This window comes from Pipistrellus kuhlii, unplaced genomic scaffold (assembly GCF_014108245.1).
Source record: "Pipistrellus kuhlii isolate mPipKuh1 unplaced genomic scaffold, mPipKuh1.p scaffold_m20_p_12, whole genome shotgun sequence".
Lineage (NCBI taxonomy): Eukaryota > Metazoa > Chordata > Mammalia > Chiroptera > Vespertilionidae > Pipistrellus > Pipistrellus kuhlii.
Genome location: NW_023425427.1, coordinates 15,315,857 through 15,869,820, shown reverse-complemented (window position 1 = coordinate 15,869,820; position 553,964 = coordinate 15,315,857). Strand labels below are relative to the sequence as shown.

The 553,964-nt window shown below is 46.4% G+C and overlaps 9 protein-coding genes and 3 long non-coding RNA genes across 36 annotated transcripts; 7 read left to right on the top strand and 5 right to left on the bottom strand.

Moving 5' to 3' along the window:
• Positions 1 to 181,800: 181,800 nt before the first annotated feature.
• ALDH1B1 (aldehyde dehydrogenase 1 family member B1) lies at positions 181,801 to 186,573 on the top strand. Of its 2 annotated transcripts, none has more exons than XM_036433318.2 (2): positions 181,801 to 181,936; positions 183,966 to 186,573. In XM_036433318.2, exon 2 carries the CDS (start codon positions 183,976 to 183,978, stop codon positions 185,527 to 185,529), a length of 1,554 nt encoding a protein of 517 aa, XP_036289211.1. In that variant the 5' UTR covers positions 181,801 to 181,936; positions 183,966 to 183,975; the 3' UTR covers positions 185,530 to 186,573. The 2 variants fall into 2 exon arrangements, with proteins under 2 accessions (XP_036289211.1, XP_036289212.1); XM_036433319.2 differs by having other exon boundaries at positions 181,856 to 181,942; positions 183,964 to 186,573.
• Positions 186,574 to 193,725: 7,152 nt separating this feature from the next.
• IGFBPL1 (insulin like growth factor binding protein like 1) lies at positions 193,726 to 207,949 on the bottom strand. The gene is made up of 5 exons (XM_036433283.2): positions 207,385 to 207,949; positions 199,001 to 199,110; positions 198,156 to 198,272; positions 196,119 to 196,272; positions 193,726 to 194,691 (listed from the first exon to the last, which is right to left on the bottom strand). Exons 1-4 carry the CDS (start codon positions 207,839 to 207,841, stop codon positions 196,123 to 196,125), a joined length of 834 nt encoding a protein of 277 aa, XP_036289176.1. The 5' UTR covers positions 207,842 to 207,949; the 3' UTR covers positions 193,726 to 194,691; positions 196,119 to 196,122.
• On the top strand, positions 200,296 to 240,841 carry LOC118716291 (stimulated by retinoic acid gene 6 protein-like). 7 transcript variants are annotated; one of them, XM_036433277.2, is made up of 19 exons: positions 200,296 to 200,308; positions 212,112 to 212,217; positions 218,843 to 218,918; positions 220,737 to 220,837; positions 221,735 to 221,865; positions 222,887 to 223,007; positions 224,686 to 224,731; positions 225,579 to 225,707; positions 229,015 to 229,085; positions 229,787 to 229,898; positions 232,662 to 232,815; positions 233,221 to 233,296; positions 235,351 to 235,432; positions 235,700 to 235,748; positions 236,218 to 236,335; positions 237,397 to 237,516; positions 238,744 to 238,907; positions 239,608 to 239,754; positions 240,414 to 240,841. In XM_036433277.2, exons 2-19 carry the CDS (start codon positions 212,198 to 212,200, stop codon positions 240,560 to 240,562), a joined length of 1,866 nt encoding a protein of 621 aa, XP_036289170.1. In that variant the 5' UTR covers positions 200,296 to 200,308; positions 212,112 to 212,197; the 3' UTR covers positions 240,563 to 240,841. The 7 variants fall into 7 exon arrangements, with proteins under 7 accessions (XP_036289170.1, XP_045435936.1, XP_045435937.1 ...); XM_045579980.1 differs by lacking the exon at positions 220,737 to 220,837; XM_036433278.2 differs by lacking the exons at positions 200,296 to 200,308; positions 212,112 to 212,217 and adding an exon at positions 211,303 to 212,005.
• A 7,931-nt stretch (positions 240,842 to 248,772) lies between these two features.
• On the top strand, positions 248,773 to 295,013 carry CCDC180 (coiled-coil domain containing 180). 2 transcript variants are annotated; one of them, XM_036433275.2, is made up of 37 exons: positions 248,773 to 248,858; positions 250,578 to 250,768; positions 251,807 to 251,895; positions 254,699 to 254,802; positions 256,204 to 256,332; positions 256,459 to 256,569; positions 256,690 to 256,785; positions 258,665 to 258,828; positions 260,147 to 260,266; positions 262,189 to 262,268; positions 262,645 to 262,733; positions 264,675 to 264,797; positions 266,120 to 266,293; positions 267,149 to 267,264; positions 268,339 to 268,465; positions 270,096 to 270,135; positions 270,265 to 270,710; positions 271,944 to 272,173; positions 273,224 to 273,399; positions 275,278 to 275,458; positions 276,333 to 276,479; positions 277,148 to 277,292; positions 277,469 to 277,585; positions 278,607 to 278,705; positions 279,745 to 279,864; positions 281,291 to 281,463; positions 281,768 to 281,823; positions 281,933 to 282,008; positions 283,733 to 283,810; positions 283,915 to 283,981; positions 284,751 to 284,892; positions 287,863 to 288,023; positions 288,553 to 288,690; positions 289,203 to 289,314; positions 292,744 to 292,849; positions 293,562 to 293,697; positions 294,831 to 295,013. In XM_036433275.2, the coding sequence occupies exons 1-37, from the start codon at positions 248,790 to 248,792 to the stop codon at positions 294,957 to 294,959; spliced, it is 4,857 nt and encodes a 1,618-aa protein (XP_036289168.1). In that variant the 5' UTR covers positions 248,773 to 248,789; the 3' UTR covers positions 294,960 to 295,013. The 2 variants fall into 2 exon arrangements, with proteins under 2 accessions (XP_036289168.1, XP_045435935.1); XM_045579979.1 differs by lacking the exons at positions 283,915 to 283,981; positions 288,553 to 288,690; positions 289,203 to 289,314; ... (1 more) ...; positions 293,562 to 293,697; positions 294,831 to 295,013 and having other exon boundaries at positions 287,863 to 288,024.
• A 3,445-nt stretch (positions 295,014 to 298,458) lies between these two features.
• Positions 298,459 to 349,346, top strand: TDRD7 (tudor domain containing 7). Of its 9 annotated transcripts, none has more exons than XM_036433264.2 (18): positions 298,518 to 298,664; positions 306,203 to 306,363; positions 307,228 to 307,440; positions 310,414 to 310,555; positions 311,773 to 311,986; positions 315,563 to 315,636; positions 319,100 to 319,317; positions 322,281 to 322,867; positions 326,974 to 327,160; positions 330,488 to 330,599; positions 331,511 to 331,713; positions 333,070 to 333,204; positions 335,120 to 335,206; positions 338,985 to 339,119; positions 340,228 to 340,338; positions 342,843 to 343,360; positions 346,566 to 346,726; positions 348,029 to 349,346. In XM_036433264.2, exons 3-18 carry the CDS (start codon positions 307,234 to 307,236, stop codon positions 348,247 to 348,249), a joined length of 3,312 nt encoding a protein of 1,103 aa, XP_036289157.1. In that variant the 5' UTR covers positions 298,518 to 298,664; positions 306,203 to 306,363; positions 307,228 to 307,233; the 3' UTR covers positions 348,250 to 349,346. The 9 variants fall into 9 exon arrangements, with proteins under 9 accessions (XP_036289155.1, XP_036289161.1, XP_036289160.1 ...); XM_036433263.2 differs by lacking the exon at positions 298,518 to 298,664 and adding an exon at positions 306,047 to 306,123; XM_036433262.2 differs by lacking the exon at positions 306,203 to 306,363 and having other exon boundaries at positions 298,459 to 298,664.
• A 2,949-nt stretch (positions 349,347 to 352,295) lies between these two features.
• TMOD1 (tropomodulin 1) lies at positions 352,296 to 423,997 on the top strand. 3 transcript variants are annotated; one of them, XM_036433260.2, is made up of 10 exons: positions 352,296 to 352,377; positions 369,469 to 369,636; positions 388,873 to 389,029; positions 396,123 to 396,242; positions 405,423 to 405,512; positions 406,350 to 406,480; positions 408,538 to 408,645; positions 409,254 to 409,397; positions 419,328 to 419,472; positions 423,370 to 423,997. In XM_036433260.2, the coding sequence occupies exons 2-10, from the start codon at positions 369,517 to 369,519 to the stop codon at positions 423,432 to 423,434; spliced, it is 1,080 nt and encodes a 359-aa protein (XP_036289153.1). In that variant the 5' UTR covers positions 352,296 to 352,377; positions 369,469 to 369,516; the 3' UTR covers positions 423,435 to 423,997. The 3 variants fall into 3 exon arrangements, with proteins under 3 accessions (XP_036289153.1, XP_045435932.1, XP_045435931.1); XM_045579975.1 differs by lacking the exon at positions 352,296 to 352,377 and adding an exon at positions 364,970 to 364,973; XM_045579976.1 differs by lacking the exon at positions 405,423 to 405,512.
• A 1,470-nt stretch (positions 423,998 to 425,467) lies between these two features.
• Positions 425,468 to 441,043, bottom strand: TSTD2 (thiosulfate sulfurtransferase like domain containing 2). 2 transcript variants are annotated; one of them, XM_036433258.2, is made up of 10 exons: positions 440,892 to 441,041; positions 437,867 to 438,074; positions 437,043 to 437,356; positions 435,605 to 435,725; positions 430,921 to 431,046; positions 430,076 to 430,181; positions 429,670 to 429,788; positions 429,031 to 429,189; positions 428,327 to 428,465; positions 425,468 to 426,383 (listed from the first exon to the last, which is right to left on the bottom strand). In XM_036433258.2, exons 2-10 carry the CDS (start codon positions 438,029 to 438,031, stop codon positions 426,118 to 426,120), a joined length of 1,515 nt encoding a protein of 504 aa, XP_036289151.1. In that variant the 5' UTR covers positions 438,032 to 438,074; positions 440,892 to 441,041; the 3' UTR covers positions 425,468 to 426,117. The 2 variants fall into 2 exon arrangements, with proteins under 2 accessions (XP_036289151.1, XP_036289152.1); XM_036433259.2 differs by lacking the exons at positions 429,670 to 429,788; positions 435,605 to 435,725 and having other exon boundaries at positions 440,892 to 441,043.
• Positions 434,639 to 479,260, top strand: NCBP1 (nuclear cap binding protein subunit 1). 6 transcript variants are annotated; one of them, XM_036433254.2, is made up of 23 exons: positions 441,100 to 441,525; positions 450,201 to 450,289; positions 450,840 to 450,940; positions 452,821 to 452,977; positions 453,949 to 454,056; positions 454,490 to 454,611; positions 455,797 to 455,866; positions 456,347 to 456,562; positions 457,701 to 457,798; positions 458,468 to 458,531; positions 461,002 to 461,112; positions 462,176 to 462,240; positions 463,616 to 463,678; positions 464,142 to 464,216; positions 465,297 to 465,400; positions 467,620 to 467,742; positions 468,980 to 469,082; positions 470,162 to 470,255; positions 471,083 to 471,186; positions 473,381 to 473,495; positions 476,762 to 476,890; positions 477,397 to 477,510; positions 478,729 to 479,260. In XM_036433254.2, the coding sequence occupies exons 1-23, from the start codon at positions 441,492 to 441,494 to the stop codon at positions 478,840 to 478,842; spliced, it is 2,373 nt and encodes a 790-aa protein (XP_036289147.1). In that variant the 5' UTR covers positions 441,100 to 441,491; the 3' UTR covers positions 478,843 to 479,260. The 6 variants fall into 6 exon arrangements, with proteins under 6 accessions (XP_045435930.1, XP_036289149.1, XP_036289147.1 ...); XM_036433255.2 differs by lacking the exon at positions 453,949 to 454,056; XM_036433257.2 differs by lacking the exon at positions 441,100 to 441,525 and having other exon boundaries at positions 450,840 to 450,969.
• On the bottom strand, positions 470,743 to 472,135 carry LOC118716287. Its single transcript, XR_004987106.2, has 2 exons — positions 471,856 to 472,135; positions 470,743 to 471,647 (listed from the first exon to the last, which is right to left on the bottom strand). It is a non-coding gene; the product is annotated as an uncharacterized LOC118716287 (long non-coding RNA).
• Positions 477,116 to 478,729, bottom strand: LOC123652126. Its single transcript, XR_006741242.1, has 2 exons — positions 478,489 to 478,729; positions 477,116 to 478,238 (listed from the first exon to the last, which is right to left on the bottom strand). It is a non-coding gene; the product is annotated as an uncharacterized LOC123652126 (long non-coding RNA).
• A 1,494-nt stretch (positions 479,261 to 480,754) lies between the features above and the next one.
• Positions 480,755 to 496,690, bottom strand: XPA (XPA, DNA damage recognition and repair factor). Its single transcript, XM_036433261.2, has 6 exons — positions 496,462 to 496,690; positions 493,682 to 493,792; positions 492,801 to 492,906; positions 490,152 to 490,317; positions 488,074 to 488,191; positions 480,755 to 481,758 (listed from the first exon to the last, which is right to left on the bottom strand). Exons 1-6 carry the CDS (start codon positions 496,682 to 496,684, stop codon positions 481,610 to 481,612), a joined length of 873 nt encoding a protein of 290 aa, XP_036289154.2. The 5' UTR covers positions 496,685 to 496,690; the 3' UTR covers positions 480,755 to 481,609.
• Positions 496,691 to 501,430: 4,740 nt separating this feature from the next.
• On the top strand, positions 501,431 to 503,559 carry LOC118716286. The gene is made up of 2 exons (XR_004987105.1): positions 501,431 to 501,666; positions 502,919 to 503,559. It is a non-coding gene; the product is annotated as an uncharacterized LOC118716286 (long non-coding RNA).
• Positions 503,560 to 553,964: the final 50,405 nt, after the last annotated feature.

Here is a 553,964-nt window from a genome sequence, read left to right as displayed (position 1 = left end):
AGTAACACCCAAGGTCATACAGCTAACAAGTGGCAAACCTGGATTTGGACCCAGAGAGTTTGGCTTCCGAGACTATGCTCATACGTACAGTGTGTTAAGGTGCCCCAGATCAAGAGGACTTAATTTCTTTGGATATTTTTACCAAGTGACCATTCATATAAAGTATTTTACCAAGTGACCATTCATGTGGGCATGTCATGGTGACTGTTTGGGGATCAGTTGGAACAAATTGGGAAGACAACTCCCTTTGCCCCCTGTATAATAAATATTACGAACGGGAAAATGAAATCCCAGAGGTGTAACTTCCCTAAGGTTACATTGTGAAAAACTGACCAGAAGTCAGAACTTAACACCCACTCTGGGCTTTCCTCAATAGATCATCCTTTGTTCTGAATGAGCTCGATAGCAAACATTTAAAGTTCTGAATTCCATCTCTGTCTCTCTCTGTTTCAGTCCAAATTCTTCTTATCCAAGGAGTGCTTGCAGTTCTGAGTGCTTGCAGTTCTGATTTTTTTCAATAAACACTCCCGGGGCTCTCCCATTCCTGTCTTGCCTCCTTTGCAGGGGCTGTGCATGGATGGAGAAGACAGGATCTGTGTCACTATCAGTGTCAGGATCAGAGCAGGGCGGCTAGGAAAGGAACATGAACCATGAGATTCAGACCACGAGATCCAGGCATGTGATGGGGGTGATGGAAACCAGGACCTGGTGAGAGCCTGAGTCATGGAGAGCCACACCCATCACAACATCCGCTTCTCCCTCAGCCATTTTTCATGTCACTACGGATACTGTGATGCCACGACCAAGATGTGCCCCAAGAAACAAAGATTTTAGTGTCATGGTTGGGTGCTGGAAATACTGAAAGAGTTCTGGACTGGGAATCCGGAGGCCTGGCTTCCAGGCCTGGCTCTTCCACTGACCAGCTGTGTGGCCTTGGGCAAGTTGACACACGTCTGTGGGCCTCTTGCTTCTCATTTGTTACATGGGTTAGTCAGCTGCTTGCCTATCCTCACAGGATTTCTGTGGAGCTGATGTAAGAGGATGTAAGTGAACGTGCTTTGGAAATAACAATGCAATGTAAAGATGCGAGCGGTGACTATTCTTGCACTGAGCCAGATCCAAACAGGCAACATCTCTTGGTCCCTGTCCTGGTGGTAAATAGAGGCATGAAAGACTTTATTTGCTTCCTCCTGCCATATTAAGTCTCATTCCCCAGAAAGGAGTTGGGTCTCCTGGGAAAACAGAGCCCAGCCTGGGATTGCTTCCATCCCTCCCACCTAGTGTTCACTCTTCAGAGCACTGTGCTAGGAGTCAGGAGGCTGGGCACCGACCCCACCCTACCACAATAAAGCTGTGTGCCCTGGACATCTCTTAGCCTCTCTGTACCTTGGCTGGCTCTAAAATTTTGATGCCACATCGGCAGCTTGAATGCAGGGAGTTGGATCAGCTCTGGGATCTGGAGGAGGGAAATGGGAAAATTCCCTTTCTTCCCATGTCATCTATCTCCTTTCACTCACTCAGCTCATGATTGTGCCAAGCTCTGTGCCAGATGCTAGGACCAGTCGTGATAGGCAGAAGTGGCTGGCTTTCTGGAGATTCCAGGGAAGTAGGAGAGACAAGCCTATGCAAATGACCCCACAGATACAGAATGGCAATAGTGGGAAAAGGGTAAGAAGGAAAAGAATAGCAAGCCATTGGCAGGTGGGGAAAGAGGGACCAAAGTAGCCTATTATGGAGTTGAACTTAACAGATAACAAGGAACCGGCCAGCTAGAAGGGGACAAACCTTCCATGCAAAGGGAACGGGTGTGAAAGCCTGGGGTCTGAAGGATAAGGGTGTGGCCCAGAGACTGAGGGAGGCAGGATGTGTGTGTGTGTGTGTGTGTGTGTGTGTGTGTGTGTGTGTGTGTAAGGAGCAGGAGCCAGGGGCCGACCAACCATCGTTGGTGTGATGCTCAGAGGCTGGCTGAGCCCTTTCTTAAGGGCCATGGTCAGAAGCAGAGATCTTGATCCTAATCTTGACACCTTTTTTTAATCTTAGAATATGAGCTCCACTTACCTAGATCTTCTGAATATAATTAGAATTTCTTATTGTCTAGACAATCTGATTGATCACATTCAACTAATTCAATAAAGATTCACTGTACTGAGCCCTAGAAAATCAGGATTTTAAAAAAAAAAGACTGCCCTTGCCCTTCCGGTCCCCATCTGGAGGACAGGCTGGGGAGAGGGCAGCGGGCAGGCACGTTAAGTAACTCTGAAGCAAGACAGACTGAGATGAGTGCCATGCGAGAAAGTGCGAAGGTTCAATGACCAGATCTGACAGTTACGGGAACTTGTCACATTAATGGCCACATCTTTGAAGTGCTTGTCAAATCCATGTGAGAGTTTCCAGGAAATGGTGTAATTGAATCTGAGCCTTGGACAATGATAAGACTTCTTATTTTTAATATATATTTTTTCCAATTTAAAAATAAGCTCCTAAAAGAAAATGTGGGAAATACTGAAAGTGTAAAGAAGAGAATTATAGCTGTGTGTAATCCAGAGAAGCCACTGTAAACATTTTAGAATAATCTTCCAGAAGGCTTACCTACGTTTAACAACGGTGAAATCCTTGTATGGATACAATTTGGCAGCGCTCTCTTTTTGTGTTTCATATGTCAAGATTTTTCCCATGTTATTGAGTATTCTTCAAAAGCATGATATAGAATGGCTGTTCAGTATCTGTTCTTTGGATCTGTGTAACCTCTTCATTCTTATCGGATGGATGTTTTGGTAGTTTCCAAATTTGTAGCTACTATGAGTAATGCTCAAGTGAGCATTTTTGTACATGAAGCTTGTGTCAGCATCTGTGTGCTCCCTCAGGGCAGACTCAGAGGAGCAGAATTGCTGGGGAAAAGGGCGTGAACAATTGCTATGGCTTTGGATACCTACGGACCCATCACACTCCCACCAGCAACATAAGGATGCTCCTATCTTGCTGCACACTTGTCAGCACTGTTTTTTGTTTGTTTTTGTTTTAATCTTTGCCATCCTGATGGGGAAGAGCAGAGCTCTCTTATTGCTTAAGTCTGCCTTTCTTTTTTTTTTAATTTATATTTTATTGATTTTTTACAGAAAGGAAGAGAAAAGGATAGAGAGATAGAAACATCAATGAGAGAGAATCACCGATCAGCTGCCTCTTACACCCCCCTACTGGGGATGTGTCCTCAACCAAGGTATGTGCCCTTGACCGGAATCAAACCCAGGACCCTTCAGTCAGCAGGCTGACACTCTATCCACTGAGCCAAACCGGCTTTGGCTTAGTCTGCCTTTCTTTAAGGATGAGCCTGACGTTGACCAGCAGAGCTGGGGGATGGGGAAGGACACAGAGAATAGGTTCAGGAAAGTCTGGCATGGCTCTGCCCCGTGCAGCTCCGTGGAAGTGTCTGGAATGTTTAAGGGGCTTGCACAACGGCTGCCGTGTCTTTGGTACCTTCTCCTCTATTGTTTGGGCACTTGGAGCAGCCATGCCTCTGGACACTCCTACCAGGAGGGCAAGTGGCTGCGTGAGATACAATTCTGTTTGCCCCCAGAAATATCCAGGGGGTGAGAGCCCTTCTCAACCTCACCACTCTGCTCTCCTATAGCACAGGCCCCGTCTCCCCTAACTTCCTGAGTGAAAGAGGAGCCTACTTTCAATCTCCGTGAGAAGGGACGTAAGGTGAGGTGAGATTTGGGAATAAGAAATTCTTGGGAAATGCCTTCAGGACACAGGACTTTGTAAAACCACTGGAGGGAGCAAGAATTGGTTCACTCCTTTTGAAGGGCAGCAGGGTAATATGGCTCCAGTGGTAAAGTATGAATACCCTTGAACTCAGTAATCTGTCTTCCACATGCCTGAGAAATAGAGGCACTTGCATGAGAAAGTCGGTAGAAATCTGGTTTGAGGAAGAGGTTGATGCCAGCGAAGAAAAACCTGCCTGGAGGATATCTGGAAACATCCCCTGACCAACATCTAAGGGGAGCCCTTCCTCCCAGCTCACGTTAGGCAAAGCATGGCTGTGCCTCATGCAGGCAGTCACCCAACGAGGGGAGGCCACTCGCTTCAGTCTGCAACCCAAACAGGGAAAATAAGTCATTCAGCCGGAAAGGTGGGGGTCCTGTCAGGCAGCAGCCCTTCCTGGTGCCTCTCAAGCGAATCAAGTGGCCAGTAGGACAGCAGACATTTCATCTTGGCCTGAGACCCTCCAGTAGGGACTTGGGATATGCCATCATCATACTGTATCATGCCCCCAGCCCCCAACATCACCATATATCTTCCATGGGATTCAAAAGGTCCTCATCAGGGGCCAATCAGACTAAATGACATATTGCAGGGAATAGGAAAAATATTAGAAAATATTTAATTTCAGATGACAGCAGGCTTTGAGAGGACATGACACGGACTGATTCATTATAAAAAGCCCGTGGTGAGTGCCTGCCCTGGGCTGCGGGTGAACGAGGCAGGAAAAGTCCCTGTCATCAGGGTGTTTATCTTCCAGGGCTGTGAGAAAGATAGCACACAGGGAAGCAGGTCATGAATGGTGGGTGTGGATGGAGCCGACTGCCCTGAGTGGATGAACAGGCTGCTGAGGCAGTGACAGGGAGGGCAGGTCTCCTGGGGGAGGGGATTGTGCACTGAGACCTGGTGATTGGGACGTGCAGCTCTGCAGGGACTGACATGCCAGGCAAAGGGCACCAGCAGCAGCACAGAATGCGGCTCAGGGCCCAGCAGGGAGACGGGTGTGGGCTGAGGATCCCACTGGGCCAGCTTCAATCTATACCAACTAGGAATTCTTGAAGGGTTTTCTGCGGGAGAGGAATGTCCATCATATATAGTTTATGTTTTTTTTGCTATGCTTTTAAAAACCTGTACTTCTTAACCATTTTTGAATTTTTAAAAATCACAGTTGACATTTAATATTATTATTATTATTTTTTAAAAATATATTTTATTGATTTTTCACAGAGAGGAAGAGAGAGGGATAGAGAGTTAGAAACATCGATGAGAGAGAATCATCGATCAGCTGCCTCCTGCATACCCCCCACTGGGGATGTGCCCGCAGCCAAGGTACATGCCCTTGCCTGGAATCGAACCCGGGACCCTTCAGTCCGCAGGCCGACGCTCTATCCACTGAGCCAAACTGGTCCCAGCTTAATATTATTTTATATTAGTTTCAGGTGTACAGCATAGTGGTTAGGCATTTATATAATTTAGGAAGTGATCCCTCTTGTAAGTCTAGTATCCACCTGGCACTATACAGTTACTATAATATTTTTTACTGTATTCCCTATGTTGTACTGTTGCTTATATTTTTAATTTACTGGGTATTTTAAAAAGTTGAGATATAATTGACATACTGTATAATTCACCCTTTAAAAATGTTCAAGTCAGCCTGGCCAGCATTGCTTAGTAGTTAGAGCATTGGCCTGCCCTCAGACCAAAGGGTCGCAGGTTTTATTCCCGGTCAAGGGCATGTACCTGGGTTGTGGGTACGTGCAGGAGGCGACCAGTCAATGTGTCGCTCTCATATCAATGTTTCTTTCTCTCTCCCCTCTCTCCCTCCCTTCCTCCCTTTCTTCTATTCTCTCTGGCATATCAATGGAAAAATATCCCCAGGTGAGGATTTTTTAAAAAGTATTCAAGTCAGTCTCTTTTTATATTCACAAGGTTGTGCAGCCATTACCACTATCTATTTCCAGCACATTTTCATCATCCTAACAAAAAACTCCATATCTGTCCGCATTACTCCCCATTACCCAATCCCTGCAGCCCCCTAGCAGCAACTAATTCATCCTTTTGTCCCCAGGAATTTACCTATTATGCACATTTTATAGAAATGGAATCATATACCTCATGGCCTTTGTGACTGGTTTCTTCCACTTAACATGTTTTCAAGTTCATCTACATTGAAAGCATGACCAGTACTTCGTTCCTTTTTATGACCAGTGACATTCCACTGTATGGATTTTACTACCACTTATTTATCTTTTCACTGGCTGATGGACAGTTGGGCAGTTTCCACATTTGATCTATTATGAAGAATGCTGTGAGTTATGGGCGAGTCTTTTAAGGGACATACACTTTCTTGACTAAAGCTCCCTGGATGCTGCAAGCCTTGGTTAATTCCCCGAGTTCAGGAAAAGCTGCGACTGACAATTTTTGCCACAGTTTTCATTGCTCGTAGGGAGAGGCATTTTGGAGGTCCTTACTCTGCCATTTTGCCGATGTCACTCTTGATCACTTCATTTTAAACCCTGTATTAGTATTTGATGAATCCAAATGAATTGAGTTTCAAAGGTAAGTGACCCTGAGGTTTGTCTTTTAGATCATTGCTGTGGTCGGCAACATCACCTGGCTCTGGTTTTTAAACTTGTTTCCAACGAGCCAGATGTTGAATGAAATAAGGGACCCTCTAAGCACATGAGACCCTTCCTCAGCCTCTGGCTTCGGGCTTGGGAACAGCACAGTTGTGTGTTTCGGAAAGATGGTGGGGTTGCTGTAGGAAAAGCTGCTGGTGTGGGGATGATGTGAGATGTTGAGAGCCCTTGGCTGATGGGAGGGAGGCAGGCTTGTGGCCCTGTCTGGCTGAGGGAACTTCTTCCAGGTCTCGAATGCCCAGCTTTATAATTCATTATGGCCAGGGGTCGCCAGCAGCCACCAGGGTACTCTGCCCTAGGAAGGCTGTGCGTCACTGAGTGATGGAGACGCCTGCATGTGATTCTGCACATCATGGCGTCTGCACGATTTTCTGTTCAGTTAGACTGAGGATGGTGTCCTGCTGCAGAGGGAGGTATGAGCAGACCTCTCAGAGTCTGTTGCTCCTGGGGGGTGGGGCACAAGCAGCCGGGTATGCTCACTTCTCCTAGATTGGCAGAATGTAGATGTTATTCACCCACAGATGGCAGCTGGAGTTGCTGAGGCCAGAGCAGGGCCAGGACCATCTCAGCTCCCTACTCGAGAAAGAGCTATCTGTGTTACATTTTCTATCTGATTTGGTGTAGATGGTCTCATTGCAGGGTGGAGTTTATCCAGGATCTATATTAAGTTTTACTAATTGCAGAATTCTAGCTCAACGGTGATAAATGAGAGAAGAGCTCAAGTGACAGGGTTGATGGAGATGGCTGGCTGGGAAATATGAAGGGCCACCCTCGGGGGCTAAGAGGATCTCAGGCTGCACTTAAAGTGAAACAATGTCTAGAAGGAGGAAGGTGAGTGTTTTCTGCACGCTGGGCTGCACAGGCACTCCTGGGATTCTGTGTCTTGGAGTATGTCTAAGGTGGGAGGGCCACCTGAAAATTATATTGTGTTAGAGTTAGTGAAGGATTTGGGGCTGTTCAGCAGGAGGACAGACTCAAGGGACCTGGGCACTATCTGCAGATCTCTAATGGGCTGTTCTGGGACAGGAGAAGCAGGTCTGTGAGGCCCCGAGGGCAGAGTTGGGCCCAATGGGGGAAGCTTCAGGGAGGTAGCCTTAGCCAGCATTGGAAAGATCTCTGCATCAGGCTGAGTCTACGCAGGGGCGCTTGAGCCTATGTGTAAGCAGTGAGTCCCAGTCAGTCCTAAGGGGCCAGTTGGTAGAATTCTGGAAAGTGTTTTGCACAACAGCCAAGATGATGCTCTCTCAAAAGCATGGGGGAACTGGCCGGGTCACTGTGTCTTCACTTCTATCCCTCCTTCAGTCCACATCTCTGAAGGGAAGGCCCTGTCCTCCATTTGCATAAACCAGAAGCCAGGCGCTCGCCTAGATGCCTCCCTTCCCCCCCCCCCCCCCCCCCCATGCCAATCAGTCAGCCAGTCGCCTGGTCTTGTCCAGGACAGCCTCAAGATGTCTCTCACATCTGCCCCATTTCTCCAAGCCATCACTGCTGTCTTAACTCAGATCTTCATCATTTCTTGTGCTGGCCTTTGTTACATCTTCTCTATCCAGGGCCATTTTAACTGATCATCCTTAAATGCAGACAGATCGTGTTGTCACCTTTTTGAGATATTTGCCCTCCCCTCAGGAGAAAGCACAGGCACCTTGACATATTTAACCCGTCTCTCTGGCTCAAGTACTTCCTGCTCCAGCGACATGCCACTGCCAGCCTAGCCTTTGTTTATGCTGATCTTTTTGTCTAATGTTCTTTTCTGGCTGTTGTTTTTTTATGAAGAGCAGTTTTAGGTTTACAGAAAAAATGGATTAGAAAATACAGAGTTCCCACATACTCCCCTTCCCCCCTTTGCCCCTCTATTATTTATATTTTGTATTAGTGTGGCATGTTTATTACAACTGATAAATGAATATTAATACATTATTATTAAATCCATAGTTTATATTAGAGTCCACTCTTTGTGTTATACATTCAGTGGGTTTTGACAAATGCATAATGGCATGTATTTACGATTACAGTATTGTACAGAAGGATTTCACTGCCCTAAAAAGCTCCCATACTCCTTCTGATATATCCCTTCCGTTAACCCCTCACAACCACTTTTCTGGCTTTTTATATGTGAAAATCTACTCATCCTTTAGTGTCTTTTGTAGATTCTACTTCCTCCAGGAAACCTTCACTGATTCTTTCAGTTGAAAATATTTATTCTCTTAACAATTGGTCTGTCCAATATGTCCTGCCTATTTTGTCCAGGGCATGATACCACTCTTCTCTCTTCTACACACCAACGCTGCTGGATAGATTTGAACTTACAGATGAAGGAACAGAGGCTCATTTATCCCCATGACTCGTTTAAGGCCATACAACTAGCAAGTGTGAGGACTGAGTGTGAACCCACATCTTTCTGCCTCCCAACCTGTCCAGGGCCCTTGTTGTTAAGTCCTTAACCTCATTCACTGTCTGCTTTCCCCTCTGGAGGAAGAGCTTGAGATCAGGGGCCATTTTCAATTCGTTTCTGTGTCCTTAGAACCCAGCACAGGTGCTTACACAGAAAAGTGGAGGGATTGAAAAATATTTTTGTTTATTAGAATTCAAATGAACTCGAGTCGGAAGAGCTGAAAACAAATCGGGGTTCTTTGGGCTGTCTACAGAAAGAGGTACTTGTTCCATACACTCCAGCGGACCCTCTGGTCATAGCCTCTGGAGCATGGAGCATGCTTAGTAATTTCAGTGAGGATGACCTGGAGTGTGTGTGTGTGTGTGTGTGTGTGTGTGTGTGTGTGTGTGTGTGTGTGTGTGTGTGTGTGTGTGTGTGTGTGTACGTGTGCGTGCCTACTAGTGCAATAGATCCCCCACCCCCACCGCCGCGGACACCCTGACACACACATCTAGTTCACTCTTAAGAGGGAAATGGGCTCCTTCCATCTCAGCTTGGAGAGGGCTGGAGAGGCCCTGACTTCCAGTTGGACTCTGCTGGGGATGGGCCAGGCCTGAGTGCTCACATGTGTGCACTTGAGCTCCAGTGACTGCTTGTCTTCAGAGATCACACTACCAGATGCATAGTTCTCTCTCCACTAATGCAATTTATATGTCTGAGCATGAACAGAGGATTTGTGAGCCTTCGAGGCTGGGGCTTCGGAAATTACCTCAGAGGCTGGGGCTGCTGGATGGAGATCTGGGGTTTTAGGAGACTTTGAGGCAATTATTTTCAAAGGTCCTGGCAGGAGGAAGAGCCATCTCCACCCAGATCCTCCCCTGGGCCCTTCCTCTGGTTCCTTTTAAAACACACTCAGTAAGACTTTCTGGTTTAACAATGACCTGAAAGGAGCTATGCCATGTGGCAGAACAAAGGTTCATTGACCAGATCAGCTGGACCGGGAGGTGAAGGGGAAGGACAGAAGGTCAGGCTTGGGTTCCCATTCAGTAAGGGCACTTACTAGCTGGGAGTGTTCAGTATTTAAAAGATGTTTAAATCTCAGCCCCAGCTCCCACCTGATGAAGCAGAGAAGGATAAATAATGTACACCACGAGGTAGTGGCTCATATTGAAAAGGGCACAGGCTTTGTGTCCAAAAGACCTTTGTGGGCTCAGTCAAGCTACTTTACCTCTTTGAGGCTCCTGTCTGTCATTTGTAAGCTTAAAAATAATAACAGCTATCCTGCAGGATTGTTGTTGAGGGGTTAAATGAGATAATGTGTAGAAAATGCCCATAGTCATGCCTGGCACCCAGTAAGGGCTCAATGATCTTTGGTTCCTTTTTCTCTCCTTCTTAGTATGTGCTCATCACTCTCTCCTGCCCCAAAGCAGGGCCTCAGCTTCTCACTTACATTCCATCCAACCCCCATGCCCTCTCTTGACTGACAGCCATGAGCCTGTGACTTTCTCCCTACCTGCAGGGACCTACTTACCTTCCACACCTGCCTAGAAAAGGCTCTTTTTGAACCATTCTGACCATGTCGCTTTCCTGTTTAAAAAAACCTCCTATGACTTCCCTTTGCCTATAAGATAAAACCCAAACTCCTTATCGCCTTCCACCATTCCCGTCTTACTGTCTCTTTCTCTCAGCAGATGATTCGCTGCAGCATCAGATCGGACGCCTGCAGCTCCTGGTTTTGTTGTTCTATTTCTGGGTATCATTATTGATCTTTCTCCCTCCCAAGATTTCAATAACAAATTTGAAAATGATGGTTCCTTCGTCTACTTTAAGAAATACTTCTCTGGAAAAACAAATTAACAGTTATTTTTCTTTATGCCTTGAGAGCCACCCGAGTTTGTCCACAGATTTGTTCCCTGTTTTCCTACGAGCCAGCTGTAGCCATGGACTGATCAGAACATTCTGTTTCCTTGTAATTTCCCTGTGCAGGGTTGCAGACCTGGAAAATGATAGATGCCTAAAATTGATCAGGGTAATCGATGCTACGTGAAATAATTACACATGATGGATGTGTCATCTGCCAGATGTGAGTGTTGGCAATGGCTGGCTTGTTTATAAAACCTCTGAGATCCCATTTGTAACAGTGACTAATGTTTGCACACGGGGCTGTTTGCAGTGTTTCAGAAATGACTATTTATTCGATATAACCACCTTTCTCCTTTAATTCCCCATTTATCACAAGCCTTGCTGCTCTTTCCTACACAACAAAATCAGGGTTTTATTCCATCTTCTTTCTCCTTGACCTCTGTGAAATATGGGGGTGTTTCATTTTGCATTTCCATCTGGCCTGCCATCTCGTCTCTCCCTCTAATTCACAACTTACGTGTTGCTGGTGTTCTCTCATGAGGCTCTGACGCCCCATTACTGCACCCACAATATAAACTCCAAACCCCCTCGTATGCCATTTCGAATCCTCTCCAGTCTGGCCTCTGCTGATATTTCTAGCCATATGTCTTACTGAGAACCCTAGCACTGGACATGGAGGTCCTTTTAAGTGACAGAAACCCAGCCTGACCAGCTTACACCCACAGGCTATTTATTGAAAGGTCCCAATTTAGGATCCCTAATGAAGAAAGACCTGCCTGCACCAGCCCAGCTCTGGGGATCCCAAAGACTGGAACCAGACTGTCCAAAATCATTAGTAACTCCCATCCCGCCATTTCTGCTTTCCTCTCATTTCTATCTGTCTTGTGTGATGGCTTCATTCTCTCCTGCAGACAAGTTTTCTATGCATGGTTAGGGTTATGGCCACTGTCACTGTATCTCCTCAATGGAAAGCATGCCTCCTCCCGGCTGCACTGGGGGAGGGGCTCTGGAGCTGTCACTATGTTTGGGGCATCGTGAGCGATGACTGGCCCAGCTGGCATCTCTGGCCCAACTCTGTGGCCTGGGAGGAGAGGAGGTGCCGGGTGGGCTCCTAGAAAAAGTGAGCATGGGAGTGTGTGCTGGGCACACAAAGCTATGGCTACCATTCCCACTCTCCAGACTAGCCACAGGGGGTGTCCCATTCAGGTAAAGGCTTATGAACACCACTCTGTGCCAGGCTCCCAGCCCCTCCTTCACCTGAGCTCACAATCTGGCGGAGGAAACAAATGCCCAACAGATCATTATAATGCAGGCTGTAGAGTGTGACAGCAGAGACAGGCTCGGAATGCTGTCAGAGCCCAGGCAGGAGGCCTTGAACTCAATCCACACAGTCAAGGAGAATTCTTGGAAGAGTGACAGGAGCCTGAGTCTCTTAGAACAGCAGGAGTGAGCAAGGCGATGAGGGAGAGAGAGGCATTTCAGGTGAACAACAGTGTGAAGGTGTGAGATGGCAGGTCTGTGCCCAGAACTTCCTGCAGCCCAAGAAGGCAAGGGCCCCTAATGGGAGGTGGAGAGGAGCAGGAAAGGCGGACAGGGCTCCCAAACGCCTTGGCTTTCACTTTGCCTTTCCCCACTGCTTTCCACACAGTGAAATGCAACTCAGCCTCCAGACCAAGCTCTCTAAAGCTGTCCTGTGTTTTTGAATCTGGTCGCCAGTCGCAGCTTCCTCGGGCACTCTGCAGCGCCTGTCAGGTGTGTCTGTGCTAGACTTCTGTTCTGCTTTGCTTTCAGTTATTTATTCACACATCTGAGGTCCTTTACTACATCAAACAACGCTAGAATGCGGGAACCGTGCCCTAAATGTCCTTCTCTCTCACACAGCCCCGCTCAGCATAGGGCCTTGTTCAGTGTTCAAAAAAAAAAAAAAAAAAAAAAAAAAAAAAAAAAAAAAAAAAAAAAAAAAAAAAAAAAAAATTTGTTGAATTGTGATCACTCGGCTAATTGGATGTTTTTCCCCCCTGGGAACAACTAGTGGTTTCATGTAGGTAAAAAGAATTTTAAAAAGTATCTATCAACGTTTTTTCAACATAGCCAAGTTTTGTTTTTTTACCAAAACAAAAAGAGCTTTATGGATTTTACTGATTATACATTGTTAAATATGCACATAGAAACTGCAAGTGATACATAAAAGCCTAAGAATCTAAAAACAGCACAAGATACCGTCTCCCTCTCCTAGAGGCAACCACTGTTACCATGTCAGATAACAGCCGTTCAGACGTTTCTCTATAAATCCAACTACATTATATAACTAAGAAGGTAATCCAAAATGTAACATAAACTAGCCTTCAGAGTACTATGTTCAAAAGAATTTAACAGTTGAATTAAATCTGCGCCCCCCCCCTCACCCCCCCCCCCCCCCAGCTAATCTAAACAAATTCTTGATGTTCCCTGAGGAATTCAACAACCACTCGATAATTGCTGCAGAAAAGTTCTCCCGGGGTGTTCTCTCTTTCTCTCTCAGATATAACTTACATACCATAAATTCACCCCTTTAAAGTGTACTTCAGTGTCTTTTAGAATATTTTACAGATTGCACACCTATCTAATTTTGGAAAATTTTCGCTCCCCCAGAAAGAAATCCTGTATCCATTGGGTTGTCACTCTCCATTCCTCCCTCCCCTTAGCCCTTAGCAACCACTAATCTACTACTGTCTGACTCAATGGCTTTGCCTATTTTGGACTTTTCCTATAAATGGAATCATATACTATGATGCCTTTTGTGTCTGGCTTCTTTCACTCAGTAAAATGTTATGAAGGGTCATTGTGTTGTAGCATATGTCACTACTTTATTCTTTTTTATGGCTGAATATCACAGAGTATGGATATACCATATTTTGTTTATCCATTCATCAGTTGATGGACATTTGGGTTGTTTCCACTTTTTGCTTATTATGAATAATGCTTCTGTGGGCATTCCTGTAAAAGTTTTTACCTGAACATATGTTTTCACTTCTCTTGGTTATATGACTAGAAGTGAAATATATGGGTCATAAGGGAACGCTATGCCTAATTTTTTTTAAATCATTTTTTTATACTTAACTTTTTAAGGAACTACCAAACTCTTCATATCAGCTGCACCTTCTTACATTCTCACTAGCTACATGTAAGTCCTCCCCCCTCCTTTTTGTATGTTTGTTTTTTAATCCTCACCCAAGGATATTTTTCCATTGATTTTTAGAAAGAGTGGAAGAGAGAGGGAAAGACAGAGAAATATTGATGTGAGAGAAACACATTGGTTGGTTGTCAACTGCTTGTGGCCCAACTAGCTATTGGCCTCCATGGTTTCTAATAAAAAATTAATGATCACAATGGGGCTCATTTTTGTACACGAGTTGTTTCTCTTTGCTGCTTGGAAGATTCTCCATTAGCCTTTGGCTTCTGGTTAATTTGGTTATGATATATCTGTATCTGATCTCTTAATGTTTATCAAACTTAGAGTTTGCTGAGCTTCTTAGATGGGTGGATCCATGCTTTTCATGTTTTGGGGGAGTTTTTGACCCTGTTTTTTATTTTTTTTAAATATATTTTATTAATTTTTTACAGAGAGGAAGGGAGAGGGACAGAGAGTCAGAAACATCGATGAGAGAGAAACATCGACCAGCTGCCTCCTGCACACCCCCTACTGGGAATGTGCCTGCAACCAATGTACATGCCCTTGACCAGAATCGAACCTGGGACCTTTCAGTCTGCAGACCGACGCTCTATCCACTGAGCCAAACCGTTTTCGGCTGACCCTGTTTCTTAAAATATATTCTTTCTACCTGTTTTCTCTCTCTTCTCTTCTTGGGACACCTATTGTGTGAATGCTGATATTCCTTTTTTTTTTTTTTTTTTTTTAATTATTTTTTTTTTTTTTTTTTTTTTTTTTTTTTACAGAGAGGAAGGGAGATGGATAGAGAGCTATAATAGAAACATCGATGAGAGAGAAACATTGACCAATTGCCTCCTGCACACCCTCTACTGGGGATGTGCCCACAACCAATGTACATGCCCTTGACAGGAATCGAACCTGGGATCTTTTATTATTATTTTTAAAAAATTTTATTTATTCATTTATTTATTTATTTATTTATTTATTTTAGTATATTTTATTGATTTTGTACAGAGAGGAAGGGAGAGAGATAGAGAGTTAGAAACATCGAAGAGAGAGAGTCATCAATCAGCTGCCTCTTGCACACCTCCTACTGGGAATATGCCCGCAACCAAGGTACATGCCCTTGACCAGAATCGAACCTGGGACCTTTCAGTCCCCAAGCCGATGCTCTATCCATTGAGCCAAACCGGTTTCGGCGAACCTGGGATCTTTTAGTCTGCAGACCAACGCTCTACCCACTGAACTAAACCAGTTTTGGCTGAATGCTGATATTCTTTTTTTTTTTTTTAATATATTTTATTGATTTTTTTTGCCCCCCTCCCTCTCTCCCACACATCCCCTCCCTCCCCAGAGTTTTGTGTCCATTGGTTGTACGTACTTATATGCATGTATAAAAGTCCTTCAGTTGATCTATTATCTCCCCCAGATCTTCCTCCCCTCCCTGCTGTAATTTGACAGTCTACTTGTTGATATACTGTCTCTATATCTATCTTTTGGTTCATCAATTTATAATGCTCTTTATTATCCACAAATGAGTGAGGTCATGTGGTGTTTCTCTTTCATTGATTGGCTTATTTCACTCAGCATGATGTTCTCCAATTCCATCCAGGTTGCTGCAAATGATGAGAATTCCTTCTTTTTTATGGCAGCATAGTATTCCATTGTGTAGATGTACCATAGTTTTTGGATCCAATCATCTGCTGACGGACACTTAGGCTGTTTCCAAATTCTGGCTATTGTAGATTGTGCTGCTATGAACATAGGGGTGCATATATCCTTTCTGATTGGTGTTTCTAGTTTCTTGGGATATATTCCTAGAAGTGGGATTACTGGGTCAAAGATTTTAAATAGCTAATTTAAATGTCTGGACTTTCTCAAGCACAGTTTTTACTGATTGCCCCCACCCTCTGGGTATGATACATTCCTTGTATTTTGTTATTGAAAACTGAACATGTTTAATAATATAAAAAGAAATTCTGGAAAATTATTTTCTCTCCAACCCCAAAGTTTGGTATTGTTATTCCCTGGAATATATTGGGACATGTTTCCTGATATGTCCTCATAGATCTGATTTTTCTAACCCAGCCCACCTAGAGCTCTCATCTGTACTCTGACTCTCCCTTCTAAGTCTTCTAGGCAGCTTGGGCACCTGCAAATACTGGGATTTCTTGTTACCCAAGATTCTTCTGTGTTTACTGTGATCAGCACATCCTTACCACAAAAGACACTTTGGATTGACTTCAAGACTAATTTTGACATTTGACTTGAAACTTTTTGCACTTTTGGCTTCTGTGACAAAAACTCTTTTCTCTCTCTGGCTCCACTCGCTCCTCTCTGACTCCTTACTGGGTTCATCATTTTGCTCAGGGTTTGCTATATTCTCACTTCCTTCTCTTCCCTCTCTACTTTGCAGAGTTTATCGATTCTTACTTCTTCAGTGGTTTTCTCTGTAGCAACTTGGTAAAGGCGAGTTTGCTAAGTCCTACTCAGATCTCATTTCCTGTCCCTGACTCACTCAACTTGGCTTCTTCCCCTACCCTGTAGCCTAGGGTATGTGTGCTGATATACGGATTTATTCTCTTTATTGGCAGTTTATACTTCTGTGTTCCCTTAGTCTTTTCAGAGAGTCTCTGCTTTCTGTCTGTTCTATTTCATCACAGCCTTTACACTGATGATCAGTAGGATCTTTCTAAAGCACAAATCGGAGCTTGTCACCCTACACCCCAATGAAAAACCTCGAATGGCTCCCTAGCTCTCCAAGATAAAAATTATTTCCTTAGTCTCCTCTTGTAGGCTCCCACACCCCTCTACAATCTGATTTCAACTCAGTTTCTCTACTTGGCTGTTTCTGAAGGGATGACTCCTTCATTCTCTTGCTCATTCTATTTCCTCTGCTCTTTCCCCACACTTCTCTGTCTATTAAAATCCTCCTCACCCACCAGGCCTCAGATCAGCCATCACCTTCTTGGGAAACCTTTCTTGATCTCTTCATTCAAAGCAAAACCCTGTTGCTTCTGCATTTCCACAGAGTATAATTTATTCAGCAGAGAAAAGTCATTTCCTTTCTTCTTCATATTATAATAAAGGCAAAGGCAGTGTCTAATTTAGGTCAGACACTTGGCACATAGGTAGCACTCAGTAAACATTTGTTGAAAAGGGAATGATTTTTCTCCCTGGGTTTTTGGCGTTAGACTCCATCCCCCACCGAGCTATGTGAGAGATCCCCTCCAACTCACCTACCATAGATTGATCTTCCTGAAGGGAGGCTGGATTCATCTGCTGCCAAACCCAACTCATGTTCATCTACATTTAAACAAAGGAGCAGGAAGAAGCAAGAATTATTGCAAGATCCTAATCACTGAACACAGAGATGCCTGCTGGCACAGGGCTTTCTGGTGGAATTTCCAGCTAGTCCACAAATGCAAGTGGTCGATGATGCCCACAACTAGTATTCACATTGGCTGAGCTAGAGAATAGGAGCTGTAAGGTCAGGCCTGTTTCTAACTGCCCGGGAAACGGCCAAGAGATTGCAATCTCAACCTTATGTTTGCATTTCCCCAGGCCAATTTGCCAATTTCCCCAGGCCACCTGGGTGTGGTTTCTGCCTATAAAAGCTTGTAACTAACCTCTGTTCAGGGCTCTCAAGCAGCAGTCTTTTTCTGGACTGCTGCTTGTGGGTCCCTGCGCAGCGCTTGGAATAAACCTCCTGCTCTTTGCATCAAGACTCGGGCTCTGCGTTTGATTTGGGGTCGCCGCTCATCCTTTGGACCGGAGGTCTTTCAGGCCTTACATTCTGGGGGCTCGTCCGGGACCGAGCGGCCCCCCCCTCAAGCCCAGAACCGATCTTGGAGGTAAGAAGGGGTACCCCGAAGTTGTCTGTCTTTGTCTTGTGTTCTGTTATCTGATCTGGTTCTGTGTGCGCACTTCTGTAATCTGATCTGGTTCTGAGTTCGCAGCCGTTCGGCAACTCGTGAGAGTGGCCGAACAGTGGTCGGTAGACGTGTCGGAGGGCCACAGGCTGCAACCCTGGGGGACGCCCCAAGGGTGCAGGAGAGCCAGGGGCGCCTGGCGGTCTCCTATCAGGTGTCGGGTTCGAGTCCCGGCAATCAGGTGTCGGGTTCGAGTCCCGGCAATCAGGTGTCGGGTTCGAGTCCCGGCAATCAGGTGTCGGGTTCGAGTCCCGGCAATCAGGTGTCGGGTTCGAGTCCCGGCAATCAGGTGTCGGGTTCGAGTCCCGGCAATCAGGTGTCGGGTTCGAGTCCCGGCGAAGATCGGATAGGTTTGGTTACTGAGACAGTGAGGCAGCCGCGACCGTCTGCCCCAATCGTGTGTTTGTGGAAGAGATTCAAGTGGAGACTCCTTGGCTCTGTCTGGGTTTGGAGTCTGGAGATTCCCTGGTTCTGGTCTGAGTGAGTGTTTTGTGAGTGTTGAGAGAGTGCGGCCGCAATCGAGTGTGTGGGAATTGGTAAAAGTGCAGTGTTTTTGTTTTTACTCTTTTGGATTTGTTTTGGAATTATTTGTTGCCTAACAAATTGGGAAGAAAGAGAAAAATGGGGCAAGGAAACTCAAAGGAGAGTCACCTAAGTCCCCTTGAATGCATGGTTAAAAATTTTCCGGACTTCAAAAAACGAGGTGAAGGCTATGGTGTTTCGGTAGATGCCTTCACTCTCCGGAGACTGTGAATTGGAGTGGCCGACATTTGGGGTTGATTGGCCTTCAACAGGGACCCTAGACATGGGGCCCTACACGGGAGTCCGGCGGATAGTCTATAGGAGCCCTGGGCATCCGGACCAAATTCCATACACTGATATCTGGATTGATGTTCTTTTTGATAACCCCAAATGATTGAAGGAGTGTGGTTGTCTCCTTGACAAAGGAAAATTGGGAAAGAGACCTCCCAGGTCCATCTTACTCGCCCGGCCACAGGCGAGCAGAGAGAAAGAAAGAAACCTTTAATTTGTTTAAAGCTGAGTGCTCTGGTGGCAGCACCGCCTTCGTCACCTGGGACCCGTTTGCTCCCTGCCTCCATTCACCTCCAGGAGTTGAGTAGCTGGAGGCAGCAGATAAATTAAAAACTGGTTTCCCAAGTCATTGTAAGCAGCTCTTGAAATTCCCCGCCATGAGGCGGAAACTAGATGGTAATGGTAACAAGTTTATGTGAATGGTGGTGAATGGCCCTGAATGGCCAGGAGTCTTTAGGTAAAGAATGTGTTCATTTGCATTTGAATGCTGCTCCAGCAGCCCACAATGGTTAGTCTTTGTCATTGGTATCAGCTAAGCAGAGTCATATAGCTACTTAAGTATGAATTGTGATTGAGAAATGTAATGTTGCTTGCCAGCTTTAAAGGTTCAAAGTATAAATTGAATTAGGAAAAGTTAATTGCAGTAACTAAATGCCTAGAATATGGCAGGCTAAATTGTATTACATGTGATAAGAATAAGCAGTAATGATCAAAGATCTCAAGGATTGGTTTATTCTCATTTGTCAGATGAGGAATCTATATGATGCTTGAGCCCTATCCAGGTTGTTTCATACAGACCTAAGTAAATTTGTTGGGAATTTATAGTGTGCCTCTTGTGAAGAAGTAGGCCAAGTCATATATTTTTCTCTTAATGTAGAAAAAGTGATAGCCATATTAATTTGTTTTGTTTTGCTTTTCTCATATGCCATTGTTATCATTTCTAATTGCATTGTAAGCTTGAATTTGGGCTTGTACCTGCATCTTGTATTTTGTTTAAACTTTGGGAATAATTTTTGGTTTCAGTCATGTGTGACTACTTTATAGATTTAAGTAGACTTCAATAATTTATTTAGAATTGTGTTAAAACAATGTGAAACTGCTTGGACACTTTTCACCGTGTTCTATTAGGGGATTTAAAGGCACAGTTAAAATTCTCCTGTGCCCCTTTTCAGTCTTATCAGAATCTGAGATCTTTATCTGTAGGAAGAATGTGGCAGTTTAAAATTCAAGCGGCTATTGGGAACAGAGTGCTAGACCTGCTCTCTCTTCCCTCTGCCTTTCCTAAATATTCTAAAATAATGGTTATAGATTTTTGAAGGACATAGGAAGAAGGTTTAAGAGCTAATGTAAAATAGTGAAAGTTTTTATAAAAGTTGTACATGTGATGAGAAGGTAGGGAGCGACTGACAGTCTATCTCCAGATTCTAGTGGCCGGCCTCAGAGGAGCCGCGCGTCGGCCCACCAATTTGGCTAAGGTAAGGGATGTCCTTCAGGGACCCACGGAGCCTCCCTCGGTCTTTCTTGAGCGACTAATGGAAGCATTCAGGCGGTACCCTGCGACCGAGGGGCAGCGGGCTTCGGTGGCTATGGCCTTTATTGGCCAATCTGCTTTATACTTTGCAGGACTTAGTTAAGGAGGCAGAGAAGGTGTAGACAGGAGAAGAATCTCACGCGCATCTTGGCAGCAGTGGTAGGTGATAAGGGAGAGGTAAGGGTAGAACCTGGGCGATCGCCTCCCACTTGACCGAGATCAATGTGCCTACTGTAAAGAAAAAGGACACTGGAAGAGAGAATGCCCAAGAAGGCAGAGGAAGGAGAAGGAAGCCAAGACCATTTTGGCCTTTCATGAGGACAGTGACTGAGGGGGACGGGGCTCGGAACCCCTCCCTGAGCCCAGGGTAACCATCCAAGTGGAGGGGAAACCAGTAGAATTTCTGGTGGACACAGGAGCACAATAAAAGCTCCCTTGGGGCCGATATCTAAGAAAACTTCTTGGGTCATTGGGGCCACCAGTAATGAGCAATACCCGTGGATGACTAACCGGACTGTAGATCTTGGGACTGGGACGGTCACCCACTCTTTCCTTGTGACCAAAGTCTCTTGTTGGACGAGGGGAGAGTCCAATTCGGGGCCCCCGTGACATTGAATCCTGCCTCTCTGCTACCAGAAGCAGACTTGGAGATTCTGCATTCCTGTCAGAAGATATTGGCTGAAGAAACGGGGGCCAGGCGGGATCTCAGAGACACACCCCTACCCGGGTCCCCCCTCACTTGGTTCACAGATGGCAGCAGCTACCTCTCGGACAGGAAGAGGAGGGCAGGAACCGCGGTAGTCAGCACGGATGAGGTAATCTGGTCTAGCAGTCTGCCAGAAGGCACCTCAGCACAGAAGGCAGAACACAAGCCCTCAGGTTGGCTGAAGAGTCAACATCTACACTGACAGCAGAGGCCATACATGCCCCCAAAGAAGTTGCCCAGGGCACCAAAAGGGGACGTCTGAGGTGGCGGAAGGGAACAGGAAGGCAGATGTTGAAGCAAAACAGGCTGCCTTGGGACTAAACATCCTGCCGCTAGCAAAAGTCTCTTTGGACCCTCCTAAGTCCTTCTCTTACTCCCCAGAAGAGGAGGGGGAGATGGCCAGAAAGCCTGGCAAATACGTCAAGGATAAGTACGGGGTCTGAAAGGATAAGGCAGGTGAGAAGATAATCGTCCCTGAAGAAATGGCAACACCGCCTCACCCATCTGGGTCCAAAATCCGAAAGCTCACCTCCCTAGCCGAGAGAACTGTCGCTAGCTGCAAGGCATGCTGCAAGGCATGAAATTCCCACCCCTCGAAAGGGAAAGGGGAAATAGGCCGGGCAGCTATTGGGAAGTTGACTTTACGGAAGGAAGTCAAGCCGGCCCGGTAGTCTTTAGCGAAACGGCAACCACAGTAGCCAAGATTGAAGACATCTTTCCCCGGTTTGGAGTTCCAGAGGTAATTGGTTCAGATAATGGGCTGGCATTCATCGCCCAGGTAAGTCAGGGAATTGCCAAGGTGCTGGGGATTAATTGAAAATTGCATTGTTCATGTAGACCCCAAAGTTCAGGACAGGTAGAAAGGATGAATAGAACGTTAAAAGAGGCTATGACTAAATTATCCTTAGAAACTGGCGTGACAGACTGGACAGTCCTCCTTCCCTTTGCCCTATTCCGTGCCCGGAATACGCCCGGGCCCCTGGGAGTAACCCCTTTTGAAATCCTTTTCGGGGCCCCACCACCACTCACTGTTGACCCGTGGACAGAAACTCACGCCCCTCAATCCCTGCTCGCTAGGTTGAAGGCGTTGGAGACGGTCCAAAAGGACGTGTGGGTCCCTTTGGCTGACCACACCAGTTCCAGGTTGGGGACTTTGTCTACGTTCATCGTCACTGGACAGCCAACTTGGAACCCCGGTGGAAGGGACACCCACCGCCATCAAGGTAGACGGCATCGCCTCCTGGATCCATGCCTCTCATGCCAAACCTGCACCACCGCCTGACGATGGATGGACTGTGGAGACTGCTTATAGACACTCTTTGGGGATGGTGGCTGCCACTGACTCCTACTCGCGGCGGGTCTTGATGATGCCCCGCCCAATCAGTTCCCCTTTTATGGGAGAACAAGGAGTGGGGCCCGGCGGTGTGGAGGGGCTGAGGTTTTCTTTTGTAAGAGCTGGTTTCAATAACCCTAGCTGTCTTGCTGGGGCTAGGGGTAACCGCCGGGGTGGGGACTGGGACAGCAGCTTTAATCCAAACCCCACAGTATAGAAGGGCTCAGAGTGGCAATACGAGCCATTGAACAATCCATCACTATCCCTGACCTCGCTGTCTGAGGTAGTAAGGACGGTGGCCTGTGTGCAGCTTTGAAAGAGGAGTGTTGTTTTTATAGATCATTCAGGCATGGTGAAGGACTCTATGGCCAAACTGAGAGAGAGACTAGACAGGAGGCAAAGAGATAGAGAAGCTCAACAGGGGTGGTTTGAAAATTGGTTTAATCGTTCCCCGTGGCTCACCACCCTAATCTCCACCTCATGGGGCCTTTGATTACTTCTAACCCTCGGGCCCTGTATCATAACTGGGCAAGGGGAAACAGAATATGAGTTCCAGGGTTGAAACTCAGTCCTGAGAAGAGGAGGGAATGTAAGGTCAGGCCTGTTTCTAACTGCCCGGGAAACGGCCAAGAGATTGCAATCTCAACCTTATGTTTGCATTTCCCCAGGCCAATTTGCCAATTTCCCCAGGCCACCTGGGTGTGGTTTCTGCCTATAAAAGCTTGTAACTAACCTCTGTTCAGGGCTCACAAGCAGCAGTCTTTTTCTGGACTGCTGCTTGTGGGTCCCTGCGCAGCGCTTGGAATAAACCTCCTGCTCTTTGCATCAAGACTCGGGCTCTGCGTTTGATTTGGGGTCGCCGCTCATCCTTTGGACCGGAGGTCTTTCAGGCCTTACAGAGCATCTGGGTCCTTTCCAATCCTGGGTTGTCAGACCTGGACCTGGGGCTCAACATCAATGTGTCCCAACTTCCTCATTTTATAGATGGAAGAAGGCTTCCTGGGGAAGAAACCCAGGGCTCTCACTCCCAGGCCTGGGCTCCTTCCTCTCCACCAGGCTCTAGAGTTTTGTAAGAATTGTAATTTCTAGATGTCTTGTTTCATAAACACTGATTTTTCTAGAGCTGAATTAATAAGACCTTGAAATTGGCATCTATCCTTTTAAAAAAATATATATTTTATTGATTCTTTACAGAGAGAAAGAGAGAGGGATAGAGAGAAACATCGATGAGAGAGAATTATCGATCAGTTGCCTCTTGTACATCCCTCACTGGGGATGCGCCCGTAACCAAGGTACATGCCCTTGACCTGAATCAAACCTGGGACCTTTCAGTCCGCAGGCCGACACTCTATCTACTGAGCCAAACCGGTGTTGGCTGGCACCTATCTTTTAAATTCCTTGTGCAAAACTACTAATGAGTAGAGAAGGAGTGGGGAGGGGGAAGAGAGGCAGAGAGATGAGAGAAGATGGAGACGGGGGGAAAAGAAAGAATGAGATAGGGACAAAGAACGTGACAGAGGGACAAAAAGAGATAGAGGTGAAAAGATGTCAAAGACCAACAGACAAAAAAACAAGTAAATAAAAGACATTATTGAGAGACAGGAGGAGGTAGATAGTGTGTAAGAGAAAAAGGAAGCAGAGATTGAGGAAGACTACAAGAACAGACCCTCTCTACATTTCCTATCTCCTTTTTTGTTCTCCAGCCCTCAGAAATGCTTTAAAGGTGATGTAGCTGTTGCTCCTCATGGGTTCTCTGAAACTCAAAGGATGACATAGCTTCAGAGGACTTTGTTCCAAGACTTCTTTATTGGGGGCTGGAGCTTCAGCTTCTCTGGTGGTGTGTGAAAACAGCAGCAGTTTTGTGTGTATGCGATGGAATTCTGAGGAAACTGTTGGTTTTTATCCAGTAGCTTCTCCCAGGTTTACTGAGGCTGCTACAGAAAGAGCTCATCAGGGCAGGAACATCAGGAGCTTTGGCCCTGGTTTAGGAGTGCCTGGCTGGAGGTCATAGGAAGGTTTTGGACTTGGGGTTTGGACAAGGTGATTCCTGAGGCCCTTCTAGCTTTAAATTTCATGACTAACTGAGCACTTGGACCTGGAGTTAAAGGATTCTTTCTATTTCTTTTCAGTCTTCTTGGATGCTTAAGCCAACTATTACTTTGCGTTCATGTCTGCCATCAAAGATGTGAACAGAGAGGGAATCTTCCATTCTAGCTCCACCAATTGATTCCTCCAGCAATGAAGTCTTCTTAGTGGAAATGTTAAGTCACAGCCACAAGACCTAGAGAAGCACCGGAGACATCTCCCCTAATTTCTTCAATTCTCAGACATAGACCGATAAAGTCATTGTCAGGTCAGGAGCTAGAAGTTAGAACTTAGATCAGCTGGCTTCCAGCCATGTCTGGGGCATCAGGCTATATGCTGAGTGGGAGGGAGGGAAGTTGGGAGGACAAGATTTTATTTATTTATTTATTTATTTATTTATTTATTTTTAGCTAGTGTCAGCAACTAAGACCCAGAAATATCCACAAAATTTAGGATTGGGTGGCACTGCTTCTTCTTTCCTGTTTCTCAAAAAAGATGTACCTCACTGAACCCTTGGCCAACTCACCCCAGGGCCTTAAATTGATGTGTGAAATGGGGATGATCATACTTATCTTTCAGGGCTGTTAGGAGGATGAAATGTTATGATGCATGTGAAGTTCCTGGGACTCCAGAATTCTGGGAGGCACTGAGGGCCTCTTAGCAGCTTGGGCTTCACTCTGGGCTCTGGCGCAGGAGCAGAGCCTAGAAGTTGGCCTTGAAGGGTACCCAGAAGGTAGATTGCCATTCTCATAGTTGGCTCCAGCCACCTCCTGCTCTGACAGGCAGCACTCAATTTGACACACTCTTCCTATCTCCCCAAGTCCCACTGCCATCGGAGGTGACCTCAGAGTCCCTGGTCTTACACTTCACTGTTATTAGTTATAACAGTGTTAATAACTAATATTGATGGCACTTGCCTCCTGCCAGGCACTGTTCTAAGGGCTCCACACGTGTTATCTCATTTGATGCCCCCAAAACCCTTTTTGCACTTGAGGAAACGGCATCACAGAGAGGGTATGGGATTCATCCAAGGTCATGCATGTCATCAGTAGCAGAGCTAGGATTGGACACTGGCACTCTTGTGCCAGGACCATATCCACCAGGGCCATCCCCAGCCCTGAAATCTCAGTTGCCATGTCTTCTTCCTGGCCACAGCTTCCCTCTGCCCTGTGTTTCTACCTCACAGAGACGTCTAGGCCCTCTTTGTACTGTCCCCCATTTTGACTCAGTCTCTTTGCCCCATCCTGTCTTCATTCCTTTATCAGCCCAAATCCTTGGACTTGTACAGGCAGCCTCACCAGCTTTCTGAAGCCCATATCCTGCTCCTGGGTCTGGTGAACATCCAGCTTTCCCTATCTGGAGTTAGAAGAAAAAACATGTTTGAAAGCTGGCTGCTTTGGAAACTTCTGGAAGGTCTGCCAAAGTATTATTCTGGAGAAAAATGCTCCTTTGTTTGAAGAAGCTTCTTCAAGAACCTTTAAGTGAGACACAGAGGATGGGTAGGGCCAGAGTGGGCGGGCAGGAGTCATCAGAGGAGGTTACCTCCAGGTCGCAGCCTCACGCACCCTGGGGGGCCACCCACATTGCCCCTCCCGTCCAGGGAAAGCCTCAGCAGGGCCTCCCCCTGAGGTATGCAAAGGAGAGGTATGCTCCTGCCTTAAAATCCTCACCCACCTATAAAATGCAACTCAGAGTCCTTGCCTTGGACTCGGGACCTATGCAACAGGTCCCGATCTCTCCCATAGCTCATCAGGATCGCATCACTCTATCCACACCAGCTGCCCAGCTCTGCTAAAACTCCAAGCACAATCCAGCCTCAACATCTGCCTTTGCCCTGTGTTCTCCTGCTGGTCCGTCCACCCCTACACATCCAAACAGCCTGCTCCTTCATTTCCCTCAGTCTCTGCCCAAATGTCACCTCCTCAGAAAGGCCTCCCTGACCTGCCATCCCAAATTGCACACCGTTGCTCTCTCTCCTCACTCTGCTTAGATTTACTTCATGCAGCGATCATTACCTGATGTCAAAATATAATTTCCAAAGAGCCAAAAAAGAGATGACTCCCACCCAGGCATCCAGTGGGATGGGGCAGTGCTTTATTCAGCTCATTAGCATGAGAATCAGCAGAATGACACGGCTGGTCAGAGTGGGTATGAGAAGGCCACCTATGTCGTTAATGGAAAAAGAGAGTGCTGGAATAAGACTGCAAGATTAGACACTAAATTGGTAAATGTCCTATAGCACAGTAGAACCGTGGCCTTTGGGGTTATCTTTTCTTTCAGACAGAAATCATTTGCATCTGTGTGGGACAAGAATCATTTGCAGCTTATCAATCTTCTTTAAGTTAACATTTCACTTCTCAGAGTCTGGGCCCTAGTCAATAGTAAGTAGTAAGTCAAACGAACAAAACAGCACTGTCCAAAAGGACTTTCTACAGTGAAGGAATATTCTAGATCTGTGTGCCTACCAATATGAGAGCCCAGCCCCATGTGGCCCGTCAGCTCTCGAAATGTGGTTGATGTGCCACAGATGGGAAACAGAATTTTAAATTTACTATTTACTTGAAATTAAATTTCAGCAAATGTAATCGATATATGAAATATATTATACTTATGCATATACTAATATAATATGTAATTTAATATAAGGTTAATAAGTAAAATTTAAAGTGCCCCATGTGGCTAGTGGCTACCCTATTGGACAGCACAACCACAGGAAGTCAGGAGACAAGTAGGCAGCTTGTTAGGCAATGCTGTAGTTGAAAGGGCCCTTTTTTCCACATTTTGAGTAATTTTGTCTAGATTGGTATCATATTATATGTTTATCTGTTTTCTTTGGTCCCAATTAGGAAGCAAGCTTTGTTATAGCAGGAACTTTATGCACGTCCCCAGTACTTAGACGGGGTGCCCCAAGCTTGGCCAGTGCAGCCAGTGACTGTTGAGTGAAAACATGAGCACAAGGAGGCTGGAGTCTTAACAGAAACCAAGCCAATGGTGAGCTTGGCTGATGAGCATTAGCAAGCATGATGCCTGATGTTTTAGCTTAAGTGGTTTTCTTATTCTGTAAAGTAATTCCCTGCTGTGAACCTCCAACCTGCAGTGCACATATCTGGCTCTGGTCTGTGGTTCGGGAGGGGTGGGGTGAAGTGTTGTAGGGAGATGTGAGACTTGCAGGGTGAAGTGTTGGGGGTTGTGGAAGGATTGAGCTGGGGGCCAACGTATAGAGCCAGAGTGGATAGAGGACCCCCCCCCCCCCAGCGGAATGTGAGTCCTTCAGGGAGATCTTCAACGTACCAGGGGGAACCTCAGGTACCCCCATAGTTAAAGAAAGTTAGATCTAGCTATTTACTTTGGATAGTATATTAGTTAGAGTAGATGACCTGAAGTTACAAACAGTTCTACAGTCTCAGCAGTTGAACACAGCAAGTTCTCAGGAGAGGTTCCTAGCTTTCGAGGGCATTAGCTAGTGGGGGTTGAGCCAACTCTTCGTCTGTTTGCATAGAGTGGCCCGGAACCGCACAACTGCCTCTTAGATCCTGGTGTGGCACTCCTTGTTGTGCAGAGGACAGACCTGGGCCTAGAGAGGAGAAGAGACTGCTTAGAGCACGCAGCAGGCAGTGGCAGAGCTGGGCCTTGAACCAGGGGTTCCTGATTTCCATTAAGGATTCCCCCAAAGCCTCCTTCAAAGGGGCTTGCTCTTTGGACTGGCTCCCTGGTCCTTCTGCCCTTTCCCCTGCCATCAACGGGGCTAAATGAAGCGGGAGGAGGAGAAGTGGTGGGGTTTGAAGAGATAGATGCCTTGTAGGCTACAGGAACCTTTATTTGTGACGTCCCATTTTCCAGGCATGCCCCCCCGCCCCCCAGGGTCACCGTGCTATCTGTAGTGATGGGGCTTACGCAGGTGGCAAGCACTGGTCTCCAGCTGTGGGTGCAGCTGGGGTCCCAGACTGCTATATGGCTACACACCCCTGATATATGTGCTGCACTCTCTCCTCCTGCCGCTGGGGATTCCCTGTTCCCTCTCCCTTTTCATCTAACAGGAATCTACCTGCAACAGAGTTGAGAGGGGCCTTAGAAACCATCCAGGCCCCTCATTTGCAGCTGGAGAAAGAGACCTGGAGAGGGAAGGGGCTTACACTTGGCCACACAGCCGGTTGGGGCAGAGCTGGCACTAGAGCCCAAGGCTTCTGAACCAGCCCGGGATTTTCCCATGCTTCAGGCTGACTCTTGCCTATTATCTTATCTTGTTTCATCTTGTCTCATCTCATTAAGGATCAGGGCTGGAGAGGCAGCACTGAGATCGGATCTTCAAATCGACTTTAGAACACTCTTGTCTTGTTCAGTGTTCAGTATCAGCTGAGACAAACACTCCCCTGTTCCCGTGCCCTGCTCCTAAGCCTGGGAGTGCAAACCAACCCAGCCTTCCTCCTTGTCACCCTCCATTGGCCAGGCTGTCTCTGGGGTCCTAGGACAAAGTCTGGACAGAGAAGAGGTAACAGTGGGTATACCAAGGAAGATGGACAGGCAGCAGACTGTTAGGATAGTCCTTTGGGATTTAATGGAATTCTCTAGAAGGAAAGGTAGAGGGAGATTGGAGCAGGATAAGAAGCAGAGGCAATAGCTGAGGCATCTTGTTGTCCCAGGAGGATGAGGGGGTATAATGTGGACTCTTCCTACAGGGAGTCTGCTGAGCTTGATTTCAGGATTCCTTACAACAAAGTCAAAACTATGAATGCACTTGGTTCACTCAGTCAGGATTCTTTTTTTTTTTTTTCTTTTTTCTTTTTTTCAGCATTCTTTTGGTTAAACCCAACTCACACGTTAGGTCATGGGAGAGAGGAGGTTATTGGGAAGACACTGGGCTTTCCCATGTCACTAAACACAAACAGACCATGTTTCTGTTGATTTCAGGGGCATAGGAATCCAATGCAGCCAAGACCCTCCTCCCATCTTTCATTTCTGCTTATCTACCTGTCAGCCCCATTTTCTAATGGCTTATTCCATATTCGGGGACACAGGGATGACCAGTCTCCAGTGTCCCACAGCTCAGATCTTTGCCCCAAGAGACGGATGGTTCCTTTTTCCCCGAGGTCCAATTGAGGGAATCCCTGGAAGGACTTAAGTGATCCTGGGTTGGGTCGGATGCCCACCCATGTCCTGAACCACAGGGAGAATAGACAACCACAGGGAGCCAGCGAGTCTCCTTCCAGGAACCCGCTCTGGCTGATTTCCTGGGATTGCTTGTTGAGGTCTCCTCTATGCCACACCCTGTCGGGGCTGAGCTGTGAGCAGCCTTGACTTTAGGGTGATCACAGGAGCTAAGCACAAGGCAGGAAGGGCTCCAGGCCTAAACGAGAGACAGACACGGTGCTCTGCAATGAGATTGGTTTTAGAATCAGCTACAGAGAGCAGAATGCGCAAAAGCTTGGTGGGAACCGTGAGCCTCTAGTGCGCAGGGCAAGCATCGGGTGATGAGGCTCGTGAAGAAGGCTCTGAGCTCCGGATTTGTGCTGGAGGCCGTATGGGCCAGGAGGGCAGGGAAGGGACCGAGTCAGACCTGTGCTGTGTCTGGCATGGGGCTGCTGAGGGGCTCCGGTTTAGGAACTCTCCTCTCAGTGATGAGTGGAGAGGAGGAGCTGAGATTGAAGTCGGAATACCGAGAGGGGGTGAAGCTTATTCCAGGGTGGCCTCAGCACTCCAGACACAATTATGGAAAAGCTATTATTAGCATAATTGAGCTCCTTTGTTCTTGTGCTGTTTCTCCCTGGGAGCCAGGAGAGAGACAGCACTCCTCAAGCAAAGGGAAAAGGGATCGCTCTGTGAAATCAATCCGTTAGCTGAAGAAGCTACTTTTGGGCGAGTTCTAACATCTCCGTAGCTTTCCTTCCCTACTCTGGTCCTCAGCTGAGGTCATCTGAAGTGTTGGCCGGCCCCTGTGGTGAGGAGGAAGCTCTGGGCAGCGTGGCTGGTGACAGGAGACCACCCAGGCTCTGAGGAGGAGGGCAGAGAAGGGGATTCTGGTGTCTGGGCCTCTTTCCTGGGGTCAGGATAAACACAGAGTATCTTCCTGAAGTATCTGTTGTTACCAAAGAGTTTGGAAGAGAAAAACCATGTATCATTTTTATATGAAAATCAGATGGATATATTATGGAGTAGAACTCACATTATGCAAACTTAAAAATGTTTGGTAAAATACACCTAACATAAAATGTATCATCTTAACTATGTTTACGCATTCAGTTCAGTAATGTTAAGTATTTCACATTGTTGTACAACAAATATTCAGAAGTCTTTTCACCTTGCAAAACAAAACTCTGTGCCCATTAAACAGTAACTCCCCACCGTCCCTCCTTCTAGTCCCAGGCCATCACTATGCTGTTTTCTGTCTCTATGAATTGGACTACTCTAGGTATTCCATAGAAGTGGAATTGTGATTATTTGACTTTTTATGTCTGGCTTGTTTCATTTAGCATAATGTCCTCAAGGTTCCATGCTGTGTCATGGAATAGGATTTCTTTCCCTTTTAAAGCGAACAGTATCCCATTGTCTGTATAGGTCACATCTTGCTTATCCATTCATTCATCTGAGGACCCTTCAGATTGTTTCTCCCTTTTGGCTCTTGTGAATAATATTGCTGTGAACATGGGTGTACAAGTATCTCTGAGAAGTTCTGCTTTAAATTCATTTTTAAAATATGTTTTTAATGATTTTAGAGAGAGGAAAAGAGAGAGGGGGAGAGAGAGAGAGAGAGAGAGAGAGAGAGAGAGAGAGAGGGAGAGAGAGAGAGAGAGAAACCTTGATTGACTGCCTCTTGAAGACCCTCACTGGGGATCAAGCCCACAACCCAGTTATGTGCCATGACCAGATCGATCGATTCCCAGTCAAGGGCACAAGCCAGGGTTTCAGGCTCGATCCCCAGTAGGGGGCATGCACAAGGCAGCCAATCAATGATTCTCTTTTATCACTGATGTTTCTACTATCTCTTCCTCTCCCTTCTTCTCTGAAATCAATTAAAAAAAATTTTTTTAAGAGTCAGAGCATTAGGCTCAGAGATGGGGCAATACCTTCCCCCCTGGGGACACGCAGAGGGTAGCTTTGTGGAGGAGTGCCATCAAGCTGGGCAGTGAAGGTAGGGAGAGGGAACCGGCATTCGAGGAGAAGGCCAACCCCAGCAAAGGCCTGGAGGAGCGGCAGTTAGTTTGCGGGAGCCGTTTGTTGAGGAGTCAGGAGAGGGTTTTCCTCTGACCCAGACAGAGCAGGTCTGAGGGATTCCCGTGGTTCATGACTCAGCCTCACCCTCCTCGCCCCAGCAGCCAAGTTGCCCTTCCTTTAGGCCAGGGGAGCCAGTGTTGGGTTCCTTCTCCAGACTTCTCCTCTGAGAAGTCAGATGGCCCTGCACACCACCCACTTTTTCTCCAAACTCTTTCCTTGACTTCCTGACACCTGCCTCTATTGATTTTTCTCCTCTTCTCAGACGGTCCCTCCTGTCTTCTCCCATTCTTCCTTCAGCTCCTGAGTGTTTCTCGGGGAGAAAACCTGGCAGCTTTCGGTGTGACGTCTTCGTGCAAACCTGCCATCTGGATCCCAGGGAAGGTGCTGTCCGCCTTGACTGCTGGAGCCCCCAGAGGAACCCCCTTTGTCCTCTGGCCCTCCCTTGCCCTAGAAAAAGCAGCAACTGCTCTTTTCTGCCGAGGTAATTGATTCAAGCTCCCAAAGGCACCTGGCATCAGTGAAGAGGACAGTACCCAATGGCTTCAGGCAAAGGTGTCAGGGGTTGCACCTGGCCTGTGATAGAAACAGAGGCGAGCCTGCCTGGCCCCTGCAGTCCAAGAGGACAGCCATCTGTGGGAAGAGGCGGTCACAGTCCTGTGATGGGCAGGGTGGGGACCATCCATCCAGCATCAAGGCGAGGTTTCACGTAGACCTGACAGCCTCGCTGGGGAGATGAGACCACGAGCCAAAAGCAACCTGTTCTCAGAATCATCAGAGATGCAATTGAGTGCTTTTGGCTTTGAAAGAACAGGACATTTTCCCCTACTTGAAGATGAAGGTGGCACGAAGACTTCTGGATGAAGCAGAGTTTGAGCCACACCCTGGGGAAGGTGGAAGCAGGATGAGGTGGAGATAGAAGGGCTAGGGATGAGGATGAGTGGGGCCCCGGGACAGAACCATTGCACTGATTCTGAGGAATGGCCTAGATTTGGGATGGCTGGGCCTTTTGGTGACGGGGAGTCGCTGAAGATTCTTGCAGAGGGGAGTGCTGGGGTGGGGGGGTGGGCAGTGATCGGCACGGCCATTAGCTAGAAGTATTAGGTTTGGGAAGAGCGAAATCCAATCTGTACGGACTCATTAAATGATTTCTGGGTCAGCAAAGCGGGAGCAAGTCTAACCTTTTAAAGCAGTTGCTTGAGGCATCGATGTCCAGCTCCTGCTCAGCTGATTCTCAATCGTTCTAAAGATGTCATTTTAACCTAGTTTCCTGGGGCTTGTACAATTGAATATTTGATGCTTTAAAAATTGAATTGGAAACTCTCAAACAAGGTAGAAAGAGCTGTCATTTCAAGAGGAGTGGATGAGGTCACCTAGGGAGACTGTAGAGAGATGGGACCCACGTTCCAGGCAGGAGGGTGGGCCAGCAAGTTTTCAGGAGCCAGGAGAGGCGGGGAGGGTCCAGACTAAGCCACGCCCCAGAGGAGACATTTCAAGGAGAAAATGAAGCTGCGATGATCTCAGGGAGCACCAGTGAATGGGCCATGGGATCCTGCCTGTGCTTTAGCCGGAGAGGGGTGGGATGGAAGCCAGCTTGGAGGGGCTGTGGAAGTAATAAGAGAGCCTCGGAGCCAGAGGGGTTGTTGAGTGTTTGGTTTGTCTTAATGAGGAGACACCCGATTGTGTATTCGTGCTTAAGGAAGAGGCTGAAGTCTGGGGAGAGGAAGGCGACCCTGGAGAAGATGGGCAGGGGCAGGAAGGAAGGCCAGAGGCAGCAGGATTATTTTTGTCACCAAAGACCCTCTGCACACATCTGTGCTGCCTGCAGAGCACACATTCTGTCTTATCTTTTTGTTTCGGTCACTTAAGAGAATACCATATGCATTTCCCATTTGCCACTCAGTATTCATACTTATCTTTTAAAATTAGTTCTTCAATTATAGAAGTACCACATGTATATGTTTAAGCAAAATGCAAACAATTCAGAAAGGATAAAAGATGAAAGTAAAGGGCTTCTCCATTTTCTTCCAGCCTGCCTTTTTTGATGTAACTGCTTTTTATAGTTTTCTTGGGAATTCTTCCCAAAACTTGTAACGCATATATGTGTGTGTATATTTTAAAATAGATAAGTGGCATACGACAGTGTTCTGTTCTGCACCTTGCTTTTCTCACTCGATGCTGTATCTTGGAGATACTTCCTTATTAGCATATGGAGAGAGTGATCACTCTGTTTCAAGAGCAGGATGGTGTGTGGAGATGGGGCAGGATTGTCTAACCAGTTCTATGTTAACATGGTGTTGTTTCTGCTCTATTGCCATTAGAAGTGATACTTCAATATGCCTTCTAGTCCATTCATCTTTGTGCCCAGGAGGAACTATTTTTATACATTAAATCCCTAAGGATGCAATTACTGGAGTCAATAACAACATGTACATTTAAAGAGGATACCTATTAATACATGGAATTGTTGGACTATATAAGAGCATATATATTTACAAGTGTGATAGTTACAGGCATATTGCTCTTCAAAGAAGTTTCATAAATATTAACTTGGGTAGGAGATACACTGATGCTAATTATATTACTGCCTGTATTTTTCTACATGCTTGCTAGTTTACACACATGCAGAATAGGTTACAATGTATACACTCCCAGGAACAGTAAATGAGCGTGGCCCCACCCCCCATTTTGCCAATAGGACATTAACAAAATTTTAAATCTTTGCCAATCTGACGAGGGAGACATAGTATATTTCTACTGTTTTAATTTGATTTATTTAGCTATGGGGATGTCTGATTATGTTTTCAGTGAATTGCTTTTTCTATTTAGTCACCTTTCTTAAATGCCTACAGAATATTTCATTTTATGTATGTATTCTCATTTACTTAACTATATTTACGTGGGTTATTTATGCTGTTTCCAAATGACTGTGAGCATCTTTGTACATAAAGCTTTGTTGTCTCTTCTTCTTTTAGGCTTTTTTCTTTAGTGTTCCATTTCAGAAGATGAATTGCTGTGTCGATAGTGTAGACATTTTTATGACTCAATATATATTGTCAAGTTGCTTTCTCAAAGGACAGTACAATATATAGTACCATCAATTACATTATATTCTTATTAGCATTGAGTATCCATAATAAAAGTAATTTTTGCTAATTTTATAGATAAAAATATATTTTTGCAAATTTTTATATATAAAATACTTGCTATTTTTATGGCCATTTTATTTGTATTTTTTTAATACCAATGAGGTTGAATGTTTTCATATATGTTTGTTAATTAACTGCATTTTCACCTCTGAGCTGCCTATTCCTTTTATGTGCTCATTTGACTTGTTATACAAAGGAAAGAAGATGATGTCTTATTGGGGGAAACCCCTATTTCCTCAGACCCTGTGACTTTCTGGGACATTATTGACTGATACAAGATTATAAAAGTCAATTTCATATATGAGAACAGGTGTGGCAGTGGCTGGAAAGACTTAGAGTAATGTAGATGGGAGAACTGAATGAATAGGATTCCAGGTTATGATGAGAGGGGTGGGGAGGGATTTGTGAGACAGGATAAAAACCCATGGGCAGCATAGTATCTGTGCTGGGCTCAAAGACCTTACCATCGCTGATCTTCTACGTGACACTCTGGTGGCCAGTGCAGCCAGGACTGTGTTTAGGAGTTCCTGCCTGAGTGTGGTCACTTCTGCTAGGGGAGGCTTTCTGCAAGGTCAGTGCTGCAGAGGAGAAAAAGGTTGGGATGAGGGAGGATTTTGCCTAACCCTGAGTGAGCCATTATTGAGCACAGTCCCCTTTGCTTAGGTAGCCATTCAGTGTCATCATTATTGCACAGTCTTTGTTAATTAATTTGATACCTAGAGTTATTGTTTTGATTTATATTTTTTTATTACTACTCTTCTTATATAGAAATATCTCTCATCATTTTTCATATTTAGGTATATTTACATATAGATATATGTATGATGAATAATAAATGAATATGATTATTTATCATACATATGGATAATAAATGTCCATACCTTTTAATACTATTTTTCATATCTGTGTGTGTGTGCATGTGCATGTATTCTCACCTTTGGAGGGAATTGTTTGTGCTCACTTTTCCTCCTCGTTAGGATGTTTTATTTTTCCAAGTAATCTTTCTTTCTTTCTTTCTTTTTTTTTTTTTAAATATATTTTATTGATTTTGTACAGAGAGGAAGGGAGAGAGATAGAGAGTTAGAAACATCGATGAGAGAGAGTCATCGATCAGCTGCCTCTTGCACACCTCCCACTGGGGATATGCCCGCAACCAAGGTACATGCCCTTCACCGGAATCGAACCCGGGACCTTTCAGTCCCCAAGCCGACGCTCTATCCATTGAGCCAAACTGGTTTCGGCCCAAGTAATCTTTCTAAATTAAAGTACAAGACTGTCATATTTTTCACAGACATTATTTCTAATTTGGCATTTACCATCTAATTGTACTTATTTTTTCACTTTTTGTTAATGAGATGCACATTACATGTTAAGTTGCATGAGTTTTACATGTTAAGTTGCATGAGTTTTGACATGTGCATTTCTGCTGCCCCAGAAAGTTTCCGTGTCCCTTCCCAGTCAATCCTCATCCCCTGTCTGCTCTGCCAGAGGCAATCGCTGCTCTGATTTCTATCATCAGAGATCAGCTTTGCTTGTTCTCACATTTCATGGAAAAAGATCATGAAATATGTACCTTTCTGTGTCTAGCTCCTTTCATGCAACATAATGTGTTTGTGATTTAGCCATGCTGTGCTGTTGGTAACATTGTCACTTTTAATTGCTTACTGGTATTCCACTGTATGAATATAACACAGTTTGTTTATTCATTCTCCTGTCCATTGACGTTTGGGTTGTTTCTAGTATGAAGCTATTATGAATAGCGCTCCAATGAACATTTTTGTATCAGTCTTTTTGTAGACACAAGTTTTTACTTTTATTGGGTAAATATCTAGGAATGGAATTGCTATCTTATATACTCAATGTATGCTTAACTTTTTAAGAAACTGACAAACTATTTTCCAATGTGATTGTACCATTTTGCAATCCTACCAGATGAGTGTGAGGTTCTAGTTTCTCCATATCCTTGCCAATATTTGATATAAGTTTTAAATTTTTTAGGCATTCTAGTGGGTTGTAGTGGTATCTCATTGTAATAATAACTCATTGGTTCAACTCTTAAACATTACAGTCTTTAACCTACCTATAATTTATTTTGTAAGAAAACTATCTGTCCCCACATAATTAACCAACTATATATTGAATAATTACTTCTTTCCACACATATTTGATTTACATATTTATCTCAAAACAGCCCTTAACATATAATTGAATTTATTTCTGTGCCACTGTGTAACTGTTGATTTTTTCCATCAAGAATACATTGTTCCAATTATTAGAATTGTAGAGTTTATCAAGTAAGCAGGTTTGCCTTTGTTACTCTGTTTTTAAAAATTTTTATATGAGTTTATTTGCACCAAACTGATGACATATGCAGGGGAATGAGATCTCATATGCTTCCCCTTCCAAATAATAATACCCTTTCAAAGACATCCACATCCTAATTCCTGGGATATGTAAATGTTCCCCTACAGGGAAAAAGGGATTTTGCAGATGTGATTAAGTCAAGGATCTGGAGATGGGAAGATTACTCTAGATTAGGGGTGTCGAACTCAATCAGAGAAGGGGCCAAAATCTAAAATCCAGCCTAAATCACGGGCCGAATGGTTTACTGAACAGTCATAAACTGTCATTGTGATGGAAACACAGCGGAGTGCAGTGATGACAGCGCGGTGCGGGCCACATTGCAAGGCCTGGCGGGACGGATTTGGCCCGCGGGCCTTGTGTTTGACACATGTGCTCTAGATTATCCAGATAGGCCATGTGTAATTAAAAGATCCTTATAGGAGGGAGGCAAGAGTCGTAGAAAGAGACAGTGGAAGCAGAGTTGGGAATCATGGGGCCAGAAGCCAAGGAATGCAGGCCAACTGCAGAAGCTGGAGGAGGCAAGGAACAAATGATCTCCTGGGGCTTTCAGAAGGAACAAGCCCTGCCAGCACCTTGATTTTAGCTCCTTAAGACTCATCTCAGACCTCTGACCCTCCAGAACGATAAGAGGATAAATTTGTGTTGTTTTAAGCCACTGAGTTTGTGGTAATTTGTTGCAGCAGCCATAGGAAAATGATATATTGACTTAAAAATTCTTTTAAAAAAAGAACAACACAAAAAACGAAGTTCTAAACGTTGTTCCACTGTGGGGTTTTTTTTCCATTTTTTTTTTTATTAGATTGAATGAGCACAGATTTTAATTTGGGAAGAACTGACATTTTTATACCATCCAGTCTTGCTATCTAGACTTTTCCAGGAAAATGCCCCTTCTCACCTGTCTGACATTTCTCCCTGCTGCCTACTGTCTTAGTAGTAGTTTGGGTTCCTCAGAGGTAGACCTGAGGAAGGGTTTGAGTACAGAGGCTTATGTGAAAGGTAGTCTCAGGAAACACAGGTGGAAGAGTGAGGCAGTGAAGCAGGGAAAGGAAGGCAGCTGATAAAGGATTCCACCTCAGGGATTCCCCAGCTCCCCAAGAAAGCAAATGCCTCCCCTCAATGCTGGAAATGGAGGCGGGGGGGGGGGGGGCATCAGGGTGGAAAAAGACCATCAGACCTGGTGATGTCAGCGGGTGGGTCCTGTCCCTGCAGCCACTTGTGGAGGGCGCACTCCCTCCCTCCCTGGAGCCCAGTGTCCCCACATTTCCCGCTGCCTCGGAAGGAAGCAAGGTTATAAAGGGGCTAAAGCTGGCCTAGCTGCTCAGGATGTGGTGGCCAGAATAGCTTCCCAGAGCAGGGGAGCCTCCTGCCAAGTGTCTACGTGGCTCCCTTTAGTCTTTCCATTCCAATGAATGCCTGGCTTCCACATGTCATGTCTGAATCTCTTCGCCCAAGGGGTTACCCTGCTGGCCAGAGGCCATGGTAAACTAAAAGTGCCAGAGATGAAAAATGGCCTTCCCAACAGCCTCCAGCCAATGACCAGCGGAGGCCTGTGTGAGCACACCGCAGCCACCTTGTCCCAGGCAGAAGAGATGGAGAACTCTGACCCCCAGACTTCCCCTGTGGCTGGAAGCTTGACCACACACCTTCCCTTCCCTTCCTCACATCTCATTCTCCAGCAGGTGTTTCCTGGGGGCACCTCCCAAGTATATGTTTATATCTGAATCCTAGTCTCCTGGCCAAAGTCTGGGAAAAGCCAAGCAAGACAACAGGCAGTGGACCTAAATGGCCAGCAAGTAAGATGAAGGCATGGGGATCAACCACAGGCCCCAGGAAACGGAGGGACAGAGATTTGAGGGCTGGGATATGAGATGAGAGGATTTGGGTCTTCTTTGTACCTTATGTTTTTATGGCTCCCCTAACCACTCCTTCTGGTTGGCTGGCTGCTCACCATGGCTACTATTTGGGGTCTGGCCCCAAGATGGGGGTCCTCCTAGTCTGGTTGCTCCTGGGAGGAGTGAGAGGGAGGCCCTTCACTTGGCTAAAAAGTGGCTCGTTTGGTGCCAGTAAGGCAGCAGGATCTGCAAGCCACCTAGACTTCATTTTGGCAGGAGAGCTGAGAACAAAGGCTTCAGGTAGAAGGAACTTTCCACCCAGGAGAATTTAATGCATCCCGGGAGGGGAGAAATATCAGTGGAGATTGAACTAGTGCTCCAAGGAAACCGTTCAGCTGGGCCCTCCCTGGTAACCATGGGGATGGAGGAGAGCGGGAGCCTAGCAGGATCCATATCCCATAAAAATGTTGGCGGCTGGATTGCAAGATGAAGGGCCTGCAGATACCCCCCGACACTGTGTAATTTATGGGGTAATCAGAGCTCCTCCTGAAGGGCTTGGAGGGAAGAGGAGCTGTGATTCAGAGCCTCCGGGGCTTGGATGTTTAATGAGGCACTGGGAGCCCATAAAGATTTAGATCAGGATGATTTGCCCATTTAGGATGCTGAGTCTATCTTAGCACCGCCTTTGAAGGATGCCACTTCTTCTCTGAAATGCTCGGAGGTCTGAATGAGAAAATCAATGACCCAGCATTTGAGGGACACTGTGTAAGGACCCGGCCAAAGGGTTCAGAGGCCAAAAACTCTCCTTCTTGACACTGTCTTCTGGCTTCCACCAAGAAACCAAGAGAAGCTAAGACTCTCACGCTCGAGAGGGAGAAGCTGAAGCCTAGAGAAGTCAAGTGACTTGTTCAAAGTCACACAGTGCACCAGGGACCATTAGCCTTCGTGATAAAATCAGCTGGAGAAAATAAGAACCGTTGAAATCTATGCTAGGGGAAAGAGCTGACATGATTCCTTCTTAGAAGATGAAGGGCAATCTGTGGGGTGCAAAAGATAATATCTTTTGGGGTTTTAAAGCTTGCACACTTAAATTGCTTTCCTAACTGCAAAATACACATATTACAGCATTTTCAGAATCTCTACTGATTGGTTCTGCAATTAAGAGGGAGCCTAGCTCTGGCCAGTGTGGCCCAGTTGGTTCGGTGTTGTCCCATGCAATGAAAGGTGGTGGTTCGAATCCCCATCAGGGGACATGCCCAGGTTGTGGTTTTATCTCTGGTAGGGAGTATGCAGAAGGTGACCAATCGATGTTTCTTTCACTCTTACACTGATGTCTCTCTCCCTTACTCTCTCTCTAAAAATTGATATTTTTAAAAGAGGGAACCTATAATATGTGGTGACTGGCTCATGAAATGGTTTAAAAATGGTATCTGTGCAAGGGGAAAGAGCTGACATGATTTCCCGTGTCTGAAAACACAAGGGCCCAAAACAGTATGTTGAGTAGATATTCACTGAATCATAGGATGAATGAGCCTGGCCCTCTCAGCGGGACATGACCCTCTCAGTGGGCCCTGGCCAGGAAGTGTTAATTTTCCCCCCACTTTCTGATTCAAAAGGTAATGCATGTTTATTGTAGAAAATTTGTAGAATACAAAAAAATATGTAGAAGAAAAAAACACATTACCCATTAAATACCCACTTCAACCTCCCAGAGAATAACATTAACATATATTTCTGACAAGCCTTTCTCCTATTTTTGAATGTATGATTTTTTTTAAATTGGTGGCACTCTTATTTAGAGGTTTTTATTATTTTGCTTTGATTCTAACTTAATATTTAACAGTCTCTAAAGAGATGAATTTAGGTAGCTGCGTTATATTCCATTAAAAGGTTGTGGCATGATTTATCAACCTGTTTCTAGTCATTTCCAATTTTTCCGCATTATAAATAACCTGATGATAAACATCCTGGTGCATAAATCTTGGGCACCACCTCTGCCTCCACTCGGTTCTGTTCCCAGCAGCAGGAACAATTGTGGAATCCCATCCTCCCTGCACTTGTGGCAGCAGCGCCCAGAGGCTCCAGCCCCAGAGCTCCAGCCTTGTTAGTGGCTCCACAGCCTCAGCATCTTGGAAGATGACCTAACAGTCCCTCTGATTTTCGAAGCTTTGTTTCCCCTTCTGTAAAAGGAGGCGCATGAACTTAGTTATTGGATGTCAATTTTTTTTTTTCAAATTTGGTGAAAAAAAAAAAAAATATATATATATGGCTAAGCAACCATTACAACCAAATGACTGGAACGACCAGTCACTATGATGTGTGCTGACCACCAGGGGGCAGACACTCAATGCAAGAGCTTCCCCCTGGTAGTCAGTGCACTCCCACAGTGGGAGCACCACTCAGCTGACCTGTCCTGGAGGTCCACCAGCCTGATGGCAGCCACTCCCTCCCTCAGGAGTCCAGCAGGTCCAATCGCCAGAGAATGGTCCAGGCATTGATGGACCAAGGGCTGCCAGCACTATCCCAACAGTTCCATCAGCCTCCTGGAAGCCAACCTCGGGCACCACAGCTGCTTCCCCTCTCTAGACATTCTGCAAGGAAGAAAGAATATAAATGCAGTTGCCAGGTGGCTCCCAACAGCCTGCATGTCAGTGGGATGGATCCAGATCCTGAGCCAGGAAGGGTGTCCCACCGCCTGCCTGGAGTGCCAATCATGTCCCGGCCCTCCCCCCTGGGGACCCCATCTGTGCACGAATTCATGCACCAATACTCTAGTATTATTATGTACAATTTTGTTTGATAATATTAAGGATCTTATAAATAATATTTAAAAAAATATATTTTTATTGATTTCAGAGAGGAAGGGAGAGGGAGAGAGAAATAGAAACTCAGTGATGAGAGAGAATCATTGATCAGCTGTCTCTTGCATGCCCCACACTAGGGATCAAGCCCACAACCTGGGCACATACCCTGACTGGGAATCAACCGTGACCTCCTGGTTCATAGGTTGACACTCAACTACTGAGCCACTGCCACCTGGGCAAATAAATAATATTTTAAATAAAAATGTATACGTGGCATAGGTAAAGCAATAACATTTTGAAGGAAAGAGAAAAGCCATAAAATTTTACCTAAAATTTTGTAATTCTGAAAAATACTAGGCTTATGCATAGTAAGAATTAAAAGCTTCCTAATACATCAGGACACTGGTAAGTCTCTAGGTACTGTGAGAACAACCTGCTATAGGAAAAGCTCAGATTTAGACATACAGATCCTTAGAAATGCACACCATCTAAAAATAAATCCTTCAACATAGCAGTACACAAAGCTTTCTTTTCTTCTTTGGCACTTAACGATACAGATCCGTTTTATTTTTTAAAACCCCTTTTTGTTCCAAGGAAAATCTACATAGAAGTCTATTATGTAAAACAGAAAAGAAAGGAGGAGCTCATTTGACTGGGACCAAACCCTGATGGACAGTGTGACTTCTTTTTTCCAATGAAAATTAGTGTGTGTGTGCGGGGGGGGGGGGGGGGGGGGGGGGGGGGGTCTACTCTGTGGCTGGCTGTGCCAGGTGCTGGGATAGAGTGTGAGCAAACATATTCAGCACGGGGAGGGGGTTGGACATTGCTGACTGTACTAAGATTGACACCATCTGGCATCTACTTTCCTATGACACTCATTATGCTTGATAGGGTGGGCCCTGCACTGGTTGACTTGCCCCAGGCTCTACTCCCTTCTAGAGACAGCCCTGCCTGATTCCACCACGTCTAGTGGCCCCTGAGACCTGAGTTAGTGCCTCATAGCCCCTGGGCCCTGCAGGCACAGTCTGAAACGGCAGCCTCTGTATCCATTCTGGCGATACCACTGTTTATACCACTCGTGCTATTACTGCTACTGATGCTGCCGCCCGCTGGGCTCTCACTGCACATTGGGCACCGTGCTCAGTGCTTTCTATGTGTTACCTCACAGTGCTTAGAACCATTGGGAGGTGGCGGCGATCATTATCCCCATTTTACCGATGAGATTACAGAGGAAAGAGCATCTGTGAGGATCAGGAGCCTGGCCCTAGCAGGGTGTAAGGGCAAATGGCTGCACCAGGAGAACAGCGCTGTCCCTGTGAGCATTGTGTTCTTTTGTCCATTGTTCCCCAAATCTCAGCAACTGCTGGGGAGAGCAGATATGATGCCTGAGATTTCTGCTTTCCACGCTGGGGGAAAAAAAGGGGTGTGTGGAGAGAATGCTCAGGCTCCTGTCCTGGGCCTGCCACTGACCTCTGTGAGATCGTGAGCAAGCCCCCTCCCCACTTTGGCCTGCAGTGTCTATCCCTGTAAATTCAGGTTTGGTTCCTGGTGCTGGCTTAGCAGTTATAATCCAAGAATCTGCCTCCCTCGTTTGGTACCTGTAGGTCTGAGTCCTTCGAGTTAGTGGATGGCTATGTGTCTGCAGTTCCCCATGCCCGCTGGCCTGTGAAAACCCCGAGGGCAGGACCATGTCTGATCCTTATCGACTACCCTCCAAAACCAGCCCAGTGCTGCTCCCTTTGTGTCTGGCTGAATGAGGAACGTAGGGCCCTTTGGGGGTGGGACAGGGGTTTGGTGTTGGGGGGGAGGGCTGGGGCCAGTGTTGTTGTCCACCTGCCCTCCTGTGACCAGCATAGGTCAGAGGGGAGAGGCTGGCTGTGAGTGTCACAGGCAGATTTTGTGTGATCTCATTATTAGTTTCCCAGTGTAAAGCGGAGTTTGTCTAGGTAACCCTAGACAATAGCATACAGGGCTTCTATTATCAACTTCCAGGTCTGTCTGGTTGGCCAGGCTGAGCTTCCGGAGGTCAGGGACCCTGTCAGATTCCTCTCTGTGACCACACTGCCAGTGCAGCACTGGTGCCCAGTGCACGGGGAGAGAAGCCCCTCAGAACGAGGGCCAGGCTGTGCAATGCGGGGACGGGGATAAACCTGACTCATTCTGGATTCTCAAAGCGTTTCCCTCCTTGCCTGGACACCTTGCTCCCTGTTCAAGTCCTTCTTGTTGCTCGAAGCCTATTTCAAACGCTGCTTCCTTTGCTGGGCTTTCTCTGATCTCCCCCGGGGGAGGTAAAAAAAGAAAGCATCCTTCCCGTGGTTCCATGGCCCCGCATCTGCCCTCTGTCTGGGCAGCAAGCGCTATTCGCTCAGCATCACAGTTGTTTTGGTCTATGACTCATCTCTTCACTCAGAATTTTTTCTTAAGTTTAAGAAAAGCCATACAACAATATGAAAAGAGAGAAAATAATCACTTTTATCCCGCTGCTGGCACAACTTTTATCATTTTAATGTAGCCCTTTCTAGTTTTTCTGTCCATGTGTGTTGAATATGTAGCACACTTATAATGTATCTGATTTCCCCCCTCCCGCTTCCCCCCTTATTGGATCAAAATCCCCTTTCCTCATGTTGCTTTCATGGTAATATATATATATATATATATATATATATATATATATATATAATGATTTCAGAGAGGAAGGGAGAGGGAGAGAGAGATAGAAACATCACTGATGAGAGAGAAGCATGCCCCACACTGGGTATTGAGCCCTCAACCTGGTCATGTGCCCTGACTGGAAATTGAACTGTGATCTCTTGGTTCATAGGTCGATGCTCAACCACTGAGCCACGCTGGCCGGGCACTTACATGGTCTTCATCACAATTTTTAATGTTACCTGCTATCCATTGTGTATTAGTAATCTTTTGATTCTGAGTGACAGAAACACCAATAAATGACCTTAAACAGAAGAGCGATCTTTGTGCAGAGGCTCCTGGTGTATCTCATAGCAAGAAGCCAAGGTTAGACGTGTGGCCAGAGCTTGGGGACCCCTGAAACAGGGATGTAGATGCCATGAGGTATATCCTGTGTCTGTATCGGCTTCATTCTTCCCTTCCTCCCTCTGCTGACAGCTTCCTCTGCTTTGTCCCCCTGGCAGAAACATTCACTGATCATGCCCAAGCGGCATACATGACAACCCAGCTTCCCCGATAGCCCGGGTCCCTCCTTCTCAGGAGCAGACTCCTCTGTGCAGCAGGAGCAGGATCCCAGCCTGCCAATGCGGGGCCTCTACATAACTAGGTAGCTGGGGCGGAAAAGGGATCCTGGGAAGAGAATTCTACGGTGAGATTTCCTGTTGTTTCCAAGTAACAGCTACGTGTTAGTCCCGTGTAGTAGCGCATACACTTTTCCTTATTTTGAATTATTTTCCTTGGTCTAATTCTTAAAAGTGGGATAACTGGCTCATAAAGTCTATACATTTTTATATTTAATATTATTACCAAATTGATTTCAAAGAGTTATTCAATTTCATTCTCACCCAACAGCAGTGTGTGAGAGAGCCGTTCCATCGCACTATTGAGAACACTGGTCATGATGACCTGAAATAGATCTTTTAATATTTTAATAATCGTAAAAAGATATCTCACAGTAATTTTCATTAGCATTTGTCTGACTCCGAGTAAGGCTGAAGGTTTCCCCATATATTTGTTTTATGAGAGTGTGTTCCCCTTTGTGAATTGCCTTTTCCTGGTCTCACCCATTTATAAAGTGGAGCATTAATTCCCGTTCAGATTTAATTGCCTCTTTCTCTTGTGCGTGCATTTCACGTTCTCTACCTTTCTTCTGGGGCGTGAATCATGGCCTCGCTTGGATTGTATTATAGTTACTTGTGTCCATGTCTGATCTTTCTTATCGGATTCTGAGCTCCTGCTGGACAGAGACAGGCCTGGCAGCAGCCTCGCGCGAGCCCAGTGAAGCCTCTGTGACGGTTAATTGGATAAGAGGAGCATATGGTTGCAATATGCATTATGCACAAGTAATTGTTCAGCCTGCGTGGTGCTGCGTACAGGCTGCAGGGATGCTGGAAACAGACCTCATGCATTCATACCAAGATCTGTCCCACGCCAGGGCCTAAGAGTATGCAATCCTGGAGTTGTAGGACAGTGAAGGAGATAGAATTAAACAATGATTGCACAGCTAGCAAGAAAGCCTCCTTACCCACAATGTTCCAGAGAGTTCTATGAACCAGAATGGAGCAGGAGCATACTAGTAGATACGACATTATCTAGGGCAGGGATTGGCAAACTCTGTAAAGGGCAATGTAGTATGTATTTTAGGCCTTGCAGGCTCCATTCAGTGGGCTGTCACATAGCTTTCCTTGTGATTTTCTTTCCTTTATTTTGTTTACAGCCCTTTAGAAATGAAAAAAACACACAAACAAACACACACACACACACACACACACACACACACACACACACAAACCCAACAACAACGCTTAGCTCATGCCTCATGTAGAAACAACCGAGGGCCCGATTTGGTCTATAAGCTGTGGTTTGTCAACCCAGGTCTAGACCACAGAGTCATAGACCAGGATAGCTGGAAGGGGCAGCTCCCTCATTATTATACAGATGGGAAGACTGAGCCCCAGAGGACAGAGGCATGTGTTGGGTTGCCTTGCTGATACCTGTGCTGCACTGGGCAGCTGATGGCTTTGCCTGGACCTTGGCAGGGTCCTCTCTGCCTGTCTCCTGGGACAAACCTGCTCCCTTATGTGCCATGGCTGGTGCTCCCCAAGAGGTTAGGGGGTGGTCTGCTCCTAGCGCACAGGGCTCCCTCCCCAAGGATGGTCCTTGTCCCTTGCAGCATCCTCCTGTTGGAGTGGGGTTACAGAGTAGGTGGAGCAGTAGCATTGTTAATTAATGCTTGTGTGTCCCGAGGCTGAGAATTTTGTTGACTGTAGAAGCATTTCCTTTATTATAATTGATTTTTACAAGGAAGGCGACATTCTTTTTTCAACTGAATTGTGTACGGGGCAGAAAATACTAAATGTAATTGCTTCCTTTCTCCAGAGATAACTCTCCTGACCAAGTAACACACTCAGCAACAAACAGGGCCTGCTTGCTCTGTCTCCAGTAGTTTCTGTGTACTCGGGGCCTTACCCAGCCCCTCCTTCACTGTGCAAAGGAAGGGAGGCCAGAGGGGATTGGCAGTCTTTCCAGAGCTGCCCTGGTGTGGTATGCTACTCCAGGGTCACAGTGTCCTTGGGCATTCAAGGCGTCTACTCCCACCTGGTCATGCACTGCCTGGGCTGTGAGGCCTCATAACTCCTACTTAGCTTTGGGTCTCTTGGAGGCTCCCATCTCTATTGTCAGCAGGACATTTCCTGCAAGAAATAGCCACCTCTAACCCCCACCCCCCAACCTTGTGTTCTTACTGCTCTTGCTAAGAATGTCTTGATGCCTCAGCTCAAGATGGGCAGAACTTGCAAGTGACAATGAATGATTTGACCTGACAATTAGATCCTTAGTTAGGGGATGAGGTTTTGGAGTTCATACTGCGTCTGCCGGCAATGTGACCTTGGGCAAATAGCCACCTCTCTCTGGGTCTCAGTGTCTCCTTCAGTACTAAGAAGACACTGAGAGTGTGTTCCCCTTTGCTTCTGGAAGCCTCTGACTGTGCTGTTCTTTTGCTTCTGGAAACCTGTGATGAAGCTGACTTGGGACCAAGCTCAACTCTGAGGACCACCGGAGTGCTCTTGGAATGCAGGCTGCCCTCACCCGGCTCTGCCCCCTCCTGCCTCGGTGGTCTCTCTGGTCTTTCCTTCTGACTCCTCTCTCATTATATGTCTGCCCCACTCATGCTAAATGATTGATTGGAGTTCTCTCTCCTCAGTCATGCTTAATGATTGATTGGAGTGTCTTCCCTCTTCCTAGAATGCCCCTCCTCATGGGGCTAATGTGCCAGCCACACCTGAGCAGCCCCTTCACCAGAAAGTGTCCCAACACCCAGTTCCCTCTGCTTCTCCCATGCTGAGTTGCAGTGGAGATTTTTTCAGGGGGTGGAGTGGGCTGGTAACACTGTACCTATCATGAAGCTGGGCATCAGGCACAGAGATTGGGAGGACCTTGTGGGAGGCAGAGCGGGCCTGAGGAATGGAGAAGATATTTATGAAATAACTGACTCAGTTTTTTAAGAGGTGCTGGAGCTCTGACTGCCTCTCTCACCTGCCCTCTGCCTGGATCCCTCCCCTCTCCTTGGACAATGCTTGTCAAACTTTAATGTGCACAGAAACCACATGGGGATCTTGCTAAAATGTACATTCTGATTCAGCAGATCTGGACTGGAAACTAAGGGCAATTCTGACAGGATAGGACCCTACGTGTCTGGTTTGGGCCATGGAAGAAGATGGGCCATTTGATTCGACTTCTGGGTTTCAGGGCCTGCCTTTGGCTTTTTCCTAGAGCAGTGAACCTCAACTCCAATCAGGGATGTCTGGGCATCATTGTCCCCTTTGTAGTTCACTGGGGAGTCTTAACACGTCATGCAAGTGAGAGCCGGAAACGGCTTACCTGTAGGAAACATGGTTCTAGTCTGTGTGTGCCAAATGTAGTAAACACCATACGCTCATGGAAAAGTTGCTGAACTTGTGATTTTATTCTGTTTTTCATTCATACTCATTTCACCATTTGCCACTTGCTCACTCCTTTTTCTTTTGAATCTCTGCTCAGAAGTAGGCAAGCAGTTGCAAGCACTAAGGTTTTAAGGAAAATGTATGAGAAAATTTAAATTTAGAAAATTCTCTTCATGAACTTACTGTTGTTAGCAATACTTAGAAATTGAGAAATAAGGGCTGGCACCACTGAGTGGATGTCTCTCCAACTCCCAAAGCCCCAGAGGAGCATTGCCAACTTTCTCATTCCTTATGATTCTAGATAACAGGTGTAACCTGCATTCCCTGGTTCTCACTCACCAGAGTGCAGAAGATGGTATATTACCAATAACTTAAATTCTGATAGGTCTCCAGCCACCTCTCAAATCTCCCTGGTGGTTCTTTTTTTTTTTTTTTTTTTTTTTTTTTTTAATATATATATATATATATATATATATATATATATATATATATATATATATTTTATTGATTTTTTACAGAAAGGAAGGGAAAGAGATAGAGAGTTAGAAACATCAATGAGAGAGACACATCCATCAGCTGCCTCCAGCACATCCCCAGTAGGTACATGCCCTTGGCAGGAATCAAACCTGGGACCTTTCAGTCCGCAGGAAAATGCTCTATCCACTGAGCCAAACCAGTTTCGGCTCTCCAGGTGGTTCTTTAAGAACTTCCTACATGTGTTCAAACAGTGGAATGTAAGTAGAGATGGTGTCTAAACCTCAAGGACCTGCCTTTAAAAAGTGAGAGATGCCCTTCTCTCTCACTTCCCGTAGGCTGGAACGCAGCTGTTTTGGCAGGAGCTTCAACAGCCCTGCAGGACCACGAGTTGGCTGTGAGAATGCACAATAGAGTAACAGGATGGAAGGAGCATGATCCTGTGGAATGCCGTAACAGCCCGGTGTTTCCTATTGCTGGCTTTCTCAAACATCAGGGAAGAATAAACTTTTATCATGTTTCACACATGCCACTTGGGTATTTTTCCCCCCTCAAAGCTGAACCCTACCTCAACCAATATTGATGCCAGAATTGGAACCTTGTTGTGTCGAGACTGAAGTGAGGACCATGTGTTCCTCTCAGCTCTGCTGCCCACAGTTTGACTTGGGCCCCACAGCTAAAGGCCTCCAGCTTCCCTGTGCAGCCTTTCTTTTTCTCCCTAGCAATGCGTTCTCCCGGAGTTCCTCATACTTGAACACACACTGAAATCACGGGCCCCTGGTGGAGGTGGGGCTGAAGAGTCCGCATTTCTAACAAATTTGCAGTTGGTGTTGCGGCTACTGGCCCAGACCAAGGTTTGAGACTAATCTGTTGGAATGCTGGCTGTTAGTTACTCGCAGGCATGTCTGTTTCCATAACGCTTAGCACACAATAGAAGTTGCGTGTATGCAGGGTGACTGACTGAGAAATAGGCAATTAGTTTGCAAGATGCCAAGAAGTCCCGGAAAGAGACCTGCCACTCTGTTTACTATGCATATCTCACATTTATTTTCATAAGAACCCCATCTCAGAAATACCAATTAACATTTTGTGAAAATTGGGCTCTGAGAAACCCACTCTGGCAGACCCTGATTTAGAAGGGGGTCTTCCCAGCCCTGAAACCAGAGTAAGCCAGTCTTCAGATGGGAGTCTCAAATCCAGGACTCTGTTTGGGTGTCTGCTTGGGCAATTAGGAGAAATTGCTTCAGCTCTGACTCCCTGTAGCCCTGAGGGCCGGCAAACTCCTTGAGGGGACATATTTGAATATATTCAGTACAGGGGCTGTTGTGATTGCTAAGGTGTTCAGTTTTCCTCTTCCCCTGGCAGTGCCCAACAGGCTTATGGCCCCCTCAGGGCAATGGGAGCCTGAGTTGTTTGCCAATTAGCATGTTCCTGTGCATTTATTGGAATGTCTTTGTTCCCCGGCAAGGAGGAAGTGCTGGGAAGGAAACTGAAGGAGTTGGAAGCTGGCGTAAGACAGTCCCCCTGTGGGGACAATGTTGACTAGCTGGAGCCCTAGAGCCCTTTTCTGCAAAAGAAGCCTCCTGGGCTCTGGAAGGTCTGCCTTTGCCAGCTTCAAGGGAAGGGGGAGCTGGGAGGAGGGGCTTTGTCACCTTTTGTGGGAGCATCTTGGAATGCAGACCCTGCTGTCTGTTCAGGAGCCCCAGAGTGACCTGAAGCCCCAAAGGAGTCAAATTCATAGGATCTAGTATAGGCTCTACATGAGCTGCATCCCTTGAACTAGAACGTGACCACCTAGCCCTTTGTCTTTGCATCAATTCTGGATCAGTAGGGAAAATCATTCCATTATGTGTGACAGAAGATATGGCCCCTGGGGCAATGGTAAGATATGTACACAGATAATAATTGAATAGAAAAAATAAAAAATAAATTAAAAAAAAAAGATACGGCCTCTTTGAAACAAAGGTAGAAAGCCATAAGGATAAGAGAAACAGACATTCTTTTAAAAGCCATGGAATGAGCAAAAAAAAAAAAAAAAAAAAAAAAAAAAAAAAAAGAAAAGAAAGAAAAGAAAAGGGTATTAATGAGAAAAGGAAACACTGTAAGAGAAACTAAAAATGTAATCACAGAATTAAAACTCTCCATTAATCCCTTGGTGAGATTAAAGAACAGAATTGGTGCTGTCAAATATTAAATCAGTGCTGGAGAGGTCAAGGTTGATCAGTCTCATAAAAAATACAAGGAAAACGATAAAGACATTAAAATGACAAGAGGAAAGTTTACACGTATGGACACTAGAGAATTAAAAAGTGCCACGCATTCACTTGATGCTTCTGAGGGTGAGACCTGAGAGAAGCAATCAGCCGAGAGATGAGAGAACGCCATAGGAATCCTGAGCGTGCAGCTCGGAGATCAATACGTGCCAGGCAAAAATCGCTGAAAATGGGCCTATGCCAAGAAACCTCTCAAAAATGCTTGAAGACTCGGGATTTTTAAAATTCTGCAAGTGTATACTCAGACCAAAGTGAAAACCTACAAAAAGAATTCAGACTGGCTTCCAAGTCTTGCTGCCCTCACTTGCAATGGACAATGTCTACAGAGTTTTCAGAAAATTATTTGATGTCCTACCAAGGTACATTTCTTGTTTGAAGTCTCAAGAAAGATACCCTCAAATATCTAAGGATTAAAAAAATATATATACTTCCCTGTACCTTTTAAAAGAAGGAACTTTGAGGAGTTTTCAAGACTGTTATCTAGAGATGAAGTGCTGAGAGTGGAGAATACCTGGTAGAAAAGGATGGGGGGAGTGAGGGGTTGCCTGAGAAACAGAGAAAAAAATACGTGTAAGCGGGGTGGGGGTTTGGGGGAGTTAATCTTGTGCACGCTCCTGGTCCGAGGGTGGGCCAGGGAAGTTCACACCAAAAAGCAGCGTAGGTACTTCTTTTATACAGCTGTTTAGTGAGGGGAGGGTGGAGGGCATGAGAGGTGTGGAATTCCTGCCTCAGCCAGGGGTCTAGGAAGGCCCTAGGAAGGCGCCAGCTAGCCAGCTATCTTTGTCACCATCCACCTTGCAGATGCTTGCATTGGCTCTGTGCTTCCCCCCTGCCTGGACCTAACACTACAAAAAGTGGTACAAAACCTAAGGAAAAGCTAAAGATATTTTCAAAGAGTCAAGGAGGTAAAGATAACTCAGGAAGTAAGTGATTTTCTCTTGACTGATACAGGCATCCCACCCTTACCCACAGTTTTGACTTTATGGTAGATATGTATCAGAAAAAAACACTACAGTTCGGTACTGGGTGCAGTTTTAGGCGTCCCACTCGGGTCTTGGAACATCTCCCTCTACTGTACTTCATTTCTCCCACACTTCTCTCTCTCTCTTTAAAAAAAAAAAAAAAAATATATATATATATATATATATATATATATATATATATATATTATTATTATGGATTTTGTACAGAGAGGAAGGGAGAGAGAGAGAGTTAGAAACATCGATGAGAGAGTCATAGATCAGCTGCCTCTTGCACACCGCCTACTGGGGATATGCCCGCAACTAAGGTACATGCCCTTGACTGGAATCGAACCCGGGGACCTTTCAGTCCCCAAGCCGACGCTCTATCCATTGACCAAACCGGTTTCGGCTCTCCCACACTTCTCTTGAAGGTGGTGATCAGGCCAAGTGTAGTTCCATGAAGTGGGGGAGTATCTCCAGAGAACCCCAAGTCCAGACTCAGGGTGAGAGCGTTGCTTTGTTTCAAACGAGGACACGGCTCATTTCAGAGCATTTCATCATTCTTCCTTAGGCAGCTAGTGGATGAGAGATCTATAACTTCTTGCTGTCTTGGTGTGGATTGCTTTGTACCCTGAAGACAAACTTTCTGTTCAAGGTCACCGTCAACACCTTGTTCTTGCCAAGGGGACACCTGCTCCTTCCAGGTGTTCTGGATGTCCTCAGCCTGCCGTAACTCATGCTGGCCAGGGAGAGAATCCAAAGGCCTCTGTAGGTGTCTGCACATTTCTGAAGCTCTTCTGTGGGTTCTGTCTAAACTTTTCTCGGCAGCCTTGAATCAGAAACATTCTTGACATGCATGGACCTGGGCGCAGTGCTGCTCCAGCTGTAACTGTGCCTGGAGCTTGAAACAAGTTGGCTTGTATTTTTTTTAATAACGGAAAGTGACCAGAAAGCCCTGTGATCTGCTGAAGGTCAATATGGGGCAAGAAGGAGGAATTTCACAAAATTTGTTTGAAGGTAAGTAATTTCACACACACACACACACACACACACACACACACACACCATTTTATGTTTATGCCCTGCTGACGTTAGATTGTTTACTAAACTGGTTACCCATTCCAGAAGGTAGAGGCAGAAATCCCAAATGTGAGAGTGTTCAATCCAGTACTATGTTAAAAGAACCATACATTTGACCAAATTGGTTTTATGCCAGGAATGCAAAGATGACTCAGGTAAGACAGCACATTAATGCAGTTCATCACAGCAACAGGGCAATAGGAAAATGTTGGCAAGAGTTCAGGAACCTGTTCACACGAGGTGTTTTCACTCCCCTAGCACAGGTGTCAGACAGAAGCCAGAAAGACAAACGTGATTTCTGTTTCGGATGGCTATGTAGGCTGCTTAGAGAGATGTATCCTCAAAGAATCCATTTGATTCTGGGGTGGTGAGAAGTGTGCTTCATGTGAGAAAGAAGCCACACTGCATCGTTCTGTGAGAACAGAGCAAGCTTAGCTGCAGGTCAACGGTTTCTTTCTTTTTCTTTTTCTCTTTCTTTCTTTCTTCCTTTCTTTCTTCTTCCTTCCTTCCTTCCTTCTTCCTTCCTTCCTTCCTTCCTTCCTTCTTCTTTCTTTCTTTCTTTCTTTCTTTCTTTCTTTCTTTCTTTCTTTCTTTCTTCTTCTTCTTCTTCTTCTTCTTCTTCTTCTTCTTCTTCTTCTTCTTCTTCTTCTTCTTCTAATGTATTTTTATTGATTTTTTACAGAGAGAAAGGGAGAGGGATAGAGAGCCAGAAACATCAATGAGAGAGAATCATCGACCAGCTGCCTCCTGCACACTCCCCATTGGGGTTGTGCCCGCAACCAAAAAACATGCCCTTGACTGGAATCGAACCCAGGACCTCTCAGTTTGCAGGCCGACACTCTATCCACTGAGTCAAACCAGTTTCAGCAGGTGAACGGTTTCTTGAATGTAGAAGAGACTCTCTAAGTTCAAGGTGACAAAATTTGCATGTGAGAAACCCTTCAGGCTCCACCTGGAATTCTCAATGGGGCTTATCAAAGGGCTTTGAAGACCAGAAAAGGGAAATGGCTAAAACACCGGAGCAACAAAAAAATGTAGAATTGAGGTGGAGGCCAGAGATTCACAGGGCATCAGGGAAACCATTGGATGCAGCTTCTAAATTATCTCAAGACATCAAACGATTTTGCTGCTTGATTCTTTAGGGTGGCTCCTGGTCAAGATGTAATTCACATACAATATCACCAATTTTAAGTGTACAATTCAAGGGGTTTTGACAAAAGTTTCCAGTCGTGTTAACTGCTACCACAATCAAGATCTAAAACATTTCAGTCATTCCAGAAGTTTCCTTGACTTTCTGCACACCCTCAGTCACAGGTAACCACCAATGTGCCTTCATACTATGTCTACTGAGGGTCTCTGGAGCTCTGTGCACCTCCCTTGTCTTTGACATTCTATCCTGGAGATTCTGGCTGCCTCTGCCTCTTTGAACTCTGATTTGTCCCTCAGCTCTTCAGGGCTGCTGGGCTCGGCCTGAGTCCCCCTCCCAGCGCTGTGGCCTGGGAACTCCCTCTAGGCAGTCAGGTAGACAGACATAGACCTCACTTGTGGTTTTTCTCATAATCACAGTCCTGTGTTGTGGGTCCAATAGCTATAGGAGAGATTTTATTAAATTGATTTGGTTTTTAATTGCTTATGCTAGGAGGGCAATTTCTGCAGCCATTAATCCCTCCCAAGCAGAAGTGAAAGTGCTCTGACTCATACTCTGCTATTTGCCTGATGATCTCATGTTACTGGAGTCACCAGAAGAAAGCACTTCAGGTGCATTCAGGCCAGTGGCCACTCCCTTGAGGCAGGTGCACAGTCTCAGCTGAAAGGAAACAATTGTGTTTTCAGTTTGGAACCCACTGCCTCCTTGAGGCATAAGGAAGTATACAGACATTATTGAATAATACTTCATTTTGAAATAATTTCAAATTCAGTGAAAAGTTGCAGGACCAGATGTACAAAGAGCTCCTATTATTGACAGTTGTCCTAACAAAGTCTTTGTTCCCTCGCTGGTCCAATATAGGCAAATATGTGCACTTAGTAATCATTGTCTCTATGGTCTCCTTCAGTCTGGAGCTGTCCCCCATCTGTCCTTAGACATAGATCCCAGATGGTTTTAAAGAATACAGGCCTTTCATTCCAGGGCAGGGTCCTCCACATGGGTCTGTCAATGTTTCCTTGGGTTCAAACTCAGGCCGTGCTTTCTTGACAAGAATTACATAAAAACGATGCAGGGCTTTTTCAGTGCAGGGCATCAGGGAGCACAGGTTGTCAGCTGATTTCGTTTGAATCACCTGGTTACAAGGTTGTGTGACAACTTTCTCCATTACTAGAAGGGCCCCATTTTCCCCTTTTGTAACTTATGGGGACCAGTTCTGAGTCTCTGCCAGTATTCAAAGGTGCCTTTTTTGAAGGGGTAAGACATTTGTGATTGAACTGCTCCAAAGGATAGCAACAATATAGCAAAAGCCATCATCTAATGAGTACTGTTAAGTGCCTGGCACCATGCTAAGCACTTTGCATTTCTTAATTTAATCCTCCTGTGCTGTGCCTTAGGTACCATTATTTTAACCTTTTATAAGTGAGGAAACTGAGGATCTGTGGTAATGGCTTTGGAGCAGGGCACGTTAGATGCCTATTCAGTCTTGAGTACTAACAATTTCCTTTCCATTTAGTTCAAAAAAACGTATAAAAGATAGCAGCTGCGAGAGAACTCAACACACCAAACAGAAGCACTGTGGACTTTCCCCTTGCAGCTTAAATGTTTCTGTTTTGGCAACTAATGACCAGAAGTTCCATTTGATGCGTTAGTAGATGATACGCAATAAAAAAATCTGCAATCATTTCAAATTTGGGTCAAAGACACTTATTTAAAGTCACCAAAGTTGTCAAAAACAAACCCCACTAAACCTCATTATTTCTACCCATGTTAGGTCAGGTCATGAAAGGTAACCACTAAAAATGTCAACCCTGTTAAAGCTTGGAAATGTGCCAACACAGGGACCAACCCAAAGGAGACCTAGAATATGATCTCTTTGTAGAAAGAAAAAAAACCCATCCTGGGCATTATTAAAATATGAGGATTGATGTAACAATTTTTATACTAGTCAAAAATTATGAGACTAAAATATTTCCAGATACCCTTGAGAAAGAGACCATAGTTTTCTCATGTATTAATTATAAATTAAGCACCGTCTATCAGTCTCTGTTTCAATTCTTAATGAGAATTTTTATCTGAGTTCATTTTTATTAAATCTCCTCTGGGAGAATGGTGGATTTACAGATATTTTACTAGGGCCCATTTATTATGGGCCATTTGCTGTGGTCATAAATTTTGCGGTTGGATGATGAGTGAGGAGGAGTGGAGCAAGAAGTGGATTGAGCCTGAAAAATAGGGTGCGATTAACGGGGGCTCTATAGAAAACAAACAGCTTTTACCTTTGGAGACAGCCCCAAATGACCTGGAAGAAGTACCACATTAAAATGCTCTTTGAATGAAAATAGTCACATCAAAATGGACTGCTTCACTCAGACACCTGTCACAACACTCACCGTCATTCCAAGTATTTGTGACATTCACAGACATAACATGGAGTTTTGGCTTTTTTGAAGACCCTAAGGCCATGGGTTGGAATCCTGAGTTGTGAGGTCAGTGTGCTGAATCACATTACTGAGTGAGCCCAGCAGACCACCTGGCATCTCCTTCCCACAGAAGTTTTGGTGTTCTCCATTAATCACTTAGGGCAGTGGTTGGCAAACTCATTAGTCAACAGAGCCAAATATCAACAATACAACAATTGAAATTTCTTTTGAGAGCCACATTTATTAAACATAAACTTCTAACGCCACTTCTTCAAAATAGACTCGCCCAGGCCATGGTATTTTGTGGAAGAGCCACACTCAAGGGGCCAAAGAGCTGCATGTGGAGCCAAAGTTTGCTGACCACAGACTTAGGGAATGGTACTTAAGTGATAAAAAAATAATTTGTTATGTCTGACCAGTGTGGCTCAGTGGTTGACTATCCACCCATGAACCAGGAGGTCACAGTTTGATTTCCAGTCAGAGCACATTCTTGGATTGTGGGTTTGATCCCCAGTAGGGGTTATGCAGGAGGTGGCCAATCAATAATTCTCTCTCATCATTGATGTTACTTTCTCTCACTCCCTCTTCCTTTTCTCTCTGAAATCAATAAAAACATATGAAATATTGTTTTATTTTTTGTTGTGTGTGCACATGTGTGTAATAAGTGGAGGTAAAATTGTAATGGAATCTTCAAAAGGCAGTTAACTAGTAGTAGAGGCTAGAGGTAGAGAGTGAGTATAGAAATTACCAGTATCTTGTTAGAAACATGATTCCAGGAAACATAAACCTTCATATCTGGGTTCATGGCTTTGATGGCTCAGAAATATTTGGAAAGTGTGGCAGAAATGGCTGACTTCCCTTTCTTTTATATACAGTATATATATACTGTATATAAAAGAAAGGGATAACTGGCTAATTTTGTTAAGGGGGAGTCTGTTAAAGCTGAAAGTCCATTATATAACAAAGTAGTTTTTCCAAATGTGTATGTTAAAAAATTGACAGATTAGTTTTTACTTATGTAGACAAAGTTGTGTAATTAAGTATGAAAAGTTTAATTTCTCAGAAAAGTTTTCTGTATGTATTACTGAATTTTAAATTTATACTGAATAGGTTTAGTAAATGCATGCATTCACCAGTCATTGCACATAAACAAATGCTCAGGGCTGGGCGTGGCTTAGTGCACACGGACCATTGACCGGCAGGAGTTAAAACTGCTGCAGAAAGTCTTCCCATGCAACAACAGAACCAATTACTGAGCGCCGGATCCTATGTGATTACGTGTAATCATTCCCCAAACATTGTTTATGAGTGGTGACATTTAAATATGTAGACTATAGTTGTAGACATGTAATATTTATGTCAGCAAAATTACTACAGTATTTTTCCCAATATATGGCCTATTTGCTAAAATTTATTTAAAACAACAGTAAATTGCCCAACCGGTGTGGCTTAGTGGTTGAGGGTTGAACTATGAACCAGGAGGTCATGGTTCGATTCCTAGTCAGGGCATATGCCCATCATTGGTATTTCTATTTCTCTCTTCCTCTTCCTTCCTCTCTGAAATCAGCAAAAATGTATTTTAAAAATACCACAGTGAATTAATAATAAAAATAACCTATTAATTTAATTAAAAGCATTTTAAAATTAACAGGGTGTTAATTTTCACATATAACATACCAGCTTGAAATTTTGTCCGTTAAATCCAGTCTGAAAATTTGAAGGTTTACTGTAATAGAAACCTGAGTTTTTCTGAGTGCTTGGCTGATCAGAAGAAAGACTACATTTCTCAGACTTTCCTGCAGCTAGTTACGGCTGTGTCATAAAACTCTGCCCAATGGGATGTAAATGCCCAAGTTGGCAGTTGTATCCTTAAAAGGGAAGGAGTATGCTCTCTCAGCCCCTTCCAGCTGGTAGGAATGTAGACTCATAGTGATGCATCTTGAACCAGGTAGATGAGGGACCCTCGGGATGGCAGAGCAACCAGAAAGAGGAAACCTGGGTCCCTGACAACTTGACAGTGAGAGCTGCCATACCAGCCCAGACTTTTATTCATAAGAGAAATAAGTTTATTTTGTTTAAGCCACTGTCAGTCTGGGTTTCTGATGCACATATCTGGACCTATGTCCTAACTAATTTTGTAGGTAAGTGGAGGGTCCATAGTAATTGTTTCCATGCTTGTCTGTTACCAGGCTGTGAGTTCCTTCTGTCAACCTCTCCCCATATTTCTCTCTAGTTCCGCATGGTGGCTCCAAAACTACCTTGGGCCCTGGCACAGAATAGCGCTGGCGAATGTTTATTGAATGAATGAATGAATGTGCTGTAAGGCAGACCTGCCTTGGGTGGGAGCTGTGATATATCAGAAGACTGTGGAGGACCCTCATCAGTTTGGCTCAGTGGATAGAGCATCAGCTTGCAGACAGAAAGGTCCAGGGTTTGATTCCCAGGGCACATGTCTGGATTGCAGGCTTGGTTCCTTGTGGGGGGCATGCTGGAAGCAGCAGATCAATGATTCTCTCTCACCATTGATGTTTCTGTCTCTCTCTTCCTCTCTGAAATCAATAAAAATATATTAAAAAGAAAAAAAGAAGACTGTTCAGGGAAAGCTGCTGCCCAGTTGGAATTTACGTCTAGGAATTTGTGTTTGGCTACTCATAACAGAAAAGCCAAATAACAGTGACCTAACTATACAGTGATTTAATTTCTTCACATGAAGTATCTGGGGGTGGGTGGTTTCTGAATTGGGATTGGTGGTTAGTGGTGCCAGGCCTAACTAATTTCTGCCATTCGCTTGGCCTCTTCCTCCTGGTCACAAGATGGTAGCCAAACTCTGACTATCAAGTCTGTGTTCTAGCAAAGCAGGAAGGTCAAAATGGTGAAAAGGAGAGCCAGCCACGCCTTAACCTCCAAAGGTCTCGGACACTCCTGATATCTGCAAGGTCTGGGCAGGAATACAAAGGGAGACCCAGCTACCATATGACTGAATATATCTGGGCATTTTGTTGATGAGCTGGCAAAGTCTGAATGAACAATAAAACCAAGGTCTACATAATTATCTAAAGTAGGGGTTGGCAAACTGACCTGCAAGCCTGCTGCCTGTTTTTGTGAATAAAGTTTTATTGACACACAATCATGCTCATTCTTCTAAATATTGCCCATGGCTTCCTGGTGGCCAAGGCAAAGAGAAACCCCAATAACTCACAGAGATCTTGTTGGCTGAGAGAAACAGATGAGCTGAGCACTAATTTGGCAGCCAAATAGGTACACGACCTCACAAAATCACAATGTATATTGTTGTTCATTTTTATGCAAGATGTTCTTCTGTGGTTCCTCCTTGTGGATTTCCTCCAGCTAAGTGGACAGCATAGCATAGATCACAGTTCAGGGATTACTGAGCCCACACCTGCTTTCTGCCCATGTATTCAGATCCTGGAATTAGGCTTAGAGGATCCAGGGACCAGCAGGGTCATCCCCAGATCCTCAAAGCTTCTCCGAGCACCGAGGGTTGCTCTGCCTGTGTCGGAACATTCCTGCAACGGGCTGGGGCTCATTTGTAATTAACCAGGCAGCCATGGGAGCTGGGGAGCTCCCATCGATTCCTAACACATCCTACAAAATGGCGACAGCAGCCTGGAAGAGGCTGGCCAAATTGGATTAGCGAACCAAATGTCTAATCTAATGCCTGAGAGATGGACGAGGCACTTATTAAACGGTCCACAGGCAGGGATGTTTTAAGTACTTAATCAACCCTTCATTTCCCTCCTCCGGGGAGCAGGGAAGCCTCAGTGCCCCCATGGTGAAAAACTGCCAATCCCTGCAGGATCTCTCGTTGCCATTTTCACGGCAGAAAGTGCGTGAGTGATAGCAGAGCCTCAGCAAGACAGGATGCCTGACCATGGAGGAGTGGAGACTGCATAGGTGTGCAGCTGGAGGACTGGGTGCTCCTGCCTCTCCCTCCTGCTCACCAGGAGGCCTGGCGTAGGTCCTCCCCCTCCTAGGTCTCCGGGCTCTTGCAAGGCCTGCCAGCTGGAGGCTGGAGGCAAAGAGGCTGGTGTGGCCAGTGCTCTTTCCTGCGGTGAGGACTTACTCTTTGTGGGAGAGAGCCTCGGGATTTTCTCTTTGTGATTTTATTTTATTATTGTTATTTTAAAAATATATATTTTAATTGATTTTTTACAGAGAGGAAGAGAGAGGGATAGAGAGTTAGAAACATCGATGAGAGATAACAATCATTCAGCTACCTCCTGCACACCATCTACTGGGGATGTGCCCGCAACCAAGGTACATGCCCTTGACCGGAATCAAACCTGGGACCCTTGAGTCCACAGGCCAATGCTCTATCCAATGAGCCAACCTGGTTAGGGCTGGAAACATTTTTAAAAGCAAGATAAAATCCTGGAGGAGAAAAACCAACCAAACAAACCCCGTAACCTCCAGTTAAAATGCATCCCCCATCACTCCAATTCTTCTGTCATCCATCAGTGCGGAATCTAAGCCTCTCTCATCTCCACACTTCAGAGAACTTCTTTCAGGCCTGCCAGACCATGGTCTTCAGGGTCCAACATTTTTGCCTTTGATGTTCCTGGCCCTTCTCCCCACTCCCCAGTGCAGCTTCCATAGCCAGGCCTTCCGGACCCCACAAGGATGAGGGACAAACAGTTGGGGAGGGGAGTGAGGCAGTGTCCCCCAGAGCTCCAGCTGCCCCTCCTCTCACTTCAGAGGCTCACAAGGAGGGGTGAGTTGTCACCTTGGTGGTCCTTCCAGTAGGAGATGATTTCTGCTCCTGGTTCTTCCACAGTAGGAGATGATTTCTTAACTGATTTATTTATGGCCTGGCCCTTTCTTCATCTTTCTGATTAACAGTCTAGTTGGGGGTTCTGGGAAATTTACATCCAATCATTGCCATAGCAACCAGCTCTCTGCACAGGATCCCGTAGAAAATGCGTTTTGGGTCTTCTGAAGGAGCCGAAGTTTACAAGGATCGCAGCATCTACCACGGCAGAATGGGGCAAGTTGATGTGTGACGGATATGAATAGGAATTATGAGCAGGGATATGAGATGGTCTCGCCGCTCTGTAAATTGGGAAAGACAGTTTTAGCGCCTTCCCTCTTCCCTTTTCTTTTTCTATGCCTGGACACCTCTCCCCTTCTTAAGTCCCCAGAAAGTTAGTTCTCCACAGGCCAAAGACAGGACCAGTTCGTTGAAGTTGTGAGGAGGCGCATTTCCTTTTCAGCAAAAGGAAGAATTTGTAGCAGGCAGACCCTCTGAAGATGTAACGGGCAGCCGTGAGACTAGTGATCTCCCACCTCTGGAGATGCGTGAGGGGTGCTGTGAGAGGGCGTTAGAGAGGATGGAGTGAGGGGTGGTATATGTGGAACCTCTGGGTCCCTTTCAGCCCAGGGATGGGGCGTTGACCAGCTCGCCCCTCTCCCCTGGCTAAGAGGAATGTCAGATTTGGGAATTTAACTCCCTGGTCACCTGGGATATCCTTTGTGTCCTCATCAAGGTGACTTCCTTCTCCAATGAGAGGAAGAAATTTAGTTTCCAGAAGAGCCCTCCTTGGGAGCTCATCTCTCAGTGAGGGCTGCTTGAGCATTAAAAATGGATTCCTTTGGCCCGCACACAGGCCCTTCTTGGGGGCTGGGCAGGGTGTGGGGATGGCCAGGAAGGCCCTGTGGCTGGGCCTGACCTCATGAAAGCTTATATATCCCACCACATGGGCACACTGACTGATGAAAGCAGAAAATGCTCAGCTGACAAAGCAGCATTTGCATCCCATTACTGAGCCCATCACTTTTAGTACACTATAAATTAATATGCTTTTAAATAAATGCTGCGATCTTGTGATGAGCAGTTTTATTACTTTGCCTTTTTCTTTGGTATTGAAAGTGGCCACTTAGTAAATGTAAAGAATTGAAATACATCATAATTAGGACAACTGTTTCTTTACATTTTGATTTATTAGTATACAAGCAACTCAAACATTAGAAGAGACTCAGGACCACCTCTGAGAGGCCATATGTGCCTAGGAGTATGTTCATCCTATATACATTCTATACATATACAAGCTATACCTCGTATGTAATCCTATACAATAGTTGTGTGACCTTGGGCAAGTTGTCTCTGCAGCCTCGGTTTCTTCATGTGCTCCATTTGCAAAATGGTGAAGATAACTCTGAGATAAGGTGAGGTACATGAAGTATCCAGAAAAGTTTCCGATACACAAAGTTCCCACTAGACAGTAGCTGCCCAGTAATTGGTAGCAGTGCTATCATTGTTTTATCCAAGTCCTGATTTGTTTCTAGGTGTTTGATGTAGAATAGTCCCATATCTGTTATCTATTACTGTGTAACAAATCACTTTAAAACTTAGTGGCTTAAAATAACAATCCTTTATTAACCTCAAGGTTCTGTAGGTTGGCTGTTTAGGTTGGGCTCGGCCGGCTGGTTTTTTGGACTCAGCTGGGATTCCTCTTGCTCTTGTGGTCAGTTGCAGGTTGGCTTTGCTGATTTTGGCTTTTCATATTTGGGACTGCTGCCAGGACAACTGGAGTGACTCATTAACTCATCTCCTGTAGCTTCATATGGGTTTGTTCATATGGCAGGAACAAGGGTCCCAAGAGAGCAAACTGCAGAGTGCAATGGCCCTTAAGGCTTACAGTTGAAACTAGCATAATGTCATCCCTGCCACAGTGTAATGGTCAAAGTTGGTCACAGTCTCAAGGGGTCGGGAAAGAGACTCCCTATCTTGATGAGAAAAGCCACAAAGTCTCATTTACAGAGCGACAAAGATACAGGAAGAGAAATAACTGGGGTCAGTTTTGGAAATAATCTACCACAATTCACCCTTTTTAAACAAAAACCAGAGCCAGGTGTTTATTCCCTGTGTGCCCCAATGAGCAAGCCTCGATGAATTCTGTTCTTTCCCATTGCCTTGGTTCAAGCCTATTTTCAGATTAGTCTAACAAAATGAATTTCACACCTGGGTTACTCACCCACTAACAAACACTTTGTTCTTATCTGATGGCTGGGACAAACACCTAGACAGCCTGGATTTGTAGTTCCATTACCTAGGAGCACAGTAATTATTAATTACTTGCTTTATTTGGTTCTGTTGCATTTGCCAATACTCAATTACCTATGTTAGGTTTTCTTGTGATCAGTGGGGCTTATCCAATATTGCAGCTCAGCTTTGTTTTTGTCTCAGAGATGTCTTTTCCAAGGGAGTTAAAGAAAACCCTTGTTCACTAGTTTATTGAATATTAGCCTTTATCTGCGTATTTCAAAGGCTCGTATTCACAACTGCAAGGACCAAAGTGCTCAGACTGAGCTCTTAGAATCGAACAAAGGATAAGCCCCTCCTTTGCCTGATCTGGCTAAATCCCAGTGCGTGGAATAGAGGAAAGAGTGAATTGTGGGATCCTGGGGCACTCGTTTAGCTCATGCCCGAATCTCTGAGCCTGCCTTATCCTCTCTAATCCACCCTCCGCATTGTTTTGAGAGACCTAACGCAGAGATCTGATCACATGGCTTGTGCTAGAGTGCGTTGCTGGACCCAGTTCTCCTGTTCTTCTTATATACCCATGGCTTTTGTCATATTACTTTGCAGGTGTACACCCTTGAATCTGGACTAGCCCACATGACTTCACATGGTCAACAGGACAAGGTGGAAGTGATGACGTGACAGTTCTGAGCCCTGGCCTCAAAACACTTTGCATGTCTCCTTTTGCATGCTTGGGCCTCTGCCATGAGTAAGACATGCCCAGGCTGGCCTGGCGCTACCAGAAGGAAGATGAGACTCGTGGATAAGAGCCAAACCACCTCAGCCCAAACTAGCCAACATCCAGCTGACCCCAGTGTGTAAGTAAAAAACACTGATTGCTGTTTTAAGCCACTGAGATTTGGGGTGTTTTATTGAAAATCAAAAGCTGATTCATGATTGTTGTACTTAAACCCCAGCCCTAGTCCCCTGTAGCCTGAGGCATAAAGTCCAGGCAAAACATTCCAGCATCTGGGCCCTGCTACTTCTCCTTTCTCATTTCCTCCAGATCTCGACCTTTGCACTTTACACTTTGACAGTGACCCCAAATGCAGTTTTTCAAACGCATCATGCTGGTACACATTTATGTGCCGTTGCACCTGGTGTGTCCTTGGCCTGGAATATCATTCTTCTCTCTTTTGCCTGGAAAACTCCTATTTGTCTGTCAAAACCCAATTTAGGCCCGTCTTTTCCCAGAAGTCTCACTGTACTCTCCTTTCCCATTGTAGTAAATCTGCTCACTTCTGTGAGAGGCCTGGACTCACATTTATGTCTGTTGTGACCATGTGACATGATAGTATGATATGCATTCTTTTTATTTTATTTTTGCCCATCTTTGCCGTCTATCAGACTGATTCACTTAACGACAAAGGACAGCCTTACTTTGTCACTGTATTTTCAGTGCCCAGAGCAATGCCTGGCTCCAGCAACGCTTGGTGAATAAATAAGGTGCTAGGGTCCCTCCTAGCTCAGGGAATTGCCAACAATGGGAAGGCAATCATTTCTTGCTTCCTTTCTCCCCACCCCCCAAACTCACATGATGGAATCCATGTCCTGTCCTTGCACTTGAGGCCTGACTCCGCTGTAGGGGGCACTCAGGTGCTTAGTGAGCACATAATTCCTTGGTCCTTTGGGTCTCCCTGCTGGGCTATGAGCTCCTCCGGGGCTAAGTCTGGGTTTGGCCACCTCTGTGCCCATGGTGTTGGCACCACGCCCATACACCGCAGTTTCAGAAAACACATCTAGTCAAAATATTCATGTTTCTGGAATATCCCTCAAGTGGCAGGCACTGTTCTGGGAGCTTTGGATAGGTGGTGGCAGACATAGACCTGGGTCCACCCTTCCCAGGGCAAAGCATGCATTCCGAGTGTGTGTGTGTGGGGGAACAGGAAAATGAAGAGCTAAGACTTAGTCAAATAAAAGGTTGCTTCTGTTCGCTTGTTCCCATGGCTGGGGGGGATTTCCTTTGCATTTGGAGGTTATGTTTATGTCTGACTTTAGAAAGCCATTTGTGAAGAGTGCTCAGGAGCCCAGGGGCACCTCTGAGCGAGAGCAGTTAGTTCTCCAGAAGGCTGACCTCTGTGACACAACCAGAGGTCAGAGCCGGCTGCTCCTGCCTTACCGCCGGCACACAGGAGCAGAGGGGCAGAGGAGGGGCGATGGTGTAGAGGGGAGAACAGTGGCAGTTTGCAGTGTGAGCCCTATTCTGAACGGCTCTGGGGCGGATTCCTAATCGCAAGTGCTAATTTGTGACCAAGCTGTTTTTCACTGGGACAACTTTATATATTGTGCTCCAGGGTGAGCAGTATCGTGATGTATTTACTTAATGATGTGGGGGAAGCCAGCCTATAAATAAAATAATTGCAGTGTGTGACAAGCACTTTTTAAAGGGGCCTGAGATATGAAAGTGTGTGTGTGTGGGGGAGATATGGGCCAGATGATGTTGGGCCTTGAGACTACGGTAAGGGCTTTGGGTTTTATTGCAAGTGCATCGGGGGCCAAGGGAGAGAGGGGATGCGATTGGCACTTTAAAAATATTACTTCTGCTCCCATGGGGAGTCCGTTTTTATTTAATTGAATCAAATATTTCTGGAGAGCGTCCAAACAAATTGGCCGCTAGTTCTTGAAGCCATCACCTCCCCATTCTGAATTTCGCTGCCTCCTTGTAAAACTTGGGATCCTAATTTTCCAAGGAGACAAACATTCAATTTCTGGTTTAGATTTGCATTAGAAAGAGACCTTAATTACTCTGATCTCTAACACCTCCAAGGAGCTGATTGAGCTTTTCAGATGCAAAGAGTGTTAATTGGCTAAGGGGCCCAGCTGAGCAAAACCCTCCACCACCAAGTGTGCAAGGGGCCAGGGTGGGGGCGGGGAGGGGGCGGGAGGTGGGGAAACGGTTAGAGAGAGAAGGGGACACCTCGCCTTTGTCAGGTTTCCTGGATGGAGGTCTGTACCTGAGAATGAGGGGAATCAGCAAAGCGGTTTTGCTAACTTTCAATCCTTTGAAAATCTTCCTATCAGTCCTTGCAGTTCCAAGGCACCTCCAGTGCCTCCAGGAAGCACCACTGGCCACCCCCCCACCCCCACCCCGTACCGTCTACTCCCAACCCAGGATCTCCCAGACCGATTCCTGGGCAGACTGTGCTTCTCTGGGCTCCAAGTTTCTAATTACAGCGCTTCCCACATGGCATTGGATGGTCTGTCCACTTGGTGGACAAAAACCATCTCTTGAAGCTAAGCAATGCTTGGGAAATTGAAATAAATAAATAATAGAACAAATAACAATAGGAAGAATGTTACTAATATAGTAGAAGTATATAGGACTTTCTGTAATTCTTCGCTGTTTAGTCGTGTTTTCCAATTTCTGCCAGAGCAAATGTCTGACACAAATCACCATCGATAATTATAGATTTACTGGTATTTGTGAGATTATTTAATATTTATCACACCATCAGGACAAGAACTCCTGTCCATTTAATTGAAAATTGACAGAATGACGAGACAGGAAATCAGTGAGGCTATAGAATACCAGACAATATTATCAAGTAACTTGACCCAACTGGCATGTATTGAACACTCTTCCTAACAACAGCAAATACACATTGGTTTCAAGTGCATATGGCACACTTACTCAGACAGACCGTATTTGGGGCCTCAATAAATTTAAAACAATACATTTAAAACAATTCACTTCATACAAGTATTTTCTCAGATCACACTGGAATTAAATTATAAATCAATAACAGAAAGATCTCTGTAAAATCTGCAAATGTTTAGGAACTAAATAACATTTTATTTCTTAGTAACTCGTGGGTTGAAAAAAGTGAAAAATGAAATGAGAAGATATTTTGAACAGAATGAACTGAAAAGACAACATCAGAACTTGCGGGATGCTGCTAATGCAGTTGCTTAGGAGGAATTTTATAGCACTAAGTGGGTGTATTAGAAGAAAGAAGTGTCTAATCAATGACCTCGGCTCCCACCTTAAGAAACTAGAAAGGGGAGAGAAAATAAAACCCAAATAAGCTGAAGATAATAAAGATCAAAGTGAAAACCGATGAAATAGAATATCAAAAAACAGTAGAGAGAATCAATGGAAACAAAAGCTGGTTCTTTGAGAAGATCACTAAGAATGATAAATCTCCAGTTTGACCAGGGAAAAAAAGAGAGAAGATAAAAATTTCCATCATCAGGAAAAAAAGAGGTGCTATCACTACACCTCCAGATAAAGAAAAGATAAGAAGAGACTATTATGAATACCTGTATGCCAATAAATCTAGCAGTTTAGCTGAATTGGGCAAATTCCTTCAAGGGCACCTATTACTAAAGCTTATTCAAGGATAAATTGTTAACTTGAATAACTCTTTATCTATTAAAGAAATTGAACTTATAAGTTACAAAAACTTTCCCACACTGATGAGTTTCTACAAAACACTTAAGAAAAACATAACACCAAGTCAACTCAAATTCTTCCACATTATAAGGAACAGGGGAAAGGAGATGTTTTCCAATCCAGAACTCCAATTGTGGTTAGGGTTTCATGGGTATATATCTATGTCAAGCCTTATTAAATTGTATACTTCAAATATGTATAGTTTATTATATGTCAATTATATTTTATAAAGCTGTTTGCACCCCCCCCCACACACACACATATACATACACACACACACACACACACACACAATTCGTGAGTCCTGTCCTAGGTCTGTTGATTCAAACTGTGTGGAGGAGACTTTTTTTTTTTTTTAAATAATAAATTTTATTAATTTTTTACAGAGAGGAAGAGAGAGGGATAGAGAGTTAGAAACATCTATGAGAAACATCAATCGGCTGCCTCTTGCACACATCCCCTACTGGGGATGTGCCTGCAACTAAGGTACATGCCCTTGACTAGAATCAAACCCGGGACCTTTTATTCCGCAGGCTGACGCTCTATCCACTGAGCAAACAGTTTCGGCAGGAGGAGACTTTTGATCACAGTTTTGTAATTCTGATCACACCACAGGTTGAGAGTGATAGCCCCATGACCTTGAAATTCTTTCCTGTTGCCTATGAGGCTCCCCTTTTCCTCTTCATGCTTCCTTGAAAGTTTTACCTATTCTCCTCATTTCATTTTTTGACTTCCAGCTGTCTGTAGTTCCCTGCAGGTACATGCTCTTTTACCTTTGCAGACACTGTGCCCTTTCCCTAGAGTACCTTGTGATCTTCTGTAGTGGACTAATTCCTACTTATGCTTCAAAACCCTGCCCAGGTGGCACCTCCTCTGGGAAGCCTTCCCAGATACACTGTACTCCTGCTGAGGCTTTCTCTGGGGACCTCTTTGAACTTTAATTTCTTGATCTGTAAAGTGAATTTATTTTTTTTATTTATTTTTTTAAATATATTTTATTGATTTTGTACAGAGAGGAGGGGAGAGAGATAGAGAGTTAGAAACATCGATGAGAGAGAGTCATCGATCAGTTGCCTCTTGCACACCCCCCACTGGGGATATGCCCGCAACCAAGGTACATGCCCTTGACCAGAATCGAACCCGGGTCCCTTCAGTCCCCAAGCTGACGCTCTATCCATTGAGCTAAACCGGTCTCAGCTGTAAAGTGAATTTAAAAAGAATACTTACCTGGGAGGATTGTCTTGAAGACTTAATGAGATAACAGATAAAAATATTTAATACTAGTGGCCCAGTGCACAAATTCATGCACATTGAAAGGAAATTAATTAGAAAAAATATTTTAATATCTCTATTTGCCCTTTCTCTATAATAGAAGTGTCAGCCAAATTCATGATCGACAATGATAGATCGAAACACACAAGTGCAATTGGTGGCAGCAAGAGCTTTATATACTATATATCATGCATGCGCAAGTCAACTTAGCAATATATATATATATATATATATATATATATATATATATATATATAAAATAAACTTGCTTACTTAGACCTGCTTTCTGATTTAGCTAAACTTTTTCCAGCCCAGTGAAGAACTCTGCCTTCTCTTCCAGGTAATTGTCAACAACAAAGCAGTAAATATCAACATGAAGCAGATTATTATTGTAGATCATGCAGGAAGAACAAAGGGTAAAATATTTAACTGCAGCAGTGTTTGACTATATTCTGTACTGTGAGAAAACCTGAAGTCATTTTCAAGGTCCACCATTTCTTCTTTACAGTTGGGCCAAGTTTCTAAGCTTTCTAAATCTCCATTTTCTGGCTAATGAAAATAAAATATTGGATAGGATTCCACCAAGTCTCCTATCTACCTATTCCAGGACCTCTGTGAGGATCAAATGAGATGAGGCATGGGAAAATGCTTCACAGACATTTGGTTAAAGTGTAAAATGTTTCCACCTGGCTATAAAGCAAATTTTGTTCCTGGGCTGAAGTAACTCCAAGGAAGCTAGTTGCTAGGGAGAGGAAGCTGGGTGTTGCTACATGTCATCATTACCTGGCACCCAAAGTGGCCATTTGGGGCTGGGCTGGGCTGTGGGCTACATTTTGCATCATGGGGTCTCGGGAGTGCCAGCTGCAAGTTGGTAGGCTGTTGCTCCAAGGTAGTGGCAGGGCCTGTGTCCCTGTTGGGGCAAGCCAAGTATTGGTTTGTGGGCACCAGGTCCGCAGTGCTGTTTCTCTGTAAATGGCCAGTGTATGTCACAGCAGCTCCTACATTGAGCATCTGCCCCCTGGTGATCAGTGCATGCCATAGTGACCAGTCGGATGGACACTTAGCATATTACCATATATATTATATATATATAGTTCTTGGTGTTTATTAGAATTCAATAAATGGTGACACTGTCATTGTGGCTCTTACTGTTATAACTTCTCATCATTGACAGAGCCCTCTGAACACATCCTGTATATCATTCTACACACTGGTGGCTGCTGTCTGATCTTCCTCTGTTAGACTGTGACTTTTCTGAGTGTACCATAGGCATTCAATTAGTTCAGCCCACAAACATTTGTTGAGCACTCCCTAGTTGTCACCCTCTCTCAGGTGCTGGAGATACAAAGATTAGGAGAAAGAGAATGGACATCAGTGAAGGTAGCAGACTGGGGAGTATAAGGAATACAGACTTCTAAACCATTGTTCCATTTTTCTAGCTGTGTGACTTTGGGCAAGTTACTTAACCTCTCTGTTCTTCAGTTTTCTCAGTTATAAAAATGGGGGGAAAGAATGCCCATCTTACTTGATTGATGTGTCTTTTTATTTTACTTTAAAACACATGGATAATTTTGCTCAGATCAGCTGATATCTGTAAAATGCTAAAAAAAGAAAAAAGAAAAAGAAAAAGGACACTGAATATCCACTGGATCTGGCAATTAGCAGGGCATCAGAGGTGTGGAGAGAACTATTTTAGAGGTGGCAGAAACCAAAGTGGGAGGATGGAGGAGTGAGTGATTCTAAAAGCGAGAAAGGGAAGTGGAGACAGCTCCTTAGAGCTATTAAGATGGGAACAAGAGGAGCAGGAGGGTGGTAGCTGGATGGGGAAGGGTGTGCAGGGGTGCTGGGAGACCAAGTGTTATGATATTGAAGGGAAGGTGCCAAAAGGATGGGAGTGACTGCAGATACAGGAGAGAGCCAGGCCAGAAGGACAGAGCGAGGGGGAATGACTGCCTGCCTGTAGGTACAGCAGGATGCCAGCAGTGGTCAGTCAGGGAGGGAGGGAGGGAATTCCATGCTCTTGGTGGAGCACATTCATCTGTGGAGGGAGGAGGGGAGGTGTAGGGGTGTGTGTTGGGGAGGGCTGGAGAAGTGTGAAATTGCTCTTGAGGGGATTGGGGGAGGGTTATAAAAGACTGACAGGCCTGCTAAGCAGAGACCAGAATTTGGAAGGGTGCCAGCCTGTGGGGAGGGGGAAGGGACATCGATTTACCTCCAGCTGCAGCCACTGGGGTGGAGGTGGTGAAGGAGGGGGTAGCATTGCTTCGGGGTTGGGCTAGCTTACTTGTAGGAGCACCAGCTTGTCTCCGTTGTCCTGGGGTTGTCCAGGTTTTAAAACTGAACAAACTGGGAAACCCCCTCAGGACAGTTAATCACCCAACTGGGCAGAATGGTGACAACCAAGGATCCAAGGGCTATGAGGAAGCTGGTTCCTGTGGTCAGCACCAGGATGGGGGTGGGATAGGGGACAGTGGCTTCAGGGGGTGGGAGAGTGGGCTGGATTTGGGAGTGGAGGATTGGGAGGGAGGTTAAAGGGGTTACTCTCCCAGGTGCCTAGCCTTCTGAGGCTCTAATTTTTTTTTTTTTTCCAGAGACTGAAAAAACCAAATATTTGCATACTACTTTAATTTTTTTTTGCCATTGCTATATAGCTTCTGTGTTAACTCAATAGTCTTTAAAATCAGTTCCTTAATAAATATGTCATAAAGTCATCTTTGTCCTATGTGGAGGAGAACAAAGAAATCACACACACCACCACCAAACAGGTGCCGGATTCTGACTGGGTCTGTTGCCTGACAAAGGAGCAGAGCCCGAGGCTGCTCCTTCTCTGTTAACCGGGGAGCCTGCACTAGATAGCACTGAAGATGTGCTGCACCCGACCTCGTCCTTGAGCTGCTCTGAGATGGAGACTTGAAAGGGGCCGTAGCTTTCCTGTGCTACTGAATTTTGTGTGCCCTTGCTACCTGAGGTCCTCTTGCACTCCTCATTTTGGAAAATGCTGTGGGAAAATATTGAGACTGTAGGTTCTCTTCGTGTTCACCAGAGTCAACAACAGCTGTGCATTTAAATACCAAGAAGCCTTTTTTGTGGCATTTTCTGAGAGGTCATGTATAGGGTGACCGCCCTCCCCCCCTGCACCTCGTCCCTCCCCCACCGCTGAAACTGAAGCTCAGAGAGGGCTGGGCACACAGGGCAACACAGCACTGGCCCTCCCAGTGAGGCCATCACACCTAGTTGGCTGCTTTTCCCAGCCTTTCCCCACTTTGCCTTCAGAGACAATTTTGCTTCTTGATTTCTGACTTCTTGTCAGCTGTGATTAATGAGGAAGGCTCCTGCATACACGATTTTCAGCTGTACCCAGTTTACGACAAACAGATTAGACCATTTAAGTCAGAACAATGCTATTTAGCAAAAGCCGGATTTGGAGCTGGCAGAAATTAAGAAGATTAATTTAAAGGTAAAATAAGAGTGACAATCATAGATCAACACCTGAAAAATCTTGCTGCCTGTACATATCCCTAATTGAGAAGTATGTGGAAGATTCCATCCGTGAAATTCAATTATCATGCAAGCCAGGGAAAGCAGCCTCCCCGGGGAAGGAACTAGGCAGCCCAAATCACAACGACTCCACCTGTCTGTTTTCGTGTCAAAAGAGTGCGAAAAACCTGCCTGAATTATGGACGGGATGCATCAACATAATGAAAATGTCCAGGGGTCCCTTTCCATAATGGGATTACCTCCCAAGCTCCTCCATCAGAGGCCAGCCCAGAGAAACCTCTGAGGATCCAAGAATCCCTTGGATCCCGAGGGCTGACGGCACAGGTACCCATTCCTGCCACCCTTTCCCCCAGCTTGGACAGGAGGTGGGACTGGATGGGGGTGGCAGACAAAAGGCGCTCTCAGGCGCCCACGCCCCTTCCACTGATTAGGGGCTTCTTAACTCCAGCAATCAGCAGAGAAAACTCAGACAACTGTAATGATTACAAATGAGCCACTGGTAATTGACCCACCTTTTAATTGCAGGGAGGGATCAGTTGGTGGCAGTGGTGGCGGTGGCAGATTTGTCAGCACTTGCTTTGTGTCTCCTATTTGGCTCAGATTCACCCAGGAACACACGGCAAACCCTGGTCTGCAGAAGAGCCGGACGCAATTCCTTTCCCATTAACTACTCAGCGTGGGGATGGTGGTGGTGACTAGAGACCTATTCCCTATGGATGCTTAGAGGTGTATGGTTTGCAAAGTGCTTTCACAGGCAGAAACTCAGATAAATCTGACTCAGGAAACCCTGAGATCATGTCTCTTGTTACACCGATGAAGAGGCTGAGGTCCAGCAATTGGACTCATCTGTTAGAAAGTTTGTTGTTGGATTTGGATTTCCTGTGTGTTGGTGCTGCCCGAGTTAATGCAGAGGAAGACACAGGCTCAGTCTTACAGGAGCTTGTGTTTTGATGGGGAGGATGCAGCACATTCGGGAGAGAGGGTGATTGAAGGTCAGATGTGGTAGGATCATTACATTGGATGGTCAGAGAGAGGTCAAAGATGGAAGGGATGGCAGGTTGAGGAAAACCTCCCAGGGCAGGGGTCAAGTGTGTCTTTAGCTCTGCCCTAGCTCCAGTGCCCAGCAATATGTTCAGCACAAAGCAGGTTTCAAAAATATCGGTTGAATAAATGAATGAATGATAAGATAGGCCGTGAAGGCTATGAAGAATTTGGGGGAGAGCAGGTGTCAGTAATTGCTGACCAGGGAGAATGGAACTTGCAAATTGTAGGATATCAAAATTGCAATAATATTGGGCTTGCCGAATCCATGCTGAGTACAGATAAGCTCTGGCTGACTTTAACGATGTGGTTTGCTAATCTATTGAAATCCAACAAATTTTGGCAGCGTGATCTCATGGAGGGTGACAGGTCTCACTTTCATGTGCATCCCTCTTCTCTCAAAGTCACCAGGTACATTGTTTCCAGGGCCATCTGTGCCTCCTCCAGTGACATAGAGGTTCCGAAATAGTTTGTCTCTCCAAGAATGATTTTGAATTCTAGTGGCTAGTCTTGGAGCAGGACTTGAGGAGAGGAGAACATTCAGCCGGGAGGGCAAAGGTCTGTGTTTAATTTTCAGAGTGCAATGAAAATCTATGAAGGAGGCTCTCATGCTGATTGTGTACTTTGAGTCCTCAGGACCGCTGTTGAAGGGAGCACATCTCCTCATCTGAAGGGAGGGTCTAGACTCTCTGCTGCTACCCAGGAGGAGCCCCCTCAAGCACCCTCCCTGAGCTGGAAGGGATGGAGCACATGGCCTCATCTCCAGTCTGAACTACTGATACATATGATCCTCACCTCTGTGATCTGAGACAAGTGGGTGTGAGGAGCTCATGATCAACGTGAAAGTCAACAACTTCATAAAAGGGTGGAAGCAGGGAAGCAAATCTGCCTGTTCCTAACTCTGGGATTCTCATTCCAACATATAACCTCAGAACAGCAGTAGATATGTTAAGCCCTGGTCAGGAGGGGTTTGCTGGGGATGTTGGATGGTCACATTCCAGGGCTGGCTGGCTCTTCTCCATTGTAATGTGTTTCCATTTCACTCTCTGACTTTCTCTGCCCTGCTCTGTGCCTCAGGGGCTGACACCACAGATTGCACTATCTCCTTTGCCCTCCTCGGGAGTCACATTAAGCTCTGTCCATGGAGGCAGCACAGGAGATTGGAGGATGGGTGGTGGAGAGGTCAGGTATTTCTTTCCTGCCCCCACCCTTACTCCAGTGCACTGACATCTGTTCCTGGCAGGATCAGGGTCCCCCTGTGACTGCTGTGAGCCAGGCAGCCACTCCTCTGTAGCTTCAACTCTTGGAACACTTGTGGTCCCTTTGCCCTTCAGGTCTAGGGGTGCAATGGCTCCCATTGTGGTTAGCCTCATCTTCCTGCTCAGACCTTTGCAAACGGTCTCTTCCTGGGATGGAGTTATATTTCTTGACAATATTCTGACCGAGAGGAGATTTTAGCTGGAGATTGGGGTTCCTGCCTTGGTCACCTCTGACTCCCCTGGTCTGATCACAGAGCCTGGCTGTAGAAGCCTCAGTAAATACATACAGAAGTTTTTATCCTCCAGGTGTCCATAGGGTTGGAGGGAATCTCTGTTTCCCTCCTTTTTCCTCCTCTCTCAGCCTGGGAGGGTGGCCTTCCTCCTTGGCATCTATGTTACAGCGGGCTGGGCACATCCAGGTAGAGATGCTCACACCCCCACCGTCCTCAGGCTGAAGCCTGCTTGTTGGAATGAGCAGTGCCTGTGTTTTAGAAACGACAAAGATACCTTGGGGCTTATATGGGGCAGGTGAGGAAAACAGTTGTCATGGGGAGAAAGACCTTACCCTACCTTCAGCTTGGCATGTCTAACTGGAATCAGGTTTTGCAGGAAAAGAAACAGCTAACTTTTAGGGTTGGATAGACCTGAGTTTGAATCCAAATCCTCCTCTCTGAGTCCCTTTCTTCATTTGTAAAAGGGAACTATGGATAGTCTCCCTGTTCCAAGGTTACCATGAGGATTGCACATAGACTGGACGGGAAGGGCTGGGATGTGGGCTGGTCCTGTGCCCCACACCTGCTCATCCTCGGATCCTCCCCTCTCTTGAGTAGGGTGCTCATGAAGAAAGCAGTTCCTCCATCTTCACCTTTCCTTCTCTCCTACAAAACCTTCATCATACTGTATCCCAAATGCATCCCTTTCTATTAAAATAAGATAAATTTAAATCCCCAATCCTTATCTGAGAAACATCCTGTACTCCCCAAAATTTCTATAAATTTGAGGGGACTTCTTTTCCCATGGCTACCTTAGCCTCTGAGTTAGTTTCATTTCCGGGTCATCATTTCATCCCTCCAATATTATTTCTTTTCTAAACTTGAACGAGATATAAAAGGCAACCCTTCCTTTTCACAGTTTCTGCAAGAGAAACCACCTCTCTGGCACAGAACAAAACTTGCTCTTTGCCTCAGCTGGCTCTCGGCTTCCTCATTCCATCCCATTGCCTCTCTTCTCCCCTTCCTCCAGATTGCCCTGGGAACCCCAAATTTTCACTCTGTCATGCTGAGCTCTGCAGTATGGTCCACCTATGCTCCCAATTCTGCTGCAGGCCACCCATGTCTGCCAGACTCTTTAATTTGCACCCAGGAGAGCAAAAGGGTCTTTCATCTCCAGCTTCTCTTCCCTTTGAACCCAGCTGCCCATGTAAACAGTACTAGACTCCCTCCCTGACGTCACCAGGTGGGGCACAAAGAGAAATCCAAAAGCTCTGCCACCAGTTAGACTTTCTCCCACACAACCTCCTTCTGGGAGGGTTCAGGGCATAAGTGGAATGGGAGCTGCCCTGTCCAAACCCCCAGTCCTGGGTGGGGGTCCTGACGCTGTCACTCATGTGCTAGAGACCTCAGATGTTTAGGCATGAGACACTCCTTTGAAAGCCTACCTTGAGAGTCTGTAGCACAGACAAGCCAAGGCTGGAGGTAGAATTCTGCAAAAACATCTGGAGAAGGTGGGAAAGTCCACCAGGAGCCAGTCCACAGGCATCACCCACCTTGCTGACAACAGAGTGCGGCTAGGGCTGCGTGGAGTCAGGTGTCTTTCAAGTGGCTGACAGGGTGACACTGGGCAGGCTGCAGTTCCTCTCTGGGTGGGCCTGGGTCCTCCCTGTGCACAGTGAAGGGGCACTGGCAAACTGGAGCACCAGTCATGAGAGTCTCCAGCCCAGCGTCCTGGGGCCTGGCGAGCTGGCCAGAGGGTAGACGTCCTGGCACAGGCGCGGTGCACACACACAGAGCCTGCATTTTCTCTTGAGCACGCTTTCTCTCACCTTGTCCTTGTGTCACTGGCGAAGATCCCATCTGTCACGCTGAGCCATCTGCTTCCTCTCCTGCTATCTCTGCTGCCCAACTCTAAGTAAATTAAAAAACAAAGAGGCAGGAAGCTGCTGACAGCCGCATTCATCCTCATTCTGTGGCTGGCAGTGGGAGCTGAAGGGCTGGCTTCGTGGGTCTGAATTAAAGATTAGTTCAGGCTGGTGAGGAGGGAAACAGTTCCGTGGCTGTGACATCCAGATCCTGAATGGCACCACAGGTGGCCGTGAACGTGGATGGGGCTGAGAAGGAAGGGATTTGAGATGGTGTGAAGGACAGGGGCAAGGTGCTGGCTTTGGAGTTGGGGGAAACTGGGTTCCAGTCCAGTGTGCTGCATAGGACCTGGGCTTGGAAAGGGAGTTCCCATTCCCCCTCAGTCTCATAAGTCACTGACCTCACAGCGTGGTTGAGAGACGCAGTGAGGAGCAGGCAGATTGATAGCAGGTGTGCAGCAGGCGCTCCATAGAGAACAGGTATTTTTGAGGGACTCGGGGAGGCAAGGAAAAGGATGGAGCAGGCAGGGGGCCCCTGTCTGGGAAGGGCATTAGGGACGAGTTAGTGACCTGGGTTTCCTCTGTGGGCCTCAGTCCCTGCATCTCTAAAATGGAACTAAGTGGGACGATGGGGCCAATCCCTAGAGAAAGTGTGGAAAGAGCAGGAATAATGGGACAACCCTGGAAGACAGGGTCAGAGGAGCAGGGGGCATGGAGGGGGAACCATTGCTGTGGCTCCCAGTGGGATGGCTCCATGGTGCACTGTGTTCGTTCCCCTTATTTTTTGTCCTCCTGGTAAGAAAGAATCAAATTGCTTCACCTCATTGACATCAAACTTGGCCCATGAATGTGAAAGGAAGCTTCATGTGCCAGTTCTGAGTAGGAGCTTTAAGAGCTGGCACAGATTTCCCTTCTTGCTCTTCTCCTTCTTCCCTGGGACTGAAAAAATGGTGCTCTCATCTAGTCTGGGTCTCAAAATGAAGATGGAGTGGAGTGGAGCCAACGCTGACCCCCAGCAGGTATGGATGGGAGCCAGAAATAAGTGTTCATTGTGAGTCATGGACATTCGAGGCCCATTAGCAAAAGCTGGTTGCTTCAGGCTCCTTCAAATCCAAGCTGGTCCCAACCTGCATGTTGATAAAAGGATGCAGCCAGCCCCTGCCTGCATTCCTGCACTCTCTGTTGTTTTTGGTAGATGGGGTGTCCTCTCTGACCCTCTCTGGGTCTCAGTCGTTGTTTCTGCAAAATGATTGGGTTGTGGACAATTGAAAGCCAACAAGGGAGCCCCCCATGGGGCAGACAGGTATTGAGCAACTAATGCAAGTAAACAGCCATCGCGTCCTCTTCGTGCTCTCAGCTGCACAGCTTCCTGATCTTCTAAAGGTCTCACTGCTGGAATTGCCAGGGCCCGGCACCAGGCACCCTTCCTCCCACACCAGCTTCCCACAGTTAGAGGGCGGCCTCCACCATGCAGTCCCAGGGGGGCAAGCTTAGACCTTCCTGCAAAGCAGGGTCTAAGTCCCTCCTTCTTGACCTGACCCCACAGAACTCACAAGGGGGAACGGTCAAGCTCTGATTGAGGCATGGAGGTGCCCAGGCAGGCAGATAGTTCAGCTTCAAACTGAAAGCCTTGGCATTTATTTAGGGAGAGGAGACAGCTAATGGCAACACAAGCCCTCTTTCTATTGTCCTGAGATACTTACGTCTGGTCTCAAACTTGGCTATTTCATTCTGTAGGGCCAGAGTGGTGGTTTCCCTGGAGTGGATACTTATCTATTGGGAAGCATCCAGGCATCTGAACATCCTCACTCTCACTTTCCAGGCCTCCGTGCAGCAGGGCTTGGGCCCTCAGACCTCCTGCTCTGAGTGACACAAAGAGACAGCGGAGGCTGTCCTGGTGCCACACGGGACTGCAGTGGCAATGGGCTGGGTGGTGGCATCCAGTGCTCAGTGGTAGTAGCAGGGCCACGTGCACAGTGGCTAGCAGGATTAGGGGCCATTAGTGGTATCCTTGGCTCTGTGGTGGCATTTTGGCTATGCCCACTTCCTAGTCCCGATTCTACGTCTGTCCCAGCCATGCTGTGGGTTGCTCGCTGTACTGTCACCGTGCTTACTTTCTGCTGCTTGTCAGCTAGAGTCCGTTCCTGCCACTCACCAGGAGGAGCCCTAAGAGTGTACACCCTGCTGAGCCGACGGGTCAGCATTGTGGTCCCAGATGAACCTGGTTGGCAGGGGATTCTTTCTAGTCATGCGTGGTTCTGTCTCTGTTCTGGGAAATACATTTTGTTACATTACCCAGAATATTTTAGTTCCTCTTAAAAATTACCACCCATACTGGCCCTGGCCAGGTATCTCAGTTAGTTGGAGCATCATCCCGATATATTAAGGTTGTGGGTTAAATTCCTGGTCAGGGCACATATAAGAACCAGCAATTAATGCAGAAAATAAGTAGAACAATTACTTTTTCTCTCTCTCCCATTCCATTCTCTCTAAAATCAATGAAAAAAATAAATAAATTACCACCCAGACAGCAGTCCTGCTGGTGCACTCCTTAACCTGAGTCCAAGCGCACTGGCCTCTTCCTCAGAAGGAAGGTGTGTTGGGGTGTCCCATAGCTGTGCTTTGTGGTGGTTGCAGTCACACAGGGTAAGAGCCAATTTGTATTCTGAGCATTGGGATAGGACAGGGCATCTGTCCCAGGCTCATGGATGTCAATCCTAGAAGGACCCCTTGAGATGGTTTAGTTGGGCATTTTTCAAATGGCCCTGGCAAACCAATGGCATCATTGGAAAACCTATTGAAAATGCATGTTCCAGGTCCCACCTACTGAATGAGTGAGGCCCAGGGATCTGCACGCTGGCGCTCTCAACCAACTCCCTGACCCCCTTACACAGATAGGGAAAGGAGAGTCCAGGTCTCCCAGCTCTCAGGCAGCCAGGAGCCTTCTGCAGCCCTCCAAGAACATAAGCCATTGTAGGCAAGAAAGAGCGATTCAGGTTGGCTGTCAACAAGGCCAGCCTGGTGGGGAGGAGATGTTGTTGCTTCTGGAAAAGCACTGTGATGAGCATGGAATTTATAATCTGGCTATTTCAGCAAATATTTGTGTGCTTTGCTGAAAGGTGCACTTTCAGATCAATTCAGCACTGCGTCTTTTTCAAATTATTATTCTAAGCTTGCAAAATTGAGTTTATTACTGATGTAAAAATAATAAACTCAGGGATCATTCATTACTCTCTACCCTCAGGAGTCAGACGAGTTTTTTTTTTTTTTTTTTTTTTTTTTTAAAGTCAGGAAAGTATAGGATGACCCCAGGTTTCTCGACTAAGAGGGGGATGAGATGGGAACTTGGTAGAGAGGCAGGTGTGGGGGACGTGGGACTTGTAGAGTGTGTGGTGAATGTGGAATCATCATAGGAATATTGGTGGGCAGAGTCCAAAGAGGCCTGGAGCTTAGGGGAGAGGTTTGGTTTGAAAGTAAAAAGTCAGAACCTTTTAGCACAGGTGAGCTGATTCAGAGACTCTGTGTGTGTGTGTGTGTGTGTGTGTGTGTGTGTGTGTGTGTGTGTGTGTGTGTGTGTGTAGGAAGGTTAGCCCTCATCGGTCCCTTTGTCCTTTAGTAGAAAATGGGCAAGAGGAGGGAAGGTAGGGTTAGTGGTGAGAGGCTGGGACTCAACAATTCATAAATTTCTTCTGGCACCAATGTTCTGCTGTTCTGTGCCATAAACATTTGTGAATTCAATTTAATTCAGTTAAGTTTAATTCAATTCAATAGTCCCAGTTACTGTGCTGAGCACATTCCAATTCATCAACTATTGGGCACTTACTATGTGTTAGGCCCTGGAACCTGAGATGGTCCTCATCCTGAGTGGACTTCCACTTGTCCTAGTTAGCAGTGGGCCAGGATGTGATATTTAATATTAGGAGTGAAGTCCAGAAAGAGGAGACAACATTCCCAAGGTCACAGAGAAAACAGTGAGAGAGGACTAAGCTATCATATCTCAAGAGTGATCCAGGTTGGCTGCCAAATGGCCCATTGTGGAGGATTTCTCTGAAGTATGGTACAGCCAGGAAAAGGTGGTAGGATATGAATAGAGAACACAAAAATAGGATTAGCACTAGATTATTGGCAAAGAGGATTAATAGCGAGGTTGGCTCTGGAACTTTATTGAGGGCATCAGCAGGGCTTCCGGGCTCACTGCAGTGATTAGTCTCTTGAGCTGGATGAATGAATGAATGGATGAGATAATCTCAGGACTCAGAGGTCATCCCATTCAGTCTTCTATTTAGAATAGTCTTGCACACCTCCAATGATGAGGAGCTCATTGCTATACTATACGAGGTAGATCATCCTTTATTTTAGCAGCTTTGACTGGAATTTGCTTTTTACCATAAAGCCAGAGCTTTCCTGCTGTGGTTCCAGCCCATTGATTTGTCATGGCTCAGCTCCTGGGTACCACAGATCATGTCTGCTCTCTTTGTGACAGATCCTCAGAGATGTGGAAGTGACCACATTGAGTCTGTCTTCTCCAAGTTGAGTGCCCTAGGTCCCTCAGCCACTGGGTCCCCTCCGCATCCCGTCCTCTCACTCCTGATGCATTATGGTTCACCATTGTTCCTCTCACAGAGCTGAGCACAGCACTCCAGAAGCGTGGGCTGGACATATCCTGTGATGAATGTATTCTTTTAATGCTTATTGCAGGGCCAGGAGCTGCCTGTATATCATCCCAAGACAAATGACCTTGTGACCCATTGTCCATCTGCTAATGACCCCTTGCTTCCACTTAAGGACATAGGCACCTTCTGGTTTCTCTGGATACCTGGGGGAGGGGTGGGGCAGGAAGGGTCCAATGAAAATGGTTTCAATCCCATGCAGATGAAAATGTGAATACAGAAGGTAGTCTGTAAATTCACAGCACTCATTAGTGACTGAGGGTCAGTAAGTAGGTTTCATTCCCTTGCTATTCAAAGGGTGTGTGGACCAGCACTATCAGCATCCCCCGGGAGCTTTTGGGATGTGCAAAATCACAGGCTCCATTCAAAGCCTACTGAATCAGAAGCTGTGTGTTAACAAGATCCCCAGCTGACCCATACGTGCTTTATTTGCCTTTTGGGAGACCTCAGTCATGATGTGTGGCTCAGCCTCTCTAGGGTATGTGGATCATGGCGAGGTCACTCTGTGCTCACCTTCTTTCAAAGGGTCCCTAGTGCCTTCGGAGAAAGTCTAACCTCTCAGGCATCATAATCTGACTTGAACCAGACTCTAGGGCCTATTGCCTGACTTGTATCTGAATGTCCCACTCACACTAAGTGACTCAGAATTCCCCCAACAGGCCAGGCTGTTTCATACCTCCATGCATTTGTATGTGCTGTTTCCTCTGCCTTGAATTCCATCCTTAGACTTTCTCCTGTGAGAAAGTCATTCTTAAAAAAACAAAACAAACAAACAAAAAAAAACCACCAAAAAACTTTTAAATGGATTTTTAGAGAGAGAGGAAGGCAGACAGGGGGAGAAGGGTGTGTGTGGGGGAATAGAGAGAGATTGGCTGCCTCCTGCATGCCCCCTACCAGAGATCAAGCCCGCATCTTGGGTATGTACACTGACTGGAAATCAAACTGGCAACCATTTTTGTGAATGGGACAGTGCCCAACCAACTGAGCCACACCGGCTGGGGTGAAAAAATCATTCTTGATGCTAAACAAGTTGCAGATCATTGTTGCCAACTTCTCTAAAAAGGAAATATGAGAGAAAAAGTCGGAAGACCCCATATAAAACTTCAGAATCTATTTCTTTTCTAAAATACTGTACTACCTGGTTTGGCTCTGTGGATAATGTCTAACTGTGGAGTGAGGGGTCCTGGGTTTGATTCCGGTTAAGGGCACATGCCTGGGCTGTGGGCTGGATTTCCAGTGGGGGCCATGCAGGAGGCTGCCGATCAATGATTCTCTCTCATCATTGATGTTTCTATCTCTCTCTCCCTCTCCCTTCCTCTCTGAAATCAATTAAAAATATATTAAAATATTGTACACAATAATGTTATTTTTCAAAGAAAGGTTTGTAAAGCTGAAAAATATGTTTTCACTCTTCTAAACGACATATGCAATTTGAAGATGAACTTGAGTAAATGAAACTGTGTGAAAATTTACAACCCAAATTGACCGCTGTGCTATTGATGGGGCATTGATCTGAGAGGAACATAAACCTTAAACCATCTCCAAAACTCTCCTTTAGATGATAGCAATACACTTGTATCAATAATTCACTAGACACATTTCTGCATACTTTCATAGATCTCAGAATATATTTAACTTTGACATAATCGGTTGCCAATGGAGAATATAGCTTCTTGACATTAGAATGTATTTTAAATTACTTAAGATTTATCATCAGCCGAATCTAGCAATCATTTCTAGAGAAAACAAGATATTGGAGCAAGTAAGCACTAAAATGATCATAAACATGTTGTTTCCATGACAGCAATACGCATATCTGAGTCTAGGTTTCCCTAAAAAGCAAAGGCTGAGACAAGGGTTTGTGTGAAGGTGGTTCACTTTGGGAAATTGGCTCCCAGGAACTGGGAGGAGTGACATAGGAAAGAAAGTTAACCAGAGGCATCTTCTGCAGCTGGCCACCTCAGTGAGCACCTGGGCTCCATCTGGCAGGGCTCTCAGGAGTGCAGACTAAGGGAGCACTTCTCCATGCGTGCCCATCTCCTAGGGCAGTGTTTCCCAACCTTCTCTCATGATGAGAATCACCTGGTGGAGTTGTTAAAACACAGATTCCTGAATCCCAACTAAGAAGTGCTAAACTAGTATTTTTGAGAACATATAGGTAAAATTGCATACCTAACTTAGTGCTCTGTATATAAAATCTGTCTTAGAGCACTAGTTAAGTATACAATTTTACCTATATGTTCCCAAAAATTCTAGTTTAGCACTTCTTAGTTGGGATTCAGGAATCTGTGTTTTAACAACTCCACCAGGTGATTCTCATCATGAGAGAAGGTTGGGAAACACTGTCCTAGGGGACAAGGATTATTGCTCTCCAAGGAATTAACCCCCTTGACCTTCAAAGTGTGCCCACTTGTCAGAATGTGACCCCAGCAGTAAAAGCCCCCACGCAGGAGATCTGGGGCTCAGCTGAGGAGAACTGCCATCAGGTTACACCTGCACAGCTGGTTGCCTCAAAACAGCTGGAGTAAAAAAAAGTGTCCCATACAACATATTGCAATTTTAAAACAAATAATTATCCTCTACTTTGAATTATTGTGAGTAAAAGTTCAAATTTTCTATTTTATTGAAAACATTTTATTTTGGTTTAATATGCATGTGGTACACAAATTTTTTTTTTTTATATTCTGCAATTGACTGGCTTATTTTACACAAAATGACTTTGTTATAATTATTATTAAGAAGTAAATAATAGAGCAACATAAACTGATGAACAAAAACAGACCCGGAGTCAGGGAAACATTGATCAGACTCTGAAACCTCAGAGGGATGATAGGGGAGGGTGGGGGAAAGGGGGAGAGATCAACCAAAGGACTTGTATGCATGTATATAAGCCTAACCAGTGGTCACGGACAACATGGGGGTGGGGGCATATGTGGGAAGGGGTTTGGGGTGGAAATGGGGGGATGAGGACAACTATGGGATACCATAACCAACAAAAAAAAAGTAAATAATATATCCACTAAAACTTTACTTGGGAGAGGATTAGCTTGTCTTAATTTGCATTAAGATGCCACAAGGACTCCCAATGGGGCCTTTGAGCAACAGTACCCTGTGTCCTAGCAGGGTGGAGAGGGCAGTGCTGTGTCCTGGCAAAATAGAGATATACTCTGCTTCACCCAGTAGGAAAAATTGTAACCAAACTAACTTGTGTAATCCTGAGTATTCTAGGGGAATTTGCCATTTTAAAGGTCCTTACAGTAATAAGGGGTCCCTTTAGGGCAGGGGAGCCTATATACTTAGCTTTTGGAACATTGACATTTTCCTTCTCCCTCTTTGACCTCCTTGATGGTGTTCTTCTAGAGGACACTTGCAATTGCAGGTCTAGACTAAAACCAAAGCACGTAGTAAAGCAGGGTTTCTCAGCTTAGGTAACGGTGGACACTTGGGGCCAGAAAGTCCTTTGTCTGTCCTGTGCATTGCAAGAAATTTATCATCATTCCTGGCCTCTACCCGCTAGATGCCAGTAGCAACCCACCCACCTGGACCCCATGTGACAACAAAAAATGTCTCCAGACATCGCCAAGTGTCCTTGGGGAGCAAAATAGCCCCCACTTGAAAACCACCACTTTAGAGGGTGGAGGATTTGCACAGCTAATTACTATTCTCCAATGCTTCTGTTCCACAAGCTCTGGTTTTCTATATTCCTTTTTAAAAAGTCCAGATGGTCCTGAGGATTCAGTGAAAATCACAACACAGGGACCTGTATGATGAGGTGGCGAGGCTAGTGTCTGTGATGCTGGATCAGGTCCTCCAACCACAGGAGGTTTCTGATCCACAGCAGGCCCAGCGCATGTGTGGTAGGGATAGCTCAGGGATGGGCAGGGGTCTGGATGAGGCTGCATCGCCTGCTACAGAGGTATACAGTGGACGGAACAATATGAAACTGTGCAGAAAGCCCAGGCTGCACAGAGCTGAACCACCAACCAGAAACTGTACCTGGTCCTCCAGGTCTGGAACAGTGATCTCTTTGCCCACATGGGTCAGAGCACCTGGCTCAGTGCCTAACTCAGCGTGGGCTCAAACAAAGCCCTGAATTTCCATGTCAGCATTGCTTTTTAATTGTTCAAGTTCTTCCACATCCACTCACCCAGCTGATCCCCACAAACAACCGAGGAGGCTAGAAAGTGTGGGAAGGATTCTCCTAATTTCCTGAAAAGAACACAGGCTTGGAGAGGGGGGAGATCAGACAAGAAGGAAATAACGGTGCCAGGATTTCAGCCCACCTCTTTTGACCCTGGAATCAATGTTTCTGTGGAAGAGAATTCAACAGACATGACCAGACATAAAACAAAACATTAACATTCTATTTTTACTACTCAAAAGTCGGGTGTTAATGAATGTTCATTACAGAACAAATTATAATAGCAGGAAACTTGAAACAACCTAGATTTTTGTTTCTGAATGGATTCTCTCCGAAGAACAGAACATTGTCAATAATATAAGAATAAGGGGTTTAATCCAGGAGCCTGGAGACAATAGTCTAATCAAGTTGATGTGTCAAGATGACCATTGTGGGGACTAAAAATATATGTTTCCTCTATGTTCTTTTGCTGGGCAAATAATCAAATTAACAGAAGAAAGTAAAAATTTTAATACATGTTTATGAAGAATTCACATAAGCATGAAAACTCCAAAGACAGTGAGGCAAAACTGGGTATATATGACAGTTTGGACCAAGGAGAAAGGGCGTGGGAATGGGATCTTAAATTTCAGAAATGAGAATGGGCGGTTTGCTGGTAGTTGAGAAAGAGTCAAACACACCAGGCAGGTACATTTTTGTTAAGCAATTCAGAAATAAAGGGTCACGGGGCTATCTAGCTAACAGGCTCTTGCCTGAAGCTCACCTATTTACCATACTTAATTCAATTTAAGCTCAGGTGAATGTCTTAAGATCCCCTTTCTAAAGCAGGCTTTCTATATGAATCTCTTGAGCAGGAAAGTAGGGGAGGGACCAAGGTTCTTCCCGAATCTTTTGTTTATTAATAACCAGCTAATATCAATATCCCAAAAGGCAAAACTTTTGGTCCCCTCCATCATCCCATAACCATTTAAAAGAATTAAACAGATTGATACAATTAACATGACAATTAATGATGCTCTAGAACAGTGTTTCCCAAACTTCTCTCATGATGAGAATCACCTGGTGGAGTTGTTAAAAATACAGATTCCTGAATCCCAACTAAGAAGTGCTAAACTAGAATTTTCGGGAACATATAGGTAAAATTGAGAGAAGTTTGGGAAACACTGCTCTAGAAGAACATTTGTTAATACAGAAAAGTGTTCTTGAAATAGTAAGTTGAAAAGAAATGTTTAAAAACAATATATAGAACATTATTCTATTTGCGTGAAAGGATGTCTATTTAAGCACAGAGAAAATAGACTAAAATAGCACATAAGGATGCTCAGAGTGGCAATTACCAAGTGTTGAGGGAATGGGTGATGAAAATTTTCTCCTTTTTGCTTATGTGTATTTCCTAAATTATTTACAGTGAACATATGATTTGCAATAAGAAAAAAATTTAAGTATTCTATTTTAGATGCATTAGGAAACCTTGCTAATTAAAGAAGAGCAGGCTCCTCTGGAGACATGGGGTGGGGGGAGAGGAAGGTCCTTCCTCTCTCGGCTTTTCCTTCCCTGTCTACTTACAGACACCAGTTACTTACAAAATAGGAAGCTCTCAGGTCTTAGAATGAAAATGCTTCCCTCTTATTCCTTTCTTTAACAACTCTGAGTGGATGCTGCGGGTGAGATGTCAAAACTAAGCGTTTAATTTAGAATACACAGCGGAGAGAACCTTTAATATAATATTAATTCCTTGTGAAAATTAGCGAGGTTTAATAACCATGTGAGCTATTGGGAATCCTGGTGTGACTCAAAATGACATCTGCATTAATGGTCTAATTAATAATGTATATGTTAATAAGAATCTCATTAAAGCCTGGTTACAATTATCAGTGCAGGATGCACTTCCTTAGCATCTGTGGGCCAATGTAGTGCTCCGGTGATTCCAGTTGCAATTTCCAATGATAAATGACCCTTTAAGTCTCATTAATTGATTAAGGAAGCAGCGATTAGTGTAAAAACTCAACTCCTTTGAAAGTACAAAAACCACTGGTAAGACAGTGATGATTACAAATAAGGAGGAACCAGCCAGCTTGTCACAGGCAGTGGGGGGTGCAGAGTGTGAGGTAAGAGACCACAGTCAGGTTAACCAAACCCTCTCACCCATGTCTACACCCCTCACTACACCCCAGGGCTGGGCATTTGACTGTGTTATCAATATTTTATGGTAATAATTCTATCAGTACTGATTAATTTTTATGGAAAATTATTTTTCAAAGCCAGACCATAAAGTTAACTGATTCCTTTGGTTATTTTTCTCTTCAATTTAGTTTCTTTCTTCTTAATCCTACTGAAATGATTTCTATTAAGGATGTTATTTCACCCAGAAGACTTGGTTTATCAATTAGTGTTGTTGGTTTTTTTTAAATTGATTCATGATAACACCTGCCATTCTGGCTTTTCTTTTCTTGGCCATTATTTTGAGCAAGTGTAAAATTCCTGGGTCATAGTTAGCAGATCAGTGTCAAGAAGATTTGAAGTTTCAGTCAGTGAAAAAGCCCACCGTGTTGGTTTTTAGCCCTTGCCAACTGTATTTTATGCTGACTATTGTCATCAGTCATCTTGGTTATACTTTAGGTAAAGAGACTGAGAGCTTATCTTGATTCTAAGCTAACGCATGAAAAACAATGTGAGCAAGTTTATGAACTAGAGGCAGATAATAGGGCAGAGGGAAGAGGGAGGAAAGTGGAGAAGGACTGTGATAGAACCAAGAGATGGAACAGACAGCAAGAGGTCGCATTCTGGCTTCTTAAAGGGCTATTATAGATCTCCTTGACTGCCATACAAACTCTTTTTTTTTTTCTACACAAACTCTTACTACTTTAGAAAGAAGGCCTCTAGGAGGTGATTCCTGTACAGAGAGGGGAAGGACCCTGCCCGAAGTCACACCAGGGCTGGGCTGAGGTCTAACCTGGGCCACCTGATGGCTCTAGCCTGTTTCTGTCCCCTTATCTCCATGGTTCAAAGGTCAGCATAGGCCTGGCTTTAGGGCTTACAAGGGCTTTTCTTCTCTTTTTCTGAATTTTCCTTTTAAGAGTCACTTTCTGCTTTCTCCTTTATAAGAATTTCACAGCAATTCACATACCCCGAGGGGTGAACGCATAGCAGATTGCTAAAGCCAGGCTGTAATTATCCTTCCTTCTGCTCCAGTGAGGATGTCACTTGCACAGGGATGAATGCTGCTGGGTCTCTCACCCGCCTTGTATTTCCTGAGCACTGCTTTCGTTTCACTTTTGGGGGGTCCTACATTGGGGGCAGCATAGAGATGAATCAAATGGTGCTGTTGCAGCAGAGGACTGGAGATGGGGCCATAAATAGCTAGGAACAGAGGAAGCATGGCAGGTGTTCAAGGTGTAGAGCTGGAAAGCCCTGGAAAGATTCTGGTGGGATTTGAACAATGCTGGTGGCAGGGGTGGGGGGCAGGGCATAGAGCAGAGTGTTCATGTATGAAATGGCATGAACCAGATGTGAAAGTGAGGATTGAAGAGCGGGTTTTGGCTGTGTAAGAAGACTAATCTAAGTTGGAAACATGAGTTGGGTCTGACCATAAAGCCTAAATACCTGAGACCTTGGCCTTGCCTAGGGATTATAAACCAGCTGCTCCAGAATATACTGAGGCCTACTTTTCCTTCCAGGGTGGTTAAATGCCAGCTCTGTCATGAAGCATTATCCACCCCACCTGCTGGGTCACCTGCCTCTTCTTCCCCACAGGGTTGTTTATAAAGTATGTGTCTGACTCTGCCACTGAACTCTGGTCTTCTTGAGGGCAGGCACCCTCACATCTTGGTTTGCTGGCTTGTCCATTGGGCCTTGGTGCAGGATGTGATCAGAAAAATGCTTGTTCAAGTCAATTGATTGGATATAAAAACACACACAAGACTTTTGGTTAGAAAACATAGATTCTAAGTCCCTGTCCTCTTCATAACACCAGTGTGATTGATCAAAGTCAAGTCCTTAACCCATCTGTCTACTTGTTCATTTGTAAAATGGGCACATAGGCTTGCTCTGAAGACTAAATGCAATGATGTATGTGAGTGCTTTGGAAACAGTGAATACTAAATGAATTATAGTTACTGCTATTGCTTATTTCCATTTTTTTTAATGGGCAGCTTTTCCTGAATGTTCTGGGTAGTAAGACTGACCTGCTGAAGGTCACACAGGTAAGTGAAGCAGATTAAAGTCTTATGGGCCATTCACTGTCCTGTTACAGCAAGTGTTAAAAGAAACTAGAAAATGCAATCAAGAGCTGGTTACTGACTTCTCTGTGTATGTGTTGTGGTTTCCCATCATTTGCTGCATTGCAGCCACCATCTGTCCCAGTGTCAAATGCCTGCTTTAGCCTCTCTTTGCTCTTCTCTTTGAGCCCTAAGTATCCCTGTCAGATGTGGAGCTGAGGGCTGGACTAGGATGGGGTGAGGAGACCCCTTTGCTCCATGTCTACAAAGGGAGGGGAAATTATGACTCTGCTCAAATATAGAGAAATTATATGGTCTCTGGGCCCACTCAAAGATGCCTGCAGATTGGCAAGCCCACAGAGGCCAAAGGCATAGAATATGCTGGGCTGTGGGAGATGTGTTCCCAGGCCTTATGCAAGGCATGGAAGTTGGGAACCACCACCCCAGCCCTTGGAAAGATGTGGTACATTTGAGCAGAGGGGCATAAAAAGTTGGCACATTTGGGAGCATAAATTCTGCACCAGGTTAGACATTGTAGGCCCATGATAGTGAGAAGGGGCCTTGGGCAGGAAGTTGAGACCCCTCAGTTCTGATGCTCCAGCTCTGTGAATCTGGAGAGCCAATCAGCCCTCCTGAGTACCCTTTCCGTTATCTGTAAAGTAAGAGATTCCTTCATTGAGCAAATATTTATTGAGTGCCAACCATGTGCCAAAGAAGCTTTAGTGAACAAAACAGACAAGATGCCTGCCCTCGAGGAGTTAATATTCTAGTGTGATTGATGGTCACAATTCCTGCCCTGCCATCCTCCGAGCGAGAAGATAGCAGATGGGAAAGTGCTTTGCAAACACTGTGCACCTGGGAGAGGCTGTGGTCGAGATCCACCTGGGCCTGTAACTCGGTTGATCTTTAGCCATCCAGAAAACTGTGTTGCTCCAGCAGTTAGATAATTGAAGTTCATATCAGGAGGGAAGACCTAAATTAATGAGGTTTTCCTCATGCTTCACTTCCTTTCTACACATTGAGTTGAATCAGATTGGTAAAACTCACAAGCTTAGAGCCAGAATTAGCTGTGAGGTCTGTTGGTCACAACTTCCTGCTGTCATTCATTCTACTTTCAGGTACAGGTTTGGTGAACACCTACTGGGGATTTGAGCTGAACATGCGGAGTGCCTACAGGGCTGTCACAGTCTAGCTGGGTGTCAGACAAACATTTAGATAATGGTAGTATCCTGTGTAAAGGACAGGAGGACGTGGGGAAGTTCAGGTGACTACAGAGTCCCTAACCTGGACTTGGGAGTGGGTAGTCAGGGAAGACTCCCCTTAGAAAGTAAGTTCTGAGCTGGAACCTTAAGTTTAAGGTTGTGGTGGTGTGGGAAAAGGGGTACCGGGAGGAGAGACAGCCCTGAGCTATGCCTGGAAGGAGAGGTAGAGGCACTCAACTGAGAAGGGAGGGCAGGTATTATGGCCAGAAGGTACCATCATGCAAAGGAAGGAGCATGCACACTGCATTGGAGAGAGGCCCCTACTGGTCCAAACTCTAATTTTACAAAATGAGAGATTGAGGTCCAAAGAGGAAGGCCTCAAGGGCAAACTTGAGGACATGTGACCCAAGTGTTCTTGGGTCCCATTCCCCTTTCCTAGGTATAAGGCTGTTTCCTAAAACAATGATTTTCAGAGCACGGTTCCTAATCAGCGTTATTAGCATCATCCGGGAATTGGTTAAAATGCAAACTCTCAGCTCATCTTGATGCCTGCTCAAGAGTGAGACCCACTATGTGTGTGTGTGAGGGCGTTGGGGAGAGAGAGGAGATGTCAACAGCTCTAGATTCAAAGCCTGGCTCTTCCCTGACACCCCGGGACAGGAGAATCTGGGCTGATTCTCTCCCTCCACATGAGGAGAAGGCAGCTGTGGCAGACATCTGCAAAGGCTTCTGCAGCCCTGACTCTCAGGACTGGGCCTGTGCTCACCAGCCTGGCTCCACTTCAGGCTGCAGTGCCCCGGGCAAAGTGCTGTCCCGGGGTGGCTCCTGGGGCAAGGCCCAGCATTGCAGCCTTGATTGTCTCCATGGACATCATTAGCTGCAGAGTGCCCTGGCTGAGAAGTTCTGACTTTGGAAATAAAGCCTTAACAAAGAGAGGGATTTCTGTGGGAAAGCACATTCTACAGAGGCTGCAACTCACCCCTGCCAGGGGTCAGGGTAGCCAGGAAGGGGAAGGGACTTGGGATGTGTTGGTGTAGCTCCAGTATGGCCTCCCAGCCTCACCTCTTCTCAAATCCTGCGATGGCCCTACACAAGGCTTCCGTGCATTTGCTCATTCAGCTAGCAGTTCTTAAGCAACTGGCAGCCAGAGAGGAGGAGGGTGGGAGAAGGTGGTTCCAGAGAGGAACTGGACACAGGGACACAGGCCCTGCCCCCTAGATTAAGAAGGATACTTTATAATAATAGTTAATATTTATGAGACAACTATTATGTGCTGGCTATCATTCTGTTTTATCTGTGTTCACTCATTTTATTGTCACAGTGCTTGGCAATAATAATGCTTTATTATCGACAATATAAGCCCTCTCAGAATACTCATTTACAAATGAAAAATGAAGGCATAAAGAGGTTAGGTAGCTTGCCCTATTAAAGTGCCAGTCAGGATCAGAATCCAGGTGGTCTGGCTCTGAACCTGAGCCACCAGGCTCTACCCCTTCCTCTCCACAGGTGAGTGTATACCATGAGTTAATATGCTCAACAGCTGGACAAGAACAGGGTCAGCAACCCAGGCTGCCCACCTGAGGGTGTGCTTTCTGCCTCAATTTCCTCCTCCATAAAGGGGGTTAATAAGTCCTGTGTGCCCATCCTTCCTCCTAAGACTATGCTGAGGATTGTGTGGATGATGGCATGAATTCAGGGGCCAGGGGACTGCCCTAGTTGGGAGAGAGGCTTCCATTTACCTGGGCTCCCCTGGCTTCCCCAAGCTCATAGGTCAGCCTAACAGTCCCACCACCTGCCATTGGAGTGGCTCCTTACAGAACAGGGACCTGAGGCTCAGAGGTACCTCACCCAGGTCGTGAGGCACAGGTTGTCTAGGAGAGAAGGGGCTCAGCAGAGGCACAGAAGCATTAGAGACAGTAGGGCTCCTCTCTGTTTTACAATGTATTTGAAATCCTTTCATCATAGAAACAATAAAAAATGTCTGGAGAAGAATAGTCAGGACTAGAACCTGGGCAGATGTGCTCGATATCTACACTCTTAACCTTTATACAGTGAACTCTGTAAACTCTAAACACTCTATAAACCAGTGTTTCAACTCTGTAGCACTCTAAACGAGGCTTTAATATGTTTGGGTGAAGGCTGAGAGCACAGGTGACTCCTTGGTGGCCCCATGCAGACAGCATGGGGAGATGGGAGGTGTTAAGCCTGGGGCTTGGGAGCAGGCCACAGGGAGTCCAGCTGTCTGCCCCCCACTCACAGCCCCTTACCCAGCCACTCTGAATGGTCCCAAGAAGAATGCAGGCTGGTGGCCATGGATGGTCAGATCTGCTTGTGGAACATTTGGGCTCTCAGGGCCTAGAATCAACGTAGAGGCCAATGTCATTGCCCAGTTTCCATCTCATCAATTGGTGTGGGGAACCTAGAGAGACATAAGAACATTTATAAGAAAGCAGGGCTCCTGGAACAAAAGGCATGGAGACTCCAGCCTGTTCCTATAAGTGTCACAATTACCTAAGCATTGCTGGTGCCCTAGAGAGGTCCTGACCCAGGCCAGATGATGAGGATGAATGGGGAAGAGGGGCCCCAAGAAAGAACAGACCAGGAAGGGAGGGTGATGGCAGCTGGATTGAGCAAGGATGGGAGAGGACATGGGCCAGCTCAGGGTAGGGTCTGGGCATGGGCACTGCTACTTCTTTCTTACAAATCTAAACATTAACCCATCCTATAAACCAGCAAGTCCAGTCTTAGGTATTTACCCAAGACAAAAACACATGACCTCAAAAAATTTGTGTTTTTTAAAAAATTCATGGCAGTTTTATTCACAAGTACTGTATTCAGAAACCGGAAACATCCCAAATGTCCATCGTTAGGAGAATGGACAAGCAGATGGTGGTACATCCTTATAATGCGAAGTACTCGGCAAAAAGAAAAAAATAATACTAACATATGCAACAACATGGGGCTGACTGAAAGAGGTCTTTTGTCTTCCGCAATATGACTCAATTTCTTTGATGTTCTAGAGCAGACGAAACTAAGTTCTGGTGGAAAAAGTTCAGAGCAATGTTTTCAGTTGGAGGCAGGGAGAGGTCGGGAGGGAAGCTGCTGGTGGGAAAGTAATGTTTGAATTACACAGGTAGATCATTTTGGCAAAATCCATGAAATAGTAGTATGTTTGATTATGTGAAAACTTACCTTAAAAAGAACTGGAAACAAATATGGAACTCTAGTTAATGATATACATGTTGAAGTATTTCTGGGTAAAGCATATTGCTGCCTGCACCTTATTTTGAAATGCATCCCACAAATGAGATGGATAAACAGATGGATGCATGGATAGATATATGATAAAATAACTAAGGCCAAATGTTCATTTTAGTGGGTATATATGTACTCACTTTACAATTTTTGTGTGTCTGAGCTTTTTCATAACAGAATGTTGTGGGAGAAAATATCTGGTGTAAGTTCGGTCTCTTGACTCGACCCAGACTGACACAGTGTATTGTAATTTATTCAAGGATTCTTCTATTGGTTGACACTTAGACGGACAGTGTTCACTGTTGCTACCAAGACTGCCATCCTTACTTGTACCTCTTTGTGCACATATAAGCATATGTTCCTCTGACAAACACCTAGAAGTGGCTTTGCAGGGTGAAAGGGTCTCTAGCACTTTATAGGGGGCCATGGAAACCAGGCCCAGGGAAGATGATGACTTACCCTGGCTCACACAGGAAGCCTGCAGTGGAGCTGACCTGAGCTCCTGCTCTCATGCTCTTGCTAAAAAAGGTAGAGTCCTCTCCTTGCTCCTGTGGCCTCCCATCAATGCCCATCTCTGCCTTAAAAGAGACAGGAATGGTGGAGATAAGGCTCTGCCTTCCAAGAGTCCAGAGTTAGGTCAGGTGACACCATCCTTGGAGGACGGTAATCACCAGGGGGAAGGCCCAGAGGTGCCTTCTGTCACCTTCGACCTCACCAGGGCATCCACACAAAATCGGAGGTACAGCAGGAGAAGCAGGTGGGCAGAGAGAGGAGGCTTCACCCTTCCTAACACGCACATCCTGGCCAGTGACCACGAACAACGAATCTCCAGTAACTGGGCTCATGGAGATGACACGGCTCTTCTGGGAAGGAAGCTATGACTCAGGTCTGGAAGGACCATCTGCTACCCTGGGATGAGGTGCTCAGAGAATGTCTCTCCACAGACTTCTGGGCCTGCCAGGGGGGCAGCAGATGCACCAACCTAGCCAGAGCCAGGCAGGCCAGGGCTCCCTTCTCATCGCAGCAGTGTCTTTGCAGGCCTTAGGACACAAAGGTCTGTGAGTAACAGGGAATTGTGCAGAGGAGGAAAGGGAGGGCCAAGGTGGCCCCAGGACCCTCATGGACACCTGCATGCACATTAATGCTGTTCACTTTCTGGAACCAGTGTGTGGGATGGAGAACAATGACGGATTCCTTTTTAGACATAATGAGTGTCAGAGGGGAGTTCTTAATGACTGAGAATAATGGTTTAGTGCAAAAAAAAAATATGTAATAAATGTTAAAAACCCATTTTTCCTAAGCCTTAAGGTTTGGGAAACTTAATTTTATTAGCCTAATTCCCTTAAACGGTACCATTTACAATTTATTTTATTGGCTTCCTTTAAGCATTTTGGAGTATATTTGTAAATTTGATGCATCTTTTCACAGCACTTCACTTGCCTGACCTAATAAGTTTTTACTTTCCAAGCACTTAAATTACTCTTGTAAATTTAATAAGTCAAAATCATAAATGTGGTGCATCTCAGCTCTCATAAACATTCCAATACTGTTTATAAAACTAATCAAATTCTCTTACAATTTTTAATTTAAAATCACAAGTCTAAACTCAATTACTCAATTACATATTTACAATGTAATCACAGATTTGCCAAATTCTCTTAACACATCACAAACCCTGGAAATACCAGCTATGTACAGATCATCACTAAACTTAATACAAACATATTAATATTATGGGTTTAAATTGTTTCATTATTTCTATATTAATTTATACCTTCCAGGGGTTAAAAAAGACAATTTTTCACTGAGGGAATTACTTTCTCATCCCAAGTGAACTGAGTTCAGCCCTCATTTCATGTGAGCTGAGCTTCCTGGTCCCTCATTCACGGCCACGCTCTAGTTGCCATCTTAGAGGGCAGAAGTTGTTTATTGTCCAGAGGTTGTGGCTGGCACTGGATGGTTCCTCTTAAGTACTTTTCAGTGTGACATCAGGGTATCCCAAGCCCAAACTTTTCAAATGGAGTTGGACTCATAACCCTGGCCCCTGGGTTATGACTGATTGACTGTGTTTCCCTTAGTCCATGCTGCTCAGGTTCCGTCCTACTCAAGGACAAAGCCTTTTCTTGTATCTTCTCTCCTATGTCTTAACCGCCCCCCCCCCCTCCCACCAAATCTTGTTTTTGAGCTCTCAAGAAATCTGGAATCAGTTAATTTCATAAATTCTCTACCCAAGTATGACCTAATTTTACTGTATTATGTGGGGCAATTTTGTTTCCATTCATCCATCACAACCTCCTCCACCACTGTCTCCCACTCCCCAAAACCAAGTCCCAGGCCTTGCCTTTAGATAACAAAAGTCCATTAGTATGTTTTCACAAAACAAAGCCATCACCCACTAAGGTGAACTTGGCTTGCACCTCTGAAATGCAATGAATCTGGCAAGCAGCTTTTAGAATAATAAATGTAATCCCTACCATACATAGCCAACTAGAGCCTTACCACAGTTCTATGCATAGAGACTCTGGCATCAAGCTAAACACTTCAATGGCTGGAAAACGGTTTGATTAAACAGAAAGCATAAGACCACATGGCTATTATTGTCTTCACTCTTATTATCCTGTTCACAGAAAATGATTTCACTGGCACGGGAGTGGCAAACTCAACTGTCTTCAGAGGCCAGACTTGTGCCAAAAGGGACCAGGTGTAGGCAAACAGGGAATGCTGGAGACTGGGCCAAACTGAGACTTGCACTTCCCACCTAAACTATATCCCTACATAAAAGTGTGCTTGTTAAATATAGCAGGTCCATGAGACATGCAATCTTGGACCATCAGCTTATAATCTCTGTATCTGTCCTTGTCACTCACTTACCTAGCTCATTCAGGCACTAGACAATGAAGGGCGACCTCCTGAGGATGCACCCTTACACTCCCTGCATTCAATCTCTTGTAAAGATCAGCAAGCTGAAAACTGGGTCAAGAGAGGGACTTGTCTGAACCAACACATCCAAGCTGCTGGGCTAAACTGGGATTCGAACCCAGTTCATCCTAGGTCCCAACCCAGTGCTCCCCACCCCCTGCATCTACCTGATGGCGTTTTGAACAGGAAGATGCTAAGGTGTGCAAAGTGAAGCCTATAGTTATAGCTGCTCATTCTGACTGCATCACTTAATTCACTCATCAATTGGCTCAGTTAAGGAAAAAAATAAGTGAGCTGGCATTATGAGGAAGCTCCCAGCTGCCTCCCGCCGCCAGAGCTGCCCTATATTTGCAGGTCAGACATCAGAGCCAGAGCTTCCCGTGTGGAATTTAACCAGTGGGGCCCACATGGCTGCAGGCAGGCAGACGGAGGAGGAGAGAGGGGATACTTACAGACTCAGGATCCTGGGTGCTCAGAGCTGTGTAGCTACCTCCCCACCCTCCCATGTGGGGCTTGGATAATTTAAATATCACAGCCAGAGGAGCCAGACACACGTTTCAATGTCACCCCAATTAGGGGGCTGGCAAGGTTGGATGGGCCCTAGAGGGAAGCACTGGGACGCCTGCTAGATGAGAGAACAAGGGCCCCATAGCCACCTTCTTCTAAGGAAAATGGGGTCCAGCTGTGCTTTGGAATCTTGAGCAGGGTCCCACTCTTCTGTTGGCCGCTGCTTAAATGGACTGATGGGCTCCTTCCTGTGCATGTCGGATAATGTTCTCACGAGGAATAAGAGCCATAAGGAAGGAGGAAATACCACGAGTCATACAGCAGGGAAGGATTTGGTCTGTTATTGCTAAGGGTTCATAAAGTAGAAATTGAATGAGACCGGCTAATAGAAATCTTTTCTAAGGAGTAAGGTGCTATGATGATCCGTGGTTACTATCGCTGGCATCCAAAAAGCCCTGTTCCGGGGGATGCTCTCGTGGGACCCCAGAGTCAGAGTGAGAACGTGGAGTGGCAGGCAGTTTGGGGCAGCAAAGGACGAAGCCTTTTGTAACAGAGCTGTACAAAGACAGGAGAGACTGCCCGAGAGGCAGTGAGCTCTCCCTGGCTGGTTGGGTCTGAGCTCGGGCTGAGTTGAGCATTTGCTTGAGGGCACTCACCCACCTTCTCATGGCAGGAGATTTGCACCGGGTCCCTTTCAGGCTTCATGTTCTGGATTTCAGATTTGGTTGGGAGGGAGGCTGCAGTGATTGGAACTCAGCTTCTCCTTAGCTAAAGACTTGCAGGTGCAGGGGTGTGGAGCTCAGCTCCCTGGTCTTGGGACAGGACAACGCTGAGGTGTGACTTATATTCCAGAGCATCCTGTGGGATCTCCTTCTCAATAAATCAATTGTATGTGAATCCTTGTCTCATGGACTCCTGCTGTGTCCCCAACACCTAGGACAGGGCCTGACATAAGAACTCCATTACCATGGAGGGGAGGGAGTAGCCAGCAAATGAAGCTATGGAAATAACTCTAGAGATGAGTCCACTCCTTATCCCAGAGAGGAAGAGACTGAGGCCCTGAGAGGGAAGGCACTACCCCAAGGACTCACAGGAATCTCCCCACTGCTGAGCTGCCTCTCTCCAGTAATCCTGTTATTACTAAACAGAGCATTCAGAGCCTCAGGAGGTGAGGGCAAACCATGGTGAGGCTTAAAGATGGGAAGACTCTCTGCCAGAGTGAGGAGGAGGGTGTAGGGTAGGGCTTCTTGGAGGAGGGAGCACTTGAGCTGGGCCTGGAAGGATGAGCAGTAAGTGGGGTCCGATGGGATGACGGCATTCCTGGCAGAGAGAGTGGCAGCATGAGCCAAGGCCAGGTTTTCTGGCTCCAGCTCCATCACTGACCACCTTGTGAGCTTGCAGACATCCCTGCAGTTCTATGAGCCTCAGATCTTGGTCAGAGAATGCTCCTTGAGTCCTGGGTCTCAGGCCCTGTTCCAGGCTCTGGGAATTCCAAGGCCCGATCTCCACCTAGAAGGGACTTCTCTGCCAAGGGGGAGACAGACCAGAGATGGTCCAGCTCAGTATCATGCAGTGGTGCTGGATTCTGCAGTGAAAAGAGGGCTGGCCAGACTTGTCTTTAGTGGGGACCATCGGTGATGGGGATGTGAGGTTGTGGAACCACCATGCTCTAGTTTCCGGTGAAATCCTGAGTTCCACTGAGTTCTACTGTGGCAGCCCCCTGGCCACTCAGTAGGCTTTAGGCTGGAGACGATAAATCAGTAGATTAGCAGTTCTCAGGGTGTGGTCCCCAGACCAGCCGTGTCATTATTACCTGGGACTTGTTAGAAATGTAAATTCTCAGTCCCCCATCCCCAGCCACTCTGGAGGCTGAGCCCAGCCTTCTTGTGGCAGATCTGGTTTTTGCAAGCCCTCCAGGTGACTCCGATGGCTGGTAGGATTTGAAAAGCACTGTGTCAGATGACAATTGTTTACTGGCTTGAGGATTTAGCAGTTAGTATTTGGTATTTGCAGTTTGTGTTAGGCAGTCACGTGTTATTGATTAGTTCAATGGGTTCTGCAGTTTGTTGTATTTTACTATCTACTGCTTTATTTATTGGTCTAACTATTATTGACTTCTGGTTTCAAACCACATTGACCCACAGCCCGGTTTCAAACATAAGGTGCTTTTAGCATCTAATATCAGCTGAGGTGAGGTCCTTACCCTTTACTGGCCTCAGTTTTCTCACTTGTGAAATGAGCTGGGGGAATTGGAGTGAATGAACTTGAATACTGGTTCTGGGTGTTGGTGACTGTTCTCAGGGGGCTTATGAGCTCGTCATGTCTCCTGGCTGGCAAGGGCAGAGCCCAGAAAGGAAGGCACAGAGCAGAGGAGGAACACAAGCAGGAGAATGTGGGGCCTACCCGTCAGCTCTGCCACACGACCAGGACAAGCCCTGTGCTGAGAGCACCCAGGAGAAGCAGAACTGCATTCCAACAGGGCTGGAATGCCTCAGTTTCCCCTACGATTTCCATCAGCCCCCAAAGCCACCCTCAATAAATACAGTCTACGTAAAAACGGTGAGCAAGCTGGCAGACACAGCTTCCAGACATGACGCCTAGTACCACCTTCCCTCTTTCTCCCAAACACAGAGTTGCCCTGAAGACTTCCAAAAGAAATAGGAGTTGCTACTTCTGGGGGATCCTGACAGCTCTGGGAAGCAGTGGAGTTTTTAGGGTTAGGGTGTGATGTGAGCAGAGGCTAGGAGGCCTGTGTGGGCGGGGCACACCTGGTGGGGGGATAGTAAGAAAACCACTGTGGCTGGCACATGGGGCATGAGAAAAGGCTGGAAAAATGCTGAAGACCTCAAATGCCTGGGCATAGGTTTTAAATTTATGTTCTAAACCAGTTTTTGCCCTACCTTCCCTAGTAGCCAAATCCTTTTGAAAAAGGATATCTTACGTTGATGTCTTATTATAAAACAGACAGTAATGGCTAAGAGTTAGCAACTACGTTCTTATGTGCCTTACATGGGTGGATTTCCTAAATTCTTACAACATCCTTCCACAGCAGACAGTATTGCCATATCTGGTTTACTTTTGTTAAGAAGGGGAGTCGGGCTTTGAACCCAGACATCGCGGTGTCAGAGCCTGCTGTGCTCAAGCACTGTGCTGTACTCCACTCACTGTCTTTGTTTGGGGTGGAGCTGAGGGGTGGCAATCTGCTTGCTCAGTCTCCTCTTCCTCCCACAGTGGGCCACCAGGCTCCCCCTAACTCACGCGATGGCTCCAGGGAAAAGGGGCTGAAACCGCTGTTCTGATCTGCCCCGGGACTTTGAAGGAGGGAACGTAGTCACAGTCTAGCACTGTGTGGAGAGGATGGTGGGAGAGGGAGCCCTGCAGCCTCCCACTGGGACCAGGGGAGGCAGGAGACAGAGCTGGGGCTGAGTCTTCTGGCCTCTACAGCTGGAGTCAGGGGATCCTGCTTCCAAGCCCTGCCCTGCTGCTGACTGTGGGCCTGAACCAATAAGCCTCTGTCTTTCCCGGGGTCTGTTTCCTGATTGTACCACCACAGGGCTGGACCAATTTCCAACCACTTCTGACAAGAGTGACATTAGCAGAATTGTTTTTGTTCAAATGTGTGAGCACTACTTATTACAAAGTCAACCAATGACAATAATGAGCCTATTTCGATAACCCAAATAAGTTGGACATTATAAATAATAGTTGCAATCCAATATAGCATCGATATCCAATTTATTTCAGTATTTAGATTTGGTTTCACTGTATTATTAAAATCCTGCTCCACCCTGAAAAAGTAGTTGCAAATGGGAATAGAGTTTTGAAACACTTAACTTCCCATCTCAGAATTCTCCAATTAAACTGATCCAGAACTTCAAGAAGAATAATAGGCCATTATTTTTGTTTCAGGGTTGAATTATTAATAATACCTAAGCCCTGCTCCCATTCCTTAAATTGTGAGTATTCAATCGGAGGAAGATGATGAGTAGGTTTCTTTGTTTAAATATTCATTGTTTGGCAGAAAAATAGGTTTCCAATGTAGCATGAAGGATGTTCAGGGTTGTCATTTAAGAAAAGCTCACGCCTCAGCACCCATCTCTGACAGCTCTTCACTCAAAGTTCCTGAAGAGTCAAATTTATTTTGGTTTGCATGTTCAGCCCAAGATTTAAGAATGCAATTAGATTCTAAACACATTACCTGGAATTGTAAGCAGGGTAACTGTGGGATCCCACATTGCCACATTGAGCCCATTGCAAATCAGTCAAGGAGGGCTTAAACATAACACCGAGCAGTAAAAAAAAAATAAGTTTTTCTGAAATGATAGTATCAAGACTTCTGGCACTTTTGTCTAGTCCAATGAATTCTGGAGTTTGTTATATTTTACTATCTACTGCTTCATTTATTAGTCCAGCTATGTTTGGAGAATAGTTGCCCCACCCTTCTGTTGTGTCAGGTGTGGGCCTCCAATGATACCAGACATTTGAGTGCTGCACACGGGCACCTAGAAGTGGGCACACAGGATGACATGACAAGGTGGGCATCATAGAGAAGGCAGGTGAACAACCTTCCAACCAATGGTGTGTCTACTCCGAATCCGCAGAGGCCCAGGCCCACCTCGGTAGCTATAACCGGATGTCTGTGCTCAATCCCACTGTGCAGCAGGTTGGCAGGCCCTGTGGGCTAAAATTTTGGGGTATGCACAGCATTTTTGGCTTTAAGATTTCAGATGATTAGAAACATATATTTAGACAACGCTTGGTAAAGTTATTAAAGGTCTTCTTTGGACCTGTAGGGGGTTCCAAAAATTTCAGTTTGGAAACCATAAGCCCAGGCCATCTCTCAGGAACCTTCCCAAGTGGACACCCAGAGGGCCACCCAGCCCTCCCTGGGCACCACATTGGCAATGATTGATTCTGTTGTATCCTCCCATCCCCCACCCTCGCATCTTTCCAGAAGTGGAAAACCAAGCCTTCCTGGTCCCCCCACCCCCAGCCTGTGGGATTCCCTTCTAGGAAAGTCATTACTGCCTCCCTTGGTCGTCTGCCAGCTCTAAAGTGTCTTTTTAATTGCATCTAATTTGGCCTCATCTCATTAAATCCTTAATTTAAACCGGAGCGATCCCTCCAGCTCTGGCTGCCTAATGACAAAGGGGCCTGCATGCCCTCCCCCCTTCAGCATGGCCCCCCAGTCTGGGCTGCTCTCATTTCCAGGTGGTCTCTCTGGGAGGCTTCTGACAAGTGGCTGTCGTCCTCGCCATGCTGAGTGTGGAGCTGAGCCAAGAGGGCTTCCCGGGAGCAGTAATTACCAGTAGAGGCTCAACCCTCCACTCCACTGGCGCCTAGCTCCCAGCCCAAAGTTGCTGCAGCAGCAGCATCCAGTTCTAGTGATGCAGGACTGGGGGCCAATGAGGAGAAGACCCTGAGATTAAACAATAATAAATACATGGTAATACAGTAACCACTACTGAGTGCAGGACATCATGCTTTAGAAACGACATTTCACCAGGGAAAGTGCCACTGGCTTATGGTTTTCTCATCTCACCCAGTCCAGCCTTATCTCCTGCCAGGCTCACTCTTGGTTATTCCTCTTCAGCCACCTAGTTATCTCATTGCCCTTCAATCATACTTACACACATCTGCCCCAGGGCCCTTGCACTTGCTCTCTTTTTGTGGAATACTCTTCCTCTACATGTTTATCTGGCTTACATCAGCTGTCAGCTCCAGCCTCTCTTTATTTTTATTTCTATTTTTTATTTTAAATATATTTTATTGATTTTTTTACAGAGAGGAAGGGAGAGGGATAGAGAGCTAGAAACATTGACGAGAGAAAGACATGGACCAGCTGCCTCCTACACTCTCCCACCCCCCCACCCCGGGGATGTGCCCACAACCAATGTACATGTCCTTGACCAGAATCAAACCTGGGACCTTTCAGTCCTCAGACCGACGCTCTATCCACTGAGCCAAACCGGTTTTGGCTCCAGCCTCTTTTTAGAGAAATTTCTCTTGATCTCCACCATTACCCCTTCACCCTCACCCTGTTTTGATATGTTGTTATTTTTTGGTTTATTTGTTATTGCTAGTAACACTTATCACCAGCTCTTACTAAATTATACATTCATCTTTATAAACAAAGCACGATAACGAGCAGAGAATGCTTCTGTCCTCTTTACTGCTCTTTGCTTTGTACATGGAACAATGCCTGGTACATGTTAGGTCTTCAACTTGGATTTGATACTTGACTCCATCATGGCATTGTCTAACCATTTCAGTGGGATATGCACATCCCAACACTTCTCAACTCCAGTGGTTGCCAGGATTTAGACCTCTCCTCAACTTTCTCTGAATTGACTCTACCAATGAGAGGGGTCAGCAGAATACTTCCTTGCGGATGGCACCGAAGACTGCAGCCTAGGGATCTCAGGGTCAGGGGTGAAGCTTGTTGCATTCATGTAGACATGAAGGAGCTGGCTGCTATAAAAACAGATAATGCTTCTCAGATTCCTGCCACCGAATGGGCTTCCATGGCTGCTTTGAGCTCTCTACTCTGCTGGGATCTGAGAGGGAGCACCAGGGCTGAGTGGGAATAGATTCCTCACCTCTCAGATTCCCCCTCCCCGTTTCCTCCTCTGTAAAATCATCACACACACTATGCAGGGCTGTGGGGATGCTGCTGTGAGATGATGTACAATACTTAATGGGCTGCCACCCAGTAACTGTTCAACAAATTCCATGCCCATTCTTGGTTTTATAAAACTTCGAGAAAACTGGAGACTGACTTTATAAAACTCAGTAATTCCTTTGAATTTAATCCTGTCCAAAGCTGTGATGGGTCTGAGGTTTTGCCCTACTTGCAAGCTAACAAGCTAGCCTGTCACGGCTACATGGATGCTAGCGGAAGACAGGAGACTCCTGGGTCAGACAAAAGTCTTCATGAGCTGTGGTGTAGCAAGCAGGATGAGCTGCATGCCTGCATCAGTTCCCCTTGCTCCCAAGTCCCACAGGAATGATCAGAGCAGCCCAGGTGGATGTGCATGCATAATGAGTATGTGACAGCCCTAATCGTTTGGCTCAGGGGATAGAGATTAGCCTGGGGACTGAAGGGTCCTCCCTGGCCCAGGCCCTGGTCAGGGTGCATGTAGGAGGCAACCAATTGATGTGTTTCTCTCACATCGATATTTCTCTCTGTCTTCCCCTCTCTCTAAAAATCAATGGAAAAATATCCTTGGGTGAGGATTTAAAATAAATAAAATAAAATAAGGAATACGTGACAAAACTAAGGAGCCTAAGTTTAGGTAATCCAAATCTTTTACAATGGCCTACAAGCAAGCCTATCTTCGTCCCAGAGGGAGGCATTATCTTCATTTCACTGGACAGGAAACAATCCTGCCCTCTGCCCTAAAGGGAGAAATAATCTCTAGCTTCTAAGGCTGATGATCCCTATACAAACATCCATGAATGTAGCTGTCCGTGCCTCTTCTCCTAAGCCATGCAGAAACATGAGAAGTCCATGGAGCATTGTCTCCCCATAAGGCCATCTAAGGAGTGGGCACTGTTGAGAAGATGTCTGCTTGTGGGGGCGGGGAGGGGGAAGAGGGAAGGGGGCTCTTTGCACCTCTAGTTCTTTCCAGGCTATGTTGGGTGACTCTGTGGCATGAACTGTGGGCCTCCTCACCCCCAGACTCACCCACCTTGGGAACACCAGGTGTGGCCCGTCATGTGTCACCCCTCCGATAATACCATCTGTGGGCACGTGTTGCGAGGCACCGCAGATGCAGAGAGCCTCTGTACAAAGAGGAAAGGACCCAGCTCCTGCACAGTTGGTTTAGCAGGCATTTAATGGGCACTAATTATGTGCACAGGCCTGACTTGGAGTCTGGGTATAGAATTTTTCTCTTTTTCTTTTTTAAAATGTATTTTTATTGATCTCAGAGAGGAAAGAGAGAGATAGAATCAAAAATGATGAGAAAGAGTAATCGATCAGGCACCTCCTGCAGGCCTACTACTGGAGGTTGAGCCCACAACTCAGGCACATGCCCTGACCGGGAATGGAACCTGACTTCCTGGTGGAATGGAAATTAATCAGTCTAGGCCCATTGGCAAACTGCGGCCCCTTGAGTGTAATTCTTCCACAAAATACCACGGCCTGGGTGAGTCTATTTTGAAGAAGAGGTGTTAGAAGAAGTTTAAGTTTAAAAATTTGGCTCTCAAAAGAAATTCCAATCATTGTACTGTTGATATTTGGCTCTGTTGACTAATGAGTTTGCCGATTACTGGACTAGGCCTATACCTGGTGGCACTCTTAGGCTGTTTGGGGAGATAGAAAATAGAGATGGGCATGACAATACAGGGTCCTAGGGACCAAAGTAGAAGTAGATGAGGAGGAGGGCATTTAGAATTGCGTCTTGAAGGACAAATGGTCAGACCGTGAGAGGGGAGACAGAGCACAGGAGGGCACGGTGGAATAAAGGGAGGGGTGAATTTGGGGAGCAGGAAAGGGTTTTACCTTCAGCCTGGCAGGGAATGTGTGCCCACTGAAGTGGGGGTGGGGGGAGACACATCAATTCTAGTTATTTTTTATTACTGAAATGAAACATCCTATTGAGAATATTTATAAAAGATCTTTTACAAAAACAGCAGAATCCCAATCACCCACAATTCCTCACCCAGAGAAAACCACTGTGAATGCTCAGTGAATTTCTTTCTGGCATTTTCATGTAGGCACCCAGTCACTCAGGCTGGAGCCGTGGGATGGCTTGTTCTGTTGCTGTCCTTCACACCATACTTCTTTTAAAAGCCCGAATCAGCAAGGCAAGTCTTGTCACTTTCTCTAACTCAGACTCAGCCTCCAGCCCTTTGCCACCCTGCCAGGACGCTGGGACATTTAGAAGGGTGAGGGAGCACCCCACCTCCCTGGACCCCCAAGATGCAGGGAGTGGGGAGAATGGCTGTCCCTAGGGGCCTGGTCATTGACCCCTCGCTCCGGATGTGGAAGCAGAGTTCGGCCTCCTTGCAGGCACTCGACCATTCCCCTCTGAGGCAGATCTGGATCCCATTCTTCTCTCAGAGGCCAGCTCCTCTCTTCCTTGCTCCCTCAGGCAGCACAGGTTTTGGAAAACAAAGGCCAAAAAGGAACTGATGCCTGCAAGCCGCTCCTCTGGCGTCAAGAGAGAGCAAAGGTTGGGCTCCTCGGAACCGGGAGGGAAAAGTCAGAAGAAAACACAGGCAGATATCTAAATGCATTATCTGCCAGAAACATGTGTATGTGATTTTTTAAAACCTGGAAACCACAAGCCTCTGCTCCTCCCAGTGACCGTGCGGAATAGGCCCCCTTCCTTCCTATGGGTGGATGAACACTCAGAAAACCCTGTCATCCTTCCTAGATCCTCCCCCACTGGTGTGAGCAGGGCAGGGTCTCTCCCTCCCTCCAGCTGATGAGAAGGCAGGTAATGAAGCTCTGGGCAGCAGCCTCGCTTTCACACTTATTCCTGGTAATTGGTCACCCTTTTCAAGAGCAGGTGGGTCCTGATACGGTAATTGGCAGGGGGCAGGGCCAGTCCCCCAGGGAACGGAAAGGTGTTAATTGCTCTTCCCTTCCCCCAGGTGAATCCCTATTAGGAAGGGAGCTTTAAGTTGAAAGATGTCCAGGAGAGGACCTAGTGATGAAAATGGCAAAGGTTTCATGCTTCTCTCTGATACTCTGAAGAGGGTAAGGTTGCTGGTCAATCCTGAGAACCTGCTGAGGTCTCCTCATTGGTAAGTGGTAGAGCTGGGATTCGATACCAGGGCTACGTAGGAGACTCCAAAGCTTGTGGCTTGACCACCCTGCTGTCCTGTTTCTGGTCAAATGGATTGAAGGGAGGGATCTAACTTAGGTTATTTCTGTAAAGAGAGGGAGAGAGAGATAGAAACATCAGTGATGAGAGAGAATCATTGATTGGCTGCCTCCTGCACACGCCCTTCTGGGGATCAAGCCCACAATCTGGGGATGTGCCCCGATCGGGAATCGAACAGTGACTTTCCAGTTCGTATGTCAACACAGCCATGGGAGCCACCGAGGCCGGGCATCCTTTCCATTGAGCTCTGTAAATCAGACATCCTGGGGAACCAGACCAGGGTTGGGGACCGAGTTCCTCTCAACCTGGGCTTCCCTGGAGGAAGTGTTTGTCAGGGCTCATTTTCTCTTAATAACACTCTACATTTTATTCATTGGAAATTATTCTCAGTCCTAGGTTTCATCAGCCTGACCCACAGAGTAGTACATGGAAACAGGTGGATTTCCCTCCAACAAGCTGTCAGTCCTGGAGAGTATAAAGTATACTCCCCTCAGAGGACCCATGGACCTTGGCCTACTGAGCAGTGGTGCTCTGTTCCTCAGGGGAGTGCCAGCCAGGACTGGAGTAGGACAGCAGGCCTTAGTCACTGTGGGGACAGTAGCATGAGAACACGCATACCTGCATGCATGTGTGCAGCTCATGGCACCTGTGAGACCATGGCCATCCTGAACAAAGGACAAGATGCCTCTCTTTAGTTAGGGTTCAGCTCTACTGTCCACCCAGTTACCCAAGCCAGAGTCCTGGGAGTTGTTGAGTGGCTCCTTTCCTTCACATCCTCTACCCAATTCATCCCAGGTGCCTGTACCAACCTCCGCCTCCAAGATTCTATTCCCACCAGTATCTTGGTCTAGGTCTCATCGTCTCATCAAAATTTTCATAGCAGCCTCCTCACCACTGCCCTTGATCTTGGTTTACCCCCTGCTATCAAGCCCCCCCCCACTCCCTCGCCCAGTCATAGCCAGAATAATCTTACTAAATTCAAGTCTGACTTAACCCCTTCTTTGGTTCTCCATCACCAAAGTACGTTCTTCCTCATCCTAGCCTCTGTCTCTCATTCCTCTCTCCAAACATAACAGCACTAGCTCCTGCTTCCAAGTCTTTGCTGTTATGGGTCCTATTGCCCATAATGTACTTCTCTCTGCTCCAGAAGCCTACATCCTACTCATGCTTCAAGGACCACTCTTAGGGAACCTTCGAGCCTTCTCGGGAAAAGTGGATTTCCAGGTCCCAATCCCTGAATCCTGTGAATATATTACCTCAAATGGCAAAAGAGACTTTGCAGATGTGATTAAGGATATTGAGATGGTGAGAGTAGCTGTTACAGTAATCACTTTTATGAGTAGTTGGACCTGCTCTAGTTTTCCAGGTGAGTCCAATTACTACTCATAAGGGTCCTTATAAGAAGTAGGCAGGAGTTCGAGAGACAGAATAGGGCTGTGACAACAGATGCACCAGTCAAGTGACATGGGGCTCTGAGCCAAGAAAGTCTCAAGAAGCTAGAAAGGCAGCCTCTAGAAGCTGAAAAATGCAAATAATTGAATTCTCGCCTACAACCTTCAGAAAGGACCACAGTCCTCCTAATACTCCATCTCAGCCCAGTGTGGCCCATGTTGGACTTGTGACCTCCAGAACTATAAGATCACATATTTGGGCCCTGCCAGCATGGCTCAGTAGTTGAACATGTATCTACAAACCAGAAGATCACAGTTTGATTCCTGGTTAGCGTACATGCCTGGGGTTACAGGCTCCATCCCTGGAGTAGGGTGTGCAAGAGGCATCTGATGATGATTCTCTCTCATCAGTGGTGTTTCTCTCTCCCCCCTTTTCTCTGTCTCTCGCCCTCTCTGAAATAAATGAAAAATGTGTGTGTGTATATATATATATATATATATATATATATATATATATATATATATATATATATAACATATTTATATTGCTTTAAGCCACTAGGTCTATATATATAGATAGATAGATAACATATTTATATTGCTTTAAGCCACTAGGCCTTTTAAACCCACAAGATGAGAAGTACCTGGGCTATCGATAAAAGAAGGCCTTGAGAGTTTGCCTTCTTCAATTAGGCTGCCTGCTTCTCTGAGTCCAGGGGGTAATTTAACAGCAGCCATTGGGAACTAATACATTACCATATTAGAAGGAGGTGTTCATGTGTCTCTGAGTCCCTGGAAACAAAGGACAAAGGACTGAGGATGGGGCTGGACCTTCTTTGTGTCTCTAGCTCCCAATACAAAGTCTGTCACAGCGATGATGCTTAGCAAACATTGGATGAGTGAGTGAATGAGTGAACAAGTGAGACACTTTCTTCGCCTGCACTAGCAGACCCACTGTGGATATCAGGACTTTGAGGCTTCTTGGGCTGAAATGAAATGGACTTGATTTTATTTCATATGCAAAAAACATGGTTCTCTGCGCTACTAACCCTGATTCCTACTCTGTCATATCCAAAAACATTAGTTATATTGCCTCAAAGGCATCCTTCCTTCCCTGGCCAGGTGGTTGTTGGTTGGAGCATCGAGCTGTGCACCAAAAGGTTATGGGCTCAATTCCCAATCAGGGCACATGCCTAGGCTGTCAGTTCTTTAAATTGAGGCAACAAGTTGATATTTCTCTCTCACATCGATGTTTCTCACTCTCTCTCTTCCTCTCTTTCTAAAATCAATAAACATATCCTTGTGTGAGGATTATTTAAAAAAAAAAAAAAGGCGTCCACCCTTGGCTATGAGATCATTTAGCCTTGTTGCCCGGCTCACTTCTAGTAACGTACATCAACAAGGATGTTAGGCTCCCAGGCTCATGGAACATCAGGGTTGCAGGAGCCTCAACAATGGACCCATCTCACTTCCTCTTTTACAGATGGGGAGACTGAGGCTGAGAAAGGGAAGGAGCTAAAGAGGTCAAATTGTGGCGCTAAAAGGCCCTTCCTGAGGACCCAGATGCTAGTATCAGCACCCCCACTTCACAGATAAAGAAACTGAGGCACAGAGAAGCTAAGTACTTGCCTGTGGTCAGCTGGTTAGTGGTGCTGATTTGAACTGATTATAACTCCAGAGTCTCTCCTCTTCATCTCTGAGCTATAGTGACAGATGGGGAAACTGAGGCCCAGAGCAGGTTAACTACCTTCAGTGGTGGATGAAGAGAAAAACAAATCAGAGGCCTTTTAAACCCACAAGATGAGAAGTACCTGGGCTATCGATAAAAGAAGGCCTTGAGAGTTTGCCTTCTTCAATTAGGCTGCCTGCTTCTCTGAGTCCAGGGGGTAATTTAACTAATGGCACCGGTCTTCTGACATTATCGATCAGTCAGGATTAAATATGTTTGTCACAGTCAAGTGAACTAATCACTTTATTGTATTTCAAATACTAATTTTATCAGATAGATGTTGGGGGGTAACCCGGGAGGTGCAGGGAGATGAGCACGTGCACAGATGGGGGCGGGCAAAAGCACGATCGATGGAGCCTTCTGCCAGAGGTCTCTGCACTGGCAGGTTTCCCTGCCGCCTGCAGCCTCGCTGCTCAGACAAGAGGAATCTGCATCCTCCCCCCAACCCCCCCGCCTCCTCCATCACTGCTCTAGGACCCTCTTGAAATTTCTCAGGAGAGGCAATTTCTCAAGCATTATTGGAAAGTGGTAGATGTTTCCAAATAGCTATCCTAAATCACCCAGTAGCCACGAATCCCACAGCCACTCTGACACTGCTGGATGCAAATGCTGCCTCTCTGAGACATTAGCCATTCCTGGAAACACCGAGCTGCTGCAAAACCTAAAAATGAACGTATCTGTCTTTCAGGTTTGGAGAGGCTTTGCCATTTCCATAGCTCAGCAAGTCAGACAAGGAGACCCAGGGCTTATTAAATCACTCCCTGGCTCTGGTGCAATTAAGCAAACCACCCTCCTTGTGAGGGGACACACACATACACACACACACACACACACACACACACAGAGTTACACACAAACACACAAGTGCGCATGTATGTGTACACACAAACACACATACACAAATGCATTCACATGTACACATACACTCATATAGCATACACTTATGCATGAATAAACATGCACATCGATCTGTAATGCACAACTCTACAAATGCAAACTCATGGACGCACACATGCACATACATGAGCATACACTCACATCCAAGGTTCAGAAGTTCCCAAGGGAGAAGATGTTTTCTAAACACAAAAGACTGGTTTGTCCCCCTTCACAGAGAAGCACCTGAGAAAACTTGATTGGGTGGCTGTCGAGATGAGGTGGGTTAGTTTCTCTAACTCTGGACACAAGCCCATCACCAAATCTCTTCTTATTTTTAATCACACCAAACTTGGGCCATGGACTGTAGCCCCTGTAGCTGAAGAAAGTCAGGAATCTCATTTCCACACTTGGGTTTCTGAGGCTCAGTCCTGCGGTAATGAGACAAGGGAAAGGGTGGTTCCCAATATAACTTCGGGTGCTATACAGCTTTCAATAGCAACTCTGGAAGCAGGGAGGGTGCTGGAATTTACTGTCCCTATTTCATAGATGCAAAAACTGAAGCCCAGAGATGGGAAGAGGCTTGCTCTGGGCATCCAGACAATCAGCGGCAAGTAGGAACTGAAATTTGGGTTTTTATTCCAAAACCAGCACTATGTAAATCTCGGGCAAACTCTGCCCAAGCTTTCAGAGCCTGCAAAGCTCTCTTTTATCATGCCCCTGTTCTGTGCCCAGTCTTCTACTTATCGCTGGATTTTCTGATTGCAGGTAGGCCATTGAGTGGAAGTCCCCAAATACTCTGCAATGCGGGCTGCTCTTTCTGGGACCTTCTAGCCTGGTATCAAGACAAAGGCTGCCTGTGCTGTGGGGTGGGGTGGGGTTGAGTGGGCCAAGACCTGTGTTCTTGCCAGGCAATCTCTATTTTTAGAAGCATAGTTTTGTGACTTAGAATCTGTGAGAGCTGGAACTTTTCTGGGAAGCTTGGTCCAGGTCTGAGAGATACTTCTTTCCTACGAATCCTACTGGATTAAGCAACTCAGGAAAACACACACACACACACACACACACACACACGCAACAGCTCCCCAGGGAAACAGCGAAAGTCAGAACAACCACAAACAGATTTGCTGAACGTTCAAATCTTTGAGCATCATTAAAACCCGGAGGGCCGTGTGTTGAGTGTGTAACCTGGTCTTTAGTCTCTTTTTATGCTATGTAACTCCAGATGTTTACCCCCTGAAAGGATCTGTTTTTCTACATGATGGAGTACCCAATTTGCGAAAAATATCCCGGTACCCATCCCAAGCCAGCAAACCGTCGGCAGCATGCCAATCTCCAATGCATTTGTTAAAAGCCAGATCTAGGAAATGTCCTGCATGTGGGTTTTGAGGCTGATGGACTTGGAATCGATGGCTTGAACTCTGGCCTCTGTTCTGCTTGTGGAATAAGTTGCCTGAGGTAAGAGGCAGAACTGGTGTTGCAAGCCCAGCTGCATGCCCTTTGAGCAAAAAGAATAAAATCTAACAAGATCATCTGAATACACACAGAACAGGAAGAAAGCATGTGTGCAATACTCATGTCCAAAATATCTCCTGGTCAAGGTGTCAGGGCAGGAAGTATTCCCTTTCCATTGGGTTGTTTTCTATATGGATGTGGGCGATATCAGCCTGCAAGATGCCCACAGCAGGTCTGGAGGGCACAGTGGGGTCCTTGGCAGACTGACATTGATGTTTCAGGATGGAAACTTCTCCCTCGCCCTTGTCAGGATCCCCACCAAATCCTCTTCTGTTTGTGCGGGCCACTGGCCCTCTGTCATGCATACTGACCACTCACCACTTCCAGAGTCCCTGTCCTCCCTTGATCCTCAGGACCCCACACTCTCCAGGTGTGCCCTTCTCTCTCTCTGGCTGTTCCCTCTCTGCAGTTACCTTTCCCCCAGCCTGTTCCTGTTCCCTGCTGCTTGGTATTCCCCAGGAATATCTATCTATCTATCTATCTATCTATCTATCTATCTATCTATCTATCTATCTATCTATCTTCTCCCTGAGTCATCTCATCCACCCCATGTATGTACCCATGATGCTCCAGAGCCCAGACTTATCCATCCACCTGCACGGATGTTTCTCACACCATGAGTCCAGAACCAATATCTGGCATTGATTTGGCAGCTCAAGCATTTCAGAGGTTCCCTTGGCCTTTCCCTTTTGGTCGCATGAAGGCAGCTGTAGTGCCAGCCACCCCATCTGCATTTTTGACAGGAAGAAGGAAGAAGGACAAAGGACCCCAGAAGCGTCTTCCCAGCAAATCCACCCACCTCACCAGCTTCTACTTCCTTCTCTCTGGACACTCCTTTGTGCAGGGCAGCAGAGTGTCCTGTCAGAGTTCAGGTGTAGTGTGCAGGCTGCCGTCCCCATTGTGGGAACAAGAGGAGGAATAAAGAGCAAGAGGAGACCCCTTACCTGACTGAATCAGGCTCCTCCCCACAGGTCCCCAACCTATTTGCAGCCCCATCTCTCTCAGTCCTTCTAATGAATCCTCACCCACACCCTGAGTGACCTTTCTGACATGATTCTCAGGTCCCATCACCCTCACTAGCACCTCACCAGGGCTCTGCCCATCCTGGATGTTCCAAGCTGAAGACTCACTGGCCTGGAGGGTAAAAGTCTTGGCCTGGCATTCGAGATCCTGAAGTAACTGGCATTATTTCTGGAAACTGGAAGTTCTTTTTCTTTGCCACAGATTTTCAGGGCAAATCTTTGCAGTGGTAAGGGTGGCTGATAACAGGGGAATTAAAAAACAAACACATTAGCTCTGGCCTGCCCAGATAATGAACCCATGAGAAGGTTATCTATCTCACTGATTTATATGGTTACGGTTTCTCCCATAGACCGAAGTGGGAGTCTTTTACATCTCCCGCCCTCCACATTTGCTGCAGCAAGAAAATCACATTTTTCATGAACCATGGGAATTACTGAACAGCAGCGGTTTTATTTGTTAAGGATTGAACTTGGCCATTTCTTCTATCAGGCTGAGTCCTGCTGTTACGTACAACTTCTCATCCAGCCAGACACCATGGAGAATAAATCAGGACCAGCGCTCAGTGTGACAGCCGCCGTCTCGCAGGGCCCAGGGGTTTGGGGGCTAATGGGGTCTCACAGCAGGGAGGAACTCCTGCCAGCCAGGCAGGGAAGGAGAGGTGAGGTTCAGACTTTGAAAAACAAATGGAAGAATTGTGTCACTTCATAAAACCGATGTCAGTGGGTGAATCATAGACCATGCAGGGACTTCATGATCAGTGAGCTTGGGGGCTGCTCTACGGGGGTCCGTGAACCCACGGAATTATGTATAATTCTTTCAGTGCATATGTGCATTTCCCTGGGGTTACAGCTCATAGCTTTCATCAGTTCTCAGAGATTAAGAACCACAGGTCTGGTTCAACCCACTCATCATACAAGGGAAAAAGTCCTTGGAAGAGAAGGTACCCGTTGAGATCTCCTAGTGAGTTCGGAATTAAGAGACCCAGGGTCTTAGGTTCTTGCTGTGTGACCTTGGGCCAGTCACCTCACATCTCTGAATGTTTTACTACACATGCAGTTAAAGGGTGTATAGAGGATTAAATAAAGGAATTCATGCACTCCAATACCTACCCAAAAATTAGTATGTAATTGACTGTCAATAAATATTATTTGAGCCACTAAGTAACTTGGAAAATCATTCTTTTCAGCTAATTCTTTTTTCATTCATTCAGTAAATACATATTATCTCATATATACCAGGACACTGGATGAATAAGGCAGCCATAGTCCCTGCTCTCACAGAGCTGGGAGTTAGATAGGAGATAGGGTAAAGAAAACAGACCATTGTTAGTGTTGTGGCAATGAACTATTACATTGTTGCTGTAACTACTGTATTGCAGTGTGATGAGTGCCCTACCAGGGTCAACACAGAAACCTGGGGGAGCATAGGGTGGGGGAACTGGGGCAGGGTGGGGAGGGAGAATCAGGAAAGGCTTCCCAGAGGAGGTGGCAACTAAGCTGAGCCCTGAAGAAAGCAGAAATTGGCCAAGCAAAGAGATGGTTAACACTTTGTTCAGAGAATAACATAATCAAAGGTCCAGAGCAAAAGAAAGCCAAGAGAAACCACATCGAAATGAACAAGCCTAGCAGCACATCCTTACCCCTTCACCTTTCATCATCTATTTATCTTTGCATTCATTTACTTAATGTTGGTACCTTTATACGTGACCATCTCCCTCTTCCTTGCGGGAAGCTACTACTTGCCAATACTGTCAGGAGAGTGCACCAACGAATGCCGAAGACTGATGGACCTTGGGTGTTAGCAGTTCTGAAGCTAAGCACTGCTTGTTCCTGTTGAGATACTGGTGGCTCAAGGCAATTCCCTAACCTGTTTACCTAATTTTACCTTTGATATGCCTGTATGCAAAAGGAAAAATGTGTATTCAAGTGTAAATAAAAATCAAACCGTCCAGAGGTCAAGTGTGCCTCTTCAAGAAAGAGGTCTCCACCTGGCCCTCATGCCTTCTAAATTCATATTTCTTGTATAGCATTTACATTTGTGCAGATCCTGAACCCTGCTGCAAAGGTCGAGGCACTTCCTGTTGCTCCAAGTGGTACAGCCTCCCTCTAACCAGCCTTGGAAACTCTGTCAGAGCCCCCTCTTTAAAAGTGAGGAAGCTGGATGGGAAATGGATTCATATCAATTTGATGCTGGAATTAGAACCCAGGCAGAGCAGTCTGGGGAGCTCATGGTATTAGAGGCAGACAATCACTGTGTGGCTGGCTGAGCTCCCAGGGTCACTGTCCTGCCAGGGACAGCCTGAGTGATCACCTCAGAGATGATTAATTCCTGCCTCTCTCAGCCGGCCCTGGGTCTGCAGCCAAGTGCTGCTGTCATCTCTTTATTCTTCTGCGCAGCTGTTATTGAAAATCAATAAGCCGCCCAAGCCGAATGAAGTTCAGTGACTGGGACCGAGTCCATAAATCAAGTAAAAACTAAATTATATTTAAAAAGGGAAATAGGAATAAGAAGACTGCTTAGAAGTGGAGCTGGAGTCCCAAGAGCCTCAGTTATCATGGACACAAAGAGATGAGCAAGAAACTGGTACTTCCTGGCCAGGATGTGCCTCAGAGTCTTTTTATCCAGCCCCCTCTTTTCCAGATTAGAAGACTGAGGCCTGGAGAGAACACACACACACACACACACACACACACACACACACACACACACACACACACACCGGTCACACAGTGAGAGGCAGAGCTGGCTTCAGACCCATGGCCTACTGATAGTCTCCCTCTACCAACTGGCACTCAAATCAGTGAGAAATAATAGCTGAAATGAAGTGAATTTAAGAGAAAACCAAAGAGAGAGAGAAGCTTAAAAATTTTCAAATCTCTCACTCTTTTTATTTATAGTTTCTGCCTTTAATATTATGCTTTAAAGTCCTAAGCAAAGATGTCTGTTTCTAGCCAAAGACTAGGCAGAATAGTCCCTGGAGCTCACGTGGGGCTAAAATTCATATTCCCACCAACCAGAGTGGAAAGACCCCTTACACACAGGCATTGAGCAGAGGTCTCAGAAGTGTATTGCCTAAGCAGTGACACCAAATTAACTCTAGACTAAAGCATGGACACTCCAAATCTTGAAAGGCTCCGCCTGGTTTGTGCTCCAGAATGAAACCCGATTTAAAGGAATGCAACAAAATTCAGTGATCAACAACATAAAACTCATAATACCCAGCATCCAATAAGAAAATTTTGATGTAGGAAGATATAGCCTATCACCAGACAGAAAACTAATCACTAGAAACCAACCAAGAAATGATGAGTCGATGAATTTAGCAAAGAACATTAAAACAGCTATTGAGATCCATTATGTTTGAGAAGGGTAGAGGAAAATGGGGCCACTTTGAAGAAAAAAATGGAAGTTTTGAAAGGTTTAGATCTAAATGGAATTTCTAGAAATGGGAAATATACTATCAGAAATGAAAAAAGACATTGGATGGTATTAATGTCAGATTAGACTTTGAAGAAGAAAAAATCGGTGAATTTGAAGCTATGGCTTTAGAACTTTCCAAAATGAAACATATGCTTGCCATATGATCCAGAAATCACACTCTTATATACCTACCCAAGAGAAGGAACACACACTTACATGAAAATTCGAATGTTCAGAGCTTTGTTCAAAATAATAAAGAGCTGGAAACAACCCAAACGTCTATAGGCTTGATGAAGGGATATAGTCATACAATGGACTACTACTCAGCAATAAAAGAAATGCACTGATATTTGCAACACATGGGTAATCTCAAAAAACATTATGTTGATTCCATTTCTATGAAGCTCGTTAAAAAGGAAAATTCAAATAAAAGCAAATCAGTGGTTGCTTAGGGAAGGAATTGGCTGCAAAGAGGCAGGAGAGAACTTTTTGGGGTGATGGAAATGTTTTCTATCAACATTTTTGAGATGATTACATGACTGTATATATTTGTTAAAACTTATGAAATTGTGTGTGTGTGTGTGTGTGTGTGTGTTGATATGGATGTAGTTATAAAAGGGCAACATCAGGAATCTTTGTGGTGACAGAGCTACACATGGCATACTCCTCTATAAAACTATATACACGCATACAAACAAGGACAAATAAAACTGGGGAAATCTGAATAACACCAATGGATGTTATTAATGTCAATATCTAGGTTGTGATGCTGTACTGTAGTGGTACAACATAGCACCATTGGAAGAAACTGGGTAAAGGGTACATGAGATTTCTTGGCAGTATTTCTTATGACTACAAGTGAATCTACAATATCGCAATAAAGACTTCAATTAAAATACAAATAATATTGCTAAAATTTATTGTATATAAATTATGGCTCAATGAAACAGATGTTTTAAAAGTTCTATATGACCCTCTAAACAAAGTAGTATTTCCATTTATAACTTGTTTATTCATGAGAGTTTCAATTAAACTTTACTCCATATAGAAAATTAAAAATTCGGAATATTTAGGAGTTTTGTATGTTTTTGTAATACAAGCAAAAATGACTGATGATTTGTCCATGTCTAAGACAATAAAAATATTGTCTTAAGTAAAAGTCCTAAAGTACCCCAGGAAAATAAAAATATCCACCCATATTTTCTTCTTTCATGCTTTCCATTTAGATCTTAACTATAAATGAAAAAAAATTTTGTCTATGCTATTTTAAAATGTTGTTCATTTTTTCCTAATTGGTTAGCTAATACTCCTGACACCACTTGTAGCATAATCCATTTCCCTTCAACCCCCAATATATATGTTTGAAAGTTATCTTTATCATATACTAAATTTGCACCTAAATTTGTGTCTATTTGTGGACTGTCTGTTTCATTGAGCTGAATGTATCAAATTTCTTTACCTGTACATCCCTGTTCTCTTTACTGTAACCATATAATATGTTTTAATGCCTGGTAGTATAAGCCTTTTTGTTTATTATTTCTTTGCAAAATGTTCTTGGCTATCATTATAGATTTATGAACTTCAAAATAACTTTTCTAAGTTCTCAAATATCCTGCTAGATTTCAACTGTTTATTAAATTTATAAATTCATTTGGGGAAATTGATAACTTCACATTACTGACATTTTCTAACCAGGAACACAATATGTCCAAGGCCATTACATTGCACAATTCCAGGGGGCGCCATTCACATTGGAGTTGTGAAGTGCTCAGCCTGTGTGTCTATAGACAGGGGCTATATATATATTTTTTCATGTGTTCAACTTGTCTTCATATCTCTCAGTAAAACATTTTAGCTTTTGTCATATAAATCCTGTACATTTCTTGTTATAGTAATTTCTGGGTCACTTCGCCTTCTTCATCCAGTCACCTCCACCCTCCTCCCTTTGGCACCCATCAGTCTGTTCCATGTATTCAATATTTCTGCTACTAATGTGAGTGGGGTCTTTTATCATTTAGATCCCCCACCCCCACCCCATGTCATTGTTACTGTATTAAGAATGATTGATTTTTGTTTGTTTTTTTATTTGGTAACTGACCACCTTCCTGATTATTCGCATCCATTCTAGCATAGCTTTTTTAGTTGATGCTGTTGGATTTTCAAGCTAGAAAATTATAGCATCTGCAAATAACATCTCTGACTCCTTTTTTGTACTATTCAAACTCTTTGTTTAACAATCCATCAGCTGTCCTCTGTGAAATAGAGGCATTTCAGATTCGGTGTGATGTTGGCTATCTGTAGTAGAGAGATATTCATTTCAGTTAAGGAAATCTCTTTCTATCCCAAATTTATTAAGAGTATCTAAAATTTGGTGTAGAGGTTGAGTTGTGTTCCTTTGTTGCATTTTCAAGATACTCATATTTCTTATTTAACCCATTAATGTAATGGATCATATCCATAGATTTTCATCAAACCATTCTAACCTTTCTTTTCTCTATTCCATAAAGCATTAAGATGTTTTAATGAGGAAAAAAAATCCATATCTTAGCTTTATGTCTGCATTCAAAGACATTCAAAATTAGTTTTTCCCTAACCCTTCCTTCTAACTGTAACTTTATTTGTGACTGTGTAATGAAGTCCAGTTTATAGATTTTTTAAAAGTTTAAATCTTTTAAAAAAAAATTAAACAAGCAGACTAGAAAAAGGTACTCTTACATACTTTTCCTATAGCAAATAAGCTAATATTTCAGTACAATATAACAATACAGAATATATACAATACACATATGTTCACAAGCAACTCAATAGGCTCAAAACAGGTTTGAAAAAACATGATTTTCACATTGACTGCAATAACTCTAAAAATGATTGTAACATTCAAACAGCACTTGGCTTACTGAATAGCCACACACACACACACACACACACACACACACACGTATATAGATATGTAGAGACTAGAGGCCCGGTGCATGAATTTGTGCATGGGTGGGGTCCCTTGAGGTGGCCTGCAGAGATAGGGCCCCAGCTCTTGCCCCCAGTGTTGCAGCCCGCAGTCTCACTTGGCCTGATGCTGCCGCATCACCTGCTCCACCATCCCACTTGCAGGGTGATCGATCAGGGCTGGGGCCCCACCCCCGCTGCTCTGCCAGTTGCCATCAGTGGGATGATGGGGGCCTGCTTGCACCTGCCTTGACCCGCTCACCTGCTCCACCATCCCACCACTGCCAGGGTCCTGCTCTTGTTGGGACCCATTGGGGCCGGCAGCACCTTCACTGCTGCCCACTGCAGGCATTATGCCACCGACATCTGCCATGTTCTGTGCCACCCCCTGTTGGTCATCACATGTCATAGCTAGCAGTGGAATGTTGCCCGAGGGGACAATTTGCATATTAGACTTTTATCATATAGGATAGATATATAGTGTTTCCAAGAACATTATATATTCCTGTAAAATACCACTAGCCAGATACTACTATACAAAATATTCTAGCCTTCTTGAAAGAAACCTTATTTGGTATATTATTTTAAATGTATTTCTGTATTTTATTTGCTATTGCTTTATTTGGAATTTTTAAAAGTCTATAGGCAAGCATATTCTAACTGACATCTCTGTTAGGCTTGGTAATCAGGGAAATGCTGGGTTTATAGAAGGAGTTGAAAAGATTTCCATATTTTTCTTTGGTCTGTGACTGCTTAACTAGCATGGGAATTATTTGTTGCCTGAAGATTTAGGAAGGTTTTCTCATAAAGCAGTATGATCTCAGCCTTATTTGGCAATGGTTCTTCAATAAATGCGTTCTCCCATAGTTTCTTATTTTCTTTACTCAGTTTCACCAGTTTGTATTTTCTAACAAGATTATCAATTTCCCCTAACATTAAAGATATTTAGTATAGAGATATACATAGAGTCCTCCTAAAATCTCATCAGTACCTTTGGTTCTATCACCATTCTCTTTATTTTTTTATTAAAGATTTTTAATCTTGCCCTAACCAGTTTGGCTCAGTGGATAGAGCATCGGCCTGCCGACTCAAGGGTCCCAGGTTTGATTCCAGTCAAGGGCATGTACCTTGGTTGTGCGCATACCCCCAGTGAAGAGTATGCAGGAGGCAGCTGATCGATGTTTCTCTCTCATTGATGTTTCTAACTTTCCTCTCTGAAAAAAAATTAATAAAATATATATTTTTAAAAAAATTTAAATCTTGACACTATCACAGATGTCCACCATTCCCCCCTCCCTTTGCTCACTTCAATCCATTCCTGCCTCCCTCCCTTGGCCTTCACCACACTATTACCCATGTCTATGGGGTAGACATAGATATTCTTTAGCTAATTCCTTCATCTTCTTTATCCTGTCACCCATACCCCACTCCTCCTCTCTGGCACCTGTCAGTCTGTTCCATGTATCCATGCTTCTGGTTCCATTTTGTTCATCAGTTTATCTTGTTAATTAGATTCCACATATTTTTGAGATCATATGGTCTTTCTCTGACTGGCTTATTTTGCTCCAGGCCCACCCATTTTAATGGCATATTTTCTGTTTTCCCCTTTTTATTTTGATGACTATTTTCTGAAGTATGTATAATTTATTGGACTTTTTAAATTGTTTTTTGGTTGTATTCATTACTTTACTAGGTTTTTATTATTGAATGTGTTCATTTTTTAAAAATATGTTTTTATTGATTTCAGAGAATAAGGGAGAGGGAAAGAGAGATAAAAAAAACATAAATGACGAGAGCGAATCATTGATTGGCTGCCTCCTGCACGCCCCCAACAGGGGATCAAGCCCACAACACAGGTATGTGCCCTAACCGGAATCGAACCGTGACCTCCTGGTTCATAGGTTTACACTCAAACACTGAGCCACTGCAGCCAGGCGAGAACATTTTTATGCTAACTTTACAGGAAAGGAAACTGAGGCTCAGAGGCAGAAGCCACTATCTAGGGTCAGGCAGCTAGAAATCTGCAGGGCTAAGATTAGAACTCACATCTATCTGTGCTCATCCCTGACCCCACAGAGCCGTTGAGGCTGGACCCCTGAGCATATCTAGTCACCTATTTTGCATCATCCTAATGACAAATGAATGTGTAATGCATTAGACCAGCCATACGGTTGTTCTGATTCCACTGTCAAAGTGGGGGAAAAACAAATCCATCATTTCTAGATCCGAGGTGTTTTTATTTTTATTTCCCCTCCTCTCTGACCCCCTGCAGAGCCTGGGGAGGAGGCGGGTTTTGATTCCAACAGCCTGTGTACATCCGTGCCCGCCTGTGTGTGCACAAGGTGAAGGAGAGATTATAACTTTATTCTCGCTTGGGGGCAACTGGTTATGTCTGGAAACATTTGAACATCCCATAAAGCTCATTTCTTTTGCAAATGAGTCAGATGACACAAAACACTTCAAAGTGAAATTCTGTTGGGCTTTCCATCTGGCTGGCCTCTGGGGGAATGCGCCTGAGCACTGCCTTTGTTAACCAGGTCCCCGGAGTTAGAATTTATGCTGAAATACAAATAACTGTGCATTCGTGGGGAACAAAGCCAAGATATGATCTCAACTGCATTTGGAGTGAAATTCCCCATTTCCTTCTAATGCTCTCCACCTTCCAGGCGAAGAGCGAAGAGCATTTTCTTGCTCTAAGCAGCTGTGCGCTCTCGTGCCCTGCACCTGGGAAGGCAGGCCTGGCCAGTCGTGGCCCCTTCACCCTGCCTCTGATTGCTGCATGCTCTCAGGCAAGGACCCAGTAATGTGGCTTCCCTTCCCTGAGTGTGAACTCCTAGAGCTTCCCATGTCTCCCAAAACAGTCCCCAGGAGCCCCGAGGAGTGGCTCACAGAATGCCATTGTGTCCTCCTTCTAGTTGGAGAGATTGGATCAAGTAAGATCCCGACTCCCAGACCTTCTTGTGGCAAATGTTGTGAATGTAAAGTGGGTGCTGTCCATCTGATGCACTTAATGCATTTTGAAAGATCCTGTCCTCAGCTTGCTGTTCCCCGTGGCCAGCCATGTCAGGAAACACATGCTCTCCCTGCGGAGTCTCTGGCCTAAGCCCTTCTTGACTCTATCCAGGCAAGAGAGGGTAGCCCCTGGTGGACCCACTCCTCCTCCTGCTCCATCCCCAGTCACCTTGGTGGGATCCAGGGCATGGATATGCCCACAGGGGTCCTCTGGAAGCCTCTCTGGAAAATCCTAGGTGGGTGCTGGGCATGGGCTCTGCTAAGCCCTCCTTCTGGAGCCTCCCTGGTCTCTCTCCCCTCTCCCTCCTCTTCCTTGCCCTTGGGGAGCAGGCAGTGCCAGCGTCACTTGAGCCTTTCTGCTCAAGGATGGCTCATTTCTTCCTCCCCTTCCTGTTTACCATAGCTACCACGTCACCAAGATCTGCCAAGAAATGGTCATCTTCCCCCAATCACAACCCCCTCCATCCCCTCTTGTTCTCTCCATCCTTTCCTTCCCTTCCTCTTCCCCTCCCCTTCTGCTTCACCAACTTCTCCATGGACACTGTCACCCGGCCTGGCCACTGCCCCTCCTTGGCTGAGAGTGTCCACAGGCACCATCCTGGTTGCATGTGGTTTCTTTGATCTGCTCCACCAATCTGTGAATTCTGGGGGAGTCACAGCCTTCCTCCGGGCTTTTCCTATTGCCCCCATCCCTGCAGCAGAATAGTGGGTGCAGTCAGGCTTTTCAGGGGACTCTTACCTGGGTTGACCCTGCGGAACCTCAGATGCCTGAGAACAACTTCAAGATGAGGAATCATTCCCCCCTGATGCCCTCTTCCACGTGGACCCTAGGCTCCCATGGCCAGTTTTCTTCCTCCTTTGGGCATCCTGTGAGAATCCCTGGCTCCTCTGAGAAGCCTGAGCTTTTGGGGAGCTCCAGTAGCCCCCACTATGAAGCAGCACCATCAGGACTAACCCCTGGAAGCCCCTCTTTACTCATTTGCTGAGGTTTCTTCCTCCTTTCAGTGCTGAGCAGGAGTCTGGCCATATTCCACCCCTGGTGGGAGTGAGGAAGAGTCAGGTGGCTGTGGGATGCGGATCCAGGAGAAGTCCGCAGGCTGTGCCATCAGAGGGAGGCCCTTTGGAGGTGACTGGGCAGAGACGCCTTGCGGTCCTGCATTTACTCTCATTTCCTCTTGCATCTTGGCATTCTAGTCTCAGCAGCTATCAGGGCAGCACATGGCCTTAAGTTGGGGTTGACTAGTTGACTCTGTTGGTGATATGCAGGGGGGAGGGGGAGGGGGAGATGGGGAGGGAGCCTGACCTCGCCTACACTTGCTGTGCTTTACTCAGCACCCTGCACAAGCACCCTGAGAGTGAGAAGAGCCCTGCTTCTGCCCCCAGAGCCTGGGGGTTTCTCTAGGAGACTCCTCCCTCTGCACCCCACCTCCAGGCAGTCCTTTGTTCCCTAGGACAAATAAAGAGAACACTCAGCTGAGTCCTGCTTCTATTTATATCCCAAGCTTATCCAGATGCTGGTCTGGTGAGATCGCCCCTTACCATGGCCTTTGCCTGACTGTCCCTCCATTGGTCACAGTCCCACTTGGCATGCTTCCCGCCCAGGACAGGGGAGGTGTAGGTGAGTAGAAACCCATGTAAGAGACCGAGGGGCATGACTCAGCCTGGGTTGTGAGTGGGCACCACCCATAAGCATTCTCCAAGCTCAGGTCTGCAAACCCTGGCTCATTGGTCTGTTAGTCTGAACATTTACACACTCCTGCAGAAGTGTTCTTGCCCCTTCCAGCTGTACTACAACGAAAATCCCGGGTTTCTGGCCACCCCTGCCCACTCTTTGCTTCAGAGACACTGTGAAGCCGCTTTACAATTAGGAATAATAAAGACCCGCAGAGAGATTTTAACACAGCCCACAAGAGGAGTCATGTGCATTTCTTGGATCACCGGCATGAAAATAAACAACCCCCCTCTCCTTCCCCCGTTGCTTAGGTCCAACCATTTCACTTTCCAACAGCTGTTTTGAGACGTGAGGAACATGCTGACAGGTCAAAGATAAAGCTGAATAATTTCCAGGCACGAAGAACACACAAAGGATCCAAAATGCGGATGGGGTACTGGGAGGTCCCCAGCAGCTGGCACATCACCTCGCTCTGTGGCTTTGGGGAAGTTGTGAGAAAGAGGAAGGTGTCTCCCAGGAGCCTGGGCACTGCAACATTCTCCAGCCCCGAAGCGATTTCTGCTTGTTCACAACCAGCTGCCAGAGGCACTCACAGCTCGTGAAGGTGCAAGCGAGCTTAGACTCATTCAGGGTGACACCCTCATTTTGGAAACCGAGGCTCAGAGGAGGGAGAGATGTAGCTTCAACTGTCAGTACAGATGAGGCTTCAGAACCACCTGTGCTCCTTGCCCAGCCTTCCCTCGCCGCTAACGACCCTGTGCCCCTCCTAAAGGAGAAAGCTTTCTCTGCTGCTGGGTCCGGGTAATTGAAAGGTAACTCAGTGACCCATTGCCAACACCCAGCACTTCTCTCATTACAGCACCCTGCTCCAGCTTTTGATGAAGGAGGTAAGACACAGGCAGGTGGCCTCATTTGCCCCAATGGCATAATGAGCATGATGAGCCCCGTGAAGGAAATCAAAGGGCTGTTTCTGACAAACTTTTCCTTCCTTCTTCCCTCCCTCCCTCCTGCCCTCCTTTTCTTTCCTCCCTCCCTTACTCCTCTTTTCTTCCTTCCCTCCCTCCCTCCCCCTTCCTTTTCCCTCCCTCTCTTTCCTTCTTGATTTCCTTCTTTCTCTCTCTTTTTGAAAAAAAAAAAGAATTAAACAAATTTCAGAAATATTCATGCTCAAGAATTGCCCAAGGCATCTGGACCTTTTAAAAAAGTTATTATACTTTCAATAAACAGGATGTACTTAAAATGTTTAAAAATGAGATTCCATTTTAAGATCGGGGACTCATTAAATAGTCTTTAAGCTCATTTCTGTGTTATGATATTTTTAACCAAGGTAAATTTCTAAGTTTAGTTGTATTATTTCCATATGTTTCTCCATAATTACATACACTTGATGCATTCGAAAGCCGCAGTAAATCTCCCTGAAGGCACTTGTCCCTTATGCTTTCTGAATGTGGCCCGTTCTCAGCAAACATTTAACAAACTCTGACTGTGTGCCCGACCTTGCACAGCTGTGCAGGTATGGAGGTGAATTAAGATGAGACCACCACCTCCAAGAGGCTCACATGCTAAAGGCAGGTGAACAGGTGAATAAAGAGAGGAATCAGGCATCCCGGCTCCTGATACAAGGGTGAGGATGTGCCAAAGGAGGCAGGTGACTCCCAGGGAGCAGGCGTCCGTGAGGCAGGCAGGAAGGGAGCAGAGATCCATGGGGAGCTTTGGCCTGAATCTTGAAACAAGCAGGCATCAGGAAAGGGCACCTCAGGCTGCAGGAGCGAGAGGATGGAAGGCTTTGTGGGGTGGAAGAATGTCCTGCATCTGGGGAACGGCATGTGGCTCCTTCACGGGACTGGAGCATGGGACACAGGGACAGGGAAGGGGACAAGAATGAGGAAACCCAGATACTTGACATCACACAAGTGTCACACACGGACACTTGGTGGCAGAACTCAGATTCTCCAGCCCTTCTGCCCCGTTAGCAAATCAGAAAGCCTTGATCAGCCTGCACCCACTCCCCTGTGATCTGTACCCACCAGGGCCCCCAAGGAGCAGACCATTAGGGGTTTGTCACTAAATCACTGCTTGACCTGGCAGGTCCAATGCAGCCCCAGGCTCTCTAGGCGGTAAGCTCAGCCCTCCCAGGGCCTAGCTCCTCTCTGGGCTTCAGCGACTGCGTCTGGACAGGGCAGGCTGGACTAGCCTCTCTCTGAGTCCTCTCAGCTGAGTCTCAGCTCCAGGATCCAAAAGGCAAAGCAAAAATACAAAAATAAAAACTCTACACGCTGTGAGCTGAGCAGGTGGCCAGCTTGCCAGCCAGCTGCCCGACCTGGCATCGGTGGCTTGTCCCGCACTAGTAGTTGGCACTGGCCAGTAGGAGGGTTTGGGAAGAGGCTCCAGCAGACTGGCATGCCTGGCCTCCCAGATGACTTCCCAGCCCATGTGCCAGTGGGAAACCAACAGAGGCGGGTGGCCAGGGTGGGCAGCCTGGGAGGCGGGGCGGTGGCCCTACAACAGCAGGTTTGGGCAAGTCATGTCTAGGCGCAGTTCTGGGGGCTATCGGGCTGCTGGAGCCAAAGGCAAGATGGGCATGAATGTGTTCAGTGCACAAAGAGGGTTAGGGGTGGGGGGTACCGGTCAGGCAGGATCTGCAGAGTCCAGGCAGTGTGATCTGCAGACTGGACACACACAGGACATCTGAGGCCATAGCCAGTCCCCAAGTCAGAAGCCAAGTCCTGCATTTGGAAGGGAGACCAGCCCACCACATAGGTGAGAAGTGTGTGGGGTCAGAAAGCTCACCCGAGGATGGGAGTGTGTGGAAAAGACAAGCCCTGAATGAGAAGGGCAGGGATCCAGCGATTTCCTGAGTGAACTTGGGTTTGTTCCCCCTCCTCTCTGGGCCTCAGTTTCCTTGGCAACATGATGGGGGTTACTGTTACCTGTTTCACTAGGTTCCCAGAGAAGTCTTGTGAGAAGACAGATCATGAGGGAGGTAACGGATATGAAAGATGTAAATAGTCAAGACTGGGCTGAGCCCTTCCAGCCCTTGACCTCACTGAATCCCCACCTGTGGCCAGTTCACAATCTCTGTGAGATAGGACTTAGTGGTGGCAGTGCTGTGGGTGAGGGACGTGGCAGTGGTGGCCTATCTTGAAGCTTCACTTCCACTTACAAGGAAACATTGTGAAAATCTTTTCCACTGGGCAATAAAGATTCCTGGAAGTCCTTCTAGTGACTTCTAGATAATTCTTATCTGGTCCTTTTAGATAACCCTTTCTTACAGGTTATCTGCTCCTTTCATTGTTTTAGAGCTATCTTGCAGCTTTATAAATAGAAGAAAACTCGTAATGCCTTGATTCCCATCCATGGAAATTCAAATGAATTTTGTCCATTGGAAGGGCAATGATTATTGGCACTGTGGATATTGACTACTTTTGTATTTTTTGTATTTATTTCCATCATCCCTGAAGGCCCACATGTACAGTTCTGTGGATCCTCCATTAATTAATGAGTTAAAAAGAACTGACATGTTCTTTTTATATCCATGTGAGAATCATCGTATTAGTTTTCTGTTGCTGTGTAACAGTTTGCCACAAATTTATCAGCTCAAAGCAGGACCCATTTATGGGCGCACAGTCCTGTAGGTCAGACATCTGAGCATACACAGCAAGGCTGGGCTCTCTGCTCAGGGTCAGCCAGGCTGCATTCCTTTCTGGAGGCTCTGGGAGAAGACCTCCCTTTTGAGCGCATTCAGGTTATTGACCAAATTCCACTCTTTGAGGTTGTAAGACTGAGATCCCTGTTTTCTCTCTTGCTGTCAGCTGGGGACCCGTCAGCAGCTGGAGGCCACCACTGTGGGTTGGCAGTTCACAGCACAGCAGTCTGCTTTCTTCCAGGCCAGCGGGAGCAGGTCTCACTGGTTTCTTCTTCTGTGACCACCCAGGGAAAATGCTCTGCCTTTAAAGGGATAACCTGCTGGAATCAGGACCACCCAGCAAAATCCCCTTTTTGCCATATAATGTAAAACAACCCCAAGAGTGGTTCTGTATTTATAGGTTTCATCAGCATTCAAAGAAGAGGGATTATACAAGGGTGAGTGTCATCCTAGAATTCTGGTTACCACAAAGGATTTTACCTAACAAAAAATACTTGGACTCAATTTATTGAAACTAAAAGACCACCAAAGAATAGGAACAGGCTGATTGAGATGATGAGGGTGCTAAAACTCTCCTCTACCCCTTGGTACTGCCACTGACCCAAGTCCTGACCCACTTGAAGGTCAGCTTGAAGGTAAAGTTGACTTTGGTTATCTGTCTCCCTATTCAGGTGAGGAACTCCTCCCGAGCCAGAACTTCATCCTACTCCGATCTCATCATCTAATCTGGAGCCCTTACAGCAAGCCCAGTGAGTAGTTTGATTCTCTCTTCTGTTTATTTTAATACAAAATACCCACTAGCACACACAAAATCTCTTGGGTCTGGGGGTAGAATACTGTGGAGGAAGAAACTCAGAGAGGCTCCGGCAATGAACATGATATTGGTCAAATGGACACTAGGGAACCTCAGGGCCATCTGAGACCAGAAGATGGGATGGAGGTGGTTCTGATTTCCATTAGTTGTGAGGGTTCAGCTTCAGGGTGGGCAGAGAATGAGATGGAATCACTGAGTCCTCCATTTGGTCTACCTCCAGACCCTCTGCCTTATCCTCCTCTATGGAGAGAAACGTCATAAACCCAGAGCCTTACCAGCTTCTCTCCCCACCCCAACCCCAGACAGCTCATTCCTCTTTGTCTCTGTGCTTTAGCACATACTGTTCCCTTTGTCTGGCATTTGCATTGGGCCTAACCTCCATAAAGGAACTTCTTTTCATTCTCTATCACTCAATTCAAATATTAGGTCTTCTGATAACCATATTCATGGAATGTTTCTCACCTTCCCATGAGCTATTTCCATATTGTTTGTTTAAAATGTATATTGAGAATGGACTTATCTGGAAGGCTTACCTTGCTAACCTACTGCTCCCTACAAAGGAAAATGTCACAAGAATGTGTAAAAATAAAAATATAAAGAAAAACCTAAAAAAAAAAAAAATCAGGTCTTCTGGGAAAATTTCCTTCAGAGGCATCAGAACAGTGGAAAGAAAATGGGCTTTGACCCATTTTCTTAGTCAGACCATTGCTTCTGTCCCTTCCACGCTGTAATATAAACTCTTGGAGCCTTTGTTTCCTCATCTATAAAGTGAACACAATGCAATATTTGATGATAAAGCCCATCTCAGTGACTGAGTGCACCAGAATCATCTATACTATCGATAATAAAATAGTAATATGCTAATTAGACCAGGAGACCTTTCAGAGACCTTCTGGACATCCTTCTGGACAAAGCCATGTGGTGGGGGCTAAGGCAGACATGGTTAGAGGCAATCAGGCTGGCAGGGGAGGGCAGATGAGAGCAATTAGGCAGGCAGGCAGAGGCAGTTAGGGGTGATCAGGCAGGTAGTCAGAGAGGTTAGGGGTGATCAGGCAGGCAGGCAGGCAGGTGAGCGGTTAGGGGCCAGTGGTCCCAGATTTCGAGAAGGATATCTGACTGGGGATTAGGCCTAAACCAGCAGTCGAACATCCCCCAAGGGGTCCCGGATTGGAGAGGATGCAGGCTGGGCTGAGGGACTCCTCCCCACCTTGGCACAAATTTTCATGCACCAGGCCACTAGTAATAATTATAATTGTGTGCTTGCCACATTCATCCCAGACAGCATGCTCAGTGCTTTATATGCATTCTTCATTTAATCTCCCCAACAATTCAATAAGGAAAGTTCTGTTATCCCACTTTGCATATTAGGATACTGAGGTTGAGAGAGATTGTACCCAGTCTTATCTGTCCCAAACTTGGGCTCTTGATCATTATGATTCACTGCCTCTTAGAAGCCCCTCAAGAAATTATTTCCTTTCCCTTCTCTCTTCCCCACCAGGCTCACCTCTGGCCTATCAAAGCTGCTTCTCCTCCCTCTGTGTCCTCATAGCCCTTGTACACCCAGGGCCTCTGTAAAACCAGGGAAGACACAGGATTCATTTCTCCCCAGGTGTTTTTATCTTCTCCATGGGGTCTGGCAGAGCACAGGATAGAGTACCTGTTACTCAAATGAATTAATAAACCATCTTGAGTCTTTTCAGGAAGTGACCAGGTTATGATTTATATAATAAAATGCTTATAAACCATAGATAAAGAGAGAAGACTGCCCCTTCCACTCTATCCCCTTCCCTCTTATCTCAGCTGAGCGATAGGCCCCACAGGAGCCCAGCAGCAGAGAGATAAACACATCAAGGCCCGCTCCAGCTTCACACCAGACCCTGGAATTTAATTTGCCTCATACAGACACCGGTGTTGTTACCCTTGGGGGCTCCCAGAGCAGCTTCACAGAACAGCTGGTAACAGCTATGATGGTTTGCCTTCACACCTCCGAGTCGCCAGGGAATCACACGAGGCAGGGCCCTGGCGACCATTCCACAGGAAGACTCCAGATTCCCTGACCTCTGCGGGTCTAGCAGCAGCCGCCCAGATCACCCAGTGACCCTTTTGTTTTTCAAGTAGTCAACCCGAGGCCGAGGGATTTCCTCAAAGTCCCACGGCTTTCCCAAGTTTTGTGAAGCAACAGTGAGGACGTACACAGCTGGAGCATTCAGAGCGTGGGTGTGCAGCTCTGGCAGGGACCGTCTGCCCTTTCTCCCTCCCCGGGTGCCCTCCAGTGCGGCGCCGCCAGCGAGGGACAGGCCCGGGGTAGCTATTGTGGTTAAAGAGGGTCATCAGGCACGCGGTTCGCAGGTTATCCTCTGAACGCCCCACTTTGTTATTTTAATATGAAATTCTGACTTTTCGTATTAAGCCGTGACTATTTTTATATTAAACAATGACGCTTCCATATTAAACTCTGATTCTGAAAGCAGATAATTCGGCGACAAGACAGCTTTTTGATATGAAACAAATATGGAACCTGTTTCTCGTGATCTTTTTAATAATTTTCTATTACCAGCAGACTTAGACCCTGAGTATTCCACTTATTGATTGAAATCACGCTTCCTGACTGACTCGCCGTGCATTTTGGTTTTGCGGGCCAATTTACCTTAGAGCTTTCCCCTCATCCTCGGTGTTAGAATTAAATTTTCTGTGCTTGCCTGTTTTATAGCACGCTGAACTCTGTCGATTCAATAAAATTTTAAAGCCTGTTTATTTATTGAGCACTTATCATAGCCAAGGCTGGGGAGGTGAGTGATTTCTGGCTAGGGATCTACAGCTTTGCAGAAGAGGCAGCCTCTGCCCTGAGGAAGTCGTGATTAACTAGAGAGTAAAATCATTAACAGATCGTTAAAAACCACGTGGTGAAAAAAATAAGGCCAGAAATCACGAGAGAAAAGGCCGAACTGCATAAATATTTAAAATTTCTGAGGCAAAAGGCATCATAAATAAAACTAAAGTATAAATGACAAATTGAGGAAAAAATATTTTCAACATTTATTACACACTAAAAGGTTAATAGTGAGAGTGGATAAAGAACTTTCTACGACTCAATAAAAAGGGAAAACAACCCAATAGTGAATGTGCAGGAGACTAGAACTAGACATTCATTTTAAAAGAAATAGAGAAACTTGGTGCTCAAACTAACAAATATAGATTAAAACAACAAAAATATTTTTTCACCTATCAGATTGGCAAAACATTTCAAGATTGATCATGCTTATGCTAGGGAGTTGGTAGGGAAATATATACCCACTGGGAAGGCGGTAAATTGAGAAAACACTTTAAAGGCAGTCTGGCAGCATCCATCAAAGATTAAAATGTGAATATCCATTGACCCAGACATTCTACTTCTAGACATTTATTCAGCAGATTTTCTCACTCAAATGCACAAAGATGCTCATCCAAAGTGGTCCACTGCAGCTGCTTCTTCAAGTGGGAAATTTAAAACATTTTATATGTCCATTAGGTTTGTTAAATGAATTAAAGTATAGTCAGAAAATGAAATACTATGCATATATTAAACTATAATTCATGTGAAAATACATCAAAATATATTAAGTGACAAAAGCAAGAAACTGGACAATCTATATAACATATTCATAGTTGTGCAAACATCTAAAACATAAATTTGCATATACTTATAGCTTGTATGCACTTAAAAGGTCTGAAAGGATGTACATGATTGCAGGGATTGCTTTTGGGGAACTGGGATCCTGAGTGATGTTTAAAATTTACTGCACACCTTTCTTTTCGTTTGGATTATTTATAATTAGAAAAACTACAGAAATGTAAAAGAATGTACTCTAGCTCTTCTTGCTGATTCCTGTCCTTCAAGCCTCTTCCCAAACACCATTTGACTTGCAGTGTTGATTTGCCATGCAAAGACCTGTGGGCACTGGGCTAAGGTCTACTAGAAGACTCCTAATTTTCCATACGAGTGACCAGATGGTTATGACAGCCCCACAAAGACAGGGCCACAGGAAGAAGAGTGTATTTGTGGAGGAAGTGAGGATAAGGAAGTGTAGCTTTAGGCATGTTGGTGTGAGGTGCCTGGGGTCCTTGATGGAAATGGCCAGCATATAGTCTAAAGAAGAGCTCTGGGAAGTCCTGGTGTGTAGGTGACAGTAGGTAGATGATGCTGAGAGGTTATAGAGGGAAAGGAGAAGATGCCCCCGGATGGCGCACTTTAGAACCATGCTGGCCATCTTTCTGTCCCTTTAATTCACCAAACTTACCCCTGTCTTAGAGTTTTTGTATAATTTGAGACTTTATATATTTCTTATTAGTTGTTCCTTTTATCATGTAATGACCATCTTTATCCTTAATAATCCTTTGGGCGCTAATGCCTATTTGTCCAAATACCTATACCACTTTTGTTTTGGTCAATATTTGCCAAGAATATATAGCATAGAGCTTTTGATAAGAATTATAATCTGAGAATTTCTATTCTTTCATCAAAAATGTTGGTCTATTTACATAGTTGTTATTATAAATTTTCTTGGATTTAGTTGTTTATCTCTTAGTGCTTTATATTTACAACTAGAGGCCTGTTGCAGGAAGATTCCTGCAAGAATAGGGCTTTCTGCAGCCTTCTCCACCACCCTTCCTGCTTCCCTCCCTTCTCACAGTCCTACCTGCTTCCCTGCTGCCCAGCTTGCTTCTCCACAGCTTCACTCCCTCTGCAGCACTTGACTTCCTTCTACCCTGTCTTCAGACTTTGCTCTGCACCCGGATATGCAAATCAACCGACCAAGCTTGGTTGGGTCAATTTGCATACTCGCTCCTGATTGGCTGGTGGGTGTACCAGAGGTATGGTCAATTTGCATGTTTCTCTTTATTTAGATAGGTGTTTTTTTAATCTTCTGTTAGTATAATTGAATCTTTTTTTATTGCATGCTTCCCCTCCATTCATTAAGAGATGATACAATATGTATTATAAAACTTTAGAGCCAGGGGTCCTCAAACTTTTTAAAGTGGGGGCCAGATCACGGTCCCTCAGAGAGCTGGAGGGCCGGACTATATGAACTACTAATTCCTACTGTAACACCTCGGCTGTGCTCACTGCCCAAAAAACCTGGCGGGCCGGATCAGACTCCTCTGCAGGCCACATGTGGCCCTCGGGCCGTAGTTTGAAGACGCCTGCTAGACAATAAAAAAAAGAAAAATGAAAAAGAGAGATGATACATCCTGTCTGTTTGATTTTTAGTATGCATGTTGGATAGTATCAAGTTAATTGCTATCTTCACTTTCTTCCCCCAAAATTCAGGACCTTAGCACATTTTGAATTTTATCATACTTCCCCTATCTTATTATTGGTCAGTATTTTAGTTCACACCTAATTTTTATATCTTTCAGATTATTAGTATTTTATACATTCAATATATATTTATATTTAACCATGTTTACTATTTCTTTCCTCCACATAGCTTCTTACATTCTACTTTTTCTTTCTGAGCTTGAATCTCTTTTTCCTAAAGTACATCCTAGTATATTTCTTTCAGAGAGTGTCTGTTAGTGGCAAATTCTCTAAACATTTGTCTGAAATGATTTTATTTCAACCACTCATAGAGTTTAATTACTTTTAGTTAAAAAAAATTTTTTGAGTGGAAAAGTGAATTACAGAGTTCTAGGGTGATAATTACTTTCATTGTCTTGTGAATTTGCTTATTGCTGCTGAGAAGTCTGTTGTCCTCTACTTGTCATTTTCTAGGGGTCTCTGAAGATCTTTTCTTTGTCTTTGGTCTTCTATAGTTACACTTTGATATATTTAGGATTTCAAAGAAACTTGTTTGGTACTGGTTGTGCTTACTGAATCTAACAATTTTTACTTTACAACAGTTCTGGAATATTCTAGTTATTACTTTGATATTTCATGTCTTTGATCACTTATCAAATATTCTTAGCCATTCTCCTAACAGTGCCTCTCCCAATTCCTCTCAGAACTAACCTTGAGATGGGCCTATTAAATGTATGTTGGAGCTACTTATTCTACTATTATCTTCTCAACTTCTATTTCACAGTTTCAGTGTCTTTGGTTGACAGAGTAGCATTCAAGGTAGTAGCCTCAGGTTTATCTACCATTTCACTAATTCTCCTCATAATCTCTAATAGTCCATCCACTGAGTTTTAAATTTGCAATAATTATATTTTAACATCTAAAAGTTCCACTTGATTCTTGGCTATCTATATTGTTTTGTTTTATTTTGTATGACCTTATTAAAATTTTTAGTCTTCTGAAGCACTTGCTGGTCTAATTCTGCTTTTTGTTGTGTTGCCTGCTTCTTATTCATTGAGGATTATTATTTTTTTTAATTGCATTATAAGCTTATCTGTGTATTTTCTCTGTGAGAATTAAGAGCAGAGGCCCAGACAAACAGGTGAGTGGGATTTTTCTTGTCCACCTTCATCAAGGCTTTGACCCTTTTAGGTGGGAAGGGAGGACTTACAGTTCTAATTCTCCACCTCATCTGGGATCTAGCCCTAATTTCTTTCTCCAAATGGAACAATAGGGTCACCTGAGCCCATGGTTGAACTTCTCCCTCTTCCCTCATCTTCCAAATCCCCATTACATGGACCAAAGGAATATACTATGGGGAACAGTCAGTATGAAGGATGACCATCAGCAGAGCTGGCACTTGCCCGAACTTTGAGACATTTATGTGAGATAGAGTGTAACAGGGAAGGCTAACTGGAATGGGCACCACTCTATGAAACAAAACCTCATCTAAAGTGTAAGGGTCCTGTAAGTGTCTCACTGACCTCAAACTTAAAGTGAGAAGTTCTCAAGGAGAGAAAAGGCTACATCAAAGGAGAAGAGTTAAAATCTCAATCCTGCTAGCTCCTCTGGCGGTCCACTGGTGCCAGGACTTTGGTGGGCCAAGGCACTCGAAGCCCACATTTGGCCCAGCAAACGAAGGGGGTGTGCTCTGTACCTACCCTCTAATGAGAGCAGATGTGCAAGTTAGGATGCCTATACTTCAGCCCCACAACAAATCAGATTTGTTGCCATATTGCTCCTTTTGACTGTTCCTCTCAAATCCCATGGAAACTCTATCCTGGAAAGCTAAATAGACAGCAAATTCAATTTTTTTCCTTCTTCGCTTATTTGGAACTTAAAGATTTAACTAAAGAGTCATACAATCTGTGATCAAACCCATCTCTGCTCCCAAATTCTGAACAAAACTTACTTCCCATCTGTTAGGATGAACAAACAGAGAAAAATAATCAGATATGAAAAGAGATTCAATTGGAGAGAGAGAGAGAGAGAGAGAGAGAGAGAGAGAGAGAGAGAGAGAGAGAGAGAGAGAGAGAGAGAGAGGAGAGAGAGGGAGGGAGTGAGACTATATTGGAGGAATTATGAGAAATTGAAGGAAACTTTGATAAAATTCTAATTCGCATTTTCAGGTATATTCAGGAAGACTCTATACTCATAAAAATTGGTCTGAAATAATACAAGTAAAAAGAATTGGTCTGAAATGATACAAGCTTGTTTTCAAATGAAAAGCATAATTGCTGAATAAAAAGTATGAGAGTCAGTGAAAGTCAGATTGGACACTGCAGAAAATCGAATGAGCAAATTGTATGCAATATGTGCTTGATGCATTCTTATAGAACCCAGAGAATATTAATAAAGCCTGATTAAGGTATAGTGAAAAGATAAGAATTGTGGAAGAAAGAAACAGGGTCTATTATACTTCTACAAATAATAGAAATTCTCAAAGAAGAATGTGACGGATTATTAAAAATGGCTTCCAATCAGTCATGCCTCTCTGTGTCTTCACCCCTCCGTAATGTGACCTTGACACTCCTATCAGTAAATGGAGTCTGTTCCCCCACCCCTTGAGTCAAGGCTGGCCTTGTGATTCACTTTGACCAACTGAATGTAGTAGAAGTGGCATTCTGTGATTTCCTAGCAGAGACCTTGTAACTTTCACTTTAACCCTTGAAACCTGAGACCAGCAAGTTGTAAAGAAGCCCATCTAGCCTACTGGAGGATGAGAGACCACATGGAAGACAATCAAGGCACCCAGCCAACAGGCAGCACCAACAGCCAGGCATGTCAGGGAGGCCATCCTGGACCTTCCAGCCCCAGCTGAGCTGTTAGATGATTGCAGCGACACAAATGAGTGATTAAAAACATTTTTAAAAAAAATACTTAGGTTAAGACATTAAAAGTGCTGCAGAAGAAGCTTTCGGATTGCCAGTCCACAGAATTGTAAGCAATAATAAATCATGAGGATTTTGAGCCCCTAAGTTTTAAGCCATTAAGTTTTAGGGGTGGTCTATTATACAACAGGAGCAGAAGAAGAGTCGTGAAAGAAAAGTCGTGTGCAGGAGTGTTCAGAGTCCCCTTCTTCCCCAACTGAAGCCTATTTGGTGTGCACCAGCCCATCACCAGCATGAGGAGCCCAGTTCCTGGTCCTTAAATCACATCATGCCCAGAAGTACTATTACTGTGGGGCACCCCTGGCTGTGACCAGTGGCATGAGGGCAGCACTGACTTGGTGGCTTGATTTTGGTAAGTCATCTTGGAAATACAGGGGACACCTGATTCCTTCTGATTCTCATATAGTCAGAGTGTCATCTTTGGAGAACAGAACCGGTGTGTACTCAGACCCATTCAATGGCTATACAACACTGAGGTGTTTGGGTCAAGCTGTGCTAAGTGGGGATCAGTGCCCTCGTGAGTGAATGGGCTGAGACCTCTATTCAGGCCACCCATAACTTGCCACTTTCTGTGCTTATGGGAACCAATAACTGGGGGACTGAAACCAGAATCAGGAGGAGGCTCAAGGGATGCCAAATCCTAATGACCCTCCTGCACTCAGACGCACAGGCCTAATGCCCACCCATCCAGGTGATGGATTATAATGTTTCTGTGGTGGGAGGGGGACTTTTGCACAAAGAATTTCCCTGTCTTGAAGAGAAGTCAACCTTCTGAGAGTGTCGAAAGTGATGCTGTGCCATCTCTTTCTTAGATTAGAGGGGGGGAAAGTTTAATTTTGACAGTGATGCCTGCTATACTAGATGGAAACTGGGTCCCTGATACCAGCCTTGAACCACCCCCTCTTTATATTTTAATATGAGAGAAAAATACAGGGTGGGGCAAAAGTAGGTTTACAGTTGTGAGTATGCAAAACAGAGTTTATTCATGTAATATGGTTGTATTGTTTTCCAAATGAACAACTGTAACCCTTCTTTTGCCCCACCCCGTATATGCTATTGCAGGATCTTTGTTATTTGCAGCCAAATCTAATCCAAAGTGATACACAACTCAGATTGGGGGGAGACCATCAATCTACAGGAAAGGGCGCTGCGGAGAAGATGTCCAGGAAGCACAGCAATAGCTGTTAGAGGAGCCCAGGCTCTCCCTTCCTGCCTTGGCCATCAGAAACCTCAGCAGCCTGGGGGTGTCCACACTCCCTGCTCTCTTCGCCTCATTCTGCGACATCCTCCTTCTTCAGTCTTTCCGTTAAGGAAACCTAATTAATTTTCTTGACTTCAGCTTTATCTCAACCTTATTTTACCCCAGAAATCTCCTTTCTCCCTGCAGGGTACCCATTAATGTCCCACAGGGAAAGAGGTATGGGGAAATGCTGGGTTAGATAAACAATGGCTAAAGCAGTAGCCCTGACCTTGGGAACTGCTGGGGTGAACATGTGCTTTAGCAGCTTCGCACCTGGGTATACAGTTACCCACCACCCATGTGCAGGAGTACATCCTTGGTGCTGGTTGTGCCTGGACATGATGTCCTAGCAGGATTAAGGCGGGACCATGACCTCCCTCATTTTAGACCCAATATTCCGATGTGTCTACAGAGACGATCCATTTTCTCTGCGTTTTTCGTGGAAAGGTTGGAGACAGCTCTGAATCTGTTTTGGGTGGGGTCAGCGATCCTTTACCAGTAAACCCCAAAGAAGAGAAAGGCTTCCTGTTGGAGCCTCTCATGGGTCCAAACCTGCCTTCAGTCCACAGATCAAAGACAGGATGAGAATGGAAACAAGAGACATCCATGTAATCTCGGGAAGAGAAGCTCTCCATAGTTCCTGTGGATTGTAACCTCCTCCAAGTCCCCGAGAAATGTGAGCCCTGCTTTTGAATCACATGACCGAGCAGGCTTGTTGCTGACTATGACCGATTGGCACAAGCAGATTCCTGTGGGACTGCCGAAGTCTGGGGGACCTGTCCTGCAGAGTGTGTGGGAGGAAGGCTCCAGTTTTGTTTTTCTTGGATCGCTGGCTGACATATCCCCTACAGACTGATAGGCGGGGGGGCTGCCAACGAGACGGGCTGAGGACAGAGAGAAGGAAAGAGATCCCTGAGGCCCGTCTGTGGGGAGAATCCCTCTTCCTTCTGTCACAAAGACAGGCAGCAGCAGGCACCTCCTGCTGTTCCTTCAAATCCATCCTCTTTTTCCTGCTGCCTCCTCCCCCCAAATGTCCAGATCATCTGAGATCCATCTCAGACACAGAACAGAATGGCCCTACAAGAAATAGAGTTGTACCCTAGAACTGCCTTTTATTGTCCTTGTGGCCTTGAGAGAGTCCCTTTGACTCCCTGGACCACAGAGAACATGGACTATGCAATGAGTGAGAGAACCTCGTGAGTACACATTAGGTAATATATATCATATGTATACATTGGTGTCTTCCCTTCCTTGCTCCCAGCTTTTTCGGATTCTTCCCATGTAAACTTTTCTACCTCCAAGTCTTTTTCTTAAATAAGACTTGACTTACAAGAAAGTGGGGTTTTCTCACCCTTTCTCATGTGGGTGTAAGATTTTGTACCTGAAACTGAACAAACATTTTTTAAAAAGTCACAATGGAAACAGTTTAGAATACATTTTAATTGGATCGAGAAGTTGATCCTTAGTGGATAATCTTCATGAAATATGTTCTCAAAGGATTTTGAGGTCTTTTTGTTTGTTTTATTTGTGTTTTCCTGTGAACATGTTTCCATCTTAATTCTGTGAAAGATTATCCTGGACCAAGTGCAATTTATTCTACTTTCACTGTGAGGATTTTCAGAGCAAAGAGGTATCAAATCCTAGACTGTGCTGACTTTATATCTATTATATTGCAAAGGGAGATGGGGAGTGAGGAAGAAAAAAAAGAGAGGGGAAGGAGGTAATAGGGAGAGAGGAAGAGAGAAAGAAAGAGAGATGAGTGCCACAGATAATGAGTGAGGAGGGTTGAGAAGAGAGCAGGAGCTGGTTTTCAGATCTGTCCTACACCTCTCCGTTTTGTTCAGAGAAGTCAGAGCTAGCCCTGGTTGAAAACTGAAGATGGGCCCTCATTAACTACAATCAGTGTAACTGTAGGCTCCGAGGCTTCCTCATGCTGGTTGGCAGAGCAGCAGCTATGCTGCTGGAAGGAGCTCAAAGCTCTGCTTTCTCCCCCTTTCTCAGTAATAAAACCCAGAAACTGACATGGGCAGGCTTCAGCTTTTCTGTGCACATGACACTGACTGTCCTCCCAGCACAGTCATGTTCCTTAAATACCAATGGGCCCCGGGACCCCTGGAGTCAACCTTTCGAGGCTCTCCTGCTGCCTTAGAGAATACAATATACCCCTCGAGGACTGTTCCCTCAGCACTCCACTGAGGGGAGTGGGTGCCTTCTCAGCCCACTCCTCATCAGGAAGCTCCCCTCCCCCAGGTTAAGTGCAGTCAAGTCCCTAACCCAGCCATTCCGAGGACAGGGGACCACATCTGCTCATTCACTGACCCCAATATAGGTTGGGAGTCCAGGCCCATCAGGGACCCCCGACAGACCCAGGTCATTTAATGTGCAATACGCATTGGCATAGTAAAGGTTCTGAGAAGTCCTGCAGTGGAATAATGTGTTTAACTTGTTTAACTCCATGCTTAAGTAATTCCTGAACTTTTCTCATGGAATGCCCATTATCTCATTGAGTCGAGTTCCCCAAAATGCTTGGAAACTATGCCATGGGGATAGTCACAGCCATGTCCAGCCCCCTTGGAGGATTCAGCTTTGGGTCCATAAAACCTAGCACAGGACCTGGAAAAGAGTATTTGTGGAGTGAATAGTGCGTAAATTAATGAAACCATGCCATTTTCAGCCCAGGCTGACCTCGGAATATAGCTGTGTGCCAAACACTTATTTTTTTCTAGGGCAGTTAAGCTGTGGCCAATGCATCGCTTGGTTAAGACCAAATACATATATTTTTAAACATCTATACCAGCTATAAACTGGCAGGTGTTGAACCAGATCTGTGGAACATATGTGTTATATTTGTTCAGCACAGGGGTTTCTTTTTTAATGCCCTTTTTAGGTAGGGTCTGAACACTGCAGGACAGCCCAGCTCTCTGCCTCTTCCTACCTCACCCCAGCCTCTTCCCCATCCACATCACGTGCCTAGCTCCAGAAGCCTTTGAGTGTGCCATCCCAGGTTTAAAATCTCCCTGGGAAATTGCTTTTTCAATCTGACTGTGAACATCAGGAACTTATTTTGAAATGGATTTTCCCAGATGAAAAATCGTGAAGATCTTTAAACCTTAGATCATTTGCAGTGAAATATCTACACAGCCCAATGTGGCACAGACCTCGGTACCCTTAAGGTGGCTTCTGGAGCCAAACCGATGATGAGGTGGGAACTTTGGGATCTGCTGCTCTATAGTTTCCAAGCTCTCTGATATCCATCATCTTAGTAGACCCCAACGACCAGCCTATGACACGAACAAGATAGGAATCACTGCTTGCAGGTCACACATGAGGAAAAGGAGACTCAGAGAGGTTATGTGATGTCCCAAGGCCACACAGCTTGGCATGAAATAGGAACTTCGAATGCCAAGTCAAGCTGCCTGCAGGCAAGGATGTGGTTTTAAGAGGCCTTCTGACATCATTCCGCTTTAGGACTGGGGACTGGCAGCGCTGGCATTTCAGGAAGTTACTTTCCTGAGGAGCCGAGCTCTGCCTTCAAAGCAGGAGCTGACAGCCTCCCGGGGCCCCTCTTAGTTCTGGGACTCCCCATAGTGGCTCTGTGTGAAGCGAGAAGCCTTAAAGGAGCCCAGCCCCCACTCTGGTTTTCGGCTTCGGTAGCTGTCTCACAGAAGCAAAGATGCCCCTCTGACTGGAGCGGAGGCACCCCTCGCTGAGTTTTCTGTGCAGCAACCAATGTGGAGTGAGAGACAGGTGCAGACTGTGGCTTTGGGGAGGGAAGATGGGGGAGCATAGACCATATGGAGCACGAGTGACAGAATTTGGCAGTGCAGGCTCTGCAGATGGGCCTGCTTATGTCCAGACACAATCTGAGGCCAAAGACTGAATCATCTCTCTAGCAATTTTCTTGTTTCCAAACACATCTTTTGAAGAATGTGTGGACACTCTGCACAAATATTCAAACCCTTACTAGGAAAGGATTTCACAGACAACTGAAAAGAAAAATTGCTTTTGTGGTGGGGTGGTGGTGCAAAGTGTCCACCTGCATGAGGTGGAGGTCCCAGGATAGTGAGAAGGCAGCCTGATGGTTTGGGTAGCATTTAGGGAGTTCACATCAAGTGTTTTGTGCGTGTTTTCTTGTGTGATCTTCACAACAACGTTTTAATGGGGTGAGTACTATCAACCCCATTTTACCAGGAGGAAAGACTGAGACAGGCATCTTCAAACTACGGCCTGCTGGCCACATGCGGCCCGCAGGTTTTTTGGGCAGTGAGCGCAGCCGAGGTGTTACAGTAGGAATTAGTAGTTCATATAGTCCGGCCCTCCAGCTCTCTGAGGGACCATGATCTGGCCCCCACTTTAAAAAGTTTGAGGACCCCTGCTAGAGGGTAGGTGATTTGTCAAGGTCAACCAGCTGCTGAGGGAAGAGTTGTGAATGAGAAAGGGCATACACACATGTCCAAGCATCTCCCCCTTCAGAGCCAAGATTCTTATATCAGTCTCCTAGGTAGTCCTATGCCCCAGCTTTTGTGTGGCCTTCCAGTAAGCCACTGGGTCCCCAGTAGAGCTCCCAGGGTCTTTCTTCAGGATAAAGTCTGGGCTATTCTGCCTGGAATTTGATGCCCTGCAAGGCCAGGCTGCAGCCTGCCTCTCCCTCCTCATGCCCATCCCTCCCTCCTGTGGCCCCAAGCATGGGTCCTGCCCAGCAACTTGCTATTCCCTGAACTTTAGTGCTGCCGGCCTGCAGTCTTGGCTTTGGTGCCTTGCAGGCATATCATCGTGCTGCTTTTCTACTTTATGTCACCTTTACTTGTGGCCACATTTTTTCTCTCTTCATTTGAATGTTTGGTCTTTTAAGCCTGCAAACTCCTTTCCTTGCCTCTTATCCTTATACCATAATGAACATCCTTTACACAAGTGCAGCCACCTTGTGATTCTCAGAGCGCTGTCCCCCTGCAAGATGAAGTGAGGGTGTGGGGATTAGCTCCATTCCAGATCCGCCCACTCTTTCACACCTAGTTGCCAAAGCCATGGTGACTGAACCCAGGTTTCCATCGCTCTTTCCACTGTGCCCAGTTTGGAAAATGTGACTTTATTTACTTGATAACAAGCTGTCCATCCACACAGAGGTGGTGCCCACATGCCTTGGGATTGCTGTTGTGGGGAGAGAAGGGGCTGTATTCGTTTCCTATTGCTCCTCTGCCACATTGGGCTGTATGGATATTTCACTGCAACCATAAAGTAATTACCTGCAGGACCTTGGAGAGCTCATAGATGGGTGCCATGGATTCTGACAGTCCCAACCCTTTAAAATCTGGAGCAAGTTCCCCATAGCCAAGCTGCCCAGGGAAACTGAGGCTGTCCTGTTCAAAGGCATTTGGCGCTTGCCAGCAAATTTTCCTCATCTTATTCATCTCTTCATTCACTTCCCAGACCCAGGCCTCATCCAATCTTAGGACACAAGATTTCCAACCAATCCTTACTACCATTTCCCCTATCCACATACCCAGAAGTCTTGCCTGTTTATAATGTGAATTGAATCACTTAGAATAAATCCAAAGGTATTTTTTTAAGAGCAGATTAAGTATTTATTTATTTATTTATTTATTTATTTATTTTAGAAAGAGGAAGGGAAAGAAAGAGAGAGAAACATCAATTTGATGCCTCCCACACATGCCCTAATGGGAGATCAAACTTACAAATTGGGTATGTGTCTCGACCAGGAATCAAACCAGCAACCTTTTGGTGTATGGGTTGATACTCCAACCAACTGAGCCACAGTGGCCAAACTTCTTATCAAGGCTTCCAAGGTCTGGCCTCAAACTACTATCCTCTTGTTCCTTAAACTCCAAGAGGTTTGGCCTCCTTTCCAGCACCTGAACATACTATGTACCTTCCTGCTTCAGGGCCTTTGCACATACTATTTCCTCTTCCTTATGACTCTCTTTTTTTATCCTTCCCCTGGCTGATTCCTGCTTTATATCTCATCCCTTTTCAGAGAAGCCTTCTTTGACACCTCTCACTTATCCCAACTAGGTCTGCCATATCATTGTCTCTCTTGGAACCTAATTTTTCTCCTGTATCATCGTCTCAGCCATTGTGCATGACAATATACATTCAGGCTCTGACACTACACAAAGGTTATCCTTTGCATCAAAATCCTCAGGATTAAAATGTACTAAATTCTGCAATTTTTGTCTCTTCTCTCCAAGGAATAAGAATGAGTCTGGCCTTAGAACCTCAGCTCCTAAAGAATGATTTTTTCCCCCCTTAGACCATGAAGTCAGGCAGATCCATTTCCTGTTCCCTCCTCTTCCACCACATTGCTGAGTGGTCCTGAACAAGTAAGTCACTGTGTCCCCCTGGGCCAGTTAACTCCAACCCAGTTAACTCTAACCCAGGAGGGTGTAGAGAGCCTCTCACCTGCAGGCCAGATTCAGAAAGCCTGACTATCTCATCAAAAACTTTAAGGGAATCCTCAGAATACTCAGGGACCTGTACACTATGAAATGGGCAATAGGCTCAGGCCCCACTGCAGCATCCTGCATCTAAGATGTTTCTCCACAGGTTGATTCCTTAGTAATGCAGGCCTAACTTGCTGAGGGTGATTCCCAGGGCAGAATCTCTCTGCCCTCTGTCCTCAGTTTCCCTGGAAAGCTCACTCTGCGGTCAGAGGCCATCAAGCTGGTGGCCCAGAGCTCTTATGGATGACAGGCACTGACCTCTCCGAAGAAGGCTGAGCCATTGTTCACAGTGCTGATCTTACTGATATCATCCGGAATTGATAATAATAACAACATGAGTCAGAACCATAATTTTTTTTTTTTACTGCCTACTATGTGCCAGATAGGTTGGGTGCTTTACCTGCATTTCTCTCTAGTCCTCATAACCACCCCATTTTACAGATGAGAAAACAGAGGACAGAGAGGTTAACTGACTTACACAAGGTCACCTGGCCTGTAAGTTGAGGAGCTGAGCTAAGATCATATTCTCCCTAACCCCTCACTGATATAATCATATTCACAAAAAATGCATCCCACATACATAGCATTTTACAATGAATAGAGTCCTTTGCCATCTGCTCTTGTCTTTGATCTTTATAATAGTTAGAACATTGAGGTTTAGAGCAAGGTATTGATTGGCTCAAATCAATGGGTGTATGAATTATTTATTGCTGTATAACAAATAACTCCATACCTTGGTAGCTAAAAACAGTACACAGTTATTATATTACAGTATCTGTGGGTTGGGGATCCTGGGAAGAGTTAGCTGTATCTTCTGCCTCATGGTCTCTCCTGGGGCTATAATCCAGGTGTTGGTCCAGGGATGGTGGTCTCATCTGACAGCTCAACTGGGGAAGGCTCTGCTTCCAAGCTTATTCACGTGATTGCTGGCAGAATGCAATTTTTTTTTTTTTTTTTTTTTTTTTTTTGGTATGTTGTCACACTGAAGGCCTACTTTCTTCACTGGCTCTAGATCTGAGTCAACCCTCAGCTCCTTGTCATGGGGGCCTCTCCAGTGTGGCAGCTTGCTTTATCAAAGTGTGTAAACCAAGAAGGCAATAAAGTCTGCTGGCAAAAAGGAAGTCTAGTAACCTAATCATGGAAGTGCCCACACATTTGCTGCATTCTATCAGAAACAAGTCACTAGGTCTACTCTAGACTCCTACCCTCAGGAAGGAGTTACACAAAGGCATGGCTACTAATAGATGGGGGTTTGGAGGTCATCTTAAAATGTTTGCTTAACACAACAGGGCTGGGCTAGAGCCCAGGTATGCAACTTTGAGTTTGGCCATCCTCCTGACCTGAGAATGTGCTGGCCTGTGGACAGAGGTGGCAGGTAGAAATCTTCCCTCTCCTGTGCTCTAGGAAGGCTCTCAGGACCACGCAGAGCCTGGGCCAGACTTCTCCATCCCAGGAAAAGAGCTGGCTCCATTTTAATTACATTGTCGCCCCCAGAGAAGCCTGTGTTCTTCTCCAGATAGTTTTGCTCCCCCTTTACTGCCATTCCTGTCTTTAAATCAAAGCTGCTCTCTGTTCAAGGGCTCCCGGCACCAGGCTGGATGAGAATTTATGAGTGGGTGATCCGGAAATGTAATATAAAGGAGTCATGACCCAGACCGTAATGTAAGCTGAGAGGTCCTGGAGAGGCAGGCGGCCAGGGCCCAGTGACCTTTCAGGCCCGGCAACCATCACAGCCTCTGCCTTTATGAAAACATTCCATCATCCATTCCTTCAGCCTACCCGCACTGCCCCTTGTGGCCTGCACTGCAGACTCCCAGCACAGCCAGACCTGGGCTACTGGCATCCGCCTGAGCCTGCCTTTCTAGAACTGCTTCCCTGTCCTCCCCTCTCCTGTCTCCCTTCTCAGATCCTTCTAAGCTCTGATCTATGTGACTAGGCTCCTAGTCACATGACTTTACTCAGGCTATTTCCTCTCCAGGGACTGTCCTTTGCCCCATGTCCCAGGGATGAAACCTCCTTGAGGACTTCTTCCCAGACCTGTCTCTCTCTGTCCCTCATGACACCAAGGATTGTGAGCCTTCATATTTGAGTTCATTATGTCCATGCCACCCTCTCTCCCCATTAGACTTTGACTTCCTTAGAGGTAAGAGCTGGGGCTGCAACGCACTGTGCCTTATTTCAACCTGGAGCATAGGAGGTGCTCAATCACCATTAAAATGGAAAAAGTCAAGGTTAGAATCATCTTTGAGTGGATAGAAAATTCCTGTTCTCCCTTTACCCATTCCATGTGTGGCCTGTGGCTGCCCCCACCCCAACCCCCTTCCTTAGATAACCTCTCCTGCATCAGGCCTCCTGGGTACAGCATCATAGCCCTTCCCCAAACCGCATGCTTCCCCCAAGCATCTGCTCTAAGCCTCCCACACCCATTTGGGAGATAGTGGATAGGAGCAGAAGGCAACAAAGGCCTGCCCTTCCCAGACCACATATGTGGGGTCTTAGACATTCAGACAGGACAGACATTTGTGCTCAGATGATGCCACCCCACTCTACCCCATTCTCTGCCTGACACCATTGCCCCTCTGAGGGTCACTCAGATGCCCAGAAGTCATCCCTGACCCCTTCTTTTTCCTCAGTCTTCCTCCAATCAGTCCCTTGTTCCCTAGCTCTTCCTTCTGTTGAAAGCAGTCTTTGCATGTGGCCCACTTTCTCAACTCCAATGGCCATTGCCCGTGTAGGTCACCCAGGGTCCCCTCCTGGTTGCTCTCCTTGCCTCCACCTCACCCTACTCATTTCTTCTCCACTCAAGTGACTCCTCAAGTCACTCCCTCGCTCAAAAACTTTCCGTGGCTCCCCATTGCCTGAGAAATGTTGTGCCACAGTCTGGCCAGGCCCTGGGGACTTCTCTGAGGCCCTGGGGACTTCTCTGACCTCCTCTTCCATTTCCTCATCATTTCTATCCACACACTTGAGGGCCCTCTGGTTGGTCCACCTCCTGTTCCCCAGTGCCCCTGGGGCTTTCCCTGGTCCATGATTCTTCCTGGTCATCTCTGCTCAGGTAACCCGCCATCCTTCCAGGAGAGCCCAGGCAGTGAACTCAGCCCTCTGGGCTCCCAAAGGTTCTGCATTAAAGGGGTGAAAGGTATCCTTGTCTATCACCCCTCAGCCCCTGGGGGCAAGGATCAGCCTCATTTCCCTCTCCTAACCTCTGCCCCCTGCTGCCTCTTCTTTTTTTTTTTATTAAATATATTTTATTGATTTTGTACAGAGAGGAAGGGAGAGAGATAGGGAGTTAGAAACATCGATGAGAGTCATCGATCAGCTGCCTCTTGCACACCCCCTACTGGGGATGTGCCCACAACCAAGGTACATGCCCTTGACCGGAATCGAACCCGGGACCCTTCAGTCCCCAAGCCGACGCTCTATCCATTGAGCCAAACCGGTCTCGGCTGCTGCCTCTTCTTGAAGACAAAGACAAAGGCGGCCCCTGGGGGAGGGGAGCTGTCCTGAAATCTCTTGGAGGCGCCAGACGGCTCAGTTTCCGAGAAGAAAGCCGAAAGCGGCCCAGAAGGCTGCGCTCAGGGAGGAGTTCTCACCAGAAGGCCCAGTGCTGGGCCCAAGCCAAGGGAGCGTTTGCAAGTGCCCGGGGTGTGTGGATGGGAGAGGAGGACTTGGCAGCCACGGGGGATGGTTTAGGATCCATCCAGTCTTGTTCTGGTTTCCTGACGCCTTTGTTCAGAATCCCTGGGGAACTCCCAGCCAGGCAAAGGGGTGGGGGGTAGGGACAACTCAAAGGAGGAGCCTCGGCCTGCTCCCTTTTTTCAAGGGGGGACCTGAAGACAGTGGGCGCCTAGAAAGACACCTGGGGTTCAAGTCCCACCTGCCTGGAGTACAGAGGTCTCTGTGGGTCCTGCTTCCTGCCCCTCCTGCCTGCCCTCCTGCCTTTCCCCCTGGACTGGCTCCTTCTCTTCAAACAGCACTGAGTCACCCCACCTCTCCCAGGCTGGCCCCCTTTCCTAGGGCTTTCCTCACCGAGGATGCACTTTCCAGTGAGGCTTAAAGCCCATGCTCTCCTCTGGGCACCCCAGTCCCTTCGTTGGTCTGAGCCAATCGATCCAATCCATTCCCCCCCCCCCCTTTTTTTTTTAATAAATATTTTTATTTATTTCAGAGAGGAAGGAAGAGGGAGAGGGAGATAGAAACATCAGTGATGAGAGAGAATCATTGATTAGCTGCCTCCTGCACACTTCCTTCTGGAGATCAAGTCCACAACCTGGACATGTACCCTTGGTGGGAATCAAACCCGGGACCCTTCAGTCCACAGGTCAATGCTGTATCCACTGAGCCAAACCAGCTGGGGACAATCCATTTTCTTTCATCCGCAACCCCTGTGACTCTAAAATGTTTAAGCAACAATCCACGAAGCCCAACCCAAGGGACAGCCCAGGTTCCACTCCCATTTCTGCCCCTTCTTGCCATGTATCCTTGGGCAGGTCCCTTCACCACTCAGAGCTTCAGTTTCTCACTGAAAATGGAGGCAGCAGCACCTGCTACAGAGAGGCTGAGGGGCTGACGTAGAAGCACTCAGAGCCAGCCAGCCGCACAGAGGTGCCCCTACAAGGTGGGTTTGTCAGGAGTGCTCTGTCCTCCTTAGTCAGCATCACCACCACCATGGTGTCTGCCCATCTTTCCAATCAGTCCTCAGCCTCATCCCCAGAACCTTCCTTCTCTGCCCACTCTCTGCCTGCCTCCCGCTCTCTCTGGGCAAGCACAGTCATCCCTTGGCTTCTGCAGCCGTGGGGACACCATCAGCTCCCAAGCCTGCATGTCCAGCCCTATCTCTCTGCGGAGCTTCTCAGCCCCTCTTCAGGCACCTCAAACTGAACACTCCCAAACAACGCCTTTCTTCCCCTTCTCCTGAGCTGCCCACCTCAGGGAATAACCCCACCACCCACTCAGCCCACAAATCCTGACATGACCCTTCCCCACCAGATAGTCTAGGTTCAGTGACAGCTCTGTCACTTTCAAGCTGCTTGACTCGGGACTTCAGTTTCCCCATTTACAAAGTGGGATGATAATAGCCTCGAGGTCGTAAGAAGATGAAATGATCATTTACCCATTCTAGCACATTAAAGTCAGAGAAGCACCGTTGGGCTGTTGTAGCTCAGTGGTTGGGAGTCGAACCATAAACCAGGAGGTCACGGTTCAATTCCTGGTCAGGGCACATGCCCGGATTGCAGACTTGATCCCTAGTAGGGGTGTCAGGAGGCAGCCAATCAATGATTCTTATCATTGATGTTTCTGTCTCTCTTTCCCTCTCTCTGAAATTAGTAAAACATATTTAAAAATAAATAAATACATAAATAAGTGAAGTCAGAGAGTCCCCTTGCTGAGCTTGAGACCAGAACCTCCATGGAGCTGTGCAACTATGTAATAGGCCGCCTCAGGAGGTAGTGAGCAGCGGATGAAGAAGGTATGCAAGTGGAGACTAGTGGCGACTGGACAGGCAGGCATCTGATTCGAGGATAAGGAGGATGGGATGATCTTTAAGTTTCCTTCCTGCCTCTTGCCCAAGAGACAATTATCAAACTATCTCTAATTATACCTTGTAATAAAAATAAAATATGCGAGCATTATAAAGTGCTAGACTTACATCCATACCACATAGTACTACTCAGCAATACAAGGGAATGAACTATGTGTTACTGATACATGCAACAACTCAAATGCACCTCCAAGGAATTAGGCTGAGCAGAGGCAGGGTGGGGGAACCAATTCCAAAAGGTTACATACTGTATGATTCCACTTCTATAACGTCTTTTAAATGACAATCTTTTAGAAATGAAGGGCAGGTTATGGCTTGCTGGTGGGGGTGGGATGCTGGAACAGAGGCAGGGATAGTTAGAAAAGGATATATTTATTGTATTTACCATTGCTGCTGTAATAAGTCACCGAATTTAAAACAACACAAATTTAATCTCTCACAATTCCGGAGTTCAGAAGTCCAAAATCGGCTTCACTGGGCTAAAGTCAAGAGGTTGGCAGGGCTGTGTTCCTTCTGAGGGTCTAGGGGAGACTCTGTTTCCTGGCCTTTTCCAGCTGCTGGAGGCTGCCCGCAAGCTTTGATGCATGGCCCCTTCCATGCATCACGCCAACCTCCCAGGATCCATCATCACATTTTCTACCTTTTTTCCTTTGGCTTTCTTGTCTTTCTCTTACAAGAACTCTTGAGATCACATTCAGGGCCCCACTGGATAATCCAGGATAATCTCCCCATCTCTGGATCCTTAATCATTTCTGCTAAGTCCCTTTTGTCACAGAAGGCAACATTCGCAAGTTTTATATCTTTGGGGGAGAGGGCTGGTGACATGAATTAGTCTACCACAAAGGGATCCTTGTGATGTTGGTTACAGGAATCTACACAGGGGGAAAATGTGTAACACACACACACACACACACACACACACACACACACAACTGAGTTCAAGTAAAAACTGGTAAAGTTTGAATAGGATCAGTGGGTTGTATCAATATCAATATCCTGGTTGTGATCATATATTACAGTTTTGCAAAACTGGGCAAAATGCAAGAGTTCTCTCTGCATTATTTCTTACAACCATATGTGAATCTACAATTATTTTAATAAAAAAAAATTACATACTAAGAAATTGCTAGACTGAGGGTATGGCAGAAACAGATTTGGGTATCTTCTCAGTGCCTCCTCCCTGGCATCTCCCAGTCCTGCCCACAGGGTGGGCTCTCAGCAGCCATAGGTTGGGAGGTGAGCTTACCTTCTTGGCTACAGGTGACTGAGCTAAGACTGGGCATCTGGCCCAAGCTGACCTGGTTAGAGCCATTTCTGTGTTTTCTGGTATAACTGAGAATTGAGACACCTTTTGGAAAGCTGGACTTGTAACATATAAACAATGCACTGAGGAGCTGGGGGTGCAGGTTTTAGGTAGAGATGATCAAGCATCTGCAGAAAGCAGACAAGAGCTGGAGAAAGGGCACCTGGGATCCTATCAGCTTTTCACTTCCTGCTTCCAGTCCTTCTGGCGTGTGGCCTGATCTAGCCCTTGGGTTTCATGAGATTCCTTGTATTCTTATGCATAACCCCCTTGCTCCCCACCCCTATCCTCCAGTTAGCCAAAGAGAGAGGATTTCAATTATTTACAATCAGGAAGCCTTATAGAAATGGAGTGGCCAGGACTCGGAACCCATGGCCTGCCTGTCTCCATCCAGGTGCCACAGGGAGGTCCATATGCAGAGCAGGAAATCCAAAGGATCTTTTTTTTTTTTTAATCTTGGATTTTGACCCCCATTCCTGTCTCTTGCCCGATCTGATCTGGGCAGCACTTGTCACTCCCCTTTACCACGCACACGCAAGGCACCTGACAAATGTTCGCAGGATTGGGTAGAAGCCATTCTGAGGATCCTTAGTCTTATGAAAGAGAACAGTCAGGAGAGTGCACAAGCTCACGCCCTGTCACCTCCTAGAGAAAAAAGAAAATGAGAAGAGCTCCCCCAGGCACCTGGAAAACAATTTGCAAGATGGAATTCAACAAGCCATGCCAACAAGATCATAATGACCATATTTATGGGAGAATGTGGCGGCCCGGGCGTGGGTTTTCATTATCGTGTGTACCAATGTGATCATCTCCCTGCAGTCAGCCTCCCGCTCCAGGCTCCAGGCGCAGCTGTTGGCTGGTGCATGGTAATTTGATGTAAATTGCCCCCAAATATGGTAATGCTCTCGTCTGCCAGGGGAGTTTGAAGTCACAAACCTGGAGATGTTGGCAGCAGATGTTTTTCTACTTCTCTGCAGGCTGCTGGTATTGTGGAAAAGGGCAAGGTGACCCGAAGACAATGCTTGCTTTCGTCACCACCTACATGCATGCTTCCTGGCCTGGAATGAGCCACTTCACCTCTCTGAGCCTCAGTTTGCCATCTGTAAAATAGGCATCATTTCTGCCATGGTGGCTGTGAGGACTAGAGAAGATACACTTAGAGCACCTAGCTCAATGCTTTCATTAATATTATTTTTGGACCTCAGAGGTGCCTGTTGTGGGGTTGGGCAGTCAGTGCCCAGGGTTGTTCCCTGCACCCCAAAAGTGAGTTCCTTCTTGGAGAAAACAAGAACAATGTGATTAGCATAGAAGTAAAATGTCTGCAGGAAATGTCGACAGAGGACAGACTCTGGGTTAATATCTTTGTGATATAAGAGCTCACTGGAATTTGTAAGAAAACATCAATGTCCCAATATGGAAATGAGCAAAGGGCACAAATAGAGCATTGCCACCCGAGAAAGACAAATATCAATTAAACCAGAGGGAAGATGTTTCCTCCTCCTCTTCTTTCTTTAATCATTAGGGAAAGACATCAGATTGAAACAACCTCAAGATGGCTTTGTTCCCATACACAGGAAAAGGTATGAGAAAGAGGAGAGCTGGGAGCTGATCCAGGTGAAGTTTCCTGTGAGAGGGAAACCCGGGCTATGGTGGTGGCCACCTGCACGGAGCACACATAGTAAGGTCATCCACCAATGTGTACCGAAAGTCAAATCAAGACAAATGACCCAGCAATCTCATTAATGTGTTTTTCTCCGGAGGAAATTACTCAATAGAGGTAAATAGCCAAACGAACAAAGATGCTGTGAAAATCTGTTAAAAAGCTGGGTAGTTGGCCAAAACCGGTTTGGCTCAGTGGTAGAGCGTCGGTCTGCGGACTGAAAGGTCCCGGGTTCGATTCCGGTCAGGAGCATGTACATCGGTTGCGGGCACATCCCCAGTAGGGGGTGTGCAGGAGGCTGCTGGTCGATGTTTCTCTCTCATCGATGTTTCTGGCTCTCTATCTCTCTCCCTTCCTCTCTGTAAAAAATCAATAAAAATATATTAAAAAAAAAAAAAAAAAAAAAAAAAAAAAGAGCTGGGTAGTTGGTAAAGCCAGCCATGATGCCTCCACACACTCCGAAGTGCCTAAAAGGTGTGCTTTGAAGAGTGGACATGTCATATGTAATAATGTCTATGGTAGATTTTTTAACTTAAAGAGAGAGAGAGAGAGAGAGAGAGAGAGAGAGAGAGAGAGAGCTGTTTACAGCATGATTGAAACCGTGTGCACATGGTGGCTGTGGGAGACTGTACTGCCCCATGCAAAGGAGGAGCCCGTGAGAGAAGAGGGGGTTTGCACAAAGGGAGACTGCCCTGCAGCAGGAGGTTTCTGTCTCTTGTCACAAGGGCCACCTCAGAGCAGCAGCAGCAGCAGCAGAGGGGCTCTGCCAGGCCTGGCTGAGGGGATACTCTTTCAGGGGCCAGTTCAGCGCCAGGAAGAACCTTCTTGTGAGCAGGGCCTTCTAGCCGGGACATGGGCTGGCTCTTGAGGCAGTGAGCTCCCAAGGGCTGAAGGTATGCGAGCAAAGGCTGGACTAAAGTCAAGCCCGGATAGGTAGCTGGGTGAGACGTCACCTAAGGTGGGTGGTTAAATGATACTAATCACATGCCTACTCATACCAGTGTATCGAGCCAGACAGCCCCCAGAGAGAAACAGGGTACACCATTTGTTCATGGAACACACGGAAGGGAAAAAAAAGAGAAAAAAGGGATGAAGGAAGGAAACAGAGAGGGATAGAGGGAGGGAGGGAAAGAAGGAGAGAGGGAGGAAAGAAAAAGGAAAGAAGGGAAGGAAGGAAGGACAGAGAGGCAAGGCCAATTACATGCTAAGCAGGGTTCTAATCCCTTTGTAAACACTGTCAGAAACTTGTCTTCCTAATTGAAAAGCCCATGTGGGCTGCTTAATCCAGTCCATGTTAATGAGACCAAAACACATTAGAGCAGATATTGACTCCAGTTGTCATAGTGCCAGAGCTGGGCACACCCGGGGGAATGTATTGACAAAAGTGAGGCTGGGGTCAGTCTTGGTCTCCATGGACATCATTGGGTTGTTCCATTCCCAGACCATCCGGCAGGGAAACTCTGTCATGCAAAGGGCTGCAAGATTTTCATGATGGTCATTTTTCTAGCATCAGCTCCTATCATCCCAGTCCTAGTGCACCTCCATTACCTGTATGGCCGTCCTCATTAAGTGGAAGAGGGTGGCCTTAAAAATAAAGGCCTAGAGAATATCAGAGCTTAAAAAATAATAATAATATTTTTTCTCCCATCTTCTAAATTCTTTTAGCTGGTTTAATAATCAAATAAGCCACACAGATGAACGGGGTGGGGGGGGTGGGGGAGAATCAAAATTTAATAAATGCACATGAGGAATTCACATAAGCGTGAAGATGCCAAAGACAGTGAGGCAAAACTGGGTATATGTCATTTTTGCACAAAGGAGAAAGGCGGGAAATGAGATCTTAGATCTCCGAAGTGAGTATGGGTGATTGACAAGTGGCTGAGGAAGAGTGGAACACACAAGGTGGGTAAAGTTTTGCTACGCTGCCCAGAAATGAGACCGGCTCCTGCTTGGAGTCTTCCTGCCTAGTGCTAAGGCAGTCATGTCATGTTATCAGAGGGGAAAATCCTTTCTAAAGAGGATTTTCCCCTCTGATTCTCTTTATGCAAGAAAGCGTTTGGAGATGGGGGAGGGGGGAGGTTCTTTCTGAGTCTTGTGTTTCTTAATAACAACTTAAAACCAATATCCCAAAGGCACAAGTTTGGGAGTGGCAGAACTTTGGTTGCCTTCAATGAAAACATTCATTCAAATAAGTATAGCAAAGTACCAATCTGTTCATGCCTCCCCTGCCCCGCCCCTCCTCCCCCCTCCGTTTAATGACTTCAAAGAAATCGTTACCAAGCTAAAATAGGCCATTTGGGACTTGGGGTGGGGGGTGAGGCTATGTCCAACCAGTTCTCACCTCCTGCTTGTGACATTTAACCCCTTCTATGAAAGGTTAATGTTCTCATCATGGGCCTTGCTCTTAGCAAAGTCTCTCATCCTATTTTCTATTAATCAGTGAGGCATTAATGTGCTGTAACCGTGGGCCTAGACCTTGTAGTCACACAGACCTTGTTCTGGCTTTGCCAGCCCTATCTGGGTCTCAGGACCACTGTGCATCAGTTTCCCTGCCCCAGCGTCCCCTCCCAAGCCATGCCCCACACAGTCTACCAGAACGTTCTTTCTAATGGACAGTTCTGATCCTCTCTGGCTCCTTCCTGCTTAAAAAATTTCCATGCTCCTCATCAACTACTAGATAAAAACTGAAGGCATTAGATTCGTCATTTTTCTAGCATGAGCTCCTATCATCACAGTCCTAGTCCACTACCTCGCTCACAGGGAGGTGTGACCTAACTCACAGAGCTGGGCTCAAACCACAATATCTAGGCCAATGCACTTCACATGTGGTAGAACACATAGTCATCTGGTTTGAAGAATTAAAAAAAAAAAAAAAAATAGAACACTAGCCTCATTGCATCCCATAACATCTCTCAGTTTATGAGCCTTTTCGTGTAGTTTTCTCATTTAACCCTCACCGCAAGCCTATGAGATGGTTATTATTACACCTGTTCTACAGGTGAGGCGTCGGAGGCTTGGCAGCGGTGGCTCAGAGGCTGGGGGCAGAGCTGAAACCCGAAGACAGGAACCGACTTCCCTGAGCACATCTTGCAGTCTCGGCCAACAGCTTTTGGGATCCCAGGTATTAATTCTCAGACTTTACAAAAGAGGAAACTGAGGTGTAGATGGGGTATCAAGGGAACCCCCCCTACACCTCATCACAAAGCTACTGAGTGGTGGGGCTGGAGAGACCCAAATCCATCTAGCTCAGCATCCAGTTCTCTCTCTGCCACAGTCCAGCTGCCTTTCTGAGGCAGCTATAAAGAGGTCAAGTTAAAGCTACCCTCTGACCTTGGCAGTCATTCTTTGTTGGGTCCCAGGAACAGGGTCTGCTGGGTCATTGTTTAAAATGTGATGAGAAGTGGGCATTTAAGCAGACAACAGCTGTCATGTGAATTGAGTGACTCAATTGTCCTTGAGAAATGTGTGCCCTCTGGGAGCAACTCCCAGCACTTTCTGTCCCCTGATCCGAGGTGACTAATGGGAAATCCATGTCCAACCCTAGGCCTGGTGGCAAAGAGAAGCAAGCGCCTTACACCCTGAAGCAGCCACTAAATTTTAGCTCTAGTGAAGGGCTTGCTGAAAGCAGACGAATGTTTCACAGTTGTGTTTCACCCACTGCTTGAAATCCTAGCACAACACAGCAAGAAGGCACCCTCCCATATTGGCTCATTTGTTCGTTCGTTCATTCATTTTCATTCATTCATTCATTCATTCTACAAATATTTCTTAAAAAATGGTGCCAGGCTTTCCGCCTGTGTGAGAAATGACCTTCACCCTCAGGAGCTTCAGTCTGGTGGGGGAGATAAACTAGTAAACATATAAGTAAAGGGGCTTTCTTAGCCAACTCCCGCCTTTACCACATGAAGGAGCGGAGGCCCAGAGAGGGGGGAGGAGGCCTCCTCTGCTTTCAAAGAAGAGATTTGCACAATTTTGCATTTGAGCCAGAGACCTCACAATGGCATTTTTTTCCTGGAGGCTGGAGGGGTTGAAATTTCTGTTTTCCCCAAGGCGAGCTGTGAGAGCATTCCTTTGACAAGAGAGTAAAACATCTGTGTTTACAAGGGAGATAAGCAGGAATCTGGCAGCTGCGGCCTCGGAGGCTGCCTTGTGAAGGTGTCCTCTCAAAAGACACAGTTTGAGGTGAAGATACCCAGAGGGGACAGCCTGGAGGCTGGCCCGGAGCGCAGGGTGGGCTTCTCCTTCTGGTCGCCCCTCTTGGGTGGGGGTGGGGGGGTGAGGGAGAAGCCAACCCTGTGCGGGACCAGGTATGGACTTGCCTACTGAGTGGTTGTTTGATGGGTAGATTTCATCTTATTTCTGTTCTGTTCCATCCAACAATCAGCGTACGGAGAGATCAGAACATTCCATAGTTAAGGCCCTTCACTATGGCCCACCTCACCAGCCTCGTCTCTCCTCCTCAAACTCTCAGGCATTCCACGCTGAGCCCAGATCAAAGTCCTTATTCTCAAACCATGACCCTTCTTTCCTCCTGGCATTTGCCCATGCTGTTCCCTCTGGCTGGCATGCCCTTCCCTACCCTTTGCTTCCTGTCCTTTAAGACTCTTCCTCCTCCCTGCCCAGGGAGATAAAATTGGTGCCTCCTCTCTGAGAAGCCTTTGAGGCCAGCACTTATCATGGTGGGATGATAGGGGAGAGGGAGGAGGAGGGAAAAAAATATCTTCCTCTTGAGTGCTTCCCCTTTCCACAACAGTTGCAAGTGCTTTCAGGTTAAACTGGTAGCGAGCAGTGCAGAGAGACCTCATACACTTGGCCCATCAGCCATGGGGTTGGAGGTGCGGTCCCAGCAGTGGGCACAGGATGCAATCCCATCAGCCAGAGAGCCTGCCTGGCTCTCCCTCTTCCCCTCCCTCGTCCCTCATACCTGTTCTCTGTGGCTGCACTCTTTTTGCTCTGCTTTCTGGAAAACTCAGGCTAAGATGTCCTGTTCTATACCTTGCAAAAAACTCTCCTTAAGCCCTGGACAGTGTGCTCAATGGTTAGCGTATTACCTCATGCACCAAAGGGTCTTGGGTTTGAGTCTCCGTCAAGGGCACATACCTGGGTTGCAGGTTTGATCCCTGGCTCCAGTTGGGGCATATACAGGAGGCAACCAATTGATGTGTCTCTCTCACATCAGTGTTTCCCTCTCTCTTTCTCTTTCCCTTACTCCCTTTCATTCTCTCTAAAAATCAATGGAAAAAATATTCTTGGGTGAGGATTAAGAAAAGACAACAACAACAACAACAACACACACACACACACACACACACACACACACACACACCCCTCTCCGTAAGTCATTCATCCCATCCTCTCATCCCCACAGGTCACACAAGCTTAGTGATCAGGAGCAGGGCCAGGGCCCAGGCCTGTGGGTTTGAATCCCAGCCCCACCCCTGGCTGTCCCCATGGCCTCGAGGTGGCTGAGGGGGAGACTCTGGAGCAGCTTGCTCAGCACCATGCCACCTTTCTTCAGGCTGGAGAGGCTGGAGAGCTAAACATTCTATCACCCATTGTCTCCACACTCCCACACACCTGGGCTTCTGGATGAACCAGGTAGATGCACTCTAGTGAGATCTGGAAACCACCAGTGCGTCAGAGAGCATCCTCCTGCCTGCCTCTGACAGGCAAGCAAGGCTGTGTGACCACAGGGTCTCTCTGTAGCCATGTGCTGGATCCATTCTTCACATCCCTGGGGGACAGGCAGTCCCAGAGGCAGGGTGGTCTGAAGGCTTCCTCTTCACATGCCTGGTTGGAGCAAAATGAACAAAGGAGGAAGTTTCTGGTCACATGTTGACAGTTAGGAAAGGAGGACCCAGGTGGGGTTTTGCTGAACAGCACCTATAACTAGGTGAGTGCAAACATAAACACAACTCCTCTGTGGTGCAACCCTTCTCCTCCACGGGGGCCGACCTGGAGTCAAGGCTTAGCTCTGTGGCTCTGTCACTGGCTGGCCTTTGGAGAAATGCTGCACTCTCGGAGCCTCAGTTTCCCCATCTATAAAACAGGACACATGAGTTTACCCATTCATGCAGGAAGAAGTATTTTGTAGAAGTAAATTCAGCAGAAGGCTCCGGGGACCGGTGGCATCTGAGTTCCGAATGTCTGGGCAGCCCCAACATTTCACTGGGTAATCCCACTGAAGAGATGCCCATGGAGCTCCTCCCAAGACTAGACGGTTGCAGGCTGGTGGAGGCAGGTCCCTACATGACTGTACACAGGAGCCTTGGACCCTCACCTGACACAGGAAGGCCAGAGTTGGGGGTCCAGGGCGGGGGCTCCACCAACAGGGGAGGAAGGCTGGACAGATGGGCCCATTCCCAGTCCTCTGGGAGGTCATCTGTGAACAGAGGGACAAAAGGAGGGACAGAGGGATGCAGAGCATCTGGGATCCAGGCCTGACTCTAGCCCAGGTTCACTGTGTGCTTTTGGGCAAGTTTCTTCCCATCTCTAGCCTCAGCTTTTCCCCTTGACAAACAAGAACTAAGTGCTCTCTAAGTCCCCCTCTAGCCCTGAAATTCTGTGGGTCAACAAGAAACCTCCCCTCGTCAGCATCCTGTTCCTGCACAAACCCACAGCAAGAAGCCAAAGCAGCCTGTTCTCCATTCATTTGGAAACGAAATCCCTGAATCCATCTCTCCTTCCCTAGATGCTTGCTCTTGCCGGTCCAGATCTGCACATCAGAGCCATGAGTTGCAGATATCTCAGCATGTGATGCAGTCTCTCATCAGGCTACAGAAATGTTTTCTCCCGTACCACCAAACGGAGCTGTCTGCAGCGTGGAGCTGAAAATAAAGCAGCAGCAAGCCTGTGGTGCTGCTGTGAAGAAGCGGTCAGGAACGACCTGGGAGGCTGAGATGACGGTGGAATGCCAGGCCCTGGCCACAAGGTGAGTCCAAGGGTGGGAAGGACTGCGTATCATGAAACTGATCCTCTTCAAAACAGCTCCAGGAGGTAGGTGCCGTTTCCCTGTTTTAGACATGAGGAAAAGCAAGGCTCAGAGAGGTGAAGTCATCTGCCCGAGGGCACACAGCCAGTCGCCGAATCCGGTTTTGAAATGTAAGTCTGCCTGACTTTCCACTCTGCTACATGACCTCCCTGCTGATACTGATCTGTGGATAAACATGTCCCCATTAGTGGACTGTCCCTTCAAGGACAAATGCTGGGCAGACACTGCGCTTATCACAGGGCTCACAGACACAGCAACGATGTTCAGCAAAGGTTGGTGGAATTGAATAGAACGGAATTTCTACCAGCATCCACTTGACACTCGAAATTGATGGACAGGTGATACCCTGTCAGGGCTGTGGTGTGTATAATCGCTACAATGGCTCCCGGGGAGTCGGGCAGATAGACAAGGAGGTTTAGTCCCAGCGGGGGTGGGGGTGGGGGGGACCACAAGGTCATACTCTTAGAAAGAATTAATAATATCCAAGGAATTCTTACGGAACAGTAGGGGGGAATAAAGATTCTTCAAAGACGCCCTAATGGCAAATTTTCTGGATTTTCCAGCTAATTTGAAGGTATCTACTTGGAACATTTTCTTGTCAGAAAAGATTTTAAAATACATTCATTCAGTGTGACATGATAATTGGGCCTGGCTGCCTGATGAATGCCTTTTATCTGTTCCCGGGCTATTGTTCCCTGGGATCGAGCTGATGGGCTGGAACGGGCACTTTGTTACACGCACAAACAGAGCTGCTTGCAACAGTTCTGGCCGCTGATGCAATGGGGGTCTCAGAAGGATTCCTCGGGGGCTCATGATGAGAAGGCGTCAGAGAAGGAAGGAGCTTCAGAGAATAGAGAAGGCAGCTTCCTCACTGTTCACCTGGGGGGCTGAGGCCCGGGGAGGAGCAGGCTGTGCTAGGATCATACAATGTGGAAGTGGCCGAGATGTGGACCTGGTGTCCTGGCCCAGAACCAAGCCTCTCTCCCCTGCCTTCAAGGCTTCTGTGGAAAGAGGCCAAGCAGTGGACAGTGCACAATGGGGCAAAGCCACTCACACCCCCTCTCGATCCTCCGCCCAGCGCCTGGAGAACACACTTGTCTCATGCACGGGCTTGGCCGCCAGAGCAGGATGTATTTCTGACAGCTGACTTTTCTCAGCTACACAACGCGTTATCAAATCAGCTATTTGTATAGCCCCCCTTTCCCTTTCTCCTTCTTTTATCTTTTCTTCAATTTATTGCCTTTGCTTTCTCAAAGGCAGATTTCCAGGCCTGGCCATCGGATAGCCATTGCAAAGGCTCCGTGCTTCTTTGTCACTCTTTCTAAGAAGGAAGGACTTGTTTGGCTTTATTATTTATCTTTACGTGGTATTTTGGTTCATCTTGATTTTTCTATTGAAATTCCTTTAGCATTTTGTTTTAACTAGTATCTGTTGTGGGGGTATCTCAGAGCCTCCATATGTTAGTAAATTGTTTACAAAACTGTGGTTTGAGTTTTCTGCTTTGTCAAGGAAGAAAACTATTTTTCTCTTTAAAAACCTCAGTGTTATCTGATCTGCCTTTCATTAACTTTGAGGAATAAAACAGTTCCATCGAGAGTATGAAGTTGACATTTCCATTGTTTTCCTTAGAAAACACCACCATGTTAATCATCCCTCAAGGGACTTCATTTTCTACAGATGACAACTAAGGTCCAGGCGAGGTGTGCATGTGTGTTGGTGTTTAGATGTGTTGGTGTCACATGTCTGTGTTCTCATGCTTGTGTCTGGGAGTCTCAGTGTGCATTTATGTCACTGTACAGGTGACTGTGTTTGTCTGCCAATGTCACTGGCTATGTATATGTCTAGGGCGATGGTGTGTGAGTGTGTGTGTACATATGACTTTGTGTGGACCTGAATGTATGTGCATTGTATGTTTTGTGGCCATGTGACATCTATGATCATGAATGTATGTTTTCATGTACGTGTACTGATTCATATATACATAGGTGCTATGTGTGTGATGAGTCGTGTGTTTGTGTTCATGTGTCTGACTATAGGCCCGTGTGTGGGGATGTCTTTGTCCGAGTTTTTTTTTATTTTATTGATACTTGAGTGTTTGCAGGAGGGAAAGCTCAGATTTGTATTCAGAACCTCCTATACACATGTACACAGTACCCTCTAGTGGGCATGAGCAGAAAGCATCCCAAACAAAACAAAACAAAACAAAAAGGGCTGGGGAGAGCAGGATCTGAATCACCTCCAATTGCAGACCAGTCCATGGCCACATACAGGGCAAAGTTTCCAGGATGGACCTTGAGAGGGCAGGAGAAAGCCAGCTATGCACTTCACAGGGGACTCTGTGCAGGGTCCAGCCCTCAGTGTGGGGGTCCAGCTTCATAGTGTGGGGGTGAAAGGGCTCATCCTCTGGTGTGAAGACAAGATCACTGAGCCGGGTGGGTCAGCGGGCCAGGAGGGAGGCAGCCTGCACACAATCCAGCCACAGCTGGGAGGGATCGTACCCAGAGCTTCACAGTCCCTGAGGCCCTGCATTCCCCATTGCCCTGGTCAGGCCCATGCCCTGCCTGTGTCACACCAAGTCCCTGTGTTCTGGAAACAGGAACCCTTCACCTGTGATGCTGGGGGTTTCCTCTTGGTGTTGTGACACAGCAGAGCAACCTTAGCAACTTAAACACATACATTGTGATAGAGTTCTGGAGCTCAGAATACTAACATGGGCTGCTCAGGACTGTATCGTCTGGAGGCTCCAGGGAGAATCTATTTCCTCCCCTTTTCCAGCTTCTGAAGGCACCTGCATTTCTGGCCCATGGCCCACCTGCCCAATGAAGCAATTATCAATTATCCTTTGTATGTTCTGCTGGATTTGCATTGCTAATATTTTGTTGAAGTGGACTCTCTATTCATGAGGAATGCTGGACTACAGTCTTTTCTTTTATTAGAATGTCTTTGCGTTCGTTATCAGGGAAATGTAGGCCTATAAAAAATGACTAGAAGTATGTCCTCTTCTCTTTTCTGGGAGAGTCTGTGTAGAATTGGTGTTATTTCTTCCTTAGATAACTTGGTATTAGAATTCACTAGTGAAGCTATCTGAGTCTGTAGTTTCCTTTGTTGGGAGGTTTGCAATGATGAATTCAATTTATTTAACAGATCCAGGGCTATTCTTGTTATCTGTTTCTTCCTGAGTGAAGCTTTGGTAGTTTGTGTCTTCCAAGGAATTTGTCCATTTCATCAGAGTCATTAACTGTATTGTTATAAAGCCGAGGAGAAGTCAGGGCTGAAATAACCAACCCATGAGTGAATGACTTGCCTAAGGAGACCATTGGGTTAGGAAATAATGTGAAATTCATGAAAAACTTCATGCTTTTTTGAAATGAGTCAGTTTATTAAAAAGTACAATTATGCACAAAGATCTAAAACAGTCATCAAAAATTGGATCCACATGAATGTCAAAGAAGGTTAATATATGGTATGTTCACTAAATGGAATATATATTTTTAATTTAAATTCTTTTTAAAATTGATTTGAAAGAGAGGAAGGGGGAGAGAGAGAAAGAAACATTGATGTGCTGTTCCACATATTTAGCATTCATTAGTAGATTCTTGTATGTGTCCTGACCAGGAAGCAAATCCACAACCTTGGTGTATTGGGACAACCCACTCACCCTCCTGGCCAGGGTTAGAATATAATATAATTATTAGAGAATAACTTAAACACTGTGAAAATATGCATAGCAAAATCAAAAAAGAAGCACACTAAAATATTAATACTAATTATTTGTTGATGTTTTGAATCTATGGAGTCCTTTTTTCTTCCTTTCCATATCCTCCAAATTTGCTATTTAATATGTTTAAATATATTTTTATTCATTTCAGAAACAAAGGGAGAGAGAGAGGGAGAGATAGAAACATCAATAATGAGAGAGACTCATTGATCCTCCTGCATGCCCCTACTAGGGATCAAGCCCACAACCTGGACATGTGCCCTCCCTGGGGATTAAAATTGTGATCTCCCGGTTCATAGGTCGAAGATCAACCACTAAGTTACACTGGACAGGATATTTAAAAAAAATCAATAATATAATTTCTTTTTCTTTTTCTTTTTGTGAGAGAGAGAGAGAGAGAGAGAGAGAGAGAGAGAGAGAGAGAGAGAAAGGGAGAAGGAGAAAAGATAGGAACATCAATTATAAAGACACACCAATGGACTGCCTCCTGCACACCCCCTACTGGGGATTGAGCCTGTAACCCTGCATATGTCCTGACTGGGAATTGAACCTCTTGATGCATGGGATGATGCTCAATCCACTGAGCCATGCCAGTAGGGCTATATATTTTTTAATGGAATGAAAAACTGTTAAGAGAAACAACATTTCCCCCACTTCTAGTGGGCCATAACTAGACTTTCTATTAAACATAGGGCCTGGCACAAAGTAGTCCCCCAATTAATGCAGTTAAGTACCAAGAGCAGCGATCTGAAGGTCCCTCTCTCCTGGGCCCTTGGCTGCTGCCAGCGTGGCTGCTTCTGCTGTTGCTGTCACCATCACCACCACCAATCCGGGCCCAGGCCCAGCCCTGGCCGCCCCTTGGGGGGGTCCTTCAACACCCTGGACCACCCTAAATGTAGTGTGTGTGCCTATCAAGTGGCCAGGCACACTGCCCACCATCCCCCGAGGGGCTGAGCCCACGTACACATGCTCTGCCACCAACATATTTCCTCTGCTCACATATACGCTCCATTATCTCGTTAGACTTCACTTACAAAACACAAGTTCAAGGGTGAAATTATTAAGCATTTCAAAACAATGACAGTAGAACATAAAACCAAATGTGCCGAGCAACAACACAGCTTCCATATCTATAAAAACAGCCTGGTAAGGAACACAGTGGCCCAGGCAGCAGAGGCTGCGGGTGGAGTAGTGTCCCTTAGAAGTCAGGATGGGTGACAGGGCAGACCTAGTGGTTGATATATGTTGAATACCATATATTCCCAAAAAACATACACATTCCCCCTCCCCATATTACAACATGACATAGGTTGTCGAAAGTAACAGGAAACAAAACATCGTGAGGACAGAGAACATTTTTTGGTTTTGTTTACAGCTGTATCCTCAGAGCCCTTCCTAGCGACTGGCATTTACTAGGTAACCAATAAGTATTTAGTAAATATAATTATAGAGTATTTTTTGTACTTTATCATTAGCATGATAACTCGTACACATCCTTCAAAATCCTCTTCAAAATGCCCTATCTTCTAGGAAGACTTCTGCAATTTTCTAGAATTGGTGATTTCTCCTATACTTTTACTGTCTGTACCTTGCGCACCACTCTATTTTAGCACTGAGCTGAAGCATGAGGTTATAAGACAGCACCTTTCACAAATCCTCAGGGTTTAAAATTTTTTTTCCTTAGGAATGTTGTTAGCTATCAAAAATCCAAACCCCATTAACTGGGACAGAATAAAATTTTCTATGTCACTTTCTAAGAAGTATTTTGTCTATTACTCATCCTTCCCTCCCTTTTGACAAGTGCTTTTATTTTAGCACTAACATGTTTCTGCTTCCTTTTTTCGAAAATAAATTTTAATTCTGGAATAAATCCGATGCACAGGGAAGTTGCACATTCTTCGGAGCTCACAAATATCCCTCTGCCAGCCTCCCCCATTGTTAACATGTTATGTTACCATCGTACAAGGGTCAAAACAAAGAAATTTGACATTGGTACATGGCGACAAAGTAAATTCCAGACTTTATTTGGATTTCACTAGTTTCCCCATTAATGTTCTCTTTTTGCTCTAAGATATCCTATAGAATGTCCTCCAACCTGGGTTTGGTTCAATCTTTCTGATGCGTAGACTGCTATTGTAGGTTTATGGCAATAATCCCACAGAGTTGAAGTGCCCTTCTTGTCCTATTCTACCAGGTGACACCTGACATTCACGGTTCTCGGTGATCACTGATGGAGGTGGTTTTGCCGGTGTTTTCATGGGAAAGTTGTTTTTCCTTTCTACACTCCATTCCTTAGAGGCAAAGATAGGTCTGGAATCCTATCTCATGTGTCCCAGAATCTGCAATTGTTCTTTTTTTAAATTAAGTGAACAATGATCGTTTTAAAATGCATATAATATCAAGCCGAAACCGGTTTGGCTCAGTGGTAGAGTGTCGGTCTGCGGATTGAAAGGTCCCAGGTTCGATTCCGGTCAAGGGCATGTACCTGGGTTGCGGGCACATCCCCAGTAGGGGGTATGCAAGAGGCAGCTGGTCGATGTTTCTCTCTCATCGACGTTTCTAGCTCTCTATCTCTCTCCCTTCATCTCTGTAAAAAATCAATAAAATATATTTAAAAAAATAAAATGCATATAATATTAAGCTTTAAAAGGAAGTTTACCAGTCAGACCCAGTGATCCTAGAATTACTATAAACATGCTATATTTTGTTCCTCAGATTACAAAATAACCCAGTTGTGAACAGGTAGAATAAGGATGAGTAGTTTTCCATAAGTCCTCTCATGTCCCCAACCCTGGTTGCATCTGACCCCCTAGGACAAATGATGTAGTCATTCCCAGGCCCCTGCTGTGCCTCAGACCTTGTCCTGGGCTCCGTGGCTTAGACCCTGGAGTTGATCTGCTCCAACCCCTTTCTTGTACAGTTAGGGGAACTGGAGACCAGAGAGGGAAAGGGCTTGCCTGAGGTCACACAGCCTGTAAGTAGTAGAACCAGGGCTGGAACAGAGACACTGGCTTCCCAGCGCTCACAGTAATGCCAGTGATAATCTGGGGCCTCCTTCCTGTTCAGCCAAATCCTTGTACACCCAGGATGGACTCTCTGCTTATATGCAGGGCTTTCCATTCCAGTCCCAGTCCCTGAGTCCCTGCTGTGTGGGCTTGCAAGAGAGGGCAGATCCCCTTACTGCTAAACAGGCTCAACATTGGGAGACTAGAGGAGCATGATCACGTTTCCACATAGCCCTCAGGGAGCTTTTGGAAGGTGGGGTGACAATTTTATGGAGAGCTTAAAAGAGAACAGTTATAAATAATTGTTGGGTGAATGGGTTAGCAAAAACACTTAAATCCACCACCTCTTCCACCTGGTTGAGGTCCATTATGCACTTCAGTGGTAGCATATCCCCGTCCCTGAGAACAGTTATTGCCTGGACCTTCACACCAGCTTGTGTGCCTCCTTGAACTAATGATGAACTAACGGCCCCTTCCCTACAAGGACCCTTACTCAGAGGGCAAGGACCATGTGAGTCTTGCTCACCGATTGGATCCCAGCGTTTAGCACAGAGCTGGGAGTTAGTGAACTCCTAGTAGATGCATGATGGGTGAGTGAGTAAGCAAGATCCAGGCAGAGAGCACTATGCTGTCACATACACACGCAGCCCAGTTCCCCACATTTCTCACCAGCTGCCAGGCCATCGAATCAGATGCAGGTTTTCAAATAGAAGAGAGAAGTTGAATGTTTAAAGCTAAACAAAGCTGTGGGCCCAGCCAATTAATCTTGATGCAAGCTGCTTCCCATTCCACCCCGCCTGGCCCCGAAGCCCTGCAGCCAACTCTCAGTATCCAAAACGTGCACCTAGTCAGAGTTTGGGAGGAAGGTCACCCATCACCTTCCATCTTAGATGGCCAAGGGATATGGCACTCCTCCCCAAGTCCACCCCACATACAGCCAATGTGCCCAGGAGTGGAAAGAAGGAAAGGAGAAAGACCCCACACCTGACACCTACTGGGAGCTCTGCTAGTTCTCAGCCTTTTCATCCCCAGACACCCCCTCCCACCCCACTCCACTCCACTCCACCCCATCATTCCCTCCCCTCTGCTGCCTCACCTGTGCTAGCTCGTTTGCAGATTATTACAAGTCAGATGCAGAGGGCGTTACACCCTTTACAGAGGTGGAAACAAGCTCATCCCCTCTGGTTCCTGGCTGGGACTTATTGTGCTTGCCTCTCAAACAGCGTTTATTGAATACTCCTCTGGGAGAGGATGCATTTCCAGGTGACAGTGTCCTCTGGGATGCTTTCACTGCAAAAGACCTTGGATGGGAAACCACTGGCCTACTCCACCCTCTTGGCTTCGCAGATGAACAGCTGCTGCCCACAGAGCACAAGCAACACATCCAAGGACACCCGATGAGCAAACCTGAACAGAGAGCCGCTCTCCGACCAGACTGATCTCCGATTGTTCCCCTCCAGCCTGACCTTAGCAGAGAGCAGAGAAAACATGGCATAAGGACAAAAGGGGGATAAACTTTGGTGGAGAGAAGAGGAGAGGCAAGAAGGGGATCCAGGCAGTCAGTGCCTCTCGGAGGGAGCCAGGAGGAGGCAGTCGAGTACACTGGGCACAGGTCTGGGGCAGAGGCTGGATGGGAGCTGTGTGGGCCTGCAAGAGAGGGCAGATCCTTTACTGCTTCAAAAACACCTGCAGATGCTGCCCTACTGACACAAACTGCATAGTCCCCCAGTCATCTGAGCTCTTTCTGCCCTCCCCTACCTACAGGTCTTTACTCCAGCTGGTCCTCGAGCTGTTGCCTCTTCTATCCTCTGAGGCTCAGATGCATCAACAACTAACACAGCTGTAGCACGGTGGTGCCCGTGGACGTGCTGGTCATGTGGCAGGATGTTAAGAAGCTATTTCCTGGGCAAGTGGAATGGGGAAACTGAGACAAGAAAAGTAGACAAGGCCAAACAGTTTGGGCAGTTTGCTACCAGCATGGGAACCCCAAGACCTTCTCTTCCCAACCAAGGACAAATGGTTTATACACTCCTCCCTAACCGGAGAATACATAGCTTAAATCACCCTGGCCTGGGAAATGGAGAACAAAGGCCCCATTAATACCATTTGTTCCAGTTAAATCCAAGGACAGATGAAGTCGAGGAACAAGTAACAAAAACCCCATTAAAGCCAGATAGACTGAAGATAAAAATAGAACAAACCATAAAATAATCACCAATTTCCCTATATGCTCATTTTGATGCATCAGCATAATTAAAATGCACCTGGAAAGCTGATGAACATTCTACTGAAACCCTCCCATAAGATTCTTGCCTGCAGGAAAGAAAGAAGAAAAAAAGGGGAGGATAAAAATCCTCATGGCAAAGACTCAGTGCAAGCTCGTCTAGAGCATACCCATGCCTCTTTCCAGGCATGAATTTTTCATTTCTTCCTAAACTCTAAGGATCCCCAGGAGGCTTGCAACCAGAGCAGAGTGGGTAGCAGCAGCTTGACTCGGGCTCATCCCCTGATCCTATCTCCAAGGCCTCCTTTTCTCTGATTCCCAGTGGACTAACAGCCCTGCCTTTCCTGTAACACCTCTAGAGAGCCAGAGCAGAGCCCCGCACATGCCTCAGGTGCCAGCTCAATCCCAGTCGGGATCATGCAGGAGGCAGTCAGTCAATGATCCTCTCTCATCATTGATGTTTCTTTTTTGTTGTTGTTGTTAATCCTCACTCCAGGATGTTTTTTCCATTGATTTTTAGAGAGAGTGGAAGAGAGAGGGAAAGACTGAGAGAAACATCGATGTGAAAGAAACACATTGATTGGTTGTCTCCTGAAGGAGTCCTGACCCAGGGCCCAGGCCCCGGAAAAGCTGCAACCAAGGTACGTGCCCTTGACCAGAATCAAACCCGGGACCCTTTCATCTGCAGGCCAACGCTCTATCCCCTTAGCCAAACCGGCTAGGGCTCCTCATTGATGTTTCTATCTCTCTCCCCCTCTCCCTTCTTCTCTGAAATCAATAAAATATATTAAAGAAACAAAAAACATGAGCATGCAGAGGTCAATGGATGAAAATAAACTGAAAGTTTATAAAACACCAAAGTGAATCCATGCACAGTCCTGGAAAATGAACAAAAGTGCATTAAGTTACCCAAAAGTTTACAAAATGCCCCATTGGCGAAACTAAAAGTTGCCAATACAGTCACTCTTTCCTGCCATGGATTTCATATCACAGATTCAACCTATCATGGATCAAAAGAATATTCAGGGAGGGAATAAAAATCCCAGAAAGTTCTAAAAAGAAAAACTTGAATTTGCCACAACTGAGCACTATGCTGATTCCACATGAATGAATTGGTGTGTGTCTATATTCTGCTGTAGCCTATAACTAAACACTATGCCATTTTAGTGAGACACTTGGGAATCTTTGGACTTTGGTATCCTTGGGGTCTAGAACCAATCCCCCATGGATACCGAGACATTGTCTATTCTAGAAAGAAAACAGAGACTGAGAATATTCATTGTCTTTGTCATCTACTGCTGCATAACAGACTGTCCCAAAATTTAGCACCTTTAAACAAGTTTCTGAAGGCGGGAACTCCATGAAGGGTTTAGTTGGATGGCCCTGGCTCAGAGCCTCTCATGGGATTGTTACCAAGCTTCTGGCTAGGGCTGTGGCCCTCTGAAGGCTTGTCTGGGGCTGGTGGATCCATTTCTAAGTGCACTCATGGGCAGGCTGGCGTCAGAGATCAGAGAGAAAGGCCCAAGACGGAAGCCTCCATCTTTCATAGTCTAATCTCAATGGGACAGTCCACCATCACTCTAGCATCTGCTGTCACACAGGCGAATCTCCTGGTACAGTATGGGAGGAGACCACAAAATGTGAGTGTGAATACTAGGAGTCAGAGTGTTGGGAGCTATCTTGGAGCCTGGTTATAATGTTGATTTCTAACCAAATTGTCATTTAGACCAAATTAAGATCAACCAACATGTTTCTAGCCCTGTTGCCTTCAGCCAGATGACAGATGGCTTTGGAACCTAAACAGGAACAGGAATGAGGGCATCTCCTGGTTTCCTCTATGTGATGAGCTGAGTAATGGTTCCCAAAGCAATTCAGGTCCTAATTCCTAGAACCTACACAATCTCAGCTGGAAAAGGCATCTCTGCATTCGTGATTAAGTTAAAGATCTTAAACTGGGGAGAAGATGATCCTGGGCTATCTCAGTGGACCCTAAAATGCAACCAGGAGCATCCTTATAAGGAAGCAGGGTCTATGTTCCTGGCTTTGAGGGTGGACGAAAGGGCCAGGAATGCAAGAAAAGCAGCTCTAGAAACTGAAAAAGCAAAGAAACGAGTCCTCCCCTAGAACCTCAGGAGGGCGTCCGGCCCTGCTGAAACTTTGATTTGGCCAAGGAAACTGATTTCTAACTTCTACTTCCAGAACTGTAATAGAATAAATGTGTGTTGTTTCAAACCACAGTTCGTGGTGTACCACAGCGCATTGGTGGGGAGGGAGAGACTCTGTCACACTTCGCTGCTCGGTGAAGCAGATAATGGTGATGAGGATTCTAAGAAGGTATTGATTAAACAGGGTTTGCAAATGCTGTTGGGTGAATAAACAGCCCCTCTCAATCCCACAGCGACACACATGGTGGAGTGCCATCTGAGATTCTGGCCTTGGTCAGCGGGAGGATTGTTCTGACCCCTCATTACCCCTTTTCTTGGTTTCCTTTTTGCTTGAAAACAAGATTAAGTTATCTTTTTCACTCTCCCTGAGTGTTGAAAGTCAGGAAGCCTGTTAAATAAACATCCATGTGCAAAGCGCGGGTGTGTTTCCAGCGGGCAGTAACTGCACCTCCGAGGCCACAGATGCTCTGTCCCTCTATGAATTCAGTGTCCTGTCCTGTACATTCAGGGTAACAATAATATTAATTCGTATTCTTCCCGCCACAGTGGCACCCCTTTTGGCTCAGGTCACAAATGACAGCGCCGGACTCATTTTTTGCTGAAAAGCACCAGTACTACCATATGGATGCTTTAATATGAAATGGTCTCCTGTCAGTTTGTAAGCAGCCAATGTCTGGGCCCCCGAGAGCCCACCTCCACTCTGGCCTCCAGCCCCTGCCCTGGGACCTAAAATCTCCCATGACTGTCTAAAGGAGTAATGCCTAGCTCCGCAGGGAAATGCAAGGACCAGGTACAGAAAAATTAGAGCTAGGCTCTACACTCACTAGTCACTGCTGGATTTCCTTTCATCAAGGAAAGGAAAGAGCACTACTGGGCCTGGGTCTGGGCTCCTCCATAGGTGGAAGCACTCCCCAGGGTTGATACTGGCTCTCTCAGGAGCCCCTCCCACGCTTTACACACCAGAGCCTCGGCTCATGGAAGAACTAGGAGTGCAACTGGGAATGAAGCCATCGTCTGGCCAGAGACCTGTGATCTGTCCATTCATCAGCCTTTCTAGCAGGTTCTCCGGTCCAAGAACTTGGCCCTGGGGGGACAGACCTGGCCAGCTGACATCTAGACCCGGCGAAGGATTCTCACTGGACAAGGTGGAAGCCACATTCCTTGGTTACTGCCCTTAAATCATTTTACACTGCCCTTCCTCAGGGAAATTCCCAGACCTCCCAGCCCAGGGCCAGAGGTAGGAAGGATCCAGAGCCAGAGACCCAGGGGTTATCAGGGGGTGGAGATGAAGGAAGCAGCTCCCTTTCACTGGGCTTCACATGAGCTTTCTCTGTAAGATTTCACTGGCGTCTGTGATCCAGCGCAGTTCCCTCACTGTGCGGACAATGAGGCCCAGCAGACACACAGGGAGGCAGGCAGCCTGGGATCCAGGCCTCTGGTCTCCCAGCCCAGAGATCTGCCCATTGCACTTCAGGTCCTCTCTCCTCTGTGGGTCCACCCTCTCTGTCGTGCAGGTATGTCTCTGTTCTGGGGAGGGAGGTTCCATGATCCATTATCCATGTGAACAGATGTGCAACGGGGAGCACCTTTCTTATCCCAGCCCTGGGGCAATTTCACCAACCTCCAGCTGATACCTTAACCAGGATGCAGCCTATCTGAAAAGATTGTTTAAACACCGCACTGATACCAGGGGAACAATAAATAAGACGGTGCCACAGGTGGTTTCTCCTTATGGATGCTAGTTCAAGGCCCTCTGGGTCTCAGTCTCCCCCTCTGTAAAATGACGGTGTTGGATCAGAACTCTGAGGCCCCATTGCTCCTTGGTTTGTACCTGATTCTGTAAGGTCAGCGGTCAGATCAGCCATCATCATGGTATTCCTCTCGGGAGGGGCTGCCTCCTGGATGACCCCTCCTGGCAGGATCTTTGGAACCAGATATGCAGAGGAGAGACTCAGCCCAGGCCAGTCCCCTCCAGCAGCTTGCCTAGTGCTAAAGAGCGTGGACAAGCTTTGCAATTCCAGCTGTGCCCCTTATGAGTGAATCATTTTCTCTCTCTGACCCTCAGTGTCTTTATCTGTCAAACTGAAGATAAAAAAAAGCATCTGGCAAAAACACTTTGCCTTTTTGTCTCTTCACTCTGTCTGTCCTGCTCACTGAAATGTGGATATGGTAGCTGCCATGTCGGGCCACGGACACGATGTCCATTGCTCAGGGTAACCAAATGGTGAATTGGAAAGGATGTGTATCCTACACAGCTCCCTCCCCCAACTGCTTACCTCTGGGCTTCTTTTCCTTGTTGGGAGAAATCAACTACTGTTTTGTGTAAGCCACTTTTACTGGAGTCTGCGACTCGGAGAAAAACTGAATCCCCCCTCACTGCCATGGGATCTGATGAAATTAAATGGTTATCATCTAACCAAGTCACCCTCCTGCCTTGATGTCCTTCTGTGCCACCTCGGGGATGGCATTGAAACTCCTCAGCATGACATAAAGGCCCTTCATGATCTGTACCCCTCTTACTGCTCTAGCCTTGGCTTTCTCCCTGCTCCCCAACCTGCCATCATACCTCGGGCACAACTCCCCAAGTCCACAAGCCCCTTCTCACCCCTGGCCATTTGCACTCTCAGCTCTGTCTTCCAAAAGTGCCATTTCTGCCCCAGCCCTTTTCAGCTCCCAAGATTCAGCTTAAGTAGCACCTCCTGCAGGAAGCTGCCCTGACCTTCCCAGGTTTTGTTTTGTTCTGTTTCCTGTTTCTCTCTGCTCTCTTGGCACCAAGGGGCTTTTCCATGCTGCATGAGAGAAACATACCAGTTTCCACGTCCTTCGGCTGTCTGACTCACCTGCACTGCCAGGGCTTCTGCTACAGGGTCATCAGTAACAGGAATTGAGTGGAGGGAGGACTGATGGATGGCAATTGCTTGCTAATGTGGGAGCTGCTGGGCCTTGGCAAAGGGCTGTGCCTAGAAAATAGTCTTTGAATCAAAAAGAACTGACTGGAGACAGAGGGGAAAGACAAGGGCATCCTGAGCCACTGTTCCCCTACTCTGGTCAGCAAGGAGGCAGATACTGCTGCATGCAAGAGGCCCTTGTGCATTCGTTGGCAAGTCTGCATGGTGTGCCATTAACAGTGGGCAGCATTTCAGGCTCGCTCAATCAGCAAATGTGCGACGATACACTTGGCCGCTGCCAACACTTTATACTTCAACCGTTGCCTCATAATGGCCCATAACCAGCGATGATAACAGGATGGGAAAGTCAATTGACTGGGTTTCTCACAGAGCATGCATTCGGGGTCCAAAGTTTATGGCCCAAGGACTCTGCTCACAATGAACAGTATTTACCAGCTTTATTACAACTTTCTGTGGCCCTGATCCCCTGTTGGCCCTTTTGCCCATTTCAATCCCCACCTTTTCAGCAGGGGAGACTGAGGCCCAGGGAGAGGAGGTTACCCAAGGTCACACAGTGAGGCTGGTGCAGGGACCAGGACCCAGGCTCTGACCCCTAGCCCTATGCCCTTTGTACCACCCCGCCTGGTTCCGTGTTTGCGGTCCAATAATTAACTGTGGATTTAGATAAAGACATTGAGCCCAATCATGGGGGTCACAAAGCCACGGATCCATTACAGAGCCTTTGAACCATGGGGACATATTCTATTGATTTGGTAACATAATCTTTTCTTCTTCTTATTATTATTATTATGAACAAGCTTATAAGTAAATAAGAAATAGAGAGGATATAACAAATTATCTGTGCCCATTAGGAGCCAGCTTAAGTACTTATCAACACCTGCTGTTCTTGGTAACATACCTTGGAATCGACTTTCCCCCAGGAACTACAGGGACACTCACTCCAACCAGAATGAGATTTTCAAGTTGCAAACTGGATCATGTCCACCGTAACTCCTTCTTCTTAGACACTCTAGTAGGATCGTCTGCTGTACTAAGTAAGAGAGCAGAGCTTCCACCAGCCCCAGGCAACCTACCTCTGGACTACTTTCAAGGGAGGGAAAATACACTTCTCTTGTTTAGCCATTTTTATTTTTGGGTTTTCTCTTACATCAGTAGTTCAAAAATCTGTCTACATATCAGAATCCAAAGAGGAGCTTAAAAACAAAACAATAAACCAGGTAATCAGGTATAAGGCCAAGGGATTTCAATTCAGTTGGTCTGGGATGCTGCTTAGTCGTCGGTGCTTTCAAACGCTACCCAGGTGAAGCCCTGGGGGGGAGGCCCAGTGGGTTAGAGCATCGTCCTCATACGCCAAGATTGTGGGTTCCATCTGCAGTCAGGGCACATACAGGAAGCAACAATGAATGCATAAATAAGTGGAACAACAAATTCTCTCTCTCTTTTTTTCTCTCTCTCTCTTAAAAAAAATAAAAATCAATAAATAAACCAACTATCCAGGCGATGCTTATGTGTAGCCACAGCTGAGAACTGCTACACCAGTATATGTGTCTGAATTAATTCTAACGGATACGGGGCTCAGCTGAAAGGTCGTCTTCTCCCAAGAAGTCCCAGGTGGGAGGCTCTCGGCCTCCCTCCTCTGCGCTCGCACAGAGCTTAGTGAAGCCTCTGTTTGTGGTACACGACAGTTTCTTGCATTAGTTTTGTTGGGATCAATCTCGCCGTTGTCCTCTGAGCTCCTCCAGGGTGGGACCACGTTAGATCAGGTATTTTCAGCTGGAGCGCCACGGCACACTGGTGTGCCACAAGAATTTTTAAAAACCTGCAATATCTGACTATGGAATCAGAGGCATTGACTTCGTTTCCCTTAGATTGTCAAGTCATGAAATGACAACAGCCAACATAACAACAGACATCTGGTGTGAACGAATGAAAATTATACGTGTGTTTTTTGCCAGGCTGGCCACAAAATAGAATATGTAACTTGGTGTGCTGCAGAATTTTAGTAATTAGTTTATGTGTGCCGTGAGATGAAAAAGGCTGAACATTGCTGTGTTAGATTCAGCCCGGGTGCTGGCTCAGGAGCCAGACAGATTCTCCACAGCCCTGCACAGCCCTGCATGGTCTGATCCCTGCCCATGCCTTTAGCCTCTTCCAGAGCCATTCGCCCCTTCACGCTTCCTGCTTCTGACCTACTTGTCTTCTCCCAGTTCCTTGAATGCATTTTGACCCCTCCCACCTCAAAGCCTGAAAAGATGCCTGTCCTCCTCACCTGTACCTTTATTTAGTCGATCCTTGCTCGTCCTTCAGCTCTCATTCTTTACCCTTGCCACCCAAAGCATGGTCTTGGCACTAGCAGCATTGGCATCACTGGAGAACTTGTAAGAAATGCAGAATATAAGGCATTCCTAGTTTTAAAAAAGGTTCAACAAGGTCCCCAGAATATGTAGGATGCTATGCTGACCAGCTCTGACTCAAAAAATAGGATTGGGATGGAGGTGAGTGCAGGAGGGGTGCTATATTCAGAAGAAAGAAATGCTGGGTAAATGGAAGACACAATGTTCACCATAGTTATGGCATTTCCACACACGGAATACTGTTGACCATCTGGCCTGCTCCAGGGGCCATAAGTTCAAGTGCCTATAAAAAGCTATAAATGAGTTAATCATTGTATTTGTTTCCCATGTGTTAGCTGTAACAAATGATCACAAATTTATCATCTTACAGTTCTGGGCGCTCAGAAGTCTGAAGCGTGTCCCAGTGGGCTGAAATGAAGGTACAGGGATGCGTGTCTTCTGAAAGGCTGGGGGAATTTGCACCCTTGCCGTTTCCAGCTGCTTGTATTCTGTGGCTGGCGGCCACATCGCTGCAACCTCTGCTTCTGTCTTTGCATCGCCTCCTCTGACGTTGACATTCCCATATCTCTTTGACAAGGACCCTAGTCATTACATTGGGCTCAATCCAGGATAGTCTCCCACCTCCAGGTCCTTGAGAGCAGATGCCACTTGCTGCCACACACTCTGCCTCCAGGCCAGGGTTATTTGGATGCTTCTGTGAGAGCCTTGGTTGCAGTCAAAACTCAGACACTCATCCCCTGTGTGACCTTGGGCAAGTCCCTCCCCCTTCTGGGTCTCAGTCTCTTCAACTGTACACTGAGGTGCAGATGGAAGGAAAGGGAAAGGAAGCCAGGCAGGTAGAAGGGAAACCAACTTGTGGAAAATACTCAGATCTAGTTTGGTTTGACAACATTCAGATTTTTGTGTTCACAGAGTGCACTTAGGAGAAAAGGAGGGGGTATAGGGAATACCTTGGTTTGCTTTTTAGAAACATCTTTATTTTAAAATTTCCATTCCTGTAGTTCCCTCAGTGTCCTGAGCCAGTCTTCTTTGTTCAGGTCAAATGCAGAGAACGGAGGCGCCTGTTACACTCAGTGCAAAATAAATACCCAGTGCGGCTCGAATGCCTTTTTGTTTAGAATCTGTCTGTCCTTCATTATCTCAGAGCCTGGAATCTTCTCCAGTAACTAGACATATAGATGCTTAAGGCCAGAAATAGCACACCCCCCCCACCCCCACCCCTCCGCCACCCTCCACCAGGCCAGCATAAATACATCCCTGGGTGAAATTCCTTACTGACAATGACCTGACTGTGGCTTGTGTTATCTCACCATTTCCCCTTCACCTTCAATCCTTTTAGTCCAAACACTCAGAGTGGCTCCAGGCCCAGGATCCGTTACCAAGGTCTGGATCTTTGTTTGACATTCAGAAAACTGAATCCAAAACAATCATGAAAAATGGTTAACCCCTCTGCAAACATAATTGTGGATTTCCCCCTCAGCCTCTGAACATTAAACCTTCTCTCGAAACCATAAATGTCAAGCATCCTGGAAAGTTTTAGTTTTTTAATTTTTTTGATGCTTTCACAAATGTCTTTTGACAGGACTGCTGTGGTGAGTTCTGATGCCAGCCATGGCTTAGGAAGTGTTCAGGCAGGGCATGCTGAATGGAATCCAGAGACAGACAAAGCATTCACTGGGCAGGTCTGTTTCTGAAAACTGTCTATGGTGGAGTCACAGGATACTCAAAGACCACTTGGGCTGGTGTTTCCCAAATATGGTTGCACATCAGAAGCATGTAGGAACTTAAAAAAAAATTTCTGGGCCCCAACCAACATATAATAATTTAGAATCTTGGAAGGTGAGACTCAAGGAGATTATAAAAAAATATATATTTTGAAGCTCCTCAGGCAATTTTGATGCTCAGCTAAGTCTAGCTCACTCCTTATCTGGTACTCCCCTCTATAAGATTTTGCCAAATGGTTGTCTATTGCTCCTTGTATTCCTCCAGAGGTGGGGCTCACTGCCTTGCAAGGCACTCCCTCCCATGGTCCTTAGTCAATTGTGCTTGTCAGAAGTTCTTGCTCCGCCCTCTGTAACTTCCCCTCTCTGGCCTGGCTTTGCCTTCTAGGACCCGGCAGACCACATCTGCTTTCACCCTTCAGAGCACATGTGTCAAACACAAGGCCCGCGGGCCAAATCCGTCCCGCCAGGCCTTGCAATGTGGCCCGCACCGCGCTGTCATCACTGTACTCCGCTGCATTTCCATCACAATGACAGTTTATGACTGTTCAGTAAACCATTCGGCCCGCGATTTAGGCTGGATTTTAGATTTGGGCCCCTTCTCTGATTGAGTTCGACACCCCTACTTCAGAGATTTGGAAGGTATAACCTTGTCCCTTGAGTTCTAAGGAGGGGACACCCCCAATTTCTTCAGCTGCTCCTTACAGGATACAGCCTCCAACCTCTCTCCATGGTGACCACCTCCTGTCTGCCACTGACCTCTCTCACTGCCACAGCATTCAAATTCGGCCTGACCAAATGAAGACGCGTGCTTTGCCATGGACTCACTGCCTTTACCGAGGCCCGTTAATGATTGATCAAATAATCATTGAATCAATCCACCATGGAGTGTCTTGCCAAATGCCCAAGGAGCTAGACTGGCCACCTGCCATGGGGGAGGCAGAAGGGGCTTTGCAAGAGCCACATACGGGATTGCCAGGAACCTGGAGCGCAGATGTAGCAGAACGAAGAACTGAACTTTGCAGTGAGGACTGGGAACATTAAGGATAACATGGTGATGAAAGATTCCATAGAGATGTTGCTTAAGGAAAGAACTAGGTGAAGCAGTCAGGTTCAAGCAAGAGACTGTAAATAATATGGGGAGATAGGGACTTAATGCAGAGAATCAGGGGCTGACAGAGATGTTGAAGGGCCAGAGGGAGAGCAACTCCCAGAACTAGATGGACATGGGCCACCAGCCTCATTACTATCTGAGGTTATTATAAATAACCCTAAATACTTGGGGTTATTTAGGTCAAAGACACACCCTGAAGCCGTGGTTCAAAGAGCAGGTAGCTGGAGTGGAGCTGCAGCCACAGGTGCCACCCCGCAGCTGGAAGCTGAGGAAGGGACAGAACCGCTAAAGCGGACAATCCTCACATTCCTGATGCCTCGCTAGTGATGTCCCCAAGGGCCGGACTATACCCCCACCTTCCACATCTGGCAGGGCTGCTGCTAATCCGCAGCCGCTAGTTCACATCCAGAACTCTAGCTGCAAACAAGGCCGGGAAGCTTAGCTCCTAGCTTCCCACCCTCTCCAACCAGGAGGAAGCTGCAGTGGGCACGGAGCGAGTGAGACGTGCGTGTTCAGGATGTCCATCTTAGCGCCATATATGACAGCAACAAGTTGCAGGCAAGCTAGATGTCCATCAACAGTCCTCCCTAGCATGGAATTCTTCGCCACCTTGGAGAGGATGATGTCATCTTGTAATTAATCAGTGAAATGAGAAAAGGTTCATAAGAAATCCTTAAGTTAAAAAAAAAAAAAAAAGCATGCGGCAAAATAGAAGTCATCATAAGATTTTATTTCTACTAAAATAATTTTTGCAAATTTCAGGGGGGTTATTGACACTTTTGGGTGAAAGGATGGAGGGAAGGCAATTTTCCCCCTGCATCTTCTGTTTTCCAAGCTTTCTATAGTGTGCACATATTCTTTTTATCCTTAGGACCAAAAAAAAAAAAAAAAAATGCACTTTTTAAATGCACAAATATAAAATCTTCACGGAACTGAGAAAAAGACCAGAGAAAGTGGAGACAGAAATTAATGAACCAAAGTAAAAAACACAGACGGGAGGTACGTAAGAGGGCCAGGAGAGGTTCAAGGATGGCAATCTAACTAGGTGCACGGTGCGGAAGGGGAAAATGCAAAATATAATTGGGGTCCAGTCTCAGATGGCGGTGATCTGGGGAAGGCCAATCCCCCCCCCTCCCCCGCTCAGAGCTGCGCAGCGAGGGAGGGCGCAGCGCGCCGGCCTGGTGTGGCTGCCAGGGGTGGCGGGCTGGGGCTGAGCCGATCCACCGGAAACCTCAACCTGGGCGCCCGCAGGGAGGCGTGGCCGGGGCCTTGGGGCCGGTGATTCGCGGCGTCCCAGGCGCAGGCGGAGCCTCATTGGCCGCTGAGCCTCTGGACAGCGCGGAGGCGGGGCCTGTGGCGAACCCCAGGCTGGAGGCGGGATTGACCCAGGAGAACCAGAACTGGCGCCTGAGCGTGAGCCCGAGCCTGCAGCAGGTAACAAACTCTCTTCTCCCCGAGCGGCCTCAGCTCCCGTCGCCTGATGGAAGCTTTCTCTCTTGGCCTCGGCTTACCCATCTGGGGGCGTCTTTCCGCCTGGCGTGCACTGTAGGACCCTATCCACGCTCTCCAACCCTCTCCTGCGCCCAGGTCCGAGGTCTCCTCCCGAGGTGGCACCGCAGCCTCCCGCCACCCCCCTACCCCTTCCCCGCAAGCCTTTCGGATTAGCTGGGCCTCAGTGCTCCCGCCCACCAGACCCAATCCATAGGGCCCCTCACTGGAGCCGTAGGGGGGCGCCCCTTCCGTGCAGAAAGGGTGAGATGGGCGCCTCCTGGCTCGATGACCCAGAAGGTCTCTGGTCCTGGGCACAGGGGGCACCAATACCAGGAACCGAAGAAATTGCCTGTAGTCGGGAGGAAACACAAAGCTAGGACTGGGAATCCCGGCTGAGGCTCCTATTCTTACTTGCTGTGTATCCTGAGTGAGCCCCTGAACCTCTCTGATCCCCAACCTTCTCCCAGAATGGGGGTCATCATCTGCTCTCGTCATCCCAGGGCTGCTAGGGGTTTCTCTGAGTTAACTGCTGAGAAGATGGCCTGCAAACTGCAACGCCCGGTACACCAGCGATCTTCCTATATGCAAATGGCGGTGCCAGGGCAGCCCCCATACAGACCCCTTAAGTAGGAAGTTTTGGCTTGGCATCAAAGATTTCCCAACCTTGGCCCGTGACCACTTCTCTCACCTGTTTAGCCCTTCCACCCCACCCGGTGGGTTGGTGACTCCTCCTTACACCCATTCAGGTGGACCTCTCCCTTCTCAGACCCAGGTCTGTTGGACCCAAGGCTGCTTCTGCATGGGGCAGAGCCCTGAGCAGAATGGAACCTGAGTGCACCCCTAACAGGTCTGCTGGCTCAATCTTCCCCCCACCCCCTCCCCCGGGAGGACTTTCCTGGGCAACATTGATTTGTATGGAGCTGAGGACCTGGCTGAGGTGTTTTTCTGGATGAGTTCTTTGCTCCTCTCCATGCCAGTGGCAGAGGGCATGGAGATATGGGGCTGGGGAGTAGGGCAAGTTCAATTCCTCGTTGCTGTTGAATGGGACAGGACTCCATTGAGTCAAGGCGGAGGGATTTCTGTCCTGGCTGGAGAGTGACTGCTTCAGTGAACCTAGGAACTTCACACACCATTTACATTTCAGTGAATACATTTTATATGCTGTTTAAGTTTTGCAGCTGCTGTTTTAATCAGATCTACAAATCAAATCTTGTCTTCAGAGTTGTAGGCAAGAAATGAACAGGCCCTTCTTCCCAGCTGCTGCTGGACTTGCTGCACCCTGGCAAGCTGAGTGAGACCTGTGCCTGGGGGCTTAGCGAGGCTGGCTTCCGAGGGTGCTGCCAGCTTGGGTGTCCTGGGTGGAGTGTGGCAGGCTTTTATATGCACAATCCCATCCAACATAGCCCCATGAGGCATGTTACATGTGAGGCCACTGAGGCACAGAGGTGAAGCCTCTCTTTAAGGGAACAGTCTCTCTCTGAGTCTCTTTGGTTTCTACTCTCTGCTTAGGTCAGTCAGACAGCCTTTGTGGAAATGTATGTAGTAAGCATAAGTGCAGGCAGCAGGGTCATGCTAATGAATCAAACGGGGGGGGGGGGGGAGAGCTGATGTTGTATTGGGGAGAGGCAGACAATAAACATATAAGCATGTAAAGCTACTATTTGGCATGTCAGCTGGAGAAAAAGAAAGCCATGGTACAGGGATAGAGAGTGCTAGGGGTGAGGAAAGTTGCAGTTTTATAAAGGGTGGTCACAGAAGGCCTTGCTGAGAAGGTGACGTTTGAGGTGAGGGAGTAAGACAAAGGATAGGTGAGGCACGATAGAGTTGGACCAGATTGTTCTTGCAATCCATGTATTTTTTTCAGGTAACAGGCCTTATGCTAGAATCTTGGGTTGTCTGAGCTGGTAGACCTTTGGGGGACGCCCTGGGCCCCTTTCACCTGTTCACCCTGGTTCCTCCTGTCCCTCTCCAGAGTAGTCAGCATGCTGCGCTTCCTGATGCCCCGGCTGCTTCGCCTCCGAGGCAGGACCGCCCCATACTCCTCAGCGGCAGCCCTTCCGAGCCCCATCCAGAACCCAGACATTCGCTACAACCAGCTCTTCATCAACAACGAGTGGCAGGACGCAGTCAGCAAGAAGACCTTCCCAACCGTCAACCCCTCCACGGGAGAGGTCATCGGCCACGTGGCCGAAGGGGACCGAGCTGATGTGGACCGGGCGGTGAGAGCAGCTCGCGAGGCCTTCCGCCTGGGGTCTCCCTGGCGCCGGATGGACGCCTCCGAGCGGGGCCGGCTGCTGAACCGCCTGGCTGACCTCGTGGAGCGCGATCGTGTCTACTTGGCCTCCCTGGAGACCTTGGACAACGGGAAGCCTTTCCAGGAGTCTTACGTCTTGGACCTGGATGAGGTCATCAAGGTGTACCGGTACTTTGCCGGCTGGGCGGACAAGTGGCACGGCAAGACCATCCCCATGGACGGCGAGCATTTCTGCTTCACCCGGCACGAACCCGTGGGCGTCTGCGGGCAGATAATCCCGTGGAACTTCCCCTTGGTCATGCAGGGCTGGAAGCTCGCCCCGGCACTGGCCACTGGCAACACCGTGGTCATGAAGGTGGCAGAGCAGACGCCCCTGTCGGCCCTGTACTTGGCCTCCCTCATCAAGGAGGCAGGCTTTCCCCCCGGGGTGGTGAACATCATCACGGGCTTCGGCCCAACCGCGGGAGCGGCCATCGCCCAGCACATGGATGTCGACAAAGTTGCCTTTACGGGCTCGACCGAGGTGGGCCACCTGATCCAGAAGGCAGCTGGAGATTCCAACCTCAAGAGGGTCACCTTAGAGCTGGGCGGGAAGAGCCCCAGCATCGTGCTGGCCGACGCCGACATGGGCCACGCGGTGGAGCAGTGCCACGAGGCCCTCTTCTTCAACATGGGCCAGTGCTGCTGTGCGGGGTCCCGGACCTTCGTCGAAGAGTCCATCTATGACGAGTTTCTCGAGAGAACGGTGGAGAAGGCTAAGCAGAGGAAAGTCGGGAACCCCTTTGAGCTGGACACCCAGCAGGGGCCCCAGGTGGACAAGGAGCAGTTTGAGAAAATCCTGGGCTACATCAAGGTTGGCCAGAAGGAGGGGGCCAAACTGCTCTGCGGTGGGGAGCGTTTTGGGGAGCGGGGTTTCTTCATCAAGCCCACCGTCTTTGGTGGCGTGCAGGATGACATGAGGATCGCCAAGGAGGAGATCTTCGGGCCCGTGCAGCCCCTGTTCAAGTTCAAGAAGATCGAGGAGGTGATTGAGAGGGCCAACAAGACCAGGTACGGCTTGGCTGCCGCCGTGTTCACACGGGACCTGGACAAGGCCATGTACTTCACGCAGGCCCTCCAGGCGGGCACCGTGTGGGTGAACACCTACAACATCGTCACTTGCCACACACCGTTCGGAGGCTTTAAGGAGTCTGGGAACGGGAGGGAGCTGGGGGAGGACGGGCTTAAGGCCTACACAGAGGTGAAGACAGTCACCATCAAGGTTCCAGAGAAGAACTCGTAAGAACGCCCACCATGGAGACCCAGCTTCCGTCCAAGGATTCCACAGCCATCTAGCCAGTGGCCGCCAACAACGTGTTTTGTCATGGACCCCCTTTAGTTGCTCCAAATGAACATTTAGAACCTCAACAAAGGAAACAGAATCAGAGCTGCTCTAGTTAAAGCAGGGATGGGGACTGGGCTGAGAGTCCTATCCACTTGCGCCCCAACCCCAGCCACCTTGAGGCCCTGGGTTGCTTCCATGAAACCGTTAAGAACCCCTGGAGGATAGAAAAGCTAAGAACCATTGATCTGGACCTTAGTTCTTCCTGCTGACCCAAGGGCTCTCTAACGGTTAACCTGCGGGCGTAGTGGGTGGGCTCCCCTCAGACATGGGATTAGAAAGCATTGGGAGTGCTGGTAGGTGTCAGGTTCTGGCCCCATTCTTCATTGACATAACCTAAAAATCAAGGATGCTTTTCCTTTCCTACGTACCAGTTTTGTTTGTTTTTTTACTATTTTGCTTGCGTGGCCTTCCTTTTCCTTAATTTGAGGGAAGGAATGGGGAAAGAATGAATGTACATCAGCATTCCTTTAACATAAGTGCAAACAACCCAAATGTCCGTCAGCTACTGCGAGAATAAGCAAAATGTTTCCATGAAATAGTCCTCATACTTTTTAGCCATAAAAGAGGGAATGAAGTACTGGCACACGCTGCCACATGGATGAACCTTGAAAACATCATGCTGAGTGAAAGAACAGACTTGCAAGGCCACATGTAGTATGTTGCCATTTTTATGAAATACCTAGAATAGGCAAATCCATAGAGACAGAAAGTAGTTTAGTGATTGCGAGGGGGTCGGGGAGGGGGAATGGGGACTAACTGCTAATGGGTATGGGAATTTTTCGGGGGAGGTTTTTAAATCTTCTGGAGTTGGATAGTGGTGATGGTTGCTCAATTTTGTGAATATACTGAAAAGTACTGAATTGCATACTTTGAAAGGATGAATTTTATGTGAATTTATTTCAATTAGAAGTTAAATAAAGTCACACATTCTGTTTGCAAATACTTTTGTGTCAATATCCTCTTATTACTGAATGCTTTACAGAATTTTGGGGATGGAACGGACCCAGGTACTCATCTAGTCAAGCCCCCCCCCCCCCCCCCCCCCCCCCCCAGTACAAAAGTCCCCTCAAAATATTTTGAGTTTTGTTTTCTCCTGGCTGGCTGGGTGACAAAGGGCAACTTTACGACCCACGGAAAAAAACACACCTCTGGTTTCTGTTTGGAACAAGTCCATGTCAGATCTCATTTCAGGCTTTCCCCTGGCACTGTCCCCAAACCTCTACCAAAACACACTGCCCCTCAGGCCCAGCTCAGTCTCAGGCCATCCTGACATGCTGGGATTTCCAGAGGTTCAAACCTGAATTCAGTATATTTACTGTTAGTCTTCATTCCCCATCGGATGGGAGTAACTCCAGGCCAGCAGGCCACGACACCGGCACAGCACAAGCCCCCTCTCCCTGCTTCCTCCTTTCTACCACGTTAATGAACCACCTACTTTTAGATCCACTCAGTCTAGTGAATGCAACACCCCCCCCCCCCCGCCGCCCTCCCTACCCCCGACCCCTATCCCCACTCGTTACATTCTGTTGTCTCACCTAGGCTTCAAGATGATTTTGTTCAGTATCTGACCTTGGAGTTGACCTGAAACTGCTTGCTGGGGATTCTGAGTCTGTTTGGTTCCTCCATCTCTCCTTTCTAGGACCTACTTTCTATGCCATTTGTCTAAGGCTGGGGAGACTCGGACTGTCCCCTGAAATGTACCTTTTATCTGCCTCTCTTAGAGCCTATTGGTGCTTTGCATAGAAGTGAGAATTTCTCATGAAATGGGGAAACAGCAGTGATAGGTGGGTGAATGGGGATCTCTAATGACTATCAAGCAGCATCCTAGTGATTTAACAAATCCATTGCTCATCTGCTTCTCAATACTTCTCAACCAAGAGGAACTTGGTACAGGGTGTCCCAGTATGGGGTGGGACAGTATAGGATGATCTTCTAGGACCATTACTTTGATCCCTTAAATTCTGAGACTGAGGAGTCAGTTCCTATTTCTCATCAGCTCAGCCCCCTGTGGCTCCTCCGCACTCATCCCCACGGTTCTGGATGCAGGGCTGTGCGAGCAGGGAGTGGAACTGGAATCATTTCATGCAGGCGCTGCCCGCAGGATCTCACTTGGTCATAGATGTTGCTGTTTACAGACATCCACCCATTCCAACAGACTTACCCCAGGCTCTGCTCCTCCGGATACTGTGTGAGGCGCCTTTACAGGCCACTGAGCCTCACAGTCTTGTACAATAGGCAGTGGGGTTACCACTGTTTTTTAAGATGAGGAAATGAAAGCTGAGAGGTTTAGCATGAGCCAGAAAGGGGTCAAACCAAGCCCTTGACTCCTGAAGAGCCCCGTTTCTTTGCTGCATCCATCAGAGCTGCTGCTGGGTCACAGCGACGGGGCTTCTCCTGAGCTGATCCCAGGTGCCAGGCCATTTAAGAACTTTGATTTAGTTTGGCTCTATTCTGGGTGTGAGGCTGACCTCTGGTGGCCACCTGGTTAATTAATTGGTTCAGATGAAAAAAAGGCTGTTTCTGGCTCTAGGCAGGTTGTGGGAACAGAGAATTGAATGAGGCAGTCCCTGCACTTTAGGAGCATACAGTCTGGCAGGCAGGCAATTACAGAACTGGTGACAAATGGAAGTACCGAGGCCATGAGATCACAGAAGGAAGAAATAGTATTGAGCACCCACAATACTTATCTCATGCACTACATCTAATTACCCTCAAGCATTTTTTTTTCCTGTTTTTTTTTACTTTATTTTAAAAAATATTTTTAGTTTTTCAATTACAGTTCACATACAGTCTTAGTTTCAGGTGTATAGCATAGTGATTAGATGTTTATATAACTTATAAAGTGATCTAATCCCTCCATAAGTCTAGTAAACGTCTGACACCATACATAGTTATTACAATACTAGAGGCCCGATGCGTGAAATGTGTGCATGGGTAGGTCCCTAGGCCTGGCTGGTGATCAGGGCCCATCTGTGGGGCAACCGGCAGAGTGATTTGGGAGAAGGCGGGCTGTCTGGCACACACTTTGGATGGTCTGGGGAGTGCAGGCTGGAGGCAGCTCCTGCACTGAGCATCTGCCCCCTGGTGGTCAGTGCACATCATAGCAACCTGTCATTCCACTGGTTGTTCCGCTTCCTGTAAATTTACATGTTAGCCTTTTATTATATAGGAGAATTATTGATTATATTCGCTGTGCTGTACTTATATCTCTATGATCATTTTGTAACTACCAATGTGTACATCTTAATCCCTCCCCTTTTCCACCCAGCTCTTCAATCTCCCTCCCATCTAGCAAACACCAATTTGTTCTCTGAGTTTGTTCCTGTTTTGTTCATTTATTTAGTTTTTTAGTTCCACGTGTAAGTGAAATCATATAGTATTTGTATTTTTCTATTTGACTTATTTCACTTAGCATAATATTCTCCAGGTTCATCCATGCTGTCACAGATGGCAGGATTTTATTCTTTTTTTTTTTTTTTAATATATTTTATTGATTTTGTACAGAGAGGAAGGGAGAGAGACAGAGAGCCAGAAACATCGATGAGAGAGAGTCATCGATCAGCTGCCTCCTGCACACCCCCCACCGGGGACATGCCCACAACCAAGGCACATGCCCCCAACCGGAATCGAACCCGGGACCCCTCAGTCCCCAAGCCGACGCTCTATCCATTGAGCCAAACCGGTCCCGGCAGGATTTTATTCTTTTGTATGGTTAATATTACCTTATATATATGCACCACAGCTTCTTGTCTATTCCTCTGTCTATGTACACTTTGGTTGGTTCCATATCTTGGCTATTATAAATAATGCTGCAGTGAACATAGGGGTGCACAGATCTTTTCCAATTGGTGTTGTGGATTTCTTCAAATACCCAAAAGTGACACTGATGGGTCATATGGTAGTTCTATTTTTAATTTTTCCATAGTGCTGCATCAATTTACAAACCCACCAACAGTGCAATAGGGTTCCCTGTCTCCATGTCTTCACCAGGCACCTCGTAATATTCCACACTTGATAAGTAACCATGGTGACCCAGAGATGTTCAGTTAGTAAGTGGAACCAGGATGCAAGCTTGGGTATTCTGAATCTACTGCACAGTTCAGCCTCAGGGGAGGCCTGGTGGGAGGGACAGGGCCCTACTGGGTGAGAAGGAGGTACCCGGGCGGAGAGATGCTGGAAGGGTGTTCCTGGGAGAGGGAAGGGCATGACGTTTTTTTAAAAAGCTTGGAGGGTTTGAAGAAATGGTGTGAGGAAGGAGAGGCAGGGAGGAAAGGCCTGGGAGGAGGCAGGGGCAGAGTAGTGAAGGGGCTGTGGGCCCTGTGGGGAAATCCACACGTTGTCCAGTGATGGGAAACCATGAGAGCTTTGAAAGGAAAGTGAAAGAGTCATATTTTGGTTTCTAAAGCTGGCTCTGTTTCAGTGGGAGGATAAGTTGAGGGGGGGGGGGGGCGACCTGAAGCTGACGGCAACTCAGGACAGTGCTGCCCATGCCAGTGAAGCTAAGCTGAACCAGGTGTGGGCACCAGGAGGTGACCCATGTTGCTGGCTGGGGGAACCGAGTGGATGATGTGCCAGCACTGCCACAGGGAACCTAGCTGGAGGAGTGCTGGGGTTCTTTCCCCCAGCCTTTCAAAGGGTTCAGCATTCTGGAGAAAGGAGTCTGTGGACGAAAGATATTTCTGAAAGGCATTGGGGGTCAGAGGAGCTTCCAGCTGAAGGAGCTAGAAGCCTCTCCTTGACCAAGGACCCGTGCTGTGCTTTTATTACACACAATTTGTCCCAAGGCAAGGTGGAAATATGCACTTCAAAGGGTAAGGTATCAAAGGGTTTACAGAGATTGTCAGTTTCAGTAATAGCCTACAGCTGCTCAGGTGCTTGGCCAACAGGAGGCCATAGAATGCCTTGAGCTGTGAGGCAGTTAACAATACCATTCAGGTTTGGGGGAAGTGCCTTTTAGCCGTTTCCAGCAGGTGAACTACATGCGACTCAACCCCAAGCTTCACCAACCTTTTGGTATAACTCTTGTAAATATTACATGCTGGGATTGGTTCTCGGCAGAGGAGCAGGTTTGGGGACAAGGTGGTGGTGGGGGGCGTTATTCATTTCTTCAACCCGTTTTATTGTGCGGACCCCTCAGCACCCAGGGAAGCCTGGGGCCCCATAGGGGCTCTGCAGGTGTGTGTGGTGGGTGGATTCATGAATGGAGAGAGGCTCCTCTTTCCTCCACCCCTGCCCCCACCCCCTCTTCCTAGCAATAATGATTTTTACTCTCCCCTGTACAACCAACCACTTGCTAACACCTGTCCAGCAGGGGGAGATTTAGGCATGAGGAGGAAGAGACGCAGAGAACTGCTTCCTGTAACACACACTTCTCAGCCCTGGAGGCAGCAGCGGCTGAACTCAGGGCCTGTCCTACTAGAGGAGCCCACACTCCAGGGAGTGCAAGTACCAGCCTCCAGTTCTGCCCGAGTAACAGGTTCCCAAGTTCTGAATTCATTATGGCGCTGCAGACGCCAGGGCACTTTAGTTTCCCTTAATTAATTAAAATACCGCATAATCATCTTCCTCTGATTTAATGTTCCAGAGGCCCTGGCGAAGGCTGGGAGTGAGGAAATTCATTAGAGGAGACTGTTCACTGTCGATTGATTTGCTCATTCTTATTAATTTTACCTGCGTCATCCATCCCTGCGGGAGAGGCGAGGGTGATGTTTTCTTAAAAACATAGGGTAGCCGAAACCTGTTTGGCTCAGTGGATAGAGCGTCGGCCTGTGGTCTCAAGGGTCCCAGGTTCAATTCCTGTCAAGAGCATGTACATTGGTTGTGGGCATATCTCCAGTAGGGAGTGTGCAGGAGGCAGCTGATTGATGTGTCTTTCTCATCGATGTTCCTAACTCTCTCTTCTTCTCCCTTCCTCTCTGTAAAAAATCAATAAAATATATTTTTTTAAAAAATAGGGTGAAATTCACCCCGCAACCTGACCCAAAAAATTAGTTTTGACTAAAAATCAGACTTTTAAAATTTCAGGTGGGAAGTGGGTACATTTGGGATTGGACATTTGGCTTTCAAACGATCTTCCTGGAACCCAGTTATAACTTAGTTAACAATAGACTGAGATTCAGGCTGCCTGTTGCTTACAGCATCAAGTCCAGCCTCCCTCCTATGGAGGCATTTAGGGGTGTGGCCTAAGCCCCAGTCCCCCCACCTGCCACCATGGCTCCCAAGCTGCTGCAGTGGTCACTACTCCCCCTTCACAAGTGAGGCAGCACTTCTCTAGCCCTGCTTCCTCCACATGCTGTCTCCTTAGCCAGGAATCCCCCACTTCAACTCAAACCCAGCTTAGATGCCTCTTCTCTTCCAGGAAGTGGACATCTGTGCTTCCTGGCAGGACAGTGACCTTGCCCCACCCGTTCCCAGACATCTCACCCAAATGCAGGCCCCAGGGCCCACCCACCTTCTCATAGTCAGTGTCTGCCTTCTTCTAGCCTCTGGAGAATGCCACTCCCGCATACATGTGGAAGATGGCAGAGGGCAGATCTAAGTGAGTGAATTAAATGCTAGAATGTTTATATAGTGGGAAACCCAAGTTCAGGGGGAGCTGGAAGAATCAGGCCTGTGGCAGGCGATTAGGACTGGTTAATAACTGCAAGCAAGGTGCTCAGTTGGCGCTGTGCCTACAGCCCAGGTGAGAGATAAGGGGGATACAGGCAAGCAAAAAAGGGGGCAAGAAGCATAGGGATGATGAAGGACCTGTGGGCCCGGGACCACGCACAGGAGCATCCCAAGGACAAAGAGACCAAAGACTGTCCTCAAAAAACATTTATTCTCAGGGTGCAGGGGTCATGGACATCATCACATCTAGGAACATAGGGTAGAAAACACAGGCTCTGGGGATCATCTTTCCAATGAAGCACACGTGCTTCAGCCTCTGCAGAGGCCTTGGGCTCTCACCAATAAGAAGCCATTAGGTTGGGACAATCATATTTCTTCTACCTTTTTGGTTTTGGTGAAAATTTCAGATAGTGTAACATTTATTAATTTTTTTTGCACACAATTATGATGTAAACCCAGCCTCATCAGTCTTCATGCTTAGCTCCTCATCACAGGGCTCTGTCTAGCCTGCTCTCTGGGTCTATATCCAATTCTGTTCAGGCAAATTTGAGGAGATTCAGTTGATTTTGTTTAAGTGTGCTTATTAGCAGGTGCGGTTCTACTACCTTCTCCAGGGCCTCAGCACCCCTATTCCTCCTAGTGTCTTATCACCCACTCAGATCAAGAGGCCCTACAGACCTCGGTACAACAGAGTGGTGGTCAGCGGGAGAGAGGTTAGAAGGTGCTGAGAAAGGAGGGGATGTGAGCAGGTCCCCCAGCAGCTCCAACCGCCAACAGGCAAGGAGAGCTTCCAGTCTGATCAGTTTTAATTCTAATTTTACTCAAAGAAGGGGTTCCAATGTTCTAAAATTTGAAAACCACCATCTAGTTTCATCCTCTTCTCATTCAAATGAGGAACCGAGGTGCAGACCGTGAAGGGGACTTGCTCAGGGTCACGCAGTGAGCCGCGGATGAAGTCCCAAATGGGCCTCATGTGTCTGGGTTCCCAGGCCCGTCTACTGCTGTGTAGTATGTCACGGTGTTGCCACCCCAAAATTTCAGTTGTGAAATGGCCAGCCTTAAAGGCAGAAAATGCAATTCCAAAAAGGACCTCAAAATGTCACGCCCACTGCGGGCAGCGTGAGGTTGCATTTTAAATGTTGAGGAGGTGAACCTGGATAAGAATCCCTGAAACCTGGGTACCTGGCAGCCTCTCCCACCTCATTTCGAGATGATCCTGAGAAGCAGCACCACAGAGTGGAGAGAGTGCCAAGGAGGGCCAGGCACCATGAGTCTGAGGCCTTCTGACCTCGGGCACCTGCTCTGCTCTCAGAGCCTCGTTTCTTCCTCAGTAAAGGGGCAGGGACACTAACCCTCCCCCTGCTGCCCTGGACTTGGAGAGTGACTGCATAAGGAAAAGGGCTTCATGAACTTCAAGGACTGTCCACATGTGAGATCCCAATTCTGAAAGTTTTAGTAATAGCCTAGTATCAATTTTTATTTTTATTTTTAGCCGAGACATTAAATATTCTCCTTCTTCCTTTCTTCATTTAAAATAAGGAAAGCAAGCCCCATTCTTGGCTGAAGTCAAAACATCTCTAATTAAATCTTCTATTACACTAGTTCCAGAGCCCAGAGCATCTGACCCCATTTTTACAAATTGATGTCTAAGAATCAGGTCTCCACTGCCCACCTGGTTCAAGAATGCTGGGCTTGGGAACAAGTAGACATCATGGTATCCAAACGCCCAGCCATGGGGCCCCTGAGTCTGGTAAAGTGTTTCTTTAAAATGGGAAAGTGGCAGGAATAGAAGAGCTACAGCCAGCTGTCCTCACCCTAGTATGAGGAAATAGCATTTGTTTGGTTTTGAAGAAATGCCATTTAAAAAAGAATGCTAAGCTCACACGTCTGTATTTTTTCTGTAGGGCCATCTTACTCTAGGATGACAGGGCTCAAAGAGACACAGGTAACATCCCGTCCAAACACCATATTCACAGAGGAGGAGTCCAAGGCCCAGAGAGGGAAGGGACCTGTTCAGGTCACACAGCAAATTAGAGGTCAGGCATAGGACAGAGGGACCCTCCTCCTTGGCTCTACAACACGCACTAAGTCACAGAGCTTCACCAATCAGCCGCGGACAAACGAGGTAAAGAGTCACAGCGCACACACCCCTCCTCTAGCCCTTTAGAGTTACAAATATTCCACAACATGATCTTCCCCGGGAGGAGTAGTTAAAAAAAGAATTCTCTCAGAGCAATTCATTTCAAAAGTATAAAAAAACCACGTGCAGTCTAGACATTTTCCCCGTGTTTGCCCTGCTAAAAACTACATCTGCATATGAATCTAGTTTGCATCTAATTTTTAAAAACATACAAAAGGGGTCATCTACAAACAGTTTTTTTCCAACTTGCACAAAGGGAAACCATCCACCACTTGACTTTCCCATCATCCCGTGATCGAGCTTCTGAGACCCTGGAAGAAAAGAGGAAAAAGTTGGAGGACAGAAGCCTGCTCTGTCACAGTCAACTTCCTGTTGCATGGAAGGTGGGGGAAATGGCACCCTTGGCAGTTTCATGGCGTCCACATTTTGGTTTTCTGTGCATCCCTATAAACCTGCCATAGGCCTTGTACACAGGAAGTATCTAACAAGAGTGGCTGAATCATATTCATCACAACCACAGCAAAAAACTAATGCCTTTCAAATTGTTTCTACTTTTTCCCGCTATTGAAAACTCGTCAGTAGGCCTTGGTGACGGTGCCTGTTCACAACTATTCCTGCCATCCTGTAAGAGAATGCCTTCCTTTTGGTTGGTTGAGCGTCATCCCATGCACCTAGAAATTGCTGGTTCGATTCCCAGCCAGGGCACATGCCAGAGTTGTGGGCTAGATCCCTGGTAGGGGGCAGGCAGGAGACAGCCAGTTGATGTGTCTCTCTCCTTCTCCCTTATCCTCCCTTCCTCTCCCTCTTAAAAACAAACAAACAAATAAATAAATAAATAATCAATACAAAACATATTTAAAAAAACACACACACAAATAAGATCATACTCCCTGCCCTCGCCTTCTGTGAGAGGAGAAGAGGCCACCCACCCCTCTAATGCTGGATACAGAGTTAAGCAGATGAGACAAACGTTGTATCCCATCAGAAACTTTAAAGGAGCTTATGTACTTGGTTTGGCCTCTTGCTCATCCCTCTGCCACGAGAGTGGACATATTCCACGGCCGGGCTGCTCCTCCAGCCGGGTCCCCGCCTGGAGGGGAAACACAGCCAACCTGCCACCTCGACGTGGAACGTGAGGAGGAGATAAATGTTGGCGATCTTTTGGGGGTTGTTAAGCAGCAGAAGCTGGCTAATAAAGGATTCGTTTTCTAAGTTCACAGTCCGCCTTTTGGCAGGGCACAGCTCTCACCCAGGTGACTCTGAGGACTCAGGCCCCCTGGCACAGGGAGACGCAGGCTCTCTGCAGATGTGCTGCTAAGAGACACAGGGAGGAACCGGGACGCAGACAGAGGAGGCGCAGGCATCTCCTCTGGGGGCATGTGGTGCTGACACAGTGACTGTGTCTGTTCTCCCGGTGCCTCTCTGGGGGGATCCACGGGAAATACTCCACTCAGCCTCAGAAACAGAAAGAAACCACCGGTCCTTTTTACCGTGTGGATGCCCGTAACGTTCACAGCTCTTGATGAGCACGGTAGGTGGGAAGCCCAGAGTCATTTGTGCCTAGAACACACTAGAGATTCTACCTGCTAACTGCCGTATGTTCCTACTCTTGTTTTGTATCCCGGCTTCCTACATTTATGTGTGTGTTTTTCTTTTTATCGCACATCTTTATAAGCCATCTCCATCTCTTGGGACACAGATGTACAAATACCGAAAAGGACTTAGAACACGTACTTACTCCGTCACATGCGGTCGTGTGGAGCTGGGAAGCGAGGGGCTCTGTACGTGCTCAGATCGCCAACCGTCACCTTGCCCTGGGACTGGGCCTCCCCCACTGCATTGGCCGAGGTGCACTGGTACACTCCCTCGTCTTCCTTTCTCAGAGGGTTGATCTAGAAATAAAGCAAACAAGCTTACAGAGTTCTCTGTGGCCCAGCAAAGCCACGTCCTGATGAGTCTTGGTGATACCTCTGAGCACTTGTTCCTTTTCTAAATAAGCTAGAGCTCCCTCTATTTCTCTCCTTGCCTTGGCTGCCAAGGAAGAATTTAAATTTCGTCCTAGAACCCTCTAGCGTGGCTCTTGTGTTGAGGTTGCCTCTGCATCCCTGCCTTTTACTATGAACTACCGGGTCCTCTTATTGAAGGGGATAGGTATAGGTTATAAGGAAAATATTGCAAATGAAAAGAACAAAAATCTACTGCCCAAGGAATGGCCCACGGGGGCACCCAAAGGAGGCAGCCTTCACAAATGGACACCAGAGAAAACCTTGCCTCCACACTATTTTTGTAATGAAGGTTGGGAATGTTAGGAAGTTGTCAACCCAAAGCCCTCTTTTTACAATTGTGGACACCGAGGCTCAGATTAAAAAAAGCCACGGACCGAACTGCATTCTGCGTCTCTGAGCTGGATGCCGAGGATTTGCCAAACCTTGTAGAGATGGTGGCGAAGGGGGAAGACACCCCGAGGGCACCCTGCTCCCGGCCCCTGCAGAGCAGATCCACAGCAGCTCTCTCCTCTCTTGCTCTCTCTTGTTAGAACAACCTCTGTCACTTGCGAGTCACTCTGCAGACCGGGGAGGACTGTTGCACACCCTCTCTTTTTGAACTCACGGTGATCACGGGTGAAGGGGGAGCAGCGTCATCCTCATGCTACAGGAGCCTCGCAGGTAAGTCACAGATTATTAGACTCATGTGGCCCTTGGCTGTCCAGTCCAAAGCCCTCTTTTTACAGTTGTGGACACTGAAGCTCACAGAGTTGGAGCGACTCGGCCAATATGAACCCCCATCTCATCACTTCATTGCTCCTTCAAACACCTGGCATTCCCTCATCTTAGCAAAACTGCTGCGAGTGGCAGAGAAAAGCTATGAGAAGATGTGAAAGTGACGTCTTTCCTCCTTATCAGCTATGTGGTCTCGGGCAAGTGTCTTAGTTTCCCGTGGCTGCTGTAACAAATTACCACATACCGAGCGGCTTAAAGCAACACAAACTTACTATCTACACTTCCTGAGGTTGGAGTCCAAATGTGTCTCAGTGGGCTACCATCAAGGGTGTGGGCAGGGCTGCTTTCTTTCTAGAGACCCCAGGGCCGTGGTCAGCAAACTGGGGCTCGAGAGCCACATGCGGCTCTTTGGCCCCTTGAGGGTGGCTCTTCCACAAAATACCACGGCCTGGACGAGTCTATTTTGAAGAAGTGGCATTAGAAGAAGTTTAAGTTTAAAAAATCTGGCTCTCAAAAGTAATTTCAATCGTTGTACTGTTGATATTTGGCTCTGTTGACTAATGAGTTTGCCGACCACTGCCCTAGGTGAACATACGTTTCCAGTGTACAGGCTGCCTGCATTCTTTGGCTTGTGGCCCCTTCCTTCCATCTTCAGAGCCAGCAATGGCGAGTCATGTCTTCCTCACACTGCCGTCTCTCTCCTGCCTCCTTCTTCCACATTTAAGGAACTCTTGTGATTTTATTGGGCCCACCCAGATAATGTGGGGTTACTTCCTTATTAAAGTCATGTAATTAGCAAACCTTCATTCCATCTGCAGCCTTACTCCCCTCTTGCTATAACAGAAACCATCCTCAGGCTCCAAGGACTAGGACAGGGACCTCTTCCCAGGACCATAATTCTGCCGGCCACGGAAAATCACCTGCTTTCCTCAGAGGTCCAATGAAAACTGGGTAAGATCAGCTTTGAAACATGTAACATGTTATAGAAATATAAAGGGTGCTTTACAAGGGCCAGTCAATAGTGGCCAGTAATCTGAAACGAATGAGCTACTCACCAAAATCCAGGCTGTGGCCTCGTGGTCCGAAGGACCCCCTCGCACCTGGACAGCGATATTAACGTGGTCCCCAGGCAGGTCCTCCAGCACCTGGGCACCCTCAGGAGACCGTGTGATCTGAAGAGGACAGGAAAGCCAGGGATGGCTCAGAAAAGGCATTTCTTGAGACCATCACCCACAGACATCCTCACTGTCTTCATCTTGCCACCGGAGGGGCAGGCCAAAACCCTAATAGCTCCTATTCCTGTTGAAATGTCAGTCAGTCACGTTAAAAACACAAATGCATACACGGACAGCACACTCTGGTGGACAGCAAAGATTTGGACATCAGCACCGTCTTGCAGAGGCAGGTCGGGAGTTCTCAGGGCTGTTGAGACGAGGCACAGCCTATGCTGGGGTCCGTGCTAGTCTCTCAAAAACTGATCTGCAGGAAGATCTAGTTTTGGAACAGGATAGGGCTCTCTGCCACCAGCCAAGTCTTTCTAAAACCCAAGCCAGGTAAGTAGTCTCCTACTTCATCCCCGCTGATCTAGGCTAGATAAACAGCAGAACTTTCTCCACGGCTGAGTGGCCAGGAGAGCAAGTGCCATGGGAAGGATGGCAACCGCTCTTCTCTGGGGAGAGCTTCAGGGTAAATGCTTTGAGGAAATAAACCTGGAGGCAGAGGAATGGTGTAAAAGATATCCTTTTAAAATCCTCTGATCCACACATATGCTCACAAGCACACTTAAAAGAACAAAAAGCCTTTAACTGCCCCCCCAAAACACACACACACACATATGCACACGCGCGCACACACACACACACACACACACACGAGCGAGTGAGATATTGTATATAAATACCTTCCTCCACGTGATGACCGGGGGAGGCACCGCCCTCACCTCACAGGACAGGTACACCTGGGCCCCAGTGATGTTGTGGACACTTCGGGGTGGAATGACGATCACAGGAGCTGGAAGAAGACAAAGGAACACAACCTTCACCCTGCCAGGACCCAGGACCCCGCTTCCAGAATCCCCTGCCAGTGGCCAGCCTGCTGGGACCGTCTAACATGGGGAGGGCAGTGGCAGACCAAAGCTCTCTCCACACACACAGAACACACTCCTAGGCAAGGCACCGTGCAGGAGAGCCTGCCTTAGACCCGGACAGATGCCTGCGTGCTTCGTCACCCATGCCTTTGCCCCACCAGCAGGAACACGGACTCAGAAGGAAAAAGGCAGCTTCCTTAAGCTACCAGCCATATCCGTGGCAGAGCTCCGTTTTACGCTCCCTGCCAGGCCCCGGCTGCCATCTGCTTTTGGCTCAGCTACACGACAGGGTGCTGGGCTCCAGGAGGGGCTGTGTCACTTCACCAACAGCTGAGTCTACTGACAGATGGGCTTTTCTCTTCCTGCACGGAGGGCCCTTCAAAGAAGAACGCCACCTCAGACAGCTGCGTCCACCCTGGAGCCCAGGCCCCCTGCGGTCCTTTCAAGACGCTCATTTGCATATCACAGACTCACAGACTCCACTTGGCCTCCCCCACCTCGTGCACCTCCCCGTGCCATACACACAGGAGCCAGAGGCTGGGAGCCGGGCAGTGCGGGTCTAGGCTGCCAGAGCTTTACAGAAAGGAGAGGGAGGGTGTGGGTGCCCTGGATGGGACTGGAGAGTAGGTAGGTATCCGAGTTAGAAATTCTTAACTCAGACTCCATACTCTGCCCAACTCCCTGTGCAGGGCACCCGCTCTACTCACACTGGGACTAAAAGAATCAAGTCCATGGGCCTTGGCCTTTGGGCTCTCCATCCGCCCCTCAATGTTCCTGCCTCTGCATGGAATACACCCCCTCGCTCCAGAGTAGACAGCTCCCCATCATGCAGGGCTGAGAGGGCAGTGAGAGGGCCTGCACCGCTTTGACCTGCTGAATCATAGTCTGCCTGGCAGGCCAGGGGCTCCCACCTGTCTCACCTGCACAGGAAGGCAGGCTGGCCCACCCTCACCTCTGGCCCTGGCCCCCAGGGTCTTGGGCAAGGTGAACTGCGGGTCCCTGGTGGGGAAATGCTCTCTGCTGGGTTTTGCTGGTCACAGGGTGTTGAGCTGACCTTACACTGTGATGAGTGTGAAAGTGACGGTTTCAGTTAACACAACATGCAGTGGGGGTCAGAAGCTGGTCCGGCAAACAGATGGCTGGATGAAAGCACACACGACAAATAAAAGAGCAAACACATGCATTCTCCAACTGCAGAGCGTGCAGACTCCTGGGGCTTTCCTGATGACTCAGGGACAGCCTGGCCAGCAGGCCTTAAAGAGGAAAAGAAGAACAAAGGGAGGGAGACAAAAGGCTGGAAGGAAAGGGCAAAGGGGAGGAGTGAAAGGATATAGAAATGAGGTTGGTCTGGCTCTTTCAGACAGACTATGAAGCATACCCCATCAAGCTGGTGCCCCCCCAAAAAAATACCTCTGGGGAACTGTCTTAGAGCCACAGAATCTCAAAACTAGAGAGCCTAACTCTTCCCAAGATCCTGTGACTGACCGTCTGCGATGTGCTCATTTAGCCTCCAATTGCATGCCTCTAGTGACAGAGAGCTCACTACCGACGGAGCCGGCCCTTCTGTCCTTGAAAGTTTGTCCTCATTGGAGCTAACAACCCACTTCCCTGTACCTCCCACCTGTTTATCCCAGGCTGCCCTCTGAACCCTGCAGCCCCCCCGGGCCTCCCAAGGGCCTCTAGTGAATTGAATACAGACACTGCCCTTCTTCCCCCTCAGTCTGTCTGACCAGCTCACACCTTCCGTTGTGGCCATCGCACTGCCCTCTACCCACGTCCCTGAGTGTGGCCAACGCCCCTTCAGTGAACCAAGGTCCCAGGCTTCTAACACTGCCCGATGGGCCCAGCCGCCTGCCCGGCTGCCACAAAGAGCCACAGCGCCCCTGCTCCATGGCAGGAGCCCCATCTGCACAGACGACAAAGAGGGGCTGATGTATGCACGTCCGCCTGCGGGCATCGCCTCCCCCGGAGCCCAAACGGCTCCTGGAACAGCGCACAGTGGGACAAGCAGAACCACATCTTACTCCAAAGCCCTCCGGATTCCAAAGGGACCCTCCATCAACATGTTTTACTTTCATTCGAGTAAAGTCATAAATTTTAAATGAGATTTCATCAGTCCCTTTCAGGTCTAAACGAATAAGCCAGTAAATCACATTTCCCGTTTCTCTCCTTGCATTCCCCTCTCCCTCTCTTTCAGTTAGGAAAGGCTGCCCTGCAAATCCTGTCTCTGCCACTGATGCCACGTGGCAGAAAAATACCGTTTCTTTTACTGAAGAGCTTCTGATGATAAAGGGACATTCACATTTTTATTTTTAAATTCACACACAGCACACTCCTTCCTCCTGGCACGCGGGTCTGCGTTCTGAGAGATGCATACGGTTGCGTAACTGCTGCCATAACCAAGTCAGAGGACAGTTCGCTTACCTAGAGAAATTTCCTCCTGTCTCTTTGTCACAGTAATCTGTTTTAAATGTTAACCTGTCTGATTTTACATTGAAAACAATTTTATTCATGACAGTTCTTTACAGTCAGTCATCATCATCGTAGTCTTTGTCACAATGGCAGCAATGCCACCAGCTAACACTGAGCTCGCTGTGTGCGCTGTGTGCGAGGCGCTCTTGTGCTTACGGGGATTATTAACCCATTTGACCTTTCCAGCCTCGCAGCAGCTGCCAGCCGAGGGAGCCAGGTGGGGCGAGGCTATGAGCCTGGGGTCTGGCTCCAAGCTCTGCCCTCTCTTTCCATCACATCCAGGTACACTACTCTTTTCACCCTCACACCAGCCCTGCATCTCTCCCCATTTTACAAACGAGAAAACCGAGGCTCAGGAGGTGAAGTGTCTGGAAGAACAGGGACCCTGAATCTATTGCTACACTGACTTTTATTTTAAAAAATCTATCTATCTATCTATCTATCTATCTGTCTGTCTGTCTATTGATTGATTTCAGAGCAGGAGGGAGAGGGAGAGAGATAGAAAATCCATGATGAGAGAATCACTGATGGGTTGCCTCCTACACGCCCCCACTTGGGATCGAGCCTGAAACGTGACCTCCCAGTTCGTAGGTCGATGCTCAACCAGTGAGACACACCGCTGGGCTCCACACTGATTTTTTAAAGTGAAACATGTGTTATTTTGTTTGGACACCATTCCGGTATAAGAAAACTCCTTAGGGATTATGTCGGGGGTCCCTAAGACAACCCCTTGGTTTGAAGATTTGCTAGGAAGACCACAGGACTCAGCACAGTTTTACTCACAGCTGTGATCACAGTGAAAGGAGACAAAGCCAGTCGGCACAGGGAAGCGGCACACGGGCACAGACTGGGAAATCCAGGTGCAAGCTTCCACGAGCCTCTCCCCGCGGAGCCACGGGACACGCTCAATTCCCCAGCAACACATTGTGACCACATGCAAAATGCCATCTCCCAGGGAAGCACACTCGACACTCAGTGCCTTACTGGGGGCGGCCACCTGCGCCCCCTCTGCCTGCTGCCCCCTGCAGTTCCAGGCTCCCAGGACAGCAGGGGGCAGCTCTCCTTCGCTCAGTTCAGGCACAGTGAGCACTGCTCTCAGCGCAGCACGGCAGGAATCCTGGGATCCCAGTTCCCAGAACCCAGCCGAGGACGTGCCCTGCCAGCAGGCCTGGCTAAGGGTACACTGCTGTGCTTGCTCTTTTCTGCCCGGGAATAAAACCCTCCAGGCTCACCCCAGGGGACCAGCTCTTGTGAAGATACCTCTGAATGGGTGATGTGTCCTTAACACTAGCAGGTCATCCCCAGTACTTCGTCCCCAAGGGCTCATTGGAGTGGGATACTCAGTCTCAGGACTACCACTGGCGGGAGGTTACCAGATTCACATCCTGTCTCGGCCACACCCCCGTTATTATGACGTGCCCTCAGTTTATTCTTCTCTAAAATGGGCACATATAGGAGGGGAGGGAGAAGTAACTTCTCCCTCCCCTCCTATATGCTGATGTGAGGAACAGTCACAAGACTCCTTGCAAACTGTAAAGGCTTCCACAGAGGGACCTGAGGACGGGGCAGGTGGTGCTCCCCCCAGGATGGTCTCCTCAAAGACGCCTCTATTGTCCTCTCCGGAGGCTCCAGAGGGCATGGCCCGTCCTCGGACGAGCCCAGGGCAAAGTCTCACCGTTGCCAGAGCTGCCATCCTCCTGGAAGAGCCAGGCGTTCCCGTCTACCTGCCTTTGACAGGAGTCAGATGGCTTTCGAGAGGGAGGATGGTGCCTGCTCCGTCCAGTCTGAGCGTGCCGGCTTTGTCTTTCCAGCCCTTCCCTGCTCATTACTTGTTTCCTCCTGTTCATGCCGGCAGCAGCCCTGGAAATGCTGGGACGGCACACGTCTACCCGCCGGGTAACAGACAATAGTCACCCAGGTGTGTCCTAACCAAGGCAGCCCTGGGTGGGCAAATGGAACCCAGGGAATCTCAAAGGCCCAACGCGGGAGCTCTGGCAAGTTTCCAACCGTCTCCTCCTGATCTGCACACGGAGACGGTCACTCTGGCCCTCGTCCTCCCCGGCGAAGGGAGAGAATGAATGTGACTGTGCCATTAGCTGTGGGGTCTGTGCAAATGAAAGGGACCGATGTTATCTTTATAGTGTGTGGTGGTCCAGCCCCTCACCCCCTCAGCCGTGCCAGGGGCTGCCGGCGTGAAAGATCTTCCCAAATGCCTCTGAGACAGAAAGAAAGAAAGAAGATCAGAAGTCATCCCCCAGGACCCCATCTGCCTGCAGGAGAAAGCGCCCCGCCACTAGTTTAATGATCAGCCACCGAACAGCCCTTTAATTTATGCTAATAGTCACCTTCCCGTGTAGAATGAGAAGCGGCTTCATCCCGCTCCCCTCAGCCTGCGCCTCACACCCCTCCCTCCGCCTGAAAGGCTTTGGAGCTCGAACACACCCCTTCTTTGTCCCTCTCACAAAGTGGCATTCGCCGCCTCTCCTGGTTACCTGGTAACACACACCTCCAAAAGGCGTATTTCTAAGTGGAGCTGGACTCCCAACCGAGGTAGATTTTCCAAGATTCGGGGTCTCAGGAGCTTATTGCAGCTCCGGAGGCTTGGTGTCCTGGTGGGCACTGGCACAGGGCTCTGTTCCTATCTAATTTAGCTTTCGAAATAGGCCTGCAGGCCCCCACCCCCGCCCAGCGTTAGCAATTCGTCAGAGTGCACACCTGGAAGGAACAACACAGCCTTTTACAGTAACGACAGAGGTAACAACGGAATGCCACGCCGCCTTACAGTTGAGAAACAGAACCGTTAATTCTGTATAGAATGAAGCTTCACCCCTCAGCCTAGCTTGCAAGGACTCTGCCTTAATCGGCTCTGGGTGGGCAAGATGGTACCAATGGTCTCTTAGCTCCGTTCTGCCCACCCTGGACCTCCCTCCCTCTGTGCCTTCGTTTATGCCGTGCTTCCCCGACCCTCAACCTAGGAATCTTCTACTCATCCTTCAAGGCTCCTCTCAGATCCTTCTCCCTGTTCCTCTCAGGAGCCACCACCCAGCACTAACAGAGGAACCAGCAACAAGCCTTGGGGGGGAAGAAAAACAGGTAGATCCAGACTAAGAAACCCTCCAGAATCAACAGTACCCAATCTGCAGCACCTTCCCAATCAGGCCGCCAGCCGGCCAGAGATGCACGGCCCCAGTGAACCCAGGCTGGAGCCCCACCTCCGCGGGGAGCTAGCCAGGTGGCTCCAGGAGACGCCCTCCTGCACGCCTCAGCTTTCCCTTCTATGAAATGGGCGTGAGTCCTGGCCAGGACAGTTGTGAAAATCGAGCAAGAAGATGGGATGCAAATATATGTGCTGAATATATTCCAACAGTAAATAATTACTCAGATGTGGGAATGCAGTGGGCCTTCAATAAATGCGTGTTAACCAGAGGATGACTCTCATTATCAGGCATTTTGGGGGCATTGCAGAGCGCGGGAGGAAAAGGAAGCATGTAGGCCTGAAAACTGTTTCCAAGCGCTCCTGAGAGGCACGTGTAAGAACACCTTCCCTGCTGTGCAGAGCGTCATACATATGTTCGGCGGCTTCGCTCTGTGAAAGTGGGAAGCTCGCAGAGTGAAAGGGAGGGTGAGGAGCTGGGGAGGGGTGGTGGCTTTATGGCCAGTTTTGAGGCAGAACAGCTGCAGCCATGACTGAGTCTGCTTCCCTTCCACCAGGGTCCCCAGGGGCTTTGTTAAAAAAGTGCTCCCGCTGCGTCCTCTGCATGGAGAGAGGGTGGCTGTAGGCAGCACAGAGGGAGGTGCCGCCCGGCCTCGGGCCAGCTGGGAAAGAGCCGGTCCACACCTTCAGGCCCCACCAGGGCAAGGGCAGGGGCCACACGTGCATCTCAGGACAAGAAGGGACGGGAAGACAGCGCCGTCTGCAGCGGCTGACAATTACGGGTGGGGAAGGAGAGGTAAATTCTGGGGAGGCCCGGTGCCTGTCACTAATGGGATCATTAAAAGCAGCTTCTGGATTGCCTCCCTTTGGCGCCTAGAGCATCTTTTCGCCCGGGGGCTGCTGCCTGAGGGGCGCCTCAGGGCCCATAGATCAGCGTGGAGGGGCTGTCACATTTACTTGTCATTCGGTAATTTTCAGTGAATTAGGGGTATGGGGTTTCCATCTGCCATCTGGCCTCCCGCCGGTAACCATGGCAACCACCACCTGCCTAACTTAACACAATCAAGTCCTGTCCCGAAAAGAGCCCAGAACAGGGTGCAGGGGACCTGGAAGCTGGTCAGGCTTTACCGGTCACCCTGGCTGGTCCCCTGCTCCCCAACCCCCAGCCTCAGGCTCCTCCCCATAATAGTAGATTTGGCCTAAACATCTTAAATATTTTCAAGGCCCCTCTCCCTCTCTCTCCCACACTCTCTCTCTCTCTCTCAAACGGAATTATCTCTCCAGGGAAAAACCATCTGAGACTTCCACACCAGCAGATTCTGGGGACCTGGTCAGCATTTATGTCTCTCCTGCATGTGGAGTGAAGGTGTTACCTGTCTGGAGACAAAGAGCCTGTGAATTAACTGCTGAGGAAAGCAGATTGTAAAGAAACGAGTGACAGGAACCAGAAAAAGGAAGGAGACGGGACTGTTTAAATGCCACCGGGCACAAACAAAGGGACCTCAACAGTGGCTCCACGGGGCTGACCCGGCCCAGAGGGGAAGGGACCAGCCCAAGGTCATTCAGGAAACCGGCAGCACAGGAAGGACCAGCCAGCTCTCTCCCCAACTCGGAGTGGCCATCGGTGACTCCGTGCTCCAGGGAGGCGCAGGAAACGCTGTCTCCTGCCCCGTCTCCAACACCGGCCTCCTGTAATGCTTTTGGGAAAATAATGCTAGAGACTTCCCAATGCCTGCTGAGGCATCCCCCCACCCCCAAGGTGTCCTTGTTGGAGCTGAAGTCATTACACTGACCGAGACATTTAGGCCAGAACCCCACGCTGGGCCCCTGGAGACTCACCCTAGACTCTCCACAGGCCCCTCCAGGCAGCGTGGCAAGGGGCGGTTCTCCAAAATCCAGTGGGCTAGCAGAGTGCATCTCTGGGTATTATTCCTTTACTAATGTTTTGATTTGATTTTTAAAAATCACATAGAGAGGGTGGGCAGCAAGAACACACATCAACAACTGGACTGCAAGGTTAATGAACTTTAAGTTTCTAGGTTCCAAGCAATGGCTCATTTTCGATTCCTTTAAAGTGGGACCCTCTACATTGTAGTAAGCCTTAGCTCCACAAAACCTGGGTCTGCCCCTGGTGGCACTATGATCCTTTCAGAGCCTACGGTCTCCAAAGGTCTGACTTGTCCTGAGTAGCGCTGGTCTGAAGGTCCTCTCCTCCTCCTCCTCCTCCTCCTCCTCCTCCTCCTCCTCCTCCTCCTCCTCCTCCTCCTCCTCCTCCTCTTCCGGCATCTTCACGTCCCCTCCGTCTTCATCCAAACAACCCACTCCGGCGACTTGGACCCGGCGAGGAGCTCCCACTCCCTAACCCCGTCTTGTGGATGAACACATGCTATGAGCTTGGTAAGGGAGGGCAGGCGCAGGATGTGCGTTCCTGCCCCAGTCTCCCCAAGCACCCTGCCGGGCAAGAAAAACCGATCCTGAAGGAAAAACTGGGGCTTCGACAGCGTTGCCCATCGTGGTGCAGAGTTGGGGGGAGGAAAGGGGGGACCTCCTGCGGGACAGAAGCCAGACTCACCAAATTCGCAGGGGCCGTCGCGCACCTTGTGCAGGTGGCCGGGGTGCCTTCCCGGAGCGTGCCGGGCGCGCAGGCGCAGCGCGCACACGCTGGGGTAGGAGCGGCCGTCGGACCCGCACACCGCGCCGCGCTGGGCGCACACGCAAAGCCCGGTGCCGTCGGGCGCCACCCCGGCGGCGGCGGCGCGGCTGGCGCACACCAGCTCGGGGCCGCAGCGCGCGCCCGCTCGGCCCCCGCAGCGCGCGCCCTCGGCGCCCAGGCAGCGCGCGCAGCAGCCGCACTCGTCGCGCGCGGGAATGCCGGGCGCCGGGCAGCGCGCGGGCGCGGGGCAGCGCTCCGGCCGGCACGGACCGCAGTCGGGGCGACGGCTGTCCGCGCCGAGGAGCCCGAAGCCCATTATCGGCGGCGGAGGCGGCAGCAGCAGCAGGAGCAGCAGGAGCACGGGTGAGCGTGCCATCGTCCGCTTGCGGGACGGCAGGGGCGCCTCTGCTCCGCTCTCCGCACCGCGCTGAGGCGCCGCCACTCCGCCCGCCCCGCGGCCGCTGATTGGCCGGGCCCGCACCGCGGGGCGCCGCACGGGCCGCCCGGTCTGGGACCCGGGACCGGTGCAGCCGGTGGGCTCCTGGCCGCTCTGCAGGCTGCACCCGAGGGCTCCTCCTGCAGATGCTGGGGCGCCGTCGGGGCAGGAACTTGCCCGGAGCCTCTGTGTAGTCTGTATTGTGTACTGTACACGGTTTCCAGATCCAAGGCCGGCTCCAAATATTATGCTCCTTCATCCTGTCAAAAGGATGCGCTGTTTTATTTGGCATTTTGTATTTTTCCAAAGTTTCATTTTTAAAAAGGAACACATGGTTTAAAATGTCAAAGTTTACAAATGGAGGTAATGATGTCAAAGGGGATTTCTCTTCCACCCAGTGCCCCAGACCAGCCTCAACAGGGCACTGGGTATCAGGTTGTTGGTGTGTCTGTGTCTTTCCAGGAATTTTGTATGCCTGTAAAAGTGTCATCACATAGCTCCCTCTCTTTAAACACACACACACACACACACACACACACACACACCAGCAGCAGCAGCAGCAGCAGCAGCAGCAGCAGCATGCCCTGTACATTATTCTGTGCTTGGATTCCCCCCATGGTATTTCCTACAGTTTCCCCACTTATTATCATCTTAAAATCAGGCCTCTCGTGCAACTAGTGGAGCATTGCTTAATTCGCTTTCTCCCCTTAATACTATTATACATAAAGTCATGATGCACCTCATGGTCAGGAGTGATCTGGGTTATAATGAGATGTGGTGATGTATTTGGGATTAGGTTTGGGCTTTTAAACTTCGCATCGCATTTAACTGCAGTTATCCAACCCTGAGCCTGTGATATCTGGGTGGAGAAAACATTCCAAAGCTTTGAAGATGATTGTCATCCATTTCCTCCTTTTTTGAAACTGCCCCAAAGCCTATAGCCCGTGAACTCTGGCTCCCAGAGAGCCAGTTAACACTGCGGGCAACGCTTGTGGGCCCAGGGAATTATGGGGGGAAATGAGGATGGCTTCTCAGCGGGGAAGGAAGTTTAGGCCTGTCTGTTGTCTGGCCAGGGTGAAGGAGGCTTTCTGGAAAAGGTGCTTCCTACACTGAAAGAGACAGGAGGAGTTGTCTGGAAGGAGGGCAGAGGGAGGGAACAGTGGGTCCGAAGGCGGGAAGACCAGAGAGAACACCCACAGTGGGGAGCTGCCGAGCTGTGTGGGGGTGTGGAAGCTTAGGAGGCAGGAGGCGAGGCTGGAAAGGACCAGATCACCAGCCTTGCCTGGCCCGCTGGATATGGTGGAATCCAGGCTTGGTGCTGGTAGCATGAATGTCTGACAGGCAGATACTTTAAATGTGGAGGGGAGGGCATAGCATGTTCCCACCAGTGCTGGGGCAGAGGATGGTAAGTCTGCAGAAAGCCTTTCCTGCTTCTCCACTCTTCCCTTCAGCATCTTTTCCCTAGGGCTTCCACCAAAATGCATGGTTTGTTGGGCCACCCATGCAAATCGCCATCTTGTGGACAAGCCAGGGATTACAGATCTAGAAATAACGTTCCTAATTCGTTAGTTTGATAAATGTTTTCTAATAATACAAATGAGCCAAATGAGCTGGGATAAGGCGCTCTCGGTCCAGAGGAGAGAAGAGAAATGCATACAGATAGTCACCCCAGCTTCAGTTTGGCTGGCCTTCATTTTAAAGGGGTCCCCCTCCTGGGGCTCTAGAAATGGCCTCTGCAGGGTCTGATCTGCTGCTCCTGTCTGTTCCTGAGCAGCCGCACCTCAGCTGTGAATCCAGCCTGCCTTCTGGTGCAGTAATCTCATCCCTCCCTCTCTGTCTTCCATCTGAGGTAAACTGAAAGGCACCAAAACCCTCCCTGGGGAGGATGCTGTGCTTAAGCCAGGATCTTGGCCGACCTGGGAAGAGGGCACAAGATGTGTGACCATCCTCAGGGACTGGCATACTTCTTGGCACATGGGTGCTTTGTAAATGTTGGTGACACGAGTGAGGGCAGGAGAGGAGGATGGCACTGGAGAGGTCAGTCCAGCTCTCCTGTGGACTTATCCAGAGTTGCGTCTAGCCTGGGACCATAAATGGAGGTCCCGTCACAAAGGTCACTGCATGCCCAGCTAAGGAATTTGTCTTCGTTCTGCCAGCAGGAGGAGCCAGCCCTGTTTGTGACAGAAAAGGGACAGGATAGGAATACAGGTTAGTTTCATTGTTTTTTTCAAAGAGAGAAAAATGTTCTTAATCAAAGGTCATGCCCACCCCAGAAAGCTAACAATATCACTAGCAAAGAAATTGCACTAGGTCTTCCATATATCTTGGCTACTTTGTTTCTGAGCTTAATAATTAAGCCATAGATTTACAGAATAAATAGAGGCGGTCCTGTGATAAACTCCCAACACTTGAGAGACAAGCATAGCCTTTGTGATGGACTCTTGAATTTCCTTCCGTCTCATGTCACCGGAACTCTGAACCCTGCTGAACACAGGGCTAAACACAGTAACCCTTCCTAACCTGGGTTCGGGTGTAGTCAGTCATCTCTTCCCACACTCTTTGCCTACTGCCTGCAGCATCATTACCTGGCTCCTGGAAAGAGGTCTCTAGTGGAGTGCTCTAGGGCTCTCTGTTCTATTCAGTTGTTGTTTTTAATCAATAACCTGGATGAATTCCACAAAAGTGTTCAAATGCCCCAAAGCCTTAAAAAGGAATCAATGCACATTGGATAGGAGAGGCAATATTCAAAATCGCTTGCATAGGTTGGAGTGGTAGAGACAAATCAAATGTTGACCTAGTCTCCGGATCCATGTAAGTTCTACGTTTTGATTCAACACCAAACAGAAAGTATGGGAGAGGGAAAATGAAATCTGTTACACAGGCGTGACTTCAGGTTCAGAAGGGGTCATGTCTGCAGCATGGTCACCCCTTAGAAATGGGTCCTTATTACTAGGGATGGAATTTTCCTGAACTTAAACCTGTAGACGTGTTTACAGGAAACCAGCGGAGAGTATGCTGGGAAAGAGGGTGAAAACAACTTCTTGGGAGGCTTGGATTGGAGTGCTCGAGTCGGGAGGGCAGAGTATGGGCGATGGTCGGCAGGGGTATGACGGGTCTGAGCTGTGCTGCACGGAGGTGTATGTATGCTCTGAGCCTGGAGCCTAGAAGCTGCAAGGCCGTTAGAGAGCGCTTACCATAGTCTAGACAGGAGGTGCAGAGGGCTGGATCTGGGGCAGAAGCAGTGTGAATGGAAAACACAGTGCATTGATTAGGAGAAGAACTAGGTGCTATAGCCAACTCCAAAGTGTATAATGGTTCTAGCATAGAATTTTATTGCTTATTCGTGTAAAACCTAAAACAGCTATTCCCATTCTCCTGCAGTGTTGATTCAGGGACCCAAGCTCCTTCCAGGTTGTGGCTCCACCATTCTGCATGCCAACTCCATGCTGGCAGAAGGAAAAAGAGGAAGTGAACTAGACATACCCACATCCTGAACCCTCTGGCACAAATGGATGGATACGAACCATCAGGAGGCTTAATGAACGGAGAAGGGGAGGAGCCACAGACAACTAATGGGCGACAAAAGTGTGGTGGGGCCATTGACTGCCTTAGGAGCTGATGGATGCAGCGAGTAGGTACCTGGAGTCTTGTTGACGTTTGATCCTGGAAGATCATTTGGAAACAGGGTGGGCATTTAGAATCCCTGGGCAATTATGGCAACTTAGAAATCTTATCACATTCTCCACCACATCTGTGGGATCCATTTTTAAGTTGCCTCCAACCCTTTCTCCCAGCAAATGGGCAGCCTTGTTTCCAAGGAGAACCTTAAAATCAGTGGGTGGTTCCAGTTGCCTAGTTTATGGCTTGAGGCACAGTCCTACTTGATTGCTGGTAATAATTTTTACAGCCTGCTAGAGGCCTCAGCTGGGCAAAGCTCTGTTAGCTCAGCGGGCCAGCGCTTACGGCAGGGGCCTACAAGAGACAACCTGGGCCCGGGAGAGAGGAGGTTCCCGTTGACTTGGTCTGAGAAGGGGAGGAAAAGTAGAAGAGCCAGCGGTGTTCTGAAACAAGGAAGAAGGCCACCCGCTTGTTTTGATTTCTCTGGTAAATGTTTGACTGGGTGTTTGCCTTTTCTGGGAGGGTTTTTTTTTTTTTTTTTTTTTTTTTTTTGCCACTGTGAAGAGAACTGGGTGGAACACCAGACGGTCAGTTGTAACCAAGAGTCTGGAGAAGCTCTAAGGACAGCCTGAGAAGCAGAGCGCTCCCTGGGGCTGCGGGTGGCGCTTTCCCACCGAGATGATGTCCACAAACGAGAGGTGAGTTTCGAGACAAGGTGTGGGACAAGTCACGCTGGACACCCGTGGGTCCTGGCAGCTTCCTCCTCTGATGTTGGTGACGCATGGAGATCGGGAGAAAGGCCTGGTTTCGCTCGTGTTGTGAGCAGGCTGGCACAGAGGAGGGAATCATGGATAGGGCTCTCGGGTGAGTGAACAGATTTCATTCATCTTCACTTTGGAGCCACTGAGTGGCATGGGAAGAGTCCAGGCATGGAGTTAGAGGACCCGGGTTTGAATCCTGGCTGTTTGAATCTGCAATTTCTGGCAAATCTCAATAAATCGAGAGGGATAACCCCCGTCCTTCTTAGCCCACAGCTTTGTGGAGGTCAGTGAGAACAGAATGTGGCAGGGCTTTGTGAGGTGCCAAGGCCTGCCCAGATGTCAGGAATGAAGAGTTCTCATTCAACCATGCAAATGTCTGAGATCTAAGAATGGAAAAGTCTACTCCAGATATACACAGAATAGAACTCCGCCCTCAGGGTGATAGTGTATCTGTTTAGATTGTCGGGGGATGCTGGGGAAGGCAGAGGGAGAAAAGGAGGCATGAGAGCACAGGCAGGCATCCTGAGAGTCAGTTTGAGTTGGAGATCCCAGGGGTCGCAGGCACAGGCAGGAGAGGGGTAGAGCAGTGCGTGGAAAAGGGCACGTGACGGGAAATAGACTAGAGATTGGCTTGAAGGACGGGGACCAAGAGCAGGGAGTCAGCTCTTGGTCCCCCTCCAGTGGGTTGGGGCAAGAACTAGAAAGCCCAAGGGAATGGATCTCTTTCTCTTCCCTCTCCAGCTGGGTTCCTTGGGCTCAGAGGGACCAGGGGAGTCATGTGCTGGAATATGGACTCTTAGGAAGTTGGTCAGAGGGATGGGAATGGGCTGGAGAGGGGCAATGCTGGAGGTGGGAGACTGGGCAGGAGGCTACTGCAAAGTCCAGGCGAAGATGACAGTGGCCTGGACTAAGCAGGGAGCTGCAGGGACCAGGATGTATCGAAAGGCCAATTGAATTCGGTAGTGACTGGAGAGGCTGAACTGACGGGGCTTGTATGGGAGTGACTTGGAGAGGAAGGAGCTGAGGATGACTCTGAGTCTTTGGCTCAGACTAAAGGGTGGATGATGGTGCCATTCCTGAGGTGAGGGCCCCCAGAGGAGGAGCAGGTTGGAGGGGTGTCCAGTTGGGACATGTTGGACTGGAGTACCGTGGGACATCCAAAAGGAGATGACCAGAAAGCAGTCAGCTGGCTTCATGGTCTGGACTCAGGAAAGTGTGGGCTGGACCCCAAGAACTTGGCCCGCCTGAGGTGCCAGTGTGGCCTGGAGCCCCTGCCATTTATTTGAAGTCAGCACCATGCTCCCCACGCATCCCTCTCAGGACCTTCTCTCCAGCACGGTCATCCCCTTGGACATGGGCCAGCTGGCCAGGGCCCTTCTCTCAGGGTGGGGCTCAGGCCTGAGCATGTTGTTCAGATTTGTCTGCCCGGTGAGGCTAAGGGGTCACTGCCTTCTCCAAGGACCACAGACACAGACCCCTGTTCAATGTCTTAATGTAATTTTGTGTGTGAAAATGTTTCCTGTGCAGAAAATATAACGAGGGTTCAAATGATAGCTCTGCTGCTTTCTAGCTGAGTGACTTTGGGCATTTACTTCTTTCTCTCTTAGCCTCAGTTTTCTCATCCATGAAGTGGGAATAATAGTCCACACCGCCTAAGCTGTGAAAGGATTAAGTGAGACAATAACCATAAAGGCCTTAGTTCAATGTCTAGCCTGTGTGAAACCTTCACTACGTGATAGCTAGTATTATTATTTTATTAAGTGAAAAGAAATGAAAACAAATGTTGCTTTATTGGACAGGTAAGCAGGGGAGGGAGTAGAAAAGTGAGCTTCTGTCTTCTTTTCAGTCACCTTTTTCTTTCATGTCGCTCTCTCCAGACTTTTCAGACATGTGTGAAAGCACCTGAAACACAGTCTCTACAGGAGGGCGCCTCCCTGGAGCCGACCTTTCCGAGCCGTACCGTAAGCTCAGAATGACTGGGCAAGGTCAGGGCACAGGAGAATAAACAGAGATCTGGGCACAGAGGGGGAAACAGGGAGGTGCTGGGAGAAAATGAAATAAAGACGGGCCAGATACGAAAGGCCAGTGGATACCTAACCTCTAATCCTATTGGCTTAAGTTAGTGCCTGAGTGTGAGCCCCTCTGTGAGCCGTGACCTCTCTCTGACCTTGCTCTGAGGATCCCTCGAGGCCTAGAGAAGGAGGATGCTGAGTCAGCTATAAAGCATCTTTCTTTCCTGAGGTGCCTGTAGCTTGGCTAGAGGAAGGTCCCACAGCTGGGCCCCAGTGGAGAGCTCTGTTGCCGAACTGGCCACACTGGTTCTGTTTCTCTGAGATGGTTAACCAGCTAGGTCTGGTGGAGCCAGGGCACCCAGCCAGGGTATCCAGCTCCTTGGCACAGTGGCTCTTGTGTTTCTTGATAATACTGGTGCCACCCTAGGAGGGCACCCCAGAGGCTGCTAGGGCCAGGCTGCTGCTTGAAGTCCCCACTGCCACCTTGTGAAATAGTGTGTGTGGGAGGTAGTTGTAGGGAAGGTGGGAACAGACCATGCGTTTCAATTAAAATCAGCATGCATTTCAGTTAACAAAGTACCATTCCTACCCATTCTCCGACAACCTAGGGAAGTGATGGCATCACTCCCATTCTACAGATTCAGCAACCGAGGCTTCAGGAGGAGAAATGGTTCACCCAGGATCTCAAGGTGTCTGCCTCCAAATCCCAGGCTTTTTCCCTCCAGTCCCACCTGAGGACCCTCACAAGCATAGAAACACCCCGAGACACGCACTCTGAGGAGGGCACTGACCCAGAGCTGACCTTTCCTACCTGCACAGCCAGGTCAAAATGAATGCAAGAAGTTGAGGCAAAGAAGAAAACAGAGATTTGGACACACAGAGAGAAGAGAGTCTCTGGGAGAAAATAGAAGCATGTCTTTCACTGTAGGACTTTTCCCTGATTCTCAGAGACACAGGAAGTGACAGACGGGAGACAAACCAACAGGCAATTAGAGAGCGAGGTAGACAGAGATGCAGGTGACTCTCCGGGGAGACTGTCAGAGGCAGGCCTGGGGCGTTGGAGGGGGATGGGAGAGGGGGGTGGGCCAGCGACACTGTCAGCACAGTGGCAGGCAGCCTGTGTGCTTTGTGTGATAGTCACAGACTTAATTTTATTTTATTTAAGACACATAAACTTCCTTTTAGAAAAGTGTGCAAGCTGATACACAAGAAGAGAGACTAGTGTAAAGAGCGCCCCATACTCTCATCACCCAGCTCCAACAATTGTCAACGCACATGGCCATCTTATTTTGTTGGTTCTCCCACCTGCTCCCCCTCCTCCAGACAGCCTGTCAGCTCACCATGGGTTTCACTCACAAAAAGAAGTTTACTCCCCCCCCCCCCATGGAGTTACTCTGCTGTGCACAAATGAGCTGTCACACATTTACCCTTAACTCTTCACAAGTCCCTGTGATTCTCACATCTTTGTCCCAGGAGAGCTCAGACTGTCCTGGCCACGGGAACAGAAAATTAGGTTGACAAGACATAGAATGTGACAGTTGGGAATTACACGATCATCCCCATTGCCAGAGTTTAAGTCCTGGATCCCCAACTCACCCGCTGGGTAAGCTTGGACAAATTTCCTGATCTCTTGATGCCTCCGTTTCCTCACCTGTGAAATGGGATAACAGTACCTCTCTCTCAGGGCTGCTGTGAGGGTGACGTTAGTAAATAATAAAAGGATAACCCTTGGAGGATAAGCTTGGTGCACAGACAGCCCTGGAGAAGTGTTAGCTCTCCATCCATCCATTTAGGGAACATCAGTGAGCATGTCAGGCTAGGAGCTGGGCCCGTGGAGATGAATGCCCTCGAGAAGCTCCCCATCCATTGGGGATACAGACCCATAAAAAGACATTTCTAAATGGTGGGCTAAATCCCAAGCAGTCCAACTTCGCAATTAACAACTGACTACATTGAGACCCATGAGTCCCTGGATGTTAGGGGCCACGGCACTTAGCACCAGGGCTGGGGTTAACTCCGCTGGTTTTCCTGGCTAGGCCTCTTTTCCTGAGGTCTCAGAGGAGGCCGGCGGCTGGCACGGCAGAGGGACCATTCTGGGCAAGGGTGACATGCTTTGGGCCACCCTGCAAGCAGCATGGAAGGGGAAGGCTGGTCACAGGGCCAGGCGTGGGCAGCAGCCCTGGCTACTGGTTAACCAGGCTAAGGACTTCAGTCCACTGTGTGGTCAGGAGTACAGGGTAGGGGTGCTCCTGACACCCCACACCTAGCAGGAGGCCAGGGATGCCAGGCTGGCTGCCCACAATATGCACTTGATTGAGGCTTGGGGTCGGGCGCTCAGCCTGGAGAATGGTGGAGACCTCCAGGAGGCAGAGGAGCAAACAGTCTGGGGTCTGAGGAGTTAGAGAAACACAGCCGGTGAGAGTCTCCTTTTTTTTGGTCAGAGCTATTCAAAAGCAAGCAGGGGATCGAGAATGAGGATTAATGCTGAACACTGAGGCTGTTTTCAGGGAGAAAGAAAGTAAATGATCTCCACTCATTCCACCACTTCACAACCTGGGATCCTACAGTTTTATAATTTTCTCCATTTAACAGCATATCATTAACACTTTTCCAAGGCATCACCACTTGAAAGTGGACCTTCTACATTTGGGGGTGCTGGTTTGCTGCTGCCCAGCAGGTGTTATCCACCCCCGCAACAGACCTGCCCCACCAGCCCTGGACCCACAAGGTCTCACAGGCTTTCTGAATTGGGTTGACTTGGGTGCATGCTTTATGTGTCCACTGAAGTGGCTGCTGGAGCAGAAGCATGGCTGATGGTTCCAGCCTCCGTGACTCGGGAGCCACGGTTTGCTGCTCTGTTGACTGAGTTTGCTGACCACTGGGATAAGGGCTTAATCACAAGGAACAACAACAGCCGGTACTTATTGGAATCGAGGGTCTAGGTCAGTGGTCAGCAAACTCATTAGTCAACAGAGTGGCAAACCGCGGCTCACGAGCCACAGTTTGCCAACCACTGCCCTGGGATGTTAGCTTTGGAGGGGTGGCAGCTGCTGCCAGTACCAAGGCCTCTTTCAGTGCAGAGGGGTGGGATGTACCCCTAGATGGGGTGCCTCAGGAACTGGAGCTTTTGGTCCCTCCCAGGTGCCACCTGTGATCTGGGCACTGCCTCTTTCTGAGTGACCCATATGTATTACTCCCGGAGACCTAAACACCACTGTCCCACTGGTCAGCCGGGGTGGGAGGATGCTTGGGTACCTGAGAAATCCCAGGTCATCATTCTGTGGTCAGTGGGCAGCCCCATCCTGCTTCAGCTCCTGCACTCCTTCTCCACTGGCCCCACAGCCTGGACCGTGTCTGCTGATGCTTCTTCTCTTTGGTTTGGTCCCAATCTCTTTCCACTGCTCAGAGTCTGCAAGATTTTCTGGTAGATTTTCTTCTTGCTTTCAAATATGGCCATATTGTCTTTCTTTAAAAAAAAAAAAAATCACATCTGATGGTTTTGTATGGGAAGGGGAGACTGATGTATGTGCTCAGTTGACCTTCCTGAAAGCCAGAGTCTGCGCTTTACAGTTCTATCACACTGCTGACAGCGTAAGCTCTTCCCAACCCCCTCCACTTCTGGGATGTTTCAGACTCATCGTTAGACAAAACTGGGGAGCACTGGAATTTTAAAGAATTATGAGGCAATGTGTCATGCTAAGGGCTCCCCAGCGGAGTGCTCTCCCCTGAGACTTCTGAGGGAAAAGTAGGAGCTGGCCAGGGAGAAAGCACAGGAGATGGCTGGATGGATGCTGCGGGACTAGGGAACAGAGTGAGCAGAGACCTGGCGGTGTGCAAGCATGCAGAGCTGGTGCGGTGGAAGTCCGAGCAGCATGGGCAAGTGTGTGAGAGCCCCAGAAAGGAGGTCCCTTTGTAGAGACGTCACAGAACTGTCTGTCACATGTTTCAGATGTGAGACCCAGCAGCCCTGGCCTGCAGACTGAAGCCTGGGGGGACAGAGTCCACACTCTGTCGTCCACGTAACCGCTGTTCTGCCCTGAGGGCCCAGCCTCGGTTCAGAAGTGAGCTGACGCTTCTTGACCTCTGTTTATGAAAAACTGTGTCCAAAGGCTGGTTTCCTGCGAAGTTACGTCAGGGCTTCTCAGGGTCCTTCCAGGGCTGCTGGAGGGTGAGAGCACCTTAGTTCAGTGTTTACATGGAGATATGTTTTCCTTAAAATATGGAGAAAGTAAGGTATTTTGTAGTTTCATTTGAAAAGGATGTCCAAATGATATAAGCGTTTGGCCCTTTAGGACCTGAATCTGTCCCTGACTGTGTCATCAAGAAAGGAAGGAGTTAGGCCCAGTGGGCAGGGCAGTTGGGTAGATGATCAGGCTGGAGAAAGAAATCAGGGAAAAAGGTTAATCCACTCAGGGAAGGTACGTCACAGACGAACAGTACTGGCTCTGAGAAAGCAAAATTTAAAAAGATCAGATGATCTTGGTGGACTGCAAGCCAAATGCCCGCAGCGGTGACCGATGATATGAATGTGTTTTTTGGCCGTTTTCCAGGACAAGGCAGTTGAATGGCACCTGTGCTGGCTTGGTGGACATGGAACTCTTTCTCCATTACTCCCTCATCCCATCAGTAAGTAAAGCAGGAGAGGGCTGTGGAGGGGACGGAGGAGGAACTGGGCTGCTCCCCTACACAGGCTCCCAAGGGGGCTTGAGGGGGTCAGCAGATTTCTGGACTTGCTCTCCTACGTTACGCACTAAAAACACAGGCAGAAGAAGGCTTTTAACGGTGTAGAGTCAGAGATCCTGGCTTTTTAGGGAAGCAGTGGTTGAGCTGGGTTCTGTTGGGAGATGCAAGAGACAGCATGTCAGGCAGAAGGAAGGGCACGTGTAAAGGCTCTGTGTGTGTATGTGTTGGGGAGGATTGGAGTGTGAGTGACCGGGAGGGCTGGTGTGGCTGGAGGGAATTGAGGCAGAGCTATCCAGGGAGGTGGGCAGGGCCAGGCCAGGAGGAGCCCTGTGGGGCTCTGTGCAAAGGAGTTTTGTCTTTATTTTAAGTACAATGGGAAGTAATTAGAGTGTTTCTAGCATGAGGGCGGTGTGGTCAGATTTATGTTTTGAAATGATCACTCTGGTTGCAATGTTGGGATCATGTTGGAGGTGGGCCAGAAGTTGACAGGAAGACCAGTTAGGAGGTGGTTGTGGGGGTTCAGGTGAGAGGCAATTTTACCTCACCCTAGATGATTGTGATTAACTCAAGACATTTGGGAGTAAAAGCAATAGGGCTTGGTAATGGATTGGATAGAGAGGTTAAGGAGAGGGCAATGTTGAGGACGACTCCGGTTTCTAACTTGCACAGCTGGGAGGATGGTGGTGTCTGCCATTTTCTAGTTAAGGAACATATGAAGAGGTCTAGGTTTGGGGTGGATGAAGGAATAGGGCAGCGAGGAAAATCACGAATTTCATATAAGATGTACTGGATTCAAGAAGCTTTCAAAAAGAAATGCCAACGGGGGTGGGGGGGAGGGAGGAGATATATCTACTACTATGTGTAATATTTTAAACAATAAAATAAAATTTTTTAAAAAAGAAAAAAGAAATGCCAACTGTGTAGTTGGAACATTTATGGAACTCAAGGATAAGTCTGGGCTAAAGATGAAGTTTGTGAGTCCCCTGTGTGTTGGTGGTCATGGACATGGATGAGGTTGCTGAGGAAGAGAGGACTGGGTAATAAGAAGAGTGAACCAGGAGGAATTCCAAATATCATGGGTGGATAAAGAATGATCTGACAATGGAGACTGGGACGTAATGGAGAAAGCCCAGGAAAGCATGGAAGACAGGGAAGAATGGCTCTAGGAGGAGAAGGTGGAAGCATGCTGCTGGAAGGTCAAGCCAGAGTTGAGCTTCAAGTTCACATCGTATGAAACAACGAGATGGTAATTAGTGATGTTAGCCAACGCTGTTTCGGTGGAGCGATGGGGGCAGAAGCCAGGTCAGGAGATTGAAGAGCAAGTGAGAGGTAAAGAAATGGAGTCAGCAAGTGTAGACAAGTCTTAAGAAGTTTCTAGTAGAAAGGAAGAAGAAAGGGCCTCAAATATGTGAGAAAGTGACTGAATCCACAGCGGGGAAAACAAGGGAGGATTTGCAACCTGACAGTTATTTTTCCCTTTTTACAGATAAGGAAACGGAGATTCGGGGAAGTTAAGTGTCATAACCAGTATATGAGAGAGACTAGATGTGAGCTCACGTCTGTTCAGGGCAACCCAAAGGAAAGCTCATTACAAAACATTCTGGAAGCTCCAGGGTGCGTGCAGCCACTCGGTGCCCCGGCGTTTGAGCAGAATACACATTCTGAGCGCTCTCCTCACCCACACGTATCGTTCAGAGCTGACACCAAGGCCACACCCAGGATGGATATTCCCACTGACCCTCTCATCTTTCCCCCCTGTAGCTCCTCATCATTTTGGTCTTGTCCTTTCTCCAAAGACGGGAGCACTGCAAACAGAGAGATGACACTTCTTACCTCCTGGGGAACTACTTTGGAATTATCATGTGAGTAGAGCCAGGGCTGACCACTGCAGCTTCTGGTATCAGTGACTGGGGCCAACACCCATTGTCAGGCCAGGATAACTCCCAGGTACCTCCCCCACCGACCTCTGCCTCCCTGTGGTCAGCCTTACCCCAACCCAAACCAAGCCCTGAGAGTACAGAATTGACTTCCACGCCATTGTATTCTAGCACCCAAGGCTGCTCAGATGTGCTTACTAGGAAAACATCTCAAGGAGGCTCAGATCTCTATGGGAAAGGCCTTCCTACAGTCAGCACTATGGCTACACCAGGAAGCAGGAGGGAGAGAGTTCCTGTCCCCAAGGACAGCATGCCTTCTTGTTAGGATGGCACCATGAGTCCTGCACCAGGAGAGCCCACTGGACCAGGCACTTTCATAGATGAAACTCATCCCATTTTGCTTGTTGTCATGGCTGCTGGTATTCTTGCTTATATCCTACTAGACAAGGGAAAGAATTTTGTCTTCCTGAGATAAACCAAAAAAACTCATATATTTACATGCATGGCCCATGGACACAGACAATAGTGTGGTGAACGCAAGGCAGGGAGGGGGCATGTTAGAGGCTGGGTGGAGGGAGTAGAAAGGGGGAAAAAAGGAGACATCTGTAATAATTCTGTCAGCAATAATATATATATATATATATATATATATATATATATATATATATTTATATTTAAAGAATTTTGTCTTCCTCACTTCAGTCCTCTGAATCCCTGCCTTGCCCCAGAAGTGGCGCAGAGGGCTCAAGAAAAATGTCATTTGAAATGAATAGTCCACTACCCAATAGTTCATCCCTCAAGGTGGGATTGGGACTTTGGAGATGAATGTGGGATGTCTCAGAGCCACCTTCCGGCCCCATGAACTGTTTCTCTTGTTCACAGACCTCTGGACTTCGTGGGCACCTTTAGCAATCGATGGTCCTACGGAATTGCGTTCGGAGCCACAGCCAATAATGTCATGTTCCTGTTCTCAGAAGGCTCCCAGCTCCTGCGGACCCCGCAGTGGGCCCGAGGTACCAGGACCGCCTCATAACTGCTCGGAGTTTAACCATGGGAGTGCTTGCTCTCAGGGACAGCATGCAGGGGTTCTCTGGGGCCAGAGGGTAAGCTCTGCGAGTGAACTCAGTGTTTTTTCCCAGCCTGCTGCCTGTCCAACATCAGTGCCTGGCCCACAGAGTCTCAAAGCTTGTGTGAGGGGCTTCCTCCTAGGTCTGTGGTCGGTACGTTGTAGCTCTTGAGCCACATGCGGCTCTTTGGCTCCTTGAGGGTGGCTCTTCCACAAAATACCACGGCCTGGGTGAGTCTATTTTGAAGAAGTGGCATTAGAAGAAGTTTAAATTTAAAAAATGTGGCTCTCAGAAAGAAATTTCAATCGTTGTACTGTTGATATTGGGCTCTGTTGACTAATGAGTTTGCCGACCACTATACATTCTAGTTAGGGGCAGAGGTTGTTCAGACAGGCTTAGAAAGGAAGTTCTCCACCACCCACCGCCCACCCTACAAAATCTCTCCTGAGCCATGGTCCTGGCTGCCTTCTTACTGTCCATAGCCCTCAGAGACTTCTTAAAGAGCAGATCTTCTTTGGCCATTGGTCTGGGGCCTCTTCGTTCTCCATGCCTCATGCTCCCCCTGAAGTGGTAACTTTAATCTACAGGTTCCATCTCCCTAATATGACCACTTTTAAACCTCTCTGTCCAACCAGTTTTCTCCCAGAGATCCTTGTTTGTTTGTTCATTTATGTGGTCTGTTTCCACCCACTGGACTGTGAGCTAATCAAGGGTAGGGAGCAAGTCTTCTCCATCTCAACACTTAGCCCAGGGCCTGGCATGGAAGAGGTACCAGGAGGGTCAGCTGCGTGAATGAATGAAAGACATTCCTGCATTCTTCCTTGTGCTAAGCTGGGGCTCGTCCACTCATCTCCTTGGGTCCTGAGGTCCATGACAGCAAGTCAGCACAGCGCCCTTCCCTTCCCTGGGGCGCCCCTGAGCCTGTGAGAAGAGGCCCTCACAGCAGCTCTGGCCCTGTCTTCCCCAGCCTTTGTGCTTCTGATTGGAGGCTTCGAAGTCGGCCTGTCCCACTTCCCCTTCTTTGCCTGCCTCTCATCGGAGTTCCGGCTGGTCAGCTCCATCCTGGGCTTCCTCTACTCTCTGACCTGGTAAGACAGACTCTGCCTGCCTGCCCTCCCACAATTCCTTAGGCCGTTGCTGAACACTGGACCCAGGGCTGGCGGTGACCTCAGAGCTCTCGTTGGGAGGGCACCTTTGCTCAGAACTTAGGCCCAGGGCAGGTGGAATGACTGGCCCACAGTCCCACTGTCAGCATTCTGCTGCTTCGGAAGCGGCCATTCATGATTCACAAACTCCCAGTACGCAGAAATGTAGAAAAATTCATTTCCATAAACTGCCGAGGGTCCCCCTGGTGGCAACAGGAGTCTCCTGTGGATGCGGCTTCCCTGTGCTGTGGCTTCCCTGGAGAAAGTGCATGTGCCTCAGTCTCTCCCCTGTCTCTCCCCACCCCCACACCCCCACCCCAACCAGTCTCTGGCATGTGTGCAGGTTATATAGAACGCCTGCATTCCTCCATCCTTCCTCTTAGTCAGCCAACTTGAAGAGCCAGGGAACATTCTAGAAAACAAGACAAGCCCCTCGTGATCACATGTTCTGGCTGCTTTGGCTACGTGTTTCTCTTCCCCGTGAGGATTATCGTCCCCCACCCGGCCCCCTGAGGGGCATGTGCTCGTCCTTTGTGGACTGTCGCCTCCACAGCGGGAGCTTCCTGACCCGTCTGTCAGCTCTGTGCCCTCAGCACCAGCCCAGCACAGACCTGGCCCCAGGGAATGTTTGCTCACTGAATCCCATGGGCAGTTCTGCTCTCTAGTCCCGATAGGCTCATTTCCTCGTCCACAGCTCCTTTACGGGGCCTGCCTCCCTCTTAGCATTTTGAGGGCAGGGGTTCCAGGCCCAGTGTGTTAGGCATGCAGGGGGCTGACAAGTAACTGGCAGGCCAGTGGCTGCAATTTCAGAGTGTGTAAGTGGCTTGCTTTTTAAAAAATTACAAGACAAGCCCTAGCTGGTTTGGCTCAGTGTATAGAGTGTCAGCCTGTGGACCGAAAGGCCCCAGGTTTGATTCCAGACAAGGGCACATGCTCAGGTTTCGGGCTCAATCCCCTGTGGGAGGCGTGCAGGAGGAAGCCAATCAGTGATTCTCTCATCATTAATGTTCCTGTCTCTCTCACTCCCTCTCTTTTCCTCTCTGAAATAAATTTAATTTTTTTTTTTAATTACAAGACAGGATATTCAGTGTTAAATGAGGAGTAGCGTCTTAGCCTATGACAGACTCTTGGACCAGGAGAGGACTGGGTGGCAGTGGTCACCCAGCAGCTTGGACACCATGGGAGTAAGACCCGAGCTTGAACAGGACCAGGAATGTGTGTTCCGCAGGAGCAAAGCTTTGAGGCTCGTTCCTCAGGGCCGTGTTTACAGGCAGACAGAGCCTCAGCCCTGGGTCCTGGCTCCGGCTCTGGTGTGACTCTGTACAAATCCCTTCCCATCTCTGGGCTTCCGTGTCCCCACCGGAGTGAAGGGGAGGCAGGGGAGATCGCTCAGGGTCTTCCTGCTCTGCCACTGTGGGTTCTGGGATTGTGTCCGAATTGAGGGCATTAGATGGATTTTGTTGCATGTTCTCAGGCACAAGCAGGGTGCCTGATCTGGGTAGGGCAGACACGTAGGCCTGGAACCCAGCCTTGTCAGGGAGGTAACTCCAGGCTGGGGGATCTGGGCTGTTGTCACAGGGGCTATGCTGGCAGTACCCCAAGTCCTGCTTCTCTCCTGCAGGTTTGTTGTCACCATTCTTCACATCACACAGTGTCCCCATGGGCAGGTGAGTCCCACTGAACTCTGTTCAGGGTATTCATTCCTGTCACCATGGCCAACTTCCTGTGTGACTTTGAACAAGCTTCTGTCATTCTCTGAGCCTCCAATTTCTCCTGTGTACAAAAGGGAGTTGGAACCATTCATGATGCTTCCATTGTATAGTATCTTACGTTCATCAAGGTACTGCTTCAGAGACAGAGTCTCTCAGTTAATGCCTACAGCAGCCCCTCAAGGTGGGGAAGCTCTCAACAAACCTGATTTATAGGTGAGGAGTCTGAGGTCCTGTTTTATAGGCGAGGAGTCTGAGGGACATAGAGTAACTCTTAAGAAGCAGCAGATCTGGGCATTGAGACCAGGAATGGCTGAATCTGGGCTAGTTTCTTTACTCCTTCATGCAGCCTCAGTTTTTCTGTCTATTAATGGGAGACTGATTCAAACTGTTCATCTGTTTAGCCCCATACCCCAGGAAAAAGTGCAAGGTGTCTCTCTCTCTCTCTCTCTCTCTCTCTCTCTCTCTCTCTCTCTCTCTCTCTTTCTCTCTCTCTCTCTCTCTCCCCTCCCCTCTTACTTTCCCTCTTCTTCTCTTATATTTTCCAAAAGGAGCATTTCACACCTCATCTGAACAAACCCCTTTGTATAAAGTAAAATGGGGGTGTTGGACTCATATCCAGGGCTACAGACTCCAAGTCCACTGCTCATTCCAATGACGTGGGGCTGGGGGAGCTGGCATCCAAGCTTTGAGAGTGGGCTTTGGAGGGAGCAGGCTGGGGCAGGCAGGTTCCTGTCCACAGCTTCACCAGCGGCCTGGCCCTGCCCCATCTCGATCCAGTGACCAGTGGTCTGCTTCGTTGCAGTTTTTGGGGAGGTATGAGACTGTCATATTCTACTGGCCCTCGCTGCTGTGCCTGTCCTTCCTGCTGGGCCGATTCCTGTACATGTTCGTCAAGTCTCTGAGGATCTACCTCGGCTGGGAGCTGCAGACGGTGAGTACTATAATAAGTATAAGCACTGCACGCATCCTGACAGGTTTGGTCTTCACAACAGTCCATGCGGGAGGTCCTATTATTCCTCTCACTATTCTGTAGCAGGCAACTTGGACCCAAAGAAGTACTTTGTGTTGCCCAGGATCACATATCTAGTCTGTGGCAGAGCCAGGAAAAGAACCCAGTTTGGTTGTTGAGACTTTTTCTTAACCACTGTTCTTTTTCTGATTCCTGAAGGCCGTGGTCGGCAAACTGCGGCTCACGAGCCACATTCAGCTCTTTGGCCCCTTGAGTGTGGCTCTTCCACAAAATACCACTGCCTGGGTGAGTCTCTTGAAGAAGTGGTATTAAAATAAGTTTAAGTTTTAAAAATCTGGCTCTCAAAAGAAATTTCAATTGTTGTACTGTTGATGTTTGGCTCTGCCGACCACTGCCTTAAGGTATAAAGTTAGGCTGTTTATTTGAGACCTTTCTTTTTCTTCATGTAGACATTTACCACTATAAACTTCCCTCTTATAACTGCTTTGGCTGCACCCCATAAGTTGTGGTCTGTTGTAGTTCCATTTTCATTTATTTTTAAGATATTTTTTTATTTCCCTTTTTGATTTTTTCTTTGGTCAGGAATCTATTATTTAACTTCTATATATTTGTGAGTTTTCCAGTTTTCTTTCTGTTACTGATGTCTCACTTTATGTCATTGTGGTCAGAAAAGTTACTTGATACTTAAACTTGTTAAGGCTTGTTTTGTGGCCTAACCTGGAGAATGGCCCTGTGCTCTTGAGAAGAATATACTGTCTGCTGCTATTGGACAGAATGTTCTATATGGGTTTATTTGGTCTATTTGATGTATAGTGCTGTTCAAGTAAGCTGTTTTCTTATTGATTTTCTTTCTGGGTTATCAATTGTTGAAAGTGGGGTGTTGAGTTTCCTACTATTATTAAGTTGCTGTATATTTATCGGCTTAGTTTTATTAATAATTACTTTATATACTTAGGTGCTGTGATGTTGGATGCATATATCTTTACAATTGTTATATTCTCTTGAGGAATTGACCCCTTTATCATTATATAATGATTATTTTGTCTCTTATAACAGTTTTGACTAAAGTCTGTTTCGTCTCAGATAAATATAGCCACCTCTGCCCTGTTTTGATTACCACATGTATGAAATATCTTCTTTCCATCCCTTACTCTCAGCCCATGTATGTCCTTAAAGCTAAAGTGAGTCCCCTATAGGTAGCATATATTTGTGTGAGGTGGTGGTGTATTTTTGTGTTTTGGGGTGTTTTTTTTTAGTTCAATTAGCCACTCTATGTCTTTTGACTTGGAGAATTGAATCCATTTAGAGTTAAAGAAATTGGTAGGTAAAAACTTAAAATTGTCATTTTGTTAGTTTTGTAATTCTTCTCTTCTTTTATTTATTTATTTATTTATTTATTTATTTATTTATTTTTACATATTTTATTGATTTTATTTTTTTTGCCCCCCCTCCCTCCCTCTACATATCCCCACCCTCCCCAGAGTTTTATGTCCATTGGTTGTACTTATATGCATGTATACAAGTCCTTCGGTTGATCTATTATCTCCCCCAGGTCCTCCTCCCCTCCCTGCTGTAATTCGACAATTTGCTTGTTGCTTTACTGTCTCTATATCTATCTTTTGGTTCATCAGTTTATAATGATCTTTATTATCCACAAATGAGTGGGATCATGTGGTGTTTCTCTTTCATTGATTGGCTTATTTCACTCAGCATGATGTTCTCCAATTCCATCCAGGTTGCTGCAAATGATGAGTGTAATTCTTCTCTTCTTGCTTTTTTGGTGATGTGATATGTGTGGGTTTTTTTTATTGTGGCATGCTTTGATTCCTTTTTCTTTATCATTTGTTTGTATAAAACAGGTTTTTCTTTGTGATTATATTCGGCTTATATAAAACATCTTACAATTATAACAGTTTATTTTAAGTTGATAACAACTTACTTTAATTGCATAGAAAAGCTCTACACCTTTACTCTTTCCCTCATGGGAGAATTTGCAGGCCAAGGTGAGGGTCTCTCTATGCACTGAGCTGTGTACCACCTTGAGGAGGGTGATATTGGTGAAGTGAAAATGTTCTTCTTACCTCCTCAATGCATCTCTTCTCAGAGTTTTTGCTTGACTGGAGTTCTGGAACCTCCCAGGTGCACTCATGGGCTTCTACAGAATTACTCAAATTTGTGGGTATTTGTTAAAATAGGTGTATCAGAGTGGCCTGAGGGCTGGAACCCCCTATTCCTCCATCTCATTGATGTCACCCACCAGTCAGAATTCTAATTAGATCCTTTGTACTCTACCTAATATCTGCAATATTTAAGATTTCATCTCATAGCATGTAAAATCTACATATTCAACATATATAGAATAGATGAGTACTGTGAAAAGCTAATTACACTTAGAGGAAAATATTATTATTACTATTATTATTACTATTATTATTGATTTCAGAGAGGAAGGGAGATCAAAATTTTGATGATGAGAGAGAATCATTGATTGGCTGCCTCCTGCAGGCCCCCACTGGGATCAAGCCCATAACCGGGGCTGTGCTCTGACTGGGAATCAAAGTGTGACTTCCTGGCTCATAGGTGACTTTCAACCACTGAGCCACACCGGACAGGCAGAGAAAACATTTTAAAACATATCAGTAAAGCCCTATCCTGTTTGGCTCAGAGGATAGAATGTCAGCCTGCAGACTCAAGGGTCCCAGGTTCGATTCTAGTCAAGGGCATGTATTATACCTTGGTTGCGGGCACATCCCCAGTGGGGAATGTGCAGGAGGCAGCTGATTGATGTTTCTCTCTCACCGATGTTTCTAACTCTCTATCCCTCTCCCTTTCTCTCTGTAAAAAAAAAAAAAATTAATAAAATATTTAAAAAAATAAAACATATCAGTAAAGTTTTTTTTAATAAGTAAAAACAATGGCATTTTAAACAGTAAAAACAATGGCATTTTAAACAGTGTTTTGAACTATGATGGGAAATCACCAAATCTCAGAGAGAAGAAAGACTTCCCAGAACAGTGACTGGTGCAGTCCGTAAGCAGAGGAGTCAAGGAAGCCAGGCCGCTGGCACTTCATGAAATCAAGTGCCTGGTAAACAGGAGACGGGACCCTGCTCTTCGCTTCATTAAGTGACAGGAGTCTGGGAATGGCTGAATCCAGAAGAGCAAGTGTTACCCAAATCCCCACCCTCTGTGGTGATAGCCCCTCAGAGAGCCCAGCACTCTAACACGAATTTGCGAGTTAAAGCATATTCCTCTCTCTTTTCTCACAGGAAGAAAAGCCTTTCCTGGAAATTCATCAGGCAGAGCACGTCAAGCAGCTCCTGCGGAAGCCCCCCCTGCAGTAAGCCACGGTTTGATTCGTTCACCAGTGGTGTTCCCACCAACAGTGGGGGGCGGTTGGGGACGCAATTGGGGCTAAATCTCTAGTAGAGGGCATGCAGTAGGCAGCCAATCAGTGATTGTCTCTCATCATTGATGTTTCTCTCTCTCTCTTCCTCTCTGAAATCAATTAAAAATATATATATTTAAAAGAATTCTGGAGGCTACAATCCATATTGACTCTGGACTGCTCACCATGACACCAAGATCATCCGTTTTTCTGCTTCAGTATTTTAGAGATTTCATTATAAAGGCTGTCCATGGTCCAGGATAGATTCCAGGGCTCCAATCTGGATCAGCTACTATGTCAGCATTTCAGATAGCAGGCAGGAGAAAAGAAGGAAGGGCTATGGGGCCCCTTCTGCAGTGTTGATTCTATCTAACCACCCTCCCCAAAGTCCCTCACTAATTGCCCTGTAGTTAGTCTTGGTCACTCTTATCGATAAGAGAGGCCAGAAACGCTAGCCTTTCAGTTTGGTGAATTGCTGCACCAGGCAGAACCCAGTCTCTGTTCTTAAGAATAAGGGGAGAATAGGAACTACCAGTGTTTTTGCTCTTCACTGAAATCTAAGATGAAGAGGGGTAACGAGATTATTTTTAGAAGAATTAGGCATTTGTTTACCAACCACAACCTGTCTTTTCTTGGTGTTTACTCATTAACAGAGAGAAAAAAAAGTCTTGGTTTCAGAGCAGGATATACGAGTGGGACCCCTGCTTTCAGTTCCCAAGCAGAATGATCGGAACCACTGTGTTGGCTTTTATCTGCCTGTATCTCGTAAGTTGATCCGAGCAAATTCTTTTCTTTGTAAATGGGGCGGGCTGGAGAGGAGTTGTTCTTAAAAAGCTGGCTCAAAATTCCATCTCTGTAGATTAAACAATTTTGACTCCAAGGACACTTTTACCCTTGTGGTAAATATTACTAATAAATATAGTCAGATTGTTTATGGAAACTTCAATAGCCAATTCTACATGTAAAGAGCTTGTGAAATGCCATTCCATCCTAACAACAAATAAAAATCTAAATAAACTGGAAAAAAAAATCAACAACTCTTCTTAGATCCACAGGAGAAGTGGGATTATGGGGCAAATCATTGCCCCTAAATTGAAGAGACAGGCAGGTACATATAGAGAATCACAACAGAATGGATCAGAAACCCCACAGGAATCAGTGCTGAGGAAGGAAAATCTGAACTGTAATTGACACCAACAATCAATTGGAATTTTGGACATTCATCAACTACTTAATCTACAATAGTAGAATACACATTTTCTTAAGACTACATGGAAAATTCACCAAGATAGAAGAAATTTTGGACCATAAAACACATCTTAACAAATGTAAAAGAATGTAAATTACACAATCTTAACAAATGTAAAAGGATATTTAATTCCACCATAAAACACATCTTAACAAATGTAAAAAAATACTTAATTCTTGGATCATAAAATACATCTTAACAAATGTAAAAGAATATTTAATTCCACTGTGGTCTGCCTTCAGACCATAGTGGAATTAAACTAGAAATGAATAACAGAAAGATAACTGGAAAATCCCAAAAGAGTGGAAATTAAACAACATATTTCCAAGTAACTATGGATTAAAGAAAAAAATATCTCAAGAGAAGTAAAAATAAATTTAAAAAATGTAATGAACTAAGTGAAAACACACTTAACAAAATTTGTGGCTGGAGGGGGGGCAGCAAAAGCAGTGCTTAGAGGAAAATTTATAACATTGAATGTATATATTAGAAATGAACAAAGATCTACATCCATCTCTAAGCTCCTACCTTAGGAATCTAAAAAGGAAGAGCAAATTAAATACAAAATATGCTGAATAGATATAATAAAAATTAGAGTAGAAACCTATGAAATTAAAAAAAAGGAAATTAATAAAGAAAATCAATGAAATCAAAAGCTAGGACTTTGAAACAGTAAAATTAACAAGCCTCTAGCCAGACACAAAAACGGAGAGAGGACACGTTAGAAATGGAAGAGGGAACATCATTACAGACTCCATGGGCATTAAAAGAATAATAAAGGAGTAGTATGAGCAATTGTGTGCCCCCAAATTTGATAACCTAAGTGAAATGGACTAGTTCCTTGAAAGATACAATCTGCCATAACTTACACAAGAAGAAGTGGATGATCTGAATAGGCCTAAAGTTATTAAAAGACATTGAGTCAGTGAGTAATGGTCTTTAAAACAGAAAGCACCATGCCCAGATGGGCTCACTAGTGAGTTCTATGAGACATTTTTTTCAGCAGAGTTTAGAAAACCAGCTTCATTGAGGTCTTTTATGCTACACTTGCTACTTAAAAATCTTTTCATTTAAATATAAAATAATTGACAAATAATCTCAGTGAATTAAAAATAAAAGTGGATAAGCTTGATGTGCTATATTTTTTTAAAGGGCCCAAAATTGAAATGTCTTATTTCATTTTGCTATTATTTAACTTTGCTTTCTCAACAAAAAATTTTAAATGTCATAATACAGACTTCAATACTATCCTGTATACATACGTACACACACTTTTTTGTTGTTAATTCTCACCTGAGGATATTTTTCCCCGTTGATTTATTTTATTTTATTTTATTTTATTTTATTTTATTTTATTTTATTTTATTTTATTTTTGAGAGAGAGAGAGAGGAAGGGAACGGGAGAGAGAAAGAAATATCAATGAAGAGAGATACATTGATTGGTTGACTCCCACCTGTACTCCTACTGGGACCAGGGATTGAACCTGCAATCCAGCTATATGCTCTTGACCAGGAATTGAACCCTTTGGTCCACGGTCCAACACTTTAATGACTGAGCCAAACTGGTTAGGGCTCAATAAATTTTTTATTAAGCACAGAATCAAAACATTCCATGTGGTCAAAGTTATTCAGGGTAAATTGGGTCAAAAGCCGGGTCAAAGTGGAGTGGCAAAAATGGCAGGGTGGCATGATGAGAGAGCATGGTGGTGTGATGAGGGAGCAGGGTGGCATGAGGGAGCAGGGTGGCATGAGGGAGCAGGGTGGCATGATGAGGGAGCAGGGTGGCATGATGAGGGAGCAGGGTGGCATGATGAGGGAGCAGGGTGGCATGATGAGGGAGCAGGGTGGTATGATGACAGGATGATAGGGGTGAGCAACATGGCATGTGTATAGGAAACAGTACCTTCTTCACTTCAGTTATCACAAAGATGCAAGAAGGGGAGCAATGAAATATGACTGGAATTGTCCCTAAGGTCACCCCTTACTCCACATTAGGCATTTATCTCGCTCTGGTTTAATTCAAATTTGAAGAGTTCTTTTAAGCCCTGTGGGACCTTGTCTCCTACGCTGAAAGGTGAAACACAGAGTTTACGGTGTCTCCCGTCTAACAAGGAAGCCACAATCCCATTCATCTCAGAGCCAGTGTCCAGAGTCTATTTCAGATGAGTGAAATTCAAAGAGTTTTGACCTCAAAACCAAAGAGAGACCCATCATTATTCACATACTGGGCAAAAGCTGGAGTGGAGTGAGACCTTGAAGCATTTGCTCTGTGTCCCCAGTTCATTGTCATTGAGTTCTGCGTGTTCGTGTATGTGAGAGATGCGCTGGATGTGTTTGAAGGCGAGTTAGAGAGCTACATTGCCTCCGTGAACCAGACTGGGACCCTGACCCCAGTCATCCTGCAGGTGAAGGAGCTGATAAAAATCTCCAAAGGTAAAGCCAGCCTTGCACAAGGTTGCCCTTTAACTGGAGGTGGGTCGCCCTCTCCCCTCAGCATCCCCCAAAAGTGGCAATTAGAAGTTCAATGAAGTTTTATTAGCATGGAAGCTCCTTCAAATGTATATATGCCATAATTTTCTCTTCCCACTATTCATGGGATTGAGAATATGAATACCAAAGGAGAGGATTGTGCAGGAAATAAAGTGTTTCAAGGGTATGTGTGGCTAAAAATGAAACAGAAATATATAAGCACAATTGTATGTACACAAGAAATGTGTTAAAGGAAGTATATTTACCCAGACCTTTCTGATGTGAGTTTCTGCATTTTGAAAATGAAAAGCACATGAACTGTTTCTGGTTCATCTTCAGAGGGCTCTCCTATCATCTTTTCTGTTTCAGGAGTCTGGGTGGTTACCATTTTGCCTGCCTCCCTCACGTGTGTGAGCTATCTGTTCCACATTTTGGCTTGTTACAGGTAAGAGGGCTCAGGTGTCATTTGTGTGTCTCCAGCCAGGAAAGCATCTGATAGAATTTTCTAAGCAGTGCCAACAGTGACCAGGAGTGGAACCAGGAGTGTGTGCAAGGTCCAGGGACAACCACATCTATTGTTAGTAAAAACACAAACCAAAACTATTGACTTGAGCTTCTATTGTGATTTGGACATTGTGCTAGAATCTTCAGTTTCACCACAGCCCTGAGGGGTGCTTTCATCTCCATGTTTATAGCTGAGAAAGCTGAGACTCAACAAAATATCTTACCCAAGCAAGCAATGGCTGATCCTGCCTTCCGACCCCAGACCTTGATATTTCATGTACACTTTGGAAACTCTCTTGGGTGTCCGACCTGTCCTGCTCTCCAGGACTCATTGCACTGGGCTACCAACAGATGAATGTGGCTAAAAAAGACATCAGGGGAAACTGAGTCAAGGAGCCAGGGACCAAGGACCGCCATCAGTGCAGGAGGAGGAAATGGCCTTCAGTACTAGCTAGGCACTTGCATGCAGATGGCAGTTGAATGCAGATAGTTCCAGCCTCTCTGTTTCTCTGCCTCTGTCTTTTCCTCTCTCTGTCTCTCTTTCTGTCTCAATTTCTAACTCATACTCAAAGGAAGCTCAAGGCCAATCTCCCCACCACCACCTCTGAATATTCTGCCTTTGCAACCTCACCATCTGCTGCCCGCAGGGTGAGTCCCTTGCCAACGGCATCCAAAAGAAAGACTCTCCAGGCACGAAGAAGCCACAGTTTCACTTTCTTTTTCCTAGGCCCTGTGGGCGGACTGGACACTGATGTTGTCCTCTGTCCCGTCTGTGAGGGGACATGTCTGTTCCTTCCATGCTCAGCCTTCAAGTGGTTGGCACATTTTCACTGAGGCATTTGGTCCCGACCAGGGACAACTGCTGTGCAGAGCAGGCTGCATGGACATGGGCCGAGGGCAACTGAGGGCCCAGGGAAGAGAAGTCTGTGTGCCGGGAAGGCCTCGTTCCTGCCCCGGCTGGCGCCCCCTCCCTTACTGTCACCCAGGAGTGCTGATCCCTGCCCTGCTTCCATCGTAGGTGATGGAGCAGAGGGAATAATGGATGAGAAAGCATCCTACAGCCTGGGAAGCGTTGTGCCAGTTTTTTTTTTCTTCTTAGAATTATTCCAATTTACAAGCTATTAAAAAAAAAAAATTCAGTGTAAACTAACTCTTCCATTCAGACCTCAATTTATTGCCCCTGAGCTAAACATGGTTTGTATTCCTGGTTGCACACTCTGCTCCAGTGCTGCCAGACAGAAACACAGGTGCCATCTTTAATTTTCTAGTAGACACTATTAAGAAAGCACAAAGAAAGGTGAAAATGATTTAACGAAGCGCTTACCCTAACATAACCCAAACACCATCACGTCCCCATGTAATACATGTACAAACTATTAATGAGATGTTTACACTCTCTATTTCATACCAAGTTTTCCCAATCCAGTGGTCACGAAAGGACAAAACCACCTGGGAAATGCTGGAGATAGAATGTTAGGGAAAAAGCAGGACCCAGATGTGAATTTGGACCTTGAACTTGACTCTGACAATCTAATCTTTATGCAAAGGTCCCGGCCCGAGACTAGCATCTGGGAAAACATGCGGTGATTTCTTGGGGTGGTGGTCCCCTTTTTGTTTCCCTTTATGTTGTTATAAGTTGGGAGTATCATTAAAAATGGCCTCCTGTTTTTATCTGGCTTAAAGTATTATTACATAAATGATTTATAGTCACTATAGAAAAAATACAAAAAACAGAGCAAAATGAAGAAAATAAAAGCCTTATACACAGTTTCAAATATCGTCATGAAGACTAGGTAACTGTATATTATTTTAATAAAATGTATTAAACTTAAGATTGTTAAGGCTAATCAGAACCATCGCATGAACTATGGTCAATAGTAGGGGCTAAGCTGCCCACCATCTCCCTCCACAGGCCCTTCTGTTTGTACCTGTTGAGCTCTACCTGCATGAGGAGTTGTGGTTATGAACATTACTAATTTCCCGCCTTTTCTCTAGAAAGCACGTGAAGAGGCTGTGGGCAGGAAACAAACACTTTCTCCCTCTGAAGTTCCATAGCCCTTCCTCCTCAGGGAGCGTGGTGAGTCTGTGGAGACCTGCCTCCTGCACCTCGGACAGGGCAGCGTGGTGAGGGGGGGCCCTGGGTGGCGGTCAGAGACCTCTGTTCCGGGATGCTCTGCTGCTGGGTGATGGAACAGTGGTTCCCATCACGGGGTTCCTCAGCTGTGAAATGAGGACAGTCAACTGTCTCGGTGGGTTGGTGGATGAATCTCCAGTGAAACAGGGATGTGTCCAAGGTGATCAAGGTTTTCTCTCCTCTGGGACCCTATTTCTTTTTAAATCTCAGGCGGCCATTGCAAGGTACTCTGGCTGGCAAATAGCCTACATTTTGTGGGGTAAGTGCCATCATGTGACCCATTCAATTCAACACACATTACCTGGGCACCTGCAGAGCCTGGAGGGTGGGTAGGGAGGAGAGAGGTGAGGGCAGATGCAGCCCAGCTCCTGCCTTTGAGGGGCCTTCGGGAAGGAGGGAGAATCTCAGTCATATGGATCATCATCCCCACCTGTCCTGACCCACAGGCTGTGTATGCCAAAGGCGGGGGTCATCCAGGGGAGGAGGTGACTCCTCACCCTGGGCAGGGCTTGAGTGCATCCCAATGGAGTTGACATTTGAACCACACCTGGCAGGGTAAGCAGAAGGTCAAAAGGAAGAAACATGAGGGCATGCCAGGCAGAAGAAATAGCACCAACAAATGTGCCAATACCTTTGGTGGCAGGAGGATGGATCAGGGCTGCGGACGGGGACACAGGTGACTGGGTCACGAAGGGTCTTGGGTGACCACCGGCTCCCTCGGTCCACAGGCTACCTCGTTATCCACGTGGTGCAGAGCCTGTGTGGCCTGGTGATCATGTACAGCCTGGTGCTGCCCGTCATCCACAACCAGGGCCTGGAGGTGCTCCGAGGACTGGGCATCGGGATGTAAGTGCTCGGGGGGCTTCCTGGCATTGCCCAAGCCTGGGAGCTGGTGAGCCCTCGCAACTGCTGTTCAAAATGCCCCTCTCCTGCTGAGCTCCCACCACTCCCTGGGACTTCACGCTCAGGTCTGATCGAAACATGGGCCAAAAGAGCAACACACCGCAATAGGAACCTTACAATTTACAAAATACTGCCACTCTCGTTGTTCACCGGGGTCCGTCCAGTGGCGTCTGTGGCAGATACGCCTATGTCCATTCTGTAGCTGGGGGGATTCAGAGGTGAGGAGGTGACGTGAGAGAGAGGACAGTGCAGTGGAAGGAGAGAGGGAATCTGTGCTTGGGTCTTAAATCAGCTACATGACTTGGGAAAGAGGCCTCTCTGAGCCTCCGTTTCCCCAACGGAAGATAAAAGTGAATCCTGACATTGAGAATTCACGCTGTGCTTTTTCTCCTAAGAACTCTTTGAGGTTGGGCCTTATTTAGCTCCCTCTTTTTTCAGATGAGGAAACAGAGGTACAAAGATGTGAAGCAACTTGTCCACTGACAGGGAAGAGGCAAGCCTGGGAGCCTGGCGATCTTAAACCAAAGCCTCGTTTAGCCCCAGCCTCACACTGCTGCTCTGGGGGTGCAAACACAGGCTGTCTGGTGCTCCCTGGAGACCCCCTGCTTGGAGCTCCTTGCCTCCATACTCACCTGGAGATGCCCAGGAGTCTGGGTCAGAGCCTGCCCTGTCCACTCACATGGCCTTCATGAGCCCCATTCCTTTCCTTGATTCCCATGCTCTTAACACACTCATCCCAGTCGCCATGCCTGGGTCCTGAAGGTCTGGTCTAGAGCTAGAATTATGACAGTGTGGCTTTGAGAAAGTTCTCGCCCCTTTGGGAGCCTCAGTTTTCTCACTGCAGAATGGACGTGGAATCTCTGCAGGCATAAAGCACAGAGCTCATTGCTACTGCTGGTCTGGCGGGCTCGTGGCACCTCACTGGGCACTTACCACTGGGCATTTGAGAAGGGTGGAGAAGCGTGGACAAGGCCACCTCCGGATGGTCTCACCCTGTGTTTCAGCCTCACCATATCCATCGTCCTGGGCCTCATGATCCTGCAGGTATGCATTGCTGGCAGCTTCTTCCTGCAACCCAAGATGAGCACAGTTGACAAGCAGAAGCCCTTGGCACTCAACAACAGGTGAGGGCAAGGAAGGGAATGGTGGTTATAGGACTTTGGTCTCGGCGATCTCTTATTCCTCCCTCCTCACCGCTGGCAGGTTTGTGGGCAAACTCGACACTTGCTCATAGCGTGAAGAGCTGTGGTCGAGGAGCAGACTCTGGAGCCAAACTCTTTGGTTCCAAATCTCGGCTCCATCCCTTATGAGCTGTGTGACCTTGTTAACCATCCATGAATATCAATAATTCTGCATTGGTGAGGATGAAATAATGTGTTCAAATATGAGCTAGAACAATAGTGCTGGCCAGTGGTAATCCTTTCTCATTTATTTATTCAAGGCCATTCACGATGTAGGAAATGGCATGGGCACTGAGCATAAAGAGAAAGCCTCACAGGACCTGTCTGTGAGAAGCTCAGGGTCCACTGGGCAGTAGACTCCAGACAGAGGGCATGAAGGATCACAAGAGAAACAGGAGTAATGAGGACAGGCACAGAGGTGGAGGAGAGGCAGCGTGGTGGTTAATTCCACTGTAGGGGGGACGTTGGAGCTGAGGTTGATAGGATGGTGGGACGCCTACAGGTAGAGCTGAGGAGAGGGCATGGCTGGCATCGCCCACTGCACAAGGAAGGCAGGAAGCCATGGAAGGGCAGGATGTGTCAGGAGAACAGGAAGAATCAAACGTGCTGGCCATGCAGTGGCCCTGGGTGGTGAGGGGAGGGAGGGGGCTCAATGTGCCAATGCGAGAGAGGCCCGTTTCGAGGACGGCCCCGAAATTCAGTATGCAAAGTTTGCACTTATCCCACAGGCAGCAGAAGACCCCATGGTCAAATGGTCATTTGGGAAATTTTATCTGGAGAACTCGGAGCAGTCCCAGCTGGGGGCAGGTCGCTGTTACAACAAACAATAGGAAAGCCACAGCCTCTGTGTAACCACACAACCAGCTGCGGCCACAAGAGGTTTCTCATTGTTCAGGAAACCTCAGAACCCAAAGATCCCATCAGACACTGCAGCCGCAACTAGCATTCGTCCTGCCCTGTGCTCAGAGCCCTCTACGGTACAGCTGAGCCAGTGCTGGGCGGTGCAGACAGTCAGCTTGGACAGTCAGCTCACACGTACAGCACAAGGTCACGCAGCTCGCAGCCAGGAAATGTAGGAATCGGCCAATGGGCTGGGGCCCCTGAGCCCGCCTGCCTGGCCAGCTTCTCACGCTAAAACAGTGCCGCCCCTCCGCCTGCTTCCATTCGCAGGAAAATGTTCCACAACTTCAGCTACTTCCTGTTCTTCTACAACGTGCTGCTGGGCCTGGGCGCCTGCCTCTCCAGGCTTCTCATCAGCTGCATCCTGGGCACGTGGCTGATCGCCCGCATCGACAGGACCATCATGCAGAAGGGCTACGAGGGAGCGGACATGGGTAAGTGGCCAGCTCCACCTCGCACCCTCACCCCCAGACCCCACAGCCACCTGTCGGGGAAGGGCTGGACTCGTACCTTTGTAGAAGCCACCCAGGGTTCATGCCTCACTTCTGCTCAGAGCGTATCGTCCCAGGGAGGCTATAAAGCTGAGCAGAAAAACAAAAACAAAAAACCAAAACATTCAGCCCAATGGGGAGAAGGGATGCAGGCTATCGAGTATCTGCACAGCGGACACAGCTTTGAGGTATAAGGGCAGGCAGTAGGGGGTAGCACAATTCTCTCTAAATGGTTAGGAGGCCAGTTGTGACTGCACGGCTCTGAACATTTTGAGAAAGGGCCCATCCCAGAATTACTGGTGGTGCTATTTGGAAACTTACTCAGATAAGAATTTGGTCTGTCCGGTTGAAATACTCCAAAACCATTTCTGTAGAGCAAAAAACAGTTTTGTTCTCTTTCTGGCCCGTGTCTGTTCATTAAAGGAGCCCAAGCTCCTCTGAGCCTCAAGTCCCACGTTAAATGGACGGATTAGAATGTGATCTGTAAGGGCCCTTTCGGCTCTTCATGCCCAGTTTTCTATATTCACAGCAAAGACACAGGCACCATTTAGGAGAACAGTGATGCTGCAGTTATGTTATAAAAAGCACCCACCGGGCCACCCTGAGATGCACCCCAGGGCCTGACCTGCCTTCTGGGTTTCAGGGTTCAGGGCATGGGTTGGCATGCTCTACGTGGACCATTATCACACCCACCCCGTGCTCGTCAGCTTCTGCCACATCCTGCTCAGAGGCCTGAGGGAGAGGCAGCTGCAGCAGGCCCTCAGCTGTGGGCACCTGTATCAGCCAGCAGGTGAGTCTCCTGTGTGAGCCTTCCCTGTGCTTGGACACCAGGAAGCAAGTGCCTAAGGGTTTTCTGGGGTCCCTGAGATGCCTCAGCTTCCCCTTCCTGCCTCCACACTCCATGCCCCGGGACATCCACTCAGGAAGTCAGGAGGGTTACCCCTAGTCAGCCTGGCTATGGAACCCCTGAGGCCTTATGTCCTTGTCCTTCTAGCTGGCTGCTCCCTGTTCTGCTGAGCTCCGCCCCCCCCCCCCCCCGCAATTTGTTTGGGACCCCATACATATCCCAGCCTTCAGCCAGATGCCCTCCAAGAGGGCATTTAGCCACCAACTCCTGCCCCTCAAGACTCTATACTGTCTACTCCCACCTCTTCCACCTTATTTATTCCTCTGCTCTGCCTTCTGCTGGGAAGCCCTAGGCAATCTTGTCTTATCGGCACCGACCTGAACTGTGCTCATCACTGTTCCTAGCCCTGCGCTTACCCAGTCTGTGAGATAAATACGTCCTTCTGCTCACCCTCATGTCCCCTCACGCCTGCTCCAGCTCCTTCCTCCCCTTGTATCCCACCCCTCACACCTCCCAGGCAGCTTTTCTTACAGCCTCTGAGAAGCACAGAGACAGCTCCCCCGTCCCCCGCCCCCAGTCTACCCGCTCTGATTCTATCCTAGGTCCCCGCACCTCGGCGAGGCCCAGGACAAGGTGGCGCCTGCTGCAGACCCTGATCAACAACCCCAGGCTGCTCATGCTCAGAAAGTCAAAACCAGGTCCCGGCTCCCAGGAGTTTACCCAGATCCTGCTGACGTGCTCGAAGAGCTGACGTGGCCTCCGCCACCGCTCCTCGCCACACCAGGACGACTGCGGCCGCTGCTGAGACGAGGCCCCAGCTACCCAGCAGCTACCCCAGAGCGACGGGACGCCCAGCCCCTGTCCACACAGATGGCGCATGGCATCCGGGCTGAACAGTGCAGTCTCAGGTCTCATTCACGCCTCTGGTAAAAGGATCAAGAACTAAAGAGAAACTCTGTTGAACAGACTTTGTCCAGTCATCATTTCTACTGCCCATGGTTGGGAGACGGCCTTGGGCAGTTCCATGTTGAGACGCTGTGGGATCCCTTAACACGACCCGCGTGGTTCAGGGCCCACTCAGGGTCCAGTTTCTGGAGGAGGCCGCACACTAAAATGAAGAGACTGGAAAAGAATTAATTTGGGGAAATGGGGGCCAGGCGGAAAGTCCACCTCTAGTGGGAAGACTCACCCCTGCTCTGGCCTTTTACCATTCCTTTTATTGAGATTCTGAGACAAAGATATCTCTTAGGCGGGAAATTCCAACAACAGAAAATCAACAAGAATTTACATTTACATGTGATTAACAAATTAAAGTTGCCTCAGCCACCACTATCTCAACTAGAGATGAGTTAATAGCTCCGACCATTCAGAGCCATCAAGGTTCGCCAACTCTCTCTACATTTTATTACCCGTAACAATGTTAGGTTTTGGTTCCCTCAAGACGCACTTAGTGTGACCACAGGGCAGAACTTGGTGTCAGGGAAGAAGGTGGTAACATTTCTGTATCAGGATAGTTCAACCGTCTGATCGATTTTCTCTGGGAGAAAGTACGGCCTTAATTCAACAGGTTCCTCACTGCGTCCTCCTTTCCAGGCCTTACGGTGGTGAGAGAGAAGGAAATCCGTGGTCCAGCCTCCCATCTGGTTGGGGGAGCAGGCACGCTGAGCTCTCTGCTCTCCCTGCCGGGACGGCTGGGCGTGGGTCACAAAGATGCACAAGTTCTCTCTGGCAAGGGGGGTCCCCTGGAAAGCCACCTGCCTGAGGAAGCAGAGGTGGGTGGCAGGCATTCTCGGTGGGGGACGAGAAGAGCAGACATGTGGGAGCAGGAAATGTCCAGGCGAGTCTGAGGAGGGTGAGCCTCCACGGAGGCCCAGATGCCACGCCCGAAGCCTGGACATTCCTCTCTGTGCAGAGGGCCCGGGACTTACCCAGATCCTTCACACCCGGGCGTGAGGTCTCTGGTGGCCTGGGGTCTGCACAGAGTCTGACCATTCACAGTGCAGGTGCGGGGAGGACTCCCAACAGGGGGAGGGAGGTCCCTGTCCGCCTCCCAGAGCCGCTGAGCTCCAGGATTCATTACTGAGCACCCACTGTGAACCCCGTCCTGTTGCTAGGTATTGGCCGGACTTATCTCTAATTTAATCCCACAACCGAGCTTTGCCATTCTGCTCGTAGAAACTGGGAAAACGTGCGGGCACTCGGGCTGCTGGGATCCCCACACCATCACTTCTTAGCTGTGTGGCATTTTCCTGTGCTTCCTTTCTCTCACATAGAGAAGGGCTAATACCTACAACACCCAAAATTATTTGGGGGATAAAGTAAGTTAATACAAACACTTCTAAGCTATCGCCTGATAAACACCTGTCATGTTATACTCGGTGAGGATCTGATTAACGCGCTGCTCTGTGAAGAAAGGGCCTCTGTGGCCTCCCCTGAGGTAGCTGCCTTGCAGATTACTACTGACTCCTCAGGATCTGCACCCACCAGATAGGCCTGTTGGTAGACTTGCCTCCAGAAGTCACCTTGACCATGATGGAGAGTGTGAGGGCTTTCCATGGCCAAGTACATGGACCCTTATCCGGGCAAAGCAGAGCTCATCCGTCAGGTCCCAGCTAGGTCTCAGCCACGACGTCCCTGAGAGAGAGGCGGGAGACTCTAGAGCACATGTGTCAAACACAAGGCCCGCGGGCCAAATCCGTCCCGCCAGGCCTTGCAATGTGGCCCGCACCGCGCTGTCATCACTGCACTCCGCTGCGTTTCCATCACAATGACAGTTTATGACTGTTCAGTAAACCATTCGGCCCGCGATTTAGGCTGGATTTTAGATTTTGGCCCCTTCTCTGGTTGAGTTCGACACCCCTACTCTAGAGGATTTCTAAGATGTGCAGGGAGGCCGGACATTTTAGTTCACAGGTAGCTACATGCTTATGGAATGAGGCCCTGCTGTCGTCTTACAAGGTGCATTACACATCTCTCCCCTGACTAAGAAACAAGCAGGAAAAGGAATTCAGAGATCCTGGACAAGGATGCCCGGGGATTCAAATTTAGATAAAGGCCAATCATTGGCCCTTGGGGACTCAGGGGGGAAAGTCCTGCCTGCCCTTTAGTTCATTTGCAAATTATCTTCCCCTGGCCTTGCCCCTTCCACACGCAGTGTTCAATCTTTTCACAATTCTTTCCCTACTTAGTGCTGATGCAATTCCAGAGGCGGAACTAGAAAGCCACAAGTTCCTAATATTTGGCCAGGAAAAACCTCAGCCAGAGATGAAGAACGTGTTCCCTCTTCCTTCAACTGTAGAAAAGGAGCTGCTGTCCTGGGATGGGACGTAGTCCAGGCAAGTGTTATTTTTAAAGATGCCCAAATGTCAGTGGTTGTTGCTATGCCTGCAAAGAATTTCAACCTCCGAATCCCAGGAGTTCTGAGGGGCTGTGGCTGCTCCTTGTTCACGATAATGAAATGAATGTGTTCACTGAGGAAGGAGGGGCCTGGAGGGCCTCCCTCATAGCCAGGGAAGGGGCTGGCCCTTCTCCCTTCTCTCATATACAATACGCTGATGGCCCTGCGAGATACTGTAAAGGAGGAATGTGAGAATCTGAATCTAATCTAAGTTAGCACAGGAAGCCAAAGAACTAAACCTCAGCTCTCAGCTGTGAAAGAAAGTGGGTTTTAATAATGTTGAGAACAGCACTCTGGAAAGGAATTCTGCCAGTCTGAGAAGAAAACCCTATTTCTAAACCTAGAAGGCTCCCTTACCAGGGTGCTGTTCTCAGAATGTCCACAAGAGGGCGAGATGGCAACACCTCCCAGCAAGGAGGAGAACCCTCTGGGACCGTGAATTGGGTGTTCTTTTCCCGCTGGATAGAAGAGCGGGGTTACCTTGGGAGGCACCCCCACCCCCCACCCCCCCACCCCCCCCACCCCCGGCTCCTGGCCCACCTCCACCACCCTGTCCCCACTCATTCTGACTCAGGCACTGTGCTGAGTGCTTGATCAGTCCGTACCCCATTTATCCCTGCCGCGTGAGGGATCATTTAGCATCACCCATTTCACGGAGGAGAAAACTGAGTCCTAGAAAGTGGAGGGGGCCCACCTCAGGCACAGGATTGGTCAGTATCTGGGATCTGACGCCTCAAGAGCACACTTGGCCCAAAGCTTGACGGAGCCCTTGGGATTCAGCCGCTGTCAGCCTGGACACACCCCTGAGCTCCCTGGTGGCCAGTTCCTCTGGGCCTTGAGGGTTCCATTGGCTGATTAGGACTGGGGCTCCTGCTGGCAGGACAGTTGGTAGCTACAGGACAGAGCAGCACCTGTGAACCTTCCAGGAGCCACACCTCAGGTGCTCCTCCCAGGGTCTGCCCAGGAGCTGGATCCAGGTGCCCAGGATGGCCTTGCAACAAGGTCTGAAACTGATAAGGGAGCCATGGCCACCAGGGAGAGTCTGTACCTGCCCTCAGCTAACTCCTCCTGCCCAGCCTTTCCTCTCATTCTGCTGAGCTGCTCCGTGTCCTGGAGCCAGGCCCCTACTCACTCCTCAGGCTCAGGACTGTCATGGTTTGCAGTCCCTGCAGCAGCAGAGCTCTCTCATCACTTTGTATTCGGGGACAGAGGGAAGGACAGGCTGCAGATAGGGAATGGTGGGGGGTGCTGCAGGGGCCTTAGGAGTGAGGAGTGAGGCAGGGGCCAGTCCCGGCTCTGCACCCATGGGAGCCCTCCTTCCCTCCAACTCCACCCAGGTCCTAACTGTCCTCAGGGATGGGTGTGAAGAGCCCTCTTCCAGCAAGTTGTCCTTGATACCAGCCCCTACTTCTCTCTTATCAAACCCTCCCAATAAATGTGAGACGCAGGTGATGGAGCAAGGAGTGTCCTGCCCAGGGGGAGTTCCACCTCCCTCCTCTCCCCCTCAGTGAGTGCCACAGCTACTCACCTTATTCTTGTTCTGGAGGTTGATCTGATTCCCTGGGAGGCAAACAGCCAAAGTCCATCAGGAAGAGCCTCCTGGCTAGTCCCTAACTACCGTAGCCCCCTATCTTCAGGCTTTCTCAAGTTGCAGTACCACAAGAGCCCTCAAGGGGGCAGGACACACACAGAAAGCAGGTTTGGGACATAGACCAGACTCTGGGCTCCCAAAGTTGGGGGGGATAAGGGAGTTGAGGCTCTTCTAGCCCGTCTTTCTGAGACAGGTGGGGGAACTGAGGCCGCCCGACAACTCGGGACAACTTATGTGCCGCCTGACTTGGAGGAACCTGATATTTCTCTCCACCGTGGGCACCGCGTGAGGGAGAGGCTGAGTCCATCTGGGACAAAACCTCCCGCACCTTTGCCTTCAGGCAGCTCTGCTGCTTCACCAGCCTGGGGAGCTGGGGTGGGTGTCTGAGGGAAGCCTTCGTTCATTCATCCTCAGGATGGGCATGAAGCCCCAGCTCACACAGGCGGCTGAGAGGCTCTCCAGTACAGGGGAGTGAGGGGGCGCTCGCTCCTACCAAGGCTCAGGATCCTGCCCCCAGACTGACCTCCAGCTAATCCTCCATCGCAGTGTCCAGCGGCACCAGGTCAGCAAGGAACGTGCCAAGGGCCACTGGAGTGGGAATGGTGATGAGCCCCAACTTTCAGGTGCTGCCCTGACACCCTTCCCTGGAAACTCCTCACCCTCAGCTCCTGGCCACCCCAGGGTTCCCATGTGGAGCAGCCTCCCCCAAGCCCCCTCCCTCGCCCTCCAAGAACACCAGATTGCTCCTCAACACCACCCAGGGCCTGCTTTTGGCAAATCACAGGATCTGTGGTCCCAGGTCCCTCCCTACCCCCAAATCCATCCTGCACCCAGCTCTCTAGGCCCCCTCCTGCCCATCACTTCTGGAGGAGGGTTCAGGCACTGAGGGAGGCAGGGCTGTGAGAGGAAGACCCCCTTGTAAGGCCTCCAGCTGGGAGGGAGGAGCCCCTCTCCTCTGGCCCCGCCCCTGCTGCTCCTCTTCTGGGCTCTCTAGGGATCTGCTCCGGGATAGCTTGTTGGGCGGCTCCTGCCAGGGTCCCGGACAGGGTCACTGAGGCCATACTCCACCCCATTTCCTGCCAGAACCCCTAATCCTAGGCCCTGGACACCTGACCCAAGTCAGTCGGTACCAGTGCTACTCCATGCGCCAGGCTGCTCCGATTCTGATTCTAGCACAACCCCAGCTCGAACACTCACCCCGGGCGGCCTTGGGCCTGAGGTCTGACCTTGAGCCCATTTCCTCATCTGGAAAGTGAGGCTTCACCTCCCTCCCAGGGCTTCCTGGGGACTCTGGCACCTTCCTGTGGTCATCGCTCCCCCCTTACCCCCAGGCAGAGTGGGGCCAAAGCCTGCACATTCCTTTCCTCCCCGAACCTCACCACCACCCCCCTGCCCACAGGGCCGCACCCTTCTTCCAGGGGCGGAGTCAGAGGCCCTGTCCCAGCCGCCTTTCCCCGCCCAGCCCCACCCTAACCAGGCCTCTCCTCTGGGCTCTCCGGGTGTAGCTCAGCCCCAGCTAGGCTGAGCCATGAACGGAAAGGGGTGGGTGTCTCAGAGCCTGGCTGAGCCCACTGGGGCCTCTGCCCCCCAGGCTGGGCCCGAGGCCATGCCAAAGGCTCCCCCCCCCCCCCCCAGAACGTTCCACCTGCACAGCTTTCTGTATCCACTCAGGAAGGGGACTCCAGAGGTGCCCTCTCCGACTGACAGGGTCAGGGGTGGCCAGGGCACAGAGTATAGATGCTTTGTTTCCTCTTTTACATGAAGCTTCTGATTTCTATTCAGAAAGGATCCAATAAGAATCCATCAGTTCCCCAGCCTCTTACAATCCATCTAATTCTAGGGCAGTGGTCAGCAAACTGCGGCTCCTGAGCCACATGCGGCTCTTTGGCCCCTTGAGTTTTTAGCAAAGGCCAGCTTAGGAGTACCCTAATTAAGTTAATAACAATGTACCTGCCTATATAATTTAAGTTTAGAAAATTTGGCCCTCAAAAGAAATTTCAGTCGTTGTACTGTTGATATTTGGCTCTGTTAACAAATGAGTTTGCTGACCACTGAGCCAGGGCATATATCATTGCCAACTAGACACCCAGGTGGAATTGATTAGCAGTGACTGATGCAGGGACAGAGGGGAGAGTCAGAGAATATGCAACACACCCGTCCCTCATTTAGACCTGAGGCAGGCAGCCCCTTTGTCCTCCTGGCCAGTGGGATTCCCCTGCAGTACCCCGCCCTGGTGCAGGCAGGTTGCCCGCCCCGTGGAGACGCAGTGACGACAGGAGGAGCAGCAGAGGCATGGCTTCCAGAGGACAGGGCCTTGCTGAGGGCAATCCAGTTGAATAAAGTTAGCGAGGCACACCTGCCCTTCAGGAAGCACCTTCCGCAGGTGCGCTCATTGCCATTGACAGCAAGGAATGTACAGGATGCTCAGAGAGAGGAGAGGCGGTGGGTGGGGAAGGTGGGGTGAGAGATCAAGCTCGGTGGATGAGGTGCTTGTCACTCACTGGCAGAGGACTGGAAGTACAGGCAGGTTTTGGATGATTGGAGACAGGCAGATGCCAGCAGAGGAGGAGAAGGAGGATGGGCAGGGGCACAGGCAGGCAGAGTGTTGGCAGAAGCAGGGACAGCCAAGGCGGAACCAGCGGTGGGGCCTCTGAGGTCACCTAGGAGCTGTGGGTGAGGGCCTTGTGAGCGGAGAGTGGGTGGGTCAGAGCTGGACTTTAGGAGGGGCCGTGTGACAGTGGAAGGTTGGATGAATGAACTCGAAGAATGGTCAAATTAGCCTTTTTATTGTAACCCCATTCAAGCCCGGAGGCCTACATGTTGAGCCTTTTCAACCTCTTCTAAACGGAGAAAGAGGTGCTCTGGCTTAGAGAAACTCCCACTTCTGACCTGCAGCCAAGCACCACCACCGGCAGAGGCTGGTTTTAGGCAAGGTGAAGAGGGTCGGACAGATCTTGGCCGTCAGGAAGGACTCAGCGCTACTTGCACTTCCTGTCTCCCACAGTCCCCAGAGCATTTGGTGTGCTGCCCTGGACCCGCCCGGCAGCCAGACGGCCAGGATGGAGTGCTCCACAGGGGACGCCAGGGCAGCCCTCCCCGCGAGGACAGGGATGAGGGCGGGGCCAGCGGGGCGCCGCCCTCCGCGTCGCCTTGGAGACCCAGTGCGTCCTGTTCCTTACAGGGCGGGCGCTGGCTGGCCTGGGTGCTGGGTGGTGCTTTCTGAAGTTGGGGTGAGGCCGCACCCTGGGCTCCGACCTCGGATGGGATGTCCGGGGCTGCTCACCCTGCTCGGTGGGCTGGGGGAGGCGGCTGGGGCTGGGCCGGAGCCTGCTGGATCTTCCCTGCACGTGTAGGAGCCTAGCGTCAGGCTGCTCCCGGCTCAACTTCTCCCTCCCTGTGTCCTCTGCAGGGGGCGGGGGAGGGGGGAGGGGGGAGCATGGGGTAGGGGGCATTGGGCTGGGGGTGAAGAGGGGGCGTTCGGGGAGACCGAGTTCAGCGCCAGGTTGGGAGTTCAAGGTCGGGTGGAAATCCCATCTGACACTTTGGACGCCTTGCCTTTTCCCAAAAGAGCTTGGGAGAGTGGAGCATCAAGCAGTACACATCGGTTAGTCTTCACCCCGAAGTCCCTCGGGGATTTGGGTCCTGCGGCCGGCCGGGGAGCCAGGCTTCTCTGTGAGTTCAGCTATCGACTGAGGTTTGTCTTTTTGCTTCTTGGCCTCCTCTCTTCTTTTTGTTTAGAAACGCTGAGGCTGGAGAAGGCCCCCCTCCCTCCTCCCAGACCATCCCCTCTGTGGGGTCCCGCCCCATCTGTGGGGTTCCGCCCCATCTGTGGGGTCCCGCCCCATCTGTGGGGTTACGTCCTCTGGAGGGAACTTGTCCTTGGGAGGGGTGGAGGCTCTGTCTCTCAACCTCAGGTTTTAATGAGCGCCAACCCCATCGTGATTCTTGGACACCTGCTTTCCCGCAGGGGCGGTCCAGCCAGCCGCCAAGATGTCCACGGTGAAGAAGGCGGCCCAGGTTCCCTGCGGGAAAGTCTACCAGCAGATCTTCGAGGCTGAGGTAGGCCTGTCCCTGTGTGTCCCCTCTTCCTGCTCCTCAAACTTTGTTCCGTTCCCCACACTTTCCTCTCCTTCCCTCCAAAGTGTCCCTCCCTCTGAAGTCTTCCTTGCCTGGTAATCTAATGAAATAAGGGCTTGGAAAATTGCTTTAATTTAAAAAATAATTCTTATTAGTTCTTAAAGTATAAGAATATAAAATTAAAGTGTCTATTCTTGAAAATCAGAAAATTTAAATTAAAAACTTTAAATTACTCAGAAATAGTCAGAATTAACCATCGGATGCCCTTTTTCCTATGAACAAAAACAATTCTAATTTTTCCGTTTAAAAACTGTGTTTGAGCCCAGGTCGGCATGGCTCAGTGGTTGAGCGTCAACCTACGAACCAGAGAAGGTCACAGTTCGATTCCCCGTGAGGGCACATCCCGGGTTGCGGGGGCTCAATCCCCAGTGTGGAGCATGCAGGAGGCCGCCAATCAATGAATCTCTCTCCCTCCGTCTCTGAAATCAATAAAATTATATTTAATTGCAAGATCAGTAAGTCGATAAATAATAAGAACTGGGTTTGATTTTACACTAGTGTTTTGAAGCCTGCTTTCCCCTGATAACAGTATTTCACAGACCTTTCCCAGGTCAGGATTCATATACTTCGTGACATTTAGTGGCTGCCTAGTTGATCTAGGGCTGCCTGTGATGTACTAAAGTAACATAGATGTTGGAATAGCCTTGTCACCTATAAAAAACGGCACAGACAAAACAAATCTTAAAAGAAACACTCAGACTTGAACACTTCCTTTATTCTGTACTGCTTATTTAGAAGGGATTTGCATTCCTACTTTGAACCCTAAAAAAATGTTCTCTATAGAAGGCTTGGAAATTATGAAAGGATAAAGAGACCAAAGAAACAAATGATCCTTACTCACATGATCCTACTCCCTGGATGCAGTACAACATTCTTATTGTTTGGCATGTGTTCTGTATGTTTCAGAGACTCCTGTCCCACCAGAATGTTTGATCGTTTTTCTATGCATTTAAAATGTTGAGATCATACACTATCAGTAGATTATAATTTATCTTTTTATAAAAACTATTTTTTTTTATTGATTTCAGAGAGAAAGGAAGAGGGAGAGATTGAAACATCAATGATGCAAATCATTGATTGGCTGCCTCCTGCACACACCACACTGAGGATTGAGCCTGCATTGCCGGCATGTGCCCTGACCAGGAATCAAACCGTAACCTCCTGGCTCATAGGTCGATGTTCAACCACTGAGCCATGCCAGCCAGGCTTCATTTATCTCTTAACTGATGTGTCTTATAGCACATCATATCTCATACTATGTCATATCATATGTCACAAAAAATCCTAAGCCTCATTTTTAATAAATGCCTAACATTCCACTGAAGGGACCAACAATGTCCCTTCAACCAATGTCCTATTATTGGATAGATCCTTTCTTCCAATTCCTTGTGATTATAAAAATGCTGGTGTTGGTCTTCACTAAAATTTCTTAAAAGATGTCTTCCCGGAAGTGGCCGAATGGCTGTTATAGGGAGCGGAGAACCCTTCTGTGTGAGGTGTGCCCTACCTGGGGTGGAGGCCCTACTGGGGTTGGAGTCCTTCCTGCAAAGCCCCTTCCTATCGGCAGGCTCCCACAGCCAGCCTGAGGGAGCTGGGAAGTCTGTGCTCCGACCCCTCCCCCAACTGGATCTTTGGGTGCAGGTGCAGCTGGTCCACTCCCTGGTGACCTCCAGGAAGCGAGATGGGGAGGGTCCCATGGTCCAGAAGAAAACCAGCAAGCCCGTGATGAAGAAGTTGGATATTCCCGAAGGGGAGATGTTGACCCCTCGGCAGCACAAGTGGATGCACAGCCTACCCAATGACTGTGTCACGGAAAATCCTGTTTTCTACAGGTAGGTCCTGCCATCCAGGCCACGTGCCCACACACTACGGGTGAAGGCGTCAGAGCCTTCAAAAACTCAAAAAGAACTCACACAAGATGAGGGAAGTAATAACATCTGCTTTTTGGGGCTGTTTGCTTCCCCCCTCCCCAAATGATCGATTAAGTGCTGAGGGCCAGGCATTGGGCATGGGGATCCCATCCTCCTGGAATTCGAGGCCTCTATGGTTAATAAATAAGCTGGTCCTCCCAAAGGTGGGAAGGCTCTGACACAGAGGATGGTGGTGGGACAGAAGTCCAGAAAGCTCTCTCAGGAGGGGCCTCAGCTGAGCCCAGAGGATGAGGGAAGGGAAGCATGGGCAAGTCTCTGAGGCCGGGTGGGCTCGATTCACTATCGAAGCCTGAAGAAGCCAGTGGCCTGGGGAGAGGAAGATGCGGCTGGGAGAGGCTTGCATGCCACAGTCGGTATTTTGAACGTTACTGAAGTGAGCAGCTGATTTTCATTATTAAGGCTTTCTGGGGGCCACAGGCAGAATGTAGGGAGCTGCAAGAAGAGGCAGGCAGGAGGGACCTCAAGCTCGGTGGGACCTCAAGAGGAAGAGTAGGGCATGTCAGGTATACTTTGGAGGCAGAACCCATGGACCAGGTACTGGATTGGATCTGATAGATCCTGGCCTGAGCTCCTGGATGGACAGCTGAGGTGCCATTTCCTGAGATGGGAGCCGATGGGTTTGGAGCAGAGAGATCAGGGGTTCCTTCTGTACTTCCAAGTTCAGAAGCTGAACTTGAGATTCCTGAGCAGAGGATTTCAGCTCCCTGAGCTCGGACTCCTTAAGAGGGGAAAAAGGAAAGGAAAGCCAGGGTTACATCTTCCTTTGGGGCACTTGGAAGAATGTAGCAGAAGCTGGGCTTCCCTTTCGCTCTTTAAGTTCCCTGCAAGCCATAACCCTCTCAGGGCTGGGACTCTGGGACCGGAAGTCAGTCCTCCTCCAGACCTGGCTTGGGGGTGAGGGGGTTGGGGTTTTATTGTTCCTTTCCGCTTCTTCCTCAGGGAAAAGAAAATAACTGAGAAGAAAAAAGCTCAAGAGAGTGAGAGTACCATCGCTGCCCGGGAAGTCCGGGGCCTCATGGACACCATCGGTGAGCCTCCCATCAGCCAGTGAGGGCAGGCCTGGCCTAGGCCCCAGAGAGCCCCTGGGAACCTCCTAGGAGCTTAATGTAGAAGCACCTGCAGCTCTCACTGTGTAGACTCGTAGGGGTGTCGAACTCAATCAGAGAAGGGGCCAAAATCTAAAATCCAGCCTAAATCGCGGGCCGAATGGTTTACTGAACAGTCATAAACTGTCATTGTGATGGAAACGCAGCGGAGTGCAGTGATGACAGCGCGGTGCGGGCCACATTGCAAGGCCTGGCGGGACGGATTTGGCCCTCGGGCCTTGTGTTTGACACATGTGGTGTAGAGCTCCCACTCAGGTTTCCCCCCTGAGCCTTCTCCCCTAAACCTTCTCCACTAAACCTTCTCCCCTGGGCCTTCTCCCCTGGGCCTTCTCCACTAAACCTTCTCCACTAAACCTTCTCCCCTGGGCCTTCTCCCCTGGGCCTTCTCCACTAAACCTTCTCCACTAAACCTTCCCCCCTGAGCCTTCTCCCCTGGACCTTCTCCCCTGGGCCTTCTCCCCTGGGCCTTCCCCCCTGGGTCTTCTCCCCTGGGCCTTCTCCCCTGAACCTTCTCCCCTGAGCCTCCTCCCCTGAGCCTCCCCCCTGGGCCTTCTCCCCTGGGCTTTCTCTCCTAAACCTTCTCCCCTGGGCCTTCTCCCATGGGCCTTCCCCCCTGAGCCTTCTCCCCTAAACCTTCCCCCCTGAGCCTTCTCCCCTAAACCTTCCCCCCTGAGCCTTCTCCCCTGGGCCTTCTCCCCTAAACCTTCTCCACTAAACCTTCTCCCCTGGGCCTTCTCCCCTGGACCTTCTCCCCTGGGCCTTCTCCACTAAACCTTCTCCCCTGGACCTTCTCTCCTGAGCCTTCTCCCCTGGACCTTCTCCCCTGGGTCTTCTCCCCTGGACCTTCCCCCCTGAGCCTTCTCCCCTGGACCTTCTCCCCTGGACCTTCCCCCCTGAGCCTTCTCCCCTGGGCCTTCTCCCCTGGACCTTCCCCCCTGGGCCTTCTCCCCTGGGCCTTCTCCCCTGAACCTTCTCCCCTGAGCCTTCTCCCCTGTGCCTCCTCCCTGGGCCTTCCCCCCTGGGCCTTCTCCCCTGGGCCTCCTCCCTGGGCCTTCCCCCCTGGGCCTTCTCCCCTGGGCCTTCTCCCCTGAACCTTCTCCCCTGAGCCTTCTCCCCTGTGCCTCCTCCCTGGGCCTTCTCCCCTAAACCTTCTCCCGTGGGCCTTCTCCCCTGTGCCTCCTCCTTTGGACCTTCTCCCCTGAGCCTTCTCCCCTGGACCTTCTCCCCTGAGCCTTCTCCCCTGTGCCTCCTACCCTGGACCTTCTCCCCTGAGCCTTCTCCCCTGGACCTTCTCCTCTGAGCCTTCTCCCCTGAGCCTCCTCCCCTGGACCTTCTCCCCTGAGCCTTCTCCCCTGGGCCTTCTCCCCTGGACCTTCTCCCCTGGACCTTCTCCCCTGAGCCTCCTCCCCTGGACCTTCTCCCAGTGCAGGGAGCTGGCAGAGGAGGAGGGGACTTCGTGTACTATCACTATTTACTAATGAAAACCAGTCGGCAATGGATGATGCTGGCTTTACTGTGATTTCACAAGAGAATTTCTCAATCCACATTTTCTTTCTTCATACCACATACTTAATTGACTTTATCTCAATATGAAGGATATTCTCCCCCCCCCCCTTTTTTTTTTAAATATATCTTTATTGATTTCAGAGAGGAAGGGAGAGGGAAAGAGAGATAGAAACATCAACGATGAGAGAGAATCATTGATTGGCTGTCTCCTCCACGTCCCCCACTGGGGAATCAAGCCCACAACCCAGGCATGTGCCCTTGACTGGAATCGAACCTGGGACCCTTCAGTCCACAGGCTAACACTCTATTCACTGAGCCAAACCAGCCAGGGCAGGAGAGTCTTTTTATTTATGATTAAAAACGTAATACCTGCAGGGACTGGTTTGGCTCAGTGGATAGAGCGTTGGCCTAGGGACTGAAAGGTCCCGGGTTCGATTCTGGTCAAGGGCATGTACCTTGGTTGTGGGCGCATCCCCAATAGGGGGTGTGCAAGAGGAAGCTAATCGATGATTCTCTCTCATCGATGTTTCTAACTCTCTATCCCTCCCTCTTCCTCTCTGTGAAAAATCAATAAAAAGTATATTAAGAAACACAAAACACACACACACACACACACACAAAAAAACGTAATACCTGCTCTATGGAAAAAACAGAAAAAGGAGATAAGTAAAAACTCCCCCTCTACAATAGCACCCCTTCTCCTCCCAAGAGTGCCCACCCCATGAAACATGAGGTATTCAGCTTCTGCATAGATTCAGGGGACAGCCGAGCAGAGTGAGAGGGCAGACCCTAGAGCAGGGGGCCCATGTCCAAATCCCTGCTCAGCCACGGACTGCCTTTGTTCTTTAACCCCACGCCCGCGTGTCCTCGCTCGTAAAGTAGGACCTATAAGTAACTGAGGTAGAACAATAGCTGGCACATGTAAGTGTTATTATACTTACTTTTGTATGTATTTCCTTCTACAAAACTCATTTTTAAAAGACATAATGGGCCCCTCTCTGTACACACCATTTTGGAACTTTCTGCCAGCATTTAACTGCATAGTGAGGCTTCGTTTCCTGTAGCACTTACGGATCACCTCCTGTTCCCTCTTTTTCCTCAAACCACTGCTGCATCCCCTGAGCCAGGGCACCGTGTGCCTTGCTGCCTTTTCCTGGGAGCCTTCCCCTCGCCTGGGAGCTCTGAGGACAGTCTCACCACCTCTGTTGTTCTCCCCCAGTTCCTGAGAGGGTCAGCACCATCACCTTCCACGAGGACTATAAGAGGAAGAGCTACGAGAATGCCCTGATGAGCTTTAAGGAGGAGATCGCTGAGATTGGGATGGTGAGAACCTTTGCTTTTGCTCCCCTTCTATCCTCGAGCCTTCGGAGGCAGGTGGGTCCCTGCCCCCAACCTCCCTTTCCGCCCAGCCCCAGGTGCTCCGGGGCCCGCCGTAGTGCGGACAGAACCAGAGCGACGTGCCTGAGGGGTGGTGGTCTCCTCCGTCAGGTTCTGTCATTACTCCCATGTGACAGGCGAGCCCAGGAAGCCTTGTCTAACTTGGCCTTTAAGGGGCCAAGTGGAAACTGGACTCCAGGTCTGGTGCCATAGCCAGGCCTTATAGCTTATTCCTATTCACCGGGCCCAGCTCATCACTTTGCAGGTTGCCCCACCTGGATATGAGCTCTGTGGCTTTGGCCACACAACATAACTGAGCCTTAGTTCCCTCTGAAGTAAACCTGGAGTTCTTTATGGGCCATCTTCCCTGTCTGTCTGTCTGTCTTTCTTTCTTTCTTTCTTTCTTTCTTTCTTTCTTTCTTTCTTCCTTCCTTCCTTCCTTCCTTCCTTCCTTCCTTCCTTCCTTCCTTTTTTCCTTCCTTTATTTCTTACATTCTTTCTTTCTTCCTTCCTTTTTTCATTGTTGTTAATCCTCACTTGAGGACACCTTTTTATTGCTTTTTAGAGACAGTGGAAGGGGGGCGGGAGAGAGAGAGATACATGCGAGAGAGACATGTCAATTGGTTGCCTCCTGAGCCCACCACAAGCAGAGCCGGGGATAAAACATACAACCCAGGTATGTGCCCATGACCGGGAATCCAACCTGCAGCTCTTCGGTGCATGGGCTGACACTCTAACCTAGGGGTGTCGAACTCAATCAGAGAAGGGGCCAAAATCTAAAATCCAGCCTAAATCGAGGGCTGAATGGTTTACTGAACAGCCATAAACTGTCATTGTGATGGAAACGCAGCGGAGTGCAGTGATGACAGCGCTGTGCGGGCCACATTGCAAGGCCTGGCGGGACGGATTTGGCCCGCGGGCCTTGTGTTTGACACATGTGCTCTAACCACTGACCCAGATTGGCCAAGGCTTATGGCCTTTTTAATTTAAAAAAAAAAAAAAATTTTTTTTTTTTTTTTGGCCTTTTTTAATGAATATTTGTTGAGTCCCATCCTTGGGCCTGGTCAAATGGCAGCATCTACTTGCCAGGCTGTGGTGAGGACCAAGTGAATCTGAGGACATAGCGCAGAGCATGTGCCCCGAACGGTGGCTGCCCCTGTGCTCTAGCTGTGAGCTGACTAGTGAATCTTCACTCCTTAGGTCTGGGGAGGGATTATTCTTTTTGAAACAGGACCTCTGCAGATTCTTCCTCATTACGGATTTGGGGAGGGGGGGCGGGGAGCTCCCTCCTGCCCCAAGGCTATGGTGCCTTAGCCATCGCCCTCCGGCCCTCCCGGCCTGTTTTAGGAAATGGAGCCTCTCATCTTGGAGCCGGGAGCGCTTCTCTTAAAAAAGCTGGCCGAGTTTAACGAAAACGTCAACTGTCTCTTCAAAGTCGTGGAGAGTGACACAAACCTGGAAGACTACGACATCCAAGTAGGGGCCCCTGGTGGGCTGGCCCGGGGGGGGGGGGGGGACACGACACGCCATCCCCATCCTTCTTCCTTCTCCTTCCCTCCCCGCCCTCCGTCCTCCCAGCCTCACCCAGACTTCTCGGCACAGACCCTGATGGAGCTGTGGGACCAGGTGGCCCAGAAGTTCCAGCTCCAGAAGCAGGGGATTAAGGAGCTGGACGGGACGCTGACCTCGATCGAGTTCTCCCGGACGGACAAAGTGAGCGCCCGCCGGGGGGCGAGCTCTCGGTGGTCCCCACGGTGCTGGAGGCGCCGTCTGTTTCCTTTCAGTTCACAGGAAGAGCGAGAGTCCCTAACTATGGCGCCTTATCGTTTCCAGATAAAAAACGTGTTGAAGAAATACGTGCTGATCATAGAGAAAACCTCCTACCTCATGCAGCCCGACGTGTACAGGCTGATAAACAGAGAAGCCATGGTGAGTGGTTTCCATGTGCCCCAGAGCCAGGCGCCCCGGGAACGATGGGCCTCTCACAGGCAGCATTTCCAAGTAACTCCGTGACCACTTGGGTTCAGAAGCAGAATCTTAGCTGAGTATTGTCAATGGGACTCCTTCTAAAGTACATTCCATGCTTCTCTCCTGTCTTCATCTCTGCCCAACGCAGCATCGTCATTGTGAGCACTGGCGATTTCACAGGAGCCTGCGGGGCCACGTCGCAGCTACTGCATGCCATACCCCAGGGCCTATACTGCAGGCATCGTCCCAGCTGCCGCAGTCGCGGTGGGGGTGGGTGTGTGTGTGTTAGTGCCCTCATGAGTGACGCCCGCCTGCTCTGTTGGTCTAGTTGTCCTGGTGATTCTTGTCTTTCCTGCGGAACCATGCCTGCCCTCTGCCTTTGTTCCCCCTGCTTCCCTGTCCACAACCCCAGCCTTCCCCGGCTGCTTTCTTTGGGATTAAAAATACAAGAAATGAATTTCTTTTGAGGCCTCCCAAGTCAGTTAAGTCTGGCTCCTCTGACGCACAAAAGGATGCTTTTTTCAGCTTCTCCGAGGCCCGTTTTGCCTGCAGGGGTTTCCAGGTCCTTGCAGAGAGCTGGGCAGCCAGAGGATGGCGAAGGGAGGCCACATTCAGAATCACAGATGGGCTCAGGTCTGCGCCTGGGGTCTTGAGCAAAGGGCAGGCAGGAAGCGAGCACAGACATCTCTCGCTCCACCGCCCAGGCATGAAATAACTCACCTCCTGTACCCGGAGCTCCCTGTCCATAAAATGGGGATGCTAATGCCTACCCCCCAGCACGTGTCGGGAGGATGACAGGCTCAGCACCGGCAGCTCTCATTTTGAGACAAGCAAGCGTTCCTAACATGTATCCATTTGATCCGTCAGGGGCCTCAGCGTTAGCAATATCCTGGTGTTGCTTCACTGTCTGACTTCCCTGGGTTTATTTTCCTCATTATAACACCGGCACATGCTGCTTGTTCTGTGTGCCTTTATCTCATTGGATTTTGAGAATTCCCTGGGCTGTACACAGCTGCACGTGACGGCTGCAGCCTGGGAGGTTCAGGAGACACTAGCCAATGCATCGAGCCTCAGGTTCCAGTGGCACGTGCTGCAGGAAGGTCTACCCACTGCACGTGGCAGGGCCTCGCCCCGGCCAGGGAAGTGCCGAGAGGGTGCTAGGGAATGCGTGGAGGCACTTTTGGATGCTGTCCTCCCTGGGGGATAGGAGAGGCTGCTCGCAGTGAGGGGGCAGGGATGCAAGGGGCAGAACAGCGCCACACAGTGAAGAACTCTCCCACGGCCATGCCAAGCGTGCCCGGGAGAGAACGCCGGGAGGAGTGCCCTCAAGGTTCTCGCTCTGGCCCCCTTTCGTGACTGGATCCCAGTTCTCAGCATGGCCACATGTGGCTGGTCCCTGCTGGCATGAGCACTCTGCTTTTGGGACAAATTTATTAAAAAGACAAAACAGAAAACCGTTAAACACTGAGAGCCCGCTGGCGTGCTTAGCTCCAGTGAGCCAAAATGGGTGTCTTTAGCCAACAGTTGGAGGCGGCTTTGGAGCTGTGTTGAAGCTCACGTGATCACGGTTCATGGTTAGGCCTTGGGAAGGACTCTGGTCACTTCCACGGCTATCGAGCCCCGGGCAGCAGCTTCCTGGAGTGGCCAGTGACCCCTCAGGGCTCCTCAGACACCGCCACCCCGCTGCTTGGCCATGGCCGCACTGGGCCCCCTCCCCACCCCTCAGCCCGCACCTCACCTGGTCCCTCTCCAGCCTCCCATCACCCTGTCCAACTGAGCCCTGTTCTTACCTTCGAGAGCCCCCGCAACCCACCTAGAGCCGGCCTGCCTGTGACCACAGGTCATCAACCAGGCCCTGCTGGGCAACCGGAGGGCCATCGCGCAGCTGTTTGTCAATCTGATGGAGGACACGCTGAAGCAGGAGCTGGAGAGCCGCCGGCGCTGGCAGAGCCTGGTGGACGGCTGGAAAGCTATCAAGAAGGACGTCCTGATGCAGAGCCTGAGGTCAGTGGCTGCCCTGCTCCCCCGGCCTGCCGGCCGGCCGGCCAGCCGGCGTCAACGGGGAGGCATCCTCCCTCCCTTTTGGCCGCTGTTTTCTGGTGGCAAATGTAAGATGTGCTATTGTTTTATAAGTCAACATTAGATAAAAGCATCAAGAAGAACTTGAAAGTCCCCACGAGTCCCTCGCCGCCGTGAGCAGCACAGCTGGTGTGTTGGTGTATCCTCTCCCGGAGTTTTGAGACCCACGCTGTGTGTGTGTAGATCTGCATTTCATTCTCCTCCCAGGCGTTTTCTGAGAGCAGTACAGACCGTTTGGCAGCGCTGGTCTGGTTGTCTTCCCTCTTTCCACTCTTCACCCTTCCACGTGGCCTTGCGTGGCTGGGGTGAAGCGAACGGCTTCGATGTGTCCCACTCTGACGGCAAATCTCACCCCAGGGAGGGAAGGGGACATGAGGGCCCGCCTCCTCGCTTCCTCTGCCAGGAGGCACGTTTGTTAGCACTGACACAAGGGTCCTGGGCCTTTAAGGAAGGGATGCCGTGAGCCAAGACGTCTGAGGACACCAGCGTGTCCGTCCGTGTGCGCTGTGGGTCTGGAGGTGTACGTCTGCGCTTCCAGATGGGGGCACCAGAGCCGGACACTGAGGATGAGGGAACACGTGTGTGCAGAGACCTGGCTCCACCTGTGCTTTCCCTGTGACCTTGGCCTAGCTAGCACTTGACCACTCGGAGCCTTTCTCTCCTGGTGCAAAGCGGGCCCGGTGAACTGGTGACAGGTCAGCGATGCTCAGCAAGACGCTGCCTGCAACGTGCCAGCTCTGGACCTGGGAGGTTGTTGACAAATGTCGGTGATCGTCCAGCAGTGATGGCAGAAGCTGACGTCCCCTGGGCACTTCCCAGGAGTCGGGCCGGCGCAAAGGGCGCTGCTTGCCATTGTCTGGCTGGGTCTTGATCATCATCAGCTCCATTACGGAAGAGGAACCTGCGATTCCGAGCGGAGGGCAGTGACTGGCCCGAGGCCACAGAGCTGGCAGGCAGCAGTCAGGAGCCTCGCGGGGAGCTGAGCCTGCGGGATCTCATGCCCTTCGCACCAGAGTCTCAGTGGCAGGGCCTCGGCTCTAATCTCCCCTCCGCGCCCCTCCTTTCCTCAGGGTCCCAGAGGCCCAAGGTGGGGAGGGAGGGGCTGGGAGAGGAGGAAGGGTGCTGGAGTTCTGAATGCTCTTACCACGGGTCTCATCCCTTTTCTCCCAACCACTTTGCCCTCCCCCCGCCGCCCCCCCGCCCCGGTCTTTTCTCCGTGGTGCCCATGTGTCCGGATACCCAGTGAGTTCATTGCCAGCGAGAGGATCCAGAAGCCTTTAACCGTGAAGAAGGAGCTGGAGACCATGCTGAAGAAGCAGAAAGTCCTGCAGGAAAAGCGGCTGAAGCATCTGCGCACCATCTGGTACCGCGGGACGGGGCCCTGGGGAGGGGCGCCCGGGGCACCCTCGGGGGATCAGGCCCAGTCCCCAGCGCAGACCTTGCTCCCGAGGCATCCTCCAGGCCAGGCCCTCAGCTCCTGGCCCTGGGCCTGGGCCCGCGTTCTGCATTGTTCTAGCCCCAGTGGCAGCAGTGGACATGGCATGTTTGCCGCAGAGAGAAGTTTCATGGGGCTGAACCCAAGAGGTTGGAAGGAGTCCATGGCCAGGGGGCAGGTGGGAGACAGGGAGGGGAGAGAGGGTCAGGTGAAGGGTTGGTCTATCCTGAGAGCAGTGGGGAACAGACTGGCTCTGTCAGCTTTGCAGTTTGGAGAGGTCTGCGGCTGGAGGCTGGGAGGTCAGGGAGGAGAGTGTTGCTATCAGACAGGGGACCTGTCAGAGGCTGTGGGCACCTCCCTCAGGTCCGGGTCCACCTACCTCTAATCCCACAACAGCTGTTTAGGGGGAGGTACACTGCTTGTTCTAGACCCCGGAAGCCCACTGCCCGGGGAGCCTGTGGCATCCACTCCCAGCAGCAGGATGGAGCCTGCGTGGCCCTGCAGTCTGGAGACAGTGTCTTCCTTGGTCCCTCCCATCCCGGTAACCCTGGGACTCAGGTCTCCTCGCCACATTGCCCAGGTTCTCCTGGGATATACATGACAATCAGAGCCCCACACAGCCTCCCCCTCACTGGTACCTCTCGCTCTATACGCGGCCTCGTTTTCACGCAGGTATGAAGTTAACAAGGTGGATAAAAATCTCAATACAAGGAAAATGCTTTGTTGTTTTCCGTAACTCCACTATTTCTGACTCTGAGCCCCTGTTTGTTAAACTGGGCGAAACTCAGTGCCAGGCCCCCAGGAAACCTGCTCTGTCTGCACCTCCCCCGGCCCCTGTACTCGGGCCCAGGCCCTCTGCAGGCTTGTGGGCAGTGAGGTGGGGGAGTGGTGCTCAGCTTCCTAGGGTCCCAAGAGGGAGTTATCCAAAGTCCAGGGAGAATCTCCATGGACGTTCTTAAATCCAATAAGCATATGTGCATATAATTTTAAAATATTTTTAAAATGTTTTTAATGATTTTAGAGAGAGAGAAAGAGAGAGAGAGAGAAGAAGAAGGGTGAGTGCAAGAGAGAGATCAATCAGGATGCCTCTCGCATGCTCCCTACTGGGGATCAAGCCCACAGCCCAGGCACATGCCCTTGATCAAAATTGAGCAAGGGCCGAAACTGGTTTGGCTCTGTGGATAGAGCGTCAGCCTACAGACTGAAAGGTTCCGGGTTCGATTCCAGTCAAGGGCATGTACCTTGGTTGCGAGCACATCCCCAGTTGGGGGTGTGCAGGAGGCGGCTGATCAATGTTCCTAACTCTCTATATCTCTCCCTTCCTCTCTGTAAAAAATCAATAAAATATATATTTTTAAAAATTGAACAGGGACCCTTAGTCTGCAGGCCAACGCTCTATCCACTGAGCCAAACTAGCTGGCTGCACACTTCTTCAATGACTTCACAAGAGGGTTCATTGTGCTTTCCTTGGACAATTCCCTATTGTTGTATTTGAAGGTTGTGTGATTTTTCTGTGTTTGTAAACAGTCATGTTAAGCGACCGTCTTAAATGCATAACTTTGTATGCATTTTATATTGTCATCTCAGATTAGGTTCCCAGAAGGGGTTTCCTTGCTCAAGTGAGATAAGCAGTTGGATTATTTTTTTTTCCCACTAGAAAAATTCGGTTTTACTTTCTAAGTAACAGTCTTGTTTGTATGAATGACTTTTTCACGAGGTCTGTGCTTGGCGGCAGGACACCCCGACAAGTCACGGACAGTGCTCCGGAGCATGCTCCCTGCAGACCCACCCGTTTCCGTAAGTGGAGGTTCTACTCAGGCCTGGCTTATCTGTCCTGTCTTCCTTCCCAGTGACCTTCTGCCCCCCAACTACAGCAAAGCTCAGCTGGATGAGTGGTATTCTTCTCTGGACTCCCTGAATAGCAGCTTTGGTGAGTGGGGATTGCGGGATTTCCCTCGGGTCTCTCCGGAACGCAGTTCAAGTAGCAGCTTCGTAGCAACTTCAGCGATCAGTCCGCCGTTTGTCTTGAGAGTTCCATGTAAACGCAGGAGCGGGTGGCAAGGCCCTCCTGGGGGAGATGGGATGGGTGTGAAGGGAAGCCTAAGTTCTGAGGGCTCATCTGGGACCACCAAGCCCTGGCCTGGCAGAGCCGGGGGAGCTTTGGGTAATCAGGGTGAGCTCTAGTCATGATTCAGGGCGTTTTCCTGGGGAGAAGACGCTTCCCTTAGAAAAGGGGGAGCTCCTCTTTCTCTCTCCCCTCTTCCTTCTGGAAGAGCCACTGACATGTTTTGTTTCTGCCCGTGGAGACGCCTACCACGTGGACTGCATGATGCAGCTCCGCGTGCAGTACGAGCACACCTGGCAGGAGTGCCTGGAGTTCGTGCAGAAGTGCAAGGTGGGTGTCCCTCCCCGCGGGCCCGAGGGGAGGCTGGCCGGCTTGGCCCGCTGTCCCCTCCCTGGCCCGCCCTGCCTCTCTCCGGCCTGGACCCCCTGCTTTCCTTTCCCGCAGGCCCCAGGCCCTCTCTGGCTACGGGTGTTCTGAAGCTCTTCCCTCTGCCTGGGTCCTGAGCTCCTCAGCTATTCCCACCTGTTCCTCAGGCGATAGCCCAACATGAGTGATCCCCTCCAGGAAGCCTCCCCGGATCTCTCGGGCAAAGCTATATACTCCCTGAGCACCCCAGCCCTCGCACCCTTGACATTCCGCATCACAGCACTTGGCATTATTTATCCCGCGGAGGGCGTGTGGGGGTGTTTCCGTGCTTCCCTTCGGTGAGCAGAGCTGCCACTGCCATCACACCCGCCTGCTCTTCACCGTGCCCACCTCTGTCAGACGGTGAGCCGGCGAGTTCACCCTCAAACCCCTTCAATGACGGGGCCGGGCTTTCTGGGGTGCAAGGAAATGTTTTGTCAAAATGCCCTCTCCCTGCCTCCTCAGTAAAACTGTTTAAATTAAAAAAACAAACAAACAGAAAACGACTCACAAAAAAGCCAATCATAGCGAGGAGGGTCTAGCCAGCCAGCTGAGGCAGTAGGAGTCCCCCAGGCTCTGAGGGCCCCACCTGGTGCCCCCAGGAAGCTCCTGCTGCTCCACCCCCACATGTCTGTCCAGCTTCTGCTCAGCCAGCGGCATCTGAGCTGAGCAGAGTGCTTCACAGAGCGGCGCACGGCCAGCCCGGGTGCTGCTCTTTCTGTGGCCGGTGCCACCCCCTGGCTTACCCTGTCATTGACTCTGGCACGGGGCATCCCAGTCCCATATGGAGATAGATGAGGAGACCAATGTGTGAAAGGCCGTGGGGCTGCACAAGCCCACAGGGCTCTGCATTGGCTCTGTGGCCTTAGGGACAGCCAGGTGCTTCCCAGTCAAACCTCAGAAGTAATGCATGTGTCCTCTGAGAGGCCCTGCCCTGGCTCTCTCCTCCCTGCCCCCCTGCTGCCCAGGACTTCCCCCAGAGCTCCATAGACCTTGACCCTGAGGGCTGACACCTGAGCCCATTGCCACTGTCCCTGACTCAGGGGATGAGTGCTGAAGTCATCCCATGTCCTAAGAGTGCATTAAGCTTGACAGAGGACACTTGGTATTCCTATTCAGCAGCACCGGAAACATTTAACTGCAGACAAATTTTTAACTTGGGGAGGTTAGTTTATTTTAGATTTTATGCATAAACCAAAGCATTGTTGATAGAGCCCACTTTCCAGTTAGCGTAAGTCATTTACAGGAAATGGGAGCCCTGTCTGACTTGCAGCCACGCTGAAGCCATGCAGGATGGCGGGTTGGGCCTGTAGGGTCTGCAGAAGGACAGGGCTGAGTTCCGATTTACCCCCACTGTGGACCAGCTGTGTGCCTCCAGCTTCTCTGAGCCTCGGTTTCCTCATCTGTCAAAATGGGAGCCCTAGCCGGTTTGGCTCAGTGGATAGAGCATTAGCCTGTGGACTGAAGGGTCTGGGATCAATTCTGGTCAAGGGCACGTGCCCAGGTTGTGGGCTCGATCCCCAGTAGGAGGCTTGCAGGAGACAGCCGGTCAATGGTTCTCTCTCATCATTGATGTTTCTCTCTCTCCCTCTCTCCCTCTCCCTTCCTCTCTGAAATCAATAAAAAATACAATATATTTGTTTTAAAAATGGGGCTAATGAGAACACATCCGGGGGATTCAGTAAGACAAGGAGCACAGTGCACCTGGACATAGTGGGCAGACCACAAAGACAGACCATCTCCACTGCTGTGAGGGCTTCCCTGAGGGTCTCATGGATTTGGGGGAGGCGGGTCTCAGGGGCCAGGCCCAGGCCCCGAGGTAAAGCCCCCACCAGCCCCAACCAGGCTCTGCCTTGTCCCCTCCAGAAGCAGCTGCTGGACTGGAAAGCCTTCACCGAGGAGGAGGCAGAGAACATGGTGAGCCCAGCCTTCCTGCAGATGGTGGGAGTGATTCAGACCAACGTGGAGGAGGAGCTGGAGTCCTTGGAAGTGCGTGGCTGGGGACCCATGCCGCTGGGGAGCAGGGCGGGGTCACCCGGGGCGCTGGGCCGTGAGAATAACAGGATTCCAGGGGCCTGAGGCCATCTCCCTCCTCATGCCCCCTTCAGCGCAGTCACCCTGACACCCCAGTCACCTGATGGCACCGTATGCACAGCACTCCGCCGAAGCCCTCTCGGGGAGGGAGTGCTCCTTGAGCCCTTGTTCATTTTCGGTGCTGAAGGGCCACAGGGGCAATAAACCCTGCCCCGTGACGCCTAGAATCTGGAATGAGGTCAACAAATACTCTGTGAGGGACCAGAGAGTAAATACTTCAGGCTCCATGGGCTGTCAGGTCTCTGACAAACTGTCACACAACAGCAGCCCAAGGCGATGTGGGAACAAATGGATGTAGCTGTGTTTCAATTCAATTTTCTTTTTGGACTCTGAAATTAAAATTACAAGTAATATTCACATCATTAAATATATATGTATATTTTATTTTTTCCCAGCCATTTAAAAATATAAACTCTGTGCTTAGCTCCCAGGGCCAAACAGAAAAGGATGGAGGGCCACATGGAGCCCACAGGCCAAGTTTGCTAGCCCCTACCACTGATGAGACTCACAGAGGTTTTAAAAGGGAGAGAGGTGAGGCCGTGGCCAATGTTATTTAGTGGTTAGAACACTGGCCTGCACACCTTAGGGTCTAGGGCACATTCCTGGGTTTTAGGCTCTCTTCCTGCCCCTGGTCTGGGCTCGTGCCAGAAGCAACCAATTGATGTGTCTCTTTCACCTCTCTCTCTCTCCCTCTCTCTCTCTCTCTCTCTCTCTCTCTCTCTCTCTCTCTCTCTCTCTGGAAAGCAATGGGAAAAAATATCCTTGGGTGAGGGAGGATTAACAAAAAGGGGGTGGAGTAGAGTTGAGGACTTAATAGCAGTGTGTGGTGTTGACTCTGACTCTGAGAGTCACGGAGTTTCAGAGGGAAAGATGCCCAGGCCAAGATGGATGCAGCCACCTGATGCCCAGGCTACTTTCCAAACCCCAAACGCCATCTTCTTCCCGTCAGTGACTTCAGTGGACGTGGGACAGGTCATGGGGCTTCAGGTCAGCCACACCAATGGTGTGACTTTGGGCAGACTAGAGGTGCTGTCCCAGAGGAGGGAGGGCCATGAGCCAAGGTGAGGCCCAGAAGATGACCTTGAGGGGCGGTAATGGCCAGTCCTGGGAGACATGAGCCGCCCCTGTTTGGAGAGGGAGCCCCGTGAGTGGGGCCCTCCTCCTCACCTGGGGGCAGTTGGCACTCAGGGCCCCTTCTCTGGGTTCTGCAACTGCAGAAGTCCTTTGAGGCCCTAACGAAGCGGGCAGAGTGGCAGAGCATGGGCCTCTTCAGCTATTTCCAGGAGGCCGTGCGGATGTGGGAGGAACATCAGGACGTGCTGTGTATGCAGGAGCTGCAGCTTGAGAAGCGGCTGGACAAGCAGCGCGGGAAGCACAACCTGGAATGCCAGGTTTGGCTCCAGCTCCCAGGGGAACTCCCCAGGGGGGTTGGGCGGGAGGTGGGAAGGGCCATGCCCAGATTGTTTGCTGCCTGTTGGTCCTGCTAGGTGGCCTGTGAACTTAGCCAGCATTCAAATGCAAAAATGAAAAAAACAAACAAACAAAAAAACAAAAAAAGCATACGACTTTGACCACACTTCACATAATACACACAAATTCATTTCAAATGTAAAACCTCAAGCTAGCTGTAAAACTTGAGCCAGGGGGAAAACGAGGCTCACTTTGGCCATGGGACCACCTGAGTCAGGTCTGGGCTGTGCAATGGGTCCCTGGATTCAGACATGTCTGTGAGAGAGTGTGCATGAGGGACAGACAGACTGCAGGTGGGAGCAGCGGTCGCCAACCTTTCGGACCTCACGGGCCACCAGTGGTCCGCCAACCACCAATTGGCGACCGCTGGTGTGGAGCATCTACTTCTGGCAGTGAGCTGGCTCCTGCCCCACCTGCCTTCACACAGTTGGGAGTGGATGGGGTCTTCTCATCATGATTTCAAGCATGAGAGCGAGGAGCAGGGGCTACAGGACGGTGTGACGGGCGAGCCTAGGTGGGTGTGAGGGACAGGTAGGTCCCTGAGAAGTCCCACCTGAGCTGGGTCCCCGGGGATGTAAAGTGGACAGAGAAGAACATGCCAGGCAGAGAGAAGAGCCCAAAGCCCGGAGCAGTGCCCTTTTTGTAAAAAGAGAGTCCAGGACCTGCCCCGGGCGCCTGGACCTCAGTTCCAATGGTAGGGTCTCTGATTGTCACTTCTGCTCTGCAAGCTCTGGTAACTCCCATCTGCTTCCTCCTGTTTCCGGGGTGGCCGCCAGGCCCACGAGGCCCACCTCGACCAGCTGTTGGACCAACTGAGGCAGCAAAGCAGTGAGGGAACATTGAAGTTTCACCTGGAAAAGGCCAAAGATTACCTGAAGAATATGAAAAGCAGGTAGGCAGACCAGGCCCCAGGAGACCGGAGGGGAAGAGCTGGAATTCATGCTCAGGGTCAGAGGCTGCCTGCTTTGGAGCCCAGCGTGTGCCCAACAAACTCAAGGTTCTCCTGTGGCCTCCAGCTTTGGAGAAGGCGGTGGTCCTTTGCAGCGTGGTTCTCAGTCAGCACGGAAACTTCCAGGGAGGACGTTGATCTGAAAAGTTCACGGAGGGAGATTTTTCAAGGCCCTGTACCTTTAAGGTCATGAGCACGGGCTCTCTCCTTCCTTTAAATTTTAAACATGCATGCTCTTTAGTAAAAAAAAAAAAAAAAAAAAAAGAAGAAGAAGAAGTTAGCCAACACAAGCATGTAAAATAATTCTCCTTATTTCTGCTCAACTCCTTGTTTTGATGAGCATGTGTATAGGTGGAAATAGTGTCCTGTAAATAGCGATCGGATCCTACTATGCGAATGTTATAACTACAAACGTATTTCCGTTTTTAAATGACCATGTAGAACTCATGCATGTAGCTGCTTTATAATGATGTAACCACCCCACAATTGATTCGCTTTTAAAGACTGGTTCCAGTTTTTCGATGTTAAAAACAGTTCTCTGTTTGTGCCTTTGTACGACTAATTCTGTGAGGACCATTTGCAGAAAGGGAAGAGTACTGCTGATTGTCTGCAGGACTTCGATTCAGAAGTATTATCTTGAGGCAAATATGTCACTCCTGAGCCTTGGTCTCCTTACCTGGGTCTTGGGGCATCAGAGGGTTTGATGGGATCATGGAGGTGATGTTCAAGGACTGGGTGAGAGGGCAATGGGCAGGGAGTGGGAATCCATGTCACAACGCTCTCGTGTGCGTTTTCTAAATATTCTACAGCCAGTACGAGTCCCTTGTATGATCAGAAAAACAGAAAAACAAACCAAGGACTATTGTTGTAAAAAGAAACCTGTACAGCAGCTGTGTGCAGAGCTAAACGCCCAGTTCTAGCCCCACTCCGTGGGGTCAGGAGCTTTGCTTCTGGTGGGGGTCGCCCACATTCAGCAGAGCCCTTCTTAGATGATGGCATCACCCACCCACCTCCCAGGTACGAACATTTTCATGTCGTCTTGACAAGAGAAGTGATGGAGTACTCAGCGGTCATACTGAACGAGCTCAACTCCTACAGCGCCAACCTCAGCAAACACTTCCATGTTCGTGAGGTCTTTGAACAGGTATGGGGTGGGAGTGCGGGGGGGGGGGGGGTGCAAAAAGCCCAGTCATTCTCCGAGAAGCAAAGGAATGACTTCTAGTTCTGATTTGCTTCAACTCTGAACGCCGTTCCTAACCACGTGGAATTAGATCCTGTGTCAGGACATCAAGGACTCAAAAGCCAAAAGCATTTCTAAGAGAGAGCACCTCTCACTCAGATTAGAAGAGGTTGAAGGATGGAGTTATAATTAAAAAAAGGCTAATTTAACAATTCTTTGAGTTCATGCATCCAACCCACCACTGCCACACGCCCCTCCTAAAGTCCAGCTCTGACCCACTCACTCTCCACCCCCAAGGCCCTCACCCACAGCTCCTGGGTGACCACAGACGCCCCACCGCTGGTTCCGCCTTGACTGTCCCTGCTTCTGCTAACTCCTCACTCTGCCTGCATCTGCCCCTGCCCATCCTCCTTCTCCTCTGCTGGCATATGCCTGCCTCCGCTCATCCCAAATCCACTCCAGTGACAAGCACCCCATCCATTGAGCCTGACCTCCCATGGCACCTTCCTCTCCTACTGAGCCCCTCAGGGTTTAAGGAGCTTGCCCAAGATGACCCAATGTGTAAGGAGCTAAAATTCAAATCCAGACCTGCAAACTCCAAAAAGGCTAATTTGACCATTCTTTTAGCTCACTGGTGTGTTCAGTGGTCAGAGCATCGGCCCAAGTACCAAAAGGTTGCAGGTTCAATACCTGCCCCTGGTTGGGGCAAATGTGGGAGGAAACCAAATAATGTGTCTCTTTTACACCAATTCTTCTTTCCCTCTCTTCCCCTCTCCTTCCCTTCCACTCTCTCTAAAAACCAATGGAAAAGATACCCTTGGGTAAGGATTAACAACAATATCAAAAAATGTCAGAATGAGATTTTATTCTCTTACCGCCTACTGTATGATGAAAGGGATTGCTAGTATGTTTGGGATTAAGTAAAACTGATTCCCTGAATTGGGAACACCCTGATGACCCAATGAAATGCCTGCATTAAATATTGGGGATGGGGCGGGGGGGGGGGGAGCAGGAGGCAGTTCCTTTTATGTAAATGAAAGGAGGTGCCCTGCTGAAGCAGGTTTGGCTCAATGGTAGAGCGTCGGTCTGTGGACTGAGAGGTCCCAAGTTCGATTCCAGTCAAGGGCATGTACATTGGTTGTGGGCACATCCCCGGTAGGGGGTGTGCAAGAGGCAGCTGGTCGATGTTTCTCCCTCATCGACGTTTCTAGCTCTCTATCTCTCTTCCTTCCTCTCTGTGAAAAATCAATAAAATATATTTTTTTTAAAAAAAAGAAAGAGCCGAAACCGGTTTGGCTCAATGGATAGAGCATCGGCTTGGGGACTGAGAGGTCCCGGGTTCGATTCCGGTCAAAGGCATGTACCTTGGTTGCAGGCATATCCCTGGTAGGGGGTGTGCAAGAGGCAGCTGATCGATGACTCTCTCTCATCGATGTTTCTAGCTCTCTATCTCTCTCCCTTCCTCTCTGTACAAAATCAATAAAAATATATTTTAAAAAAAGAAAAAGAAAAAAAGAAAGAAAGGAGATGCCCTTAGAAGTGGCACCTAGGAGGAGGGCAGTGCTGCTCAGTGTCTCTGTTTGTTTCCTTGTAGAACTTGGATGGGGATGTCATTTTCAAGCTCAGGGAACCAGGTAAGCCTCTCACAGGCCAAGTCTGATTCTCCCCGACTCCACTCTTGTATAATTTTGGGTTGGGGGATACTCAATTCAGGCTACATTGGTAACCTGTCTTTCTTTGTGCTCTGGGTTGGTCCCCAACAGAAGCATATGAAAAGGATATTCAGGAGAGAATGAGAAAACTGAGGAGGAAGCAGAGTGCTACAATGGAAACGAGCAAGAGTGAGGAAAGCATAAGTGAACCTCAAAGTTTCCCTTGGTCAGCAGAAGAGGTGGAAGAAGGACAATATGAAGACATGGAACCCTTGGTAACTGAAGAGACAGTGAACCGGAGGGAAACATCTGTACCGAGTGAAGAGGTGGATGAGTCGAGAGAGGACTCTGTTCAGGAATTAGAAGAAATGCAGGTTGAAAGAGACAGCTCCTTAAAATCATCCCCGAATCAGGAAAGTGTGATGGTTCAAGAAAAGGAGAAGGAAGAGAAGAAAGAGGAGGAAGAGGCAGAGAAGGAGAAGAAAGAAGAGGAGCACGAAGAGAAAGAAGGGGAGGAGGAGGAGGAGGAAGACCTTGAGAATTTATTTATGGCTGAGGTAGGTCAAGGCTGGATTTATGCTTTGCTTGGAGAAATTGTGTTATGTTCACTCTGTGTGTCATTAATACAAGCCTGAGTCCCCGTGACACAGTCTCCCTTGGGGTGTGTATAAGGAATTACAAAGATATGCACACAGTTTATTTTTGCCAATAGGGATCTAATTGTTATCTCATAGCAAGGTTTGTTTATTTTTAAATTCACTTTCCTCTCCTCACATCCCTACTCTGAGGCCATACGACTTTCCTTGGTCTTCCCTGGTCCTCTCTCTTTTCTGGCTCCTCTTTACTGTGTAGATCAACTTACCCTCTCTATTCTTTCCCTCTTCTCATTCCCTGGTTGTGTAAAACAAAAGACACATCTCCGAGTTGGCAGACAGAGCTCTCCTTCAAGTACAGGGAAGTAATTCTCACATCATTAAATCTTGCCCAACATGTTCAAACTCCCACAGAACAGTAACTTGGATTTCATAATCGTGAAATTGCAAAAGGTACTTTTCCTGTGTTGCTGTGGAAGAATTGGCACATGAGACTTCTTTCTGAGCAGGGATCTCAAACTCAGATGCCGATAGGCATGTCATAGAGTTAGAGACCAAGTGTAAAATGGTGACAAGTGGTAAAGAGCATTGTCTTGTCCATTTGAACTGCTGTAACATAGACTGGGTGGCTTATAAACAACAGTTTCCCTGCCCCCCCCCCCCCGAGTCCTAGAGGTTGGGAGTCAAAGATCAAGGCACCAGCAGATTGGGTGTCTGGTGAAGGTCACTTCCTGGTTCATACATGGCCATCTTCTCACTGTGTCCTCACATGGTGGAAGGGCAGGGGAGTTCTCTGGGATTTTTTTTTTTTTTTTTTTTTTTTTTTTTTTTTTTTTACTAATCCCATTCATAAGTGCTCTGTCTTCATGACTGAATCACCCTCTAAAGGCCCACCTCCAAACACCAAAACGATGGGGATATAAATTTTGGAAGAACGGCCACCATTCAGTCTATGGCAACTGTGCAGTCATTACTCAGCCCCAGCCAACAATATCATGTGGGAAGTGGGCTCAGAATTGCCAGGTTTTCTGATTTTTAAGATAATTCCAAAATCTAGACTATATGTGGAATTTCCAGACTTTAAAAGCATTATGTGGGCAACAAAAAAAAACAACTACAGGCTAGATTCAGCTCATAGGTCAAGAATCCCCAAGTCTGTTTGATGATGTCAAGTCTAAAGTCTTGTTTTCTGCTTAGTCCGAAGCCGAGGGAGAGAGCCTGAGGACTGCATCCCCTGAGGACATGGAATCCTTCACAGTGTCTAGTGGGAACACTTATTTTGTCTTCATACCCCTGGAACAAGAAGAGGAGGGTATCAAGGGGATCCATTCCAACCTCTCTGACGTTCTCATCAACGACACTTCCAATGCCAAGTTCCTAGAACAAGTAATCATTCCATCCAGTCTAGTTTCAGAAGTTAAGAAACAGTGAGTAGGAAACCCTTTTATTCTCATTCTCTTGTCATGCTTTTTATTAACAAGTTGAAACATTTTAACAAAAAATGGACTAATTTCACCGAAACCGGTTTGGCTCAGTGGATAGAGCATCGGCCTGTGGACTGAAGGGTCCCAGGTTTGATTCCAGTCAAGGGCATGTACCTTGGTTGTGGGCACATCTCCAGTAGGGAGTGTGCAGGAGGCAGCTGATCAATGTCTCTCTCTCTTCAATGTTTCTCACTCTCTATCCCTCTCCCTTCCTCTCTAAAAAATCAATTATATATATATATATATATATATATATTTTTTTTTTTGTTGTTGTTGTTGTTGTTGTTGTTTGTTTGTTTGTTTGTTTGTTGTTGTTTTTTTTTGTTAAAGGAAAACGTGACAAACTGGGGAAATATTTGCAATTCACATCACAGTCAAGGACCTCATGTTCCTAATATATAAAGAGCTCCTATATAAGGAGATTAATGAGAAAAACAAGCAGTTACGCAGTAGAGAAATGGGCAGGATATATTAATGCATAGTATTCAGAAAAAGAAATAAAATGGTCTTAAATAAATGAAAATATGCTCAATCTCAGTCATAATATGACAAAATTGTCAAATTTAGAAGTTTGACAATGTTCTCTGAGGTCATGGAGAGGTAGGAACTGTTCCTCGCTGCTGATGGGAGTTCAGGTTGCCTTGAAGTAGAAGTACTTTGGTTGTGTCTCCAAGAATCACACCTGTATTTTAGCATTTAATTTAACAATTCCAGTTCAGGGAATTTGCCTTATAGAAATGCTTTGACATTTAACATGTGTAGAAGTTTATTCGTTGTGGCTTTCTCTGTAAGAACAAATGGTTGAAAACCATCCAATGCCCTCGAGAAGGGATATGGTAAAAGAATTATGGTCCACCCAGACCAAAAACACAGTGCCTTTGGGAAATAAAATAAGGAAGAAAGAGTGAAAGGGCCAGGTACTTTATCAATATGGGAAGATCTCTCCCAGGTTCCAATCACTGTCAGAATGACCATACCTGGTCTCTCCGTCAGGCTTCGAGCTGGCTTTTTCGAGCACTTGGAGAAGTGGTTTGACCAGTGTACTCTCAATGCCCGGGTCATCGTGTCCACCAAGATAGACCAGCTGGATTCAGAGCTGGAGGTGCGTCTGCACCTGCACCAGCCCAGAGCAGAGCGCATTGAAAAGGACATCCACAACGTCAGGGCAGGTACAGTCCCCCCTGGGAGGGCGGCCCTGCTCCAGACCCCTGGTGTCTGCCGCCACGGCTGCCCACTCACTCGCTGCCCCGGTTTGCACCACACAACCTTTATCTTGTTGTCACACCACACGTGTAAGGGTTTGCTCCTCCTGGGCTGGCCGAGAAAGTGGTACTCAGAATACTCATTCAAAATGTATTAATAGTTTTTTTAAATAGGATATATATATACATATATATATATAAAATTTCTTTATTGATTAAGGTATCATATATTTGTCCTCATCCTCCCCCCAATCCCATCCTAAACCCCTCCCCATGCATGCCCCTACCCCCCTGTTGTCCATGGAGGCATTAGATATTGAAATGAAGAGTGTTGTCCTGTTTTAGCTGTGTGGATCCCAGATCTGTTCACATGTCTGTCAGATATGTGGCGGATGCTCCAGGGGCAAGCCTGTAGCTCCGGTATCAGAGCTGTCAGGCTCAACCGCTGTAGCTGTGTGACACTGGCCAGGTTACCCAATTTCTCTGATCTGTCTCTCAACCTGTAGAAGAGGATGTTGTTAGTGGCAGTGGTACAGTGAGCAATCATAAGCAACTCATACAAGCCACAAGCCCCCCAAAGCGGTAGTCCTTAATTTCTGCTCATAATTTATAACACTTAAAAGTGGTGCCTTTTCTTCCTTAGGCAGAGGAGTCCATTAATGGGGGTGGGGGCACACTTTTAGATGGACCCTTCAATGACCCCTGTCAGGTTTTCACTGGTGTCACAGCTCCATCACAGACCTTCAGACAGTTCCCACAGAGTCCCACCCAACTTCCCATTGCCTGGGGTAGGGGAATGGTTGTGGAATCTGGCAACCTGGCCTGGAGTCCCAGTGCTTGTGGCCTTAGGAGACCTCCTGGACTTCTGTGTGATTTTTTGTTTTTTTTTTTTAATATATTTTATTGATTTTTTTTTTTTTTTTTACAGAGAGGAAGGGAGAGAGATAGAAAACCAGAAACATCGATGAGAGAGAAACATCGACCAGCTGCCTCCTGCACACCCCCTACCGGGGATGTGCCCGCAACCAAGGTCCATGCCCTTGACCGGAATCGAACCTGGGACCTTTCAGTCCGCAGACCGACGCTCTACCACTGAGCCAAACCAGTTTCGGCACCTCCTGGACTTTTGGTTCCCATTGTCTTCATCTGAAAAACGTGCATTGACTATAAATATAAATAAGGTGCTTTCCGAAGGCTGGTTTCCTTCCCCCTCCCTGGTTCCCTGGCCCAGTGCACCATGTGGAAGTCCGGGCCAGAGAGGCCATATCCCGGAGCCACACCGTTCGTGTCTGATGGCGCTGGGACCACGGCACTTTCACCTCTCCCAGCGGCAGGGAGGTCAGACAGGGTGAGCTGGGGCTGTCTGCTAGCTCTACAGCCCTGGGAGGGATCTTTGGAAGCCAAATCCTGGTTCTTTTCACTTCACCTTAGAAGTCCATTGGAATTCAGGCTCATTGGAAACAATCAAAAGGAACAACCCTCAACTGCCCAGCTGCGGGCTGGGTGTTTTCTCTCACTGAGACCCCTGACCGCCCCAACCCCTTGCCCCTATCCCCCCTGCTCCCAGGTTGCTTCTCTGGGACTCTCCATCTGCCAGGCCTTGTTCCCTTTAGCTATAGGCAGGGCGTCTCCACCAGCAGAGACCCCCCTCCCAGTTAGAGACCCTGGGGCAGTTTCAAGTTGGCCTCCCTGATCTCTGTGCCCATTCCCAGGCCACGCCCTGGTGAGGGCAGAGTAAGGGACAATGTCCTGACTGGTCCCTGCTCTGCAGCAGCCTGGGGAGGGCAGCTGTCACTGTCAGGGAAAGGAACATCCAGAGGACCTCAGCTCCCTCGTTCATTCCAGCCGAGCTCCTGCTTCATCAAGAGCGTTTGGACAGCCACTGTGCAGGAGTGGTGGAGGCACTGAAGAAGGAGAAGCTGATGTTCTCCCAGTTCCAGGAGGAGCAAAACATTAAGACCAAGCACTTTCGCAGCAAGATTTGGGACATGGAGCACATCTTCCTGAACGCCACCAGGAGCCAGAAGTAAGGGCCGGGAGTCCCCCCCATCCTGGCCTTCTGGGCCTAGAACCCAGCCGGGTGGCTGCTGTCCGAGGAGCGGTCCCTCTGGTGGATAAAAGAATTGGGTTTTCCAGGCCAGGGAGCAACCTTCCCTTTTCATTTCACCTCTGCGCGAGGGTCAGAGTCCAACTGTGTAACATCTGTCTGCGGCCTGGGGGCTGGGGCAGGAGAGCAGCCAGAGAGAACAAAGGGCGCTCCATGCAGACAATGTATCCCAAAATGTCCACTTCCGTCCGGGGCAGTCAGGATAAAGGAAGGTGGGTAGAGGCAGAATTCCCCCATCAGGAAGGAGCCCTGGCCCAGCTGGAGGTAGAGATGTGCGCAGGGCAGGGCACGGGGTTCCAGGAAGGCCATGCAGGGACTTGGGATGGGGGCTCTTGCATACTCCAGGAGGCCTCAGCGGGGTGACAGGTGAGGAGGCCTCACAGGTCTGTGCGCAGTGGTCAGCTACACGAGAGGCAGCTGGTTAGGGCGGGCTTGGGCGCGAAGAGGAAACCTGCAGGGCACTCATCCAGGGGAGCCCCAGGAAACAGGGGCCATGCTGCTGGGAGTTAGAGCGAACATGCCAGAGGGAGGACAAGATCCAGAAGGACCTGGGGATCCTTTTATCAATTTGGTGTGAGGGTAGAGGGGCCCTCTGGCCCAGCACACTGAGAGCTCCACGCTCTGTCCTGCACACGCTGGCATTTTGAACTTCCTTCCAAAGCCTCTTTTATTGTCCAGAGAAGGTGGGCAGTGCTGCTGGTGGCCTCACAGCTGGGCACAGCAGTGGAGCTCAAGCAGCCTTCCAGGTTGGCCTCCCATGCCAGTCACCACCCTGCTCCTCCCACGTCCGCAGGCTGGTCAGTCTCAGCAGCACCCTGCACCGGGAGCTGCTTAGCTATGTCGATGTCATCCAGGTGTCCCTGCGCAGCTTCCGCCAGTACTTGGAGGAGAGCCTGGGCAAGCTCCGCTACACCAACATAGAGTTCATCAAGCACAGCAGGTGGGAGCCAGCACCCGGGCCTCTGCGGCCACCGGGCTTCTTTCTCTATGGAGAGTTGGTCATGTCCCTTTAATTTTTTATTGTGACAAAATAAATGCACATAACACAAAACTACCCATTTGAACCATTTTCAGATGTTCAGTTCAGTGGTATGAAGTATAGCCGCAGTGTTGTGCTGCCATCACCGTCATCCATCTCCAGAACTTTCTCATCTTTGCAAACTGAAACTCTGCACTCATTTTGTACTAACCCCCATCCCCCCAGCCCCTGACAGCCACCCTTCTCTTTTCTGCCTCTATGAATTTGACTCCTCCAGATACCTCATTGTAAGTGGAATCACACAACACTTGTCCTTTTGTGTGTCTGGCTTATTTCACTTAGCATAATGTCTTCAACATCCATCCACATTGTAGCATGTGTCCGCATTTCATCCCTTCCTAAGGCCCAATACGATTCTATCGTGCATATACTGTATACAACATTTTGTTTATCCATCCATCCCTCGATGGGTTTTTGGGTTATTTTCCTGCTTCTGTCCTTGACTCACCTGCATTCATTTTACCTTGATCTTGTACTTTTAACTTAAAGCCTTATTAACCACACATTTGGAATGGGTAGAAAGTTTCAGGTCTGCTCAGTGGCTTCTATTTCTTCCAAATTCTTTTCAGATTGTTTTCAGAGGGAGGCAACTTTTCTCCTGAAGAAGTTCAGGCACTGTGTAATCGACTAGAGAAGGAAGCTGCCCTGATAGAGGTTGTTGAAAGCTCAATCATGCTCAACATGGAGAAGATGGAGAGCGAATACCTGGATCAGGTGGGTGAGCCCCACCCCTGACCTCCAGCCAGGCTCCCAGGATACCTGGTTATTAGGTCAACCAGGCCAGTCAGGCCCCCTTTCCAACCATTAGTTCAGCCTGTCCCCCTCTGCTTCTGGGGCCCAGAAGTTCCCAATTAAGCCCCCCCTCCCTTACTTTCTATATTTCTTTGCAGGCCAATGATTTTATCAACAAGTTTGAAAGTAAATTCCGTAACCTGTCTGTGGACCTTATTTTCTTAGAGAAAATCCAGCGGTTCCTGACAAATCTGCAAGTGAACATCAAGTGTGAGGTGGGACAGATTAATTCTCATCTGGTGGCTGTTTCTCTTTCTCTCTCTCTCTCTGTCACACACACACACACACACACACACACACACACACACACATACCTGCATGCCATCGCTGTCCTAGAAGCTGGGGGTACTCAGCCCCATGGGACTTGCACTCCAGCCAGGAAGACAAATTAAATCGTCATAGCTTCTAACATTCATTGAGTTCTTTGAATGTTAATGGACTTATTTTGATTGGCTATGTTAGTCCTTATAAGAACTGTACAGAGCAAGCACTGCTTTTAATCCCCATTTTAGAATAAAGAAACATGCAGAGAGTAAGTGACTTAGTCAAGGACACAGAGTTCTTAAATGGTATGTATAGTCATAATGTGAGTCCAGGTCAAAGATATCAAATAAACAACCTAGCTGAGCACTTCAAGGAACTAAAAAAAAGAAAGAAAGAAAGAAATTAAACTTAAAAAGAAGAATAAACTTTAGCAGAATGAAGGAAATACCTAAAGGTCAGATCAGAAATCAATGAAATAGAGACTAGAAAAACCATATAAAAGATCAATGAAACTATGCTTATTTTTTTTTTTTTAAGATAAACAAAATTGACAAACCTTTAGCTAGACTGACTAGGGAAAAAAAGAGACAAGATTCAAATAAAATCAGAACTAAAAGATATTGCAACTGATACTACAGAAATACAAAGGATCAGAAGAGACTACTATGATCAATTATATGCCAATAAAAACGAAAACCTGTAAGAAATGGATAAATTCCTAGAAATATACCCAGACCCTCAGCCATTGCTGTGAGTCACCAATTTTATTTTTTAAACCTTATCTATTTGACAATGTAAAAAAACATTTAAAACGCACATTGATCAAGTTTCTGATAAGATTGTGCCTTTTCCCCACTTGATTTAATTTTTCCAGTATTTAATTCATTTCTCAGATAATATGTTTCAACTAAACAGTTTCCTGATCAAAATAAGTATTCTAGAAACACATCTTAGAACTTCTGTCTTTTCTAGGTGGCAAAATCTAATTCACAAGCAGAAGGATTAAATTCTTCTCTGGAACAGCTTCAAAGCAAAGTGGAAATGTACCGAAACTCAAGGGGAGATAAAAATGTAAGTGCTCTGCAGATGCTAAGCTATGAATGGTAAAGATGCCTCAGGCTGGAATCATAAACTGGAAATACACTTACATGATCAAGATTTCTCCAGCACCAGAGGGGCCTCGGAGCCTTCCTCCTGAATCCCAGGCAGGCAGACAGAGTCCGGTGAGAGAATCCTTTCTCTTACATTTCAGTGACTGACTACGGTTCAATTGTCTAACAAAAGAGGACATTTGTTTTTCTGTCTTTTTTGCTTTCTCTTGCATAGCAGCACATGCTTCCTGGAAAAAGTTCCAACATCCACGAAGCACAGAGTGGAGAACACACATCACTCATGTTGTCCTCGTTTCCTGCAGAGCCTCTCATGACTCCTGTATTTTGATGCCGGTGTTTCTGTGCCTTCCCGGCACCTCACTGTGCTTTCCTACACACCTGTGGGGCGTGGTCAGTGGGGTTGCTACTTTAGCAGGGTGTGTATTTGATGTTGTCATGGAGATTCCCCTACAGAAAGTTGTGATCATTTCACTTTTGCACACCATTGCCATCTTAGGCCAGACATTTCCTTCTGAACATAGAGAATTAGGTCTAGGGGAAATCCTAGGGAAGCATGCTTTGTCCCCAAGCATGCAGATGGGGAGACTGAGCCAAGTGTATTTAAATCATTTGCCTAGAACAGTGGCCAGCAAACTCATTAGTCAACAGAACCGCAGTTTGCCAACCACTGGTCTAGAACAAATCTGTAGACCCAGTAATGGAACCCCCACGATGCCCTATCCCCTGAAGCAATGATCGGCAAACTTCTGCTCTCGAGCCCCGGGTTGCCACTCAGTTGACTAATGAGTTTGCCGACCACTGCCCTGAAGGGCCTGCTGTCCCAGTGCAGCACCTGGGAGAGCCAGCCACTTCCCCAGAGCCCTTCCTGCCAGTGAGGGGCCTCCATCCAACCACGAGGCATTCTCACCAGCCGGCTCCCATTCCTGACATTCAGATGGAATCAGCCCGCCCTCCTGCAGCCTGCTTCCTGTGGCTTGCTTCTCCCGTGTTCTTACCAGGTAGTGGTCACCAAAGACCTCCATGGCTTCATACAAACTTGGAGAGAAAGACTGAGCCAGAGGATTCAGTACCTCAACTGCAAGCGGAAGCATGCGTCTATAACACAAGTGATGTTTGCTGTAAGGCGTGGAATGGGATGGGGGGCGGGGAGGGGAGGTGAGAATGCAGGGCTCAGCAAAGCCCAAGGGAAGAGGGAGCTCCCAGGCCCCTCCTGGACATCAGGCCTATGGGGTGCCCTGGAAAGGCCACAGTTTATGCAGTCAGATGTGGGTCCAAATCGAAGACGGGCCACTTCCCTGCATTGGTCTCTGAGAGGACCCTTCACCTCTGGATACCACCTCCTCTCCCCCATCAGGGCCTTCAGCTCACTGCACCCACCAGCTCTCAGGGAAGCCTCACTTTTCAGCCTCTTCCTTCCCACCCATACCCGTGAGCAGCTACCAGCTTCTCTCTTACCTCACCCCCCCCACCACCTCATCCAATCTCCCTGTTCTCTTGCACCCCTGGCTGTCTTTAGCTTCTCACTTCCTTCCATGACCCGTTTCCTGAGCTGCAGCCAGACCAAACACTAGAAAAGGCCATTCTGCCTGTCACTCTCCTGCCCTCTGGGGAAAGTCAGACCTATGCAGCAACCTGAGCAGGCCACCCTCCATGGCTTCTTCATTTTTCTGGTTCCCCCAAGATGCCAGTTTGGACCCCCCCCCCCCCAGATGACACTCTCATCAGACTTACACAGCAGCCTCTGGCAGTATAAATGGACACCCCTCAAATTCCGCTCTAGTTACCCTCAGACCTGCCTCTCACTGCCACGGTTTGAACCAGCCTTCCCTTCTAGGGGGAGGCTCTTCCCACCACACCATCAACACTAAGCCTCCATCGCACCACCACTGCTGCTCCTGACAGGCTTAGACGTCCAGCTGGGGCCTTCCCTCTCACAGTCCCCTGCAGTGTCATGACTCAGAATAAAGGAGGGAACAGTCTAACTAAACTCTCATTGTGAGCCACCACTCTGACCCTTTCTCTAAGGTCTATCTCAAGGGGGAGCTGGCTACTCACTCATCCATGCAGTCATCTCTCAGTTGAAAACATTGCCTGGGAACAACCACGGGCCAGCCTTACAGGCCCATGACCCTCAGTCTCCTAGAAGACACTGGAACTTTTCCTTTATAGCACTGGTGCCCATTGCGACCAAACACTTACTTAATACGTATTAAATGTCTGTCTCTCTGACTAGACTTTACGGTCCATGAGGACAAGGGTCCATGTGACCTCTCTACTCCATGTCCAGGGACCCAGGCAGAGCCTTGCAGAGAGCAAGCACTCAGGAAGCATGTTTGAAAGTTGGCATGCATGCATGCATGAGTGAGTGGCCCTCTAAAGGGGACGAGACCATTACTGTTTCATAGAAGGGAAAACAGAGGCTCAACATGGTCCGTCAGCTGGCCTCCAGCTGCAGCCCCTGAGCAAAGTGGTGCTGGAATGTGAAGCCAGCCTGTCGGCACCTAGGCTGGGCCCACATGCTCGGGCCTTTCTCTCTGGCCTCAGAGCAGCACCTTGACTGACCTGGACAAGGACAGTGACATCCTGGTGTCTTCCGAAGTCCTCGAAGAGGAGGCCAAGGTAGACGTGGTCATCCCCGAGTCCTTTGCCCAGCCGAGCCGCATGGGGAAGCCCATGATTGAAGACCCGGCTATCGATGTGGTCAAGAAGATCCTGCAGTGAGTGGCCCTGGGGTGCACTACGGGGCCCTGCCACCCGGGGCCCAGGCCCTGAGCTTTCAGGAACTGGCTTTGGAGTCCCACACACACACGGGGTCCCCATGTGAGCCCACCCCTGGAAGCCTGTGATCTTACTAAGCAAGGGACCTCTCCTCTCAGAGCCTCCTTTTTCTCCTCTAAAGTGAGGCTCATGATAGTTTGCCGTCATGTTGTGCTGTGTGCTAACGGGAGTGGTGCCCAGTGGCTGGCATGAGCTGTGCTCATGGTCACTGGGGAAACCTCACATCCTTTCCTTCGGTTTCAGAGTTCAGGACTCAAGATCCCCAGTTTCCCCAGCTGATAAAACTCGATCGCAGACAGGTAAAGGCAAGCAGGCCTGCGAGTCGCAGGGCACTGGCAGCGGGGAAGCCATGGTGCCACCTGGTCCGTACTCACCTGGGGTCCTCACCTGGGCGATTGTCACCCAAAGGCTTGAAGCGACACCGGAACCAGGGAGAACACTCTGCAAAGACCTTGTCCAGTGCCAATGCCACCTCAGCAGGGAGGTAGGGATGCTGGGCTGCCCAAGATCTCCCCTTCCCAGACCCCAACCCTGTCTCCCTCAATGGAGGCCAGAGACCACCCTGTTACTTTACCAGCGTCTGTCATCAGGATGTGCTGCCTGGTGCCCACAGCTTCAAGACTCCAAGGGACACAGCGAGGGTCCAGCTCTGGTGCTGGTTTTGGTTATATCTGCCCTCATTCCCTCTTAGAGAGCCTGTCTGAGAATTTAGTGGTGCCCAAGGTGATGGCTGGTGGATCCAAGCCCTCTACCTTCCCTTCCCACGCACATCACACTGAACAGAAAGATGGACCCTGGAGATGGCTTTCTTTGGGTGACATCACAGAACCTTAGGAGGAGTCTGGGCCTCTGGCTTCTAGCAATGTGCTCTGCCCACTACGCCCCACCCCGTTGGAGTGATTAGACTAGGGGTGTCGAACTCAATCAGAGAAAGGGCCAAAATCTAAAATCCAGCCTAAATCGCGGGCCGAATGGTTTACTGAACAGTCATAAACTGTCATTGTGATGGAAACGCAGCGGAGTGCAGTGATGACAGCGTGGTGCGGGCCACATTGCAAGGCCTGGCGGGACGGATTTGGCCCCGCGGGCCTTGTGTTTGACACATGTGGATTAGACTCATGGCTCATGAGCTCTGGCTAACACCCAACATGGCTTTTACAGAAGGTGGAGAGCAGGACACAGACTTTCTTGGTCTTCTGTGAGCCCTCATTGATGTGGTTTTGAGGAAGTGGTGGTGAGGAAACCTGTGGCTTTGCATACCTCCAGAAGGTCTTTTTAAACACTCAGGCCGTCTGCAATGCAGAAATAAACAAAGATCAACCAAATGAGAAAAGCAAAGGCTACTTACTCAGAGCTTGCGATGGCAAGGGAGTGGGCCACATCCCTTGCATTTTAGCGGAGTCTCAAAGGCAGGCAGAGGAGTGGGAAAGCTTTATAGCGGAGAAGGGGGAGGGTTTTGGGTGCACCTGATTGGAGGCTGTTGGCATGGGAAGTGAGGGGCAGGCCAGCAGCTGGGCACCCAATATGATTGGTTAGGGGAGCATGTTTCGTTTTCTCTCTTTGGTTTTGAGTTGGAAACAAGGACAAAACTTTGGAAAGCGTTCACTTATTAACCAATTCCTGGTCATTTGGGGTCCGATTATTACAGACATTTTTGTTTAGGCTACAAAATGAAATCCATGTTGCTGGAGCTGCCTGGTGAAAATTCAGGATGCCCAGTTAAATTTGAATTTTAGAAAAACATGTAATATTTTTTAGTGTAAGTATGTCCCAAAGATAGCACGAGAAATACATTAAAAAATTATTCATTGCTTATATGAAAGTCAAGTTTAAATGGGGGCATTGTGGGTTTTCTTTGTGTGTGTGTGTGTGTGTGTGTGTATGTGTTTTGAAAACCTTGCAACCCTATATGTGGCTCAACCCATTTTTCTTTGGAGGCTCACATTTGTAGCAGGGATACAAATTTGTAGGCCGAGCACCTCGCTCTCTTCCCCCTTCTCAATGCCCTTGGGTGGGATTCAGCGGAAGGGCTGCATTTCCACGGTCAGGTTGTCTCCAGAACTGTTGAGGAGTAGAGGAGCATTTTGAAGGATTCAGCCCCACACGTGGGAACCAGGTAGCCTACAGGGAGGTCTAATGCCTCTAACAACTCAGGTGGGGCTCCCACAGGCTCAGCCTCCAGAGCACTGACCCACCTTTGTCCCACAGCGTCACGCGGATTACCAAGGGCAACAGAATAGACAGACGGTTCCAGGTGCTCTGGGAGAGGCCACCTATTCAGGCCGAGTAAGTGACAACGCCTTCTCCTTTAAGTACATTTTCACCTGTTGTGTCCCTGTAGGGCCGCTAAACCTGACTCAGTGGAGGAATCCATCTCATGTTTGTTGCAGGGACTTTAAAGGGGTCATCCAGACCCTCCTCTGGGATAACAATGAACAACTGATGAATGTCATAGAGGTGAGAGCTGTAGCCCACAGGCCTCTGCCTGCCCCTCTGCCAGCCACTGGCCACATGCCCCCAGCTGCATCTGCCTCCTGCAGTCAGCGGGTAATAGCCTTGTGGGTGAAACTGAGGAAGAGGGATTCCAGCCCCCCTGGACCATGGCTACCCAGCGAAGCTTCATTCATTCATTTAGCCATTTACTCAGGCCTAAACATTTCTTGGACACTAACTGTAGTCAGGTACTGGGTCCGCCCAGAGGAGCAAGCCCATCTCTGTTCCTGAGGTGACCACCCAGCAGAAGGGTGACAAGACATGGTGGCACCACAGGGAGTCAGGTGGGACGTGTCAGCAGAGGGTCCTCCAAGAGGAACTGCTTGGTACCTGTTTCTGCACACACACCACACAGGAGTGCATTTTTCCTGTCTGCCCCCCACTGAGCTGTGAGACCTTCAGAGAAGGAGCTTCGGATCATCCATATTAGCGGCCCCACAGCCTGGTAACCAGCTTGGCCACTTCCTACTTAGCTCTCAGCCCTGTCATTGAAAAGAGATTCCATATTGGCCTTGAAGGATAAGTAGAATGGTGCCACCACTCCCTCTCTTGTGCCTTGCATAACCCTGCGACGCCAGCAGTGGTGAAAAGGACAGACAAACAGAAAGAGGGTCACTGGGACAGCAGGAGAGAAGGGCTAGGTGGTGATGAGAGCAGGGCGGAGGATGCCAAGATGGTGGACCGGAGTCCCACGGTGGGGGCCCTCACCCACACCAGCAGCCTTCTCTTGCAGGAGTTCTACCGCAGGGAGAAGCGCTCCGTCACCAGGCCCGACTGCATGTCGGATACCTTGGAGCAGTGTGCGGACAACGTCTGCAAGAAGATCCAGGAGTACCAGAACCAGACGGATGAGTACCACAACTCCTGCCTCATAGGTGGGTGAGGGCGGCCGGCAGGCGGGCCCCGGTGTGGCACGAAGCCACTGATGGAGCCAGACCTGGGCCGCAGGGCCTGGGTGTGACCTTCTGACCTGGAGGCCACCAGGCGAGTCAGAGGCTCCTCTCCATGAAAAGTGGACGTCTTAGAACTAGGGAAAAACCTTGATCAGATTTAGCTGGGGGAAGTAGCAATGCCTCCTCCCCAAAGGCCCCCCCTTTTTTAGAAGTATGGTGATTTGTATAACAATGCTTTGGTCATCGCACAGGTATCTTTGACAGCTTTACTGAGATATTCACCTACATATAACTCACCGTTTGAAGTGTACAATTTAATGGATCTACTGGGAGTTGTGTAACCATCACCCCTGTCAGGTTTAGAACACACACACACACACACACACACACACCCAGCCCTCCTCACTTTTCCAGCCCTAGACGAGCTTTCTGTCTCTATCAAGTTTCCTGTTCTTAACTTTCGTATGAATGGAATCATGTAGAATGTGGTCTTTTGCAACTGGGTCCTTTGATTTTGCACAGTGTGTTAAAAGTTCACCCATGTTATTGTGTGCATCAGCACCTCATTCCTTTGAATGGCTGAATCATAGTCATTGTCTGCAGGTACCACATTCTGTTTATCTGTTCCTTCACTTATGTGTATTTGATTGTTTCTATGTTTTGGCTATTGTGAATAATGCTGCTATGGACATTCATGTGCATGTTTCTGTGTGGACATATGTATTCCCTTCTCTGGGGTGTATGACTAGGAATGGGATTGCTGGGTCGTACTCTGTGTTTAATCACTTGAAAAATCCTTCCACAATGCTTACTGCATTCCTGGCCTGGGCTGGGCTGGGATAAACTCAGTAGACTCTGCCTCCTGGAGAACAGGGACATGAAAATAGGCAGGTAGATACATCTTTCCACTTACATTCATTATTATGACCTAAAGGAGTTGTGAAAACATGACTATTACCCCCCTTTTGTCCACTTCTTCAAGTACCTCTGCATCTTCATCCATAGCCACATGTGTTTTATGGAGTCGTTATTCCTCTTGTAGGTTAGGGAACCTGAGGGCCCGTTAGAGGCCTGCTGTGTTGGTGGAGAGGCAGCATGGATGGAAGAGGGAGAGGATTAGGAGATGGTCAGACCTGTGATCAGGACCTTGCACTGCCATCTTCCAGCTGTATGACCTTGACCAAGCCACCTTGCCTCTGTGAGCCTCAGTTTCCTTGTCTGTAAACTGGAGATAAAGACAAAACCCATGATACAAGGGTTTTTTGAAGATTAAACCCCTCGCACAGACTTTCCATGTACAATACAGTCTGCTGTGGCTCTCATTACTGTGGTTGTGCGATGACTGGAAGAGAAACCACAGGCAGCATCTCATTTCTCTAGCTCAGGATTTCCCCAGGTGAACTCTGTGGGGTCCATTCTATATGACCTTCCGCAACATGAAGGTCCCTTGGTCGAATGGGCTTGGGAAATGCTGCCGATTGTGTGCGTCTCTGGAAGATTCTCAGTTCACAGTAAATGTTCACTTCCATTTCTTACAGTTTGGGAGTCCAGGTATCTGACCAACTCTCCCAGTGGAAAACGTGTAAAAATGCTGGATATAATATGTTTGTGATGAAATCTTAAATGCATCGAGCTGACTGAGAAGCAAGGAACACACAGGCCCCACGCGTAGATAAAATGGGAACTCTGAGAGATGAGTTGAGCAGTAATTTTGGCTATTGCCCTAAGGACTTTGCTGACTCCCGGGTGAATTTAAGCCTCTGTTTTCATGGCCTTCGGGGCACTGGGATCAGGAGACAAAGCCTCCACCTCCCAAGGTGGAAAGTCCGAAAGGACACATGAAACTGGGGCTCTACGTACAGAGTAAGGTGAATGAGACAAAAACCACCCCTCCCGCTCCGGCAACCAAAACTGTCTTATTAAAAACCTTGGTGCTGGGTAAAGAAGAAGAAAAACTCCAGTGGGAATCCACACCTATAAGCCAGCCCTAATGTGGTTTTTAACTTGAAGTCACACTGAGAGAAACCTGAATTTAACTTTCTGTGGAGCATCCAAAAAGCCTGTCACTGATACTTTAGCTTAGAATGATCTTGAGTTAGTTGTGCCAGATGCTTGTTTAATAGAGACACTACAAATCTTCTTTAGTAAAATCCACCTTCAATTCAGGCCTCCAAGGATTCCCCAAAATAAAAAGCCCAGAAAAAGAGCTCATGGTAAAAATAAACAAACAACACACACACACACACACACACACACACACACACGCACATGAGCACGTGCGCGCACGGGGGTTGGGGGGGGAGGTATCTTGAGCATGAGGTAGGCAGCAGGATGAAGCCAGTAAGGACTGTATATATTAAACATATCAAACAGAAAACATAAAAGAATGTATTTATTAGAGTCAAATAAAAGAGGAAATTGGAAAAATGAGTAAGGAGCAAGAGATTATTGATATGGCCAAGTAGAAATGAAAGAGAACCAAATATTTGAAAAATTATAAATGGCTCTACAAGCATATTATTCATTGGTGGAGGTGAAATTAGTGAACTGGAACATAGATACAAAGAAAATACCCAAAATACAACACAGAAAAACAGATTAAATTTGGGAAGAAAGGAGAAGAGATATGGAGGAAAGACCAGAAGTCCAAAAGGAGAGGAAGGAGACTAGAGTTAAGACAGTATTTACAGAGGTAATGGGTGAGACCACGCTTAAAGACACAATGTTACTTTAAATGAGCTGAAAAGTCCTGCAGAGTTTAGAAGACAAGTCTTTGGAACTTTTATACTATAGTAGTTTTTTTTCTATCCTAGTTTGATCACATGACCCCTTTTGATGAAATAGATATTACCACATTGAAGACCAAGTCTTTCTCTTTGGGAAACTGCTTTGGGTCAGCAGCTGGGCTCTGTCCTGTCCTCTCCCTTGGTCTCCCATCCCCGATGTTTACAGAATTACGCGCCCAGATGAGGAGATTTGAAGAGCTGCTGCCCCACGTGTGCTGGCTGATGGTGGAAAATTTCAAGGAGAACAACTTGCAAAAACTTTACACCTCCACCAAAGAGATCCGGGAACAGTGCTTGAATTTTCACAAGCAACTTGAGGAAAGGAAGGTGAGGGCTCCAGGACCTGCCCTTCCTCTCCAAGTTCAGGGCCCCAGGGAGAGCGGAAATGAATGCAGGGCATCGGAAGAACTGAGTCCCAGGGAAGGTGATTGTTGGATGGGGACTGAGGGACATAAGGCATCGGGGGAATGAGCGTGGAACGGACGGCTTCTTCAATGAAGTCATTCAGTAAACTCCTTGTTGGATTGAATGGGTGGGTCAGCTGGGCTCTGTGCAGCCATTGTCCTTGAGATCAACCATGCTTGTCTCCCTGGTCTCACAGAGTTGTTCATTTCATTGAACCAAAGCCTGGATTGTGCTGGACAGATGCTCCCTCCCCTCAGAGTCGGCTCCAGCCAGGCCCCTATCTAGCCTTTTCTGCCCACCCGTGGCCCTTCACACACCCTTATCAGAACACTCATAAGTCTGGCCAGTGCCATAATTGACAGAGAACATAGGCCAGTGACTCTTTGGTCCTGACCTCAAGATAGTGTGGTTGAAAATTCCTGCTGATTTCTTGATTTTTTTTAAATTGAAGGTTAAAAATGCCCAGAGTCTTTATCCAAATCTTGGACACCCTATACATTCAAAAGAAATGGAGTATCTGTGTTTAATGGAAGAGAAAAGGCAGCAAGAATTGGACACGCTGATTATGACCACCAAGGAGAAGCTGGAGGTCAGTGGTGCCATCAATTCCCAAGACCAGGGCTGAGATGCATTGACCTCCAAAGAGGTGACCCCAGCTGACAGTCCACCACCAACGTGGAGCATAGCTTTGTGCTGACACCTGGCCACTTCGGGAGATAAGAGTGGGCAGGTTTTACAGGTGGAGATGGTCAATGTCGGCTGTGTGTAACTTGTATTTTTTAATTTCTAAATTAATTATTTACAAAAATATTCATGAGAACTCCTCTCCCCCCCCCCACACACACACACACACACAACCCATGCCTAGTTTTATTTCTTCTTTGGTGAATTGTTCCTTGGCCATTTTGGAATCATTTCCTACCTTTAAGCCAAGTCACCTCTTGGAAGAGGTCTCCTGGCTGAGGACCAAATGCCAGTTACCTTAGATTCAACGGACACGCGGCTTTGTCTTGTTACCCACTGGATCCCCACATCCCCCCTCGGCCTGCTGTCGGAGGCAAGGTCCTCTGCTAACAACTGGTCTCCCTGTGTTTCCTCCAGGAATGTATCAGGAAATGCGGCCGGTCATTCATAACCAGCTTGGCCAGCTTCACCGAGAGGTTCCTGTTGCAGTTGGATGAAGTGATCGTCATCGATGATATCCAGGCTGCGAGTAAGTAGCACTACGGCCCTGTGTCCTGGCCCCAGGGGACTGGCGAGGCACAAGCTGGTGGGCCATGGGGGATTTCTGCCTTTCCCCAACTTCACCAGAATGAAAAGGGATTATCCACCAAAAGGACTGATGAATTTTTGGTTGTTTTCATGAGAAAATAACTTTCTTTTTTAATTAAAACACAAATCCCAAATTGGTCAACAATTACTTGTAGAAAATGAAATTCTACTATTTTCATAATTTTGGAGTAGGGACATCTTTCCTAACTATGAGATGACAGCTAGAAATCATAAAGGAAATGGCTGAGCCCGGCTGGAATGGCTCAGTGGTTGGGCATTGACCTATGATCCAATAAGTCATAGTTTGATTCCTGGTCAGGGCACATGCCTGGGTGGTGGACTTGATCTCCAATTAGGGGGGTGTAGGAGGCAGCCAACCAAGGATTCTCTCCTATCATTGATGTTCTTGTATCTCTTCCTCTCCTTTCTTCTCTGAAATATATATATATATATATATATATATATATATATATATATATATATATATATGATATCTACACTAATAAAAGAGTAAAATGCAAATTGACCATACCTTTGCGACGCCCACCTGCCAATCAGGAGTGAGTATGCAAATCAGTCCAACAAAGATGGTGGGTTATTCGCATATGCAGGCGCCAAGCAGCCAGGGGAGGGGCAGGATGCTTGCGTTCCACACCACCCCAGCTACTCAAGTCCTCTGGGTAGCGTGAGTAGGCGGAAAGGCGGCTCCAGGCCAGAGTGAAAAGATGGTGCCAGCAGCCAAGCAGGCCCATTCTTGCATGAATCTTCGTGTATCAGGCCTCTAGTACATATATAATGGAAATGGCTGGCACGTCTCTGTGGCCAAAAGAAAATACACACACACAAAACAAAACAAAACAAGGGAAACTATTGAAAGATGGAAAGACAAACTACAAACTGGAAAAATATTCCTACTATCTAAAAGTCAGAGAAAGGCCTAATATCTCTGTGGTACAAAAAACTCTACCAGGTCAAATTGTAAAAAGAGACAAAAGACAAACATATGCAATTCAAGAGAGAAGTAATTCACAGAGCAAATGTAAGAAATGCTTTACTGATTAAAAATGCAATTATGAACATTATGGATATATCCGTTTTCACCAACAGCCTTGCAAAGCTTTTACATTTGGTGAGAATGTGAGGAAGCCTCAGTGCCACAGAGACCCTGGGAGAAGTGTAACACTGATACCACTCTCGTGGACAACTCTCTGTCAGTACCTATCAAAATTCTTTTTTCTTTTCCTTTCACCTGTCAAAATTCTTAATTTTGACCTGGCAGTTGTTACCCTGGGAATTTATCCAACAGAAAGACTTGCACAGTTTTCCAAGGCTATATTTTAAAGCATAGTCATCACCACACTGACATTGCAAAGAATGGGGAACAATACTAACATCTACAATAGTTAGAAGGGAATTGGAGACACAAATTAGGGCTGAAATGGACAATGACTGCCGTTCATCTATTTAAGAGTCTTTAATTGTCTATATGTGCTAACGTGGAAAGGCAGGAAGAAATACGGTTATGTGAAAACCAAGTTGACAGTGAGTACTTTTCTATGATCCCATTCAAAAACCACACACACGATAATATTCATATAGATACATAGATACATAGATATATAGATATATAGATATATAGATATTTAGATATATAGATATATAGATACATAGATGTATAGATGTATAGATATATAGATATTTAGATATATAGATATATAGATACATAGATGTATAGATGTATAGATATATAGATACATAGATATATAGATACATAGATATATAGATATATAGATACATAGATATATAGATGTATAGATGTATAGATGTATAGATGTATAGATACATAGATATATAGATATATAGATATATAGATGTATAGATGTATAGATATATAGATACATAGATGTATAGATGTATAGATGTATAGATATATAGATGTATAGATGTATAGATGTATAGATGTATAGATGTATAGATGTATAGATGTATAGATATATAGATATAGATATATAGATGTATAGATATATAGATATATAGATATATAGATATATAGATGTATAGATGTATAGATGTATAGATGTATAGATGTATAGATGTATAGATATAGATATATATTGAATAGATATATAGATATATAGATGTATAGATGTATAGATGTATAGATGTATAGATGTATAGATGTATAGATGTATAGATGTATAGATGTATAGATGTATAGATATATAGATATATAGATATAGATATATAGATATATAGATGTATATTGAATAGATGTATAGATGTATAGATATATAGATATATAGATATAGATATATAGATATATAGATGTATATTGAATAGATGTATAGATGTATAGATGTATAGATGTATAGATATATAGATATAGATATATAGATATATAGATGTATATTGAATAGATGTATAGATGTATAGATGTATAGATGTATAGATGTATAGATGTATAGATGTATAGATATAGATATAGATGTAAATGAATTCATGTGAGAGAGAAAGAGAATGAGAGACAGAGCCTGAGAGATAGTACTGGACTGTTGACAATGATCCCCTCTGGTGGCTGGAATTACAGACACTTCTAAAATCTTCCCCCACCCCCCCCAGGTTAGGAATGTTCCAATAAAATTTTTATGATGTGCATATTACTTTAATAGCTATATAAAAGACTTCTAAAATCTTTTTTTCCCCAGGTTAGGGATGTTTAAAATTTTTATAATGTGCATATTACTTTTATAGCTATAGAAAGACTCGAATCCCATATAATTACTAATCTATTAAGTAATTAAAATATATTATTCTTATTAAGGTTTTTTTTATTATGAAGACAGTAAATATTTGTGATAGCAAAATAATAAATTCAATATGAATTACAAAGAAAGTTAAGAATGCAGCCTACAGCTCTGGCTAGTGTAGCTCCGTTGGTTGGGCATCATCAGGCTACTAAAAGGTTGCTGGATTGGTTCCAGGTCAGGGTGCACGCCTAAGTTGAGCCCAGGTGGGGGTGGAGGGGGATGTGCAGCAGGCAGCCAACCCCATGTTTCACTCTCACATCGATTTGTTTCTCTCCCTGACCCGTCTCCCCCTCCTCTCTCTCTCTCTCTCTCTCTCTCTCTCTCTCTCTCTCTCTCTCTCTCTCTCTGGGAATCAATTTTAAAAATCTTTTTTTAAAAAGAAAGAATACAGCCTACATATCTGTGCAGTCAGCTTTTCTGCGGGAGGAGCTCTGCCTCCCATGGGAGATGCCAAGTGGGGAGCAGGGGAGGGAGGCCCTCGTTTCTCGAAGGCCGGAGGGTGGGCCCCTTGATCTCAGGCTGTGGGTACGGCCACGGCCAGTAACCTGTCTCTTGCCTGCCAGAGATGGAGCCCCCGAAACAGAAAATATCAGTTCTCATTCGGAAGAAACTTGCTGGGCTGACCCTGGAGGAAGAGAGTGAGAAGCCTCTGATTGAACGGGGCAGCAGGTGAGAGCCAACAAGAGGAGGGATACCAAGAATGGCCGTGTCTTCTGGGGGCAGCGCTATGGAGTAACACCATGCTCCGTGCCTCAGTTTCCTCACCTGCGAAATGGGCACGGCAGCCTACCTTACATGGTATTATGAAGAGAGAGTGAAATGGGATTGGAGTGCCCCTGGCACATACTGAGAACTCAGCGGCTGGTAGGATCTACAAAGGGGCCCACCAAGACAAGGAGGCCTTTCCCACCGTGAGGCCAGGCCTAGGGTTGCTGGTGGCACTGAGGCTGTGTCACAAGAGCTGTCCAAGCGCTCGGTCCTGTGCCCCCAGAGTGTGACTCTGGAAGAAGTAAGGAGTGGTGTGCCCAGCTTCGTTCTCAGCAGCAGCTTTTACAGCTCGCTAGAAAAAAAAAACAGAGCAGGAGCCTGCGACTGCCACCTGGCAGATGCGTAAACCAGGGCCCAGAAGCAGGAAACAAGGGGAGGTGTGCCATTGCTCCGCCCAGGCGGAGACCAGGGCTGTCCGTTCACGTGGATTTAAACTTTTCACACGGAAAGAGAACACAAACAAAGAGCTTGAAGAAGCTTAACATGAAATGATCCGAGGGGTTTTCTTTTCATTAAAAGAAAGGCTGATCTTCCCACCAGCGTGATGGGTGCGTCCCTCCGTGCATGGTGAAGCCACGCCTGCGGGGGCTTTTACACGCATGTTTGTTTGTAGGAAGTGGCCTGGGATCAAGCCCACCGAAGTCACCATCCAGAACAAGATCCTCCTCCGGAAAACGCCGTCCATCACCACCTTCAAAACGACCCTGGGCCACCTGGCAACCGTGGAAGCCCGAGATGACGCCTACCTGGTGAGCCTACCTGGTGAGCTGAGCGGCGGGCTGGGGCCTGCGGGCCCGAGGACGCACCGCAGCCCCGCTGGGCTGGCTGGGGAGGGAGACAGCTCCCCTCACAGCGCCCTGACATAGGGCCATGCAGCTGATGGCACACGGGAGGGTGCCCCAGGGCACAGTGTCCGCACTCAGGACAGTGCATGTCCTCAGACACAGGACAGGTCCAGTCCCAGTGATAGCGTGAGTCTGATGGCGTGAGCCCAGTGCTGCAGGAGCCCCGCAGAGATCACCCCATCCAGCCTGGAGGGATGGTGGAGGGGGGGGGAAGGGGGTGTGCAGAAAGGCTTTCCAGAGCAAGGGGTCAGAGTCCGTCAGAGGCATGGAGGCCCTGGGAGCAGTGGGTGGGACGGCTGACAGTTTCTGTTCTCAACATGAGGCATCTCATTGAGTCCCTGTAACATCCCCAGGAGGGCGGTAGAATTGTCCCATGTGACTGATGAGGACACCGAGGCTTAAAGAGAGTGCCCCCCACATGCCACTGCAGAGTGGCAGAGGTAGGGCTAAAACCGACACCCACAGGGCTGTCTGAAGGAAGAGGCCACACCTCGATGCCACCTGTGGGACCTCTCCCCTCTGGAGCTGTGTGCACGTTTGGGCCTGATGCCCGGAGAGAAACCTTTTCCTGCCCAGAGATATGCTGACGCTGGTACTGGGAAAGCCTACAGTGCCCAGGACCGGCCCTGACCCAGCTACCACGCCAAGCCCCAGGCAGAGGGGGCGGCTCTGCCTGCTGAGTTCAGCGAGGGCTTGACGCTTGGAGGGCTGGACCTCCCAAGGAAGCCAGGACCCCTGACCCCCTGGGAGGCCACAGTATTGGCAGCAGTTAGCAAGAAGTTCAGAGTCCATCGTCTGGTAGATGGGGTCCTAGCCCCTGCTTAGTCTCCTTCTAGCTGGGGGATCCCAGGCAAGGCTCAGTCAGAGCCTCAGTTTCCCCATCTCTAGAACAATCAGACCTGCCTGATTGGCTGTTGGGCAGATGCATGAGAAATGACTGGTGGGGCCGTGGGCGGGACCTGGCGTGGGTTGAAGCTAGTGGCCAGCAGTCTGCAGTGTTCCCCTCCTCACGCCCCCTTCTGCTGCCTCGCTCCTAGAAATACTTAGTGTTGTTTGAAGAGGAGTTGAAGAAGACCCAGGAGGAGAACGCGGTGCAGGTGAAGGAGGCCCAGCGCTGGAAGAACAGCTGGCAGAGGTCCGTGCAGACCCTCCAGAGCCTGTACTAGCGAGGCCCTCGACTCACCCCAATAAAGGCTCCTTTTGTACCAACTGCTTCTTGATCTCCCCATCCATCTCTATCCATCCATCGCCCACCTGCCTGTCTGTCCATCTCTCTGTCCATCCATGCATGCATGCATGCATGCATCCATCCATCTGTCCGTCATTCCTGCTCTGTACCCTGCACTGTAGCTTCATCTGTGACCAGGGACGGTGTGCCCCCCCTCCCCCCAGGGACACCGGCTCCAATGAGGAAGACGGAGGTGAGCGGAGGAGTTCCATGTGGTTAGCTGGCAGGGATGGCGGGTAACAGGAACAGGTCACTTACAACAGCGACCGGTACTTTGAAGCAAATAACTAACAAAAGTCATGCTCGGTGCTTCACCTTGGAAGATGAAATAATGAAGCTTTTTGGAAAAGAGTGTATTTTATGTATAACAAAACAAGGATTGTAATTGCAGCCGTGCTCTGATTCCTAGAGCCAATGAAGAATTCATCCAGGGTTGACTGTACATCTGCCTGGCAAGGTGCCTGACCAAAGGGACAGCATCTTGGGGAATGTCTTCTAGGCCCCCTTCCTTTTCCTACGGGCTGCTCTAATCCCGAGGCTCAGCTCGTTCTCTCCGGAAGCCTCTGTCCTGCTGTTTTCCTTGTCGGCTTTCTCTTCTTCCATTGCTATGTGGCCCAACCATGCCAGATCTCATTGGCCGGTAGCTTTCTATGTCACTTGGACAGGGTGCTCATATCCCTTCCTCGGACCACGCCCTCCTGTTTCTTTCACACGTTTGGCATTTTGACTGTGTGTCAGTTTACATTTTCACATGCTTTCTCTCTTTCAGTGACTCATGAGGTAGGCTTCCCTATGCCTAATGTGGTTTCCTCCCGCTGCCTTTTCCTTTCCTCGCCCTGGCGTCTAGTGTAACATACGTTTTGTACCAGTTCGTTGGTTGACTATTATGGAATCAGTAATACTGTAGTTGGTTGCCTTGCTTAAAGTTATTAGTTACCCACCTCCATGCCCTACCCCACAACTGGGCCCTTAACCAGCTGACAACTCAATATTTGTATCCTTGGGATCATCCTAATATCTGGGCCTTGTCCAAGGCTGAGTTGTGCAAATGACCCACAACTGGAGAGGGGGCAGAGGCCATCTCTGAGCTCTCACTGCACAGGATCGCTTTAAGCTTCTGTTATGCCCCATTTTCCACATTGTGCGGTTGTGTGGCCTTTGCAGCTTTAGGGATCAGCCTCTCCTGGGGATTAGCCCCTTCCAGCTGACTCACCTTGGAGGCCTTTGTGTGCAGATTAGGGAGTTTTGCTTGATCAGCACAGCCTTGGCTGTACGGCAGCCTGGATTTGAGCAGGGCTCTGGCAATCTCTCCCTTTTGCTTTTTGTTTTGTTTTTCTCCTTACTCAGTTAAAACAATTGCAATTGTCTAGACATTTCTCTGCATTTGATTGTGAAGCAACATCTGATGGGAGAGGGAGCGATCGTGATATTCACAATTAAACAAAAGCAGATCTATCCAAAGATCCCTTTAATCGTGGATCTGTTTTCCTGACCTTACGTAAGCAGCAAGAACCTGTGAGGCTGGGTTTCATCACCATGTACAATTTTGAACTTGTTGTTCAGCTTCAGAAAGCAGTTGCTTAGGCTTTTATATATATATTAAAGGCCTGGTGCACAAAATTTATGCATGGGGGAGTGTCCCTCAGCCCACCCTGAATCCTCTCCAATTTGGGACCCCTTGAGGGCAGTCAAACATCCCTCTCACAATTCAGGACTGCTGGCTCCCAACTGCTCGCCTGCCTCCCTGATTGCCCCTAACCACTTCTGTCTGCTAGCATGATCACCCCCTAACCACTCCCCTGCCAGCCTGATTGATGCCTAACTGTTCCCCTACCAGCCTATTTCCCCTAACTGCCCTCTCCTGCAAGCCTGCTCACCCCTAACTCCCTCCCTTGCAGGCCTGGTTTTCCCCAACTGCTCTCCCCTGCAGGCCTAGGTTCCCCCCAACTGCCCTTCCCTGCAGGCCCGGTTGCCCCCAATCTCCCTCCTCTGCTGGCCTAGTCACCCTTACTGCCCTCCCCTGCAGGCTTGATCACCCCCAATTGCCCTCCCTTTCAGGCCTGGTCCTTCCCAACCTCCCTCCCCTGCTGGTCATCTTGTGGCAGCCATCTTGTGTCCACATGGGGGCAGCCATCTTTGACCACATGGGGGCAGCCATCTTGTGTGTTGGAGTGACAGTCAATTTGCATATTTCTCTTTTATTAGATAGGATAGATAGCCAACACCTAGAAACAACAAAATTCATCAAACTGTATATTAAACTTTTTATTAGATGTAAATTATTTGTGAGTAAAGCTGATTTCTTAAAAAATTAGCTGCAGAGTATTTTTTTTTCCTTAATTCAGGTTAGCCCAAACATGGAATCCCTTTGTAAGGATAAAGGACCTTAGACTTGGGGTCAACTCAGTTGGTTTTATCACTTATTCTGTATATTGGACTCTGCAGTTTTTCCTAATGTCCTACTCCTGAGCATTTGTCTATTGGGCCTTCCATGATCCACTCCCAATCTATCTTTTCATTCCTGAATCAAAAGCTCCTCAAGCACAGGCCTTCACGTAGTAGGCACTCCATGAAAGTTTGTGCTCGATATATACTGTTTGTCCATTCACCTTCTGATGAACATTGGTGTGTTTCTTGTTTCCATTTTTGGCTATTAGGAATAAAGCTACTATGAACATTCTTGTCCGGGTCTTAAAGTGGACATATGCTTTCATTTTTCTTGGGTAAACTCTAGAAATGGAATTGCTGGATCATATGTTGGTTTAAGGAATATAACCAACATGCCCAGTAGGTGCTGATAATACTATATGTGCAGAAGAAATAAGTGAATATTAGGTGTCCATAATTTTAGAATGAATGAATGTATTTGACAAATAATTTATGTCACCTTTATCATGTGCAGGCACTATCCTAGGCTCTGGGGTTAGACTAGGGAACAAGACAAAGATCCCTGTGCTTCTTTAACTCGAGGAGGAGAGTAGATAGGAAAAAACATTCAGCATGCTAAGGAGAGAAAGAGCAAAGAAGGGAGACAAGGAACATCAGGGAAGAGATTGACTTTTTTGAGATTGTGGCCACTCTCCCTGAAAGAAAGGGCGAAGCTTGAAAAAGACCTAAAGGAAATGAGCGGCCGGGTGGCTGTCTAGCTGAATAAAAATGAAATGAGCAAGAGTTGAATGAAATGTGGGATGGCAAGGTTGAACGCCCACAGCAGGAGCTCCTCAGAGCAGGTGGGATCTGCTGGTCCGGGGCCCGCCGCGCCCGCTAGTACTTGCGCCGCCCAGGAGGAGGCGCTGCTGAGCCAACCTCGCAGCCTGCGCCCTGGGCCCGCGAGTGGGCACGCGCAGAAACCGCTAGGCGGCGTCGGTTTCCCTCCCCACGCGGGACGCCGGCGTGGGCCGACGCGGCCGGGGAGCCCGCGCGCGCGTGCGCACACCGAGGCCGGGCGCTCTCGGGGCGGGGCCGGCGGGACGGGGCGGGGCGGGGCGGGGGCTGGCGGTGATTCCCGAGCCGCGGCGGCAGCTCGGGCGGGCGGTGCGGGGAAACCGAAAGTGGGCGGCGGCCGCGGCTGTGGCCCGGACGGAGACGGCGGCGGGCGCGGGGTCCGGAGGCGCGGGGACCGGCCGTGGGCCCCCGGAACCAGGTGAGCGCGCGTCCTGCGGCCGAGGGGGCGACAGGTGCCCGGCGAAGTCGGACGAGGTTGGAGCCGCCGCACCTGTGTCCCCCGCGGGACCGTGGCCCCGGGCGTCCGGGACCTGGACGGGCCGCTCGGCTGCAGCCGCGGGGGATGCCGCGGCCCCGACCGCCGGAAACGGGCCGGGCGCCAGGGAGTTGGGGTTCCAGAGCGCTGTGTTTTAAACCTCTGGTGGGACCCTCCCCCCGGCACTCGGGGCGGCTGGACGGTCGGTCCCCCGGGAGGGAGTCGGACGGACCCTCCGGCCCCGGGAAGCTCGGGGGCAGCTGCGGCCGCGGGGGTGTGGCCGCCGGGCGGGGGCGCTGACCAGGAAGTGGTTCCTGGCACCGGCGGCACCGCCGCGGCCACAGCGGTCAGCTCAGCTCGCTCTGCAGCCTCTGCGCGAACCTGGGAGGTCCGAGCCCCGGGCTGGGTGAACGCCCCCGTAGGTTACACCTGGAGCTTTAAGTTCCAAACCACCGACATGGGCTTCTCCTTTTGGACCAGCCCGTGCAAGGCCGCCCAGGGTATTGCGGGACACCCATACCGCCCCCATTCCTTCAAACCGTGAGCACCGGGTGGGTACCGAGCTCCCTCCGAGCTCAGAAGGAAACGTGAATCCATGAATGAGTTTGTCGCTTCCCTTTCCCCTAGATCTAACTTTCCCTTAGATCCGGCAGGGCCCGCTTCTCAGCTTCAGCTCCATGGGCGGGGGCTTGGAGCTCACACAACTTTTTCTGCTCTGATCCACTTGAGGAACGTAATATATTTCCGTTAACAACCAAAGGTGTCCAAGGGTGTCGCTCCCAAATAATTCCCATTATTTAAGCAGAAAAGGGGAAATACCTATATTAGAAAAAAAAAAAAAAAAAGTCCAGGGACCAAAAGGATTCTGATGACTGTCCTACAAAAGGAAACAAAACAAAACAAACCATTGATCTAGGTCAGCTTTTACCCGCCCCTAAATTGTCAAGTAGAAAAATTGCAGAAGAGTGTTGTGTCTAGTGATAAGCATTGACTTAATGACAGAAAGTGAAATTTAGACACGGGTGCTCAACTCACCCGGAGCTGCTTTGATGGGCTGCCTTGGTGTGTAGGTGTTGCATACTGTGGCCTTTGCAGACCTGGATTGGAATCTGTCTGGGCTTCTCTTACTAACTGTGATCTTGAACAGATTACATACTTCCGTTGAGCCTGGTTTTCTAGTTATTAGATGGAAATATTTGACTTAGTCTGCACAGCTTTTATGAGATAACTATTGTAAGTTCTTTGACTTGTAGTAACTAGTCAGGAAATGCTGACAACCAGCCTACTTCCCATCATTTCCATAAGTGGATTTCAATATCTTGGAAGCAGGGACACATCTTTAAATCCTCTATGCAATATAAAGTGGCGGGTGGTGGAGATTTTTGCAGTTCCACTCAACTGACATTGATTGAGCATCAGTTACGTGGAAAGTACTGTGCTGGGTGCAGGGAGTTGCTCAGGGGCCCAGCGGGATTAGAACCCTCAGCTCCTGTGCCTGGTACAAGACCCTTTGGTGGCACACAGCTCCCTAGTTAACTTGAGGCAGCGGTTGGCGGTGTTTTCGGGTTTCAGTCCCTGTAGACTGGAAATGAAATGTGATCCCTGCTAATGCCCTTTTAAGTGTACTGGTTGAATGTGGCTGAATGAGCTATTGTAGTTTGTACCAAGAGATTTAAACTTCCTGAAGGACCTCTCTTTATGTTCTCCATGCAATAAATCTAGTTAGAGACTTAGTTTGAATGTAAAGGAAAAACATTTAGTAATCCAACTCTTAAGTGCCTAATCTGTGTTTGATCAAGTTCTGTTCTCAAAAATTGACATTTGACATAGAGTGAGTGGTTTGCTTCTGGGCACTTTCAGGGTCAGCAGATAAATGCAGGAAGGACAGAAACGCCCTGGTGCGTGGAATGAAATCTAATTGCATTTTTGTGTGAATTGGTTTTTCTTTCTTTATGTAAAACCTACTCTCTCCACCAGTTACTCCAACTTAGTGCTTTCTTTTTATTATTTCCTCATTGGCCACTTTTTTTTTTTTTTTTAAGTTCTGCCTTTCAAACAAGCTGTTTTTAAAAAATCATTTTTAGCTAAAGATTTTTGTGTGTGTAAATTTGCCAATAAGAGCTTCTTATCAGCACAAGTTACCCAGTGTGACCCCAAAGTGAACTCAGTATTTTAGTCATGCAACTTTGTCAGGGGAAACAGATCTATAGTTCCCATTAGGCCTTTGGAGTCCATTTTAGAGCTCTAAGGACTTCGAGGAAGGTTGAGAGTCATGGTTCTTGTCCACCTTCCTTATCTTTTTCGTGAAAAAAGAGACCCGAAATGATTTGCTCACAAGGTTACAGCTGATAAGTAGCATAAATAGGATTAAGATCCACACTCCTAGGGACATTGTGGGGTTGTGTCTGGCAGGGGATCTCTCCGAGAGGCCATGTGCCAAAGCAGTAAGTGACTTTTTGCCTTGGTTTAGATGAGAGATGATGTTGGAGGAGATCCATGATGTTCTTACCAAGCTTTCCTGTTCGTTGTATGCCAATGCTTATACCATTGCACTCTTGGCCATATATTGATAGGTAGTTTCCCATCCACACCATGCTTCTAGGGAAATGTTTTTAATTAAGTAACTACTAAAGCCAAGTATTGTGGTAAGCACATGTAACTCTACTTGTGAACGAGTCATTCAGAAAGAGAAGCAAAGAAAGGAGGAGGAAAAAGAGTAAGAGAAAGGAAGCGAAAGTCAAGTGCAATATGTAGTGATCTGTTGTGGCCAGTTTCTTCCTTCTTGGCTGTGGTCTTTGCCAGCTGACCTTGGTCAGTTTTTGAAATAAAAAATACTCTGATTAATTCTCCAGACCCACCTCTACTTTGCTCTGTTGTTGAGGATTCTTATTCAGCTGAAACAGCTCTCTTAAACCCCTTTGTTGTCTAGGGAAACCCTTAAGGATTTTAATTTGAGAACCTGTGGGCTAAAACAGAGATGCCCAACCTTATTTCTCCCAGCCTAGCCTACCTTATAGTCCACCAAGCCTTGCATAACATTCCTAAAATCTAAGTAAGTTGAATTCTCTGAAACTCTAAGCTGTATTTATTACAACACTTTTAGAGAATAGAAATAATAGGGAAGAGATTTGAAAGATCAATTTGGCAACTTTAGAATTTTGGGAAGCCACTTTAGAGAAACTTCAAACTTAATTTTTGGAGGGATGCCTAAGGTTTGCCATTGAGACACTAAGAGTTGAAATTTCCATGATAAACTTCCTTTTTGTTTCTAATAGATGACATTCAAGATGGTAATCTTGATTTTTATAGTTAGGGGAAAGTATTCTCATATACTACACCTTTTATAAAAGTTCTCAAGTATAGTTGCCATCTTCAGGAAATCTCAAAATACGCCATGATAACAAAGGAATTAACAAAACTTAGAGCATTTTGAAGCAATATAGTAGATCAGAAAATGATAATGATTTTTTAAAAGCTTTAGTGCCTCTCCTTTTGTTTAATGCCTAAAGTGATATTGCTAATGTGGGAATTGCAAACCAGATTGCAAAGCATGAGAACAAGGTATACATCTGAATAAGACATACAGTCACACCTGCTGTTCCAGGTTTTGCTGTGCTTAACTGCTTCTCACCAGCTTTGGGATCCTCAGTCTTATAGTCTAAGGAACTGTTCTTCCCTCCAAAAGTTGTATGCAAATAGAGAATTACAGTATTCCATGAAAATAGCATATGTTTTAAAAGTCACGGTGTGGGGGGGGGGGGGGGGGGAGAGTGGAAGGGTTCTTAATTCAGATTGCCTTCTTGTGGTCAAGCATTGCTTTCCAGTCTTAAGTACAAGGTTCTTTTTGTTAGCTTTGTAAAAAATGGTGAAAAAATAGTGATTGTACATCTAAGTGTCTATTGGTTGATAAAATACATCACTACTCAAAGCTGTTGTGCATTCAATATCAATTTGGGTTTGTGAATCCCAATGGTGTCTGCACACTGTTGGAAAAACAGGAATATGTGTGAGACACCAGTATTCAAGCAGTGCTCACTGCTCATCGGAATGTATAGACTCTGCAGTCTGCGGTGGCCTTGACCTGGGCCTGCCTATGAGAACACTGGCTCGGAGTAGCAAGGCACAGAATTCATCCACCTGATGGTTCTCAAAATGGTTCTCAATGACCGCTTGGTGACACAATTGGCTGTCTCAGTCAATTAAATATTAATAATATTTAATATTATTATATTAAATAACAGTCATTAAAATTTGCAAATAATTTTTTCTCTTTTCCCCCCTGCAAATAATTTTTAAAATAAATATTATTCCTTTAATAGTCCACATGCATGTATTTTAGTGAGTAAGAGAGAAAAGCAGTGGTGTTAGGTAGATAGAGACTTTCTCATTCAGTCATTCAGTGTTTATTGAGCTCCTCTTGTGGCCTGGGCAGGAGGCATTCAGCAGCAACCAAACCTTAAAATCCCTGCTTTCACAAACCTTAGCATTCAAGTTGGGGAGACAGCCAGTAAAATTCAGTAAAGTATTTGATGATGGTGGTAAGTGCTGAGGATTGTTATGTCTTCCTGATGAATTGATGTCCCCTTTGCAATCATATTATTAGTAATGTGTGTGGTTTCCTTAATAATTAGCCTGGAAGTTTATCCATTTTATTGATGTTCTCAAGATACTAGTTTTGTCTTCGTTATAGACCTGTTTCATAATCTTAATATTTATTTTGTTCTCATTTTTATGATTTCCTTCTTTCTACTTACTTTTGCTATTATTTGCTCTCTTTTTTTTCTCAAAGTTGTAGATTAGATCACTGATTTGGGATCTTCTTTTCTAACATGACCATATAATGCTTCAAATTTGCCTCTAAATGCTGCTATAACTGCAACCAGTAAATTTCTATATATTGTGTTTTCTTTTTTCTTTTTTTTAAAAATATTTTTTATTGATTTTGTACAGAGAGGGAGAGAGATAGAGAGTTAGAAACAGCTGCCTCTTGCACACCCCCTACTGGGGATATACCCGCAACCAAGGTACATGACCGGAATCGAACCCGGGACCTTTCAGTCCCCAAGCCGACGCTCTATCCATTGAGCCAAACCGGTTTTGGCTGTGTTTTCATTTATTTAAAAATCTTCTGATTTTTGAGGAGCTTTCCCTTTGATCATTGGTTATTTAGAAGTTTGTCATTAAATTTGCCAATACATATATTAATGTCACTGGTACCTAATATAATTTTGTTCTCGTCATAGTGCACTCTTTGTGTAATTTTAGTTATTATAGATTGGTCATGGATTGTTTTAAGTTTCAGAATATATTCCATCTTGGTGAATGTACTGTGTGCTCTTGAAAAGAATGTATATTCTGTTGTTGGAGGGGAGTATTCTATAAATAGCAGATTAGTTTGGTCAATAGTGTTGTTGAGCTCTTCTATATCCATATTGATTTTTTTTTATTGTTTAGTGGTTGTACCAATTACCAATAACTATGAGTCTGTTTATTCTTTCAGTTCTATTGATTTTGCTTCATGTGTTTTGAAGTTGATGTCAGGGGCAGTCTCACTTAGGATTGTTACGTCGTTCTGTTGAATTAACTTCTTAATTATGATATAATGTCTGTCTTTGTCCCTGCCAATATTCCTTGTTCTGATATACAATATAGTTATGTATTAGTATGGAATATCTTTTTACTTGTAATCCATGTATTTATATTTAAAATAGGTTTCTTTGAGATAATATTTGGTAAGTCCTGCTTTTACATCCACTCTGCCAATCTGTAACTTTGTATTGAAATATTTTGGTCATTTACCTTTAATATAATTGTTGGTATGGTTGGTTTTAAATCTATTCTGCTTGCTGTTTTCTAATTGTCCTGTCTATTTTTTGTTGTTGTTATTATTTTTTTTCTCTAATCTTTATTATTTCCTTCCTAAGTTTCTTTTATACTTCTGCCTGCCTGCTTTTTGATTGAATTTTTTATTCTATTTTTATCTTTACTACTGGCTTATTAGTTATACTGCCTTAAAAATATTTAGTGGTTGCCATAGTGTTTACAATTTATGTTTTTATCACATTCCACTTTCAAATAATATTTTGCTATTTCATGTACAGTATAAGGACTTTCTAATGGTTTACTTCCAGTTTCTCTCAGTCTTTGTGCTATTGTTGTTGTACATTTTATTTTTACATAAGTATGCACTTCACAGGAGGGAACTTTTTGGTGATGGAAATGTCTATATCTTGATTGTGGTAATGATTGCATGAGTGTGTATATTTTTCAAAACTCAACAAGTGTACACATAAGATGAGTGAATTTTATTGTATGTAAATTATACCTAAATGAAGATATATATATATATATATATATATATATATATATATATATACACACACACACACACACATACATATTTGTGTGTATGTGTCTATTTATCTATCTACAGAGAGTATAGGAATTTAGACCTAATATAGGACTTTCAGAGACTACAGTATTAATTAAATGTTGTTGGTGCTGGTGGTGACAATTTAAAAAAAGTTAATGTTAAGTGCAAGAAGGCACAAGAAGAATACTTAGGTCTAAATATTTGTCACTTAAACCTTGCTATCATTTGAGTATTATATTTATAATTAAAAGGACCCACACTTGAGCTAATATTTTGTCTCCTTTTTCAAAAGGATAAATGAGGAAATTGACAGAATTCTCTGCTGTTCAATATGGTATCTAACAACTATATTTAATTTAAATTAAATTAAAATACAGTTCTTCAGTCATGTTGGCCACACTTCAATGGTCTAGTAGTTCATGTGGCTATTGGTTACCATATTGGACTGCACAGATATAAGACATTTTCATCATCACAGAAAATTCTATTGGATAGCACTGTTGAAAGAAAATATAACAAGTTGTCCATGGCTTACCTTTCTGCTTCCTTTAATGCTTCCCACTTTTCTTGGCTGTTTAAATTGTCATTCTCCTAATCTATCTTCATTCTATTTACCACTAGTGTAAAGAAAATTGGAGTGGTTAATTTTGAAACATGCCTGTTGCTGATCAATGAAAAGTCTTAGCCAAGGTCCTCATAGATTTCCTAGGTACCAAAATTCAGCAGTCGCTTTGCTTTTCTCTCTCTTACTTGGCAGCTGTAGATGACACTTTTGAACATGCCATTCTTCTTGGTTCTTTCCTCTTTTTGTTTATATGACAATGTCACTCTGTCTTTTCTACTTCTATTTCTCTGGTCCCTTTTCCTCAGCCTTTTATACTATTCTTCTTCCTTGCCTACTCCTTAAATGACAGCCTTTCACAAAGGTCCATCTTTAACTTTGTTTTTGACTCCCTAGTTATGAAATACCACGTATATGCTGAAGGCCAGCAATCTATAACCAGCTCAGACATCTAACTTAAATTCCTAGTAAGTATATCTGTGTGGCTGCCTTGTGAGCATCCCAAACTCCTATGTCCAAAATTAATTCTATTACTTTATTTTGCAGATCTACCTCACCTCAGTGTGGGTCATTACTATGCACCAAGCTTTTAAAATAGGAATTTGGAAATTCCCTCATCATCCAAACCAACTAATGAATTTCTGTTGACTTCACCTCGTAAACCTCTCAAATTGACATTTTGCTGATTCCCAAAGCCCTGTTTTCAGGTCATCCACATTTCTAAGTATTCTTACAAGTCATTAATCTTTCTTCTTCTAATTTATCTTCCCCACTACAGAATAGTGATATTCCTAAAATGCAGAACTAATCATTTTATTCCCCTATTTAAAACCTCTCCAAGGTCCCACATTACTTTCGGCAAAAATGCAAACATATTAACATAATATGATAGACTCTTCTGGGTCTGCCTCTTCCATCCTTATCTTTTAGCCCTGACTTAGCTTGGAGTCTTTGTTCAATCATGTCCAGACACTTAACTACCGGAATTCTCAGAACAACCATGAACTTCTCTCTCACACTGTGCCTTTTGCACTTTATGTTTCCTTTACTTGGGCCTGATACCTCTCCATCCTCTGCCACCACCCCCCCATACCCCCTTCACACACACCCTTTTCCTCTTTGTCTAGCTGATTCCATCTTAGAACAGATCGTAGCGTCAACCCCAAAATAATGCTACGAGCTGTTCTACAGTCTCATAAGAATGGAATAGCATTGCCTCAACTGCAACAAGAGTACAAATCCTTGACTGGAGACTAGATCCCCTTCAAACAGTTAGGTTACCCGTCACTGTCATTATAAGTAGGCTTCCATTCGGGCCTTCCCCTCATCTGGAAAACATTCCCTCATTTCTTCCCTTCACAAGCGAGTCCTTGTGGCTTTCTGACTTCCTGTGTCCTCCTAACAGTCTGTGCTTTTCTCTACCATCACAGTTATTGCTCTTTATTGTAATAGCACAGAAAGTATCCAGTAACAATTTATCGAATAGTCTAACAAATGTAAACTCTGAAAATCTACTTGAATTCACAGGCTAATGCATCATCTCACAGTAATCTTGCACTGTGCTCTTATAGGTGAAGATGCTGGAAGCAGATCTGGTTTCAAAAATGCTACGAGCTGTTCTACAGTCTCATAAGAATGGAATAGCATTGCCTCGGCTACAAGGAGAGTACAAATCCTTGACTGGAGACTGGATCCCCTTCAAGCAGTTAGGTTACCCGTCACTAGAAGCCTATCTGAGAAGTGTGCCGGCTGTGGTCAGGATAGAGACCAGTAGATCTGGTGAGGTAAGGGGGTTCTTGTGCATGTCGGAAAAGTCACACCAGTTCTTCATTTCCTCTTTGGCACCTTCAGTCTCACCTGTGATAGCAGTCAAAATGAAAAGTGCTAGCTAAGCCTTGGCCGGGTGGCTCAGTTGGTTGAAGCGTCATCCCATACAGCAAAAGGTTGTGGGTTCAATTTCTGGTCAGGGCACAAACTTAGGTTGCAGGTTTGATTCCCGTTCAGGATGTGTTCAGTTTTTTCTCTCCCTCCTTCCCCCCTTCCTCCTCTCTTTTTAAAAAAATATATCCTCGGGTGAGAATTTTTAAAAAAGCACAGTCTAGATTCTGATTATTTTGGTTAACCCCTCAAATTCTTTTGTTGTAAAAATAAGATATTAACCATATTAAATAAGAAATTTTAAAATTAAAGTTCATTCAGTCTTAACATCCAAAGTAACTGTACTGGAAGTCTTAAGTGCCTAAATGTCACACCCACCCATTATGAACCTGCAACAACTGTTTTCCCAGGTCATTGACCTCCTGATTGCCAAACTAACAGATGCTTTTAAACTCTCAACATTTGACTTCACTCATATCTATCCCTACTATCTGGACCCCAGTTCAATCCCTCATTGATCATTTAGCATTTGATTATTACAGGGCCCTCCCACCCGTTCTCCCTGTCTTTAGTCCTTTCTCTCTCTCGCCTGGTCTTGCCTTCACGCAATGTGATTATATTATTCCATAACTCAAATCCTTTAGTTTCTCTAGAATAATATTATGTATTCATATTTATATTCTCTGGAAGAGTATTTTATGTATAACATGGGCAATTTGTTAGTAGCAAGTAAGTTTTTTCTTGTGCGTACCCTTGTCACCCAGCAGTTTCACTTCTTGGTATCTGCCCAATGCACGGTGTGGAAGATATAGACAAACCATCACCCAAGAGACAGGCAAAAACACCAGTCCCCCAAAACAGTACATTTTCTGGGTACATTTCTGTAAGTGTAAGTACATGGAACAAGTATGAAGTATTTCTTCCCAAAACTTATTATATTTGTTCCTCTGTTTGCAGTGCACGGGAGAGGCAGTGGGTAGAGGGGGGGATAGGGTCCCAGGATCAGCAGTGGTCAAAGGGAGGTTCACCTAATCTTTAATAATGTTTAAAAGGAGCAGCAATAAATTAAATATATTAATAATAAAACTTTCTTCAGCATCTTTGATTCTCCTAGACAGATTTAAGCCATCTTTTCTGTCCACTTGGCACCTTGTAATACATCCAATATCCTACTTGACACAGTGTTTTCTGTTTAGTCTTTTTGCCCTTCTCTCTTTCATTCATCAGTTTCTTTAGGATGAGAGATTTTTTCATCCCTAATAGTTGGTGCTTAATGAATGTTGAATGTATGAATTATTAAATGTCTGAATGAATTAATAAAGTAATAATGCTTTATAGAGTTACTAAGCTATAATTTACTCTTTTACTTCCCTATTTTGGACATTTTTAATGTTTCCAGCTTTTGACTGGTAGAATAGGCCCTATTGCACATATTTGGGTATGTAATTTTTTTTCTTAACATATTTTCAAATTTAGAAATACTGGGCCAAAGAGTAGGAACATGCTTTGGCTGATGTTTGCTTTCCCGTTCTGGAGTTCAACTTGGAATCCAGGACTTAACATACTAAATGGGGCTTTAAAAGATCATCTGATTCTAATAGTTACATACTTTTGTCAAATATTTTTTCCAAATATCCTATATGTTGCACAAGTTTGTGTGTGTGTGTGTTTTAGGTAAAAAGCTGAGCTGCTGTTTTAAGCAAGAGCAGAGGGTCCTGGCCTTCCTAACCTTCACACTTTGCCACTGTGAGGCCCCTGAGGCAACTCCATGGAATCCAATGGCTCCATGGAATACTTGAAAACCCCAAATCTAAGCCCTGTAAAACCCTTTTTTACAGCTGCACATTCTGAGATTGGGAGGTTAACTGATTTGCCCTAAATCACCCAGCTAACCTTTGCAGTGGCAAGACTAGGATTTAGTGGTCTTTGAAAGGTAATGCAACATAGCAGGTATGAGTGCCTACTTTGGATTCAGATAGCCTAGCTGTGTGGCTTAGGTGAGTTGCTAACTTTCCTGAGCCTCTGTTTTCCCGTTGTATTAAATGGAATAAAATATATCTCACAGATTATGTTAGATAATATGTCTAGATCACAGGTTTCTTTTGGTTCACTTGTTATTCCCATAGTACCTAGCACATTGTAGATACTTCATAAATACCTATTTAAGAATAAATGAAATTTTGAATTTAACCAAGGTAGATTATTCAGTATGTTAGACTGTACTTGACTTCTATGTAGAAAATATAATTTTGCTCCAATGTGATCAAGAAGAGAGTGATATGCATATTTGCATACAGCTTGATTTGGGACATATGAACTCACTGAGACCTACTTTTAAAAATTGGCCTCTAGCCGAAACCGGTTTGGCTCAGTGGTAGAGCGTCGGTCTGCGGACTGAAAGGTCCCGGGTTCGATTCCAGTCAGGGGCATGTACGTTGGTTGCGGGCACATCCCCAGTAGGGGGTGTGCAAGAGGCAGCTGGTCAATGTTTCTCTCTCATCAACGTTTCTAGCTCTCTATCTCCCTTCCTCTCTGTAAAAATCAATAAAATATATTAAATAAATAAATAAATAAATAAAAATAAAAATTGGCCTCTAGCCCTCGGTGGTTCAGCTAAGTGGGTAGAGCATCGGCCTGCGAACTGAAGGGTCCAGGTTCAATTCTGGTCAAGGGCACATGTCCAGGTTTCGGGCTCGATCCACAGTAGGGGGCATGCAGGAGGCAGCAAATCAATTCTCTCTCATCATTGATGTTTCTGTCTATCTCTCCCTCTCTGTTCCTCTCTGAAATCAATAAAAATATTTTTTTTAAAAATATGGCCTCTAGGCACCAGTGTGTCTGAGAATTGTTTCTCCTCCCACTTTGCCTCTTACGAACAGACTACCTGTTATGCTGTGGCCTGCACAGAAACTGCAAGAATTGCTCAGCTTGTGGCTCGTCAGAGGAGCTCTAAAAGAAAGACTGGGCGGCAAGTTAATTGTCAGATGAGAGTAAAGAAAACCATGCCGTTTTTTCTAGAAGGTACGGTCTTTTTCACATGATAAAAATTTTAAGCCTGTTTATGAATACACTGACATATGCAATTCTGGGAATATTACTTATATTCATAATAAACTTATATTTGTTAACATTTATATGTCAAGGGTGAAATTCTGAAGCTAATATTTTCATTTGAAATTAAGTGAACATGATGAGCATGACTTTCTAAATGAAGTAATTACTCAGTGTGAGATAACAGAGAGTACATTTTAAGCGTATAGCAAAATGTGGTGTTATTCTTTTAGATTATTGAGGGAAAGCTTTATCCAGTATGTTGGATGAACCAAGAACCTGTGATTTAATGTGTTATTTCTCAAATCATGCCTTTTAATATAAAATCTTTTTTTAATATGAATTATATGGTAGACAGAGATATCATATTATATGGGCAGCTCAGCCTGTGTTTATTGAATACTCATTTTGAGGAACTTATAATCAGTTCTAAAACTAAATTCTCAAGAAATAGCTCAGTGAGAATACAAAAGCATAGGTGAAAGGAGGAAGAGGGATTAAACAAAAATCCCCTATAGACATATATGACAATAGACACTGCCAGCAGGTGATGATAGCCAGAGGGAAAGGGCTGGGAGGTAGGTGGAGGTGGCAAAGTGAGGAAAGCTGGGGACAGATGAAGACTTTGCTTGGGGTGATGGTTGCAAGATGCAGTGTGCAGATGATGTTTTATTGAGGTGTACACTTGAAACTTGTATGGTTTTATTAAGCAATGTCACCCCAATAAGTTCAGTTTTAAAAAGAGTAGATACCTGAATGTCACAACAAGCGGTTTTCGTGAAAATGACTATGGAGGGCTTCATATTGAAGAGAAGTCTTGAACCCAGGCTTCAAGTGATGGAAAGAGTTTAAATTGATGGAGAGGGGATGAAGGACTGAAATATGGGGGAGTGTGGTACGTTTGTAAGAACATGAGATGGTTGCTACTAAAGTGTTAGTTGGTAAGTAAAGGGAAAGTAACTAGCTAGTCAGGTAGATGAAATCATATTTTGAAGAACCTCATCTGCTAAATACTCACCAATCTACTCTTTCTCTACTGACCAACGCTCAGGTGGCAACTTCCTCCCGTCCTTACATACTGCTCTGAGGATAGAGGCCTGTAGAGCACATCTAGACAGGGGGGCGCCATAATGAAACGAGGGTCTTGGGAAGCTAAATGATTCCATTCTGTATGTCTGACTTCATAGGAAAACCAAAAGCAACTCTCAGACAACCAGGATTTTCTTCAGATTTTTCCATCAGCAGAAAGCCTAATGCAGCTCTGTCAAGAGACAGAGGAAACTATCTTGGAGTCAAGTCTAATGCTGAATTACCACCTTACACAGAACACACACATGTTGGAAGTGAAGTATTCCGAAGTGTTCCCATGGAGAGGCATGTGACCATGTCTACCAACAACAGGTATTGGTTCCTTCCTTGTCAGACTAAAAGAAGTTTAGTGAACCTAGGATAATAAATGTTAGAAATGTATATACTTTGTTTTGTCTATTGTAAGTTTGTTTGTACGTAGCATCATTGTTTGTAAACCCACTTTTCATGGCTGCATGAATATATTTCTCTGAATACCTCCATTCTGTATTTTCCTCACATTTTTTGCAATCCCTCTTTGTGAAATTCATTTTAAAGGCTCTCACAAATTGTTTTAAGATGCCATTTAAGTATAACTTAAAACTTTTTCTGAGAACCTTTCTTAGAATACATTTTGTAAATTTTAAATAAAATCTGTTGACTTGCACATTAGACTGTGTTCCAGAAATTAATCCATAATTATACAGTTGCATAGTATATCCATGCATCAGAATACTGGATTGGCAATAATAACACAGCTTTAAAGTCTGAGCTTGATGCTGCCATTCACAAGCCAAGGGAAGTTAGTGAAATCATTTTGATCTTTTGGGGCTGTGGTATCCTCATTTGTCCAGTGAAAATGTTAACTAGGCAATCTCAAATTTCCTTTCTGGTTCTGAATGTTAAGGTTTTATAAGATCACTCAGGTCAGCAAACTACAATCCATAGGCCAAATCCTGTTTTCTGTAAATAATATAGAAACACAGCTACATCCCATTGCTTCTGTATTGTCTGGGCTTATTTTTGCAAAGCCTAAAATATGTACCATAGGACCTTTTACAGAAAAAGTTTGCCAACTCCTGATATAGATGAGTCAGTATTACCTTCTTGCATCTATTTGTGCCTTTATAAAACAAATTTTGTGTCAAATTTCTTTAATCAAGTGTTCAAAAATCCCATTTTGTGTAAACATTAGTTTCCCTCCACAAAGGCACTTTCCCACCCTAATACTAGAATATTTAGAAAAAATTAATTTTTTTAAGTTAGGTCAAAGGGTTTTAATTTTTTATATGTTTGCGTTTTTCATAAAGTAACCCTTAAATATTTGCCATAATGGTGTATATTTAATGTTGTTTATGGTTATTATAATTTTGATAAGATCTAGAAAATACATAGTTAAAACTTGGATCTTGACCCAAAGCATTATTTGGGTTCAGTATGTGGCTGAGGTATGATTCTTTCCCCTGGTTGCATGCCTAAATTCAGTTCCATTTTTAAATTGAATCTATAAAATGATAGCAAAATCAGGCATCGTTGATTATGGGGTCTGAGGAGCATTCTCCACCCCATGATCTGGTGTGTCCTAGTGGCACTGGGTGCCCAGCTATGTGCCGTCCAGCTCCAGGTAACACCAGCAATGATTGAATGGGAGGCCCACCAGCAGCCTAAATAGTGGACCCAAGTTGGTGCTCTCTGACCTGCAGCGTAGTGTGCTTCTGCCCCTCCCACCTAGCAGCACCAGACCCAGGGAAGTGCATTCTGCTCCCATGGACAGCACTTGCAGATCAAACAGGAGTCTCAGCAGCAACAGGTGAATGTACCAGAGCAGAATAGTACCATAAGGGCCCTGAAAACTAAATTATCAATGGAACCACTGCCTGCAGAAGTGGGCCAGGAGAACTGTGCTAAACCTAAACAGGGTAACCGCCTGCTAAAATAGGATATTTAAATAGGATCCAAAGTCTCCTAACATGTGTCCTAATGTCCAGGATACAACAAGGAAAAAAAATCACTCATTGTACTAAGAATCAGGCAAATGACATCTTGAATGAGAATAGATAATCAACAGGCATCAACACCAAGATAAATCAGATGTTAGAATTGTATAACAAAGATTTTTAAAAATATATATATTTTATTGATTTTTCTTACAGAGAGGAAGGGAGAGGGATAGAGAGCTAGAAACGTCTATGAGAGAGAAACATCGACCAGCTGCCTCCTACACACCCCCTACTGGGGATGTGCCCACAACCAATGTACATGCCCTTGACCGGAATCGAACCTGGGACCTTTCAGTCCGCAGACCGACGCTCTACCGCGGAGCCAAACCGGTTTCGGCGTGTGACAAAGATTTTAAGGCAGCTGTAATAAAAGTGTTTCCATGAGCAATTGCCAATATTATTTGAGGGGGAAGAAAAATAGAAAATTCATTAAAGAAATAGAACATAATAAAAAGAACCAAATGGAAACTATAGTACTTAAAATGCAACATCAAAATAAAAAATGCGCTGGATAAGCACAGTAGCAGAATGAATATGACACAAGAAAGAACCCATAAACTTGAAGATAGAACAATAGAAATTTCCCAGTCTAACAGCAGAGTAAACAGACCTCAAAAAAATCAAACTAAACCCAAACCAAAAAACCAACTAGCAAAGCCTGAGGAGCCTGTGGGGAGAAAAAGCTAGCAGAGCCTTAGAGGCCTCGGGGGGAAAGGAGAAAGACCTAATGTTTGTACTATCAGTCTCAGAAAAAGAAGAGTGAGTGGGGCTTCAATGAGGATTTGAAGACATAGTTGTTGAAAATATCTCGAATTTGGCTAAGAACATAAAAGTATATAGATTTAAGAAGCTTAGAGAATTACAAACAGGATGAATCTAAAGAGACACCGAGACACCCATCATTAAACTTCTGAAAATTAAAGACAAATACAAAATCTTTAAAAGAACCAGAGAGAAATGACACATCACCCATAGGGGAATACCGGTTTTAATGACAGTGGATTTCTCATCTGCAACCATGGATGAAGAAAATAACATTTTTCTAGTGCTGAAAGAAAAGAAAAAAAGTCAACTACAAATTCTATAGCATTCTATTCATTCCTACAACATTCACTCTTCCTTACATGTACCAAGCATTGCCCTAGGCACTGGGAACACAGGTAAAGACACTTAGAGTCTTAGTGAGGGAGTCAGAAATGAACACAAATTATTGCAATCTGTGTGTGTGTGACTTATTTCTTTGTCCTAATATTTGGGGAAAAAAATCTTGCTACATATATTGATTATATTTCATATAAAATTATTTTAGTAAGTGCATGAGGTGGGAAATCTTTGTTTATTTTTTCCTAGGTGCTTATTCGAGCAATCCTCTCTCTGGTTTGAAATGCCACTATTATCGTATGCTAAGATATAATGTAAATTGAGTGTTTCTAAGCTCTCTACAATTTTACCTATCTGTTCAACTATTTTTGTAACTTCATTATGCATTTCAATATCTGGTGATGCAAGTCTTTCAGTTTTTAGTTATATTCCAAAAATAGTCTTTATGTTCAACTGTTCATTCTTTGCATGTTTTTAATAATTATTTTGTATTGTTTGTTCCTTAAAAATGATTTATTGGAACTCTGACTTCCAAGTTTTTTATAGTCCTAGTTTAAATTTAGCTTTTAACACATTTTCTTTGGGTGAATATGAAACATGAAAGCTGAAATCAGATATACTTTCATTTCAGTTTATTGTGAAATATTTTAATGAAATATTTAAATATAATGAAATTTAATGAAATATTTAAAATATAAAATAATTGTTGTATGTTCAATGCCACAGAGACTTTAATGAAAAGGATAATGTTTAAAACTTGGTATTAACTCTGCTATTTTAATTTTAATTCACTTTCTTTATACCTTAGGTATAGCCCAAAAGCATCCCTTCCACCACCTTTACAGATACATCTCTCAAGAACCTGCACTAAGGAAATGAGTGGTACGTTCCCTAAACATTAGCTTCATGATACATTTTGGTTTCTGGAGCCTCAAAGCCCTAAGAAAACTATCTGGTAATGGCTTTGACATTTGCTCTCACCTTCTCCTGCTTGGAATATCTCTCCTCCCCTCTTTCTTAATTCCTTTAAGTTATGAATTGAAGTGACGTAAAGAGAAAATAATACCTCCAAGGATATCATTATTATCCTGACTTCCTCACATTAGACCTGTTTCAATTCCAAGTGTCACCTGCATAGATACTTGTGTTCCTTGTCACGCTCTCATGCATTATGGGTTAGATTTAAAGTATATAAATGTGGGACCTAAACACATAAAATCATTTCAGATACTCTGCCATCTGAAAGCTGGGACCCTAAGCTGTATGTAGTGACTACTAAGTATTTAAATATGAATATAAATGATTCCTCTCTTATAAATTCCAAAGTGGGCTGTTAAGAAAACAGTTGGAGACAAAGTCAAAGAATCTGAAGGTTAGAAATGTACCCACTCATCTTGTCTCCAGACGTAAATCCCCTGCTTGTAGCCCCACCTGAGGGACACACTGTTTTCAGAAATAACACTCAATGTTGCATGAAAATTAAAGGATATGCTGCTTTAAGTGTGATTCTTACTGAGTTGAAATCATTTTTTTCTGTAAGAGCACATGTCCAGTATTTCTTATAGAAATTAATTAAGCAATATTATTTTATGTCAATTACTCTTACATTTGCATTTCCTGAAACATGATTACTATATTCAATAAAGTCATATACCCTTTAGACTGGCTGGCTGTAAGTCCTTTTAAATCTTTAAACCTTTCCTGCAGAACCAAAGGAACTTTTTCAGGAAAATTGCAATTCACCTGGCAGCTGATAGGCATCTTTTGTTTTCTTAACAACCTTTTGGAGTTTATAACCTGATGAATCGTTTATATTCATATTTAGATGCTTAGAGATCATTGCACATGGTTTAGGGTCCGAGCTTTAATTTATTTTATTTTTATTTTAAAAAATATATATTTTATTGATTTTTTACAGAGAGGAAGAGAGTTAAAAACAACTATGAGAGAGAATCATCGACCAGCTGCCTCTTGCACACCCCCTTCTGGGGATGTTCCCCCAACCAAGGTACATGCCCTTGACCAGAATCGAACCTGGGACCTTTCAGTCCGCAGGCTGATGCTCTATCCACTTAGCCAAACCGCGGCGGGTCCCAGCTTTTAAATGGCAGAGTATCTGAAACTATTTATGAGTTTAAGTTTCATATTTATGAATATTAAATCTTACCCTCTTACTAGTATGAGTGAGAGGGTGATCAGTATCTTGTGTGCACACCTCTCCTGCCTGCTGACAGCCTAGGTTACCTCCTTGATTTGTCTAACATTAGGTGGCCCACAAAGCAGGCGTGTTTGCAAAGACTCCAACTGTGCATCAGCTACTGACACTCTCTGGCCAGTTCTGAGAAACTCATCTTTTTTCTGGTATTTTTTATATAATTATTTGAGAAGAACTTAATAAATTAGCTCTGCCTTAAATAGGAAACTTAGGTGGGCACCCTGAACCCTTTGATTCGCTGAGCCATACAGCCTCAGCAAGGCTAGGTCTCTCGCCTTGTGGTGGGTAAAGCAGTCAGCATCCAGCCATCCTCAAGGAACAGCTTGCTCTTTGACATTCTGGCCTCTTTAGCCTGTGTATCTATACCAGGCGGTTTAAAGGGGGATTGTTGAATCCCAGCAGAAATCATATATGATTGAAATGTGAATATATTTTGCTTGTAGTTGGTAATTTTTAAAGTACTTTGATCTGTATTCCAGTGAAATTTAAATAAGATCTGGAATGAATCTCATAGTTCCTAAAATAACAGAACTATCAACTATCATGAACACTCAAATTTTTTTAATGCCTTAGGATATTACTAACTCAGGCACTCTACATTTTATTTTATTTATTTATTTTCATTTTAGAATGAAGAATTTTTTTATTATTATTGTCTAAAGTTTTTCATATGTCTTCTTTTTTCCCAGTTGACTCCTCACCCTCACCCCTAGCCAATCCCACCTGGGCAAGCCCCCACTGCCCCGGTGTCTGTGTCCATTGGTTATGCTAATATTCATGCATACAAGTCCTTTGATTGCTCTCTAATCCCCCCTCCATTAGTCTCTGGATCTATTCTTGTTCATCAAATTATGTTGGTCATTATATTCCACATATGAGTGAGATAAAAAATTAAATGAATAAGAGAGTCAACACTTTATTTATGAAAGATAAATGATATGAATTGGGGAAACAAAAAAACCATCAATACTTATCTGTGTGCGTCAAACCTTTCATTTATATTTATAAACCGAGGCTAGAATGATTAGTGTAAGTGGATTGTTTTTTGAACTTTATGTATTGCCAAATTATTTTTCTCTTAAATGAAGGGGAAGACTGATCACATCTTAAAAGCTGTACAGCTTATTATCTACACTAATAAAAGAGAAACATGCTAATTAACTGTACCTTTGTGATGCCCACCAGCCAATTAGGAGTGAGTATGCAAATTAACCCAACAAAGATGGTGGGTTAATTTGCATACACATACACAGGACGGGATGCTTGTGTCATCGCCATGGTGATGACACAGGCATTTCGCTCCACCCCAGCTGCTCTGGGCCTCTGGGCAGCATGGGAAGGCAGAAAGGCAGCTCCAGGCCAGAGGGAAAAGGCAGCTCTGGCCAGAGCGAAGGTGGTCCTGGCAGCCAGGGGAAGGAAGGCCCATTTTTGCATCAATCTCTGTGCATTGGGCCTTTAATTTTTTATAAAATATCTTTTGATCTTTCTATTAAGGCTTTATCCTTATGCCTTATGGAATATAGCTTTAAATTCAGTATTGCTTATAAACCATTATTGTCTAAAAGTAACCTTCCTTAGTTACAGTTAGAAAATGACTAAATAATAAGTTTCATTATTCTTTTTTTTATTTTTATTGATTTTAGAGAGGAATGGAGAGGGAGAGAGAGACAGAAACATCAATGAGAGAATATCTTTGATTGGTTGTCTCCTGCATGCCCCCTACTGGGGATCAAGCCCTCAACCCAGGCATTTGCCCTGACCAGGAATCAAACTGCTACCTCCTGGTTCTTGGGTTGACGCTCAACTATTGAGCCACACTGGCCAGGCAATTTCATTATTCTTTATGAAGCAAGATTATTCTGATGTTTAAATTAAGTGAAGTACCCTTGTAAAAAAAAAAGGGGGGGGGGGGGAGACCAGGTTCTCTCTATGGGTAGCTGTTGACCCTGCTGGTTATTTCATGGTTAAAACTTGGAATGAAGTTGTCCTGGTCCTACTCTGCCTAATGCTGCTCTCTCTTAAATCCCTAGACCCCACAAGCCTGAAGTATGACAAAGCCTAAAACACAATCATTAGATAATAAGCTAAATTAAACATTTTGGTTAATTCTATCATTTTTTTAATTTAAAGATAATTTAAATCAGACTGTTGAAAAACCAAATATCACACTTCCTGCCTCTTACACTTATAAAATGGATGAGGTTCAAAACCGCATAAAGGAAATGCTAGACAAGCATAACAATGGCATTTGGATGTCTAAGCTTCCACATTTTTACAAAGAGTTATATAAAGAAGAACTTAATCAAGGAATTTTACAACAATGTGAGCACTGGCCTCATATTTGCACGGTACGTTTCTCCTTATTCCTCCCTCGTAATGCCTCCTCCACTTTCAGATTTGAGTTATTAGTCATAGCACCTTTTGTCCTCAAGGAACCTGTGAGCAAGAGCCTAACCTTGAGCCACGGTGGAAGAAAATGACTTGAAGTTTATCCTAATACAAATAGTTGCAGTTAGCATCAGTGAAAAGTCTTTACTAGGCAAAGCATTGGGGGTGAAAAAGAGTATGGGCCTTGAAATTTAAGGAGCATCTAAAATTATTATAAGTGGAGAAAGAGTTTCTCTGGGAAGATGATTTGTACACAAGAGTTGCCCTCTACAAGGAACTTTTACATTTACCTTTGACTAAATCTCTCTTATATGCTATAAACAGTCATACTTTCTTAAACAAAAATAGCTAATAAATTCTAACCCTTTTCAAGTACCTAGGGCTTAATATCACCAGCATCAGTACCTGCTGCAGAGTTTGGGTGGTGACCATATAAAATGAAATTTTGAACTTAATTTAGAGTTTCAGCACAAAGCACCCTATGCAATGGAAATGAAACTGTGGCTTAGTAGACCCATAAACTGTTTTTGGAAAACTTTCTGATTAATTGGGTTAATACCAATTCTGCTTTAGAATCCCAAAGAAAACTCTTAATTCCATAAGAGACAGGATGTTTACCTGAGCCATGCAGCCAAGTTAGCAGGTGAGTCTTCGTGGACTCAAAGGAAGTTTACTTCAAGAACTTTAAGTTAAAAGCACATGTAAATTGGAAAGGAAGACATTTAGATCTCTCAGAATTAGTGAAAAGAAAGTTTCTGGGAACAGTGAGTGAAGACTTTTATTTGTGTGAACATACAGGTTGTTTTAAATCCTTAAGTCACATCTATCAAATCTAAGGTGTTTACCCCAGACTTACAGAAACCCAGAAGAATCTCATTTAACTTGTGATTCCAAATGAGGCAGAAATCAAGCTAAATATAATGAAGTTGTGGGGATAGAAACTGTAAGGCATATTAGATACCAGAATCTTGTGACCACCAAAGGAGATGGTTTGAACTCCATAATAGAGGGAGTTAACCTTTCATGTTACCTACCTGTGTCTCCTGTTGGGAGGTGAGGGTCCATAGACAAATAAATTGACCCACTGAGATTGAGAAGAGGTTAGTAGGTGAAGACTGAAGAAGTGTTTTATGATGGGCCTAGAAGGCTCAGCTGGCTTTGGACATGTAGGACTGCCATGCCTAAATCTAAACTTATATTAATTGGGATTTTATATGACAAGTGAATAACTCATGTAGAATTGTTTTATTTCTTTCATTTGCTCCAAAAGTATGTTTCTCAAACCATCTCTAGATACCCAGTCTGTATTTTTGTATCTTATTAGGTGTCTTTAAACTTTTAGAATAGTGAAGACTGGCATATTAAGATTCCAGATTTAAAAACACGAGTCTCTAGACAGGTGGACTAACCATTGAGAGCAAAACGAGGAGTTTTAGATATTTGTATCCATAAGGGACATGGGTTGTGACTGTCACTTAAGGCAGCATTCGAAGTGTCACAGCGTGTTGGCAGGAGTCCACTGATGATGATGGGGAATGCCTGCAGATGCAAAACATGAACTTTCTTGTGCCGTAGGTAACACCTCTGCTTCCATCGATGCTTTAGGGTTTTGGGGCAAAGACTTTTTTTTTTTTCAGTCTTCAAAATTTAAGCAGTACACATTGGCAGAAGAATCTGAAGAGGAAAACCTAATGTTTTATATTAATATTCTTCCTCCTCATGTATTATCTAGAATACATATGCAGACTAAAAGGAATCTTCTAACTTAATATTAAATTGGCTATGTTTTTTACTGATTAAATGTCTTTGGTAGCAAGACAATACCTTCTTTACTTATACACATCTATGTTCTCTCTTCCTCACCATTTTATTTAAAAAATGAAGTAAATATTCTTTACTGTCAGGCTACTCACCCCACATAGTTTCATATTCTATTCTTCTTAGGGAAGAGAGGACTTCTTGCAAGCTTGAATTATTGCCTTTGTGTCTGGAACACTCTCCTAAGGGCTTCAATCGCAGCTAAGGAATAGCTGAATGGGATCTGACAAAAAAGGAACATTTCATGTATACTGAATTTCATATAACTTTCACATCATGAAATTTTCACATCAGTTCTTTTGATTTTTTTTAACCATTTAAAATATAAAATTTATTCTTAGATCATGGTTTTGCAAAACCAAGGGATGAGCTGCATTGGGTTGGGGTCAGTAATTTTTGGTCTAGCAGTAAAAGGCTATACACCAGTTTTTATTTTCTTTGTTCTCTTATTATAGAAATGCCATCATGCAGGAATGTTATGCAGCTAGAATTAGATCGGATGACATACAAATGCCAGGCATTTTTAACTCATGTTTACTGGAGGGGTAACACTTCAGCTAACCTTGGATTGAGGTGCTGTGGAAACAGTACCTTACCTCTGGAGCATCTTTTTCTAAATGATGGAAAGCTGAATGTTTCCTCAGGCTGTTGCAGGAAGAGGAGAGACAGTACTTGTGCTTTATCTAAAGATTTCCTAGCCTGCTTCCCAGTGGCTTATTTCTGACAGTTCTAACACTTCTTCACAACTTCGTCCCACCTTGCATTCAGTCAGTTTTGTAAACTGTTGCTTTGGATTTGGCAGAGAGAACTGAATGAGATATGCAGCATACAGAGCAGAACCACTCATGGTTTCCTAGGGTTATTGGAGACCAAATACCTCCCAGGGAAGTTCATGCTATTTTATTTCTGAAATGCGTCTAGTGGTGTTATTTGCAGGTAAAGGCAATGCATTAAAGTCTTTGTAGTTGAGTCAAATGTACACATTTGTGTCCTCTTGATTCATTTTAAAACAGTATTGCTCTTAAATTTGAAATGAATTTCTATGTTTTCAGATTGTTTATAGTCATTTGAATTATCTGTCATTTGCTTTCTTTAAAAATTTCAGGTGGAAAAACCTTACAGTGGTGGTCAAGACTTGCTTCTTTATCCAGCTAAGAGAAAGCAGCTTTTGAGAAGTGATCTGGACTCTGAAAAAGTGCCTCCATCTTCACTACCTGATCCAAAACAAGTATCACCACTAAAAGGGTGTCCCACAGTCATGCCAGGAGACTTTAAAAAGAAAGTCGCAGAGCTGTTGGTGAAATACTCAAATGGTCTTTGGGCCAGTGCACTTCCAAAAGCATTTGAGGACACCTACAAAGCAAAATTCCCCGAGGGTGCCTTAAAAAATCTTGCCTTGCTTTCTGATGTTTGCACCATAGACTATATTTCTGGAAATCGCAAGAAGGCCATTCTCTATGCCAAACTTCCACTGCCCGCTGACAAAACCCTGAAGGATGCAGGGCACGCACACGGTGATTATGCTTTCAAGTCCATGATTGAACAAGAATATTTGCAGATAGAAAAGAATGCTGTCGAAAGTGCCGATACCATTTTGGAGAATATAACGGTTCCTCCATTGGTCATTCCAACGGAGGCATCCCCGTCGGTATTGGTGGTTGAACTGAGCAACACAAATGAAGTGGTTATAAGGCAAGTTTTATTTTCTAAATTGTTAGGATCCTCGTGTACTGTTGTTACTTATTTTTCATGTGCGTGTTGGGATTTGAGAAATAATAATATAGTCTAAGTTCTATAGAGGTATAGTAAAGTATAATATATTCTTTATATCTTTCACATTTCTCTCAACTACCAGAACTTTTTTGTATCTCTTAGGAGAATAATTTTTATTTCTTCTACATTATGGTTATATTAGTATATTTGTCTTGCCCACTAGATGGTGAGCAACTTGAATTCAAAGGACTTAAAAAATTAATATATATTCATTATCATTCCCTCTGCTTAAAGCAAATGATGCATAACAATCTCTGTCTAGCACACTTCCATAGCTAGACAGAGATGCTTGGCCTCAAACATGGTAAAAAAAAAATTTAAGATCTACATATATTCTAATATGTGTCAAATGTTCAAAATGTACAACTATTCTTGAGAGAAAGGATTACTAACAGTTTTAAAAATTGAAATGATAATATGGTATGAACTTGAAAAAAAAATCTACGTTGAAAGCGTAAAGGTAACTATGTCAAAAGTGATACCTAGTCCAGAGAAAAAGCAAGTTGCCCACTGGGTAGTTGATACTATTTCTTTCTTTTTTTTTAATATATATTTTATTGATTTTTTTACAGAGAGGAAGAGAGAGGGATATAGAGTTAGAAACATCGATGAGAGAGAATCATCTATCAGCTGCCTCTTGCACACACCTTACTGGGGATGTGCCCGCAACCAAGGTACATGCCCTTGACCGGAATCGAACCCAGGATCTTTCAGTCCGCAGGCCAACGCTTTATCCACTGAGCCAAACTGGTTTTGGCTAGTTAATATTATTTCATCTGGAGCTCTGTAGCATTTCCTAAAAGTCCAAATAGCTAAACACCACCTCCTAGTATAAAACATCAGATTAGAACTTGGACCCAAAGATGCTCTGATTTTTGAGGCTCTTGATATCATTGCCTGGGAGGGAGGAGTCATTACCTGAGTGGCTAATGATAACTGGAGATACAAAAAACAGTCCAGCTCCAGGCACTTGACATGGGGTTTTGGAGAAAATATAGAATACATAAAAAATATTGAAAGACTATAATTTGCGGTTTCTGACTCAGGATAAAGAATGGGAACTGGGCCCTGGCCCGTCTGCTCAGTGGTGAACATGTTGGCCTATGGACTGAAGGGTTGCTGGTTCATTTCCCAGCCCCCAATAGGGACACATGCAGAGGCAACTGATCAATGTGTTTCTCTCACATTGATGTTTCTCTCTCTCACTCACCCCTCCCCTCTCATTCTTGCCCTGACAAAAAGCAATGGCTAAAAATATATACATCCTCAGGTGAGAATTAACAACAACAACAAAAAGAATGGAACTGGTGTAGCTGGATCTCTGGAGGTATCAGCCTTAGGCTGGATCAATCATGTGATTTCTGATGTTCTTACCAAAGAACATTGGCAGGAATCTGGGTCAGTTCCACGACTTCTGTAGGGAGGTTCCAGTCTATTCCAGCGTGACTCAGCCCCGGCCTCAGGTTATGTAGATGCCTTTTGTGGCGGTAGCTGGACAGAGCAGAACAGAAGCTAGGCTTCTTCAACAAAATTGTCCTATGGTTTGGGCTGTTACTCCTCCAGAGAATCATATAATAGGTGAAAGAAGAGATAGAAAGGAGAGATAGAAAAAATTAAAGCTCTTCTAGTTAAACAAACTAAGTCTGAATGGATAATGAAATGAGAATCAAGTATCTTAGGGTGCTCTAATTAGAAGAATTTACAGAGACTTTAGAGAAGTCCTGTTTTATGCAGGGGCAGTAAATGTATAAAGTTTTCATTCTAAGAAGTGGAATGGCCTGAAGAAATAAGTAGGTAGCCAAGAGTTATGGGTCCCATTTGGTTCACTAATAAACTAAGGTAAAGGAAGATTTGAGAAACACATTACTAGCTTTTACTATCTGACATTATAAAAAATAATCTAGATCTGCTTGTTTGGCAGTATCCTTTGGTATCTGTGACAATAGTCTTTGGTGCCATAGTCAGAGGCCAATCACGCAGCACTAGATTGGATCAATCATGTGATTTCTGTTGCCCTTACGAAAGGATTGGCAGGAATCTGGATCAGTTCTAGGACTTCTGTTGGGAGGTTTCAATCTATTCCAGGATGACTCGGCCCAGGGTCCTCAGGTTATTTAGATGCCCCTTTCCAGTGTAAGCTTGAATCCTGGAACTAGCACTGCACATTTCAGCAGATGGGTAATGTCTGCCATGGGGTTGACTGCCCTGAAGACCGCAGATCCCAGATGTGCCGAGACCTGTTATGCACCCACATCTTCATTCAGGCAAGGCAGTAAGCTCTGAAAGCTAGACCTGTGACTCTTAAAAGGTCTGGAGAGGTGCTATAACAGAACTCTCAGGTCAAGTATGGGATGCTCTCTCCAGCCTCAAAAATTATCTTTGTACTCTGGCATACCTAAATTGTCCTCCATACATCCTTTGCCCAATTGCTCAAGTAATTTGGGAACAATATAAGACCTCATTCTTGATACTAACCACTGTCATACCAACTGTAACATTATCCGCTTACTCCACCAAGCTGTGTACCCATCCTTTTCCACTGGTTGCTGCAGAATCTGCCTGCAGATCATACACTGCTCATCACTACCTTCCTCCTCCACGGTAGGAGCCTGTGCGAGGTGGACAACTAAGCCCGAGGGCTCTGCTCAGGCCTCTCTCTGCCAGTGAGCTCCTGGGCTGGAGCAGCGCTGCAGGGAGGCCCTGTGAGACTCCAGTCCCAGGAAATGAGCACTTGGTGGAATTTCAGGTCTCAGAGAGACTTCAGAGCCAGAGTGCAGCTGCATTTTAGGCAGTGCCTTCACATTCCTAAAGCTCAGTAAATGCACAGTGTGGCAGAGCTCTTAGCTGTCTCTGGAGTCAGTAGTATGCATGTAACAAATGGTTTTAAAATGGCCATTGCCTCAAAAGAAGCATTCTTTCCATATTGTGTATGATGTTTTAAAGCTATTTTCCCCCTCTCGTAGTGAGTAGGATGGCTGGTATCTTCTGTTCTGGTGATAATTATAAGAATACATGAAAACCTTCTGAAAGGGATAGTATCTTAATGCTCAGTAGGAGCACTTGGACTCTAGGTAAGAGCTAAGACAATACAAAGAATTACTTACGGCATCTCCCCATCTCCCTGGCCAGGCGGTAGCCTAGCCTTCTAGCTGAAAAGCCTTCCTCGTGGGGCTGACATCTCCTGTTACAGGAGTCACCTTGATTCATCAGGTTTTGCATTCCGGAAGGAGGCCTTTGGCGGAATTGTCTCTGAGAACTAAAGGGCAAAACTACAACAGCCTGTTGTGGCAGAAAGGAAATAGTATATTTTGGTAATATGAACTGAGACAAGATGACTACAGTTGTCAGCAGCAGAAAATTATTAAAGGAGATAGGAACACCTCCTGAGCACATACTTTTCAGGAAGCACACAGTGTCAGAGGCATCTTGCTATAACATGTCACCCCTTCTAAGGGTATCAGAACTCAACATTTTGTTGTAATGTGTTCAGTACGGTGAGGAGGGGTTGTCACGTGGTTGTGTTTAAAGCTTTGTTTTTCTGTATTAAAATTCCACTGGTTTTCAGAGCTTGGGCCTTGTTTAGACCCAGCCTTGGTTAAGGCAAAACTATCAACTATATTCTCTTCCAGCAATCTACACAGCTCTCCAGCAGCCTTACTCAAAATCTCTGTCCATTCCTGCTGTCTGGCCTCCACTGGAGCCTCCATATTCGTGTCTTCCTCTCTTCCCTTCCCTGGAGTCTTTCCTCAGCCTGTCCTCCTGAAGATGCCCCAGCTACTGGATGTGCTCGAGCATTTTTTGTTCTGTTGTGTGGTATATTGGACCTTGTTCTTTTATGCACGAGTGCCACAATATTACATTTTCCTTTGTTAGATATAATTGTTTGCTAAATACATGTTCTTCTCCCTGTTGATGTAAGCAAGTCTGAGACAGGAACCAAAGATGGAGGCAGAAAAACAGTAATATGAATGAATTCTTATTACTCCTCCTGTGTTGCTTCATTTGTGTTCACCTCTTTAACTAAGGTATGTGGGCAAAGACTATTCTGCTGCTCAGGAATTAATGGAAGATGAGATGAAGGAGTATTACAGTAAGACCCCGAGGATCACACCGGTCCAGACTGTGCATGTTGGGCAGTTGCTGGCTGTCCATGCCGAGGAGGACGCTTGGTTACGGGCCCAGATCACCTCGACAGAAGGGAACAGAATCAAGGCAAGCACTTGTTTACTTTGCCGTAGCGTTCTGAAGACAAGCACATGAGTTTTCAGATAATGCTGCTTCCGATAGTGTGCCCTTAGGACACAGTAAATAAACTGTTTTATTTTCTCCAGAGGTTGAAAAGATAATCTATAAAAGATTTTCACTGTTAGCTTTTAAGCCAGTGGTAGTTATATTATCTCAAAGTTTTAGGGAAAAAAACAACCACAAAATATTCTCCTCCATGGAAGTGTCTGTAACCCATGATGTAATCCGAAAGAGCCCTTTATTCTCCTTGCCCGGGAAAAAGAATAAATACTGATCACAGCTCTGAGGGCATCTGGTCAAGGTCAGTACTTCAAAGCGAGGGAAACAATACAGGTCAGAGGAGACCACACCCTTCCTGTCCCCTCTTCAGCTGAGGACCCCAGATAGGACTTGGCCATGCCTGAGGCCTGCCTTCTCGGTCATCTTGGGAAGGTCCGAGGGCCTTTCACCAATCTCTCCCCTCAGCAGGCTCTATGACTCCAAGCCTTGGCGAAGCCCTGGTGGTCAGCCTTTCCCCATTGCCTCCTCTTTCCCTCAGTGCAGAGACCAAGAACTAGGACTCTGGCCCTGAAGAAACTGTTTTGTCTCGATTTTACAAGCATTGAAATACACTTCTGTTTCTATGGTCTCTGTCCCATAATATAAAACCTGTTCCTAAAACTAATGTAATGTTGTATGCTAACTGCGATGGACAAATACATTTCATAAAAAGCAAAACTGCTCCTTGTGCTAGCGTCAGCCCCTGGCAAATAATCCCTTTGTGTCCCTAAGTGCAGATAGCTACCTTCTCAATTCGAGCTTCAGTCCATCGGGTCCTCTCCCCTGAAACCCTGCCTTCAAACACAGGGTCAGGAGGTCAGAAAGGCAGGCTGGCTGTTTCCTACCCAGTTTGCTCAATAAGAGAGACCCTGACCATCCAGCCACTGTTTGCCATTCCCAGAGAAATTTAGGAAATCCTTTAACCAAATCTACCGAGATAAAACTTTAAGCGATTTGATGACCTAACTTTTAAAATCTGAAAATTGGCTAGCAGTTTCTCGTTTCTTAAAAGTTAAACCTTTTCCATATGGACCTTAACTATTTACACAGGAGGATATATAAGTCCACAAAAAAGGCTTGTACACACGTTTGTAACAGCTTCCTTATTAAGAGTCTTAATCTGGAAACAACCCAAATGTTCACCAACAGGTGAATATATAAATACATATATTTATCCATACAATGCCATACTATTCAACAATAAAAAGGCATCACCTGCTGAGTAATTCTGTATTAGTGAAGGTGAGGTCGGGGAAAGTTCACCTGTATGGTAAAACTCAGATCAGTGGTGGCCTGGGACAGGAGGTGGAAGGGGGTAATTGCAAAGGAGAAAGAGAACTCTTTGGAGCGGCAGATGGTCTAGTACCTTGATTGTGTGGTATCAACATTTGTCAAAACCCATCAAACTACACTCTAAATGGGCATTGTTAATTCAGTGTGATTTATACTTGGATGAACATATAAACAGGCTCCACGACTGGTGAGTATGAGAAACGGGTACATGAGGTTGGTGCCAGTTTGCCTGACCAGACCCACATCTCTGGAGCCTGCTGCTTATTGCTCAGGTGGTGCTGTGAGATCTTTGGCCACTTGATGGTGCCAGAGAACCAGGAATGGACTGGGGCCTGATAGGCTTCTGAGCCTGTTTGTGCTGATCCAGAGCATTAAAGAGAGAAATACTGCAGTGTGGAGAGTCAATCTGGGCAGCCCATGGGCAAATGTTTCATAGTCGTCAGCTGCCATACAAATATATGATACCGTGTTTAGAAAAAAAGAAAAACAAGCTCTAAACCTGACAGAAAACTTGTGAAGATTGTAGAACAGTTATTACTCAGTCTGTTGGTGATAGGATTATATTCTAAATTTCCTAGGAATGATGATCACATATTATATTCTACTGTCAGGCCATGTTAATCTCCACTGTGGGTCTGGGAAGAGCAGAATCCAAGTGGGAGGTGGTGGTAGCTATTAAAGGAAACAGAGCTGCCTGAATCCTGAGGCCTGTGGGAGGAGGAACAGGTGCTAAGTTGAGACTGGTGACATGGACCTGTCTGCTGAAATGGCAGGCTGCCTGCAGTAGGGCCCCTGCCAAGATCTAGGCCGGGGGAGCAGTGAGTCGATATGGACTCTGAGAGACGGTCCTCTCCAATAGGCCATGTACAGGCTCCACCGATCCCGTGCTCAGGTGGTCAGGGAAAGGCCTACGTGGTCTCTAGCTTTTTCTTCCTTTGATTCTCTGCTTGAAAAAAAGTTTTGTTTTGTGTGTTTAGTACCGTAATCTAAGAACTAAGAAACTGTGAACATTAATTTGCTGCAGGAAGTAAAACTATCACTTAGTCTCTCTGTGCCCTGGGTTTTGCTTTATTTTGTTTTTGTAATAACAAGCAACTGCTTTAACTAGAGGAGCAGTCTCCCAGTCTCCTTCAGATTCTTATTTATCATTTAAACCACAGCTTAATGTTTTCTCTCCAAAAAAGGGCTTAGCTTTTAGAGTCATTTTCAATGGAAGGTTCTGTTAATGCTTTACAAATACTATCCAGACTCTTAATGATCTGCTCTAATGGTGAGGAAGTGTGTGGATTTCTGCAAACACAGAGCTCTGGCCAGCAGACTTAGGGCCTTTTGCTAAGCTAGATGAAGGCCTGACCCAGCTTTATACCCGGAAAACAACAAAACAAGCAAGTGTTTGTTTTTACATGTAGAATTCAGTGTCACCCAGCCATGGCATTGTTGTTGTCATCGACAGAAAGCATCTCAGTCCCTGGAAGCATAATAGCCAAGAGCAGCCATCCCAAATGCTCCTTTGGGGATTTAGAATCTGATAAATATGATCAGAGCGACTCCCGCTCTAGGAACAAGTAGTGCTGCCTACGGATGCAAATCCTTGGTGGAAGGATGTAAATCAAGAAGGAATAAGCATTGTGATATTAATGAAAGGTGGGGCCGCCATGGCTGGCAGACCCAGGTGGGTGTGCTGCCGAGAAATGGCAACAACAGAGCCTCAGAGCTCAGCGGGCTTCCGTTTTCTTCCCGTTGGAACGTGCAGGAGAGGAGTGCGGCCTGGAAGTCAGTGCCCTGGCTTCCCTGGTCGCAGCCCCAGCCTTTCTCTCCTGGCATTTCCCAGGCAGTGTGATCGCACTGAAACGGTGATCATGGGATAAAATGGAACCAATTAAGTACATCAAGTGATTTTTTTTAAAGAAGTGAGGATAAAGAATTTTACTTGAATCTAAACATTGTTTTTATTATCATTAGGTATGCTATGTTGACTATGGATTTAGTGAAAATGTTGAAAAGAGCAAAGCATACAAATTGAACCCAAAGTTCTGTTCCCTCTCATTCCAAGCTACAAAGTGTAAGCTAGCAGGTAAGAGGAAGTTTTTTGAAAACTCTTTCCATGGTACTTTGTGGTTAAATCCTAAAATGTGCTAAGCATCTCAAGGTGTTATAATATACTACAGGCCTGGTGCATGAAATTCGTGCACTGGGGGGGGGGGGGTGGGAGGGTGTTTCCCTCAGCCCAGCCTGCACCCCATCCAATCTCTCTCACAATCCAGGACTGCTGGCTCTTAACCACTCGCCTGCCTGCCTGCCTGATCACCCCCTAATCACTCTTCTGTTGGCCAGATCAACGCCTAACTGCTCCCCTGTCAGCCCAGTCTCCCCCAACTGCCCTCCCCTGGCAACCTGATGGCCCCCAACTGCCCTCCCCTGCTGGCCCAATCACCCCCAACTGCCCTCCTCTGCTGGCCTGATCGCCCCCCAACTGCCCTTCCCTGCTGGCCTTTTTACCCCCAACTTCCCTCCACTGCCAGCCATCTTGTGGCTGCCATCTTGTGATAATGTGAAGGCTTGAGGGCCACTTGGGTTTTATTAGTATAGATATTTTAAAACCTAAAGGTGATTATTTAAATGAGATTGTAAAACACAGCTTCCCCATAAAATTCTTAAATTTTTTAGTAGTCATAACTGTAATAAATATTTAAAACAAACACAATCCAGCTTGGCAGGCATGGCTCAGTGGTTGAGCTTTGACCTATGAACCAGGAGGTCATGGTTCAATTCCAGTCAGGGCACATGCCCGGGTTGCAGTGTGGGGCATGCAGGAGGCAGCTGATCTATGATATTTCTTTTGTCATTGACGTTTCTTTCTCTTGCTCCCTTTTCCTTCTTCTCTGAAGTAAATTAAAAAAAAAAAAAAAAAAAAACATAATCCATCTATCTGCTTAAAATGATTCTTCTAATTAAGTAGAAATGAAAATATTCACTGTTTTTCAGGGTTGGAAGCTCTCAGTGATGATCCTGGTTTAGTGAAGGTGGTTGAATCTTTAACTTGTGGAAAGATCTTTGCAGTGGAAATTCTTGAAAAAGCTGATATTCCGCTTGTTATTCTGTACGACACCTCAGGAGAAGATGATATCAATATCAATGCCACCTGCTTAAAGGCAATATGTGACAAGTCACTCGAGGTTCACCTTCAGGTACCACTGTGACCACTAATGTTGTCTGTTACACGTGTCACAGGAAAGGAAGTTATCAGGAAAGGATGTTGTAGATTTTAGGCTAACACTGGATACAGACAGATTATATACATATTGAGAAAAAGGGACACAGGGGCTGGAAGTGAGGAACATGCCAAAACCGTAATGGTAATTATTAGGAATTGGATCTTTGTTTTAAGTTCCAGTTTCTATAATAAGTATGTATTAACTTCATATGAAACTATTTTGCAAATATAATAGGGGAGGATATTACAAAAGACAAGAAAATTAAATCAATGAAGATGTTTATTAAAGTACCAGAGGCCGGTGCATGAAATTTGTGCAAGAGTAGGCCTTCCTGTCCCTGGCTGCCGGCACCGGCTTCCCTCTGACACCTAGAACCCGGGCTTCCCTCGTAGAAGGTCATCTGGTCTAATTAGTATATTTTGCTTTTATTATTATAGATTGCTTTAACATTTTAAAAATGTGAAGAACATGGATATCCACAAAGAATAAAACCTTTAAATAAATCATAAAACAAACAAAAATAAATAAATAAATTATAAAACTGCCACTGAATAGGAAGAGATGTTAAAAATGACCATTTTAACGGCTTCTTGGCAATGTTGGGAAAATGTTTGTTTTAATGAGTAGAACAACAGTGAATTATTTTTATATTATGATTTGACTAAAGATGGCTAAATTAAACCTCTACTATGAATTAAACATTTTTTAAATTATAAAATTATTGTGGCCTATGGACACAGATTAGAAAGTAAGTGATAAAGGGATTGATTTGGTAAAAGTTTCTTATTTCCATTTCTGTAATATTGCAAAAATATGTTTTATATAACAATTTTTTTTCTAAATTAATGGAGAGAAAATAAAGTGAAGGATATTCTCAGCTTTTCAAACAATGGAAAGTGTTAATAAGTTAATGTATGCAAAAAGTCTATTTTGTGCCTCATACAGATGATATCAAATATTTTTTTGGAAAGAGAGGTACCTAAATTTTTACATTTAAGTTATGGATTTTATTCTATTTATCCTCCAACTTAAAACATTTCTACATGTGTGTTTATTGATTTCAGAGAGGAAGGCAGGGGGAGGGAAGGGTAGAAACATTAATGATGAGAGAATCATTGATTGGCTGCCTCCTGAGTGCTTCTACTGGGGGTTGAACCTGCAACCTGGGCATGTGCCCTTGACTGGAATCGAACCCGGGATCCTTCAGTCCGCAAGCCGATGCTCTAACCACTGAGCAAACTTAGAAGATTTTTAGATAGACACCCTTTAGGTAGGAAGGAACTGTGCTCTATTCTCAAGCCTCCTTGGCATGTCCTTTGTTCATTCTAGGTTGATGCCATGTACACAAATGTCAGAGTGACTAATATTTGCTCTGATGGCACACTCTACTGCCAGGTGCCTTGTAAGGGGCTGAACAAGCTCAATGACCTTCTGCATAAGATAGAGGATTACTTCCATTGTAAGGTATGTCAGAGCATCATCTACCTCTCAAGTTAGTCCTGAAATTGCAAACAAGAGTGGCCTCTACATTTATATACATATGAGTAATTTTTGAATAGTTTGAGATAGAATAGTGGGTGATAGACACAGACTGCTAATATAAAACAAAATAAAACAAAACCCTTCCTCCCACACACTGGTTTCTCCATTGTAAAATGAGGGTAAAACTGTACACATAGGATTGTCAGGAGAACAAGTTGCAAGCCTGCTAAATGGGCACAGAAGCTGGCTAATGACATAAGTGCTCGGCAACTGGTAGATCTGTTACTTACAAAGTGCGGTGATGATCCTACAGTGCCTGCCTGCCTGCCAGAGCCAGCTGGCTCCTCTGCCTCGGGCAATAGTGAAACCATGGAACTTAGGAGAATAAAACCTCTGGCATCACCCCCCCCTCCACCCCAGTCCCCCGCCTCCAAGCTCTTTATGGTCTGTGAGAGCCTACCACCTCAGTAAATGTGGTTCTGCAGTTTAAATTTATTAATGAGCTTCTTACCCTGTAAATCTAGTGTTCTTTTCTGAATCAGCATATGAAGAGGTTTTGATTTAAGGTACTAAAGTGATTTCTTTAGCTCCATTAGGACATTATCATCACAATCCAGAATATGCTATGATTTCTGAGTGAATGAACCCTAATGCCACTTCCATCCTGTCCCCCTCGCCCCTGGAAGTGACCCCTGGCCTCTAACGTACAAAGCACACTGGGGCCTCGTGGCACTTATGCAGTACTGAATTTTAGCTGTTTGGGTAGAGGTTTGTCTTAGATTGTAGGCTTGAGGACAGAGACTGAGCTTTACTGGTAAGCGTCAACTTCATTTAGGCGCTGTAGTACCTAATATAGTATTTTACATAGGATGGTATTTCCAAAGTTTTTGCTGAATCAGGTTAAGCCTGTATTCAGACTACAGCCTAAAACAGTGGTCAGCATACTCATTAGTCAACAGAGCCAAATATCAACAATACAATGATTGATATTTCTTTTGAGAGCCAAATTTTTTAAACTTAAACTTTTTCTAATGCCACTTCTTCAAAATAGACTAGCCCAGGCCATAGTATTTTGTGGAAGAGCCACACTCAAGGGGCCAAAGAGCCACATGTGGCTCATGAGCCACAGTTTGCCGACCATGGGCCTAGAATTAAGGCATTAAACCTATAGTTTTGCCTCTTTCTGTGTTAGAGATGTTTTAGGTAGATCTCAAGGTCAAAACTTAGGATTGATTTGCTCGTCTATCTTGGAGAAATCTGATACATCCAGAGAAGCTGAGGCCAGCGCTCATTTGCATGCATGTGCGTACAACCTATGGTGGTGACAAGCACTCTGGATAGTCCCTGGCATTCTTATAACCCAAGTGGAGGCATAACATGTGGAGGGAAGACTAAGATACTGTGGCAGGTCCCCAGCTTCAAGGGTGGAGCAGAGGAGGATGAAAAGACCTAAAGCTATGATGTGTTGGCTTTCATGGGCACTAATGTCCATATTTTAAAATCCTGTCTTTGAATCTAACTGGTAAGTGATGAATAAAGAAACCTTATTGACAGCTCGCCCAGCCTCCTCACTGTTCATCCAAGCTGTTCTTCTCTTTGTCAAGTTCATCTTCCCTCTTCATGTTTAACTCATGGCACCAGAGCCTGTATGAATCACACTGACCTCCATACTGGCCTCTGTAGACATTTTAACAGGCTGATTTGTGAGCCATGTGCAGGGAAGGAGCATAGATCGCTGCCATCAACTAGTGTAGAGAATTGAGGCAGAAGTTCTGTGACCCTGGGCTTGCATCCTCAGATCAGATGAAGCAGTTGGCCTGGGCACACAACGTTTCCCTAATGGTGAGCAGATGCTCTTTGCTGGGAGTAATAAGGTGTCATGCATTCTGTTTTGCAGCACATGACCTCAGAGTACTTCGTTTCCTTACCCTTCTGTGGGAAGATCTGCCTCTTCCATTGCAAAGGAAAATGGTTGCGAGTAGAGGTAAAAATTTGTCACTTAACTTTTTTTAACTTACAAAATATTTCAAACATACAAACAAGTTTTTTTAAAAATGAAAAAAGCAGTTTGAGAAATAAAATATGACCAAATGGCCAATGCTCCGTCTTCAACACCTTTCTTCTACTCCCACCCTGAATTTGATGTTTCTCATTCCTATTCATTTCTTTTTACTTTTGCTATGTTTGTATCTATATACATACACTTTTACTACCTAGATACTTTCATATATGGGTAGTAGAAATATAGAAATGAATATGAGTGTAAATATTTATAAGAAGAAATAAATGAATATGGTATAACTAGATGAAAAATATATTTTTAAAATATATATATAAATAGTGAAATGTATTGGTCCTTCTGAGACACACATTTCTTTCTTTGTGAGATTAGCCATGTCCATGTGTGGAGCTCTGGTTCGTTTGTTTTCATTGCTGTGTGAAGTAACCATGTGTGAATATGCCACTGTTATCATTCCATTCTCCTGATGATGGATATTTAGGTTGTTTCTAATTTTTTTATGAACATTGTCATCACAAACCTTCCTGTGCATATCCCCAGGCCACGTATGTAGGGAAGGCAGTTCTGGGTATAGGAAACACCTATCTGCAGCTTCACTAGATCATTGTCCAATTGCTCTCCACAGCTGCCCTTCCATTGAAGCTGTGGCCCTTGAGAGTTCCAGCTTCTTGGGGGAGTTTCCAACCCTCTCTCCCTCCTGCCCAGATGGCTTTGGCTTCAGTGTTCACACACTCCTCTATTTCCAGCCCCTAATGATTGTCTTATTTTCTTACGAGCTCAGTTATGAATTTGAAAGGTTTGTTATATTTTATCATGTATTTCTGTATGTTTTTCAAAGATGGATTTTTTATTTTTTGTAGTTACTGTTTATTTCCTTTCTTTGTGTCTTTTTTTAAAATATAGCTAGTTTTCCCAATTGTTAAAATTGAAAATTTGGGCTTTATTTTATTTTCTTTGTTTTCCTTTATTACAGAGGTTCTTAATCTAGGTGCGAAGACCTCTACTTTCAGGGTTCTTGCAAAGTGTGTGTGTGTGTGTGTGTGTGTGTGTGTGTGTGTGTGTGTTATGTGTTTTGGGGGGAAATATTCCTAATTTTCATAAGATTCTCAAAGAAACTAATCCTAAGAAGGCAAGAACTATTGCTCTATTGATTTTTAATACTGTGTAAGCAACATATTGAAAACTAAATTATACTGATTTTCCCTTTATTTCAATAAAACTTGGTCATATTTACTTTAACAAATGCAGCAATTTTGAAGGAATTCTTGTCATTAATGTGAATGTGTGTCAGAAGGCAGGGGTTACAGAACAAGAGTCTGAAACATGACTCATTAAAAAGAACATGGCATTATCGAATTTAAAAGTTTGTGATGTTTAATATATAATTTATAAATGCACAAGTACTAATTTCTTTAAACTTTTATTTTGAAATAATTTTAGACTTTTAAAGAATTACAGAAATATGCCGAAACCAGGTTTGGCTCAGTGGATAGAGCATCGGTCTGCGGACTGAAAGGTCCCAGGTTCGATTCCTGTCAAGGGCATGTACCTTGGTTGCGGGCACATCCCCAGTAAGGGGTGTACAGGAGGCAGCTGGTCGATGTTTCTCTCTCATCGATGTTTCTAACTGTCTATCCCTCTCTCTTCCTCTCTGTAAAAAATCAATAAAATATATATATTTTAAAAATTACAGAAATATCAATAGTTCAGAGTTCCTATATGCCTCCTACTGACCATCTCCAAATGTTATCATCTTGCATTTAACCAATATCAAAAACAGGAAATTAACATCGACATGATGTTATTAACTACACTTCAGAACTTACTGACATTTCCCAGATTGTCCCTCAAATGTCCTTTGTCTGGTCCAGGATTTCAAGTTGTATTTAATTATCATGTCCTCTCAGTTTTCTCCAACCTGGCAATTGCTCTGTCTTGATGACCTTTTAAAGGGCAGCAAAATTTTGTCGAGTATCTCTCAACTTCAGTTTCTTCAGGCTATGCCTATTTGGCAAAAATAACTTTTCAACATATCTTCAAATCTTTAGAATAATATCTAGTACTATTTTTATTACTATCAATGTGTGTATTGAATATCTTTGAGATAGCAAAAGTGTTCATTCTTTTAGTGATGCACATAGAAAGTTGAGGAAGGGAAATGGATTAATGAAAAGCAGATCATGTGTTTAAATGTTATGTTTGCTCTTGACACATCAATCTCAGTACCTGTGCATTCTAAACTTATTCTATACATCCAGTAGCTTTATTTCCTGGTCATCCATCTCCCTGCCACCACTCTTCCTCTAAACACATCCTGAGTGGTCTGCATTCACTTTCTACAGTATAATATGTTCTAATTTTTATAAATCCGTTTTTGTAAAAACATGAATAAAAGACTAAGAGGATAATTATAATCTATAGAATATATATGTATATATTATTCAATTATAGGATATATGGAAATACCAATTCTAGGCATTTTCTCGTCCTGAAAGCTTGTTCTAACATCTACTTCCTGTCTAGGTCAGGTGCCCATCCTCTATGTTGTCATATTCCTAACTTTATTATTGCCCTTACTACTACATTATTTTATGATTATATATTTGTATCATCTCTTATGAGACTAGGAACTCTTTAAGATGTGAAAGTATATCTCTGTGGCCCAATTATGCCAGGATATAATAAGTATTTAATATATACCATGTCTACTAATATAAATATTCAGTGTATATGTTTGAATAAATAAATACATTTTAAAATGTTACTTCATTGTGCTGTTTGAGTTTATCATAATATTAAGAGATTTTAAAATTGTATTAAGTATCCTCTGGGGCAGTGGAATAGGATTTGCTTTTGGTAAATCTGACTTCCATGCCAAGACTGGTTCAGTTACTCATGGCAGTGACTATGTTGAAGGCACCACTATTCCTATGGTGGCAATTAGTGCAATGAAGGCATGAAGTTCCTGCCCAGAGGGCCATCCTCCTGGGGCTATATTTGGCCAGTGTAACTCTAGTCAATGATGCCAATGTCACAATGGCTTAGTAAGGGAAATTATGGGCATTTAAAGATGCACCCAGTATCTTACATTGTGAGGTTGCCATTTGATCACAAATCAAATATTGCCTTGATTTAATGTGTAATTTTACCATTTTCAAATTATTAATTTGGACTTATTTTACCTCTTTATGATTTTCTGAGTTTCAAATTTTAAGTTAGAACAAATGAAGATAATTATCATTGGGTTTTCTGACAAAGCTACAAAATAACATTTAGAATTCAAAAATATATAGCATTTACTTGCTAAAAGTAAAATTCTGTCTGTGTTATCTCTATTATTAATTTCCTCATTGCTAAGACACAATGGTTTTTTTCTCTCACATTTTAATATTGTAGAGAGCAGACTGCATCCTATAATCAGCAATACATAATAATGTGTCAAATTGTTGTATAGTCAGTAGTGTCCTAGAATTGAAAATATAGTAAATATTACTATGTTTATTAATTTTACTGATTATTACTTGTTTAGTGATTGGTACTGATTAAATAAATTAATAACTAGATGTTGAAATTAATTCTACTCTAAAAGAATACCTATAAATACATTTAAAATAAGAGATAATTTAGTAACGGAAGTCTTTGTTGCTTTTACATGCAATTTGGAGTTGAACAAGATGTAATGGCACAGAACCGTTTGACCTTTGGGATGTGCTTGCTAATGAGCCAAATTGTCTCGTTGCAGATCATGAACGTTCACAGCAGCCGGACTCTTGATGTTCAGTTTCTGGACTCCGGCACCGTGACATCCGTAAAAGTGTCTGAGCTCAGGGAAATTCCCTCTCGGTTTCTACGAGAAATGGTTTCAATACCGTCTCAGGTACTGTATGTTACAAGCTCAGGGGTTTGCTGGAAAAGACTTGAATGTATTTGTAATTGTGTTGTGAGATGCCCTCTCAGTTTTGATAATGATTGAAGTCTGAGTTTGTAACAAAATTGGAAACAATCCAAATGTGGTAGTCCACTGGTTTTCAGATATAAAATTCAGCTGTCTTAGACAAGAATACCAGACTTATAGAACACTAGAGGCCCGTTGCATGAAGATTCATGCAATAGGCCTCACTCCGTCATCACCTGCCTGGCCCCTACAGGTATAGAGTGTGTGGCCTCATTGGCAGGGGCGGAGGGGGTGGGGGGAGAGAAGAAACGTTGAGAGACTCAGACACCCAAAAGAGGAGGCCATGACAGGGAGGATGTGGTCCAGAGAGGAAAGAAGGAATCCAGGAAGTAGGTTTGGTTCCCTTCACAGAATTGCCTCCATCAGTTCAGTGGCTTCCATGAGACGGCAGGAGTCCCTGAGGTCACCCTTTACTACCCCCTGCTGTAGCCATTCTACAAAAGCTTGTGCCGTGGTGGTGGGAGGTAAAAGGATTGTGGGAACTGAGGTTTTAGCTAGTGATGGGTCTCAGTTTTTCTCCATTATAACCTCCTCCCAAAGGTGAGCAGAATTGTCTGGCATCCACAGGTGCTCAGGAAATGCTGAATAAAGCACATAGGCTTCCAAAAAGATTTCTTTAACAGGATTTTTATCCAAATGACACTTCATTTTTTTATGGTTGGGTTTGGGGGGAAGACATAGATATTCGTCCCAATCCTGTCTTCTCGGTTTTGTGATCTGATAGTCTCTCCACATCTGTTTCACATTTATATAATTAGGGTTGCAACGTTGGCCTGTCCAACAGAAAAGTATTGTAGGGTGAGAAGTAGGTGAAGTGCCTGGTACTAGGAGTGAAGATAACAGTAGTAATATAAACAGAGCCAGGAAGAAAGCAGGTGCTCCAGCCTGAGCACTGTGATTGTCATTATAGCTATCGCTGCCGCTTGCTTTCTATCTTGGCAACATCTGACTTGTAGGAAAATAATATTGATGTTACAAGTACCTACTTTAAGGTGGTGTGTTTGCTTTTCCATCATGTTTTCTTTTTCAGGCCATCAGGTGCTGTTTAGCGGATGTTCCGCAATCGATTGGCATGTGGACGCCAGATGCTGTGCTTTGGTTAAGAGATTCTGTTTTGAATTGCTCGGACTGTAGCATTAAGGTCAGTCATCTTACTGGACCCGATACATTTAGAAAGGGAGCTGTCAGCTGGAAGGGCTCATTTGTTTTTGTGTGAAAGAATTTATCTTACAGTAAACTGATGCTTCCACATCTGAGATAGGTTACATGTGTGGTGAAAGGATATTTTATGTTTTAAGTTTTTAAAATATATTCTTATTGATTTCAGAGAGGAAGGGAGAGGGAGAAATAGAAACATCAATGAGAGAAAAATCATTAATTGGCTGCCGCCTGCATGCCTCCTACTGGGGATCGAGTCTGCAACTGGGGCTTGTGCCTTTGACCAGAATCAAACCTGGAACCCTGCAGTCTATAGGCCGACACTTTATCCACTGAGCCAAATGGTTAGGGCTCATGGTTTAATTTCTATGTAAGAACTTATTCTGATAAGTGGGGTAGAGGGGTTATTGGGGGGGGGGGGGTGGAGGTAGACATCTGTAATACTTTCAACTATTAAGGTTATTTTTTAAAAAAGAACTTATTCTGAATCTCCAATACTATTTTAAAACCCTTTATATAATTTTTCCATTATAATCAAGGTAGCAGACATGGTTCTCTGCTCCTATTTTGTACATGATAAGGAATTAAATTCCCAACAGAGGGACCACCATATATGTGTTGATAAATGTTTCTAAAAATCACTTAACTCCTCTGTTTTTTTTTCTAGTGTAATAGATTATAAACAAATTATTTGCTTTTAATTCTGTTTTTGCCTCTTTTCCTAAAGTTTGCTTCAATTGCTAGATTTATTTCACTAGTTTTTTTTACACTTTTGCTTCTTCATATCAAAAACATTGCTAATATTTCCAAGAATAGAAATGCAAAATGATATTTCTCTGTTTTAACTAATGCAAATTGTGTTGTCATTTTCTATGAAAAATTAATAATGAAATGTCCTTGAGAAATACCTTCATGAAGATTTCTAAATTATTCTAGCTCACATTGATTTTCCTCTCTTCTTACTCCTCTCGGATTTAAAATGTACAGTTCCTCACTTAATTACATATCATTTTATAGTTTTTAATTGACACATGATAATGAAAATTGTTTTCTCAGCTACTTTTTCAGCTCCTAAATTCAGAGCATTGGGTACTCAAGAAAAATATTTTAATGGTTACTTTTGAAGCTGAACTTCTGAATCATAAATATCAAAATGAATTAGCAGTCAGTACTTCCTTAGCACTCCAGTGATGAATTTAAGTAGATCATCTTGCTAAGGAAGAAGACAATTTTAGATAAATCGCTGCAGCAGGATTGCCTTGCAGGTCTCCTCCTGTCTTCAGGCCTGGTCTCTGCCTTCCACTCCTGGCCTGTTGTGATAAAAACTAGATGTGGCTACAAGTATCTCATGTTTGTCATTTCTAAGATAAGCCACTATCGGTGGCTGGTGTCCCAGGCGGACACTCACTCCGCTGACAGAAAGAGGTAGCTAGGCAGTCAGAGGTCTCCCGGGCAAAGGTGCAAACTGCTCTTCTGGCCCGGAGCTTCCCTCCTCCTCTCTCACTCCCAAGGTCCCTCTTTTAAGTAATTGGGGAAGGACTGAGGGCTGAGGTCAGATATTAAGACCAAATAAGGAGTTTAGACCAGAGGTCCTGGAGGATATGGTGAATGTCAAAGCTTTTTCCTCCCTCTAGTGTGAACGGACACCAGCCTTAAGCAGAATGATTACTGGACATTCTGCCATTGCTGTGATTATTTATTACTAGAGGCCCAGTGCACAACATTCGTGCACTGGCGGGGGAGGTCCCTCAGCCCAGCCTGCACCCTCTCACAGTCTGGGATCCCTCAGGGGAGGTCCTAGTGACTGTAGGCTTAGGCTCAGTCCTTAGCGCTGCCATGGACGTGGGAGAGGCTCCTGCCACCGCCGCTGTGCTCGCCAGCCATGAGCATGACTTCTGATTGAGTGGCACTCCCTCTGTGGAAGTGCACTGCCATCAGGGGGCAGCTCCTGCCCCCTGGTGGTCAGTGTGCATCATAGTGACCAGTCATTCCTCTGTTCAGTTGATTTGCATATTGGAGTTTTATTAGTATTCAGGATTGTTGAAGTTGAGCACATGGGGATTCCTCATACTCTTCTTTCTATTTTGAGTGTTTTAAATGTAATTAATTTTAAAAATTTAGTCATGATATATCAAATCATTTCCTCTCAGTAATGACCTCTAGCAAGTTGGAAGGTATTTCTCAGAGATTTTGGAAGTTAGTAAATTCTTCACTTCCATAAGCTTGTTGCTGGTTGCTAGACTACTTAAGAGCTTATGCATTGCTACAGACGTGATAGATAATTCATCTGACCTGAAGTAAAATGATTTTGAGCAAGTTGGGGTGTTCGTTTGTTTTTTTTGCTTGTTTGGTGTTTTTTTTTTTTTGGTTTTTTTTTTTTTTTTGGCAAAATACTGTGCTTTAATATTTAACGTTAATATTATAACCACCTCTTGGAGTTCAGTGCCAACTTGGATTTCCTGAATTGTTTTTTCACGTTTTTCAAAGGTGACAAAAGTGGATGAAGCCAGAGGGGTCACACACATTTATTTATTTACTCCCAAGAACTTCCCTGATCCTCACCGCAGCATTAACCGCCAGATTACAAACGCAGACTTGTGGAAGCATCAGAAGGACGTGTTTCTGAGTGCCCTCGCCGGTGACGCTGGCTCTCCCGGCAGCAGAGACGGGCACACGGCTGCTGCCGCGGGCACCGCCGCGGGCACCGCCGGGGAGAGTGTCAGAAAGAGCCTCGCGGATGTCAGCAAGAAGCTCCTGGTGGATCACGCCCTCTCCTTCTCCACGGAGGAGCTGCCGCCTCCGGTGCCCTTGGCGCAGCCAGGGGAGCACATGGATGTGTACGTGCCCGTGGCCTGCCACCCGGGCTACTTCGTCATCCAGCCGTGGCAGGAGATCCATAAGCTGGAGGTTCTGATGGAGGAGATGATCCTGTACTACAGCGTGTCTGAGGAGCGCCACGTGGCCGTGGAAAAGGACCAAGTGTATGCCGCAAAAGTGGAAAATAAGTAGGTCCCTGGACAAAGCGTTTGTTCTATTTCTAAGAGAAATGTAGAGTGATAACGGAGTCCTCAATCCCTGCAGGGGGACTTTGAGCAGCACAAATGGGAGTTTTGAATACGAAATGAGATTAATGAATTATGCAGTTTTCTAATATTTAAAATGATGTCATTTATCTAAAAATCTAGTGATCATTTTTCTATTAAAACTTAACCATATCTGAAGTGAAGTTTTAAATGTTTTTTTCTACTTTTCTATTAGAAAATATATTTGTTTATTCAAAAAACATTTTTATTTAATAACCTTTTAATTAAAAAAATAAGATGTTTATTGTAGAAAATTTAAAAAATACAAAAAAGCATACAAAATGAAAATTAGTTAACCGGACACTACTTATGTATTTCTTCAATTATTTGTGTATTTCTTCTAGTTTTTACTCTACATATTTATACAGCTGGATTATTATTAGTATGTATAATTTTGTACTTGCTCTTTTACCTGACAATCCTGTGAACAGTTTTTCATGTAATAAAATTTCTTCATAAACATTTTTAATGGCTGAGAAAATAGTCCATCATACAGAGAAATCATAATTTATCATTCTCTTCTTATGTAGGGTTTATTTCCTCCCACATTTTTCACTCTTAAAAGTGAAAAAGTATAGTACTCATTCTGAAAAGCATTCAACTAACATGTTGCAAGTTTTTCATCTTCCTAAAAGTATTTTTACTGTGTCAACTTATTGATAACAATAAGCATAAATATGTTTAATTCAGAACAATAGAAACAGTGTTGGTATAAATTTGCCTCAGAATTCTTTGCAGGATAAATTAATCACAGTGAAAATCAAATTACTGTTACCTGCTATCTGAGGGGCAGATTAATGATAATTACTGGGGATTCCTACTTGAAAGCAAGGGTTGTGTGGGAGGGACCTGCAGTCTGGGATGTTAGAATCGTTCCCCTCACCCCATGTGCCTAACAGCTCTACCCCAGGACTCTTGGGCTTCAACCAATTAATCCAGGGGTCCTCAAACTTTTTAAAGTGGGGGCCAGATCACGGTCCCTCAGAGAGCTGGAGGGCCGGACTATATGAACTACTAATTCCTACTGTAACACCTCGGCTGCGCTCACTGCCCAAAAAACCTGGCGGGCTGGATCAGACTCCTCTGCGGGCCGCATGTGGCCCGCGGGCCGTAGTTTGAAGACGCCTGAATTAATCTGTACCCCAGATAAGCAAGGGCTGTCCTACAGATAAGAACAGATTCCCTGATTTTTTTTAACTTTATGAACTGAAACCATGTAAAATGTTTAGAGTTTCTATTGCTTACAACCCAGGACTCTTTACTACACCTTGTTTCCAACTAAGGTAAGTTAAGACGTAGGAATTTTGAATGCATTTTTTATTACAGTGGTTTCCAGGTCTAAGAATAACCTGGGAAACCTATTAGCAATGGAGATTCTCCTTCATCACTCCAGACCTGTAGTGGAGGGTCTCCCCAGATAGCCTGAATCAGAATCGCTGGGGGTGGAACCCCACAATCCGTGTTTTTAACAGATTCTCCAGGAGATTCACAAGCAGCCTTGCACTGAAATTGGAAATCTAGCCTTTATTTAAGCTATTAGTTTTGAAAGGTGAAAGCTGAGTAAAACTTTAATATTTAAGTTCTCTGATGGCTCTCTCCTCACTTCTCTTACTTATAGACTCAAAGCAGAGACATCATTTGCCTTGTACAATTTGAAGACATTCTATTGGTTGAAACCCAATGTTTTAATGTCCTTTTGCACTTAATTAGAAGCATGCACCAAGCTGGCATTTCCATTAATGAAAAGTTCTCTTTAATTTGGTCTGAAGTTCTTATATTTACACAGCTTATCTTAATTTTAATAATAATTATGATGGCTACCATTTGCAAAGTGCCTAAAAGGTCAAGTACATAAAGTGCTAAGTGCTTTGTATATATTATTCCTGAAAGTGAATTAAAATTAAGTATTACCCATGAGATAACAGGCTCAGAGAGTGAGCAAAGAGCCCAGCATAACGCAACTACAAAATGGCCCAGCTCAGTGGGGCCTCAGCTCAGCAGTTCAGCCCCAAAAGCTCTTAGGTACTTATTCTGATACCTGTTTGTGGCCCTGTAACTCACGGAGTTTTGCTTGCTGCACTGTGGCCTAATTTGAAGGTTTATGGAATTTCCCCTAGGAGCCCCCAATCAGTGTTGAAGAAAGCTTTTTTGTAGCTTTCTTGTTGCAGTGAAGTGCTTGCTGTTCCACAGGGCTTGTACCTGATACACGGGCTTCAGAGGGTGTCCAGGTCTGCCACCTGAGGCAGCCCCGCTCCCACCATGCAGGAGAGACTTCCCTTTCAGACTTATGAGCCACCATCCTCGCCTCAGCATAATCATGTGGGCAAGACTCTAGGACTTCACAATGGTCCTTCATTCCTGAACGTCGAGGTCTAGGTTTTTCTCATTATTAATGAGTAAAGGCCCAGAGGGGAAAAGCATATTTGTATGGCATCTTGAACACTGGATCTTTCCCCATATTCTCCTACCCTTTCCAGGTTCTTTAAGCAATAGGTTAGATTTCTTTTGTTTTTCAATGCATTTATTGGCATAATTAAAATTGTCAACTTTACATTCTTTTTTGTAATCTCTTCCCAACCTCCTTTTCCAGTCTGACTTTCTCTCCCACTCCTGCCCACATCCCACCGCCCTGCTTACTGTAGTGTTTGCTCCACCCAAAGCACGGCGCCCTGTGGAGCCCCCTGTGCTCTTCTCCCATGCCGGTCTTCAGCCTGGCCTGGTCTGCATGCCTCCCTCTCCCACCTTCCACCCATGTGCCTTGCCCCCAACGTATGGCCATCCCCATCTCCCCGAAAGAATGAAGGAATCTACTAGCCTTGTCCTGATTATCCCCAATGGCATTTGTTTCATTCTGCTTCGTGATGGTCAGTGGATTGTCTCATTCTCCTTCAGCTCCATGAGGCCTGAAAAAGGTCGTTAGAGTGAGGGAATTCCACCAAATGAGCCAGTGCTAAAGCCAAGAATAGGAACCTTTGAAAAAAGAAGCAATCCCTTTAAAAACTTCTAGGATATTTTGATAGACTTCATTCATACTCATTTTTCTTTTTATCATAAAATGCTATCCTTAACTAAAGCAGGTGTTGATTGTGTGTGTTTCTTCTTCCTTTTCAATCCTTTGCACACCTAGGTGGCACAGGGTGCTTTTAAAGGGGATCCTGACCAATGGACTGGTATCCGTGTATGAGCTGGACTATGGCAAGCACGAGCTAGTCAACATAAGGAAAGTACAGCCCCTCGTGGACATATTCCGAAAGCTGCCGTTCCAGGCAGTCACGGCTCAACTAGCAGGTAATTTCTGTGGAATTTGAATTCACTCCCCAATATGGTTTATATTGTCATGTTGTCCTGAGCACAGAGTCATTGGCTTATTGAGATAACTTTTTTTTTAGCACAAACAACTTCCAGACCATAATGGAAATAATTTTTAATGGTCTCTCAGAGTCATGCCCTCCAGCTATACCTGCTATTTCTGTTTCTCCACATTCCTTTCTGTCTCTGTTCATGTATGAGTTTATTTCTAAAGCTATAATCTTAGTCCAGGTACAATATCACAATCTGCTTTATTCACTTAGCATTTTCCCCCTAATTTTGGGGTGGCTGTTTGATGGTCTTAATAATGATGTTAATAGCTGCAAAGTATTCTGTTTAATCATTATTTCCCTATTGTTGGGTGTTTAGGTTCTTTATACTTTTATTGCAGCATTAAGAAAAAACTTGCGATGTTTTGGCCAGTGTTTAGGGTGTCGGCCCATGCACCAATGGGTCGAGGGTTTGATTCCCGGTCAAGGGTGTGTATCTGGATTACAGGTTCTGTCCCTGGCCCTGGTGGGGGCTCATGCAGGAAGCTACCAATGGATGTGTCTTTCAAATTTATCTCTCTCTCTCTTTTTCTTTTTCTTTCTCTCCCCTTCCCTTCCCTTCTTTTCTCCCATCCATTCTCTCTAAAAATCAATGGAAAAAATATCCTCAGGTAAGGATTAACAAAACAAACAAAAGTCATGGGGATTTAGAAATGCATAGGACTTAAATTTCATCTGATCCAACGAGTTTATTTTATAAGTAAACCAAGGCCTGGGAAATAAACTGATTTGCCCAAAATCAGACCACTTGCTGGAAACCGTAACTGAGGAAGAGCTGGAAATAGTAACTGAGTCTCCAGATGTTCAATCATGTTGTTGTATATAATAAATTTTTGAAAAATTAGTATATTAATGCATTTTTTTTTACTATATCTCATTCATCAGGGGGAAAAATCTATAAATAAGAGAAATGTTGTTGGTATCATTGATATTTTATTCCCCCTGTTTATGTCTATTATCATTTTAAATTTGCATGTATTTTATGTAGGGAAATGTACAGTAGTTATTATAACTTCATTTTATAACACAGCATGAAAATGGTCTACAAAAGTAACCCGTTTAGAATAGAAAACTGTAAGCTGCCCTGCTTCAAGACGGTTCTGCAACTGTTTTGTCAGCTAGGCAAGTCCAGCCGGGGACGGTTAAGCGACTGTGGCGTTGACTAAGGAGTTTTCCATTACAGTGGGCAGAGAAAGGCTCACTGACCCCTCCCTGCTCTGCTCTCTCCTAGGAGTGAAGTGCAGCCAGTGGTCTGAGGAGGCTTCCATGGTGTTCCGGAATCATGTGGAGAAGAAACCTCTGGTGGCATTGGTGCAGACGGTGATAGAAAGTGCTAACCCTTGGGACCAGAAAGTGGTGTTGTATTTAGTGGACACATCCCTGCCAGACACGGATATCTGGATTCATGATTATATGTCAGAATATTTGGTAGAGCTTTCGAAAATTAATTAATGGCTGCTCTGAGACCTCCGCAACTAATCCAGATGTTCTAGCAATAACAAAATGTAGTAGGCTTAAAAAAATCTTATCTCTGCTACATGGCTGACGGCTGTGGGGATTGAAAAGAATATGTTATGTTTGATGAAAACTATTTAATAAGTAGTATTTAACAGTTGAATTTTCGAAGAAAATTGCGCTTGAATTATTACTATAATATTAGATTAAAATGTTTATCCATATAAGAACTGACTACCTCCTAATTTCTAGGCTTTATGATCTTAAGATGAAGAGTTTCCCTTTCTATTCATGTTGTCTTCCTTGCAGTGCTGGCTTCTTCTCCAGTTAGACTGAGAATTTCGGGACTTAACTCTACCGTGGTGTCCCCAAATCACCAGACCCTGTGCAGACTATCCCAAGTCTTAGCACACCAGCATTGCTAGTGGTGCTGCAGGAGGGGCAGCCTGGCACACCAGTGTGGCCCTCCCCCCAGTCTTACGTGGCTTCTCATTGCCCAGACTGAAGACCCAGGCCTTCTACCATCTCCCTACCCAACCTCACTGTCCACCATTCCCCGTGCCAGGCACACGGGACCTTTATGTGGTCCCTGAGCCCCACGCATGTCCATTCAGGGTTACTGGCATTCTCAAGCAGTGACGTGCTGGTAAATGTTTGATCACTAGTTCTAGAGGGTGTGGTCTGTGAACCTTGATCTGCAAAGTGTGATGATTCCTATGTTGTAAGTACTCCCTCCATTGTTCCATTCCAGCTAACCGTGTGACGTCACTGAATGTGACGTCACTGTGAGTGTGGAGCTGGTGGGAGATGCGCACCGCTGTCTGTGTCCTCCACAGCGCACACAGTTCTGTCTCGCCCGCATCAGGCACATAATGAATGTGCTTGCTAAGGAGTGGGCAGGATGCATCAACAGAGGGACCGGTTGGAGGCCTTGGCAATGGCCTAAAGATGAGGGGGGAGGCCCTGGCTAACATGGAGCAATGGGACTAAAGAAAAATATTAAAGGTTTTTTGAAGTTCTTGGTTAGAATGACTAGTACTGACATCTTGGATATAGAAGCTAAGGAAAAAGAGGCATCAAAGAGTGATGCCAGGGAGAAAAAAAAGAGAAAAAGAAAAAGAGTTTTGCCAAGTCTTAAGGTCTAAGAGGGTAGGATGGTGACCCTTCCTCAGTGTGATTGGGAAGCTTAACATGTTGGTTAACTTACTGAGTTCAAGCTAAAAGGCCTGTGGGTGAAGATATGCACAAACTATTGGAGATTGGAGTGGATTTCAGGGAGACCACTGGGCTGAAGGTAAAACACTTGAAGTCATTTGCTTATTTTTTTGTGTGAGAAAATCTAGGGAAAGAAAGAACAGAAAGAAGTTAAAGACCAGGTGTTTTAAGCTATTTGTATAAAGCATTGAAATGATCTTTCTAACTTTTTAAAATTAATACTTTATAATGAAAGTGATTCAAAATTTGGGAATGCTTATGCCAGTGATTTAAGTAACTATTTATGATAAAATAAAATAAAAAGTCTGACATAATGTGTAAGTGAAATAAAGTAGTATAAATGTTTTTTTTTTATAATGGTTTCCTTTCCTACAAAAATAAACAAAAATTCTCAAATTATCTACAGCTAATGAAGAGGTGGTTTCTATTTCCCTGACTTTAGAAGTGTTTCTATTATTTTTTTAAATAAAGCAATTAATTGCATTGTTGATATAACTGAAAAGGTAATCATGTGCTAGGACAATTTGACAGACAGACAAATGAAACTTGATCTCTACCTCACACCACATTCCAAAGTCAATTCCAGGTGGATAAACCTAAGCGTGAAAGGTTAATGTGAGAAGATAACATAGGAAAATACCTGTATGGTCTAGGACAGTGGTCGGCAAACTGCGGCTCGCAAGCACATGCGGCTCTTTGGCCCCTTGAGTGTGGCTCTTCCACAAAATAGCATGGCCTGGGCGAGTCTATTTTGAAGAAGTGGCTTTAGAAGAAGTTTAAGTTTTAAAAATTTGGTTCTCAAATTTCAGTCGTTGTCCTGTTGATATTTGGCTCTGTTATCTAATGAGTTTGCCGCCCACAGGTCTAGGAGTAGGAAAGACGTCTTAAGCAGGACACACAAGGTGCTAACAATGAAGGAAAAGTTGATAGACCAGACTGTATTGAAATGAAGAACACCTGTTTGTCAAAGACATTATTATGAAGGTGAAAAGGCAAAGCAGAATGGAGGAATATATTCTGTACAAGATGGGGCCAAAGTCGGTTTACAGTTGTATGAGAAACAGATTTTACTTTATATTATTATTTATTATTATTTTCCATATGAACAACTGTAAACCGACTTTGGCCTCACCCTATATGTCGTGGGGAAATAAACTGAACATTTTCAGTAAACAAAATAGGCAATACTTTTGAGCAAAATACTTCACAGAAGAGAAAAACTACTGGTCCATAAACATGAAGAGGTGCTCAACACAGTAGGGCACAAATTCAAACCTCAGTGAGATACCACAACTCACGTCCCAGAAACGGGGGGAATGTTTCCACTTTCGTTAGTTCCAAGTGTGTCTGCGGCATGGACTTGTGCAGGAGGAGGACACCGGCGAGGAATGTTCCCAGCAGCACTATCTGTAGCAGCCAAAACCTGCAAGCACCCTATACGTTCGTTGAGAATGAGATGTACACTTAAAAACAGTGGTACACGGTGGGGCTTATATTCCTCTACACTGCAGTGTTTCCCAAAGAGTGGTACGCGTACCCGCAGGGGTACAGGAAGAGTTTGGTGGGGATGTGCACTGCACCATGCTTAGCTGCGCCTAATTCTATGTTCTCATGAGTACGAGGGGTACTCAGTGTTACGAAAATTATAGAAGGGGCACACATATGTCAAAAGTTTGGGAAACACTGCTCTACAGCAAGGAGAGGAAACGACCACCATAGGAAACAACACGATTTCACAAATGTGGAGGGAAGAGGAAAGAGGGAAGCAGGAGGGGATTGCTGTGAGTGAGGAAAGCCATCTTCGGGAGGGAGAGCTGGAGGGAAGGGACACGTTGGCTTCCGGGCTTGTTGGCGATGCCCTGTCCTGACGGAGTGGTGGTTGCAACAGGTGTTCTCAGAGAGGGGAATTCTGGAACCTGCACTTGTCAGATTCCACAGCAAAAGAGTTTTAAAAAGCATCTGGAATGTTAAATCCGTGCTTTATTTTAAAACATATCGCTTGCAAAGAGCATTCTCTCACAGCTTTCTGGGTTTTGCCATGTAGAGATGCATGTTAGTGGGAGATGAGATTAAAAACAGAGTGCTTCTCCTCGGTAATCACACCCCGGGGTTACAAACAGCTCCTGTTAGTTGTTCCTACCACAAACCTTCCATCATAACCCAGAGATCATACCTAATGCGCATTCAAATTGTTTTCTACGAGCCAATTAAAAACTTAAAACACTTAAAGTTTGTTGGGCTTGAGTGGTTTGTCCTGGAAAACATATTAGCCTTTTAAGAGCATGGGACTTGGTTTGTTGCGGTTCTTCTACCTCGTCATATGGGACCCTCCGTTCTCGGTATAGAGACAAGACTCAACTCGGGGGCGCAAAGCGAGCATTGTGTGGGGGGGGGGGGGGGGCGGGGGGGGAGGGATGGGGAGAGAGGGTTCGGGGTTGGAGGGGGGCTGCTGGTGAGGTGGAGGGGCGTTGCTGCTTCAGTGGAAGGAGGTGAAGGTGCAGCTGCTGCCGGGCTGGCTTTGCACCATCCAACAACCTTCCTAGACCCGCAGGACGAGAACCGCCCACCTTTTCCCAGATGATGTACCGTCACCTTAACTCCTGGGACCCGTGGGGACCCGGGACTCCGGAGGGCGCTGCACCCGAGGGCCCCCTCCCCCCACCCGCCCTTGGCCGGCCCCTGCCCAGGCCGCCGCGGGTGTCGCTCCCTCCCGGGCCCGGGCGCCCCCGGCGGAGGAGAGATAAGAGGGAGCGGCGGGCGGGGCGGGGCGCGGTGCCTGCGGAGCGGACCGCCCCGCTCCCTCCCTCCCCCGGCCCAGCGCCCGCCCGCCCGCCCGCCGCCGCACGGAGTCCGTCCACCGCGCGCTCCGCTCGCCACCGCTCGCACCTTCCCCCGCGGCTCCACGGCCCGGTAAGCCCCCCACCAGCCCGGGGGTCCCCCTGCGCCCGGGGCTCCCTGCCCCCGCACGGGACCCCACCATATCTGGGCAAAATATTCAGCTGTCGCCGCCGCGGGCGAGAGGGACTGAGCGCGGCTTCCTCTATAAATAGCCGCCGCCTCCGGCTGCCTTCGGGCCGGGGAGCCGGGGGCCGGGGGTCCCGAGCCCGGCGCCCCGTCCGCCCCGCCGGCGCCCCCCGCCTGCCCGGGCGCCGCATCTGCACCGGAGCGGAGGGCCCCCTGCCCGGCTCCAGGTGCCCGCCCGCGCCCACGTGCTCCGGCGGTTTGGGGGTGCAGAGGGGGCTTGGGGTGCAGAAGGGGCTTGGCGGGGGGGTCGTGGGATCCGGGCTCGGGCCGCGCCTGGCAGCGGCAGGAAAAGTTTCCCAAACTGCGGGGGACGGAGCGGGTGGAAGCGCCGCGGTGCCCGCGCCTGGGCGGCCCGGGGAGGACGCGGAGGCAGGAGCCGCCTTGGCAGCCCTGTCCGTTCCCGGGGACTCGGTTTCCCCATCGGCAGGGGCGGGATTCGGTTCCCGGGGGGGGGGGGGGGGGCTGGGCCGTGGGAGCAGCAGGACAAGCTCTCCCAACCTGTCCCTCCTCCAACCTGTGCCCCCGCTCCTGCCCGGGACGCCGCGGGCTCAGAGGTCGGAGCTCCGGCGGGCCCTCCAGCTCGGGTCCGATTCCGGGAGCTCCTAGGGCCCCCGGAGAGCTGGCCTGGGCCGGGCCCCCGCCGGAGAAGGGCGCCCCGCGGTGAGGACCCTCATGCCGGGTAACAGCCACCAGCTTCGCAAAAATGCCTGTGACTCCAGCAGCTTTAGCCCCAGAGAGCTGGGCAGGGCCGGTCCCGGCCGCCCCCTGGCCTCAGATCCCCAATTATGATGGGTCTCCAATCCGGGCAGGCACATCCCCACCCCCAACCCCACCCCTTCGCTGTTAGGACGGGCTCCTGGCCTCCCCCATTGCCCTCCCAGCCTTTTGGAGATGACCTGGCCCAAGCACTTCTGCACCCTCATCACAGAACTAGACCTCAGCCAAAGGCCTGGGCGCTCAGCGGGAGCACCCCAAAACTCCCAACCAGGAATCCTACCAGGGTGACAGCCATTTGTTCGTGGAGGGCCGCAGAGCCCCCTGTCAAGGTCACCCCCTGAAGGACCCGCCAGGCCTGCGGCCCCCTCCAGCCTTTCTCCTTTCCTCCCTGACCCTCTCTCTGCTGCTGAGACAGGTGTTGGGGGTCAGTGAGCCTCCCGCCAGGGCCCCCCTTCTTGGATCTGCTGCTGTTCTAGGACCTTTTTCTGCTTGGACAATGACACCCTTGTCCCGAAGTTTCTTTCTTTCTTTTTTTTTTCTTCCTACTTTACTTCGTTACATCTTTACTCTAGTGTCATCTCAGAGCCTCGTGGGTAGGATGAAGGGGAAATGGAGGCAGAGAGCCAGGTTCTCATCAGGTCCAGCCACAGGGCAAACAGGCAGAGAGTTGAAAGCAAGGCCGGTGGGGGGCTGCGGCTTCTGTGTCTTAATTCCCTCTAATGAGCCAGCCTTTCAATCCCGTGCCTGACTGCCTTGACCCTCGGGTTTCTCTCAGACCAAGTGGAAAGCCAGCAGCCTCTAAAAATAGCCTCCGCCCACCTTATCAGGGTCTCTCACCTTCTTCCTCCTCCAGGGGAGGGCTGCTTGCTGCTGCTCAGCAAAACACCCACAAAAACAGACAAACAAAAACAGGGAGTAGGTGGTGGCCGCTGTCAGTAAGGAGAAGTGGACCTGGCTCCAGCCCCAGCTCTGCCACTCACTCACACTGACGCTGCGCCATGAGGAGGCGGGCAAGGTGGTCTCTGGTGGGCGGGGAATCAAAAGCGCTTAGAGTTTCCTAAAGAGTGAAGTGCCCAGAATGAAATCTGGGGGAACCCCCTCTGTGAAGGGGGGGAGAGGGGAAGTGGCTTCCCGAGAGCCCAGTTAGCAGAGGGGTTGGCAGCACCAGTTGCTGCACCAGGAAGAGGAGATGAGGACTGAGAAGGGGCCACCAGGACTGGCAGGCAGTCGTGGGTGACTTTGGCCAAAAGGCGTTGCAGAGGCTTAAAAAGTGGGATCTGCCCTGACCGGTTTGGCTCAGTGGACAGAGTTGGTCTGCGGACTGAAGTGTCCCAGGTTCATGTACGTTGGTTGCAGGCACATCCCTGGTGGGGGTTGTGCAGGAGGCAGCTGGTTGATGTTTCTTTCTCATCGATGTTTCTAGCTCTCTATAAAAAAATCAATAAGATATATATATTTTTTAAAAAGTGGGATCTGCTACTGCCTTACAGGAGCTAGTGAGCCTGCCTGTCCATCGGATGCTCAGTTTTCTCCTCTGTACAATGGGATAACAGTAGCACCCATTTCATAGGGGCTGCTGTGGGGATTAAGGGTGATGGTGCAGGGAAAGCCCTCAGCCCAGTGCTTGGCACTTGCAGGAATATTGTTAGTGCCCGCAAGGGGAAGAGGCAGGAGCTAATGGGAGCTGAAGAGGGGGAGACAGCCTACTACTCTTTCTAAAAGCTCGGATGAGAAAGGAAGGGAGAGGAAGGTATTCGGAGAGGGAGACAGGACACAGAGGACAGATAGGTGTTCCTGGGATGAGGTGTGTGAGAAGACAGAGAAGGACCCGGAGCACATGGGCGGACTGAGGACCTTCCAGAATCAAGCTGAGCAAAAGAAGGGTAAAGTGAGGCCCTTTGTTTCTGGCTCAGATTCCCCCTGGAAGACTTCAGTGTCTGCAGAGGAGCGTGCTGATGGGCCAGGGAGGGTAGTCTGACTGCCCAGGGGCCTCGTGACACTGGCTTGCTTCTTTCTGAAATGACATCATCTATTGATGACTCCTGCCTAGCCCCGTCATAATGGCCTGTTCCAGTTAATGTTTTGCTTTTTCGGTCTTACTAATGGACCAGCCAAGCTGCCAACATTTCCAAAGAGGCCAGTTCGCTTTTTTTTTTTTGCTTAAAGCCAGAACACCGAATAGATCAATTATTTGGCTGCTAGGAGACATGGCCGGTTTAAAGCCACAGACCTGCGTCTACAGCAAAACACGAGTCAGATGGCATGATCCGGGGGCCATTTCCTCCCCTTGTTTTGTTTGTAAAATCCACCTTTGGTTAATCATGACAGAACCTGGATCTCTTGGCTCTTAATGACATAAGGAAAGAAAGAGCTCACCGGAGTCAACCTCGGACAAGGTTTTCTTTGATGTTAGGAGGTGCTAGGCCCATGTCTGATCTAAAACACTAAACAGACTCAGCATGTCTTTATTTCCTCTTTTCTTACATCCTCTTGATTTTTTTTTTCTCGGAGAAGAACAGACCTGTGAAAGGGCTGGGCGTTACTGTGCATGAGGAGAAAAGTGGGAGGGGTGGGGAGGCAAGCCTGGTCTATGTGTCCTGTGTCAGCTCTCCTCAAGGTCCTAGCCCGAGCCCCTCGTCACTCCGGAACTCCAAGGGTGGTGACTCTGGTGGAGGATGAGTTGTGGCCACTGGGTGTTCACTCTCCATGCCCATGGGGACCGGGGAAGCAGAAATGCCTCTTGGCCTCACTCAGCCTCCTTGGTGGGCTCATCTCCCCTGTCCGTTCTTAAATGCTGGTGCCAACCCTATTCTCTTTTCACTCCACACCCTCCTAGAATCCCACTCACTCTATGGCTCCAAGCACCCCTGTAAACTAACAACTCCCAAGTTCATGTTTCCAGGCAGGACTGCTCTCCTGTGACTCCTGCCAATAAAACATCCCAAAGGCACTTCACTTCACCCAGGCTCGGGCTCACCGTCCCCCAGTCCTCCTCCGAGTCCCCCTCTTAGTCAACAGTAACACCATTCACCCAGACACCCAACCAGAAACCACCCCATTCCTTTGGTCAAAAATCCTGCCAATTCTACCTTCCTCAATATCTCTCCTATTCATTTCTATACCCCTATCACTGCCCCAATCCATTACTTTGCCAACTCTCTGCTGAATCATTGTCAGAGACTCTGTAAAGTCTTCCCACCTCAAGTTTTTCCTTCTCTGCTGCTGTGGAAGGTCTTTGGCTGTGTTGTTCCCCTCCCTTTGGGGGCTCCCCATTTCCTACCAGATCCCTTAGCATCAAACACCAGGATCATCTCAGGCCTGGCCCCAAACCACTTCTCCAAGATCATCTCTTGGCACTGCCATAAATTCTTGTCATGGTGCAAGCATACACGCCTTCATACCAGGCTGCCGTTGTCCCTGCTGTTCCTTCTGCCCGGAATGCTGATCTCTCCTTCTGAACGTGGTGAGCGTGTAATTACGCTTTAAAGCCAAGCTCCCATCGCCTCATCTGTGCTCCCCCGGCCCCGTGAACGGACTGCAGAGAATCCGTGTGTTCTGAGTGGAATCATCCACCTACATCCTTATCTTTGACTAGACTAATAGTTTTTGAGGTTAGAGTTTATGGCTCATTTATTTCTGCTCAGAGCTCTTTATGGTTTTTTTTTTCTTTCTTTCTTTTTCTCCTTCCCTCCAATCCTTACCAGAGGATATGTTTAGAAAGAGGAAAAGAGAAAAAGAGAGAGGGAGCGAGAGAGAGAGAGAGAGAGAGAGAGAGAGAGAGAGAGAGAGGGAGATATGAGAGAGAAACATTGATCTGTTGCCTCCCATATGCATCCCAAACAGCGATTGGACCCACAACCTAGGCATGTGCCCTGACCAGGAATTAAACCCATAACCTTCTGATGTGTGGGACAATGCTCCAACCAACTGGGCCACCCAGCCAGTGTGCATTTTATACTTTAATAAAAGACTGACCACTGAATGAATGAATGAGTGAAAGAGTAAGCATAGGAAAGCCCTGTGATAACTTTGACAGTCACACAATACCACCCAGCGTCTACACCTGTTTTCCCATCCCACCCAGCCATCGAGGCCATGAGGGCAGAAACCACACCTACCTGTATTTTCCGGCGTATAAGACGACCCCTAATTTTACAGTTAAAACATAGGTTTAGGCCTATATTCGCTGTATAGACTACCCCCCACTTCAAAGAAAAGACTTACTTTGCCGTCAAGATCTGCAGGTAATTTTTGTGCAATTTTGGTCTTTTGCCCCCGATTTTCGGTTGCCTTTTTTTCGTTTCAAAAGTCATCTTATACGCCAGAAAATACGGTATTCTGGTCCCTCACCGACTCTGCAGCCCCTGTCAACCTCATCACAATAAATAGAACAAATCCATTATCTCGTTTGAAACTCAGTGATACCCTAAGGAGGAAGGACAGGTCTTATCCCTCAAATTTTGGAGCTAGGACAGTAAACTCCGATAAGAATTGTTTCAGGTCACCCAGTTGGGTGTATATTCCAGAAGAAACAAGTTGCTCTCCAGGGTTTGGTAAACTTGAGAAATGAAAGCCCTTGTGTTCTAAACCAGTGCTTCTCTGGGGGTTGGGTCACTCAGAATCTCATTAAAATGCAGATTCTGGCTCAGTAGGCCTGGGAGGGACCTGAGATTCTGAATTTCTAATAAGCTCCTCGTTTCTAATGAGCTCCAATAAGCTTATTAAGTAATAAGCTTAATAATTCCTACTAAGCTTCAACAAACATCTAGTAATGTGCTGCTCACCCTGCATACACATTCATACTGTGAGACCTAAATGAGCGCCAGTTATCTCGAAGTTTTTCCTTGGCTGTCGCATTTAGATAGAGTTCTTATTGAAGTCTATAAATGAATTTTGCTAAGCCCTGACTCAAAATCCAAGTCTCTTTCTGTCCTTTGTTTTGTTTTTCTTGGCTTGTTTTAAATGTAGCACCCGCGGCACGCAGAGCATGATGGGCACATGGGGAGGTGCACGGAACAGGTGCAGCACGTGGCCCCGCCCCCACCTGTGGTCCGACACGTGATGAAACACTAGGATGGAGCACGTGATGGGTGGGAGGGGCATGCGGTGGGGCGCGTGCCAATTCATCTTGCCTCCCTTTATTCAGTGAGTAAACCAAACCAGTAAGATAAATTTTTAGAAGTGGAATTGCTGAGTCAAAGGTGGGTGCATTTTGATAGATACGGTTTAATTTGTCCTGACAGAGGGCAGGACACCAATGTGGGTCTCTTCCATGTGAGGGCGCTGGTCTCCTCCGCCTCTTGGGAACACTGGAAGGTCTAGGACTTTTATCTTTGTCAATCTCATAGAGGAGAACTGATGTCTCATTTTTCAATTGACTTTTCTGTAGCTATGAGTAGGCTTCGTATCTGTTCATAGGCTTATTAGCTATTTGTATGCTAATGTGTATTGCCTGTTTCTTTCCTCTTCCTAAATTTTTGCTGGACTATTTCCTATCTGTATGTCTGTCTGTCTGTCTATCTATCCATCTATCTCGTTGTCTATTAAACAAAATAACCCTTTGTTCAACGTGCAGCAAATATCTTTTCCCTGATTTGCCATTTGCCTTTCAGCATTGTTTGTGCTAATTTTCACATGAGTTTTTCAGAAAATATAAAACCACTCTTCATAAAGGTATGAGGCAAGGTGATAAAGTTTGTGCTTGTAAAATGGACAACAAGAACAGGAGGGGGGGGGGGAAGAAGAAGAGAAGTGAGCTCTACAAGCCAGTTTTCATCTGCCAGTGGTTTTGACTTGTGACTTGTCAAAATGAATGATCGTTCATTTATTCACCTAACCTGAGCGGCGCAGAGCTCTGTGCTGGGCCTCGGGAGACGGAGATACTTGCCCTCAAGTAGCTTTCCATCTCGGGGTGGGGGCTTCGCTGAGAGGAATCTCTGATGGCAGAACTCTGACGACCTCTCCCATTGGTATTAAGACATTCACCCCCTTGAAGCCTGTGTGAGGAAGAAGAGACGGGGGTTGGTGGGAGGGCACAGTGGCCTGAACTAGGGAAGTCAAAGAGACGTGGGGAGAAGAAGCCAGAGAATGGAGAGTGGCGTGGTTGGCAGGGCAGAGGAGCAGGGGGGCAGAGAGATGACTTCAAAGCCATTTCCTGGAACCCTGTTCCTTACAGTGACTGAGGCAGTGACTCAGGCACCATGACGACCTCAAGAGATTCGGAATAAACACACACACTGGGCCTTTCTGAGTTCACCCCTTGGACATCCCTGCCGGACCGGTGGGCCTTCGGAGCTCAGGGAGCCCGGGGGGAGCTCTAGCAGCTGAAGAGGGAGATGGAGCCACTGTGCTCAGCGCCTGGGGTTGTTCAGGAGGTGCTTTCCCCTGTGACTAAGAGGATGAGATCAGCCAGGGAAAATACATGCACACAGACCCGAGAACAGTCTCTTAAAGACGGCAGGTCTCTGAGTCCCCGTTCTGTCCACTCAGTGGCCCCAAACATGTTTTCCATGACAGAAGCAGGTCTTGACGGGCCCTAAATCACATCTTGTCAGCTCCCAGTGGCCACATACCCGCTGTGCTTTCCCAGTTATGTGATGTTCAGAAACAGACAAAGCTCATCTATGGTTTTAAAAGTCGGAATAGTAGTTACCATTTCGGGAGAGGGGCTGGGAGGGGGTGTGAGAAAGCTGAAATATGTCCTGTAGCTTCCTCTGAGTGGTGTTTACGGAGGTGTATGTCCCCTTAAGACGTGCACCCTTGGCTGATAATTAATAAAACCGATTCCTTATTTTAAAAAAGGAAAAACAGAGCAGCTCTTCAGTGAAAAGTAGGAGCCCAGAGCTGAGCTCCAGCCTGAAGCCCAGCGAAGCCATCCTCATTCCTGCTGTGGCCACTGTCCTTTCGTTCATGCAGCAGAGACAGCACCCTGACTCTTGGGGCCAAGGCCTCACACTGATGCCCTACATTTTGGGGGACAGTCACTTGAGAACCCCAGGTCTCTCCATGGCTGTTCAGCCCATCTGGGGCTCGCTGGGCTGGTGCTTTGTGGGACGGAGGCAGGGGCATAAATACCAGCAAGCTGAAGCGTCATCCTTGACCTCCTTTCCCCTGCATGGCACCCTTGAGAGGCTCCTGTTGTGTCCTCACTTTACAAACACATCCGTGAGACAAGGAGTGGCACGCTGGAGGCTGCCAAGCAGGAAGGGCCAGGGCAGGGTTTTAGCCCGGCTCTGCAGGCCCTAGTGCACGTTTTCATCCTTTACCAGGCTGACCCTACAGGAGGCTCGTTGGTAAAGTGGAGCTAATGACACTCTGAGGGGAGTGGGTGAAGAGACTATGCATTCATGTCAAATGTTACCCCAGGGATCCTTAACTGCAAGCTTCCTACGGGCTGGAGACTCCCTTATCAATTTCTGTCTTTCTCACAAAAGCCCACACTGCACAAAGTAGATAGGTCCTCAATATATACTCAATGAGGTTGTGGGAACTGAGATCCAGAGAGGTATAGCAACTTGCTTGAGGTCACACAGCAAGTCCTCAACCAAAGTCAGGACTTGTCAGCAGCTCCACTCCCACCTGAGCGCCTTCTGCCATGTGTGTGGCCCAGCTTCCTATAGACCCAGGGACAGGGGTCCTGGGCCTTCCAGGCGTGTGTCCCGGGAAGAGGGCTGGAGGCTGTGGGTTGTGCAGAGCCCTTTTCTCATTAACCCGTGCTTGGTTACCCGCTCTGCAGGGGCTTTCTTGAATTCTTCATTTGATCTTTGGGTTTCTCTTTTTAAATGAGGCCCCATTGACAATGGCGGATGCAACCGTGCAAGGAGCCTTGGCTCACAGGGGGACCCCCCCATCCTGCTGCCTCTTTGCTTCCTGGCACTCGGGCTGCCTCACCTCCCGTCACCCCCAGGTCCCACTAGCCTCCCCCCTCCCCCGCCCCCAGCGTCCATTGGGGCTCTCTGCACACCCCGCCCATTGCATTCAGCTGGCAACTCCGGGGGGCAAGCTCTTATCTACCCTGATCCGGGCACGTAGGATCGCCCCCCTCCACGGGTTGGGCAGCGGCCCATGGAAGTGGAGATGCTGGCTCAGCTGGCAGCCACTGGACATGGTGTGAGTTGCTCTGAGATGGAGCACGCGGGCCCCTGTGTGTGTGGATAGACGATAGAGGAAACGTTTTAAAGATGCCATGAGAGATCAAGAGAGAGAGACCAGGAGAGAAAGGAAATACCTGATGTCTCAGTACCTTTAATAGCACTCCCCCCACCCCCATTTTTGAACAAAAGACCCCACGGTCTTATTCTGCACTACACCTGCCAGTGCCCGGGCGGCCGTGCTTGGGAGAAGCAGCAGGCGGGGGTGGCTCAGGCTCACGCAGGGCCGGCTCCCCGGGGAAGCGGGAGGCAGGGGATGGGGACCAGGGGCTGGGAGAGCTGGCCCTCCGTCCGGCTGTCTCCCTCTCCCTGTCGGTCCGGATGGCATCATGATGACAACGCACCCAGCTTACAGGGCACGGGAATCTGCAGGCCTGAGAGCGGTGGTTGTTGGTTTATAAGCTGCGAGGCCTCTGCCCATTGGAGTGGCTGTTGGTATAATGAGAGCGTCGCATTTTAAGTGTTCTAAAATGTAAACATTAAAAACCAGTTTGGCTCAGTGGATAGAGCGTTGGTCTGCGGACTGAGAGGTCCCGGGTTTGATTCCGGTCAGGGGCATGTGCATTGGTTGCAGGCGCATCCCTGGTGGGGGGGGTGCAGGAGGCAGCTGGTCGATGTATCTCTCTCATCGATGTTTCTGGCTCTCTATCCCTCTCCCTTCCTCTCCGTGAAAAATCAGTAAAATATATTTTAGAAAAATAAAAGGTAAACATTGAGGAAGCCCCTCCAAAAGCTTCCATTGCCCGCCATCTACCCCTTTCACACCTGCCCTCCCCCGCTGGCCGCAGGCGAGGCCGATTTACTGTCTTCCCTGTGGGCCTCTGGCCTGGGACAGAAGATGTGTGTCCACCTGCTCCCGGGGGACTGTCCCCAGGTCTGTGACTGATCTGCAGCCGTGGTGCCTTGCCTCGGAGCCAGGCCAGGGCTGCGCACAGAAATGGGAAGCAGGTCAGAGGTGATGGCTGCCCTTGCCCACCCGGCCTGGGGGCAGAGAGGGGTGGCAGCCACAGTCTCCTCCTAGGCAGGACGGGGCAGCGCTGCTCTCAGAGGGTCGCAGGGGAGAGTGGGGAGAGGCCAGTGCACCGAGGAGGAGGCTGAGGTGCTGTGCGGAGAGGCTGTGCTCTGAGGACGTGGTGGGACTTCGGACTGCGTGGAGGGGGGGCCCCAGGCTGGAGCGTGTGTCTGTCCTAACGGGGGGCGGTTGAGGTTGGCTTCCAGCTTGGGAGCAGTATCAGAATTGCTCTTCACAAAGATCACCTGGACAGGAAGGCAGGAGGATGGAGGCAGGGAGACGGTGTGGGAAGCGGTTGTGGTGACATAGACTTACACAGGCAAGCCCCGTGACCCGGGGAAGAGGGACAGACACAGAGGCCTGAGGTGGGATTCTGGTCCAGAAGGACCAATAAGGCCTGAGTCCGCACAGGAGAGGCACGTAGTCAGAAGGTAGAATGGTAATTGCAAGGGATTGGGATGGGGGTGGAGGGAGCTGGTGCTTCATGGGGACAGAGTTTCGGTTGGGGAGATGACCGGTGGTGATGCTGCACAACAATGTGAATGCCACAGAAATTTACCCTTAGAATGACTAAAACTTTATGTTACATATGTTTCACCACGATTTAAAAAGAACTACAGCATTCAGAAAGGATAAAGACAGAGACAGAGAAAAGGAGAGAGAGGATTGACAGGCGTGCGGACCCACCGGAGCCCAGGAGTGGGGAGGGGAGCGTGCGGCTGACCCGGTGTCTGGCCTGGGTGGCCGGTGGACAGCAGAGGTGCCGTCACCCAGGTGAGGAGGTGGCAGTGGAGGAGAGGTGGGCCGTGCCCAGGGTCAGGCACTGAGGCCGGAGGGACGATGCCAGGAGACGTGCCCAGCAGGGAGCCTGAGCTGGAGAGAGACGTCTGAGTCATCAGCTTATCTCTGGTAACAGACCTCACAGGGGAGATAAGAGCCCGGGGAGTGTGAGAGTGAGAAGAGGGCAGAGCCCCGGGGAGCAGCTGGGCAGGAGGAGCCATCATCCAGGAGACTGGGAAGGAGGGAAGCAGAGGGGGACAGTCTGAGCGCTCCTCTTGTTTGGCTGTGAGGAGCAGGGCCTCATTCCAGGTACCTGGGTGCATTGAGGATGGGCCTCCTAAGGACTGTGGGAGGACAGGGGCCTCGGAACCCAACATGAGCCATAGCCAGGGGAAGCAGGGACTGGGCACTTCTGGGGACACCGTGTTCTCCGTCTCTCTCAGCCCGTGAATTCATACACACACACACACCCATGAAGACTCTCCCTCCCCACATGTCTCTTACCTCGTGGCCTCAGCTCTCACACGTTCACCCCTCTTCACTCCCAGATTCCCCTACCACCTGCCTTATTCTCTGCGTATGTCCCAGTTCAGTGCTGTGATGGGTTGAATCGTCTCCCTCCAAAAGTTCTACCTGTAAATGCGACCTTATCTGGGAATAGGGTCTTTGTAGACGACCAGGTTCAGACAAGGCCGTGAGGAGAGGCCTCGGTGTGATGGGACTGGCGTCTTTCTATAAAGGGGACATTGGGCCACAGACGCGCACAGACCTGGGAGGTGGCCAGCGGGGCAGGGACACAGGCACGGAGCTCATTTGCCCTTTGAGCTCTCGGAAGGAACCAGCCCTGCCAGCACCTAGGTTTTGGACTTCTCCCCTCCAGAACCGGGAGACCTGAAGTGCTGCTGCCTAGGCCATCTGGTTTGTGGTCTCTGTCAGGGCTGCCCCGGGAAATGGATACAAACGCCAAAGAGTAAGGAGCTCACAGTCATCCAGCTCATCCGTTCTCTGGTCCCAGGCCAGCTCACAGGCCATGGCCGTGAATCAGGCACCTGTTCTGTCCTATCTGCTGGGGGTGGGGGTGGTGATGTAAAGCAGGGCTGCCCCTCAGAGGTGCCCCTGGAGTAGGGCTTGGGAGAGACAGCTCCTTCCAAAGGCATGGGGCCGAAACCGGTTTGGCTCAGTGGATAGAGCGTCAGCCTGCAGGCTCAAGGGTCCCAGGTTCGATTCCAGTCAAGGGCATGTGCATTGGTTGTGGGTACATTCCCCAGTGAGGAGTGAGCGGGAGGCAGCTGATCGATGTTCCTCTCTCATCGATGTTTCTAGGTCTCTACCTCTCTCCCATCCTCTCTGTAATATATATATATATTTTTTTTTATTTTTTTTTTAAATAATAATAAAAAGGCATGGGGATGCTCAGGCACGGTGTGTTCCGGAAGCCCCTGGAAGAGAGAGGCACAGACTTCAGTGGTGAGGGTGCAGGGCATTGCCCTTTAGCCAAAGGTCTTCCAGCTCTGGCCGGTGTGGTTTGGTTGGTTGGAGCTTCCACTGAAAGGTTGCAGGTTTGATTCCTGGTCAGGACACATACCCAGGTTGTGGGTTCGATCCCCTGTTGGTAATTGATCAATATTTCTCTTTCACATCTCTCTCCCTCCTTTCTTCCTTCCCTCCTTCCCTCCCTCTCAATAAAAAGCAATAAAAACATACCCTTGCGTGAGGATTAAAACAACAACAACAAAGTGTCTTCCAAAACAGAAGAGACAGAGGCAGGAGATGGGATATGAAATCAACTCTGTTAATCACCCCTCTTCGCCCACTGTTCCGATGTTCCCCGTGGCTGGAATGAGAAGATGGTTTAAGTGGAAAATATCCACTTGGACTTGTGACTCAGCTCCTCCTGACCTCGGGGAAGTGTAGGCCATAAATCAGGATGCTGCTCCGGTGCCTCCTCCGCGCGTTCCCAGGGCAGAGGCTGGAGAGGCAGCAGCAGTGACAGGACCCACTTCGGGGAGAGATTTAGAGGCTTATTTGGTTCTCCAGGAGCGTCCCTGTCTCCGACCTCCCTTTCTGAAGCCGCTGACGGATGGCCTCAGCCCTTGACCCGTCCGTTTTTACTGCCCATCCCGCCCGGTTTTATGTCCTGGCACAGCTTGTGAAGTGTGTTTTTCATGTTTAGCAGCAGCAGCGTAAGGCTGCTGAGAAGCAGGGTGGCCGACGCGCTGTCCGTGTGATATACACGCCGGCTCTGGAAGCTGTGAGTTTTAAATGGGTGTTTGCTAACGTTTATTGAGCTGCCCCTTCCTTCTCTCGCTGCCTCTCCCGCGGGCCTGGTGTGGGAAGCACAGCAGGCGCGGTTCTGCCTCAGCAGGGCCATGCTGGGGGTCCTGGCAGCTCCACGCCCTCTTCCCCCCTCCTCCTCCCACCCCCTCCCCCTCTCGGGCTCCCAGCCCCCCAAGACCTGGTCACACCTCTCCACTGTAAAGGTGGGAAAAGAGAGGAGCCAAGAGGAGAAGGGACCTGCCCAAAGCTCCAAGGACACTTGTGAGACCAAAACCCACAGGTGCTTGTTCCCTACCAGGACGTTCGCCAGGCTCAGGGCTGTGAGACACAGCTCTGCCTGAGGGCATCTGCTCTGAGGATGTGCTGGGGAGCAGCCTCACCATAAGGGCTCCCAGGGTGAGCCTGCATTGCCCATGCACCAGCCCAGCTTTTGCTTCCCTTTTAAAATATATATATATTTTATTGATTGATTTTTTTACAGAGAGGAAGAGAGAGGGATAGAGAGTTAGAAACATCGATGAGAGAGAAACATCGGATCAGCTGCCTCCTGCACACCCCCTACTGGGAATGTGCCAGCAACCAAGGTACATGCCCTTGACTGGAATCGAACCTGGGGCCTTTCAGTCTGCAGGCTGATGCTCTATCCATTGAAACAAAACTGATTTCGGCAATGCCTCCCTTGCTTGTTGCCAGTTACTCCTCACAACACCCCGAGGGCGGGGGAGCAGGGGAGCGGGAAGAGTGCTCTGACCCTCCGCTGTATAGAGAAAGACACCAGTCCAGTGAGCCGCACCTTGCTGCCATACATGCAGAATTTCCCAGGCCACTGATGCTCACTTGACAGGTGGAGACCCAGAGGAGAGGAATCCCGTGAGGGTGCCCTGGGGAGTTACCACAACTCTCACGTCAACCACAGTCTTGGGAATCACAGGCCTGTGTGTGTCCATGACCACTCTCTTCTTAGGAGACAGGGGCCTTTTATTAACAGCTGTAACATGCCATCTCTTCCAAGCCGTATCATAAGTGGGCTCCAGTAGCTGGGGATTTCACCCCCTTCTCATCCCTTCCCTTCCCCACCTCCAGCTCCCTGTCATCCACCGCAGGGGGAGTCGCGCTTTAGAGAGAGAAAAACCGTGCCTGGGAGCCAAGTGGATGAGTGTGGCTTGAAGCTCAGAGCTTCAAAGTTTACCTTCGAAGTGCCCCGTGCCTCTCAGTGAATCTAACACCAGGCCTCATCACTCTGTAATATTCACAGGACACTTGACAATAGAAAGAGCCTTTTAAAATCCTTCGAAATAGGACTTTTAATTCAGCAGCACCGTGGAGTGTGTAAGGGGATTGTCATCTTGCTTGTGTGCGCTAAAAGCCAGGCTTGATCCTCAGGAAATTTAGTGACGGCGCCCCTCAGATTGGCCTCCCGGAGGCCCCACCTCCTCTCTCCCTGCTCCCTCCCTGTTCCTTTCTTCCAAGCCGGCTTTGATATAGATTCCCCTCTCCCCTGTCCCTTCTTCCTGGCTCATCTCTCTTCAGTGTCCGTCCATTACTGTTTTAAGGTTTGTCATGCAAATCAGCTGACAAAGATAACAAATAAGCCGAAACCGGTTTGGCTCAGTGGATAGAGCGTCAGCCTGTGGACTGAGGAGTCCCATGTTCAATTCGGTCAGGGGCATGTACCTGGGTTGTGGGCATATCCCCAGTGCGGGGGGAGGTGCAGGAGGCAGCTGGTCAATGTTTCTCTCTCATCGATGTTTCTAACTCTCTATCCTTCTCCCTTCCTCTCTGTAAAAAATCAATAAAATATAAATTTTAAAAAAGAAGAAGAAAAGATAACAAACAAGCCAGCTCCTGAGCCAAACCTGCCCAGCTGTCCTGCCCCTAAGTCCCTCCCTGTGTGAGTCTGAGTGGCTCCTCTCTCGGGCCCCAGGGGTGAGTCGAAGGCTGTTTTCCCAACTTCCTTTCACGAGAGCTCAATTCCAGGAGCAGTTTTTCAGAGACACGTTTTTCTGGTCAAAAGGACGGGAAATTCTGCTTGCAACCCGCCCCCCTTGGAGACATTCAGTGTGTGGAACATGCCAGGAGTTTTTGGAAGTCCTGCTGCCCAGAGCCCTGTGGAAGTTCATGTAACCCAAACCTGTTTGAGCACCAGAAACGTGTTTTACAGCCCACGTAAGAGACACTTGTTCAGAGGTAGCTCTATGGGTTGGTTCTGGAAGATTCTAAGCCCTTGACTAGGGTGCTTCCTGGCCCAGGGATGGAGACCTCTCCAGGCTCCACGTAGGAAAAGCCAAATTAGGTTATTCTCTGAGAGCCTTCAGGAAGGATTTTTTTCGTCTATACCAGAACATTGTCAGCTGCTTCTGCTTTCTTTGGAAGTAAATAGAAATGAATGGGGCGGGGGGGGGCGTAATTTATGGCCTGAACATTTGCATTTTGGGGTCTGGTCAGAGAAAGATGTCAGGCCAAGCGAGCCATTCTTAGAGAAGAGGATGCGCTGGGGTTTTCTGTGTTTGGGAAGCTCCATCTTTCTTATCAAGCCAGCTGTCACACACTTGGATTTCTCCTACAAATATGCCCCCACATGCACAAACCCACATTAATAACGCGTATCTCTGCCTTCTGAAACGGAGACATTTCTGTTAGCTTAGTGGACTTCAGTTTTAGTTTATTTTTAACGGCTCTAGTTGTTTTTTAATTAACAGTTAATACCACCTTTTTGATTGATTTGTTGGTTGTCTTTCCCTGGTTTTTGTTTCTCTCTGGAAAATTCCATCAGTCATGACACAGATGAGCCACGGGTTTTGTGCGTTTGCATGGGGTGGAGGCATCTAAAAACAGACTGCGGTGAAGAAGGTGACACTGACTGTATACGCTTGCTAGGGCTGCCATAACAAAGTGCCACACACTGAGTGGCTTAAACAACAGACATTTATTGTCTCAAAGTTCTAGAGGCTAGAAGTTCAAGATCAAGGTATCGGCAAGGTTGGTTCCTTCCAAAGGTTGTGAGGATCTGTCCCAGCCTCGCCCCTGCTTCTGGGGTTTGCTGGCCATCGTTGGTGTCCTTGGCTTGTGAAAGCATCACCCTGATCTCTGCCTTCAGCATCTTCACATGGTGTCTCCCTGAAGGCCCGGCTGCCCACATTTCCTCTTTCTGGGTTAGAGGCCCACCCTTCCTCACCATGACCTCATCTAAACTTAACTAATTCTATCTGCAAGGAGCCTGGACCATCTGAGCCGGCTCCCTCGGGAGTAACATGAAGGGTCTGGAGGAGGCACTCTCCCCAGGCCAGGACTCCGGTGTTTCAGTGAACAAGGTGTTGGAATACAGTGGCTGGAGCCATGCACTGGGAAAGCCAGCAGACCCAGCTTCTAATGCTAGTTCTGCTGCTTCCCAGGGTCGTGATTTCTGGGAGTCTCTCAGCCTCTCTAAGCTCAATATCCTCGCCTGCAACATGGAGATAACAGCCAATACCTACCTCAGAGATGAAATTAGGAAATCCTTATGAATTGCCTAATGCATGAATTGGCACATGGTAGTAAGAGTTGACATTACTGGGGGCCGTTGCTTGTGAGGGTTGTGGGTGAGATATTGTAGGTGAAGGGCCTGCGGGAAGCAGGTGCTCAGTTAACCACTGCTCCTCGCCCTCCGCGAACAACAGCTCTGGCAGAGTTCCCAGCGTTCGTGTTTCCCGTCGGGGTGTGGGGTGAAGGGTGGAGGATTGTACAGAAAAGTAAACTACTTGAAGAATAAAAATAGTTTTCAGGCACTCCTAAGCCATTTATAATAACCAGCTACTCATAATTAGTGATATTGCCAGAGCAATGAATTAGAATTCATTACATTACCTGCCCTCAGGTAATAACATTTTCACCTGGCGTGGTTTTATTATGGAATCAGTCCAAGTTAGTGCAGTATTCCCCTATAGTATTATCATCCTGACGATTCATAAGACGTGCCCAGGCCACCATGTGAATGACAAGCACTTATTTTCCCTGAAGGCAGACCCCAGAAGGGTCTTTCTAAGATCCCTCTCTTTCTGGTAGGTCTTGTTTCAGCACGGAAACCCAGAAGACAAAGACGAGGTCTTCACAATGTCGTACCGACGAGAGCTAGAGAAATACCGCGACCTGGACGAGGATGAGATCCTCGGAGCCCTCACGGAGGATGAGCTCAGGACCCTGGAGAACGAGCTGGATGAGCTGGACCCGGATGTGAGTAGGCTCGAGGGGACCACGTTGTCACAGGCACAGGGACAGCCCCCGTGACCACCCGCGGGAGGGACCGGTGCTGTCGCTTCCATTTTCCGTCATGGCCATTGCATTGGAATAACATTGCCTTTGCAGGTGTGTGTGTGTGTGTGTTGTATTCATCAAGGTTCTCTAACAGAACCAGTAGGATGTAAATACATAGAGAACGAGATTTATGATGAGAAATTGGCTCACACAGTTATGGAGCCTGACAAGTCCCAAGGTCTGCAGTCGGCAAGCTGGACACCTGGGAAAGTGGACGGTATAGTTTTATTCCAAACGCTGGCAGGCTTCAGAGCCAGGAAGAGACCCAGTGTTTCAGTTCTGCTCTTCTTGATATTGTAACTTAAGTCCTATGATGTAAATGACCAATATTTAGATGCTACAGAATAAAATAAAGATTAGAGACTAAGGGGAAAGAAAACAAAGATATTCGCTTAACACACTCACTCCTGCAAACATTCATAACAAAATAAGGAAATACACCTGGTCTTAGCTGGTATTTATAACTTCTACCTTCTTCCACTACCCATTCTGTATTCCCTTTCCCTTTGGCAAGCACCTAGCTGGTCACAGTTCCTTGCCTGGTTAGGTGACGCACGCCTTTATCCCTGAAGGTCTGAGCCATTAGCGGCCCTGCCTGGATTGATTGTTGTAGTTTTCCATTGACTATAATCCTGGGGCATGGTAATTAATCCTAAGAAAGCCCTAATAACCAACCTCCTACTGCAGACATAGGCTTCCTTACCCCCACTGTGGAGCAGCAGTCCAGTTTCCCCTTGGTAATTAGGATCCATCACTCCAGCCAATGCAGAAATTCCTCTTCGGCCTATTGCTCAGAGGTAGGAGGAGCCCAAAGTGGCCAGGCATCAGTCTTAACTTCCGGTCCAGTGGAATCATTGTTGTGTCTCCGGGAGGAAGCATTTTTCCCTTTGGAACTAAGTCCTGAACTAAGACCTGTAGGCCAGGAGAGCATAAGGTCACAGGAACAGGAAGTGAAAATTTTGCCAGTGAGTCACTAGGGGTAGCAGTGAGCGGTGCCACTCCCATTTCTACCTTGATTGCTGGACCTGTGGATCCTGGCGATGGGAGAAGCAGCTCCGTGTGTTGGACGCTGAGACGGAGCACATGCAGACTCCTAGAGAGCCGGGGCCCAGCCCTGCAAAGATTGCCACCAGTTAGCACTGCCCTTGAGTCTGCAAAAGCCCGTTCCACTGGTGCATCCAGGCAGCTGCTACAGGATGGTGGGGGGAAATGTGTCATGCAACAAGTTAACCAAGAAATAAAAGACTAGAAGAATCTTTCACGTGTTAGATGTTTTTATCATTGCATTTCATAGCCAGCACTCTTAAGTGTGTTTGATGCTCAGAATTTGCCTCTGCTGTTGGAATCACAGCATCAAAAGGCAAGCGGCTCCCTGGGTATGTCTGTGGTTTGGCCGGGCACCGTAGAGCCGTGAGCAGGTTCAGGGAGGATTCCTAGGAGGCCCACTAGCTAGCAGGGGCCTTCACTCCACATCTCTATCTCAGCTATGCAGGTCAACATCCAGCAAGGAGAAGGTAGGTAATGAATGCTACTGAATTTAGTGAATTTTTCCATATGCTATATTTTTATATTAAAAAATGGGACATTTTACACCTTTTTAAAAAACTTGTCATTGCTTAGCTATAGTTTAATAGTGATCCATAAAAAAAAGAACACTTGTGTACCATTCCACTAACCCTCAAGTAATCCCAGCTCATGTAGAGGCAGTAGGTTAGCAGGAAAAATGAGTATCCTGGTTCCAACCCTGGCCCTGTCTCTTATTCCATGTGGCCTTGAGCCAGTTGTTGTCCTTGCCTAGGCCTAGTGTCCCCACCCATAAAACGATGGAATTGGTTGGTCCTTTTCAGGGCCAAATGTCCCTGAGCTTATAATCTGTCTTGTCTCTAGATTTGGTTACGTGGTTTCTTTCTAGAAACCTAGAATCCTTGACTAGGGCCCTGGTTCGCAGGCCCCATAGATTGACAACTTCTGCCAGCAACACACTGTCATCTTGCTATTTCCCCTCCACCCCCTTTATCCGCCCCCCCCCCCCAAACCAACCTGTGAGGAGTTGGTTCCCCTGACGAAATTGCTCAAGTTGACTAGAAGGCAGCATTGTTGGCCTGCACCATGGCTCTCTCTTAGCCTGGGTTTCAGTAAAAACTAGTGATGGCTGAAACCAGTTTGGCTCAGTGGACAGAGTGTTGGCCTGCGGACTGAAGGGTCCCGGGTTTGGTTCTGGTCAGGGGCATGTACCTTGGTTGCGGGCACATCTCCAGTAAGTGTGCAGGAGGGAGCTGATCGATGATTCTCTCTCATCAATGTTTCTAGCTCTCTGTCCCTCTCTCTTCCTCTCTGTAAAAAAATCAATAAAATATATTTTAAAAAAAACAAAAACTAGCGATGAGGGCAAGAAACCACCAAGCTTCCAGCTTCGTTGCTATAAAATTATTCCGTTCTAATTCTATCCTAGATCACTGCTGCAAGAGCAAACAGCTTTACAAAGTGAGAACAAAGGGGGATGTGGTACTTGTAGTCAACGCAGTGAATACGGCTCGGTTACCCGCCGGGCGCCAGGCCCGGTGCCAGCTGCCGACAGGGGGGCCGGGCGGGCGTTCTGACCCGCAGGCGCTCGGTCCCGCGGGCAGCAGATGTCACATAAACTCCGTTCTACATGGGAGCAGACCGGAGCTCAGGGAGAGGACTAATCCTTACTGGCGGGAGGCTTCACAGGACAGGCGGTATTGGAACCGGGCCGTGGGCTTTTCTAAGTCGAGAATAAAAACAAAGGATCCTAGGCAGAGGGAAGGCCGTGAGCACAGGGTCTTGTACAAAAGGGAGCTGGGGCAGGGAGTCTCAGCATGTGTCTGTGGAGGGTTTGTGGGCTTGCTGTCTCAGGATCAGGACAGATGGGCCAGCGGAGATGCCAGATGGCGGGGAGATGAGGGAGAGGTGGAAGGGGCTCACGTGGAGCCCTGTGGTCCTGCCCGGCCTGTGGTAGCAGAGTTCTTTTCTGACAACAAGAAAGGGGTCCTGCCCTCTCCACCACCCTCCCAGCATATTGCAGGATCTCTGCTGTCCCCAGGGGGAAGCGCAGACACACACATACCCTGGAGGGCCCTCAAGGCCTGGGGCCTCTGGCCTTCGGGGCTGGGGGAGTTGTCCTGAGCTGTCGCATGAGAAGGAGGTTAGATTAGGCTGTGACTGCAAATCGGGCAGACGATGACAGGGTCAGGGGCAAGCACAGAGTGGGAGTGGACAGGGGACAGGTGGAGGAGCCTCTCAGAACCCAGGGTAAGCCCCCAGGGACCGGCTGGTTTCCAGCTGGGAGCTCTGTTTCACCTGGAGACTGGCAGGGAGCTCCCACAGTGCCCCCGCCCCAACTCTCAGGGTCCCTGGCCCCAGCAGCAGGTCCCCAGGAGGCTCCCTGGAGCCCTTCTCCCAGGGGACCTGCAGGAAGGGGTGCTGTGTCTCCCGGAGGGATGGAGACCCTGGGGCCCCAGAGCTCCGTGCCCCGGTGTCACAGGCCCAGGCCCGGGGGCTCGGATTCCCCCGAGGGAGGAAGGAGGCTGTGTGCTTGGACTGGGGCGTAGGCTGGGCAATTTGAGACCAGTGGTTTCGAGACGAACATTTTCAAAGACCCCTTTCTCTCTAAGTCCCAGGGAAAGAAAAGAGAAACCAGAGAGAGGAGAGGAGATAGCCGAGGCCGATGGGCTTTTTGTCCCGGCCGCACAATCGGGCCCTTCACGGGAGTTGTCTCCGTTACCTGATTTGCAAGTCAGTGTGTGAGTTTTGAGAAGATCTCGTGGGCCTCCCTCCCTTCTGAGAGCACAGATTCCAGCTCACATTTCACCGCCCTTGGCCCAGGCTCCGCAATCACAGCGCGGGGAGCGGCCGGAGGTATGCAGACCGTGAGGGACATCGGAGCCGGCCGGCCCGGACGGGCACAGGGGCCAGCAGGTGTCCAGCCCGCCCACTGGCAGAGCAGGCGCTGAGCCCGGCGAGGGACAGGAATTTGCTCTCGGTCACACGTCCACACCGAGCCAGGCCAGACCCAGGCCCACCGTCTTCTCTGTTATGCTCTTGGTGGTGCAGCTACGACGTGAACTCTCAGGACAATATCCTCCTGTTTTAATTATTGTTTTATAAGGGCTTATGTGGTGCTTTCTCTGTGCAGATGCTGGTCTTAGCACTTTGACAATATGAAATCATTCAGCCATCACCATAACCCTACAATGCAGACACCACTATCATCCCCTTACAGACAAGAAGGTGAGAGAAGGCCCTGGCTGGGTAGCTCAGTATGTAAGAGCATCGTCCCGACAAAAAAAATCGACTGGCCTCGGTTATCTCCTCTACTCTCTCTGAGCAGGTTCCATCCCTGGGATGATCCCTGGTCAAGGCACATACAAAAATCAAGGAATGCAAAAATAAGTGGAACAACAAACCCTTCTCTGTCTTCCCCCAATCTATCTATCTATCTATCTATCTATCATCTATCTATATAACTGAGAGGTGCCCTAGCTGGTTTGGCTCAGTGGATGGAGCATTGGCCTGCGGACTGAAGGGTCCTGGGTTTGATTCCAGCCAAAGGCACGTGCCTGAGTTGCGGGCTTGATCCCCAGTAGGGGGCGTGCAGGAGGCAGCTGATCAATGATTCTCATCATTAATGTTTCTGTCTTTCCCTTCCTCTCAAATAAACAAAGATATATTTAAAAAAAGAAAGAAAGAAAGAAAGAAAGAAAGAAAGAAAGAAAGAAAAGAAAGAAAGAAAGAAAGAAAGAAAGAAAGAAAGAAAGAAAGAAAGAAAGAAAGAAAGAAAAAGAAAAGACAAAACTGAGAGGTGTAGTAACTTGTTCAGGTCCCAAACGCTGACAGTGGCTGCGCCCTGACCCTGCTCTGAGTTCACGTCGTAGCCGCACCCCCAGAAAACCTCATGGGAGCCTCCAGGCCTGTCGTTGGGGACGGAGCTGTATGTAGTCATCTTCCTTCCTTCCTGGGAACAACCTGAGGCGCAGACGTTCATGTTCGCGGCCGACGTTGTTTTCCGTGCAGGCAGGCGCCGGCCCTCTCGGAGTCCGTCCTCCTCTGCAGAGCGGCTGCGGCCAGCCCCGGGCCCTGGACACCCCTCCTGCCCTCAGCATCCATGCCTTTCTCTTTCTTTTCTTTTAAAAATTGAGTTGAAATGGATATACTATAACAACGTATTCATTTTAGGTCTACCACATAATGACTCAGTACTTGTACATATTACAAAATAATCACCCCACTACGTCTAACACCCATCACCACCCACAGTTACAATTCTTCTTCTAACCAGCCATGATTCTATGAGCAATGGCTGGCCGTCTTTAGTTTTTTTTTCAACTGCAGTTGATCTACAATTTAATGCTAGTTTCAGGTGTACAACATAGCAAATAGGCATTTATGTAACTTAGGACGTGGCCACCCCAATGAGGCCTGGCAGTCCTGGTACCTGAATTCAGCTCAGGCTTCAGGGGGTTACGTTTTCAATGATGCAATTGTTAAGCCCCGGTGTCATGTGGCAGAGTCGAGTACTCGGAGTTGGAAGGCAGCTGCGCTTGCAGCAGAGGACTCTAGACTCATGTTCGTTTGGGGGAAGAAAAAAAGAAAGAAAGAAAGAAAAAAGTCCCCTAAGCCTTCTGTCTCTCTGGGGCCTGGAAAAACTCGAGCTTATCATGAGATTGCTGCACTTGGACTCCCCCGGAGAGGAATGCTCCATGTGCTAAAAGTATCCGCCGCTGACCGATTCCCCAAGAGGATCTGCCCTTTCTCGTCTCTCCGGAGTTAAGTGGATGCTGCTCTGAAGCCGAGCCAACTCCTCGGCTCAGATTGCCCTTGGACCAGGCAGCGGGGAGAACAGGCAGGCGCTCCGCAGCGGCCAGTCACGCGGCGCACAGCATCAGGGAGGTAATAAACCTGAGGGAAGGGATGGTATTCCTTGGACACGCTTCAGGCCAGCGTTACACCTGCTGCCTCCAGCCGTTTGCCAGGTCAACCAAGTGCTGCCCCAAGCAGATTTGGAAAAGGGAACACTTTGAAAGGCATCAGGGTAGGGAGCCTTGGAAATATCGATTTCAATCTGAGTGTCCATCATCTGCTCAGTTAAAAGAGTGGAGTGTTTTTATGACTGAAGTAGGAGAGACATGCTCTTAAGGGCCATTTGGGTTTGCAGTTTTGTGGCCTGGTGCTGTGCTTTTCTGAAAGCTATAGGGTCCCCTGGTGGTTAACATTTTCTGGGGATGCCGTGGGCAAAGCCTCATGTGGATCATCTCCTTTAGTCCTCCGAGAGGTTTTGTGACCGGCCTCATTTTGAATGTGGGGAAACTGAGGCTTAGGGAGATGAAGTAACCCTCCCAGGATGCAGCACGGAGGAACTGGGGGTCCAGACTCGGCGGGCGTGACCCGGTACCCTGGGCTGTTCCCCACAGCCCGCTGTGCACACGTGTGCGAGGGGCCTGCGCATTACCAGCAACTTGTTTTTCTCAGTCCGATGTCCTTTGAAGTTATGTTATTGTTACTATAAATATTAATCTCAAGAAAAGAAGGAAAGCACCAACCCAAAGACTTTCATTATCAGTGTTGCTTGTTAATGAGGCTTTGGGAAAAAGAAAGACTTTAAAAAAATATATTTTATTGATATTTTTACAGAGAGGAAGGGAGAGGGATAGAGAGTTAGAAACATCGATGAGAGAGATATCGATCAGCTACCTCCTGCACACCCTCTACTGGGGATGTGCCCGCAACTGGTTTCGGCAAGAATATTTTTTTAGGTACTAGTATTTCAGTAAAAAAAAAAATAATGATAATAAAATAAAATAAAATAAAATAAAAATTTGCAGGAGGGAAGATGGTAGAAGTAATTCCAACCGTGTGAAGAAATTGGGTCCTAAGAGTTGACATTGAAGACAGCCATTGGGAATTTGTGACATGTCATAACCACAGAAACTGCCATGGGGCCGAAACCAGTTTGGCTCAATGGATAGAGCGTCGGCTTGGGGACTGAAGGGTCCCGGGTTCGATTCTGGTCAAGGACATGTACCTTAGTTGCGGGCACATCCCCAGTAGGGGGTGTGCAGGAGGCAGCTGATCGATGACTGTCTCTTATCGGTGTTTCTAACTCTCTATCTCTCTCCCTTCCTCTCTGTACAAAATCAATAAAATATATTTAAAAAAAAAAAAAAAAGAAAAAAAAGAAAGAAACTGCCATGGGAAATGATGGGGCCCCTGCAAAGCCGGAAGTAATAATAGCAATAGTAGCAGGAAGGACTATTGTTCTCTCCTGAGGTCGTCTTGCATGCCAGGTGCTGCTATCTGTGTGCTGTGGGGACCCTCACACGAAACTTCTTCAAGGATTCCAGGAGGCGGACGCTCACAGGCTGCGGTTAGCACCATTCTCAGATAAGGTAGTGGGTGCCCAGAATCACACAGCTAGTCGGCGATAGACCACCTGCCCTCCTTAGCCCCACGATGCATCAAGAACAGGGAAAAGGGCCCATGAACCATAGAAAGAAAGGATGGAGGAGAAAACCTAGAACTGTAGGATCTCAGAGCTAAAAACACTCGTAGGGCCTACCTAACCCTCCCTTCCCCAGCCGGCACATACATACATGCAGCACGTAAAGAACCCCTGATCTCAGGAGTCCCTCTTGGACACGTGTCATGTACTTGGTGTTTCATGGATCCCATCAAACCTCGTACCATCCTGTGAGGGAAGTGTTACCAGGACCATCTGAGTGATGATGAAAACTCAAAGCAAGAACAGCCTGAAGCCCAGAGACGGGACAGGACTCGTTCAAGGTCACACAGCGAGTCGGCCGCAGAGCCCAGATGAGAGCCTGCGACTTGCTGCGCCACCACAGGGCTTTCCACCGACTCTAAAACGGAGTGGCGTCCTCCCTGCTCATGCCCAGATCGTGACCTGTAAGCGGGAGGACCCCCTTGGCCACGAAAGAAACCGCCAAGTTTGGTCCATGGGGCCGTGATTCTGCCTTTGTAACACAAACCGGCAGATTCACAAGCCTGGGACAGAAGTAAACAGTTGAAATAGAAAGAAATAAATCTCTGTTCTAAAAATAGGCGCATATCCTTAGAAACACTGCAGGCTGTTCACAGAGCCAAGGATGGGCCTGGGGGGGGCGGGGGGGCGGCAGTGCGGGTGAGTGGAGCCAGGTGTCCGTGTGTCCCCACCCTGCCTCTGCCTTCTGACCCCAGGTCCACCTCCCCCTCCCCCCTCTCCGACCTCCCCAGAATGCCCTCCTTTTCCCTCCAGCCCCCTCCTCTCTGCTGCCGCTTGCTGGGGGACTTCTTGGACCTGGAACCCTTCATTCACGATGGAATCTTTTCATTTTTTAAGGCTGAACTTCCCGCCCCTCCCTTGCTAAGCCTTCCCGACACCAGCCCCGCCAAGCTCCCAGCACAGCACCTGCCACAGAGGATGCTGGGCCATTTCCTTTTTGATGGTGACATATTTAATAGGAAACATTGTAAACATATAGAAAAGTACCGAATATACCTATACTATCGATAGTATTCCCATCATCCAAATTTAACAAATATAATTTTTTTTTGGTATCTCATTTGATTCAAATCACCCTTGAAAAGAAAAATAATCCCTATAGATAAAGTTTAAACCCAGTCTCCACCACCCTTGCTGTTTCTTCCCCATCTCTCCCACTCCGGTGAACACTTTCTGTTTGAGGGGCAGCAGACCAAACACTCACAACCTCAGGGAGGTCGTAAACCTGGAGGGAGAAAGATGGACCTGTTTGGGTCAGCTTTTACTTTTCCACTCTTGAAAGCGATGTGTACCTAAGAAAGCTTTGACTTAACCTTCCAGGAAGAAAAGCAGCAGCAAAGCCAGGTAAATGGCCACTGCTTCTTGGTCTCTATGTCAGAGACAATAGGGAGTGGTGGGGACTGGGGCAAACGGGAGTTTGTGTTTGACTAAAGGACACCTAATACTCAGTGTCACCAGTTGTTGAAATCTAATTTTTCAAGAGATACTGGAAATCTGAATTTTTATGTAACAAGTTTCCTATTTTGACATTTTGGCAGCTCATTCAAACACGTAGACCAAAACAAACCACATTTGGGCATTCGATTGGACTGTAGGCTTCCCGTGACCACTGCATTCCGAGTGTTGCAGTGGAGGAGCAGGGCAAAGGGAAAAGGAAAGGAGAAAAGCCATTATGCAAGGGCCTGGTTTAAGGGAGGTGAATGGACATCGCCACTGGGCACTTCTCATATCTTTGGCAGGAACTTAATTTCATGCATGCTTCAGCTTAGCTGCAAGGGAGCCTTGGAAATACAGTTTTTAATCTGAGTGTCCGTGTGCTCAGTTAAAAGAGCGGAGTGTTTTCATTACTGAAGTAGGAGAGACATGCTATGACGGACCGTTTGGGTTTGCAGTTTTGTGGCCTGGTGTTGTGCTTTGCCAAAAGCTCTAAGGGGGAGTGAGAGGAGATAGTAGGGGTTTAGTTGAATCCAGACCAAAGGAAACATCACAAAGATCTTACTCTCTCCTTGGCTATTCCCCTAAACCCCCATTAGTGAACTCTGGTCCCATTTGGACACCCCTACCCAGATACCTTTCATAATGTGTTCCTTCTTCCAAACCTGCTGAGGGCAGCAATTGGGTGTCCTGGCAAACAGCTGGAGGCAACAGGTGTAAAGTTGACCTGAAGGGTGTCCAAGTAATACCATCCCTTTCCTAGCTGGAAGTGGATGCCCAGTGCTTGGTGCTGGGGATTCAGAGAAGACTAAGATGCACTCCAGCTGGCCTCTGAGGGGCACCCAGGCTCCTCGGGGAGAGAGCAGAGGTATAGATGTGCTCCAGCACAGACTGGGATGAGCATTCTGGAAGACCTGGCCAGATGCCTAGGGGAGTTTGGGAAGAGAATTGCCAGATCCATGTTGGGAAGCACTGCAAAGGCTGAACAGGGTGCCTGAAGGGAGGGTTTTGAAAGACGAATGCAGGGGAGGAGGAGGAGGGATGGAATTCCAGGCAGAGGGCACAGCCCAAGCAGAGCACGGCAGGGCAGAGAGCAGGGCGTGACTGTGGAATGCAGAGTAGCCGGCAGTGGCTGAAACACGGCACACTTGAAGCCAGGAACGAATCAGGAGGCTGAAGTAGGTTGGAGTCCAACCGTAAAGTGCTCCCCATGCCTGTGAGTGCCAACCGTAGGCAGGTTAACATAAAGTGCTCCCAGTGCTCCCCATGCCATGCCTGATGAACTTGGTCATGACCCCGCAGGTCAATGGAGGTGCTGAGCATTTGTATGCGTTGGGGAGTGACAGGGTCTGAGGCTCATGCTGGTGAGGTCAGCCGGCTGCTGGGAGCGGGGAGGAGTAGAGGTAGAGAGGCCCAAGGAAAGGAGACCGGCCAGGAGGTAGCTCTGATGGTCCCAGGAAGGCATGATGGACGGAACGAGGGCGGTGCCTGTGGGATGGAGACGGATCAGAAACCTGGATTGCTGGGCTGGCCAAAGCCCTCCCCTAGCAAACCGTGTCCCCTCGTCCTGCCGTGCCTGTGTCTACGCTGTGCTCTCTCTCCCATCGTGGCACCACTTTCCTCTCTCCTCTTCATCTTGCTGGTTCCTATCCGGTCCCCTGGGTCACCGCTCAGGTGGCAGCTCCTCCGAGAAGACTGTGGGTGGAGAGGGACACGGTTAGCTGCTCACAAGAGGGTGTGTCTCCTCTCGCTGGGAGCCAGCCCCTGTGGAGCAGGACCACACATTCATTGTCTCAGGATGCCCAGTGCCGGCACAGCGGGGAATGTGCCGAAAAGGGGGATCAGGAGAAAGCCAGGGAGGGGAGGTTTGGCCCCACCGTGGGCCATGCATGCCAGAGAGAGTCAGAGTGTGTGGTTATGACCAGTACATCCCACCATCAGCCATTACTGGGCTTGCCAAAACCAGTTTGGCTCAGTGGATAGAGTGTTGACTTGCGGACTGAAAGGTCCCAGGTTTGATTCCCAGCAAGGGCATGTACATGGGTTGTGGGTACATCCCCAGTGGGGAGTGTGCAGGAGGCAGCTGAGTCAATGTTTCTCTCTCATCGATGTTTCTAAGTATCTGTTCCTCTCTCTTCCTCTGTGAAAAATCAATTATTTATATATATATATATATATATATATATATATATATATATATATATATATATATATATTTAAATTACTGGGCTTGGCCACAGGATGCCTGTGGAAGTCAGCACCAGTGCCCTGTAAGGTTGGTTGTGGCAAGTAGCAGCTCTTGGGCTGCACCAGTCCTGCGGCCAGGTCATGATGGTTGAGCCAAAGACCTGGATCTTTCTGGAGAAAAGAGAAGGTGTCCAGCGTGTGGCTGTTGGGGCTGGGCGTGTGTTTAGAGCACATGTGTCAAACACAAGGCCCGCGGGCCAAATCCGTCCCGCCAGGCCTTGCAATGTGGCCCGCACCACGCTGTCATCACTGCACTCCTCTGCGTTTCCATCACAATGACAGTTTATGACTGTTCAGTAAACCATTCGGCCCGCGATTTAGGCTGGATTTTAGATTTTGGCCCCTTCTCTGATTGAGTTCGACACCCCTAGTTTAGAGAGAGGGCCTCAGAGGTTTGCGCCTTGCTTGGCCCCTCTGTGTCTGGGGCATGACTCGGGCAGCCCCTCCACACTGCCAGGTCGAGTCCCCATGTGTGACAATGAACAGCGGAAGCCGCTGAATGATTTCTGGTGGCCACACGAGGGCTGCTGGTTGGCAATGCAGAGCTGAGCGCTCTTTGTCTGGTTGGGGCCTGAGGGCCCAGAGGGCTGCATTTCACACAAGGGAAGCACACCAGGCAGAAAACTGGAAAATAAAAGTCCTCCAGATCATCTGGGGGGAAAAAATGGGAGGGGGGGGTGCCAAATACCTTATAACAGGTAAGTGGATGACTGACTTCTGTAAAACGTTCGGCCGGGCTGCGGTGATGGAGGGGGGGGCATGGGGTAGGGGCACGCTGAGCTGCTTTGAAGCAGGGTGGGGAGAGAAGTCATGGGAATTCTGGGAAGTTAAGCCTCCCGGGTTTCTCTCACCCCCGGACAGTACCCCCACGCCTCAGTCTCTCTGCCTGTAACGTGAGACTAGATTGATAAGGAGGGAGCGCTGGCTCGCTTACGCCGGGAGAGGAGCCTGGCACTCACATGCGGCCACACCTGTTCCCAGGATCCGCTCCCGGAGGAAGCGGGCCTGGGGTGGAAAGCTTGCTGTGGCTGCAAGCCTGAGCCCTGGCTCTCAGTCCAGCGTGTGACCTCGGCGAGGCCCTGCCCCGCCCTGGCCATGGCGGCTCCCGGCAGCCGGTGAGGTTGTAGCCCACCGTCCATCCTCTTCTATCTGAGGAGCTGTGCCTGGCGCAGCCACAGGACAGAGACCCTGGACTCCTGCCGCCCAGGCCCAGGGGCGTATTTTATAACCCCTTGTTCTTAGGCACAGCTGTTTAGTTGGGGAAAGTGATACTCTTGTCACTGTGAAGGTCAGGGGGGACATTGCATATGTGATTAGCCGCCAGTCTGAACCATGCTGACTGCTCCTTGGGCCTGCTATTTATATACAGTGCAGTTTCTACACAAGCTCGGGCGTCCCGGCTGGGTGGCTAACAAGCTGTGTGACTTTGAGCAAGTGGCTTTAGTTTTCTATGCCTTGGTTTCCCCAAGCGAGAAATAAAAGAATTGGCCCACAGGCCCTTTGCAGCTCTGAGCTGCCAGGAGTCAATGCTTCTTTTAGTAAGTTGTGTGTGTGTATGTGTGTGAGTGTGCATGTGTATGTGTGTTGCCTGTATGTGCACATATCTGAACAAGCCCTCAATGGTGCTGACCAGCACGGCTTCTCATGTAGCCCTAACTATCTATAGCCATGATAACGGTGCAGACACTTGATATTAATATTTGGCCTCCCTGGCACCTGTTGGAAGGGTGTTAGTGCTCCTAACAGCACAGTGGAGGGTTTATCAAAGTTTCCATCATCCTTTGGACAACTGGGCTCCAGAGTGTGGCTGGGAAAATTAGACCAAGATGTTAACCTGCCAAGCTGCACATCCCAGTTATAATTTTATGACATTGAAAAGGAAGTGACCCTTTAAAAATACAGGAGTAATGGGGGTGGGGGGAGCAATGAGGCAATAAGGACACATGTAATACCTTAATAAACAAAAACAATAAAAAACATTTTAAAAAACAAACAAACAAACATGAGTAAGGCACTACAAGAAGAGATTAGCTAATCCTCCCCCCACGATGATTATTTCCAGGAACATATTAAACTTTTAGTGTGTTCTTAACATTAAAAACCCTTCTGTAAAAACCTATGTATATACCCCTTTCTTAGAGCAAGCCTGATGAGGGCAAGACACTCACTAAATGTTTATGGAATAAATGAATATCTTGACTATCTTCTAATAGAATTTTAGTCTGATAGGAACCTTAGATCAGACGTGGCAGAGTGGATCGAGTCTGGTCTACAGATGTGTTTTATTTTGCCAGAACATTGTTTTGAAAATATTTGGATCATGTGTCAATATTAAAATCAAGAGATTTCACACAAAGATGAGTACATCTAATAACATCACCCACATTCTTTAAAATATATATATATTTTTATTGATTTCAGAGAAGAAGGGAGAGGGGGACAGAGATAGAAACATTAATGATGAGAGAAAATCATTGATCGTCTGCCTCCTGCATGCCCCCAACTGGGGATCAGGCTGGCAAGCTGGGCATGTGCCTTGATTGGGAGTCAAACCATGACTTCCGAGTTCATAGGTCAATGCTCAACCACTGAGACATGCCGGCTGGCATCACCCACGTTCTTACATGGAAATATGATGCTGGGGCCTCCAAAGCTCCAGTGTAGCACATTCTCTACCACTCTAATTTCTAACAGCTATGATTTTAGGCTAAGATCAGAGAGCATCTAGACATTCCTCCTCCTTAAAACCAACACTAACTTTCCTCTCCGGAAATGACAAGGTCATCCAGGCATTAGTCACTGCCTTTCTCATGTGAGTAAATGTGTGGTTGTAAGTAAGGACATGAACACACGCTAGGGTCCTATGTACCAGAGCTTTCTCCCAAAGAGAGAAAATTCTCCCCCATAACCCACCTGTCATTGCACTAAAGGTGTAGTGTGATGTGTGCATGTAAATGCACAGTCCCCTAATGGCAGCTGATGACTGTCCTGAAGGAGCCGGACTGATACTTGGCTTCAATCTAACTATAAAGGAAGCATGTGCCCAAATAATGTACTCTGTGCACTTTGTAAGATTAGGAGGCAGAGACTTACATTCCTTGAAGTTAGATGGTTCTGATTACCCACAGGCACCACAGATGTATATAATCTTTACAGGCAACATGGAAGCTAGTTATTCTTTGCTGTTCACTAAAGCAGACTCCTCTCTCCTTAAGGATCTTGATTAACCGTAAAATCTAGAGCAATACCTTGTTTTCCACACATGCTGTCATTGAGGCTTTTCTCTCTTTTACTTTACTTCCTCCATTTACCTCCCACCGCCCTGGTTAGTCCAAATGAGAGATCTCCGTAGGGGCCTGGCCTCACCTGTTAGCACACAGCCCTGACATACAATACTCACTCCCTGGATGTTTGTTGAGTGAGAAGGAATAAAGGAAGGAATACACATTTCCACGCAAACACGTCCACCCAATGCTCTCCTGGTCCCATGGTTGGGGGAACCCTACCCTCACCTGTCGGATGCCTGGGTCTGAGAGTCCGTTTTAGGTTCTAATAGTCATGACCGAACCAGGGCAGTATTTTCTTACCCATGTAACTCCTCGACAACAAATTCACATGTTAAGGCGCATCCGGTCATAAAACAGGACACCGCGTTATAACGTGCCCAGCTCTCACCCGGCCAGTCTCTGCATCACTGTTGGCCACTGGCACACACAGAGCCTTTGTCCTCCGCAGTCCTCAGCCACTTTGTTTAGTTATTGCACTCGCTTTCCTTTTTTTAGATAACATATGCCAATGTTACTTTTTTTTTTAACATATAATTCATATGTCATAAAATTCATTCATTTAAACTGTGCGGCTCAGTATTTTTAGTGTATTCACAGAATTATGCAACCATCACGATGAATTTTAGAACATTTTCCTCTCCTTAAGAAAAAGACCCATACCCATTAGCTGTGACTCCGTTTCCCCTCAACCCCCACCTGCTCTAGGCATCTGCTACCTGCTTTCTGTCTCTATAGATGTGACCGTTCTGGACATGTCATGTACATGGAATCAGACACTGTCGTCCTTTGGGCCTGGCTTCTTTCACTTGAAAGCACAATGTTTTCAAGGCTTCCTCTATGTTGTAACAGGTATCAGTACTTCATTTCTGTTTATTGCCAAATAGTACTCCGTTGCATGGATACCACACCTATTTATCCATTCATCGTTTGATGGACGTGTGAGTTGTTTCTACATTTTGGCTATCATGAATAATGCTGTTATGAACTGGAGAAGTTTTTGCGTAGGCATATGCTTTCATTTTTCTTGAGTATATGCCTAGGAGTGGAATGGCTGCATCAGATGATAACTGCGTGTGGAAGCTTTTGAGAAGCTGCCAGGCTGTTTTCCAACTAGGCTGCACCATTTTACATCCCTATTAGCAGTGAATGAAGGTTCTGATTTCCCCACATTCTTGCCAACATTTTTTTGTTATAGCTCTCCTAGTGGGTATGAAGTAGCATCTCTTTCTATGTTTGATGTTCATTTCCCTGGCAACTCATGATGTTGAGCATCTTTTCATGTGTTTATTGGCCATTTTTATATCTTCAATGGAGAAATGTCTATTCAGATCCTTTGCCCATTTTTAGATTGGGTTATGTGTCTTATATTTTTAGTTGTGAGAGATCTTTATGTATTCTGGATGCCAGACTTCTGTTAGATATATGATTTGCAGTTTTCCCCCAATCTGTGGGTTGTCTTTTCACTCTCTTGACAGTGTCCTATAAAGCGCAAGCATTTTAATGTTGAGAATGTCTAATTTATCTATTTTTCTTCTGTTGTTTATTGTTTTAGTAGCATATCTAAGAAACCATTGCTTAACCCAGGGTCACAGAGATTTATGCCTATGTTTTCTTCTCAAACTTTTATAGTCTTAGCTCTTATATTTAGGTCTTTGATCCATTTTGAGTTAATTTTTGTTGTATCATGTGAGGTCACATGCCATTTTTTAAGATAAATTAAAATGAGAAATCATCGGGACTTTTAAAATATGCAGCTGTCTCTGATTTTAATTGAAGATCATGTTATGGTTCATTAAACATATTACTTAATGGGAAAAATTAATTCCTAACAAGGCTGATATTCTCCATAATTACTTTAAGAATTCCGTAAGCCAAGAATTGTTAGAAAGGCCTTTGACATGCTTGTTTCTTTTTAAAAATCAACTGCTTTCAGTAGAGATTTAGGTAAATAAAGCCATATTTTAACATGCTATAATAGATAATATTTTTAAAAACATTAAAAAACTTGTCTATTTTTCTCTTATAATGACATGGGCTTCAATTTAACACAGTGGTTTTCAATCAGGAGTGATTCTGCTCCCCAGAGGCCATCTGGCGGTGTTTGGAGACGGTTTTGTTTGTCCCAGCATAGGGAGGAGGGTGGTGTGTCATCTACTGGACACAGATGCTGCTGAGCAGTCTGCAGGGCACAGAACAGCCCCCAACACTAGGACTCACCCAGCCCCAAATAGCAGCTGTGCACGGTGGAAAGCCCTCCTTTAACTAAATCAGTCGCCCCTCTCAGCTATGAAATATATTCGAGAAGAGATGTGAGTTTGCAAACCCTTTTCCCCTCATTTACAACCTCCTGGTTTTCTGCTGTCACAATCCTGAGCCTTCCAGAGGTTAGAATGTGCCCCGGAATCTTAACGGCCATCACAACCCTTTACAGACAAAAGTCTTTGAGGATCATGGGGGAAACGCTTGTGTTTGTTGCTTAGTTTATTTTGTACTTGCGTGTTTTCATTTTTTAATCTTAAGGTATATTTGGATAAGTCTTCCCCTGTTCAGCATGTGTATGTGGGTAGCCAAGTCTCCTGTTAAAATGTATTTTTATCTGAACATAGAACAATAGTTATAAGAAGTAGTTGTGAGTGCTTGGCACTGTGCTAAACACTGATCCTGCATTATCTAACTTAATTTTCTCAACAACCCTGCGTGACTAACATTCGCGTATTCCAGCCACAGACCCGGGGGCACAATGAGATGCGACCGTGCCTGTGGCTGGAATACGTGAATGTTGTTGAGAAAATTAACAGGGCGTGAGCTTGAGGGGGTCCACTGGGAGGTGCAGGCATGTCACAGAGCATTGGGTCACTCATTACGGGTCGTCACAGAGAGAAAGTTAGGTTGTTCTCGCCCTCGGTTAAGTCACAGTCAGTGCCCTGCCATGGGGGAGAAGGAGCGGACCGCACGGCTAGCCAGCCACACGAGGGCCATCTCACCTTGGGCATGCTCACCGAGGCATGGCTCACCTGTGACCGTCACCCGTCCTGCATATCACAGTGGACAGCATCTGAGGACTGCTGCTTAGGGGTGGATGTCTGTGACATCTCTTAGGTTCTTAATAGTCACCCTAATCCATCAAGGCTCAAATCTACCTACTGGCCTACTCACAACATGCTCCAACTCCCAAATGTCTCTTCTGACTTGTGGCTTAAATCCACTTGCATGTACACCAGCACCACGCCCCGAGCCCCTATGCATGCCCAGCACTGAGCGAGACCTGCTCACCTTCAGTCTCCCAGAGTCCGGGCCACTCCGGTCCCCTGATCTCACAGGCACTGCTCTTACCAGAATAGCACTGTGGGTTTCACAGCAGTGAAACATCTTGTAAAACATATAGACTGCCATGGATCAGTAGTATTTTATCCCTCTGTGTGCACATAGCTGTCTCCCCATGTCTGGTATCATTCCCTTCTCAGAGGGGTTTTGGGAAAGGAGCCTTGGTGAGGGTGAGTGACAGAAGGTATGCATTTTGATGTACAAAGATCGGAGATGGAATGGCTGTCCGGTTAGGCCACGTTGGGGGTGTGGCAGGAAGTGAGGTGAGATTCCACTCACATCTGCCTTCCAGGTGTCCTCCAGCACCTCCTCGAGTGAAAGGGGGAGAGAGCAGTGATTAGAACTGATGATGGCCCTCCTCCCCCAAATCTAAAGAAGACCTGTCCCTGAAACTCCTTGAGCAAATCTGTCCTTGTTCTGAGCCTCAGTGTCCCCTTGAAGGATGGGTACACACATCAGACAATCTCTGAGCAACTTTACAAGTATAAACTCTTTTTTTTAAAACTATGAATGTCTAAGGTATTGGGGGCTGCATTAAAGGGAAGCCAAACCCCCCTACTTGGGAATCTGCTTTCATAGGAAGCCCACCCCTAGAAGCCTGCCCACGTTGGGAGGAGACACAACAGTGATTGGTTGATGCTATCTTTCCTCAGAGGCCCATCTCCAGGGGCGACGTTCAAAATATTTAACAGCCAGCATTGCATGACCACTGACTGTCAGGAAGGGAGAGGGAACTGGCCGGGCCTTCCCAGGCTGCAGCCTGAAAGCTTGCCTCCCCCACCTGGCCCGCCTCGGCTGCCCATGCACCTCTCCCACCTCACCGCCTGCTGAGCCTTCACCGGTTGTTGTTGTTTTGTTTGTGTTTTTTTGGAGGGGGGTCTGCCTCTTCCTGCCTGACTCTGCATCCAGGGCCCTCACTCAAACCCCTTGGCCTTCTTCTCTCCCCGATTGCTTATACACAGCGGCTATAAATATCCTCCCGCCTCCAAACACCAGCTTCATCATACGTGTCACTCAGCAGATGCTCTCGGAGCATCCCTTCGCGCTCAGCCCCGTGTTGGCTGACCCCTCACCCTCTCGTCTTCAAAAAACATCAGAGGCTGAGGAACGCAAGGAGATCAAAAGACTTAGCCTCGCTCTGCCCACGCCTGTTGCATGACCTTAGATGTGTCCCTGTCCCCACCAGGTGTCAGACTCCTTACGTGTAAACGAGTGACTTGAGCCCCATTGTTCATTGTTCTGGAGAAATGCTCGTCTTCAGCAGCTGACCGCTCTCTCTCTCTCTCTCTCCTCTCTCTCTCTCTGTGTCTCTCTCTGTCGCCCGGGCTGCCACCTCCACTGTAGAACGCACTGCTGCCCGCAGGCCTGAGGCAGAAGGATCAGACCACCAAGGCGCCCACGGGCCCCTTTAAAAGGGAGGAGCTCTTGGACCACTTGGAAAAGCAAGCAAAGGAGTTTAAGGACCGAGAAGATCTGGTCCCCTACACAGGGGAAAAGCGAGGTACCGAATCATGTTGCTCTTACGAATATGTCCCTCTCCGTGAATCGCTGAGTGCCCGCTGTATGCCAGGCCCTGTGCTGAGTGCCCGCTGTATGCCAGGCTCTGTGTCGAGCCCAGTGTGACTGGGCCTCCTTGCCTACATCCCTGCCTGGCCAAAACGCAAAAACCCAACTCTACACGCATTGCTGATGTAGATTTATGGTTAAATCAGACCAGTGTAACTCCTCCCTTAATCCCCTTTAACTGGGATGCTCTGCTTATTTTTTTATACAAACCTAGACACTTTTGAAAATGATATAAGTGATCATTAACCGGGATGCCAGCACATGAGACCTAAACAAGGCCCATTCCCTGCAAACCAAGAACAAGAGAGACCCTCTCTCTCCCCAAACCATCCCTGCTCTTTCCCCAAAGTTCCTCTCTCTGGCAGTTGCATTTCTCCTTCCTCCATCCGTGCTTCCACGACTCTGCCCCAGCCTAGGGCGACAGAGAGGCAGTCCTAACCACCTACCCCTCCGAGGGCTTCCTGTTGCTCTCCAAACCGTTCTCCTGCCCTCTTCCATCACGCTCGCCCTTGCCCAACTCCCCGCTTCCCACAGGCCTGTGAGCCCTGCTCCGCCTCACCACCAGGCAGGCATTCCTCTCCCCTCAGGCTGGGATGCTGGCCCTGCTGCCTGCTCTGTGCTGCCTTCCTGCCCTGCCAGAGGCATCGCAGTTGGAAACAGCCTGGAGCAGGGTGCATTCAATCGCAGTCCTGGCACTACCCCTTCCTTGCTGTGTGAGCTTGAGTAAACTGTTAAACCTGTTGGGCCTCCGTTTCCTGGTCTGTACATGGGGCCGGGGAAAACAGTATGACCAGTTGTGAGGCTGAGGTAAGACTAGCTAGCGCCCGGCCCATCGTGAATGTGATGCAAGTATTAGCTGTGAGTGCCCTTTCGGTCTCACCTGTCCTGATCCTTCTCTCCGGGAAGCCTCTCCTGTCTCCTGGGTTAGGAGGTGCAGTCCCTTCAGCTCCCCTGTGGTAATTCTCCACCTCAGGGGTCTGTGGCTTCCTTCACAGCAGTTCCCACGATGTCATTATCTCGGTATCATTTGTCTCTCTCACTGGCCTGTAAGCCCCATGAGGGTAGGGACTCTGGCTGTACCTTCAGCAGCCAGTGCAGGGCCTGGTGTACACTAGGGCTCAGTAGAGAGTTGGTGAATGAATGAATGAGTTCAAATTAAATAAATGCATAATGCCTGGTGGCTCAGTTGGTTGGAGTGTCATCCGGGCACTGCAAGGTTACAGGTTCAATCCCCAGTTAGGGTGTGTATGAGAGGCAATTGATTGATATGTCTCTCTCTCTCTCTCTCTCTCTCTCTCTCTCTCTCTCTCTCTTTTTCTCTCTCATTAATAAAAAACATATATTTTAAAAAAAGAATATAAGCCCCATGAGTACAAGGACCACATCTGTCTGGTGCATTGCAACTATATCTAACAAACCCTAGCACATAGTAGACACCCAATATATATATTTCTTAAATTAATTAGTTAATTGTGTAATTAATTGTTTAGTCTCTTCCATTCTCCCCGCCCTTAAGAATTTAAGTGAGATGAGCCACGGGTCCAGGTCTGTGGCTATTAGCTCTGAATCCCTGTTGAATTAGCACAATACCCTGCAGAGTATCTGCTGGATGAATAACAGAATGAAAAGGGCACCAGGAGTCGACACGGTGGGAAAGATGGTGAGCCATCCCAAACCCTGGCAATTTCAAATTTTATTGAAAACTTGGAGGGTCAGGGAAGCCCAGGGGCACCTGGCTACCGAACCCCAGAAGGAGGACTGTGGGATCCAGAAGGTGGTGGCAGGGCAAAGGGTGGGGATGACTGGGGCCTTGACCAGAAGGGCTAGGTGTGCCCTGCTGAGAATGTGGCACGAGATGTTCTCGAGCACGGCACTTGTGCCATGAGGAGTGGATTCAGGACGGCAGAGCAAGAGAATAGAATCTCTGGATTCCATGGCCTTACAACACTCAGCGTCCCACCCACGCATGTGAACAATGAGGAAACCGAGGCTGTGAGAGAGTCGGCAGCAGGCCTGGTGGACGGCCGGTGAGTCCTTGCTGGCATCCACTGGCTCAGGCCCCCATCGCTCTCCCAGGGGAGGAGCTGCAGAGGGCATGGGTGAGGGAAGGGAATCTGGGCGGCACACAACCAGTCCTGCCACTCAGAGGAGCCAGTCTGGCTGGAGCCTGGCACAGTGCTCTCTGCTCCCAGGGCCGGATTGCCTTCGTGATAAACCGGGCCGACCCGAGGAGGGTAGCTAGGATTTATCCTCCTGCCGCATAATGACAAGCTTAAAAGGTTCATCGTCATCACTGTCATCCCAAACATCAGTGCCATCTTCCTGGTGATTGTTGGAGTCCTTGTAGATTGAGTGAGGGGGGGATCTGAACAGAGTGAGGGGAAAACCTTCCATCTCCAACAGCCAGACTCAGCGCCATTCAGTCCAGCCCTGGGCCTAGCCCTGGGCCTAGAGCTGGGCCTAGAGCTAACTAGGCTGAGGGGAGACAGCACTCCAGCACGCAAGACCCAACAGAATGTGGTAGGAGCCAAACGCTGGTGCACAATCCTCAGGAATTTGAACTTCATTCACGCTGACTCAAGCATGGGTCAGAATAAAGTACCCGTGCATAATATTTTCAGTAGAATTAGATTTGTTTGGCTATATGTGCTAGGGGAAAAAAGTAAAATAAGAGAACTTAAGCAAGGTGGAAGTTTAATTTTTTTTTTTTTTCACTTAAAAGAGTTGCAGGGTTAGGCAGTCCAGAGCTAGCAAGGCATCTTGCCTGGTATTAGGAATCAACACCCTTTCCTGTTTATTATTATTATCATTATAATAATTATTATTTTAATCTTCACCTGAGGATATTCTTCCATTGATTTTTAGAGAGTGGCCATGGTTGTAAACAATTTAAACGAGGGAAGTAACTCAACATAATTTCCTCCACTGAGAGATAGACCCTGACCCCATTTTAGTGAATATTCTTCTGGATACTTCTTTCTGCACTTTCTACCCCTTCCCACCTCTGCCATTACCACCCTGGTCCAAGGCACCCTCCTCTCTCACCTGGACTATCGCAGGAGCCTCCTAACTATCTCCCACTTCCATCCTCACCTGCTTCGGGCTATTCTCAATCCGTCATGAAAGTGAGCAGGTTTTTTAAAATTGAGGTAATAGTCACATAACATAAAATTAACCATTTTAAAGCGACCAACTCAGGAGCATTTAGTACATTCATAATGTATAGATTGAAAACTAAAACTAAAACCCTGTAACAAATGAGCAGTTCCTTTCATTCTCCCTTCTCCCTAGCCCCCGGCAACAAGTCTGTTTCTATGGATTTATCTATTCTGGATATTTCCTACAAATTAAATCACATAATGTGTGACTTCCTATGTCTGGCTTCTTTCGCTTAGCGTCTTGTTTTTGAGAATCATTCATTCCCTTTTATGACTGAATAACATTCTGTAGTTTAACTGTTCATCCAGTGATGAACTTTTTAGTTGTTTCCACTTTTTGGCTACCGTGATTAGTGCTGTTATGAACATTTATGTAAAAGTGTTTGTCTGTTTTTAGGTGTTTCTTTGTTTTGTTTTTTGTTGTTGTTGCTGTTGGATCATATGGGGAAAGAAGTTTTTTGAAGAACTAAAAAAACTTTTCCAAAGCAACTTCACCATTTTACATTCCCACCAGCAATATACCAGGGTTTCACTTTCTCCACATCCTTGCCAGCCCTTGTTATTTTGGTTTTTGGTTTTTACTATAGCCATCCTCTATGATGAGGTGGTATCTCGTTGCAATTTCGACTTGCATTTCCCTAATGACTAAGGATGTTGAGCATCTTTTCACATGTTGTTGGAGAAATATCTAAAAATCCTTTGCCCATTTTACAATTCGGTTTTGTTGTGCTTGTGGAGTTGTAAAACTTCTTTAATGTTTTCTGCATATTAGACCTATCAAATATGTGACTGTGAATATTTTATCCCACTGTGTATAATGGTTTTTCACTCTATTGATAGTATCCTTTAATGCACAAAAGTTTTAAATTTTTTATTTTTATTGATTTTTAGAGAAAGAGGAAGGGAGAAGAAGAATAGAGAAATAGAAACATCGGTGAGAGAGAAACATCATTGATGGGCTGCCTCCTGCACGGCCCCTGCTGGGAATTGAGCTTGCAACCCAGGCATATGTCCTGACTGAATGAAATCGGTGACCTCTTGGTTCCTTTGTTGATGCTCAACTGCTGAGCCTCACCAACTGAGCAAAGCTTTAGATTTTTATGAAGTCCAATTGATCTATTTTTTTTTAATTGTCATATCTAAGAATACATTGCCAAATCTAAGGTCATGAAGATTTACATCTGTTTTCTTTAAGAATTTTATAGTTTTAGCTATTATGCTGAAGACGTTGGTTTATTTCCATTTATTTGTATAGATGCTATAGATGCTGAGATAGGGACCAACTTCACCCTTTTGCATGTGGATCTCCAGTTGTCCCAGCACAACTTCTTTTTTAAAAAATATATTTTTATTGACTTCAGAGAGAAAGGGGGAGGAGAGAGAGAGAAACATCAATGGTGAGAGAGAATCATTGATTGGCTGCCTCCTGCATGCCTCCCACTGGGGATTGAGCCCATAACCTGGGCGTGTGCCCTGACCAGGAATAGAACCGTGACCTCCTGCTTCACAGGTCGACGCTCAATCACTGAGCCACCAGAAGGGCCATCACAACTTCTTGAAGAAACTATTCCTTTTTTCATTGAGTGGACTTGGCTCCCTAAAATAAATTTGCCACAGATCTCTGTATGGGTCTATTTCTGGACTCTTAGTTCTATCCATTGTTTCTATATTTATCCTCATGTCAATGCCACCTTGCTTTACGTTGTAGTAGGTTTTTAAATCAGGATGTCTTAAGTCCTCCAACTTCATTCTTTACCAATATTGTTTTGGCTATTTGGTGCCTCTAGCAATTTTTTTTTAATTAAATTATTATCTGTGTACATATTTTAACATTGCCCCCCCCTCCCTTACATACTCTCCCTCCCCAGAGTTTTGTGTCCATTGGTTGTACTTATATGCATGTATACAAGTCCTTCGGTTGATCTCTTATCTCCCCCATATCTCCTTATCCTCCCCGCTGTAATTTGACAGTCTGCTTGTTGCTTTACTGTCTTTATATCTGTCTTTTGGTTCATCAGTTTGTAATGTTCTTTACTATCCATTAATGAGTGAGGTCATGTGGTATTTCTCTTTCATTGACTGGCTTATTTCACTCAGCATGATGTTCTCCAATTCTATCCAGGTTGCTACAAATGATGAGAATTCCTTCTTTTTTATGGCAGCATAGTATTCCATTGTGTAGATATACCATAGTTTTTTTTTATCCAATCATCTGCTGATGTGGTGCCTTTAGCAATTTTAAATGAATTTGAGAATTGGCTTTTTCAATTCTAGAAGAAAAAAAAAAGCTATTGAATTTTGATAAAATTGCATTATATCTGTAGGTTGTTTGGACATTATTGCCATTTTAGTATGGTCTTCCAGTCCATGAACTTGGGATTCTTTTTTATTCATTTATATCTTTTTTAATTCCTTTCAGCAATGATTTGTAGTGTTTCATGCACAAGTCTTTTACCTCTTTGGTTAAATTTATATCTACTGTTTTTCCTTTGGATGCTATTATAGATGAAACTAGAGGCTCGGTGCATGAAATTTGTGCACTGGGGGTGGGGTGTCCCTCAGCCTGGCCTGCACCCTGACCATCTTCCTGAAGGAGCAGTGCCCCCTCAGCCTAGAACTTCCTACTCATTTGCTCTGCTTTATATCCATCTGATATCCTCTGATAGCTTTACATGCTTGTTTATTACCTATCTCCTTTCACTAAGTTGTAAATTGTTCATTGCTATTCCTCTAGCCCCTATAAAGGTGCCTAGCACATAGGAAACACTCAATAAGTATCTATTGCATATATCCTATATAATCAAAGGCTAATATGCAAATCCCATCTGTGGAACTACCTGTCGATTGATGTGCAATGACCACCAGGGGGCAGATGCTCAACACAGGAGCTGGCCCCTGGTGATCAGTGGGCTCCCCTAGAAGCTGAGTTCCTGGCTGGCAAGCACAGTGGTGGTGGGAGCTTCTCCCACCTCTGCAACAGCCCTAGGGATGGTCAACTGACAGGCCTAAGCCCTCAATTGGACATCCCCCAAGGACTCCCAGACTGCAAGAGGGCAAAGGCTGGGCTGAAGGACCCCCATCCCCTGAGTGTACAAATTTCGTGTACTGGGCCTCCTGTGTGTGAGTGTGTGTGTGTGTGTGTGTGTGTGTGTGTGTGTGAGTGAGTGATTTTTTCATGCATGGAATTGAATTATCCATGCTATTTTGTAAACTGGCCTTTGCCACCTTTTGTCTGGGCATTTTCCTTCTTAGAAAGTGGGGAGCCCCATCATCCTTTGTAAGAACGGCTGGGACTCCATCACGTGGGTGCCCCAGAATTTCTCCAGCGGTCCCTCTGGGTGGACACTGCAGGGACCATCCTTGTGTGCCTCTCTGCTCCTCATTCAGTTCTAAGTCTGACACTTTAAAAACACCAAGTCCCATGAGGCAAGGAGACATTTCTTGCTTCCTGGTCCTCTTTTAATAATCTGAGTGCATTTTATTTATTTTGTTTAGAAATGTTTCTAAAGTTTTCTCTCCTATCAGAACCCTTAGTGAGGATATCCCAGCCACTGGTATTTGACTTTTTAAAAATCTTTTTTCTTCTTACAGGCCATTTAAATTAATGACCCATGTTTTCCATAGCAAGTGGTCTAGTTTGACCAAGCTATAAAGGTATACTTTTCAAAAAGAAAGGTACTTTGTGAGAGATCTTCCATTCCTGTTCCTGGGGAGTCTGGCACTGGTCCCCAGGGGAGACGCTCCGGGGACTGTCAGCACGGAGGGCTCACAGAGCCCGGGGAGCCCAGGGCTGTTGCCGGAGGCTGCCCGGTGCCGCCGCGCTGGCACTCCCTGTAACGGACACTCGTGTGTGTGTGTGTGTGTTTGCAGGGAAGGTCTGGGTCCCCAAGCAGAAGCCGATGGACCCCGTGCTGGAGAGCGTGACGCTGGAGCCGGAGCTGGAGGAGGCCCTGGCGAACGCGTCCGACGCGGAGCTCTGTGACATCGCAGGTGAGAGGCGCGCCCCGCGCTCCCCCGTCCTCCGGCAGGTCGTGGCCAGGGTCTGCAGGGAGCCGGGGGCGGTTTATTTCAACGCAAACTGCTCTCTCTCTAACAAGGACTAAAGGAGACCGAGAGTATTAGAGTGGAAGTCCATCATCAGAAACCAAACTGAGGAAAATAGAGATAGGATCACCTAAGCTCATTACACTGTGGAGCCATCGGTGGTTGCCATGAGACCCCATCCCAGAGGGCTGTGGACGCATCCTGGGGTGGGGGCTGGGGCTGCATGGGCCCTGTTCCCATCTGTATCGAATCCTGCCCAGGCCACCTGGGAAGAGAGAATGGGGAGGAGCGGGAAGAGAGAGGACTGTGGGCATCCCAAGCTTGGCAGGTTCACACGGGCTGGAGCACAGCCACCTGATTTTACCACTCTGCGCCCTCAGAAAACGCCCACCTCTCATTCATACAGCATTCTCCCTCTTCCTGGGTATTTATTTCCACAGGACCTTCCCAAACGGCCCCTAAAGCTCCAGCAGGCAGCCTGATCTTCAGAGCCCCTCACCACCTCAGCATCTCTCCTTACTGCTGTCCAGTCTTTGCCCCGCATGGCCACCAAGAGTCAGATCTGGCCACACCAAACAGTCTGCCTCTTCCCCCACCCTCACCCCCACGGTGCTGTGCTCCCTGGCCAGGGGGGCGGGTGGCCTTTTGAGTCTGCAGACTTAGGGGCTATTAACCACCCCCCAGATGATGGCAGAAGGGTGGGTAGGACGGGGAGAGACTCAGACAGTGGGAAGGGGAGAGGAAAGAGGGGGTTGACTCTGCCCGGCTGAGGTTGAGGAGTCAAGGAAGGTTCCAGGTTGCCAGCTCCAGAAACTAAGTGGCTGTTGGTGTCATGAATGAGCGTATGTCCATCTGCTTGAGCCGCCATAACAAAGTACCCCAGGCTGGGTGGCTTCAACAGCAGAAGTGTATTGTCTCATGGACTGGAAGTCAGAAGCGCAAGGTGGCGGCAGGTTTGATTTCTTCGGAGCCCTCTCCCCTTGGCTGGTCAGCAGCCACATCTCACTGCGTCCCTCTAGGCTGTGACCCCTGGTGCGATGTGTGTCCTACTCTTTTCTTCTGAAGACGCCAGTCAGATTAGACTGGGGCCCGTGGTAGCTCAGTCACCTTTTAAAAGACCTCGTCTCCAAACACAGTGACACGTTCTCAGGTCCTGGCGATCAGGGCGTGAACCTTGGGGTTTTGGAGGGACACAGCTCAGCCCATACCAGCGGCAGAGGAGCGGGCTCAGGGGAACTGCTCAGTTCAGTCCGAGGCCTTTGAGTTCAGCGTGCCTGTGGGCCATCCTGGTGGGATCCAGTTGTCCGTAAAAGTCTTGGGATCCAGCCCTTATGGCATCGTTAGCATAGAGACGTGGGCACCATTAGCATTGCCGAGCTCCAGGCAGAGGGCATGGCAGGAGTGGGGCCTGGGGGTGTGCAGGCAAGTGTCCTGGCTCAGGTAGAAAGAAGCCTTTGAGTGGTGAGGGCCGGTTAGCCACAAATGGGCTGGGAGCCGAAGGTCAAATCACAGTGGACACAACCTAACGCAAGAGTGGGGAGACAGAGTGAGGGCTCGGGACTGGCCTGAGACGCAGAGGTAGGTGAGGTCGGAGGTCAGGTGAGGCCACCAGTGCTGGGGGGCTTGGTCTCCTGCCTCATGGCATCCTCAGGCTTCTCGTGGGTGCTGTGCATGTGGCTGGTGGCATTTGTCGCAGGGGATGGGTGTGGGAAAGGGGGCGGCTGCCATCTACAGTGGAACCATGCGGGGAGGGACAGTGGGAGGACTCCAACACTCAGGAGGGGTGACTGTGGGTGCTGGTGGCCAGAGCCTGGTTGCAGGGACCAAGTGGCGCACGCAGAAAGCCAGTGTGCAGACTGTGAGTCCAAAACACCCTTCCCTCGGGAGGCAGGGAGTTCGGGAAAGACGGAAGGACAGTGGCTGGAAGGGTGTCAGGGCCGAGAGAGAAAGGTTTCCATTCCACTATGGAATACCGAAGCCGTGAGCACCCATCCGGCCCTGGAAACGGACACTTAACTCAGAAAGCGTAACCAGTTAGCTCTGAAGTTCAAGTTTTGTTTTGTCAAAACCACACAAGTCATATTAGACCCCACATCATGCCCATGTACGTGGACCGAACCGTTTCCCTGATGGGGGTCTGACTCCCGGAGGTGGGCGGCTGACACCCCTGTGCAGCACCTCCACGCTGACTCACCCGGAGCTGTTTTTATCCTGGTCCTTCTCCCCCATCACCCTCCGTGACATCACCCCCCTCCTTAGCCAATGACTCCACCGTCAGAACCGCCAGCTTCTGTGCCAAAGCAGAACTGCAATATTGGGCTGAGTTTCTGTGTTGGCTTCTTGAAACTGTTTCTCTTTATTTTTGTTGGTGTGGCTCATTATTATTATCTGTTCGTGATCCCATGCCCTTCCCGTGCCCGGAGAGGAGGGGGGCTGTAGACCGGCCCAGCGTGGGCGCCTGTCATGGAGTATCAGCCATTTGAAGGTGACGGGGTCTCAGGGGAAGGAGGGCCTGCACAGATGCTGACCTCCAGTTCCGTGGTCCCTGGTGCGCTGGGCATTGCTTCCAACGCCTCGCTGTTTGTTTGTTGATTGATGACAGCCCCCTGCGAAGTAAGATGCATTGTCCCCATTTTACAGATGGAGAAAGTGAGGTTCAGTGCCTTGCCCGTGGGCGTGGAACCCAGGCAGCTTGGTGCCATGGCCCATTCACATCATCAACCGGTGCAGCCTGGATAAAGCCCTCAGGGTTGGGGGGCACGGTGGACACAGACGGTGGGTGAGAGGGGGTGCCGAGTCTCCCTGAGTGGCTGGGGGAAGGTGGGGTCACACTAGGAAAGGCTCTGTCTGTCTGTGTAATCCTCACCCGAGGGTATTTTTTTTATTGATTTTTAGAGAGTGGGAGAGAGAGGGAAAGACAGAGAAACATCGATGTGAGAAATACTGGTTGCCTCCTGCACGAGCCCTACAGGGCCCAGGCCAGCGAGGAGCCGGCAGCCTAGGTGCATGGGTACGTGCCCTTGACCGGAATTGAACCTGGGACCCTTTGGTCCACAGGCAGACGCTCTACCCACTGAGCCACACCGGCCAGGGCAGGAAAGGCTCCGGATGCCACATCGCGGCGCTGACACCTGGGACTGGGGGAGTGCTGCAGAGGCGGGTGGAAGCAGGGGTGTAGGCAGAGAGGCAGAGGGGTTTAGAGGACTGGGGGCGGGGGGGTGGGGAGTCATAGGAGGCAGGCCCCAGGTAAGGCCAATGGCCAGGTGGAGCCATGGGACTGCATAAGAGGTGGCTCCACCCAGAGACCAGCTATTCCTAGTGCTGGACCAGAGGCCAAACTTTCAAAGATGCTACTAGAGATGGAGGCAGGGGGCAGGACATCTTGCTGGAGTGCTGGGTGTGGCTGATCCACCAGAGGCAGGGACGGAAGGATGGGGGCGGGGGGGGAGGTGTGTGTGTGTGTGGATGGGCCTTTCCAAGGAGGAGGTGCGTGGAGCCATGAGGTGGTTGAGCCACTAGAGATAGAGAAGCAGGGAGAGGAGGGCATCACCTGGAGCCTTCACACCTCAGCTCCCAGGCAGAGCACTCCACAGGCTCACCTCCGCCAGCCACACATTCCCGCACTCCGCAGCCATTACCCAGCCTCCCCTCTGTGAGCCAGGCTCTGGCCCGGCCCTGGTGAAGGAAAGCAGCCCGGTGCCTGCCCTCCCAGAGCCGCCTACGCCAACGCTGAGGCCAGTGGGAAGTGACAGGTGAGAGTGAGCATGGCAAAGGGAAAAGGACAGAGTGCAGCGGGGCTGGGCTGTGTGCTGGGAGCTAAGGCCAGAGACACGCAGATCCTGAAGGAGAACGGGCAGGGGGAACGGGGAGCAGGGGGAACGGGGAGCAGGGGGAACGGGGAGCAGGGGGAACTGGGAGCAGGGGGAACGGGGAGCAGGGGGAACGGGGAGCAGGGGGAACGGGGAGCAGGGGGAACGGGGAGCAGGGGGAACGGAGAGCGGAGGCGGCCCCGCTGAGCCGCTTGCTTTGCAGCTGCACACACACACACATGGGCTCGGTGTTTGGTGCTGACAGGAGCAGGCAGGACCCCCTGCCGGCGTCACACTGACTCAGGAGTGACACGGGTAAGGCAGGGCCTGTGAACTCTCATTTGTTCATTTGTCTTCATGTGTGTGCGCCATTCATTCACTCGTGGAGTCACGTGCGTTATTGAACTCCCTCCGTACGAATGAGTCAGGCCCAGTCCTTGCCCTCGGCGGGCCCGGGATGTGATGAGGACACGCAGAAGCATGTCCCTTTTAACGTGAAGAGCGTCGCCACAGGGTAGGGAGCACTTGCCTCTGACAGTACAAAGCCTCTGACAGTGGCTTGGGGCCCCCCCGGGAGTCACCTGCACGCACTTGGCATTATGGTCCGCCCTCCTCAGGTAGGGACGCCATCCTGGCTTGTCTTTGGGGACCCTCCAGCTGGGACGGACCCAGAAGGAACTGTGGGTAGGAGGGCCAACCCCAGGCAACCCCAAGGGCAGGTGGGCACCCCTGGCTCCTGTGGCTCTCGGAGGAAGTCTTAGGCAGAGCCGCCTCCCCAGCTGCGAGAGGCGGTGCGGGCATTCGGCTGCGCCCGGGCCTGGGCCAGAGCCAGCCTCTCCCACCTGCTCCTGGACGCCGCTGTGCCCCGCGCCAGCCTGGACAGGCCGGGTGTGCCGTTATCTCTGCACCCGCAGCGGGATCACAGCCGAGCGAGCCCTGCCAAGGCGGAGAGGGGAAGGAGAACTTGATGTTCTTTTTCAGAGTTCAAAAATAGTCCTTTTTGAGTTTTGAGGAAGATTTGACTTATTTAAAAAAAAAAAAAAAAACCCTCACATTCCCCAGTGCTAAATCCAGCCCTGCCGATATCTACCGGGAACGAAGCAGCAGGCAAAGCTGACGTGCTGTTCTCCTTTGTCACTCACGCCTTCCTCCCTCCCCCTTCTCTCCTTCTCCTTCCCCCTTCCCTCCCTCCCTTCTTCTTCCTCCCTCCTCCCCTCCCTGCCTCTTTCCTTCCTCCCTCCTTTCTTTCCTTCCTTTCTTTGTGTTTTTTTTTTTTTGTTTTTTTTCTCTCTTGGATCCCTACTTTCCTCAGAGCTGTGGAATGGTTTTAGTTCCTCGTAGGCCTGCTATTGGCATTCGTTACTTCCTAGAATACATGTTATCTGTTTTTAGGATTTTGAAGTAGAGGGGAAGTTTAGACGTTTAGAAGGGCTGGTGACCTGGTGCATGGAGGCGTGTGTGGGAATGAAAGCTAACTTAGAAGCCGGAGAGTCCTCACTAGATGGTCTCCGACAACCACTTCCTACTGAGCCTGCTGGACAGCGGAGGGTCCACAGCACCTGGCCTGGAGGTTGTGAAGAATCAAACAGGGTGAAATGATGAGCTGTGATGTGGCTCTTAAGTGCTATGTGAAGGCAAGAGAGCAGCTTTCAAACACACCCCATTTTACAGGTGAGAAAACTGAGGCCCAAAAAGCAGACATGACAGGGTCACCCAGAAAATGAGTACGAAGGCCAGACTGGAGCCCAGGTCTCCTTCCTCGGGTCCCCGGCACTTTCTTTCTTTCTTTCTTTTTTTTAATATATTGTATTGATTTTTTACATAGAGGAAGGGAGATGGGGAGAGCGTTAGAAACATTGATGGGAGAGACATCGATCAACATGCCTCCTGCCTCCTGCACATCCCACCGGGATGTGCCCACAACCAAGGTACATGCCCTTGACCAGAATTGAACCTGGGACCCTTGAGTCCACAGGCCAACGCTCTATCCACTGAGCCAAACCAGTTAGGGTTCCGGCACTTTCTGTAACCTTCCTGCCTCTGCCCTCCTTTCTGGGAGGTTACAGGAAGCTGTCATCCGAGCACAAGATGTATTTTACATTTTCCATCTCTCTGTACATGCTCAGGGAGGCCAGCCAGCCGCGTGCAGCCATGTCTGTGCTGGGATTCCCAGGAACCTTTCCAAGGTGTTCTTCCAAACCTGCAGTCACAGCAGCAGCAGTCCGGAAGCTCCGGAGCCGCTCCCTGTGTGGGAGCTGGGGGTGGGGGGGCTCCAGAAGGCGATGCACCGCGCTCCCATCCACCTGCCGCTGACTCAGGCCTCAGCTCCCACTGCCCACGCAGCCGGCGCCTGAACAAAAGCCCAGAGGGCCTGTGAAATGCAGATGCCTCTCTCCCTACCCGTTCTCCTTAGTGATGAGCAGACAGGTCTAATTTTAGCGGAGAAAACTCTTAGAACGTGAGAAGCAGAAGGGACTTGGAGATCATCTCATCTTGTGGCTCTCAGCTCCCAATGCACACCAGAACCATCCAAGGCGAGATTTAAAAACATGCCTCCAGAGATCCGGCTTAGTTGGTCCAGGGGGGAGCAGGGATATTGCCGCAAAGTTCCCGGGTGAATTGTATGTCCAGCCGTGATCTTGTCTCACCCCTTCATGGGACAGAGAAGGCTGGAGCCTGGAGAGGGAGGGGACCTGCCCGAGGTCACACAGCATCGGGGGCATAACCGGGACCAGTCCTGCCTCTTCCCTAAGGGCTCTGGTATTTTTGTTTTTCTAGCTGGAAACCACGTCTCATGAAATGGCTGGGGGGATTTTTTAAAAGCATCAGCAAACACTACTTACCAAGTGCTTCCTGCATTCTGGAAGAGGTAGAAGAGAGAGATCATATTCTTTCCTGGCCTCTGGAAGCCTATAGCCCAGTAGGGGGAGGACACAGATACCCAGACATCTCTACCTCCTGGTATACTGTGGGCTGGGATAAGGACACCAGGTGCTGTGGGAGAACTAGCAGGGGAGAGGGAGGAATCCAGGAGGACTTCCTGGGGGAGGATGGAGGGGTAGAGTTGTTAGGTCAAATGCAGGCTGCTCAGATAGATTTGAATTTCAGGTAAACAACAGGTACGTTTTTAACGTAAGTATCCCAAGGGCTAAATGAGACCTACGTATACTGAAACATTTTTCATCTTTCCTCTGAAATGTCAACGTAACTGGGAGTCTTTTAGTTTTATGGGCTACATCTAGCAACACCACTGGGGGCATTTCAGCATTGGGCGCCGCAAATGAGAGACTTGACAGGGGCGGGGGTGGGGGTGGGTGGGCGGGGAGGGCAGGAAGCAGGAGAAACTACTGAGCAGTGAGTGTCCCTGGGGCAGAGGGTGTGCGGGAGGGACAGGCTGCGAAAGCAGGGCCGGCCCAGGGAGTGCTGGTGAAGCCAAGCTCTGGGGGCCACCAGCCACCACCCACCCACCCACCCCAATGACTGCAGCAGCCTCCTGGTCCCCCCAGGTCCTTCCCTCCGGTAGTTCGTGCTCCCGGCAGCCAGAGTGACTGAACTCCTGTCAGGCCAGCTCAGGCCCTCTCCGGCCTCCGGTGGCTTCCCAGGCTGCACCTAGAAAAAGACCCCAAACCCCTTACCCAAACCCAGCCCACCTGCAGGATCCCACCTGCAGGACTAGGAATACAGTCGGCTTCCAAGTGTTGTTGGGAGGATCCAGGGGGGATGGTGTCCCCCACTTTGACGGCCCCCCAAAACCACCTGGGAGGCTTTTTACAAAGGCAGATATCTCGGCCCTCAGCCCCAGAGATGGTGGTTTAATTGGTCCAGGGAAGGTCTGAGTGTCAGGAATTTCTAAAGGTTCCCTAGTGATTTCAATACACAAACGAGAATCGTTGATGTGCAGTTCTCTGGCCAGAGCAAGTGGCTTGGTGAAGGGGTGCTAGGCTGTCCCCCACGTGTCCAACTTCATCTTAGCCCACTCCTGGCCCTGCCCTCCCTGAGCTTAGGGCTTTCCCACCCGCCGCTCCCTCTGCCCACAATGTTCTGCCTCCCTTCTCTCGGCCACCGCCGAGCCAACACGAACTCATCATTCCTGTCCTGTTCTCCCAGAATCATGGTCGGCAAACTGTGGCTCTCGAGCCACATGCGGCTCTTTGGCCTCTTGAGTGTGGCTCTTCCACAAAATACCACAGCCTGGGCGAGTCTATTTTGAAGAAGTGGCATTAGAAAAGTTTAAGTTTTAAATATTTGGCTCTCAAAAGAAATTTCAGTCGTTGTGCCGTTGATAGCTGGCTCTGTTGACTAATGAGTTTGCCGACCACTGTCCCAGAACACACCGAGCTTCTCCCTCACCACACCTGCCTTACACTGTGCCCGTGTTTTTAGTTGCGTGGGTCCCTGCTTAGCGGCTCTGTCCCCACCCCCCACCCCCGACAGTAAGCTACATGGGTGGGGACCCTGTCTTTCCTGTTCCCCACTGCCCCCCTCGCCCTGGAGCTGGACACAGGAGGTCGGCACTCAGTAAACGTTAGTGAGTGAGTGGATGAAAGAATGACTTGAGCACCGGTGTGATGTGGTCAGAGCTGCATTTCCAGAAAGGTGTTTCTGGCTGCTCTGCGCTGAAGCCGGGGGGGGGGGGGGGGGGGGGGGGGGGGGGCAGGACACCGGCGGCTGCTCAGCTGTGACAGGACGGCCAAGAAATGGGACAGCCTCACCCAAGACGAAGTGATGGAGCGGGCGGTGGGACCGACGAGAGGGGACGGGGTGAGGTGCGTGGACTGAGGTTCTACCCCGAGGGACCGGCAGGGTGACCAGGTGGAAGGAGATCCAGAGGAAGAGGCTGTTGCTGGGGAACGTGAGTTCTGTGTTGGCCACGTTGGGATAGACGTGTCAGGGGGACATCTAGGACTCTGAGGCCGGGGACTAGAGAAGTGTAGGCTGGTGGCAGAGATTTGACGTCCGTGTAAATTAGGGGTGTCGAACTCAATCAGAGAAGGGGCCAAAATCTAAAATCCAGCCTAAATCGCGGGCCGAATGGTTTACTGAACAGTCATAAACTGTCATTGTGATGGAAACGCAGCGGAGTGCAGTGATGACAGCGCGGTGCGGGCCACATTGCAAGGCCTGGCGGGACGGATTTGGCCCGCAGGCCTTGTGTTTGACACATGTGATGTAAATAGAGGCAAATCACATCTAAACGTTTTCGTGCAAGCGTTTCTTGCCATTTCTGGGAGCCAGAATTTGGAGGGCGTGGAAGGTCTGTGCCCGGGAGGCTCTCCTGTCTGAGTGGGCGAGTCATGGGCCTTCCGTGTCCCCGCAGCGATCCTGGGCATGCACACGCTCATGAGCAACCAGCAGTACTACCAGGCGCTGGGCAGCAGCTCCATCGTGAACAAGGAGGGCCTCAACAGTGAGTACGCACCCCCCTCACCCCCTCGGCCCCCCAGCGAGGACACCGGGAAGGGACGTGGTCCTCATGCTGTTTGCTCCCGCCCGCTCCTGCTCTTTGGCTCCTGGCAGAACTTTCACATCCACCTTTTCCTTTTACTCCTCCGGGGCTTACGTCTTGTTTACAAAGGCCTTCTCCACCCCGGTGTATGGGGAAGTATCCTCCTGCACTTTCTTCTAAAAGTTGTTCACTTCTTCTGTGCAACTTCTTAATCCACCGGGAGTTCACGTGTGTGCGCGGTGCGAGGTGAGATCAGATTCTCACTTTTCCGTGGGCAGCTCATCGTCCCAACACCATGATGTATTTGCACGGCGTCTGCCCACCGCTGGTGTGGGGCTTCACCTTGATCCTACTCCTTCGTGCAGCCACGTGCATCTGTCTGTCTCGGGCGCCTCTTCTGTTTGTCTCTTCCTGTGCTGATACTGCCTTGTCTTCATTGGCCCGGCACCTTGTTCCAAGCTGGCCTTTGGACCCAGAGAGAAATGGGGGTGCCCAGAGCATCATGAACACCCCTCCCCCGAAAGGCTTATATATATATATATATATATATGTCTCTCCCACCCAGGCTTCCTTTCCTCCCCACAGGAGCCCCTGCTCACAGCTACAAAGTGAGGCCCCTGAGGGGCAGAGAGTTGAAGGAAGCCACCCCGTTCTTGCATTAAAGACATTACAGACAATCCAAGCAGGGCCCACCCCCTCCACAGGTCCCTGAACCCTGCTTCCTCCCGGGTGTGCTTGTGTGGAGGGGAGGCAACCCCTGTGTCCCTGGGAGACACCCCCTTTCCTGGGTCCCTCTAGGTGTGATCAAGCCGACACAGTACAAACCTGTGCCCGACGAGGAGCCAAACTCAACCGACGTGGAGGAGACGCTGGAGCGGATCAGGAGCAATGACCCGAAGCTGGAGGAGGTGAACCTCAACAACATCCGGGTGAGCCCCCGCCTTCCCACGGCGCCTGCGGGGGGCGCTGTGGCCTGGTGTCGCCGTGACGCCACCGCCGGCTCAGCACGCAGAGAGGACGGGCCTGTGTGGGCTCCGGGCCCCTCGGCTCAGGAGGAGGGTAGGAGGAGGGTGCCAACGAGCACATCCCAGGGCCGGGTTTGTGTCCGAGGACTGACATCAGGCCCCGAGATTCATCCCGGACCAAGCCAGCTGCAACTCGGGACACCCGCCCTGTTACTCAGAACAGAGCCGCGGAGATAACATCGGGAGCCACACACGCTCGGCTGCGCAGGACCTACGGCCGGAAAAGCCGGTGCCCCCCAGGCTCGCTGGGTCCCCCAGCCTCGTTCTGCAGCAGAGAGAGAGGGGGGAGCTGTGGGCCCGGAGGTCTGTCAGCCATCTCTCTCCGACATTTCGCGTGTGACCCCTGCGGGCACAGGAGGGACGGAGGGACAGGCAGCTCTACGCTGGACAGGCCGCAGGGGGAATTCAGAGGCAGCCCAGCTGCCCGCCCACCTGCTCAGCCAGGAGGGTTGGTTCCGGGAGGGGGAGGCGGCCGGACAAGAAGCAGGCCCCTCGCTCCAGGCTCCTCTTTCCTCTCTTCTCCACTTTCTCTAAGTGACTGCCAGCCCCGCGGCACAATCAGATCAGAAACCTGCGTCCATCCGGAGTGTTCCCCCCACCGGCCTCCCTGGCTCCGTTCCCATGGGAGCTAACATGATGCTGAAATGAGAGCCATTAGGGCACAGCCAGGGCCTCCATTGCCTGCCGTGTGCCGAGAGGGAGACACTGGCCCCGCTCAGATCTGTGCATCCTGCGCGGGTGGCGGCTCCGAGGGCGTGGGGTGCGACCCCACCCTGACCCACCCCTTCACGGCGGGGCCTCCGCGAGGGCTCAGCCTCCCCAGGCCTCACTCTCCCTTCTGCACACCAGGCAGCTGGACTAGATCAGGCTATTTCACCTGCGGAAATAAAAAAGTATATGCCAGCCAAAACCGGTTTGGCTCAGTGGATAGAGCGTCGGTCTGCAGACTGAAAGGTCCGGGGTTCAATTCTGGTCAAGGGCATGTACCTTGGTTGTGGGCACATCCCCGGTAGGGGGTGTGCAGGAGGCAGCTGATCTATGTTTCTCTCTCATCGTTGTTTCTAGCTCTCTATCCCTCTCCCTTCCTCTCTGTAAAAAATCAATCATTATATATATATATATATTGTATATATATTTTTTTTTTTAATTTTTTTTTTAAGTATATGCCAGACCCACTCCCCTCCCAAGTTTCTAATGTTATTGGTCTGGAGCAGGCCCGAGCTTCAGCATTTTGTAAAAGTTCCCAGGAACCTCTGGTGTGCACCTGGGACAGATGTCTCTTAAAGATTATCTAGTAGGGGTGTCGAACTCAATCAGAGAAGGGGCCAAAATCTAAAATCCAGCCTAAATCTCGGGCCAAATGGCTTACTGAACAGTCATAAACTGTCATTGTGATGGAAACGCAGCGGAGTGCAGTGATGACAGCGCGGTGCGGGCCACATTGCAAGGCCTGGCGGGACGGATTTGGCCCGCGGGCCTTGTGTTTGACACATGGGATCTAGGGCATCCCCATCCCTCACACACACACACACACACACACACCTCTGTTTTCCAGAATCAGGCCCAGAGAAGGGAAGAGCCCCTCCCAGAGTCACGGAGCAAACCGGAAACATCGCCACTTGCTGGGGCCGAGGCCAGGCTCCTGCCCACCCCGCAGCCCAGGCCCGAGTTCTCGGCCCAGCACTCCTCCGCACCCACTGCCTCCTTCTCCTCCTCCTCTGGTCTCTGCCCACAGAGGAAGGGGCGGGTCCTGTCTGAACTCCCAGGAAGGGTTTCTGTCCCTCTGTTCCCCAGAAGGTTCTCCCCAGATCCCAGCTACGTGGAGCTAAACCGGAATCCTTTGCTCAGTTAGCTTTTCGGTCAGAGATTTGCTATAAACCAGGCTGCGTGTAGGTACACAGTCGGTGTGCCCGGCCCACCGCTGGCAGGGCCGCCGGTCACCGCTGCCTTTCTCTCCGCAGAATATCCCCATCCCCACCCTCAAGGCGTACGCGGAAGCCCTGAAAGGCAACTCCTACGTGAAGAAGTTCAGCATCGTGGGCACGCGGAGCAACGACCCCGTGGCCTATGTAGGTACCTCCCCCCGCGGCCTGAGGGCGGGCGGCACCGAACCAGGAGGGCGGGTGCTGTGGCCTCGGGCCTGGCCGTCTCCCACGGAGGCAGGGCCTCGGGTGGCGTGGTGAGGGGCATGGGCGAGAGCCAGGAGAGGACGTGGGCAGAATGGCGGGCACCCAGGCACCACCCGTACGTTACCCTCGTTCATCTCCCCCGGCTCCCCTGGTCCCGGACGTGCAGGTGAAGAGCCTGGGGTGCAGGGAGGTCAGGAGACTTGCTTTGCCCAAAGTTGCAGAGCAAGTGAAAGGGGGAGCTGAGATTTAAATGCAGCTCCGACCGCTGGATCTCTGCATTCGGCACGGTGTGGACGAGGGCCTGCCTCACGCTGCGCCTCAGTTTCTCCATCTTTAAAATCATTGTCTTCCTCAGTGGGTCCTGATGAGGTGGAGGGGAGGAGAGACGCGGAGCTGCGCTTGGTGAAGGGAGTGTGGTGAGCCTGGTGCCTAGCTGGAACAGCAGAAGTGTGCCAGGGACTCTTGCTCCCAGCAAGTTTCCCTCGATGCTTTAGGTTTTACCCAGGAGGGGCTCAAGGGGTCTCACAGGTCCCCTGGCTTCTGTTCAGGCCCTCGCTGAGATGCTCAAGGAGAACAAGGCGCTGAAGACCCTGAACGTGGAATCCAACTTCATTTCCGGAGCCGGGATCCTGCGCCTGGTGGAAGCGCTCCCAGACAACACCTCCCTGGTGGAGCTGAAAATCGACAACCAGGTAAGCCGAGCGGGTCTCCTGAGTCCTTCGCCTCAGGACGCTGGCCGCCTGCGCTCTCCCGCCTGCTGCTGGAGGGAGCGGAAGCTGCGATTGTAAAAGCCACAGAGCCCAGCTTCAGGGGGCCTCCGCCACGCTGGCCTCCCTTCTCCATTCCCACCGAGGGCTCTGGCAGCTTTCGCTTGTGTCCTAGCGATGGGGAGCTCACTCCTTAGCCGTCTACCCTTTCTTACCTCCCGTAGCAATTGGCTCCCTCTACTAGTAAGACCTGTTGGTTGGGCCTAATTCTATTCTGTGCTGCACACAGGTCACAGGTGTTGCACAGATCTTATACGCCATTGGAGTCTTCCTCTCCAGGCTAAATGCCCCATTTCCTTCCACCATCAGTGGGTTTTTGAGTTTCCTTACCATTGAAGTTATTCTTTGGGTAAACTCTGGTTTATTTTTATCTTTATGGGGTTATCGTTTCTCTATAACTTCTGGGATTCCATCATTTATTTTCAGGGCAACTCTTTCAGTTCTGACTTTTAAAACAGAACTAATAGCCAGAGCTTACAGGTTGGATATATTATAAGTTAGGCTGTGCCATGCACCTGACACACAGCATCTCTGGTTTTCCCAGCCTCCCTGGAGGAGGTGGGCATTCTCCCTCCCACTCTGCAGAAGAGAAAGCAGGTCAGCGAGGCTCAGGCAAGCAACGTTCTCAGGGCCACCGCGTGCTTGGTTTCAGGAGCCAAAGGATTTGAATCCAGGACTCGGTGACTCCGAACCCCACACTCCATCTGTTATGTGTTAAAACACTCTCACGCTGTCTTCTTTGTGGTGTGTGGATAGGGAGCTTGTGTTTTCCACGTGAAAATGTTTGCTTTCTGGCCACATAAATGTGTGCCTAGGAGAAAGACGGGAAGGAAATACAATAGTTGTAAGTAGTGGTCATCCCTGAAGGAGACATTTATCTCTGCTGTAAACTAGCTCAAACAAACAGAAAAGTGCGTGAAACGTAAACGCGCAGTTGAACGAGTCACACCGCGCTTGTGACCCCCGCCCAGGCCTAGAACTGGAGTTCCACCAGGTTCCAGAGAGTTCCCTGGGCCCTTGTCCATCAGAACCCCGTCAGAGTTCACCACAGTGTGCTCCCTGCTTCCTGCCCAGCCTCCTCATCTTCGCTCTTGCTTTTCTCCCCACTGGAGTGTCCTCCCTGCTCTCCAACCCCTCACCCCACGTCTCTGCCTGGAGAGGCCTCTCCCTCTGGGTTCAGCCGCAGCCTCTTCCTCTCCCCCTGGGGTCTGGAGCCAGCTGGACCCAGCGTGCCCGGGCTGACTGCACATCTCTCCCCAAACCCCCTTCAGCGATAGCACCCTGGAACCTTGAACCTTCTCCCCCCACCTGCCCTCCAAGCGGGAATATTTACATTGGAGGTTGGCCCCCCAGAGCGAGGCGGGTGCTCCCTCCCTGTGTTCTCCTAGGACCGTGGTCGGCAAACCGCGGCTCGCGAGCCACGTGCGGCTCTTTCGGCCCCTTGAGTGTGGCCCTTCCACAAAATACCGTGGCCTGGGCGAGTCTATTTGGAAGAAGTGGCATTATTAGAAGTCTAAGTTTAAAACATGTGGCTCTCAAAAGAAATTTCAGTCGTGGTCCTTGTTGATATCTGGCCCTGTTGACGAATGAGTTTGCGGACCACTGGGCTAGGACCCTGGCTTCCCTGTGAGATTCCCAGAGGCTGGCGCTGTGTCTGCGTCATCGCCGCCTCAGGGCCGAGCCCAGACGTGGCCACAGCGGTGCTGGGTGAGCGGGCTGCCCCGTGGCCGTGCGTGTCCCCCGCACCAGGAGCAGGCCGGGGTCGGAGTCTGACCCGCATTCCACTCTCCGGGACTCGGGGTGGGGCTTTGTCGCGCAGAGAGGGTCCTCTTTCCTTCCGCTGGGAAGGCCGCGTGAGCCGCTGCGGCCGCCGCATGTGAATCTGCTGCCTTGGACTCATTGCCTCTCTCACGTGCTGGGCCTGGCGGCCGCATCGCCCACTCCCAGCCCCTGCCCATCCCACCGATCGCGTCCCTCCTTGGGCCATTGCTGACCCTGCTTATTGGAGGCAGGAGGGGTACAGCAATGGAACGGAGGCATGCAGCCGGCTTGGCAGCAGCTCTGGGCCAGGCCTGGGACCAGCTGGTCATGTGACTTCAAGCCTAGCTGTGCAGGGAGTCAGGGTCTACCCAGCGTCAGCTGGAAACTGACGCCTGGGGCAGAGTGCTGGCCAAAGAGGGCCCAGGCCACTGGCCTCAGGTCACTGTGATGGCAGCTGCCAGGGAGCGAGCTGCCCACCTCCCTTCTCACTGCTGTTCCCCCAGAGCCCAGAGATGGAGCATCTCCCTCACCTGGTTCACTTCCCCGAGCCTCACTGCCTCCCTTGTCAATGGGGCAATAAAATCTCCACTTCTGAGGAGATGACACATTAAACTATCCTATGCAATAAAGAGGTAATATTAAAATTATCCCTCACGCCATAACGCTGCTCCCACAGCAGAGGTGGGGTTTCCGTAATGAACGAACGATCAGCAGGGACTGAGGCTGTGGGGCACCGGGCCAGGCTAGGGGACCTGAGGCTGTGCCCCCCACCCAGCGGGGCTTGATGGGGTGGGGCCGGCTGGATCTAGGTCTCACGCAATTTTGAGGTATGTGTGGGTGGGCGGAGACTTGACTCTGGGTCCCAGGTGTGCCCCAGACTCTGACAGGAGGGAGATTTTCAAATACACTTCACTAACTTACTTTCATCTCTGACACTTCTATTATAGAGAAAGGGCAAATAGCAATATTAAAATATTTCCTCTAATTAATTCCCTTTTAATGTGTGCAAAGTTCATGCACCGGGCCAGTAGTGGTGGTCCATAACTTCTGCAATTACTCCAGAGGCGATCTGGGGAGTTCACACACCATTCAGAGTTGACTTCCTGAGCAGGTGCCTTGAATCCATTACATCACTTGGTGCTCACACAGACTGTGAGGGGGTGCTGTAGACGAGGAAACTGAGGCCCGGGCAGGCTCGGTGGCCTGCCCACAGTCACACAGTAAGTGAGTGGCAGAAGCAAGATTAGAAACCAGGCCTGGGCGACTCCCAAGTGTATGAGCTGTGCCTGTCCGGCCTCTTGAACGCTACTGTACTTTCACATGGCCCTCGTTTGGCTCTTCTCAATGCCCATTCCTTTGGTGTGAGGCCCACAGCCTGGGGGCCTCTTTTTTAAAAAATATATTTTAAATGTATTTTATTGATTTTTTACAGAGAGGAAGAGAGAGAGAGACAGAGAGTCAGAAACACCAATGAGAAAGAATCATCGACTAGCTGCCTCCTGCACACCCTCTACTGGGGATGTGCCCACCACCAAGGTACATGCCCTTGACCGGAATCGAACCTGGGACCTTTCAGTTCCCACTGAGCCAAACCGGGTCCAGCTGGGAGCATCTTTTTTTGGTTTCTGTGAGCACTTGGTGAGTGCTGGCTGCCCCCCAGAGCATGCTGGGCACTGTGTGGATGAGGCTCTCGCGCTGCCCTCCAGGGCTTCTGTGCTGCCCGGGAAGCAGAGAGCAGAAGTGACCATTGGGTGAGGCGCTCCAGCTGGCCGCAGACAGCGGGCCGCGCGGGCCCCCGGGGGGGGCAGTCTCAGCCTGGAGCCGGCACCAGGGAGGGCTTCGTGGAGGAGGGGAAGTCTGAGATAAACCTTAGGGTGGACAGTGTCTCAGCATGCGAAGTGAGGCCTCGGCCTCTCAGGTGCAGGAATCACACAAACACAGGAGAGGGAACAGGAAGGAGCCCGTCCAAACATGATGGATGGTACCCTGGGAGGAAGGACAGAAGGGGCGGTGGGGGTCCGAGGGGCTCTGAATGGATGTGGAGGGAAGGTGGGTGGTAGACCGCCCTGTGCACCAAAGCCGTGCTCGGGAACGTGGTCCCCTGCTGGACGGGAGCAGAAAGAGGGCCTCGGGGCCTGGCAGGCCAGAGAGGGTGGGATGACCTCCTGGGAGAGGGGGCCTGGGGGAAGTGCTCCCCTCTGCTGGGGTCTGGAGGCTGAGTGGGGTTTGCAGGGGAGGAGGAGGATGGGCAGGAGGCCTGTTGTGGGGAGGGGGCTCTGCCGCCCAGCCTCTAGGGAAGGCCGCCCCTGCCTCTCTCCGTGCGTGAGGCGGTCTGGGCCTGGCGGCCGCCTCTCCTCAGGTGCCCCGGCCCCTGGGCTTCTGGGGAGCGCGACCGAAAGGAGGTGATGAGTGGCGTGTGATTCATTCCTCGTTCTTGTTTAGTCCCCGCGGCCCCCAGAGGCGGCAGCCCTCTCCCCCAGCCCTTGTGCCTGCAACCTGTGTCCGTGCGTCGCTGCTCTCCTCTCTCCTTATATGGCCAAGGAAAGGGACTTGGGGCCTTCCACCCGGTGACAGGAGCCTCCCCGGCTGGCTCGGGACACAGATTCTGGAACCGGGACTCTGAGGCTCTTTGTTTACGCGGCCAGTCTTCCTTTATCTCCAGACTCTGCTCTGCCGCTGCCTGAGGCTGCCCAGAGCCAGCAGTGAGGGCCGGAGGGGGCAGAGGGGCGCTGACCGGGGCTGAGGACACCGAGAAAACGGCAGTCCCGCCTTCCTTTGACAGGCGGGGAAACTGAGGATCAGAGAAGGGGTGAGACCTGCCCGAAGTCATAGGTCAAGTAAGAGTCAGAGCGGGGCTGGAGCTGAGAGGTCCTGCCTGTCAGACAGGCTGCTTGTCTGGATGGACAGGGGAGACCCTACAGCTGGGGTGTCTGCAGGCCCCGCCCACTCCCAGCAGGTCATACCCAAGTGGGGGTTCTCTGGGCCTCTCACCTCACCCTCCTCACTCCTGACCCGGCTCCCTCCAGCGGCCCTTCCCAGGCCCCTGAGGGCCCAGGGCGCTCTCCCTGCCCCTCTGAGCAGACAACACCTGACACACCACCCCCTCCCCAAATGAACACATGTGCAAGGTCGGGGGTATTGGCTGGATTTATCACGTTTCATTCCAATGTTTGACAGTGAGGATGTGCTTAATAATTGGTGGGGAAAGAAAGTGGATTGCGTTTTCTTGTTTTTCCAGGTTGGATTATTTTCCTAAAGAAAATAAGTTTAGAAAGAAAACAAAAGCTACTTTCACACATGGCAACACCCCTTACTTTTAGATGACACACTATGTCAGCTGGTTGGCTGTGCTAAGTGAGGCTGGAGATGCTTCTGGCTTTGCGAGGCGCAAGAAGAACACTTGAAAACCAAAAGAGCGAGACTTTCCGACTAATTGTGTTCTCTGTGTTGTTCCTTACCCACTTACCTGCGAAGCAGCAGCTCTGGGTCTGTGCATCCTTTCCACGTCTGTGTTTTCACTGGGATTTGAAGTCATTTAGCCTGGAGTCATTTAACTCAGTAATTCATCCTCAGCGAGAGGACAGGCTGTGTCTCTGTTCCTTCACCCACATGCCAAGTGTGTTCCTTTCCTGACCTCTCTTCTCAGGGAAAAATGAGATAAAATTAGTGGAAGTGAGAGAGAAGATATATGGTGAAGAGAAAACCCTTTTCCTACCCCGGTCAGAGTGAATTAGACTACAGATTTGTGACAACAACCGCCTCGCTCCATGTCAGGTTGCCACTGAAGAAACAGGAGCTTCCCAGACAAGAGCCAGCCTGACCCAAGGATGGCCTGTCTGCGGATCCCTGACACTTAAAGCCAAACAAAGGATCAAGCCCCCCTTCTGTTCTTGCTGTGTTAACTCGGGAAAGTCACTTAATGTGTCCATGGCTCAGTTTCTATAAAATGGGACTAACACTGATACTCAACCTACTAGTGTAGTGAGAGGATTTAATGAGTTGATTCTTTAACCATGTAGTATTCTCTCAATCAAAGGGAGCTGGTATTTTTGTTGTTTGTGACACTTAGTTGGTCAGGTGGAGAGAACCGACTTCTGGGAGAGATTCTAGCTCATGCAAGGAACAACTTTTTACCTCCTTTCTTTCTCCCCTTATTCCCTCCCTTTCTTACTTCACTTTATTTTTTTAGCGAAGTATATAGTAAAGGACAGCTCAGTGGACTCAGAGATGTATACACCTGTGTAATCCCCACCACGATCAAGACAGAATGCCTCCAGCAGCCCAACAGTCTCCCTCACACCCCTTCCCAATCAATTCCCTCCTGATGCAATCACATCCTGCTTTCTGTCACCAGAGATACGTTTTGCCTGTTCTCAAGCGTCAGATCAATGGGTTCACATGCATGTACTCCTTTACGTCTGTTTCCCCCCACACCTCAATATTACGTGTGTGCAGCAATTATCTATAGCTGTGTAACAAATTACTCCCCAGAATTTAGCAATGATCAACTCAGGAGCAAGCCACCCATATTCAAATCCTGGTCTGCACCTGCCTAGCTCTGTACTCAGCTGGAATTTCTTAATCCCTCTGTTCTTCAGATCCCTCACCTGTAAGATGAAAGGTACAACAATAGTACATGTTCCATAGGTTCCTGGTTAGCGTATGTAAGGTGCTTATGACATACAGTGATCACTAACTAACAAGTATTTGAAAACTAAGTAAGCACCAGAGTTTCCGTTCTAACCTCACCCGCATGGCCTCTTCTCTCATCTCTGCGACGATCGAGATCTTCTGGTCTCAGGGTCCCTGGAGAAAAGGGGAGGGCCTGAGAATGAAGCAAGTACAAAGCTTGTTAAGATTCAGGCATATTTTCTATTTCACTCCTTAATGTAAAAATAGTGGTTTGGGTCCAAGATTAACATGCGAGAAAGATTGGCCACAATTATCTAAAATAATCCTGTACCTCCTCTCTCTCTCTCTCTCTCTCTCTCTCTCTCTCTCTCTCTCTCTCTCTCTCTCTCTCACACACACACACACACACACACACACACACACACTCACACGGACATCTGCGTGTGTCTCGGGGATAGCGGATGCGAGTTTGAGAATGTGGGCCTACAGGGTCCTCTGAAGTCCTTCAGGCCCCAGGCCCAGGTCAAGCCTTGGCTCTGTCAGTAAGCAGAGGGAGCACAGTCCAGCTTCCATCTGTACGTGGGCTCCGTTGACTCATCTCTAAGACGGGGTGCTCGTTCCTGCCTGCCCGGCCACCTCCGCAGTCTGCATTGGGGTGCTCTGTACTCTGGACTGAGTGACCTCAAGTGCCAGCTTTGCAGAAGCAGCCCTGGCAACCCCTCCAGTCAGGGAGGACCTGCGCTTCTGTGCTCTCTCGGACTAGCCCAGTGGTCAGCAAACTGCGGCTCGTGAGCCACATGCAGCTCTTTGGCCCCTTGAGTGTGGCTCTTCCACAAAATACCACGACCTGGGAGAGTCTATTTTGAAGAAGTGGCACTAGAGGACGTTTAAGTTTAAAAAAAAAAAAAAAAAAAAGGCTCTCAAAAGAAATTTTAATCATTGTACTGTTGATATTTGGCCCTGTTGACGAATGAGTTTGCCAACCACTGGACTAGGCCATCATGAGTTTTTGAGTTTGTGAGTTTGCTCAGTGCTCTCCCAGCAAGTGCCCGCAAGGGGAGGCCAAGCTTCCAGCTACAAAAAGGGGATGAGGCGGGGGATGGGCTGCCAGGCCGAGCCAGCCAGAGCGCAGGGCTGGTCCGAGTCCTCTGAGGACAGGCCAGGGCTCATCCCAGCCCTTTCAGGAGCCCTGCCAGACAGTCTGGTGGAATTCCACCAGTGGCCCTCTGCTTGCCCCGGTCAGCAGCTCAGCCCCATCTGAACCCAGACGAGCTCTGGTGAACCCAGAATAACCTGGGAGAGTTCTCTGTCAAGATTCCAACCACAGTTCCACGCTTGTCTCTTTGGATACTGGGCCGATGTATCATCTCAGCCCTCCTAGGCATTGAGCCTATTCCTGTTTCCTCCATTCTATTCAATTCCGTGACCTTGACCTAGAGATCCTGGGTCCTCTGTGCCATCTGAGGGCTCACAAGCTAGGACAGCGCCTCCACAAGAACTTCCTGTGATGATGGAAATGCCCCGTATCTGCGGCACCAACATGGCAGCCAGTGGCTATTGCACACTTGACCTGTGGCCAGTGCGACGGAGGAACTGAATATTAAATTTTATTTAATTTTAATTATTTAAATGTAAAGTTTAATAAACAGTCCAGTTTTAAAATGGGCAGGATATCGGAATAGACGTTTTTCCAAAAAGACACACAGATGGCTAATGGGTACATGAAAAGATGCTAAAAATCATTAAACATCATGATAATGATGATATTGCTGCACACGTGGTAGAATGGCCATCATCAAAATGACAAGAAATAACATAGGCTGGCAAGGACATGGAGAAAAAGGAATCCTTGTGTACTGTTGGTAGGAATGTAAATTGATGCAGCCTCTATGGAAACCAGTATGGAGATTCCTGAAAAAAATATAGAACTACCCTATGATCCAGCAATCCCACTTCTCAGAAAATACAAACACTAATTCGAAAAGATGTAGTGTGTACCCTTAGGTTCACTGCAATTGACAATACCAACACATGGAAGCAACCTAAGTACCCATCGATGGATGGATGGATAAAAAGGTGTGTGTGTGTGTGTGTGTGTGTGTGTGTGTGTGAGAGAGAGAGAGAGAGAGAGAGAGAGAGAGAGAGAGAGAGGGAGAGAGAGAGAGAACACACTGGAATATTATTCAATCAAAAAAAAGAGAATGAAGTCTTGCCATTTGCAACAACATAGATGGACCTTGAGGACCTTATGCTAAGTGAAATAAGTCGAAGACAAATACCGTATGAGCTCACTTATATGTGGAATCTTAACAAACACAACCAAGCTCATACCGTGTTTCCCCGAAAATAAGACATCCTCCAAAAATAAGACCTAGCACATGGAAAGATAAGGCATCTTCTGAAAATAAGACCTAGCGCAACTTTGGGAGAAAAAATTAATATAAGACACTGTCTTATTTTCGGGGAAACAGGGCAGATACAGAGAAAAGATTGGTAGTTGCCAGGGACGGGGGTCCAGGGGGAGAAATGGGCGAAGGGGGTCAAAAAGTGAAAGCTTCACCCTGCAGGCATGGCTCAGTGGTTGAGCATCGACGAACGAACCGGGAGGTCATGGTCCGATTCCCGGTCAGGGCACGTGCCCAGGTTTCGGGCTCTGTCCCCAGTAGGGAGAGGCAGCCGGTGAATGATTTGCTCTCATCGTTGATGTTTCACTCTCTCCCTTCCTCTCTGAAATCAATAAAAATATTTTTTTTAAAGTGAAAACTTCTAGCTATAAAATAAGTCATAGAGGTGTAATGTACAGCATGACTAAGATTATTAGAGTTAATAATACTACCTTGCATATTCAAAAGTTTCCAAGAGTAAATCTTAAAGGGTTTTTCCTTTCTTTCATCTTTGTCAGATGATCACATAGCTCTGGGGTTAAGGGACATAACAGGCTGAAGGAAGCTGGCTCTGGCATTCCCACCCCCCGGGTGACTTTGGACAAATCTTTTTCCCTCTCTCAGCCTCAGATTCTTCGTTTGTAAATTGCAGATGAGTCTAAATGACTGATTAGCAAACCTGGCTGTACAGTGGAGTCACCTGAGAAGTTTGAAAAGCCACGCACACCTGAGCCTCACTCCCAGGGATCCTGGATTAATTAATATGGGGAACAGCCCAGGCAGCAGGATTTTTTTAATTTCTTTGGGACTAGATAATGTGAAGATCTTTCTGCTCAGTCCTTCTAGGATGCTGCCGTGGGCCAGAGGAAAGACTATCGTAGGCGTCCAGTGGCCTGGGTTCGAATCCCAGCTCATTTCCTCCCGGCGGTGACCTTTCACCTGCTCCAGACTTCCATTTCCTGCTCTGGGGGGTGGGGATAAAATCCCTGCCCACCACTCAGGGTTGCTGGTGGGTAGAGAAGGGAGAGGTACCTGGCAAATGGGATGAGCAGTGAATATCGTTCTTTCTTGACCAAAGAGCCAGCCCCTGGGCAACAAAGTAGAAATGGAGATCGTGAGCATGCTGGAAAAAAACACGACGCTTCTGAAATTCGGCTACCACTTCACCCAGCAGGGGCCCCGGCTGCGGGCCTCCAACGCCATGATGAGCAACAACGACCTTGGTGAGTGGAAATGTGCTCCCTCCCGCCTGTCCTGGGGGAATTTCCATGGATAACTTCTCCAGGGGGTCCTCGTGGTGAGCCTGACTCCGACTCTCACGTTGGTGGCATTCGTTTTGAGTGTTTGTGCCTTGTCTCCTCGCTGGGCTGTGAGCAGCCTGTCTCAGGGATCCGAGGCTGGGCCCTCTCCCCACCCCCACCCCCCCCTGATCTCAAGAATTCTGTCCTGTCACGGTCTGGCTCTAGCCCCAGGTAGGTCCTACAGCCCCCAACCAGCACTATGACCAAAGCCCCAAGCCTAGGAGACGTCTCCTTGTTTTTAAAATAAAAGTTGAAAATGTTGACGTCATAGTAAACAGGTGACAGTAGTTGAATCTCAGTTAAAGGTATAGTTTCTTTTCTTAAAAGAAAATGTCACAATCTTTCTTGTGAGCAAACACCCAATTAGTCAGTTGAGTGAAAAGTGAGGTCCATCCCTGACTTTTCCAGATGCCAGTTGTTCCCCAGCTCTGTGTGTAGTCATTCATGGGTGTTCCTGCTGGCTGTTAAAGGAACTTGATAGAGTCTCCCAAAAAGAGAGTGTCTGAAAAGGCTATAGGAAAATTGGAAGAAAAAACAACCAAGAAAAGGAGTAGGCCTAATACGTAAACATAATTATATTTAGTCATGCATTTGCTAGACACAAGGCAGGAAGAAGAAAAACCAAATTATGTCATTCTTATTACAGATGAGATGGCAGCGTGATGAGTTAAAAAAAAAAAAGTTGCTCTCTGAGGTTGAATTTTGAAATATGTTTTCTAAAGAGCAATGGATCCAGTGAGTTTTTCATCAAATTCAGACCTGCTTTCCAGGCAGCTGTTGTTTGTAACACTCAGTAAAACACAAAGAGCCTCACTCGGAAGCGCCGGGTGATGGACCTCAGGCGAGGTGAATGCCTGGAGATGAGTGTGCACAAGGCAGGCGCTTGCAGAACGTCTGCCTAGATCACCTCTGAGCCACACACACTGCGGATGGAGTTCGTTCCTTCAGCAAACACTGGTCAAAGCCCCATCGGCCCCTGGTGTTGAAGACGCAGGTTCTTGCTCTTCAAGCCGTCAGAGCCCAGAGGCTGGTCAGTCATTACTCGCACCACTTACCACTTTTTCCTAGAGCTGCAGGTCCAGGAAAGCGCATAAAACAAACAAAATAAAAATGCACCAGTGTCCTAGTTTATCTGAAGTGCCCCGACTTGAAATAAAATAAGAACTAGCAACAAGAACTAAGAACTGCGATGATTATGGTGCCACAGAGTTGACTGTTGAGGGAGGCCATCCATTTCAACTCTGTTGGCCCAGCTGGGAGCTGGCTTCAGAGGGAGCACTGACAGCCTTCAGTTCCGTTGTGCTATCAGTAGCCTCCCAGGTTCCCGCCCAGCCTAGGTTGAGCTTCGGGGGTGCCCCTCTGCCTATCTCAGGGCTAAAGCAGCTCGCGTCTTCCAGTAGTAAGATGGTCTGGGGGGTCTTTTTTTTTTTTTTTCCTCTGAGGAAGGAAGGTACCAGATGACTAGAGATCAGGGTTGCTGCAGGGAAGGGGGGGGGGGCGGTGTAAGTGAGACACCAAAATCAGGTTTAATGCAATGCTCTGGAGGACACTCCCAGTCCTGAGAGGCTGTGATTCCAAAATCCAGGGCCAACTCCTAGCACCAGGGACCTCCTGGTTGTGCCTGAGCTGGAAGGACTTCAGGCCCATCCCTCCGTTTCCCTGTGGAGAAAGTGAAGCCTGGGTCAGGCTGCCCTTGTAGGCAGCGGCTCAGTCAAGTCACACCAGTGGTTAGTGAGCGTGTGCTCGGTGACGTAAGGGGTAACAGAAACACTAGTTCTCCGACTCAAGAACCTTTATACCTTTTAGGGGAGAAATGATTCAAAGATGGGCCTGAAAATTCAAGTATGCCTGCACACTGTATCCAAATAAAATGAGGAAATGATTTGTGAGGACAAAGGCTAGATAAAGCATCCTGGTTGGGGTGGGCCTTCAGCCAGCCTGGAAAGGAAGAGAGATTCCGGGGGAGGTCAGGAGGCGTTCCTGATGGGGGTACTAGCACGGGCAAAGGCGAGGAGGTCGAACCAGTGTGCAGAACCAGTGTGCAGGGCAGGAGAGACGAAGGACCCAAGAGGACTGAGGAACTGTTACGGGGAGTTTGGCCTAGAACAGAAAACGGGAACTCACTGAGAAGGGAGGAAGGGCATTTCAAGCAGAGGGAACAGCATAGGCAAAGGCAGGATGACTGGCAGGTATGGGAGGTGTTCACAAGGAATGGGACTCAGTAAAGGAGGGGAGGCTGTGAGCCAAAAGGCTTCTTCAGTGCCAACCTGAAGAGTTTGGTGAGGGAAGCAGGTGGGAAGCCGGACTGTGGCATTTTCCTGGACAGGAGTGAGGGGTGATCAACATGGGCCTCTGGATTACCCCGGAGACGGTGCAGCTTTACCCTTGGGGTTCCCCACAGGAGGAATCGGAGCAGAATTGGGGTCGGTGATTACACACACAACAGGCAGAGCGCTAGTTTGGTGACGTAGGATTTCTAGCTTTACAAGAAAATTTGCGGCCATCTGCTAATTGTGGTAGATAAGAAATGCTTCTGATTCTGACAGTGCATCAGAAAAAAGGGAAATCCTCCTTTAAAAAAGAATTCTGTGAAAGAGAAACCCTTTCTTTCCAACACAGTCCCTTCCTCTCACTCTTGATGCCTCAAAGAATCAGACAGGCTTCTGTGTTTTCCAGCTGAATATTTTCATCATAAAATATTCCTGTGTGCCCCACCCAGCCACCGTGGTTGTGAGCCTCTCCAGTCTCCTCTCGCTGTGGCCTGCATCTGTGCTGGCTCCTGGCCTGTGGCTTGGGCAGGCAGGCCCCTCCTGGGGGCATGTCGGCCCCCAAGGCCATGGGTCAGCCAGAGCCCCTGCAGACAGGCAGCTCGCCTGGCCCCTCCTGCCTGGTGTGTCTGTGACCCCTCCCACCTGTGCTCCTGGGAGAGAGCAGGGACCTGGGCACAGTGGTATCTGGGAGGAGCCGTGGGTCCCTGGCTACATTTTCCCGTGGTGATCTCAGATGAGTCCTATCGCCATGCTATTTATAGCTCAGACCTAGGCTAAGCCTGGCTGTCAGGTCCTGTAAATCTGCTGCTGAAGTTCTCTAAACTTAATTAAATCTGAATTGCAGCCTCCAAGTTAAGACAGTTTTGTGTGTGGGACGAGGACAGAGGGAGTCCGGGGGTGGAGGTGGGGAGGGAAGGCTGGAGTCGGGGGAGGGTGTAACATGTTTAAAACCAGAAAACATCCCTTCCAGGAAACGTTGCTTTTATTGTGTTCTCAATAAAAGACCTTTCTAACAAGCACCACTGGCACGCACACCCCAAATCGTCTTCCCCTAAAACCATCTCAGAAAATGTCAGGGTTCCTGAGGGGACAGATAATGCAGGTGCATCTTAGGGTAGACACTGTTGCTTATATAGTGAGGAGGGAGGCCAGGAGCTCCAAGAAAGCCAAGGGAAATGCACCCAGCAGTGAAGACCCTAGTCTCCTTAAGAAGACGGACTTAACCCTTATCTGACATGGACTAGGGATCTTCAGCTGTAGGGCCTCTGTACGTAAAGTTAAAATAGTGGAGCTGGAGAAAGGCGTTTTAGATCTTAGGTCAGCGGTATAGAAGTAATTTATGAATGACTCTGTTACCACAGACCCTCATCAGTGAACGCTGACAATTTGGAGGGCCATTATACAACCTACTCATAACTATCGTTTAAAAACTGGCTTCAGACTCTGCTAACCAAAGAGTTAGTGAGAAGCTCACAGTGCTCTGAGCCCCGGAGGTGGTTCCTGGCGCACAGGGACAACTGGCTTACATCTCATCTCCATTCCTTTCCAGTGAGGAAGAGGAGGCTCGCAGACTTGACTGGGCCCATCATTCCCAAGTGCCGGAGTGGAGTCTAGCGCGTGGCGGTGATGACCACGCCTTTGAACTGGACACGTCCTACTGATTCTCTGTGCTCTGCAGTGGAAGCCAGAAGGCAGAATGCCAGCACAAACCCTTTGGTGGTTCAGTTCTTTATGCACAAAGGTTTTAGGATAACTAGTGGTTACAGTTGAAATTTTATAAACTATGGTTAATGTGAAGTTTTTCTTTAGTCACAGAAGTTCCATCTGGTTATTGTTTAAAAACTAAGAAGCCCCTGGACCAGCAGATCTTCCTGAAGATGACGTTGCAGCAGCAGTGACTTATCCCAAGCGCCTGGTTTTGGTGGCCTTGCTATGTGGTGTTTCAGGGGTACTGACTATGCGTAACGCACGAACCAACAGCACACTCTTCCGCACGGTATAGAAGCATTATACAATACTTTATTACAAATTTGATCTCAGCTATTTAGCCAGCAGAACAGGGTAGGTTTCTTTTGTTTTGTTTTTTTTATTAACCCTCCTTTAAATCAAAGAACCTCAAGATTAAAGTTGCCAAATTGATTACTGGATCAAGAACACAATTTTTCCCCTCAAGAAAGGCAGAAAGGCGGAAACCGGTTTGGCTCCATGGATAGCGCGTCAGGCTGTGGACTGAAAGGTCCCGGTTCGGTTCAGGTCAAGGGCTATACCGTAGTTGCGGGTGTATCCCCAGTAGGGGGTGTGCAGGAGGCAGCTGGTCGATGTTTCTCTCTCATCAATGTTTCTAGCTCTCTGTCCCTCTCTCTTCCTCTCTGTAAAAAATCAATAAAATATATTAAAGGGAAAAAAAAGAAAAAAAAAGACAGAAAGACTGAAGCCACTGTGCTCTGCCAGGAGTCAAAGAACATGAGCTTCCTTTTGCTGGATATGAGGAAATTCCAAGTTTCAAAAACGATCCTGTCTACTAATCCCAGGCAACAAACAGCTTCTTGAGTGTTATGGCATCTGGGGTTTATTTGTAACTTAACACCAAAGTCAGAATTTTTTCCTTTATTGAATGCTAACCTTATGATGGATATGAAACCCTGTGGCCAAATACTTGAAAACACCTTCCTGTACTGCACAGTGGGCTAATGGCTTACTTGAAGTCAAACGTTAGAGGGGTAAATTCCCAGTCTATGCTGACAGACTTACAACTACCTGTGGCAGCACTTACTAGACATGTCACTGCTAATCTTAATTAAAAAGTTAAGCCTCTGAAAGCCAATGGGGAAGACCAGATAGTAACGATAGGAAACCCTGGCCAAACTATCCCAAGGTGACGATTCTGAAAACGTAATTTTGGTATCTCTGCCACATTCCTTTAACATCATGTGCACCTCTTGGGATCCAGCAAAAAAGTGAAGCCACAGTGCCCTTGTGCCTTTTAACATACCACAGTGCCAGGCGAGCTAGTATTTCTGTTGCTTGGGAAGTTACATTCATGAGTGATAGGACAAATCTCCTGGTAGAGGCCAGGCCAAAGAGCTGACAGACTGCTGCAGAGCACTGAGCAGAGGCTTTTGATGAGAAAGGAAAAGTCTTACACATGAACTGTGATGCCGTGACAGTGCAGGGAAACCAGAGGTGGAAGAGTGTCTACGAGGCTGCAGATGGGCCCAGAAGTGGCACCACCGGCTTCTCCTTGAAACAAGTGGAGCTGTATTCTGCATCACTGGAAACTGCAATTTAACATTAAACCTGTTGGTCTATGAATGGCTGCGTATGTGTTTCTGGGGACCCGTATGACAGGGACACATACCAGACAAGGCCGGGAAACCACAGCAGTGCTGAAGGACCTCACTCAGAATGTCTTGTATCCGAAGGCACTTGTGTAAAAGCTGCCCACACGTGTCATCAAGCTAATCTGAATCCCTCAAAGAAAATACTTAAAAGCAAAGTGTGGTGGCTGCTAGGGAAAGCAGAGACTACTAGGGGAAGATCTCTGTTAAAAACCAAATCAATAAAAAAATGAAGGTGAGCCACATCTTTATGACCATCTATTCCATCAGTCGAGCTGTTGATTTGGACCAGAAGGTGGCAATTTTTCCGTAAAGAACCAGATAATAAATACAGGTTTTTCAGGCCATAACTTTTCTGTTGTAAATACTTAAGTCTGTCTTAAATCACATGTTATAATAAAAAATGGGTTTGGCTCCTCCAATGAAGCTTTGTTTACAAAAGCAGATGGGCCAAATGCCGTAGTTTACAGATCCCGGTCTGTGCACACAGGCTAACAGAGCTGAGGTGAGGGTTGGGTGAGTGGTAAGGGACCAATGGGACTTGTTCCAAGGAGTCTACTTCCAGGGACACAGCTTTCACACTTTTGCCATCAGGACAGACAGGTATGATGACAAGAAAAATGACTGCTACCAGCCCTGACACCTTGCACAGAAAAGGCATGACCTGGTTGCCAGGCTCCACACAGCTCACCTTTTCCTGTGCTCTAGCACCTTCTGAGTCAGAATGTCTCAGGTAAGTGGTCAGCACCAACTCCCTCTTCTCTCCTCTCAGGAAGTATAAGTGGCCAATAGGTGACCAGTTTGCCACAGGGTCATTGGCCAGCACCCAAGTTCCCCATTTCTCTGTTGCAGCGGCCTGGATATTCCCAAATACATGGCTGCCTCGAACCTAGCTTTGTGAAGCCTCGGGGAAATGCTGCTGGTGCCGCTCACACAAGCAGGGTGCGTCCTCAGCAGCATCAGGTCTCGGCTCTGGGCTCGGGGGGGAGCGCCTGCTGTGGAAGTTCACTGGGTATGCGTGGCCGTCGGGCTGTACAGTCACACTCCTCTTTAAAGCTGTTCTGGGTAGGGCTTGGAGCTGGCCTGCTCCCTTTGTCCTGACATGTGACACAACAGGCTGTGAGTCCTTGTCCTTGACAGGCGGGGCAGGTCAAGACGAGCTGGCGGCACTGGGAAGTGGAGCAGAGTTTATACTGGTCCCATGGGGCTCCACAGTATGCACATTCTGGGGACGGAAGAACAATCTTTGTTATAAACACACGCCCTTCTCCAGTTCCTAAATATAACTCTTAGCTCATTAGAATCGAATATATCCTGTTGCATCTGGGGAAGTTTTCTAAATAGTAAGTCTCCTATCTTCTAACAAGAAACACGCCTCATCCCTACTCTTTGGGGGGGGAGGTTGCTTCCAGAAACTGTCTTCCTGATTCCAGCATTCACCAATCCACTTTCCCTTTTCCCATTTAGAAACAGATAGTAATGCTTCTCTCTTTCATTAACTATTTCAAGGCGAGCCAACCACCCTCTTGGTCAGCAGTCTTTTTCCTTTAGATTAGGGGTGTCGAACTCAATCAGAGAAGGGGCCAAAATCTAAAATCCAGCCTAAATCCCGGGCCGAATGGTTTACTGAACAGTCATAAACTGTCATTGTGATGGAAACGCAGCGGAGTGCAGTGATGACAGCGAGGTGCGGGCCACATTGCAAGGCCTGGCGGGACGGATTTGGCCCGCGGGCCTTGTGTTTGACATATGTGCTTTAGATCAATCCCTTTTTCACGGGAAGACAACATACCTAGATGTTCCCACATCTAGACTCAACTCTGCATTCCTCTTCCCCAGGCCTGAGGTTCTCCTGCTATTTGTTGCTAACAGACACTTGCCACTGGATTCCTAAAACTCATCTACTTTCTCAGCGAGTTTTTTCTTACTGACTCCTATTACCACTGGTAACATCCTTCTTCAAAGTCTCTTTACCTAGCTTATCTAAGGTACCTATAGTCCTTCTCTCTTCTGTTTACACTCCACCTAGCTCCAAATCAGATGTTTTCAATAACAGACACAAACACAAGACTATCCAAACTAATTAAAGTAAAGAAGGAAAGAGAATAATCCAACTCCTATCTTATTATCTGAATAGTCATGCAATCTGTCTCTGATCCCGATTCTAGAAACTACAATAGCCACTAGGGATGTCTGCCTGTGACCTTTCCTGCTCAAGACTGTGGCATCAAGAGCCCTTCTGCTAAAGGACTATTTCCATTCTCCACAGACTGCCTTCGTTTGATACCACATTTTAGTGTGGACTCAAAACTAGTCAAACCACACAGTTCCTGTGGCCACCGCTTCCTGTGGCCACCGCTTCCTGTGGCCACCCCTGCCTGTGGCCTTGGCCCTACGTCCAGCTCCCACCCACCAAGCAAAAGCGCAAGACCACATGTGTCCACAGACCATCTAAACTAGGGGAGTCTTTTCCTCTGTGCCACGGATTTACTTGGCAGTCTAGTGAAGAGTATGAACTCTTAGAAATATATATTTTTAAATGCATAAAGTAATCTACATAGGATGACAAAAGAATGCAATTATATAGAAATATAAAACATTAAAATATTTTTAAAAATCTGGACTATAGTAAGATATTAGCATATTCAATAATAAGAATTAGTAGTAGGCCTAATAGCTCTTTCCATTTTGAAGCAATGATGAACATAAATACTATTTTAAGATATAGGTAGCAACTGTAATCTATGAAAATACTGATTTCTACTGACAAAGTCACAGGCACATCTAATACTACTGATTTGTTGCTTATATTCATAATTGATGGTAGTGTTACATTTAGTGAGAGGTTATGAAAATAAATTGCTATCCAAATTCACACATATTGACCCCGGGTGAAGAACTCTGATTTAGCCTATTAGTTCACTGCTGAGCAGGCAGAGAGCAAGGGACATTATCTCCACTTTTAGGACTTGTCTAACGGGTAAATGGTGAAGCCAGGATCCCAGCACAGGCCTCCTGGCTCTGCTGTGCCGCTACATCTCCAGCTCTGGTGGGCAGTGGTGGTGCCACGCACTCCATCTCCCAGTTTTATTCTTCCCTGTCTTCCAGCCTGGTTCATACAGAGAGTGCCTGATCGTGAGTTTAGGTTCTAGGCTTGTGCTGACCTACCTGACACTATGTCACTGTTGTAGGACAAGGCATAACGGTCATCGAAAACAAACAATTTCCCTTTGTAAAAACCGTCAGGGAACTCTTCCAGGTACTTGTGGATGCCACCCTTGAGCTGGAACACTTCCTTGCACACGCCCTATGTGTGGAGAAACAGCAGGAGATTCAGGAGACAAGCAAAGGTCAGGAAGAAGCTCTAGAGGAGTGGCACGTGGTGAGGATGCCCAAGGGTAGCTCCTGGCTCCCCTGCAGGCCACTGAGAAACTGCTGACCAAGGGTGCACGGAAGCAACTGGCCAGATCTTGCTTGCAGGGAGGGGGCGATGGGTGATGACAGCAGTCAGGGCCTTCACTCTCCAGATCCTGGAGCTCAACTATTTTTGTCACCCCCTAAATATAGACGGACACCTGTTGGGACATGTAATGTTACTGAATTTGCTCTTCTCAGGATCAAGCAAAAGTATTAGGCAAAGGGAAACGTTAACTAATCTTTCCCGTTTGTACCTGATGAGTTTCTAAAACTGCTGAGCTTTTTTCACATCTTAAGATTTAAGAACTTCGTGTTTTGTACTTAAAACTCGAAGCTGAAACCATACCAGGGGAAAAGGAACACTTGGCTGCCAGGATGGGGGAGGGAGTCCACACATGCTGTGGACGATGCCTTCCTCACGGCCAGGCCGGTGGTGCCCAAGGAGGGCGACTCACCTTGGCTTTAAGGTAAGCAGAACCCCGCTCACAACGGATGCCCCCAGTGCAATACATCAGTACCCTCTTCTCTCTGAAAAGTTCTAGGTTTTTGTCAACGTAGCTAGGGAAGTAACTGAATTTCCTGATGTCTGGAGCTAAGCAGCCCTGGAAGCGTCCCTACAATGTGGGATAGAAAGAAAATGGTTAAAAAAAAAAAAAGAAAAAGTATACCTGGTATGCTTTCACACACTCCCTCCCCTCCCCCACCACCTTCCTTGGCAAGGAACCACCAACTAGTTGCTGTTCTCATCCCACACACTAAACCTTTCAAATTTAAGATTGGAACTTAACAGACATGGCTGGCGAGCTGTGAGTCACCTTCCCAGTCTTCAGGGGAACTGGAGAGGCTGCCCAAAGCAAAGTTTACAAGATCCTTGACATGTGTCAAGGGTAGGCACATGGGAGCCAGAACGCACGTTATTTGCCAATATGTCTGTAATTCATATTTTCTTAGGCTTTCTCATCAGATCCTGAGTTGAAAGACTTGGGTTTTTCTCTGAAGCTGCTAGCAGTGGGAAGAGATCCATGTGACTTGATGGGCACACACATCCCCCTGGGGAACATGCCATATTGTGGGGACTCAATTCTGGTTCTTACTATTTTGCTTTCATAGAAGTTTCTGCAGTCCAGGAGGATAGTATCACTTTGTTCTTGATTTGCCTGAGACAAAAACTTTTCTACTTCTTTGTGAAATTCACCTGGGGATAAATGGATTCCTAAAATCAAACCAAACAATTAGTTGATAAACTATTCACAAGTAAGAACTGCACTCTTCCTACACTGCTATCTTTAAAGAGGAAACAACTTCTTGCCAAACCGTCACCAAGAATAAGTCATTCTGAGGGGGAATCTCCAAAGAGAAGACCAATTTAAGCATCAAATGACCCAAATGTTAGCCACCCCACAGCTATTTTAATGGAAGGATTCATGGCTCTAGCTGATTGATGTGTCTATCCTTCACATTTGTCTCTCTATTGTTTTGTCCTTCTAAAAGCAAGCATACCGGGCTTCTTATAGGAGATCTTATTGGGACTGATCCCCATAGGCACAATTTCTTCAAATACACCAACACGCAACTCTGGAAAACAGCAAGCTCCTCCTTTGCTGGTCTAGCCAATGAGAAACAAAGCAGATAATGTTGAGTTTTCTGGAACAGTCTAGGCCATAATTCCCTTTTCCCATTAAAACAGGTTTTTCTAATTTGAGACTTCTTAATACTACAGCTATGGTATTATAAAATAATTCTCATATTTGGTCTTATTTACTGCATATCTACCATGTTCAGAAATGTTACACTGAAAGGTGTTTCTATAGCAATAGCATTTAAAATTGAAACACGGCTGAGCAATTTCAACATGTAAGATCACATCCCAGCTTCTGTCCTGGAGCAATGACCTCTCTTTATCTATCACCACCAGCACTAACACTACCAAGGTATTTCCCACCACCTTTACCACCTATTGTGATAAAGCACCTGAGCTGTAAGAGCAACCTTGTTCCCTGTGTGAAGTACTGACCTGATAATTCCAGGTTTACCGAGATAGCCAGGCAGACTCCCAAATAAGCAAATGCATCTAAGTTTCAGAATTTAGATTGTATCGACCTTATTCTTTAAGAAGGGACACTGAGGGCCAGAGAGGACACTAACTTGTCCAAGACCATATGGCGATTCAGTGGAAGAACTGGAACCAGCACGTCCTTCTAACACACTACCTTGTCACCTGGTAACGAGGAAGGGTAGTTTCCTGGCACTGCTTATTTCTCTATACTGCGCTCTCTTCATAACCTACAACAGGAAGAGGCATCGAGGCATGGCTCTAGAGCCATTTCCTTTTCAATTTCTCTTACCTTAAAATCCTCCTCACACAGATAATCCTTAAACAATGGACAGGAAAGCATGACTTCCACATAGAGTCTGGTGGCCAATTTGCTTCCACCAACTGTCCCGTTGATTCCTTCTGTAGCAATTCGCACCTGAGACACAAGATGGCGAGAGAAAGGGAATGCAGTTAAAATCTTCCCAGGGCAGAACAGGCTCAAGTGTATCAGTGAGTTGAACAGGAAACAAAGACACTGCTGTGGACACCAAAGTGTTACCACAAAGGTACCTGTGTTTTCTAAAACGGCACTCCCTCAGCTCAGATGGGGTACCTGGTCAATGTGTGCTGAGTAAGAGCATGAAACTAATGTAACTACTGGAAAGCCCCATTTGCTATGGACTCCGTTGTCCAATGGTCAGAGAACCACATTTTGAGTTTAATCCAGGTCAGCAGATCTAGAATCAAGATTCAGTTTTGCCCCTTACTTGCAAAGTGCCCTGAGGAAATTGTTTTACTTCTTTGAACCTCGATTTCTTCACCTTGATAAAAAGGAAAAAGAGAACAATGAAAACCACTGCTGGGGAGAGACTCCCCAAGTTCTAAAGCACAGAGCACACTTGAGGACTGGGAATGGGGTGAATGCGTCTCTGTGTGGTTTTGGGGGAAAGCCACCACTGCAAACCCACCCACTGGATTACAAAGTTGCAGGAGGAGCGTTTGTTTTGTTCACTGTTGCATAACCAGTGCCTAAAACACCTGCCTCATAGTAGGCATTCAATATGTATCTATTGAACAAATGAATGTGTATCCACATCTGAGGTTTTCTGGCTTCTCAAATCTGTATTCTTTTTAAAATACTTCACTGGTTAGGAGACATTAGAGTTTGGACTAAGGCCCCTGCCTTAAGAAGCAATGCTCTGAGGACCCTGCAAAATTAGCTGTTTTGGTGCTACAAAATCCTTGGATGAGTTTAAAGATGTGTCATCTTTAGAGGGTCCTAGAGAAAAGTGCAACACTTATATCATGGTATTCTCTGGAAAGGTAATTTAAGGCCCGATAGTATTACTACTTCCTGTATAACAGTGATACCTCCCAATGCATTAGAATTTTAAAATTTTTAAAGGCTCCCCATTTTGAGGGCCCAGAGATGATACTTCATTGGCTGAGACACTTGATTCAATTCTTTTAGAGCATGGATATAAATGGGATTCATTTACGCCAGCTCACTAGTAGTGGCTGTGCAGAGTTCCATGATGAGCATTCTGGGTCACATCCAGTTCTTGAGAGAGTACTGGAGCCTAGTGAGCCTGATCTTGGCTGGGAGAAGAAAGTCAAAGTACACACCATCTGCAGAGATTACTATACCTAGTACCAGCTTATATATACACATTTTTCCAATTTAACAAAACTATTTAGTAGGCTTTATTTTAAAACAGATAACTATTACTATTGCAATTAATAGTAATACAATAATACATTTTTACTACTTGTTGTTTTAATGAACTTATGAAAAGGTTATGTCCATTGCTGTGTATGTCTAACAGTGTTGACAGATCAATGTTTAAAGTGTAAACATTATTTATTTTTATTATAAGTAATATTAACTATCTACTCTCACACTAAACCTGAAACTTCCCTCTAAACCATATTTGGAGAGAATTTTTTGATTAGATGATTCAACTTGTATATTTTTAAGGGATTACACAGAAAAAGAGCTAAACCAGTATGAGTCAGGAATTGTACCCTGAAGCTGTCATTACTGTGACAGATATGATGAAGAGGCACATACTTGTACGTAACTGTCTTTTGGGTAGGTTAGTATATTCTTTCCTATTATTTTAAATCTCAAAACCCAAATAAAAACAAGCTCATCCATTCCCTATACAGTTGGGGCAGAACACTCTCTAAACTCATCCGACAGACTTTCAATCACTAGGATTCTTTAACAGAAATCTTCAAAGTAGCTCCTTGGTGAGAAAGGCCTTAAACTTCAGAGATGAAGAACAACAGTTAGCATTTACTGAGCACCTACTATGATACAGGAGCTTTATAATATATTCCTGAAAGGTAGATGTCATAATCCCCAACAGAAAAGGAAACAGAAACTCAGAGAAATCAAGTAATTTGTCCAAGAGCACAGGTTGGTAGGTGTAGATCTGGGATTCAAAAATCAGATCTTATTGGCTATCAATCTTGTAATGTTTCCTTTCCAAAGTCTCCAATGCATTCCCTATGTATCTTCCAGGAATGAATATATAGCAATAGGGACAAGAAGCTTCCTTCCATAATTCCAGAATTTTCAAGTTCTCCTCTTTTTTACCTAAATGCCAACATCCTGACAAATCTACCAGCAGAAAACTCTCTCAGTAAACTCTTCATGTATCATGGAAACCTTAGAATTTAGACCTATAGTCTGGACAGGTGCTGCCACCTTGTGGTTAGGGGCCCTCACTGTTAGTTCACCGCAGGCTGTCCAAGAATAAAAATCTGCCCCTAAACCAAGGAAAGAGATTGATTTCTTATTTTGTACATTCAGTTTTACTTTGAGAATGCCCACCTTTTAAGATGCTCTCTAAATAGACATTGTGACAAATGTATCCATTCCAAAAATGTTTACTAAATTTTTTACTATGCACAAGGAACTGTACTAAGAACTAAGGATTGGGAAAAAATACAGTATTTGTGCTCTTGGAGCTTATAGACTAAGGGATAGTCACAGATATTAAGATAAAAGTTACAAACTGACAAGCGCTATAAAAAATAACTAAGATGCTATAAGAGTATATTTGGAAAAATGAAATTGATTAAAGGTCAAGAAAGATCTCTTTGAGAAGTGAAGATTGAGGGAAAATCACACAGGAGAAACCGAGTACTAGTATGGGAGAGTTCCTTAAAGACTTTTCTTATAAAAAGGCCCAAAAACACAAAATGACTTTGTAGGCTCCAAGAAACTGAAAGAAGAATGGTATCAGATAAGCGGAAAGAAGGTAAGAAGGGTCCAAATTATGCAGGAACCTAAGGGCATGTTAACAATGTGGGTTTTACATTAAATGCACTGGATAGCCTTTGAAAAATCTTGAGGAGGGCTAATATGATTTTATCTACCTTTGAAGATCATTCTGGATGCTTGTACAGGCTAGATTAAATGGCAGGCAGGGATAGAATGGAGAATAGTTTGCCAACTATTGAAATGGGCCAGGTAAGAGGGTGAGGCTTGGTCTAAAGTGGTGGAAATGGAGGACAGAGTGAATGGAGTCAAGGGACATTTTAGAGGTAGAAATGGCAGGACTGGGTGATGAAATGAATGAAGCTTTCAGCCCACTATCTGTTAGCAAACATGGATGTGGGAAATGTTGCTGACTGATCAAATGATTGCCAAAGCAAATGAAAACCTGGAACATGAGTAGGAAATATTACCCATAGACAGTACAGCATCATAACTAGAGGATATCCCAGAGGAAACCTAACTCACTTTTTAAATTTTTAAAAATATATAATATACATATACATGTACAGATATGTAATCATTAAGGATATTTTTTTAAAAGAAAAACCACTCATAATCCTCTGGTAGAGTCATAATTAACATTTTGATGTCTACTACTCTCCATCTTTATACACACACACACTTGTGCTTTTGTTACAAACACACATTCATTCCTTTATTCAACATTCTCTGAACATACACTGTCTGCTATGTGCTAAACCCTGTGCGCTGACAATACATCAATTAAGACCAAGTTCTTGAAGATGAAGATGAAGTTTACATTCTATATGGGACAAATCTAACAAATTAAAGACTATACTTTCAGATAGTAAATTTTTTTACTAGAAGGGATAGAAAGTGATGAGGCTTACAGAAGGACCTCTTCAGATTAGAGTTCTGAGGAGATAACATCTGAGCAGAGATCTGAAGTGAGGAATGAGCCATGTGAAGATCTAAGGGAAAAGCATTCTAGAGGGAAAGAAAATTGCAAATGTCAGTACCAGGAAATGGTAAAGGCCCTGGCATGTTCTAGGAAAATTAAGAAGAAACTTGGAATCACACCTCTATGCACAGTTCTATAACATGTTTTTCTAGGTGCCAAAGCGAGAACATTTCCCTATGCCAAGGGAAATTATGCCTGCTTTTGCATGTAGTTTTGTTGGAACACAGGCATATCCATCCATTTACCTATTTATCTAGAGTTGTTTTCATGTTACCAATGGCAGGGTTGAGTCGTTTTTCTGTGCAAATCCTAAAATATTTACTATTTGGCTCTTTAAGAAAAAATTAGCTGACTCCTGGTCTATGCCATTATATATTCTTATAAAACACCATGTTAATAGCTACTTAGTATTCTATTTATATGCTTCACAGGAGTTTGCTAATTTCTAAAAACTCAACAGCAAATCTCTTTGTAAAGAGCACAGCCTTATCCTAGCCCGTCTGGCTCAGTAGATAGAGCATTGGCATGCAGACTAAAAGGTCCCGGGTTCAGTTTTGGTCAAGGGCACGTGCCTGGGTTGCAGGTTCGATCCCCAGTAGGAGATGTGTAGTAGGTAGCCAATCAGTGATTGTCTCTCATAATTGATATTTCTATCTCTCTCTCTCTCTTCCTCTCTGAAATCAATAAAAAATAATAATAAATAAATAAAGAGCACAGCCTCTGCAATCCAAGTTGGAGGCCAGAGCAGCCTAGTGAAGGGTGGGGTGTGGAAGAACATGTTACCTTGCCTGTGAGGTGCAGGTGCTGACACAGAGCTGTCTGCCAGGCACAGATCCAGTGGGGATCCTCCAGGTCACGATAGCAGTAATAAAGTAGCACCTCTCCTTCATCACTGCCCTCACCACTGTAAAAAGAAAACCACAGAGAAAGGGCATCTGAATCACTGGCCCAAGTTCATCAAGTATAACCAGGCCGCATGGCAGGGAAGGCCTAAATGGAGCAATTCATGCCTGCCTTTGCTCCTACTATTGTTCTCCTAAAATGAGAAGCAACTCCTATCTGTCTGTATTTGCTCTAAAGAAGAACATATCTGTACTTTATAGCTAAGTAAACTGAAGTCAATTCCTTACAGGTGAGACAACTACAAGTGACAATCAGGACTCAAAACACCAAATTTCTGACACTAGAACCCATATCCTTTCTATTGCATTGTGCTGTCTTACACTAACTTGTGGGATTCGGGCAGGTCACTTATCATTTTTGAGCCTTGATTTCCTCATCTGTAAAATTGGAGAAATAAAATAAGCTGCATTTCCTAAAAGTGTGCTCTGAAGCTGTTCTTTGAAATCACCTTTGAGAAATCCTACAGGCAGTTTTTCCCTCTTTCAATATCAGTCTCATATCATCTGCTAATTGTTTCATGCCCTTTTCTTTGTTTTTCTAACTAGAAAGCAAATTCCTTGAAATGCAGGACCATAGCTAAATGAGGCCACATTTATAAAGCACTTTTTAGTTCATAAGTGCTTGTACCATCATCATTTTATAGAACTCATACAGCAATACTGTATGATAGGCAGGGCAGACATTATTATTCCAATTTTAAAAGGGAAGAAATGAAGGCACAACAAATTTTAGCAACTCACTCAAGTCTGACTCCAAGTTCAATTCTCTTCCTTTCTTCTTTTCTTTCTGATAAAGTGAATTTGGCACTAAATACTAGTGATAAAATTATATCAGACTTGGACATTTTCTATTCACCAAATTCAAACCAGAAATCCGTTCTCTAGAGTTAGCAGAATCTAAACCTCTTAATCCTATGCCTCAGTTCTAAAAATTAACATCCTTTCTAAAGCATATTCAACTCAGAAAGCCACATTTGGTAACAAAAAAACCTTTTAATCTCTGATATTATTCAGGGTAGAGGAATCATTAATGTACCTGGGCCTTCCTATTTTCTTAGAAAATATAATTTTCTGTTCTTTACCTTTCCCTAAAGATAAGATGCAGAATGGCTTTCAAGAAACCTGGCAACATTACCAGCTGCGTAGGTACCTGCTACTGCATAGACTAAAACCTATTGCACACAATACATGTTTATCACCCTTGCTTAGGCCTGTAGAGAAATTCTGTGCCTTTAAGATTTTGCCATTTTAGTGATATCTCACTGTGGCTGAAAAAACATTTTTTAAATTAAAGCAAAAGTACAGAATTAAATTTTTACCTTATCAGCTCATCAGGGCTAAAGCAACTAATGTCAGGGAGCCAAGCAGACACTTCACGGTTTCGAGTAAGGCACTCTTTCGGGGGGTCCCCTTTGTCGGCAGACTTAAGGCTCTCTGAGGTGCTCGATGCCACAGCGAGCTGCTTTAGAACAGAAGCAGTCTGGTGCCAAATCTCATTAGGGTGCTGTGTTGCCACGTGTCTATGGATGCTAGTGGGGCCCGTGAAGAGTTGCTGACAGCATTTCCACCATTTTTCTTTGCATTTATAAGACGGTGCTGGAACTTCTTTGGTTTTGACAAAAAGGGCAAATGCCTGCAATTACATTTCAAATTGTCACTGTGAAATAACCTTAGGTTTGAGGCTAAGGAAGCCTCAGTGAAATTTCTTCTATTATCTTTTCACAGCGGTTTCTAGTTTCTACTATTCGGTAGAAGAACGTGAAGAGTAACAGTTTTATTAGTAAGCTTTATATCAGCTGGATCAGATCACAAGAGTCTCAGATAGCAGCTGCCCTACTGCCTGTCTGTTCTCCCTGTGACTTGGTCTCCTGGGTTTCTTCCCATAACCCAGGGTGGCGAAAGGAATCCAGCCCATCTGTCTAGGATCTGTATCTCACCACACGTGTTTCAAAGCCACACCCTGCCTACGAGTCTCCTTTGCCTGGCATAGAATTAAGATCACTGGTAATGGTGCTGAGGAGACCTTACTTCGAGTATGACAACAGCCTACTGTCTCACTATCCCTCCTCTCCCTGGAGGACAGCCTTGATCTACTGGCATTAACTACACACAAATGATCCTGAAACATCAATAGCAATTTTACCTTTTTCTTCGCAAATGAATATTTCTTCTTTGTATTGACATCTAGCTCTGCTTTAAGACTGCTACTGGGATTGATAATACTTGTGTCTTTCAAATCCAAGTCTGAAAATCTTAAAAGACAGGCCTCCAGGTCATTTCCTTCGTCTGGTGAAGTTGAAGAAGGCATCTGGTTTGGTTGTAGCAGCAGATTCCTTTCAGTTAACTATTTCCTAGGAAGTGAGCAAGGGAGAAACAACATTGTCCAAGTCTTTGATTCCTACTTGAAGTAAACTTGAAGTTAATCAATCATGCAAATGAGCATCGGCCCAGTAGCCCAAGCTATCCATTCATTCACTCATTCATTCAATAAATAGTATTTACAATATTTAGCAGGCATTGTTCTAGATACTGGGGATATAGCAGTGAATGCAATATATTTTAGAGTTTGCATTCCAATGGGGAGAGACAGAAAGTAAGCAAATAATTTTATTTTTTTAAAAGTCAGATGGTAAGAGACTATGAAAACAAATAAACAGTAAGGAGCCAGGGTGATGGAGGGGATCTTTAAAACACAGAGCGTAGGTAAAGTCTGAGGCAGTAGCATTTGACAAAAAGGGCAAATGCCTGCGAACTTACGGTAAGTTGATACCAAAAAATCACCGTACAACCAAGCTGTGTGCTAATAACTTCAGTTATAAACTCTTCGTTCTTTTCTTGTCCCCTAAATGGTTGAGCTATGCAAATTCCCTTTCTTAGAAGAAATAACTACCAAGAGAAACCAGTGAGCCAGAATAAATATACAAATTGCTACTGTGGCCAAATCTTCTCAAAATGGACACACTACAACCAACACACCACATTGTTTCTTCTATTGTATAAAGCAAATGTTACAGGTAACAAAGAGGCAACATGAAACGCTGGGAAAGACATTGCCTTTGGATCACGGTGTGGCTGAGTGCAAGTAAGTGAACCTGGGCAAGATATTAAACTTCTGAGTTCTAATTCCCTAATTTCTAAAATGTGATGACAGCACCTATCTTGCAGGGATGTAGAGAGGACTGGAAAGGAATCTGTAATCCTTAATTCTTCTATCAATCTAGGCTCATCGCAGACAACACTCTCCCTCATATAACCTGCTCTGGCTACAACGGGCTTTGCCTAGTTCCACATATGACTCATGCTCTTCCCTGCCTTACAGTCTCCACTCATACCTTCCCCACCACCCCAAAATGGCCTTCCCTCACTCTAAATCCTTTTCAGTTTTGCCTTTAGACATTAACTGTTCTATGCCCAGAACATAGAATAGTGTTGCAGATGCCGGTTTTAATGAAAACAGTTACTCTCCCTGCTCATTTTTGAAGCTTATATTCAAGTAAGAGAAGAGAGACACTAAATAAGTAAACACATTTAAAAACATGAAACTGTCAGTGAAACATGAAACTTCTCAATTTCCTTTGCTGGGGATTCTCCTTACCTTCCATCCCAAACTTTAATTGTTGAATGGTTTTATCTACACTCACCCTTTAGGTGACCTCATCTAGTCCCAAGAATTTAAAAACTAAATTTCCTGAGAATAACTGTGATAATACATGTGAAACTAGATTGGTTACTAGTTGGAATTGCTTAAGCTGATTGCTAAAATTCATGGGAGTTCATAATTTTCTCAACTTTTCTAAATATTTGAAAAAGGTAAGCAATCTATATAAATAAAGGGAAATTGATGTTGAGAATACTATATACTAACTGACTCCAATTTATATCTCCAAATTCACATATTCAACTGTCTACTGGACAGTTGTTCAAATGCAACTGTTCAAAACCAACTGTTTTTCCCCAGTCTTCTTTACTTGCATAAAATGACATTTCTATTCGTTCTGTTACTCAGAAAAAATATTTGGGCTTCTTCTTGACTCCTTATATTTTCACACTACCTCGTAGTCCCCCAGAAAAACCTACCAACTTTGTTTTTGAAATACAATCGGATCACATCACTTTATATCATTTTCACTACCAACCCCACTCAAGCCACCATTATTTCTTGAGTGAATTATTGAAGGAAACTAACTGGCCTCCTCATGTAAGAGCCAGGAAGGTAACTATTAAAAAATTAGACCAGTCTCCAAAGGTTTCTCAACTTACTCAAACTCCAACGTCCTTACAAAGCCCTTCCCACCACGTCTCTAATCTTTTTTTACTACATTCCGTTGGCTCACAGCCTCTGATTGCACTATTTGTCCATTCCTGATCGGTCACCAACACCAAGAAAGCAGGGGTTTTCCTTTGTTCACCTCTGCATCCTCAGCCTCTAGAGCACATGTGTCAAACACAAGGCCCGCGGGCCAAATCCGTCCCGCCAGGCCTTGCAATGTGGCCCGCACCTCGCTGTCATCACTGCACTCTGCTGCGTTTCCATCACAATGACAGTTTATGACTGTTCAGTAAACCATTCGGCCCACGATTTAGGCTGGATTTTAGATTTTGGCCCCTTCTCTGATTGAGTTCGACAACCCTACTCTAGAGCACTGCCTGACACACAGGAGGTGCTGAACGTTAGCAAATACAGTGTGTGAAGTAAAAGTGATTGGGCAGCCAGAGAAGGCTCCACTTAAGGACCTGCTGTTTGAGCTGAAACCTATAATGACGTTAGCAGCAGAGATCTGCAGGCAAAGTTAATAGTGAGAATCCTTTCCTAAAGTGGGAACAAGCTTGACTTACTGGAGGTTCAGGAAGAAAGAGTGGTTGGAGTACAGAGAGAGGAAGTAATGATACGGAGTTTGCAGTGACAAGTCAAAGGAGAGCTTTAAGGGAGTGCAGCAGCCTGGTTCTAGACTTGTTTTGAAAGTAGAGCCGACAGGGTCTCCAGATTCACTGTTATGTAGGAAGAGAAGAAAAAGGACCCAAGAACGACTCCTACCAGCATTTTTGGATTAAGCAATCGGATGAATGGTGCCATTTACCAACATGGCGCTGTGGGCAAGGCCCGATCTCTCCGCCCGGCTTTCCCGGGGAGGCAAAGGCTCGGAAGTGGCAGTTCGGTGAGCACGTACCTGCCTGTCCAGATCCTTTCTTAGATCTTTCTTCACTGAACAGTCTCCGCCTAAAAATTAACGCCGCTCACCACCCCGGGTCCCGCAGGCCCCGCCTGGAGTTGACGTAGGAAGGAGCGCTGGAGACGTCCGCCGCACCGGAAGTCTCTGAGCGGAAGGGACGCTGGGAAAGCCGGAGGGCCCGCCCCCGCGCCGGGAGAGGGTCTGAAATTGAGGCGGGGGCTGCAGCGTCCTTCCCGCACCGCCCGCCTCCCAGCTTAGCTCGCCGTCCCGGGCCCGTGGCTGGGCTGAAGCGGTGCCGCTATCTACGTGGCCCCGGAAGGACTTGGAGCGAGTGGCGGGGGAGGGGAGCCGCTGGAGGAAGCACGAGGGGCCGGCTGCGTGCGGACCTGAAGCCCGCGGCCTGGGGAGCTCCTAGACCGGCCCGCCGCGTCCGCCCGGCGACCCCTCCTCGCGCTTCCGGGAGCCCGAGCGCGCGAGTGCGCCTGCGCGCCGGCCTCCCCGCGCGCCTCCCGCTGCCCTCGCGCCGGCCGGCGTTCCGACGGTTCCCTCGCTGCTTCCCGCCCGTCCGCCAGGCTCGGCGGCGCGGAGACGTGCGGCATGTCGCGGCGGCGGCACCGAGACGAGAACGACGGTGAGTGCCGTGGGCCCGGCCGCCGAGGCCGCGCCCAGGTGGGGGGCCGAGGCTTGGCTTCCTTGGTGTCTGGGTCTCGAGGGAAGCCTTCCCGCGGAGAGGGGGCGGGTGGCACCGCGGGAGCGTGGCCTGGCGACTCGTGAAAAGCTCTTGCTCCCTCCCCGCCTCTAGTCGTTGACTGATGGGAGGCCTTGGGGGCCCCCACGTCTCTAACGACTTTTCTGGATGTGGTCCTCAGCCCCACGGAACGGGGAGGGGAGCACACCTGTGTCTGTGCGGCCGCCTCTTAGGGACAGTGACGGCCACCCTCGAGGCCCAGGCTCTCGTTTTTTTGACCCTCAAACTGGGAGATTCCTAAGGGGAAGGAACAAAGCAGGGACCGAAAGGTCTGTTGCGTCTATGCTTTCTCCCTCCCTTACCGGTCACTCTGGATTTGCCTTCTTTTCAGCTGCGGGGAAAGAGATCCCTTATCCACACCCAAGGGGTCGCTAATTAGCAGATGCGTGCAGTTAAGTTAGATTTTGAACTGGCTGTCATTGTGTTTCCCTGGTGTGAGAGGCTGCCGGGAAACAAACTACCTGGAGGGCTCTGAGAGATTTGGATCGGGGGCTGTCGTCTCCATTTGGAGGGTTGTGCTCATGGAGATCATGGTGCATCATAAAAGCCAAGAATAATTGTGTTCGTTAAAAACAGAAAAAGAAGATGCTCACATTACATAATCAGTCAAGACCACACATCCAGAAAACCTGATTCTATTAATATTTTTAATATATTCTTTGAAAAGAATGTAGCGTAGTGGTTAAGTGGGCAGACTTTGGAATCGAGGGTTTAAGATTAAAGCTAGACTCTACCATTTATTTTGTGATCTTGCCTAGGTTATATCACCTTTTTTTTAACCTTAGTCTATAATATACAATAGAAGATGATACATACCGCTGACTGGTTTGTAATGGTTAAATGAAATAATACATGTGACGAATGGCATATGATAATGTCTATTTTATCACTTTTTAATGCTTAAGAAGTGGTAAACATTGGCAGATGTCAATGATGTAAGAAAAAATAATTTAAAAATTAATTGAATTAATTTTTTACACTAACATATTTCTCCCCTTGAATGTTGGTGCGGTTAACTAAATCAACGAAACTACAGATTTCAGCTAGACCCTTAAGCGGTTTGGGCACGGCTAAGCAGTCCTCCCCTGACACCTTAGGATCTAGAGTTTTCCTGTAATTAACATGGAGCCACAGCTGGCAGTGCTTAGATACTGAGCGCAGGTCCAGGGTGCTCTTCACTGCACAGTATGCTCATACTTTTTTTTTTTTTACATGGGCTCTCAGGGCACAGAAAATATAGTTTTCTTATGCTTTGAATTTGATTAATCTAAAAACTAATATGCTTGGGGTTTAGAGAACTTGAGCCTTTAAAATTATTTCATTTTCTTTGCTTTTCTTATACTTCCTTTTCTCCATTCCTTCTTCTCCCTTCCAGAGTAAACCTATTGGGGGAGAAAATGTTTCCAGGAGGCAACTTGGAGAATTGGATTTGAATATGTAAAAATGCAACTTTTGCTTTGGTTATTGGGATGCTGGCATAATTTTCTTGTTAGTTCTTTTAATACCAGCTAAGTCATTGTCCATTAGGGTCTTGTTGCAGGAACCTCGGAAGTAAAATAAGGAGTTACTTAATCAAAGTTTACTATGGCAGATAATTTAGTAATGGAGGGGCAGTTTATAGACTTGGTTACTACATCAAATCTGGAACTTTTGTAAATTGCCACAATTTGTGTAATGATTAGCTAGGGCTTACCCTAACCAGTGATCAGAATCAAGTGTTTTATATACTTTTGTTTTAGTTGAGCATCTATTAATTTTTTTAATTAAAAATATTAGAAGCTTAAATATTATAGGCTATGTTCTTATAAGCTGAGTTGTTTTTTTTTATTATTGATTTTTTACAGAAAGGAAGGGAGAGGGATAGAGAGCTAGAAACGTCGATGAGAAAGAAACATCGACCAGCTGCCTCTTGCACACCCCGCATCGGGGATGTGCCCTCAACCAAGGTATATGCCCTTGACCGAAATCGAACCTGGGACCCTTCAGTCCACAGACCAACGCTCTACCACTGAGCCAAACCGGTTTCGGCATAAGCTGAGTTATTATATTATAGCTTAATAGAAGATACATCAGAGCATTTCTGGATTATTGTCAGCTCTTAATTAGGCATTGATTGCCATGACTTTCCATATATTTGATGAGGTATAATCATTTATTCTACAAATATTCAACAGTGCCAAGCATTGTCCTAACTACTGGCAATACAGCAGTGAACAATATAAAGAAAGAAAACAATCAAGTAAAGTATAGTGTATCATGACAATAAGTCATACGGGGGTAAATAAAACTAAGTTAAAGAGGGCAGAGACTGCTGTGGGGAAGGAGTTGCTGTGTTTTGTTTTTTTCTTTTAAATTTGTTTGTTTAAAGTATTACAAATAGTAGTACATATGTCTCCTCCTTCCCTCCCCCCCATTAGCTTCCACACACAAACACACACACATACACACACACACACACCGTCTTTCATCGCGTCCATTGGTTATGCTTATATACTTGCATACAAGTCCTTCCCACTGTAATTTGACAGTCTGTTCAATGCTTCTCTGTATCTACCTTTTTGTTCATCAGTTTATAATGTTCTTTATTTTCCATAAATGAGTAAAATCATGTGGTATTTTTCTTTCACTGACTGGTTTATTTCACTTAGCGTAATACTCTCCAGTTCCATCCATGCTGCTGCAAATGGCAAGAATTCCTTCTTTTTTGTAGGAACATAGTATTCCATTGTGTAGATGTACCATAGTTTTCTAATCCACTCATCTGCTGATGGGCATTTAAGCCATTTCCAAATCTTAGCTATTGTAAATTGTGCTGCTATGAACATAGGGATGCATATATCCTTTCTGATTGATGTTTCTGTTTTCTTAGCATATATTCCTAGAAGTGGTATTACTGGATCAAATAGCAGTTCCATTTTTAAATTTTTGAGGAAACGCTATACTGTTTTCCAAAACTGGTGCACCAGTCTGCATTACCAAAAACAGTGCACGAGGATTCCTTTTTCTCCAAATCCTCTCCAGCACTTTGTTGATTTGTTAATGATAGCCCTTCTGACAGGTGTGAGGTGGTACCTCATTGTTGTTTTGATTTGCATCTCTCAGATGATTAGTGACTTTGTGCATGTTTTCATATGTCTCTTGACTTTCTGAATGTCCTCTTTTGAAAATTGTCTATTTAGATCCTTTGCCCATTTTTTGATTGGATTGTTTATCTACTTTTTGTTGTAAAATGCTGTGTTTTCTATATAGGTCGCTCAGTGAAAGCCTCTTTAAGAACGTCATGTTGCCCTAGCTCAGTGATCGGCAAACTCATTAGTCAACAGAGCCAACTATCAACAGTACAATGATTGAAATTTCTTTTGAGAGCCAAATTTTTTAAACTTAAATTTCTTCTAACGCCACTTCTTCAAAATAGACTCCCCCAGGCCGTGGTATTTTGTGGAAAAACCACACTCAAGGGGCCAAAGAGCTGCATGTGGCTTGCAAGCCGCAGTTTGCTGACCACTGCTCTAGCTGGTTTGGCTCAGTGAATAGAGCAGCCTGTGGACTAAAGAATCCCAGGTTTGATTCTAGTCAAGGGCACATGCCCAAGTTGCTGGCTTGTTCCCCAATTGAGGGCATGCAGGAGACAGCCGATCAATGATTCTCTCATCATTGATGTTTCTCTCTCTCTCTCCCTCTTCCTTCCTCTCTGAAATCAATAAAAATATATTATTAAAAAAAACTTTAGAATAGCATCTTTAGAAGGTAAGGGAGCAAACTAGATTGCTCTATGGGAGAAAGCAGTGGTAGGGAACAACAAACGCAAAGGCCTTAAGGCTAGAACATTCCTGTCTTATTCACAAAACTACAAGAAAACCAGCGTTACTCTGTGGAGTGAGGGAGTTATAGGGGGTAAGATCAGAGAAGTAGCAGAGGATCAGCTCATAGAAGTTGATTTTAAAATAGTATCTCTGGCCCTGGTTGGTTTGGCTCAGTGGATAGAGTGTCAGCCTGTGGACTGGAGAGTCCTTGGTTCGATTCTGGTCAAGGATCCGTGCCTGGGGTTCAGGCTTGATCTCCAATAGGGGGCGTGCAGGAGGCAGCCGATCAATGATTCTCTCTCATCATTGATGTTTCTGTCTCTCTCTCCCTCTTCCTTCCTCTCTGAAACCAATAAAAAATATATTTATTTTTTAAAAAAAATTGTATCTCTGTGTTGAGACTAAAGTATCCAGGATCCAGTGAAGCAGGAAACTATACCAATGAAGTTCACTTATAGGTCATTTCATAGACAAAGAAAGAGAAGTCCAAGTGAAAATGTGTATGGATACTGGTCCAGTGCTAATTCTGACTTATTCTTATTATCTCTTTAAGAGTATTTCTGAAACTTTTCAGTTATTATAAGATATGCATAGGATACATTATTTTGTTCTTTTAAGAAAGTATTTAAGTTGTCCATAATCTTAGCCAAAAACCCACATTAGCCCCATTTAATTACTTAGAATTAGATCCTTATCCTTTAGGCTAACTTGTTTTTTACTTACCTATCTATATAAAAGGCTAATATACTAAGTGTCCAACCATCCGGGTAATGATATCACATAGCAATGCCTGGCTTCTTCTCCCTAGCTACTAGCCTCCTTACAGTTTCTTCAGCTCAGGAACACTACTTGCTTTATAGCCAGTTGGATACATTTCACACTGTAACCAAATGTCTGTGAAGCGATTTCATGTGCCTCATCTCATTTGATCCTCACCGAAGTCCTAGAGTAGGTAGATCAGAGACTCGGTAAAATCCTACTTAATTTTCATTAGCAAGATGCGAATAGCAATATTAAAATATTTCTCTTAATTAATTTCCTTTCAATGTGCATGAATTTGTGCACTAGGACACTAGTAGAAAAATAAAATGAATAGAAGTGAAGGGATTTGTTACTTTCAGGAGAAGTATAGCTTGTTTCAGAAGTGATGGTTACCTCTGCTTTAAAGCTGCAAGATCAAGGTACTTTATTTTTCCCTTTCACCTTGTAGGTTTTTGTTACATTACTTTCTCTCTGACCTTGTTGGTCTAAAACTTCTTATAGTGTATCTAATTCTAAAATTCTAAATAAAGACATAATGTATAGGACAACCTATTCATATAAAATTAGAATCACCTTACAGGGGGGGAAATTATTTGGTTTACCAAGATCCTTTTAGATGGGTTTAATAGAAAATTGCTGCATCCCTTCTACACTAGCCACGGGTGTCTGAGTGAAGTGGCAATATGTAACTTTACATTGCAAAACTGCTACATAGTTACATTTTAATATAAAATCCATTCTTGCTTTGGGAGCTACCATAAATGTTTGTTTTCAACTATATTTTTATTGATTTCAGTGAGGAAGGGAGAGGGAGAGATAGAAATGTCAATTAAGAGAATTATTGATCAGCTGCTTCCTGCATGCCACCCACTGAGGATCGAGCCCACAACCTGGTCATGTATGTGTCCTGACCGGGAATCGAAAGTGAACCTCCTGGTTCATAGATTGGCGCTCAACCACTGAGAAACACTAGGCAGGCATAAATATGTTTTCTTGAGGGTATGTGAAGACATTCAGCTAATTCCCCAAATTTTATTCTTAATTAAGGTGTTTTATTTTACTTCCCCATGCTTGTCATCCATGTTCTCTTCTACATTTCAATATCCTGTTATTGTCTATGAGTTCAAATTTTGTCTGTAATTTATCCCCTCCCTTCATATTCTCTTCAATAGCAGGTGATAATGTCTCAATATATCCTCTTTTCATTCTCCACAATAAATTAGTTTTTTGATATAGTCAAAATGGGAAGAAGAGAAATAAAGAGATGTAGTTCAGATATAAGATATAGGATGTGTATTTGCATTATCTTGCTTTTCTTTGTAAATCCTGCTTTCTCTCCCTACAGCATCATTTCCTCCTTTTCAAACATCCAAAAGGGTGAGGAGGGTTGCTTTAAAAACCAGGGTATGATTTCAAACTGGTATGGGAATAAGCCAGCTGGATAGGTAATTTAAGGAAGTTTTGGAATAAAGGATTGGCAAAGTAGATGGGGCAGAAAGAAGACAGCAGTGGTTAAAGTTTAAAACAACAACAAACTGCTCTCATTCAGCTAATTTTTCAGCCTGTACATACTCCCAACCTTATTGGAATCTGGTTCCAAGGAACACTATTAGCATTCTGCTCCTAGAACAGAATTTTTCAACATCAGGCTGGGTTATTTGTGGTTGGGAGTTGCCCAGTGCAGTGTAATATACAATATTTAGCAGAATCACTGGCTGCCCACTTGATACTAGAAACACTCCCCAAATTGTGATGACCAAAATCGTCTCCAGCAATTGTCAAATGACCCTTGAGGAGCAAAATTTCACCCAGTTGAGAACCACTGCTCTAGGAGAATGCTATTTTTAATGTCCTGCCTAATAATTTACATAAACATTGCATTAAATAGGCAACTTTTATTCAATGAATGAATCCTAGAAATAGAAGACCTTTGAATGAAAGTTGGCTCTCCAGATAGTGGAACCTTTATAGATCTTATGACTTAGGTATGATGTATACTTAAAATTCAAGGTCATACTCTCGCCGGTTTGGTTCAGTGGTTAGAGTGTCAGCCTGTGGACTGAAGGGTTGTGTGTTTGATTCCGGTCAAGGGCACATACCTCAAGTTGCAGGCTCAATCCATGGGAGGCAACCAGTTGATGTACGTATCTCATATCGATGTTTCTCTCTCTGTGTGTCTCCCCCTCCTTCCATTCTCTCTAAAAAATCAATGGAAAAAATATCCTTGGGTGAGGATTAACCAAAAGAATCAAGGTCGCTGATCTCAGAATGCCACACATGTCCACAACTTTACACAGGAAGATGTCTCCCAAGAATATATCTCAGCTGTCATACTGCATGCATATTGTATTTTTTTTATGGCATTATCTCTTCAAAATTATATTCAGTGGTTATTTAAGCCAGATCATAACGATGACTAAAGGGTGGAGGAGTCTTTACATTTGATCCTACCTGGGTAGTAATAAATTGGTTTTATTCAGTATAACATTTAAGAGGATACAAAACTATGATCATTTCAGTCACTGAGCAACTTTAACACCCCAAGCTTCAAATAGCCAAATGCTGTGTTTTATGATAATCACCATATATTTCAAGCCAGATGGTCCCATGGCAAGTGATTATGAACTTTGTAAAAATGGCTTAGTTCTTTAGGCCATACAAGTTTGGAGAAGATTGAAGTTATGTTATAACTTGCTTCTGGGTAATCATATATCCAACTGCAGATTTTCATTACTAATACAGATCCCTAACACAGTTACAGACTACTGCTCTCTGTCTATATGCTATCTAATAATCTAATTGTTGGAAGTTCAAAATTAAATTATAACCAAGCTGGTGTGGCTCAGTGGTTGAGCATTGACCCGGGAACCAAGAGGTTACTGGTTTGATTCTGGTCAGGGCATATGCCGTGATTGTGGGCTTGATCCCAGATGGGGGGTGTGCTGGAGGCAACAGGTTGATGATATTTCTATCTCTCTAACCTTCTTCCTTTCTCTCACTAAAAATCAGAAACATTTAAAAAATGTTTTTAATTGGGAGACTAGCCAGCATTATGTGTAGCATCAGCATTTATGTACCATACTTAGCAATATTCGTTTTAAATTTTTAAGTGTATGGTATGTTATTCCACAAAAGAACATGAGATCAGTATATTATGGTTTTATTTTAATCCTGATTTTTAGAGAGAAATGAAGGGGGGATAGGATCAAAAATTAAATCATGGAATTATAAAACACATACTTTTCCCCCACCAATTACTTGGTAGAGTGCTGAGGACTTTCTTTGAGTATATATGTCTAATTGTATAATTCCCATTGCTTGGAGTAAACTGTACCTTAGTGCTGTGTGGTATACAGAAGCAAAACTATTAATTGAAGAATTAAGAGTTCAGATTTTTGTAAAGCTTGTGAGGAATTCTAATGTTTTATTCTCCTTTTCTCATCTATTGACGTTTTCCTCTTCATTCCTAATATAAAAGCTTTATTTTCTAATCGAGTCTTTTCAAAGCTTCAGTTTGGTTTTGCACCATATTTTATCAGCTTACATAATAATTTTATTATTACAATGAATATTGCTAGCACTAACAAGTTTTAAGAATAGGCAATTGAGGAACAATAAACAACTCAAATGTAAAGAAGGGAAGTAACAATACATGATGTTAGACAGTGCTCTGTCTGCCAGTGGATAGCACCATTCCTGTCCATGCGCAAAAATGCAGAGGGCTGCTGCATTCATCACATCGCTTGTGGGGCACCTTTTACACAAAATTTAACATAAACGATGCCTCCTAGTATTATAGTAGCCCTGGGTATGGAAACTGTTAGTTAATCCAGCCTAATTTGAGAAGTGGAGGACCAGTTAAGAGTTTTTACTATATGTAAAAAGTAGGGCTTCTGGTAGAAAAAGGACTATAGTATAGCATTTAAAAAGTTAAGTGAAATTTGTGACAGCGAATTTATCACATAATGTTAATTTTTTATGTTGTTGAAACAGGGGGACAACCTCACAAAAGGAGAAAGACCTCTGATGCAAATGAAACTGAAGATCATTTGGAATCTTTAATATGCAAAGTAGGAGAAAAGGTATGCACCAAAATAGGTACAAACTGTGATGGACTTAGGGTTGTAATTGACAGTACTTTGGTCTGTTTTAGGGAAAGTTTGTATGTATTGCCACACCTCTATATCTCAGAGTATGCACATTTAAAACATTGAGATGCAAATAATTGAGAATAAATGTTTTTAGCACTTTTCATCAAATATGAGTCTTAAGACGTTTTAGGGAATAGTCTCTCAGTATATAAATGAGCCAAATAAATCCTGGGTACTTAAGGTAATTTGCCTAGTGTCATATAGGAAGTGAATTAGAGAAATAGAATAGACCCGTGATGTCCTAATTTCTAATAATTACTCTGTTTTGGACTGCTTACTTTTAAATTTTCACTCATTCACTTCTCATGAATTTCTAAAAAACAGTAACTACCTGAATTGATTTATATTAAACTGGTCTTAGTGCCTTGTATGTGTAACACTTTAATTTTTTTTTTTTTTTTTTTTTTTACGATCACCTAGAAAATTTTAACTTACTACTTGTTAAGTACTTGACAGACATGTAATATGCTGTTCTCCACAGAGTGCCTGCTCTTTGGAGAGCAACCTGGAAGGCTTGGCTGGTGTTTTGGAAGCTGATATTCCTAACTACAAGAGCAAGATCTTAAGGCTTCTTTGTACAGTGTATGTATGCAAAAGATTTATGAATCCAGGTGATAATGTATTATCTACTCTTAAATGCTTTGGGAAATGTTAAAAAATGTGTATGTTCTATATGTGATCAGCTTTCCTCCTATTGGGGAATTTGTACAAATGAAGTGGCCTGTGGCCTTTGGTTAACTCTTTTTCTCAGAGATAGATAGAACTAAAATTGAGCATTTTCCTTATGTTTTGTTTCTTGCAACCTGAGAATCACTTGAGTTAACTGTTTTTAAGTGAGGAAGTAGATACTTTCACATTCAGAGATTTTCTTTTAAGCATGTACATTTAAGTATATATAATAGAATTTAACTTGTATTTTACCAAATTTGAGAATTAATCAAAGTAATTCTTGGAAGGCTGAGAAGCTTTTGAAGTATTATTAGGCATAGTCTTTCTGAGTTAGATTAGCTAGAATGAGTATCAGCATTTAATCTGTGAGGAAATTGAAGTGAGAAAAGTCTAGTGTGGAATCATGAAACAGTCTCTCCTAGTGGTGGAATTAGCAATCTAGACTTTTTCATCTCTCAAACAGACTGGATCATATGCCTTGAAAGAAGTAGCTATGACTTTTGGATTAAGGGATCTTTGTACTTTATGTGAAACTAGAGGCCCGGTGCACGAACTCTGCCTCTGCCTCTGCCTCTGCCCCTGCCCACCATGGCTTGGTCAGGAAGGACCTCCAAAAGGATGTCTGGTCTAATTAGCAGAGTATGCATTTATTATTATATATTATAAATTATGTAGGTATTATTGAATTATGAAGGTGACTTATAAGTTGTCATTTCAGTTATTTTAAAATGTTTTTCATGCTTATAGCTTTTTAAAAAAAGAAGTATATACAAATTAAAGCTGTCAATGGTTTTCATTTAACCTCTCATAAAGTAAAAATTTCACTTATAATTTTTCAAAGGAATCCAGTTAGTATTCAAGAAGGTATGTTTTTAGACTAAGAAACTAAGAAAAATCAGTTTGCTATAGTTACCCATAAGATGTCTTCTATTTTGCAAGCATTCATTAGAATGGAGTAGATTTATGCTTAGACTCAGATGAGTCATGACTTTTTTAGGAGTGCAAGGATTACTATCAATGGAAAGATTAGGTACCTTAGAAAAACGGGAAAAAATAGATGAGAATCTGAATGATCATGAGTTCCTAGTTGCTTTTCTTTTTTAGCTAATTTCTAAAGGTTGTCTAAATTAGGAAGTAACATTTGCTTTTTCCAAATGTTTATTACTGTAATCCTCTTTTTCTTCTTTTCAAATAACTTTAATGAAAATTAACACACTTGGAGTAAGCAAACTGGGATAAAGAAATTTACTATATCAGAGTACCATTTTAAAATTTAAAAATTCAATAATTTAACTGTAGAAGCTTGTTTGAAATTAGTTTTAGTTCTGAGTAGTGTTTCTCAAAATGGCATTCTGATGTTACGACATTTGGTTAGCTAAATTTAGAAATGCTGAATCTCCCCCTTAATGATTCTGCATTAAAGAAATTTTTTGACCTTGTATTTCCCAGATATTTTACCATGAAACCTTTGTATGGAATTGCTATTCAATTGCACTAAAAATGTTGGAATAAAAACTGGTTATATATTTTTTCTATATGGCAACTTCATAATTATAGTGCATTATTTTTTTAACTCTTGGATTAACTAATTAGAATTAAAATGAAAAATTGTGGGGGCCATGTTGGCAACTCTTTTCAAAATGTATGCCTTTTCTGAAGTAGTTTTGAAAACAGCCAAAGTAATCTTGTTCCCAAATTCATAAAATGATAAAAGGTTTATGTAATACAAAATTCAGCAACTTAACACAATGCTTGTCTTGGGGTTTTCTTCTTGTACTGGGTTTTCAAATCAGTGCACGTCTGTTACCTGAGAAGTTGACAATTTATACAACATTAGTTGGATTGCTGAATGCCAGGAATTACAACTTTGGTGGAGAATTTGTAGAAGCCATGATTCGTCAACTTAAAGAATCTTTGAAAGCAAACAGTTATAACGAAGCTGTGTATTTGGTAAGTTTTATGAGGTTTTTAAAGGGAGGGGGGGGGTATGTTTTTTGTTTGGTTGGTTTTGGTACATTAAGATAGGGATTGCCCTAACTGGTTTGGTTCAGTGGAGAGAGCGTCGACCTGCAGAATGGAGGGTTCCAGGTTCGATTCTGGTCATGTTCAGGTTGGGGGTTGTAGCATGCAGGAGGCAGCCGATCAATTATTCTCTCTCATCATTGATGTTTCTTTCTCTACCTCTCCCTTCCTCCCTGAAATCAATAAAAATATATTTTTTTTAAAAAGAAACGACAGGGATGGAGTTGAATTATCATAAAATAATTTGTCATTTCTCTTGAAATACAGTTCCATACTCATCACAATAACTTGCTCTTTTGAAACTGTTTTCTTTAAAGGTACCACATAGTTCATTACCAAATTCAATAGTTTCTTAATCCTAGTTCTTCTCTCTGTAATATGTGATTCTTTACATCTGTTGGTTTTTGCAGCATCACAGCCATTAAAAAAGATTATACACTGAAGAAGCTAGAATATCACAGTCTAGGCTTTTCGTATAGTATAGAATGGAAACCTATAAATGGAAACCTATAGAATGGAAACCTATAGATTCCTGTCCTTCATAAGATCTCAGACACAATTACTCAGCTCTCCTATTGTAGCACAGAAGCAACCATAGACAATATGTAAACACATGAGTATGATTGTGTTCCAGTAAACATTTACTTGTGGACACTGAAATTTAATTTTATATAATTTATGTAAGTCAAAGTATTCTTTTGGATCTTTTTCAAGAATTTAGATATGTGAAAATTATCCTTAGTCCATAGGCTATGAAAGAAACAAAAAAACATAAATAAAAACAGACTAGATTAGGCCCTTGGGCTCATTTTTTAGACCTGTGGCTTGCACCTTCCAAGTTTGTTTTGTAGTTATTATAAGGGACATTTCAATTTAGTAGAAATTGTTTTCTCCAACAGGTTCGTTTTTTATCTGATCTTGTGAATTGTCACGTCATTGCAGCCCCATCAATGGTTGCTATGTTCGAAAATTTTGTAAGTGTAACTCAGGAAGAGGATGTACCTCAGGTAAGAAACCTCCTTATGCTGAGTCTTATCCATATAGTACCAGGAATTTTTGACTGGTAACTCTTTTAAAATAATGTTTTTAATGCTTTTTTTTTTTTTTTTTTTAAGTTTAAAAAACATACATACAAATTGAAGCTGTCAGTGGTTTTCATTTTAACCTTTCATAAAGTAAAAATAATTTACTTGAAAAGATAATAGTAAATTATGCTATAAATTCTTAATATATACAAGTTAAGTCAACTATATTCAGATAGGTTCTTATGACCTCTATGTTAAATGATTCTGTCTAGTAAAACTAAAATATCTAGAAATGCTCTGAAACAAATGTCTTAAGTCCTGTTAAATAGCTTTCACAGGATTTCATTCAAGAATACAATATGAATGATAATTAACTAGGACATGTTTTAAACTTACCTTTTAAAAAATTCTTTAGGTGCGACGGGATTGGTATGTGTATGCATTTCTGTCATCTCTGCCCTGGGTTGGAAAAGAATTATATGAGAAGAAAGATGCAGAGATGGACCGCATCTTTGCCAACACTGAAAGCTATCTTAAGTAAGGGCACAATTCATAGTTCTCTTTGTTTAAGTAAAGAATACCTTCCCGATATCATAAATGTTTTATGTGTTATCTATTTTAGTAATACCATGTGAATTGCATTTCTCAAAAATAAGCTGTGGAGTTTCCTAATGCTTTCTCTAGGTAATCTCATATCCCTACTTCGTTCAAGCAAAACGAAGCAGTTGGTAACGTAGCTGCTTTTAAGCTACTCTTGTACATATTGCAAAGGCATAAAACATCTTAACACAGTGGTTCTAGATACTAATGTGTCTAAGATTTACTGTGGTACTTAAGAATGATCTAAACCCAGCCCCCAGGCCTACCGACTCACAATATTTTAGAGGTTTGGACATCTTTACTATTAATTTATTTCACAGTGGGGAACATACAGTGTATTTCAGGTTGGTAAATCCTAAACCAAGTCCTTATAACAGTGGTCCTTATCCTTTAATACTAAAAATAGGAGTTATTAGTAAACTTAGGCTTAATTACTTGGTAGGTAGGTTCTTATTTTGTGCCTCTTACATTTTTCAAAACACCTTTGTTACAAGTTTCATTTTCTGTCTATTCATAGATATTTCGTTGGATATTGTTAATATCTACTTAGTCAGTTACAAATAAAGCTAAAAGAAGTCTAAGGATAGAAATCTACTTTTTTATCATGTTAAGCTACCTTTTAATGTTAGATTTTGAAAATGTTTTTATATTTTTGAAAAATTTGACTGGTTTTCTTAAAAAATGTAGATGCTTACCAAAGAATAAAAATTAAAATGTATGAATATTCTAGCATTTAAGTGCTGGTATATGTCCTTCCCCCTTTTTTATTCATATGGTAGTCCAATATGCACACTCTTCTTTTCTTGCTTCCCTATCCCTTAATATAACTTGGGATTTTTTTGCATAAACACATATAGCTCTACCTCATTCTTCTTAATAGTTGTACAATATTTCACTCTTTTAATGTGCCATAATTTCTTTAGTTCCAAGTGGGAGATATTTAGGTTATTTCCAGTCTCTTGCATTATAAACAAATGTTTCAGTGAATATCCTTGTACAGATGTCTTGTATACATGTGCAAATATATTTGTGGGAGACATGAATTCTTAGAAATGGCATTGCAACTGAACATCTTTTCATGTTTTTAAAAACCTAAAAAGTATATTTTCATTTTGTCTTTAGAAGACGCCAAAAGACTCATGTGCCCATGTTACAAGTGTGGACTGCTGAGAAGCCACATCCACAAGAAGAGGTAAATTAATTTCAGTCTCCTGTGATATAGGGACATTCAGCTCTTGAGTAGATTCTTATCTCTGTTATTATTCAGGACATTCCATTTATAAACCTTAGCTAGGTTTCCACATTTCCTATCATGGACCCACTTCCTCATAGCCCTGGGCATACAGTGGATATTTAATAAATGTTCGAATGTAATTGAAACATTGCCTGTTCTGGAGAATTCCAGCTATCATAAAGTTGACTTTTTTTTTTTTTTTTTTTTTTTTTACTTAAATGCCAAATTTAAAGAACAGCTTCAGACAGATACTGACTTTATAAAATCATTAAAACAAAACACTATTCCTTTATTCATTTGTACTATATTTAATTGAAAGTTAGCTTGCTTTTCTGTATCCTGTATTTTAGAAATAGTGATTTTTGGTTTTGTCTACTGAACATGTTATTTCTTCTAGCCTCCAAATATATATTAATTATTAAAAATTAATGTCTTTAGTATTTAGATTGCCTGTGGGCCCAGATTCAGAAATTGAAAAAGGATCGCTGGCAGGAGCGGCACATCCTAAGACCTTATCTTGCCTTTGACAGCATCCTGTGTGAAGCCTTGCAGCACAATCTGCCTCCTTTTACACCACCTCCTCACACTGAGGATTCAGTGTACCCAATGCCAAGGGTCATCTTCAGAATGTTTGACTACACGGATGATCCTGAGGTAGGTGACCAATTAAAAATTCCTGTCAAATACAATGTGCTGCATTGTATTTATGGTTTAATTGTATTTGAATTGTGCCTGTGACACATTTAAATTTTGAGTTTATTACCTAAGAGGGTTTGTAGCAATGAAGTTAACAGTTTAATTCAGTGAATGTTATCACTTCATTATGCAAGAAATTATATTTAGCATGTCTATATAGATTTAGAGAAAGCACAGGGTGAAATTAAAGAGAGTAAGTTTGAGCCCTGGCCAGGTGGCTCAGTTGGTTGGGGCGTTGTCCCTGTACCCAAAAAGGCTACAGGTTTGATTCTGATCAGGATACATGCCAAGATTTCTAGTTCAATCCCTGGTCAGGGCATTACGGTGGCAACCAGTCAATGTTTTTCTCTTATATAAATGTTTCTCTCCCTTCCTCTCTCAAAATCAATAAAAACATGTCCTTGGGTGAGGATTAAAAAAAAAAGAGAGACTAAGTTCGAGAACCCAGTATGTATCCTCTACAATCAGACATCCCTCTCACAATCTGGGGCCCTTGGCTCCTAACCGCTCACCTGTCTGCCTGTGATCACCCCTAACTGCTCTTCCCTGCAGGCCAATTTGGTTCTGATTGGTTGGTTTCTATGCCAGTAAGCATCAAAATTTCTGCCTCCTAGGCAGCCATTGGCTCCTCATAGGTCACCCAGATTTGGTTCTGATGGATTGGTTTCTATACCAGTCAGCATCAAAAGCTCTGCCTCCTAGGCAGCCATTGGTTCAGTATCCAAGCCATAGTTATGTCTATATGGTATTTGAAACAAAAATGTTCCCTCCATGTTTATTATGGACGTAGTCCACCATTATAGTTTAAAATCATAAACAATATAGAGCTAATGATGTACAACAATTATTTTGTTTCACATAAGAATTGAGGTGGGCTAGGAGAGTGTGGTGTCAGAGGTATAGAAGAAATACTGCAGCTGACACTCATTCTGTTGTAAGTGAATATGACTGTATTTGCTGAAAATATAAATTTTTCACACTTTTATTCCCAGCACCCAATATAGTATCAAACATAATGTCTCAAATATTTGTTGAATAAATGAAAGAAAATATATTTTTTTAGGTCTGTAATATATACATTTGGTTTTCTTTCCAGGGTCCTGTAATGCCAGGGAGTCATTCCGTGGAAAGATTTGTAATAGAAGAAAATCTTCACTGCATCATTAAGTCCCACTGGAAGGAAAGAAATACTTGGTAAGGTTCCTTTCATGTTACTTTTAGAGTGTAGAAAATGTAGCAATGTAGATAAGTTGATAAGAGCAAAAATGTATGTTATGAGTATAAGAAAAAATCTTCTGACATTCTGTCTTGCTAAGACCAATCTGCTTTCTCAAAATAGTACTTTTCTGAGTGCTTTATAATAATGCATATGATGTCGGCTTTTTGTGTGGACATTTGTAATATGCTATGGACAAATTTGAATGACAATATATTTGGTGTGAATATTAGGGAAATAAATTAATACTAATGGTTTTGCTGTGTTTTCTAGCATTTAGACATTTAGCTTAGGAAAAGTTTACTTTTAATATTTCCTTAGACTTTGGAAAGTTTATTTTAGATTTTAAGGTGGAAAGGAGCATAGTCTTTTGGGAGTGGCCTGCCGTATTAAAACTTTTTCAGTTAGTTTATTGAATATACTTCCTTAGTATTATTACCTAAGGTCCTAACCTTTCAAGGAGTTTTGGATGCATTAAAAATTTTTTCTTGTGATAAACAAAATAATCTGTGCTATAGTGAAGTAATTGAAATCTAGAAAGTTCCAGAAAAGACTTCCTTCCCTTATATCTAAGCAACTGCTTTGAAACTATTTGATGGTTCATGTATCTTTGTATACTTACTGAACTTAAGTTATTCCTCTTACAGCGCCGCTCAGCTGGTGAGCTATCCTGGGAAGAACAAGATCCCCTTGAACTACCATATAGTTGAGGTATGCATTCCACGTGGAGCTTGTTTGTGAGTCTCAGAATCTTTCTGTTGACTTAAAAGTATTAATCTACTCTTGGCTTATTGTTTCTTTTCTTGCTACTTGTCAGATATTTAAAGTTAACAGATGCGAAAACTGGTTTGGCTCAGTGGATAGAGTGTTGGCCTGTGGACTGAAAGGTCCCAGGTTCAATTCCAGTCAAGGGCATGTACCTTGGTTGTGGGCACATCCCCAGTAGGGGGTGTGCAAGAGGCAGCCAATCGATGATTCTCTCTCATCGATGTTTCTAACTCTCTATCCCTCTCTTTTCCTCTCTGTAAAAAATCAATAAAATATATATTTTTTAAAAGTTAACGGAGCGAGGAAATTGCTGTTTATATACAGAGAAGAGGAGGTTGAAACCAATAGCCATACGGAAGTGTGGAGAGAAGAGGCAGAGGAAGGAATGCAGATCAGGCTTTAGAATTCTTGGTAGGTGGTCCACACAAGGGAGGTGGAAACAAGTTTCTGAACAAGTGGCATGGCCAATGCCTGGATTATCAGAAAGGTTTGTGGTCACCAGTTTCTAGTAGCAGAGTGGAATGACATGACTATTGTCCATTTGCATCCTCAGTCTCATAAGAGTTTTTACTACTTAATTTATTAGAATAAAATTGATAGTTATGTGCCTCCTATACTTGGAGTTGGCATTTAATTACATGGTTCTCTGGGATTATCAAATAAGCCCTAATAATAGTAAAAACTCAATAAAATGGATTAATTTGGGTGAGGGAGGTGTCAGTTAAAGCTGAAAGTCTGTTATATAGGTTTTCAAAATGTGTACGTTAAAAATTTCAAAAAAAAATTTGGTTTGGCTCAGTGGATAGAGTGTCAACCAACAGATTGAAGGACCTGGGTTGGGTTCCAGTCAAGGGCACATGCCCAGGTTGTGGTCATGATCCCCAGTAGGGGGCTTGCAGGAGGCAGCTGATCAATGATTCTCTTTCATCATTGATATTTCTATTTCTTTCTCCCTCTCTCTTCTTCTCTGAAATCAATAAAAATATATTTTAAAAAAAATTTTTGACAAATTAGCTTGGCCGGTGTAGCTCAGTGGAAGAGTGTTGACACATGAACCAGGAGGTCACGGTTCTGTTCCCAGTCAGGGCAGATGCCTGGGTTATGGACGCAATCCCTAGTGTGGGCGTGCAGGAGGCAGTTAGTCAATTATCCTCTCTAATCATTGATGTTTCTATTTCTCCCTCTCCCTTCCTCTCTAAAATATATATATATATATTTAAAAACATATATATATATATCTTAAAAATTGACAATTAGTTTACCTCTTTTTACTTCTACAGACATGTTTGTGTAATTAAAATTAAGTATGTATGAAAATTTTTATTTCACAGAAAAGTTTTCTGTATGTTACTGTAATTTTTAATTTATACCGAATAGGTTTAGTAAATGCATGCGTGCACATGGCTGGGGCACTACTAAACATGGGCTGACACAAGTTAAAACTGCTGCAGAAAGTCACGCCCCAGGACAACAGAACCAGTTGCCTTGAGCACTGGTGTGATCACATACATTTGCAGAACATTGTTTAGAGCGGTGATTCTTGGATTTAAATATGTAGATTATAGTTGTAGAGAGATAATATTTATGTCAGTAAAATTACTATAGTGTTTTTCCAACATAAGGCCTATTTGCTAAAATTTGTTATAAATAACCATAAATTAGCCCAGCTGATGTGGCTCAGAACCAGAAGGACCCTGATTTGATTCCCTGTCAGGGCACATTCCTGGGTTTGGGGCTCAATCCAGTAGGGAGGTGTGCAGGAGACCCAATTGATGATTCTCTCTCATGTTTGATGTTTCTATCTCTCCCTTCCTCTCCTTCTTTCTGAAATCAATGAAAATATTTTTAAAAATAATAACTATGAACTAATAACAGAAAAAACCCTGTTCATTAATAATATAATGCTTGGTTAAAAGCTTTTTAAAATTAATAGGGTGTTAATTTTCACATATGACATAGAGACCAAAAATTGTCCATGAAATTTGAAGTCTGTTAAATCAAGATCCACAAAATTGAGGGTATACTGTATTTGCATATTCTTATCTGAATGAGTTATACAGAGAAGAAATTTTCATTAAAGATGAAAGTAATTCTTGTCCTGGCCATTGTGCTCAAGGGTTAGAGGGCCAGCCGAGCACCTGGGTTGCAGGTTTGGTTTCCAGCCCCAGATGCATGTGGGTGGCAGCCAACCAATGTGTCTCTTTCAATTGAACGTTTCTCTCTCTTCCTCCCTCTCCGCCTCTAAAAATCAATGGAAAAAATATCCTCAGATGAGGATTAACCAAAACAAAAAAGTGATTCTTTCATTATAAATGTCATGGAGTTAGAGTTTATGTTTGGAATAGTGAGGTATTTCTAATAAACGTGCATAGTTAGCTGTTGAATTGAGTTCTGACTCCCGATTCTTTTGTAGGTGATCTTTGCAGAGCTGTTTCAACTTCCAGCACCCCCTCACATTGATGTGATGTACACAACACTTCTCATTGAACTGTGCAAACTTCAGCCTGGCTCTCTACCCCAAGTTGTATCCTTTCCTTTGTTTTTAAACTTATTCTTGTTGGCCTAGCTTTAAAAGATTACCAAATAGTTCTGCTAGTAGGTTTAAATCACTTCATGAAAACAGTTTGATTTTTTTTTAAGTTAAACATATGTGTACTATGCAGTTTAGCCATTCCACTCAGTTATTTATCCAAGAGAAATGGAAGCACAAGTCTACACAAAGACTGTAGGCATTAATGTTCATAGATACTTTATTGGTAATAACCTTAAACTGAAAGTCCAAATACTCATCAATATATGAGAAAATTAACAAATTTTGTTATGCCTTTACAATGGAATACTACTCCATCATAAAATATAAGTTTTTGATGCCTGCAATAACATGAATCAATTATGAAATAATTATGCTGAGTAAAAAACACCAAACAGCTCTAAGTGGGTGACTCGGTTGATTGGACCTTTGTGCCATGCACCAGAGGGTTGTGGATTTGATTCGCTGTGGGGGCACATACCTAAGTTTCAGGTTAGGTCTCAGGTCAGGGCAAATTCAGGAGATAGAGAAATAATAATGTTACTTTCTCTATCTCTATATCTCTGTCTCTGTCTCTCTCTCTCCCCCTTCTCCCTCCCCTTCTAACTTTTCCTTCCTCCTTTCCCCCTTTTCTTCCTAAAATCAATAGGAACATGTCCTTGGTTAAGGATTTTTTTTTTAAATCCAAATAATTCATACTAAGTGATTCTATTTACACAAAATTCTAGAAAATGCAAAGTGATTTAGTGATAATCCCAATATTTGCTTGGGAGCATGGGTAGGGGTGGGAAGAAGGGAGAATGGATTACAAAGGAACATGGAGAAGTTTTGGAAGTGATGTAAGTGTTCATTATCTTGACTTGTATAGTTGTATACAGGTCAAATTTATTGTACATTGATACCTCAAAGCTATTTTTATAAAGATCAGTTACATGAAAAAAATGTTTCAACCTTAGCAGTCATTATACAGACTTGTCGGAAATGCTATTTATTTTTTCTATCACAACTTATTTTAAAGGAGGGTGGAGAATAGTTTTCCTTATCCTCAAATTTATAGCTTGCGCAAGCAACTGAAATGTTATATATGCGTTTGGACACGATGAATACTACATGTGTAGACAGGTACAGTAATTGTCTAATTTCTATACTGGTTGTTAACCAGTTCTCCTTGTGCTTTATAAAAGAATTTGATTTGCCTTTTTAAGAATTTCCAAGTTGATTTTTTCTTGCCTCCCCAAAATAATCCTTTGTTTGTACATTTTTAAAAAAATGTTTAAATTTAAAAAAAAACACCACGCCTCATACTTGTAATTATCACATTAGACTTTTTGTTCTAATCTTCAGTAGGAAATGATGCTCATGCTAAGGTTTCTTTAATTTCATTCATTGTTTATTTGGGTGCTTTGGTACAGTTACACTTTTCCCACTGCTATTGGGTATGTAAGCTTTTATAATAGACTTTATACTAACCTCTACGTAGTAGTAGAGTCCAATACTATATATTATATATAAGCACATATATTTTTATTTAGATATAGTATCTGTTTCTAAAATAATTAGCTTCAACATACAGTAACTCCAGCTTCAAGACTGTTTATACAAATGACTATGTTGGATTTTTATGGCTGTGGCCATTGCATGCCCCGTCATCTTTTGAATGAGGTCTATGTACCATCTTTCTTACCTTTGTCAGCTTCTCAAATCAGATCAGGACAGGTTTTGAATATTTCTCCAATTTTCATGATCTTTTATGTCCATTATTCAAATTCCATATCTGAAAATTATCAGTAAGGGCTATTCTGTGTCCTTGGCCTATTATCTTGATTAATTTCAGTGATTGAAGTTAATAGCTACATGAGAGATGTACTTTAAGAAAGTGTCTTCTGATTTTTCTCCCCCAGTTTAATTAGTAAAACTACCAGTTGTATTTGGCATCCCATTTATGCTATTCATTCAGCAAATATTTATTGGGCTCTTAAAATCATCACAGCATTATACAGTTTGCTAGGATGATCCCTATCTAGAGTAGATATATTTTTAGAGACAAGGGAGCTTCAGAGGTATATTTTGTTGTTTGTGGTGAAGTTATGGTCGTGATGGTAAAAAACTGCTTTGGCTCTACCATTTATAAAATGTTTTATCTGCCATTTAATCTTTTTTTTGCCACTTTTAAGTAATGAGAAAAATAATATACTCCTCAGAAATTATTATTAAATAATAAAACATATAAGGTGCCTGCCACAAAATAGGCACTTAAGTCATATCTATTATTCACCTAAAAAAGGAGTGAGTTAGGAAATTGTTATATTTTTAAGAAGATGAGGTACAGGATTTGCAGAGAAAAGGATAAGTAGCAGAAGATACAGCTATAGGTAAGGGTATATGCTTGTAACTTAACTCTATAACATAGGGTTTTATTTGTCTGAAGGATTTCATAAGTTTCTGGTATAAATTGTAACCATTCATCTTTTTGTGTTCCTTCCTCTTCTCTGTATAGGTTTATTAATTGGTTTTCCCATCATCTAAGTAACTTCCAGTTTCGTTGGAGTTGGGAAGATTGGTAAGTGGTATTATATTTTAGCTTTTCCTTTCTCTACAATCTACCTTAATTTTAAAGATACTGTTAATATTTTTTAATATATTTTATTGATTTTTCACAGAGAGGAAGGGAGAGAGATAGTTAGAAACATCGATGAGAGTCATCGATCAGCTGCCTCTTGCACACCCCCTACTGGGGATGTGTCCGCAACCCAGATACATGCCCTTGACCAGAATCGAACCTGGGACCTTTCAGTCCGCAGGCCGATGCTCTATCCACTTAGCCAAACCGGTTTCGGCGATACTGTTAATATTTAAAACTATAACATAAAAACAGTCTTCATGGTCTAAAATATTTAATTTTTTTATATTTAAATACATAAATGAAATAATTTAGGTAGAAGGAATCTATTTTTAGCTAAGTACAAGTTAGGAATAAGTACAGATTCTATGTAAGAACTTCTAAAACTATGTTTACTCATTAGGTCAGATTGTCTTACTCAAGATCCTGATAGTCCCAAACCAAAGTTTGTAAAAGAAGTTCTAGAAAAATGTATGAGGTAAGTTCTTTGTGTTTTCTCCTTAAGTCTCCTAATTTTTGAGGTAGGATTTTTCTCTCTTCTGCATTTGTGATATATGTCCAGAATGTAATTTTTAAAACTCAACTACCTACATCTCTTCCTTGCTAGTTTTTAATCAAGATGTAAGCTGAAAAAATTAGGCAACTATAACATTTGGTTTTTGTGTGAATTAAGCCAAAAAGTTGTTTTGTTATTTGGGAAAAATATACAAAGAACTCTATCCTATTCATCCAGATTTCCTCATTAACATCTTACCACATTTTTTCTAGTTCTCCTTTTTCTCCTCTCTGTGTACACTATTACATTGGTCTTTTTCTGAACCCTTTGGAAACAAGCTACAGATAACATCTCATCACCTTTAACAATCTATTGTATATTTCCCCAAAACAAAGACAATCACCATACCACCTTTCAAATCGGGAAATCAGCTCTGGTACAGATACTACCATACAGTCCACGAATGCTTAAATTTTACCAGCTATCCTAACAATTCCCTTTTTCCTTTCTGGTTCAGAATCCTATCCAGGAACACATGTAGTATTTGCTGTCATTATCTTCACATTTCTCAATCGTGAACAGTTATTATTATTCTATTTTTCATGTCCTTATCAGTTTTAAAGAATCTAGGCCTCACTTTCTTGGTCGCCCTGCTGTGTCCTCATGACCAGAATCAAGTCTTGCATTGTTGTTGCTCTTCACAGTGCATCCCACCATTGGAGATATGTCTATCTGCCGGGCTTTTCCACCTAAATTCACCATTTTTCCCTTTGTAATTGATTTTTTTGTAGTAAATATTCTGAGGTTATACTTATCCTATTCATCAAACCTCCACATCACCCTATTCACCAAACCTCTACTGGCAACTCTTTACCTGCCCCCTTTATGATGATCGCTAAGTGATGTTTCTCTTTTTCCATTGTTCCTTCTTTTATTAGTTGGCATTGTACTTGGAGGGTGCTGGAGATTGTGACTTTCCAAATAAGTTGGATGTTAATGAGGAATTGAACTGATGAATGGGACTGATGAATGATATTTCTGAAGCTCTTATTTGTATTTTAGGTTATCTTACCATCAGCGTATATTGGATATTGTTCCTCCCACCTTCTCAACTCTATGTCCTGCAAACCCAACCTGCATTTACAAATATGGAGATGAAAGTAGCAGTAAGTAATAAATTCCTGTCTTTAAGAAGTAACAACGCAAGTATTTGCTGACATCAGTTATTTGAGGAAAAAGTCAACTCTTTCTTGGGTTTATATTTTCTCTATTTGAAAGGTGATCTGCTACTAGCCACTATTGTTTTATTTGCCCTTTTTTTTTTGGAATCTTCATCCAAGGATATTCTTCCCATTGATTTCTAGAGAGAGGAGAGAGGAGCGGAGGGGAGCAAAACCGGGTGGAGCTGCTCTGTTGTCATTCTGAAGATTCATTGTGATATACTTAATTATTACTGGCTTGTAACTTTTTTCTTTTAACACTGGCTATTATGTTATAGTCATGACATATGTTAAATATTGCTAAGCAGAGCAAGGTGAATTTATAGCCAAAATTTATTAAAATGGAGATGTATATTTGTCATAGTGATGGAGATAACTTGATCATCTGATACCAATTCGGGTTTGGGAGCACAGTATATATACATACACTATATTTTGTCCAGTGAGATTGCATTATAAGACAGAGAGACTATAATTTGATATGCCATTTTGTGTTTCACACTTAATGAAGGTAAGGTGTCCAATAGTCATCACTGGTAGAGGGTTAGGTGTGGGGTTTTTCCAAGTTAGTCTTTTCACTTGGCACTAAACACAGCTCCTCCATGAGTCTTCCATATCATGTTGCATAGATTCTTCGTATTTTAAAACTTGCTCCTCTCTCTTGCCCTCATACTGCACTCCTAATTCTCCACCTACACCTCAGACTATGCCTGTTATCCTTGAAATAAACCCCCGTGGCTAAATATATTTCCTAATCCTTAAAACAACTGAGAAATAGGTATGTTTATTATATCAATTTTACAATGAGGAAAATGCTTCAGAGAGGCAAAGCCAGAGTGAGATTGCTTCTAAGTGATAGAGCTCAGATCCAAGCCCAGGTTTACTGACTGAGCAGCCATGCTATCTTTGGGCCCTGTTCCCTTCCTAGTGTCTAGTGTCTAGTATACATACTGTTTTGTAATCTGTTTTCATTTACTGATACATTGTGAACATCTTCGTTCCCTTAAAAAATTACACAGCCCTGGCTGGTGTGGCTCAGTTGATTAGACCAGTGATTGGCAAACTCATTAGTCAACAGAGCCAAATGTTAACAGTACAACGATTGAAATTTCTTTTGAGAGCCAAATTTCTTAAACTACATAGGTAGGTACATTGTTATTAACTTAATTAGGGTACTCCTAAGCTGGACTTTGCTAAAAACTCAAGGGGCCAAAGAGCCGCATATGGCTCGCGAGCCGCAGTTTGCTGACCACTCTTCTAGACCAACCTTCATGACTAAATATTTTTAACCTTTAGCAAGCCAGTTTTGTGTTGCTTTGTGGCTGCTTCCTTTGTGAATACCTTGATTCCCCAGCTAAAATACAGGCACCTCGGTTCCAGGAATTCTTTTTTCTGTCATTTATTTTCTCTCCCAGTTTCAAGGAAAAGCACCAAGTATATGTGACCTATTGTAATTTACTTTATTCATTCCAAGTGCCTCTAATTCCTATTCTATGTCAGAACTTCCTTTTTAATTGTTAACTTTATCTACCTTACATTAAAAGTGTATTGCTCTGGTGATGTCTTACAGCTTACACTAGCACAAATTTCATACAATAAGGACTTGGTATACATTAACCAGTAGTAAACACAGCACATGAACATCTAGCTTGTGTATGGACTCAGAAAAAGGAAAAAAAAGAAAAAACTTGAAGTTGGCTTTCACCTTGTTGAAACCCAAACTCAGTTTGCTCTATCTCAGGAAAGGCGAAGTGACAAAAATGAAAGAGGAATACATTGATTCTCAGATTTTCAGCTTACAGAAGCTTAGGGACTTGAGGATATCAAAGGACTATTTAACTGTATTCACAGTTCCCTTCATTCTCATCCCTGAAGATCAACACCCCTTGTACTGTTAATTTCAATTAGCTAAGTGTTCTTAAGGAAGTGTTGAAGTGAGAATTATGCCTTATTTTAGGTAAAAAGCCTTGACTTATTAAATGTAATTTTCACATGTTATATCTTTGTACAGATTAAATACTGATCTTGGGATAAAGAGTATTCTATTGGGGGGGGGGTATTATTTTTAGTTTCTCAGTTAATTTAATTATTTGCAAGAATAGTCTTAAAACCTGATCTACACCCTTCTCTCCCCCTCCCCCCCCCCCCCCCAATTCTGTGCTTAGATTCTCTTCCTGGACATTCGGTTGCCCTCTGTTTAGCTGTTGCCTTTAAAAGTAAAGCAACCAGTGATGAAATCTTCAGCATTCTGAAAGATGTACCAAATCCGAACCAAGATGATGATGACGGTAAGGAAATTAAATATTTTTTGAGTGAACTATGTATAGGCCAGGTTAGAGCATTAACATAACTCTGGCAACACGAGCTCCTTTTAAATCTCATTAATTGCTCATAAATCACTGTATTCCTTGGAAGTCTATTCAGCCCGTCAGTTGTAACTAGTACCTAGGAATTTTCTCCTTTGTATAAAGAGATTCTAACATCCTTATGAAATTGCTTGGATTATGTATATAATATAAATGCAAAGCACAATATACTACTTTCACTGAAAGATTTTTAGGCAGTCCCTGCTTTCACTTTAGAGAGGTTCAGGAAGATTTGGTGTATTACAAAGTTGGATATTTTCTCCAAATTAAACTTATCATGTAATTCCAGTGAAAGACCCTAGGTATTTGGAGGGAAAGAATGGGAAAGTTGGCAAAATAATTTCTTAAGAGTTTCCTTGAATCAATAAATGGGTAAGACTAGTGTTGAGAGGGACTTGCCTTATATACGTGTGAAACATATCTTGAAAACTACACAAACAAATGACACAGACAAATCAGTAAAACAGGTATTATGTGTTATATCTAAGAATAAGAGGTCTAGATATTAGGGAACCATTTCAGGAGAAAAAAATTTCTTTGTTAGATCTATGAATAAGACGTGCATAGAAAAAGGGCTACTAATCAAAATAAAACATTAATGGCCTTTGGGTCATTTATTACTGGGATTTTTCTAAGACACTTAGGATTTTAGAGAAAATGTAATTAGAAAGCCTAAGTCAAAAGTATGATATTAAATTTAGACATTGTCAGAACATAGACCTGAAGTGCTTAGAGTTTACTGTATTTTTTTTTTTTTTTATTGATATACTAGAGGCCCAACGTACAAAATTTGTGCCAGGGGCTCGGCTCTCGCAGCCCTGGCTTCGTCCAGAATATGCATTTATTATTATAGAAATCACCTTGCTATCATATAGAGAGATAAGAACAAGGAAATCTATGTGGTATTTATAAATAAATGGATCACATAGAAGAACTAGGGAAACAGCCAAAAAATGAAGAATTAGGATTATGCTTAGTTTTATATCTTTGAGTATTTGAAATCAATGGTGGTCTTTTATTGTCTGTTAGTACTCACACGTTACATGGATGTCTGACGTAGTATTTAGATGTGAGCATGCCATCTGTTTAGCATTCCAGGTAAGGGATCAAGGAATTGCTAAACTTATGTTGTTCTGTCTTCTTATGGAATATTTTTCAGATGAAGGATTCAGCTTTAACCCACTGAAAATAGAGGTTTTTGTGCAGACTCTGCTACATTTGGCAGCCAAATCGTTCAGCCACTCCTTCAGTGCCCTTGCAAAGTAAGTGCAACAAGAACACACCCCCTTTCTTTAGGTTTTGAAGTTGGCTTGAATACCAGCAGTATAGTCATTTTTACCTAAAACTGCTAAATATGAAGATCTTAGTATTACAATGTAACTTGATACAATGGTTTTTGGTTTGTGGTAACTAAAATCCTTGACCTATGGCTTCTATGAATGTTTTTTATACAGACCTTTAGAGAAACCTGTGGAAAACTTGGTTTTGGACTGTCTGATGAGTCAGAAAGCTTTCTTTAGAAGCCAAATCTTGGGTGGCTCCCAAAAATGCAGTGGGCTCTCATTTCTGCTTAAGTTCCTTAGGAAGATGTCTAGACAGGGTGGGAGTTTCTTGACTATATACTAGTACTAGAGGCTAGGTGCACGAAATTCGTGCACTCAGGGGGGGGGTCCCTAAGCTCAGCCTGCACCCTCTTGTAGTTGAGGAGCCCTCAGGATTATAGTCTCCCCTGGCTGCTGGCCCGAGGGGAGCAGGACTAAGCTGGCAGTCGGACATCCTTAGCACTGCTGTGGAGGTAAGAGAGGCTTCCGCTACTGTCTCTATGCTTGCCAGCCGTGAGCCCAGTTTCTGGCTGAGCGGTGCTCTCCCTCTGGGAGCACACTGACCACCTGGGGGCAGCTCCTACATTGAGTGTCTGCCCCCTGGTGGTCAGTGTGCGTCATAGAGGCAGGTCATTCTGCCATTTGGTTGGTTTACAAATCTTCCTCCAGCCAAACAGAAACTGACCTCCTTGCCCCATCCCAAATGATGTTAATTGCAGGGTTCCCACAGAAGATGAGTCACACGGAATGCATCACCTGTGTTTGGAGATGATTCCTTAGACCACTAATTCTTAGATACACAGTAAACTGTAGTCCTAGGCAAACGATGGTATATTGTAAATCTCTTAAGATTTTTGTGACAAATTATACAAATTGAATTTCTAATCATTCCTTTTCTATATATCCTTAATGGTTAACATTTGGTTATTTTGCACTGTAAATTAATACTGAAAAGGCTTTGAAACATTAAAATGCTTAACAAGTTTTTATGTGGTATTTTTTTCTCCCGGTATCAAAAGGTTTCATGAAGTCTTCAAAACCCTAGCTGAAAGTGATGAAGGAAAATTACATGTTCTCAGAGTTATGTTTGAGGTCTGGAGGAACCATCCACAGGTAAAAACTACTTAGACATCTTGAGGCTCTGATTGTATAGGGTATAAAAACAAGGCTATTTATTACCATTGTTTTAGTTTGTAAACATGACATTTGACTGTTTATAGAATAGTTTTAAAATCTATGTAATTTTTTTAATGCTGTGAATTAATGATACTTGGTTGTGTGTTTTTTAAGAGCAATTATTATGATTTGGGACTATAACACATTTTAAAAAAAATTTTTTTTTTTTTTTATTGATTTCAGAGAGCAAGGGAGAGAGAGATAGAAACATCAGTAAGAATCATTGATCAGCTGCCTCCTCCACGCCCCCCACTGGGGATCAAGCCTGTGACCTTCAGTCCATAGGCCAACATTCTATCCATTGAGCCAAACCAGCCAGAGCTCAACACATTTTCAATAGTATGAATCTTATTGCATAAAGATTCTACCAATAAGGTAGGAAATAGTTATGCAGTCTATCCAGTTTCTGCAAAAACACACCAGATTTTTCAATATTAATATATTGTTTTTATGCCATGAGTTATACAGAGGCATTTAAATATGTTTCAGAATATATTTAAGATTTTTATGATAAAACATTCCTATATTTTTGAAGGATGAGAATGGTATTATCTAAAAAAAATTTTATGTTTGTGTTACCAGAGTTTTTCTTTTTCTTTTTTTCTCAATTTTTACTGGTGTTATAGTATTCCTGCAATAAGTAACAGAGCTAAGGAGAAGGCAAAATAAGTCTCACAACCATTCTATTTTACTTTTCTAGCAGTGAGATTATTATGGTCTACAAATAAGTGCGATTTACCCTAAGAATTCTTCCCTTGTTGTAGATGATTGCTGTACTAGTAGACAAGATGATTCGTACGCAGATTGTTGACTGTGCTGCAGTAGCAAATTGGATCTTCTCTTCAGAACTATCTCGTGACTTTATTAGGTAATATGAATTATTTTACAACGTTTCTTATTCCCTATGAATTGGTTTTTGTGTGTTTTTATACATGAGCTCCAAATTTTTATCCAAACCAGGTTGATATTAATATATACTAATGGTCAGTGGAAATACAGCCAGTCAGGTTGCAGGGTCTCTTAGGGACACACATGTAAGGTCTCAACTAGTCAAGTAGAAATGCTGATAAAGGATTTAGATTATTAGGAGAGAAGATTAGGCTGTGTGTCAGGGTCTCAGCTAGACTATGGAACTTGGAAAAGAATTCCAGCTCCATTGGGGACCTAGAATGCACACTAGGAGCTGGAAGAATAGTCACATTAAATACACATTTTTAGAGAGAGATGTGAGGGAAGCCTGGTGGACACCCAGATGCCTGTGAGTGAGAGAGGTCTCACTTCAGTCATAAAAATCCTGGATCCAGAAGATTCATTCTATACCCATTTCCCCTTAAGCACATGTGTCAAACACAAGGCCCGCGGGCCAAATCCGTCCCGCCAGGCCTTGCAATGTGGCCCGCACCATGCTGTCATCACTGCACTCCGCTGCGTTTCCATCACAATGACAGTTTATGACTGTTCAATAAACCATTCGGCCCGCGATTTAGGCTGGATTTTAGATTTTGGCCCCTTCTCTGATTGAGTTCGACACCCCTACCTTAAAGGAAAGAGACTTTTCATTAAGTTTGGTTCTTATTCATGAAGTTAAGCCCCCAGTCTTTATAACTGATCAGGACTCAGGCAACAGGAATTAACACAAAACCGGGAACAAAGAAAAATTACTTGCGAAGACATAAATATTTTAAGCACTAAGCATTTATCCTTTTCATTGTGTCTGTTATTGGCAAGGACACTGGTCTGAAATAAACTGAGTCCTTAGGGTGAAAGGATGTGATCTAAGGTTATCATACTGGCTAAGTTGGCATTCACAAATGAAAACAGACTTCCAACCAAGACCGGTTTGGCTCAATGGATAGAGCGTCGGCTTGGGGACTGAAGGGTCCCGGGTTCGATTCCAGTCAAGGGCATGTACCTTGGTTGCGGGCATATCCCCAGTAGGGGGTGTGCAAGAGGCAGCTGATCGATGACTCTCTCATCGATGTTTCTAACTCTCTATCTCTCTCCCTCTGTACAAAATCAATAAAATATATTTAAAAAAAAAACAGACTTCCAAACTTTCAGAAAAGTGATCACGCAAGTATGTGTTAGCCATTATCCAGAGTGATTTACATTTGCAGCTCATTTACAAACACCACTGCAGAACATGTTACATTATCCTCTATATTTTACAAAGTAGGAAGCATTAGAGTGCTTATGTAGCTTGCCCAAAGTTGTATAGCTAAGTGCAGAGCTGGAATTCAAACACATGCATTCTTAAACGGATACATTGCTCAAGAGCTCTGTCCAAGCTCAGCTTATTTCTGCAAAGTTCTCTCTGACGCACCCTTTCCAGAGTTAAAGTACTCTTCTTTATCCTGTCTGCTAACATTCTAAACAGATTGTAAGACAATCTTCCACTTAAAACTGTCATCCAAGTCAGAAATTGTACAAGGAAGTACTACTATTCTATGCTATGTCTTGGGGTTAGGAGACCTACTTTATAGACAGAATAATATTGTAGTTAAGAAGTTGCTTAAAAATGCCTTCAAGGTGAATCTGGTACTTTAGCAATTTGCTGATAGGTAGACAACATACAAATATTTATCTTATTCTTAAAAGCCCAGCAGTTTACAACTATTGTCAACTAATGAGTTTCTTAAATGTTCCAAGAGAATTGGCCGAGTGTGTGCTAAGTAGTAAAAAGCATGTAAAATGAGCCTCAGATTAGGTCTTCAAGAAAATTCCAATATTTAGTGTTTGAGAACATGTGATTTTGTTCATGTTTTTTCTGACTTACCATTTCATTTCAGTGAATATGCACACATTTCTTCAATGTGTGTATCTCGGAGGCAATGTAAATAAGAAAAATGACAAGATCCCAGTATTGCCTTCAAGAAGCTCACCTGAGCCTAATGGGTAGTGATAGATGCTTAAATGTTGATGGGGACAATATGACTAATTCTGCCTAAAGAGTAGAAGGCTATATACCAGACCTTAAGAATGAGTAGGTTATAAAAGTTGAGAGGTCTTATTTTCTGTAAGCATTGGTTAGCATACAGTAACAAATATCATTTTACTTTAAGATTGTTTGTTTGGGAAATCCTGCACTCTACAATTCGTAAGATGAACAAACATGTTCTGAAGATACAGAAAGAGCTGGATGAAGCTAAAGAAAAACTCGCAAGACAGCACAAACGGGTAAGTCTTGTTTCTACTCATAAAAGGTCAGGGTACACCAAAACAAAATGATTTTGTTTGGGAAACTCTGAAAATATTCAAAATTGTTTACCTTGAATGGGAACTTATGTTTTCTGAGGCCAAATTTCTCTATAGCTGTTTATAGAAGTGAAGGAAGCAGCAGCCTGTGGGGGGTTGTTGCTCACTGCTGCATGGTGAGCCTGTTTAGGAAGCCACAACCCTTACTGTTCCATAGTTGACCATCTCTGGATGGAGGAGAGTGAAAGAAAACACTTGTACTAGTATTTCTCTACGTTTCTGCTGCAACAGGAGGGGGCAATTATCGATGTTTCCCCACTCCACCTGTACTGTGAGAGGTGAGGCAGTCATTTCCACGTTTAGAAAATGTTTCTCATTAATAAGAAATTGAGTACTTTGCCACTTCGGAGGGAAGGAGTGAGCTGGCTGTATTTTCTAGTGTACTATACACATTTACTAGAGTAGAAGGTGAGAGCAAGTTTAATGACCTCTACAGACCTATAGCAGACTCATGAACCTAAAATACTATAAGGACCTAAAATCTCATGGACCTAAAATACTGTAAGGTAAATGGTGTCATCCCCATTTTATACGTGGATCAAGATTACATGGCTTATGAGTGACAGCTGGGATCTGACCCAAGTCGGTCAAATTCCTGAAACTTTCCCTCATGCCACACCATTCTCTGTGAATGTGGTGTCCAATATGATAACAGCTACAATTTAAAAATCAGTTCCTTAGTCACACTAACCATATTTCAAGTGCTCAGTAGCCACATGTCTAGTGTGATAAGCAGCACAGATATATCTAACTTTTCTCTCATTGCAGAACGGTATACTGGGTAGTGGTACTCTAGAACTTTGCCTTTGTGCAGTGTTAGGAAAAGACAAACATGTATCCAGGTGCCTAGGCAGACCCCAAAGCAGGTGGTGTGTTAGAGAGAAAAGCAGAGTGAAGAGGTTCTGATCATTGTGTTTGGGGAACAGAAGAGGCTCTCATAGATGGGGCCTTACCAGTAGTGTTACCTAGAAAGAAATGGGCTTTCCAAATTTGGTGCTGCCTGCCTTCTTGCTAAAAGGATCTTGGACTGTAACACACCTGGAGTTAGTTCCTGTCTCTGCCACTTGTTGGCGGTGACACTGGGAGTCATAACATCTGAGCCCATTCTCTTAATCTGTAAAATCATGGCTTCTGCCTTTAAAAACAAACAAAAATAACCTTGGTGAATATTCTTAAGTTCTTCAGGGTGAATTAGAAGGCAACTGTTAAAGCTTAACAGAGATATACCGAGCCCATCAATCAGATATTACAACGATGAGCCTCTTGAGCTATGTAAGGGCTTGCCCAGTTTTTCTGTGTCCCATTAGAGGATGAAAGGTTAGCAAGCTACCCTCTGTTATTGCTCAAATGGGCAGGTAGAGATTAATGACTGGAAAGCACTGTCAGTTTTTTCATTGGTCATCTACTTTGTTGAATAAATAGCCAAGTTCTAAGAACACATTATCTTTCATTATTTGGAACTTCTCTTTTTACCAACTCACTAAAGTAATTGATAACCTCACGGTGCTCCTGGTCATAGCAGACATACGCAGAGCGGTGGACATTTTGAGTTGCCCAGTGGGCTTGTTCCCAGCTGAGATTGAACAACGCAATTCTGCCTTGTATCAGAGCTCCTATTTAAAAGTGTCCTTTTGATGGTGTTACTTAGTGCCACGTTATTTGTACTTTTTGTTTTCATTCTGTGGTGTTTCGGTTGGTTATTTCACTGTTTAAAATGGTCCTCCAGCATGAGACTGAAGGGCTATCCGGTGTTCTAAGCACAAGGCGGCCATGATTTGCCTCATGGGGATTAGCTTTGTCCAGGCATGACTTACAGTGCTGTTGATTGTGAATCCAATGTTCACAAATTAATAATACACCCAGAAAAAGGAAGAGGAAATTCACCAATCTGTACATGAGGATGCCCCACCAAAAAGTAGTATCTGTAATGTGTGGTAAAGCTATGCAGAAAGAGCTAAATCTATGCACTTATGAGATGACTGGTTTATTAAAACCTCTCCTCTATAAAAATCAATGGAAAAAATAGCCACAGTGAAGATATGTGTGTGTGTGGGGAGGGGGGAATGGACAGCATTCTTGAGAGGTTGAAAGCCAAAGGAATTGTCATATTACTACTAAGGGTCAGGAAAATGTTAAGTCCTTCTCAGCTAGTGTTTTAGTATAGAGAAATACTATAGTCTGGCCAGCATGGCTCAGAGGTCAACCTATGAACCAGAAGGGCATGGCTCGATTTCTGGTCACAGCACATGCCCAGGTTGCAGGCTCGATCCCCAGCAGTATGGGGCACGTAGCAGGCAGCTGACCAATGATTCTCTCCCTTCCTCTCTGAAATCATAAAATATATTGTATGTAATTATTTTAAGATTTATGTATTTTTGTTGTTAATCCTCACTGCCAATACTTTTTTCCATTGGTTTTAGAGGGGAAGGGGGGGAGAGACCCATTGATTGGTTGCCTCTCACATATACCCCAACTGGGGCCAGGAATCAAGTCCACAAGTCGACGCTCTAACCATTGCACAAACTGGCTAGGACATGATTTAGATGTAGCTTTCTATTTCCCCTAAGAGCAGTGGTTCAGTAGTATAGTAACTAATTCTGGACTCACAGCTACTTCAGAAAGCACAGCTATGATGAATAATAGGAATCAAGTATGTTTTCCAGGAGCTCACAGTTGTTTTCATTTTGACTGGAGGAAAAATATATGACAAACATTTCCTCCCTGATTGGACTATCTAATAAAAGGCACAACTCACTTCGGTTTAATAGCAAGCACTCCCACTGCTATATTATTCAAGACAAGTGCCACTAAATTTTTCTGATCCTAGGACTTTTAGATGTCTGTGTGTGTTGGGGTGGTACTTTCCCTATAGAATACAAGTCTTCAGTCCAGCCAGTGTAGCTCCGTGGTTGAGCATCGACCTATAGATTAAGAAGTCATCAGTTTGATTTCTATCAGAACACAAAGCTAGTTTACGGGCTCAATCCCTAGTGGGAGGCATGTAGGAGGCAGCCATTGATGTTTCTAATGGCTCTAAAAAAAAATCAATAAAAACAGTTTAAAAAGCAGAATACCAAGTCTTCAAATACTATTTGACCAGACAGAATAAAGTATTTCCCTTACTTGATGGGATTTAATACAGTAACATTCTAAATGGCATTTTCCTTTTGTTCCTTTGCATTCTGTAGAGAAGTGATGATGACGACAGAAGCAGTGACAGGAAAGATGGGGCTCTTGAAGAGCAAATAGAAAGACTGCAGGAAAAAGTGGAATCTGCTCAGAGTGAACAAAAGAACCTCTTCCTTGTCATATTTCAGGTATTTTGGCTTGGACATATATTTCTTCAGTTTAAAATATGTTCTTTGTAGTTATTAAAGTTAAAAGTACAAAAGCTAAGTACTTGGAATTAACCATGTATCTCTCCAAATTGTGTTGTTTACTCAGCATTCTTGTATGAGTGTTTTTCCAGGCTTTAAAAAACCAAGAATGTTTGTTAAATACTTTCATTATTCCCAATTATTGATCATTTAATGACTGTTTTCCTTCTTGATGAACATTTTTGTACATAGATTCCTCTAACAGTTCTGATTATGTCCTAAGTAATCTAGACATTAAAGGTCCTTACCTATTGCCAAAGAGAATGTACTAACATTATTACTGGTGTGTCTTTGTAGACAGTATTTGTTGAATTATGAAAAGTTATATATCAAAAAGACAGCAGAACAGATAGCATCTTTACAGTCCCTTGGTCAAGGTGGGATTGTTTCTGAAGAATTCATTCACTCCCTCTCTTAACACCTCTAACTCTGTACCCCCTTTCCAGCGCTTTATCATGATCTTGACTGAGCATTTAGTACGATGTGAGACGGACGGGACCAGCATATTAACACCGTGGTATAAGAACTGCATAGAGAGGCTCCAGCAGATCTTCTTACAGGTTTGTGGGAAACTGATTAGATAATAAACATCACTATTCTCAGCTGCAAAGATACTCCATTTATTAAAATCATAAAATTTGTCAGGTTATATAATACCCATAAGTACTTTAGTTCATGTCCATTTCCTCCTATTGCTCAGAATATTGAGGCTTAAATTGGTTCTTATCAGACTCCTAACTGCCATTCTTTGCTAGAAAACCTAGCCTAGCTTAATACAAAAAGCAGAGAACAAATGTTCAAGGAATGGTAATTATATTAACAAAGATCCTTAAAATCTGATAACAGTGCCCTTAGAAAAGCAAGGTTACTTTAAAGCCTGGTAGGAGAGAGGAACTAATTCTGTGTCTTCCAAAATTAACAACCTAAATTCTCATTCTAGAAAAGTTACTGAATTAGAAGTCATAAAAGGAAAAAAAGTTCTTTAAACCTCCAAATAAAAATTCTCTCCAGATTTAGTTAATGCCAATTAAAACAACCCTTAGTTCTTATAGGTGCACATAGGAAAGATTATTAGATCATTAGATCACTGGGTAATGTCTATTTTTTTTTCTTTAGTAAATATTCCAAAACTTTTCTTTTTACATTTCAAACAGTAGCAATTGTGCTACTCCTATTTGTAACATATACCATCTTCCATCTTTTAAAAAAATCTTTGTAGATCTAGCTCTGTTTGGGCTACTTTTATTAAAGTCATACTTGTTTTGTCCTCATTAGAGGACTGCTTAACCTACCTAGTCCAATGGTTCTCAACCTTCCTAATGCTTCGACCCTTTAATACAGTTCCTCATGTTGTGGTGACCCCCCAACCATAAAGTTATTTTCATTGCTACTTCATAACTGTAATTTTGCTACTGTGTGAATCATAATGTAAATATCTGTGTTTTCCGATTATCTTAGGCAACGCTGCTAGTGGTTCTCAACCTGTGGGTCATGACAGGTTGAGAACCGCTGCTGTAGGAAGGTGAAGAACCACTCACCTAGTCTAATGGTAATAGCAGCAGGCATTGCCATGAGGCATGAATGCATTGCCCTAGAAGCTGGTCAGAACTGCGCTTTTTAAATTATTGAACATCCTCGTTTCCCTCTACAAATGTTGGGGCTTTTCAGGGGCCCGTTATTTCCATTTTTTCACAACGTGGGTGGGCTGCTGAGGGGAATATTCTGCAAAATAGCTTATGTGCTCTTTTTCTGACCTACACCCCCTTTTGTGTCCACAGCATCACCAGATAATCCAGCAGTACATGGTGACCCTGGAGAACCTGCTCTTCACCGCGGAACTAGACCCTCACATCCTGGCTGTGTTCCAGCAGTTCTGTGCCCTACAGGCCTAAGGGGCCTTTTCCCCTTCATGTCAAGATTTTTTTTAAAGTCTAATTTGTCTTATTTCAGGTGGTTTGAATGCTTGCTTTCTTGTAGCTCCTTTCATTTTCTAAAGGAAACAGAGGGAAGACAGTGAAGAATATGGCATTGGTTACCTGTAATTACCCCTAAAAAGCAAATATTCCCTAATGACAATGTGACGATTGGTGACCATAGGATGTATTATTATCTATGTGACAGATACAACTTTTCTGATTGACATTTTTTCTCCTTAAGGCACAAAAGATAACTGATTTGAGGTGTGTGAACCCTAGAGGTCAAGCTTACAAAGTAGTATATAGAAACAGTGGGTTTATTACCAAGTAGCATAGCTTTTCACAGCTTATGGATAACCTAACATGGCTAAAATAAAACTAAAAATGTTTTTTACATTTTGGTATTTCATGATTTATCATGTCAGTCTATTTTAAAATTAGTGATTTCTTACTGAAAGGGTACTTACCTCCATTTGAAATTTTCCCTTTAAAATAGGTGTATTTAGTTATTCACAGTAGCAGTTCCTAAATTTGTCTGAACATAAATCACCTGGCAACCTTCAGGGTGTTTTTTTAAATTAATCACAATTGGGGGGGGGGGGGGGGGGACGCAACACATACCATCTATAGTTTTTAAGGCTTCTGTGTGGCTCCAATGTGCAGACAAGTTTGGGAGCCATTATCTTAGAGGCCTGGTCATTTCCTCCAGAAGTAGTTAAGTTGGCTGAAACTCTATACTTGGACCAGGTTTTACAGAAACAAAATCCCAAGTAATACTAATGTCTGAGCCTGTTTCCTATAACTAGGATAATAAATGAGACTGCACTGTAAAATAACATAAGTTTAAGGTATTATCTAGCATTTCATATTTCTAGCATTTTTACACTTTTTCATTAAACCTTAGAAAAAATTTACCAATAAAATCCCACAACTAGCCCTAGCTGGTTTTGCTCAGTAGATAGAGCGTCGGCCGCAGACTGAAGGGTCCCAGGTTCAATTCCAGCCAAGGGCACATGCCCAGGTTGCAGGCTCAATCCCCAGTAGTGGGCATACAGGAGGCAGCTGATCAATGATTCCCTCTCTTCATTGATGTTTCTGTTTCTCCCTCTCCCTTCTTGTCTGAAATCTATAACACACACACACACACACAAATGGTAGTATTTAAGCATTTGTGCAACATAGGATCATAAATTTACAATGCATTAAGCATTCTCATTAATATATGATCTCTTTGGTTTACCATACATTTAGTAACTATACAATATAGTCTACTCAGATGCCAAAGTGAACATATACTTTGGTTTTCCCTGATTCTAAATTTCCCAGGAATTACTCAGGAAGCAGTTCCTATGAAGATAAGTTTGCTTTTACTATAAGAGTATTTAGTAGTGAACTTGCCAGCCTAACCAGAGCAGACCTGGCTATCATTAGTATCTGGATACCAGGATTGTCTTAAAATGAAGGCAAACAGTGACTAGAACTATATCTCAGCTAGACAAATTTATAACTATTGGTCTTGATGACAATATGTCTCATTAACGAGAAGCTGTTATGTTCCACGTTCTAGAGATTCACCATATTCAATCCTCACAAGTTGAAGAGATGTGTTACTATGCCCAGATAAAAACAGCCCCTGGAGTAACTTACCCAAGATCCATAGCTAGTAAGTGAAATCTGAACTAAATCCAAGTGGCTCAATAGCTCCTTATCCCAACGCAGTAATGCTGTTGTCAGCAGCCTGAACTCCTAGTTACTCTGTTGTCATCAAGCTGGAAGCGTTTTGTTTGTTTTTTTTCTTTTGGTCCCAGAAAGGTCTTCTGCCCGTTCAGAATTTTTATTGAGCTGAAATATTTAGCATAGCATATTTTAAAAAATCAACACAAAAATATATATTTAGCATTTCTGTATTGAATACTTATAAAGAGAATAATGAGTAATTACAGTCAACCCTCTTTGGGTTTAACTTGTTTTGTTTTGACTTTTGCCTTTGTCAGGTTTTTTATTATCATTTCCTTTCCAAGTGCTAAATAAACAGAGAAGCAAGCTGTCTTCCCTCCCTCCCAGGATAAAATTAGGTTATCTATAAGGCACCTAGCATAATGGTTTCCTGGCACTTAAGTGCTCAGTAAATGTTAGCAAGATATGATAAACTTACTGTAATTACCTTCCTTGCTGTTTCTCCATTTTAATCCAGGTTTGAACAGAGCTATCTAATGACTATTAGGGCCTATAGTAAACCCTACAAATAGAGAATACATGGTCAGGCGCCTACAGCTCATTCTTTTTTCCTATTATTAACCAGGACTTGTCCCAGTAACAGCTCCTTTCTCGCTGACTTGGCAGGGTTTACCACCATCCCTGTTGTTTCTTGGAATAAGAATCTAATACAACAGCCAGCTTTTGCCTTTACTAAAACTCATCCTCCTACCCCAATCGAAGGTTTACCTTGGTTTCTTATTTCTCAACTTTAGCTCTCACTTAACATTTTTAAACGTACTGTACCACTAAGCTCCCATCCCTGTACCAGAAAAAAATTATTAGACCCAGTATTTAGCCCACAAGCAGACTTGCAGACCTGAGCTGACACTTGCTCTTAAGCGATAACATACATACTTAGTACTGAAGCATTACTTACACAACTATTTCACCTCTAAAGGTATTTTTTGTGTGAATTTTGAATAAGATCAATGTAAATTTCTTGTATCTAAACCTAAAACTCTGAAACAGATCATTTAACTAAAAATCACATCTTCTCATACGTCAGTTCATGGCCACATACAGTACAAATCTTCCGATACATGTCATCTTCTAGGTTTTCTTCTTGTCCATACTCATGTTGGTGAGCAACCATTTCCTTTTTCCATACACTGCTTCTTACTGCTCGCCGTAATTCTAAAGGGAGAAGAGGGGAAAAACAGGTTGTGTGTGTGTTTAATATATTTTTATTGATTTCAGAGAGGGAGAGAGAAATATCAATAAGAGAGAATCACTGAGAGGCTACCTCCTGTATGCCCCACACTGGGGATCAAGCCCACAGTCCTCATGTGCCCTGACCTGGAATCAAACTATGACTTTCTGGTTCACAGGTCAACACCACCACTGAGCCATACACCAGCTGGGTAAAATGCCAGTTTTCCAATAATGCTATTCAGCTGAAATCTATCAGGTGTGTAGGAATGTATGGTTTGCCTTAACTTTAACAAATCAAAATTGATTATACAACCTTCAAGTTGACCTGTCAAGTCATTCATGCCATTGGAGTAGTATGAACTAGATTCAGAAATGGAGTGTGTGGGTTAGAGGGATAGCAAAAGCAAATTAAAATGAGTGAAAGAAGAGGATTTGTTCAAGCAACTGACTATGGGAGACAGGATGCTACAGCAGCAAAGGGGAGTCTGTCTCTTCCTCTTCCCACTTTGAAATTAAGCAAATAACTTCAGTTTCTAGTTAAATGAACAAAAAGCAACAGTAATTGTTCACTTTTTTTCTATTCTAACCAATGATCCATCAAGCCCAGCACTGAGAAGCACAACCTAAGGGAGAGTATGGTAGTTATCTTTTATGTCAACCATAAAGATCAACATGTACCAAGTGATCACACATTTTCTTGACTCCTTTTTAAATCTGTAATAAGCAATCAAAATACTACCTGAGTCTTTGTATTTTCAGCCTTTATCATATCGTGAGGATAAGCAAACATATAGAGCTATGTATCAGGCACTGCTCTATGCACTGTATAAAATACACTTAATCCTCCCGATCCTTTGAAATAAGTACAACTATTATCCCAATTTTATAGATGAGAAAACTTAAGGCACAGCGTGTCATAGGTCAAACAGCTAGTTGAAGGCAGAGGCACAATCTAGCTCAGGTACGTGTTCTTAACCACAGCTGTGCTGCCTTTTCATACCTCCTGTATGAAAAGCACTTGATCTGAAACGATGTTTAAGCTTCAGCATGCACACCTTAAGATAGTTCATGTTCATCCAAAATCTAAGCTTGATTACTGTTATATCATACTTTGAAGAACCCTAATTTTTCTAGACATCTGAAATGTCCTCTAGGCTTTTTATTATTTTTTTCTTAGGCCAGCTTATAAAAAATTGAAATAATAAACTAACCAGAACTTCACAGCTGCTTCATGGTTTCACATGACAGGAAAATGTTTCCTGTTTGAATACCAATACCTGCTTTTCAGCTTTGTTCTGATGTAAGGTATCCTGGCCACTTTTCCTTCACGGCCCCACAGAAAATCCCTCAAAATCTGACTGCATCCCAATCACTGCTAAGCTAACCTCTGCCTAAATTTGAGCATTATGTGAATTTAGGGAGAGAGAAGTATTAACACTAAAAGAATACTTAACCAAAATCTAGCTTAGTAGGCATGATCGGTCATACCTTTAGTATTTACTAGATATTTCTAGGAAAATATGGTGGAAAATAAGGAAATACTAAAAAACTGATGTTTGTCATTTTCTTGCCCTTCTTTTCCTTCCTGGAACAATCCAGTCCTAAAACCATTATTAAGTGGAGCAAGTAACGCAGGCATCTATGGTGGGGTGGGGCAGCCCAAGAAAGGTAAGGAGGATCTCCCTACAGAGGAGGTGGCAGCAGTGATGGGAGATCAGTTACAGGGACATTCACCAGCTAACTATAGTAAGGGTAATGGGAATCGGGGTTCTCCCTGTCAGGAAAATAGGATGAACCCTAAACCTTTTTTATTGAATGGGGTTTATCAGTGTGAACTCAAGGTTTTAATTTTTATGTGTGTGTATATGGACAAACATAAAAATATAAAAAATATACATGTGTTCTGTGTAGAAAGCAGAAAGGAGTCCTCAATAAATGATGAAGACATGCCAAAAGGACTCAGAGCTAGTCTGAAGGTACTTCTGCCCTGGCCAGGTGACTCAGTTGTAGTGCCACCCCATATATCAAAAGGTTGCCAGTCAGGACACATGGCTAAGTTACTGGTTCAATCCCCTGGTGTCCGAGCCCATATGGGAGGCAACTAATCAATGTTTTTCTCCCCCCCCCCCCCCCAGATAAAAACATACCTCAGGTGAGGATTAAAATTTGAGCACCAAAATAATTGACAGAAATGAACCTATTGTGAAGAACAGGAATTAACCCCTACCAATAATAAATGGGGGAAAGGACGCTGGTTAAATGCAGAGGGAGTGCTAAAGTTAGAAAATTTTTGTAATCATAATACTCAAGACTGGCTCAGGCAAGAACCATCCATGGATAGTTGCTAAACTCTAGAGGGAAGTGTTAAGACATGTGCTAATCTTACCATTTTATTTCTTTGTTTATGCTTATCACCTCAAAAATAAAACCTCCACCATGCCTCCAAACGTGATGCCCTGAGAAAGACACATCGTTTATGTGCTATCCCTGAAATGTATAACCAGAATCTAACCATCAGGGCAAATCAGAAAAGTCCCAAATGAAACACTTCAAAATGACACTGTCATAAAGGATAAAGGCTGTGGAAATAGTGTAGAATAAAAAAATTTAGAAAGACATGGTACCTAAAGCCGATACCTGATGCTAGAACAAAAAATCATACAGGACATTATTGGGTCAGCTAACAAAACTAGAATATGGATGGCAGATTAGATTAAAATATCAATATTATACTTTGATTTTTTAAGAGGACATTCCTATTAAGTAATACGGTATAGAATTTAAGAGTAAAGAGTGATGATGTATACAACCTACCCAAAGGGTATAGAAAAGAACGGGTATAGAATGTAAATAATGAAACAAATGGCAAAGTGTTAAGATTAGGTAAAATGGGGTAAAGAATATATGGGTATCCTTTGTACTATTCTTATAATTTTATGTAAGTTTGAAATTATTACAAATAAAAAGACAGAAGCTAGCTTGCCGAAACCGGTTTGGCTCAGTGGACAGAGCGTCAGCCTGCAGACTCAAGGGTCCCAGGTTCAATTCCTGTCAAGGGCATGTACTTTGGTTGCAGGCACATCCCCAGTAGAGGGTGTGCAGGAGGCAGCTGATCGATGTTCCTCTCATCAATGTTTCTAACTCCCTGTCCCACTGTCCCTCTCCCTTCCTCTCTGTAAAAAATAAATAAAATATATACATATATACAAATATATATATGTATGTATGTGTGTGTGTGTGTGTGTGTGTGTGTGTGTGTGTGTGTGTGTATATATATATATATATATATATATATATATATATATATATATATAAAACTTCCCTCAAAGGCTCTTTAAAAAAAAAAAAAAAAAAGACAACAGCTAGCTTGAAGGAGCTTTCACTGGCCAAATTTGAGACAGTAAGCATCAAAATAAATGATAGAAATATGGATTATAACACTGGTTTGAGAATAAGAATCCATGAATTCAAATGGTACTAAAGATGCTTCTTTCCAAAAGAAGTCAAATAGCAATTATAGAAAGAATAACAAATAGAAAATCGCCATTTACTAGTACATGCACCCTAACAATAACTGACTCAGGAAAGAATCATTCCCGTGTACTAAAACCACTGAGTGAAATTTAAGGAACAAGATGTTCACAAAGTGTCAAAAAGTAGAGAAAGGGTGGCTGAAGAAATCAGGCTGACGCTGCCTTAACCAATCAATCAAACTGAGGAGCACTCTCAGAGATCTGGTATGTGTGCTGACAGGATATACATCACCTAGGAAGCGTTCCTACCAAAACCGCTCCACCTGAATCTATGAGGAAACAAACTGCGAATAAACCCAAATAGAGGGGCATTCCACACACCAGATGGCCTGGACTCTTAAGAGAGGGAGCCTCTATCGGTTTATGTTATTTGTATTGTGAAATGTAAAAATAAAATAGTCAACTCTTAGTTTTAAAAAATGTCAATATCATGAAAGATAAAAAGGCTGAGAAACTAAGACTATAGATATGCATCATCTTTGAATGGCTCCTAAAAAGCTGGTAAAGGCATTGGAACTACGAGGGGGGGAGGGGGGGGGATAAATACACTAGCGTTATATTAATGATAAATTTATGGGTGTGATTGTTTTTAGTTATGCAGAGAATGTCATTGTTTTTAGGAGAGAACATGTTGACATACTCGATAAAAATTACAGTGTCTACAAGTAATTCTTAAATAGTTCAGCAAAATACATATGTGAAGGAGAGAAAAAAGCATATATGGCAAACAACATATGGTGAAATAAAAACTTGTTTAAATAAAGATTAATATGTTTTTATTAATGAAGCTTTAACATTACTTTATTTAAGCAACTTAAAACTTTGGAAAGTAGAAATCAACTACCTACTGCTGAGAATGAGAAGAGAAGGCAGAAAGGTCTGAGACAAGAGGGGAGGAAGAGTTAAGACTTGGGAGCTGAGGAAACCTTGGAGGGGGAATGAGAGGGAACAAGTCAAACATAGAGTGGTTTACGGTGTTAAAATACTTGCTACTGGTATCCTTCGGGTCTGTTTATACTTTTTACCAAAACAAGTTTTCCCTTGTTTAAATGAGTTTTACTAAACTTTACCATTCTTCTTTGAATGAACGAAAACCTGTCCTCCTCGGGCTATTCCAAAGAATTCAAGAGGAAGGAACACTTCCAACCTCTTTCTATGAAGCCAGCATTACCCTAATCCCAAAACCAGATAAGGACACTACAAAGAAAGAGAATTACAGGCCAATATCCCCCATGAACATAGATGCCAAAATCCTCAACAAAATTCTAGCAAATAAAATCCAGCATTGCATTATACACCAGGGCCGAGATGCAAGGATGGTACAATAACTGCAAATCAATAAACAAAATACATCACAAATTAAGGGATAAAAACCATATAATCATATCAATTGATGTACAATAGAAAAAGCATTTGACAAAATCCAACACCCTTTCTTGATAAAAACTCTCGCAAGGTGGGACTAGAGCAGTGGTTGGCAAACTCATTAGTCAACAGAGCCAAATATCAACAGTACAACTATTGAAATTTCTTTTGAGAGCCAAATTTTATAAACTTAAACTTCTTCTAACGCCACTTCTTCAAAATAGACTCTCCCAGGCCGTGTTATTTTGTGGAAGAGCCACACTCAAGGGGCCAAAGAGCCACCACGGTCCTAGGGCAATTGAAACTAAGGAGAAAATAAACAAATGGGACTATATCAAAATAAAAAGCTTCTATACAACAAAAGAAACCATTAACAAAACAAGAAAGCCCACTGCATGGAAGAACATATTTGCCAATATTATATCCAATAAGGGCCTAATCTCCAAATTTATAGGGAACTCATACAACTTAAAAAGATAAACAATCCAATAAAAATATGGGCAAAGGCCTTAAATAGACACCTTTTGAAAGGCCAAGAAGGAATATGAAAACATGTTCTAAGTCACTAATCATCCAAGAGATGCAAATCAAAACAAAAATGAGGTACCATCTCACCTGTTAGAATGGCTATCATCAACAAATCGGGCGGAAACAGGCTCTCTGACATCCCCTAAGGGGTCCCGGAGTGCAAGAAAGCACCCTGCAAAGTTGCTATCACACAGGGGTGGACGGCAAATATCAAGTGTGCAGTAAACAGGTTTGGGGCTGACAGTGCCCCAGCAACATTACCCACGGCCGAAGGTGGAATCGCACAGCCCCAAAGGAATCAGGCTCCCTCCTCTCTGGGTTCGAGGTGCATCAGCCGAGAACTGTCGCTGCCAAGTTAATGCAGCTCAGTAGCTCCTGCATTGAGCATCTGCCCTCTGGTGGTCAGTGCATGTCATAGCGACTGGTCAGACGGGCAGAGGAACACTTAGCATATTAGCCTTTTATATATATGATAAAAGGGATTAAACTAGCTGATATTAGATAGGTTCCTTCTAACTGCCAAATTAGATAGGACTTAACCATAATTTTTTCATTTTCAGCAATTAAGAGGCTTGTTAATCAATATATTTGCTTTTAATAACTCTTTTTGAGTTATAAAGATTGAACTGTTGCCAAATCTTTGACCAGGGATACATGATTCACATTAAAATGAGGGTTTACATGCTTTTTAGAATTGCAATATTGTGAGGCTTGGACTCAAGAATGCCACACACCCACCTTCTAAGAGCATTATTTTAAGTCTTTTTTCTTCAATGTACATATGACATATTAGTATTCCAATCTATTGGTGACATTACATCTTTAAACAGGAAAAAACATAGTCCTTTAGGATATAAATATACCCACTTACCTTTTACTTTTTTATCAAACTTCTTCTGTTTCATTTTCTCTCGGTTTTTCTGTCGAACTTCCTTCGCTTCTTCTAATGCTTCCTGACTACCCCAAACTTCTAGAGCCCTCTTCACAATCTATAATACAGAATTCATATTTAAATTAGTTGTGATTCAGAGTTGCAAATTATAGTTATAATTATTAAATCCACAGGCACCGAAGAATGATCTAACTCAAGTACAATTTTATATTTATTTGAAATTTTAAATATTGATAAAAAACAACTCTATAAATGCCTCTATCTAAACCTCTGAGAACCTCAGGAAATGTATGCTAATCTTGATTATAAATAGGAAAGTTATCCTAAGACTATAACTGTTTCTCTGACTCACTCGGCTTTTTCACTTGAATCAACGTAAGGACATATAAATCAGGGTTCTAATGAGTTTTGATAAGCTCACCCCCCAAAATTTACTTATCAATTAGTCACATCAGATCTAAGTAGGAGGTAACCTCCAAAAATTTCCCACCTCAGGAAATCAATCACTACCACTCCTCTCGTGAATCAATAATAGTTTTTCCATCATTTGACTAACCTCTGATCTTTAGAATATGCATTTTTTTAAAATATTTTTTATTGATTTTCCAGAGAAGAAGAGAGAGAGATAGAGAGAGAAACATCGACCAGCTGCCTCTTGCACACCCCCTACTGGGGGTGTGCCCGCAACCAATGAACATGCCCTTGACTGGAATCGAACCTGGGACCTTTCAGTCAGCAGACCGATGCTCTATCCATTGAACCAAACCAGTTCGGCAGAATATGCATTTTTTTAAATCTATGGTAGCTAAAGGACCGAAAAGTCTTTATTCTACTCTTAATACTTTAGGTTATGTATCTTTACTCTTTATAAAATTTATTCATATTTAGAATAATATATACACTGAGAATTATGCTCACTATCTCTCTCAAAATATGTTAAGGGGACCAAAATATCAATCAATGTAGCCAAATTCAAATTTCTTAACATAAAACATATACTCTTATTTTAAACATTCCAAAACATCACATTTTTCACAATTAACCCTCTAAAATTGTTGCATCACCAACATGCTAACAGTACTTGAACAATTCTGAGTCAAAAGTGGTTCAGGCCCAGCCAGCATGGCTTAGTGGTTGAGCTTGGTCCTATAAACCAAGAGGTCAAGGTTCGATTCCGTCAGGGCACGTACTTGGGTTGCGAGCTCGATCCCCAGTAGGGGCCGTGCAGGAGGCAGCCAAATGATGATTCTCTCATCATTGATGTTTCTATCTGTCCCTCTCCCTTCCTCTCTCTGATATCAATAAAAATATTGTTTAATGAGCACTTTTTAATTTCTGATAGTACATAAAATAATAGTAAATTTTCTAATCGATAGTTGTCTTATATTGAATGAAATTCAATGTATGTTTGGTTTTACATGTGGCTTAATTTTATTTAAAGATACTAGGATTTTCTAGTATATTTTAATTCATATTGCTCTAAATTAATGCCTCAAAAAGAATACTACAGTACTGTACCATTCTGGGGTACATACAAGAGGCTGCTTGTGACCCGAGGCACCCAGCCTAGGCACTATCGCAGCCCAGGAACTAAGAGTATTCACTATCTTGGCACACCTGAAACAATGGCAGCAAAAGGAGTTGAGAAAATCTGCTCTGGAACATACTAGTTACATGGACACCTCACAGGGTTTCAGATGAGTATTTCCCAAATAGAGTTAGATTTTAGGCATTTGTGAAATTCCTGAATTTTAAAAAAAAGACTTTTGGGTCAGAGGGCAGCAGGAATACAGGGTCTGCCTCTCATTCCAAGCTTTTTTAGTTTCCCAACTGTACTCCTAACATTACTCAATGATAATACATTGCTTCAAAGTGCTGCACCAAAAAGCAAAATAAGAAAACATGCTATTGTCATTTTGAGTAACTGTGATTCATATGCAAAGCAAAATGCAAAGTATCTTTTTAATTCTAAAAGCAAAAACTAAACTAATTAGAACTAGTTGCTTGTTAAAACTTAACCTGTCCCAGGAATAAAATGAATATTACTCATTAGAGACCTGTAATTTTAAGTAGAGTTTCATATCACCCCACTGTGAATGACGAGGATTCTTCTTCACAATAAATTTAAGAGGTGGTTCTCTTTTTTCTAAATCACAGTCTTTCAGAAGGTATTCTTGTTTTGCTTCTGTTTTAGTTATAAGTTTGTGTTTATCATCAGCATCTCTGAAAACAAATTAAATCCATTATATATGTTAGTTATTTAATATAAATTATGTTTTCAAAGAGCCCAACAACCTAGGATATACATACCAAAAGGAACATATGAAATACTTTTTCCTGCAGCTCTCATGGTCAAATTGGCAGCACAAAAATTCTAACAGAAAAAAATGGTTTATCCTTTACATATTCTGAGACCCTATATTAGCAACAAATCCATATTATTGAAAATGTTAAGAATTCCTTTTCTACTTAAAGTCCCTCTTTTCCACAGATTTTTAAATAACTCATTGGAGTATAGCAAATATAAATGAGAACTAAGACTCAATAAATAAGAAAATATAAATTAAAGCATGAAGTCAGGATGGACAGGCAATAAGGAAAATAAATATGGAAGTTCCACCTGCCCCAACACAGTTAAGTGTCCAGTTGGCTCTGAGCTTTTCAAAGTCAAGGCAAAAATGGAGACAGTCCATTACATAGTTCTTCTCATTCATTTGTTCCCTATCTACATGCCAGGTATTGTCTGAAGCATGAGGAATACAGCAAAGAATAAAACAAAGCCTTGTTTTCATAAAGTTTACATCCCAGTAAAGGAAAAGACAATCAACAAGCAAACACAGTGACAGTTAAAAGTGCTATGAAGAAATATAAGAGGGTAGAAAAAGGATTTTCACATAGAGTGGGTATCAGAGAAAGTCACTGATACAGGACTCTTGAGTAGAGCCCTTAAGAAGGCAGAACACTCTGAATAACCAGAGAAAAAACATTCCTAGCAGAGAGAAGAGCAAACGCAAAGGCTCCAAGACAAGATTTGCTCAGCAACTGGAGCTCACAGCAAGAGGGCCACCTGTGGCTAGAAAGCTCAGAGTGAGTGATGGTGAGCAGTGATGAGATGAATCAGAGCGAGGCAGCAACTCCTAAGGCAGTGGTCGGCAAACTCATTAGTCCACAGAGCCAAATATCAATAATACAACGATTGAAGTTTCTTTTGAGAGCCAAATTTTTTAAACTTAAACTACTTCTAACGCCACTTCTTCAAAACAGACTCGCCCAGGCCATGGTATTTTGTCACAGTCCACTGGCCTATCAAGAATTTCCTAGAAATGGCTGATAAATTCAGTGAGACCTTCGAGGATATGAAAAGGACCAACTAGAAATTAAACATACACTGACTAAAATAAAAAATATTATACAGAGACCCAACTAAAGGAATGCAAGAATCAAATCAAAGATTTGAAATACAAAGAAGCAAAAAACACTCAACCGGGAAAGAAAAAAGAAAAAAAGAGTCCAAAATTTTGAAGAGAGTGTAAGAAGCCTCTGGGACAACTTCAAGCATACCAACATCAGAATTATGGGGGTTTCAGAAGAAGAGAGAGAGAGCAGATACTGAAAACCTATCTGAAGAATTGACTGAAAACTTCCCCCACCTGATGAAAGAAATATACTTACAAGTCCAGGAAGTGCACAGAACCCCAAACAAAAGGAATCCAAAGAGGATCACGCCAAGACACATCATAATTAAAATGCCAAGGGCAAAAAATAAATAAATAAATAAATAAAATGCCAAGGGCAAAAGACAAAGAGAGAATCTTGAAAGCAGCAAGAGAAAAACAGTAAGTTACCTACAAGGGAGCACCCATACGATTGTCAGCTAATTTCTCAACAGAAACTATGCAGGCCAGAAGGGAGTGGCAAGAAATATTCAAAGTGATGAATAGTAAAAACAAACAATGAAGATTGTTCTACCCAGCAAATTTATCATTCATAGTTGAAGGTCAGATAAAGAGCTTCACAGATAAGAAAAAGCTAAAGAGTTCATCAACACCAAACCAGTATTATATGAAATGCTGAAAGAAATTCTTTAAGAAGAGGAAGAAGAAAAAGGTAAAGATAAAAATTATGAACAACAAATAACATATCAACAAGTGAACCTAAAAATCAAGTGAATTAAAAATCTGATGAACAGAATAAACTGGTGAATATAATAGAATCAGGGGCATATCAAGGGAGTGGACTGAAAATTCTTGGGAGGAAAGGGGTGTGGGCTGCAGGAAGAGACTGGACAAAAAGCGTACACCTATGATGAGGACAGTGGTAGGAGGTAAGGGCAGAGGGTGGGGTGGGAACCAGGTGGAGGGAAGCTATGGGGGGGAAAAGGAGAAACAATTATAATAATCTGAGCAATAAAGATTTATTAAATTTTTAAAATTAAAATAAAATAAAATAAAAAATAAAAACCCCCAACCATCAGAAAGAAAGAAAAACAAATAATCTATGGCAGAACCTAGGGCATTCCAATTTATGTGACATATAATTTTTATAAGCACAGGTTTCCTTTATTTCTTTGACAAAATGGAAACCATAGAAATGTTAGGAAATTCTCCAAATAAAAATTATTACTAAAAAAAATATTAAATCCAAATGCCTGTATGTAAACATTCAATTTTAGCAATTGAGAAAATTGTCTGAAATAAAGTAAGTACCTGCAGTTATCACAAGTTGGCAAATCAAAGTGGCTCATAAGGTAAGAATCCATAAATTCTCTACTACATTCTTCACATATTGCATAATCAAATTCCATAACAGGTCCTAAAGAAAAGAAGATCAATTCTTTAAGTTTTCTTTTTTTGTGACTGGAATACATTTTCCTCTACTTTATTAGCTTCTCGACATGTATTTTATGGCTGACAAAATTTACATAGAAGACAAAATAAAACTTTAAGTAATCTTATATCTACTTTAAAAAAAAAATTTTAAGAGGATAGAATAAAAAGGAAATAACATCAGGGGGGAAATCCCTATCAATTCATCAAGTATTTTTGAACCCAATCCATGTGTAAGATAATTATTTAACATCAATTTGCAAAGAATTATGCAAATTATTCAAAATTACCAAGCTAGCCTGGCTGGTGTGGCTCAGTGGTTGAATGTCTACTTAGAAATTCAAGAGGTCATGGTTCGATTCCCAGTCAGGGCACCTGTCCAAGTTGTGGGTTCTATCCCCACTGCAAGAGGCAGCCAATCATAATTCTTTCTCATCTTTGATGTTTCTCTTTTTCTTTTTCTTTTTTTTTTACAGAGAGAAGAGAGAGAGAGAGAAACATCGATGAAAGAGAAACATCAATCAGCTGCCTCCTACACACCCCCTACTGGGGATGTGCCTGCAACCAAGGTACATGCCCTTGACCGGAATCAAACCTGGGACCCTTGAGTCTGCAGGCCAATGCTCTATCCACTAAGCCAAACGGATTAGGGCTCATCTTTGATGTTTCTATCTCTCTCTCCCTTCCTCTCTGAAATCAATAATAATATAATTTTTTTAAATGACCCACTTAGATTCCTATTTTCTGAAAACACACTTTACCTGGTTGATGAACAACTTTTCCAACTGTATGTTGTTCTTCTCCTTCCTCTTCCAGAATGAAGCCTCCATGTGTATCAATTATCTTTGGGGCTGCTTTTATATTGGTCATGCCTATGAGAAATAAGTAAAAGTGGTCAACAAATGAGCTAGGTAAGCCCATATGCTCCCTTCTGCATAAACAGAAAATTTCCTTAAATTTAATATATATCAAACAAGCAAAGAAATGTCCACTATAACCACTTCTATCCAACATTATATTAAAGGTTCCAGCAAGTGCAATATGACAAGACAACAAAACAGGCATAAAGGTTAGGAAGAAGTAAAACAGTCTTTACTCACAGATGATTTAATTGTGTATGTAGAGCATGCACAGGAATGTACAATTACAATTTAGAAATAATAGCCAGGGCCCTGGCCAGTGGGGCTGGCTAAGTTGGTTGGAGCATCCTTCCATACTCTGAAAGGTCTCAGATTTGATTCACAGTTTCGGCATATGCCAGGGTAAAAGGTTCAGTCCCCAGTTTGGGGGGGGAGGGGGGGAGGAAGGGGGCATACAGGAGGCAACAGATCAATGTTTCTCTCATATCAAAGTTGTTTTTTCCCCTCTCTCTTTTTCTTCCCCCTCCCCCCGCCACTATCATTAAAATCAATAAAGGCATATCCCTCAAGTGAGATTTAAAAACTAAATAATAAATAGCACCTAGAGACTTCTGGTCAAGATGGTGATGTAGATAAATTTGGTACATGAATCCTCCCAACAAACACATCAAAATTACAACTAAACTATAGGAAAACCATCATTCAGAATTGCCTAAAATCTAACTGAATGGAAATCAAGCAGCAGCCATGTGACACTGGTAGGAGGGCAGAGACTCAGAAAGGGTGGTCCCACACCCATGTGTAGCAGATAAAAATTATCTTAATTGTGGAAGTCCTCCCTTAGGAATGAGAGGTCCCAGACCCACACCATGCCCCCAAGCCTAGGGTTATAGTGCCAGGAAGAGAAGTCCCCATAACGTTTGGCTGTAAAAACCAGCAGGGATTGTGGCTGAACAAGATGAAGGGTTGCTGGAGTCACAGGCAATTCTTCTCAAACGGCCCATGCACAGACTTACTCGGACTCATTCTCCCTGAGCTTCAGTGCTAGGGCAGCAACTTGAAAGGAACCAGGGACATACAAGGAGGAAATGAATTGTCTGGCATCAGGGTCAGGGCCAGGGGAACAGCTGTCCGCCAGACAGAAGTGCGCCCCAGCGGGTTTGGCTCAATGAACAGAGCTTCGGCCCATGGACTGAAGGGTCCAGGTCAAAGGCATGTACCTCGGATGCAGGCTCCGCCTAGGCCCGGGCTCTAGTCAGGGCTGCGTAGGAGGTAATCAATCCATGTGTATCTCCCATTGTTTCTCGCTGTCTGTCCCTCTCTCTTCCATTTTCCCTAAAAATCAATAGAAAAATATCTTTACATGAGGATTAACAACAACAACAAAAAGCAGAAGCCATCGTTTCTTTTCTGAGACCTCAACCCCACCCTCCAGGCCCAAGCCATAGCTGAGTCTCCATCAGCCTGGCTCATACTGTCTAACCTGCCCTCGTGACTCTGAGGCCCTGTCCACACAACTTCTGAGCCCACCCAAGGTGGCTTTTCCGTGTGAAAGGTCTGCCTTGGCTCATGCTTTTTGTTGTTGTTAATCCCCACCCAAGGACATTTTTCCATTGATTTTGAGAGTAGAAGGGAGGGGGAGAGACAGAGATAGAGAGAGAAACAGGATGAGAGGAACGTCGATTAGTTGCCTCCCATTTGCAACCCAGGGCCGGGGATCAAACCTGCAGCTGAGATATGTGTGGCAGATAGCAACTGGCCAGAATCGAACCTGGGACCTTTCATTCCGCAGGCCACTCCCTATCCACTGAGCCAAACCGGCTAGGGCCGGGCACCTGCTTTGGACCTTCCTAAAATCTCTTAAACAAACAACTTCTGGCCTCAGAATGCCTGGTACCTCTCACTGAGTGGCCCTAGGCCGGGCACTAGCAGCACTTGCCTGAGCACCTTCAAGCCCAACACGAGAGATGCCTAGTGTAGCAGAGGCAGCTAGAGGGGCGGAGGGGACCTGATCCCAATGTCAGTTCCAGTGCTGATTAGCCTGTGCACTTGCTGGGATGAACCCCAACAAACCTCTTTCCTTTTCTGGTCCTCAATGACCACTTCATTAAAACAGATTCCAAACGTTCCCCCTAATCCTTTGCCCGGTTAGCTCTGAGAATCAAATGAGCTCATTTCAAACATATGAAGCGCAACAGGTGCTACTCTGTTAGCCCCACAAAGAAGGTAGCTGATGTCCGTCTGCTCCTATTGGCGCCCTTGGCTGGGTACGGAAAGTGCCTCAGCCGCCCCTTGAGGTATGAGGGAGCAGGTGCAGATCGCTGACATGGTGCAGGTCTGAAAGTTTTATACAAGGACCACACCTGGAAGCTGCAAGAAGAGAACAGAAAGGGGCAGCGGCTTTCCCACTCTCCAGACCGCTGCCGGGCGGCCCGGGAGCAGCGAGGCCGGCCCGGGAGCAGCGAGGCCGGCCCGGGGCTGCGGGTCGGGAAGCCGGGTTCTACCGCGGAACCGTCCTGAGGGCTGGGACAGCTCGCTTCGACCAGACCCTGAGCGGACCCCCCAGCACCCAGGACAGCGGGAGGGGGTGCGCGCAGACGCGAGGCGGCTCGTCGCCACTCAAGGGACCCGGACCCCGGACCCCCAGCGGAGGGAAAGGGCAGCGCCGCCAGGACCCAAACCTCCGGTAGCCGCAACCGCCGTCGCCGGGTAGGGCCGGGCCGCCAGCCGGGCCTGGCGCAGCATTAGCGCCCGCTGCCGCTTCCGCTCGATGCTCGCCCGCACGGAGGCAGGCAGCTCCGCCGGCTGCTCTGAAGTCGCCGGCTGCGGCGAAGCGTCCTCGGCCGCCGCCATCTCCAATCTCAGAGAACCTAGTCTCCAGCCTCTGCGCACGCGCACGCGCATGCGCCCGAGCAGCTTCGGAGGGGAAGCGCGCCTGCGCGCCGGGAGGGCGGAAGGAGGAGCAGCGGGCGGAGTCTGCGCGCTGGGCGGGACCGGGGGGAAAGTGGTACCCAGATCGTTTCTTGTGGACTTGGTCACCTTTAAAGTGACAGTTTCGGTTGGTGGTTTAGAATACAGGCTTTGGAGTCAGACCTGGGTTAAGTCCTGCTCTGACACCATCTTACGAGATCTTGAACAAGTTATTGGGGGGGGGGGGGGGGGGGTTGGGGTTTTTGTTTTGTTTTGTTTTGTTTTTAAAATATATTTTATTGATTTCTTTACAGAGAGGAAGGGAGAGAGAGAGAGAGCTAGAAACGTGATGAGAGAGAAACATCGACCAGCTGCCTCTTGCACGCCCCCTACTGGGGATGTGCCCGCAACCAACGTACATGCCCCTGACCGGAATCAAACCTGGGACCCTTCAGTCCGCAGACCGACGCTATACCACTGAGCCAAACCGGTTTCGGCTTGAACAAGTTATTGTATTTAACCTGAATTCAGTAGTAAAATTAGGATAAGCATGGAACCACTTCCTGGTTGTTGGGAAGATTAGATGTAAAGACTTTCAACACAATGCCTAGCACAGAGTAAGCGTCCAAGAATGATAGCAGCTGGTAATAATAGTAGTGTCAATCGAGAGACCCAGACAGAGGTGAGTGATCTGACTTGCCTTTGGACAGAGACTTAGGTTTGAAATGAGAACACCTGCGTTCCAATGCTCACTTGCTGTGTGATCTCAGGCAAATGCAGCGCCTGGTACCAAAGCTGGTATACTAAGTGTACCGGTTAACAATGCGGATTTTTTTTTTTTCAATAGATGGAGTTACACATATGTTGATATATATGCAATTTGATATGTATGCTATTTTGTTGTCTTGCTCCTTCAGATGACCACTTGTTCCGATCAATGGCACATGCTCTTTCTGAGCAGTCCTTTAAAACGTAGGAAGAAGTGGAAAATTGGGTCTCTGAATGGTTTGCCTGAAAACAAGAAAAGTTATATTGGGACAGTATCCACAAATTATCTGAAAGATGGGGGAGATGTGTAGCTAGCAATGGACATTACTTTGAATAAAGCACATTTGTGTTTTTCTTAAAATTATCGTGTTTTCTTTTATTACAAAATCAGCATTATTAACCGTAATAATGCAGATTAATCATTACCCAGTTAATAATGTGGATTAACTATTAAGCAGTTAATATTGCAGATTAGCTATTAACCGGTTTAAAATGCAGATTATTAACTGGTTAATAATATGGATTAATTATTAACCAGCTAATAGTGTGGATTAGTTATTAACCAGTTAATAATATAACATTTTATTTTATTTTTTTAAAATATATTTTATTGATTTTTTACAGAGAGGAAGGGAGAGAGATAGAAAGCTAGAAACACCTATGAGAGAGAGTCATCGATCAGCTGCCTCTTGCACACTCCCTACTGGGGATATGCCCATAACCAAGGTACATGCCCTTGACCAGAATCGAACCCGAGACCCTTCAGTCCCCAGGCCGATGCTCCATCCATTGAGCCAAACTGGTCTCGGCTAATAATATAACATTTTAAAGTGCTGCTCAGAAAATGCATATGCCATCGATCAAAACAAGTGGTAATCTGAAGGAGTAAGGTCTGGTGAATATGGCGGGTGGGTTAAAACTAATATATATGTCAGATAAATGTTTAGATCTAATGGTTGAACTGGAGATAGAAATGTCAAGCCATTCTTATTGCCTTTATCCTCAGATCCCTCTTTCTCTCTATTTATCTTGTCCATTTAATAAAATCTCAAATTATTTGTACCACCAAAAGCACAAACAAGGAAATAAAAAATCCTATAAGCTGGATAAGTTGAAAACATGGGTATTAAAGAACACCAACAAGAAAGTGAAAAGGAAACTTACAGGATGGCAGAAAATATTTTCAAATCATATATCTGAAAAGGAGATAGTATTCAGAATATACAGGGTGTCCCCAAAAATAGTTTGAATGATTATCAAGTCAGTGTTTATTAACATACATTTCATTTTCAAAATTAAGTAAGTTATCAGCTATTAAAGTATATATACATTTTGGGGGACACCCTATATAAATAACTGTTTCAACCCACTAACAAAAAGGCAAATAACCCAGTTTTTAAATGAGCAAAAAGCTCAAGTAAATTTTTCTAAAGAAGATTCTATCTAATAAAGAGGGAATGTGCTAATTGACCCTCAAGCCATAGAAAAAATGGTGGCGCCCACAGAAATTAGGAGGGAATATGCTAACTGACTGCCACACTCTCAAAGATGGCAATGCCCACAGCCACAAGATGGTGGCAGGCGGGCCCGTCCTCTCTGTGTGCCTGCCTCTGGAGTCTCCCAGTCCCCTCAGCCCCTACCTGTCCAGGGCTGGCCTAAGGCACAGGCAAGCCTTGGATGGCGGCTGCCCAGCCACCCAGGGCCACCTGAAGCTCAGGTAACTAGTGCTGGCCGAGGCTTGCACTGCCAGCAGTGGCAGCAGGAGAGGTGTGAAGGAGGCATCTCCTTTCCCTGATCACCGGTCACTCCTGCCCCTGAGGGCTCCCAGACTGTGAGGGGGGACAGGCAGGGCTGAGAGACTCCCCCCTCCAGGGCATGAATTTTCATGCACCAGGCCTCTGGTATATAAATAACCGATGAACACATAAAAAGATACTCATCTTAGTTATTAGGGAAGTGTAAATCAAAAGCACAATGAGAAACCATTTTGCACCCAATAAGATGACTAGAACTAAGAAAAAACAACAAACAAAATAGTAAATTGACAAAGATGTGGAGAAATTGGAACCCTCACACATTGTTGGTGGGAATATAAAATGCTGCTCTATAAAACAGTTTGGCTATTCTTCAAAAAAGTTAAACATAGAAATACTATATGAGTCAGCAATTCACAACTGGGTATAAACCCAAAAGAATTGACAATAGAGTTCAAACAAAAACGTAGACATAAATGTTCATAGCAGCACTATTCACAATAACCAAAAGTATGAAATTATCCTAATATCTATCAAATGGTGGATGGATAAGCAAAATGTGGTATATCCATACAAAGGAATATTATTCAGCCATAAAAGGAAGAGAGTACAATGCATGTTAGAACATGGATAACCCTTGAAAACATTATGCATTCCTTTTATAGGAAATATATGAATAAGAAAACTCAAAGTGACAGAAAGTCAATTAGTGATTGCCAGGGGCTGAGGGAAGGGGGGACTGGGGAATGACTGCCCATGAATATAGGCTTTTGTTTTGGGGGTAATGAAAATGTTCTGGAACTACATAGTGGTGAACAGGCCCAGGCGATAGCGGAAGTTAATGAACCTGGTCAGGTGTGGGACTTGAGCAAACTAGAGTGAGGGCACCTCTTAAAAGAGTCAGCTAGTGCCCTAGCTGATATGGCTCGGTGGACAGAGTTTTGGCCTGCGAACTGAAGGGTTTCAGGTTCGATTCCAATCAAGGGTATGCACCTTGGTTGTGGGCACATCCCCAGTAGGGGGTGTGCAGGAGGCAGCTGATCAATGTTTCTCTCTCATCGATGTTTCTAATTCTTTATCCCTTCCTCTCTGTAAAAAAGTAATAATATATATATTTTTTAAAATAAAATAAATATGAGTCAGCTACTACACAGATTCCATGGGTAGTTGTCAAGACATTTTGGGTCCAGTATTACCAGATTTCCCAGTGCTTCAAGAAAAGTAACTGCACCGAGACCGGTTTGGCTCAATGGATATAGTGTCGGCTTGGGGACTGAAGGGACCCGGGTTCGATTCCGGTCAAGGGCATGTACCTTGGTTGCGGGCATATCCCCAGTAGGGGTGTGCAAGAGGCAGCTGATCGATGACTCTCTCTCATAGATGTTTCTAGCTTTCTATCTCTCTCCCTTCCTCTCTGTACAAAATCAATAAAATATATTAAAAAAAGAAAAGAAAAGAAAAGTAACTGCTTCTTAAACTTTAAGCACATACAAGTCACCTGGTGATCTTGTTAAACTGCAGTCTGATTCAGTAGGTCTGTGGTGGACCCTTAAGAATGTGCATCGCTAACAAGCTCCCTGGCATACTGTAGCTCCACTAACCACAGTGAATAGTAAGAGTCCCACTCATAGGTTCTCAAACTTGGCAGCACACTGGAAGCATCGGAGAAGTTGAGCCAGCGCATGTTTAGTTCCTCCCCCCAGAGATCCCAATTTCATTGGTCAGGGATGGGATCTGGGCATCGGAATTCTGTAAAGTACCCTCCCTACCCTCACCCCTTCACCCCGACATGCTTCTAATGGGCACCAAATTTGAGAGCCAGAACCCTAGGTGACCCTTTTAGACTCTACGCAGCTCTAAGAGTCGCCGGGACTACGCAATATTTCTCTAAAGAAAAGGTAACCGTTCTTCCCCAAAGTAACCTTTTGAGAGCCTCCTCCCCAACAAAGCATTCCAACAAAGCTCAGCTGAGATGCTGTACAAGTCCCAGTGTTTCGTAACTCCTGACAACCTGTTGGGTCTCCTCTCATCGGTAACTCCCTCTCCTTTGGCTTCCTGGCCTTTGTTAGAAAGTTTCGTGTAACTGGGTCTGCATGGTTCGCTGACGCTTCAACCACGCTACAACGAGGCCCCTTTAGAGAAAGAAAAAAGAGTGCATGCCCCGATCTGTACATGTCCCAGGGTGACCGAGGCCGCAGGGCTTGCCCGGAGCGCAGTGACATGAGTCATCACCAGGAAGGCACAAAAGGAAAACAGACAGGAGAATGGGCCAGTGGATATATTCTTGCCTCTCCCCGTTTACAGTCTCGGGGAAAACCTGTGACTACATCTCTCTTCCTGCTTTGTACCTCTCTCATCTCCCAGACCAACTGTGATCCTAGCTGAAAAGGGGGTGATTTACCTAGAGCAGAAAGAATGGAAAGCCCTGACCCAAGCCCGCAGAGCAGCAGGCAGGTAAGAATGGAAGCCAGGGAGGGGAAGGAGAGACTTGGCAGTGTTTCCTGACAGGGCCTCCTGTCTAAGAGCGTTCCTGCGGTTATTCATGCCAAGGTGACAGGATGTGAGCGTATTTGTCTTTGTTATCTAGTAAATAGTACGTGTGTGTGTGTGGCTTTCTTTCTTATTTCCATTTTCACCCTGACTCCCTGGGGCTGTACCCCTTAATGTGGTCACTTTGAACAGAGCTGGCTTCAGTTCATAACAGGAGAACATCTGGTGAGAAGGAGCACGCCGAGGGGGAAGCTGTCTGGGACAAGGATGCAGAAACACAGAAGTTAGTCTGATCCTGTTGACTTAAGCTGTATTGATTTAGTAATCCAGGAAATGCAGTTCCTTTTGGCTGTGATGGACCAGGCAAACACTCCTGGAGAAACTTAGATTTCAATCTCCGTGAACCAAAAGACAAAGGGATTAAGGGAGGGGGGGGGGGTGTTAGGGGGGGAGAGAAACACACGTCATATTGGAAATTTGATCAATAAAATGTCTGCATGTGTGCAAAGGGATTTAGGAAACATCTTAAAGACTCACAAGGACTTTCTTTCTAAAAGTAATAAGGGGTGGGAGGGCCCAAATGATTCAACTAAGGACAGGGCCTAGGAAAAAAAGACTGTCAGCGCTGGAACCCAAAATCCTTTGTCACTCCTGGCTCTTCCAGACCCTGCATTCCCCAGATCCTGAATACAGCCCAGGGGACCTTGTTTCTTACCGCCTCTTCCGAGAAGCCTGCCCTGACTTCCTCCTCTGGCTGCCTGTGAACCTCATACGTGCTGGTGCTGTGGCACTTACCACACCTGCTATCCTTACTAGACTCTCAGGTGCTTGAGAGCTGGGACTGTCTGATTTATCTCACATCTCCGGGACTTAGTACAATGTCCGGCACAGAGTAGCTGTTCAGTGAATGTCCGTGGAATTAAATAGAATGACAATACTGACTAAGCCTAGTTGGATGTTTCACCAGCACTGAAAATTCAAGGTCCAAAGCTGAACCCTACCACCACCGTGGTTCTGCTTATACACCTGCCGTGGGAAAGAGTACTCCACTTCAGAACAGCCTGTTCCACTGCTGTCAGCCTTTAGCCATTACTTACTGCAATAACAACAGTAACAATAACAATAGCAAACACTTACATTGGGCTCGTGGTTTCAAAAGCATTTTAAATTTATCTCATTTTTATAACTCCTTAATGGGTATTTTCACTCATCTCAGTTTATAGATGAGACAACGAAGGCATGGAGATGTTAAGTGACCTGTTCAAGAATGAAAGCAGTGTCTGAGCTGAGGGAGGTGTTCTTCTCAATGTTTTTGGGCTGTTCAGTCCACATCTGGAGCTTGTGCCCACTTCTGGACACCGCTGGGAGAATTTGAGCCATGGTGGGGTCAGATTGGAGGGAGGGGCTAGGAACCCTGTCACAGGAAGAAAGTGCTGGGAGGAAGGCCAATTCAGAAGGTTCATGGCCAAGGTGCCAATCTCCAAAGGATCGGGGCAGAGGGCACAGAGGCGGGCTGCAGCCTTTGTGCTCTCACTGAGCTGGAGATTCAGGGCGGTCTCCCTGGGCAGGGTGTCTCCTCCCTTCAGGTCACCAGACCCAGGTCTATACTCCCGGCCTTCTCTCGTGGCCCCACGTCTCTGGAGCTGAAGACAGAAGTGGCAACAGGATGAGAGTCTGACCCAAGGTCCACGCTTCTGGGACAGGAAAGCACCAAAGACCCTACAGGGAAGCAAATTCAAGTTGTCATGGGGCCCAAGCCTGTAATGAAAACAAGTGAAGCTAGTTGGGCACTGGCCTTTTAAATGTACAGAAATAGTTTCACTTCCACAGATAAATATGTCAGATCAATTTTCCTTACAACAGATGACTTGGTCTTTTGTTTTTCCTTTTTGACAAAGATGTAATAAGAAAAAAATGTTTTTATTTTTGTTTTTATAATAAAAACAAACAAACATACAGCATATGTGCAATGAGAAATGGTGTCACCAGTCATCCTTGTTGCCGGGGCAACGAGGGAGCTGAGGAGGCAACTGTGAGTAGGCTGAGGCAGGTCCAATGAGGCTAAGCCTTCCATTTTGTTAGAGGAGAAGCTAGAAACATGGGTTTTTATATAAAACCTCCCAATTTCTAAATGTTAACACTGACACTTAAAAAACAACATGCACGCTTGATTGAAATCTCTATACAACATCTCTGTTGTGCGTTCTTCCTAGCTCTGCTTGCTTGTCTTTGGGATTGGAGCTCACACCCACAGAAAAGGATCCCTCTGTCTATGGACTGCTCTCACTACTAGGAATAGATTTCTCACAATAAGTCAAAATTGATCACTTTATAGTACACCAGCCCGACCACTCCAACCTACCCAGCCTCTGCATTAGTCCTAACCCTAGACTACAGCCTCTGGGCCACTGCCTTCATTCATTCATGCAATCATTCATTCACTCATTTGTGTGTGCATGTGTATGTGTGTACACACACACACACACACACACACACACACACACCAGGGACTAATTGCACAGCATCTGTTGAATTCGGTGAATCATGATGCGAGTTATCTGTGAGTAGAAAATGTGTTTTCTTTATCCCTGAGTCTCTTGGAACCTCCTTACCACATGAGAAAGGCCCAGAGAATCCCCAGGTGGGAACACTGTTCCTCTGGCTGGGAGCACTGCAGCTTCCCAATTCCTCTTCTGGATAAAGGCTGTCAAGAAAGAAGCTTCTTGCAGACCTTGCGTGTGCCTCTCCTTCTGGGCAGCAGCCCAGCACAGTGACTAGGAATGGCATTTCCTGGCCCTGTGGCCTTGGGCAAGTCACCGATGTCCCAGCCCAGGCCTACCCGTGTGTTAAATAGGAGTGTTAATGCCTACTTCATGGCATATTTTGAGGTTATCTTTTTAAAAAATATATTTTTATTGATTTCAGAGGGGAAGAGAGAGGTAGAAACATCAATGATGAGAGAGAATCATGGATGGGCTGCCTCCTGCACATCCCCTACTGGGGATCCAGCCCACAACCCAGGCATATGCCCTTGACCAGAATTGAACCTGTGATCCTTCAGTCTGCAGGCCAACACTCTAACCACTGAGCCAAACTGGCTAGGGCTTGAGGTTATCATCTATAAGTTGTTTTAAGTGGGAAGTGGAAAGAATTTGGAGTCCCACTGGGCTACAACTTTGGGCAGACAACTGAATCTCTATGAGCCTCAATTTCCTCTTCTACAAAATTGCCTACTCTACTGGCCTGTTCTTTGGATTCAAAATTAGAAATAATGATGCATTTTTAATATCTTGCACTGGAGTCCCAAGAAGGGGTAGCTGTTGTTGCTGTTACTGATAACCAGTAGAGGGCACCAAACTATTCCATAAATGAAAAATAAAATGAAATGAAATCATCTTGGTAGCTTAGCCACAAAGGCAAGGAAGGGAGATACACCCAGTAGGTAGCTTTACACACACACACACACACACACACACACACCACTCCTTTTTTATTGGGAAAGTTAGAAATCACGCTTTACATTGTGCTACTAAGGGAGGGGACAGAGAGTGTGTGGATCACTTATTAACAAAAGCAGCTTACAATTCCAAAGAAGGCTCTCCCAGCAGGGGTTCTTGTCCTTGCCTAGTCCTTGTGTTGTGTGACCTTGGACGAGTCCCTACCTGTGTCTGAACCCTTTTTGAAGCCCCAGAGGGTTGGACTGGGTGCTAAGGGATCGTCTAGCTGTGGGTGACTAAGGTTTGGGGACGAATACATTTCAGGAAACATGCAGGTGGTGGGGTCGGTGGACAAAACGTCCTCCGGATGCCCTCACTGGGCTGGAACTCGGTGATTTATACGCCGGCCGGGGAAGCCACACTTGCCTAGCCCTGGCCTCACAAAGAGGTGCGGCTGGAGCTGCTGGGTGGTGGCAGTGTGGTTCTGCAAGTGCACGCGATGCTTATCGCCTTTTGTGCAGGCTGATGGCGAAGCCAGGGAGACCACCCAGCCTGACAAAGAAAGGAATTCTCGTCTGCGGTTGACAGCCCTCAGGTTGACGGCTTTCCATTTGCCTGGGAGGCTGTCACTGGCAGAACAATGGCAGCGAGCAGGGTGGCTCTCACCTGAGACGGCGCTGCCGCCAGGAGGGGGAGGAGGCCGGCCAGGCCCGGGGTGGGGGCGGCTGTTGTCTCTCCTCCCAGGATGTGCAGCTGTCAGACCTCCCCAGCCCGCAGCAGACGGGGAGAGGCTGGGGAGGATTGTTCTGTACGTAGATGATTGCGTCTCACTCTACAGACTGGGAAGCAGCAAGTATTTACTCTTCGTTAAGAACAATGATAATGAATTACTGATGTACACAAAACATAAACCAAACTCAAAAGCATTCTGCTGAGTGGAAGAAGCCAGGCACGGAAGAGTCCATACTGTGTAACTCCATTTCTCTGAGTTTTTAGAGCCGATAAAACTAAGCTGCCATGACAGAATCTCACACAATACTCCTCCCTGGAGTGGATGGCTGCCTGCACAGGGCAAGGAGGGACTTTAGGGGGTGGAAGCTTCCTACATCGCGATTGATTTCTGCCACCGGTGATGACGTGGGTGTATCGTAAGTCCCCTTGCAAAACTCTGTACCCTACACTGCTTGCAAATTATACTTCAATAACATGGATAAAAACGGAATTGCAAAAAAGGTTTCATGACTTTTTCTCATTCTCAAAATAAATGCACTACAAGACTCAAAAAATACAGGCACGTTTTTAAAATATTTAAAAAGAAATAAAAATAATTTTAACCCCCTTACCCAGAGGTAAACACGATGATCAGTTTGATATTGATAATGCCATCTTTATTTTCAGAAAGATGAAATCATAGAAGTTTGTAACCTGCATTATCATTAATTTATATATGCATTGAATTGGCAATAGAAATACAGTTGAAACTTCAAAAGGTAGAAAAGGGCATAAGTTAAAAAAGAAACCTCTCTTCCAGGTCCTCTGTCCAGAACTCTCACTCCCGTCACTTATTTGTATAGCGTCCTAAAGACGCGTCATGTTATGCATGGTGAACCTCCAGGAGGAAAGAAAATGGTAGCTTACTGTTCACACAATTTGCACCTGTATCAACCTGTATTTTTAATATAATGTAACAGCATGCATTTCTTTTCATGTCGTTAAAATTCTTCTACCATGTCAGTTTAAGTACACTTTTGACTAAAGCAGAAGACAAAAACAGAAATATGCAAAAAATAATTATAACTCTAAACCTCAAAGTGTTTTCCTAGATTGAACCTACGTTTATATTCGGTACCAATATAAAACAATAGGTCATTTACCAGCATCCCAAAAAACCCTTTGATCCTCTCCTAAGAAGTACCCACTCCCTCAAAAGTACCCACTATCCTGACTTCTAATTTCTAATGAGGCTTGACTGATTTTTGCACCTTTGCATTTCACAGTATTTATTATTATGCCTATATTCTTTCATTCAGTAGAATATGAATGGGATTTATTTGTGTGTTAGCATGTAGCAACAGTTCGTAAACACCTGTTACCATGTAGTATCCCTTTGAATGAGTATCTCACCATTGATTTGTCCATCCTACTGTTGGTGGACATGGGGCTGCTTCCAGGTCTTGGCTATCACAGCGGCTCTGAACATTCTTTAGATGTCTTTTGGTAAACATATGTATACATTTCTGTTGTACATATGCAATTGGTAGGTCATGGGATCTGCTTATGTTCAGCTTTAGAACAAATAGTCTCCAAAATGTTTACACCCATTTACATTCTCTCCTGCTGTACAAGAGTTCCCATTGCTTTACAGCCTCACCTATGGTTATTTTTTTTTAATTTATATTGTATTTTAATTTTTTTATTTTTCCATTTTTTTATTAAGGTATTATATGTGTACATATCTTACTACACAGTTATTTTCATGGGTAGGTAGAATTGCATTGTATAGAAATGCCATACTTTATTTTAGATCAAAATAAAGAGTGAGGAAACCCTTTGATTCTCTCCTAAGAAGTACCCACTCCCTCAAAAGTACCCACTATCCTGACTTCCCTTAGTTCCGGGATTCCTCACTCTTTTTGTGCCCTGGACACCCTCGTGCTCTGATAAAGCTCAAGGATCCTCCTCAGAATATGACATAGTAAAGCATAAACTTCATTATTAACACACTGGGGACATCTAGCAACAGGTCTAATGATCGTGGTAATGTCAAAATTCCAAAATGAGCATAAACAGAAAAATGTTTATTGACCTTTTGTGCTGCTTCTCCTATGAAATGCATGTCTTAGCTTTTGCCAATTTTTAAAATAACCTATTTATTTTCAACTTTTATATAAGAACTCCTTGAGCGTTATAGATATGAATGAATCATCTGTGTGAAATGTTACAATTTTCTTCATTTGTCATTACTTTGCCATTTTGTTTTTTAATAACAGCTTTATGTTTTTAAATAATAGCTTTATTGAGAAATAATTCCCATACCATAAAATTCGCCCTTTTAAACTATCCATTTTAGTGGATTTTAGTATACTCACAGTTACGGAATCCTCACCATCATCTAATTTCAGAACATATTCATCACCCCAGAAAGAAACCTCAAACTCATTAGTAGTCACTCTTCCTTTCCCCAGACCCCAACTGCTGATACCACTAATCTATCTGTACTTCTATTCAGGATAGACTATAAGATTAGCCCATTCTGCCTCTACATGAACATACACATGTGGTCTCTTACGATTGCCTTCTCTCACTCAGAATAATGCTTTCTTGGCTTATTCATGTTGTAGCATGTGTCAGTACTTCATTTCTTTCCATGGTTGGATAATATCGCATTGTAGGGGAATACCAATTTTTATCCATTTACCCATTTTATCCATTATGATAATGCTGTTATGAACATTCATGTACAAGTTTTTATGCAGACACACATTTCATTTCTCATGGGTATATAACCTAGGGATGGAATCTCTGGATCATATGATAACTCTAATAATTTGAGGAACAGCCAGTTTTCCAAAGTTGCCGCATCATTTAAAATTCCCACTAGCAATGTAGGAGGTGTTTATGGTTTTCTAATACATAGTAAAATAAAGCAACCGTTTTCTTTATGGTTTCTGTATTTGAGGCATTCTTGCAAAGGCTTTCGTCATTCCAAAATTATAGGCTTTCGTCATTCTGAAATAGCGTTCCTTCTTTCTGAAATTAACATTTGTAAACAACCACTTGGAATCTACATTATGCAATGTCGGTCTTCCTACTCTTTCTGCCATTTTGATACACTTATTTTTTTCAAATATATTTTATTGATTTTTAACAGAGAGGAAGGGAGTGGGATAGAGAGTTAGAAACATCAAGGAAAGAGAAACATAGATCAGCTGCCTCCTGCACACCCCCTACTGGGATTTTCAGCAACCAGGGCACATGTCCTTGACCAGAATCGAACCTGGGACCCTTCAGTCCCCAAATCAATGCTCTATCCACTGAGCCAAACCGGTTAGGGCTGATACACTTCTTGATGCAGTTCTGCCTGCCTTAAAAGTATGGCAATTTTTCCAAGATTCTGGCCTGTTAGTACTCAGAGATGTGGTTAATTGTTATTGGACTTTTTTCTTGTTTCTTCAGAAGTTTTAATGTCTGTTTTAGATATTTCTAATCAAATGCTTGTTTTTTCTTTTTTGCATATGTTTAAAGAAAGTGCTCATTTGAGTGGTTCTTTCAGTGGTTATGAACATGTTATCAGAACTGGGAAAGGCTGGGAAAGTGTTCTAGATACTTCCTTTCATGTGTCCTGTCTTCCTGCTTTTGTTTTCTTTAGGATGAATGGAAGCCTTGCGTTTGGTGAAATGCAAAGGTTAAGCAGATAGGTGGGGAAGGGACTCGGGACTCTGAGAGGAGCATCCATTAGTCTTTCCAGCCCCTCCCTCGCCCCTGTCTTTTCTCACTTTCCCCACCATCTCAGAAAGTGGGCTGTTTCCGCTTGCAATGGTACAACCAAGCCTCATGTTTCTGACACCTTGTAGCAGTTTTATCCTGTTTTTGTCCTTACTGCAATCCAGGGTTCATTCGCTCCATTTTACAGATAAAGAAACTGAGCCCCCGAGAGGGTACACGCTGAAACCACGAGGCTGGGACATGGCAGAGCTGCAGCTCGGTCCAGGACTCCTGACTCAAAGCCTCGAAAAGCCCCGCTCGGAAAGGAAAGAGGGTCAAAGGGTCAGGGTGTGTACACACACAGCCCTCAGAAGGAATGTGGGTTTTTGTGGTTCGGGTTTTGGTCCCCTTTCTAAGCACGCCGCTTCGCATGCCAGCAGAGGGTGTGCGTCTGTGTGCTGGGGTGGGAGGGGCTGCAGGGCGGCATGTCATTCCTCAGACATCTCACAAAGGAGGCGGGGGCCCTGCATCTGTGAGGAAGCTCATGAGCCCGTGCCGGCCTCCTGCTGCCTCCTCGGAGCCCAGCTTCTGAGAGCATCTGACCTGCAAGGAGATGCGACCTGGCGGTGGGAACTGGGCTTCGGCTCCACGTGACGTGACTCATTAAGTGGTTTACTGGGATTTGTACCTGTGCTGCTTCAAAGTCATAAGACACCCCTTTTGTGACCATGGAGATAAACTCTGCTCCGTGGGCTCAAAAATAAAAATGGGAAAGATAAAATCTTTGCATGCCTGTGACACGGCATGCCTCAATGTGACATGTCCTTGGTGGGGGCTAAAGAAGATTTTCTGGTTAAATGTTTTGAGCAAATGCACAAAAGGGGTATTGCACAGCCCTGTTGGAGATTCACAGTGAAAATTAGTATACCGGAGGCTCCAAGAAGGGGGGCAAGGATGAGACTCATTGAATACTTAAAAACAAGCTTTACCTAATGTCTCTAACCACTGAACCCTCTCCCCAGGTAACGAACATTCAAGACTGCCTGCCAAATGACAGCTCCATGGAACCCAACTTTGCATAGTGTTTGAGCAAGGCTGAAGTTCTTGAGCCTAAATAAATGTAGGTTAAACCCTATTATAGCAAACCCCAAGAGGCTGCACAAATCCTTTTAAATTCATGTTGTGTTTTTTAGATGTATCAAATATTCCTTGTTTTAATTGTACTATTTTCAGAACCAATGTTTTTCTGGTCACACAGATATTTTTAATTGTGTAAGAGATGTATTTTAATATACATTCACCTGTATTGCATTTATTGAGTTACTTGGAGTCTCTATTCATAAAAATATCTTATTTTCAAATTCTTTCAATATTATACCATCATTAATTTTTATTGAAGTTGCACATAAAGCTTTTATGAAAATATATAAATGGGTTTTTCCTTTAGGGCATTAAAATACTTTCAAATAGAATCTTATTTTATTATAAGAATAATTGATGAGCCCTTTAAAAATTTTTAGGAAATATAGAAAGACGGAATAAAATTCATTATCTATTCTCTCACATAAACCACTATTAACATGTTTCTTCTACACATAGTTTTTACATATTACAAGACCATTGGCATTTGTTTTTATTTTTATTTTTTAAAAATATATTTTGTTGATTTTTTTACAGAGAGGAAGAGAGAGGGATAGAGAGTTAGAAACATCGATGAGAGAAAAACATTGATCAGCTCCCTCTTGCACACCCCCTACTGGGGATGTGCCCGCAACCAAGGTACATGCCCTTGACCGGAATCGAATCCGGGACCCTTCAGTCCGCAGGCTGACGCTCTATCCACTGAGCCAAACCGGCTTCGGCAGCATTTGTTTTTATATTCAATTAATGTAAAAACAAAGAACCATTTAAGTCTTAAATTTTAAGACAAGACTCTGCCTTCCAAGAGGTGTTGGTGGTTTCGATTATTTGGTGGCCAGTAGGAGTGATTAAGATGTTCCTCAGAACGCAGAGAAGTACAGGGCTGTCTTAAATAGGACCTTAAGGCATCAATGAGGTTGCATCTTGCCCCCACTTGGGTCCCCCTGCAAGCTCCTCCAAGCCTAGATGCTGAAACCATCCCTTCCCTTGGTCAGACTTAAGTCAAAGGACCAAGATCAGGAGGGATGGGTGAATGCACCATTCACGTTATGAAGAAAATTGAAATAAGTGGCCTTCCCTCAACCACCAAGCTTTGCTTTTCCTTTTCTCCCAAGTTGGTGATAACAAGAACTACCGCACGCTACCTTACAGTCTGAACTCTGGGTAAAACGCATAATTGGATGTAGTCCCGGGAAAGCCTTTTACAGATGAGGTAGTTGAGATTCAGGGGGCTTACTGGTTTGGTCAAGACTCCTTTCAGCTCTAAGTGATGGATCAGAGTCCCAGCACCTGGCCTCTAGCCCGTCCCTGCTCTGGGCAGGCCTGCACCCCTGCTCCAGGCAGCCAAAAGCCGTGTGAATGTCAGACAAGTACGGCTGTCTCTGGCCGTGTGGAGCTGGGAGATATTTCAATCCGATAGAATTAATGGGCTTATTACAAAATCCTCCTAATTCCTCAGTCAACTCATCTGAGCCCTCGCTCTGGGTCCTCCATTGCTGGGTTTCCATCTGTGGCTGACAGATGCTGCACGTTCAGAATAAAACCACGAGGGCTGGGCGGTGGCTGCGGTTTTCATAATGGACACAGGTGTTCGGGTCTGCCTTTCTGCTTCCCCCTTTTCACACTTTGCCAGACAATGAAGACCGGTGCACCGCTCTGAGGTTTTACTCAGCTAGCAGCGTTTGCAGGGCAGGCAGCTTTCCCTGGCCTGGGGAAGTAGAACTCAAAAAATGGCTCCAAAACCTTGGGTCTGGACGGCAGTTTAGGCTTAAATCTGAGTACGGAAAGCGTTTTTGTTCGCTTGCTTGTTTTTTTAATTAGAGTGAAGTGAAAAGAGCTTTCTTAACTAGGCCATGTGTGAGACTGGAGTTGGAATTCGCTGGTGACAGCCAGAGGAAAGGAAGGAAGGAACCAAATGATCTGTATCTGTTCCTTTAAAACAGGTAAAGTTCACCGGGAAAGGCATGCCCTTTGCCATCTGACGTCATTGTAAATAGATATAGTTGCCCAAGCCAGAGGCTAAGAGGGCCTCAAATGGAACCTATCGTTTATTCTAAACCCTCTGGTTTTCCAGAAAGACTGGGCTGAGAGACATAATGTTCCAGTCTGGGTCTCAGTTTCCTCATCTATAAACTGATGGATTTTTAAATATATATTTTTATAGATTTCAGAGAGGAAGGGAGAGGGAGAGAGATAGATACATCAATGATGAGAGAGAATTATTGATCGGCTGCTTCCTGCTCACCTCAACACTAGGGCTCGAGCCCACAGCCCGGAGAATGTGCCTGACCTGGAATCAAACCATGACCTCCTGATTCACAGGTTGACGCTCAACCACTGAGCCACACCAGCTGGGCTACAATGAAGGATTTTGAACACACAAACCCTGAGGGCACTTCTAGTCTAGCTCCTATTATTTTTTTTAAATATATTTTATTGTTTTTTTACAGAGAGGAAGAGAGAGGGACAGAGAGTTAAAACATCGATGAGAGAGAATCATTGATCAGCTGCCTCCTGCACACCCCCCACCTGGGATGTGCCCGCAATCAGGGTATGTGCCCTTGACCACAATCGAACCCAGGACCTCTCGGTCCGCAGGCTGACGCTCTATCCACTGAGCCAAACCGGTTTCGGCAGTTCCTATTATTTTTAATATCTTTCAGCTTAACAAACGGCATTGAACACAGACCCCGTGGCAGGCCTTGTTCCCAGCGCTGACAGTGCCCAGACGGGGCCACTGCTCATCAGGGCGATGAGGCTCATGACACAAAGCCTGGCCCGGTGCAGAGATGGTGCAGGAGATGCAGGGGCCAGAGGAGTAACGGGAGGAGCCGGGTGGAAAGAGTGGCATCTGATTGGGCCTTGGACAATGAGAAGGATTTCACTACGTGCAGAGGAGAAAGGAATTCCAGGCAGGGGAAGAGCATGACAGCAGGGATGTAGGAAAGAGCAAGGCCAGGCCACAGGAATCATGAGGTGAACCTGCCAGGGACACAGGGCCTGAGCAGGAGAGTCATTGGGGGAGGCCTTGAATGCTGAGTCAGGGGTGTGCTGTTCATTGCGGGGGGGGGGGGGGGGGGGGGGGGGGGGGGGAGAAGGAGGGGGGAAGACTGGGAGACCTAAGGCGGAGATATAATGTCATCAGCACTGCATTTTAGGACTACTCCTCTGGGGAAATGGGCGTACTGGTTTTCCGAAAGGCCCCCAAGGTGGCAAATGGAGGTCCTGAGATTAGAACCCAATCAGACCGACTCCCATAGAAACACTCTAATGAGCTTCAAATCTACAACCGCTCTGTTTAGACACCGGCATCCTATCCAGAGAGATGCAGCAGGAGGAAGTAACATTTGACAGGACGGAGTGCAGATTCTCCTGCTAATTTCTAGTGTAGTGGCTTGAATGGCGGCCCCTCGAAAGATATGCCCACATTCTCATCCCTGCTGCCTGTGAATATTACCTTAGGCAGCACAGAGACTAAATATTACCTTCTATGGCAAAATACGTGGATAAGTTAAGGATCGTGAGACTTCTCCTGGGTTATTGGGGCAGGCCCTCGGTGCTACCCCATGCATCCTTGTAAGACAGGCACACAGAGAAGAGGAGGAAGCAGTGTGACCACAGAGACTGGAGCAATGTGGTGGCAAGTCAAAGAAGGCCCGCGGCCAAGAGTGTGGGTCCTCCCCCAGAGCCCTGGGAAGGAGCGCGGGTTTCAGGCTTCTGGCCTCCAGAAAGCTGAGACAGAACCAATCTCTGCTGGTTTAAGCCATGAAGCCTGTGGTACTTTGCTACAGCAGCCACAGGAAACTAATATAATAGGTTACTTTTTGTTAAAGTTAATTAATCCATTTTAACTGGTGTTACATGTGTATGGTTCAGAATTTTTAAAAGGTAAAGGACATATGCTGAAAAGAAAATCTCCCTCCTTTCTATGCCCATGAGTCACCAGATTTCCTTCCCAGAGGTACCACACTTAATCATGTGTGTGTACGTGTGTGTGTGTGTGTGTGTGGTGTGTGTGTGTGTGTGTGTGTGTGTGTGTGTGTGTGTGAGAGAGAGAGAGAGAGACAGAGACAGAGACACAGAGACACAGAGACACAGAGAGACACACACACACAGAGATTATAGAGTTTTGCAAATTGTCCCAAAATAATCTGGAAGGTAGCATGTGGTCTTGGGGTAATGACAACACAGCTGCCCTGGTTCCAATTCCATCCCAGTTCCAGCACATGCAGGAAAGCTCCCCCAGCTCAGGCCTCCGTTTTCTCCTCTGAGAAGGGGATGATCACGCATGTGTCCCACCTCTCGGACCTCTGTGAGGATTAGGTGAGATGACGTGGGTGAGGTACGTGGCTGCAGAGGAAGTTCCTGTCTTGTGCACTAAGGTCATTGCTGCCCACTGGCCTATTGAGGGTGCGTCTCAGCTCAGCCTCTCTCCCCCTGGAGCCAGCCAGCATGTCCTTTGCCGACATGCCTAAGAGATAGGACTGCATTCTTGTCATTCCGGGGTTACTTCTGTCTGTGGTATCTTCTTTAAGTGTTGATGGAAAACCAAGGTTATGTAACATGAAACACGCAATTTTTAAACTCCTTGAAAGAAAGTCGTGAGCAATAGGAGAAAGCAGATGTGCCTGGGCTGCAAAGACAGGATTCTGGGCCCAAACTATCCCTTCACCTGCAAGGACTTTTGTCCCAAGAACAAAAATTCCAACGGTGACTGTGCAATGGGATCTTCAATGTAATAGAAAGCACAGGAGGTGGAGGATTCAAAAACACTTATTTACACTGCAAATCTGTCCACCCAATGAGCCTTGGGATGTTGTCTTTTTTTGTGTGTGTGTGTGTGTGTGTGTGTGTGTGTGTGTGTGTGTTTTATCTGTAAAATGAGGATAATGAGCATTATCAGAGTTGTCATATGGGTTACACAGAAAGAATCCAGTATGGGTACGCAGAAAGAATACATTCTCCGCTCCATACCTTTTTTACAGATGAGAGAATTGGGATCCAAAAAAAGGGCAAGTTACCTGCCCAAGATTACCCAACGTGTCAGTCGCTGAGCTGGGGCTGGAACTCAGCCTTCTCTGAAGCAGACTGACGAGATGTGTGTGATAAGAACCATAATACACTATGGAAATGTCATTTGCGGTCGCTTGTCTTAATGATGGCTAGACTTTGGTCTACCTGTTTGTTCTCCTAAAGTTTTGTCCAAAATGGATGCAAGCCTCGGCCCTCTGCCTTTTGGTCTCTGAAGGGAGGGTGCGAGGTATTTGAATTACCCCTGTAACTATGGGCGTCTCGTCCCACTCCCCTCCTGTCCACTCCCCTCCTGACAGCACCCACCCCGCTGTGCCCCTTGGTCAGGAATGCGGGGAATGAGTCTGGTGCATGAGGCCACTTGACCTTCTGCAGGGGGATGTGGTGATGGGGACAGGTTGCGGGGAGCCTTTTAGTGGCAAACGAGTCTTACCTGGATTGGGTAAACATTCTTTAAACCCACACATAATTCTCAAATATTTGTCTCCCTGACTTAGACTTCATTCTTTCCAAGTTGTGTGAAACTGGAACACAACTTGGGAGGTTTCTAATAAATGTTTGCCACGATCCAAAACGTAATGTCTTCTTTCTTTTTACCTGTCATTAAAAGCAAAACAGCAGCGCTGGCCGGTTTGGCTCAGTGGTTAGAGGGCACCTTCAAACCAGTCACTCGGAGGGAACGCCTGCAGGCCACAGCACAGCATCATCCTGGTCAGGAGAGGGGAGCCGGAGGGAGTGTTAATGCCTCTGTGTCCAGCTGTTCCTGGCAAAGGGGGCGGGTGGGCCTCCTCCCAGCACGTGGAGCTCTCCTGTGTGCAGGCAGAGCAGATCCCAGCACCGGAGGACAGACTTCTGACAGAGATGCAGACACTGGCCATAGGGAGGCTCCACCATGGGAAAGGGGACCGAGTGGATATGGGTAGAGCACTAACATGGATAGGCTGGACGTTCACAACAAAAGAAATACAGTGAGAACCAGCATCACACAGAGGACAGGCCTTTGGGAGGCACTGCAGTCAGGTGCACGGAGACTGGGCCCAGAGAGGTTAAGTGACTTGCCGAGGGCCACACAGGTGGCAGGTAAGATTCCAGCCGTGGTCTGTCTGGGTTAGGTCCGTCTGGTCTGTCCAAAGCTTGTGTGCCCTCTTCTATGCCATGTTGCTTCCTAGTGAAACCAACGCCTTTTCTTTGAAGGGCCACCCACAGAGACTCCCTCATGTGCCCCAGAATCTTGCAGACCTCCCACTTTCAGCAATCCCCGAGTCCCCAGGGTGTCCTCAGGAGGCTATCAGCGGCCCCTTCCCCAGAGTCACCCTTTCCTCTTGAATTTGTCCAACACAAGGCACCAGGGTGGACTGAACCACGACTCTCTGAACTCCAGAGAGAGGTGCCTGTGTCTCAGACACAGGGTGGCCCATCTTCTGGCTGCAGAGATGCTCTGTGTGACTTGGGGAGAGTCGGTTAGATAAACAGGTATCATCCCAAACAAAAGGCCTGTGAGATCATCGCTTGTGTCTCCTTTATTGTACTCAAAGGCAATTTCCCCATATCCTGCTTTCTGAACGTGAGCGGACATGTGGAGGAGCCAGGCACACAGGAGCCCGAGTCACGCAGACCTCACCTCTGGCTGCCGGGCAATGGTCCGGACCCGAGGTCCAGGGCCGGCCCTGCCGCACACCTGCCGAGGGACCGTGGGTGGGACGTCCTCTTGTCAGGTCTGAGCATCCTTCTTCGTGAGGTGGCATAGCCATCCCTGTCCCACCGAGGAACTGTGACAGGAACCCACCGATGACATATCTGGAGGGTTCCATCAAGTGTCGAGCCCAAGGCACACGTGAAGGTACCGTCATCCACATTTGTTCCGCCCGCGTGATTTTTATAAAACCAAATGCAGTCATTCCACTTTGTGGGAATCACTGATCCAACACCCGCAGATGACACCAGCCCAGAGTTGCGATATAAACATGCAAGGTCCCCGGGCTGCTGTACCCAGTGACGGGAACCCAGGCACCTTCCTCGCAAAGAAGCCACCGGCTCAGCTCCGGGGCCCAGTGTGTTTTCCTCCAGGCGAGTCTGACAAGCTCCGAGACTGTGTCTGCTCTTTCAGGGGAGAAGCAAACAAAGACTCCAGCGGTTGGCCCACTGACCCCAGCCAAAGGCAATATTTAACAGCCTGACAGGAGAAATGCCCCAAAGAGTATAAATGACAGCCGTATTCACTCAAAACCATCGTCTGGGGTCGAAAGCCTCCGCATTCCAGGAGCCGCTATGTCAGTAACGACTCGAAACATGAAGAATACGTCGCTGTGTGATCTGCGCCCTCCGTTTAAGAGTGCGGGGGCAAGGAGTGGAAAAACTGGCAGAAAAAAAGTCCACTCGCACTAGGAATTAAAGTAAAAGCACACTGAACAGTAACAAGCCTGGGATGTTTAAGTTAGCGTGTAATTTCTGAAATAAAAACACTTGATGCTGGTGACGATGAAGTGAAATCGGTTCCAGTAAAACAAAAACTATACAAATGTCCCAAAGTAAAGAAAAGGTGAAGTGAATTTTAATTAAATAAAATAGGATACTCTACGTCCACTGAAAGTGGAAAATTTGAAAACTCTACAGGACTGTGGAAAATTGCTTATTTTACTAAGAGAAACTACAATACAAGACGCTAAATTGCACGTACAGACCAACGACAACTGCCCACAACCATGTGCCTAAGAAAGAGCAGAAGGAATATCACTATGTGTTCCTTCCTTCCACCCCTCCTTTCTTAGCACTTGACAGATAGGGAAACTGAGGCCAAAGGGGTGTCCCTGCTGCTGAGAGCCTGTCACTACAGCTCCCATGAGCCTGCAGGGGTGCCTGAGGGGTAGGTGGAGAAGCCAGTGACCGTGCAGCAGGAGGGGCAGGGCACAGAAGACATCTGGGCTGGGTGAAGAGGGCTGGTTCAACACGTACCTGTGGCACAGGTTTGCTGAGCAATGGCGCCTGCTCAGCGATAGGCCCTGAGGGACAGAGGACAGTCAGACCTGGTGCCACCCTCACGGAGCACATGGGAGGGAGCAGTGGCCCCTGCCTGAAGTGACCAGGGAAGGCATCAAGGAGGAAGTGTCACTTGGAGCTTGAAGCAGGGTGAGGACATATGGCCTGCTGGAGCTAGTTCATGAGACCTGACTGCTAAATCTTGCACACCGGTGCTTAGATATAGCCATTATTAAAAATAAATTACATAAGCTTATAAATTTATAAAATAATAATTGAGGCAAAGGCAATACCTCAAACTCATCACATCCTAATTATTTTACTAGTATCTCCACCCTTGAGCTTGTTTACCTGTACTGTATAGAATGGTGTGCTACCATGCATCTCTCCCAACTCCACATGTCAGGAGCTTGCAACTGGCAATGGTGGGAGTACTTACACCATGGCAATGGGCAAATGCTACAAACCAGAACTTATTTTAACGTTTTGTTGATTGTAGAGCTTAGACTCTGGACTAAAAAGTGATGGAGAAACTGTTAATAAAGCAAATTAAATTTAAAAATCTGCCATGTCTATACTTTTTTATATCATTAATAACATCAACATATGAGGAAATTTTTCTAGTATTTGAAAACTAATCTGATTCAGAAAAAAAAAATTATCTCTGCCATTGATGAATGAGTGAAGTTCTATGATATGTCTTCATTATGTCACTTTTGTCTAACTCTAGCATTGTATAAAGGAACATGTCAGTGGACATTCATACAGCACTTCACTCCATGATGTGAGTGACTTCTTTGCTGAATCCTATTAGTAACCAAGCACTTGTTCATAGTTTGATTTTGTGACACTATTGTTGGTGATAGAATTATAAAAACTGAGAGTGGATATTATAAGGAATAGCAGCATTGAAGTTAAAGGTGTATGGAATTTACTATAAAGAGTATTGCATATTATTATTATTTATAAATTTATGCTATATATTCTTTATATCAGGAGAATGTGTATTAAACTTACATATATATATTAGAGGCCCAGTGCTCGAAATTCGTGCACGGAGTTGTGAGGGTCCCTCAGCCTGGCCTACACCCTCTCCAATCGGGATCCCTCTCACAATTCGGAACCACTGGCTCCTAACCACTCACCTGCCTACCTGCCTGATGGCCCTAACTGCTCTCCCTGCTGGCCTGATCCCCCTAACTGCCTATCTGCTTTCCCCTCCTGACCTGATCCCCCTAACTGCCTAATTGCTCTTCCCTGCTGGCCTGATCCCCCTAACTGCTCTCCCCTGCCACCTGATTGCCCTAATTGCCTATCTGCTCTCTTCTCCTGGCCTGATCCCCCTAAATCCCTATCCGCCCTCCCTTCCTCTCTTCGCCCTGCAGACCCCCAGCTCGGGTACTGAGAGCTCTCTGCCCGGCCCCATCCTGATTGGCCATTATGTGATGAAATCCTGACCAATTTGCATATTCCTCTATTATTAGTATAGAAATGCACCTTTTCAAGAAGACCCTTGTTAAACATTACAACAAACCGCTGGTAAGGACTCAGGCAAAAGAGACAGGGCAGGAGCGGGTAGAGAAGTGTACAGCGGGGAATGCAGAATGGGTTTACATCGCAGTGACACTGTCGGAGGTGAGGTAACTGCTATTTCCAGAGGACCAGCATCCTCACTGCCCTGGATTCCTCGAGCCCCACTCCTTGGCCCAAACAGCGTTCAGGAGGAGGTGGAGGCTGTGGGTGGGGCAGCTCCCGACCTCCCAGTGTGTGGGCCCGGCTGGAGCCTGCGCTGAGCCCGGACCACCCCAGGAGGAGATGCCCTGGGGCCATTGGAGAGGAAGACCCTGCACTTTGAAAGCATCCAGCAGGGAGGCAGCCCAAACTGGCAGGGCCCAGAGATCTCCTCACAGAGAGCCAGCTCTCTCAAGGTCAGGGAGGAGACAAGTCCGAGGCAGGGACGGGAGGTCTGGGCAGGCTGAGCTGCCTCCGGGGGCCCTGCACGTCCAACCTGACACCTGTGGCTTCTGCCCTTACACACCCCGAGGCCTCTGGCTGCTTTGTTTTTCGGCCTGACACAGCTGTTGCTTTGAGTCCTACTGAGGCAGGAAACTCCAAGGAGGTCTTTCTTTGGCTTTTGGGGTGCATGCCTGGACTCCATGCTTCCCGGAGTGACTGCTCAGGAAGGTGAAGTATCACCATCCTGGGCAGCCCCAGTCCTTCTCTGACCCCTCCTGAGGACAGCAGTCACAATTGGGGTTTTCCCGGCCCTTTTCCTCCTCGCCTCTGCTCCTAAAAGCCCAAGTAAAGAACACGAGGGTTTCAGAACTACCAATAAGCGTGGGTGGGTCTGGTCCCTTTCCTCATCACGCCTATGAGAAAAAGGAGGTCGGGGGATGCTTCACAAGGAAGCAGGGCCAGGGAGGAGCGCCCGTCCTCCCTGGCTCCACAACAAGAAGACAGCCCTCCCTCCCCCAGAGGGAAAGCTGCTCGTCCTCCGGAGAGCATCAGCGTCTGGGAAGAGGCCTGTGTCATCCTGGAACAAGCCTGGCCTTGGACATCACACGGACCTGAGGCCAAATCCTCGCCCCTCTGCTTGACGCAAATAAATGGAGTGTTCCAAACCTCGGGCTCCAACCTTGAAAATAGGAATTCAGCGACGTTAAGATTAAAGCTGCCGAAACCGGTTTGGCTAAGTGGATAGAGCGTCGGCCTGCAGACTGAAGGGTCCCAGGTTCGATTCCGGTCAAGGGCATGTACCTTGGTTGCGAGCACATCCCCAGTAGGGGGTGTGCAAGAGGCAGCTGATTGATGATTCTTTATCATCCATGTTTCTAACTCTCTATCCCCCTCTCTTCCTTTCTGTAAAAAAATCAATAAAATATATTTTTAAAAATATATTTAAAGAAATATATAAACCTGACACATGGTATACGCCGAATAAACAGACATGAATGCTATTAGGGGACTGTAGGTCACCCAGGAAGTCCTGTCACACGGTCTGGGACGTGACACAGGCTGGTGGCAGAGGTGGAGGGAGGAGCAGCGTTGGCTTTCCTAGTGCGTTCCCTACTGCCTTTCTGTTCTTCCTTCCTCTTGGGACTTGCATGCCTGAACTCCGAGTTCACCCGGGAGCTGTTCCATCAGACACACATTTCCTGAGCGGCAGCCGTGGGCTGGGTCCTGTAGGGTTCCTGTCCTTGAGGAGCAGCCATCCTGATTGATAGGCGTTGGGCGTGTATCTGCAGAGCTGCAGCTCAGGGCAGCGTGAGCGTCCGGGTGAGGAAGTGGAGTGTGAGGTGGCCCCAGGGGCCCAGGCAGCACGGGCAGGGAACACACACAGGGTGCGTGCCAGCCTGGCAGTGTACAGATGGGCAGAGGGGACGGGGCTTGGGCAAACACTTCCCAGGAGCCCTGAAACCTGGCTCCCCTGCCTCTCCATCTATTTTATAATTTATATTTCAGGGAAATCTGGACTGATACAGTGTCAATAAAGAACCCAGCAGAGAGGCAAAGAGCTTAGTATGAACTTGTAGGCATAAAGCAAACCAAACATGCTAAGCAAACGGAGAGTCACAATGCCTTTTGTATGCTAAGAGTTCACAAAGAAGGACACCTCCACCCCGGAGAGGTCCATGTGAATTTGTGTTAATAAGTGGTGTTTGCAAAGTATGTTGTTCTCCAAGTTGCATCCACATCCACGTGGACATCAGATGCAAGAAAAAGAACTCGTGTGGGACAGCACTCGCTCTTTCAAAGCCAAGGTTTGAGCTTGGTGTGTGGGACGGGGAATCAGGAGGCCTGTGATCTAGCCAATCTGAGCCTGACTTCCCCGTGATCCGGGCAATGTCTATCCCTCTCAGGACCTCAGCATCCCTGTCTGTGAAATGCGAACATTGGGCTAACGGTCCCCCGGGGGCTCCTTCAATCCTTTCCAGAGTTCTTAAACCCTGCCATCGTTTGTTGGAGACTTGTAACAGCCCTGGGAAGCAGACAACATCGTGCCCATTTTACAGATTGAGAGCCGAAGCTCAAAAGAAGGAAGAGTCAGAAGTCGCCAGAGAGTCAGAGGCCGAGCCAGACAGAATGCAGAGTCCCACACTTTTCCTGAGGATAACTCCTGGAAAACTCTGCATGCACACATGTGCATGTACATACGTGTGTGTATCAGGGTTCATGTTTCCACATGTGCCCCAGAGCTGCCCTGCAGCTGTTCCTGGATGCTGCGTGTGCAGACTTGTTGGCTGGGCCTGCCTGTTCCAGGCAGTTCCACCCTGTGGGAGGGGAGAGGAAGAGGAGTGGGGGGAGGGACGGAGCTACACCTACATTTTTGTGCTGCCCACTGATTTTAGCTGCTGTGTACTTTGCTCAGCCGGAGTGACTCCATACATGGGCAGTGGACCAGAACACTGCCCTCCAAGCATCGCAACTGACAAGCTCACCTCACAGCTGGGATCCGGGCCCATGGGGGCGTTCACAGCCCTTCTTGCACACGCACACAGAAACACACGCACATCTGCACGCACCCAGAAATGCACGCTCACGCAAGCACACACTTAGCACATGCTTCCCCCTCTCTGGCCCAGTTTCCTCATCGTGGAGCTGTCTCCTCACACGGGAGACAGATCTCTGTGCCTTGCCGGACGAGCCCCTGAGTTCAGAGACACTGAAGGCGGCTTTGCAAACTGTGAAGGGCTGGGAAGACCCTGCCGAGATCCTGCTCCTCCATCCAGTCTGCCCACACAAGTGTCTGCTTTTCCCTTTTCTTTGAGGAGTAAAATAAGCCTCAGGAACAGCCTTTAAATGAGAGTAGTTCACTCTAGTTTTATCCTACTACAACACTGGTGATTTCAACCTCGGAATCTCACTGTTTGGTGCATGCTCCCTGCACTAAACCTGGGCTGGTTGACCGCAGAGGATACCCACTCACAATTCAGAAGTGGATGATAGTGAGGTGATTCACAGACTGGGCTCTGGAACCAAGCTACCCCGGGTCAAACCCCAGTTCTGCCACTTGCTGGTTGTGCTGTTTGCTCTGGGCCTCAGGGTCTCCATCTGTCAGGTGGGGTGACGACAGAACCTGCTCCATTGGGTAGTTACCAGGGACTACACATACAAAACTCAGTAAGAGTGTTTTTTCCCCGGCCCTGACTGGTTTGGCTCAGTGGATAGACCCTTATGCAGACTGATGGGTCCTAGGTTTGATTCGGGTCAAGAGCATGTACCTTGGCTGTGGGCACATCCCCAATTGGGGGCGTACAGGAGGCAGCTGGTCCATGTTTCTCTCCCATCGATGTTTCTAACTCTCGCTTCCTCTCTGTACAAAATCAATAAAATATATTTGAAAAAAAAATAGTGTCTTTTCCCTCTTGAAAGGAGGGTATATGGTTATGGACATATTCAGGTCACTCAGAGATTCATTGCCAGTGCCACGGCTAGCCTGAGGTCTCCCATGCCCCCTTCTAACCTACACTGGCTTTGGGGGAACGCTCTGTTGTTAGAAAAAAGGGCAACAACTCTACCCCAACTCCCTGCCCACAGCCTGCGGGGAGGCGTCAGGGAAGGGGCGCAGGCCCCAGCTGGTTGAAAGAAAAAGGTGGGGCTCTCTACCAGCACGAACATCAGCTTCACCGTCATCTGCGCCAGGACTTGTGGCAGAGGGTGAGAACCCAGAAATGTATCAGAAAAGGGAGAAACAAATGAAGGCTTGGGCTCCCATTTCTGCTCGGCCCTGACCAGCTGGGTGACCCAGGCAGGCCACGTTTCTCTCTGAGCCTTTGGAGACAATGCTGGCTGCAGTTTTTAAGGCGAGGGCTTGATATGCTCAGAAATGTCACATTCCAAAGGATGTGGACAAAAAGCCCTGGTCAGCCTGGGGAAGGTGTGAGGAGAGACCAGACCTGGAGGCTTGGACTCTAACCTACTGGGCTGCTGACAGCCATCCTCGGAGCTTTTTGTTAGACTATTGTTTATAGGAGCAACTGTATTTGCAATTCAAGTGCAGCACAAAGAGCCAAGACACAAAAAGGTCAAGTCCTGGCACCGCCCAGAGGGGCTCCACTGTGTAGGAGAGCTGAGCACAGGGGTCCTGGTGTTAGCAGAACTGGGTGTGAACCCCTGCTTAGCCACTGACTACAGCGGAACGGCCTAAGGAAAGTCCCTCCACTCTCTCCACTCTCTCGGCAGGATTATATAAGGTGGTGGAGTGAAAAGCTCTTGCCACGTAGCTCAATAAATGGAAGATGTTGGTCTTACTTAGGATCCTCTTGGTTTCGGTGATAGAAATAAATCTCACATTGCCTTCAGAAAGCATTTTATCATTTTAAGTAACCAAGAAGAGCAGGGGCAGAGCTGGCCTCAAGGAAGTCTGATACCAAGACCTCAGACACCAAGACACCCTCTCATCTCTCACTGTGGGCTTCATTCCATCCTGGCACAGCCGGGCTTCTCCATGGGCGAGGGCATGGCTCCTGGCAGCTCTACCCTTCACATCGCCATCACCCATCAGGAGAGGAGCCGTTTCCACCAGCTAAACATATCCTGAGGAGGGACACTAATTTGTCTGGCTTGGGTCATGTGATCATGGCTGGACCAATCACCCCTGGAGTCCTCCGATTGGCCCAGCCTGGGTCATGTGCCCAGGGTATCAAGGGACATCTTCCTAGAAGTCACAGGAAGGGGATGCAGTTCTTCTCAGAGCCCAGCACGTGGGTGAGGCAGGAACCGTCCTCTCCCCCAGGTGCTGGTGATGGCACGAAGCCACTTCTTGCAAGCGCTACGTCCTCTTAGGGTGCTTTTGCTGCCATGTTTATCCTTCAACCTGCTCTTTGTAGAAACAGCTCCACTTAATACGGCTTAATGCTGCCTAAATCCAGCATCTTCAGCTGCTGTTTGCAGAGCTTACGCAGCGCTCGCAGCCGAAGCCCAGGCACTGTGGCAGTCTCACTGGAGGCCCAGCCCCTCGTCAGCAGGCAGCGGGACCCTGGCCTCACTTCCTCTACCGGCCCTCGGTGGCAGATCTCAAGGAGATTGGGGTGTTGCACTAAAAGCAAAAAATGATAGTGCTGGCGGGACCTCAGGGACCACCTGGCCCACTTCGCAGTTGGGGGGACTGAAGCAAGAGAGGGCCAGGGGCCTGCTTACCCCGGGACAAGGAATTCCTTTGGGAACTGCATCTTCATCATCACAACCCCCAGCCTACCGTTATCAATTAATATTAGGTGGATGGATGAATGAACTGAGATTTGAATCCTGGCCTCTTGATTCACAGGTTATTTTTACTGTTCTCAGATTCCCCTATTACTTTAGCTGTATTCCCTTGAACCTAAAAAAAAATGTATATTAATTTATAGATCTAAAGTCCTTTCCCACCGAAACCGGTTTGGCTCAGTGGTAGAGCGTCGGTCTGCAGACTGAAAGGTCCCAGGTTTGATTCTGGTCAGGGGCGTGCGTGTACGTTGGTTGCAGGCACATCCCCGATGGGGGGTGTGCAAGAAGCGGCTGGTTGATGATTCTCTCTCATCGACATTTCTAGCTCTCTATTTCTCTCCCTTCCTCTCTGTAAAAAATCAATAAAATATATTTTAATAAATAAATAAATAAAGTCCTTCCCCATTCTAGGGTGATGGGTCCTTGGCCAGAATGGGTCGGAGGGGTGTGTAAGCGCTGAGATGACCAAAATGCTCACAATCAGAGCAGAGGTGAAAGAGAACCAGTGTGTGGTGCTGGAACAGGCAATGAATATGTACTCCCTGACTTTTTACCAACTATGATTTGGTCCTGCGAGTGGCATTTCCAGCTGTTGGATGAGGACACTGAACCTCGAAGAGGGCAAGGGACCCCCTCCACCTTGCTCCCTCCCCCCTCCACTCCTGGGCACACTGTGGAGGGTCCCGGACCCGCTCTCAGGTGGAGCTGCTGTAGTCTGGCTCACTGGCCCCCCGAGGCACGCACTTCAGTGTCCTGCCCACATGCCCCCCGCACTTGCCACTCTGCCTAGTGCCCCTGCCGGTCCGTCACAGCCAGCACGGAGACGTGTAGAAATGAGCAGCCCCCTCCCTGGAAGCAGTCCTCCGCCAGGGGCTGCCACATGCTGGGGGAGGAAGGGTACCTGCTGCAGCTGCCTCGCCCCTCCGGTGGGCAACCCGCAGGATGCACACTCAGCCACACTGGCTCCGAGAGCCCCCACAGGGGCCACTTGCTTGGTGACGTGTCTTTCATTCTTTCCCTCCCCTGCTGTACCACCATGCTCCCTGGCAGCATTTCCTGGGTCCCCTCCCAGATAAATTACTTCCACTTGTATCTCTGTCTTGAAATCTGCTTCTAGGGTAACAAAGACAATGGCCCTCTTTAAAAATAAAAAATAAAAAAATCAATTGGCTAACAAGCGACAAATACAGCCTATAGAAAGTAAATCCAAGTCAGGTCTAAAGCGCTCCAATGCCTTCTTTCCGCCTACCTGCCCCTTTCCTGGCCCCACCCTCACCAGTCCTGCAAGTTTCTCCACTACCCACTGAGGAGGCCATTGCCTGTGAGGGTGTCCCAGGTCACGCTACTGAGAACCAGCACCGCGCAGGGCTGGCTCCCTCCCTGAGCCCTGGGTGGCAGTTTCCCCTGGCTCTGCTGACAAGGTACCAGGAAGGAGTTGGCACAGGCCGGCCTTCTCAGGCAGATGGCTGGCCTGTCCCTGTGCCACACACAAGTCCAGCCTCAAGACACACTGTTTCTGCACTGACACGTCCAGGATGACCTAGGCCTGGGCCTGAGGACCAGAGTCCTGGAGAGCGGGAGAGACAGGCCTACAGGGACCGGGCCCTTTGTCTAACCTTCCATTGTAGAGGGGCGGGGACGAGACGTGGGGGAACATCGGGTCTTGTCCAAGGTCATACAATGCATCCGGGGTGGAACTGGGCATGTCCCGGGCTTTTTTCTTGTATTTCTGGTTCTATGCCTTTGTTTCCTATTATCAGACTGTATGGGAAGAGGGGAGGGGAGCTGGCAGACGAGCAGGAGCTCTGCACGAAGGCTGGGTAGACCTGGGCCTGACACCTTGTTTTGCTAACTGTTGGCAGTGTGACTGTATGCAAGGTAACCAGTTCCATGTGCCTCAGTTTCCATGACAGTAAAACCGAGGTTCTATTACCCATCCAACGGGAGGCTCCGCAGAGATCACTGAGGTGGAAGACACCTGGAAATAAGAGAGGCTCAATCAACATCGGGCAACTCTGAGTCTAAAAGGAGGCCCCTCCCACTTTGCAGGCCTCCAGTGGGTTAAACGCCACAGAGGTGAAGCAGAAATGTCCTCATCGTCTTCACAATCACTTCAAGAAAGTCTTCAGCGCGGTCTAACCCAGGACTTCCGGTCTGCGTGCTTCAGAGGACTACTTCCGTGTGGGAAACGGTGAATAAAGAACGGCACTGCCAAATACACGTGGAAAGGGCTATTTGAACATCGACCAAGTTTACATGTTGCAGGACTTCTCCTGACCTCTGGTTCTTCTTTTATTTTTTTTTTCTCTTATTGATTTTAGAGAGAAAGAGGAAGAATGAAAGAGAAACATCAATTTGCTGTTCCACTTATTCATTCATTCATTGGTCGAGTCTTGTATGTGCCCTAAAGGGCCTCGAAGTGCAATCTTGGTGTATCAAGATGATGCTGTGATCCACTGAGCCAGGGCCGTGCCTCTGCTTCTTGATGTGCTTTGTGCCTGTGCAGCATTTCCCAGCCTATCTGACCTCAGGACTCTTTTGTCAGCAGCATTAAATGTTTCCCATATTTAGGGGTGCTCCGGGAAACAGTTTGGGAAGCAGTTGCTGTCCACTGGAAAGGCCACTTGACTGAAGTCAGGACCGTTAGCTCTGTTATTCGTATCTGTCACTGACTCATGGTATGGCCTCAGACATGACCCTGACCCATATGGGCCTCCGTGTCCCCATCTGTAAAAGGAGAGGAGTAAGTGGGATCCCTAAGGGTGCTTCCAGTTCCAGTGTGCTGGGATCTTGAAGCTCTTCTCCTCCATTGGCTCCCTGCTTGTAACCCTAGCACACCCAACCCTGGCCAAGCACAGCGAAGGACAGAGGTCCAAGAGGGTGCTGGCAAGCCGTCTCATTGCCAGTCTCATGTCTGGTCCTTGAAAGGTATAAAGCTGAGCAGGGCAGGGCCACACCAGCCTCCTGCCTGGAGGGAAGACATGCTGCTCTCCCCTTCTCTCTCCTCTCCACCACCTTGCTCTCCTGAGACAGGCAGACGCTGGAGGGATTAAGAGTGGGCCCAGCACCCTTTCAAGCCATTCAGCAAGACAGGAAGCCAAGTGCGCTCCTGCCACTGTGGGGCAGGTCTGCAGGATTACCACCATTGTGCCGGGGACGCCCATAAAAGGAGGCCCACAGGAATCCCTCCCGGGAGGACAGCGGCTGGGGCAGGCTGCTGGGCGGCAGAGCTAAGGTGTCCACCTGCCTGCTCGTAGGGGCCATCGCTGCTGCGCCCAGAGCTGCTCTTTACCTGCACGGTGGGTGGCTTGCAGGGGCACCATGGCTGCCCTCCCTCGCAGTGCCATCTCACATGAAGTTCCAGCCTGTGTGCGTGCGGAGTCTTTTCTCGGGACAATGCCGAGATCTGCACAAAAGGCAGGCGGGCAGGCAGGCGGCAGGCAGGTGAGGACAAGTTCACATCCGTGAAGGCCTCTGGGGAATGGGCAGGTTCATTTTCTCTACCTTCTCACAGCCACCATCTAATCCTTCATCTGGACAAGCTGGCTCTGGCTCTGAAGGCAACGCAAAGACCCAGGTGCCCTAATCAGTTCTCAAGGGCTGATGGGCCAACCCTGACCGGACAGCCAGGCTTGGCAGCAGGCTGGTCCGTGAAGAGACGGGCATCACTGTGGGTCCTGTGAAGGGGCTCTTTGTCCCCGGTGGACGGGCACCACTCCAGGCCCTATGAGAAGACATGTGCTCCAAGTGGTCGAGCATCACTATGAACCCTGCAATGCCCCTTGCTGGGCAGGCAATAGATAATTAGTGTGCAAAGATCTATATATATAAAAGCCTAAGCAACCATTACAAGTCGACCAGTCGCTATGATGTGCACTGACTACCAGGGGGCAGACGCTTAACAAAAGAGCTGCCCCCTGGTGCTCAGTGAACTCCCACAGCCAATCTCCCATGGTCAGCCAACCTTCCCCTATCCCTCTGCCTGTCTGGCAGGCCCCATCCAGCGGCCAGCAGGCCCCAGCCAGCAGCTGGCAGGCCCCAGCTGGCCCAGCCCTAATCAGGACTGGGTGAGACAGCCCTAATAGGTCCCAATCGCTAGCCAGGCCTAGGGACACCACCTGTACATGAATTCCGTGCACTGGGCCTCTAATAAATAATAATAGGTAATTATGTTGTTATCTCTTGTGTGTGACAAGTTGCCCTAAAGTTCAGTGGCTTAACCTAACATTGTCACCTGTCTCTGTGCATCAGAACTGAGGCTTAGCTGGGTGCTCCAGCTCAGAGTCTCTCATGAGATTGCAATCAAGGTATTGGCCAGGGCTGCAGTCATCCCAAGGCTTGACTAGGGCAGGAAGAGCCTCTTTACAAATTCACCCATCGCTGCTGTCAGCTGAAGACCTCAGTTCCTTGCCCAGTGTAAGCGATTAGAGAGAGCAAGGAGTAAGCTGTCACATCTTTTTTTTTTTTTTTTAAATATATTTTATTGATTTTTGTACAGAGAGGAAGGGAGAGAGATAGAGAGTTAGAAACATCTATGAGAGAGAGTCATCGATCAGCTGCCTCTTGCACACCCCCTACTGGGGATATGCCCGCAACCAAGGTATATGCCCTTGACCAGAATCGAACCCGAGACCCTTCAGTCCCCAAGCCGACGCTCTATCCATTGAGCCAAACCGGTTTCAGCAGCTGTCACATCTTTTATGACCTAGTCTTTGGCGTCACACACGGTCACTACTGCTTCATTCTCTTCATTAGACGTGAGGCACTAGGTCCAGTCAATACTCAAGAGGAGGGGAATTGAGGCCCACCTTCTGAAGGGAGGAATATTGAAGAATTTGCATGGACATATCCTAAAACCACCGTCAATAATAATAGCTAACATGTATTAAATGTCTACTATATGCCAGGTGCTACACTGTGTGTTTTTAGAAAGCATTTTAGTTCATCCTTATTACAACCCTACAAGAAGGAGAAACTATCCTCACTGTTTCAGGCAAGAAAACTGAGATGATGAAAGATTCAGGACTTTTCCCAAGGTCCTAGAGCAAATGACACAGCTAGGATTGGAAGCCAAGAGTCAGGCCCCAGAGCTCTTACTCCTAACCACTAAGTTACACAATGAATAAAAGACAGTGGATGGCTCTATGAGCCTAGGGTTCTCCAATGGACTAGTGGGCTGAGGGGTGGCCCCAAAGGTATGCCCATGTCCGATTCCTGGAACTCATGAATATTATCTGGCACAAGATGCGATTAAGTTAAAAATCTTGAGAGGAGGAGCTACCCTAAATTATCCCTCTGGGCTCCACATGCAATCGCATGTATCGTCATCCGAAAGAGCCAGAGGGAACTTTAATACATTAGAGGACAAAATCCGGTAGAAGGGAAAGAAAGAAGGGATCACCTCATAAATTATATAAATGTCTATCCACTATGTTGTATACCTGAAATATTAAATATCAACTGTAATTGAAAAAAAAAATTTCTAATTTAACAAAAAAGAAAAGTGGAGCTGAAAAAAAATGAAAAAATAAACAAATCTGCGAAGAAGAAGAAGGAGAAGGAGGAGGAGGAGAAGGAGGAGGAGAAGGAGGAGGAGGAGGAGGAGGAGGAGGAGGAGGAGGAGGAGGAGGAGAAGGAGGAGGAGGAGGAGGAGGAGGAGGAGGAGGAGGAGGAGGAGGAGAAGAAGAAGAAGAAGAAGAAGAAGAAGAAGAAGAAGAAGAAGAAGAAGAAGAAGAAGAAGAAGAAGAAGAAGAAGAAGAAGGAGGAGGAGGAGGAGGAGGGAAAGAAAGAAAACTGTATATTAACCACCTGTATTGTTGTTATTTTTAAAAAATATATTTTATTGATTTTTCTTACAGAGAGGAAGGGAGAGAGATAGAGAGCTAGAAACGTCGATGAGAGAGAAACATCAACCAGCTGCCTCTTGCACACCCCCCACCGGGGTTGTACCCTCAACCAATGTACATGCCCTTGACCGGAATCGAACCTGGGACCTTTCAGTCCGCAGACCGACGCTCTACCGCTGAGCCAAACCGGTTTCGGCTGTATTGTTATTATTAAGCTTAAGTTTTACTCTGAGCTTACCGGAGGCTAAAAGCTAATCAGGATGAATTATATAATTTCCATTTTCTGAAAAGGAACCACCTCTGTTCTTCAAGAAGCACACATCTTTCCCTCTGAGCATATTCTAAGAATAACTGAGCAAGTGACTCTTCACACACCAAACAAAGCAGGAGATAAAATGTCAAGGGTGACTTAGAAGAGATCCATGGAGAAGACATGTGCTCCATAGGATCTAGTTTAGGGGTCTGTCCTTGTGTAGAGGTCTCTTGTGTAACCCCTGGACAAACACTACAACCCAATAGAGAAACATCATTCAACATCCTGTCCTCACAGCACCTAGGAGTGAGAGCTCCCCTGGACACAGGGCTCCAGTGTTCACAAAGTGCTATTAACCCCACCATCCTATACATGCTCTCATAGCTCCTGAGAAGTGAAGATACTGTCTCAAGGTCACATAGCTGCCGCGTGGCAGGGCGGGTTTCAGTGAGGCTCTGAGGACAGCTCTCCAGGTGGCTGACTCTGCTTCTTCCAATGCCTCTTATTGCTCTACAGGAGTCTGTGCCCACCTCTCTTCTCTCTCCAAGCACACTGAGCCTTTGGGGAAGGATGCTCCTCTCCTACTCTGTGGGAAGCCCCACCCACATGCTCAGGGCTGGTCTGTGAAAGATGCCCCTCCCTTTGTCAGGCCCTGCCCCTGGGAAGACTACACCCCACCTAAGCTAGCTGGGAACAGTCGCCTAAAGGAGAGGAGATGAGTGGGGTTCAACTCCAGCACCATGCAGAGACCCAGGAGGGAGGGGAATGCGGAGCCCAGTTGGATGTGACCAGATGCTGTCCGCTGACTGGTCTCTTGTTGGGAAAAGATGGTACCCCCAGGGGGATGTGTTTGGCCTTCCCATCGTCTACCCTTCTAGTCTACTAGTCACATGAGGGACCCAGGATAGAAGAAGATGGAAGGGTGGTTGCTTCTGCTCTTTTCTCTACTCTCTTTGGTGCCTCTTGCTCCCTAATGCACCCTCTTCCTCTTCTTTCACACCATTCTAGCCTCCTCACTATTCTTCTGGAGTCATTTTCTCTTCACCTCCCTCTGTCCCTATTCCCTCTGTTTAGTCCCTCCTCCCTCTTTCCTCTTCACTCACCAGCTGTGCAACCACTTGCAAGTTTCTTAACCTCCGAGTGAAATTCCTGACCTCAGAGGGTGGTTGTGAATCTCAGTGGTCGGTATAGAGAAGATGCCCAATTGAAGTGCGTACCCCTCTCCCATTCCCCCTTTTTCCAGATGAGGAGGAGGAGGGGTGGGGATGCCACGCTAGCTCCCTTCAACTCTCCCCGCAGAGCCCCAGCAACAACCACTGGAGAAAGGCTTGAGGCAGGACTAGCCTCCTCCACCCGAGGAGACAGACCTTGGCCCAGAGCCTGACTGCATCCAGCAGGGCTGTGGGTGACAGGTGTTTGGTGATAATCTCTGTGGGGAAGGGAATGGTGGTTTTCCACAAGCCTACTGTGTGTCAAGCATGGGGTTAGCATTTTGACATGCATTATTACATGCGTTCTTTGTGAGAACCCTAAGAAACAGGTGCAAGTATTAGTGTACTAATTAAGAGGTGAGAAGAGAGATTCAAAGAGGTGCACCATCTTGCCTTGGATCACACAGCTATTAAGTGGTGAAAACAGATCAATCTGACTCTAAATGCTATGCTTTTTAACTTTTTACTAGGGGAAATTTAAACATATAGGACAATAGACAGAATAGTATAATGAACCCCCAAGCACCTGTCACCCAACTTCACTGATCAACTCTTGGCCTGTCTTGCTTCATCCCTCCCCACGTCCAGACCAATCTTTCTTTAGTTGGAAGCAAATCTCAGGTATTATATAGCTTTAACCGTATTTCAGTATATGCTCTTAAGAGAAAGTATTAATTTTTAAAACATAACCAAAACACCCTTACTGTGCTCTAGCTTAAGATTATCTAGCAATAACACAGAATTCTCATTTCCAATTATTGTCATGCTTTTCTGCTCTCCCCTTCAGCCACTCTTAATAAAGATAACAATACCCCTCCCGGTGCATAGCCCTGCCATACACAGTGCTCATATCAGCCTCTGGAGGACTTCCCTCATTTTGGAAATGAGGAAACTGAGGTTTATAGAAGTGAATGAACTTGCCCAAGTTCACCCAGTGGGTTAAAGACAGAACTAGGCCCTGCCCTGAGCCCATGTCTCCCAGATCCTGCTTCTCTTCACCCCAGGGACCTCACCAAGGGAGGTTTCAACTGTCAAGCTCAGAGGCACAATGGGAGCCTAGAGGAGTTGACTCTCCCCTGGCGACAGGTGGACAGAGTGGGTCCCCAGCTGGGAAGTTACAGCCACACTCCTTTCTCTGGGAAACAACAGAGCTAATTCCTCGGCTCAGGCTTATTTGCTTTCAGGAGCTCCCCAAAGCCTGGGCAGTGGCTGGGGCTTACCACGCAGCCCCCCGAGTGGCATGCCTTAAGCCCCCTGCACTATGGCAGATTGGATGGTGAAGCCCAAAGGGCAGGCACAATAGCCAGACTGCTCAGCCTGAATCTACTTTCTGCCTCTAAGTGCCGGAGAAGGGCAAAGGTCCATCTGTTTTTCTCCTGGGAACCCCCCTGCCCAGCCATCCCTGTGCATGCAGAGAATGCCAAAGATTCCATTCTAAATCCTATGGCTTTTACGGCTAATTCTTCCATTAGTCTGCAGGCTTCAGAACAAACCTCTTAGCCTGGCATTCAAGGCTTGCAGACTGCACGGATGCAGCCCATCAGAGACCAAGGGGACCATGGAACAACTTTGGGGGCAACAAAAGCTTTATACTAGCTTAATTACACTAGCTAATGCTCCACTTCTCTGATCTACCAATGAGGAAGCTGTAGCTCAGAGAGGCTAGTGATATTCTCCATAGTCCCACAGCTGGACAGTGGTAGGACCAGGATTCAAATCCCAACCTGTGCTCTTAGCCACACAGTGAGCCTTCCTTTGTCTGTCTATTGCATCGTCCCCTGAGGAAATGTAACATGCATTTAACATATTAAACATCCTGAGGATCATTATTTTACTAAATATTTCCCATGCTTGCTGAAACCGGTTTGGCTCAGTGAATAGAGCATCGGCCTGCGGACTGAAAGGTCCCGGGTTCGATTCCAGTCAAGGGCATGTACCTGGTTGCGGGCACCTCTCCAGTGGGGGGTGTGCAGGAGGTAGCTGATCGATGTTTCTCTCTCATAGATGTTTCTAACTCTCTATCCCTTTTCCATTCCTCTCTGTAAAAAATCAATAAAATATATTTTTTAAAAATATAAATTTCCCATGCTTGTTAGAAGCTGAAACAACCCCCTCTCACTGCCACCTTTTATTTTACGGAATCCTATCCACATCCCACAGAAGGTAAAGTTTCACTGAACATAGTTTATCAAGTGCTGCCCTAGAAAGCATCAGCTCCTATTAATAGCAGCAGAGGACAAAGATGTTGGAAGAACCTTGGAGACCTCTGAGCAGAGCCTCTTTGTTGCACACTGGGGTTCCGAGGCCCAGACAATGGCACGTGCTCCCCACCTCACAGTCAGTGAGAGGAGGGATAGGTCTCTGACTCACTCCTCGGGCTCAGAAATGCCTTTATTCAGGCAGGCTGGTGGGGCTGGCAGTTTGAAAACCATTCCGTGGTGGAATTCACACGCCTTCCTGTAGGGGCCGCACAGGTTTCAGGAGATGGAAACGCTTGGGAGAAGAGCCATCTTATTAGGGAGGGAAAAAATCATAAGATCTGAGGATACCAAGCAGGATGGTTCCACAGATTACATCAGATGCAATTATTCCTCCAACGCAAAGGCCAGAGAGGGAAAGGGACTTGTCCAAGGCCACATTGCAAGTTCAAAGAACAGCTGGGACTGGAGGTCAAGCCTTTTGCCTCCTGCTCTAACTGGCCTTTCCTCTGAGTGCTGACATACATGTCTGTCCTCAGCCTGGCCAGAAGCCCCTCGAAAACAAAGTGTCCAATTCATGCCTGATCTCCTGGATTCTGACATTTAGAGTTAAAGAAATATTAAGTGAATTTTATTTATTTATTTTTTTTTTATTTTTAAGAGTTGGGACTTATTAAGTAGTTTTTCTTTTCTTTTCTTTTTTAAAAATATATTTTATTGATTTTTCACAGAGAGGAAGAGAGAGGGATAGAGAGCTAGAAACATCGATGAGAGAGAAACATCAATCAGCTGCCTCCTGCACCCCTCCATCCCCACCGGGGATGTGCCCGCAACCAGGATACATGCCCTTGCCCAGAATCGAACCCGGGACCTTTCAGTTCACAGGCCGACGCTCTATCCACTGAGCCAAACTGGTCACGGTGAATTTTATTTATTTTAATTAAAAAAATGTTTTTCACCTTGATCATTTACATGGCTGAGATTAACTTTTGGCTGTACCCTCAAAGGAGAAACATTTGCTACTAAAGAATAATAGTGACATTATATTATGCTTAATACATAAGTGTGAGTATACACATACACGCGTGCACACACACACACCAAACACTGCTCTAAGCATTATACCTATATTAACTTATTTAAATCTTACAGTGACCATAAAGATAGGGATTATTATTATCATCCCCACTTTGTAGATGAGAAAAACAATGCAGCACAAAGGAGTTATATAACTTGTCCAAAGTAACACAACTAAGAAATATTAGAACCAGGGTTTGAACCCAGTCACTCTAACACCAAAAGCTATATTCTTTTTTTTTAAATATATTTTATTGATTTTTTACAGAGAGAAAGGGAGAGAGATAGAGAGCCAGAAACATCGATGAGAGAGAAACATCGACCAGCCGCCTCCTGCACACCCCCTACTGGGGATGTGCCCACAACCAATGCACATGCCCTTGACCAGAATCGAACCTGGGACCCTTCAGTCCACAGACTGACGCTCTACCACTGAGCCAAACCGGTTTCGTCCAAAAGCTATGTTCTTAACCACTGTGTTATAGCATCTCTTGAAGGTGCTGTCTTAATCATACATGTGCTATGCGCCAGGCACTATGCAAAGTTTACATTATGTATAAAGCCTTGATATAAATATTATCTTCCATTTTACAGCTAGAAAAATGGAGACACGGGGAGTATAAAAGGACTTACTTGTCTAAAGTCACACAGCTAAGAAGTGACAGAATTGAGATTTAAAGCCATTGATTCTAGTGATAAAACTATGGTCCTCACTTGTGGTTAGTGGTGTAAAATGCCATGTGAAATTCAGTTAAGCTTAAATAAAAGTCAATGCACCGTCATCTTCGATAAAATCATGTCGAATATTTTTCTTCCAATATAGAACTATCTTCCTTTTGTTGACTGAGTATCTCTTGACTATTTCCAAGGTTTAGTCATTCATTAATTCATTTTTTCATGCCAATACTTACTGGAACACACACATACACACGCACACACACATATAAGGCAGCACCTGGTATGAGGGACAGGGCAGTAAACATGACAGACACTATCTCTACTAACCTTGCCTTCACAAAGCTTACATTCTGCTAGGACTGGTCATCATTTAACAATTAATTAGCCAATTAAAGTGGTGGTAATTGCTACAAATGAGAGGTAGAACTACATATGATTAGCTTGTTCAGATCAGAAAATTCTGGTTAATCTGCTTAATGTTTTGAAAGCTATTATTAAAATTAACTTTACTAGAGCATCTATGGCAATTATTAGAGAGAGAGAGAGAGAGAAAGAGAGAGAGAGAGAATGGAAGAAATAAATTCTTGTTTACCTGAAGAAATAAAAAGGAATCATTGATCAATACATAATCCTGGAAAATAAGACTACTTAAGAATAAATTAGAATCCTGGCCAGTGTTGATAGGTGATTAGAAAATTGGTCCCTGAACCAAAGTGTCTCGGGTTCGATTTCCAATCAAGGACATGTGTCTGGGTTGCAGTTTTGATCTGGGCCTCGTGGGGGAGGCAACCAGTCAATGAGTCTCTCTCACAGCAATGTTTCTTTCTCTCCCTCACCTCCCCCCTCCTTTCCTTCCATTCTAAGAATCAATGGAAAAATATCCTTCGATGAGGAATAACAAAAAAAATTTTTTTAAAGAAGAGTAAATTAGAGAGAAAGTAATCAAGAGATACTCAAAATGAACATCCATTACATGATGGAATTCTCTGAGGGGCTTTCCCGACAATGCCATTAAGTAGGAGTCGTTAGCCCAATGTAGAGAGGAGAAGAAACCCAAGACAGAGTGGTTAACCAATGATCTGGAGGTCAGTCAACTGCTACCAAATCGGATCAGGACTCAAGCCCAGGTGGATGTGACAGCAATGCTCAGAATCTTCCTCAGAACCACACTGTATTTCCTAACCTAAAAAGCTGATCGGCCAAGGGTTGAAACTCTGGGCTCTGACATCATAGGAAGGCAAGGTCTTCTTGTCAATGCCGAGGCTCCTCCGGGGGGCCTGGAGAAGAAAAGCTGCGTTTCCTGGGAACAAAGAGGATCAAAACGAGAAGATTGCGCACGGTGCGAACTATACTTCTTGGGGAAATTGTTAATTACCGGAATGATTGCATTCCTTTCCCCTGAGATACCGGTGCCTTGCACAGAAAGCTTGACTATTTTGTTTATGCAAACGGAGAAACCATTCTCCATCTCTCTCAGAAGATGCCCAAGTGAGTTCTTCCCTCTGCCTTTCTGTGGCTTAAGCCAACCTTACCCTTTTCTAAGGCAATTCCACCTCTTGCTTCAGCCGGACTTTGCCCACGAGTTCCTGGCCCCGGTTTCAGAAGCAAAGGCATTTCACACGAATCCAGTTTTCTCCTAGTTTAAAAAGGGAGAAGGGGGCTTTGTTTTTCACTCGAAGGAAAAGGGGCTTATCTTTCCTGGACTCATCCTCTGGCCCTGGAACCATCTTCCTCTGATCACCCACGTGGGCCTGACTCTGCAATTGCCTTTTTCACCCGCGACGAACACGCGGGAGCATTTTCCAACATCAAGAATGAATCTGACTTTGGAGGAGAGACGTGGAGACCGTGCCTCGGCCAGCGTGCCTTCCCGGAAGCCTGCTCTTGGAAGTGTACTGCTCCCTCCACCCCCGGCCCGGCCCTCCGCAGGAGTGGGAACCCAGTGTCCACCGAGCCGCTGCTCCTGGAGCAGACGTTCTGTCTTCTTGAGCGTGAACAGGGAAGAGGGCACCTGGACAGACATGTATGAACAACCCTCCCTCCTAAGGAGCTTGCCTTTCAGGTTTCCTAAGAGCCGGGTGCCCATGGATTGTATAATGAGGAGGGATTTGTTTGTTGAAGGATCTTTTCAGCTTTATTGCTTAACTCAAAGGTGAGAAGGGGGTGGGGGTAAGATGAGATTTACTCTCCTTTGCTTTCCTTTTGTCTTCCCGAATAGTCCAAATGTAAGCTCTGTCTGCAGCTGCCCTGCAACAGCAGCCACGGCAGTTTTGAGAATAGGGAATCTGACTCTTCTGTCCTGGATTGGCCCCCCCTAACCTCCTATGGGACCAAGGGCAGCCCCTCCCCCTTCTCTGGGCTAGAATCCCCACTCTGTCTGATGAGAAGGTGAGGAATATTATCTGTGTCTCAATGTCCTCATCCGTGCAGTGGGCATTGCCGTAAATGTCTAACTTCACTCTCCTGGTGCTATAAAGATCAACAGGGACGAACGTAAAGTAAACCAGACCTGAGAACTGAAGGCTGAATGCTGACCGTGGACGTGTTGGAATTATAAAGCAGGGGCTAAGCCACTGGCTTTGAGATGTCCTTGGTGGTGGCTATCCACTCCTTTGGGCAACAAATATAATTTATTTCCTAACTTTTTATTTTGGGACACTTTTTGATGTATGAGAGTCAAACAAACAGACAGCAATTATCCTTCACCCAACTTCCCTTGATATCAACATCTTACATTAATTATTGTACAACTATCAAAACTAAGAAATTAACACTGGCCCAGACTAAGCTACAGGCTTCATGAAGAGTTCGCCCATTTTTCTACTCATGTCCTGTTTTTGTCCCAAAATCCAATACAGAGCAAACACTAAAGTTAGTGGTCCTGTCTCCTGACTCTTCTCCCGCCTATGGGTTTCTCAGTCTTCCCTTTTCTTTCATGACCTTGACATTTTAAAGCGGCTTGGGCATTTTGTAGAATGTCCTCAACTTAGGTGTGTCTACTGTTTTCTCATGAGATGATAGAGCTGGTGAATATTTAGGAAGACTATCAGGAAGATGAAGTTCCTTTCTCAACGCATCACACCAGGGGTATGATATACAGCACTGGCTTTACTACTGCAGATGTTAAATTTGGCCACTTGGTTGAGGTAGTGTTTGCCAGGTTTCCCCACCAGAATGTCACTGTTCCCCTTTCCAAACTCTCCTCAGAGAAGAGGCCGAGACTGAGTTCAGCCTGTGCTATGCACTGAGTTCAAGAGACAAGGAATCAAATTCCACCTCCTGAAGGAGGAATAGCAAAGAGTTTGTAGCCTATGTTAAAATCAGCACATTCGGTGAGGGGGGTCCTTTTGAGACCACACAAATATCCTGTTGGTCCTTAAAGTTTTGCCCATCGATTTTATCACTGGCTCTTGAGATTAATGGGGTGTTCAAATGGTCTTTTTCTCATTCCTTCTGTGTTTATCACTTGGAATTCTTCTGTATAGAAGACTCCTTGTTTATTTACTCATTTATTTATTTATTTTACCAGCATGGAGTCATGGTTTTATTTTGTCTTTGTGTTTACTTCAGCCACTGGAAGCTCTCTCGGGGTCACTCTACTGTGCTTTTGGCAAGTCCATCTTTTCTTTTCTTTTTTCTTTTTTTTAATGCATCCTTACTTTTTAGCACTACTGTAGGCTTTGTATCATCTTTATTTTCCCTCACTAGAACCAGCCATTTCTGACAGGATTCCTGGCTCATTTAACTGGAGAATGGAATTTAGGAACCAAGATCTAGACTCTGCGTGTGACTGCTGTTACTGGAGTGTCACTGCTTCCAGGCCCTCTCAGCAGAGAGAACGGAAATATAAATGTATGCTAACCCGTGCAGACACACATGTCTGCATTTGTTTCTCTACCTATTTGTACAGACATTAGAACAGATATGGCCTAGCTGGTTCGGCTCAGTGGATAGAATGTCAGCCTGAAGACCAAAGGGTCCCAGGTTCAATCCCAGCCAAGGGCATGTACCTCAGTTGCAAGCTCCTCCCCTGTTCGGGGCTCATGCTGGAGGCAACCAGTCCCTGTGTTTCTCTCGCATCGATATTTCTGTCTTTCCCTCTCTCTTCCACTCTTTCTAAAAATAACAGAAAAATATCCTCTGTTGTGGGTTTAAATAAAAATAAATGAAATAAAATGAACAGACATTAATTCATACTGATACCTCCAACTCTAATCTATCCCCATGGAGTTCTTTCCTCCATGCTCATGTGTGACCTACAACTTATTTACTTATTTGTTGACTCTAATATACACGTAGTTTCAGAACACGAACCTCTACTCCTATGAGAAACACATTTATCAACTAATAGCTTAATTTACAAACACTTCTTTTGGTCTTGAGCCAAATATAATTTTTCATATTTAAAATAAGGCCTGCTCTTATTTTAAACCCCAGCTCTGCCACTCACTGACTGTGTCAATATAAGGCCCATACTCAAGCTCTCTTGAATGTCAGTTTACTCACCTATAAAACCAGAATAATAAGCTCTGTCCTACCTGCTCCATAGCCTTGATGGAAGGGAAGAATTCGAGGAGATAAAGTATAGAAAGGGCCAAAGAACTGCCCAGCACTCCTCACACTTCTGACGGCATCGCAACATCACAGGCTCGGGCCCTGCAGAGGGCAGCTCCTGTCCTCTGAGTCCTGTCCTGCTCTGAGGCACATACGAGGGTCACAAGTGTCCACTCCTTTCTGCATCCAACTCAGTGGGTCTGATCCAGGCCAGGCAGGGAGGGAGCCTGGTCTCCGGCTAAGTAAACACAGACACTAGGAGCACCTGGGCTCTGGGAAGCTCTCACTACCTGGTGGGGCATTTCAGCCCAACCAGTCTGGCCAGACAAAGCTCTCCACTGACCTTTGCCCTCAGCCGCCTCTTCTTCCTCAGCAGCAGATCTTCCCGGGGGCGGCCCCCCCCCCCCCTTTGCTGGGAAGATCTCCCCGGCATCCCAGGATGGAAAGCTTTGCTCCCACTTCGTTTGGGAGACTCCCAGGGCCCCTTCCCTTCCCTGTTCTTCAGTTCTCCTCTCTGTAAGATGTGGGTGTTGAATTAGATCGGGAGCGGCAAACTGGCAGCTAGACCCAGCGGGCACGTGTTGCATTTGGCCCACAGGGCACTTTCAGTATGGTGTTGTTGTTTTTAATAACAGCCCTTATTTTTTTTTATTTTTTTATTTTTAGAGCAGTTTTAGCTGAAAAATTGAGTGGAACGTTTCCTTCTTCCACTCTGACAGCTTTATTATTAACGTCTTGCATTAGTGTGGCACACGTGTTGCAACGGCTGAGCCAACATGATACGTTATTATTAATTAAAGCCCATAATTTATATTAGGTTTCACTCTTTGCGTTACAGCACATGAACTGTGGCAGAGCATAATGTCACGTAGTCACCATTACAGCGGCATAAGAAGTTTCACTTCCCTAAAAATCCCCTGTTTTACCTCGTCATACTTCCTCCTTCCCCCTAAACCCCTGGCACACACTGATATTTCCATTGTCTCCATAGTTTTGCCTTTTCTAAAATGTCACATGCTTGGAATCATACAATACGTAGCCTTTTCAGATGGGCTTCTCTCACTTAACAATATGCATGTAAGAACATGTCTTTTCATGGCTTGATAGTTCATATCTTTTTTTCTTTTTCTTTTTTTTTTTTTTTTTACAGAGAGGAAGGGAGAGGGAGAGAGTCAGAAACATCGATGAGAGAGAAACACCTATCAGCTGCCTCCTGCACACCCCCTACTGAGGATATGCCTGCAACCAAGGTACATGCCCTTGACCCAAATCGAACCTGGGACCCTTGAGTCCACAGGCCGATGCTCTATCCACTGAGCCAAACCGGTCAGGGCTAGTTCATATATTTTTATTGTTAAATAATATCACATTGTATGGCTGTACCACAGATTCTTTAACCATTCACCAGTATGATTTTAAACTGGAATTATTTGGCAATAATTAAGAATGGACAGCATTATATTGAAATCCATATTCTCGGCTTCTCTTAAAAAATGGGAAGATTTTATAGCACTGGGCCTGACTTCCCAGGTGGCAACAACGGGCTGGAACTGAATAGCAGCAGCCTGTTTGGATGGGGGAACAGGTTACTGCTCACAACAGTCCCCTCCTGTCCTCCTTATGAACCTGTCAGGGCCTGGTAAGCATTCAGACCTCAGACCAAGCTTTGCATCTCATTAGTGGAGTGACTCCAGGGAACCGTGCTGAGTGTTTTCCATTTGTGCCATGTCCTGTCCCTCAGTCCTATCTCCACCCGTGGCTGTCCTGTGCCACTGACCCTGCAGACTGTGTCTCCCAGGCTCCCTTGCTGGCTGGCTTCCAGGAGGGTTTGGCTGTTGGGGCACTGGCATGGGATCAGACAGTGAGAGGAAGGAGGGACCATTGTATATGTTCATCGCACTCTCCCTCGCCCTCCTTGAGCGCCAGCCACCCACAGTAGCTGCAGCTCTCTAAGACCATAGCTCCTGCTGGGCATTCTCCCCTGGAGTCTCAACCCTTTCTGGGCCCTGGCACCTCCGTGCCCTCCCTTTGCCCCTCCCCACCGTGGCTAGCCTCTGGGTATCTCAACAGCTTTGTTTTTATCCATTAACCTCATCTGTAGACTGGGTTATGGCTACCTGTCTTTTAGGAGTTAAGGAAAAGGTAACCCATTCCCCCATCCAAACAGGCGTACTGCTATTCGAATCCAGTTGTTGCCATTTGGGAAGGCAGACCCAGGGCTATCAAATCTTCCATTTTTTAAGAGCAGCTGTCTTAAGGACTAAAGGGCATCACACAGGCACAGCACTCAGCACACAGTAGGCTCTCGGGGATGGGCTGACTCTGCCCCTCGGCCTTGCTCCGCATCTTCTCCACACGTGTTTTGACCCTCAGGCCCCTGCAAACTTATTCCCAGTGATGATAACAAGCACATCTCTAAGAATTGTTATATTTGGGTTTTTAGAAAGCAAAAGGCTCAGAAGCCTAAACTTTTTAAATCCTTGGACACATGTGTATCTCCGCATTCAATGCATTGTTGTGTTAAAGATGGTAGGTACTTAAGAAATATTTGTTGATTTCATGTTTTAAAATGCAGGTGGTTGATGCTGGGATCCTCCTCACCTCCCTCCTAATCTTGATGAAACCTCCAGAGCCCCCCACGGCCTAGGAGGTGGTCCAGAAGGGATATGCTATCCTCATTTTATGGGTGAGAAAACCAAGTCTCTGTGAAGTGAGACAACTTGCGCAAAGTCACAGAAGTCTCCTAATGCAGAATCCAGTGGTCTTACCGCCTCACAAGCTGCCTGCCTGTCTGTGATGAGAAAGGGCGGGGTCTCCCGGTAATGCTCCTCTCAACCTCAGAAGCCAAGGTCCAGTGAGGGAAGCGCCTCGCCAGGGCACACCACAGAGGGAACCACGTTGGGACAAAATCTGGGCTCTCAGCTCCTTCCTTTGGGCTCTCTCATTCCTCTATGTGCCGTAGACTCAAAAAGGAAATAGAGCCTTGGCCGGGTAGCTCAGCGGTGAGAGTCATCCCGATATGCCAGGGTGATAGGTTGGATCCCCAGTCAAGATTGCACATACAAGAATCAACCAATGAATACATAAATAAGTGGAACGACAAATCGTTCTCTCTCTTTCTCTTCCTCTTTCTTCTCTCTCTTTCATTCGATAAATAAAAATTTTCTTTAAAAAATAAAATAGATATGAGGCAGGGAGTACTCAGGGATAACAAAATTAGACAAATACTACTTCAAGTTCTCAGACCCCCCCCCCTCAATAAACCCAATTCCCCAGAGAGTGACCAGGAGAAGTCTCCATGCCCAGGGTCCTACCTGCCCGAAGGACCCGAGGCTGGCATGTCTCCCAGGAGGCTGCCCCGGCTGCCCAAGAGCTCACAGATGGCATTCAGGCCCAGAGCCCTGGGGAGGAGCAGGCATGGGACCCCAGGGTGCCTGGCTGCACACAATGCCCTCTCCAGCACTGCCTCTGACCCACGTGTCATAGGTGAGTGGACACCCAAGCAGGTGCTGAGAACACGAGGCGGCCAGGGCTCCAGGGGACACTTGACTTGTCTCTCAGTGGAGCCCAGGACATGCTCCAGTGACAGCCATGGCTCTTTCCTCTGAGGCCACACTGCCTCTCCGGAGCCTGCCTTCGGCCCCTCCTAAGGGCCTTGTGGGAGTCAGTCGAGGGTCCTGCTCTGAACTGAGCATCCAGAGGGAGTCAGGTAAGCAGTGTGACTCATGGATACACTTTCCTCAACAAACAGTTCCCAACTACCTGCTCTCGGTCAGACTCCGCGCTGGGAACTAGGGATTCTGTAGTGAACTGGGCACAATATTAGCCCTTTACAATCTAGTAAGATTTATACCCAAGCAGCCAAATACACAAAGCAGAGAATGGCAGGTCTCTAGAAGAGGGACTCCAGAGTCATGCTGCCCGGTCCAATCCCAGCCTAGCCCTATGACGCTGGGTGACCTTGAGCAAGTTGCTTAACCTGTCTGATCGCAATTTCCTTCCTCCAAAAACTACTCTAAGAGAAGTGATGTAATAAGTGATGAAATAAGATAATTGTCTTGGAAGTACTTTACAGACGGAAGCTGAACAGAGAGAAATGATTACTGGTATTTCATAATTTCATCATTAATTAGGCCATTTATCCCGCATCTTCCAAGGACCAAGTTTCTGCTCAGTACCACATGTAATTATCCCAACTACCCTGGTGCAGCTGTGTTACTATCAATATTTTGGAGATGGATGAGAAGTAGAGGCTGGGAGAGGGGCGGGGACTTGCCCGTGGTCACACAGATTGTAAGTCATTCAGATTCCAGAGCCTGCTCTTTCCGGACTGCCTTCTACAGCTTCCTTCTTCCTCTTCAGTCTCTCTCAGCAATGATTTAGTGAACCCTTTCTACGTGCCTGTCTTTGTGCAGCGCTCCGAGCCACTGAAGGGAGCAAAACTGACCTGGCACCTTCCTTCCAGCCTCATGATTTAGTGGGGAAGGAAGCGATGGGAATAATTACAAGAATAACTGTCACCAAAGAGGAGGATCAGAGCCCCATGGGTGTGTGAAGCTTATCTGGGAATCTAACAAGGCCTTCCAGAGAAAGTGATCTTTGAGATACAATCTGAAGGTTGACCAAGAGTTGCCAGACAAGTTGAGGGGCGGGTGGGGGAAGGGGAAGAACAGCATGGAATCTGGAGTCACAGGTGGTGGAGGAACAGGAAGAGAACAGGAGCACAGGCTGCTGGAGGTTGTGCAGCAAGGATGAGCTAAAACGGAAAGGAGGAGCCTTCTCACACATGCCAAGGGGTTGGGACTTGACAGTCGAGTTCATAGCCCTCATCATAAATCTTGTAGCTTCCTCATTTGCCCTCTGACTGGCTGGATCAGCAGCTGAGGAGCGGGTAGGGACAGGGCCCAGAGGAGCTGAGAGTGACCGTACAAGCTGAGGTCAGCACACAGCACAGAAAGGACAGGGAGAGGCAGAGCTAGGCAGCACCAGGGACAGCTCTCAGTGGCTCTCAGGACTCAAAGGCAGTCAAAGATCACTCACTCTCATTCATTCATTCATTCTACAAATATTGAATGCCCTGCTATATGGTCCCTATTTTGATATTGGAAGATACGTCAGAAATTAAACAGAATTCCCTCTCCTCCTTGAGATTACTTTCTAGCAGAGAAAGACAGAAAACGAACCTAAGAAATAAGAATTATGCATTATAGTATAAGGAGACATGTGGAAGGAAGGAAGACCCGGAGTGTAAGGGAGAAGGGGAGCAGATATAACTTTAATAGGATCATCAGAGAAGGTTTGACCACGAAAGTGACATCTGGACAAATAAGTGAAGGAGGTAAAGAGTCAAGGGCATCCATAGGGAAGAGAGGCTCAGGCAGAAGGAGCAGCAGATGTGAGATCCCTGAGGAGGAGAATGCCAAGTATGCTGGAGGGTCTGTGAGGAGGCTGGGGTAGGAGGCAGAGTGGACAGTTTCAGAGAGATGGCAGGGAGGGAGTCAGAGCAGAGAGGACCATGGTAAGGAGGTGGCTTTTGCTCTCGGTGCACGAGGAGTCACTGGGGAATTTGGAGCAGACAGGTGGCATTCTCCCTCTTGCTACTGGATAGCCATTAGCTGATGGGGGTTAGAATGGAGGCAGAGAGACTTGTTTGGAGGCTATTGCTACTTCAGACAAGATTAGTTTAATGTTGTGTTCAGTACAGGAAGTGTTAACTATACCAGCAAAGGAGTAACTAAAGCTGGGGGGAAGAGGGGGCTCCACTAAATGAGGCCAGAATAGAGAGCAACAGGGCGAGTCCACACCCTGGTTCCCAGATGATGGGCTCAGAGCCTATGGGAGTCTGGGAAACTGGGAAGCTGAAGAGGAAGATGGGCACAGAGGAGTCCATGCCTTTAGGGGGAGATCCTTGCTCCATTCTGCCTTCCAAATATCTACATCTTCTAGGCCCTTCTTCCCTGGCTCCTGTCGCATGAATCTCCTGTGTTGAGTCCCATTTTCTCCAACCTAAGCCCCACGAGCCTCACGGGGCTCTTCCCAAATGCTCCCTGGACAGCACCATGCCATTGCACAAACACCTTCAGGGGCTCCCTTGGTCTGTAGGGTAAAGTAATACCTCCTGTTCCCCCATGACCTGGCACCACTCTTAACTTCCCAGCCTCGCCTTTTGTCATTTTCCATCACATCCTCCATATCCCTGCCATGTCCAACTCCCTGCCTTTTCCGAGACAGGCCTCAAGCTTTTCTGGCCTTTGCCTACCATGTTACTTCACTGGACATTTCTTTACCACGGAGGTCCTCCAGGAAGCCTTCCCAAGCTGGATCATCCTTTTATAATATATATATATATATATATTTATTTTTAAAAAAAATTTTTTTTTTTTTATTGATTTTTACAGAGAGGAAGGGAGAGAGATAGAGGGTTAAAAACATTGATGAGAAAGAAACATCAATCAGCTGCCTTCTGCACTCCCCCTACTGGGGATGTGCCCAAAACCAAGGTACGTGCCCTTGACCAGAATGGAACCTGGGACCCTTCAGCCTGCAGGCCGGCGCTCTATCCACTGAGCCAAACCGGTTTTGGCTGGATCGCCCCTTCTAAGAACGTAAACAGCCATGGATCGGCTACCTTATTTCTACCAAGGGCCCAGGGAAGGGGAGCAGCAAAGGCAAAGTGAGTGAGTCCACCGTCGGCACTCCGGGCAGAATGGCCAGTGAGCGAGTCCTGAGGCTCTCACCCAGCAAAAGGCAGGGCCAAGCATCCCGGGCTGGACTGCAGCGTGATCCTTTGAGGCAGAATATGGAAGGAGCTGCAGATTGTGGCCAAGTATGTCCTTGGGCACAAGCTAAGGCAGGGGGGTCAAGGAGCAGCTCCCTCTGCTTGTACCCAGAAACCTTCCAAGCTGGTGGCTTCCGTGGAGAAGGCAGAGTGGAGCCCAACGCAAAGAAAAATGACTTCTTGTATCTTATCTAACCAAGCAAATTTCACAATCTTTTGGATGAAAAGTAAAATAAAAAAATAAGCCTGCCAGGCTTTTGCTTGACGGTGTCTACAAGGGAGTTTTAGAAACAGACAGACTTGTGGATCAAAATATAATGCTCACCACTTAAATAGCTTTATTTCTCAACAGCTACACTAAGTCTCTAAGCCTCCCAACACAAGAGAGGAGGCAACACACATCACTGCTCCTTGCGGAGGACAATACCCCAGAATGAGGGCATCTTGGGCCCCAACTCAGACCCAAAGGCAGAGGTGGAAACCCATCCTAAGAGGGGGTAGCTTTGGAAAGACCCAAGAGGGCAGAGAAGCTGCTGGGTGGGGAGGTGTATCTCCTTAGAGGCCACCCTAATGTCCCATCTTAACCCAACTCTGGGGCCTGAAAGGGAAATGTCTGTATACCTATTGGGGCTAAGGAACAGATCTCAAAGGATCTCAACTGCTCATCACTTTCGGCTCCTGGCTGGGCTTCCATCAGCTTTGCTCCAGTCTGTGCCATACCACTGCAGAGCCTCGCCATCGGGGGCTGTTGAAAAGACCACCCTCCTACCCCCAGTGTATCCTCAACACCTACAACCCACCTGCAAGTCTCCTGAAGGTCAGAGAGAACAACAGAAATGCAGCCATAAAGCTGGATTCCAAACAGAACGCTTCTGAGAGTCTAAAACAAAGAAACATCAACCCTCCACATGGTCTTCCTTGTGTTTCTGATCTTGAAGACCACTTCCCTCTCCCTTTCTGGGAGAGGAGCCCTTCTGTCAGTTTTTCACCAGAGAAACTTCACCAGTTAGGAAAAACTCAACCCTGATCACAGGGATGGGACTAAACCAAAGTCAAGACGACCCTCTGTATACAGTTTCCCCACCCCCACCCTCAGCCCCAGCAGAATCTCTCCCAAAGTCTGAGTCTAGAATAACCACGTAGAGCCCTTGCAGAAGAACATGGCTGGGACTGGCACTCAAAGGATGGTCCTTGTCTCCACCAATATGAGCTAAAAAGGCCTCCTCATTCTTCCCACAGTCTTCCAAATGGTAATGCTTGGAACACACACATACAGTTTTCCAAAGCTAAGCAATAATTCTCAAAGCCAGGATAGGCTCTAGATTATCAGAAGGAAAGCATTTTTCAAAATCCATGTAATCCACATGGATTCTTATCTGCCCATAAGAAGATCCACGGAGTCTTCGCTGATTTGCCTCAGTGGGTAGAGCATTGGCCTTGGGACTGAAGGGCCCCAGGTTCGATTCTGGTCAAGGGCACATGCCTGGGTTGTAGGCTCGATCCCCAGTAGGGGGTGTGCAGGAAGCCGCTGGTCAATGATTCTATCTCATCATTGACGTTTCTCTCTCTCTCACCCTCTCCCTTCCTCTCTGAAGTCAATAAAAAATATTTTTTAAAAAGAAGATCCATTGATGGTTTTTATCCCTCACTCCTCTCCCTCTCTCTCTCTCTGAAAACAATAAAAACATACTTTAAAAAAATAAAAAGGAAGATCCATCTCATATTATTATGGGAAGCAGTGACATGTCCCTCCTTTTGCTCAAGCCAATTGGAATTAGTTCCTATCCCTCAAAACAGAGAGAGTCCTGAGGACACACTCCCTCTCTCTGCCCCGTAAAGAAGCTCTCAGCTGCAAATAACAAAATGTATTGTTTCACAAAACAGAAATGTGGCCGCAGCTTCCGTTAAACTTGGGCCACATCAACTACTCGGCCAGGACGTTTTCGCCCACTAGTCTGTGCAAGAGGAGGGTGCTCAGTGAAGACATGCACACGCCTTGTCCAGAGCCAGAACCAACCTTTGGGCACTGATGTCTGCTCTCCTAGTCACTTTAAGGAAGGCTCCTTGTGCCTGATACGGGGGTTGAATTGGAGTGAGGTGGGGCTGGAGGCAGGGATGGCAGTTAGGAAGTCAACGGGCAGTCAGCCCAGGACCTGGGAAGCGAGGAGACAGCTCAGCCCAGTAGTGCCAAAGCCTGAGTCATAAGCAGGGTTTTGGCAGGAAGGGTATGCCACAGGAGGACATCGGGACTTGGAGCCCATTGGTGAAGACCAGACAGGGAGACAGGACTCCCTGAGAAAGAGGTGGAGCGGGGAGACCCCCAAAGCCATCCCCATCACTGGTCCTGAATGGACACCTGGGCAGGTTGGACAGACGGGCCCTCACCAGGCCTGGCCCTGATGGCCTCTCCCAGGCAGCTCAGTGGGCACTTGTTGGGTGATGGGACAGGAAACCTGAGATTGATCCTGCTGCTAGCCCTCCTCCATTCTCACACCACCTTCCACTCTCCATAGGTGCTGTGCTCTTTCTTGCCTTCAAGCCTCTGCTTATGCTTTTCCCTTATCAACAAGGCCTTTTCCTGCCCAGAATGCCCCACTTCACCCTCCTCTTGCAGCCTCTGGAGCCTCAACTGAGTGAGCAAGCTCCCTCCTTTCACTCACTCCCACACTCCTGTAGTGGGTGCACCTCTCACCCTTCACTGCAGTCCGGGAAGGTAAGCAGGAGAGAGATCCTAATTCTCATTTTACAAGCGAGGAAGCCAAAGCTCAGAAAGATGGAGACTCGTGCCCAAGGTCACACAGCTGGCAAATGCTGGAGCCTAAATCAGACCTCAGTTAGACTCCAGCCCCTTCTTTTCCTCCAGTTCCATGCCACCTCTCACTACAGGGCCTTAAGGTAAACTTGTTAATCTGGTGCCCTGGTCACTTCCACAATATTCCTGTCAAGTGTGCATCCAGCTTCTGTTTAAGTGTTTCCTGTTACAGGAACCTCACTACTGTCCCCTGACGCAGTATAACCAGTCCTTCAATAGCTCTTCCCTGTCCTGAGATTGGAGAAGTCATGGCACAGCCACGAAAATGCCCTCTGCCACGTGGAGGCCAGTTAGCTTGCAGCCTCTGCTCAAGAGACGAGACTAAAAATGAGGCCCTCTCACTCCGAAAGCAAGCATGGCTTTAGGCAAGCTCTTTCCTCTCTGAGCCTCCGTGTGCACCTCTGTCGAATGGGGCGACAGCACCTCCCCGGCTGACTCGGGTGAGGGTGAAGCAAGGTGCCCCCGGCCAGGGTGTGGCCCGCAGGAGCATCTGGGGAGCGTCCGCTCCTGAAGCTTCCTTGAGCAGCTCTCTGGTGAGCTTGTCCATAAAAACACCCTAATAACATAGTTATAGAGTTACTACCGTTTCCAAAAGCTTGCGCTGGGCCAGTCCTCCCACTCACCTTGGAGGAAGGTGTCATTTTCATTTGCAGATGAAGAAGCTGACAATGAGGAAGCAAGCTGGGGTGACATGCCCAATGTCATTCAGGAGGTCAAGTCCAGGACAGGCACCGAGGTCTGCCTAAAGCAGAATTTTGTTCCTTAACACCAAGCTATGACCCAGAGTGCGGGAGCCCCTGGGTGCACCGTCTGTCCCAGCCCAGGGACCACCGCCCGCGCCCTGAGCCACGACCACGGTGTGTGGTACGGCGGAGGAGCACTGGGCGGACGTCCAGAGCCCTGAGTCAGCCTGCTCCCCTCTCTGCTGCAAAGAGACCGCGTGATCCTAGGCTACTGCTCACCCTCTCTGGCCTCAGTTTCCCCATCTGTATAGCAGGGGTGCTGGAAGTCAAAACTCTTGGGATTGTTTTACTAATTCTCTTGAGATTGTGCAGGCACTAGCAGGAACTCTGAGGAGAGAATGTGTCCTCATGAGAAGAATATATCGAGTTCTGCCATCCTTTAATAACCACTAATTAGTTAATCCCTATAGCAGCGGGGTGAGTTATCAGGCATTATTATCCTCAATTTACAAGCAGGAGGTTGAATGAGAGAGGGATTGGCCTGAGGCTTAGGGCAGGGATAACATCAGTGAAAAGACACAACAAATTGCTCCAGAATTGGGGGAGGGGGCTGTAGAGGGATGAGAGAGGCCTAAAGGGAGAGAAACCACATACATAGGAATGTATTTCTTTCTTTCTTTTTTTAAATATATTTTAATGATTTTTACAGACAGGAAGGGAGAGGGATAGAGTTAGAAATATTGATGAGAGAGAAACATCGGTCAGCTGCCTCCTGCACACTCCCTACTGGGGATGTGCCCGCAACCAAGGTACATGCCCCTGACCAGAACCGAATCCGGGACCCTGGAGTCCGCAGGCTGACGCTCTATCCACTGAGCTAAACCAGTTAGGGCAGGAATGTATTTCTGATCCGCATGGAGTTGAGGTCCCTTGAAGGGCGTCTGAGCTAGGTCTCTCCTGCACAGATGGGCAGACCGAGGCCCAGAGAAGGGAAGGGGAAAGGCTAGCCCAAGGTCACACAGCCAGACAGCAGACCAGGAGCACACAATGCCACGGGTTCTCAGCGGAGGCTGTTCAAATGGGGGCTGGGAGGGGATGGTTCTTAGCGCTGGGCTCCCTCTGTGGCCCTCCCCAGATTCCTAGAGAAACCAGCCCGTGGTAAACCCCTGGGGATTACGTGTGTACTAATGGCCTGTGACAAAGGCAGCAGGATAAGCTCCCTGCTCTGCAGACTAAACAAGGTACAAGAAGCCAAGTCAAACAAAAGCGCAGGTTTTGTGCTGGCCTGGCTGGTGGGAGGCCAGGCTCTGTGCCACGGCCCAGAATCCCCTCTGGTGGCCTTTCTCCCCGGTGCCACCGAAGGCGGGATGGAATCGTGTCCACGACACATGGCCACTCCTGCCTGCAGCACAGAAAGCACTTTCACGGCATTGCCCCTGAAAAGAAACTGGGCACCAGAGAGGGGAAGGGAGGTACGTGTCCCAAGTCACAGGGCAGTCAGTTCAGAGGCTGGGACCCGAGGCTTCCTGGCTCCCCGCTTTACCACAGCCTCCCAAATTCCTCCTTCATGCTGAGAGCCATATGAATGGGAACAGAGGGAAATGCAATACCCCGCTTCTGTCCAAAGTATCGTCCTACCTGGTATCTCATCGAGTCCACAGCATAGGCTTTGGCAGTGGAGAGGCCTCGGTTCAAGTCCTGCTTCTGCCTGTTTCTAGCCCCACAGCTTTGGCAAATTATTTCACCACTCCGAGCCTCAGTTTGCTTATCTCCAAAATGCAAGAAATAACGGGTACCCCCTCATTGAGTTACTGGGATGATTAAATGACTTAATGGAGGCAGAGTGTTTTGCTCTGTGGGTGGCATACAGGAAGCACCCAATTACTGTTATTGCCATTAGCAACCATGGCACCAAAGCACCACGCGGCTGAGGGCAGGGCCCTCCTCCACTTCTCTA

Bases quoted from the DNA above. Each gene is read 5' to 3' on its own strand.
- LOC118716291 (XM_036433277.2), top strand. From the start codon at position 212,198: ATGATGTCCACAAACGAGAG. The intron at 229,086-229,786 runs GTAAGCCACGGT...ACTCATTAACAG, and splicing joins CTGCGGAAGCCCCCCCTGCA to AGAGAAAAAAAAGTCTTGGT. The intron at 229,899-232,661 runs GTAAGTTGATCC...CTGTGTCCCCAG, and splicing joins CTTTTATCTGCCTGTATCTC to TTCATTGTCATTGAGTTCTG.
- CCDC180 (XM_036433275.2), top strand. From the start codon at position 248,790: ATGTCCACGGTGAAGAAGGCGGCCCAGGTTCCCTGCGGGAAAGTCTAC. The intron at 251,896-254,698 runs GTGAGCCTCCCA...GTTCTCCCCCAG, and splicing joins GGGCCTCATGGACACCATCG to TTCCTGAGAGGGTCAGCACC. The intron at 272,174-273,223 runs GTGAGTAGGAAA...TCTCTCCGTCAG, and splicing joins GTTTCAGAAGTTAAGAAACA to GCTTCGAGCTGGCTTTTTCG.
- IGFBPL1 (XM_036433283.2), bottom strand. From the start codon at position 207,841: ATGGCACGCTCACCCGTGCTCCTGCTGCTCCTGCTGCTGCTGCCGCCT. The intron at 199,111-207,384 runs GTGAGTCTGGCT...GTCTTCTTCCAG, and splicing joins CGACGGCCCCTGCGAATTTG to CTCCTGTGATCGTCATTCCA. The intron at 198,273-199,000 runs GTATTTATATAC...TGTCCTCTTCAG, and splicing joins CGGTCATCACGTGGAGGAAG to ATCACACGGTCTCCTGAGGG.
- TMOD1 (XM_036433260.2), top strand. From the start codon at position 369,517: ATGTCGTACCGACGAGAGCTAGAGAAATACCGCGACCTGGACGAGGAT. The intron at 396,243-405,422 runs GTGAGAGGCGCG...GTGTCCCCGCAG, and splicing joins GGAGCTCTGTGACATCGCAG to CGATCCTGGGCATGCACACG. The intron at 409,398-419,327 runs GTAAGCCGAGCG...TCTTGACCAAAG, and splicing joins AGCTGAAAATCGACAACCAG to AGCCAGCCCCTGGGCAACAA.
- XPA (XM_036433261.2), bottom strand. From the start codon at position 496,684: ATGCGCGTGCGCGTGCGCAGAGGCTGGAGACTAGGTTCTCTGAGATTG. The intron at 493,793-496,461 runs GTTTGGGTCCTG...TATTTCTCATAG, and splicing joins GGCGGTTGCGGCTACCGGAG to GCATGACCAATATAAAAGCA. The intron at 481,759-488,073 runs GTAAGTGGGTAT...TTCTCCCTTTAG, and splicing joins GTTTGATAAAAAAGTAAAAG to AATTACGGCGAGCAGTAAGA.
- ALDH1B1 (XM_036433318.2), top strand. From the start codon at position 183,976: ATGCTGCGCTTCCTGATGCCCCGGCTGCTTCGCCTCCGAGGCAGGACC.
- TSTD2 (XM_036433258.2), bottom strand. From the start codon at position 438,031: ATGCCTTCTTCAACTTCACCAGACGAAGGAAATGACCTGGAGGCCTGT. The intron at 435,726-437,042 runs GTAAAAATTTAA...TTCTTTTTACAG, and splicing joins AGCCCTGATGAGCTGATAAG to TGGTGAGGGCAGTGATGAAG. The intron at 431,047-435,604 runs GTAACATGTTCT...CTTGTGTCTCAG, and splicing joins ACCTGCACCTCACAGGCAAG to GTGCGAATTGCTACAGAAGG.
- TDRD7 (XM_036433262.2), top strand. From the start codon at position 307,234: ATGCTGGAAGCAGATCTGGTTTCAAAAATGCTACGAGCTGTTCTACAG. The intron at 315,637-319,099 runs GTACGTTCCCTA...TTTAATTTAAAG, and splicing joins CTGCACTAAGGAAATGAGTG to ATAATTTAAATCAGACTGTT. The intron at 327,161-330,487 runs GCAAGCACTTGT...TATTATCATTAG, and splicing joins CAGAAGGGAACAGAATCAAG to GTATGCTATGTTGACTATGG.
- NCBP1 (XM_036433254.2), top strand. From the start codon at position 441,492: ATGTCGCGGCGGCGGCACCGAGACGAGAACGACG. The intron at 463,679-464,141 runs GTAAGTGGTATT...TTTACTCATTAG, and splicing joins CGTTGGAGTTGGGAAGATTG to GTCAGATTGTCTTACTCAAG. The intron at 464,217-465,296 runs GTAAGTTCTTTG...TTTGTATTTTAG, and splicing joins GTTCTAGAAAAATGTATGAG to GTTATCTTACCATCAGCGTA.